We start from the raw sequence: 554,416 nt of genomic DNA, 5'->3' as shown, positions 1-554,416 counted from the left end.
ATGGACAACTTCAAATGTATACATGTACTTATTTGTAGTAAGGAATAACATAGTCGCATCTAAGAAGAATCAGAAAGAGCTTCAAAATCCAGCAAATAGCGTATTAACACCTAAGAAGAATAGGAAAATCAAGATTTATTCTGACAGCCATGCACGAGGATTAGCAGTTATGTTAACAGAAAGAGGACCTTCTGCGATTAATGAATGCACAATAGATAGAATCGTAAAACCAGGGGCAGGTTTTCGAGATGTATCAGCATCAATCAAGAAAGACTGCAACACCTTGACAGATAAAGACTTTGTAGTTGCAATGGCTGGAGCAAATGACGTTAGTAGAAACGAGAGGGAGACACCAACGATAACACTGAAGAAAACTCTGGAAATACTGACCCACACCAACGTGATTGTTGTCAATGTGCCTCATCGACACGACTTGCCTCAGTGGTCAGCACTTCAAAAATGTCTCTATAATAAACACTAGTAACTGTCACAGAGATTGTCACACCAAGCATGGTCAACATTTTAACAAATTAGGCAAACGTGTTTTAAGTGACTTAGATATCAGGATAGTATTAGATAATTTGAGCTGTGTTTCAACTGAGATGTCAAAAAACTTACAGTGCTAGACCAGGTTAGATACTCCAGCACCATTAGGTTACAACCTGGTCAACTGCTTTATGGTAACAGTATGTTAAGTCAGTCAGGTAAACATGCAAATGAAGTGAAGCGAAAAGGGGAGTTTAAAATATGTTTCCGCAATATACATGGTATGACTGATAAAAACCTAATTGTTAATGAATTTTCAATGAAAACATGTTTGATATCTTATGTATAAGTGAACACTGGTGCAAAGAGGAAGAACTGGGTTACAAAGTACTGGATGATTATACTTCAGTTAATTGCTATAGTAGGAAACACCACTTGAATGGTGGAGTAGCAATATATGTAAAAGCACTGACTACACAAAAGTATAGTAAGCTAGATCTCAATCCTCCCTGTGATGAACTGCACTTTGAAACATCGGGTATAGTAATTGAGTGCCTTAAAATATTAGTAGTAGTAGTCTACAGGTCACCTAGTGGAGACCCCAGTATGTTTCTTGAGAAATTTGATGACCTATTAATGTCCCTCTGTACACCAAAATGGGAACAATATACTATTGTCATTGGAGGGGACATCAACTCAAGTTTTGATATTCTGCAGGACAAAAAAACTGTGGCAGATTTCAAGAATGTACTTAGGCAGTATAACCTGTACTATACTAACTCCAAACCTACCAGGGGCCCTGCTTGTCTTGATAATATATTTACAAACATTAATAGAACTCATATGTCTTCAGATGTAGTTAGTTTTCATTTCTCAGACCATAATGCAGTATATATTAGTCTTAGCAATGTAACTCCAGACTGTTCCAGCCCAAAAGCTAAAAGTGTAACCTCAAGACCTAGGACCAAAGAGAAGAGAGATAGATTTAGACTTGCCCTCACTTTTATCAGTTGGGATGCCCTATTCAGTAGACTACAACATTCTTCCTCCGACATTGTTTTTACTGATTTTTTCTCTATATTTTTAAATACTTTTGAAAATAATATTCCTTTGAGAAAATGTACTCTAAATATTAAGGATAGTAGTTGTTATAAGAGAAGGAAAAACAGGGAATGGTATACTCCACAGTTAGGACAAATGAAAAACACTGTTACGCTCTATTCTGGTATGTACAAGCAAATCTAAACAACATAAAGAATTATATTCCAGAGTTAAGTGTAATTATAGACAGGCTATTAATGAAGCTAAGAAGCTATATAATACAGCCCTCATTGAAAAGTCTAGAAATAAATGCAAAAAAGGCCTGGAGTATAATTAACTCTGTGGCACACACTAAAGGAAAAGACGTTATTGCCATATCCCCAGATGAATTCAATAAATTCTGCGTCCAATATATTGAAGAAATATGCAGCTCAATAGACAAACCTACAGAAAATGTCCTTAACTTCATCGATAACTATTTTGGAAGGCCCCACCAGAGCATTTTCAACTTCACAGAGGTGTGTACCAATACAATTCTGAAAGTAGTTAAAAATTTCAAAGCCTCAGATAGCGTTGATTACTATGATTTATCATGTAACTTATTGAAAGATATTACTAACTGCATAATTGATCCCTTAACCTACTGTGTAAATAAATGTCCAGCTGAAAACAAGTTTCCTGATATACTAAAAATATCTAGAGTGGGCCCAGTATATAGGAAAGGTGATAAGAACTGTTCCGCTAGTTACAGACCAATATCGTTAACTCCTGTTTTCTCAAAAATTCTTGAAACAATTATGTATAATCAAGTTACGTATTTAGATAACTTAAACTTAATAAGTGACCAACAACATGGCTTCATGAAAGGTAAATCCACAACAGATGGTATGGATTCTCTTGTAAAATTTGTTTTGGATGTGTTTGAGGCTAGGGGATTTGCTCAGGCTACATTTTGTGATCTGAGCAGAGCGTTTGACTGTGTGGACCATGATACTTTACTGAATAAGCTATCCTATTATGGTTTTGCTAATAGCAGCATAAATATCATTAAATCCTTCCTTGAGAACCGCCAACAAGTTGTATGCATTAACAGGGAGAATCCAGATCTGATTAATGTTAGGTCTGGTGTGCCACAGGGCTCATTACTTGGACCTCTATTGTTTTTACTTATGATTAATGACCTGCCATCTTTTGTAAAGTCTCACACAATAATGTACGCCGATGACACAACTTTTTTAAATAAAAGCTCAGATTTGAACGTACTAAAAATATAGTTAAAGATACCCTTGCTCAGAGTTCATTATGGTTTAGAGCGAACGGTTTTCTACTAGAGGAAAGTAAGACCCAGGCACTTTCCATTAGCTTAAGAGAGAATCATGACTTAGAAAGAATAAAATTTTTAGGTGTTATAGTAGACAACAAGTTGACATGGGAACAACATGTCAAACATTTATCTGCCAGACTCTCAAGAGTTATCTATTTAATTAGAAACTTAAAAAGACATGTCCCTAATAGTTATATAAGATCAGCATATTTTGCTTTCTTTTAAAGTGTCATATCATATGGAATCTTATTGTGGGGCAATAGCAGTCACGTAAAGGGCATTCTACTTTTACAAAAAAAAAATTAGTAAGAATAATAACCAACTCAGATAAGTTAGAACACTGTAAACCCTTGTTTGTTAAATTGTAATGCCTGACGGTAATAAACTTGTACACCTATAATGTTCTATTGTATGTTAGGAACAATATTTCAAATATATCATTAAGAAGGGATGTACATAGCCATAATGCCAGGAACAAATCATGTTTAAATGTACCATATCAACGACTATCCAAGTCACAGAATTCATATTTAGTTCTTGGACTTAAGTTGTACAATAAGTTAAGTATAGATTTAAAAGAGTTACCTGTCAATATCTTCATAGCTAAGTTGTACAGAATACTAGTAAATAATCCTTTCTACGCAGTAGACGAATTTTTTGAAACTGAAAATACTTTCTTTCAACACTATATCTAGCGGATGGCCTTATGTAACCCAAACTAAATTGTATTTAGTAATTAACGTTAAAAATGTAAGTTATCTTGACGTTGTCTATTGCTTTATGAGCTGAACGACTATAAAATTTGATTGATTGATTAATTAAAAATGTAATTATGGCTAATTTTATACAATGCCATTAATAGAAGAAAAATGACACTTTAAAGATTCGTTAAGTGCTTCGGTTTGTAATTGTGTCATGTAATGAATGTTAAAATAAAAACAATTATTATCATTATTAATTGAGCACACCTACTATCTTTCTGAGTCCTCATTGTACTTAAAAGTGTTTTCATTTGTACCTGTTAATGCATAAGATGATTGGACAACACGAAACATCGACACAGTCCTAACGCCCGTATGTCCCTTCTGCTTTTGTAGAAGTGCAAATCCCATGCATATGTTGGTTGGCTACACTGTGCTCGAATAACGGAGTTTGTTGCCTCAAGGACGCGTCCGTTCCTACAAAACTGAATATTGCAAAATCATACGATTCCACAACCTGTCGAGTGTCAGGATTTTTATTTGTATAGCGGCTGGGCATAATCATTAAAATTTACACCTATATTCACACGCTATCTGCTTTTACAGTATTGCAAAGCATATTCATCAGTAATTCGGATGAAATGCGAATGTTTCAATGGATCTGAGACAAAACTACCTTCTTCTTGCCAGAGGTTGATGGTGAATCTTCGGGAATGTTTTGCAAAATTTCCTAATTCTGCAGATAATTCTTAAGCTCTCGACAGTTATTCAGTTCTCTCCCTTTGTGCTGCAACCCCTTGATGAAACTTGTACAGTGGGTGAATCAACTCACCATTATTTTTATTTTGTCGGGTTTGCAGCAGTCTGCACGCGTCACTAGGAAGAATGCTGCCCCTAAAGCTCCTTGCTCTTCCAGTATTGTAAGAGGTCACTACAGTGTGCCAGTAGTGGCTTCTTCTCAACTCACTTCATTTTTTTAAAAGCCACACAACAAGAGAATTATTCTGCCTCGCGCAATTATAGTGCCGCAACTGTTGACTCGCTTGTTTAGCCAGCAATGAGACAAAGAGCACAGTCGCCATGAAGTGTTTCGAATCGTGCCGACATGGAACGATCAGTACTTCGTAGTGAATCGTTGACGCTAGCCAGCTTTTCTAGCTCCAATAACAGTCTCTGTTGACAGAGAACACACCACTCTTCCAAGATTACTCTGTATATGTGAGAATGCATAAATAGAGTTTATTTTGTTATAGTTTTGTAAATTAATCGTAAAAATTAATCTCTGGGTGGATTTTTATTTTCAATAGATTAGATAGTAATAGTTTGTGAAATGTACTTCTGCAATAAAGAATATGAACATTCAGGGAATATGACTAATTTAAGAGACTGCCTAAAAAGAAAGTATGCGGAAAAACTAGAGATCCAAGGATTAGTAACAGAAGTTAAAGGCGAGGGATCAACTTACAGCTGACATGTAGACAAGTGACAAATGAAAGCATATTGGCCCTGACTCGCCACTTCATATTGAATGTAAAATTAGTTTCACCCATATTAAAGGTGACAAAACACCATCCGAAACAGGTCATAAAGGACCAATTGCACCGACTGGCCGCAGTGTCATCCTGAGCCCTTAGGTGTCACCAGATTAGGACACAAAGGGGCATGTGCTCAGCACACCACTCTTCTGGCCATTGCCAGTTTTTTTGACAAAAATTGCGGGTAATCACAACATGGAATCTATGGCACATATAAGAAAAATTTTTTAAAATTTTTCCTACTTTAATTTGTCAACGCTATGTCGCGATTTGGTCTCATGCCTCTGATTGGAACATGTTGGTACAGCTTACAAATTGTTCCTTGGCATATTACCCTGCCACTCCTCCCCAAAATCAGCTGGTTGTGGCGCTACAGCTGCTGTGTTTTTGTCTTCCAGGTGTATAAACAATGTGTTGTGGCATATAATTTATGGAGAACTGCTTCCAATTGTGTTTGCGAACTGTAGCAGAATTAAAACAACAGGTGCTTATAAAATGGCGTCGATATTAATGCATTTCCAAATAGGTGAAGGTCTACTGACCAAACCAAAGTTGTGAATATAGTTCATGTTAACTAAACCACCATGAGACAGAAAGGTGTCTAAAACTATTACTAAAAGATATAGGTTTCTGATGTAAAACACTGCATGAATGCAAAGAGGTGTTAGGAAAAGCACATATTGCTATGGTTTGAGGTATTTTCCTGCATAAATATGTGGGTAAATGTATTAATTCATATTATCCTATCGTTAGATAGTGCAACTGATGGTGACTTATTTGACATCAAAAATCGATTACTGAAACGATATAAAATTTACTTACTGTTAACTTCAGAAATTACATCTTCATGGGTTTTCATGCTTTCACTTACTTTCAAACATATCTTTTCCACACTTTGTGCTCCATTGACGGAACGTGTACTTTATTACGTGTAGATTTATATTATTGCTGAGCAATATATTTGCAGTTATTATGGTAATTGCTGTACATACAATTCATTCATACACTATCACTAGCATCCATTGTCATTGATTAGGAACTGTTATTTCTTTTAGCGATATCACTCATCTTCCAACGCTGACTCTCTGTATATCTTTGTGCCATTATTGAAAATTTTCCTTCATTATGCTTTTTTATGTATTATTACGTGATAGCTTTAATTCAAGAATAAATTATTATAGATACCTTCATTAATCTACATTTACAAAAGATAATGAAAAACCGTCAGCTACTGTGTAATGGAAGCTGTTGCATCGCAACTTGAGTGTAGCCAATGAAATGCTATCTATCATGATCAGTCAAGTGGAAACTCTGAATGGCCTAGATACCATATATTATAGTAATACATTACTATGACCGGTGATGGTGTCAGCACTGCCGTTTCTTCCATACTTTTCCATAACGTTCACTACCATTGTTTTCTTTCCTCCACTCTGCAAGCTCCCCTCCATGAAACTGCCAAGAAAATTTTGACAAGCTGTACACTTTACGTAGACAGGATTATGATCACAAGTCCTGCTGACTTCAACGATCTAGCAGCTGTAGCACCACAATAGAGTGATGACGCTGTCGTTTTGCACTGTGTTTTAAATCAACTGAGGATAAATGTAATGCATGATGAAGCCACTCATGGTCTTCTTAATGTGCTTATACTAAACCTCTTGCACCACTTCTCCTCGATGTGGCCCTCTTCTTCTTCTTGGATTCCCCACACTTCTAAGAAGCCGAAGCTCAACTTAGCATCAATAAGTAACATGTAGGCCCAATTTTCATGATAATTGATCTGTTTAGTTATGAAAGTAACTTTTAAGGCTACAAGACATTGAGAAAACAGTTTGTTTCTTTTTTAGTGTATTATGCAAAATTTCAGATATCTTCGTAGTCGATTTTAACATGACTTTTCTTCAGGTCATGAATCATATCTTATAAGAATACAATATTCATCATAAGAAAGTAGTATCAGCTACAGACAGCACTGTAGTTATGAAAAAAACTGCTGAAATATTAAAGATTCCACGTTCACCCTGTTTTGCCCACTCTTTCAACTTAACAGTACAAGATTGCTTCAAAGTAGAATCTTTTCCGAAATTTTATTGAAAACAAAGGCTATTGTGGCTTTCTTTCATATCTCCACACTAGCCAGTAACAAACTGTGCAATTCTCAGAAAAGAGCAAACAAAAAGGAACTGAAACTCATAAAAAAAAGGTGTCGTCTCATTGGAACAGCTCAACTACATGCTCAAAATATAATTTTGAAAGTTTGCATTGATATTGTAATTACAATCAATAAAATTTCAAAAGCACTGCCTACATTCACAGCAGAAAATTACTTAGCTATCCAATAAGTAATAGGTCTTCTTGAACCTTCTGAAGTAACAACAACAACAATCTCAGGGTAGTCATATGTCCTTCCTTCCTTGATGATAACTCCTATATCAGGGACTTCTGTAAGGCTGTCAGACTAGAAAAGCACCTTCACAACTAATAAAGCATGAATTGTTCTGGACTGCTTTTTAAATCAGTCAGTGACAGATTGAAACCATTTAATACATGGACTGTTAATTAAGCTGTTGACATTATTAGATTGAAGGTTCAAAAACTTTGTTTCAGTACTTTTCAAGATGCAAATGATGTTGCACAATTACATCTGTAAGAGTATGCTGCTATCATCACATCGACACCAAGAATAATACCTTAAACAGAAATATATCTGAGTAGTGTTAATATGTCTACTGATATGTCTACCAGTCTGAAATTGTTGATCTTTTGTTTTTGCCCAGCCAGCAACAGCATAACTTCGACTTCTTTGAACCAGTCAGTGATTCTTTAACAGGCTTATGTCAGTATTCTGAAAGGTCTGCAATAGACCAGTATGCTTATGTATTTGAATTTTGTGCAAAATACAGTAGTATGTTTCTTGTAATGGACAGTAAATATTTCTGTTGTCCAGTGGCGTCAGTGCCTGTGTAGAAGGTGTTTTCAAAAACAAGAGATATAAGTAATGAAAAATGCGACAGACTCCAAGGACAAGAATTTAAATATAATATTTTTGATAAAATAAAATTTGCAAATCTTGTAATGGAATTTACTAATTTAAACAATAAAAATTATTATAAATTTAATTTTCATTTGAAATAACTGTCCAAAATAGTCGACATATCAATAGTTTCAAGAAATACTATAGATACTATCAGATATTCAAACTATCGATGTTTAAGTAACACCACAGTCTAATAAATTGTTTGACTGTGGTAACTAGTGGCAACATCCACAGATACACTCTGCCATAAAACGAACTGAAATGTGTCTCTGCGATGGTCAAGATAAGCATCTAGCTGGAGCCCAAATGGTGATACTGGACTACCAAATGAAATAATAGATGCAAAGAGGTTAAAATCTGTGGAGATGCCCTTACTCTATAAATGTTAGGTCAATGACTTATTACCCACCATACATGTGAGACCAAAACATCGTGAGGATTGTGTGTGTACTGTAGTTTTATTCATCGAAATACAAACCTAAATTGGTGTGAAAATGGTAACTTATGTTACCCATGGATGCACAAAAAGAAGCAGAAAATCTGCTGTTACTTTCTAAAGGTAAACGCTATAGTTAAAATTATACTTTTGGTTTAAATATGGATTATTCAGTTTGATATTTTCACTTGTAAGGAGTGATGCTATGTTCCATGTCATAAAGTATCGATACTGTAGTCTTTACATACCTCTGGCTTCTGGAACTTTCGGAGCCATGCACGCTTTTTTTCTGAGGGAGCGTTATCTTGCTGTATAATTAGAACAATGCCTCAGTGAAAGTCATCATGTGCCATCTTGTCAAGTGTAGAAACGTCAGTGTTGGACTCCCACATGGAGCAGTAGTACGAAGACACGTCAAGGATAAGTAGTAGGAAAAATTTGTTAAAAAGTGTAATAATAGTGAAAGTTTTATACTGGTTTGTAGAAGAAAAGTATTTCAGCATTCAGTTATTCCACAGAAAGGTGGTAGGGATTAATTATGACGCTTCTGTTTGAAACAGTGTCATGTTTTTGCATCAGTAACTATAGTGGAGAAACACATTGACAGCAGAATGTAAACATAGCAATGTTTACTTCATTGCAAATACAAAACAAATATAGCCGTTAATGCGATATTCGACGAGCATAGGCATTGTTAGGAAAGTGTGTTGTGTTCAAAAGGAACGATAAAGGAAATTAATTTCAGATGTGCTGTCATTATTTCAAACTGACATTTTTCACTCTTTAACTGAGTAACTTTAATATTTAAAAAATAAAAGAGACACATATTCGTATTAGGCACTTAGTCAGATTTATTTCATAACGAAATCTGTTCCCTAAGTAAAGCTCCAGTCTTGAGTCTGACAGTCCAATAGCCCCAAAATTAATCAAAAAATAAACTGAAAAGACATTTAATGACGAGAGTGGATCTTTACGCTTGGCGACCATGGCAGGATGAGTGCTCTTAGTTGCAGAATGTTGATTTGAAACGCAACAACGAGAATTGAGGGTGAAAAATAGAGGTACAATCATGGTATGCAGAGAGCAATAAATGAGCATCACCACTGACAGAAAATGTGTGTGAAATTTACAACATTTTGGATTTCAATGGTTCAAGATGAGATTAGGCATTCCACATCATCTTGGAGTACAGTGGTTTGAGATGACCATCTTGACGACAAGGGAGTGTTGCAGTCTGCAGCATCCCACCACAACATGCAACCACGATTCACAGTAATAAACATAAGTGCTGATATAATGCCAACTGTGCACATTTTGAAATTACTGTTGTAGGTGAAATGTTTCAATTATCCGGCGTGTCACGAATTTTTCACAGAGGAAATTAGTTAGCATTGTGTTTGGTACCTTTGACTTTCAAGTTTAAAATTGTCGCTAGTAAAGGACCAAATACCAGCTGATACTGTAGTGGGAAATCAGCTCAATAAAGAAGGAGAATGGAGTTGTGCAGCGATCAAAAATTCATCATTTGAGTACCGACGACATAGGCGTAGACTTGGCTGTAAATTGAGTACCAGTCACCTAAGAACAGATGTCAGTCAGATATAATGGCACTACTCAATGCATATTAAGATAATCAAGACGAAATCACATTTGAATCTAAGAATGAATTCAAAGAGGAAATTGAGAAAATTTTAGAAGAAAGCAAAAAGGAATCACGATGGAATTCGTGAAAGAAATCATGAGAGAATTAAAGAAGAAAATAAAAGTATTAAAAGAAAGGCAAGAAAAAACACTAAGGAAGTAAAAAAATTAATTAAAGATTTTGAGAAGAAGCAAGGAAAAGTAGCCCAGAAGATTGAACAGGAGTGTGACAAGAGAATGGCGAAGATAACAGAAGAGGCACAAGAAGATAAATGCACAGACATACATGAAGATACACAAAATATGCCTGTTCTTATAGACCATACGTTACCTGTGGAGTCACAATCAGTTGCAACTTAAGACATCTACTTTTTAATTAAAACACCTACTTCAGACCTGAACATGTTAAGCAGAATGCCAGCTAATGCAATCTTAGATGACTAAATGACTTGTACATACACTAACAGTGATAGTAGGAAATAGGATGCTAACATTCTCAGTATGGATACAGAGTCAGAGGGTGAAGAATATAATTTGAAACAGGGGGAGCAAGCAGATGGAGGAATGATCAAAAACGCCCAGACTGTGATAATGCTTTATCGGATGCACACTTTCCTGGCACAAATACAGATGTCTTTTCGGTGGATAAGGAGCATACTTCAGAGCAGAATATTCAGAGGATGTAAAAATTATTGTTGCATGAAATATTGAGCAAACTGTTATGAAACAAAAACAAGATTCAGAAGAGAAATGTCAGAGTTCTTGTACTGATGTAACCAGAGTAAATTAGCTTGATACTGACGCGAGTAATGATATTTTCTTGATTCAATCTATATACTGAGCGGCAGTTTGAGCGACAGTTATTTGTATACGAAAATATTCCTTTGTGTAGGCCGATCAATGTTTGAATACAAAAGACTGCTGAAATATCATAATTTCTAACCTTATGGAACTGTGTTATTACAGTAAGTTATGCAGTCATAAAAAGTATATGATTTGCTAATGGTACTGTTTTTAGGGTGCAGCTTGTGCACACAACTTCTGTAGATTTATATGATTATGCATTACACAGTAATATGATTAGGATGTGTGGTATGCTGTAAAGGAATTTTCGTATTTTTCTAGCTATTTAATTGCGTGACTTATTGGATTTCTATGTATGTTTATTGCCTGCTTTTCACATACAAAAAGAAAAAATGCGAAGACTGTAATTTTTGGTGTAGGGACAGAGAGTGTGAAATGTGCACGACATTTCTGTCATATTACAGCATAACTCAAGAGTGAATCACTGCTGTGTTGTTCATGGGTTATTTGTTTTTGTGGGAATCTTGTTGCTGGGTCAAAATTTTTGTGGGGTTGCAATTTTATTTCTTTGGGTTTCATAAAAAAAATTTCTCGTGTTTTTGAAAAAAATTCTTCTGGGGTTATGGAAGCAATGCTGCTATATTTGATATCATAAAGTACTGATATTGTATTCCTTACTTGTTACTGGCTTCTGGAACTTTGGGAGCTGTGTGCGCCTTTTCTCTGAGGAAGCATAGTCTTGTTGTGTAATGACAACAATGCCCCAGTGCTAGTTGTCATGCGCACTCCTTGCATGTGCAGAAGAGTTAGTATTAGGCTCCCTGACAGAGCAGTCATGCACATCCACGTTTCAGTTAAGTACTAGGAAGACTTTGGTAGAAAGTGGAATTTATTAATAGCTGAAAGTGTTAAATCAGTTTCTATAAGAAAAGTATTTCAGTTATTTCCTGGAAAGGCAGGAGAGATTAATTATGTAATTTGTGGTTGAAACAGTGTCATTCTTGTGAATCGGTGTCATGGGAAAACATGTTCACAGTAGAACTTAAACATAGCAATGTTTACTTCAGTGTAAATGTGAAACAATCATAGATGTTAACACGAGGCTCATTAATTGTAGGCGTTACACGAGAAAGGAAGTAATTTCAGCTGTACTATTTTTATTACAAACTGACATCTTCTGTTTTTTAATTGAGTAAAATTAATATTTGAAAAGTAAAAGATACACATATTCGTATTAGGTATATGATCAACTTTACTTCGTAACAAAGCATGGTCTCTATTAAAAGCTCCATTACTTGAGTCTGCTAATCCAATAGCCACAAAACTAATCCCAAAAATCTGAAAAGGCATTTAATAACGATAGTGGAGCTTTGTGTACCCACTGACATTTGTGTTTATAGTTTGTACGCTCATGAAGGACAGCACAAGGGAATACTTGTAGATCTGAACATTGTGATGAAATACACAACACCAGTCAAGTGCAGCACAATATGTTCACAGCACTTCCACTTAACTTCGTTTCATCAAACTACAATGTTATGTATACATATCAGATTTTGTGATTTTTTCATCATTCCTCTCACACGTGCAATATGTAAGCTACATTATATTTTTTGTAAATGATTGTAATGTTTTAGTATATGATACCTATTCATTTGAAAGAATTTGATCTTAAACTCTTTTTTTCTTTGCTGTTGGCAGTTGGTGTCACAGAGCCTGTCTATGCATTGTATATTTTAATTAAATGTTTATGTTTGAGATAACACAGCGTGTGAATCTTATGACTAAACAAATTACTCATTAAAAATTTTTAACACACTAATGTTTTTGTGCATATGTGATTACTTTACTCTGTGATAATTATTAGATTGGAATAGTTTTCTTTATGTTAGGAACTACTGCTCCAGAACATAATAATAATTTATGTGCATCAGAAAATTTGAGATGTAATGCTGATTCATGCATCTGGTTTTTCTCTAATGTTGCCAAAAGAGTTCCCTCAATGCAGACACACCATCTCATGACACTATTATTCATATCAAGAGAAACTTTTACACTGTGTTTGCAGCAAACACAGAAATCAGGAAGGAAATACAGCTTCTTCAGCAGCCAAACTGTTGCCTTGTGCAGCAAAATAGTCATTTGAATCACATGATAAAGGCCTGGTGGAAGAAGAACAACATAGATGTGGAGTATTTCAATGCATAAAAGTCTATCCAGTGTGAATGAAGAGGTGTCATGTCGGATTGCCAGAATTACATGTTCTGTCATTCCTAGAAAATGTTGCTCAACTTTGAGGTCTTTTGCATCAATGTTTAGATTTTATTGTATAAGAGCATACAACATTATGTCAGGGTTAAATTCGATAATTGCATACCACATCCCAGAACAAAAGCTGTAGTAAAGTGGGGCATTAGTCTTCACAAGTGATGCAGTATGTATGTCCATGAAATTCCATTCATTTAATGGTTACGAGTAAGTGTTCAAACAAGTCTTTAGTTCTGAGCTTGAGTTCTCAGTGGTCACTTGATAATCACTTGGCATGATGGTCTAGTATGACCCACGCAGTGAGAATGCTGGCGGTCTGTTACTCACAAAACAAAAGTGAATGCCAATAGAATAATCTAATTATCTTTGAAGAACAGTGAACTAGGTTTGTTAAAAAGTACACCAGTTAATAAGTTGAAAGTTTGTTTTGTTTGCGAAAGTGAGATAAACATTTGATTTCACAAACAACCACAGCACTGTGTCCTTGTAGTCTTTCCTGGTGGCATCTGCAGCAGTTAGTGATTTTAACACCTGATGAAGATGGTAGAAGCAGTCATCAAGAGCGCGAGTGTTGTATTAGAACAGGTGTCACTGGAGTTTTGTTTTGCTGTATGTAAAATAAACATTTAAGTTTATAATCCATTTGTTGAAGAAATTCCTTTTTACAGGTATCATAACTGAATAATGTGCACTGGTGATTGTTGTGGTAAGTTTATATCAGGTTTAGAATATATTTTTCCAATTGTGCAAATTATCAAACGAAACTGATAATGTCTAGAACGACCTAAACATTCTTATAATAGGAAAAATGTGTGAGAGAGACAAAGACAGGCTTTACTTGACTCTATGTGAAAGCTTTTGATTTTAGTGGTAATGTTTAATTGCACCTAAGCTCAAATAATAATTTTCATACTATAATGTCATGTTCTACTGACTAAAAAGTGTCATTTTACAGTTTACAGTCTGAAAATCGTACATATTGGTAGTTAAACGATCTGAATGATTATGTGCCATTTGAACTATTCACTCTTATAGCTTATAGCTCGACCAAAATTAAAATGACCGGTTGTCTTGCCTCGATGTCGTCAATGAATACATCCAGATGTGCCTGTCAATTAAGTGACTTTATGTAGTGACGGCAAGTTTCAAAAGGGCTTTTTAAGGGGGAACCCTCATTTGGTTCCAAAAATATGGCCAGTTGTCCTGCCCATTAACTCCAGAAATACCTCTGGAGTGGGCATTCGGATGTGCAGAACAGATTTGGGTTGTCAACATACATTGCCAGCGTGATCCCATGATCTAAGGACGCCACAACTTCGTCCGTAAAGGGCCCTGTACATTTAGAATGTAATAACATCACTAATATAGACAGAGTCTCTTTGTAGGTGCCGTGGCGTTGGTATAGACGTAACGTAAACATAATAACAATATGTATTTCATACCCAGAATGAATCCATTTGAAGAGAAATGAAGGAACCCAGAAAGCTATGTTTATAATGTGGTTGCTCCTGTAACATTTACTTTAGCTCTTTAGTGTCAGACCATTTAACGGCATCAAGGGAAGGGAATGACACACATTTGTGGCATCTGACATAAGAATATTTTATGCTTGTTAATCATACGGTAAAGACAATAAACTTAAAGCAAAATTCAACAACGTAGATGGTTTTCTACTTTGGTTACAGTGTGTGTGTTTTTTTGTTTGATATTTGTCCCCTGTTGTTATGATTCACATTGAGTCTATTGCCTTCTTAATGACTCACTTCCAAAGTGGAAGATACAACCTAGGTGTGAGGATGCACGTGTTGTGATGAAAATAACGAGAGCAATTGTTCTGTACCAGACTTCCACAGAAAAGGTATTTAAAATACATGCTACAATTTCGCTAAACGCAACATATCATATTTTCCAGCTTTCATTTACAGTACTTCACATATCTTCATTTCACATTCCTATTAGCACGCATGCACGCAGACACACACACATACACAAATACATTTGGTTTTTCAGTGTTTTTACTCTATGTTGCAAAATATCATATCTGACCAAGAGAGGAATATCTCACGAACATTTTGCTTTTGAATACATCACGAAGCTGTTACTTCATGTCACAAGTACCACCTGGGAAGTATACTTCAGTTTCAAACAAACAAAGTGGCCACTATGATAGATCTTATTTTGGTTTAGCCATGACGTACACATCATTTAGTAAGTATCAGAAAATTGTGTGGGGCAACGATATAATATAAACATGTACACACCAAAAAGAGACATGCACGAAAAGATAGATTACCATATATTCGTATTCTAACGTTTCCTTAAGCTGATATCAAATTTTTCACTCTTCAATTATCGATTTCTTTTCTCCATGACTCTGTGTGAATATATTGCATGTGTACCAGACAATAATATAGATTTGTGTAAAAGTTCATACAATGTAACCTCTGCAAAAGGGATGCAATCTCTTTCATTTCTAAATCGCTTCATCCCGAAAATGATGCCTGGATACGTCATAGCATGCAAACTATGGAACACATGGTGACATTGTTTATGATTGTACAGATGTATCAAAATGAATCATCTGATTTGGCACATCTACAATGTTTAGATGTACAAAACCAGAATTTGGGTGCAATAATTACAAATCTATATTTTGAAACTGGTAAAGAATATTTTATTCAAAATAATCTCCATTGCTATTTATACATTTCTCCCACCTCCCAGCAACCTATGAATGCCACACAAAAAAAGCAGTTCTTTTGAAGCAAACCAGTCAGCGAGCTTTTTTCGTACATTTTCATACAATTTAAGCGTTGTTCAGCGAGAGTGTGACCCATTGTTGCAAACAGATGGTAAACGGACAGAGCCAAGTATGGAGAACAGTAGTAGTAGTAGTAGTAGTAGTAGTAGTAGTAGTAGTAGCAGCTTTATTCATCCGTAGATCTCTTTTTACAAGGATGTAGGACATGTCAAAGTATTTACAAGTTTAGGCCAATTTAAAATAAGCTAATTTGTATTCATATATATTTACAGACTTCTAGTTAGAGACAATCATTGGATATACTCCTGGTATATAATACTTTTTTACAAATAACCTATTTAATAATTTAATGCCACACTGTTCACTCATATCTAACTATCAGTCACTGCACACACTGTACAAACATTGTTTCATAACACTTCACTCACTACACACACACAAACACACAGACACTGGTGATCTCTGGGCCATTTTCTGTACCGCAACTTCCCATTTGCTATCCTGAAAAACTGAGTCAGCATCCCTCCATAATGAAAAAGATGTTGAGCTCAGAAAGAGGAAGTGGTGTTAGTATTGTGCTATGCATAGCTCAGGGGTAAGTATTTCTAGAAAGGAAAAACAGAAGGAAAAAACATAAAGTGAAGGTTTTATGTGGAATCTTGGATGTTTTATAATCATTATTATTTATTTGTATAACATTTTTTTATCAAACCTCTACTCTGTTTTATGTAAGCAATCCTTCAATGTATAAAATGTATTGCATAACAGGTACTTTTTAGCTGCGTTTTTAAATAAGTGTATTTTTGGAATTTCTTTAATGTCTTTTGGTAATTTATTGTACAGTTTTATTCCTTGCTAGAAAATGCTGTTTTGAGTTTTATGTTAATTTTTTCTTGGTAAATGTAAGTTGAGTCTACCTCTTTTTGCATGGTCATGGACAGACCTGTTTGTACAGTAGTTACCAATGTTATTTTTATGTGTTCAACTGACTGGTAAATGTATTCACATGGAGCAGCTAAAATCCCCAGTGTTTTGAACAGATCCTTACAATGAGCTTGATCAGTATTTTTGTTTATTATTCTTATGGCTCTTTTCTGGAGTTTGAAAATGGCGTTATTTTGTGTGTTTGTTCCCCAAAAGATAATGCCATAGCTAAGAATTGAGTGTACATATGAATAGTATCTAACTAAAAGATACTGCATGTTACAAACTGATGATAGGATTCTAAGGGCATAAAATGCTGATGACATTCTGTTTGCAGGTACCTTTGTGTGTTCACACCACTTCAACTGAGGATCAATATTCATTCCTAGAAATTTTGCATTTATTACACAGTGTATAGAGTTGCCATCTACATTTAATTTAACATTGTCATTTTTTCTCTTCAACTGAAATTCATGACATTAGTTTTCTTTATGTTCAATGTCACTTTATTGGTTATTGACCAATCATAAACTTCCCTGAGAGTTTCATTTGCTTTCTCGGCAAGGAGTTCTCTTGTTTTCTCGGTGACTATAATATTGCTGTCTACAGTGAAGAGTATTTTTTCACCATGAGTAACATTAGTGAGAAAGTCATTAATGTATATCAAGAATAGTATTGGTCCTAATATGCTACCTTGCAGAGCCCTTATATCAATGTATTTTGGTACTGATAAGTGTTTCACTAAATGTTTAGATCTATTTGAAGTATGTGTTATCTCTACTCTTTGTACCCTATCTGATAGGTATGATTGAAACCAGTCATTAGCTACACTTCTTCTTCCTAATGCTTCTAATTTATGTAATGGAATCTTGTGGTCGACTGTATCAAACCCCTTAAAAAGGATCCAAAAATACTCCTGGGACACACTCATCTTTATCAAGAGCATCAAGTACAACTTTTGTGAATTCTACTATGGCTGACTCCATATTTTTGCCACTTCGGAATAATAAGTTGCATGTCCTAGTATTTCCCAAATGAAGGCTGTGGTCGGTTCCCTGAACCGTTTTGCTCTGTGTGATGGGGCGTTATCATGGAGCAATATGACTTTGTGTTGCCTTCTTCCATATTCCAGTCATTTTTCACGTAATGCTCGATTTCAATCGACCATTTGCTGTTGGTAGCGATCAGTGTTAACGGTTTCACCAGGTTTTAGCAGCTCTTATTAGATGACACTCTTCTGATCCCACAAAACACAGAGCATTGTCTTCTTTCCAAATTGATTTGGTCTCGCAGTGGATGTCGATGGTTTGCCTGGATTCACCCATGATACACATCACTTAGGATTCTCAGAAAAATCCATTTTTCATCACATGTCACTATTCGATGGAGAGACGATTTTCTTTTGTAAATTGCGAGCAGCATTTCACAAGCGGTCTTTCGATTTGCTTGCTGTCTTTCATTCAGTTCATGCGAAACCCATTTTTCCACTTTCTGCGCCTTTCCCATAGCTTTCAACCGAAGAGAAACAGCTTTCTGCCTCAAATTCAATTGTTACGCCAGTTCCTGTTGAGTATGAGTATCATCTTCATCCAATAAGGCCTACAATTTATTGTCTTCGAACTTTTTCAGTGATTTCTCGCATCCGCCATTTCTCGTGTCAAAATCACCACTTGTGAATTTTTTGAACCACTCGAAACACTGCATTTTCCCAAGAGCATGTTCGCCTAAAGTTTCGACAACCATTCGATGCGATTCTGCAGCAGTTTTCTTCAAATGATAACAGTAAATCAATGCTGTCCGCAAACCATAGTTTGTAGGCACAAAAGTCGACATGTTTACGGATTTGTAACAGATACCGATGTATGGAACATGTGTTGCTGTATGTTCACATTCATCGTCAGCAGTTGCAGGAAGCAGATGGAGCTGCAGACGCAGTCTCACAGGCCCTCCACTGACGGCTAGCACCATCTATGGGGAAATTTTGGTTTCATACTTCTACACCTGGTATATTTCTGAAACTAACAGACATTACAATGAATTTTGTTTTCTGATGAATGAGAAACTCTACAAGTTATTTTTCATACCTTTTCAGAGCTGATCAATATGTCTCCCTTGAGATGTGTGGCATATGTCAATGCAACATTCAAATTGTTCGCACACTGCAGTAAGGATGTCTTGAGTTATAGCTTCCACAGCTGCTGTTATGCGATGTCTCAGTTCATTCATTATTGTTGGTAACGGAGGCACATAAACAAAGTATTTTATAAACCCCCACAAGAAATACGTACAGTCAGGTTTAGTGACCCTGGAGGCCAGTAATGTAAGGCTGAATCTTTTGGTCCAGTGCTACCGATCCATCATCCAGTAATCCTTTGATTTAAAAATTCCCACACTTCCAGATGCCAGTGCTGTGGTGCCCCATTCTGCTAGTAAATGAAGTTGCTCGAATCAGTCTCCAACTGTGGGAAAAGAAAGTTCTCAAGGATATCGATATATGTGCTCCCTGTAACAGTGTTCTTGGCACAGAAAAATGGACCATACGCCTTTTCCTATGAAACTGCACAAAACACATTAAATTTTGGGGAGTTCCTCTCATGTTGTACAACTTCATGTGGTTGTTCTGTATGCCATATTCTCACATTATGATGATTCACCTTTCTATTTCAATGGAATGTTGCCTTGTCACTAAACACTAAGTGTGGGAGAAAACTGTCATCCCCTATCTTGCCAAGAACGAAATTACAGAACTTCACACATTGTTATGTCACTTTGACGAAGACCCTACAGTAACTGAATTTTGTATGGTTTCACGTGTAAACGTCGACGCAACACATACTAGACAGACATCAGGGGCATGTTGAACTGTCGAGCTGCATGAAGAACGGATTTCTGCGGACTCCTTGTGAAACTAAAGCAGATGCTTTTGATGTCTGTATCAGACACTCGTGGACGGCCCGGCGATTTGGTTTTACACAAACAGTCTGTTTCTACGAATTGTTCATGCCATCGTCTAATGCTCTGTGCTGTAGGAGTATCCGCACCATACCTAGTACGTAAGTAACACTGAACAGTTATTACTGACCCGCACTGCGTAAAACCTAGAATACAAAACTTTTCAGTTATCCCGACACCAATTTTACCAGAACTGAAGTGGGCGCCCACTACTGCTATTTAGAGGGAACCGTGTCAGGCTCGAGAGTTTGCTCTTTCCAACAGCACATTGTTCAAGCATTTGTCTCAAATAACATAATTGTTATGATTTTTTTAAAAATCGGATGATTCTTTTTGATACACCCTATATAATACTGTATTCTTTATCATGAAGCTGGACGCTGCATCTTCTTCTTCAAGAAAGAAGGAGAGTTCAAAGGAGAGTTAATATATCATTCAATTTAGATTGTTACAGTGGTAATCATAGCGAGAGACTGCGGAGGTGCGAACTCAGACATGTGAATTGCTGCTGATGAAAGTATCTGCCAGCCACACACTTATAAATAATCCACATTATTCACACCTCCTTATGGCGCCAGTTCTCAAACCGCAGTACAACTGGTAACCGTAAAAAGAATGGTGCCAGGTATAAATAACTAAAGTAATTAAAATACATTAAATATGTTAAAATTTTCTTTTGTATTAATTATCTTTTGTTTCCTTGGTTACATGAAACGAATAATATTGCCAAGAAAAAGAGAAGAAGGATCGCAAAAGAAGGATATGCATGTATACAAAATAAAATTTGTATGGAAACAAACAGAAAAAATGTGAAACCCATCAGAAAGGTAGGAAAATTCTACCTTATAGCTAGTATGGCTGTGCCTGGTAGCACCTCACTCATACCTAATAGTAGTAATACCTCTTTCCTCCAGCCCTAAGAACTGTAACACTTTAAATTCTAATCATATAGGTATTTATCAAAAATAATTTTTTGGGTGATAATTTTGAGTGAGTGTAGTGCGACATCAATGAATTGCAGTAAATATTCGCAACACATCAGAGGATAATTTAGAAAATTTTCTCAGAGTAATTAAGAAAGGGATATTCATTTTAAAATTCTGCAATTAATAAATCACGGGAACAGAAATGGATACAGCAGATAAAACCATTGTTGAATATTTGGTAAATAATGAACAAGCACAAAATGTCATCGCGACTTATGCGATGACAGATGATAGTGAACATGAACATGTAGGCGAGTCAGACGACGATTGCGAGTGTTATTTGAGCTTAACTATGATCGAGGATAGCAATGTTGTGATGAATGACATGACTTTACTTGCAGGAGACAAAATAAACTAGCGAATATCATTGGGAAGCATTTTTTTCTTGTGACGCTAGTGAAAGACATGGTAGTGCAGATTAAAGTGAATCTAAAATATCTGTGTCAGGCCGAACGGATCTGAATGTAATGAGATATGGCTCAGTAAGTGTTCAAAATGATACCCCAACATTGATACAAATACGCAAGGGATGATGAAAACTCTTAATGATTTTAGGAATGAACAAACAGAAATGCAAAAGTTTGATCTCCTAAGTAAAACGTTGTGCACTGACCTTTCAAATGATTTAACACACAAGTTGTCCGAAATGTGAGAAGAATTAAAAGTGGAGTTACTCACAGATTTGTCTTAGGAATTAGGTAAGCTAGGTAAAAAGGTATCGGATGTTGACAAGGCACAGGAGGAAATAGCTTGTAAGCTGAAAAGTGAGCGACTCACAGTTTAAAATGAAGGAGACTCAGTCAGAAATTAATAACAGTGTAAAGGAGATGTAAGATACCAGTAGCGAGTTGCAAGCTAGATGTAACGACTTGCCTGGGGAAGTACAGGAACTGCTTTTAGAACTGAACAATTTAAAACTGAGCAGTGAGTTCATAAAGTAAACACAAGAAAGAATTGATAAGGACATAAAGAACTTAATGGAGGGAGCTGAATCAGGATTACTAAATAAGGGTACAACACTAGCACAGAAGGTATTGCAAGAGCATAAGACCTATGTGGAAGTGCTAGAAGAGGTATTCCTGGAGAAGGAAAACCATTTAATTGCTATGAATGAATCAGGTTTAAAGACAGCAGAAGAAAAACAGTGGAACAGTTTAACTTTTGGTACTGATACACAAAGGAGTTACTAATCGCCAGCAATCAGGTGCAGTCAGGCAGATTACAGAGCTGCAATACCTATGCACTGTTTGCTACTAGTCCTTCAGCCAGAGAGGAAGGGGAGTAAAAATGCGACAGGCCCTGCCAATGTCAGTACCAAATGCATTGCCATACACGAAGTATTCCCTTATGCAGCCGAACAACACAACAGCAGTGGCAGATGGTACCTCCTCCCTGTCGTATCTTCTATCTAATGAAGGGTTACTTTTTTACTCCGGCACACCTGGTTTCCCATTTTTACCACAGAGGGTAAAAGAACGAACCTCCTGGTATTCATCAGAGCCTCCCATAACATGTTGCTATGCGACTGGACCAAGACACAGAAGATCAAGTTCATTGTGGGAAACACCCAAGGCGATGATTTACTATCGGCAACCAATATGGCTGAGTGGTGCCATACTTATGAACAAATTGAGCTTGCCTTCTTGGACAAATTGTGGCCCATAGCATACTATCACCAAGAGAGGCTACAGTGAGACGTATTTAACCAACCCCAGGATAAGATAAGGGTGCAAATAACACATTCTGATATGAGATAGCACTCTCTTTGTTACATGAGCTACCGAAACAGAAGACAGCATCCTTACAAGAGACTACTGTAGAACCCACTGCAGTACACTCACATTTCCAAAGATTTCATGCGCGATTCCACAGTCGATAGTCAGCGAGGTTAATATGTCACAGCATCCCCACAGTGACCTTCCCCCCCCCCTCCCCTTCCCAATAGGTGACTGCTGTGATCTAACGATGCTCAGACGGTATGACACCTGTGAGGCAAGAGAGGCAGGTAGAGATCTGAGTCATTGTGGATGTCACCGGAAGCTGTGTCTGTGCTAACTGAAATGTCTGTATGTTGCAGCAGTTACAATGACATTGTGTAGAGGTGATAGTTCTGAAGATGTACTGGAGGTCGCCGAGTCCGATCATAGAGGGACTAGTCGTAGGTTTCAGCTGTCAGACTCTTCAGAAGAAGTGTGGAGTGGATGCAGTCTACTGGGTGCTGTGAGAATGAGGTAGCCATCTGTTGGTAGCCATGATGGAATATCAACCAGGTCCAAATCATTTGGCAGGTTATATATAAGTTTGAAGTGATAGGCGATGAAGCCATCCTCAGTGTGTCGTTGCAGGTGTTGTTCCTCAACAACAACTCATTTGACACTCAGGTTATCAGGCAGGAAGTTTTGAACATCAAGGCATACCTTGAAATCATTGCGAGCATCTGTGTGTGCTACTATGCTGCCCAGCTGAGTGGCACGGCTTGGGGTTTCCTGGCACAAAGAAAGTTGTCCATCGTTAATGGACGGATCATCGTCTGTGGACTATGTGGGCTTGAGAAGGTTTGCCATCAGTGTTGCAGGCTTGCTGTTCAATAATATTTCGAAAATGTGTACCCTCATTTAAGCATTTTGTGTGGGCCGTTGTATGGCGACTACAAAGCAGAATGCATTGTTTTGTCACTCAGAATAACGAAATCACCATTAGCCAGCACATTTTGTATGAAGACTTTTGGCACACCATGTGGCCACAGAGGTGGGATGCGGACAGGGCTTAATTTAGGCCAGAACACCCAGAATGACGTTCTCGCACCTGCCAGGGAATTGTTTCTTAACTCCTTGCAACATGTCGGCACTACAGGTTTAAAATAGTACATGTGTATTAAATGGCAATGGTAGCTGCAATTTGCTGCAGCACCGACACCAGTGAACAATGGGTGACCAACATGATATGATGGGCAGGGGTGTGAGCGAGGTACTGTGTGTGTGCAGTATACTTAAGCTAAATTGTGCTTCATTCCAAAGCTGTGAGTAGTACATATCAGTACAACATCCAGTAACCTCAGAGATCTACAGCATAACAAAGATATGTTGAGCTTCATTTCCGAGTTGTGATCAGTACATTTGTTACAGCTGCATTTGTTTACCGCTGCCGGCAACCTCACTGATCTAGTAGCATGTTAGCATTTCGTGTTATACTGTCAATGTTAAATAAATAAAGTAAGGAGCGTCTGAACATGAGTGTCTGTATCGCATGCATTTGCGAAATATTATACATAGGTGCTGATCAGATGCATTCATGATGTGTGCACAGCTAAAAGTTGGCAGCCATTTGAGCCATATGTAAGCATCTGACCCATATAATGTCCCTTTGCCTCTGGTGCTCTTGCCCTGCTCCATGCCCGTCTTAGAACATAGGTCAAACACTCAAAGTATCTTTGGTTATCTATACAGTAGAGGGGAGCTCCCAGTGGTTGCTATTTTTAACTCCCAATGCAAAACAGATGCATATTAGATGTATGATACCTCCGTTTGTATATCTGTCTGCGCCAATATAGCTCCCAATCTAAAAGATCGGTCGTAATGCAGCTTTAATTGATACTAGATGCATGTTCACTGAGCACCTACAATGAACGTTGTAGTTGGCAGCAGTTGAAAGCATGATGTCATAGTCACGAAGACTACTGATTTGTGCTGGTATCTAATGAGCTGAGCCAGGTAACATTGCCACAGAAGCAGATGATAGCACCTGCAAAAGCTTGCAGTTTTATTGTTTTGATTATAAGAAATTATATTTTCAAAACATGAATTTCAGAACATTATTTTGTAAAAAAATTGTTTCTCACTGAAAGTTTTATCACAAGTGTTCAAAAATCTAATCATGTGATATTTATTGTTGCTGGGTGGGGGGGGGGGGGGGGGCTGCATGGTTGAAGAGATGTTTTCTGGCACTTAAAACTATTTTAGAAAATTAAGCACTTGACATGGAGGCACATAACACGGCATTTGATGCAAGCACAAAATCAGCTGCTTAAGATATTGTTTCACCATACAGAGTCTCTGCCAGAGAAGCCCCTAAGTTGTCTCTGTGTTCTGGGCACAAAACTACCAGCACCCAATTCAGGTCTTTGGTCTATTGGCCTCCATGGCATATGAGTGCTGCTTCCAAGGTATAATCGCACCATTTAAGGCCATCACTCTGCAGGTGACAGGCAGTTTTCTGATATTGATAAGTGTGGTAAAGATTGGATACTTCACTGAATACTATTCGAACTGCTGACCATGGTCAATGCTTAAAGATGCAAGGCATCAGTGAAATCCCTGGCTGTTGAATCTGCCCTGATGCACGTGAGAGGTAGGGTCTCTACCCACTGCATTTCGCGGTCGACGACCCAAAGAATATATTGATAGCCATTAGACTCTGGGACAGGTCCTACCAGATCGAAATGTCCTTTTGGGATCTCAAACTGCGAGAGGTGGATGCACTTCACTGTTGAGAAAGCATGAACACATGTGTCCACTCTTTTCATCATTTCATAAAGCCACACAAAGCTATCTGTGATGAGGCATGCCATTGGATGGGCCCCACATTGCGACAAGCTATGCAACTGATTGTAGATGATCTTCTGAAGTGACTAACAGATGAGAGGATGAGTTTGGTTTTGTGGCACATCACACAAGATCTGTCTAGTTGCCCCCAGTATCAGGTGATGTTCAATTTTGAGGTTAGTAGTACGATTGTTTTTACTAATTCTTCAGCTGTGCCTCCATGAACTTATCATTGTCGATTCATGTGGAGATAGCATTGATCCGTGAGCCATAGTCCACAACAATCACGTCTGCACCCTTCAGTTGGAGGACGTCAGTCATAAACTGTGCAAAATAGTCCAGATAGCGTAATCACCTGGGACACATGTCTTGCAATGGGCTTCGGATTGAGTCCACTAGCGATGGTCCCTATAAATGTGTAGTGGTTTGCCTTCACATCATTTTTGAACTGGTGAACTGCTTCATAAATCGTTAGAAGTTCGCAGTCATAGGTGGACCACTTGTGCCATGAAGCTGTAAGTTTACATGAGAAAATTCAAAGTGATTGCTACACACCTTCTGATTCCTGCTGGAGAAGCACCCCAATAGTAAAGTCACTTACATCATACATAACAGTGAGTTGAGGTTGAGGAAATGGATGTGCCAAAGTCATGGCTTGTGCAAAGCAATCTTTAAGCTAGTCAAAGGTGTGCTGCATGTGTGTGTGTGTGTGGGGGGGGGGGGGGGGGGTCCATGCCACTCTCGCTTACGCTTACCAATAATATTCTTGGCCATGAGAACCTCCGTGAGAGGAGGCCTGAATTTGCTACATGCGGGTGGTGATGGCGATAGAAATTAATCATCCCGAACTTTTGGAAGGCCAGCATTGGTAGCAGCTGCCAGACAAAAACCTTTCATTGTGGCGTAGGACGAATGTTGTCACCACTGACGACATCTCCGAGAAAGATGACCTCAGTTTGTCATAGTTGGCCTTTTTTTGGGTTAATCACACCATTATAAGCAAGCACATCGAAAACTTGTTTAAGATACAATTTACGTGTGTCCTTGTCTGGGGAGAAAATGAGAATGTCATCTAGGTCGGTGTAGCAGAAAGGGAGCTTGAACAAAATACTGTCAAAACATCGCTTCCATGTTTGAGCCGCGTTTTTGTGGCTTTGTAGCATAAACAGGAACTTAAATAAGCGCACGATAATGACTGTCTATGTACGTCTTCCACACTCACTTGTATCTGCAGATACGCTTGCTTGCAGTCCATGACACTGGAAACAGAAGCACCCACAAGGTATTGGATGAAATTCAGGATGTTTATTATCAGGTAACTGACTGTTACTGTACAAACATTAAGAGTCCTGCAGTCTCTACATAAGCGTACAGTCCCATCTTTCTTGGGAACTGCCTTAATGAGTGAAGCCCACGAGCTGTCTGAGGTTCTCACAACGCTAGCTTTTACGAGTTCATTGACCTCTGCTTTAGCGGCACAGGGCTTGCCCAGTGGTAACTTCCACAATCTGTGGCAGGCCAGAGGGCCTACCATGGTTGTAATCTTGTATACCGTTCTGTTTCTGAGAGTGCACTGCATAAACAACACTCGCTGAGAGACAGAGGGTGCAGAAACACTTGGAGTTTCAGAGGGAAATACATCAGCAGAAGGCACGTTACCGATCTTCTTGAGGAATGAAGGTTATGTTGACAGAGGCACTCCCTCAGAGACTGCCATTGCCATGTCAAGACCAGACTGGGATAGAGAGACAAAGTGGTCTTGGTTGAGTGGAGGTGACTGCTGTGTTTGATAAATTTGTAGACGCCGCCTCTGATAAAACACCAGAGGAACTCATTGCAGCACAGTGCCATCTACAAATTGATTCCTCGTCATGTTGCGTCATTTTCCTGCAGTAGGTATAGGGAATCCAGTTGTGTCTCGAAGTGGAGGGTTGGACTTGTTGGATTTTTATGAGTGACATGACAAGTCTTGTAGTGACGATGATCATCTGTTGAAGTATGACACTATGTGTTGTCAGAAGGAGATGCATTGAGACTGTGCTGCGCCGTTGCAAGGACATGGACAATGACGCTGGCAAGAGAGCAGCTGTTGTCTCGGTGAGTCAAAGTACTGCTAGCTAAATCCGTTAGTTGTCGGAAATGCCGCCGGCCTGGGTGACCGAGCGGTTCTAGGCGCTACAGTCTGGAACCGCGCGACCCATAGTGCTCAGAGATATTTGAACCATTTTTTTATCGGAAATGCCAAAGGAAATCAGAGCTGAATAAAGGTTCACTGATATCCGCGATGAAGAAGTTCCATGTGATCGCATCTTTGAGACCTAGATACAGTGTGTGAGACACAGAACCAAAGAAGGTGATCACAGAGTCGTTTGTCACAGTGGAAATGCCTTGTGACGCAAGAGGAACGGGAGGAGGTGAGGTACTCACGCTGGAACCTAAATCTATGAGATACTATTGTTGGTGTGAGTGGCTGAGGATGTAAAGTCTGCTGCCATTTTGCAGCAGTGGCATCAGAGACAATTCATTGCTGCGATGTGAGATGACGCTACTTGAATAGCCACCTTGGTCTGATGCTCCTATTGGTAACTGCATGATTCTTCTGGGTGGTCATACGATGGGCGGCACTTGACGCTCGGTGTTGCTAAAAGTTGTATGAAACCAGCAAAGTCAATTCTGCACGGGTGTGGCGTCGTGAGGGGTGTGACTGCCACATGCAATGGAAGTTGTTGTGTTTGCATGAAGGCCACTGTCCCAAGCTGTGACTGTCACGTCAGATTTGGCAGAAATCAGTTGGGGTCAGCTGTACTTGGCTGCAGCGTAGAGGGCGTGCCAAGTTTGGTGCTGCACTCAATGAGCAGTGGTATTATTTTCGATGGTATTAATGCATTGTAGGTGTTGGAGTACTACAAAGATTCAGTCTGCTAATTTGAGCATACTATCTAACGATCCATGTTCACGAGCGATCATGGCGAGTTGCACTTGCGACAATAGTTTGACCACCCATTAGGTCCAAAACATGGGGTCTGGAATCAGCTGTGTGCGTAACCTACGCCAGAGCTGTGACTGAGTACTGCTCCCTCAATGCTCATTATAAATTACTTGCTGTAGTTCCAGACTCTTTAAGAGCTGCTGCTCGAGAGGCTATTTTACTGTAATGTACACTCCTGGAAATTGAAATAAGAACACCGTGAATTCATTGTCCCAGGAAGGGGAAACTTTATTGACACATTCCTGGGGTCAGATACATCACATGATCACACTGACAGAACCACAGGCACATAGACACAGGCAACGGAGCATGCACAATGTCGGCACTAGTACAGTGTATATCAAACCTTTCGCAGCAGTGCAGGCTGCTATTCTCCCATGGAGACGATCGTAGAGATGCTGGATGTAGTCCTGTGGAACGGCTTGCCATGCCATTTCCACCTGGCGCCTCAGTTGGACCAGCGTTCGTGCTGGACGTGCAGACCGCGTGAGACGACGCTTCATCCAGTCCCAAACATGCTCAATGGGGGACAGATCCGGAGATCGTGCTGGCCAGGGTAGTTGACTTACACCTTCTAGAGCACGTTGGGTGGCACGGGATACATGCGGACGTGCATTGTCCTGTTGGAACAGCAAGTTCCCTTGCCGGTCTAGGAATGGTAGAACGATGGGTTCGATGACGGTTTGGATGTACCGTGCACTATTCAGTGTCCCTTCGACGATCACCAGTGGTGTACGGCCAGTGTAGGAGATCGCTCCCCACACCATGATGCCGGGTGTTGGCCCTGTGTGCCTCGGTCGTATGCAGTCCTGATTGTGGCGCTCACCTGCACGGCGCCAAACACGCATACGACCATCATTGGCACCAAGGCAGAAGCGACTCTCATCGCTGAAGACGACACGTCTCCATTCGTCCCTCCATTCACGCCTGTCGCGACACCACTGGAGGCGGGCTGCACGATGTTGGGGCGTGAGCGGAAGACGGCCTAACGGTGTGCGGGACCGTAGCCCAGCTTCATGGAGACGGTTGCGAATTGTCCTCGCCGATACCCCAGGAGCAACAGTGTCCCTAATTTGCTGGGAAGTGGCGGTGCGGTCCCCTACGGCACTGCGTAGGATCCTACGGTCTTGGCGTGCATCCGTGCGTCGCTGCGGTCCGGTCCCAGGTCGACGGGCACGTGCACCTTCCGCCGACCACTGGCGACAACATCGATGTACTGTGGAGACCTCACGCCCCACGTGTTGAGCAATTCGGCGGTACGTCCACCCGGCCTCCCGCATGCCCACTATACGCCCTCGCTCAAAGTCCGTCAACTGCACATACGGTTCACGTCCACGCTGTCGCGGCATGCTACCAGTGTTAAAGACTGCGATGGAGCTCCGTATGCCACGGCAAACTGGCTGACACTGACGGCGGCGGTGCACAAATGCTGCGCAGCTAGCGCCATTCGACGGCCAACACCGCGGTTCCTGGTGTGTCCGCTGTGCCGTGCGTGTGATCATTGCTTGTACAGCCCTCTCGCAGTGTCCGGAGCAAGTATGGTGGGTCTGACACACCGGTGTCAATGTGTTCTTTTTTCCATTTCCAGGAGTGTACTTGTTATCTGCATGGGTGTGAAGATAATATCACTTATCGCACGCTTCCTAAGTGACTGAGCACCATAACAAATTTAGCACCATCGCTATTGACATCGTGTGTGGAGGAATACCATGGTGCCCTACACAGCAGGCGCTGAGGAACCATGTGCAACAAGTTTATTGTGCGAGCTGCAGCAAGCTCAGCACCTACAGTTCACATGATGTGTGACTTTGCATGCCTGTAACTCGGCGGCTGGGCCAGCAGAAGGCAACAACAGCACTCCAACCAGGCCACCAGGCGGCGTACATAGCCAAGATACAGGTTGTTGACAAATTGCACTTCTTCATCCATTGCCATGTCATATGCCGAAAATAGCCCACAAGTATCCATCCGTGAGGTGGCTACTTATGCTGGTGCACAAGCTCTGGATAGCAGTTCCGCTTCAGCCAGCAATTGGAAGACCTTCATCTACACCTTACCAAGGACTCAGCGCCACCTTGGACAGCACACTACCTCCATGGTCACTCCTCTGTGAGCAATATCTGGCCAATACTACCTTCTTTACAAGAGTTCAACAGCAAGGTGCAAGTGTTGTACTATTATATTGCCTGGTTGGAACAACACTTACCTGTCCATGACGTCAGAAGTGACACACAGCAAGGCGCATTTATACTAGCCAATGTAGGTCCATCGGTCTGCCAGCTGATCCAGCATTTGCACCCTGAAGCTGAAGCCCATGCCCTGCTTTACACCACGCTGAGAGTAAGCCTTTTGGTGTATTTTCACTCTCAAGAGCATATTGCGAACGCCCAGGGCAGGTTTTTCAGTTGTCACGAGTTTTCTTCTGAATCCTATACGGAATGGAATGTGCGTCTGCAGAGTTTATCTCGAGAGTGTCGATTTTATTGTGGCAACAATCAGTGCAAACAGTCGTATGATCCTCCCTTGTGAGAGATGTGGCATTGGTCCACTCCCCCGAGGAAGCTCCGCAACACAATTTGCTAAAACTCAAAGACCCGTCTTTCGAGGCATACCTTCCTTTTTTCCATGCCTTTGAACAGTTCTTACATTCGTCGGGAAGCAGCACAGGGACGGGCACTTGTTTCTGCATCCTAGCTGTCTCACGGTGTTCCTCCCCTGTCCCTACAGCCATGGAAGTTTTCGCTTCCATCGTGTAGCCAGTGCTTTACTAGCTGTCAAGCTGTCATGCTGATGGCGAAATGCACAGAAAGTGGGAAATCGAGCCACAAGGCAGAGGTCTGTGCGATCTATTTTCCCACATTCGATTAGTTGATGTCGATTACAGTGAAACTAAAAAAAAAGCGGCTCTTTTCGAGTTACAAATTGATATTCGCTCTTCCACCACCATCACAGATGGCCCACTTATCAAAAGTTAGCACTTTGATATGCTCCTACACAGCTTCAATAACGACCTCATGGCAGTCACAGGTGCTTTCTCAGCCTGGATGCAATACAGGCCAGCGGCCCTAACTTCCTACATCAGTGTGGTCACTGTGCTCAGCACTTCTAACTTACTTGGCCTCGATCACTTCATTGCCTTGGGGTTGGAAAATCACAATACTGACCTCACCTTCAATACTGTGGACCATGGCCCATACACTTCTGAACTCTTTCCGAAGTTCCCATTTATGTTTTCTCACTGGGGTCACTGTCTTGGAGGCACACATCACCTTATTACCAACAGCTATCTGCAAATTTTCCAAAGCTCGTGCAATGTCATTTGCTCTTCACAACAATCTCCACCATGGGGTACAGTGACTTCAGAATTAAGGTATACTGATGCCCATCTCCAACAGCTTATGGGCAACCCCCATCATTGTCGTTAGAAAGCCAGACAGGGCCCTATGGATTTTTGATGATTTTAGCACAACAGTGATCTCTCAATCAGTGATAGACATACTTAATTTTGAAGGTGGAAAACATTCTGATGTAGCTTGCAGGAGACAAATATTTGTGCAAAAAATTGACCTGTGTGTTGCATATCTTCAACTTACATTTAACGCCATATCCTGTAAAGTTTTAGTCATCAGTACTTCCTTCGGCTTTTGTAGATACAACTGCTTCCCCTTTGGAATCAAATGTGCACCTGCCATTTTCCAACAGTACCTTCGACGGTTGATTCGTTTTGTTCCTGACACTGCAAAGTATCTGGACGATATTCTGGTGTCCAGCATATCCTTGTCCGCAATTTGGATTTATTATTTTCAATTTTTTATCAAGTGAACTTGAAGTGTAATAAAAATAAGTGTGATCTATTCGTGCACCAAGTGGAATACCTCAGCTACATCTTCAGTGCCTCAGGAATTCACCCAGCTCCACAATATGTTGAGGTAATTCAGAAGCTGCCTGTACTAAGTGATAAATCCCAGCTGAAACCCATCCTTGGGCAACTCAACTATCATCATCTGCTCATATCTCACGCCATGGCAGTTGCGGAATCTTTATGACGTTCTCTGCAAAAATGTTCCCTGGAAGTGGTCGCCAAACTGTGACAAAGCCTTTTGGGACTTCAGGCAAGAGCTGTTGCAACCCAATTGCTTGACTGTATATGATTCCTCAAAACCCATCGTCTTAGCAGCTGACGCATTGGACTATGGACTGGGGGCAGTGTTATCCCATGTAATTGAAGGTGTCGAATGTCCCATTGTTTTTGTGTCCAAGACTCTGATTGCTGCTCAGGGTAATTACAGCCAGATAAAAAATGTGGCCCTTGCCATTATCTTCAGCATCAAGAAATTCCACGACTAAGTCTTTGGCATAAACTTCATCCTTCTTACTGATCACAAATATCTGCTGCCGTTATTCAAGTTCTTCACACCCATCCCCACTACGATGGCATCCTGCCTGCAACACAAGACATTGTTCCTTTCCTGGTACAGTTATGATATCAAATATCGACCCATGATGCATCATGCTAACCTGCTGTTGCAGCTGCCTCTAGGACAGGATCCCAAATTCGACTTCGAACCAGAAGCTTGCTCCCATATGGATTCCAAGGCAGAAGACACAATGGATTGACATGCATCTTCATCCCTCACACACTTTAGCACTGGGTCCATGATCTATTCCAGGATGACCACTGGGATGTGGTCCTTACAAAGAGGCAGGCATGCCAACATGTCTGCTGGTGAGGTATAGACTCCACTATCACAGATATGGTCCACCTGCCAGAGCAAGCAGACTACTCCAGTTTGACATTACTTCCAACCAACTCTGTTCCATGGTCACAGCTGCACATAGATTTTGCCAGTCCCTTCACAGAAGCCTCGTGGCTCATGGTCACTGACGATGGAACTGGCTTCCCTTTCACCTCCAAGATGGCGTCTACGTACTCTACCCATACCATCAAAGTCTTTGCACCCATTTTTGCCTTGGAGAGCCTCCCTGAGTCCTTTGTCGCAGGCAATGGACCCCAGTTTACATCCTCTGAATTCTCTGTGTTTCTTGCTATCAACAGAATCTCCTGCATCGACTTGGCATAATTTCATTTAGCCTCCAATGGCCTAGCTAAGAGATTTGTTAGAACATTCAAAAGGCAGCTGGCGAAATTTTGTCGATCACTCTGCGGTTGATGCTCTTACTCTTACCAAACCACCCTGCAGGATGTCTCTTCGGCCATTGAAAAACTGTATGGGCAGTCACGCCATTGTCAACTCTCCATTCTCCACCCGCAGATGGCAACCCCCCCCCCCCCCCCATCCTCGACAGGCTCGCCATCACCGCCTTACCGTACAAGATTCTGCTAGGGCGCTCACTTTCTGTCAAAGTCACTCCTCGTAGCTTCCTGTTAGCGTTACACACCTCTTCAGCCACACCATAATAAAGGTTGAATTGCAGGATGGCACCTGATGCAGAAAATATATCAACCAGGTTCGACAGGGTTGTGCTTACATGCCTCCTGTGGAAAATCTTGCACAACTCTCTGTTGCAGAAACACAGTCCAGTATGGACCCTCCCACCGACGTCATATCTCTGGCACCTACTTTTGCTGACACACATCGGCGCACTGTGGGGTATTGGATATCACAGTATGACATTCTATGGTCGCTGACCCATGACCGGCTCAGCATGGGGGACTCACACATCGCTGAAAATTCTGATGTCTGCTTCTGCCTTTCCTCCTTCACCCATCATGGGGGAGGAATAGTGTGACTCCCTAGACAGCAACTGCTGATGACTCCACGTAAAACATGTACATCTTGTGGGTTGCAGGAAGCTCAGCCCCAACACTTCAGATGATACAGGACTCCAAAACCCCATTACTTGGTGGCCACTCCAGTAGAGGGCATCAACAGCGTTCCAGCCAGGCTACCGGATGTCATACACAGCCACCATACAGGTCACTGACATACTGCACCTCTTCATGCATCTGCCATGTCACAGGCGAAATAATATCCATTCATGATGCCAGTGCATGCGCTCTGGACAGCAGCGAACAACCAGAAGACCTTCACCTATGTCATGCAAAGGAATCAGGCACTGACCTGCACAGCATGCTGCCTCCATGGCCTCCAGACAGCAAGCGTCAGTGAAATGCTCTCTGGGACTTGGTATCAATTGCACTGTTGCTCCACTGACTGACAAGATAGTGGCAGACTTAAGGTTTTCTGTCCTTGTTGGACTTTTAAGGGGAGTTGGAACACACTGTCACGACAATGTTAAATTTAGTGACTTGGCTTCCCTGTATTTCAGGAACCACTGTAGCCATTGACATGAAATTTTTACAGGACATTAAACTTTATGTTCTGAGTCTACTGAACTACAATAATTGCATTTCAGCCACTGCTATAGGAAAGACAATTTTTTAATTACACTTTTAAAATTTTGTGTACTTTTTTTGTACGTTACCCTAAACAATTTTAATTATACGTAACTTTATGTTCTTCTTTTAGTTCAGTAGACTAAGGATACGTATGTTATTACTCCCTGAAAATCTGAATACTCTACTCGGAGTAGTTTCTAACATTTAGGGAAAAATGCAACAGAAAATGTAAATTTTCAGGAAGGGCTTCTAAAGTTTCAAAAGACTGCAACTCACTTAATATATGCTTAACTTTTTACTTTTAGGCACTCAGAAACACCCTGCATTATACTGCATATCATCCTCTTGATCTTTTTCCAAATTGTTTTTCTTTCTTTTCTTCTTTCTGGACTTTTAGTGGCCAACTGTGCTGCTTACTCTGCTTCATCAATGCGAACCTTGTCCATCCGTTCAAGTTCTCTGATGCAGTTTGCTCCAGGATTAATTCCCATATGCTGTAGCACTTTCACCCTACCAATGTAGCCATCATTAAAAGCAATAACAGCATCACTGATCCCCCACTTTTGTGTCTTCATTAAAACAAAACCATTTTTTGGTGAATGAGCCCACAAAGATTATTGAACGACTCACTGAGATTTCGAGTCTGACCATGCAGACACTTCAGTAATTCAGGATTTGCCAGGTTTCTGTAAATGGGTTTTATGATATCCATGACTGCTGCTGGGATGGAATGTTTATGGCTGCATGAACTGTTTGGGTAAGGGCACCATGAATTGGGTCCAGGAGGGCAAAGGTGGTATACTGGCTTTTCATCAGTTGACAGTCTGTGGAAGCAGGTAGCCCATACTGCCTGCCTCATTTTCAAGAAATTCTCAGTATTATTTCTAAAGGCCATCACATAATACTGCTGTAGTTCAAAAAATGGTTCAAATGGCTCTGAGCACTATGGGACTTAACTTCTGAGGTCATGAGTCCCCTATAACTTAGAACTACTTAAACCTAACTAACCTAAGGACATCACACACATCCATGCCCGGGGCAGGATTCGAACCTGCGACTGCAGCGGTTGCGCGGTTCCAGACTGTAGCGCCTAGAACAGCTCGGCCACTGCGGCCATCTGCTGTAGTTCATCAATCATTTTGTCAGTCAGCCTGCATATTATGGTTTTTTTACCATCAGAAAGTTTCTTGTCTCTCAAACTTTGTTTCAACTTTCTCAACCTAGTGCCCATCCTCTTCTGGATATGAACTATATAACACATCAATCCACAGCCTTCTATATAAAAAAATTACCGATTTTATTATCTTGAAGTAATGTGCGTACAAAATTTTAACATATTCAACTGGTGTAGATTATATTTAAAAAAGAACATAAAATACTTCCCATGTGAGATTATAAGTGACATACACATCATTTTATTCGGAAAATTGCAAATTTTATAATGAGATAAAAATCCGAAATTGTGAAAAAAAATTCCATCCTAATTCCCCTTAAATTTTCGTTACTGTTTCGTCATACTTCAGCAAGAGAAGTACCTGTGTAAGATTTCGTCAAGTGTTTGTTTTTTCTGTAAACTGAAGTTGGCTACAGACCTGTTTACTATATCTGAACTGAGAAAAGCTTTTCTATTCAACTTAAAAGTTCTGAATATTGCTTTATTTGGTTACTTAAAGTGATTGAATATTTTAAGCATTGAGAAACTTAATTATTTATTTTGTGAACTTGGTGAAAAAACTTTCAATAAATTTGTTTTTGAGACTTTTATTCTATTCAGACTCACAGGTTCTTGAGAGGTGTCAGATCTGTGTTTATCAATAAATTTGTAAGATTGTGACTACTTGTCTTCTTTTGTGGATGTCTCCCTACTACGGGACACATTAGCGAGGGTGCTTTCGAATATCTCAAACCAGACAGTGGGATTGTTCAGACAATGTGATGGCATTTTAGGATAGACAGTAAAGCGGGTGGAGGCGAAATCGGTGGGCAGTTCTGCCGACTGCCAGGGCGACATCCATAGGGATACGACGGGAAAATGTTCCATATCTGTTCAAAACACAGTTGAGAGGGGTGGGATGAGAGAGAGAGGGGGGGGGGGCACAGTAGGAATGTCCAGAGACTGTGAAGACAGTTGCACCAGCACTGGGTCGACCGATTTCACACGCAGCATGAAAGACACATCGGCCAGAGCTAACAATTGCAAATTTGACTGGTCGGATTGTTGTGGCTCAGTACGTGTGAGATTTTCATGCGAAGCAGGAGTGGCAACGAAGTCACACCGTAAATCGTTTGCAAGACGCCACTGTCCGACATTATGGTCCACTCTTGAAACACTACAATGATGAGGGTCACTTACACGTTTGCTGAATGTAGGCTGCTGAAGAGTTCAATGCTACACTGAAATCATTGTCTTGTCTTGTGGATAGCGGCGCACAATGGTTGCACAATAGCTGCACTGACGACGAGTAGTATCCGAATCGGCGTGAAAACATACCAGTACGTGATTGTCATGAGTCACTAAGGTAGTGTCCTACCCCAGGTTAGGATCAGGGTGGCAGATAACACGTCTCAATATGACATAGCACTCTCTTTATTATAAGAATTACCGCAATATAACATAACGTCCGAGCAAGAGACAGACATAGAAACCACTCCAGTTCCAAAGATCACCTGTGCGAGACCACAGGCGATAGTCAGTGATGTTCATATGTCGCAGCATAGCAACAAGGTTTTCAATTAAATGACTGTTTAACAACCACTTGGAGCATATTCCGTTTAATGCATGACACCAAGATGTCATCACACATTACATTTGTTGTTGTGGAAAATGGTTTTATATATAAGACAACAAGTGTCTGGCGCAGTTGTTAGATCAGTTACTGCTACTACAGTGGTAGGTTATCAAGCTTTAAGTGAGTTCGAACGTGGTGTTATAGTCGGCGCATGAGCGATAGGACAGAGCATCTCCAAGGTAGCGATGAAGTGGGGATTTTCCCGTATGACCATTTCACGGGTGTACCATGAATATCAGGAATCTTGTGAAACATCAGGTCTCCGACATCACTGCCGCTCGAAATAGATCCTGTAAGAATGGGACCAAGAATGACTGAATCGTTCAGTGTGACAGAAGTGTAAACCTTCCACAAATTGCTGCATGTTTCAATGATGGGCCATCAACAAGTGTCAGTGTGCGTACTATTCAACAACACATCATCGATATGGGAACCGAAGGCCCACTCGTGTACCCTTGATGACTGCATGGCACAAAGCTTTACGTCTCGCCTGGGCCCCTCAACACCTACATTGGACTGCTGCTGACTGGAAACGTGTTGCCCAGTCAGACGAGTCTCATTTCAAATTCCTGTGTACAAATGCGAGCTGAGTTGGCGACCCTACGTTCACAGCTCCAGGCTGCATAGGCTTCCATCACCCAACTTGAGGCTGCTACCAAAGGACATCTCTATGGGGGGTCGGACGAGGGGACATGAGAGACGTCGAGCATGTCCCACATGTCCCCCATTTGGTCCACTGCTGTGGCTGCCCCGGGTACCGCCTGCACTAAGGTTGACCCCTCATCCGTGGTCGAGTGGGAGATCATTCCAAAGTCTGGCAGGCAGCGAAAAACTTTCCTAGTGCCGATCGTAGGGCCTCCCCAGTTCGTTTGACGAATAGGTTTCGGGCGTTATCTGTGGCTGACGATGTCTCTGAGATGGATGCAGTTGTCCACCCTGTTCCAGAGGAAGCTTCTCGGCCCGCAAGGTCTGGGCGTTCACAGAGGGTGGGGTTGCTGGTAGTTGGGAGCTCCAACATTAGGCATGTAATGGGGCTCCTTAGTAACATGGCTGTCAAGGAAGGGAAGGAAGCCAGTGTGCACTCTGTGCGCATACCGATGTGGAAAGGCTGCTTCCGGATGCCAATTGCAGGTGGTGGCTCATGTCGGTACCAATGAAATTTGTCACTTTGGATCAGAGGAGAATCTCTCTTGTTTTGGGCGGCTAGCGGAAATGGTAAATACTGCCAGTCTTGCTTGTGAGATTAAGGCAGAGCTCACCATCTGCAGCATCGTCGATAGAACCGACTGTGGTCCTTTGGTGCAGAGCCTGCTGCGACCATGTAGGCTGTAGATTCCTTGACTTGCGCCATCGAGTGGTGGGTTTCCGGGTTCCCCTTAATAGGTCAGGAGTCCACTACACACAGGAAGCGGCTACACGGGTAGCGGGGGCTGTGTATCAGGGACTGGGCGGTTGTTTAGGTTAGAGGATCCTAGGGAAGCACAGAAAGTGCGTCTGTCTAAAATGGGGCAGATAAAACACAGCAAGTTAGTTGTAGAAACGATCGGTATTGTAGTTGTAAATTGTCGTAGTTGTGCTGGAAAAGAATTGGAGCTTCAAACTGTAATAGAAAGCACTGAAGCTCAAATAGTTATAGGTACAGAAAGCTGGCTAAAGCCGGAAATAAGTTCAGTAGAAATTTTTTCTAACGATCTAACAGTGGTGAGCAATGACAGATTAACTACAATTGGTGGAGGAGTATTTATTGATGTCAGAAGTAGTTTGCCTTATAGTGAAATTGAAGTAGATAGTTCCTGCGAAATAGTATGGGTAGAGGTTATACTTGACAATCTGACTAAACTATTAACTGGGTCGTTTTACCGACCCCCTACCTCAGAAGATATAGTTGCTGAACAGTTCAAAGAAAACTTGAGTCTCATTTCAAACAGGTACCCTACTCATACAATTATAGTCGATGGTGACTTTAATCTACCCTCGATATGCTGAAAAAATTATACGTTTAAAGCCGCGGCAGGCATAAAACGTCATCCGAAATTGTACTGAATGCTTTCTCAGAAAATTATTTTGAACAATTAGTTCATGAGCCCAGTCGCGGCGTAAATGGTTGCGAAAGCATGCTTGACCTCTTGGCAACAAATAATCCTGGACAAATAGTGAGTATCGTGACGAATACAGGGATTAGCGACCACAAGGCAGTAGCTGCTAGGCTGAATACCGTAACTCCTACAGCCTTCAAAAAGAAACGCAAAGTATAGCTATTTTAAAAAGCTGATACAAATGCTCTTAACCCCTTTTTAAGAGCCGGCCGCTGTGGATGGTGGTTCTAGGTGCTTCAATCCAGAACCACGCGACTGCTACAGTCGCAGGTTCGAATCCTGCCTTGGGCATGGTTGTGTGTGATGTCCTCAGGTTAGTTATGTTTTTTTAATAGTTCTAAGTCTAGGGGACTGATGACCTCAGATGTTAAGTCCCATGGTACTTAGAGTCATTTGAACCATTTGAACCTTTTTAAGAGACAGTCTGCACTCCGTCCGATCTGATGATTTAAGTGTAGAAAAGTTGTGGAATGATTTCAAAGAGATAGTATCGACACCAGTTGAGAGATATATACCACATAAATTAGTAAGTGATGGTACTGATCCTCCATGGTTCACAAAACGGGTCAGATCGCTGTTGCAGAAGCAGCGAAAAAAGCATGTCAAGTTTAAAAGAACGCAAAATCCACAAGACTGGCAAAGTTTTGCTGAAGTTCAAAATATAGCGCGTACTTCAATGCGACATGCTTTCAGTAGTATCCACAACGAAACTCTGTCTCGAAAACTGGCAGAAAACCCAAAGAGATTCTGGCCATACATAAAGCACACCAGTGGGAAGACACAATAAATACCTTCACTGCGCGGTAACAACAGTGAAGTCATTGATGACAGTGCCACTAAAGCAGAGTTATTAAATACGATTTTCCGAAACTCCTTCACCAAAGAAGAAGAAGTGAATATTCCTGAATTCCAATCAATGCCAAGATGAGAAACATAGAAACGGATATCCTCGGTGTCACAAAGCAGCTTATATCACTTAACAAAAGCCAGGCTTCCGGTCCAGATTGTATACCAGTCAGGTTCCTCTCACAGTATGCTGAAACAATAGCTCCATATTTTACAATTATATACAACCGCTCCCTCACAGAAAGATCCGTACCTAATGACTAGTAAATTGCTCAAGTCACACCAATAACCAAAATGGGAATTAGGAGTAATCCGTTGAATTACAAGTCCATATCACTAACGTCGATTTGGAGTAGGGTTTTGGAACATATACTGTATTCGAACATTATGAAGTACTTGAAGAAAACAATTTATTGACACGTAGTCAGCACGGATTCAGAAAATATCGTTCTTGCGAAACACTTTATACTCTTGAAGTAATGAGTGCTATCGACAGAGGATATCAAACTGATTCCATATTTTTAGATTTCCAGAAGGCCTTCGACTCCGTTCTTCACAAGCGTCTTCTAACCAAACAGAGTGCCTATGGAATATCGTCTCTGCTGTGCGACTGGATTCGTGATTTCCTGTCAGAAAGGTCACAGTTCGTAGTAACAGACGGAAAGTCATCGAGTAAAACAGAAATGATATCCGTCGTTCCCCAAGGAAGTGTTATAGGCCCTCTATTGTTCCTGATCCATATTAACGACATAGGAGACAATCGCAGTAGCCGTCTTAGATTGTTTGCAGATGATGCTGTCATTTACCGTCTTGTAAAGTCATCAGATGACCAAAACGAGTGGCAAAATGATTTAGGTAAGACATCTGTATGGTGCGAAAAGTGGCAGTTGACCATGAATAAAAAAAAGGTGTGAAGTTATTCACATGAGTACTAAAAGAAATCCGCTAAATTTCGATTACGCGATAAGTCACACAAATCTGAAGGCTGTTAATTCAACTAAATACTTAGGGATTACAGTTACAAATACCCTAAATTGGAATAACCACATAGATAATGTTGTGGGTAGAGCCAACCAAAGACTGCTGTTCATTGGCAGAACACTACGGGTCTACTAAAGAGACAGCTTACACCACTCTTGTCCGCCCTATTCTGGAGCATTGCTGTGCGGTGTGGGATCCGCATCAGATGGGACTGACGTATGACATAGAAAAAATACAAAGAAAGGCAGCTCGTTTTGTATTATCGAGAAGTAGGGGAGATAGTGACACAGACATGGTACGTGAATTGGAGTGGCAATCATTAAAACAAAGGCGTTTTTCGTTGCGACGGGATCTTCTCATGAAATTTCAGTCACCGGTTTTCTCCTCCGATTGCGAAAACATTTTGTTGGCACCCACCTACATAGGGAGAAATGATCATCACGATAAAATAAGAGAAATAAGGGCTAGCACAGAAAAATTTAAGTGCTCGTTTTTCCGGCGCGCCGTTCGAGAGTGGAACGGTAGAGAGACAGCTTAAAGGTGGTTCATTGAGCCCTCTGCCAGGCACTTTATTGTGTAATCACGTAGATGTAGATGATGTACTGAGCAGATGGACGTGTACAGGTATGGAGACAACCCCATGAATCCATGGACCCTGCATGTCAGTAGGGGACTGTTCAAGCTGGTGGACGCTATGTAATGGTGTGGGGAGTGATATGGGACCCCTAATACGTCTAGATACGACTATGACGGGTGACACGTATGTAAGCATCGTGTCTGATCACCTACATCCTTTCATGTCCATTGTGGATTCCGACGGATTTGTGCAATTCCAGCAGGACAATGCGACACCGCAAACGTTCCGAATTGCTACAGAGTGGCTCCAGAAACACTTTCTGAGTTTAAACATTTCCGCTGGCCACCAAACTCTCCTGACATTAACGTTATTGAGCATATTTAGGATGCCTTGCAACGTACTGTTCAAAAGAGATCTCCACCCCTTTACTGATTTGTGGACAGCCCTGCAGGATTCATGGTGTCAGTTCCCTCCAGCACTACTTCAGACATTATTAGAATCCATGACATGTCGTGATGTGGCACTTCTGCGTGCTCTTAGGGGCCCTACACGATATTAGGCAGGTACACCAGTTTCTTTGTCTCTTCAATGTGTATATGTGCATACAACATGTCCTGCCATACACTTGGCTCCTTTCACGTTATTAGTAAATTTGAATTCTGATACATGGATTTTTGTGTTGAAAAGTGCTGTGTGATGGCGAGCACAAGTAAAAACGCTAAACATAAGCATAAAACTTTGACTCTTACTGTTAAATGGAAAATTACTAAAAGTTGTAACCATGTCGATTCTTCGACTTCCATTTCTAAAGCTCTTGATATCGGGTGACCTACTTAGTGTGTGAGATCCTTTTAAGACTTTCGGTTACTGGCCTAAACGTCTCTCAAATAGTATTATCTCACTTCAGCTGTCCTATTTTTAGCAATATATGGCGAATAGTATAACACACCTCAATGACTTTTCATTCTGTTGACATACTGCATTGTACTTATTTGAAGACTGTTAAAATATTTTTAAAATTCCGTATTTTTCTTCTACTGCAGGACAGTGGATTCATAATTAATAGCAGCTGTTTAAAAAACCTTTGCTTGAAATCTGATCAGTGATCTTTAGTTAACTGCAGCTGCCTATTAAGTGACTGCTAATTGTTTTTTTAATTCTTTATTTTGGTGTCAACAGAATGTCAGTGGGTTCACAATTAATAATAGCTGTTTAAAAATAATCTGCTTAAAAGCTGAACAGGAGATTTTGGTTAACTGTAGTTAACTATTCAGTGACTGTCAAGTGATTTTTTAAAATTCTGTGCCCTTGCTGTCTACTGAAGGACAGGGGCCTAATTATTAATGGCAGTTGTTTAAATGTCATTTAGTTACAAAAATGTTAACTGTAGTTAACTGTTTTTAAAATTTTGTACCTTTGGTGTATAGTTAATGGTTTATTGCTCATAATTAGAGTCAGCTGTTTAAAAGTCATTCTTCTAAAGTCTGCCCAGTAAATTTTACTGTTGATTGTTTTTGAAATTGGTTTGACTTTAATTAAGACAATATAAGGGGGTATAGTTGTGTTGTTGCCACAGATGATGATTACACGAATATTTTGTCAGGATTTGTAAGCGGTGGGTCCTTGAGGTACAGCAATACGCGAACACGAGAACTAAGTTCAAACAGCTTTATTAACAAAGGCGGATTATAAAACATGCATGCTACGCACATCCATCATCACTGTGTCTGACATCCTAACACCGGCTAATTACGGTCGAATTGAAAGGCTGAGCTAAGAAGAGAGAGGTATTCACGCCCGAGGCCGCGCTAGTTAACACTGCGCGCTGCAGACGGGGGCTAATCGCTTACTCCCAAGTTGTAAACCTAATATGAAGTGAGTTTCACTAAACAAGTCTAGGGTCAGACATCTGAGCTCAACAGCATTGTCCTGAATCTCAAATATACCAGAGAATGCCCTAGAATCAATGAGTCACCTACTCACGAAGATTTTTTAAAGAATTTAGCAACTCAGAGGATATGAGATTATAGTGTTGAAGGAATGTCAGAAGATCAGTGAGACTACTTAAAATTCTGTTTAATAACATTCTCTCTTAATAGTATACAACATAGTTCTTAGTTGAATGAAGCATGACTGTTGTATGGATATCATCTGTGATCAGACAGTGTTGTTCAATTTTCATTGCACTTGCATGTAATGATCATAATTTTTCAGGTCTTTAATGTGTCTGAACTGTGTGAAATATGTCCTTCCAGTTTATCTTTGTGTATGTCCAACAGTAGTGTGTCATCTATCGACAAGATGAGGAATTTTGTTGTTATTTCTCGATTTATGGACTTATTGTCTATCCTGAGATCATCCATCACTGAAGATGATGAGTGAAAATTAATATAAATTGACTGTTTTATCTTTATTTAGCACAGGCTTGTTTTTATTTTTACCAGTTTACCAGACTGCAGTTTGTGTCAGAAATTTTGATGTTGAGTCAATGAGGTTTGTGATTAGAAAACACTACGCTGGGTTCATCAACAAACATTACTGTTAGTCCTTCCTGAATGATTTTGGAGTAAGCCAGTGACAGGTATTAGAAATAGAAGTGGACCAAGTGCAGAACCTTGAAGAATGCCTTGTTTATGTACTTACTCCTTTGATTGAATACTTACACCGTTTTTCGAGTGATTACTACGTTCTGTAATCTATCTCAATAATATGATCTAAATCAGTCATTGCCTTTTCCTCTAATTCCACAACACAGTAGTTTTTCCAAAAGTAATGCAAAAATGAAGATCTGAGTTAGTTCTGAAACTGTTATTGTGTAATAAATCACATTGGTAAAGTGATGTGTTACCCATTGTGTACATAAATGGACGAATGATGTTCACAACTGTTGTGAACAGTTAAAAGTATTTTTACTAATAAAATAGTTTGAATTATCAAATTTTCTGGAAGTTTTTATTGTTTGTGGTTGAAAACTGTTATGGATCGACGCCACGCATCTTCACAGTGGGACAAAAATAGCAGCTTTACACACTTCACTATGCCTGCTGGCTTGCCATTATTCAATGCTGCAGTGTCCTGGCTTGGAATATGGGGAGCACCATTGAGAATATGGCATGCCACAATGATGGAGCTAACATCACATAAGACAAATGAAGTCTTGCTTGCTCAGAAGTTAGTATGAACTGTCTTTTATTAACTTCATGCTGAATGCATGTAATGTGGTAGTGAATGTATGTACGTGTATTTAGCATGAAGTATTGACTTATTGTACCAGAAGAAGCTATATGACACAGTTTTATAGGAAGTGCTTTCTATTATCTGGCAGAAAGCTGAAGATGGTAAAGATGTCCACATGAATGCAAGATACACAGTTTCTATGTACATTATTTCAAGGTGCAGCTGTTCAGAACTTAAGAATAACAGTGCTCTTAATCTGAACATAAATATTTCTCACACAAAATCAAGCCAGGACACAACTCACTGTCAGTGTACCTTTTTGTATTAATTACTTTTTTTGCATAGAGACACAGCAAGGGTAGAATAATCAGCTGTTGAAATAACTCTTTGGAAGGTGTTATCTTGAACAGTTGATAATTACTGTAACAACTCGTTTTTCTAGAGTGAAGTTGGTTTTCAAGTTTGTCTTACCATGACCCCAGAAGATGAGGTCATAGGTAATAGCAGAATGGATGTGTGCACAGTAGATAATTCTGCTACACTGTCTACTACAAACAATACTAATTTTACATGATACAAAGCAAGCAGTGCTAAGCTCGTAAGTGAGTTAGATGATGTGAACTTTCCAGTCTAAATTTCTGTTAATATGCACATCAAAAAATTTGGTGACTACTCTCTAAATTTGTTTATTTTGAGTTCTGGGGTCCAGGTCATGATCTGACTCAGTTTTTCTGTAGTGAATGCAATTAATTTTTGAAAGATTTGAAGTTAACTTTCTCATTTCAAACCGATTTTATATAGTACCTATCAAAATTATGGTTGGAGCTTCTACCAGTACCTGGTTTACAACAGTTGTAACAAATTTGTATCATCGGCAAACAGAGTAATAGGAGTACCATTGATTGGTATCTCTATTTCATTTACATAAATAGGAGGTGAGAGGTCCCAGGACACTGCACTGTGTTACCCCTATTGGTGAAGTCTGAATATCAGATTTGTGAACAATATTTTAGTTTTTAATGTTTGTTGAAGTAATCGTCTGTCTCCTATTGTGGTGAAGTGTCTCACACCATTTCTTCACTATTTCTCACATAACATAGCTTCTAATTTATTTAGCTAGGTATCATGCTGGACAGTACTGAATGCCTTCAATAAAGTCAAATTTATTCCTATTGTACTGTTGTTTCTGTCTAGTCGCAATATTTTCAAAAAAAATGGTGCAAATGGCTCTGAGAACTATGGGACCTAACTTCTCACATCATCAGTCCCCTAGAACTTAGAACTAATTAAACCTAACTAACCTAAGGACATCACACACATCCACGCCCGAGGCAGGATTCGAACCTGCGACCGTAGCGGTCGCGCGCTTATAGACTGTAGCGCCTAGAACCGCTCGGCCATTTCGGCCGGCGCAATATTTTCAGTGTACTGTATAATAGCTCATTTTGTACTCATGCCTCTGCAAATACTCTGTTGATTTACAGACAAGAGACTGAATATTTCAAGGTAATTTGTAAGGTAATTTGTTACTCTTTGTCTAATGACTGTCTATTATTTTTAAAAATATAGATAACAAACCAGGAATAAAAATGTCAAGCGAAACCATGAAAATTCCAAGTTTAAAGCTAAAAACATGTTACAGTCAGTAGGTCATAGCGCATGTGAGGATCCACAAAAAGACTTATCGTAAAGCAATAGCAAAAGCAAAATTACTGTTCAATGACAGATTAATAATGCAGGCTAGGAACAAGTCAAAAATGATGTGGGAAATTATAAAAAAAGAAACTGGAGTAGAAACAAAAGAACAGGAAATAAATCTCAAAAATAATGAAAATATCTCCACAGAAAAAGAAGCTGTGGCAGCAGACTATGTAAACAATTATATTGTAAATATTCGCCATATTTTAAATAGTAACTTTAAGCAACAACCAACAGTGATGGCTCCAGTCGTAAATATCACCATGATGGCAATCCCAGCAGCTGAACAGGAAGTTCTAAAAGTTTTTAAAAGCTTGAAATCCAAAATTTCATATGTGGTGGATGAAGTATCTATATTAATAATTACGAAAACTGCATCATATTAAACATATAGCGCACATAGCAAACTTGTGTTTTAGTGAAGGGATCTTTCCTGATAAGCTTAAAAATCGCCAAAATTGTACCACTATACAAAATTAGCGACAGACACAAAACAGAAAATTGCCAACCTATTCTCCCACCTATTTCTAAAATACTTGAGGCATTAACGAAAATCACGATCACAAAATACGTAGAAAAACATAAACTAATGAACAACAGTCAACATGGTTTTCAAGCAGTGTACAGTACAGAAACAGCCATCTTGGACAACACAACAGAGGTAGTAAGAAATCTGGAGTTCAATAAACATTTTGTTGGAATTAGTACAGAGTTGTCCAAAGCTTTCGATACTGTGAACCATGAAATAGCGGTAGGCCTACAGAAACTTGAAGCAATATCCATTAGGGGTAGTGTTTGAATCCTAACTGCAGAACAGGTCACATGTTTTGAGATGAGATCGTCTCACAATTTTCATCATTTTAAACTCATATCATAACCAAAACAAACTGAAACAGGATGTTCCTCAAGGCAGAATCCCGGGTCCATTATTGTTTCTCATTTATATCAATGATGAACAGGTTCCAGACAGATTAGCCAAAATTCTGTTCTTCGCATATGATACAAGTAACATAATTAGCGATATAAAAGACTTATTGTTTACTACAGCAGAAAAAGTGCTCTCATAATTACAGTGATGGTTTTATTCAAATAAGCTGACTTTAAATACAAAAAAATATCTTTATTGAAGTAAGTGTCAAGAGGAAAATGTGTGCATGAGATTGAAAAACAAACAAATAGAAAAGATGTGTGCTTCAAAGTTTCAGGGAATGCAAATTGAACGACATTTACACTGGAACTGTGTTGTGTATCTCACTCAGCAATTCAGTTAAACATGTTTTGCCCCAAGAATAACATACAATGTATGTAGCCCACAATGTACTAGAGCTGTGTACTTTGGTGGTAATTTCCAGTCAGTTGCAAGCTATATCATAAGTTTTTTGGGCAAAACCAAGCCAAAATTAAAAGAGATTTTTTATGCAAAAAAAGCACTATTTTTATCGTGACTCACAGTACACCACAAACACACAGTAGACTCTTACTTAAACAGTCACCTAAGGTGACTGGAGCATTGACAAAGTAGTCATTTACATAACTGCTAGAGTTACATTTCTGGTTAACATTCCATGGTAATCTTTTAAAACTTTTTCACCTTAATTTTTAAGATTTTTATTTATTTCTTTTTTTACTGCATTCCATATTGCCTTTGGTTTGTTTCCTCTCACTGTAGTTGTTCTGTTGTTGTGCATTTTCTTATCTTCTTTAATCACTTTCCTATAATTTCTTTATATGTCTTAACATATCGTGCAAAGTGTTGGTCTTTATAGTCTTCCTCGAGTTGATTGGGTTGTGTTAACAGTTTGAATAGATGCTCTGATAGCAGATGATATCTGCTGATTGCTCTGGTATGACATTGATTTATGTGAACCATCTCAAATAAATGTACTAGAAAATGCATTAAATAATTTATCAGTTATTGATTTCGAAAACACATTTCCCCAGTTTCTTTTGCTGAACTTTGAATAAAAATATCAATCTCAAGGTGTGTTGCACGCTGATGAGATGCGTGGCTGTTGAGGTGGAAGAGTCGTTAGCGGGCAACCTCTGGGGAACCTGCTGCACCTCAGTTGTATAAGGCTTACCTAGGCATGTGGGGCTCTGTCTAGGTGGACTTCTAGGTCCCTAGCTGCTCTTGGGACTGAGATGGGACTGAGATGGATCCTTCGAAATCTTCTTTGCTTCCCCCCAGTGGAAAGGATGGACCGCTGGTAGGTACCAATATCCAATCCAACAAGAGGGCTCTTGTAGCCAGTCCTCCTGATTCAGTCAGTGGCAACAGAATGCATGCTGCTTCGCAGAATGTGTTTCCTATAGTTAAAAGAAGAGAGGGGAGTTCTGACAAAGTTTCACCATTTTATATACAGAAAGGCTCAGAAGGAATTGCTGGCACCTTGAAATCTGTTAAGCGCTTGAGAAATGGGACCTTGTTGGTTGAAACGTCTAGCTTCCAATAAGTCAAGAACCTTCAGAAAGCACAATGCCTTGGGGAGTTTGCGATAGAAACTGAACTTCGTGTAGTGGACTGACAAGGCAGCCAGTCCACAATGACAGGTAGCCGAAAGGGCACATGTACACACACGCCGACTGGCGCGAAGTCTGGAACAGGATTCGTAATGAATGTGATAAAGAAAAGAACGTAGCTACTAGAACACTTAACTTTTATATCGTCCTTTGGTATACAGCATTCTTGATGATACAAGTGAGACTATCTTGAGATACATGCAATGGTACAAATGGCGCCTTGCTAGGTCGTAGCCATTAACTTAGCTGAAGGCTATTCTAACTGTCTCTCGGCAAATGAAAGAAAGGCTTCGTACGTGTAGTCGCTAGCAATGTCGTCCGTACAACTGGGGCGAGTGCTCGTACGTCTCTCGAGACCTGCCTTGTGGTGGCGCTCGGTCTGCGATCCTGACAGTGGCGACACGCGGGTCCGACATGTACTAATGGACCGCGGCCGATTTAAGCTACCACCTAGCAAGTGTGGTGTCTGGCGGTGACACCACACTTCGCAACACCTTGAACTACAGCAAAGGTGATGTGACTTTCAGGCATCTCGTTGACATTCCCCTAGAAGAACTGAAAGCTGAATGGTCCCAGGAAGGCATTGTAGACGTGTAACACGTTATGAAACGGGTGTATGGCGCTCTCGTGAAGTCAGACTCGTTTATCCTTACTTTTAACAGCACCAAACTACCGGAGAATGTGAAGGTAGGTTACCTATGACTCAGTGTACGGCCTTATTACCCCTATCCAATGCGGTGTTTTAAATGCCAGCACTTTGGGCACAGTAGTCTCAGCTGTCGAGGAGAAGACACTTGCGGGAAATGAGGTAAAGCCAGCCATGAGGGAGTTGGTTGCTCCTCTCCTCCCAAGTGTGTCAACTGCTCTGGGGATCACTCTGTGTGGGGCAGGGACTGCAGAGTTTTCCTTGAGGAACGGAAGATCCAGGAGATTAAAAGCACAAAGCGCATCCCGCATGGTGAAGCGAAGAAGCTATACAATTCCATGCAGCCACCCACGTTTGCTGCCTCCTTTTCTTCTGTTCTGAAACCGCCGGTCCAGAAAACTGATGCCGCTACACAAACGGATGTTGCTGCTGTCAGCACTAGCACCTGCATGTGTCCCTGCACTCGTGCTGCTGCAGTTGTGTCTAAGCCTGTCTCTCCCCCGAGAACTTCAGAAAAAGCTGTGGTTGCTGACGTTGTGGAGCAGGCGTTCCATCTGGTACACTGTCAAATGCTGCCACACCTTCAACCGCAGTTGTGGCTGCAAAGTCTACCCAGGGGAAAAAATCCAAGGCAGAACGTCCAACACCGGTGGAATCGGGCAGAAAACAGCCTGATGACGTCGACATCGACCTCTCTGACATCTCCGTCGATTTTTCTTTAGAGGCTGTGGAGCTTGATGTCGGATTGGGGCAACCATCTCGCTCCAAACTTGAGCCTCCACCCATTGTAGACTCCCCTCCCCGTCAGAAAGTCAGGATGAAAGTACTACCCGCTGATAGATGGCTCCCATTACGCAGTAGAACATGAATGGATTCAGTACGCACATGGAGGAACTGAAACTGCTAGCGCGGCAACGCCCTCTGTGCTTCTGTTTGCAGGAAACACATTTCAAAGCATCTGATGCCCCTGCACTATGAGGCTATACCGTATATCGAAGGATGACCTGACTGGGGAAAGAGCCGAAGCAGGGGTTGCTGTGTTTGTCAATAATGTGCACCAATCCTCTGCTCTTTCCCTGGATACCGACCTGCAAGCAGTTGCCGTTAAAATTTCTTCACCTCAGCGGCTTACAGCTGTTCTCTTTATATACCTCCACTGGATGCAGTAGACTCTGAGGCCCTCACAGATCTTATCGCGCAACTCCCCCAACCATTTCTCCTCCTGGGAGCCTTCAATGCCCACCATGTCTTGTGGGGCTCAACGTCTATTTGCTATCACGGTCGAGTTTTGGAGAGCCTCCTGACATCTCGATAGCTGTGCCTCCTAAACACAGGTACTCCGACTCATTTCTGTGGTGCTACTGGGTCATTCTCAGCCATCGACCCCTCTCTCTGCTCTCCAGCCCCCACCGACTCTCTTCACTGGGAGGTCACTGACGACCTTCATTCCAGCGACCACTTCCTGATCCGCCTTCAGCTACTCGATGGTGTGTTGCTGGAACAGAAGCCACCAACGTGGATGATTGTCAGGGCTAACTGGATGCTGTTCGGTCAGTTGGCTGTGTTTGAACACCGTGACAGCGTCCAAGAATGTGTGGGTCACATCACGCATGTGATCCATCACGCTGCTGATCTATCCATACCAACGTCTTTCGGCCCTCTTCAGAAGCGACCTGTCCCTTGTTGGACAGAAGAGTGCCATTTAGCCACCTGGGACAGGCGTGTGGTTCTTCGACGGTTTAAATGCCACCTGACAGCGGACAATCTCTCAACCTTTCGAATCGCGAGACCCAAGGCTCGCTGTGTCATTAAAGAGAGCAAAAAGCGGTCATGACATGAGTTCCTGAAGTCCATCAATCGTTCCACTTGTTCCTCAAAACTATGGGAAGCCATCCAGACGATTTCCAGTAAACACAGCCGTTAACCGATAGCTGCAGTGTTGAACCAGGGGTGCCTCCAAACAAAACCTGGAAACATTGCTGAGATGCTGACCGATCATTTTGCACAAACTACTGCCAATGCACGCCACGATCGAGCGTTTCCTCACTACGTGCGACTGTCGAGAGGGAAAAGTGGGACTTTAGGTCGAACAGTTTCTGAGGCCTACAACTCCCCTTTCTCGATGTGGGAGCGCGAATCGGCACTTTTTGAGACCTCTGATACTGCACCCGTCACGAGCACATCTGGTACTGCATGTTTCGACATCTGCCAGCGGCGTCAGAGGAAATCCTCCTCGAATGTTTTAATCTAATATGGCACACAGGTGTCTTCCCCAACTCGTGGAAGGAGGTAATTCTAATCCCTCTCCTCAAACCAGGAAAGGACTGCACATGTCGCAGTAGTTATCTGAGTATCGGCTTGACGAGCTGTATAGGAAAGACCCTAGAACGGATGGTTAACCGTCGTCTGGTCTGGCTTTTGGAGACCAGGCAACTCCTTAACCACTCTCAGTGTGGATTCCGAAAGTTTTGGTCCACGATCGACATCCTGACCCTCGTAGAAGCGGCTATTCAGCAGGCTTTCCTCCGTCAGCATCACTGTTTCGGCATATTCTTTGATATCAGTAAGGCGTATGATACTACATGGAGACACAGTATTCTCGCACAACTGCATCAATGGGACTTCTGTGGCCATCTCAGCATTTTCATTTGGTCTTTCCTGTCTCAGCGGTTTTTTCGGACCCGAGTTGGTCATACACTGTCTGATCGATTTGAGCAGGAGAATGGTGTCCCCCAGGGCAGTGTTTTAGGTGTTACCCTCTTTGCCATAGCCATCAACAGTATAACATCTACGGTAAGGAGTTCAGTACATTGTTCCTTATTTGTGGACGAGTTTGCTGTTTTCTGTTCCTCCTCCAGTGTTGAAATGGCGAGCTGTCAGTTGCAACTTACAGTGCGGCAGTTAGAGGAGTGGGCTGCAAAGACGGGTTTTCAGTTTTTTGCAGATAAGTGTGTGTGCGTTCATTTTAATCGTTCTCTTCGACCTTTTAATTTGCCTGCCTTGCATATAGGGGACATTATCCTACATTTTAGAGACACAGTGCGGTTTCTGGGCCTCACTTTTGACTCCAGATTGTCATGGTTGCCACACCTGCGAGAACTGAAAGCCAGAACTCTGAAGGCGCTAAACATCCTCAAGTGCCTTAGCCTTAAGTCTAGGGGAGCGGATAGAGCGCTTCTTCTCCAGTTTTATGAGGCTTTTGTGCGTTCGCGGCTGGACTACGGGTGCACGGTATATGGGTCAGCGAGGCCCTCTTCTTTGCGTATCCTTGACGCTGTCCACCATGCAGGGATTCGACTGACCACGAGCGCTTATCAGCCTAGTCCAATACCCAGCCTCTGTGCTGAGGCAGGAGAACCGCCACTTACCATCCGGCGGCAGCTCCTGTTGGTGCGCCAGGCTTGTAAGTTTCTTGCAGCTCCAACCTCACTCGTTCACCATATTGTTGCTTGTCCGCCTCTGGAGCACCTTTTTTCCAACCATCCACGAGCCACGATGCCGTTAGGGATTCTTGTGCAACGTGTGCTGGAGTCCCTTGGTGTGTAGCCTGTACAGCCCCAACTCCAGGGTTTTAACCGCCTGTCACCCTGGTTACTGGAGAGGCCCAGAGTGATTTTAGATTTGGTGCATTACAAGAGAGATTTCACTTCTGCCATCATTTTTAATGCAACATTTTCTATCATTTTATCTGTGCACCAAGACCATGTAGCCGTTTTTACAGATGGGTCGAAACAGGAGGATTCTGTTGGTTGGTCTGTTGTTTATCCAGATTGTGTCCTCAAGTCCGACTGCCTCAAGCATTTACTGTCTTTAATATAGAATTGTCTGCGATCTTGTGGGCACTGGACCGGATGAGATGTTCTTCCCATCCTAAATTTCTTGTCTGTTCCGATTCACTAAGTGCCCTTCACTCATTGCAATGTTTATATCCAGCAGATAAAATAGTGCAGAACATCCAGGACGCCCTCCTCCAACTACAAGGACTGGGGAAGGAGGTGGTTTTCTGCCGAGTTCCAGGGCACGTCGGCTTTGCTGGGAACGAAAGGGCAGATCTCGCAGCCAAGGAGGTATGTCTCGATCCGCAAATACTTCAGTGTGCCATCCCCCTGCACTCACTCACCTCGCTATTGAGCTCACGAGTCATGCATCGGTGGGAGGGTTAGTGGTTGGAAATGACTGACAATAAGCTCCGTTTAGTCAAGCCCACAACGCGAGTATGGCGTACTTCTTTCCATCCCCGTAGACAGCATGAGGTTCTCCAAACTCGTCTTCGAATAGGCCACAGTCCTATGATTCATGGGTTCCTACTCCTGTGAGAGGACCCTCCAATGTATGGTACTTGTGGCGTCCAGGTCACTGTGCGCCACATTTTATTGGACTGCGTTTTATTTTCTGACCCGCGGGCAGCGGCTGACTTGCTGCCGGATATGCCATCTCTTTTAGGAAATACTGAAACGAATGTGGTTAAAGTTTTAAAGTTCTGTCACTTGTCCAATGTTTTTACCAAGATTTTAGGGAGAGAGTCTTAATTTGTTCACAGGATGACTGGCTCGCCCATATTTTACGTAAGTGGCCAGCCAGTGACAATTTCCTATGACATACTTGACGCTCCTTTCTCGTTTTCCTTACGTTTTATTTTCTTATAGAGCATTTTACGTCTTTTCCCGCTTTCTTTGCGTGTATGCTTCCATTTTACTAAATTTGCCCGCATTCTTTTCTTTTAATGTGTGTCTGTACGCTGATGACCTCGACGTTGAGCGCCCGTAAGCCCCAACACACACATATATGTTTAAGATACTCAAACATTGTCTTTTTCTTTACCTTCGGTCGACGGGTTAATATTAGTATCTCCATATAATGATAATTTTATTTCATTATTATTAAGAGTATTGAATAGTGCTGCCACTTGTTTAAAAATATGTGATTTATCACCCAGTAGTCATCTATGTATGTTAAAACGTTGCTATATCCGTGATTTTGTCAAGGGCAGGAGTAGCCTTCGCACGAAAAGAAAACAAATTATAAAAATACTCTCTTAGGTGTTGAAACACTCCAGATGAAGTTATCTGGCATGTTTTTAAAGCTTTACTGAATTATTAATTACGGTATATGTCTGGAAATGCAGTTACCTCTGGAGATCACGTTTTACACATGGAATGCCGCAGCGGAAATATACATGTATAGCATCAATTGTTTCAAGAAATGCTAAGAGGTATTATGATTGTATTTTTTTCCAAAATTATTCTTAACGCCTCTTTAATTATATTTTATTGTAGCTTTGAATTGCTATCGAACTATATAATACATAAATATGGAAGTTGATTCGAAACCTTGAGCATATTTTCGATTCCACCGATTTCGAGTTCAACAATGATAACATTTGCACGGAGGTTCTGTATATGCGATACTTCACGAAGTTCGACCTTGCTCAGTGTCTGCAGAGGTCATTCAAAAAGCAGCAGGATGTCGTGCCCTTGCTCGGGAAAAACCGATCCAAAACAAGCAAAATACACGATTGTTATGGTGAGGCATGGAGAGAGCGAATGGAATCAGAAAAATCTCTTCTGTGGATGGTATGATGCCAACTTGAGTGAGAAAGGTAAGATGCTTCACAAATTGATGTACGTGACACTTGACACTAGCGGCTTTTAAGTTTTGTAGAGAAGTGAATCAGGTTCATGTGAGCTGCTAATAAGCAAAGAAGTGCTGATGCCGCGCGTTGCGCTACGTGGACATATTAGTAATAGATTAATAGATTCACTGATAAATGTGTGTAATTATTGGAATATAGCAGTACTTTTATCCCTTGTCTTCCTGTACATGCAGTGTATGTGTGTGTCGTGTTTATTATTCTTTTGTATTAAATCAGGTCAGCAAGAAGCTACAAACGCAGGGAAGGCATTAAAGGATGCTGGTTATAAGTTTGATATCGCCCATACTTCAGTTTTAACCCGAGCGCAAAAGACTCTTGAAGCCATACTGAAAGAAATTGGACAGACAGATTTGCCGGTGGAAAAGACATGGCGTTTAAATGAGCGGCACTATGGCGGACTCACGGGGCTCAATAAAGCAGAGACAGCTGCAAAGTATGGAGAAGAGCAGGTATGTCGGAAAAAATGCAAATAATGTCCAAATTGATAGTTACATTTGTTACCCACAGGAATCTTGAATTTTTAGAGAGACTGTCTCTTTTAAAGTACTTTGAACGGTAATGAGTTGTCATAAACTTGGTAAAGTTTTGGCTTAGTTTCAGTGCATGATAGGAAGTTAATTCCAGCTCGCATCAAATGTTTCATTAAAGGTATATGATACCTCAAAATGGCTGCAGGAAAGTATTAGGGGCATAGCTCTGCCTGTTTTAACGCGAGGGTTATCATAATGATAGATTCTGCATAGTTAATCTTGCGTATAATGGTTGCTGTAATACCTAATCCGTATGTTGTTTCAAAAAATATTAAAATTTTTGTTGCTAAACATTGTGTGGTCATATGAATATATAAGTGAAGTCTGCTGCTTGTGCTTTTCTGTGAACAAATATTACTATAAACAGTTCTTAACTCTTTGTTTCCCTAATTTATTAAAATTTGGTTTTTGCTTCACATTAGCTCCAAACACTGTTATAAAATTTGAGCAATGTCCCCAAACGGTCTTCAGTTCATCTCCTTATTCATCATAAGGTTTTCATCTCCTAAAGTGTCAACAGTACTGAATACTGAAGGCCGTATTGGTTTATTGTAATGAAAATTGGTTTAACAACACTGTGTCAAAACAAAATATCATGCAGCAATTATTTAAACACAATGTTTCAGCCATGGAATTGAGTTTGCCAATGTCATCCAAAATTGGCATATTGCCCCTATCTAAAATGCATCAATGAATTTTTAGTGATTTTCAGTAAAAAGGGAGTCTCAAATCAGGCATGACTCAGTATAAGTGGTTAAGTTTCAACCTACAAATCCAAATATCAGGGTACAATTATTAGTTGGCCGTAATATTTTTCACTTATTCCTTTTTTTTTTTTTGTCTCACTTATTTTTTCGCTCATGAAAATAAAATTACTTCATGACTTCTGAGTCAGTATTAATCTGCTAATCCTTCGTAAGTAGTTAACTCAGTCTGAAGGTTAAACCAGAACTAGAGCATACTACTTCCAATAGAACCATGCCTTGGTTGACAGCTGTATCTTCTACCTCATTTAGATATGACTGACAGTGAAAATGTCATTTTAATGTTTCTAATATACTGAGAAACTATAGAAAGAAAACACACCTGAGAAACAAAATTTGGAATTATGAAGGGATGGTGTTAGTGTTCCATGGATCATATGCACAGTAAATTGTAATGACATGGAACAAGAGAGTTCAGTTACCTTTATTTGTGAATGTGGCTACACGCTGAACATTCATACGTTTTTGATTATTATTAAGTTTTTGGTCATGAGTTAGTAGTTTCTACCCACCACCTTTCGCACATTGCAATAACAGAAATTCTTCTATGGAGTAAGAGTAGTCGAGGAGAAGCTTCTGCAGTTTGTTTTCAAACTTAAGTTTGCTGTCTGTCAGATATTTTATATAACATGGTAAAGAAAACCATAATGTAGAGTAATGAGTGCCATTTTTTCTTCTGGTATTATTTTAAAAAATGAATTTTTGTTCCTGTTGAACTGCAGTGGATCATTTACAACGAACTTGATGGAATAAGTATACTGTGAAGCAGCAATAAAAATGTCCAGCTCCTTATAAATAGGTGTCTACAAGGTAATAGTGGATGGACACACACATTAAATCACATTTGCGGGCAAAGAAAGCTTTCTTAAAGATGAGTTACTGTAAAATGTTAAGTTTGATATGGTTGAATGAAAATTTATCAACTTAATGATTCATCCTCCCAAGATTTGCAATGATTCTAAGTGCAAATGTGGTTGAACCAAGCTGTTTTAGGAGCTCCAAAATGTGATTTTTACAGTTTAAATTCTCTTTGATGTGGACACCTGAAAAAAATAGATTTTCATTTTGCAAGTCTTAATGGTATCGACAGATCAGTGATAAGTTTGGTGGGGTAAGTTTTCAATGCTAATAAGTTATTGTTGAAATAACATTATGGTATATTTCTCTGTAACAGTCTTCACCTGCAGTAAAAATAGGATTGATTTCACAGAAGCTAAAATTGAAAAGGGGATACATATCATGTCCTCTGGTTTCATTTAAGTAGAAGAGCCTCTAGAGCTGTGATGTTAATAGTACCATGAAAGTTACAGTAAACTATTGATGTTATCACATTACCTGTTTATAGGCTCTGACATTGTTTGAGTTGTTACAAGAACAAGATGATTTTGCTTCTTTGTATATATTGATCACAAGAAAATTTTAAACACCTACCTCTGATCCGGTGTATCTCTTTCCGGTGTTTTCAAGAGTTGATGATGCTGACTCACCACATGTGCACTGTGAAGTCCCACTTTTCCCTTATTGTCAGATCAGAGTTTTTTTTATGAGGAGAGGTGCATAATAAACTTTCAATGTCAACATATTGTTGCGTGATTGTTTGAATATCCAGCTTTGAGTATATTTCAATGAACACAAACATTTTTAGACACTAGCTCATGATGATCTGTCATCTGAATAATAAATAGTAGACATTTTTCATGAATGTGCTTACCCTTAAACACAAAAATGTTCTACTTAATAAGAGGTTGTAATTTTATTATTGTTCAGAACGATATCGTGGGCAAATTGTGAAGGAAGCTTCTAGAATATGGCCATGACTATGCCATTGTAGCTTCTGTAAAGGACTGTAGTACATGTAATGGACAAAACTTCCATGCTCTAATGGTATGTTATAAAGCAGGACACTGTGACTGAGGTGTTTGAGTTGGGAGCATACATCACACTGAAGTTACCTTTCTGAAACATTGCCTCCAATCATTGGTGACATTTCCCTGAAGTACATGGTCGTGGTTGGCTCTCAAGAATTGTAACTCTCATAATTTCTCTGATCTTTCTTCAGTTGCAACTCTTGAATTAATTGATCTATAAGTAGCAATCAAATGAAAATGAGACAAATGGAAAAAGGCACAAAAACTACATATAATTTCGAAAGTGAACAGTGTAACTAGTAATTAATGTATCCCACTGTGAGACAAAACGGTTAATGCCTTCGTGGAAAAATATTTGTGGTTTCTTCCAGAACTTTCATTGCATCCATGTGCTCCTCTTTGTTCAAAGCAAATCTCTGGCCACAAATTGTTTTCTTCAGGGCTAGAAAAATGGGGAAATTGCGTGGTGAGCGGTTGTGAATTTATGGAAGATGTATAAGGGCTATCCAGCAAAACTTCTGCAGTGTAATAGAAACAACCTTAGCAACAAGTGGACCCACCCACACTTGTCAAGGTTGTTCAATCTCTCCCCAAGCGATTTCCTTATTTTTGGTCCCCTGAAGAGACTTGTTTCGGTTGAAAAGGTACACAGTTGGATACAGTGACTGTTCCATAGGCAACTGCAAATAATATTCTGTGTAGGCATTGAACATCTTGCCTCTCTGTGAGATACTGCTATTAAAAGTTGTGGTGATTACTTTTGAAATATCAGTTAACTTTTTTTTCCATCTCTCATTTTCACTTGACTACTGGCGCAGTGGCTAGCACACTGGACTCGCATTTGGAAGGACAACGGTTCAATTCTGCATCTGGCCATCATGATTAGGTTTTCCGTGATTTCTCTAAATCGCTCCAGGCAAATGCCGGAATGGTTCCTTTGAAAGGGCATGGCAGACTTCCTTCCCCGTCCTTCGCTAATTCGATGAGACCAATGACCTCGCTGTCTAGTCTCCTCCCCAAAGCAAGCCAACCCAACCCACTTCACTACTACTTTCACCATGGCAAAGGAGAATGGGAGGACTACAGTGCATTCATGGACAGGTTGAAATATATTTAAAAGTGAGAGGAGATTTTTCTCTGAAGCCTTGTTTTGCAAGACTTCACTAGTGTCCATTATTATGTCCACATTTTATTCTGTGTATAAATAAGCTGACATTTCAATCAAAAATCCTTATTTTCTATTAACCAAACTCTCCTACTATCTATTACCTAGTAATTCAAACTTTCATAAAATTTAACATGACAAATCTGACTACATGTAAAGGAAATTAAAGCAACAGGTGTGTGGTCTTATTCTACTGTTTTTCTGGCAAAAATACTTGTTTTAATTATGACTCCACAATCTGGCACTTGAAGGAAAGTGCAGTTGAATGGAAAAAAAGTGTGTTCTGGTGATGTAAAAGTTACTTCATTGTAGTTTGACTAAGTAGCTATCTCTTGTTTTCAGTGATAAACATGGAGTAATGTTTCTGTTGGGAATAACCAAAATCGGGAGACATTTGTCATCTCCAATAAAATGACAATGTAATCGACAAACCTCAAAGTTTTGATTCCATTCCTCAAGAGTTTACTTTACATTCAGTCAGTTTATGAATAAAATAACATTAGGTTACAATCCTGTCTCACTCCCTTTTCGACTTCAGCTTCGTTTTCATGTACTTTGACTCTTATAATAGTAGAATGATTTATGATTGAAATTCATAGAAGAATTGCAAAATGACGATGATGAGAAAAATGGATATTGGATCTCACATAGAGGCTTCGCGTCTGCAATGAGGGAAGGGGGAAATGATAGTTCTAGGTGTACCAACAACACACAATGTGGTAGCTTAGAGTATAAATGTAGATGTTTGTGACAGTGCCCTTAGATAATGCCTGTTCTTGCCTCTTCAAGTTAGAGTAAAACTCGATTTATGCAAATCACCTTCTTTTGTCATTTTCATAAGTGCTCAGTTCATTGTTGGGAGTGTATTCGGATTTTTTATGCCCATTCAAAAACTTCTGACAACTGCATGGTGATAGTGCAGAACTCGTGTTAACAGATTTTTGAGATTTGCAAAGAATGTGCTTACCTGTACTGAAGTGCTGTCAGGACCAAGAGCTGTACAAATATGCAGTCAGTGCTTACGATTTTGGTTTAACACATCTAGTGAAATAGTGGCATTTTGTCTCGCGAGTAGTTGAATTGCATTTGAACTAAATCCATGTGCTAGCGAAAGAATTACTGCTAACACACACAGCCAAAATAATTGAGATAATAGTTCGCATTTTTTAAAATTATTTTCCCCAGTATGGTCACAGATAGACAAGACTCATATATGAACAGAAGATTTATTCTGCTTGTCAGTAACAGGAAAATACATACACACTAAATGATATCTCTGAAATCTAGGGTACTGAGGTAAAGGTGCACTTATGGTGTCTGTGGCTTTTCCGTTTTGTGTTGCTGTTTGTAACAGTTGGGCAGTTCATGGCAAATCAACAAAATTAATCAGGAATCGTATGTAGGTAGCCCATCAGAATGCTCAATCATAATTTCTTGTACCTTGACAATAAAGTTAGCTGTTAATCTGTTCAGTTCGGTAATAATTTAACCACATTATCAGAATTGTCAGCTAAATCGGAAGGACGATATATAAGCAGGTTATCGCAAAGACAAACATGTCTGCCTACATTACATGTCAACTTATGACAATCTTTTGTGTCAGGCTTCATTGGCTTTGCCAACACTAAAGTAATTTCACATGGGCTTTGGGCTATGCTGCATCAGCACATCTTGTTTCTTCAGTCACCACAGAAATTCCAGATAAACAGATCACTAGAAGTTGTTATGGTGCTTTATATATCAAAAACAAATATAATTAGTTCATATCTCCTGCCGGAAAATCATTAGTCAGAGATTGATATTAGCTACTGTATACTATCGTCTGATTAACTATTGCCAATGTCAAGGAACTGCCAACATCACATGCAGTACAAGAGCTGCTAACATCTACGTATACTTCAGCTGAAGTCTGACCTAATAAAGGAATCATACCAAACCATCAAGTATTTATAGCTGGAATTCTTCAGTTTCACTTGCTTGCTAGAAAAGAAAATTAATAATTACTGTTGATAAGCAATAGATTGGTGACAGTCTGTAATTAATAGGCTATGGTGATTTATTAATAACATATAGCTTTTCATTTATTAATATTGAGGTCATAGAAAGACAAAGGAATGAGGCAATTTTTTATTTGGAAGTAATCGTATACCTAAGTCACACTAGTAATCGCAAATCTTGTCTTTTCCTCATATGAGACTATACTTCTAATTGCTGTAATTACTCACTTCAGACATTGTTGATGTCCCTGCAAATTTGTTGTGGCTTGTGAAATCAAAGACCTCTATTGTGAATCCTTTCTCACATTCTAATTCTTATGTGGTCTCTTTTAATGGTTTCAGTAAATGCATAATTCATCGTGCAATAATATTATCATGTCCCTGCACTCTGTAAGTGGAATAATTGTCCATCATTAAAATAGCAACTGAGAGAGCAAGGACTCTAGAATAGTTTTCCAGTATGGTGGAACTCACATTCTAGATTTTAGGTGTGAATGCTAAGATGAGAACACGTACTTTGTGTACTGTTAAATGAATTTAGTAATATTTATTGTTCCTGCAATGTTTGAGCTGTCTTTAACCCAAAGTTATCTACATTGAAAGTGTGTGTGTGTGTGTGTGCTGTGTTAATACAGTAAGTAGCACAAGGAGTCTATTCAGTTACAGTAATACACTAGTCAGACAAAAACAGTTACACAACACATCTGGCGATACATTCCAATGAGCCTTTCTCTATGCTATTTTTTTCGTAATATTTACTACTCTCCTTAATCTCTGGATTTGACTGTAAATAAATTATTCTCAAGAGAAATCTATTTACTTAATGTGCTGTAAGTGTCAAATAGTGTACCTGATTGTACAAACGAAACTCTCAAAGCACATTTCTTATTAATGTTCTTCATTCTTTGACTGAGTGTTAATCCCACCTAGTTCAGGTACACATTACTCAAGGTTTGGCAAATTTACTGAATTGAACTTTGCAGCCGAATACCCTTCCTGTTGATGCGGTCTTCAGTTACCTGAGGGAGGGGAGTTGCGTACATGACGTGTCTGTGAATTGTGTAAACTCTGATCTCTGTGTGATGGAATTTTAACTGTTTGGAAAATGTTTAACAGCAAAGGTAGTGTATGAAAATAATTACTAGTTTAAAGTATTTCTGATCATTCTCATATATGAGAGAGGCTGAAATGGAGGGTAACAAGACAGGAACTGCCTAACACCAATGGTATTTACAAAATATTCTAAAAAACATATTGAACTGTACATACTAAAACATAAAAAGCCATGTGTTAGATAGGCCTATGTGGATATTTTGTCAGTAGGCTGTTAACAATGCAATGGAATGTCAGCTATGAAGCATATATACATCAGCTATCAAAATTTGACATAAAATTGATGTAGACATATCATAATGTAAGCCAGTCATGCCATGAATCAAAAGATAATAGCTTGAAAGTTACATGAAAAACATTAAAGGCATACCTCTGAACTTGTGCTTGTAACACAAGCATACTGGAAGTATAGAGGCACTGTTATACATTCAAAGTGATAGCGGTAATAGCCATGCCGTATGGTGACAGTAATCGCTTCCATGAGCTGGTCATAAACAGACTGACTGACATTAAGATGAGGAAGGTGGCAGCAAAGTATAATACAATTTAAAGTAGTATAATTGTTAATATACAAATGAAAACAAAAAGTGGTTAAAATTGCAATTGACTCCAAATGCTTGCCTTATTACAACCTTCTTTTATGTGTTTCTTCTGCCACTGCTTGGTGAGTAGATTTTTTAATCTATCCAATTTAATTATTGTGTCAAAAATTGATTTCGTTGGTGTAATGGTATAACACAAAATATTAAGATGGCTCATGTATGCACTCATTATCAGTAAGCAGTGTCAACGTACATATCTATGATGTTCTAGATAGAAAACTAATAAACAAAAATAGTGGCAATTGCCGTGATGTGTAGAACAGCCAAAATCAATAGATATTATAAAAATCTATTTATGTTTGTACATTCCACATTTCCTCTTAAACCACTGGACTGATTTCAGCCAAACATGGTACATGATATCCCATTCTGTCAGGCAATTATCACTGTGGTCATAAGAACATCTGCGTATCATAGTTCAGGAGATAAGACTCCATAAACACTGAGATGTGTGAAAAACTGGTGCATTGTGCATTTGCTACTACTAACACTATTTGCAGATTTTGCAGATAGTATCCACATATGCCACTAAGTGTACCTACTAAATTGTTATTGTACAACACAAAGATCCAGAGCACTCGTAAACACTGAAATCTGTTAAAAAATGCCGCATCATGTGTGAAGTTCTAATACATCTATTTTTTACTACTAAGAAAGTCCTACAGTCAGGTTACTATAAGGAAATCCCTGAAGCCCGGCAGCACTTCTGACAGCTTTCAATTGTGAAGTGTGAATCTATAGGTGAAAATAATAGCCATTGATAGCTGTGCCATGGGGATGCGTACAGAATCGCATTGTAATCAAGCAAAGCGTTTGCACCCAGTGTACAGAAGCTGTCTGGAAGCATCTCACATAGTGTACTACATTATTTCAAACGTGTTTCCACAAATAAATAGAAATGAGTTTTTCAATGTCACTTTACAAACACCGTTCATTTTTGTTTCTAATAGAAAATTGGCAAAATGAATACCTGGGTACTGCCAGGTTTGTCAGCTAGTGTACAATACGACTGAGACAAAATATCCCAACAAAAGTGAAGTTTATATGATATAAGGCTCTGGTTTAAAAAGTTTCTGTAGCAAACAATAACTATGCAAATCCATATCTGATAGTCAACCTTAGTGTGCATTACAGAATATGAATAGATTATCAGAATTTTTACATAAACTACAGATTTTTGTTATACCATGCAACTTAATGCATCGATTCATTACAATGGAGTAAAGAAAAGCAATCAGTTAAGTGACATGTCTAAAATATAAGAAAGCTTGTTGTTGTTGTTGCTGTTGTGGTCTTCAGTCCTGAGACTGGTTCGATGCAGCTCTCCATGCTACTCTATCCTGTGCAAGCTTAATCATCTCCCAGTACTTACTGCAGCCTACATCCTTCTGAATCTGCTTAGTATATTCATCTGTTGGTCTCCCTCTATGATTTTTACCCTCCACGCTGCCCTCCAATACTAAAGTGGTGATCCCTCGATGCCTCAGGACATGTCCTACCAACCGATCCCTTCTTCTAGTCAAGTTGTGCCATAAACTTCTCTTCTCCCCAATCCTATTCAATACCTCCTCATTAGTTACGTGATCTACCCACCTAATTTTCAGCATTCTTCTGTAGCACCCCATTTAAAAAGCTTCTATTCTCTTCTTGTCCAAACTATTTATTGTCCATGTTTCACTTCCATACATGGCTACACTCCATACAAATACTTTCAGAAACGACTTCCTGACACTTAAATCTATACTCAGTGTTAAAAAATTTCTCTTCTTCAGAAACGCTTTCCTTGCCATTGCCAGTCTACATTTTATATCCTCTCTACTTTGCTCCCCAAATAGCTAAATTCCTTTACTACTTTAGGTGTGTAATTTCCTAATCTAATTCCCTCAGCATCACCCGACTTAATTTGACTACATTCCATTATCCTCGTTTTGCTTTTGTTGATGTTCATCTTATACCCTCCTTTCAAGACACTTTCCATTCTGTTCAACTGCTCTTCAAAGTCCTTTGCTGTCTCTGACAGAATTACAATGTCATCGGTGAACCTCAGTTTTTATTTCTTCTCCATGGAATTTAATACCTACTCCGAACTTTTTTGTTTCCTTTACTGCTTGCTCAATATACAGATTGAATAACATCGGGGATAGGCTACAGCCATGTCTCACTCCCTTCCCATCCACTGCTTCCCTTTCATGCCCCTCGACTCATATAACTGCCATCTGCTTTCTGTACAAATTGTAAATACCTTTCGCTCCCTGTATTTTACCCCTGCCACCTTTAGAATTTGAAAGAGAGAGTTCCAGTCAACATTGTCAAAAGCTTTCTCTAAGTCTACAAATGCTAGAAACATAGGTTTGCCTTTCCTTAATCTATCTTGCTTTTGTTAAAGTTTCGAGAACATACCTTCACCAAAGAGTCAAGCAGTATATTGCTCCCTCCTACGTATCTCTCGCAAAGAGACCATGAGGATAAAATCAGAGAGATTAGAGCCCACACGGAAGCATACCGACAGTCCTTCTTTCAGCGAACAATAAGAGACTGGAATAGAAGGGAGAACTGATAGAGGTACTCAGGGTACCCTCCGCCACACACAGTCAGGTGGCTTGCGGAGTATGGATGTAGATGTGAGTAGATCTTCTAAGATAAGTCGTAGGGTCAGTATTGCCTCATGTGTTCCAGCATTTCTACGGAATCCAAACTGATCTTCCCCGAGGTCGGCTTCTATCAGTTTTTCCATTCGTCTGTAAAGAATTCGCGTTAGTATTTTGCAGCTGTGACTTATTAAACTGATAGTTCGGTAATTTTCACGTCTGTCAACACCTGCTTCCTTTGGGATTGGAATTATTGTATTCTTCTATAAGTCTGAGGGTATTTCGCCTGTCTCGTACATCTTGCTTGCCGATGTCCAGGCTAATGTATACACACAGTCATTTTGTGCTGTGCATACTGCAGTCGAAAACACTATGTAATACTTCTAGTCAGTATAAAAAGTACTGGAATGGGTAACTTTCGTAGAAGTTTATAGAGGTATAAAATATGTAGAACAGTGTGTGCATGGCAAAAGCCAGTGACTTAGATTGAAACTGACATATATTTATAATTCAACTGTGTAGTACCTATTATATTGCTCAAAATTGTATTTGTTAAATTATCTTTTTTCCTATATGCAATCTTACAAAAATAAACATTCATTGAAATAGTGGATCACTGTCTGTACACAGACAGTACCGGGTAACTACAATGTATTTCATCTGTTTATTGTTTTCTTTGAGGTGGAAAAGATCCCAGAATTTGCCTTAACGATTGGGGGCGACTGTCAAAAACAACTCTCAGGCTGGCTGGTTATCTGCAACTGTCATCAATCTGCTATGTGGATTCGTTATTGGTCTGGCCCACCTTCCTATCTCTGAAGCTAGTGTGCTGCTTATTATGCTGTAAAAGCTGTTTTTCTGTTACTAAATTCTGCAATAGTGAAAGGCATTATGCTGTTCAAAGTTACATCGGCCTGTTCTTTGACATCTCTACTTACAGTAGAGAGATGTGGCATATGAAATGCTGACTCCTCCATAACATGTACCCAGATCTATTAATTGTTGGCCTAGTTCTTTGTAGCCTCTAACAGAAACAGCATTGAAAGGTCTCATATCTTGAGTCCACACTGCAGTACACTTTACTGAAATACTACCTTTTATTACTGCGTTGTTATCACTGAAGGAGCAGACTGGAAACATTATAATGTAGAGCAGTTGATGCATGATACATACCCAGTAGACTTCTTGTCATCTACAACCAACAGAAATTTATTCCAAATGACACTTGGGACACCTTCCATTCTTCAGTGTGTACACATTGTTTTACTTCTTACAGCGGTACCTCCTTCTCACTCCATGGTTACCGATAAAAACCACAAATAAGAAGCCTGTGCTGGTTGTAATCACACATTGAAGTGTTTAAATTCAAACATTACCCACAATTTGGCCAGGACTTCTATCCTTGACCATCTTTACTTGTGTGGGCAGCCTGTATAGTTCTGCTGTTCACCCCATCTCATGTTTCATGTTTGCTTATTTGGACACGCAGCACTTTACTGTATATACTGTTCATCACCATGAATTTCACTTCACCTCCATGTGAGAGTTGTGTATTGTCTTATTAACACTCAGGTCTGCAGTACTAATTATATTACTACAGGTGCAGATATGGCGACGAAGCTTTGATGTTCCTCCCCCTGCAATGGATGAAGAAAATCCGTATTACAAGACAATATTGGAAGATCCTCGATATGCGAATGGTCCTAAGAAGGAAGAGTTTCCCATGTTTGAATCTTTGAAGCTGACAATTCAAAGAACATTGCCATACTGGAATGATGTTATAGTGCCGCAGCTTAAAGCTGGGAAAAGAATATTGATAGCTGCTCATGGAAATAGTTTAAGAGGAATTGTAAAACATTTGGATGGTGAGTATAAATATCCCAGTTACATTTGTCTTCCTCAAATTTTGCTGCATAAATGGTACTGTTGTTGTTGTTACTTGTTTGTACCATCAGTTTGATTTCAAAATATCTTTTTTTTATAGAAATGTCAGATGAAGCAATTATGGGTCTGAATCTGCCAACTGGAATACCATTTGTATATGAATTAGATGCCAATTTAAAACCAGTTGTTTCGATGAAGTTTTTGGGAGATGAGGCTACAGTGAAAGCAGCAATGGAAGCAGTTGCAGCTCAAGGAAAAACGAAATAAAATCTATTAACTTATGTAAATTATAAAAGGTAACTTATTTATTTTATTGTATGTATGTGAAATGTGATGATAAATTAGGAATTTTGAAGGCGTAATTAAAACCTGTTGCTGAGCTGCTGTCTCATAATTGATATTTATGAAAAAAAGGATTGTTGAGAATAAATTTGATACATTTTTTATGCTCTTCAGACTACACCTACTAAAACCTTTGTCATGTAAAATATATACTACCAGATACGTTTTGGTAGATAGAGAAATTGTAAGACCAGAATAGTGAGAGGTAAAATAAATGTTACCTGTTGAAATATTAATTTTAATTGCATAATAAAGATGTCACACTACTTGTGGTTTCATTCTATCTACTATTTTGCCCTTGTTCAAGTAATCTGTTTCTGATTTGATAATGAAAGATTTCAGATTGAACATAAATCATGCATAAAATATTTAAGCATTTGTGTAGTAGGCTTACACATTAATTAAAGGTGCAGTTATTGGGGCTTTCATATACAAGATTCCTTACACACACACACTGAGCAGTGTTTGACTAATTGTTCTGTGGGTAGTCCAGTTTCCTCCAACATTTTTCTCCTCCATGTCCTCTTTTCTTGGCAGTAAAGTTTATCTAAGTATTGAAATTTTGATATGTTGTAATATATTCAAGAGGGATCTTTCAGGTTGATAAGATTCTCATTCACACACTAATTACAGATACATTCTACTTAATCACTGATGAAGACACATTGGAGCTGAAATTTGCTCTTTGTAAGAAACACACATTTGTTAGATCTTTAAGAGACTTAAATTTTGATGAGTATGTCATATGTGCCAGTTATAAAATAGTAAAACTTTCTTCTTGTCATGAGAGATACATAATGGGTTCACCAGTAAGTTCCAAAAATCATCAAATTTTGTTATAGTAATTATACAGAGTTTCACAGTATCTGGCAGATAACGTAAGAATAAGCTTTTATAATGGACCACAGCGTATTCCATGTGCACTACATCAAAGCAGCAGGTTTGGAATAAAGCCAAGTTAAAGGCCTGCAAGCCTTGTCTTAGAGGCTGCCTAGAAATAGAATAGGTTGTCTGATCACATTTCAAGGTTACACAATTAGAATAAGGGCTGTTAATTACGTTCAGTGCTCACATTCAATTTAGATTGTAGAACTGTCTCATGTTAAGGGGGTTATTTATATCCTGCCCAAGGATATAGAAACACTTGGTTACAACAAATGGTGATTTGTGTGTAGGCTTTAAGTAACTCATCTGACATTTAAATAAAAAATTCAGTTTAAAGATCCAGTAAACACATTTAGTGCCAATTATTGTTCCTTCGAAGTATGGTAATATAAACTGTTACTTTCCCCAGTACATCGTGCTGTATGACCTTTCTTGCAAGTTTGTCTTTCACCTTTTGCCTTGGTGGGCTACAATATTAATTTAAGACATGTTGCTTCAAACTGTTGCATACTGGATAAGTGGCAGCACCCTCTAACGTTAGGCAGGTGAGTGCCAGGGGCGGCCTGGTGAGCAATGGCGGCAAGTTGGACAGAATCTTCTGGGTGGCATATCTGGTGGGTGATAGACACATCGTCTTTGAGAATTGCTATGAGTTGTTATGTGTTTGTTTTCTGGTGGAGGTGCTTTGAAGAACTGCTCAGTCGGAGATTGTTAATTACCTCGGTTAGCGTCTGGCTGCCAGTGTTTGCAAGTTTCTGTGCTGGTGTTAAATACAAGTAGAGGCTAAGAATTTAACTTTTGGTGATATGTTGATTCCCATACAAGCATGTCTGTTGAAGAGGCTTGCTTGCCTTTGGTTGCAAGTATTTCCTTATACTGCTAGTAAATAATAATGGGGGTGACATTGCTTATGGTTACATTGCAGTGCATAGAGAATTGAATGGGTTTGGGTCACCAAAATTTTCTTATGTCTGTTTGTGCTTCAGTGGGTTTTCAGATTAGGTTTATCAGGGGCTCACTGGTTCTTGAAGTTGTTAAGTAGCGTCAGTCACGGGAGTAGCCAGTGAGAGATGAAGTCTCTTCTAATATTAGTGTTGTGATTCTCTATAGCTTTTCAATGGTTATTTACAAATTATCTTTGGGGTCCTTAAGAGATTCTCTCTTTAGCTTGTCAATGGTTATTTATGATTCATCTTTGGGGTCCTTCAGATAAGTTTGAATTGGAGTGGAGCTAATGCGTGATACCTTATTTTCATTAAAATGGCTTACTTGCTGTATTTAGTTGTTGGTCTGCATATGAAGTTATACCTTAGTGTATATGAAGTTGACCAGGGTTGCTTTTCTGAGCACATAGTGAAACACGTATAGTGTTAATTAAGCCTTGCAGAGTGGTAATTGGTGTGTGGTGTAATTGTCTTAGTTAATTGTTGGTTCTGATCCCTGACTAGGATGTTGTAATTGGAGGTCATTTAGATGTCGCAAAAGAGATTAATCCCAGCCCTCCACTTCAGAACTGCTTGTGGTACCGAGCAGAGGTTTCAACACTATTTTGGCTGCTTTAGGTGTAAGTTTCCTTCTTATTTGTAGAGATTATGGGCCACTGTTCAATGACATTGTTAATTATTCTATACAAAAATTAACACTTAAGTACCGCCAGTGAGAGGTATTCCCTTATTTCATCATTTTAAGGTGATAGGTTGTAATATTACATTGAAAATGTAAAAACAATTTTTCATTCTATGCATTCAGATTCCTTCATTGTTCATTGTGAAATTTCTTTCATGAAATTTATCTTGAGGCCAGCCAGTGCACTGCTGCTTCAGTGCTTAGGAGCCTTTGACTTTTCCTTACATTTTTCTTAAATTGTAGATTCTGAAATGAAATGTCTTGTAAATAACTAATTGTTATTTGGTATAAAACTGTAATAAAAACAATTATCTGTAAAGAAACATACAGTATACTGTAATGGAGTATAACATTGGTAATTATAAGTGAAAATTAACTGTGGGGTGGACAATTGGGTACAGTTTCTATCAAAATTGTGCTGTTCAGGCACATCTCATGGATTAAATCTCTTTGTTGCTGGTTTCTAACCAGTCCTTAAAAGATCCACTGAACCTATGATGCTGCAGAACTAGCGCATCTGGAGATTGCACATGACAAATAAGCTCGATTTCACCTGGCAAGTTGCTGAAATGTATTTCTCAGATATTTGTTGTGTTGTGAAGCAAGGCTGAGCACTCGGGCCTTTAGGCCCGGCATGGCCCGCAAGCCAAAATCTTGGCTGCCCTTGCAGTAATCTGTAGATTCTGTAGGTACATGGTTTAGTTTATCTTTGGATGTTTTTTCAGTGAAGGCAATGCTTATATTTGTTTTGATGTGGTGTTGCTAGAATCTATTTTTTTATTATGTGCCACCAATATATCACAAAGTTCCTGTTCCTCTGATAGTGGGTAATGTATCTTAAGGAAGTCTGTAAAATACCAGCCACTCAGAATGAGTTGTTTCACCTCGGTGTATTGTATCTCGTCTGAAGTGTATAGTGATAAATTTGTTGGTCCCATGTGAAGCTGTTCATGTAATGACGAATTTACAAGGTGCATTCAGAAAGTAAGTTTCAGTGGCACACAGGAGTAGAGGCGGTATATATGAATAATGCAGTATGGTTTGTTGTGTGACTGCAGTGGCTACCGCACAGTGATAGGATATAATGCAGTATGGTTTGTTGTGTGACTGCAGTGGCTACCGCACAGTGATAGGATAAAATGGCTGCTCTGATATTAAGTCCCACCTACTGTGATGTTGGCGTAGTTATCCTATTTTTGGGCGCTCAGAAGCAATCTCCAGCAGAGACTCATCTCCAATTGTGCCACAAGCAACAGTACAGTCATACAGTGGTGGAGGTAATTCGCTGAAGAATGATCTAATATGCACAACAAAAATCATTGTGGCCGGCCGTACCTGGTAACACCAGAACTGATGAAAGTGTACGGCTAGCAATTTTGCAGAATGGGCGCTTCACAATCTCTGAACTTCCATCATTTCCCCCAGATGTCTTGCTCACTATGACATGGAATTGTCTCCTGGTGGCTTGGTTTGCATACTATGTATAAGATGAATGCCAAAGCAACTGACAGATGAACACAAAACTAAATGTCTGGCTGCAGCATTGACATTCCTACAGTGGTATCCAGAGAAAAGTGAAGAGTTTCTCAACTATGTTGTCACTGTGACTAAAACATGGGTGTCACATGTCACACCAGAAACAAAACCACCACCTGGTCAGTGGCAGCATAGTGATTCACTTTTGAAGACCAACTGAAGCACAGACTGTCAAATAAAATAATGTGCATTGTGTTTTGGGGTCGATGTGGTGTCTTACTGTGAGTTTTTACGGTGAGGGTAGACCACAAATGCTGATCGGTATCGTCAGTCACTAAAACATCAGAAGGGGGGGGGGGGGTTGATCCAGAACAAGATGTGGATTTGACAAGAGGCATTATGCTTGTGCATGACAAATGAAAGGTCCCATACAGCCAACATCACATAAAATGTATTGAAGCAGTTGGGATTTTGGGATGGGTGATCTTGGGCCATCAACCTTACATGCCTGATCTTGTCCCAAGTGAATTTTATCTCTTCTGATTGTAAAGCATTTTCTGGCAGGAAAATGTTAACATGATGGCGCTGAGATGCAGACTGGTGTGATGTGGCTTCGAACGTTAGTGGCAGGCTCCTATGAAATGGGCATGCAATTGATGGTGCAACATTACGATAAATGTATCAACAATGGTGGTGACTATATAGAGTTGTAGCCTATGAATCTATGTAGATATTCTAATAAATATTTCTTATTGAGTGATGATTTTGTTTTCTTAATCAGTCTCACTGGTGGGCCAAGCACATGGTGGAAGGTGTTGAGTTTCTGCTGTAGCCACCGTCGACCACATAGGGGTCAACATTTTAAATTGAACTGACAATTAAAAATTGAACTCGGCTCACTTCAGTTTCCAGCAGATAAATGCTATGATCTCCCAGTACCTCAAAACAGTTCTGAGATGACTCTTGAATCTGAAATGCACATTCAGTTAGAAAAGAAACATGTTGAAGTTCATAATTTTCAATATATATTTATTTCCTTAGTCTACTTGCTACCCATTTGGGCCACAGCATGAGGTTGGGTAATGCTGAAAACTATTTTACCTTCTCCCATTTTTCATGACAAAGACTAAAGAGGAGTAATTAATTTGTTAGCTATGGGGTACCTCCAGAGTTTGTATTCTCGTCTATATAAATTTGTTCGTCAAGCATTGGCTCCACATGGGAAGAGGCAGTTCTTTTTCCAAGAGTAGCACATTTGTCAAAAGAAGATTACCAACATCAGCTGCATGAGAGCACTGAAATAATTCACTGGCAACAGGTGAAAATTTGTGGTGGACCTGGCCTCGAACACAATTTCCCGTTTTATGTGAGTGGTTGCCTTAATTGCTTTGGCTATCAGAGCAAACTTCTCATCCTCATGAGGCTGACATTGGTATTTCTCTTTGATTGTGGAAATATACGGTTGCAGAATCAGGAATGCATGGTGTCTGTTCTTTTGGACATGTCATATTTCATGATATCTTCAGTGTGGATGCACCCGAGGTCTGACCTCCTAGGGGAATCATGTGAGATGCTACGAGCAGTGAGGGTAATGGTCAGTGGGGTGCTACAGGAGTAGCGTGCAACAAGCTGGGAATTCGAGTAGGAGAGGAAGCATGTTTGAATAACCAAAACAGTTAAGGCAACCACTCAAAGTGAGAAATCTGAGTTTAGAGCCTAAAGCATAGTCACATTTACCCGTGCAAATATGCAACTGGTAGTGGCACCTCTGTCAAATCTGACTGAAAAGTGGTTGTTTGAAGTAGACTATTTTAAATGATGTGGTTTACACCAGATCTGCAGTTGAAACACTTTAACTGTACTTTGTTGTTCAATAACCTACAGTTTATGGACAGATGGTCTGTTCTTATAACTTGCGCACAAATAAACACCTGGCCACATATGTCATTTGACTGATGTTCTGTAATGTAACCATTTCAATGCAATAACCTTGCGTGGAAGTCGAAGAATTTTACACCTGTCAGACATTTAATTAATCCAGTCGCTGATTAACATTCTTAAATTAGTCCTTGAAGTCTAGCAATCAATCTAACCTGAAAATGATGTGCACAGCAACTATAATTTGGAAATAGCACAGTTCAGAGTCCAATGCTATTATCACAGTCTGCAGAATGCATTATTGAAGGTTATTGAAGTTCCTAAAATGAATTGCAAGAATGCAATCAATTGTTAAAAGCAGTCACTGAATTAGATTGATCTCCCAGATGCAAAGTTTAGATAAAACTCTGCACATTATACTAGTTGTAATTTGTGCTAACTCTTGTGCAGTACTTTTTTGGACGCAGATATTCCTCACTTCAAACCCACGGCAGATTGACTAAAATGGCTCATCAAATTTTCCTTTTACAAGTTTACACTGACGACGACGACGACTACGATTGGTTTGTGGGGCACTCAACTGCATGGTCATCAGTGCCCATGAATGGTTTAGAGAGATTCTTCTGAATGTGGACTTTTAGATACAACAATAATGGCTACTGAATTATACTGTCTACTTTGCCAAAGTATGGTGTTCTATTTCAGTAACAATGTTTTAGGTAAAAATGCTAATTACTCTGAAACTAAAGGAGTGCAAAACCTGCCAATATGTTTCCAGCATTCGCTGTATAGATACTTCACTTATTTATGTATTCCTTAGCTCTATTTCATCTGGAAAGTTAGCAGTCGGTGTGGCGTGTGGTGTAATTGCTTGTGCTGAGTTGGACAATTTCAGCCAGATTACAATAAAATTAGTTAGTTATGACTAATATAACATGAAGTTTTATTTAATCACTGCTTTTACTGGCTAATGAATATTATTTTGTTAAAGAAATTCCATCTGGGAATGTGTAGCAATGTTGTCTGTCAAGCAATGTAAATGTCACTAAGTTCATTCACAAAAGTAATCATTTATAACCAACAAACAAGCTAAATGTATGATAAGTAATCTGTACTAAACGAGTGATTTGTAGTAAGTTTGGTGCTGTTGTTTCAAAGACTCTTTGCTAGTTGCAGATAGTTTATTAGAATTAACACTACTGTTATCTAGAGGTGGCAACACTTTCCATTTAATCAAAATGAACAGTTTTCTCACACAATACCACAAGTACATAACATTAATGTATTTTTCTGTTGAAATATTTCATAAAAGTTGTTATGAAATTACAAGGCCTCACACATCAACAGACAAGAATTTATATCACGTAAGATGCTGTTCGCATCGGTAGAAGTTTGATATGTTCAGTCTAATTGGAATTTATTAGCTCAGAGTGGGTTGGCAACCACTAGCACACAATTATTATTGCAATGATAACCAACAACATTAAAGTCTGTATAAAAAATCAATTTAAAACTGCCGCTGCAATATTTCACTAAGATGGCGGCTAACATAAGACAATCACTTATCGATTCTGCTTCAAGCTGTATTTTACTCATAATAAATAATATATATTAAATCTTTTATCACTTTCACTATATGCATTAACATTTTAAAAATTTTCTCAATGTTTCATGAGACACTAATATTTACTATTTACCAATAAACTGTGCTGTAAATAAATAGCACTAATGGCTGCACTCTTTGGAAGCTGAGCAGAAAACTTAGCATTTATATAGGATGTGAATTACAATGATATAAAACTTCAAAGAAGATTCATTTCAGTAACATGCAAACTCTATTTTCCCGTGGTCTAGGGGTAGCGTCTTTGATTCATAAGCAAAAGTCTTCGGTCCCGGTTTCGATCCCCGCCATTGCCTAAATTTTAACACTTGGTTCAAGAATCATAAAAGAAGGTTGTATACCTGGAAGAATCCTGGAGATACTAATAGGTATCAGATAGATTATATAATGGTAAGACAGAGATTTAGGAACCAGGTTTTAAATTGTAAGACATTTCCAGGTGCAGATGTGGATTCTGACCACAATCTATTGGTTATGAACTGCAGATTGAAACTGAAGAAACTGCAAAAAGGTGGGAATTTAAGGAGATGGGACCTGGATAAACTGAAAGAACCAGAGGTTGTAGAGTGTTTCAGGGAGAGCATAAGGGAACAATTGACAGGAATGGGGGAAAGAAATACAATAGAAGAAGAATGGGTAGCTCTGAGGGATGAAGTAGTGAAGGCAGCAGAGGATCAAGTAGGTAAAAAGACGAGGGCTAATAGAAATCCTTGGGTAACAGAAGAAATATTGAATTTAATTGATGAAAGGAGAAAATATAATAATGCAGTAAATGAAGCAGGCAAAAGGGAATACAAACGTCTCAAAAATGAGATCGACAGGAAGTGCAAAATGGCTAAGCAGGGATGGCTAGAGGACAAATGTAAGGATGTAGAGGCTTGTCTCACTAGGGGTAAGACAGATACTGCCTACAGGAAAATTAAAGAGACCTTTGGAGAGAAGAGAACCACTTGTATGAATATCAAGAACTCAGATGGCAACCCAGTTCCAAGCAAAGAAGGGAAGGCAGAAAGGTGGAAGGAGTATATAGAGGGTTTATACAAGGGCGATGTACTTGAGGACAATATTATGGAAATGGAAGAGGATGTAGATGAAGATGAAATGGGAGATAAGATACTGCGTGAAGAGTTTGACAGAGCACTGAAAGACCTGAGTAGAAACAAGGCCCCGGGAGTAGACAACATTCCATTAGAACTACTGATGGCCTTGGGAGAGCCAGTCATGACAAAACTCTACCATCTGGTGAGCAAGATGTATGAGACAGGCGAAATACCCACAGACTTCAAGAAGAATATAATAATTCCAATCCCAAAGAAAGCAGGTGTTGACAGATGTGAAAATTACTGAACTATCAGTTTAATAAGTCACAGCTGCAAAATACTAACGCGAATTCTTTACAGACGAATGGAAAAACTGGTAGAAGCGGACCTCGGGGAAGATCAGTTTGGATTCCGTAGAAATGTTGGAACACGTGAGGCAATACTAACCTTAAGACTTATCTTAGAAGAAAGATTAAGAAAAGGCAAACCTACGTTTCTAGCATTTGTAGACTTAGAGAAAGCTTTTGACAACGTTAACTGGAATACTCTCTTTCAAATTCTGAAGGTGGCAGGGGTAAAATACAGGGAGCGAAAGGCTATTTACAATTTGTACAGAAGCCAGATGGCAGTTATGAGTCCAGGGGCATGAAAGGGAAGCAGTGGTTGGGAAAGGAGTGAGACAGGGTTGTAGCCTCTCCCCGATGTTATTCAGTCTGTATATTGAGCAAGCAGTAAAGGAAACAAAAGAAAAATTCGGAGTAGGTATTAAAATTGATGGAGAAGAAGTAAAAACTTTGAGGTTCGCCGATGACATTGTAATTCTGTCAGACAGCAAAGGACTTGGAAGAGCAGTTGAACGGAATGGACAGTGTCTTGAAAGGAGGATATAAGATGAACATCAACAAAAGCAAAATGAGGATAACGGAATGTAGTCAAATTAAATCGGGTGATGCTGAGGGTATTAGATTAGGAAATGAGTCACTTAAAGTAGTAAAGGAGTTTTGCTATTTAGGGAGTAAAATAACTGATGATGGTCGAAGTAGAGAGGATATAAAATGTAGACTGGCAATGGTAAGGAAATCGTTTCTGAAGAAGAGAAATTTGTTAACATCGAGTATAGATTTAAGTGTCAGGAAATCGTTTCTGAAAGTATTTGTATGGAGTGTAGCCATGTATGGAAGTGAAACATGGACGATAACCAGTTTGGACAAGAATAGAATAGAAGCTTTCGAAATGTGGTGCTACAGAAGAATGCTGAAGATAAGGTTGGTAGATCACGTAACTAATGAGGAGGTATTGAATAGGATTGGGGAGAATAGAAGTTTGTGGCACAACTTGACTAGAAGAAGGGATCGGTTGGTAGGACATGTTTTGAGGCATCAAGGGATCACAAATTTAGCATTGGATGGCAGCGTGGAGGGTAAAAATCGTAGAGGGAGACCAAGAGATGAATACACTAAGCAGATTCAGAAGGATGTAGGTTGCAGTAGGTACTGGGAGATGAAGAAGCTTGCACAGGATAGAGTAGCATGGAGAGCTGCATCAAACCAGTCTCAGGACTGAAGACCACAACAACAACAATTTTCAAATATCAGTTAGCAACATAACAATACTTAAGTACAGTTTTTTACTGACCTCTGTGTTAAGAGACATCAGTCACATCCTATTAGTACAACAGTTCGAACAAGGATTATTTTTCTACAAAAATCATAGATAACAAAAGATTGAGATTTTCATTATCTTTTTAAATGTGTATTGTCTGAGATATAATTTTTTACAAAGTATTAAATTATGTCATTGATGACAATAGTTATTATTTTATTAACAGTGAAGTCCCTTTTATCAATACCACAAGAATACAATCAAAGTTCTGTCACATTCCATATACAATGCTGTCTTCAATATTATTTTAATTAAAATATAGGTGTGGATATTACTTCCAGTATATGTTTACTTACGAACAATGGCAACGAAGTTTGAAATTACTGGTCGTTGTAGTTTGCATGGCTGTTAGATACACCAATGACTACTAATTAACCAAATCAGTGCAATGGTTAATGAAGTCAAGTTAGTTAAGCCTTGAGTCACTATTTTGAGATTTTTGGTACTGCACACTTTGTCATAGAAATAACATTGTTGAAATATCTGCAAACAAAATAAAAATTTTTGGGGAAGAACAACATAACAGCTGGAAAGAAACGACCTGCTTTGTCACAAGTCCTGTTCCAGTACAAGTTTCCACTTGTCGCCACTGAATTCTTTCAAAGCCCGTACGCGGCTTGTGTCATCATTTCTCTTTCATCATGTAAAGGTACAACTGTGGAATCATGAATGTATGATCTATTCTTTTAGACATAACCGAATGAACAGACACCACACATATAAAAACACTGGTCAGTGTTGAAGGCCTTCCTCCAACAGCTCCTAATGCAGTGGAGCAGTTTTTCTGTGTCCAATTTGGCAAGTGGCAACCCCTGATGCCCCTGTGATTCAAATATCACACTGTAATGTAATCAAAGTGGCTCCTGCGATTGGTATACGAGGAGCACTTCGGCAGGGTATGCATCCCACCAAGAATAGGCCAATGCAAAGAACATATTTAGTATTTGTTTTGTCCTCAAAAGCAGATGCCTACTTTGGATTTACGTCAGTATTGAGTAAGGTGAATGCTGGTAATGTCATTCGCCACTTCTTTTTATGGTAGTTGCTTGTCGGGCTGACTCGTCTTTCTTTGGTCAGCTACACTAAATGTAAGACATCTATGTTGTTACTCTTTAGGGGACTTGTACGTGGATAACTGTCAGAAAATCGATTTTTTAATTTTTGCCTTAAAATATTCTCTGTAGTTTTCTGAATGAGAGAAAGTTTACTAACAGGAAAATGGGCCACAGAAAGTACCAAAATTAAAAGTTACTGCACACATGACATCCCCATGGCACACAGTCAGCTCTGTTAAAAATAGTTTTTCTCTCATTTCTTCCGTTTTTATGACTCTTTAGTCCTTGAAGTTGGCTAACCTGCGAAAACTTTACTGTTGCTTGTCTTTCATTCATACAGTGTGTTTAGTCATTGTTTGGTGCGAGTATTTTGGTTACAATGGGATAATTGAGTGCATGAGTTTCTTATTGTGTGCAAGAGTTTCTTATTGCACTCGAAAGCAATGGGAAGAACTAAGGAGTCAGGTGTTCAACAACATAAATTTTATGGAAATTGGCCCACCAAATGGATTAACATTGCTAATACTGAAGTACAATGTGGCACAACACTTAAATCAGTTTAAACTAATCCAACCATTTCGAAACTAAAACTGAAATATTTGGACAACGGGTTTGACAGTATTAATGCTGACAATACAGAGACACCAACTATTCATTCAGGTTGTATTATTGTTGAACTCTGCTCTATCTGAAATAATAAATAAAGCCTTGCAGTGTAAGGTATATGGCAATAGTGGCGTGAAGGTCGTTGGAGATATGTGCTAGAAGACATTGTGCATCAAAGCTAAGAATTGTTTGTAATTTTTGTGGTTTAAGCGAATGTGGTTATACTTGGGCCGTAACTAAACAGACAATGCATAACACAAGTATTAAACTTCGTTATGCTGTGAGGTGTATAGGGAAAGGGTACAGAAGTGCACATATTTTGTGTGCTCTTATGGACTTACCTCCATCTACAATGTTTGACAGGTACAATAAAATTATTCAGACTTTCGAAGAAGTAGCAAATCCTAGTATGAAAAATGGTGTTCAGGAAAGTGTAGACATGAATGACAGCAATTGTAATGTGCCGACTGGCGGGACTCCACAGATCTAACTAAAAATGACAAGGGATCGTACTGTACCAACATTGCGATGCCACAGATGTATGGCTTCCTGCCGCGCAAAATTGCTTGAGCGAACCAATCGACAACTAAAGCAAGAATTAGGTACAGTTTTTGTATTGCAGAGTGTATACGACCCAGGAGATCTGGGAAAAACCCGGGAATTTTTTCATCCAGGAGAAACCCGGGAATTTTTTATGATTCCGGGATATTTTTGTTTTGCTTTAGTTTTCAGTTAATTTTTTGTAATTTTGACTGGTAAGAAATAATACTCTAACAAAGGATATTAGTGCATCCTGCTACTGCAGCAATAAAACATGGATGAGGGAAAAAATAAATAAAAAAAAACTTAAGTTGCAAAGGAAATGTGCCATGTACACAGTGCTCATACAAGTGTCTGCCAGTCGAAAAATGTGTCAAAGGCTTTAGGAAGACTGCAATGCTTCATTAAAATGAATTGCCTCCGGTGATCATGACGTCAAAATTGTTTACATTAGATTCGTGTGAGCAGTTGCGAGCGAACCCATGCGCATGTGCAGTTGAGTCGCGCATGTACCTTCTCCCTCTTCTGGCTACTAAAGTTTGGCTGTTAGCTGTATAAGCAAGATGCTACCCGGAAAATTTTTAATGGCGCGCGCAAGCTGCCATATTCACTGGGAGCAAACCAGGGTATCTGCCTCGGGAGGCAATTTCAGTCAAGCATTAATCGCCTTGCAGAACACTGAAGTTATTTTTGTTGGTTTGCTAAAGAAATATGGCTTTATTAATCTTTTCCACTGAGGCAGTCAATTTATTTGAAATGAACTATTGGCTAGTTTCAACTGTGTGCTGTATTTCAAAAGAGCATGTGTTCAACTTATAGCACGTATGGAATTATGCCATAATAAAAATCCAAAAATGAGACAATACAGTATTGGTACTCCAAGAAAGTTTACAACCGAATCTGGACATACGAATGTGCACTTTAAGATGAATTCTGTGTTTTAGTATGGTTCACGGAATTCCTCTGATGCCTTGTTTCTTTTATGACATAACGTAAGATCTTTCAATGTTTTACACCTATGAACATAACGGGCTTACTGCGTCATCGTAGCTGCGCAAGCGTGGTCACAGCTGTTATCTGGCGCTCTCTGGCAACTGCTGAAAGGAACCTCTCAGGTCCCGGGAAAATTAAAGTGTCACTCGCAAAAAAAGATCAACATTGTATGTGAAAGTTTAGCTTCTCTTGCAGCTCATTAACCGTAGAGACCAATATCATATGTGAAATCTCTGCTTTTCTTGTAGCAACACTGTGCATATTAATGTACACCATTAACTTTTCCTATTTGTGTGCACGCACTACTTAACAGTGATAATGCTATTGGCTGACTACATCACGTGTCCCAAGCCCTGAATATCCGCTGTATCGGCTGGCGAAATCACGTGACATGAGCAATGACTGGCTTACAAAAGGGCATCACAATCTTGATTTCAATGCTTCGGAAAGTAACATGCGGTGTTTGGTGGAATTCGAATTTATACTTTCGTAATACGAAAATATCCAGCGTAAATGTTCTTTTTTCTGAGTTTCGTTTTCAAAAGGGCTCAGAAATTCTATGCCAATGTATAAAACCATAACCATTCAAAGGATTGATAAGTTTTAAAGTTCCGAGGAATAGCATACTGTCACTTCACACGGAAAAAATGTATTTTCACCCGGGAGAGAGTGTGTTTTTAACCGGGAAATCCGGGATTTTTTTTTTTTCCCTTGTCCTTGTATACACCCTGTATTGACAATCGATGTTATGACTGTGAATTGCTATCCGATCATACAAGATTCCAGTAGTAGCCGAGTGCCTAGCAAAAACTTGAAGCCTAGCTTGTACAGTAGTTGCACTCTTAGACTACACATATTCTGTAGCTCGGCCTTGGGAGGAAAATTACAGTCGCAGTTACGTCTATCAACAGGGGCCTAAATGATAAAGTTGCCACACTGTCTCTGTAAACTGCACAAAATACTAGACTGGCTTCACCAAACTCCTTCACCTCTCCCAAGCCTTAAACACCAATTTTGATGCCTCTATGCGACAGTGGGTTGGTGCTATATCCGACGTAGACCTACCCCGAGAATAACTTTATCCATAAGAGTTCTATAGGAGAACTAACTATTTTCTGATGTCATACAATGGGAACCATTTACACGTACAAACACACAAGGCCATGCCAACTTTTGCCAGTTAAATTATTATTCCTTTTGGCCGTCTGGTAAAGTCGATAGTGGCTGGCTGCATCATGTCACTAATGTAGCATCTCTGGAATCAGCAGTGGCGAGTTGTTGCATTACTGAAGCCATGCGCGTTTACAACCTGTTTTCTCTGTGGCACGCTCGGGCATCATGTTTTATCACCTTTTAATACATCATACACATAGGACTATTGTATTTACCATGTGTTATTGGCCATTTACTGGATTTGGTGTTCATCAATTGTAATGGCGAATGAAATCCGTGGTTTTGACACGGCACACAATACATGTACACTATGTGATCAAAAGTATCTGGATACCCCCAAAAACATACATTTCTCACATTCGGTAAATTGTGCTGCCACTTACTGCCAGGTGCTCCATATCAGAGACCTCAGTAGTCATTAGACATTGTGAGAGAGCAGAATGGGGCACACCACAGAACTTGCGGGCTTTGAACGTGATCAGGTGATTATGTGTCACTTGTGTCATACTTCCGTACGCAAGATTTCCACACTCCCAAACATCCATAGGTCTGCAGTTGCCAATGTGATGATGAATTGAAAATGTGAAGGGACATGTACAGCACAGAAGCATACCAGCCGACCTTGTCTGGTGACTGACAGAGACCACCGACAGTTGAAGAGGGTCATAATTTGTAATAGACAGACATCTATCCAGACCATCACACAGGAATTCCAAACCGCATCAGGATCCACTGCAAGTTCCATGACAGGCGGGAGATGAGAACTTGGATTTCATGGTTGAGCGGCTGCTCATAAGCCACACATCGCGTCGGTAAATGCCAAACGATGCCTCACTTGGTGTAAGGAGCATAAACATTGGACAATTGAACTGTAGGAAAACATTATATAGAGTGACAAATCACGGTACACAATGTGGCGATCCGATGGCAGGTGTTTGTATGGCGAAAGCCCGATGAACGTCAACTGTCAGTGTGTGTAGTGGCAGCAGTAAAATTCAGAGGCAGTGGTGTTACGGTGTGGTTGTGTTTTTCATGGAGGGTGCTTGCAGCCCTTGTTGTTTTGTGTAGCACTATCACAGCATAGGCCTACATGGATGATTTTAAGCACCTTCTTGCTTACCACTGCTGAAGAGCAACTCAGGGAATGGTGATTGCATCTTTGAACACAATCAAGCACCTGTTCATAATTCATGACCTTTGGTGGAGTGATTATATGACAACATCCCTGTAATGGACTGGCCTGCACAGAGTCCTCACCTGACTCCTATAGAACACCTTTGGGATGTTTTGGAATGCCAACTTCGTGCGAGGCCTCACCGACTGACATCGATAACTCTCCTCATTGCAGCACTCCATGAAGAATGGGCTGCCATTCCCCAAGAAACCTTCCAGCACCTGCCTGAATGTATGCCTGCGAAAATGGAAGCTGTCATCAAGGCTAAGGGTGGGCCAACACCATATTGAATTCCAGCATTACCAATGGAGGGCACCACAATCTTATAAGTCATTTTCAGCCAGGTGTCAGGATATTTTTGATCACATAGTGTATGTATGTAGCCCTGAATGCATCCTGGCAACAAAGAGGCCATAGTTCCCTAAGTGGTGTAGTGACAACTACCTTCTTGGACAATGATAAAGTCATTGGTGTGTAATGTACTGCCAAGTACTGTCATGGCTATACCAGTGGAACTGAAAATCACGAATGTTTGATTAATTTTAGTGGTTATAGTGGAGGGATGGAATCTGAAGGTGGTGTGAAGATATTTTACAAGTCAATGGAGAAATATGGTGTGATGTATATGTCTTACCTAGGAGATGGAGACTCAAAAGGGTACCAAATTTTGTGAATCCAAACCTAATGCTGACACAAAAACTGAAAAAAATTGAATTTGTTGGACATGCCCAGAAAAAAATGTTAGGTACAAGACTGAGGAACATAAATAGGAATTTGAAGGGAAAGAAATTAGCTAATGGTAAGTGCGTAAGTGGGCGCGGTTGGCTTACAGATGAAGAAATAGACAGGTTGTGTATTATTATGGACAAGCCATAAGACCAAATAAAAATGAACTTCAGGGAACGAAAAGGGCAATATGTGCTACCTTCTTTCATAAATCCTCCACAGATGGCAACTAATGTCATGCACTCTGCCCACCTGGCAGTGATTCATGGTGTGGCTACGAGAGGGCTGTTACTCAAGGTGAGACCTACAACCATAAACATTTGTTGCCATTTGCTATAATGGAAGTTAAAAAACCTATATATAGGGATCTTTGTGACACAAAATTATTAGAGAAATGTTTACATAGTAGGACTCAAAATCCAAATGAAAGTTTCAACAATTGTATGTGGGAATGGATACCAAAAACTGTTCTAGTAGGACTAAATACTTTGTGCTGGATGCTGTTCTATGTCTGAATGATGGTGCAGTGTCGAGGCTTAATGTTATGGAACTGATGGGAGTGCCTGATGGACTAAATTGCATAGAGCTCTAATAGCCAATGACCAAAGGAGATGCTTTGAAGCAGAAATATCAGTGTTGGAAACCGCCATAGAAGCAAGAATAAGAAGTAGTAGTGTGAAAAAGAGAAGAACAACAACACAGGAAACACGATGAATATGGACTTGGCATGCATTAGTGTCATACAAGTCTAATAGAAAAAGCAAGTTTTTACTTGACTTTACCGAAAGAAATTATTTCGTGTTCTGGTACACTTTGGCTAAAAATTATTAAAGACAGAGAGTTGAAATTTTGTATACTGCCTTAAACCATGCGTAACTAAAAAGTAGACTACTCTTGTGACTTCACATTGAAAATAAAATCCTTTTTTGAAGAAAAACCCCGAATTTATTTCCAAATTTTTTGGTAATCATACTTTGGTAATCATACTTAAAACTTCCACCCCCATGAACCATGGACCTTGCCGTTGGTGGGGAGGCTTGCGTGCCTCAGCGATACAGATGGCCGTACCGTAGGTGCAACCACAACGGAGGGGTATCTGTTGAGAGGCCAGACAAACATGTGGTTCCTGAAGAGGGGCAGCAGCCATTTCAGTAGTTGCAGGGGCAACAGTCTGGATGATTGACTGATCTGGCCTTGTAACATTAACCAAAACGGCCTTGCTGTGCTGGTACTGCGAACGGCTGAAAGCAAGGGGAAACTACAGTCGTAATTTTTGCCGAGGACATGCAGCTTTACTGTATGATTAAATGATGATGGCGTCCTCTTGGGTAAAATATTCCGGAGGTAAAATAGTCCCCCATTCGGATCTCCGGGCGGGGACTACTCAAGAGGACGTCGTTATCAGGAGAAAGAAAACTGGCGTTCTACGGATCGGAGCGTGGAATGTCAGATCCCTTAATCGGGCAGGTAGGTTAGAAAATTTAAAAAGGGAAATGGATAGGTTAAAGTTAGATATAGTGGGAATTAGTGAAGTTCGGTGGCAGGAGGAACAAGACTTTTGGTCAGGTGATTACAGGGTTATAAATACAGAATCAAATAGGGGTAATGCAGGAGTAGGTTTAATAATGAATAAAAAAATAGGAGTGCGGGTTAGCTACTACAAACAGCATAGTGAACGCATTATTGTGGCCAAGATATACACAAAGCCCATGCCTACTACAGTAGTACAAGTTTATATGCCAACTAGCTCTGCAGATGATGAAGAAATTGATGAAATGTATGACGAGATAAAAGAAATTATTCAGGTAGTGAAGGGAGACGAAAATTTAATAGTCATGGGTGACTGGAATTCGTCAGTAGGAAAAGGGAGAGAAGGAAACATAGTAGGTGAATATGGATTGGGGGGAAGAAATGAAAGAGGAAGCCGCCTTGTAGAATTTTGCACAGAGCATAACTTAATCATAGCTAACACTTGGTTCAAGAATCATAAAAGAAGGTTGTATACCTGGAAGAATCCTGGAGATGCTAAAAGGTATCAGATAGATTATATAATGGTAAGACAGAGATTTAGGAACCAGGTTTTAAATTGTAGGACATTTCCAGGGGCAGATGTGGATTCTGACCACAATCTATTGGTTATGAACTGCAGGTTGAAACTGAAGAAACTGCAAAAGAGTGGGAATTTAGGGAGATGGGACCTGGATAAACTGAAAGAACCAGAGGTTGTAGAGAGTTTCAGGGAGAGCATAAGGGAACAATTGACAGGAATGGGGGAAAGAAATACAGTAGAAGAAGAATGGGTAGCTCTGAGGGATGAAGTAGTGAAGGCAGCAGAGGATCAAGTAGGTAAAAAGACGAGGGCTAATAGAAATCCTTGGGTAACAGAAGAAATATTGAATTTAATTGATGAAAGGAGAAAATACAAAAATGCAGTAAATGAAGCAGGCAAAAGGGAATACAAACGTCTCAAAAATGAGATCGACAGGAAGTGCAAAATGGCTAAGCAGGGATGGCTAGAGGACAAATGTAAGGATGTAGAGGCTTGTCTCACTATGGGTAAGATAGATACTGCCTACAGGAAAATTAAAGAGACCTTTGGAGAGAAGAGAACCACTTGTATGAATATCAAGAGCTCAGATGGCAACCCAGTTCCAAGCAAAGAAGGGAAGGCAGAAAGGTGGAAGGAGTATATAGAGGGTTTATACAAGGGCGATGTACTTGAGGACAATATTATGGAAATGGAAGAGGATGTAGATGAAGATGAAATGGGAGATAAGATACTGCGTGAAGAGTTTGACAGAGCACTGAAAGACCTGAGTCGAAACAAGGCCCCGGGAGTAGACAACATTCCATTAGAACTACTGATGGCCTTGGGAGAGCCAGTCATGACAAAACTCTACCACCTGGTGAGCAAGATGTATGAGACAGGCGAAATACCCACAGACTTCAAGAAGAATATAATAATTCCAATCCCAAAGAAAGCAGGTGTTGACAGATGTGAAAATTACTGAACTATCAGTTTAATAAGTCACAGCTGCAAAATACCAACGCGAATTCTTTACAGACGAATGGAAAAACTGGTAGAAGCGGACCTCGGGGAAGATCAGTGTGGATTCCGTAGAAATGTTGGAACACGTGAGGCAATACTAACCTTACGACTTATCTTAGAAGAAAGATTAAGAAAAGGCAAACCTACGTTTCTAGCATTTGTAGACTTAGAGAAAGCTTTTGACAACGTTAACTGGAATATTCTCTTTCAAATTCTGAAGGTGGCAGGGGTAAAATACAGGGAGCGAAAGGCTATTTACAATTTGTACAGAAACCAGATGGCAGTTATAAGAGTCGAGGGGCATGAAAGGGAAGCAGTGGTTGGGAAAGGAGTGAGACAGGGTTGTAGCCTCTCCCCGATGTTATTCAATCTGTATATTGAGCAAGCAGTAAAGGAAACAAAAGAAAAATTCGGAGTAGGTATTAAAATTGATGGAGAAGAAGTAAAAACTTTGAGGTTCCCGATGACATTGTAATTCTGTCAGAGACAGCAAAAGACTTGGAAGAGCAGTTGAACGGAATGGACAGTGTCTTGAAAGGAGTATATAAGATGAATATCAACAAAAGCAAAACGAAGATAATGGAATGTAGTCAAATTAAATCGGGTGATGCTGAGGGGATTAGATTAGGAAATGAGACACTTAAAGTACTAAAGGAGTTTTGCTATTTAGGGAGTAAAATAACTGATGATGGTCGAAGTAGAGAGGATATAAAATGTAGACTGGCAATGGCAAGGAAATCGTTTCTGAAGAAGAGAAATTTGTTAACATCGAGTATAGATTTAAGCGTCAGGAAGTCGTTTCTGAAAGTATTGGTATGGGGTGTAGCCATGTATGGAAGTAAAACATGGACGATAACCAGTTTGGACAAGAAGAGAATTGAAGCTTTCGAAATGTGGTGCTACAGAAGAATGCTGAAGTTAAGGTGGGTAGGTCACGTAACTAATGAGGAGGTATTGAATAGGATTGGGGAGAAGAGAAGTTTGTGGTACAACTTGACTAGAAGAAGGGATCGGTTGGTAGAACATGTTTTGAGGCATCAAGGGATCACAAATTTAGCATTGGATGGCAGCGTGGAGGGTAAAAATCGTAGAGGGAGAGCAAGAGATGAATACACTAAGCAGATTCAAAAGGATGTAGGTTGCAGTAGGTACTGGGAGATGAAGAAGCTTGCACAGGATAGAGTAGCATGGAGAGCTGCATCAAACCAGTCTCAGGACTGAAGACCACAACAACTTAAAACTTGTACACAATTTATGACAGCACTTTCTTTCAGTAGTCTGCTTCAAAGATATTAGTGTAAAGATCTTACAAGGAAAAAGATAAAGTTTCTACTTTGTTTGTATTTTGAGTAATGTGTTCCTATGATGTACATAAATAATTATCATGGTTTATTTCACTTGCAACAGAAAAATACTATTAAAAAAAAGTGTGAGAGCTAAAGCTGTGGTTCATACATAAAAATGTTCCCAAAAGATGTCTTAAAAAGTGGTAAGCATTACATGGGTTTACCTTCTTTCATTGAGATACAGTGTTTAGAAAACTGACAATTTTTTCGAGGTTTTCCCTGGTATTCATAGACCAGTTCCCTGAAGTTAAATGCTAATAATTAGCATAATTTTGGAAGATTTTGAGGTTATATTCATTTCCCTTACCTGTCCTGTATCCATGATTGTTTATGTGATCGCAACTTATGTTTCAGCCTCACTTTTCTGCTGTGAAGCATAGGTTTGGTGTTGTGACGGCTGTGCACCATCATGTATTATTACATTATTAATTACTCATTTATTTTAGAGCCTGAAGTCTGATTGGCCGTTGTAAAGAAAGTCCAATTTTTTCCTGCCGTACAGTGCGATATATCTCTTAGAATTGTACTGCAGTTTCACATGGTAGCACATGATACAAAGTATTGCTCTCCACCAGCAAATTCTGCCTCTGTGTCCTCAACAGAAAGTCGAAAGTGGGGAATTTTATACCACCAGATCTTATTTGAAAAATATTCCATGACATTTTTTTTTCTCACTGCAGCTCTTGTAAGATGCCTGTCAGTAAGCAAATTAATAATCTACCTTAATTTAGCAAACTGCTGGATATTTTACACAGCCAGAACAGAACTGTCTCTCAGATGGAGAGTGCAGCTATTTATACAGACATCAAACTTTCCATAATATACAAACTGGTAAATACTAAATGAAACATTGGTGGTGCTTGGGTTTGAACTGGCAAACTGCAGCATGCCATCCAGCAACACTAATCACCATGTCACACTGTATCCACCACAGCTTGTGGCATTGCTTCCTTTGGTGGGAAAACATTGATCTGCCCTTTCAGAAGTTTTCTTTGGAGCCAACTATGGCATTCTGAATCTTGATATTGTGAATGGTCTTCTGTATAGCAGCGTTGGTGGGTTCTCACATTCCGGTCACGGTTTCACATCCACTAATGATGAGCATCAAAGTCACCCCTTGCATCGAAGCTTTTTGATCATCAAGCGGTTCACCTGTTTCATTTAACAATAAGTCCACACAGTCCATCTGCGCCTCAGTGCTGTAGTAGCATTTGATACAAAGGACGTGGACAATGTCTTTGCACCTTAGTGTTCTTGATGAAGGGTCATAATCTTCGACTTCATACGTTATGGTTGACATGTGACAAACAATAGAGTGCGTCCCAAAGTAGTGCTTTAGCAACTTTTCCAATAGTCCCACTTTCCGCATAGGTGTAAAAATCCATACCAAGTCTCATGGGCTGTATCTCAGTGCCTGGTGGTGCTTCGTGTTATAACACCTTTTTCCCGAGCGTCCAGGGTCCATTTGTGAGTCAACTATCTGCTTCTTTGGTCCTGGTGATGAAGTGTTTCATGTAGTAATCCACTGCATGTACCATAGTTCTTGGCAATATGCCATACATCCAATGATTGGAGAAATAAAATGGGTCATGTCTACTTCTGTTTGCTTCGTCCACCTATTTAGAGTGTAAAATGCAAGTTTGTTATTAAATTGATCATAATGGAATAATGATCAGGCCCCACAAGAGCCTTCAAGTGTTACAGTCTCATATCAGAGCGAGAGATATCGAACAGATGGAGATATCAAAGCTGAGTTTGTTCAGTAAGGTGACAGCACCATTGTGTGTGAAAGGTAGTTTAACAATATGAATTTTTGGTCTTCACTTAGCAATACAATAGTTGCACCATACCAGTCTGTTGCCTGGCAGCCTCATAATGTAACGTGATCATTAAGGTCACAGAACATTTCATGTCACACACAATTTGAAGGAAAAAAAAACTGACTTTGATACACAGGAAAGTGACATGTTTATAAAGGATCTGTCACAAGCTGAAGTGGTGATCACTGTGTAATCAGTACTGTTTACTGCTGGTCTGCTGAAGTTTCATGAGTGAATAGTGCAGGGTAGTCTAGAAATGTGTCCATGCAATCAATAGCATTTACGGATTGATGATATGCAAAACATGAGACAGGCTTTCGCTGTGATTTCTCACTCAGCTGTACACTCCATTGGAAGATTTCATGTTTCACTCACAGACTTGAAAATACAAATGCGTCTATCTCAAGTGAATGGTGTTTGTATACTAAGCCTTGTGCAGCCTCAGTAGTAATGCTTGAATATGGTTGCATATACGCAATATATGGGGTGCTATTTTATTTTGAGTAAGGCCAGTGGCCTTGCCACAGTGGTAACACCGGTTCCCGTCAGATCATCAATGTTAAGCGCTGTTGGGCTTGGCTAGCACTTGGATGGGTAACCACCTGGATCTGCTGAGCGCTGTTGGCAAGTGGGGTGCACTCAACCCTTGTTGAGAAGTAGTGGCTCCGGTCTCGAAAGCTGACAACAGCCGGGAGAGTGGTGGGCTGACCACATACCCTTCCATATCTGCTTCCAGTAACGCCAATCGGCTGAGAACAAGACGGCGGTCGGTCGGTACCGTTGGACCTTCCAAGGCTTGTTTGGACGACGAGAGAGAAATGCTGAATAGGACCTAAGGTTATTGTCCCTAATTTGCTACATACCTGGCTGATGATTTGTGGTAAGTTATTTTGTTTTCTGTGACATTTGTGAATACCATACGAGTTTGACAGTTAGAGGCATTGGTCAGTGCGATAGTGAATCTAAGGCCCAATTCACACAGATGTGACATAGCACGGATGTCTGGCGGGGATATGGTGCTATTACTCGCCACCTCCACATCAGAAAATGAAGTAGTGCACACAGATGTGGAGTGGCAGAGATGCGTCATTTTGTGGTCCGCACCATATCCATTTCTAGCCACGAGTGCCGCACCGAAGCGATGTGTGGTGGAGGCATTCAATTAGTGCAGTGCTCTTTTCATTAAGTTAAAATGCGAAATGGTGCAGACTATTGGAACTGCAGTGTGCAAGACAAAGCATGGTGGAATATCGCTGGAGAACTAAACGATAAAGGTTAGCCACTAAATATGGTTATTAATAATATTGTAAAGGAATATGTATAATTAAATAATTTACCCAAACAATGTTTTAAGTAACAAAAACCATATTTTACAGGAGCACAAAAAAACGGTTTTACGGTTACCTGTTTGGGCTTTCTTGATGCAGACAGGTAAAACGCCTTTCTGCATATTTTTATAATAGTTATTACACAACTGATTGTGTTATCCTTGAAAAATGAGCACTTTTTTTTATTTTCTTGCACAAACAACGTCGTATCTGCGCGGTCACAATGCTGTGCTGCTAAGCCCATTGTTTTTTCTGCAGTAATAGAAAGTTTATTCTGAGAAAGTGCAACAGCACAAATCCAAACACGTAATATTTGTTGCAATACACATCTGCACACAAGACGGGAAGAGGGGGGGCCTTTATCGGCGAAAGGAAAAAAAAATGTAATGTAATTACGGTTTTTGTTTAAAGAAAATGATTTAAAAGTCCGCTTTACCCAGGACTTTAATAGGGCTGGATCTAGAACTTTTTTGTGGCTACTTACAAGTTGCCAAACATTAAATATGCTGCATACCCACAAGTCTTGCCCTTGTCTGCACAAGCTGCAGCTGAAGATACGGAAAATTTTAGCACTATTCTTGTGCAGTTAATTTCAAACATGTACAATCAACACGACATTTCCTATCTTCAATAAATTGATTTTGCTAGACAGACGAGCAAGTCAATTCCTTTTTTCAGTTGAGACATACTGCCTTATGTCAGGTAAGGGTATAATATACGGGAAACAAGTGTTAGCGGTAGGTTTCTTTTCCCAAAATGTCTTGGCCTCTTTGCAATGCTTTGAAAAACCAATGGTTGCAAGATGTTATGATCTTTCTTATCCTTAGTGAAGTAGGGTCATCAGATGAAATTTGTAGCCGGATGTATTTAGCTATTTTGAACAAACCTATGTGCAACCCTTGATCCAGTGCTCTAAGATCCCTAAAATCTTCTGATTCCTTCTTAAAGAGAAGGGATCCGTTGTCCTTGGCGTTAGCAATGACTTGATCCAGTGGCCTGAGTAATATATGTGAAAAGATCTTTTCTTTCCTCTGCGTAAGGGCAAAATCTTTATCATATGGTAAGAAACTGTGCCCTTTAACGAAGAATTCAGGTCTACAGCACTGAAATATTTATGGACGATCACATTCTGTGAAAGTGTCCTAATATTTTGAACAACTCTCACAAAATCTGCGATGTTTAGGGTGACATACAAGTGAAAATTATATGGAAAACAAGAATTATGATTCGACTATATGTTAAACTACTTCACTAGAACTCTCAGATAGCTAAAACCTTTAGGCTATGCTGTTTTTCCATTACGAGGAATTTCCATTACGAAATCGTAACATTTCCACATTTTCTTCTGTTTGAGTTCAACAGAGGGGTGACAATAGCGGAGGCAGCCAGAAATATTTGCGCCGTGTGTGGGGATAATGCCTTTGGGCAGAGCACAGCAATGAAACGGTTTCCTCGTTTTAAGGAGGATCGTTTCGACATTAGTGACCCTCCACATTCAGGAAGACCTTTGGGGTTTGATGAAGATCGTTTAAACGCATTAATCCATGTGATCGGCTGTATACTCGAGAACTGGCCAATATGATTAACTGTGATCACTCCACCATTTTGTGACATTCGCATGCAATGGGGAAGGTTCAAAAATCGGATATATGGGTACCGCATGCTCTAAACCAAAGTCAAAAAAATCAGCAGATAGCCATATGTGCATTTCTGCGTGCTCGTCATCAATTGGCTCATGATCATAATACCAACCATTCCTACTGTGTCGTTACTGGTCATGAGAAATGGTATCTTTATGCGAACGTAAGGAAACGAAAGGATTAGTTGAGCTCAAATAAAGCAGCAGCTCCCCATACAAGGCCTGTGCGCATCGACAAATTATAATGTTAATGATCTGGTATAACAGCGACAGTGTGGTTTACTATGAATTGCTTCCCCGAGATGTAACCTTCACTGCTGACATTTATTGTTAACAACTGAGACGTCTTGCAGACGCAATCCGAGAACAACGCCTAGGAAGACTGTGTGAAATGATGCTACTCAACGAGAAAACCTGCCCTCATTCTGCTAGACTGACAAAAAGCACTATATAGGAGTTGGGTTGGGAAGTCATTAAACAACCGCCTTATTCATCTGATCTTGCGCCCTCAGATTTTCACCTTTTCCGCCCTCTATCGAACAACCTTCAAGGAACCTCCTTTCCTGACGAAAATGCGTTGCGAACATGGTTCAACGCGTTCTTCGCTTCAAAACCACGTGATTACCACAGTCGCGGAATCGAAAAGTTACCAGGCATTGGCAGACTGTTTTAAACAGTGAAGGAGAATATATTATTGATGAATAAAGTCTCTGTTATTTGTTTCAAACTTACGGAAAAACGCTATGAGCTTATGCACCATTCCAAAATAAGGGCATCCAGTATCCATCAGTGCCTTGCGTTTATTGTCTTCCCACTCTTAAATGTTAACCTTATGTTCCCTTGTTTTATTCAAGCGCTTTTCCGCTGGGCTTGTTGTACGTTGCAACAAAGATTTTTTTTGTTGGACCATGGTGGTACATTTGCTGATGACATGGTATTAGTGGCAGAAAGTGAGCGGACACTGAATAACATGCTGAAAAATCTGAATGAAGCCTGTGTGGATTATGGGATGCAAATAAACACAGCAAAAACAAAGAGTATGGTCATCAATACAAGACTCAGACTGTCCAATATTAAAATAGAACAATCTACTATTAGCCAAGTAAGTGCATTTAAATATCTTGGAAGCACAATAACTGAAGACTTGAGATGTCACCAGGAGGTGAAAGTCGAATTGCCATAGCGAAGGAGGCATGCAACAGAAAGAGGAGACTTGTGTGGAAAATTAAATAAAGGTCTAAGGAAAAGGCTTGGCAAATGTTTTATCTGGAGTGTGGCACTATATGGGGCAGAAACATGGACGGTGAGACGAGAGGATGAAAAAAGGTTAGAAACATTTGAGATGTGGATGTGGAGGAGAATGGAGAGAATAAGCTGGATGGAAAGAGTGAGTAATGAAAGAGTACTGGAAAGGATTGGTGAGAGAAGATGTCTGCTGAAGGTTGTAAGAGAAAGGAAAAAGAACTGGTTGGGACATTCATTGAGAAGGGAGTGCTTGCTAGCAGATGCTTTGGAAGGATTGGTTTGTGAGAGAAGACTTTAAAGAGAGATGGGGCCCCTCCACGCCCGCACCAACGTGGTGACCAAACCAAAAGTTCTACTGTCACCTCCGTAAAACATGTTAGTTATCTAGTAAGTGGATCACAGGATGCTGGGCTGTGATGTTGTCCGTGCGTCTGGGTAGGACTACGCATTAACACGGTCCATCAGGTGATAGATAGTGGACGAAACGCGAGTGAGGGTAGCGATTTGAAGAGCAGAGGGAAAAAAGTGCCATGGCTCGTGCCGTGGGAAAAAAAACCTCTGCGACAATGGGATGGGTAGTAAGAGCAGTAGTGGCTTACTAGCTGCGATAGCTCATGCAAGGTTGGATTTGTTAGTATAGGTATCATGCATCATTACCGTGACAAGCGATGGCGATGTGTCCCAGTTGCTGCAGCTGCTACATTCCTGGAACAATCAGGATCGTTATACAGTAGTGGGAGATCGGCCATAGATCATCTCACTGTGTGGGGGATGTGTGGAGCTTGTTTGCATGCAGTGTACGGTACGGCTTCCCTGTGTGGTGCCAGTTATTCGGCAGTGTATTTCAGCTGGATATCCAGTAATGGCGTCTGATTAACAGGGGCTCGCCTCTGCCGTTATGTTTGCGTATGCTTGGCCATAGATGTTATGTCCTTACAAGTATGTCTTTTGGTCTTTTATGTTTCCATCTATGGTTGTGGTCGTAGTTCCCCAGATTCAGAATAAACGGGTTCTGCGAATGTCTGGAGTTTCTGTATAGTCTTGTGGTGAGTTTGTGGATTACCTCCGTGAGAGTCTCAAGTCGGTATTCCCGGTGAAGGTCCGCGATGCGTGTGTATCGTGGAGCATTGCTTATGATTTTGTGTACTTTGTTTTGTATGAGCTGCAGACGGGGCAGGCGTGTAGGCGCAGCGTATCCCCAGACAGGAGCTGCGTACGTCATCAGGGGTCGGATAAGTGTCATGTACATGGACCTCGACACCCTTCTGTTCAGTGTGCTACGCCTGTTGAGCATAGGATAGAGCTGTTTGAGCCTCGCGCTAGCTCGGTTGGTCATGTGTTGTATGTGGTCCCCCCAGAGTAATTTCCGGTCCAGCCAGACACCGAGGTATTTGACTTTCTCGCGGAAACGTATTGGACGTGCATGTAGAGTTATTGGTCTGCAGTAGCGGTGTTTGCGCAGTTGCTTCGGTCTTCTAGCGAACAGAACGGCTTCGCACTTGTCGACGTTTACTCTAACACGCCATTTCTCCAACCAAGGCTCGGCCACTCTGAGTGCAGTCTGTAGGCGTGAAGTAATGTTTGATGGTTTCCAATCTTGCGCAAGGATGGCTGTGTCATCCGCGTAGATTGCCATCATTGTGTTGTGTGTGGTTGGGAGATCGTGTATGTAGAGGTTAAACAGTAGGGGCCCTAGGATGCTTCCCTAGGGTACTCCCGCGTGTATACCGTGTCGTGTTGATTGTTTTCCCTGCACGTCAGTGTTGAAACTCCTGTCTGTGAGGTATGAGTGTATTAGACGCAGCAGCCCGTCGGGGAATCCCGCGTCGCTGAGTTTGCGGATGAGGCCGTTGTGCCATAGACGGTCGAAAGCCTTTTCGATGTCCAGGAACACTGCCCCTGTAGCTTTGTTTATGTTGAAGCCATGTGTTATATGTTCAACGACCCGTAGGAGTTGTTGTGTTGTGGAATGGTGATTCTTGAAGCCGAATTGCTCCGGTCTCAGGATGTCATTTGCTATGCAGTGCCTAGTGATGCGTTTGAGAATCACCTTCTCAACAATTTTACTGAGCGAGCTCAGAAGGTTGATGGGTCGGTAATTTTGTGGGAGGCTGTGGTCTTTCCCCAGCTTCCTGAACATCAGGACCTTGGCCGTCTTCCAAAAGGCGGGGAAGTGTTGGTGTTTTAGTATGGCATTCGTTATGTGTGTTAGGTACTCAGTTGCTTTATCCGTGAACTCCTGGAGGACACAGTTTTGAATGCCATCATGACCAGGTGCTTTCCTAGCAGCGGAATGCATTATAGCCCAGGAGACTTCGGCTGTGCTAGCATGTCGAATGTCGTCGCGCGATGGTTGGGCTAGAATGCGTGTAACCTCTTGGTCAGTAGCAAGTGTGAACACTGGATCTGATGGTACCAGGTTCGGTGTGAATGACGCTGCGAGTGTTCGGGCCATTAGTTCTGCTTTCTCTTCCGCTGAGTATGCAGGTCCGTCAGGCCCTTGAAGCGTTGGGGTGTATATTTTCTCCCTGGTGAAGTGTCGGGCTAGTTGCCACACGCCAGGTCGTGCGGTATCCAGCCCTTCGAGTTTTTGGTTCCACTGTTGTGTTCTACGTGTTTGTATTTTATAGTGTATGATGCCCTGTAGTCTGTTAATGTGCCGTTTGAAGTACGGACGCCTGGTGCGCTGCCATTGTCTCCTGAGACGATTCCTCATTGAGATTAGGCCCAGGATTTCCTAGGGCAGGGCCGCACTGCGTTGTTGTGAGGTGCGATCAGGTATGGTGCCTGCCATTGCATCCTGGACGGCGTTAGTGAGGGTTTCTACTGCCTCGTCAATTTGTGCTGTTTCATTAATTTCGTGTGTAGGTGGGATATGGCTATCGAGCGTTTGCTTGAACAATGTCCAATTCGCACGCCCGTAGTCCAACATCTTGCGTTGTTCCATGTGCTGCAGTGCTTCCTCAATGTATAGTATTACAGGTTGGTGGTTTGAGGGCAGATCGTTTTCAACGGCAACGTTGAGTGTCGCTGTAATGCCCTTGATGAGGTCCATGTCTATCACGTCTGGCCTGTGTCCCCTCTGATAGGGAATGTGGGTCGGTTCAGTCGGCGCTAGTATAATGTAGTTTCTGCCTAGTGAATGTTCGTACAGTTTTTTGCCGTTGGGATTTCGTATGCGTGAATTCCATTCTCTGTGTTTTGCGTTCAGATTTCCTGAGAGGAAGAAGATGATAGACGACATAAAGGAGAGAGGAAATTATGCAGACCTGAAGAGGATGGCAGAAGACCGGACAGCCTGAAGAACTACCATGTAAAAACGTGCCTTTTGGCAGAACACTGATGATAATGGTGGCACGACCGTCATGTGTCTCTCTGACAGCGCCACTTCGGTGTACAGTGCACTGCGTACGCCCTGAGGCGACCACTCTGCGTCCGTGTCTCGCCGCCGCTAGGCGTCCGCGCCACGCCAACTCCGTGAGAACTGGGCCGAAGTGTTGAGAATAGCTTTTTGTTGTTGCAGAGACACCGACGCTATTTTGGCCTTCTGTCCTGCAGTCGATTCATACCTTTGTCTCACGAACTCCAAAAGACACGTGTCTGTTGTCGCTTGCGCTCAAAGAGTGTAATCTCTGTGCTTGCAGTGCAGGCGATTTCAGACTTTGGAGGTAGCGTTGCGGGCGAAGTGTTGTTGATACGACTGTTGGTCACGACAATCGAATGGGATAAATTATGTTGAGCGCTTGTAATCGCCCTTTCAAGCGTAGTGTGCACAGAAATGGCATGGCACGGACGTCTGGCAGTTGTATGGCGGTGGTGTGTTGCGGATAGAGGGTAAGCCGTAGTTCACAAATGTAGCGCCATTTTGACATCACACACTGCTATCTAAGCCCGCAGGAACTGCTGTCGACCTTGGTTAGCGTTCGATGTGGGGTGCTTGGGAGTCACTAGACTGGGTTGCATAACTTGCTATCGTAAATAAAGAGATGTCGTTCTTGGTATGATTTGTCATAATTTAACATCACAACAGTTGGCGGTTAAAGCCTTCATGTAAAGTAATTTACAGTATAAAACCGATACTTAATTAGAACACCATGGCGTAGCAATTACAAGCCAGTGTTTTAAAAGTGAAATGGAGCTGTGTAACTGGTTTGTGTCCTGCCGTATCCTACTTTCTTTCCGCCTTCGCCTTTCTACTAGGTTCTCGGACTTCCTTATTAATTTAATAAGAGTACCTGACAAACAAACTGAATCCAGCTGCATATGAACATTTATCACAGGAACACGACCTTCTCATGAGATCAAATTACGTCCTCAGGAGTACATATGAACAAGATACAAAATATACAGTCCACATTATGATCAAAAAACGATTACTTATCCTAATAACCTAAGCCATATGACAACCAATATGAAATACTCACACGTCACAAAGCCCATAATATGGAAAAGAGGGGACTCAACCTTCTCAAAATGAAATGCTGTTGCGTGCAACAAGCAGAGGTCACAGGTCAGATTCACTAGGTGTCAAAACTTACATGTGAGAACCACTTTACCTACAATGAAAAGAAGAAACAAAGAAAAAGTTCCAGCTAGTAACACTGAAAGCTCGACGGTTAAGAAAACTCACATCATAGCAGGAAGCGCCTCCAAACGCTTCGCCATACAGGTCAACACTGATAGAGTGGCTGTCACAGAATTTGACACTTCAGGGTCACATCCGCTTCCTGCACTCCACAGACCCAAAAATCTGTGATTCGCTCGCTTCGTAGCTTTGCTGTCAGACTGTTTGCAGTACAGTAGACAGCGCCAGCTGCATGTTCAGTGTTTCCAACCGATATAGTGTTCACCTGTGGTTTTAGTCTTTTGTGGAACGGTGATTTGACGTGTGTTTCGTAATGAGGCTAACAGTGAAGAAACCAGGAATAATATAAGTTTTATGCAAGTTCATAAAATGACTACAAAACCTTGTGGTTTTTCGGAATCGACTGTATTCCAAATTAACATTGCAGTAACGTCAGCAGAATCTCTAGTATGAGCACGGGTTTTGATTGCCCAAGAAAGGGATATTAATTAAAACGTATATCTAAGGAATTTAGTTAATGTGTAGTATTGTACTTAGATATCATGACCGATGAAACTATCTGAAGACTAGAAAAATAGAAGGAGATCTCGGTGGCTTAAATACCTCTATTCCTTGTCTGCTCTGTTCACTCGGTTTTTGAATCAGAAAGTGTAATGGTGGACGAAAAGTTGTAATGGATTGCTGAGATACTGTAGCTGCAAGAACGAAGTTTTGTGTACATTGCTGAAGACAATAGTCTTGTAGTATACTTCGACAAAACTTGGCTTCCACAAAACCATATGTACAATTGTATTTCGCTCGACTTCAATGTAAGAAGCAGCCTGAAAGTACCTACGGTTATTTTCATTAGCCGACAGTGAAAATGTAACCGGGATGAAATAAATGTCTATGTCGATTACGCCCATAACGAGAACGACAGCGAAAAATTCGAATTAGCTCTCGTTTTCAAGTTAAAGGGGACGCATTTAATCATAATTATATTGTATTAGCATTCATTGCTAATACCTTCCCATATAGGCTTCGAAATCCTGCTGATAGTAGACAGGGTGATGAAGTTTCGGGCAACAATAGCTGTGTGTATTTTGCCGCTATTTTTAACTTGGGCTCTTAGTAACAAGGGGAAGAGGAAGGGAGGTTGGTTGGTTGGTTTGGGGAAGGAGACCAGACAGCGGGGTCATCGGTCTCATCGGATTAGGGAAGGACGGGGAACGAAGTCGGCCGTGCCCTTTGAAAGGAACCATCCCGGCATTTGCCTGGAGCGATTTAGGGAAATCACGGAAAACCTAAACCAGGATGGCCGGACGCGGGATTGAACCGTCGTCCTCCCGAATGCGAGTCCAGTGTCTAACCACTGCGCCACCTCGCTCGGTGCAGGAAGGGAGGAGCGGAGCATGTTTCGTTTAAGCGTAGTTTCAGTCTGTTACAAGCTGTGTACTGGAAGAACGTGTTACTGAAGTGAAGTTAATGCGAGTGGTCACTGTAATTCCTGTGGTTCAATATGCCCCTCAAACGCTAAACAGTGCCAACGATTTTTGCTACATTTGCGGACAGGCTACACTGAAATCAAAAATGAGGCCAAGAACGCCATGTATTAGGATGGCGTACAGACTGTACTATGGCTGTGAATTCGGAGACCAGAAAAAGCCCAGTGCTCCTCATGTATGTTGAATATCTTGCACCTCGAGTCTTCATTATGACTGAATCGTAAAAGATCTTCCCCAGGCTTTGCTACACCCATGATCTGGCGAGAATCATCGAACCTTGTGAACGATTATAACTCCGTTAACATATGGTACCTGCAAGAAGAAAGTCTTCCTTGATTGATCCTACCATCGGCCATGTGCTTCACGGAGACGGACTGCCTGTTCCTGTCCCACATGACCGTGACAGTGACGAGGGAGGTAGTGAAACTAATGCTGCACCGTCAGCCGGCCGTTGTGGCCGAGCGGTTCTAGGCGCTTCAGTCCGGAACCGCGCTGCTGCTACGGTCGCAGGTTCGAATCCTGCCTCGGGCATGGATGTGTGTGATGTCCTTAGGTTAGTTACGTTTAAGTAGTTCTAAGTCTAGGGGACAGATGACCTCAGATGTTAAGTCCCATAGTGCTTAGAGCCATTTGAACCAAGCTGCACCGTCGCCTTCAGAACATAGTTCTTCGAAAGATACTGATTTTGTGTGTGACGATGAGTGTACAGAGATTCACAAAACAATGGCCTAGTGAGAGATCTGGAATTCACAAAACAATGAGTTAGTGAAAGATCTGGAATTGCCGGAAGGTAAAGCTGAGCTGTTGGCGTTAAGACTACAACAGTGGCATTGTTTTGATAAGATGGTAAATATGACTGCGTTCTCTAACCGCCATATGCCATTCCTTCCATTTTTCGAAAGAACTTGGTATTTTGTAGTGATGTACAGGGATTAATAGCAGCTATGGGCATTGGCTGTAAAAGTGATCAGTGGTGGTTGTTCATCGATTTCTCCAAGATAAGTCTCAAGTGTGTGCTACTGTATAATGGCAATTGTTACCATCGATTCCGATTGAGTATGCACCTTACATGAAAGAAACAAACGGTAGCATGAAACAGTTGTTATTGCGATTGAATTATGACAAGTTTAAATGACAGATTTCCAGGGATCTGAAAGTCGGAGGCATATTACTTGGGCTACAAGATGGCTACACCAAATACTGTTGCTTGCTGTGCCTCTAGGACAACCGCGCCAAAGCACTTCGTTATAGAAAGAAAGACGGGAGTAAGCATCAGTCACTTGAACCAGGACTCACAGTGTTTTGCACGAATCCCAGATCGTAATTCTTCCTGCTCTACATATAAAACTGGACGTAATGAAAAACTTCGATAAGGTTATGGACAAAACTGGGGAAGCATTTCTCTATTTACACGACAAATTTCCACGTCTTAGTGAGGCGAAAATAAAAGAGGGGATTTTCTTGGATCCCCAGATAAGCGTATTGTACAAAGATGAATATTTCAGCACCATCCTGACAGGTGACGAAAAGTTAGCTTGGGATGCCTTTATTCAAGTGTCATCAAAATCTTGTTGGATTCTGCCCTACTACAATAGACTGGGGTGCAACATGTCCTTAAAGTTACATTTCCTACATTCACATTTAGACTTCTTTCATGACAACAGTGGAGCTGTAACTGACGAGCACGGAGGAAGCTTCCACCAGCAAATTTCGTACGTGGAAGTGAGGTACTAGGGAAAGTGGACTGCATTAATGTTGCCTGATTGTGTTAGGCTAAGCAGCTGTGCCTTCAGATAATTTCTTCCAAGGGATAACACCATCATAACTTCAAAACAAGAGCTAATCTTGCATTTTTATTAACATTTTCCTTATCAGCCTACCCGAAAACATAGAGATTAGCTATTTTCATGCCATTTGCAGAAAGAAGTAAAATTTTGTTGGCTAGTGTTTTCTGTAGTGTATATCGTCGGTTTGGGTGATGGGTGCAATGACGAACGGTCAGTAAAAGCTGCACATAAAAAATTTCGGGAAGTAGGAAATATTCTAGGTGAGCAATCGTAAAAAAAATCCTGGCGGCAGCGTACAAGTGCTTGCGCGCTGCTGCACACAGAGTCTGTCGTCAATAAAATGCGTTTGTAGAAGGCGCGAAACAATAATGACTTCTCAGAAGTTATGAAATTTAATTTTAATTTTTTTTAACAACTTTCTCGCTGGAAGTTTCTACAGGGTCCAACAGAACACAGACGGAACAGTTTCACACTTCTTTATTGTTTATCTCAGAATACGTGTATGTTTTCCTGATCAAACATGCATCCCTTGCATCTATAAACTTTCAGAATGTTCATTTTTTTTCAGTTCAATTAAGCCTGTGGTTCTGTTTTATCAACAGGTTGAAGTAAAAAATTAGTTTTCTTCAACATTTCTTGTAACGTTAGTTTTTTTTTCTCAGTGTAGTTAACAGTAACCTTCTTTTAGAAAGTGCTACATCCTATTCTAGATTAAAAATAGAGACGTCTAATATTTTTTTCAGTATTTTTACTAACATTTTAAATTATCACTAACTAGCGATGCTGTAAGACGTTGAAATGACATTGAGATGCTTATTATCGTGACATCCTCTACAGTCAACATACTCATGTGTATCAGGGTATCAGGGCGGAGGGCATAGCGTCACCATACACATAAGCAGGGGAAGATATAAATATTTCTGCGTGTATCCAAATATCGTGGGGATGATTGAGACCTCCATTACCCAGCACTACCATAGAAACTCTAAAATATTTCATCATAAAAACAGATAAAGCAAAATAGAGCAGACGCAAGAGCACATAAGACCAGAATCAACAACTAAACAGTAATGTATTAACTCCTCTTGATTATTAAGGGTGTGTTGGGGATGTAACTTCAGACTCCGCACAATTTCAGTCACTTCAAGAATGTTTAATGTCGTCCTGTTATCTTCTGTGTTAAGACCATTAAATTATTAGCTACACTTGTCAGAAAATTGCCAACATCACGTAAGTGGTTACTTAAAACAGACTTCGAATTCCTCAGACTTTGACGTTCTTTGCAGGGAAACTGTCCCAACTGATGTGGTACACATACATCAAAAAAAGTTTTGCATCACCTCGGTTCCGAGAGTTCCGGAACTTGTACAAAAAATTGGAATAGAGACCAACATAAACATCATTTCCGCCCTTTTTATTGCTCATGAAAACCACACATTGCATGTTGTACCACCATACAGCAAGGCCTTCGGAGGTGGTGGTCCTGATTGCTGTACACGCCAGTACCTCTAATACCCAGTAGCACGTCCTCTTGCATTGATGCGTGCCTGTATTCGTCGTGACATACTATCCACAAGTTCATCAAGGCACTGTTGGTCCCGATTGTCCCACTCCTCAACGGCGATACGTCGTAGATCCCTCAGAGTGGTTGGTGAGTCACGTCGTCCATAAACAGCCCTTTTCAATCTATCCCAGGCATGTTTGATAGGATTCATGTCTGGAGAACATGCTGGCCACTCTAGTCGAGCGATGTCGTAATACTGAAGGAAGTCATTCACAAGAAGTGCGCTTTGGGGGCGCGAATTGAATCCCGTGAAGATGAATGCCTCGCCAATATGCTGCCGATATGGTTGCACTATCGGTCGGAGGATGGCATGCACACATCGTACAGCCGTTACTGCGCCTTCCATGACCACCAGCAGCGTACGTCGGCCCCGCATAATGCCACCCCAAAATAGCAGGGAACCTCCAGCTTGCTCCACTTGCTGGACATTATGTCTAAGGCGTTCAGCCTGATCGGGTTGCCTCCAAACATTTCTCTGACGATTGTCTGGTTGAAGGCATATGCGACACTTATCGGTGAAGAGAACGTGATGCCAATCCTGAGCGGTCCATTCGGCATGTTGTTGGGCCCATCTGTACCGCGCTGCATACTGTCGTGCTTGCAAAGATGGATCTCGTCATAGACCTCGGGTGTGAAGTTGCGCATTACACAGCCTATTGTACACAGTTTGAGCCTAACACGACGTCCTGTGGCTGCACGAAAAGCATTATTCAACATGGTGGCATTGCTGTCAGAGTTCCTCCGAGCCATAATCCATAGGTAGCGTCATCCACGGCAGTACTATCCCTTTGGCTTCCTGAACGAGGCATGTCATCGACAGTTCCTGTCTCTCTGTATCTCCTCCATGTCCGAACAACATCGCTTTGGTTCACTCCGAGACGCCTGGACACTTCCGTTGTTGAGAGCCCTTCCTGGCACAAAGTAACAATGTGGACGCGATCGAATCGCGGTATTGATCATCTAGGCATGGTTGAACTACAGACAACACGAGGTGTGTACCTCCTTCCTGATTGAATGACTGGAACTGATTGGCGCAGCTCGTGGTCGTGCGGTAGCGTTCTCGCTTCCCACGCCCGGGTTCCCGGGTTCGATTCCCGGCGGGGTCAGGGATTTTCTCTGTCTCGTGATGACTGGGTGTTGTGTGCTGTCCTTAGGTTAGTTAGGTTTAAGTAGTTCTAAGTTCTAGGGGACTGATGACCATAGATGTTAAGTCCCATAGTGCTCAGAGCCAACTGATTGGCTGTCGGATCCCCTCCGTCTAATAGGCGCTGCTAATGCGTGGTTGTTTACGTCTTTGGGTGGGTTTAGTTCAAAAATGGCCCTAAGCTCTATGGGACTTAACTTCTGAGGTCATCAGTCCCCTTGAACTTAGAACTACTTAAACCTAACTTATCTAAGGACATCACACACAACCATATGCCCGAGGCAGGATTCGAACCTGCGACCGTAGTGGTCGCGCGGTCCCAGACTGTAGCGCCTAGAACCGCTCGGCCACCCCGGCCGGCGTGGATTTAGTGACATCTCTGAACAGTCAAAGGGCTATGTCTGTGATACAATATCCACAGTCAACGTCTGTCTTCAGGAGTTGTGGGAGCCGGTGTGATGCAAAACTTATTTTGATGTGCGTACATCAAAAGCATCGTACTTTCCACAAGTGATCTTCGTTCTATGTACGAGTCTTTGGTCAAGATTCTGTGGAATAAAGAGCGCCGGCTTCATCTTTTTTGCCCTAAGCTTTTTGCCTTCTTTTTGTGCAGTCGTGCCAAAGTACGATAGCGTTTGGTAACCACTGAACTCGGTCTTCCCGATCGTCCTACCTCCCCAGTGTGATTCCTTCACAATCTGATCTCTGCCTAGTCCTAGCGAGTTCTTGTTTACGCGGTATACCCTTATTAATCTTCATTATATAACTTCATTTTATAACATTGACATGTGCAATGTGGAGAATACGCTGAAATTCTCGATCGTGCACCTCTTTAGACAAGGATACACTGTGAAGGCGACATAACGTTGATCTACAAGCTGCCATCGTGTACACAAGGGGGTGATTAGAACTGCAGTGTATAACGGTATCAGTCATTGTAGGCTTTCTAAAACTATTGTTCTCCATCCCTGTATCCTGCAAGGAAAATTTTAAGTCTAAGAAAGGTAATCATCCTCCCTTACTGTGGTAAACTATGGCAAACTATACCTTTTGATGTATAGCATTCATTTCATGAAACAAATCACGGCATTCGACCTTAGAACCACTGAACAGTAAGAATACGTCGTCAAAGTGTATATTACTGGCATAGGGGGAAGCGGAGCACCAACGTCACCTCGAAACTTAATAATAAATATATTAGCAGCGCAATACGACGACGAAGAGCCCATGGCCAGGCCATGCTTCTTGGTTTTAATATGTTAGTTTTTATAACTGGTGCATTTGATCTGTGACACCTTACTTGTTGTGGGTAAGAGCATTTTATTTTGAGATGGCTGATGTTTTTGATGTGTCGACAGAAGCGCCGACACAGTGTGGTTTGAGGAGACCGATATGCACGCTATAAACTCACGCAGGCTAGAGATAGGTCTGAAACAGGATACGTAATGAATGCTATAAAGAAAAGTACGTAGCTTCTGGAATACTTAACTTTAATCCATCATTTGTATACATCGTTCTTGATGAGACATGCTTCATACGATAACTATCAATTGCTATGGCGCCTTGCTAGGTCGTAGCCATTGACTTAGCTGAAGGCTATTCTAACTATCTGCTCTGCAAATGAGCGAGGCTTCGTCAGTGTGCATCGCTAGCTAAGTCGTCCGTACAACTGGGGCGAGTGCTAGTCCGTCTCTCGAGACCTGCCGTGTGGCGGCGCTCGGTCTGCGATCACTAACAGTGGCGACACGCGGGTCCGACATGTACTAATGGACCGCGGCCGATTTAAAGCTACCACCTAGCAAGTGTGGTGTCTGGCGGTGACACCACAGTTTTTCTGAGAGTACTTCATATTGGTTGTCGTATGGTACAGAGTATTAAGATAGGTATCAGTTTCTGGGTCATAATGTCGACTGTATGTTTTGCTTTTGAATCAGATGAACGTATGAGGATGGGATCTGGTGTCAATGAATCAGTCGTGTTCCTAAAAATAAAGGTTCATATACAGCTGGAAGCAGTTTATTTGTCAGATACGGATTACTTCAGCTGCGTTGTCCAAAACATAAAATTATTTGTAATAAAAGTATGTTCTGTCTCTCAGGAGTGAGTTGTTATCGTCGATAATTTACAAATTAAGCATGGAACTCACAATGGTGAATAAATATTCATAACACGTTTATCATCTCGTAAAACAAACTGCCACCCAGCATTAAAAGCACAGAAAAAATTGACACGTGTGCAAAAGAATTAAGAGGTAACTTAGTCTGCGCCATCTGTAAAGAGAGAATTTACGATCTAGTTCTTTTCGAACACTTCATTTTCAAACACACTTCATCCATTAAAGCACATCTTTAACCGCCAATGTTTAGTTTTTCGTCATTTTATTACAACAAATTTTACCGATACCTACGCGTTTTCGAGAGATCCGCAGTGTGTTCCTGTTTTAAAATTGCATTTATTCATTGGTCACCATAAATGACCTGCTGCTTTAATTCTTCTGCTAGGATGGCTACCCACCCTTTGTAAATACAGACAAATTCCTGAAGCTAGTTTTCATAGTTTCTAAAATACTTCCACTAATTCAGCACAACCATCCACAGTAGCAGAAAAGTGGTTTTACTGTCATAGTTCATTAAAGATGGCAGATTTCATTCTATAATTATCAACTTACTACTAGAACAGAAGTTTCACAACACAATAATAAATACAAATAACTTTAATTCAGTGCATCTTACAAAATGATGCTTCAGTTCGATGTGTGGCACTTGCTGTGTTAAACATAATACAATGATATCCAAATAACTATGCTGTCTCTTGGCAGTCTATGAGATTTTCACTGTGACTGAATGTAATTTTACGGACACTCTTATATGGTCCTGGTTTTCTGTAAATGCGGCTGCTAAGTCGGAAGGTAATTTTGCAGGAAGTGTACTGACCTGGCCATAGACACTGAACTGTGTGCTAAGCGTCCGTAACGCGTCGTATTTTGTGCCTGTTAGTGGAAGGATTGGCATCTCCGCCAATACAAGGCGGAAGATATGTAGTCTGCAGTTGATAGCAATCCCTTTGTCGGCTGGAAATACTACTGCGAACAAATACGACATACCAAGGACGTGGCATGGTAACAGGAAGTGGTCCGAATTTATGAGTCAGCCGAGTCGTAGTATGTGTTTGGTGACAGCCTGTCATGGTATTTGTTGTGTGCTGTTAAGCCTGGTATGCAACATGACAACATCGCTCCCATGGGGGGAGAGGGGGGGGGGAATGTAATGGAGCCAGCTGGCTTCATTAGCGTCCTGTTTCCTTGCTTGCCGACGTGTGTATTTGGTGGGTGCACCTATGTTACTCCCTTGGCATTTACTCACGGTACCATGAGAAACTGACTCAAAACCACAGTGAGGGGGAGGCTGGTCAAGTGTTCGCCATTTCGATGTCCATAGGCTGGTCTGAGGTGTGAAACGAGGTATCCAATTCCATCGGTTCTTAGTTGGCTGGATGCAGCTGGAGCCTGCTTCTGGAGGTACTGTTGGGGATGGCTGCCATTCAGCCAGCTGTTTATACATCTCCTGATTATGCAAAAGAAAACAGCCTAGGAGTTCTGCCTGTTGTATGCAAGCGCAGCGCACTCTGATTTGATGTTTATAGCACACTGTGATTCCATTTCAATGTTTAACTTTAAACATGACATTTACCAGCAGCTCTATGAATATGCCCGATATCCATGTTGTTTTCCCATACTTTTATACCGGTGTGAGTACTGGATCATTCAGTTAAAAAAAAATTTGTTTCGACTGTTGTCGAAGCTTGATTTGTGCATGCACGATTGACTTTAAAATTGACACTAATGTTCGATGCAGTAGTCTTTGTAACTATACGCTGCTCAGAGACAGTGCATTGTGTGGAGTGGCTGTGTACTGAGACAGGAAGATAAAAAAGTACTGTCTTTATTGCTCTGTTGAACTAGCTTCGTCATGTGCAGCATGAATGTTTGTACGAATCTTTCAGTGGGTCCAATGGCCTCAGGATGAAACAGTGCAGTCCAGAAGTGTAAAATGCTGTTAGTTTCACAAAATAGTTTAAATTGCAGAGGAGAAATTTTTTTGCTATTGCCAGTGACAATAGATTGTGGCAATCCTTCAATAGAGAATACCTCTGACAAAGCCTGAATAGTTCTTGTGGAAGATATCGAGGACGTCTAGGAGAAAGCGTCAATGAGGATGAACCAGCAGCTATTTAGAAATGGCCCTGCAAAATCAATATGGAAGTGTGGACAGGGTTCCGATATCTGTGGACACAAAAAATATTGTCGAAGAGGAGCTGACTGGTATTTTTCATATAAACGGCATTTAGCCAATATTTCAATATCTTTGTCAATATCTTTTCAGCTGCATAGCTCTCTGATAATGTGTCTGGTACGAACTATGTCCCAACGGCATTTGATGTAGCATCTGTAGTACCATAGATTAAAGCATTACAGGGATAACCACAGGTGCCTTGCCTCATTCTGAATGTACCAGAATGACACCTTTGTACATTGTCAGTGCATTCCTCATATTCCGATAAGATAATATTTCCAGGAGTTTGAGTAACTTCTTATCATTAGGCCACTCCTTTTGAATACATTATTTGACAAAACAGTGTACCGTTAAGACAAAACAGGATCTTTAGGCAGAAGTTTCGCAGTGAAATTTGAGTTTACTGGGAAATTTTCCACAGTGTCTTGCCTACTGATATCTAGTGAGAAACGAACGTTAGCTGGTGAGTCAAAATTTTTATCTTGCCCTGTTGGCACTGGGAAAGCAAATCTGCATTTGCGTATTGTGCTGTGGACCTGAATATAGTTTCATAGTTGTAATTCGACAGAAGTACCGGTAGCTCACAGCGTTGCGAACGTTGAACTATCTGTGTAGTAACAGTTTTTTCGGACTGAAGACAGCCGCTAAAGATTCCTGGTCTATGATGAGTATAAATTTGTGTCCATAAACGTAATCATGTAATTCTTGACTGCAGATATAATTTTCAGAGCCTCTTCAATCTCCTTGTAATTTCTTTGTGCCACCGTCAGAGTATTTGAAGCGAACGCAACTGGTCGTTCAAAACCGTGATGTCGATGCGACAGAATGGGGCTTATGCAGCAATTGTAAGCATTTTGGTCGGATCACATGTCGTAAGACATTTGGCGTCAAGCAAACATAGTTTTAATTTGTTAAAGGCACGTTGGCATTCAGTGTTCGAGTCCCATTTGGTGCCTTTTCGTAACAATTTGTGTAGCGGTTCGCTGATGGAAACGGCATGTGAGAGGAACCTCCGATAATTTATTTTTCCTAATACAGAATGTAATTGCCTGACGTCCTTAGGAGCCGGAACGTTTTTAATGACGTCAATATGTTGCGGCGTCGGCTTGATGCCGTGTGCAGTCAGTTAGTGACCCAAATACCGCTTGAACAACCACGGTGCGTTGGCTATTCCGAAGCGTAACCTTTCGAACGGTAGAGACAAAATGGAATATTTAACACCATAAATCTCCGTGTGTCGTCGTCGAAAGAGATTTGAAAATAAGCTTTTGTAAGATTCAGTTTGGCAAAGTACGTACCAGACAAATTCTACATCAATTCTTAGAGCGTGGAAATAGGATGCGAATCAATATGGGCAGTTGAAAAGGAGACCTTCGCTGTAACAGCGATGTATGTCATTACAGTGGGTAAATGTTTTTACTGAGAGGTGATATGGTGGTTTTCCCAGCTGCACAAACAGAATTAATGGTGTCGCATAAATTTCCTCATTTATGGATAGTTACAGATTGAGAAACAACCATCGCTTGGAAACTGCAGATCCAGAGAGAGCCGTCTGGTTTCTGTACAACTCTGATCAGCATTGACCATTAGCTATTTATTATGGCTTCGATAACCTCATTCTCTTTGAGACTGTCGGATTCCTGCTCTACTCTACCTTTCGACACAAAAGGAATGTTGCACGCATTGCAAAATTTTGGCACTGCATTAGGTTTCAGTTTAATGATTGCCTTGTAACCTCTGCTACTGCTTGTTACTTTGGAAAAAAATATCATCATGTTTTTGCAACAGCTGATTAACTTTCCAGTCAGAATAACAGTTAGAATTTGATTTTCTCACTCGTGAAAGGTGAAGCCCAAAGCATTGAAAATATCAAATCCTAGCAAATTCGTTACCGGTACTTTATTTGAATTTACAACTACGAATGTAGCCTGTTTCGAAAATTGTTTATACATCACTTCTGTTGAAAACTGTCGTTTTATTGGAATCTCCTGACTGCTGTAACTGAAAAGTGAACTTCGAAAGGCCTGTTAAGTCTGGTGTTTCTAAATAACATGCTCGTCATGAACATTACTTGACGTTTTGTTTCTAACTACTGCTGCATGCTTGACTGATTGTTTTTTTTTTTTTTTTGCTTCGTTTTGCGCTCCTCAACCCTATGTCCGATTTTTTTACATTAATTACAAAGTGCACTGCGATAGCAACAATTGTCTCTTTTGTTTTTTACGCCACAGCATGAACAAGATTATTATTTAGTATTCTTTAACTTGTGTACTGACTGTTTCAGTCAAGTAGAGTGCGCGCCTTGTGTTTTTCGGGTCTTGCCATGCTGCTCACTTGGGTCAAGGTAGCTGTTTACTTGTAGTGAATAAATCTGCGTCTTCGCACTGTGTTGCCTCAGCAGATACATCCATTTGTTTGTATGCCCAAATCAATGGCAGCCAGTCTTGTAAGACGGGTTTGTTGGTCAAAGCCGGTCCTTCTTTAATTTAGTGTTGCACTGCAAGTCCAATTCCTAGGAATGCATACCATTTTTTAAAAAAATTATTGCATGACTCAGATGACAGAGAACCAGGTTAGACTCATAGCATGTGTTACAATCAGTGTCTGGGGCACACAAATAGTGTCAATGTTGCAGAAGGCGGTGCACTCTCGTGAAACATCTCCACACCGAGCCGAGCCGTAATCAAGGAGTGCAAATGGCACAGTACGACTGCACCCATTACGTCATTCTGCAAGTCTTGCAATATGGAGTCATAACACGTAACATCCGAACTCAGCCGCTCAGTGGCCTCTTAGCGCTGACGGAAAGTGTGCAGGCGAGAGGAACTGACAATAACTGAGACACCAAGGTGGGGACAAGTCCAATGACACCTCCCGATAATGAGGGCATATGATCGCATTGCTGGCAACGATAATGTTACGTTCAGCTTAAATACCCCCATTTCAGAAGCCTCAGTCTCAGAGCCTCTGCATCTCTGTTTCCGATAGAATCACTAGTTCCAGGATAACCTGGTTGGCGAATTGTGATGTGCTACCTGCTGCCGAGAGTAGACTTTGCCTCTGAGACCGCAGCCAACAGGCTGTAATGGAACTTAGCTGCTGTAAGCTGCTACTGTTGTTTGGTCACCACCATGACTGACAGAAGATACAGACGACCCTGAGCCTTTCCCTGACACTATCACCTCCCTGGCTGTGTGTTCGGTTGCTGATTTGAGTCCTGAGCTACCGCCTCTACAACATGTACCATCCATAATATGCTGTTGGCACTCACTTAAGCATTCGTCCATCTTTGAGAGCACTGGGAAAGGGCATATAAGTTAATGGTGAGCCACAGTAGGCTTGCACCTGTGGACTGCTGTTGTCGCTACCTACACGACATTGCTGTTGGGTCTTGCAGCTGACAGAGTGCTGCATATGCATTCCTTGTAGCTTCAGAACATACTATTCAGCGCGCCTTACACTGTGCCGAAGAAGACAATGTGTACTGTAAAATAACGAGTAATAAACCTGTTTCCAAGCAATACTGTGTAATCGATGCCTTTGGAAATTTGACAATTATGCTCACCAGTTTCTGAACATGGCCTCCTGCGCCTGTAGTGTCACCACCTCACCTGCTCAGTTTTCACACCCACTAAAAATCCTGACTGAAGGGGTGATTGCTACAGCTGGTGTCCAGAAGTGAGCCTAATACCAATGTAGCTACAACTGGCATCTCAACTGGCAGACCACTGTTACAACCAGTTTCTGATGTCTCCATCATTACCACAGCAGCTTCGTTCATCTTGCTGTCAATGCTTCACACAAAGCAGGGCAGTGAGGAGAAGGCTTTTTGTTTACCTCATAACTGCCAATTTTCATTGTGTGATTCATTGGCCATGGTCGGTTACAGGGACATTCATTTCAATCTGAGGGGAGCTCTTGTACAACCATGTCAAGTTCCTGACCTATCGCTTTTTAAGGGTTATTGTTGCGAGTCGTACTTCACACCTGTCTGGGCTATATTTTGCAATATTTGTGGGCACGAATTGCCGAGTATGAATGCTGTGCCAGCCATATGTTTCACTTGTCAAAGTAAAGGGTCATCTGGGACGAGATTGTAGTGAATGCAAGGGGGCAATGATATGTCGTGAGAACTAAGACCTTGCTGTATGTTGCATGCCCTGTAGTGGTGTGCTACTGTTGATTTCCTTTTGCATTGTATATTCCTTTATGCTTCAGGCAGTAGTAGAATACGCAGGCTGCCGGTAGAAACACACTCTGATAGTAGGGTGATCCTGTTGCCACTATGACAGAATAGATAGTTAGGTTCTAATCAGCGTCTGAACAGAAAGGTGGGGAAACCGAACTTTACAGGGACCAGGTAGAGATAATGCATACTGAGAAGTAACAAGTACTATGGGCACTTGGGGAATTTAAGACCGTATCTAGTATATCCTCACCTTCTGTCGATCCTGCAATAGCAAATTTGGAAATGCCTTTTTCTGGCAAGACAAGGGAGGACATAAAAGCGTTTCTCAATGACATCTTAGCTACAGCCAAGTTGGGCAGTTGATCTGAAGAAACTTGCCTTCGATTGTCCAATTTGGTTGAGAAGGTTAAGGATTATGTTACTTACCTTGAGACCTTGTGAGATGTGCAAATATTCTAACAGTTAACTGAAGGATTATAGCAGCAACATAATAAGCAGAACAGTACTCATTTCTTTATGGAGAAATTGAATATGTTAATGAAGAAGCATAACAACTCTGATGAATCATTCTCAGTTAGGATCTGAAAGATCAGTTTCCAAATGTGTGAGGTAATGTTGAATGAGCTGCTGAAATTTCACGTGGGGTTAGGAGGGAGAAACCTTCTAATTTGGCCACAGCTATTAGGATTTCCGCACAGCTGGAAGAAGTTAGTAAACTGGTGTATTAAAGAACTTGAAAACATTAGGAAACAAATGTTATTACTGTGAAATGCATATAAAAAGAACTATGAGAGTGACACTAAACAAACTGAAATAGATTATAGGGAGACTCTGAAGTATAAATTTTTTTATAAAACCAAGTTGCTTAATGAGAAATGTTAGTGTATGAAAGGTTTACAGAAACTGCACCAAACAAATGCAAAGTGGCATGGCAAATTATCACACAAGAACACATATTTCCATTACATGAACTGACGACACAGAGGCCGAAACTTCTTGCAGTAGGTAATGAGACATTGCAGAAGGTAAGTACAGTATTGGCGAATGTATCTTTGGCCTACATGGGTTCTGTATGCAGTATCGGTGTAAGTGTTGTATACGACATGTGGGACGTGAAGAGGTTAATGCATTGTGTCCATTGCCTGTGACCCCTGTTACCCAACACCACATACTAACAAGAAATGATGGTCCAATTTATAGGAAGCCTTGTTGTTAACTGAGGCATTTGCATCTGTTTCTAGGAAGATAGCTGGGAAAAGGCATTAAAGAACCCAGTGATAGACCCTGGATGGTACATGTGGTCTGGGTCCAGAAAAAAATCGACTGATGGTACCAAAAAATATCGCTTTTTTGTGACTAGGGACACGTGAATGCACGAATCACCACTGATCCTTATCCGATACCTAATATCATGGAGATGTTTGATAACAGATACAAATAATTCTGCATAGTGGCTTTATGGACTGGCTACCACCAGATGGAGGTAGTACCAATTAAACAGCTTTTACGTTTCCATGACGACATTTTCAGTGCCACACGATGCCATTAACGGTAAAAAAAGCGCCAGCCATTTTCAAAAGATTGCTAGATGGTGTTTTGGATGGCCTAAAACATAGAAAACATACAGTATATCTCGATGATATAGTTTTTTCTCAAGATATGAACGAACACGAAAAAAAGTTGGAGGAAGTATTCAGTAGCTTATGGGCAGTCCATCTTATGCTAAGTACTGAAAAATGTATTTTGCACAGACTCGAGTCAAGCATGTGGGCCATGTTATTTTTGGAGAGGCTGTTTAGTGTCAGCGGTCTCTGAATTCTCAAAGCCTCAAACAATGAAACAGTTATAGTCTCATTTGGGCCTCTGCAACTGCTATTAAAATTTGTCGAAATCCTCACACAAATTGCTCAATCATTATATCATTTACTGAAGGAAAAGTATTAAATCTGAATGGTCAGTGAAATATGAGTATGCCTTTCAGGTGTCAGAATGTCGATGGTAAAGAACATCCTGAGGTGTTTGCATCTGGATAGCCAAAACAGAGTGGAATGCAATTCCTCTACCACAGAGAAGGAAATATTGACAATGATCTACAGGACAACTTTCTAGTGACATTACCCATATGGACAAAAATTTTAGGTTGTAACAGACCACGCTTTATTGACATGGTTATTGGGTTTGAAGGATTCCTCTAGCAGGTTTCTAAGGTGGGTACTTAAGTTGCACAAGTTCAATTACTAAGTCATTCATAAACTGGGGAAGAAACCTGAAAACACGGATACTTTGAGCCACAAGATCGAAGTACTATAAGCACTGGGGAAAAGTATGAGTGACTGGCAAAGAGAGCTGGAAGATGATACAGACTGTCAGGTATTTAGGTCACAGTCACAGTTCGTAGCACATGAGGCCTTGTTATGAAAGTCAGTAAGAAGTTCACCATGTGTAGCTCTTCCGTTGTCACTGAGGAATAAGTATTGCAACAGGCACATGACTCTGTATTGTCAACTCATGGTGGTCAAAGAGCACTTTTGGTGCTGAACGAGATAACATGTTGTTGCTCATTATGTTCAGAACTGTAACCTGTGTGCACAAAGAGCCGATTTTAGCCACAAAAGAACTCATATCCAAACATTGTCAGACACGGCTTGATATTTCAGGTCCATCTGAAAGACCCCAGTTGGATGGTAATAAGTACATTTTAACGATTATTGATCACTTTTTGCAGTTTATATCTATGATAGCAATTCTTGACCAGCAGGCTGCTATGGTTGGTTGCTTTGGCACTGATAAATAATTCGATTCCTTAATCTGGTATACCAGAAACTTTACAGACTGATCACGTTACAAACTTCTTATCTGATTTGATGAAAGACATGCACATTGTACTCCAGGTTCATATGTTCCAGAGTGGTTCCTTTCATTTCAAGTAAATGGGATTGGAATGCAGTCATATAACAATCTCGAAGATGATGAGTCATTAGGTTAACATCCAACATACAGACTGGAACACAAATCTTGCACTTGTGTTCAGCATGTACAATTCCAAGGTAATGTACTGGTATCTCACTGTACGAGGTTGTCAGTGGAAGGAAAATGCCATTTCCCTTCAATGTATTACAATCTATGTTAGGTTCCTACTTCAAGTCAGCAAAGAAGTTTATAGAAGGTTCAAATGGCTCTGAGCACTATGGGACTTAACATCTGTGGTCATCAGTCCCCTAGAACTTAGAACTACTTAAGCTTAACTAACCTAAGGACATCACACACATCCATGCCCGAAGCAGGATTCGAACCTGCGACCGTAGCGGTCGCGCGGTTCCAGACTGAAGCGCCTAGAACCGCTCGGCCACATCGGCCGGCGTTTATAGAAGGGTACATGATGTTTGGCAAAGACTTAGATGAGTATACACAAAAGCTCTGGAAGGAGAAAAATTTATGGACCAGTGTGTAAGTCAGCTTCCACATTTCAGAGTTGGACATTGGGTGATGACCAGCAATACTTACACATCAAAATGGAAAACCAAAAAATTTCTGACAAAGTACAACAATCCATATCAAGTCACTGAAGTGACCTCCCAGGTCAATGTTAATATCCAGTTACCAGCCTAAACTACTGTTGTATATATACCAATAGAGTGAAACCATTCAATGGAGCGTTTCAGTGGTGCAGTCAGTGCATTGCCACAAATTCCAGTACTGGTGCCACAACATTACAGGAAAACAAGGAAGGTAAAGAGGAATGCACTTTGTGGTACACATACTGCGAATAAGGCACATACACACTTAGGTCAAAAAACTAGTTCTTTATAAATACACTCCTGGAAATTGAAATAAGAACACCGTGAATTCATTGTCCCAGGAAGGGGAAACTTTATTGACACATTCCTGGGGTCAGATACATCACATGATCACACTGACAGAACCACAGGCACATAGACACAGACAACAGAGCATGCACAATGTCGGCACTAGTACAGTGTATATCCACCTTTCGCAGCAATGCAGGCTGCTATTCTCCCATGGAGACGATCGTAAAAGTGCTGGATGTAGTCCTGTGGAACGGCTTGCCATGCCATTTCCACCTGGCGCCTCAGTTGGACCAGCGTTCGTGCTGGACGTGCAGACCGCGTGAGACGACGCTTCATCCAGTCGCAAACATGCTCAATGGGGGACAGATCCGGAGATCTTGCTGGCCAGGGTAGTTGACTTACACCTTCTAGAGCACGTTGGGTGGCACGGGATACATGCGGACGTGCATTGTCCTGTTGGAACAGCAAGTTCCCTTGCCGGTCTAGGAATGGTAGAACGATGGGTTCGATGACGGTCTGGATGTACCGTGCACTATTCAGTGTCCCCTCGACGATCACCAGTGGTGTACGGCCAGTGTAGGAGATCGCTCCCCACACCATGATGCCGGGTGTTGGCCCTGTGTGCCTCGGTCGTATGCAGTCCTGATTGTGGCGCTCACCTGCACGGCGCCAAACACGCATACGACCATCATTGGCGCCAAGGCAGAAGCGACTCTCATCGCTGAAGACGACACGTCTCCATTCGTCCCTCCATTCACGCCTGTCGCGACACCACTGGAGGCGGGCTGCACGATGTTGGAGCGTGAGCGGAAGACGGCCTAACGGTGTGCGGTACCGTAGCCCAGCTTCATGGAGACGGTTGCGAATGGTCCTCGCCGATACCCCAGGAGCAAGAGTGTCCCTAATTTGCTGGGAAGTGGCGGTGCGGTCCCCTACGGCACTGCGTAGGATCCTACGGTCTTGGCGTGCATCCGTGCGTCGCTGCGGTCCGGTCCCAGGTCGACGGGCACGTGCACCTTCCGCCGACCACTGGCGACAACATCGATGTACTGTGGAGACCTCACGCCCCACGTGTTGAGCAATTCGGCGGTACGTCCACCCGGCCTCCCGCATGCCCACTATACGCCCTCGCTCAAAGTCCGTCAACTGCACATACGGTTCACGTCCACGCTGTCGCGGCATGCTACCAGTGTTAAAGACTGCGATGGAGCTCCGTATGCCACGGCAAACTGGCTGACACTGACGGCGGCGGTGCACAAATGCTGCGCAGCTAGCGCCATTCGACGGCCAACACCGCGGTTCCTGGTGTGTCCGCTGTGCCGTGCGTGTGATCATTGCTTGTACAGCCCTCTGGCAGTGTCCGGAGCAAGTATGGTGGGTCTGACACACCGGTGTCAATGTGTTCTTTTTTCCATTTCCAGGAGTGTACATATTACTGAAGTCTTCCACATGGCATATATATTTTTCTCTCCTTTGCTTTGTACTATTACACTTATATTATGTCTTAGGGTTTAGTATGACATTTGTGCAAGTCATTGTTGCGTGGGCATTGTTTGAAGATGAGAGGGAGTTGACAGAAGTTCATTACCCTCAGGTGAAGGCATGGAAAACCCAAAGAGTAATTGTAGTTCTGATGTTAGTGCTCATCATCACATGAGGAATAAAAGGCGCCATCCTGAACCAAACCACTGCACTTCAGACTATTGTTTTCCAAGGATCCAGATGTACTGTTGACCAGAAACCATTGGACACTGGGACTAATTTTCGAGATATGGAAAGCCAGCAAAGAGATTTGTAGACTACTAGACAGATTGTAGAAGTTACATGAGGAGGCAGAGAAAGAAGCCATTTTCTCGGAAATTAGTGACAAATATGAAGAATTGGAACTGTTTTACGAGAATCTAAGAGCACAGCTGTTACAGATAGCAGATGTGGTAACACAGTCATCTGTACAGAGAAAGAAGGGATGGATCAACACGGAAGGGAGCTTGTTAAAAGTCATGTTTGGGACAACAAAAGAAGAAGATATGTGGGAACTGAATACGACAGTGGATCAGGTGCAAGGTGCAGTAGGAAGCATTAAGACCACAGAAGAGTGGCACGCCACACAACTAATGAATCTGGGACTAAATATATTGGATAATACTAAATTAATACAGACAATAGTTAAGAAACTCATGGAATGCTAGTGTAATAATGTAGCAACAGGCAATAACAACCTGACAATAATTCAGAAACGATTAAACAGGTGACTATCACTATAGTTCAATTCTTTTATCTTGGCGGCTCGCGCATGCCCGCCTAGACGCGAGAGATTGCTGCGTTGCCAGTTGCACACGACGCACGCGCCAAGAGAAGCAGCGCCATAGTATAGCATAGTTCGCAAGCTTACGTTTAGGGGGGAGCGCGCAGTTCATGAAGTAAAGCCACCACGGCCGCATTAACCCTTTCGCTGCTACAAAGACGTGCTCCCTGCATTCCGCGCTGTGGGCGATTTTGTCACTGCACTGCTCGCCTGTTCAGACACACTGTGTTCCGACTGCTTTGACACTCTTTATCATTCGATTCCACAAAAACTATTTGGCTCAAAAATTAGATTTTTACCTATCTTCTTGACTGATACCTTCCCCCCATAAATGACTTAATTTTGTTTTGATGTTCAACGCAGTTATTATGCAGCATTAAATATAGTAAACCATTGCACGAAATTTTGAAAAGTTTGCAGAGGTAAAGTCCATAGAGTATACTTTCCGGATGGTCGATTTTAGTTGCCACAATGTTGAGAATGAAATGTGGACAAGATACCTATATATTTCATTTAATTTAAGTACCACATAGGTGTCGTATGTAATATTGAGAAATATTCCACCCTTCGCGACTGTAACAAAAGTTTTACTTACACTGGGCACGTTTGGCTTTATTTTAAAGCACTTCAGTCAATCAAAAGGAAGTAGACAAAATACATTAAACAAAACTGTGGACTTACAAAAACATTAGGACTTGAATATACCGCCTGTCAGTGAAGTGCTCAGAGCTATGTCAAATATAATTTTGTGTGTGGCACACACAAACAGCATTTATTTGCTAAAACACTGATGAGCCAACACAAACGTTGAATATTGTGCTACCGCAGCACAAAACTACGAAAGGTGACTTGGCAATGGAGGATACAAAATACAGTCCTCTTATGATGCTTCAAAAGAGAGAAACGCGTCTGGTCTAAATAAGTCGCTTATTAAAGTTGCAGAAGAGGGATATATTTCAATACCATTGGTAAAACTGCGACTGTGGAACAAAAACAAGAAATAGAACATGAATACCATGGTGTATGTGCCATACCTTTCACCGATGGAAGTGCTTTAAAATAAAGCCAAACGCGCCCTGTGTAAATAAAACTTTTATTACAGTCGCGAAAGACGGAATATTTCTCAATATTACGTACGACACCTATGTGGTACTTAAATTAAATGAGATATTGTTATACAGTAAATATTATATGAAATTTAGGTATCTTGTCCACATTTCATTCTCAACATTGTGGCAACTAAAATCGACCATACGGAAAGTATACGCTATGGACTTCTACCTCTGCAAACTCTTCAAAATTTCGTGCAATGGTTTACTACATTTAATGCTGCGCATCAAAACAAAATTAAGTCATTTATGGGGGGAAGGTATCAGTCAAGAAGACGTGTAAAAATCAAATTTTTTGGCCAAATAGTTTTTGTGAAATCGAATGATAAGTGTGTCAAAGCAGTGGGAACACCATGTGTCTGCACAGGCGAGTAGTGCAGTGAATGCGGGGAGCACGTGTCTGCAGCAGCGAAAAAGTTAATGAAGAGGCAAAGCACTAGAAATTTCATTCAAACGAATAAAATTCGTGAAGTAAGGCACTCCAATATTGTTTTTAAATAAAGAAAATATTAAGCACTGCACAAGGTTTGAATTCATAACCTTTCACTTGGCACCCAAACACCTTAACCGTTACGCTACCTCGGTTCATTGAACGATATAACTCCATTCGGACTTTTAACCACGCACGCAACTACTTATAAACACTGTTGGTATGACTGTGAATTACTCACGCTTCGTCGAAGTACAATAGGAAATAAACAATTACCGCTGTTCTTTATTGCGAAAAAGCAGTTCGTGAGATTGAAACAAACACCTTTCCTTGCTATCGCCTGAATTAGGAGTCTTATTGCTTGTTTGGGTTAATTAATTAATAGAATATGAAGCAATTGGTATAAAGAATGCTTTTTCCAAACTTTCTATAAAAGAAAGTCTGCTATCAAGACATTGCTTTTGTTCTATTACTTTATTTATGACTGAACGTTTCTAAAACTGAAGACACTCGTCCGTGCTCTGATCTGGCAACGTCGTTCTCTGTTCATTGGCTGACTGTGTTTTGTGACGTCAGATGCGCAGAACGAACCTAAACTCGGCCGCCAAGATATATGACGCGCACTTTAGACTGTTACAGACACTGGCTGACAGCATTAATGATGAAAGACTTCAAGTGCAGGAATGCAAGAAGTGGTATGTCATGTGGTATGTGAACAACGAAGTTCAGCTTTAGTGCAACCACAACGTTTTCTGGAAGGGCTATGTCAAGCACAGGACTTCCCAGCAGAGCTTCAGCATGTAGTTAAATTGTTGACACAAAGCAATTTGGCAACATTGTGTTTTGTTTGTATCCCGCCTGGATAGGTGGTGGGTGGGTCTGCTCCTGTGTACTGCTTCTGTAATATAAGCCGAGAGTGATAGAAGCTACTTGGAGCAGGAGAGGTGGAGCACTTTGATACTGCAGGTAACTTTAACACTTTTAATAGAGTCAAAAACACAAGTAAATATCAAATGCATACATAACTTTGGCTAGGATGAGCACATAGGTGTGAAGCCGTAGTCAATGTCTAATCCTGTGGAGTTAGGATGACTGTTCTGTATAATCTCAAAGCTAACAAATACTCGATGCTGTCAAAACTTTAACTGAACGTAACTAATACAAAGTCTCAATAGCAAGCTAGCCCACTCAGTAGTAGAAGCGATATTTCCAGGCCATCTGCACTTGATGAAATGGGGCGAAATCAAGGCGGCACTCACTGAGATCCACAGCGTCGGCCAGAGGGCGCTGTGGTCGGCGTAGTTAGTCTTCTCTCGTAGTGCCAACATACGAGAGCGTGCACCTACGTTGTGGCATCGTAACTATCGACGCCACATTGTGTCATGTAGCAATTGTCGCAGTGAAGATGGATAGAGCAAGACTTCTTATATTGATCCAATTCCTGATCGTAGATAAAAACGCACATTATCATTGCTACCCCATCCACCCACACCCAAAGAAACGGAAAATTATGAATAAATCGGTGCAACTACATAATAAAAAAGTCTTAGTAATTTCGGAACGAGCGGATGCATGTGCTCTTAACATTAGAGCAATTACGAGAGTGTGGAATAGAAAGGGTTACCATCTGTTCAATCAGAATTGTTAAAACAGATGCACTATCGTGCAAAATTCCGATGTTCAGAGGTGAACTTAATGCAATGTAGCGCCGCAGAGAAATGCTGGGACCTCAATCAAATTTTCACACTGTAATTACCCACTGGGTTTACATAGTCTTTGTGCTGGAAGCAGTTATCATTAACAGTTACAAGAATGGGAAATCTAGGAATATGGAAAGAATGCAACTTCGGAGCAGTGGTGTCATGGTCAATGGTACGACTTGCGATGTAACACGAGCTAACTATAGTTTACCTGCAAGCATTATGAGTACAGTCATGATAAAGTTATCGATACCAATGTTGTACTTTCCAGAAAAACCTTTGAATATCCTACCTACCAAAATCTAACTCCAACGTCACTTTGAATCTGGAACACTTACACTCAATAGATGAACTGACTATATTGGGAAAGGAGGATATTAAAACATATTCGATATTTTCGAGAAAAACAGCATCAGAATATCACAGTTGTAAGTGTTTCTACCGCTATCATAGCCATGTTTCTTACAGCAACGTGTGTATTCTACCTATGCTTGAGATGTAAAGCTGCCAATCCTCCAGACCCCACCACTGCATCAGGTCCTGAATGGCTTGAAACCATAATAAAGAAGTAAGAATTGAAACCCAGTTGTACCATTTAGATTACACCAAGTAAAACAAGTAAGATCTTAATCGTATTATAGAGTATTAAAGAGTAAATGCTAGATTTAAATGGAAACAAGTAACATAACTTACTCTTGTGAGACGTTAAGCCATATATTTCATATTTCTTTGTCAAAGTTGATATGTCAAATATTTATGTCAAAGAAATCTGATGGTGTAACAGGGAACTTCGTCAAATCTCGCCTGCCATCAAATAAATATGATCAAATCTAGGGCCTCGCCGTAGATTTGATCATAAAAGTCGTTCCTCTTCTGTTCACTGCAATGTGAAATGTAACTGCTTGGAGCATTGGCGTCGCTACATGTATTTGACGTCTCTGTAGTGAGTCTGTAAACATGGCTTCAAAGTTGTTGTGTTCCTTCGACTCTTTTTTTAATAAATTTGCTTCGAATAGGATGGGGTTGAGTGAGGATCAAAGTGCATACCATTAATTGTGTGTTGATGGGCAGATGAAATATGCTGCAGATGACTTCATATCCACAATCACAGCTATAGCCATCCACCACTAAATCTGTAAATATCCAGGCAGCTTTTCAGTTAGCCGGAATAGAAGATGTGATCACACTCTAAAATAAGAAATTCTTCGCTAACTTGCCATTCTAGTTTGTCCATTTTTGAACTATGGATGCCACAAGTTAAAAACTGCTTCATCTGTTTCCTATGTTTTATTAATTTTGTAGTTGTTGGAAAGCTAATTCCATTGATTAAATTATTCAAAAATAAAAATAGTTCTTATTACCCATATAATATACAAATAATTTATTTACCTTCACATATTCCCCCTTTAGAGCTTTATAACTCGCTTCATACATTTCTAGAATTATTTTGGTTAATATGCAATGTGATATTCAAGTGATGTGCTGTAAACTAGAGTAGCCCTCTCCTGCATCAAGAAATCGCACTGTCACAATTGGCCCATCTCCTGCACAAGTAGCTTTTTTCAAGAGAGTATTCCGTTTTGTAAAATGCGAAGCCACTTTACTGAGAAAATACTGAAATACAGTTTCATCCATTCGTAAGTAATTTACATATTAAGAGTTGACTTCCTCCACTTACAGCTCTCGTAACAAATTTTGCTGAATGCTTTTACTATCTCGACGTAATATCTGTGGCTTCATCCAAGTATGTTTCCTTTCCTCCACCGCTTTTCTTCTAAATCCACACACAATGCAAGTGTGGTACTAGCAACTGGAGCACATAATAACAAGTTGTTGTCCGCCATCTTTAAATTTGACGAAAAATATGGCGACAGTGTAATACCAATTTCTGAGCCACGTAAAAGATTTTTGTCAAAGAAATTTGACGGATATTTGATCATATTTCTTTGTCAAAGAAATATAATAGTGTAACAGCGGCCTACCCAGGTTAATACAGTATAAACTACAGTAAATGTAACCTATGTAAAATGAAATTGTTCTCGTGTGACACAAAAGTAAAATTTTGGATGAATTTATTGCAGAAGAGAGGACTGTTACACAACATATCCAATTCTTAGGTGAACACATTAATTTTTAGAAATTATTACGTGGAACAGATGGCAGAGAACGAGGTCCAATTCATACCCAGAGTCAAAATCAGAATCTGGGGCAGATAAAGGGTGCCAATGTTGCAGAAGGCAGGGCACCACTCGTAATGGAGCCAAGCTGTAATCAAGGACTGCCGGCCGCGATGGTCTCGCGGTTCTAGGCGCGCATCCGGAACCGTGCGACTGCTACGGTCGCAGGTTCGAATCTTGCCTTGGGCATGGATGTGTGTGATGTCCTTAGGTTAGTTAGGTTTAAGTAGTTCTAAGTTCTGGGGGACTGATGACCATGGCAGTTGAGTCCCATAGTGCTCAGAGCCATAATCAAGGACTGCAAATGGGGCTGTATGACAGCACCCAATACATCATTCTGCAATCCTTGAAAACAGTGCCATAACATGTAACTGCTGACCTTAGCCACTCCACGGCGTCCTAGCATAGACTGAAAGTGCGAAGCCAAGCAGGAGTTACAGTAACTGAGGCACCACAGTGGCTATGATGATGTTACATCCAGCTTAAATATCCCCATTTTAGAAGCCTCATTCTCAGTGCCAGATCATCCCATCTACACCTACGATTCCAATAGAATGACACTCTCGCTAGTTATAGGATAACTTAATTGGCGAATTGTGATGTGCCGCCTGCTGCCAAGAGAAGACTTGGCTTTTGAGACCATATTAAGCCAGCTGTAGTGGAACTTGGCCACTGTAAGCTACTGTTGCTGTTTGGTTACTTCCATGAGTGATAAAGATGCAGACAAGCCTGAGCCTTCCCCTGGTGAAGGGCCATACCAAGTGACTGTAAACTACTGCCTTCAAAATGTTGGGCGAATTACCTGAGAACCGACTCCCCGGCTGTACACAGTACTGCCTCCCCGCTGTACACTGTGTTGCTTATCTAGGTCCTGGATTTCTGCCTTCACAACACTCACCATCTGTTATATGTTGTTGCCACTAACATATGTGCACACCCACCTTCGAGAGCATTGGGCATTGCACGTCAGTTACTGACGAGCTGCGGTAATCTTGCACCTGGAAACTCCTGTTCTGGCTACCTGCATGACAATGCTGTTGTGTCCTGACCTGCACAATGGCCACAGCCAACAGAGTACTGCATGTATATTTCTTACCTCACCCAAGTGTGTAATTAGTACACCTTACATTGTGCCAGAGAAGACAGTCCATACTCTAACAACACAATTAATAAATATGTTTACAGACAATACTGTTTAACTGATGCCTTTAGGTGCATGACAGCTACTCCTACCAGCTCCCGAGAGCGGTCTGCTGCAACTGTAGCATCAGCACCTCTCCTACCCAGCCTCCACGCCAATCAAATATCCTGACCCAAGATGTGACCTCTACATTATAGTCGAGGGAGTGCATGATGAACAAATCGTGAGTTACTGAATGTGCATGAAATTTCTTACACTGATCATTTTACAATAAAATTTACACCTCCTACATAGGATCTGTAACTGATTAACCCACCTTTTATAGCCCTGATTACACTTCCTGAAACATCCAAAAAATCTATGAGCAGCAACGTCAAGTTGTGAGTCAAAATATTCTGCCAGCATTTATTTTGTCAGAATAAGAGAGAGTCCCAGGTTCACAAGTAGGGGTCAGGTTCCGAAGAAGCTGAAATACAATGAGGTCTGCATGTGGTAATAAAAATTATTTTTGTTGTACGGGGTAATTATAATTAAAGTTAAACTTTTAAAACGCTGTAGAAATAATACCATTGGTCAGAATGATGTCAAATTGCAATGAAATATTATCAGAGAGGGGGAAAACGGAGGGTAGAAGTAAAAAAATAGTGTGTCAGAGTACGTAAATGAGAACACCTGTCCCATTGAAGTTGGTATAAACACGCTGGGTACACGGCTTTTCCTCCTCTCTGTCTGTGATGTTCGCCATGACTGTCTCAATGCAGGATCACACTCACATTATGACTGTGCATACGTCGCTCTGCAGAAGTTCCGGACACTGAAGTGTTTGAAAAAAGGCGCTGGTCCGATGACTGCCATGGGTCTGGAGAAAATGATTCAGAAATTCGAAAAGACGGGTTCTTTTGGTGTGCAACTCTAGGGAGGAAACTCATTGATTCGACGTCAGTGGAAGGAGTGGCCACAGCAATGCAGGCGGAGACGAGTGGTGGTGTGCAAACTTGTACTGTATGGAGAATTGCCTGAATATTAGACATACCCGTGAGCACAGTGCTTAAAATCCCACGAAATATCTTTCTTCACTATCCATTCAAAATTACCCACTTGCACGAGTTGCTTCGTGTTGTCTTGCCAGCAAGAGAGACTTTTGCTTTAAAATTTCTTACTTGCATGGAAGTGGACAATGATTGGCTGTGGAAGGGTTTTTGGACAGACGAAGTCCACTTCCATCTTACAGGACATCTCAATACACAGAATTCTAGAATATGGGCAACGGAAAATCCACACGCAAATCAACCAGTACCAAATCATCCTGCAAAGGTCACTGTGTGGTGCGGGTTTACGGCATCATTTATCATAGCGCCATATTTTTTCAGAGATACAGGTGTTACGTGTACCATCACTAGTAAGCGCTATGAGTGTCTTTTGCGCAAACACGTCATTCCAGCTCATGGTATCGTTTTATGAAAGATGGTGCACCTCCACACCCTTACAAATCCAATTGAACAGCTGCTGAAGCGCCATTTTGCTTATGCTAGAATTATCAGCCGCCATTTCCTACAGCCTGTCCATCATGATCACCCGATCTTAATCCGTGTGGTTTCTGGCTATGGGGCTATCTGAAAGATGTTGCATTCAGTGTTTAGATTGCAAACTTAGCTGCATTGAAGGCATGCATTGTACAACACATTCTGAATGTGAGCCCAGAAACACTTCGATCAGTTGTGGAACATCCTGTTTCTCAATTTTAACTTGTTGCAGAAAACGATGGACAGCATATTGAACACGTTTTGCGCCAGTCATACGGAAATTAAAAATCCAATTTGATTTTGATTGACGATTTTTGGCCTCAGGACAATTAAAAACGGATTTTTCCCATCCAATGTGGTATCACCTTGCCCTGGTGGGTGGGCTTACATAACTAACAGTATGATACCTGTACCCCCAAACACACTGAGTAGTACAGTTTGTTTAATGTCAAACATACACGTCAGGCATTGTTGTACAATTCATTTGTCCTTTGTAGTCGACCACTATTAAATTATGATGCTTACAGCGCCATCTATTGCTAAATTTTGTAACTATTTATTTTTCTTCTGCCATACTTTTTTCCCCTTCTCCGATAATATTTCGTTGCAATTGGACGTCATTCTCACCAATGGTGTTAACTACAGCGGTTTGAAATTTCAAATTTAATTATAATCACCCTGTACATCACTTTATATGTGATAGCACTGTTCCAGATGCTGGCTATAGTTGTTCCAGGACTCCACATTCCGATAGAATGCCGGAAAGCGGGCAGCAACGTTTTGAACTGCAGTGGTTGTTTTCGGCCTTCATCCTAGTTCTCTTCAAGTCAGGCCAAGTTCGACGTCATGAGCTTTTGGGTTACTCGCAGTTGTTGTAGAAAGCTCAGCATGGTCTGGACGATGAGTTCCATTTGTGCCATATCTGAAAAGAATGCTCAAAAAAGTTTACAAAATTCACAATTATCTTAAACGACAGGAAATGGAATAGCAGGCCTACAATCTAACAATCACAGAATAAGAAGACACGCAGAGTCGCCACAAATATCAAACTAATGGATCATGCACTCAAACGTAAGTAAAAAATTGCACTGCTGAGGTTTTCTGTATACTCTCTGCTGTAGTTTTTATTTTTGCTTATCGTTCTTGTTTATGAGAATGCTTTGCCTCACTGCCCAGTGTTGAGAACTCACGAAAATTTTTCACCAACCTGTAAATCTAATACATAATAAGGACATGTGGTTTTGCCTTGAGCAAACACAATTTTTTCTTTTTTACTACCTGTACACGTATAAGAGAAGTTTCTCCGTTTTCATTGGGTTTTATTTATTCTGTTGAACAGTATAGACAGAATTCATGCATTATGATATTTATCAGTCTTTTGCGATTATAGTACTTGCATTAGTGATACCATAGTATTGACAGAAATATTAAAATGAAGAATAAATACGTGTCTTAGTATTACATATTGGTGTTCGCAAGTCTGTTTGGTATTTGCAGCACAGCTACAATTATTGGCTTCTAGTACGTCGTCTGCAATTAATAAGCGTTTATCATTGTTTTGTTGCATAATTTTTTATAACTTTTTGAGGCCTAATGAACTAAACAGCAGCTGATTGAAACACCAACCAGGGACACGAAACAGGACGGAAATTGTTACTACAGAAACGTACATATCCTCTCACTCGAAACAGCTCTGCACAAAGAGGTAATAATTTGCTTCATGGCTAGTTTGCAGATGACATGCTGTCAAAAAATCGACGAAAACATGTGTAATAGTACAGTTCAATTAGTGATGTAATTTTAAGGTGAGTGTCCAAACAAAATGAAGCAAATTGCAAATACTCTATTTCTTCGGCCTGCAGCAGTTAAATTTTTACAAATGTGATATTGTACCTTAGCAGTAATAAAATTTGACCCACAGAATATGACACATTGGTGTCTAAACATGTCTGGGTAAATATAAAAAATAAACTAATTGTGTTTGCATAAGGTTGATTTCCAAAACCATCGAGTTTTTAAATCGCAAACACGGAAGAAAGAAAAGAGGATCTACAAACCTTGGCAAAATGAGTATTATCGTTTTCTTTCTTCTTTCTATAGCACTATTGTCGTTATATCATGTTGTTTTGTAAATAAAGATTGGCTATTTTGTGTTATGATCAGCATTTTTTTAAGTTACAGCACTATTTTTCAAAAAGAAGTATTGAAACATATTATGATTGTGATTAGACTTTATGACATGTTGACCGAGGTGCTAGAGCAGACTATGTATGTAAATTTACTTACCTACTTCTTGTAGGTCTTGCATTTTCGTGATTCTACATCTCCTTGTTACGTACTAGGAAGCATATGTGCCCAAGGAAAGAACATCGACCACAAAATGATTATGTAAATTTAATCTGTAAAGCTTTTCCTCCATGCCAAATCTTGAATATTGGCATAAAATTGTCAACTATCTTTAAAATTTTTCGTCGTTGCCGGTGTTGGGTATTGGAGAAAATTTGTCAACAATCTTTAAAGCTTTACCTAGTGGCCAAAATTTTGGGACCATTGTAGTTGATGGTAAAAAGGGCAGCATCCTTCACAATACTATGGAACAAACAACACATCAGGCAGTTCTGACTCATGATAAATAATAATTTGCTTAGAACATATTAGTTAAATTACTGAAAAACAGCAAAATACATCATCAAAAATTAGGGCTAGACGGTGTGATCAAACATATCCAGGCACCTGGCTGAAAATGACTTACAAGTTCGTGGCGCCCTCCATCGGTAATGCTGGAACTGAATATGGTTTTGACCCAACCTCAGCCTTGATGACAAGTTCCACTCTCGCAGCCATACATTCATTCAGGCGCTGGAAGGTTTCTTGGGGAATGGCAGCCTGTTCTTCCCAGAGTGCTGCCCTGAGGAGAGGTATCGATGTCGGTCGGTGAGACCTGGCATGAAGTCGGCATTGGAAAACATCCCAAATATGTTCTATAGGATTCAGGTCAGAAATCTGTGCAGGTCAATCCATTACAGAGATGTTATTGTCGTGTAACTACTCCGTCACAGGCCTTGTATTATGAAAAGGTGCTCGATCGTGTTGGAAGATGCAATCGCCATCCCTGAACTGCTCTCCAACAGTGAGAAGAAGAAGGTGCTTAAAATATCGATGTAGACCTTTGCTGTGATAATGCCACGAAAAAAACAACGGGTGCAAGCACCCTCCATGAAAAACACAACAACACCATAACACCACTGCCTCCGAATTTTACTGTTGGCACTACACACGCTGGCAGATGACGTTCACCAGGCATTCGCCATATCCACATCTTGCCATCGCATCGTCACATTGTGTACCGTGATTCGCCACTCCACAACATTTTTCCACTGTTCAATCGTCCAATGTTTACGCTCCTTACACCAAGCGAGGCGTCGTTTGGCATTTACTGGCGTGATATGTGGCTTATGAGCAGCCATTTGACCATGAAATCCAAGTTTTCTCATCTACCACCCAACTGTCATAGTACTTGCAGTGGATCCTGATGCAGTTTGGAATTCCTGTGTGATGGTCTGGATAGATGTCTGCCTATTACACATTACGACCATCTTCAACTGTCGGCAGTCTCTGTCGGTCAACAGACGAGGTCAGAATGTACACTTTTGTGCTGTACGTGTACCTTCATGTTTCCACTTCACTATCAAATCGGAAACGGTAGACCTAGGGATGTTTAGGAGTGTGAAAATCTCGCATACTGACGTATGACACAGGTGACACTCAACCACCTTGATCACATTCGAAGTCCATGAGTTCACGGAGCATCCCATTCTGCTCTCTCACGATGTCTAATGACTACTGAGGTCGCTGTTATGGAGTACCTGGCAGTAGGTGGCAGCACAATGCACCTAATATGAAAATCGTATGTTTTTCGGGGTGTCCGGATACGTTTGATCACATAGTGTATAAGCAACTGTATCTAAAGAAACATGTATAAATTATATAAACAAATTCTAAAAAATATAAAATTAAATAATAAAGAGACAAGCTCTACTTAATTATTCTGGAAAGGAAAAAGCAATTTAGCGATATTGTCTGTTCACTTCATCAAAACGCAAACAGGAATATGACTGCAACCCACCTTTACAATTTTTTCATGTTTTTTCAAATAATTTGTAAATTTTAAGCCCTAAATAAGATGCTTAAGGCACACGCTAATACTTGTATTTACAGTCTAACTTCTATTTAACAAACAGTTATTACAAGCTAAATATTCTATCTTCACAAGAGCAACCCATCCTACAATATTGTGTAGGCCCCTATCAAACTCTCCTAACAAGCAATATTGAACATCCAGAATGAGATTTTCACTCTGCAGCGGAGTTGGTAGAGCACTTGCCCGTGAAAGGCAAAGGTCCCGAGTTCGATTCTCGGTCGGGCACACAGTTTTAATCTGCCAATATTGAACATGTACAAAGAAGGGCAGCACATGTGGACAGAGGTTTGTGTCACCAATGATGATGTTGCAGAAATGCTGAATAACCTGAACTGGTGGATGGTTGTAGATGGACATCAAATATCCTCCAAAATCCTTTGAAAGACTACTTACGAAGTTTAAAGCATCCCTATTATGTGAGGAATGTAGGAATATACTACATCTTCCCACATATCATTCCTACAGGGACCACAAATACAAAATTAACTTAATTGTAAGGTACACAGATGCCTTCAGTCAGTAATTTTTCCAGAGTCTTATAAGTGAAACGAAGGGTAGGAAATCCTGATGTGTGGTACAATGGTATCTACCCTCTGCCTTTTATTTCACAGTGGTATACTGAGTTGTGGAACCATCTATGAGCTATTTCCGCGAGGCAGCTATAGGGAGAGAGTTCAACAAGGCACTGCTGAAACTAAGAGCAACTTGTATGTAGGTCCCCCATTAAAAACAAAAAAAAGTGTCAGTCCTTCAGCACATGAATATTTCTTTCGATTACCATTTATTTCAAGTTAACATCAGGTAATGCTTAGAATGTTTTAAATTTTTAACACTATTATCTTTGGCTAAAATGTTTTGTTTCTTACACAATTTTATAATATGAGTCTCAGTACATGATCATAACTGATCGAAAATACTAATAAAAAATTATGATCAAAGGTTAAAACAAATTCAAACACTGTTTTGTTGTAACTTAACATTGTGACCATGTTATGTTTCGTTCAGATATGAAGTGTACTTCAAGCTTGGGTATACAAATAATTTATATAGGGTGCATTGGGTCTAGGTGTAGACATTCCAATTAGTAGCTGAGGACATTGTACTGAACAACATTATTTTAGTATTTAAGTCATTTGCAGACTAATAATTATAGTTAACAGTATGTTATTGGGTAGGTTACTACTGCCAAATGCATGTGACAACCCATATGGTGCATTTTCCCTAGGCAGCATGTCAGATGTTGCAGTGTGGGCATGTGGATGCAAAACGGTTAGTCCATACTGACAGAGGTTGTCCACTTATGGTGCAGTTACGATCATGCAGAAAACATCAGGTAGTAACCTATTTGATGTGTTTGTGGGAAGACTATTAGATGCAAAGAAAAAACAACTGACACACTGATGTGTGTACATATTAAGGTACCACATATAAAGATATCTGCACTTATAGCTCTGAACAACCATGCAAAGTAGGCCAGAGTAATGGCATCTACAATGTGTATATATAGAACAGTTATCATATGGACTAATCATTCAGAAATAACATTTGGAGATTGGTTGCTTGTGTGATGACCATAGTAACACCTTTCAACAAGCGATGCAGCAATGTCTGTGCGGGTAATAGATCGCTGCAAATGTGGTGAGTTTACACGATACAAGTACCAATCTACTACTCACCTGCCATCTGTCAGTGTAGAAAAGAAATATCAGTAGCCTCAAAATTTATTTCAGTTACTCAGAAATGGAGGAAATCTATAATTATGTTCTCAACTTGCAAAATAAATAAATACATACAAATGGCAAGAAACAGAAAGACTGATCAAAATGATCTAGACAGTGACTTCTTAAGAGAAGACAATTTTCGCACTAAAAACGTACATCACGACTTGCAGGGAGAACCTGAGAACTGACTTAATTGTTTGGGGAAGGATCTGGAAATTTGTATTTGCATTTTGACGCTCATAAATCCTCCTGTAATATGGAAAAACGCTTGTATAAGGAAAGTAGTTTCTCCACATGAGCAGGTGGCAGTGATGTTAAGATTCCTGGCAGCAGGAAGGAGATATAATAATGTAAAATTTTCTGCTGCAGTTTCGAAACAAGCTTTGAGTAAAATCATACCTAACAGATATGAATCTATTTATGCTTCCCAGAAGGATGATTTTGGGAAGTTAAGTAAAATACTGTACATCAAATCTAACAAATTACAGATAGTACTTTTACAGCTTCAGACATGTTTGAAACATGGTATAGTCTCAGAAATTAGCTCCCAACCGAAGTCCACCAGCATTCTGTTAAAGACTTTTGTCTGAGAATATAGATTAAAACTTCATTCTGAACTCTTGACAGCGATTCATAGTCTATCCAAAAAGTTTTATTTCTAGTATTATGGCAGTGGATTCTATGGTTCACCTCTAACTCACTCTTCTTATGAACTGTATATTATATTATGAAGTACAAAAACATGAGTAATAATCGTCATGTCCTTGAAGGCACTGTTGTAAGATCTGCTATTATCAGTTTAACACAATATCCTGCCTCAACTTTTCTTTAGAACAAGTAGATGATACTTTTTCTGCTACATTGTCAGATAAGATTATGCTATAGGATAGTACTGAGTGAAAGTATGCTAGCTGACGCCAGATCGAATGGATTTCGTTATTTTACCTCGGTCTCTGCCGTAAACTGTTCACAAAGATTTTTTTTTTATACCACTGTTTCCCTGTTTGCCATAGGGTCAACTGCACACAGTGTCGCTTCTAAAGGATTATAAGGAGCTGCATTCTTATATCTATCGTTGTATTCCCTGCTCTTAATTTTCCACGAATATGTATGCCTCCTCCACAATCCGATAAATTCGGCAATTGGCTCTCAAGGACACAAACGTGTATCTGCCATTTTAAAATTAACTATGCACACACAGACGAAAAACGATAGACTAACGAAACAACTGACTCAAACATGTTTCACTGCTGAATTTGCGGCGATCTCCTGTCCACGTGCTCTAGCTTGCTTGCGCAGATGTGATTTGAACCCACAGATTTGAGCAATTTCGTTGAAACTTCCAACTCCAACTTCCAGTTCGCGCAACTCTCCTGTCCACACGCAACGATTTACTTGCACAGATGTTGTGTGGGCAGATATTTGTGCAAACATATCGTATCGTATGTACGGGTCTTTCAGCCACGTGTAAGAAAGAGAAACGTCTACCACGATGTGGCGGAAATGGACAGTAGCAGGATCCTGGCCTATCAAGATTTTCGTTTACCATTCTGAGATATTGTTGCACGGTGTTCCATGATTGTCATGCGAATGTGGAATTGATGGGTTCAGGAAGGCCTTACTAACTGCCATGCAGATATCAGGAGCCCCGAGCGGTTGGCATCCGAAAGACAGAAGTATTTTTCACTCGGATGAACAGGATCTTACAACCACATCAAGTACCTGGAGTCACGGTGTGGGATTGCTTTCAGCGAAACAAGTATCCATACAAACAGATCGAAGATGTCTGGAGCACTTCGGACTCCCGGCACGGCGACCATGCTTGCGGCTTCCCTTGACGTAGGAGTAAAACGTGTCCACCAGTCAACAACACTGGACAGAGGAGCTTAATTACATCGTTTTAGACGAGTCATGATTCTGATTACGGCATCACTAAGGATTTGCCCGAATATGGTAGCTCCAAGGGGAATGAACATCGCCAGATTTCATTCTTTGTCGTCATGTCATCTATTCTTCCTATTATAATGCTTACACAGAAGAAGTAAAATTTCTGAAGTTCTTTTTTTTAGCTACGGACATTACAATGAAACCATTGCCATATCAAATGCAAATGATTTTACAATTTACGATATTTCCTTCTCTTTTTCTAAAAAAAATTTCTTTTGTAGCTGTACATGCTACTTGATAGCGAAATGTTGGTTTCAGAACACCTTGCAATTATCTTTCTTGAATGGGGCACATGCAGTTCTTCGAAGATAGTTGACAGCTATTCTCATACATTGCTTTCTACGACTGTAATTTTTATTCGTTCCTTATTACATGCTCTTTCGTCAGAGGGAAGAATGACAAACTGAGTGGAATAATCCTATACAATTATCTCTCATGCAACACCATTGGACAGAATCTGAAAATATAAATTTCTCGCACCTGTTAGCATGTGTAGGAGTGACATTTATACCTATTGTGACATCTTCTTGTTTGTTCTAAAGTCTTTGGTGCGATATTTGAATCGCAATTCAAGTGTGCCTATGTATACATCATCAACAACATTGCGGTTTCTTGGTAAAACCGTGAACATGGGTGGAAAATAAGCAGTAAATGGCTGAAGAAACGCCATAAAAGACAAGAAACATGAATGTTCTGTAACATAAAACAAAGGCACTTTCGATTATTGGATTCCTTTGCTGTGAATGAACGTAGAAAGGAGGAACATTAGCTCTGAAGACAGTATTGGATGTTGTGGACAATTTCTTTCCTTCAACTGGGGCAAATAATTAGCCGGTAAGACGAACTTCAATAAAATTATGTGGTGTTTACTCAGATAATCTAGACATATATCTAAAGTTGAAACCAGCCTCTCGATGTTCGTACGTCAATTGGTCAAAGTGCGTTTGTGTGACGATTACAGATGTGCGTACAATTTCTAGCCATCAGTAAGTTCACGTAATTCGATTATATTAGATTTTAAAGTGATGTCTAGTAATGTCTAGAATGGGCTGTCTGTAGAGATCTGGCCCATTGTTTGCAGATTAGGTTGTAAGTGACATACACTGGAGTGTACGAAAAGCCCATAAATTTTCAGTTTTTGTGGAAGTGTTCTACGTGAATTCCTAGAGTCACAGAAAACTAACATAATTTTAGATTAAATTTTAACGAGATTCTTTGAGGAGAAATTTTATTGCTTGCTGTCTTTGCATATGAGAGAATGTAGTTATGTTTAGACTTTTGGCTCTCTCTTGTAGTGAAGCGCGTTTGTAAACTGCTTCTCTTAAGAATTAACATGTAATAGATACTGAAACAGTTGTATGTCTGCCAGTCAAGTTTGGTTACACAGTGTATACTTCCGTATTTTGACAGCTAAGCTGACACACTTGTAGATTGTCAGTTGTACAGATCCCATTATGGCCTACTACTTCATTGATATAAAAAAATTGACAGAAATGTTACTTCCATGTTTAATTCCATTTCATTTAATTAATAGTTGCTATAATTACTGAGTACTTTAAATTGATTTCTGTTTCAAAGTTAAGTATTCCACTTGTGACCAATATTAAACTTTTTTCTTATTTTCAGTTCTTGAGTACATGATAGGTTATGGCTACTCTTTTCTCATGTCTGAATGTTGTAACTCGTTCCCTCCAAATTTTATTTTTAAAAGTTTCAGTTCAAAAAGATGTGATCGATCTTGTTAGATTTTAAGGCATAAGGACAGGTCCAACTTTCCAGTCTGTGAGGCATAACTAGCTGAAGTGAAAGTGCACTGGAAGGTTGAGTGTGGTTCCAGTCGGACAGTTAAGAGTTTGAACAGTTGCGTTATCAGGGAATTTGTGTCATAGGTGAAATTTTGACTCAGAATCAAAATTACTGCAATGAGGGAAAATACTATAGGTCTATCTCATAGTGTTTTGTTGTGTACAATGTAATAATGTTTATATTTTTAATGCCGCATCTGTAGAATGCTTTGAGTTGCTAGTGATTGGCTGAAGTGGATTGTAAGAGATTTTTTCTGATTTTTTTTAGGGAGCCTGTGGAAACACATTTCAGAAACTCTGTGATTTTATCCACTGAAAAATGTCTCAGCCAAAATCCGATACATGGGGTAACAATTCAGAGCTACAGTCCCCTGCTCTAGTGAAGTTGCAAATGGAAGTTGATGAGTGTGAGATGTCACCCGTGGCAGGACTGACAGCTAATATGAGTGGTGCCTCTCTTGGCTCAACACCACGTCGAAAATTATCTGCTATACACAATATCGAGAATACACCTGCTGATGAAACTACCTGTAAATGTGAGTAACTGATTTATCTATGTTTTCGAAAATTTGTGTGATGCCTCAGATTCTGCACCTGTCTGCGCTACAGAGCAATGAGAGTGACTTGTCCACTTTCTTACGTCCTATCATTCTGAGCAAGAGGAAAATGTTTGGAAGTAGACCATGCGCTCACTTGCCCGGGTGAATAATGGGATCTATTTAAGTCTGTTTTCTAAGACTTATCAGGTAGTATGGGCTGAAGGCTCTTATTTGCCTGGCAAAAAGCTTGTTCAAGTTTTCTTTCATTATTTTCTGAATAAGTGCTAGTGTGATGTTAATGAGACTTCCACCAAGTGTAATATAAATGAACTTTCTATTGAACACTGATTGTTCTAGACACAATGGTACGTGCTTTCATAAAAGGACGAGCTAGTACCTGCCATTCTAAAAGTATTTGCATGCTGCAACTACCTGAAAATCCTAACTCTGACTCGAAGCGATCCGACTGATGTAAATATATTAAATTCTCAAGTCTTCAGTGCTCTGATACTTCCAAATTCTGTCAAATTCTCCTTTTGTTTGTGTACACGGCATCAATAACAGCTATATCAGTAGTATATTATTACTGGTACTGTGCATGCAACTACTGGCTGAAAAGTCACCGACACTGATAGGATTTGCTTTTCCATTATTTGCTTTTAATCTGGATGTGTTGTTTGCATTAATGTTTCGCTGGAATTTTCCCCTTCAGCATTAGAGCTGGAACTAAAAATGAAAGGACTGCTTCCCCGTTGCTTGTCTCACCCCTCTCGGGCATTGTTTGGGCTGCCTACTGTAAGACATATTTACCCTTTTAACAATACTAAAGTTTTATTTTATATAGTTCTGCTGCGAGTTTTTGGCAGTCGGTTGGAAAATAACATTGTTACTTAGAAAAGATATCAATGTCATCATTTCCTGGAATCCTAAAGTACAAATATCTCCATGGAGTGCATGGGATAGGAATCATTTATACTCTTGTGAGGAGCAATAGACATCATATCGTTAGTCACTTGAATGGCTTTTATGACTTGTAGACCAGTAAATTAATAAAATTCATTGGCTTTTTATGGAGACACATTTGTACTATTGGATGTCAGGCATTACAGAAGTTTCAGATTCCGCCCATCTTCTTTGACCCATGAGGTCATCAATATGGCAAAAAAGGCCAATTCCAGCATATATAAAATGACTGTATTGAGTCACTACATACACACGCCAACATGTGCGAACAAATATAAAAATGACAAAATAACGTATAACCCCAAAAATAAAATGAACCTAACGAGACAACAGTAGAAAATTGGGGGTTTAGGGTGTAGACACAATAAAAAACACTGCACCATTCCAAAAGAAATAATATAAAAGAATTTAAATTATAGAATTCCGTTACAACAACAAAACCACAGAAATCTGACATTTCCCTTAACCTATATAGCTCAACTGCAGATACTGATGCGAAAAAAGCGACATCTACAACGTCAAAAATGGGAATCGAACATATCCTTTGACTTATATAGCTCAATTGCAGCTATATAGCAAAAAACCAACAGCTTCAACTCCGAAAAGTGGGACCAAAACCAACAACTTACAATCCTAAATGCACCTTATTCACTACATCAATTAAAATACAACCGACCCACCGTGAATATACAACACGCAAAACATTACAATTACTATAGAATAAAACCATACCAATAGCGTGATAACCAAGACTCAGATGAACCAAATACCACACACTAAGCTCAGCATGTCCACATCCACCACCAGAGGGCACCAGGGCACCACCAAATATAACACAACATCCACAAACACAACCAACTCAAAACTCCATGTTGTAGTAACATCACACACCACAACGCTATTACTTCTTGGGTCAGAGCCGACTGGTGGAATCGGACACTTCCATTGACCCTAATGTCATGTGATGACTTTGACATTTTAAGGGTATGTAGGCTTATTTAACTTCTAAAGTGGAATATGCTCGTAAGTAGTTATTGTGAGAAAGAAAGTAAAGTACCAGTTGCAACTCCGATCCAGTGAAAAAGATGATTTTTAACTTAGCACACAAAACATTCATAATCCATGAAGTTTAATCACAGGAGGATTAATCGTTCATGAATACAAAACTAAATGGGAAGATGAACCCTGTTTTTAGTTAAATTTTCTGAAGTTGGTCTACTTCTTGGGCCTATCAACAAAGTATTGCTGCTCCACCCTCTGCACAAGTTGTTTTCTTCACGTCCTATAGTAAGAGACAGTTTTAACAGTTACTGAGGTGACAGATCTAGTTTGTTGTGTTGCATCATGGTTGGACACCAATGACAGTTCACCCAATCTGACAGGAGATGCCACTATTGGAATATGACGCACTGAGCAGGTGGAGTGGCTCTCAAAAAAGAACAGTCTGTCATTCCTTAACAAAATCTCAAGGGATTACTCTTGCTTCAGTATGTCCTTAGTGCTCGACAGCACTCTGAATTATCATTGTCATTTGAGTTCATGATTAAACTATTGACTTCCTTGTACAGATTAGGCGTATGTTGTGAAATTAGTGATTTTCCGTAATATTTGTTTATTTAATTTGTTTGTTCATAGCTGCACTGTTCCTCGTAATAGTGGCAAAAGGCTGTAGCCATTTCTAGCTTTCAACCATTCATTGTGTTTTAATTTTCTGATATGATACGTAGAAGAAATGATTGGAAGAATACCCTCAACAAGAAGTGTTCTCGTATAAACATTCAAACTGTTAAAGAAATTAAGCAAGATATGGGAATTTGGAACTGCAGTGGTGCAATAAACTGATTGGTGGTTACAGTTGAGCTAACAGTGTGCACACATCAAAAAAAGGTTCGCGTCACCTCGGTTCCCAGAGTTCTGGAACCTGTACAGAAAATTGGCAGAGAGATCAACATAAACATCATTTCCACCTGTTTTATTGCTTATGAAAACCACACATTGCATGTTCTACCACCACACAGCGAGACCTTCAGAGGTGGTGGCTCAAATTGCTGTACACACCGGTACCCCTAATCCCAGTAGCACGTCCTCTTGCATTGATGCATGCCTGTATTTTTCATGGCGTACTATGCCAAAGTTCATCAAGGCACTGTTGGTCCATACTGTCCCACTCCTCAATGGCGATTCGGCGTAGATCCCTCAGAGTGGTTGGTGGGTCATGTTGTCCGTAAGCAGCCCTTTCCAGTCCATCCCAGGCATGGTTGATAGTGTTCATGTCTGGAGAACATGCTGGCCACTCTAGTCGAGCGATGTCATTATCCTGGAGGAAGTCATTCCCAAATGTGCACGATGGGGCCGTGAATTGTCGTCCAAGAATACGAATGCCTCACCAATATGCTGCTGATATGGTTGTGCTATTGGTCAGAGGACAGCATTCACATATCGTACAGCCGTTATGTCACCTTCCGTTACCACCAGCGATGTATGTTGGCCCCACATAATGCCACCCCAAAACATCAGAGAACCTCCACCATGCTGCACTCGCTGGACAGTGTGTCTAAGGTGTTCAACCTGACTGGGTTGCCTCCAAACATGTCTCTGACGATTGTCTGGTTGAAGGCGTATGAGACACTTATTGGTGAAGAGAACGTGATGCCAATCCTGAGTGGTCCAGTCGGCATGTTGGGCCCATCTGTACCGCGCTGCATAATGTCGTTGTTGCAAAGATGGACCTCGCCATGGATGTCAGGAGTGAAGTTGCGCATCACGCAGCCTATTGTACACAGTTTGAGCCGAATGCGACGTCCTGTGGCTGCACAAAAAGCATTATTCAACATGGTGGCATTGCTGTCAGAGTTCCTCCAAGCCATAATCCATAGGTAGTGGTCATCCACTGCAATAGTAGCCCTTAGGCGGCCTGAGGAAGGCATGTCATAAACAGTTCCTGTCTCTCTGTATCTCCTCCATGTCCGAATAACATCACATTGGTTTACTCCAAGATACCTGGACATTTCCCTTATTGAGAGCCCTTCCTGGCACAAAGTAACAATGCGAACACAATTGAACCATGGTATTGACCATCTAGACATGGTTGAACTACAGACAACACTAGCCGTGTACCTCCTTCCTGGTGGAATGACTGGAACCGATTGGCTGTCGGACCCCCTCGTCTAATAGATGCTGCTCATGCATGGTTGTTTACATCTTTGGGTGGGTTTAGTGACCGCGTTGAACAGTCAAAGGGACTGTGTCTGTGATACAATATCCACAGTAAATGTCTATCTTCCCGAGTTCTGGGAACTGGGGTGATGCAAAACTGTTTTTGATGTGTTTGGTTACATTCCTAAATTGCTCATCTCAATTCAGAGTTGTCAGCAATTGAAATTGTAGTATAGATACTCGAATTGGGATGAAGCTAAGTGCATGTAATGTGGGTAAGCAAACATACATGGACAAGTGGATCATAATAGGTACACTCACTTGTTATTCGAATTATTATCTAAGACAAATGTCGTCTCAGGCACAGCTATTCTTAATGTTACAGTTGTAAATATGATGAAAATAAGTAATCTGTCATTACTGGTAAAAGGCATAGTTTCCAGGATACCTTGCAGATGACCATTTCAGAATAGGATAATGTGTGCAGGAATTGAATGTTGAAATTTTTGGAGCATGCGAAGTTTTAAAATCATTGTCTAGTTTGGCAGTTTTTTGGTAAATCTGTACAAAGGTCCATCAAGGAAAACTAAGATGGCAGAACAGCTCAATTCTGAATCAATGTTTTATATGATTTGTGTTTTTGTAATTAAATCATGGGGCCAGGGAGGTGGGTGGGTGAAGATAAGTGATCAGTTTTTACTGTCGAAAGTAGTAACACATTCGCTCTTTAATCATACATGCATAGGTGTGGCCAACATCTGCACGTGGGCGGCCCATTGTAAACTTTAGTCAATTTTTTTGTCTGTGTTAAAGATAAAACAAGATGGTGATTTTGAAAAGGCTTGTAACTTGATAGTAATTGAAAATAATAAAAAGGTTGCATTTCATCATCTGAAGAAACAGCTCCTGACAAGCTTGCTTTTAATGATGAAAGAAATCCTGTCTGTAGTAGCAACTGATGACCCTGCAATTTGATCCCTTTCTCTCCAAACCAGCCAACCTGTCTGTAAGCCTTCCCACTGAGCAATGTGAATGTTTGTAGGCATCTTTTGGCTGAAGACAGTGGTTACAGTGTTTGTTTAGATTTAGTCCAGAGCATTAAACTTTTCATAATATGTGGTTGGGACTCAGTTCTGTACTCCACTCTGTGTTCATTTTTTCTATTGACATTACTGCTGTATTCAGTCTTGTTGGTGCCAACAGTGACAAAATACAGAACTGTGTGTTTCGCGATGCAAACATTTTAACATCAGTGATTACCAGTAACTTTCTTCAGCAAGTACAACTCCCATTACACTAGACAGAAATCCACTTCTTCTTCATGTAAAATATGCCCTTCATAATTGGAATTCTGTGTGACTTTCTGCCCCTACCCCAATCAGTCTGTTTCTTCCAAGTGGTTGAACACAGGATTTCTCATTGCTGAAGGTAAGTAATGACTACTCCATGTGTCTCATTTGATTGCTATTATTTTTCCTAATAGAGTTTAACTTCATTTTAATCTCTAATTAAATGGATTGTTGCAGATTTTTAAGCTGTAATCATTCATAAAGATTTCTGTGGAAGATACTTAAGATTCCCGAGAAATTTTGATTTATAAATTTCGTCAAGTCATTCGCTTAAATTACGTAGGCTGTAATATCATTTACAGATATGTCAATTCAAGATTGAGCCAAGTTTGCAAATATCTATAAAACAATAAATACAGAAATACACAAATAAAGGATAGCATGTTTATGAAAAATGATTTTGCTGATGTTTAATATTTGCTCCTCATAATTATACCCAATTCTAAGGAAACCAGATTCAGGTAACAAAGATATTTTACGAAACATTGTATGTAGGTGGTAGGTAAGAATGCCCAGAAACGGTGGGTTTAGAAAAGAAATGAACTGCTGCATCGTAAATAGTTTTTGAATAAATACAACATGGAGTAGTGACAAACTACATATGAAATTTGGATATTATAAACCAAGGGAATAGGGGAGTTTAAAAGGACCACGAAAGCGATAAACACCATCATAGCCCTGAGCTCATTAAATTGAATGGAGAACAAAATCTTCTAAATGCTACATTGTCCAATTAAAAGTATTTTAGAGTACCACATTCCTTGGACAGTAATTACTGATTGTGCCAAATGGCAAATACCTTTTTAGAAAAGAATAATTTCCAGACAACCACATCTCGGCACTTTTCCTTGGTCATTACCATTGTGGTTTTCATCTTGCTACCTGCAACAGTCATTTGCTACAGCACAGAAATCCAGATTCCATTTAGCTTGAGCCTTTGTTTTTTGTTGTTACTGCAACGAATGACGTTTGCCGGTCACAAGGGAAAACCACACTGGTAATGACTTGGGACAAGCTCTGACATTGGCGCGACAGGTACTTTTAACCTTTGGCTGCAAGGTCGATTCCATTTTGCCACCAGCAATGGTGGGTCAAGTTTTGACAATGCCATTAATGTTGGTGAAACATCAGAAAAAAATGTCAAATGTTATCCGAAGAACCAGAGACAGAAGCCAACATGCAGTATGTCAACAAGTGGCCATGAAAGCCTCGACGAATTTCAACCTTATATGTATTACAGCCCATTAAAATTGTAGCACCAAGAAGAATAGCTAATGACTATTTATTGTTGGACAGTTTACTAGGAAGAATATATGCTTATACAGGGTGCAAAATTAAGTACACACAGCAACAATCTCTAGGAACAGTGTTCTAATCCATCTGGGCATAGTTGAATAGAGCTTGGATGACTGATCTAGGTACATCAGTCCGAGCTGTTTCAACTCTTATGCCCGAGCCCATCAATCTTTGGCTAGCAAGTGGTGGTGTGTTAGTATCTGAATTTACTCTGATCAGGTGTGTCAAATAGGTGAGGAGATGTAGGATATGCTAGCTAGGATGACAATCATTCATTCACTCTCTCTTACATTATTTTGTTTAAAGGTAATGTTACACGGTGGATGCAGCCGCCGACCATAAGGTGTCAGAAATGTAATGCCTGCTGTTCGAATTATTGGCTGTGCAAACCAGAAACACCAGTGGCACCCCATTTTGTCTTGCCATGTGATGGATGCAGTTTGGCAGTGTCCAATGTTGTTTACAGGCACATTACTTTTGGTATGTTTATCTCTGCTTCTGTCTCAAGGGAAGCCAGAACAGTGGTCGTTTAGCTGACAGTTTGTGGTGTTGCATACATAGTTGCACTGTCAGTGTAGTTAAACCAACCCCACGTCATGACCCAAGGTGAGTTGCATGGCTGTATGATCCTCCACGTCTAAGCAGTGTGGGTTACTGTTTGCATTGGGCCATTGAGATCTTGCATGGCATGGCTCTCCTGAACCCACCATTTACGTATATGCATAAGTCTTGCAATCCCGAACAACGTGAGCAACACTATCACGTAATAATAAACTGCAGACTCGGTGCACCACAATCCTTGTTCTTTGTCCAGACTTGGGCTGGTAGACGTTTGTTCTTGTTATAAGAGCTACAAGACGATATCATTTCATACAGTAAATGTTTAAATACTCTTTTTGAATATAGGTGACATTTCCCCTCCCCACTATGTGGCTACTGAAATGCTAATCATTTGCATATCAAAGAGTGTAGTAAACTTTGTTTCAATTTGTTGTTTGTTGCATAATGCTTACGTGTAGTTAAAAAAATGGCGGACAGCGTCATGATAGAACCAAAGAATTTTGTTTGCAGAACTGTTTGATGGTTGATGCTGAGGCCACCGCAGCTTTTAGTTAGATTCTCATTGTATGGTATATGGGTCAAGAGAGTAATTTGCAAGATAAATCTCAGTGATATGGAATGAGTCATTTTACAGCCAAATATCAAATTTGTAAATTAGTCAGAATGGTTATCAGATTTGTAGCAACTACTGGTTTACTCTGAGAAACGCACACTGAACGTGCATCGTTGAAGCACTAACTCTAGTCATGCATGAACATGAGTACCATTCAGCTCAATCAGTCCTCCATGATTGTGACAGTGGTACTTTGTTTCATTGATCACTGTTAGGCATTGTGGTTGAAGGTGATGAATTACAGAGAGCAGATACCTCAGCTCCACTTTCTGAATTATGATGATGGTAGAAGCCACTATAAAAATAATTTATCAAATCTGTGCTGTGTAACAGCCCTAAACACAGACACCTAGGCTTACTCGGGTATCTTGGCTCTGCATAGGCTGGCTTTAGTTTCCTAGCTTGCAAGGTGGAAACTTTATTCACAAATGTAGTTAATTATTACTAGTTCAAGTGGACGACTGTTTAGTACTAATGTGTAATCACCTAAGATAGTGAGGTGTGCTAATTGACTTGATCAGGACTCTACGAAAGTTAAACTGCACATCAGCAATGCTTGTTCTTCCATATTCAAAGTGTTCTTGAAGGAATGTATATTACAATGTATAGCTGTTACTGTACATTGTAAACTATTTCTCAAATAAATCCATCAGAATAACATTTTAAATTCAAAGGATAGAACTGTTTCAGATGACGTGTGTATTCTTAATGGTTACAAATGTCTTTTTTAGCATATTGAACAAACATTGTTACAGTATGTAGCTTAGCTTTTTGATTGAGAGGGCTAGCATTCCAGGTTATCATGGACTGCAGTTTGGCACAGCCCATCTGAAGGCATAGCAGCTTCATAAATTTGTGAGAAGTTACTGTGTGGTGAAAAACTAGGAAATGAAAACCAGCTTTTGCAGAACAGAACCTCAAATACAACAGGAGTGTGGCATGTTCCCTGCTTCAGCAGCCATTTAAACTGGTACATGTTGACTGTGGTTAATTTGTATTGTCATGATCACTTTTTATGTATACAACCTGATCAGATTAGAACCTTCTGCCCCCCCCCCCCCCCCCTGCACTATAGGATCATTGTTTTACACATCCAACACTTTGCACAGCATTTAAGCAAGTGAGGTGGTGCAGTGGTTAGTATACTGGACTTGCATTCAGGACGACAATGGTTTAAATCTGTGTCTGGGCATCCAGATTTAGGTTTTCTATGATTCCTTAAATTGCTCCAGATAAATTCCTGGATGGTTCCTGTGAAAGGGCATGGCTGATTTCCTTCTCCGTCCTTGACACAACCTGAGCTTGCGCTCTGTCTCTAATGACATCATTGTTGACAGGACATTAACCCTAATCTTCTGTCCTTTTATACAGAGTGTTTAGTTAAAAAATAGTTTTAATGTGATTCATAGTACTAAAGTGACAGTAGTAGAATGAGATCGACAGGAAGTAAAAATAGCAAAGCTGGACTGCCAAGGCACGAAGTGCGAGGACGCAGAAGCCTGCATAACTAGTAGAAAGGTAGGTGCCACCTATAGGAAAATTAGAGACCTGGGTTTATGAAAGCCAAGAGCTCAAATAACAAGCCAGTAAAGGGGGGAGGGGGGGGGGTAGTATGTACAGATGTGCTGGGAGATACGATACAGCGAGAAGAATTAGACAGAGCACTGAGACACCAAAGTGGAAACAAGGCCCATGGAGTAGACAACATTCCCTCAGAATTATTGAAATTCCTGAGAGAGCCAGTCAAGAGGAAAGTACTCTGGTATGCAAGATACATGAGAGGGACAAAGTACCCTTTGACTTCAAGAAGAACACAATAATTCAATTATTAAGGCAACAGGTGCTTACAGATCTGAAGTTACTGAACTATGTTCAATAATTCACATTTACAAAATACTGACACATTATTTACAGAAGAATGGGAAAATTGGTAGAAGCCAACTTCAGGGAAGATCAGTTCGGGTTCCAGAGAAATGTAGGGATGTGAGGTAGTGTGGAGTATGACTTAACATACAAAATACGTTAAAGGAATGCAAACCTACATTTATGGCATTTGTAGATTAATAGAAAGCTTTTGACATTGTTGACAGGAGTACATTCTTCGAAATTTTGAAGGCAGCAGGAATAAATACAGGGACCGAAAAGGTATTTACATATTGCGCAGAAGCCGAACTTCAAAGGAGTTCAAAGGGAAACAGCAGATGAGAAGATAGTGAGACAGGGTTGTAGCCTGTCACTGACATCATTCAGTCTGTACATCGAGGAAGCTTTAAAGGAAACACAAGAAGAAAATTTGACAAGAAACTGTTAAAGTTCAGAGAGAAGAAACAAAAACTTCTATGTTTACCAGTAGCATCATAATTCGGTCAGGACCAGCAAAGGACTGGAAGAGCAGTTGAATAGAATGGATTGTATCTTGCAGGAGGTTATAGGATGAACTTCAATGAAATTAAAATGGGGGTAACTGAATGTAATCGAACTGAATCTTGGGATGGGATGCTAAAGGAGTTAGGTTAGAAAAATGACACCAAAACAAGGAGATGAGTTTTGCCATTGGTACAGCAAAATAACTGATGATTGAAGTAGAGAGATTATAAAATTCATACTCGGAGTAGCACGAAAAGCATTTTGGAAAAACTGGAATTTAACATCTTACATCAATGTTTGTTAAGGAAGTGTTTTCAGAAGGTATTTTTCTGGATTGTAAGCCTTCTATGGAAGTGAAACATGGATGATAAACAGTTCAAACAAAAAGAGAATAGCTATTGAAAAAATACTGAAGGTTATGTGGGTTTAACCAATAACTAATGATAGTACTGAATTGTACTGTGGAAAACAAAAAGTTATGGCACAACTTCATTAAAAGTATCGATTGATAGCATTCACTCCTGGGACATCAAGGGTTCATCAGTTTGATGTTGGAGGGTTATGTGGGTAGTAAACATTGTAGAGGGAGACGAAGGGATGAATGCAGTAAGCAGGTTCAAGTGGTGGATGTAGGTTCCAATAGTTACTTCGAGATAAAGCCTGTTGCATGAAATAGAATGGTGTGGGGAGCTGTATCAAACTAGTCTTTGGACTGAAGACGACGACAACAGTAATAGAATTAAAAATGATTAGTAACAAGAATTGAATTCAACTAGTATCATGTGGAATAGTAGTAACAACTAAAAACCAATAGCAATAATAATTAGCAGCACAGGTACTGCCACCGCCGCTGCTGCTGCTGCCACCAGAAGTCACACCTATTGTTCCTATACTCAAGAAATAGTTGAAACAGCTCCATAGAGGTATGGAAAGACATTGGACAAATTTCTTGTAAGCATATCGGTAGGCTAATATTTGTGCTGAAGCATATCTACCAAAATACCACTTACACATCCCCCAAACAATGACAGATTATTTCTCTTTGTCATTGCATTTCTGAATGAAGGTTGAGTGTTCTGTTGTCACTGTAACGTGAAGGAATACTATGGTAAGAGCTTAGGTTCAAACAGCAATGTACTGCTACTCTTCTCCTGTGTGCAGTAGATTCTGTGTTGTCGGAAGCTTGGACAACAACCTATGGAAATGACTGAATTTCATATAGCTTGTTGTGACCTCTGTGGATTAAAATGAAACAAATCCTCTGAATCATTCGTGCTGTGTGAGGATGTCTCAAGATTGTATCCTATGTAGTGTTGGTCTCCTCCCTGTGGTGAGGTGTCTTAGGACACCTTGTCTGTGCTTAGGTCTTACCTCCCTTCGTCCTTCCTCATTTTTTGTGACATCAATGCCCACAGCATCTTGTGGGATGGAACTGCGACCATTAGCCGCATTGAAACTATCAAAAATTTACTTGCAGAGCTCAATCTTTGTTTCTGGAATACCAGTGCCCCCATGTATTTCACTGTGGCATATGGCTCTTACTTGGCCACTGATCTTTCTGTTCGCAGCTGAGGTCTTCTGCCCTCCATTCATTGGAGTGTCTGTGAAAACCTGTATGACAGTGATAATTTTCAGATTGTCCTGTCCCTCCCTCAGTATCATTTGCTGGGATGTCCTCCCAGATGTGCTCTCAAAAATGCTGGCTTTGATGCCTTTGCCTCTGATGTCACTCTTAGCTCTCCCACCATGTGGAGGTAATAATATGGCTGTCCAGAGGAAACCTGCAGCAATTCTCTTCGCATCAGATTTAGCATTTCTATATCTGGGGATCCCCACCCCTCCCCTCCCCTCCCTCCATATCAGGAGACAGTACATTGGTGGAATTCAGAAACAACTGTTGCCATTAGGGATTGTAGACAGGCTCTCCTATGCTAAAAGAGACATCCATCAAAGAACAACCTCATTCCTTCTAAACGGCTCTGTGCCTGGGTCCACCGTGTAATAAAACAGAAACGACAACTCTGTTGACACCTGCCCCCTACAGGTGCACCTGCTGTCTTCTTAAAATGTGTTGTCTGCACTGACTCATGAATACATAGCTCCACATTATGCTCAGCCTGCAATTTGTGTCCTCAGTGCGTGGAGGGATTCAGTTACTTTTCACTACACGTCATCTGGAGTCATATAATATTCCATTCAGCCAGTGAGAATCCCTCTGCCTTAGCTCTTAGCCCTTTGCCCTCACATGGCTTCAGGGCCCAACAGTATCTGTAGCCAAATGCTTGAACACTTTTTTTTCGTTCCTTTTACTGTGTGTCAGGGCGCTGATGACCTCGATGTTGAGCGCCCATAAACCCCAACACACACACACACACACACACACACACACACACACACACGCTTGAACACTTATCGGTGGACTGCCAATGTTATGTACTTGCCATTTTCAACCTGAGAGTGAGTTCACATATGAGGGGAAAGAAAGCATGGTTTTCTTGGGACTGAAACCAGGTACTCACACTCTCGTGATGGACAGCTATCATCCAGTCTCGCTAATGTTTTCTGCCAGTCACTCCAATGTATGGTGACCCGGCGGCTGTGCTAATATCTTGACTCTCCATGTCGTTTGGCTACGTCCAGGGGAAGTTTTTGCCAAGGCCGTTCTACTGCTGACAATTTAATCTTTGGTGTCTATCTGGGCAGCTTCAAGACTTATGACACCACAACGTCATCACATCCTCGTTAACCTCGATGAGTGGGGCATCCGTGGCAAGGTTCTGATTTTTGTTGGGAACTTCTTGCCACATGTACTTTCCAGGTTCAAGTTGATGCTTCCCACTGTACCCCCCATATGCAAGAAAATAGTGTCCTGCAGGACTTTTTATTGAACGTTCCCCAGTTTATAGTGGTTATTAGTGGTCTACCTGCAGCTTTGACATCTAAGTTGTCACCCTCCCTATAAGCTGACAATTTTTGCATTTGTTGTTGCTCGTACACAGTGGGCACTGCTTAACAGACTGCAGGGTACCATGTGAGAGGTGTAGTCTGGAGCTCTCGCTCATGGTTTTCAGTTGTGAAGACATGGATCATGCACTTCTGTCACCATTGTACTGTTCATCCACAACCAGAACTCTATGACAACGTGGGGTCTTACTGGAAGCTAGAACTTGTCTTCAATGCCTGGTTGATATAGCTTCCCCATCTGTGTCAACTTAAGTGAACATGCTCGTCACACCTTAATACTCTTCCCTGTCTCAGTAACATCAGCTGGGGTGCAGACCACTGTACACTTTTTCAGCTATACAAAACTGATACTGTCCCGTCTTGATTTGCGGAGTTTGGCAAATGGCTTGGCATAACCTTCAGCATTGCAGATGCTGTACCGATACACCATTGTGGGGTCCGACTTGGAACAGGTGCCCTTTGGACCAGCCCTGTGAACAGCTTCCTCGCAGAGGCTAGAGTCCCTCCACAGCAGATCAGGCACCAACTGCTGCTGTCAGCTATGTGATACATATCCGAACTGCTGTGTCCTCCTTCACAGTAGGAGCTCAACCTCACATACAAGTGGACCAGGACTGGAGTCACGATCACAGTTCGCATACAGTGTCTCTGCTCTGAACGCTAACTTCCTCACAGTCTCCACTTGTTGGGAGCAGTCGTGTATGCCTCATGGTGTCTGCTTTGTCCTCGGATCTGTCTCATCCCTGCTCTTTGGACTGAAAGACTCTGTTGCCCCTGTAGTTCTTCGCTTCATGTTCCTGGTCCACCATGTTGTATTTATGGGTGTGGAAGTATAGACTAACAACACTACAGTTGGCGTACAAACCAGTTTTGCCAACACACATGCAAGGTGGAATGAACTGTGCTCCCTGCCAAATGCATGCAGTGTATTCACTGCAGAATTTGGTGACCATTGTTTGAGCACTCAGCCATGCTCCATCTTCCACCAACTACACAGTGTGCGATTTGCAGGGGGGGATGGGGGGGATTTCTCCCCCTCTGCATCAGACCATCACCTCCTCTGGTTTTAGTTTATGCGTCCCAACCTGGGATGTTTATTTCCCAAGCACTGGAGTAAAACTTTACATATAATTTAAATTTGTGGAGCCAAATACTGAAAGTTTTTAATAAGTCTTACTATTAATACTATTAATGTTTCAGTTTTCTATCATCAGAATAAGTACAGCTTTTCACAAATGTGCCTCTACTTTTTGAATTCCCCTCGTATACCTGTATGTAGAGGATTTTGTAAATAAGCTTTACCTATAATGTACTTTTAAAGATATAACAAGGGATGGCTTTTCTGATAGTGCATACGCGTGAATAGTGAGTTTCGGCATTAACATTTATTTATAAATAGCTGTTTAACCATGCGTAACGCCACGGTCCCAGCTAGTAACATATATAATTCTAATAACCCCCGAAGACATCCCCCCCACTGGTAAAAAGCACAAATCGCACCCTGCAACTACATGTCCATACACGTCAGTGATTTCCTGAGTAGTGTTCAGACTATTGACCAATACTATTCCCCCTGCGGGTCTGGGGGTTAGAATAGGCCCAAGATATCCCTGCCTGTCATAAGAGGCTACTAAAAGGAGTCTCATACTTTTCAGCCCTACGAGTTCAGGTCCCATTCCATGGTTTGACCTGCCAATTTCAAAATTCTACCGAAGTGCGGGCCATATGGGGAAGGATGCCTTACGTGGTGCACGAGTTATCCATAGTGCCCATACGTTCAATCTCCTGAACATCTTGTCATGGCTTCGCATTTCCACCTGCAATTCAACTATTTGGGTGAGGACACTTTCTGGGGTATGTTATCTTCTTCCATTGTCTCCTGTCCTCTTTCGCCCCCATGGCTATTGGATTTCTCAGCACCCAATATACAGCATGCTAGCCAGTCCGTTGTGTGGGGCCATCATGTACCCATTTGGTGGTAGCCCCCTGACAACACAGTGATCACACTGCTTATGCCTGAGCTGTAAACTCCTCAAGTATGCCAAGGAGTAGATGTCTGTCTTCCTGGGGCATCAGGACTCCTTGCAACGGCCATCATACCAAGTGGCATTTGCTGTGTCTGGGTGGCGCCCGTGGGGAGAGCCCCTGATTGGAGTGGGTGGCATCAGGACGTATTGTCCGCAATGAAGTGTACTAAGTCACTCATGCTGGTGACCATATGTCTCTAAGGAGGTCAAGATTGAGTACAATGCTGACAGATATGATCCTAAATCGTTTCCCTCCCTTGCTACACCATTGAAGGAATGTAGGGCTACTGAAAGAAGACAGTCATATTCGCCTCAGTATTTAGTCTGTAGCAGAATGGACGGGGACTCCATTCTACCTATGAAGCCTCAGTTTTTTGTTCAACGTCGTGGGGATAAGTTTGGGGAAGTGACAGCGCTGCCCAAGATGAGAAGCAGTGAGGTCTTTATTCCGAAAGCATCCCCAGCCCAATCCCAGGTGTTACTCACTTGTGATCGACTGGGTGATACTCCTGTTTCCGTCACTCCCCATAAAAGCCTCAACATGGCCCAGGGGATTATTTTCCGTTGCGACCTCATCTTGCAGTCAGATGATGAGCTCCGCACCAATCTAGAATGGTGGGGTGTTCATTTCATCTGGCGCCTTTACAGGGGACCCAAAGACAACAGGGTTGCTATCAGTGCCATCTTGGCCTTTGAGGGTGATTCATTGCCTGTAAAGGTAAAGGTGATGGTGTACCGCTGTGACGTTACACCATACGTTTCTCCCTCTCTGCGTGCTTTAAGTGCTGGAAATTCTGGCACATGTCTTCCCACTGCACTTCCAGCACCACATGTCGAGACTGCGAACATCCACTGCACCCAGATACTCCATGTGCGCCTTCTCCCACTTGCATCAGCTGTGGACAGCACCACTCCCTCTGCTTCCCAGACTGCCCAGTATTCCAAAAGGGGCAGAAAATCATGGAGTAAAATACCCTGGACCAGTTGACTTGCCAAGAGGCTAAATGTAAATTTGAACGATTACACCCCATTCGGTTAATGTCCACATACGCTGCAGCTACATTACTATCGCCATCACAAGTACCAGTCATACCACTCTCTGTGCCACGAACACTGGGCCCTCTGGGCCTCCAGAATACATCTGCCCCCTTGGTGGTAGGGGGAAATCTCCTTCTGTTGCTCCCAAAGTTCCTATTTCGGGAGTAAGGCCCCCAAAATCCAGGGGACATCAGTCCCCTCCCCCCAGTCAGAGAAGCAACAGCCTCCTCCGGCTTCTCTTGGGTGGAAGGGGTCCCTTGGGACCCTTTCTCCCAAGGTTTCCACTAATGCCACAGCAGAGACTCGCCACTGGCTAGAGCAAAAAGCTGCTGGATGAAGAGCTTCACGGTCTTCCACTACTTTGGATAAGTCCTCCCAGCAAGCCCCTAAAGAGAAGTGAGAGGGCAAGCAAACAAAGAAGTCTACTAAGAAAAAGGACCCTTCAGCGGCCCCAACACCACTACTCCCTACCAATTCTGCACCTGCAGGTGAGGTGGAGGTCTCACATCCCCTGAGGACCTGGACCTCATTGATGCCTCATCCACAATAGGAATGGGTACAAATACTCAGACGGTGGTAGCAGGTGACCCTGAGGCGTAACCTGCCTCCTTGCAGGCTTCATGCCTTCCCAGCTTCATGATAACGTCATCTTCCAGTGGATTTGCTGCGTTTTTTTCCACCACATGGCTGAGCTACGGCAACTCGTAAGCTTTACACCTGCCTTCTGCATTGCCCTCCAGAAAACCTGGTTCCCAGCAATGCGGACCCCTGGCTTTCACGGCTATAGCTGATACTACAAGGACCATAGCGACTATAATAGTGTGTCAGGTGGAGTTTGTGTCTATGTCCCGAACTCAGTATGCAATGAACCTGTGCCCCTAAAAACCCTTCTTGACGCTGTGGCTGTCAGGATAAGGATGACACAGGAAATAACTGTCTGCAGTGTATATCTTTGTCCTGATGTTGCAGTACCCCTGTACGTATTGGCTGCACTGCTTCATCAACTTCCTAAACCTTTCCTACTTTTGGGAGATTTTAACGTGCATAACCCCTTGTGGGGTGGCGCCATGCTCACTGGCCAAGGTAGGGAGGTTGAAAATTTACTGTCACAACTCGACCTCTGCCTCTTAAATATTGCCCCCCCCCCCCCCCCCCACACACACACACACATTTCAATGTGGCTCATGGCATTTACTCAGCCATTGATTTATCCCTCAGCAGCCCAGGACTTCTCCCATCTTCCTGTCACTCCCCCAGTGCTATTCCCCTGAACGTCTACCAAGATGGGCTTTAAAAAAGGCAGACTGGGACACTTTAACCTCTGCTGTCACTGTTGAATCTCCCCCACATGGTACTATTGATGTGGTAGTTGAGCGGGTAACTAGAATGATCATTTCTGAGGCGGAAAACAAGATCCCTTGTTCTATAAGGTGCCCCCAGTGAAAGTCAGTACCTTGGTGGTCGCGAGAAATCGCTGAGGACATCAAAGAGCATCGGCGAGCTCTACAGCGACATAAGCGGCATCCTTCCCAAGAGCTTTTAAATGGCTTCGCGCCCATGTTCACCAGCTTACAAAAAGAAGGAAACAGGAGTGTTGGGAGAGGTACGTCTCGTCCATTGGGTGCCATATGTCACCTTCCCAACTCTGGACGAAGAAAAGACGTGTTTGTGGGTACCAGACCCGACAGATGTTAGTGGCATGAACATCAATGGCGTGTTATCTACCGATCCAAACACAATTGCCGAGCACTTTGCTGAGCGCTATGCTCGAGCCTCCATGTCAGAATTATACCGCAGCATTTCACATCCTCAAACAGTGAATGAAAAGGGAGGCTCTCTCGTTGACTGAACGTCACAGTGAACCCTATAATGCTTCATTTACAGAGTGGAAGCTCCTCGGCATCCTTACACATTGCTCCGACACAGCTCCTGTGCCAGATCTGCTCCACAGCCAGATGATCAAACATGTCTTGTCCGACTGCAGGCAACAACTTATCATCTTCAACCAGATCTGATGCGATGGCATCTTTCCATCAAAATGGCAAGAGAGCACCCTCATTCCAGTGCTCAAACCCAGTAAAAACCTGATGATGTGGATGGATATCAGCCCTTCAGCCTCACCAACGTTCTTTGTAAGCTGTTAGAATGTATGGTAAGTCAGCAGTTGTGTTGGGTCCTGGAGTCGCCTGGCGTACTGGCTCCATGCCAGGGCAGTTTCCGCCAGGGTCGCTCTGCCATTGATAATCTAGTTTCCCTCAAGTCTGCCACCCGAACAGCCTTTTCCAGACACCCAACACCTGGTTGCCGTCTTTTTTGATCTTCTTGATTTACGAAAAGCTAAGACACAACCTGGCGACATCATATCCTTGCCACATTATATGAGTGCAGTCACTGGTCCCAGCTCCTGATTTTTTATCCAAAATTTCTTATCGCTCCGTACTTTCGGTGTCAAAGTTGGTGCCTCCCATAATTCCCCCCATGTCCAGGACAATGGGGTCCCACAGAGCTCTGTATTGTGTGTGTGTGTCTATTTTAGTGGCCATTAACGATCTAGCAGCAGCTGTTGGGATATCGGTCCTACCTTCTCTGTATGCAGACGATTTCTGCATTTCGTACTGCTCCTCCTGTACTGGTGTTGCTGAGCGGCGCCTCCAGGCAGCCATCCACAAGGCACAGTCATGGGCTCTAGCCCATGGCTTCCAGATTTCAGCCGCAAAGTCCTGTGTCATGCACTTCTGTCAGCGTCGTACCGTTCATCCGGAACCGGAACTTACCTTAATGACGATCCACTCATGGTAGTGGAGAGAGAGATCGATTCTTAGGACTGGTTTTCAGTACCCAATTGACGTGGCTTCCTCATCTTCGTCAGCTGAAGCGGAAGTGCTGGCAACACCTCAATGCCCTCTGCTGCCTGAGCAACACCAACTGGGCTGCAGATTGCTCTACGCTGCTGCAGCTCTACAGAGCCCTAGTTCAGTCCTGCCTTGAATATGGGAATCTGGTTTATGGTTTGGCAGCACCCTCAGCATTGCGTTTACTCTACCCAGTGCACCGCTGTGCCATTCAATTAGCAACAGGAGCTTTTAGGACGAGACCGGTGACCACCGTCCTGGTGGAGGCTGGAGTCCCTCCATTGAAGGTTAGGCTTGCACAACTGCTCACCAGTTCTCCTGAGCATCTGAGTTATCGTCTCCTTTTCCCATCCATGGCAGTTCATCTCCTGCATTGGAGACCCCGGTCAAGGCTTGAGATTGCGGTTCGCATCTGATCTCTTCTGTCTGAAGTGGAGTCCTTGACCTTACCACCTATACTCGAGGTCCATTCACCTACACCTCCATGGTGTACATCTAGGCTGAAGCTTCGCCTGGACCTTTCACATGGTCCTAAGGAGTCAGTTTACCCCGCAGCTATCCGCTGTCACTTCATCAGATACCACGAAGTGATTTACACTGACGGCTCAATGGCTGATGGTCACATTGGCTTCATGTGTGTTCATGGAGGACATATTGAACAGCACTCTTTGTCAGATGGCTGCAGTGTTTTCACTGCAGAGCTGGCAGCCATTTCTCGTGCTCTTGAGCGCATCCGCTCATGCCCTGGCAAGTCAGTTTCCCCTCTGTACTGACTCCTTGAGCAGCCTACAAGCTATCAACCAGTGTTGCCCCCTGCCATCTTCTGGTAGTGATCATCCAGGAGTCTGTCTATGCCATGGAATGGTAGAGTCATTCCGTGGTGTTTGTGTGTACCCCAGACCATGTCGGAATCCCAGGAAATGAACTTGCCAACAGGCTGACCAAACAGGCTACACGGAAACCTCTTCTGGAGATCGGCATCCCTGTAACTGACCTGCGATCATTATTATGCCGCAAGGTTTTTCAGCTTTGGGAGACAGAATGGCATAACCACAGTACGCTCAACAAGCTGCGTGCCATTAAGGAAACTACAAATGTGTGGAAGACCTCCGTGCGCATCTCTCGCATGGACTCTGTGGTTCTCTGCCGGCTCCGCATTGGCCATATGTGGCTAACACATGAGGACCCACCTCAGTGCCACTGTGGCTCACATATGACTGTCATCCACATATGGCTGGACTGTCCACTTTTAGCCACTCTGCGGTAGACTTTTAGCCTCCCAGCACCCTACCTTTGGTGTTGGGTGACAATGCCTCAACAGGAGATTAAGTTTTTTGTTTTATTCGTGAGGGGGGGGGGGGGGGTGGGTTTATCGTACCATCTAAGGGTGGGCGTTTAGCCTTCTCTCTGAGGTCGCCACCCTCCCTCCATTTTAACTCTGTCACACTTTCTTTGCATTTGTCTGTCTTGGTTGTCTTTTACCTACATGTGCTCATCTGGCCTTGTCTTTTTGGTCTGGACATTTTAATGTGTTGCAGAGTGACTGGCTCATCCTCTTTTATTATTGTGATCAGCCAGCCCAGACCATCTGCTCTATGTTTTAATACCCTCTTCTACTTTTTCTTGTGGTGTATGTTTTCCTCATTTTTTGTTCTTTCTATTCGTTTTCTTTTTTGGTGTGGTGTTGAGTATATTTGTACCTCGAGCCTTGCTTGTGTCAGGAAAAAGGATCTGATGACCCTGTAGTTTGGTTCCTTTATAACTCCAATCCAACCAACCAAATCAATACTATCCTCAACACCCACTGGTTGTGACTATCCAGGCTCTCCTTTCTGATCTTCATCAAGCTGGATGGTTGGTTGTATCTGTCTGGATGGCAGGTCACATTGGGATCCCAGAGAACAAACATGCTGATAGTTTGGGCAAGTTGGCTACCACGATGCTGATTTGTCAGATGGGGATACTGGAATCGAGCATTGGGTAGACTGTGTGCCATCAATTGTTGGAGGTTTGGAACGTGGATTGTCCCCAAAGATACTGTGAACAATAAAGGGGACAACAACCATGTGACAGTTTGCTATGTTTGTCTTGCAGTGAATCTACTGTTCTTTCGGCTTGGCATTGGCCACATTTGGCAGGCTCAGGACCTTATCCTGTGACTTCAGCATCTATCCCAGTATTAGTGCAGTGTCTATCTGGTGGTGACCCATGTCCTATTGGACTGCCCCAACTTGGCCACCTTACAGTGAAACCGTAAACTTACGGTAGAACACATTAGCCTTTTTAGCTGCTTGAGGGATTGGAGGGGTGCTGCGACCCAAGTGGCTCATGGCTGCCCTTGTTCTGTGGTCCAGCCTGGCTCCTGCCTTTCTCTCCTTTTAATTCTTTTTATCCTTTTGATCTCTTCTTGGTTTACTGTTTTGTCATGCTTTTTTTCTGAGATTTTATCAGCTTTTTCACATTACTAGTTTCCCCTGTGGTAATGGAGGGTGAGGGAACACCAACCAGATGCAGAGGTGTGTCCCCATCACACAACATGTCCAGAAAGCCTCCAACTGCTTTCTGGCCAGAGCAACTCACCCACCTTCACCCTCACATCTTTCTCACCTCTAACTTCTCCTGTCTCTTGGTTTTATTGGTTATTGGATTCAATCAGGTTCATCAGGATTTACATTCTGTGCGCTTCCACTCTGGCGACTGTTCCTGACTTCCTGCATATAGGATTAACAGACTAATGAACTCGTAGTTTGATCCCTTTAATCACATCAGTACAAACCATTCCAATCTTTCCTGGCTTGTGGAGAAGCACAATCTTTGTGCCTGTCTAGCATTAAGATGAACCAAATGGTGGAAACTCTAGGTAGGAATATCAACAATGTGGGAAAAGACAGATTGTTACTTACCATAAAGAAGACTCGTAACGTTGCAGACAGTCACAATTAACACTCGCATAAAGCTTCCAGCCACAGCCTTCAGCAGCCACATCAATCAACATAGGCTCCTCTCTTTGCACTTATGCCGTCACGTTATAGGCTTCGATGAAGATATCAGTACATTAGTGCTTTCTTCCTCTAAACTCTGTAAGCAACTACTTTCTTTCTGATTGTTTGGTGGAGTGTCCCTCACTCAAAACACAGAAGTGTTAAAGTCTTTGCAAAAACACTAAAATAAACACTCACTCTCCAGAAAGAGGCTTAAAACAGAAGTTATCAATGTTCTCATCTGTTCTGTCGGTGGAAACTTATTGTAGATGATGGTATGGGAGCTAGAGATGAAGCATGAAGTAGTAACAGTCATAAATAGCAATGACTGTTCAGGGTACCTCACACTTGTTGATATACCATCATTCACTGTTTAAAACTCATAATGTTAATAAAACTGTGAGTGGCATCATTCTGGTGTTTTAAGTGGTTTGGGATGTGGAAATGATTATTGCCTCTAAGGTATCTGAACCCTCTAAGCTTCTAAGACACTAAATTACTAAATTTTGGGCATGTGCGTGCGCAGTTTTTGTCACAAAATACCAAAAAATTATTTGGTTATGTTTTCATATCTTTGTTACATGTACTGGCGGTTCTGAGCCAGGCATCACATTGGCAGGTGTGGAAATAATTTCATAAATTTACACAACATTGTTTATTATGCGCAGCGATCTGGTGCAAACTTTCATTAAAACAAGAGTCAAGATCACAATGACATTGTAATATTTTGATATCCCATGAAGAACTGAGGGGCTGCCAGCACCAACCATAGGGGACCTAAAAAATCTGAGGATGGCTTTAACATAAGCAGAAACCGGTAATACGAAGCAAATTTTATTGTGATCTTGACGGATTCAGTCAAAGTAAAAATGATGAAAATAAATTATCAAAATGAATTTGGAATTTTTAATATTGAGTAGGCAATCATCGAGGCTTTGGAGCAGATGAGACGTAATTGTGCTGCGACTAACTGGTGCCACCGATTTTCTCAGTGATCAATGAAACAGGTTTTTTTTATTCTCTGTCTGTGGAAACAAGGCAAAGAGATAGTCCCGCTAGGCTTCTCAAAACAGTAATGTTGTAATTCGTTCAGAGATGATAAAGGACATAGAAAAGTACTTGAACAGAATGGATGGTGTCTTGCAAACAGGTTATAAGATGAATATCAACAAAAGCAAAACAGGGAAATGAATGTCTCTGAATTAAATTGGGTGATGGTGAGGGAATTAGATTAGATAAAGATAGGAGATATTAAAACTAATGTATGGGCTTCGCTATTTCAGCAGCAGAATAAATGATGGCTGAAGTAGAAAGAACGTTAAACTGAGAGGCACTAGCTAGGTAAGCATTTCTGAAGCAGAGATTTTAACATCAAATATAAATTTAAATATTAGCAGTTTTTTTCTGAAAGGATTTGCCTTAAGTGTAGCCTTTTATGGAGGTAAATATGGGAATTAAACAGCTCAGGCAAGAACAGAATGGAAGCTTTTGAAATCTTCTGCTGCTGCAGAAGAATGCTAAAGATTAGATGGGTAGCAGGAACAGCTGTTAACTAGGTACGGAATTGAGTTACGGAACAAAGAAATTTGACACAGCCTGACTAAAAGAAGAGATTGGTTGATGAGAAATTTACTGAGGAGGCACCTAGGAACTGTCAGTTTGGTAGTGCAGGGGAGTGTGGCATAAAAACTGTAGAGGAAGAACAAGGTTCAAATACAGGACACAGTTTCAAATGGATGTAGGATGCCTTAGCTGTACATAGAGATTTTGACATGGTAGACAAGTGTGGAGGACTGTGCCATACAGCCTGTATTGTGGCTGGGTGATGCTCATGGGAGTGTCCCTGATTGGAGTGGGTGGTATCAGGGTGGATGCTTTGCATATGAAACTCATTAAGTTCCAAAAGACTGGCCATTCTTCTACAGCCTTCTCTTAGGTTCACAGTGGATCATTTAAGGCTTTTTCTCATGACCTTGCAGTCTTCCCATCCCTGGCTAAGCCCTGGGAGGATGGCCAGGGTCAGTGGCTTAGGGAGAAACACCTTCTCCACTTCCACCAAGCCCATTATTTTTTGTGGAAAATAGCTAAGACAAGATTGGTGAGGTGGAGTCTCGTAAGATGCAGTCGTTCGTGGTTGATAAAAATTTTATGTGCCACCCAGTCTGCAGCACTTCATTCTTGTGACCATCTTGGTGACATCCCGGTGTTAATTATGTCTCACCAGTCTCTGAAAATGGTTCAGGAAGTTGTTTTTTATAGGGACTTCATACTTCAAACTGATGAGGAATGCCGTACCAATCTGGAACGATGGGCCGTTCATTCTGTTAAGCGTATTCAGAAAGGTCGTAAGGACAACTGCATCAGTACCAGCGCCTTTTCTCTGACATTTGAGGGAGATAACATTCTGTTGAAGGTCAAGGTTACATGATACCAATGTGACGTGAGGCCATATGTCCCACCACCCATGAGGTGTTTTCGGTGTTGGCGTTTTGAACATGTCTTACTGCTGTACAAAGGACCCTATGTGTGGTGAATGTTGATGCCGTTTCCATGAGAGACGCTCCTGTGCTCTGCCTCCCATGAGTGTAAATTGTCATGACCATCACTCCCATGCTTTCCAAATTGCTCAGTTTATATAAAGGAAAAGAAGATGCAGGAGTAAAACTACCTTGTTAATTGATCGTACACTGAAGCCCATTATAAATATGACTGTCTTTATCATGTGTTGATGACATAAAACTTTGCTATATTATGAAGGTAGTATCTGTTCCCGAAGGAACCATTGATGACCGTGCAGCTTCTCTAGAATGAAATGATAATTACATCGACATCCTAGCTGCAAAAAGGCATTGATATACGTCATTTGGGACATGTTGAAAGTGTGTGCCCCGACCGGGACTCGAACCCGGGATCTCCTGCTTACATGGCAGATGCTCCATCCATCTGAGCCACTGAGGGCATAGAGGATAGTGTGCTTGCAGGAATTTATCCCTTGCACGTTCCCCGTGAGTGTTGTGGGCAAATATCTGTACTACGAATGTAGTGATGTGGACATGTTGGGAATGTGTGTCTCACAGAGAGTGTGCAAGGGATAAGTCCCTGCAGGTGCACTATCCTCTGTGCCCTCGGTGGCTCAGGTGGATAGAGCATCTGCCATGTAAGCAGGAGATCCCGGGTTCAAGTCTCAGTTGGGACACACATTTTCAACATGTCCCCAGTGATGTATATCAACAACTGTTTGCAGCTATGGTGTAGATTTAATTATCATTACATATAACCTTGCCTCGGTACATCCTTTCCCCCCACTCCCTCCTCCTTACCCAGTCCTGCCACCGCTCTCCCCCTACCCCTGCAATTCCCATACCCTCCCCTTCTGGTGCTGCCCACCCTCCCTGGTTGGAGAAGTTCATTCCCCCCCCCCTTCCCCCCCCTTCCCCCCCTTCCGCCCCCCTTCCCCTCCCCCCCAACCCATCTTTGGCTCCCACTGGTAATGTGGCTTCTTCCAGGACCTGCAACCTCCTTCCCCTGCCCAGAGCCGTGTCTCCCAGGCTGAGGCCTACTGCCACACCACGGCTGTGGGACCGACAGCTCATGCACAAGGCCATCTGCTCTCTATTAGTTCCATCTTGCAGAAGCCTGCTCTTTCCATGCCCTGCCCTTCTCAGCCTATGAAAGAAAAGGAGAAGCCTGAGTCTGACCCCTTGTTTAGGGATGACACCCCCTTCCTCATTGGTAATTGATGGTGACTCTGTGGCGTGATTGGCTCCAACTCATTTGCCTCCTATTTTGAACAACCCCTTTCCAAGCTTATTCACTGGAACTGTAATGGATACTACCATCATTTGCAGGAGTTGCAATCCCTTACTTCCTTTTGCTTGGGAGCATGCGTTGTTCTTGAGGAATGTCATTTTACTGGTGCTCACTCACGGACGCTTTGTGGGTTCCATGCATTCTGTCAGAACTGGGTGGCCCTTTGAGGGCTCATGGTGGCTTTTGCACATTGGTCCATATAGACATTGTTAGTACCTTACTAGAAGCAGTTGCCTTCAGGATCCACTTGGACACTATGGTCGTAATTTGTAGTCTGTCTCCCTCTTGACAGTCCACCCATACCAACTGCTGTAACTGCCTTCCTTCTGCAACTCCCCCTCCATTCCTCCTCGTTTGGGATTTAATGCTCATCACCCTTTGTGCATAGTGCTCTTTCATCTAGGCGAGGGCTCCTCATTGACCAATTTCTTGTGAACCACGACCTGTGACCTCTTATTGATGCTTCCCCTACTCATATCAGTGCTGCCTATGGCACTTTCTCTGCCATTGATTCATTTTTACTTTACACGTCTAGTTCCTTAAGACCAAATTGAGGAGCAAATCTCCATGGTCATGGAACGTGTCTGCAGTGTAACAAAGGAATTAACGTAATGTTTCAAGGAATTCATCAACAGAATACGAGTGACCTATGAGGAAACTGTTCAGTGTAGTTTTGAAAGCATGTGGATTAGTGTTAAGAGGAAGTGTGATCCAAATTCAGATAGGATTTCTATTGATTATTAATGTAGTGATAGCTGCTAATTCTTGGGTATAAGCTGATATTTTTAACAAGAAACAACATTAAAGAACACTACGTCCTAAGTGAATGAAAATGAGCAAAGTAGACTATGTTTTTCTTGTTGAACTATCACTTCAGATACTGTTCTGATAGCAAAAGTAGTAGCCTTAAGTCTTTGAACAAGATCCTGAACATGGACATTGTTTGCTATCTATCTGAAAACCTAGAATTTTTTGAACAGTCCAGTCTCACTAATTAGGAGCCCATTCTGTATGACTGGAAAACAGTTTTGTTGATATTTCCCAGGGGTGAATTTGTGGCTTAGGTCAAATCCCTTTTTGCTCAGCTGTGAACCAACTCTCCTGGGGGTTAACCCCATCTGCACTCAGGGAGACACCTACTGCATGGCATTCTTCCCTCTGCCTTTCACAGCAGGAATCTACATCCTTTGCTGTCTTTGTATTGGCCATACTAGGTTGACCCATGGTTGTTTACTCCACAATGAGCCGTCTACCTTTGTAGTTGCAATCCTCCCCTCCCTCCCCCCCCCCCCCCCCTCCCTCACAGTGGTCCATATTTTGCTGGACTGCCCCCACCTTTTGGCCCTTGGCACTTAAATACACCCATCCCACCTTTCTTGTCCTGGGTGTTAGCAGACAACCCATGCATGGTTACATCAGTCCTTGGTTTTCTTCGTGAAAGTGGTTTGTTGTCTCAGGTTTAACTACCTGAACTTCCCTCTGGAACTTCAGACTCTTTGTTAGTGTTAGTGTTGGTAAGGGAAGCCTTGGCCTTGCCTCCACACTGCCCTCCTCCCCTTTTGCGTACATCTTGTCTTGTCTTTTATGCAGATTTGTTTCCCCATTTCTTGTCTCCTCTTCACCTGGTGTTATCCCTGTTGTCGTGATTGTGGTGTGATGTGGGGATAGGGAAGGGTCGGTGGCGGTGCTGGTGCCCAAATGCATGCAGCATCTCTCGGATGACCATGCCCTCCGTCCTACCCTCCCCTCCTTCTCCTCCTGTTCTTCACTTTTGCTACTGTTCTGGTGTTTCTGTTACCTCTTCATTTGCTTGTTTTCCCTTCCCCTTGACTGGACTTGGCTGTTTGTGTACTTTCTCCCTTGGTTTCTGCCACCTTAGATCATGGGTCCGATGACGTCACTCTTCATTCCCCTTCCCCAATCGACTAACCATGTGGTAACCTCTTCATCGCGAGGGTATGTACTGTTAAAATGAAAAGTATCTAGAAGAAATGACTAATATGTTGTCACCTTCAAAATGTTTTACTCAGCAGTGATGTACCTACTTCAGTTTACCTAAGATTTGTACTAGGCCGCCTCCTAGTGGTGCCAGTTTAAGGCCCAAGAAGCCTCTTGGGATGTCAACTGGAGGGTACCAAAGTCCAAAATTTGTATACAGTCAAAAAATTTAATAACAAAAACTGATGAGGCTGACAGTATGCAATAAAGAAATGTTACAGTAAACATGGGGCTATAAACAGTCTGTTCATGAGATAATGGAGAATGTGTGGTTACAAGCCACTACTGACTTCAGTGTAAAATATTTTCCTAGTTAGTACAAGTCTGTGATATGTAAGTTTTTCAGTTACGTTCCCAATTAACTGGGCTCAAATTTCCCCCAAGGCCTAACTGACAAGAAACACAATTCTACTTCAATGTATTCCAATCTACGTAAACTTGTAGCTGTTGAAGGTGGTGTTCCATGTCTTGTCCTCACATTTAGAGGTAATGCTGCATCTGTCCCTGCAGTGAGTTAAGAATTCTGTTAAACATACCCAGAGTAACTTGTAAATTGTGTTAAGACTTTATAAATGGCTGCTACAGATAAACATTATCAATTAGAGCATTGTACACTTTTCTTCTAAGATGATTCATGACAGAAAATGTACATTATTGAGGTCATTTGACCCTGAAGGCCAAGATAACGGCCATGTTTGACCTAACAATCTTGGACAGTGCATTAGGTATCATCTTATACCACTAGCAAAATGTGTCTGTGCCCTAACATACAGGCACTGCACTCCCCAACATTTTGCAAGGTAAGGTAGATGATGGGCTAAATTTGAGCCCAATTAGATGGGGATGTAATTGAGAAGTACTTTAAAAGAGAGACACTGGAAAGCTTTTACTCCATGATCATTAGATTTAGACCTCTTTGAGGTCTTAAAAAGATCTCAAGGAGAGACAACTTACATAATAGGGTTGCAGGGGGTATGGGGAGGGGTGCTAAATGATACGTTAACTGTGGGGAAAATGTTGTCACACCATCCCTGCCTACTAGGAAGACTTTTCCAGTAACTTGGTTTCAAACTCCCTTCAGACTGCTTTTGTACTCTAGTTTCCGTGTGTTACATTACCTTGCTTATCTTCATTGTAGAAGTCTTTATCACGTGTGTTTCTCCTCATATTTCCAATGCAGCTACAGACATCAAATTTGCTGAATGTGCTTCGCAACAGCTGTAATGGTGCGGAAACTGATCGTCATTGTGGAACAGTTCCTGTTCCCTGGGTAGTGTTGCTGAAATTGATGTGATTGTAAATTCTAGTGTTCTCTTCACTGTACTCACAACGCCAAATGTGGAAGCAGTACAGTTCCTCCATCTGAGCCAATATCAACATAGATTGTAAGTAGTGTATTAACAGAATGTGACTGCTCCCTAAGATACGTTACTACTTATATCAGCACTAATCATGTGAGTCAACTCTGCTGCCCTCAGGAAGTTGTAAAGAATATATTGTGATTGTGTACTTTCGCTGGTAATGCAGGTGAATAAAATACTGTAAAAAGTCAATGTTATTAACGTGTCATGAATTTCACAACATTGAAATGGTAGCTGGTTAAGGTTTCCTTATAGTCTTGGGTTTTAATGATTTATTAGCCTCCTGTTATAAATGATTGTCAATGAAGACTATGTATGACTTTACAATATTAACACACATGATATACTTTATTTAAAGGTAGTAAGTAGTTAGAGCATTTGATGGGAATGTAATACACTAACAGATGAATGCTGGTGTTACTATTACACGATTGCAAACCTTGCAGTGTTAAATTACCTTTGGGGGGGAGGGGGGGGTGCCATGTTCATTCACTGTCAACCTGGGAATAAATTTTCTGCGCCTTCGCATCACGTGATCAAACACTTATGCGAGAAGCATTTTTCTAAGAGTTAAGCTTTATAGCTTCATGATTAACTGTTGCAAGCTCTCTTACAGTGTATAACAAGAGAAACCATTGTTAATAACAAGGGTTGTCATGTTCCAGTAGAGAAGTGATTCTTAACCTTTGAGACCATTAGCCCTGAATAGCCTGTTATTAGCTAGTTCCTCCCTCTCCCCCCCCCCTCCCCTCCAACCCCCATATTATTTATTAGGGGCTAACTAAAAATTAGAATGAAAAATAATTTTCTTTGATTAGTTTCATTTTTAACATGATGAAATATAAATAATTAGTTCTTGTCGGTGACGTATTAAATCATGATCTAATGAACCAGTGAGGCAATTCGTACTGATAATTTCTAACAACCTATGTTTATAGAATGATGAAGCTATTCTCGGTCCATCAAGAATGCTGCGTACGGCTACTTTCAGAAAATAGAGAACTGAACAATTTGAGGGTAGACACTTGTTTCAAGACTTGCTTCCTATGCACCACTCTTCTCCTTAGTGACACTTGCTTCACCCACACTCTGCAACCTCGTTTAAAATCAACCCTTTTAAAATGTGCCCTATACTTACGTTCGCTATTTCTGAGTCATTTGATTGCTGGATTCCGTACTTCTGAACTGGCAGAAATCGGAAGACCTCAGGCTGCTAATGTTTTGTCTGACCACTGGCAGTTGCAGTAATAGTATTAATAGTAGTAGTAGTAGTAGTAGTAAGTAGACAATGTAGGCCATAAACCAGTAGCCTTTACATAGTTACTGTTGTGCTGTACTGTGTTTACTGTTGCGAAGTGAATAATGAAGCAAAGTGTCTGTTGTGGGAAGCACCTACAACTCGGAGAAGGTGTTTCCATGAGACTTTTAAGCATATGTAAGGAATGTGTCCGAATTTTACTATCGACGTGGATGGTGCATGTGTGTAGTGGTTCGACTATGTAAGAAAGATGTTGTTCATATATCCGTTTCACAAGCTGTAACCTTCACCATTGTGTCACGCGTTAATGGTAGTACTTGAAAAAATAAGGTAATTGTTGGTAACTTATGCAGTCAGTATTACAGTTTTACGAAATAGTGGTATTAGTAGTGATACTTTAAAAATGTACTGTCGTGATCGAAATACAATGAAACCCTTTTGTTTTTACCCTTTGGAAAATTAAATTTTACCCATCAGGGCGTAATTACCCTCAGGTTGGGAATTATTGCAGTAAACTAACAGTAAACATCGACTTGCTTACATGGATGAAATGGCTGTTCGTTTTTCAGGACTAGGACTACCGTGTCCAATACTTTCTTTACAGTTCTTACATCGTTTTAAGCATCTTGAGAGGAGATAGTGCGAACGGAGGAGCATACTTTTGTCGAAGCAGTGTGCACGACTTCGATCCGGAAGAGAAGCTGGTCGTCCATCTGCGATTTAAATTACGGCGGCTGTGCGAGGTCGAAATTTCGGCGTGCGCCTAGCCGCATTGTTTCCGCTGCATCTGCACCTTGCCCCTTGCACGGTGACAGCGGTGTAACGGTCTTCGTGATTGCTGGATCCCCCACCTCTTGCCTTGTGCGCTCCAGACGCATGAATGAAGTTGGCCTGCTCTGGTTGCGCCGGGCAGCAAGGCTGGATGTTTTAAAACACCGTCCCCCCACCCCTGATCCCCTCCCCAGCTCGCCCTTGCCACCTCTCGCCGCGCCTTCACTCCTTCGCCGACGGGGTTCCCCTTCTGCAGCAGACCCCACAATGGGTCGTTTTGCGTGAGAATGGAGTTAAAAAACTTCACAGCACGTGCCACCGTCTCCCGCCGTCGGTTACAGGGTTTTTTGACCGCTTGGGGCATGTGCGCACCTCGCCACTTCGACAAGGAGCGGCTGCTTAGACAAAAAAAAAAAAGGAAAAGGTGCAACGAGTTGATCCAGAAATATCAGGTCTGCACGCGCCCAGCAAATTTGCAGAACTTGAAATTTCAAAAGTTCTCATTAAAGCTTCGTCGAATGGCTCTTGGTAATTTACAACGAATCACATGTTGCTGTAGAATACCGCTTTAGATAGCGATGGTTGCCAACAACGATTTCGGTCCCAAGTTGTTTAACTTGCGGGTTCGAATAATATTAACGAAATCCTTTAATTATGTGACTCTACTTTCCAGAATACTGCCTCCAACAAAACGAAAAGTCTGTTCTTCCTCCTAGCATAAGCTCTTTGTCAGAAATGATATAGAGTTACGAAACTCTATCTGAGATTATCGTCCATCCGTGCATACTCGTACATCCTTCGCCTATTGTGGGGGTAGTTCATAACAAGTCTAATAGTAGGAGCAATACTTAAAGATAATATCGCAGTTTGAGACTGCTGTTCACAAGAGCCTGATTCAAGTTTGCATTCATACCATATTGATTGGGATTTCACGCTAAATACGTGTGAAGTGCCCCAAAGAGGCTGGTCAGCATTGTCACATTGTACAAGACCATCTCAAAAGGTTTTAGGAAGTACTTGGTTAATTCTACTTCGTATATGTCCTGGGTCAGACTTTGATAATCAAGAGAACGAATTCCAGGCTCTCTGGAAAAAGTTTCCTCCAACACAGCGGCTCTCAGTTTAGCTGTAGAAAGTTTTATTGCTTGAAAGACAGTACAGTCACTATCACCGATAGTTTCAGTATTACGGCGAAACTACTAATAACTTCGCGAATCGTCTCAAATTCTTGAGTTTCTATGTCGTTCCTGTGCAGTTTACGAGAGGGGCGTGGTGGCACATTTAAAGTTGCACTCCGTTATATTTATCCAAATACTGGATACATCCATGTTAATTACCTAGTCGTGCGTCTGAATATTGCGAAACAACTCGGTGTCCTGCCCACTTAAAACAGTAACAGCACTACATCTCGCTGTTCTAAGTCACTTGAGCGATTTGATCATTACTACTATAGCTTCATAGTATACCTCTGAAATTTCTAATGCCGCTGAATGTGCATTTGCTGAGACACATGCAGTTGTAGTAAAGACAGGGTTTTCACGGATTAATCAGGGTGACGATTCGTCAGAAAAAAATTAAATTTTTCTTTGACAATAAAATGATTAATGGTTATTTACCGCCATGTTTTTTTTGTATTAGCAAGTGTCGCGCAAATATTGAAAATATAATTTGGGAATTCCATCATTTGCTACTCTGTTTAGAGTAATATTATAAGTAATTCTCTCCATTAGTCGTGCTACATAATTCCTGCTACATCACTTGTTTTGACAGCACTACAGGCAGTCGGCAGAGACCAAACTACACTCCTCCCATCTTGCAGATGACTGCGCTTGAAGTTCCAAACAGCTGCGAACTTTTACCCTTGTAGTATACACAGTCAAAATGTTGGTGTAGATGTACTTCAGTTGAAATTTTTTCAGGTATTAAAACGGTCTGACACTAGTCTTCGTTTCGTATCCTGCCGTTGGACAGCTGAGACCTGTAAACCACGGAACGTAATAATGTGTTTGATTTCGATAAAATTCTTGTGTGTAAACATCACAGTGGTAGAATTCCAGATAAAGAGATAGGTCACTGGCGTATCAGTGGAACTTTCTTCTGAAGACATCCCCGCTTACTATGACCTTAAATCCAGCTTTCCGGGTATCTATAACCACTCTAGACGCTTTATGATACAGACTGAATCGCCAGAGAAACTGGTATTGTCATGCGTATTGAAAAAGAGATACGTATTATTAAAAAGCATACTTGACACTTAATAAGATTTTGTTTTGAACAGTTTTTACTCATAGGGCGACACCAACGATATCTGCCACCGATGCCACTTAGCCAGATAAAAGTAAGGAAGCGTTATAGGTTCTAGATTACAATAAAAATACAAGTATCAATTAGAAGGCTGTGCCTGTTTATTTATTAATAATTTGTCAAATCGTGGTTCTATTTTTGAGACAAATCACCAAATCATTTTCTAGTTGAAATCTATTTCTCTTCTTAGTTTTTATGTTCACCATTGAAGAGAACACTAATTCACAAAGGTAGGAAGTGGCGAATGGTACTAATAATTTCAAAGCTTCCTTTGCCAGCTTTGAATGTTCTTCTCTTCATTCAGAAGAAGTCAATCTTTGCGGATTAAATTCCGCTGTCATACTTTCATTATGGTTCTGAGGGTCGCTACAATATTTTTAATTGGAAAGGTGTCGCATTTTCACAAAGGTTGAAAAACACTGGTTTAGGTAATCGCGAGGCTCATTTCAACGCCCACGGGACTCTACATGAAACAGCGTTAATTGTAGCTTACTAAGTTTCAAGGAAGTTGTACACGGTGTCCTCGACTTTCGGAGGTTTCGATTTCCTTTGAGACCCATCTAAGTTATTTGTGTGCTGATCACTTGAAAATAGCTAGTGTGCGTTGTCAGCTACATGTGATGTGGACGGCCAGAATGTTTCGCATTAACGTTTCCTGTCTGCGTGAAATTACTGTATCATGGCGAATCTACGGCCTTAATGGTGGTTTCCTCTCTTTCCGATTTTGAAAGTACTTGCGGCACTCAACACTTTTCATTGTGCACTTACGCCATCATATGGTATGTATTCACAGAAAAGTCGTTGAAAGTTCGAGAATAGCAAAGGATCTGCTAGTTAGTTAGAATGCCAAGATAGGCTTAGTTGGAAATGGCTTTTTGTGAAACCTTATAACCAACATGTAAACGATACTATTCGAAAAGGTCCGGCGACAGTTTAATTCCGTAAAGCTTTTATATGATACCAGCTGGACAAAGAATGTTCGGTTGAATTCTTCAAACAAAGAGATCGTATGGATTGCTCTCTTAGGTTTATTTCATACTCAAAGGATTTGAAGATCAGTGCACCCGGACATCCGTTTCCTACAGCGGTATGATGCACTTTTTAAAACAACTGTACATTTTCTCATTGAAAATTTCCCAGTGCTGTTAAATATAAAAAATACGATTTTATTAACAGAGCCGCCCGTATCTGTACGCATGGTGTTCTAGTCTTATAATCTTGAGGTTGCTGATTCTAATCCCCGTTTTATTTAAATTTTATATTTAATATGAATTGAAATGTCAATTAACAAATTAATTTTTTGTACAAAAATTTGAAGTGAGTATTTTATTTTCTAATTGATGCTTTTATGTTCCAAATTTTAATTTATTGTGAATAGTAACATTTCCATGCGACGGGTAATGAAGAGGAAATATGTTCCGTCTACGATCAAATTGTTTGACTATTTAATTAACATTTCAGTTTTCTAATAAATACAGAATTAAAGTTGCGTCTAGCTACACCCTGCTACTACACGATTGCAAGACCTGAACGCTAAGAATGCAGCTGTCGGCGGTTCCATTACAAAAGCTCGAAATTTTTTATGTTTAACAGCGCTTGGAAATCATCAAATTCAATATTTTTGAGGGTTCCGTCGTATTGCCATAGGAAACTGATGTCCGGGCACATACTTCAGTGTCCTAAAAGTGTGAATAAATCGAAGATGGCCAGTCTGTAAAACCATCGTCTGACTCAGCATCCTGAATGTTAATGGCTCTGGCGCGTGTTAATAGAAGCATTAAAGATAAGTCCAGCGCTATCCCCAGCCTCTGTCATACGTTTGGTGAGTAGCAGTTTGCCCTTCGGCGTCGATTCCTTATCTCGGTCCTGTCCCCCCAAGTCAGCAGTAGTCAATAATACTGGTCACCGGACAGTGGAACAAATATTTGTAAATCCACACTGAACAACGGGATGGTTTGCAATTAACAGGCAGAAGGCGGTAAGATCGCGGCCATTGATCGAGGGGGAGCGGCAGGAACCACTGATCGTCATACTCGCTAAAGAAGCTCACAATTATTTTACGTTTATCGCGGTACAGAGAAAAATGTAACGTTAGAGCACAGCGTGACATTGCAGATTTACCTGCCGGGATGAGTATGTGCGGGATATTCCATTTGCTGCTTTCTGTGGTAGTTTCTTGTGTTCTCATTATTTCCCCGCTAGATGAATTTACCATATTTGACCCCCTAACGTGCAATCCTGAGTGCACTACAATGGAGGTAACCTTGTCACAAATTTGTACTACTGAGTGCCTTCAGGGCCATCCAGTGCAGTTTACCAGGCAGAGAAGCAAGTTAATTGAATCACAGACACTTTTTTCACTTAGAAATTTAATGTAAGGATGTTACGTTTGTGCTGGGCGTCAAACCTTGCGAGACTGCACGAAAATGACACAGTTCAAGCAGCTACGAATGTACAAATACTGCGATACAATATGCTGACCCCTCCCCCGTATGCTGGCATCTGGAAGAGAGACCAAGGGTTAAGGAACAACGTCTGGTTGATAAAACTAATGACCTCATATGGGACACAGAGGCTGGGTGAATTTTACACACATCTGATAAGGGAAGTACCGTTTGTATTCCTTCAATGCTGTGTAAATTACCCTAGTTCCCTTCAAAGGAGAGTAAATTGTATGAGCGAACGACAAGTTTCATGACGGAGTCTGGCGTGCTCTATAGCTGGAGGGACTGTCACTGCTGAGAAGGTATCAGGTTTGTAACGAGTCTGAGATGTTATAGATTTATTGTAACTTTCTTGTTGTTCATTACCAGAACATAAACTTCTCATAAAGCGAGATGGAGCAATTTATCAAGGCGCTGACTCACAGTCGGGAGAAAAGGAGCTCAAACTCCCGTCTGGTTGTGCAAATTGGCAAGGGCGGAAAAAATTCCAACACAAAGAAATAATTAACGTAGAGTAATGAAATTTCGGGAATACATTTGTCTATGTAACGTTTATAAGTTATTCTCGTTGCAAGATGACAATTTCATTAATGTAAGTCCGAGATAAGCCATTGCAAATGTGAAATGCTGGCACATAAACGATGAATCAAAGCTTGCGATGGAGTTTCATGACTTTTGCACTTGGTCGGTCAATACAGGAACGGTTAATGGTGGTTGTGTATGACGCTGGAGTTATCGTCCGATGATGTTCCATATGTGCCCGATTGGGCATAGATCTGGTGATCGAACAGGCCAAGGCAAAATGTCGACACTCTGTAGAGCACGTTGGGTTAAAAGTGTGTGTGGGCGAGAGTTATCCTCTTGGGAAACACTCCCTTGGATGATCATCGTGAATGACAGCATAACAGGTCGAATCATCAGACTGAAGTACAAATTTGCAGTCAGGGTTCGTTGGATATCCACGAGAGTGTTCCTACTGTCATAAAAATCGCACCTCCAGACCGCAATTCCAGGTGTAGTTCCAGTGTGTCTAGGCTGTAGAAAGGTACATTGTAGGCGCTTACCTGGCCTCCTTTTAACAAACACATGGCCAACACTGGCACAGAGGAAGTACCGGCTTTCATCAGAAAACACAACAGACCTGCACGCCGCCCTCCAGTGAGCTCTCGATGATACCACTGAAGTCTCAAATGGCTGTGGTTTGGGGTCAGTGGAATGCACGTTAAAGGGCATCTGCTCGGAGCTGTCCTTGAAGTAACCAATTTGAAACAGTTCGTTGTGCCACTGTGGACCCAACTGTTGCTCGAATTGCTGCTGCAGACTCAGTACGATGCCCCACAGCCATAGGCCGAACACGACGGTCTTTACTCTCAGTAATGCCACGTGGCCGTCTGGAGCCCGGCTGTATTGCAACTCTACCTTCGGGTGATCACCGCTGCCAGCAGTCACGTGCAGAGGCTGCATTGCTGCGAAGTCTTCCTGTAATATCGCGGATTGACTTTCTTCCTCGTAACTGTATCACATGACTCGTTCAGACTCATTAAGCTGTCAACAATGGCAAAACCTGATTTGCATTCTTATAGTTGCACGACCAGCGCCTGTTTCACAAGACTGGCGCGAAATTTGAATATCACATCTCAGATGTAGAAGTAGACCTAACTTCTTCCGTTTAGCTCCCACAACTCCTCCTTGGGGTTGGGAATTTTTCCCTCACCGTAACTTTTCCGTAGTTTCTCTAATTCGTTGAAGGCGAGTGCTGCATAACTTCTTCCGAAAAAGACCCAGCCGATTTATTTTCCTTCCCTTGTTCATCCAACCACGTAAAAAAGTATCGGCGATGTGATCACAAGTCATTAAGACGTGATCCTCCTCCTAAAGCTCTCATGCTCTGTGGGTTTGTAATTTCCATTAACATAAAAAGATCCTTTGTGTGTGACCTATCGTTCCTCAGTTTCTCTGTATATTAATGCACGTGGTTGTGGGTGAATCAGACTTTGAGAAAGCGAATGTAGCTTAAATAGTGCTTCATACCCGAAGTGTTTGTATCAGGTATTTCAACCACTAAAGAGGGGTCGTTTGATAGGACCTATCCTGAGGCATTAGTGAATCGACGTTTTATAGACCGACGAAGAAGCTTGCGTCGGATAGACTAGTGTGGAGAGATGGGTGAAACCACACTTAGGACTAAAATAATAATAATAATAATAATAATAATAATAATAATAGGAAAATTCTGTAATATGGACGCTAGTAACGGCACTATTGAGCACCAATGCATGCACCAGCATGCAGCGAAAACATGGCTACGCCTACATTGGCGTACGGCCATAGAGCGTGATGGAGACTACGTAGAAAAATAGGACATGGACAAGACGTGTAGATGTATATTGTCACCAGATTCTGACTCTTAACAATAAACATGTTCTGAGAAAAAAAATTGGGCGTTACTTACTGAACGATCCTCGTAGTCCATAGAAAGCAAGGTGCCTTAAATTTTGTGTGAGCATTTGCCACCTGATTGCCATCTGATTGCGGTCTCATTGAGAGAAAAATATCTTGTCACGGATGTCCTCTTGGATCATTTTATCTTGTTGCATAAGGGTACGTAATATGGACTAATAAAATTGAAATTGGACAATCTTGGAGGTAATTTAGACATGATTAAGCTTTACATTTAGTGCACGTCTAGAAGACAGATGTTCCGTAGCAACTAACCATTTGTTTAAAAAAAAGAATCCAATCGGGTGGTTCAGGCGGATCTGTTTGTATAGTACCTTTCAGTCGGTTCCAAGGAAGTAACCGTGTAACGGACAGAACAATATCGTGTTGTCAAAATGGCGGCCTAGTTTTTCGGGGTTTAGTGATAGGCATTGGCGCAATGCCATGGTAGTTCCATTAATTCGTGCCACACCATGGTGCTAAAGTAGGGCTGACGGGGTTCATATAACTAGAAACTTACTGACGGGCCTGTTGCCAAGAATGCTGTGATTTTGTGGAGTTCGCTGTATTGGAGGACCAAATGCTGAACTGGTGCTTTGGTCCTCTATAGCTACGTTATTCAGGAACCTGTACAGCAAAATTTGACAGTATAGCTTGCGCATTTTAATAGCGGTCCGACTAGTCCGTATTAGGCTAAAGCCGTGCCCCTCACAGCTCCATGCACATACCGGGATCATTTCTAAAGAGGCGCCGTACGTTTTACATCGATTTCTAATTAAGTCACAGTCGGTGTTGTGCGAAGCGAAGAGATGGAGGGACAAAGCAAATTACTAATAGGTGTAATTGTTAGCTATCATGGCACGAAACTATCCACATAAGCGACAAATATTTTACATTGCACTAATGTTCCACTTTCGAGACCACTTTAAGAATTCAAATTCAAAATAGTGCAAAATATTTGTCGCTTGTGTGGATAGTTTCGTGCCATTGTAACTAATTTCCAAGATAAAAAGAAGCAATCGTACAGTCGCAGTTGCCGAAGTAGTTCTTTGGGCGTGATAACTGCCAGCGGAAGCTGCTTCGTAGATAAGGTGTAGATAAGCTAAGTCAAACGGTACCTTACTAAAGTTTGTAGAATCAATACGTTGAAGATCGGATGAAGCCACTTCATTACTTAGTGCTATCGACAGGGGATCTCAAGTTGATTCCGTATTTCTAGATTTCAGGAAAGCTTTTGACACCGTTCCTCACAAGCGACTTCTAATCAAGCTGCGGGCCTATGGGGTATCGTCTTAGTTGTGCGACTGGATTCGTGATTTCCTGTCAGGAAGGGTCGCAGTTCGTAGTACTAGACGGCAAATCATCGAGTAAAACTGAAGTGATATCAGGTGTTCCCCACGGAAGCGTCCTGGGACCTCTGCTGTTCCTAGTCTATATAAATGACCTGGGTGACAATCTGAGCAGTTCTCTTAGGTTGTTCGCAGATGATGCTGTAATTTACCGTCTAGTAAGGTCATCCGAAGACCAGTATCAGTTGCAAAGCGATTTAGAAAAGATTGCTGTATGGTGTGGTAGGTGGCAGTTCACGCTAAATAACGAAAAGTGTGAGGTGATCCACATGAGTTCCAAAAGAAATCTGTTGGAATTCGAGTACTCGATAAATAGTACAATTCTCAAGGCTGTCAATTCAACTAAGTACCTGGGTGTTAAAATTACGAACAACTTCAGTTGGAAAGACCACATAGATAATATTGTGGGGAAGGCGAGCCAAAGGTTGCGTTTCATTGGCAGGGCACTTAGAAGATGCAACAAGTCCACTAAAGAGACAGCTTACACTACACTCGTTCGTCCTCTGTTAGAATATTGCTGCGCGGTGTGGGATCCTTACCAGGTGGGATTGACGGAGGACATCGAAAGGGTGCAAAAAAGGGCAGCTCGTTTTGTATTATCACGTAGTAGGGGAGAGAGTGTGGCAGATATGATACGCGAATTGGGATGGAAGTCATTACAGCAAAGACGTTTTTCGTCGCGGCGAGATCTATTTACGAAATTTCAGTCACCAACTTTCTCTTCCGAATGCGAAAATATTTTGTCGAGCCCAACCTACATAGGTAGGAATGATCATCAAAATAAAATAAGAGAAATCAGAGCTCGAACAGAAAGGTTTAGGTGTTCGTTTTTCCCGCGCGCTGTTCGGGAGTGGAATGGTAGAGAGATAGTATGATTGTGGTTCGACGAACCCTCTGCCAAGCACTTAAATGTGAATTGCAGAGTAGTCATGTAGATGTAGATATCTCTACTCTGGTGACAGAAAACAAATGACGTGAAGCAGATATCATTTACGGAGAGCATATTTCCGTAAGTATAAACAGTACATACGGTATCAAGGAAGATAAGTGGGTTTATGGAAATACAACGCAGTTTACGCACCGTTATTGTGTACTTAGGTAAGACAACGTGTAATTAGCTATACGCCCCTCGCTGACTTCGATTTATAGGTTTGAAGAACGTCAGTGAACCCACCCGGGATCAAACACCCATACGACTTAAAAATGTGTGTGCCTTGAACCTTGATTATGTTTCTTGCATTTGGCCACAATCCCATACTCTCGCAGGGAAGCCTGCGTTACTCACGAAACGTGTGATCGAATATCCAATTCCGGTACAACAGTTTAATGAATTCAGTGTCGGGGAGTAAAGTTGCTTGCGGCAAACAGTGAAAGATTATCGGGTTCCTTGCCATGTATAATTCATTTCGATAGAATTTGATTTTTCCAAGTATTCGCGGGGGACCAGTTTCTAGTTATTTGTAGGCGGTTCTTTATGGTTCTGCAGCGCATGAGTTGTTTTAAAGAGGGACATTTCTTATAGTCCTCTGAGTAGCAGTTTCTGTGTAGAAAGCGCGCACCCTTGTGTGTGTGTATGGGGGGGGGGGGGGTCTCACCGCCTGGTATTTTAACATAAGTTTACGTATATAGAACCTTGACCTTTAATATGCAAAGTGGTGTTTCTGTGGTATTGTTCTTAACCACCCATGCGTGTTCGGGACAGCTACTGTAGTGCCTTACGATAATTGGTTACTTTCTTTTGTGGAGCTTGGAGAACTAATTATTGTAGGCGAGTAGACGCTGCGTGAGCGTTAAACAGCGTTTCGGTATTGTCTTGCTATATAGGACTCACCTTTTTTTTAAAAAAAATCAGTTCTCTGCAGCTCAGTAGGATCAAATGAAAAGCTACAGTTCCCTTAGGATAATGAGACCCACAGGGAGGGTTAGCTTTTTAGCTTTTGTGGCAACGGCGACGGTCAACTCTGAGAGAAGGTCCTACAGCAGGACCATAAAACCCCTTAATCTGTCTTTTTGTGCAGTGCTGCTGCTTATCTAACGTGACAGACGTTCGTGGTTCATTCGAACTATGTGATTCCGAAGAACCGCTCTTAAACATTTCAGAAGTGGATTGAGAGACGAACATTACCGGTAAGGCCACTGATTTGTTTTCAAACAAATCTTAGTGTATTATAGTTAATGTAACTTCCGTCGCAAGCCGTATAAAAATATTTCGAAAAAACATCTACGGTGACTTAAGAAGTCGTCCGTTATTCAGAAACTATTACTGCAGAGACTTGAGGAAGCGTGCTGTACCTACTATGGAGTAAAGTCAATGTGATCTTCCATTCCTACAAATTCGCTGCTGTCTTCCTTAATTATTTGTTGTGAGTGCATTGCTGTTAATCCGCTAGACTAAGATAAATATACATTTAACTTTTGCTTCATGATATATTTGTAAATTAACTGCAGTTTGAATATTTTGTATTGTTCAGTATGTGGCACGTAACTTGTGTGTGTGTGTGTGTGTGTGTGTGTGTGTGTGTAAAATACCTGAAGACAATGTATGATTTCTGGGCTTGGTTCTTTGGTTTTGCATGTAGTAGATACATTATGAAAACATCAAATGATTTGAATTTAGAAATCTTCCATGTGTTGCTACCTGATCTAAAGTAACTGCCGTTAATGAGGTGTATCCAACCATCGCTTTTGTAACAGCTGGAACTCCTGGGGTGACATTTTCGGTGAGCTGTCTGAATGTCTATGGAGGAATGACAGCCCATTCTTCCATCAGATCCAAAACCATAGAAGGTTGTGATTTTGAATGCTGACCACCTCCTTCTTACTTCTTTGTCGGCACCACGCGTGATGGGAGGTAACGTTCTCCAGGAGTTCGCTAAACCAAACCCCTTCCGTGGGATTGCCGAAGGGTGTAGCCTGATTCATCACTCCAACTCGTTTCCAGTCAACCATTGTCCATTAGAGTCACTCTTAACACCACACCTTGGCCAAAGGGAAGTGTTGCTTATGACAAAACTGCTTGACCATTGTACCCCATTCCTTTTACCTTCTTCCAGTAATTGTGCCAGCTGGACTGCTGGTAGTACTTCACAACTCAGAGCTGGTTTCGTGAGATTTTTTTTTAACCATCCTCCGCAGACCTCGACGGTCGCTGCCGATCAGTACTTGTCGTCCACTTGATTTAAGTTTAGTTGTGATTGTCCTTCGTATTTCCACTTCAGTCACACACCACCGACAGTCGACGTGGACAGTCTTAGAAGGGTAGCAATGTCCCTGTTGGGTTTGTTACTCATGTGCCATTCAGTGACTAGTGCATGTTCGAACTTACGGTCCACTCCTGATCGACACATTCTGCTGTTACTGCTTCTCGACTGACAGCACAGTTTCTTTTATATTGGCGAATCGGTCTCTTGACACCTAATGAACAGTTTCACTTTACGTAGGGGTGTCTGGATAATTGTGAACAGATAGTACGTTAATGTTCTGCTGCTTTGTCATGACAGGGCCTCAGTTTAACTATTCTTTATATACGGCATGACCTCATTAAAAAATAAGCCCCAAATCTCTTGCAGTATGTGGAAGAGAGAAGTTGTACTATTTCACATCACTCGTAAAGTATTTTGTTCAATTCGACGTTAATTTGCAGTCCAAAGTTTTAGTTCAATCGTAGCTGAGGAATTTGGTTTGTATGTAAACTATTACATTGGAGGCGCATATGTTTTGCGATTGCCAATGGAAACATATAAAAAGGATTAGTGGCTTACAGAAACAGTGAATACCGCATTTAAAAAAATTTGCGTGTCAGTGTAACTTGTCTTAGATGACTGAGGAATGGTAGTAATTTTGGAGCTTAAAGAAAATTTTTATTTTGTATAAAGTACTATTAAACTCGGTTCCCATTTACACGTTTGGTCAGTCTTGACTGAAGAAAAATTCCTGAATTCACATCCATGGTAAAAATACAATGAAATCGGTGACAGTTCTGCCGAATTTGGTATTTCCCAGTCAAACTTTTGTTTTGTTCGGAGAAATAGGACTGAGACAGTTGGTTCCTCAGTTTCCTGTCACCCTTTTAAAGAGGAACATATTCGCCTATTCTGTGCTCCTACGGGGCGTTTTTCCGCCAGTCCCTGACAGCTTACTTATTACTTTTACACATTTACGTACTTCTGACACGAACAACAAATAATTACGCATAATATAAAGCAACACAAAATAGTTTGCTTTACATTTTTTCCGTATACTTTGCTCATCGGTCGCAATTTATCTGAAACCCCTGGATTAGGATTTGTATCTTAAGAGCAAAAATGTTACATATTTTACTGAATTTGTAGCCTTTCCGGTTTCACATAATTTTTATCAGTAATTTTAAGTTATTTTCAAGCATATAAAGACCTTTTCTAGCCCTTATTTGTCACTGCGTTACAACATTAGGCATATGTTCAGTCATGAAGTGACCGTTAAACACATACATCGCTTCGTAGAGATATACTGGTGTAAAAATTACTAACTAAAACATACATAGTTCGGTAACCTAATAACTTAAGCAGAGAACCCATGCCTTGTGTTCAGTGCCTCATTTCAAAGAATATTTACACCGCAGACTGGATACTACGTCCAAAAGTCTTTCACCCTCTGAATCTCGTTAATGGATAATTATATCGAAAACGTTTCGCCGAGAATGGCGTCCTAAGAACACACAGTAAAAAATTCGACGATCTGCCATCAGTAGAGAGTATAAAAGCGGTCGTTCCCATAATTGATACTGTCAGTACCCAGAAATAATGGTTTTTCGGGATTTTCTCAGTAATCGTGCTGTTAAAAGCAGCCTAATCTCCACCAGAGGCCACACCTAATGCCAAGAATCAACCGATCTCCTCAATCTGCCTGGGCCGGATGAAGCGTTTGTAATGTGAAATTTTGACCCTGCGCTTCAGGATAGCTACTCTGTTGAATTCAAACGTATATATTTTGCAATGGAAGCCATCAAACATATATTCAGGACAGTGAAAATTAAAATGTCCTGTGGTGCTTCTCCTGCTCCCAGTCGGCCGGTTTAACATCCTACCCCCCCCCCCCCCCCCCTTAAAATAACAATAATGGGTGGGACTGTTTGTGACAGGAAGAATAAGAACTCCTTTTAGCAAAAATTTTCTCTCCAAATTTCGTTTTCTTGGATACACCGGGAAGATATCTAATTTTTCTTCCCTGTTATTCCTGTAAGTCGTTTATTTCGCTAATAAACAACGCTTATCATTGACACACCCAATCAACCTCATAAACAGCTATTGTCTTTAACCTGTTCGGTTTATTCGGCTCAGCTCGTGTAATCCCGTTCCCTTTTGTATGCAGTAAAGTTTATTTCTAGATGCGACGAGGATTTCCCTGGCAGAGACGCACGTACTCTGCTCGCATTCTAAATTCAATTTGATTCGTTCAGAAATCAACTTAGAATGTATTAAAATTTTAAAAAACCAACAGCGATGCGTTTCAAAATCATATGAACAATCAGTAGACCAATTGCCATCCGTGGCAGATAACCCAGATTGCCCCCCCCCCCCTCTCTCTCTCTCTCTCTCTCTCTCTCTCTCTCTCTCTCTCTCTCTGTGTGTGTGTGTGTGTGTGTGTGTGTGTGTGTGTGTGTGTGTGTGTGTGTGTTCAAATGTTTCTCTTTGAGGTTTAATTTTCGTAGTTGACTTCATTGAGTGGAGTTTTATTAAGTCTTCGCAGCCGGTATTGGAAATGGGCTTTTTTTTAATATGTAATTGGGTGGTTAGAGTTTTTGTGTATGGCTGTGCTGCTGGTGATGATTTTGCTGAATATGCGAAATTGATTTGGTTATTTTCAGTGTATTGTGTGTTTAAGGATATTTAATTTTCATTTTCTCTTTTTGTGATAACTTTGTGCTATTATTTGTCATTGTGGGAGTTGTCGGCTGAGAGTGGGTGCTACATCTAGAAGGCTTGTGATGTCCTCTGTGCAACCATGTCAGTATACCATCTTCTGTTGTTTGAGAGTTTCTCTGTTAGATATTTTTTTCTGTGGTGTCATGTATTTTGTTCTCCTTGCGATCAAGATACGTGTTGGCTAAGGGTCCATTGACTGGTGACCCCATGCGAAGCCCACTTTGGTATGGATAGAACTGGTTCTCAGACAAGAAATAGTTTTGCTCTGTGATTAATTGTAAAGTGTGTTTTATTTCTTTTATATGGAGGTTTGGGAATGCTATTCTGTTGCTCTACTTGCTGTTTAGTGATGATTTCTGTGCGGTGGAGAAACTGGTGTACAGGGATGTGATTTTGAATGAATGTGGGTGGTGGTGCTCTGATGTCTTTGATCTGTTGTATCAGCTATGTTGTGTATGTTTCAATTGTTTATCTGGCTAGGTGATGAATAGCTGCAGTCTTGAAATTTGGAACTGGGAGTATTGGTATATACTGATTTTGGATTTTTGTATGCTGTTTAGTGGAGGTGCTTTGTAGTTATCTTTTCATTTTGTTTTATATGTGAGATGTTTCTAGAAACACCAACCTGTTCTTAGAGTATTATGGTCTTCAGTCTCTGGCTAGCATTACTATGTTATCTTCTAGAAATTTTAAAGTTCTAATTTTTTTTTTCGTGTTTCATTATTACTACATGTTGCCCTTGTCTGCTTTCAAAATTTATAATTTTTTGTATGTTCTATCTTCTCCACTTTCTGTTCCTGACAATATTGCTTTTGTTTTCCTTCATTATGTAGCTAATTGCTTCACTGATCATTGTTAGACGTACGTTGATGGTTAAGTTACTGTTTTCTTTCTTGTTGTTGTAATATATACACTCCTGGAAATTGAAATAAGAACACCGTGAATTCATTGTCCCAGGAAGGGGAAACTTTATTGACACATTCCTGGGGTCAGATACATCACTTGATCACACTGACAGAACCACAGGCACATAGACACAGACAACAGAGCATGCACAATGTCGGCACTAGTACAGTGTATATCCACCTTTCGCAGCAATGCAGGCTGCTATTCTCCCATGGAGACGATCGTAGAGATGCTGGATGTAGTCCTGTGGAACGGCTTGCCATGCCATTTCCACCTGGCGCCTCAGTTGGACCAGCGTTCGTGCTGGACGTGCAGACCGCGTGAGACGACGCTTCATCCAGTCGCAAACATGCTCAATGGGGGACAGATCCGGAGATCTTGCTGGCCAGGGTAGTTGACTTACACCTTCTAGAGCACGTTGGGTGGCACGGGATACATGCGGACGTGCATTGTCCTGTTGGAACAGCAAGTTCCCTTGCCGGTCTAGGAATGGTAGAACGATGGGTTCGATGACGGTTTGGATGTACCGTGCACTATTCAGTGTCCCCTCGACGATCACCAGTGGTGTACGGCCAGTGTAGGAGATCGCTCCCCACACCATGATGCCGGGTGTTGGCTCTGTGTGCCTCGGTCGTATGCAGTCCTGACGGCGCCAAACACGCATACGACCATCATTGGCGCCAAGGCAGAAGCGACTCTCATCGCTGAAGACGACACGTCTCCATTCGTCCCTCCATTCACGCCTGTCGCGACACCACTGGAGGCGGGCTGCACGATGTTGGAGCGTGAGCGGAAGACGGCCTAACGGTGTGCGGTACCGTAGCCCAGCTTCATGGAGACGGTTGCGAATGGTCCTCGCCGATACCCCAGGAGCAAGAGTGTCCCTAATTTGCTGGGAAGTGGCGGTGCGGTCCCCTACGGCACTGCGTAGGATCCTACGGTCTTGGCGTGCATCCGTGCGTCGCTGCGGTCCGGTCCCAGGTCGACGGGCACGTGCACCTTCCGCCGACCACTGGCGACAACATCGATGTACTGTGAAGACCTCACGCCCCACGTGTTGAGCAATTCGGCGGTACGTCCACCCGGCCTCCCGCATGCCCACTATACGCCCTCGCTCAAAGTCCGTCAACTGCACATACGGTTCACGTCCACGCTGTCGCGGCATGCTACCAGTGTTAAAGACTGCGATGGAGCTCCGTATGCCACGGCAAACGGGCTGACACTGACGGCGGCGGTGCACAAATGCTGCGCAGCTAGCGCCATTCGACGGCCAACACCGCGGTTCCTGGTGTGTCCGCTGTGCCGTGCGTGTGATCATTGCTTGTACAGCCCTCTCGCAGTGTCCGGAGCAAGTATGGTGGGTCTGACATACCGGTGTTAATGTGTTCTTTTTTCCATTTCCAGGAGTGTATTTAGTGTGCGTGATAAGATTCTCCACTGTCTTGTAATGTGTATGTTGCCATTGTATATAGGTCATTTTTCTAGCAGGTTGTGCGTTGTGTTTTAGTAAGGTTGACATCTTTTATACAGGGTGTCCCAGGAGGAATGGTCAGTATCCAAGAATGACAGGAACAGTCATTCAGGGGCTCTAAAATACATGCCTCAGGAGATACGAGCACTTGTTCATCTCTGATACTGTGTAACACAGCTTCTACTGAACAAGAGCTAAAAGTTCTTTAGGTATGCGTTTTAGAGCACATGTTTACTAGACTTTCTTGCTTCGAAGGATAGTTCTTGTCATCAGACTATTCAACATATTGATCCTTCCTCCTCAAATGTATGTTTGGTTTGCCTTCTACGAGAGTGATGAAAATGAAAACCTTACGATTGTGACAATGAACGAAAAATACGTCATTTCTCGATACAGTCTCCCAGTCGTTAAATGCATGTATTCCACTGCTTCGAAATGCACAGATACCACGATGAAAGACTTATTTTGGTGGTGTGTATAGCCAGTCGTGCACCAGTTTCCACTTCTTCGTCAGTTCAGAAATGCCAGCCTCCCATTGCTTCTTTGAGTGCGTTGCAACAGGTGAGTCAGTAGAAGCGAGGTCTGATGAGTGAGGATGAACCAGAGATACAGATCTACTTTCCTTAATAGTGTCAACTGACTTAAGGGCTGTGTGCGGGTCATGGGTTGTTGTAATGTAGCAGTGATGTTCACTCCTTATTGCAGGACAAAGTTGATTTTTCAGTGTGTCTGAAGTAGTAGTACTGGTTACCATCATTCCCTTACCCGTGTAATGCTCCATAATTAGTCCATTACCAGCAGACGGTTGAGTGCAGATTTTTTTTTTTCGGTGATTTGTGACAGCATTCATTGCGTGACCTTTCCCTTTCTGGTTTGTGATAGCAGACTCTGTCTTATCATCTGTAACAGTTTTTCCCAGAAATGCAAGACCTACACCGTGGGAATGATACAGAAGTTCTTCACAGGTACTGACGTGACTGTCTTCAAATTCCGCAGTGAACTGATGCGACACCCATCTTACAGATACCTTATTAAAGAACAGTATATTGTGAACAATATGCTACACTGATCCAGTATTAATCTCCAAGCTTGTGGCTATTTCATTCAGAGTTACATTTCTGTTCTCCTTTACAAGCTGCTGCACTAACGTACTGTTCTCGTCAGTCACTATGCTGTGGGCCTGCCCTGGTCTTGGGGCATCCTTTGCAGAAGTTAAACAACTTTCAGACTTCCTGTACACGTGCTACAGCGACAAATAGGAATCACCGTACTGCGCTGTCATTCTTCGATGAATTTAGATGGGTTTTGACGTCCTCACTACACAAAAAAACGCATCACGGATCGCTGCTGGATCTCGGTGCATCTTGAGAGCAGGGCAGTCATCTTGCTGTGGACGCCGCTGCCATTTCTTGCGTTGGTATAACCCTGTCACCTGTCTGCCACTTTCTGAACCTCAGTGAACATTACTGCCACCTACCAACTTCATCACACAACTTTTCAAAATTTTATGGAACTTTTAAAGTTATATTTTGAATCACCCTCGTATTTCTATATTTGGCAGTCCTGTTTTGTTCCAAAAGTGCGTTTAGTCCTTGTTGATTCTCCCCAGCATTTTTATTAGTGTCTCTGCATTTTAATTGACGGTATTTATCAAGTGATTAAACATATCAGATTTTGATGTGATTCCTTAGTTTCAGATGAATTTCGAGTAGCTTGTTTTTATATAGGCATCTAATTTCCTGGTTCAGCCAGCTAATTTAGGCTTTATACTTGGCATATTGAGCAACAGGTGACATACTATTTATATTGACTTGCTGAAAATTTAAGTACTATTTTATGTGAATGGCATATTCTGCTGAACTTTGTTTAAATTAATTTGATCTAGTTTTGCTGTGGTGTTTCGGAATTCGTTGTAGAGTGTACTCGGAAATGCCTGGCATGATGTTCAAATATTCATATTGAAATTGAGGCTTATTCTTGTCCATATTTGCTTCCAAACATTTTTTTTTTTTTGGGTACGTTCCTCATTGAACAAACAATTTTTCCGTATATGACGGTAGTATCTGTTCCCAAAAGAACAGTTAACGTTGATGACCATGCAGCTTTGCTAGAAATGAAATGAAGTACATCAACGCCTGTTTGCAGCTAGGGTGTCCATTTAATTATCATTTCATTTCTAGCAAAGCTGTTCTTTCGGGAACAGATACTACCGTCATATATAGTTAAAATATGGCTTCTCGGCCATTGACCTTCTTCTGTGCGAACGCACACGCTATGCCCGAACTCGTACGGGACTTGGTAGATTAATCTGCCACGAGTAATGAGTATGATGGGCAAACATCTATTAGGCGCACTACGAATGTAGTGGTGTGGGCATGTTGGGAATGTAGGTCTCACGGGGAGCGTGCAAGGGATAAGTCCCTGCAGGGGCACTATCCTCTGTGCCCTCGGTGGCTCAGATGGATAGAGCGTCTGCCATGTAAGGGGGAGATCCAGGGTTCGAGTCCTGGTCGGGGCACACATTTCAACATGTTCCCAATGAAGTACATGCCTGTATGCAGGCTGAGTTGGCATCCCTTCGCTCCCAGCTTCAGGCAGTGTTGCCTTCGGTCACACAGCTTGAGGCTGTTGCCAATGGGCATCACTGTGGGGGTCCGGATGGGGATTTGTCGGGGACGGCCAGCTCGTCCCACGCATCCCCCGATCGGACTACGACTGTGGTTGCCCGGGATACTGCCCGCATTGAGGCTGATCCCTCACCTGTGGTAGAGTGGGAGGTCGTCTCAAGGTGTGGCAGGGGGCGAAAGACATTCCGGAGGGCTGAACGGAAGGCCTCTCCAGTTTGTCTGACGAACCGGTTTCAGGCTCTGTCTCAGGCTGATACTGATCTTCGGCCTGACATGGCAGCTTGTCCTGTTCCAGAGGTTGCCCGTCAGTCTGCAAGATCCGGGCGGTCGCAGAGGGTGGGCTTACTGGTAGTTAGGAGCTCCAACGTCAGGCGCGTAATGGGGCCCCTTAGGGGAATGGCAGCAAGAGAGGGGAAGAAAACCAATGTGCACTCCGTGTGCATACCGGGGGGAGTCATTCCAGATGTGGAAAGGGTCCTTCCGGATGCCATGAAGGGTACAGGGTGCACCCATCTGCAGGTGGTCGCTCATGTCGGCACCAATGATGTGTGTCGCTATGGATCGGAGAAAATCCTCTCTGGCTTCCGGCGGCTATCTGATTTGGTGAAGACTGCCAGTCTCGCTAGCGGGATGAAAGCAGAGCTCACCATCTGCAGCATCGTCGACAGGACTGACTGCGGACCTTTGGTACAGAGCCGAGTGGAGGGTCTGAATCAGAGGCTGAGACGGTTCTGCGACCGTGTGGGCTGCAGATTCCTCGACTTGCGCCATAGGGTGGTGGCGTTTCGGGTTCCGCTGGATAGGTCAGGAGTCCACTACACGCAACAAGCGGCTACACGGGTAGCAGGGGTTGTGTGGCGTGGGCTGGGCGGTTTTTTAGGTTAGATGGCCTTGGGCAAGTACAGAAGGGCAACAGCCTCAACGGGTGCGGGGCAAAGTCAGGACATGCGGGGACCAAGCAGCAATCGGTATTGTTAATTGTAAACTGTCGAAGCTGCGTTGGTAAAGTACCGGAACTTCAAGCGCTGATAGAAAGCACCGAAGCTGAAATCGTTACAGGTACAGAAAGCTGGCTGAAGCCAGAGATAAATTCTGCCGAAATTTTTACAAAGGTACAGACGGTGTTTAGAAAGGATAGATTGCATGCAACCGGTGGTGGAGTGTTCGTCGCTGTTAGTAGTAGTTTATCCTGTAGTGAAGTAGAAGTGGATAGTTCCTGTGAATTATTATGGGTGGTTACACTCAACAACCGAGCTAGGTTAATAATTGGCTCCTTTTACCGACCTCCCGACTCAGCAGCATTAGTGGCAGAACAACTGAGAGAAAATCTGGAATACATTTCACATAAATTTTCTCAGCATATTATAGTCTTAGGTGGAGATTTCAATTTACCAGATATAGACTGGGACACTCAGATGTTTAGGACGGGTGGTAGGGACAGAGCATCGAGTGACATTATACTGAGTGCACTATCCGAAAATTACCTCGAGCAATTAAACAGAGAACCGACTCGTGGAGATAACATCTTGGACCTACTGATAACAAACAGACCCGAACTTTTCGACTCTGTATGTGCAGAACAGGGAATCAGTGATCACAAGGCCGTTGCAGCGTCCCTGAATATGGAAGTTACTAAGAATATAAAAAAAGGAAGGTTTATCTGTTTAGCAAGAGTAATACAAGGCAGATTTCAGACTACCTAACAGATCAAAACGAAAATTTCTGTTCAGACACTGACAATGTTGAGTGTTTATGGAAAAAGTTGAAGGCAATCGTAAAATGCATTTTAGACTGGTACGTGCCGAGTAAAACTGTGAGGGACGGGAAAAACCCACCGTGGTACAACAACAAAGTTAGGAAACTACTGCGAAAGCAAAGAGAGCTTCACTGCAAGTTTAAACGCAGCCAAAACCTCTCAGACAAACAGAAGCTAAACAATGTCAAAGTTAGCGTAAGGAGGGCTATGCGTGAAGCGTTCAGTGAATTCGAAAGTAAAATTCTATGTACCGACTTGACAGAAAATCCTAGGAAGTTCTGGTCTTACGTTAAATCAGTAAGTGGCTCGAAACAGCATATCCAGACACTCCGGGATGATGATGGCATTGAAACAGAGGATGACACGTGTAAAGCTGAAATACTAAACACATTTTTCCAAAGCTGTTTCACAGAGGAAGACCGCACTGCGGTTCCTTCTCTAAATCCTCGCACAAACGAAAAAATGGCTGACATCGAAATAAGTGTCCAAGGAATAGAAAAGCAACTGGAATCACTCAACAGAGGAAAGTCCACTGGACCTGACGGGATACCAATTCGATTCTACACAGAGTACGCGAAAGAACTTGCTCCCCTTCTAACAGCCGTGTACCGCAAGTCTCTAGAGGAGCGAAAGGTTCCAAATGATTGGAAAAGAGCACAGGTAGTCCCAGTCTTCAAGAAGGGTCGTCGAGCAGATGCGCAAAACTATAGACCTATATCTCTGACGTCGATCTGTTGTAGAATTTTGGAACATGTTTTTTGCTCGAGTATCATGTCGTTTTTGGAAACCCGGAATCTACTATGTAGGAATCAACATGGATTCTGGAAACAGCGATCGTGTGAGACCCAACTCGCTTTATTTGTTGATGAGACCCAGAAAATATTAGATACAGGCTCCCAGGTAGATGCTATTTTTCTGTACTTCCGGAAGGCGTTCGATACAGTTCCGCACTGTCGCCTGATGAACAAAGTAAGAGCCTACGGAATATCAGACCAGCTGTGTGGCTGGATTGAAGAGTTTTTAGCAAACAGAACACAGCATGAAGTTATCAATGGAGAGACGTCTACAGACGTTAAAGTAGCCTCTGGCGTGCCACGGGGGAGTGTTATGGGACCATTGCTTTTCACAATATATATAAATGACCTAGTAGATAGTGTCCGAAGTTCCATGCGGCTTTTCGCGGATGATGCTGTAGTATACAGAGAAGTTGCAGCATTAGAAAATTGTAGCGAAATGCAGGAAGATCTGCAGTGGATAGGCACTTGGTGCAGGGAGTGGCAACTGTCCCTTAACATAGACAAATGTAATGCATTGCGAATACATAGAAAGAAGGATCCTTTAGTGTATGATTATATGATAGCGGAACAAACATTGGTAGCAGTTACTTCTGTAAAATATCTGGGAGTATGCGTGCGGAACGATTTGAAGTGGAATGATCATATAGAATTAATTGTTGGTAAGGTGGGTACCAGGTTGAGATTCATTGGGAGAGTGCTTAGAAAATGTAGCCCATCAACAAAGGAGGTGGCTTACAAAACACTCGTTCGACCTATACTTGAGTATTGCTCATCAGTGTGGGATCCGTACCAGATCGGGTTGACGGAGGAGATAGAAAAGATCCAAAGAGCAGCGGCGCGTTTCGTCACAGGGTTATTTGGTAAGCGTGATAGTGTTATGGAGATGTTTAGCAAACTCAAGTGGCAGACTCTGCAAGAGAGGCGCTCTGCATCGCGGTGTAGCTTGCTCGCCAGGTTTCGAGAGGGTGCGTTTCTGGATGAGGTATCGAATATATTGCTTCGCTCTACTTATACCTCCCGAGGAGATCACGAATGTAAAATTAGAGAGATTAGAGCGCGCACGGAGGCTTTCAGACAGTCGTTCTTCCCGCGAACCATACGCGACTGGAACAGGAAAGGGAGGTAATGACAGTGGCACGTCAAGTGCCTTCCGCCACACACCGTTGGGGGGCTTGCGGAGTATAAATGTAGATGTAGATCAACGCCTGTTAGCAGGTAGGATGTCCGTTTAATTATTATTTCACAATTTTTTCCACTTCTTACCTGGACAAGCTTAGCTAACTTCAGTATCGCCAGTGGGGTTCATATTTTCTTTCTGTTAAATAACAGGAAAATTGCTCATTACTATCAGTGCAAATAGCCATTTCAGTTTTTAAGACGTATTTACTAATTTGGTAAGAAAACATTTTTTAGTATACACCGTGTTCCCACACGCTGTTTTCTATGTTTTGCATTACTATTGCTTTTCTTTCACGGTTTATCTGCAACCATAGAGAACCACCAGTACAGTCATACAGAAAAATTCAAACCATCCAATTAAGCATAAACAAGCTCGTTTCGTATACATGCTGCACAGATTGAATGAAAGTTCATTGAGTGAAGACAACTACAAAAATGAAATACAGATAATCAGCCAAATAGCAGTGGAGCAGAGATATAACACAAACATCAGATACAAACTGATTTGCCCGTGAGAAACTAACACATACAAAGTGCATTTGGGATAGGTGTTTACAACTGGATAAAGCAGATACCTCGAACGTTGTGTCTGTTACATACATCCTTCATCTTTACATACGCATATTCAACAGCTGTTAAGTGGACAGGACTGTTTTATCATCAAGGCTGAAAAAGTATGAGTGTCAGTGTCATGGGGTAATGATCCAGATTTTCAGGGTGTATGCGCTGTGGGAAATGTGGAACAAACCCGGGAGTTTTTTAACCGAAAAAAGCCGGGATTTTTAGAATTCCGGGAATGTTTCATTGTTTTAGTCTTGGGTTAAATTTTTGTGTTTCTGAATGCTAACAACTGATAGTCTAAAAAGAATTTTACTGCAGAATAATACTGCAGCAATAACACGTAAGCAAGAGAATGAAACCAAAATAAAACTTAGGTTTCAAGGGAAATGCGCGATTTACAACAACAAAACACAGTACACATAAGCGTCTGCCAAAAGCAAAATGTGTGAAAGGCTTTAGGACGACTATGGAATACTTTATAACAGCAAACTGCTTCTGATGAGCGTGACGTCACAACTGTTTACGTTAAGTTCGTTTAGAGCAGTTGGCAATGCGCTCTTGCGCATGCGCACTTGAGCTGCGTATGAGCAGTACCTTCTACCGCTTCTGGCTGCTTAAAGTGTGGCTGCAGCAATAGCAAGAAGCAGACATGCATGCTACCCAGAAAAACTTTTCTGGTGCGCCAAAGCTGCCAGATTGGCGCATGCGCAGAGTAGTTTGGGCTGTAGTGGGGAGAGCGATAGTGCCCCATGTTTACATTTAGTGATTTTGCTGTTTCCTCTTCGTTTACAGTTCGCTTCGCAAATGAAAACAAAACGGATTTCTATGGCCGGGAGCTATCAAGTGAATTAAAATAATTCACAGAATTACAGAAGGCTAAAACATGTTATTTGTTTGTTTTCTGATTTCATTTCCACGTTTGTGGCAGTCAAGCAGTTCTTTGCACAACAATGAAGTTATTTTTGTCGGCTTGCTAAATAAATGTGGCTTTTATTAATCTTTTCCGCAGATGCAGTCAATTTAGAAGAAAAGTGTTTCATTCCACACTATTGGCTAATTTCAACTTTTAGCTGAATTTCAAATGCACGTTTTCGTCTTCTGGCACGTATGGTAAATGCCACAATAGAGAACCAAACATGAGACCATACAGTTATGGTACTCGAAGAAAATTTTCATCCCGAAAAGCGCACGGAAAATCTTAATATCAGGTTGGAGCCTGCTTCATTGTGAATATGGACATATGAATGTGTCCTTTAAGCTGAATTATGCATTTTAGTATGGTTTGCGAAATCCCTGTGCTCCTCTGATGCCCTATTTCGTTTATAATGTATGATCCCCTAATGCTATGTGTGTACAAATATGCGGGCTTCCTACGTCGTCGTAGTTGCCCACACACAGTAACACCTGTTTCCTGACAACTGCTGAAACGAACTCTTGTCTAACAGGTCGCGGGAAAATACTGCGAATGGTTCTTTGAAAAGCTTTATTTTCGAAGGAAATTTACTTGTGCGCAAGATGAATTATATTATGTGTGACAATGTGCAAGGAATTTCTTAAATCACGGAGCATTTGACTCTCATTAAAGCGTAACACTTTGCGGACCAGCCACTTGAAGACCAGACATTGTCATTGTTAAACATTTTAGTGGCACATTTGTGTGCTGTATCTGACAGTACAACACACGCTAAAAAGATAAATATCATATATGAAAGCTTATCTTTCCTTGTGGCTTATTAGTCTTAAAGACCAATATTATATGTGGAAGCTTAGCTTTTCTTGTGGCTACACTATGTACATTAATTTAAACCATTAATTTCTCCTGTGTCTGTGATTACGCTACTTAAGTGATGTTGCTATTGGTTGACTAAATCACCTGTCCTACGCTCTGAATATCTGCAGTCATGGGCCGGCGAGATCACGTGACGTGAGCTATGATTGGCTTACAAAGCCGCGTTGTAATCCATATTTCAGCGCTTCGCAAACGAACGTGCTGTGTTCGGTGTAATTCGAATTATACTTTCGTAATACGAAAATATGAAGCGTATCGTTATACGAAAATTGCAGTGTACATGCTGCTGCACATCAAAGATTTTTCCAAAACATGTTTTTTTTTGTTTTTTCCCCTCCTTGCCAAGTTTCCTTTTCTAAAGTACCGGGAAGTTCTACGCTGGTGTACAAAACCCGTACCATTCAAAGGATTGACATTTTTACAGCTCTGAGGGAAAGGACACTGTCGCTTATCATGGAAAAAGTGTATTTTCTCCGTGGAAAAATGTTTTCATGTGGGGAAAACGTGCGTTTTTAGCCGAGAGATCGGGAAAAAATCCTGGATTTTTTCTTGTCCGCGTGTACACCCTGGTTTTGTAAGAATCGGTAAGTGTACTGACCGGGGGAAAAAATCCAGATACCGAGGAGGGGTTGTGCGAGATAAACGAAAGTTGGTAGGCGTGTTTCTGCATTTGAAAGGTAAATTTCACACCAGTCGCATAAGATCACGTTTGCTTTAAGGGCAGTTAGAAAGGAAAAAAATTTCACATTTTCGGATTTTAATCTCATTATAAAATTTACAATTTTCCGAATAAAATGATTTATATATAAACTCACATGGGAAGTATTTTATTTTTTAAATATAATCTACACCGGTTGAAAACGTTAAAATTTTTACGTGCATTACTTAAAGATCAAATAAAATCGGTAATTTTTTTATATAGAAGGCTGTGGATTGCTGTGTGTTAAAAGTTAAATTACATGTTTGGATTGGTCATGTCCAGAAGAGGATGGGCACGAGGTTGAAGAAGTTGAAACAAAGTTTGAGAGAGACTCTGACAGATAAAATGATTAATGAACTACAGCAGTCTTATGGGATGGCCATTAGAAATAATACTGAGGATTTGTTGAAAATCAAGGCATTATGGCTACCTTCTTCCACAAACTGTCAACTCATGAAAAACCAGTACACCACCTTTGCCCTCCTGGACGTGATTCATGCCCAGTACTCAAACAGTTCATACAGCCATAGACATTCCATCCCAGCAGCAGTCATAGATAACATTAAACATATTTACAGAGGCCTGGCAAGTACTTGAATTACTGAAGAAGTGTCTGCATGGTCAGACTCAAAATCCCAAAGAGTCGTTCAATAATCTTATATGGACTTTACCAAAAAATGTTATTGTTCAAATGAAGACACTAAAGTGCGGGGTCAGTGATGCTGTTATTGCTTTTAATGATGGCAACGTTGGTAGGGTGAAAGTGCTACAGCATATGGGAATTAATCTTGTGGCAAACTGCATCAGAGATCTTGAACGGATGGACAAGGTTCGCATTGATAAAGCAGAGTATGCAGCACAGTTGGCCGCTAAGGAGTTCATAAAGAAGATGAGAATAAAAAACTTGGAAAAAGATAGAGGATGATACACACTGTGGTGCAGGGCGCTTCCAAGTGACTAAAAATAAAATAAAAAAATATTAAGCATATATTGAGTTAGTCTTTAGAAGCCTCCTGAAAATTGACATTTTTTGTTGCATTTTTCCCTAAATCTGAGAAACCACTTCGAGTAGAGTATTCGAATTTTCAGGGAGTAATAACATACTCGTACATATCCTGAGTCTACTGAACTAAAAGAACAACATAATGTTATCTATAGTTAAAATTATGTGGGATAACGTACAAAAAAGTACACAAAATTTTAACCGTGTAACTAAAAAATTGTATTTCCGAAAGCAGTGGCTGAAATGCAATTATTGGAGTTCAGTAGACTCAGAACGTACAGTTTAATGTCCTGTAAAAGTTTCATGTCAATGGCTACAGTGGTTCCTGAAATACAGGGAAGCCAAGTTAATGAATTTAACATTGTCGGGATATGGCGTTCCAACTCCCCTTAATGCACAGAGGCTGGAAGTAAATTATAAAATCCAAGGTTCGCGTTTAGAAGTGAAGCTTTTGACATTAGATATGCTTTTATCGTGGCAGCTGCCTAACACAACCTTGTTTATTAAAGGGAGTTCTAGACATGACAGCTTGTTACGGCACTTCGTAACTGTCTTAGTGCAGAGACTGAAACTTTATCTTTGCTGCGCTGTTATACCCCTGTAACCTTTCTTATGAAGTGTTAAGACTATGGGGATCTGTTGTTGAAATAAATGTACTTAGTTTCGCACCTGTGAAGGAGAGTATGAATACTGCTAAACAGAAAAGTGCTGGAGAGAACAACAGTCATCGCAACTTGTAAAAGACCAGTGAACCAGATATTATTGATTAGTCTATTTTTCATGTGATAGGTAGAAAATTTTCTGAAATATACGCTCGAAAGGCTAATCGAGGGTGGCGATTCATTCTTTATTCCATAGTGAATAGGCATTTTGAGGTTTTTCTTTTAATTCTGTGGTCTCCAATACAGTAGAGGTCTGATAACTTAAAGTAGAGGCCAGCCGTCTACGGTACCTTCAGTTCAGAGGCTGTATATACTGTTATATAATGGTCTAAAACGTAAATACCATTATACTATATTTTCAGTACAGCAGTTACGTTTGCGTAGTTTAACACCCCGTCGCCTAACGGGAATTAAAACTTCCGAACGCGGAATGGTAGTTGGGCCAGCCGCAAGGAACATTCCATTTCAGATATCTTTAAGAAATTCAGTATTCAGTGATCCATGGTGTAAAGAGTGTGCCGAAAATACAAAATTTAGGCATTACTTCTCACCACGGACAACGCAGTGGCCGACGGCCTTCACTTAACGACTGACAGCAGCAGCGTTGGCTTAGTTGTCAGTGCTAAAACACAAGCAACTGTGTACGAAATAACCGTAGAAGTCCGTGTGGGATGTACGACGATCGTGTAGATTAGGACAGTGCGGCGAATTATGGCGTTAATGGGCTATGGCAGCAGGCGACCGATGCAAGTTCTTTTGTTAATAACACGACACCGCCAGCGGCGCCTCGCCTGGGCTCGTTACCACATCGGTTGGACAATAGACGACTGGAAAACCTTGGCCATGTCGGAAAAGTCTCGATTTCAGTTGATAGGAGCTGCTAGTAGGATTAGTGTGTGGGTCACACCTCACGAAGGCAGCGACCCAAGTTGTCAACAAGGTTCCGTGCAAGCTGGTGGTGGCTCCATAATGGTGTGGGCTTTGTTTACATGGGAAGAACTGGTCCCTTGGGTATTCAGCTCCTTGGAGACCATTTGCAGCCATTCATGGGCTTCATGTTCCCAAAGATGGAACTCTAATGGATGACAATGCACACTGTCAATGGGCCACAGTTGCTGGCGATTCGTTTGAAGAACATTCTGGAAAATACCAGCGAATGACTTGACCACCGAGATCACCAGACATGAATGCCACGAGTATTTATGGGCTGTAATAGAAAGGTTAGTTCGTGCATAACATCCTTTACCAATTATGGACGGCTACAGAGGCAGCAGGGCTCAATATTTTTTGCAGGGACTTCAAACGTCTCGCTGAGTCCTTGCCACGTGGAATTGCTGCCCTACGCATGGCAAAAGGATGTCCGACTCGATATTAGGAGGTATCCCATGTCTCTTGTCATCTCAGTGTAAGCAATGTAGCCAACATTTCGTCTGGAGATATTACTTTTTACACACACTCATTAAAGACCACCACCTCCTTGCAGGGGTCGCAGTTCGCCGTCTTGCAAAACCAGAGTAGAATGAGCTCTTATCTGGTTTGTTTAAAGTACTGAAAACACATTCGTGAAGTTAAGAAACTTGCACGCGCAGCTTGCAGATGGATGCATATTACTTCGTGCGATTCCAAACTGCACTACACCACGCCACGCCTTACTATATTCTGACACGGCAGTCGAAGAAGACGCTTTTGTAGCAACAGTAGGAGATACTATTTAATTATACCAGATAATTGAAACTGCGTGTCACTTGTCACTAATGACATGGAGTTGGCTTCATAACGAGCACACATATTTTATCATCACTAATTTGAATGGATACTAGACCATTGTTCGTCGTATGTATTTTCCCCCGGTTCTAAAGCGTTACATATCCGCAGTATTGCGCAGCACCAAGCAGGATGACAATGATAGCAACCAGTAGTTAAAACGTCGACATTATCGAATATGATTTTACACTGATTTGCGCTGTGCAACTCTCTTGCAGTTGCTAGTATGACCCGCTTCCAGCAATGAGTTCTGATGGTACAGTTCAGAAGGTCATTCCGTTTGACAGCCTTTCAGTGAGTAGCATAAAGTTTTCTGTTTATTTGTAGGTACATACCTGCAGCCCAGTTAAACATCTAAATCCCATCTCCTAAGTAACGTAGTACGCAGTTATAGGAGCCAGAACGAAACGGCGTAGTCCATTAAGTGGAGTAAAGCAAGGTGAAGCTGTCCTCAACACGAAGTTTGGATTGAACACGACAGCGCTTTATTAGTACGGCCCTGTTGAAGGTGGTGTGCTATTGCCTTCCTCCGGCAGTTGAACTGACTTAACTAGCCAGTTATTGGGTTGCGTACTGTTGAACGTGGATTCTGAACCATGGTAAAACATGGCCGGAGGTGAAGAAAAAGACATAATAATCCTACGACTGACCAAGCTCTGACCCAGAGACATTTTGGTCCATAGCTTGGAACCCTACCAACAAGCCGTGAGCGATTAACTTGCAGTACCTCATTTTCGGCGGCAGTGGAAATATTGCGGCTGTCAGGCCAATCCCAACTGCCGAAGTCATCTGGATTGGACCGACACAGTTGCAATATTTCCACTAATGCCGAAAACGAGTTGCCGTACGGTACTCCACTTCCAGTAATAGGCTGCGTTACTCTGCCGTGGCTCCTGAAGGCGCTTAGCATGACAGTCTCATTGTGAACCTTAAATGCAAACAAAACAAATAAAAGTAACTTTCATTTTCCCCTGAAGTGAGAATCAACATTTTAAGTATCTCCTTCATAGAAATTTGTCTCTGAAGGCGGCGAAAAAGTTGATGCCCTATTTTCTTATGCACTGCTCAGTTGTAGCACTTAAATGTTTTGGAACAGTAGTCTACAACCTGGGCGTAAATACTCCTGAGGGGTAAAATGAAACATACAGAGTGGAGAAGCAAAAGGATTCAACTGTGTTTGGCACTAAACTAAATTATTTTTGAAAGATCATTACTATTATCACTCTTTTCTCTAAATGTATTACTGATTCCGTAAGTTACCAATAACTTTTTGCTCAAATGCTAGCAGTAGCGCGGGACACAATGTGGTGAAGGTTACACCTTGTCGAATCATTCAACATCTTCCACACCCAGTCCACGTACTATACTAGCACTTCCTACCATGTATCTATGATGACCAGCAAAACTGAGACACGTACAACGTCTCTCAAAAATGTGTTACAAACTTTGGAGACTGATCCCTTGCACCTAAATAAGAAAAGTTAATATAAACATATGCCCTAAAATCCTTGGTTTTCGACTTAAGTTGACAATTTACCTGATTGGAGCTCAACAAACTCACTTATAAATGCTAGAAATGTCCTCCTCTTGCTTTTACACATGCAAGTACTCGTCGTATCACAGACTATCGCACCCTTTCAAATACTCTGACGGTTTAGATTGCTTTGCAGACTTCCATGACATGTTGAGTTCCTGCGTCCGTGTGTTCTGCTGTATAAGATGCCCCGGAGGTAACTATCCAAAGGATTGAGGCGGGAGTGGGGGAACCTGCAGGCAATGGAACTGATCCTCCTCTACCTACCCACCTGTCGTGGTAGATACCAGCCAATGCACCTCGAGCTCTGAAACTGGGATTTCCTGGAGCGCATTCATGCATAACCCACATGTTTCCTCTCATTTACATCGGCACATCTTCTAATACGTCTTACAATGTGTTCCATATAATGTCATTGCAGACAGAATCTGGAAGAACGTGTAGCCCTACCAGACAGTCCCCAACGATCCAGCGCACACATTAAACTGATGTTGATGTTCAGCCTGTGCTATAGAATGAGGATTGCAATCGGCCCATGTGTTGGTTGTGGAAATTTATTATTCTTTCTTTAAAACGTTGCCTCTTCTTTAAACAAAACTGAAGGGTCAGTAGTCAGCAGTATTACGGTTCCTGTCTTGGCTGCGCGCGATACGTAGCACCTTAAGTTGGATGACTGGGCTCTTTTAGGTCTGGAAACGCCGTCTGATACGGCCGTGCCGCCTTGGTGTCCATTACGATTCGCGCGGCCGTACATAAAAATCATGTCTGTCAGTTCACGTAATAAATAACTTGCCATTTTCGAATGGAGCACCTTGAGTTAACTCACTACTTCTAGCACATGTACACAGTGACCATGTTGAAGACAGAGGATTGACGACTATAAAAAAAGTCGTCTCCTGTCAACACGCAACCAACTAGAATTCAATGAATCAGACGGGTACATAGAAACACAGTTGCACAAAAAGTGTACGGCATAATTTTAAATGTAACGTACACAGCGACATCTCTGGTAGTGTTCTATAATCGGTAATCAATGCGCTTTTGCACAGAGTATAGATAAACAGTGTGAGAGGTGTATGTTTTGTTTTGTCGGCTGCATTTTAAAATAATTGGTCACCTCTTCAAAAGCCTGGTATACGAAGCGTGAAAGGTTGCTTCAACGGTCTGTCAAACACCCGATAAAAGTGCATGCTTGGGGATGTTTCTCTAAACGCAGTGTTTGAAGATGTTTTTCTAAACTCGGTTTTGGCAGTTTGCTCTTATTTACAGCCAGTTTAAACGCTGAAAAATGGACAGTATTTACCAGAAATGCCATCTGAGATCTGTGAAGAAGCTATTTGGTTCTAATGAGACAAACTGGATGCTTCAAGAGAATAATGGTCCGAAACATCGCAGCCGTCTTTGTACAGCGTGGAAACAAGACAATGGTGTGTTCACGATGGACTGGCCTGCAATGTCTCCGGATGCAAATGAGCAAATCCGGCCGAAATGTTTGGTCGTATATTAAGATGAGGCTTAAAGGAAAATAAGTATATACTTTGAAGCAGCCGTCCTATAAAATCGGGACGATATGGAGATCATTATTGAGAGTATGCAGAAAATCTCGTGAAAAGCATACCGAAAAGGTGGCAAACTATAATCGATAATGGCGGCGATTGTATTAACCATTAGATAACTGTGCAGTTAGTAATAACAAGTATTTTCATGTAAACATTTGTTTGTTATAGTGTCTTTTATTTCATACAGATAACGGCATACACTTTCTTGTGGAACTGACTGTAAGTGAAGTTCTTGCGCTGTATGTACCTGGAAAGCTATCGAACGTCAACTTTCATTAATAACTCGAAGAAGAGAGATTTTCGGACGTACGTTTATATGAACTTTTCTCTTGTTCAGATGTGAGGAACCTGACGTCAAATTTTGTAAAAGTATTTTTGAAACGCCCTGTATATCACATTTGCTTAAATATCTCACGAAAGTACCTTCTGCGAGTTCCAGGTACTTAACGCGATAGACTAGAAAATGCTTCATTATTCACTTCGAAAAAATAAACGAACAAATTGAAAACACAATACAACAGCAACTATATGATTCCTACTTCACTGCTGTAGGGCTTAAACGTAGTTGTTATAATTAGTGGCAGGGGTCAGACTGGAAGCATTGCCAGCCTGAAGTCTTCAAATTTCTGCTGTCTCGAAGCCCAGCAGTCAAGTGATTTACAAACAGTTAAGTACACACATTTTAACTGGGTTGATTTTCAGTAGTGTTGCAGGGTTGGGTACAGCAAGTGTCGCTCGGGATAAGTATTGTAGAGAGGAGGCATGTTGCGTACCCAGTGTCCACCCTCAGTGTGGATGGTTACCTTTCGTTTCTGAGAGGGAGCTGTATGTACCATACGAAATGCACTGAGACGCGCGTCATTGTATAAAATATGTTGTTAGAAAAAACAGTACCAGATATCTCATTGACAGATTATTAATTCGTGCAATAGTAAAACACTAACGAAAACGAAATCATTTGTCTTTCATTTCAAAAATAAATATTCAAAGATCATTCTTTTCCATTCTAAAGTTTAATTAGGCGCTTGTGTTAAAGTGGTAACAGAAATGTTGGGAACCACTGCTTTAGAAGGAAGGTGAATCTGTCTCAGTAAATAATGTCTCTATTTCTCGCTTTCTCGCTACCCTCCGACAACAGGATGAATGTCTGTACTGTGTAAGTCAGTATGACGATTTGGTGGCGCTAGAGACGAACTCGGATTAAGTCACATATCACTAAGCGCTGATAAGTTAGCGGAAATGGCGCGCCGAAGGTGGTTTGACATTCCTTTACTCTGATAAGCGTTTTGGTACTTGTTATCAGCTACAGAAGGACGTGGGAACATCGACAAGCAATTTCCGATTTTTATAAGACCTACACGACCGCGCGCGCTTTATCCACTTCTAACAATGGAAAACTATCTTATTCATAACATTTATTCGTACTCTGTGCTGATTTTCTTCCACTCGCCCTGCTTCCGGGTCGATTTTACAGCATCAGCGTTACTTGTATGAATTAGCAGCTGTCAGTTGATAGATCTTGCGCCCATTGATCTGAAATAATGGAAAGTCTTCTGTCTCTTAACGATTCCTCATTCAGACAAGAGGCACGAGCTGGGCCGCAGCCACACAGGTCATTGCAACCCAAGGAGGTGCGTGCGTCAGCCGTTATACTTGCCATTGTAGGGGAAGCATGTGCCAAGCTGCACTTTCATTGTTAATTCCGTCCGTGCCTAGGTTCCTTACGCTGGTGCGTCGCAGTGCGACCCGTCGGGCCATCTCTTATTCTAAGATCCGGTGTACCCTCTATTGAGGCAAGTCGTCGGTACCTGCAGACATCCGCAGCTGCCCCACGGTCTCCTCCCCCCTTGTCCATATCAACCCCCTGCCACCGCCCCAGCCCCTTCCTTACTTCCTTCCGTGCGGCTGACATTTAAGCTGGTGCCCGCAGGTCACAGCGCGCAACGTTCAGGTTTCTCCCCTGTTGCAGTACAGCCAACGGCAAATTTCTCTGTACAAACTCGACTGGTTGGTCGACGGTGGCTGTGCAGGTGCTACCAACTTCACTTTCATGCTTGCAGGCACTTCAGTGGTCCGTCTGCAGCATTTAGGAGGCGCAGTCTACTGGCCTCGTCAGAGTTTATATATGAACTTGCCTCTTTCGTCTGCAAAGGAAATCGGAAAGCAAAAACCAATACTTATTTTGCGCTAACGTAGACGAAGTTCCGCAGTTCCGACACGTAGATACACACATACGTCGGCTATGACTTCGAATTGTTTGCGAAGATTTTGCTTTTTTTGTACGAGCACTAAAGACCTGGTTATCGTAGGCATAAAACCAAAGTATAATCTAAAACTACAAATCCATAAATTATCGTCAGAATGTAAAACTTATCCGGCACTGCGGCCTTGCCACTAGCTGCCGGCTGAGGTGACCGAGCGGTTCTAGGCGCTACAGTCTGGAACCGCGCGACCGCTATGGTCGCAGGTTCGAATCCTGCCTCGGGCATGGATGTGTGTGATGTCCTTAGGTTAGTTAGGTTTACGTGGTTCTAAGTTCTAGGGGACTGACGATCTCAGAGGTTAAGTCCCATAGTTCTCAGAGCCATTTGAGCCATCACTAGCTATATTTGCACGGTAATTTCTGTAAAGGGGGAAAGAAAGTTCAGTCGAAGTCGATGGCGCAACCTTAATTTGCTGATACATGAAAAGAACAACAAGCGATAATGAAAGTACGAAGGGCAGTCAAATCAAAACGACACACCGAAAAAAGCAAACAAACAATATTATGTCAAAGGTGGTCGTCATAAATGTCTCACTATGAGACAAGAAGGCCAGTGCCTTCATGCAAAAAAAGTTTGCGGTTGCCTACGGAACTATGATTGTACCCAGCCGTGCACCTCTTCGTTTGAAGTAAATCGACAGCCACGAATGACTATCTTCAGGGTTCCAAAAATAAGGAAATCGCATCGGGAGAGATCGAAATTGTATAGAGCATGTGTGAGGACATTTCAGCGAAACGTGTGCAGCGTATTCGAAACAGCATCATTTCGTTGCAGGAGAATACCCTACAATATGTTGCCAAGAAAGTTTCGATTACGACACAGAAGTTTCGCCGGAAAGCTGTTAGGCATCCTTCGAACGTCTCGATGTCTCCCCATTCGGTTTCCATAGTTTGAGTCCTGAAGAAAGACATTGGTGGCTATCGATTTGTTTCAAACGAATCATGGTTCCTTAGGCAGCAGCAAGCTTCGTGCCATGAAGGCACTGATCGTCTTGTCTCACAGCGGGATAAACGTATTAACAATTTTGAAATAATAAACAGCTTACCTTTTTCCATCTGTCTAGTTTTCATTTGACTTCCCCTTATAGATAGATGTCTTTCAAGATGTCGAAGTTAAGCTTGTCTTCGTACTATCACTAAATTCTGAAACAGTTACATGAGATGAAACGAAGAAACCACTTCTGCGAGTTCTTTAGCTCAGAAAATCTCTCGTTTTCACGTTCTTAATAAATCATTCCAGAGATGGTATTCGTCATCATTTAATAAGTTTTCGAATTTGATATTTCATTCCACTATCAACAGTATACTTAGTGATTGAATGAACAGAAACTAAGCTCCACCGAAGTGGGACAAAAAAATTCATTTATTACGAATGAAAGGAAGTTGTCTACTAATTCGTGCAACTTCATTTTCTGCTAGACTAATGACGAAAGACTTTGACGGGAGAGTGCAAAACAGCATACTCTGCAAATAAATTTTGTTACACGCTATTCGAAATGCGTTGTAAATATCTTACTTCATCACATTGACTGCTAGGTCTGACCAGGGATCGAACCTCAGACCCTTGGACTCGCCATCTGACATTTTAAGACTTATTTACCGCATTTAAAAAGCAAAAATAGTAATTTTAACAGTCAAAGGCGACATAAATGTCCTTTAAAAACATGCCGACTTCGTTAGAGAAAAGCACAGTAATTGTTCCTCACGTAAATTTTGTAATGGAAAAATCTTATAACTGCAGTGTCATACTCTGCTGCCAAGAGATAGGGCTGCTCCTATTAGCTAGGCCGCTGCAGTTGATAGGTTTGCAAAAATTACGCCACTGTAGGCAGTTCTGCATTTAAATTTCTTTCTCGAAAGAAGTAATTTTTTCTGCGTAGGCTGTTCTTCTGTTTTGAAATACACTTCCTCATTATTTAATAGTTTGATAATTTCACACCCTTGGCTGTCATCAAAGTACTTCACTTGACTTCCTTCAGGGAATTTACAGCGACTGTGTACAAAACTCTTTCTCTACAAAATCTCTTTCTCAACATTGGTTCAGTGCATCTAGGAAATGACCGCCGATCTTTGCAGAAACAATTCGCGTGTATCTTACCAAATTCAGTTGCTTCAAATACGTTGAGAGGCTACTTAATCCGACAAGATGCGTCCCTTATTGATCAATAATCATCCACTGAAGGTAATTTTTCAGTGAACGGAAAGTTGCAGTTAACCAGAATGCACCTTATGCATTCTAACTAACATAATGTGCAATGAATTTAAAACTTCCTGACATTAAAACTGTGTGCTGGACCGAAACACAAACTCAGAACCTTGCCTTTGGAAGGTAGGAGACTGGTATTGCTTGAAGGAAGGCAGTGAGGGTTCAATCGTGCCCGGAAGACCCACTCTGTAGGAGCATTGCCCGCCAAAGCCGAGGTTCTCAGTGTCTCGGTCCAGACACAGTTTCAATCCGCCGGGAGGTTTCCTAGAAGGTACGTGTGTGCACAAACTTTCGAACAGAGAAAATTTACGTCGTTCTGCGGGATTACATTAAAATGAGGAAGTTTGTTTTGTTAGTACCACACAACTTCGCCTTCGAGTAAGATGCATTTCTCTTTAAGATAATATTCCATACACAAATAAGGAAGCAGAAATGGTAGAACTCGCTATATCAACTGAAATTTTCTCGTAGGACACGACGCCTCGCTGTCAAGAAGTTACTTTTTTTTTTGTGATGACCCACACATTACACTCCAGAAATATTAGTCTGTTAAAATATTGGTTTACTTCCGGGTAATAAGTCTTGAAACTTGTGGCGGTAGATCCGTGAGAAGGAAAACCAAACGAGGAACAACGTCAAGATTGGAATAACAAAGGTGATTATGGTGGTTGAAACTATTCACCCAAGATAATGACTAAAACTGCTACATACTTACTCGTCAGAAATTTTTTTCGCTATTTAATTTAGTATGCTTCCACATTCTTTGAGTCTACCATCGCGTTCTTGCTGTTTCATGTGACATTTTCCGCAAGTGGAAGTTCTGCTTAATGTACGGAAATCATTTCTGGATAGCTTGGAATGCCTGGTAAAAACAACGTGGCTTGCTGTCAGAAGACGAAATTACATGAGCTAGTTTTGTGAATGGTTTCGAAACCTAAAGTTTTCGTAGTGTGCAGTGCAAATCATTTTAAACTGTGAAATAAATGGAATTAATACTACAGAACTTTCTTAGGAAGGGAAAAAAAACCGCGAGATACGGTTCAAAGCACGCAGCGGCGGTAGTAGCCATTAGATCCGAATCATAAGGACTGTTTGGACGAGGTTTGCGAAGATAATCGGCCAAGTACTTAAAATTATCCGGGCAGTCGACGTAAACAGTTTAAGGAAACACAGGAAAAACCTAAGTGAAAAACCAGACGAGGCTTTAGAACCTCACTCCTCTCGAATTAGTAGAGCGTCTTTTCCATTGGACCACTTCTTTTGGTAACTTCAGTTCATGGCATTTTTACATCGCGGATAAGCTAGGCTGGAATCTGCTTATCCTAAGGTAATCTTGATTAGACCTGTGAAGGAAGTCTGTAACATACTGGTAACCAATCAAACCTCCGCGTCTCTCTCTCTCTCTCTCTCTCTCTCTCTCTCTCTCTCTCTCTAGTTTATCGAATCATCAATTGCTAGTCAGGTGCCGCGATGGCCATTGTGAAGCGTTAGTAAAATTAGTGTCTAAAATTATTTGCCATGATGGCCCTAAGGGATTGTAGGCTGATGGGGAGAGAGAGAGAGAGATTGATTTAGTTGAGCAGAGCGATAGCCATGTTCTGGTCCGGTACATTGTACTAGACAGATAACAAGCTTTTACCGCATAATTTCAACTGGATGTGACCAGTATATCTTTAATATACAGAAACGTGCTCCCAGTTGTCATCGATCTTGTTACTGTTAATGTGAAAAATCTGTGAACATGATCTCTTCCTCTCTGTGCCCTACAAACACGATCTTTCGTGGCACATTTAAAACTAGATCCTGTTTTGGCTTAGCACATCACATTGTTAATAACGAACTTAGGGTTGTAGGCAGCGTCGCCACCTTAGGACGTTTATGGTAATGATCGAATAACAGTCCCACGGAACCGCATCAAATCGGTCATAAAACAGATCGAATAGGATGCAGCTTAACGCAGTCTCACCAGATACCAACCAGGGGCAGAGGCACGTTGCGACCTTCAGTGGCTTTATGATTTATTGGCTCATCACCCAGATTTATCAGGAGACTAAGATATTCCAGCAATTGGCTTTCGCTTTCGTGACCGGGGAATTTCAGAAACTTATAAAACTATTGTACGTAACTGTAGCAAACTGAAAAACAGCTTCAGTTCGCGTTGCCGGATCTCTATGTGCTTTATATGGAGAAATATCACACTCACTAATCCCACTGGAATGCTGTTTGAGTAACGTCAAATAAACAACCTATGTACAGCCATGAACCTTCTATCAATAGTAAAAACTATGCTGACTTCCAGCGAGAAGGTGTAGGGTAGCTGACGTAAAAAATGGATGGAAATGCGCATTGGTAAGCATTCGCACTACTTTTAGATTGAGGATGGAGGAAATTCGACTGAGGACAACCTGAAGACTGCCATCAACCATATGAAAAGTTACCTGGAGAAAGGGAATGAATAAGCCTGGAAACAGTAACTACATAGCTTTGCAATGTACAGACGTCTGAAGAATTAAGACGAGTAATAATCTGCTGCCGTCTTGTCCCAAGCTGTCATTTTTTTATATTTTACAGTAAGGCCACTTGTGTCGAATAGCAAACTGCCCATTACCGAAAATAGTCAGATCGACAACGAAATGCGCGTATGAGGAACTATTGCTCTGATCTCTCGGATCCAGGCAGTTTTCTCCACGCTGCTTCGAGCGAGCGTTCCATTAAATCAAATGAGTAATTTTGGTCAGACCTATCATCTGAGCGTGGATCACATGAGAAAGTACTTTTTGATATCAAGGAAGAAATCCAAATACCCTTCGCGGTGTGTCTTAGCAGTCTTACTTCATTCCTTTCGATTGTCATCACTGCCGTGATTGTTGCCCCGACTTTGACCTCATTTTTACGTGATTATAAACTAGAGCCTAAATCGTTAAATTGTTGGTTGATTTCTAGGCCGTGCCCATGCTTGCACGACTGTTCACCTGTTAACCATACAACAAAAATCTACACTTCCGATTGCTTTTGCAGATCTTGGCACACGATCACAATAAGCTCTAATTAGACTGTACTATGTTCCACTTTTTGATTGTCGATCGATCATGTCTGAGGTTGACTGTAGGAAATTTCCCTTAATTTATGGAATTCACAGAATATTTTACATCGACAAGAGAAGCGTCGTCGCCTTCACGATTTTTTTCTACCAGTCTGGAAGACGAGATACGTTCTATAGCTAGTTACGTCCTCAACCGACACGTGAACACGTAACAGCCTACAAATCCGCTTATAAAACTTATAAAACTTCGCCTTGCTGCTTATTCTCTTCCTTTTTAGCCTTTCGAAGAACTAAGATTTTCGTTGCTGATTTCGGATTAGGAAACAATTTAACATGCTTCGTTAAATAAAAATTTTTAAAATAAAAAATCTTTTAACGCCGCTTGATGGCAATTTTCCTATCGATGACTAGTTTCGGTTGCTATCTGCTACCCCCATCAGACCTGTAACACATGTAAGAAATGTAGCCTAAGAAAATCATCTACACTGAAGCACCAAAGAAACTGGTATAGACATGCGTATTCAAATACAGAGATATGCGAGCAGGCAGAATACGGTGTTGGGATCGGTAACGCCTGTATAAGACAAGTGTCTGGCGCAGTTGTTAGGTCGGTTATTGCTCTTACAATTGCAGGTTATCAAGATTCAAGTGACTTCAAACGTGGTGTTATAGTCGACAAACGAGCGATGGGACAGGATTGGACCATCAGGTGTCAGCTTGCGAACCATTCAACGAAACATCATTGATTTGGGCTTTTGGAGCCGAAGGGCCCTCGTGCACCGTTGATGACTGCAAGTTACCCCTCGCCTGGGCCAGTCAACACCGATATTGAACTGTTGATCACTGGCAACATGTTGACTGGTCGGACGAGTCTCGTTTCAGATTGTATTGAGCGGATGGACGTGTACGGGTGTGGAGACAATTTCATGAACCCATGGACCCTGCATGTCAGCAGGGGACTGTTCAGGCTGGTGGAAGCTGTAAGGGTGTGAGGCGTGTGCAGTAGGAGTGATATGGGACCCCCATTATGTCCAGATACGACTCTAACGTGTGACACGTACGTAAGCGTCCTGTCTGATCTGCATCCATTCATGTCCATTGTGCATTCCGACGGACTTCAGCAATGCCAGTAGGACACCCCACACCACCAGAATTGATACGAGTGGCTTCAGGAACACTGTTCTGAGTTGTGAAACATTTCCGATGGCCACCAAACTCCCAGATATGAGCATTATTGAGCGTATCAGGGAAGAGATCTCCATCCCCCACTTCTTACGGATTCATGGACAGCCCTGCAGGATTCGTGGTGCCAGTTCCCTCCAGCTCTACTTCAGACATTAGTAGAGTCCATGCCACGTCGTGTAGGGGCAGTTCCGCGTGCTCGTGGGGGCCCTACACGATATTAGGCAGGTGTACCCGTTTCTTTGGCTCTTCAGTATACAATCAAGTAGAATGCAAAAACACTGTACAGAAGTTGAGCAAAAATTATGGGGAGCCAATTCTAAAAGTAAAAGTGAACATTCGACAAACCCATTTAAAAGTAATACAAAATATGTTAATGCTTATCAGATAACATCCTGTGGGAGACTATGGAACGAACGCGTCAGCGTCCGAGGACTAGAGATCATGGCTTTCGAGTACTCCTCTTAAGATTTATTTCCAAGGACACTTCTCGTTTCTAAAGAAAAGAGTGAATATTACTCTCAACTGACGTTCGACAGATTGTAGTAATGAAAAATTTCTGTTTCCGACCAGGTGAGCTTCTAGCGAAGATGATGGGAGTGAGTAATCGAAACATAACGCGATTTGACGAATCACTCAGCCCGAAACGTGAAAACCTTACATCATTACATCTCACCTGGGAAGACAGCCAGATCCCAGAGCCCTAATTATTTGATGTACCTTGTTTCTTTCGTACACTTGACAGAAGTTCTCAGAGATACACAGCAGATTGGCGGTTGGGTCTGCAGGCTGTGACAAACAGTACGTGCAGTTTTTTAATTGTCCCACGATACAAGCTAGAGCTCCTTTTTCAAAACAACTGCCCTGTTTACTTCAACACACTTCACTCAAAAATATTTGCTTGTGCTTCTTGAGTCTTTAAGCAGCCAACTGCAATGGTCCAACTCTACGGGTTTCAAAACACACATAGTACTGGATTTTGGGAAGACTTCAAATTTCATAAATGTAAATAACTAAAAGCTCGAATGAAACACCTAAATCGGAAGTTAATGCATCTGGCAGCTGCATATGCAGATTGTACTTCGCTCCCTAGTCCCCACACCCATATTTTGTCTCTTCGTTAAATGGCCTGAATTCTTAACTTCTAATACCGGCCGTCAAATTTGCATTAAGGTCTTATTTTGTACCTTTGGCGTGGCATTTCATTTCTGAACTTGGCAAATACAGTGACAGTGGAAATCGACCTATTGCTTCAGTTTTCCCTTCCTGAACTTAGCTGACTGTTCGCACCCTCAAAACACCTACCCCCGTCATTGATTTGTGTGTGTTGAATCTTTCAGAGCTTACTTTAATGGCAAATTTTGTAACGCCGATGTTGATAATTCCTGTAGTTCAATATACCTGCGTAGCCATGATCATAAACAGTTTACTTTGTCACGGTAAATATTTTTACGCTTGAGCGTGCGTGCGTGTGTGTGTGTGTGTGTGTGTGTGTGTGTGTGTGTGTGTGTGTGTGTGTGTGCGCGCCCGCGCGCGCGCGCGTGTGTGTGTGTGTGTGTGTGTGTGTGTGTGTGTGTGTGTGTGTGCGCGCGCGCTCTGGGTGTTGGGAGGGGGAAAGATTTTTGAAAGAGTGTTTAACACCATAAATCGGTTTCATTGTATTCAACACCTGTTTTACAAGCAGGTACAATTCTTTTGGCAGATTCCTGTGGGTTTTTTGTAATAAATTACAAAATCGTTATCATTAGAAGTTATACTGTGACATAGACGTCATCATGCCAAACTAGTTTTGAGACAAGCCTAAAAATCAGCTCCCCCATCAAGTAGGCATGACAACGGACAACGAAGGAATTCAGAGACGCTTTGCTAGGATCGTTAGCAGGTCGGAGTTCTCCATCCGAAAATGAAACAGAAATACTCGGAAAACTTAATTGGGATCCCTTGAAAGAAACATGACGCATTTCTCGTGAAATCCTGCGTGGTAATTTTAGAGAAACTGTATTCGAAGAAGACTGTGAGACCAGTGATATATTCCATGTTGTGGCCTTGAGAATAAGTTAAGAGAAATTAGGGCATGTACAGAGGTGTTCAGGCAGTCATTTTTCCCTCGCTCCACACGCGATTGGCATAGGATGGAAGATAGATAATGCTAGTGCAATGTACACTCTGCCATGCATCGTACAGTGTTTTGCGGAGTATTGTTGTAAATTTAGAAACCATTTCTGGGGATGAAATACAGGCCAAGTATCAGAAAATTACGTCTTCGGTTAAAGTAGCTTCCGTCCAATGCACACTCTTTACAGAGGAGAGCTACTTTAAGGGTTGGAATGATGTTAAGATTACATCAAGCTAATGACAACATTCGTTCAAAAGTAATGTAATATTCAAACAAATCTTCAACATTACTATTAATTTGCTAGTCTGCTCACATTGACTGCTTCTGCAGTCTAGTTGTGGGGGCAGCGTTATTTACCCACAAGCAAACAGCGCTTACTCTGTGTAGTCATGTGACCACCTGTCAAAAGGCCCCCAATAACTGCCTTTGACAACGCAGACGTTCTATAAGTATTTCAGTGAGGTCCTAGAAGGTACCGCTAGGAATGTGGAACCATGACGACTCCTGTGCCGTTCCCAACTGCCCTAGGTTCCACGGCTGCAGCCCGATCGAGGTGGTCCCGCAGATTCTCGATTGGGTTTAAATCAAGTGGGTTTGGTGGCCAGGGGAGTACAGTAAACTGACGTGGTGCTCTTCGAACCGCGCAGGTAAACTGCGAGCTGCGTGACACGTTGCATTGTCTTGCTAGTAAATGCCATCGTGCCGAGGAAAAACAAACTGCATATGGGGGAGGACAAGGTTCCCAAGGATAGACCTATACTTCTGTTGATCCATTGTGCCTTCCAGAAAGACGAAATCACACAGGGAATGCCATAAAAACATTGCCCAGACCATAATACTTCCGTCCTGGACACTTCCAACGATTGCTGCTGGAGTGTAGAGGCCAAAAGCCATCTGTCCGATGTAGCATAAAACGTGAATCATCTGAAAAGGCAACCTGTCGTCACTCAGTGTACATCCAGTTGCGATATTGGCGTGCTATATACAGCCTTCGTCGCCGTTGACCAGCAGTCAGTATGGATGCATGAAGCAGGCGCATTCTGCAGAGGCACATGCGCAGCAACGTTCTCTTAACGTTTGTTGGTAGCCCCTTGGTCCTTGTGGGTGGTCAGCTGCTCAGCATTTGCACGTACATTCGCCCGCACACATCGCCGGAAGCATAGTTCATCCCCTGTCATCTGTGGCCCATGGTGCACCACATTTGCCTCGGCGCCGGTTTTGAATAGCACCATTTTGCCAGGCTCGGTGTACTTTTTCACCAAGGCGGCACGCGAACGGTTTACAATCTTCGCCGTTTCAGAAATGCTTCCATCCCTAGTCCGAAAGCCAATGATCAGGCCTTTTTGGACATAAAGTTAACACTGTTTCAGCATTACGTGAACGACTGCACTATTTTACGTTTGTCTCTCCCCCCCCCCCCCCCCCACCTGCTCCCGCCCCCCCCCCCCCCTGACGCCCTTCGTATAGGCGGTGATCACATGAGTGTGACCTAACCGTGTACATGTGGTTGCATTCCATTGTGCTGGCAAGGTGGGAAAGAAACAGGGCTTTTCTCTATAATGCGGCCGAGAGAACGTTTTTTCTTGAACTAAGGTTTACAGTTGGGGTCTAAATCAGTTGAGTTCTAGATCAGTAACCTAGTTTCTCACCAAAACCGGCATTTATCTGCATCCTGGTGTTTCAGTATTTCCAGGATGAATTCTTCGTTATTCACTATATTTGGATTTAGCTAAATACTACAGCATTAACATAATTATCATACCTAGCATGCCGGTTCGTGAGTGCAAAATAGTGATCGTTATCCAAGTTTTTTAAGACGCTCTCCGAATCTTCTGTCAATCCACGAGGGTTATCCATAGTCGCATTTGGTCATTTCAGAATTTACTGCATTAGCTCAGCTTCTAGATGACCACACTCACACTTACGGAACTTGATTGTCCTGACAGTTTCGTTGACAATCCTCTGTCATTACCTGAACGAGTAGGTTGTCTATCGAAATGGATAATGCAGCATCCTACCACGTCTTCCGCTCCTGTGCCAATCTCTCCACCTTAAACTGTTATGTACACCGAAGGTCCTCAATCACTTCTAGGATACATTCTATTCCATGTCTTCCACGCAGGTTTTGCTCTCTGCGGCTCCCACGAGTAACGTGGAAGTTGCTCTCCGTCCCTGCTTCTAGTGTTCCCGCATATGCTTTTCCTCATTTATTCTTCGTCGGACCTTCTCCTTTCTTACCTAATGAGTTGACTTAACTTTGACTACTACTGTAACACCATATCTCTCTTAGTTTCTTCTCCATTTTTCCGATAGTCCATTATTCACTTTAGTGCAGTGCTTACTGCAAACGTACGCTCCCTGAAATTTGCTTGTCAAAATAATTCCGTATTTCCTACTACAGTAAGACTTCTCTGACGAGGAATGCCCTCTTTGCCTGTGCTATTCCTCTGCATTTCCCTTGCTCCGCCCGCCATCCCTTATTTTGCTTCTAAGGAAGCATAATTCAGTTTCCAGTCTTACAAACGGACCCCAATTTTTACGTTTGGTTTATTACTAATTTCATTTGTACCTCTCATTACTTCCATTCTTCAGTTTACTACTAATCTTTGTTCTGTGCTCATAAGTCTGTTGATTCAATTAAATTGGTCATGTAATTCTTCCCTTTTATCTGAGGATATGAATGTCGTCAGTCAATCTTATCATTGATATCCTTCCACCCTGAATTTTAATCGCCCTCCAGAATCAGCTACTATCGTTGCAAAACTCCATCGGTGACTGGGTCTGACTGTTTGCCGGGGATTATGTTGGGCAGATGCTCCATATAAACGCAAGGACGTTGATGTTGTAGCCATCCAGTTTTAATAAATAGAGGAAGCTAATTAACAGGTAATTAGGGGTAAGTGGGTAAGTGTACGCACTACTCAAGGATTTGAGTGCCACGTGTGTTTTCTCTCTCTCTCTCTCTCTCTCTCTCTCTCTCTCTCTCTCTCTCTCTGTGTGTGTGTGTGTGTGTGTGTGTGTGTGTGTGTGTGTGTGTGTGTGTGTGTACACACACTTCAGTATCCCTCTCGCTCTCCCACGGCACCAGGAGCTGGAAGCAGTGTATAGGCCCATAACTGCTGTCTCTACCAGTTTGTCGCAGTAAAGTTACTGATTTTAACAGCGATATGTGTGTTGAAGGAAAGTGACCATATTTCTTCCAGAACACTTCTGCGGTGTGTTTTCTGCTGATCAACGAAAATCTTCGTTCAGAAAATGCTCAGCTCACAATTAATGCAGCACGCGAATCTGCTTCTGAACTGTCAGTCTTAATTACGAGAGTCGGAATGTGCGTACAAAAATCGTTGTTGAGATTTGCAGTCTTAAAACTGCAGTTGCCGACAACGTGTTGTCGCACTTGCTCCGTAAGAGACTCACTGGTGAGGAACATCTGGTTACAGTGCTGATCAGTATTGACTCTTTGATGTTACTCGGAAAATTGTCTGCATTATCCTCCGTGCTATCTGTGGGCGGCCCGAATAGTAGATAGAGCCGGCTGTGGACGGGAATCGACGCTACATTCTACTCGCTTGAAAGCTCTAGTTTAAACGTATTTTCGCAGTTGCCCGGAAAATACAGCAACCCGTTTTACAGCCGCCTCAATGCCGATACTTCGGGCTGGCGGAAGGTACTGTCTCAAATAATAACCACGTCCTGCATCTCTCATTCATGAGACCTCGTTTTTCGGAATGCATGATCAGCTAGCTGCCTTTAGACAATGAGTGTCTTCCTCTCGGAATACGCTTCGCTGTTCATGAAATACGTGTTTCATATCTTACTTAATGATCAAAATTGTCGACGGAAAGTGGTACGTAATGTGCGAATTATTTTTGTGACTATTTCTTCTTATCTGGTAACCCACTCTTCAGTAGCTTTCTCAGGAAGCTTTTAGGAGGTGGTCAATGAAACATCTGATATGGCAAGCGTTACTTGTCTGGGCTCCGCGCTGACAACGTGTCTATTTTCGATAAATAACATGTCGGTAGAATTTGCTCATAGTCACGGCCGTGTCGATTTCACTAGGGATGACACATTAAAGCTTTGGGAGGGATGTATGCGTCACTCTTGTCAGCTTAGCTCAGCTGTGTTCGACTTAGGTTGACAGTTCACAGCACAGAATTTCGCACCTTCCTTGCACTGTTGGTGTCATCAGGTTAGCGATCTTCCGTGTTCCATTTAGGCTTTCTTGTGATGCCGCAGATTTTTCTACAAATGACTGCAAATTCACAATATCATTGCAAGGCCGTGTTTTCTGTATAAAAATGTCACAAATATGATAAATCTTTTAGCGTTGTAGCTTTTTTCAGCTGTCCGCTTGTGCAGTTTTAATGCACTCCTGAGTAAAGCCGTAGTTCAAGAATAGAGCGCGGTGTCACATTGGTAAACACGGAATAGCATTCGATAGAATGGCTGTTAAAGTGCAGGTCCGCCCAACCAGATCTACATCTCCCACAGTTTACTCGAAACTGGTGAAACCAACTTCAGCGAAGACTGCCTTGAAAAACAAACGATTATTTCCTCCCTCTCCCCCCCTCCTTCCCCAGTACAAACTTCTCCACCGTCATCGGTGATCTCATCGTCGTGTCGTTAAATCCGTGTATGTCTTCTTTTTTTACTCTTACAAAAGTGTCTAAGACTACCGGTCAAAAACTTACGACTCTGCGCTAGAAATAATAACTGTCGTTACTGATTAAACATACGCATACCGTACAGAAAATTAGTTACCACACCCCCCAGGAGATATCACGCTGATACGTTGAAACATTACCTCGAGCTTTATAGTCGCAATTCGGCGAGGAAGAAAGGCCTCACGTTCCTTGCTGTAAGTCTGTTCAAAAAATCCGTAACATTCGTTACTTCGCACCAATTGTATGATGGAGCTAAATGCGGTTTCCACCGCTGCACACACGTCTGTTTAATGTGTAACTGCTGCAAGTGTCAGTTATCGTTCAGTGCTTTATTGAATAGAACTTTGTCGCACAGTTTGCGAATTTCGAGGTGGCAGAGTTCGGGGAGCAATGCGTCTGCGCCAAATTTTGCCTGAAACTCAAGAAAACCTTCACAGAGATACACCAAATGATGCAGGAAGCCTACGGTCATGAGTGCTTAACCGCTACTCGGTGTTACGAATGCTTCACACGGTTTAAAAATGGCCGGACGGAAGTTAAAAAAATGACCCTCTTTCAGTCAGGAACGTCAAAAAAAATTGTGCGTGCAAATTGAAGGCTGACTGTCAGAGAGATTGCACAAGAATGTAACATTTCAGTTGTATCATGTCATGAAATCCTGAGACACATCTTTGAATACATCGTGTTGACACTGAGTTCGTCCCACGGCTCATGAGTAAAGACCAGAAAGCCTTCACCTCGCAATCTGTGAAGAACCTTTGAATCGCACAAATGAGAACGATATGTTCCTTAATAGAATCGTAACTGGTGATGAGACGTGGATCTACGGTTATGATGTTAATACCAAGGTTTAATCTTCAAAGTGGGTCGGGAAAGGTTCTCCAAGACCAAAAAACACTCTTCAGATCAGGTCAAATGTCAAAACCATGGTGATATCTACGAAGATTCAAACGTAATAGCTGTGGATGATCGGATAATATCAAGACACAACTGATTTGTGTGTATTAATATTCACTGCTAATCTAGCAGTAATTGTATTGATACACAGTATAATACTCATGCCCAACAGTTACTAGTGTAGCGAGAATGTCGCGAATTATCCGTTATACTTGCGAACTCGTGTACTCGCTCCTCTTTCTACGCTGATAATTGACTTGCTGCTCGACAAGATTCAAACGAAGACTGTACGGGTTATAATTGGGCTGTGGCGAGTCGAAAATCTACATATATACTCCGCAAGCCACCCAACGGTGTGTGGCGGAGGGCAGTTTGTGTGCCACTGTCATTACCTCCCTTTCCTGTTCCAGTCGCGTATGGTTCACGGGAAGAACGACTGCCGGAAAGCCTCCGTGCGCGCTCGAATCTCTCTCTAATTTTACATTAGTGATCTCCTCGGGAGGTATAAGTAGGGGGAAGCAATATATTCGATACCTCATTACCTCATCCAGAAACGCACCCTCTCGAAACCTGGACAGCAAGCTACACCGCGATGCAGAGCGCCTCTCCTGCAGAGTCTGCCACTTGAGTTTGCTAAACATCTCCGTACCGCTATCACGCTTACCAAATAACCCCCCCCCCCCCCCCCCCTGCGGGTTCGGGGGTTAGAAAAGGCCCGCGGTATTCCTGCCTGTCGTAAGAGGCGACTAAAAGGAGTCTCAAATGTTTCGGCCTTATGTGATGGTCCCCTCTCGGGTTTGACCTCCATCTTTCTAAATTATTCCGAAGAGCGAGCCAATTGGGGAAGGGCGCCTTACATGGTGCACTGTATCCGTCATGCATTGAGACCTATAGCCGGCTTTTTCGTCGTTGCAATGGTGTCCCGCTCGTTTTCCATCTCTTGGGCGAGGATACGTCCCTGGGTGTGATTACCACGCTGCACTCTGCAGTGCTGCTTTTAACTGCGACGACGACCTAGGACATTTTTGCACCTAAGATCCAGCACGGTAGCCAGTCCGTTGTGGTGGGGCCGCCATGTACCCTGTTGGTTGTAGCCCCCTGACAACACAGGGATCGCTCTACTGATGCCTGCGCCGTTAACTCCCCACGTATGCCAAGGAGTAGATGCCCATCTCCCTGGGGCATCAGGAGTCCCGGCAATGGCCTATTGCTGCGGCTAGGTGGCGCCCGTGGGGAGGGCCCTTGGTCGGAGTAGGTGGCATCAGGGCGGATGACCCGCAATGAAGTGTGGTACATCATCTCTCGCTGGCGGCCAGCCACCAGCAATCTCTAAGCGTTCGAGGGCTCATTTTAAAGCTCGTTCCCATCCCTGGCCACACCATGGAAGGAACGAAAGGCGATGAATGACAGTGACGTGTATTCGCCCAGGTATCTCGTCTGTACCAGAGCTGATGGTGACTCGTTTCTATCCGTGAAGCCTCAGTTCTTTGTAGAGCATTTAGAGGACAAGTTTGGGGAGGTGGAGCGCTTGTCCAAAATGCGCTCTGGGTCAGTTTTGATAAAAACGGCATCCTCTGCCCAGTCACGCAGGTTACTTGCTTGTGACAAGTTGGGGGATGTTCACGTTACCATCACCCCACATACGAGTTTAAATATGGTCCAGGGTGTTATTTTCCATAGGGACCTCCTTTTGCAGTCTGATGACGAGCTGCGCGCCAATTTAGAGCGCCGAGGTGTACATTTCGTCCGGCGTGTTCATCGGGGTCCGAGGGACAATCAGGTAGCTACCGGTGCCTTCATCTTGGCCTTCGAAGGTGATACCTTACCAGAGAAGGTCAAGGTGATGGTCTACCAGTGTGACGTCAAACCCTATATCCCTCCCCCGATGCGGTGCTTTAAGTGCTGGAAGTTCGGTCACATGTCCTCTCGCTGTACTTCTAGCCTCACATGTCGAGATTGTGGACGCCCATCTCATCCCGATACTCCATGTGCTCCGCCTCCCGTCTGTGTCAACTGTGGAGAGCCTCATTCCCCTTGCTCGCCGGACTGCAGTATCTTACAGAAAGAACGCAAAATCATGGAATATAAGACCCTGGACCGACTGACTTACACTGAGGCTAAGCGGAAATTTGAATGGCTACATCCCGTGCGCATGATGTCATCTTTTGCCTCCACTGTCACTCCTGCTCCTGCTCCTTCAGCTGCAAGATATACAGTCAGCTCTCACAGTCAGAGGACCTCACCTGCCCCCTTGACGATGGGGGCCCCTTCTCTCGCTGTTGCTCCCACACCATCTACCTCGGGAGCAGCACCCACTAAACCATCGGGGACACCAGTCCCCCCTTCTAAGCCGGAGAAGCGTAAGTCGTCTTCGGCTTCTCTCGCTCGGAAGGGATCCCTTGGGTCACTCCCTTCCCAGGTTCCTACCAGCGGCACAGCAGACACCAACCAGTGGCTGAAGAAGCCACAGGTCGCTGGTCGACGGGCTTCGCGATCCTCTTCGGTCCCGGAGACTGACTCCAATAAGCCCTCTCAACAACGGCAACCAAAGGAACAGCGAGAGAAAACGACTTTGAAGACCCGTAAGTCCAAGACACCTGCGGTGGCACCTACTCCACCGCTACCTAAAAGCTCTGCGTCTGAGAATGAGGTGGAGATCCTTGCGTCCGCTGAGGACCTCGCTCTCGCCGATCCCTCAGACGCAATGGATAGCACTTGCACGGGTGCTCCATGGGAGGCGGCAGGTGACCCAGCGGCGTAATCTGCCTTTCCAGTCCCATCACGCCTTTCTCCACAATGGACAATACCATCCTCCAGTGGAACTGCAGCGGTTTCTTCCACCATCTAGCTGAGCTCTGCCAACTTATCAGTCTTCACCCTTTCTTCTGCATTGCTCTTCAGGAAACTTGGTTTCCAGCAATGCGAACCCCCGCCCTCCGTGGCTATCGGGGTTATTATAAGAACCGGGCAGCATATGAAAGGGTGTCTGGTGGCGTCTGCATATATGTCCTTCACACTCTGCACAGCGAGTCTGTCCCTCTCCAAACACCTTTAGAGGCTGTCGCTGTTCGGGTTTGGACGCCACAGGCTGTTACCGTCTGCAGTCTTTACCTTCCACCGGATGGTGATGTCTCGCAGCATGTCCTGGCTGCGCTGATAGCCCAATTGCCGCCACCTTTCTTGCTATTGGTCGACTTCAACGCCCATAACCCTCTGTGGGGTGGGTCAGTGGCAACAGGTCGAGGCGCCACCGTTGAGCATTTATTGTCGCAGCTCGATCTCTCGATTTTAAATGATGGTGCCTTCACACACTTCAGTGTGGCGCATGGCACATACTCCGCCATTGACCTTTCAATCTGTAGCCCTAGCCTCTTACCGTCTGTCCAATGGAGTGTGCATGACGACCTGTGTGGTAGTGACCACTTTCCGATCTTTCTGTCACTACCACAGCGTCACTCTTCTGGGCGCCCTAGCAGATGGGCTATGAATAAGGCTGACTGGGACTTGTTCTCCTCCACTGCCGCTATTGAGCCTCTCTCTAATGATGACATTGATGCGGGGGTTCAATCGGTCACCACCAGCATCGTTACTGCCGCCGAGTCTGCCATTCCCCGTTCCTCTGGGTCCCCTCGGCGGCGGACTGTGCCTTGGTGGTCGCCTGAGATCGCTGCAACGATTAAAGATCGCCGGCGGGCGCTACAGCGTCACAAGCGACATCCCTGCATTGAACACCTAATCACCTTCAAAAGGCTGCGTGCGCGGCCCGCCGCCTTATCCGCCAAAGCAAGCAGGAGTGCTGGGAGCGGTATGTGTCCACCATTGGCCTCCATGTCTCTCCATCGCAGGTCTGGGCCAAGATCCGACGCCTCTATGGCTATCGGACCCCTGTCAGCGTCCCTGCGCTTTCACTGAATGGAGCAGTTTGTACAGACTCCGGCGAAATTGCCAACAGCTTGGCAGAGCATTTTGCTCTTAGTTCCGCTTCTTCCAATTACCCACTGGAATTCCGCTCCATTAAAGAGCGGATGGAACGTCGGAGCCTTTCGTTTCGCACCCACCATCCAGAATCTTACAATGCTCCATTCAGTGAGTGGGAAGTTCGCAGTGCCCTAGCCGCTTGCCCTGATACCGCTCCTGGGCCAGATGGCATCCACTGTCAGCTGCTGAAACACCTTTCAGTGGACTGCCAGCGGCGCCTCCTATATCTTTACAACCGTCTTTGGGTCGAGCGGGAGTTTCCGTCGCAATGGCGGGAAGGCATTGTCATCCCCGTTTTGAAACCTGGAAAGAACCCTCTGGAGGTGGACAGCTACCGTCCCATTAGCCTCACCAACGTTCTTTGCAAGTTGCTTGAACGGATGGTGAGCCGGCGCTTGAATTGGGTACTGGAGTCTCGGGGCCTTCTGGCTCCGTCTCAGGGTGGGTTCCGTAAAGGCCGCTCCGCCACCGACAATCTGGTGAGCCTGGAGTCGGCCATCCGAACTGCCTTTGCCCGCCGTCAGCACCTGGTCGCTGTCTTTTTCGACATGCGGAAGGCGTACGATACGACATGGCGTCATCACATCCTTTCTACGCTTCATGGATGGGGTCTTCGGGGTCCTCTGCCGATTTTTATCCGCAATTTTCTGTCGTATCGTACCTTCCGCGTGCAAGTCGCGGCCTCGTATAGTTCCTTCCACGTCCAGGAGAACGGTGTGCCACAGGGTTCTATTTTAAGTGTCTGCCTGTTTTTAATAGCCATTAACGGGCTCGCTGCGGCCGTGGGAAATTCTGTCTCCGCTTCCCTGTATGCTGACGACTTCTGCCTTTACTACAGCTCTACTGGCATTGCAGCTGTTGAACGTCAGCTACAGGGCGCTATCCGCAAGGCGCAGTCTTGGGCTGTAGCGCATGGTTTTCAGTTTTCGGCTGCCAAGACCCGCGTTATGCATTTCTGCCGGCGACGTACTGTCCACCCGGAGCCGCGGCTTTATCTTGCCGGCGAACTTCTTTCAGTGGTGGAATCACACAGGTTTTTGGGGGTGGTTTTCGATGCCCGGTTGACTTGGCTGCCTCATATTCGGCAGCTTAAACAGGCGTGTTGGCGGCATCTCAACGCTCTGAGATGCTTGAGCCACACCCGCTGGGGCGCCAACCGATCTACCCTGTTGCGGCTCTACCAGGCGTTAATCCAGTCCCGTCTGGATTATGGGAGCCTGGCTTATGGCTCAGAATCCCCATCTGCGTTGCGGGTGCGGGACCCAATTCTCCACAGCGGGATACGCCTCGCCACTGGTGCTTTCCGCACCAGCTCTGTGGACAGCATACTAGTGGAGGCAGGTGTCCCTCCACTGCGGTTACGACGCCAACAATTACTGGCTGCTTATGCTGCCCATGTTTTTAGCTTGCCCGGGCATCCAAATTACCGTGTCCTGTTCCCACAGTCAGTCGTCCATCTGCCAGAACGTCGGCCCCGGTCGTGTTCGATCGCCGTGCGTGTCAAAGAGCTCCTCTCTGGGCTTGGGTTTTCCCTGTTCCACCTCCTTTCCGGGCACCTCTGCGCACGCCCCCATGGTGTGTGCCTCGCCCTTGCCTTCGGCTCGACTTGGCACAGGGTCCGAAGGACTCAGTCCCTCCAGAGGCCTTCCGCCGCCGCTTTTATTCCATCCTGGCCATGTATCGGGGCTCCGGCATTGTTTACACTGACGGTTCGATGGTTGCTGGTCGTGTAGGGTATGCGCTCACTCTAGGGGACCATTCCGAACAACGTTCCTTGCAGGATGGCTGCAGCGTTTACACTGCTGAGCTGGTCGCCATCTTTCGTGCCCTAGAGTATATCCGCTCCTGCTCAGGTGAGTCCTTCGTTATCTGTAGCGATTCCCTGAGCGGTTTACGAGCTCTCGACCAGTGTTTCCCTCGTTCTCGTCTGGTGATGGCTATCCAAGAGTCCCTGCATACTCTTGCCCGTTGCGGCCGCTCTGTGGTCTTTGTGTGGACCCCCGGTCATGTCGGTATCCCGGGCAATGAACATGTTGACCGCCTGGCGAAAGAGGCCACGAGTAAACCATCTCTGGATGTTGGCCTCCCAGAGACTGATTTGCGGGGAGTCTTACGCCGTGAAGTTCTTTCGGATTGGGACGCTGAATGGCGCAATCTGCCCACGCACAACAAACTCCGTCCAATCAAGGCGACGACGACTGTGTGGCGGTCGTCCATGCGGGTCTCCCGCCAGGAGTCTGTTGTCCTCTGCCGGCTGCGCATTGGGCATACTCGGCTTACGCACGGCCACTTATTGCGCCGTGAGGACGCACCTCTATGTTGCTGCGGCTCCGTTTTATCTGTGGTCCATATTTTATCGGAGCGTCCGCTTTTAGCTGTGCTCAGGCAGTCGTTCGGACTGCCTGACACGCTCCCTGCCCTTTTAACAGATGACTCTGCTACGGCTGACTTAGTTTTACGTTTTATTCGGGCAGGGGGTTTTTATCATTTAATCTAAGTGTTTCTGTTTTATCTTATTGTTTTGTGTGGATTCTGGCCTTTGGCCTCCGGTTTTAAACTGATTTTTTAATGTGTTTTAAGTGGTTGGCTTTTCCTTTTTTATTTCTATGGTCGGCCAACCACCGTCACACTCTGTGTGATTTTAGTTCGTTTTGTCTGGTCTTTGTCTCAGTTTCTCTTGTTCTGTGTCGTCTGTGCTCTATTCTGTTGATCGTTGTTATTCTCTGTGGGTGTTTTTAGTGCTTGGAATAAGGGACTGATGACCGTAGCATCTGGTCCCTTTAATCCCACAAACCAGCCAACCAACCAAATAACCCTGTGACGAAACGCGCCCCTCTTCTTTGGATCTTCTCTATCTACTCTGTCAACCCGACCTGGTACGGATCCCACACTGGTGAGCAATACTCAAGTATAGGTCGAACGAGTGTTTTGTAAGCCACCTCCTTTGTTAATGGACTACATTTTCTAAGGACTCTCCCAATGAATCTCACCCTGGCACCCGCCTCACCAACAGTTAATTTTATTTGATCATTCCACTTCAAATCGTTCCGTACGCATACTCTCAGATATTTTACAGACGTAACTGCTACCAGTGTTTGTTCCGCTATCATATAATCATACAATAAAGGATCCTTCTTTCTATGTATTCGCAATACGTTACATTTGTGTATGTTAAGGGTCAGTTGCCACTCCCTGCACCAAGTGCATATCCGCTGCAGATCTTCCTGCATTTCGCTGCAATTTTATAATGCTGCAACAAATCCGATGGAGTTGGAGATAACGGTATAGAACCTGCTCGTGAGTTTAAAGTGAGTTCCTGGAGTTCTTGTCTGATCTCCAGGCGTAAATTACAACCACATTTAACAGGACTGCACGGCACGCAATCTCACGCTCAGCAGTGGCACCACGACTGCATGGGGATGGGCTCTTTGTCTGACGACTAGTACATAGTGTTTAGTAGACACTCATACATCGGCGGCCCCATTTGCGATGGTGCTAAGATCCTAGTGACTGAGGAATACGTAAAGCTTTTTCCGAACATGATGGTTTTGGTGGTCTAGGTATTAATGTGTGGGCTAGGCATAGTGGGGGCGTGGGAGGGCGCTGCATTCGTCCTGACTTAATTTTTATGCATAACAATACGCGACCGTACATAAAAGCGCAGGTGGAGGATCTCTTGGAGCAAGATGACATTTGACGAATGAAATTGTCTGTCCATTCCTCCGGCTCAAATCCCATCGAGCACGTGGCGAATACGTTGGGGAGACGTGTTGCAGCACGTCCATGTGCACAACGACGATCCAGCAGTTGTCAACCGCAGTGGTGGAAGAATGGAACGCCCTACCACAAGAGCTTCCTACCAGCCTTCTGGCCGGCATGGGAGCACGTTGCAGAGCATGCGTTGCCCTCCGTGATATCACCACGCTATTAAGAGCCAGATCCCACCTTTTGTAATGGCCAGGGGACCACCATAATTGCGGTGACTCCAGTGTAACTGTCTTCGAATAAATGCTATTACTATTAGTCTCATTGCGTATTTCTTTGTTACCTTTTGTAGTATACCGTAACAGTTCTTTCAATGTATGGTCAAAGTTACTTGGCTGTGACTCCTTATACGAAATATACTTTCGTCTTTAAGTTTTGCACACTAGTGTATGTTCGACGCCTATTCTTCTTGACTGTCTCCTTATTAAATGTTTGCTTATATAGCCAACAATCTTACAAATTGTCAGAAGTAAAATTAAAAATAGATAGGGGTGAGAAATGGGCAATTCGTGTGAACTAAAAGAAATACTGGGGAGAGTACGATGCACTTCTTGACGTGGAATGGAAATATTAGATAAATTGATGTTCTACAATGCAGTGAAGGAAGAGAGGAAGATGAGATCTATCTATGGCCAGTTCATTAGTGGGAGCACAGACCAAGACTGCAAAAGAATGAGGAAATAAAGTGACCGTGCCGTTTTTAAACAGCCATTTACACATTCGCCTCGAGGGTTTTTAGCAAATCACAGGAAAAATAGTTCTGGATGACAAGTTTGGTATCTGAGATCACCGCCTGCCGTATGGAAACACAGTACGTGAAGTACTGCACCATATCGCACTGTTTTTTGTTGGCAGCAGTAACGGGTAGTGGAACGTGATGGCTAACGAATGCTGAAAGCATGACACTTATTCTACAATTCTTGCTGTTACGGCAGTTGAGATTGCACAATTTCGTGTCGTACCTGATCAAACGAAAATAAAATGTTACCCAGACATTAAAAGAATTTATGAATAAGCTGGTTCACACGGGTATAAAATAATGAGTGAGATAGGTGTTGCTATGACGGATGAATTTGTAGTCTGTACAATATCGTCCTTCTGTCGGTGTACGCGATGGGTATTATGTCATTCCAACAGTTGCCTTAGTCTTTTCATAGTGGCTGAAGCAGTGTCGGTGACCAGTAGCTGTTTATCCACAATTTGCGATGTTTGGTAGTTAAGACACACAGACGAACGTTGCACTATAGTCAATCTACAGGTCACAGGCCAGAAAAGGACGAACACCGCTTTTTGCAACGTCAGTCTTTAATAGTCCAAGCATTAACAAGGAAGCTAAAACTGCCCTTCCACAGTGTGGCTGCCTTTGCCCATTTTTCATACCGAAATAAACTTCAGACGATTCATGGAAGCCTCTCGTACGACATAATGTGTTGGTCCACTTCCCCAGCTCGACAGAACAGCACGGAAAGGTGTTCAAAGAAAATTTGAATTGTACGTGTGATCGGCGCGGGGGGGGGGGGGGGGGGAGAGAGAGAGAGAGAGAGAGAGAGAGAGAGAGAGAGAGAGAGAGAGAGAGAGGGTGGGTGGGGGGGAGGGGGGCGTGGGGTCGGAGGTCACCATATGCTTGATACCTCAATTATCGTTGTGGACATGGGAGAAAAGTTATTTCGAAATTCATGCAAAGGACATGCAAAGCTCTTCGTTCTTCTGCAAAGTACCATGGCTGCTTCAGGTATGGTAACATGAGATTGGTTAATGATCTTAGATGGAGGTAGTTCAGGTATGAACGTAGGGGCTAAGTCTTTCTCAAATCTGTAGTGTCCCTCCACACACAGCGCTGCGACTCGGTAAATATTTGAAGAATTAGTTGGCTAGGAAGGTCCTCAGACCTTTATCTTATCTAGTAAGTGTTGTCCCGCCTTGCCCCTTCCGCGAACCTTGGTAGCGCTACAAAGTGGTTTCGTAGGACCAGTGACATAAATAGTCTCTCTTGATGACAGATTCATATTAACAGAACGCAGCGGCTTATGCCCCTGTGCTGAGTGATCAGATTGCAACTTGCTTGCGAATTTATTGATTTTTTTTTACGTTTTCTGAAGTCTGACTCGATAAATTTTTCTCCGTGAATGCCACGTCTATCAAAATATTTTTTTCGATTGGTTAGTCAAGTGTTTCTCGTTAATTTTTTGTAGTAGTTATACATGACTGATAGAAAATTCGTGCAGTTCAGCAGTTATTTAACTAGTGGTGTTAAAACTATTAAAATATAAAACTGATGAAGACCAATAGTACGTTGCAGTTTTCTTTATGTAAGTTGATTGGAGACCCACGCACACGGTTTTGCAACTTATAAGTTCCATCTTCTGGTGTATATAAATACTATATCGTACGACACAAAGTTTTTACAGAATGCCGCAGAGTAACCATTGGCGTGGTTAGACAAAGTTCTGAGCCCTCATCAATTGATAAAAACTATCACCGATAATGAACGTTCAGTATGAGCTAAAAATCACGAACAGTCATCACTTTAACTATTCTCTAGAGACACTACTACAAAACATTTTAATCGGTTCTTACATTTCGTCTCAAATAGTTAGTGGTAAGTTATTTGGTCCTGTTATCGATCAAAAATCATTGCGTGCAATTCTCTCACAGACTTAAACAAAATGAATGTCTCTCTTTGATTCACCGATTTTGCAACTTCATGTTGGCAGGTATATAATTCATATCGAAATGTGTGGGAAATCCTTGTACGATCTTTTGTCGTATTATTTTTCGATCACAGCATTAACGCGGAGAAAATATTGTGAATAACTATGAAAATAATTTGCTTATGGGACACGCGTTTTCTGAAGCTGTGGCACTATTGTACGTAATGAGTGGTCTGGCACTATTGTACTTAATGAGTGATCTGGCACTATTGTACGTAATGAGTGATCTGGCACTATTGTACGTAATGAGTGATCATGATGCATACTCAGCATCCTCATATTAGCAAACCAAATGTCTCTCAGACTAAACTAGTTTGCGGGTTTTGGTATTCGGATACCAGTTGAATAATAACAAAATTCGTAGCCTCTCAGTTCGTAATTCGGGAACGTATCACCATGGCGGATCAGCAAGTGGTTAGGACGGCGACGACCACCAGCTGAGGTGCACCTTTGTTTCGCAGGCGGCTGGTTGCCTGTGCCTACCAAACTGAGGGAACAATATGCTGGTTTCTTCCCCTTCTCTCCCTCCCCCCCCTTTTCCCTCGTCTCGCCACGTCGGCCAGCGAGCCAACCGCTTTCGTAGTGCCGCGTGAATGATATTAATTTAACTGATAGGACCAGAGCGCGTGGAGCGGAGGGTAGTTTGTATGGGCCAGGTGGCCGGGCTGAAAGCGTGCTCCCCTCCGCAGTGCCGGCGACCACGATCGCCTGGCCTGGCTCGTGCCAGCAGCATGAGGCATAATGCCGTTGCTTTACACTCTGCTGCCGATCGATGACGTGCTACCAGCAGCTGCCGACGGAGCGGCGTACAAGCAAAGCAGGAATCTTAAACTGCCGCTGTCATTTAGCTCACAAGAAAATTTCATAAGACTAATAGATTTCGAAAATGTTCTTGCAGTGTCTATCTTTTTAACGAGTACAGCTCACGTTAGACTTCAGAGCCCTCCACCTCTAATCGGACCATTGCTTGTAAAGCATTTTTCTGTTAAGACCACCCTTCGTGAAGTCAGCTTCACCTCGTACAGCGATGTGTGGAAAATAATCGCTGTAGACCATCGCCAATTCATTCTATGTTGCCTGCCGTTTATCGAGTTAATGTACTGAGGTGACGCAAGTCATGAGGTGCCGTCTAATTTCATGTCGGACCTCCTTTTGCCCGGCGTAGTGCATAACTTGACGCGGCATGGACTCGAACAAGTCGATGGAAGTACCCATATTGAGCCATGCTGCCTTCATAATTGCGAAACTGTTGCAGGCGTAGAATTTTGTGCACAACTGACCTTTCGATTATGTCCCATAAATGTTCGATGTTGTTCATGTTGGGCGATCTATGTGACCAAACCATTCACTCGAATTATCAAGAATGTTCTTCAAACTAATCGCGGAGATTTGTGGCCCGGTGATGCGATACACTGTCATCGATATGAATTCCATCGTTGGGAACATGAAGTCCATGAATGGTTGCAAGTGATCTGCAAGTCGCCGAACGTAACCATTTCCAGTCAATGATCGGTTCAATTGGACCAGAGGACCCAGTCTATTCCATGTAAACACCGCCCACACCATTATCAAGTGACCACCACCTTGCAAAGTGCCTTGTTGACTTCTGCGGCCCACGGCTTCACGGGGTCCGTGCCACACACTAATCCTACCGTTAGCTCCTACCAACTGAAATTAGGACTCACCTTACCATTCCACGGTTTTCCAGTCTGCTTGGGTCAAACCGATATGGTCACGACCCCAGGAGACATACTGCATGCAATGTCATGCTGTTAGCATAGGCTTTCCCGTAAGTCGCCTGCCGCCATAGCCCATTAACGCCATATTTCGGCTTAGTGTCCTAACGGATAGGTTCGCCGTGCTTCCCACATAGATTTCTGTAGTTATTTCAAGCAGCGTTTCTTATGTGTTAGCACTGATAACTCCACGCAAAAGCTGGACGTTAAGTGAAGACCGTCGGCCACTACGTTGTCCGTAGTGAGAAGAGAAGACTGAATTTTGATATTCTCTGCCCACTCTTGATGCTGTGGATCTCGGAATATTGAATACGTTAGAGATTTACGAAATGGAATGTACGAGACTTGAATGAAAAGTAATGCCTCCACCTTCGTTAATTAGGTTTGGATGGGAATATTTTAATAAATCAAACGCAGAAATAATCGTTAGAATGTGATCTTTAATTACCAATATTCACTTTTCCATATAATCACCAGCCAGCTGGATACATTTCTGCCAACGATGAAAAAGTTCTCTGAAGCCGTCACGGAAGAAGTCGACACTCTGTTTCCAAAACCACAGTCTCACAGTTCTCTCAACGTCTTCATCAGAAGCATAATGATGTCCCCGCAGATCGTCTTTCATTATCGGGAACAGATGTAGGTCAGAAGGTGCTAAATCTGGACTGTATGGAGGATGTCGTACAGTGGTGAGATTCAGTCTCTGAAGTTCTGCTGTGGTGTCACGTGAAGTGTGGGGCCAAGCAAAGCAATAATGAGACCCACACGTTCCTGTGAAATGCCGATTGTACTTGCAATTTCTCTCTGTGGTATGACGATCGTCCTAATTGAATCTGTCAACATTTTGCTTGTGAAACTCTGTGGTTGCTGTCACAGGACGTCCAACTCTTTGTCACGCATGTCAGATGTTTCCGCCTCAACATCTTTAAACTTACTGGCTCAACGACGCAAAGTACTCACATCAACACAATCACCATAAACTGCTTTCATTCTATGATGAATCTCCTTTGGGGTGCCACCTTCTGCTGTCAAGAATTCAATGACTGCACGTTGCTTAAATTGCATTGACAGACCGTCTGTGCAGGGTTTCACACTTTACACTGTAACAACACAACCGTTCAATGCTTAGGCTTCCCGCCAACTGAAGTTGTAGAGAAGAGGCTACGGAACAAGCCAGTACCTGCCGCATACAAATGCTGCCAACTGTTGAAGAGTTACCAAGGTGGAGGCATTACTTTTCAGTTAACCCTCGTACGATGTGTTTATCACTATCATACGGCCTTCAAAGCCTTTTAATTACCGTCGTTCGGCCATAATCACGTTGCAAACCGTTTCACAGGACTCGCCTAAGTACAGATGGCAGCTCCACCAATGCAGTGCCCTTTGAGACCTGTGTACGCGATACTACCGCCATGTGCCTAGCGCTGTCCCATGAAGTTTCTCACCCAAATGTAGAGCTGGTAGTTTAGGTGGGACATAAGTCTGTGAACAATACTATATGGATATCAGATTGCTGGAAGAAGTTCGAAAATCATCCTCTGTTTGGTTTTCATTGTTTCGAGTTTTGCTCAGAACTACTCAATAATACTCAGTATGTGTAACTGTGTATCACACTTCGGGATGGGCTCACGGCATATTGGATTGGAGGAAGATTCGACGAAAGAAACACGTTGTGACCTAAATTTGTCTTACACCACGTTACTCTGTCGAGTCTGTTGATATTTACTTCAGTGTAACGTTATGCTTACAGTGACAGACCGCTTAGTTTTACTGCGCGTCGTCGCCGACTAGATGTTACCAGACCGGCTAGTGACAAAAATCTGCGTTGTGTACGTAGTGAAACCAAGGACGGCGATGCGTGACATCTCTCTCACGATGGGGAAGTTGTCTAACTAGAGCAGCCCTATGTAGTCCTGTCTGATATTTTGTAATTTATTACATAACTAATGGAAAAGTGTTTTGTGTATGTGCTGATAGTTTACCACGCCCATGAATTTAAAATTGAATTTCCACGGAAATAAATCTTTGTACTGCGAAACCTTCTTAGATGCGATTCATTACGTACACCATAAAACTAAGCATATCAGTCGAAAATACGTTGTGTGTTTTGTTGGACTCCATCTGTAGATCTTACCACCCGTCACAGACCGTCTTAGACCCTGAGACCCTAGCAGTGACACGCTCTTGTCCAAAACCATCTCTCCGCCACACCTCCATGTACTGTGGACATCATGTCCCGATACCAGTAATGCTAAATAAAATTCATTCTGTGCAGTGCAGTCTGAGGAATCAAGTTAGATAGCGTAAACTTGTATTACGTGCCTGTCAGTGGCGTTGGAAATGGACAGGCTTGCATCTAGAAAATATTCTTTCGTGCCTAATTGAGCGATTATCATTCCAGTTGACTACTTTCATCATATTATAGTATGGGTTCTATGCGAACAGTCATTTACGATACAGCATTAAGTAGTATCCTGCTTGACGCAGTCACGTGTTTTAATATCTGGCGGTAACGTTACGAAGCGATATGAAATGGAAATAGCATGGATTGTGGTAGAGAAGGTGAGTGGTTGACTTCGGTTTATTGACTTTTAGGAAAGTGTGTTCATCGGTAAAGGAAATATAGGACGTTAGTGCGACCTATTCTAGAGTACTGCTAGAGTACTTGGGATCCGCACCAGGTCGGATTGACGGAAGACAGGGAAGCAACTCAGAGGCGAGCTGCTAGATGTTTTACCGGTAGGTTTGACCAACATGCCAGTGTTACGGAGATGCTTAGGGAGTTGACGCGGGAATCCCTGGAGGGAAGAAGAAACTCATTTCAAAGAACACTACTGAGAAAGTTCAGAGAACCGGCATTTGAAGCTGACTGCAGAACGGTCCTACTGCTGCCAACGTACATTTCGAATAGAAACCACGAAGATACGAGAAATTAGGGCTCATACGGAGGCAGTCATTTTTCCCCCGCTTTATCTGCGAGTGGAACAGGAAAGAAAACGACTAGTTGTGGTACAGGGTACTCCCTGCTACGCATAGTACAGTGGCTTGCGGAGTAGTTATATAGATAAAGTGGGGTGATGCTGAGGGAATACGATTAGGAAATAAGGCACTTAAAGTAGTAAAGGAGTTTTGCTATTTGGGGAGAAAAATAACTGAAGATGGTCGAAGTAGAGAGGATATAAAATGTAGACTGGCAATGGCAAGGAAAGTGTTTCTAAAGAAGAGAAATTTGTTAACATCGAGTATAGATTTGTCAGGAAGTTGTTTCTGAAAGTATTTGTATGGAGTGTAGCCATGTATGGAAGTGAAACATGGACGATAAATAGCTTAGACAAGAAAATAATAGAAGCTTTCGAAATGTGGTGCTACAGAAGAATGCTGACGATTAGATGGGTAAATCACGTAACTAATGAGGAGGTATTGAATAGAATTGGGGAGAAGAGGAGTTTGTGGCACAACTTGACAAGAAGGGATCGGTTGGTAGGCCATGTTCTGAGGCATCAAGGGATCACCAATTTAATATTGGAGGGCAGCGTGGAGGGTAAAAATCGTAGAGGGAGACCGAGATGAATACACTAAGCAGATTCAGAAGGATGTAGATTGCAGTGAGTACTGGGAGATGAAGAAGCTTGCACAGGATAGAGTAGCATGGAGAGCTGCATCAAACCAGTCTCAGGACTGGAGACAACAACAACAGATAACAAAAAATTTTTACTTTAGAATCGAAGATCTTTTTTAAGGCTGGAATTCACGTGGACGCCGCTGTGATAATATTTCAATCCTTTTTTTATCCGGACCATTAATATATACTTTCTTGACATTTTTCTTTCGAAACTGGTCATAGCACTAAAAGTGGCAAGAACTGTGCTAGGTACTTCCTTTATGTGAATAGCTGTGTAAACTCAGAAAGGAAAGCACATGATGTGAAATGATAGTTTGATGTGTCCCATCAATTTTCGTGAGTGCGTCCGGGATATTATTAATTCCTGCTCCGATATTTCGGCTGACAATCTTTCAACTGTTGTCAAGAAACACACAGTTCGATGGTTTGAGATAATAAATTGTAGTCTTTCCTTAAAAACATGTAAAGAAGTTGAGAATGTTTTAGTTAAAGTATTCAGAATGTAACGAATCGCACATGACATTGCGTACACTTGGTATTTCGGATATAATAAACGTCGTTCCATACATTGTGAGTTCCCTTTAACTAATGTGTTTAAAATACATCTAACGGCTTCAGGGTTGTGTATCTTTCCGTAGTCGGCATCAATGTTATTTTATACCATGCGCTCATTTTTTTAAAATTCAAGTGAGTAATAATATACTTGACATGTGGAATAATGGGGTCTACTGCCGGATGTTTGTGTCGCTTTGGCACAATACTTCGGCCACGTAACTCGTTGCCTTCTTCAGGTGCTACCTGAGGCTGCCGTATAGGAGGATCTTCCCCGGGGAAGAGACAACACATTACATGCAGCGCCAGGCGGGCTCGAACGGCAAAGAGAGCACCCAGCGCCCTCTGGGCATAAATACTGGACAAGATCCTCCAATACGGCAGTCTCAGGTAGCACCTGAAGAAGGCAACGAGTTACGTGGCCGAGATATTGTGCCAGAGCGACACAAACATCCGGCAGTAGACCCGATTATTCCACATGTCAAGATCTCGCCGGGAAAGCCTGAGCAGCTACAATAATATACTTGCTTACAATTTCAGCTGTAGATTTAAATCTACGTACACACATCATTATTTGCTTCATTACTAATTTCATTTCACATCTTCAAATATTCATTACCCTGAACATCATCAACACACCGTTTATCCGTAGATTAATTACTAACGGTCGTAGTGTCCCTTGCAGTTGATGCCTGTGTTCGTTGATTCCCCAGTGTGTTCATCACCACACCATACGCTAAAAGAGAAGAGACACTAGAAATTACGTTCTGCTGTATTGTTAGGATTTTCATCGTCGCGTGTAATATTCCTTTCTTTGTCCTCTCCATAAACGAATGCAGGGCGTGAAAGGAAGATTATTGCTGGTATGTGTATTCGTCCCCACAGGGATGAAGTGGTCTGAATGTAGTAGTAGAAACGGTCACCCCGCCCACTTCCTTCCACAAGCGTGCGCGTGCTTTGTGTAGGGTGGCCCACGGGCTGGGCGCACGTGCTCCTTTGGAGTTCATTCATGCCTCAGATGGGTGAGCATTGCTGCAGACGTACGCTAGACAACGCTACGTCAGAAGACTTATTCCACCTGCAGCCCAACGGCGGCAGTGCGGGCGCTCGCCCCTGCGGCAGCGGCTGGCGTGACTAATTGCTGCCGCCAGTTGGTGGCGCCGCCAGCACGTGCCCCGCGCAACCGACGGCTTGCACCGGGCACACAGTCACAGTTCACGGTCGTGGGTGCACGGCTAACTGGAGCGTGTTGCAGCAGTAGTCGCTACTACGCTGCCCAGCACCTGTCAAAAAATACTGCTGCACATACAATTCCCGTTTTCGAATAGTTTACTTGCGACGTTTTGATGTTGACTTACCAACTCCTATCTCACGTAGCGTAAGATGACCAGATTTTCCACGTGGAAAAACGGGACATTTGTCAAAAATTGGGGTAAAAAACGGGCCACTAGACAAACCGAAACTATTCTGCCTATATGACTGCATCGCTTTACTAAAATAAATAAAAGCTAATTTTTACACACATAAGACATATATTGTAACAAGACACTTCAAAACATGCTTGTAATGGCGCTGCATCATATGGCAGTTCATTGCTTTTCCGAGAACTGATTACAATTCAAAAGATTTAGAAATTGATAGAATGATTTTTAAGAAATGAACACTAATTTAGACGTGAAAAATCATAGACCGTTCAGCTACTGTATCAGGAACACTGCTACTAACTACGTGCTTAACAGAAGACCAAATATCTTTCAAAATCTTTGACTTGGTTAATAGGTTGTAGAACCCCTTGCAGGTAAGGTCTTGACAGTGAGTCTTGACAGTGAGTCTTGACCATTACAATTGCTTCAGTGATAAGAGTGATACAGTGGTTTTTCTCATTAATCCAAAGGGAATTCACAATTCAAAATACCCTTTCCACGGCAGCATTTTTGCCTGATACAGCTAGAGCAAAACTCGCAAGGGTCTCTATATTTTTACAAGAAGTACCTGTACTTTTAAGTGTATGGAATACATCATACAATCTCTTTTGTTTCCAAATTTTTTCCCATTCCTAATGCTTCTTCGATACAATGTTGTCCACCAATCCCATCTCATCACACAATACATCTACATCTATATGAAATGTTGCACCTGAATCTACTGTCGTGAGAATTTGCAGACAATTTAAAAGTTCAGCTCAAGAAACAGAATTTTTCACTGTTAAATTTTTCAGTGCTATCCAATGAAATGATTTCAGAGGTTTCCTACATAGGTCACAAAAGTGTAAAATAAATTGTTTATCTTCTCGTATTTTGACTGAGTGGAAATACCTTTCTTTTTCAGGTTCATTTAAATTGAAGAAATAACTGAAGTTTGAAATTTACCAAATTTCCTGTTACTGATTTTTTTATGTAACAGCTCTAATTCCTCAGCTGATTCTGCAGCTGAAACCGTCGTCCTTTCCAACTGTCTGATTGAATTTTAAAACGTTTTCGATTGGCTTTGTGGGAAAGAAGCCAAAGAAGTTACTGTGGGTTCTCAAAAATACAGTTTCAGCAATGTAGGACACATGTCCTGAGACAGGAAATATTATTTCCAAAGTTCATAGAAATCAGTAACTCTTGTAACTCCTAGCAACAATGACAACCATCTAGTTTTAATACTACCTAGACCTTCGTTCTGTTCAGTATCATTGAAATCATAAAATGATTAAAGTTCCTCCATACAGTGTACATGTGAAAATTTGATTTTTTTTTATTGATTATTGTTTCTATGTCAATGGAAAGAATGTCTGCACTTCTTAGAACTCCACTGTGTACCACTTGGGTTCCATAGCCTATGCCTGTAATGTTCATCTGGAGAACACTGTTCGGTTTGGAATAAACATAGTTTGTTCCTACCCTCTTGTACCCACCAAAGTTGGTATTAGTAATTTGCACAAAATGTGACAATCTTGTGGCCTAGATCGACACGAAACCCACTCCTACCGCAGTAGTAAGAGTTTATATGCCAATTAGTTCTGCAGTTGACGAAGGGATTGATGAAATGTATGATAAGCTAAAAGAAATTATTCAGATAGTGAAGGGAGACGAAAATTTAATAGTCATGGGTGACTGGAATTCGAGAGTAGGAAAAGGGAGAGCAGGAAACGCAGTAGGTGAATATGGAATGGCGTAAGAAATGAGAGGAAGCCGCCTGGTAGAATTTTGCACAGAGCATAACCTAATCATAGCTAACACTTGGTTCAAGAATCATGAAAGAAGGTTGTATACATGGAATAGGCCTGGAGATACTGGAAGGTGTCTGATTATATAATGGTAAAACAGGGAATTAGGAACCAGGTTTTAAATTGTAAGACATCTCCAGGGGCAGATGTGGTTTGACCACAATCTATTGGTTATTATTATAGATTGAAACAGAAGAAACTGCAAAAAGGTGGGAATTTAAGGAGATGGGACCTGGATAAACTGACAGAATCAGGTGTTATAGTGTGTTTCAGGGAGAGCATTAGGGAACGATTGACAAGAATGGGGGAAAGAAACACAGTAGATGAAGAATGGGTAGCTTTGAGAGATGAAATAGTGAAGGCAGCAGAGGATCAAGTAGGTAAAAAAACGAGGGCTAATAGAAATCCTTGGGTAACAGAAGAGATATTGAATTTAGTTGATGAAAGGAGAAAATACAAAATGCAGTAAATGAAGCAGGCAAAAAGGAATACAAATGTCTCAAAAATGAGATCGACAGGAGGTGCAAAATGGCTAAGCAGGGATGGCCAGAGGACAAATGTAAGGATGCAGAGGCTTGTCTCACTAGGGGTAAGATAGATACTGCCTACAGGAAAATTAAAGAGACCTTTGGAGAAAAGAGAACCACTTGCATGAATATCAAGAGCTCAGATGGAAACCCAGTTCTAAGCAAAGAAGGGAAAGCAGAAAGGTGGAAGGAGTATATAGAGGGTCTATACAAGGGCGATGTTCTTGAGGACAATATTACGGAAATGGAATAGGATGCAGATAAGATGAAATGGGAGATATGATACTGCGTGAAGAGTTTGACAGAGCATTGAAAGACCTAAGTCGAAACTAGGCCCCGGGAGTGGACAACATTCCATTAGAACTACTGATAGCCTTGGGAGAGCCAGCCCTGACAAAACTCTACCATCTGGTGAGCAAGATGTATGAGATAAGCGAAATACCCTCAGACTTCAAGAAGAATATCGTAATTCCAATCCCAAAGAAAGCAGGTGTTGACAGATGTGAAAATTACCGAACTATTAGTTTAATAAATCACGGCTGCAAAATACTAACGCGAATTCTTTACAAATAAATGGAAAAACTGGTAGAAGCCGACCTCGGGGAAGATCAGTTTGGATTCCGTAGAAATGTTGGAACACGTGAGACAATATTGACCCTACGACTTATCGTAGAAGATAAAGGAAAGGCTAACCTACGATTCTAGCATTTGTAAACTTAGAGAAATCTTTTGACAATGTTGACTGGAATACTCCCTTTCAAATTCTGAAGGTTGCAGGCGTAAAATACAGGGAGCGAAAGGCTATTTACAATTTGCACAGAAACCAAATGGCAGTTATGAGTCGAGTGAGACAGGGTTGTAGCCTCTTCCCGATGTTATTCAATCTGTATATTGAGCAAGCACTAAAGGAAACAAAAGAAAAATACGGAGTAGGCATTAAAATCCATAGAGAACAAATAAAAACTTTGAGGTTCGCCGATGACATTGTAATTCTGTCAGACAGCAAAGGACCTGTAAGAGCAGTTGAACGGAATGGATAGTGTCTTGAAAGGAGGATATAAGATGAACATCAACAAACGTAAAACGGGGATAATTGAATGTAGTCGAATTAAATGGGGTGATGCTGAGGGGAATTACATTAGGAAATGAGACGCTTAAAGTAGTAAATGCGATTTGCTCTTTGGGGGAGTTTCAGTCGACACCGCGTGAGGATTGAGTCATTACTGAGGTGGACCAGTTGAGATATCCTGTGACGCATTGTACTAGTAGTTCCTATCAAAGCAAGACGGTAGGTTGCTTCTTCTGTTGGCGAAAATCGCATAGCTTCGTGCTAGGTAGTGCGGTATATGCTAGATTTTCGAATTTAATCGGTTAGAAAAGTCATAGATCCCAAAGGATGCTACTCACCATACATGTTTGTCACATGCTGCTCATTCGAATTATTTCACTAATCTCCAACCAACCGAGAACGTAAAATTTGCGGCTGACCTGTTTTAATGCTCAGAGCTATTGACAGTATTTTTCTATTGCGTGCTCCGTAATCCACACGCTAAGACTATCAGTACAGTCGACGATTCCTGACAGCTTGCAGCGCTGTTGTCAGCACTGAGCTGCGAAGCGCAACACACTGCTGTCGAAAACTATAATCATATGTAGAGGTGCGACGTCACTATCGCGTTACCATTAGAGACGTACGTGAAATCTCTTTACGTGATTGCTTGAGGTAGACGCACGAGCCGACCACGCCAAACTCATTCCGGCTAGACAGTCTGTGCAAAGCGAATTGGGATCTTTTTAAGTAAATAAAAATTACATAAACATCTATAATCTGCAGACCACTGTGAAGTTCATGGCAGAGGGTACGTCCCATTGTACCAGTTTGTAGTGTTTCTTCCCGTTCCATTCACGTAAGGAGCACGGGGAGAATGAGTGTTTAATGCCTCTGCGCGTGCTGCATTTAACTAATCTTGTCCTCACGAACCCTACTGGAGCTATATGGGGGTGAATTACATTGCTTGAAATCATAATTTAAAGTCGTTTATTCACGCTTAGTAAGCAAGCGTTCTCGGGATAGTTTACGTCTATTTTCTAGAGAGTGCCAGATCAGTTTCTGCAGCATCACTGTAACACTTTCATACGGCTCAAACAAACCTGTGACCATTCGTACACCCCGTCTATGTATACGTTCAGTACTCATTGTTAGTCCCATTTGGTACGGGTCCCACACACTTCAACAGTGTGTTCTAGAAACAGTTGCACGAGCCAGTTGTAAGCAATCTCCTTGGTAGACTGATTGCACTTCCTCAGTACTCCACCAATAAACCGATGTGCACCACCTGCTTTACCCTCGACTGCACCAACGTGATCATTCCGTTTCATATCCCTACAAAGTGTTCCACCCAGGTATTAGTATGAGTTGGCCAATTCCAAGCGAGTCATTTATATTATAGTCATAGGATAGTATGTTTTTTCGTTTTGTGAAGTAAAAAATTTTACATTTCTGAACATTAAAAGCAAGTTGTCAATTTTTGCACTACTTCGAAATCTTGTCAAGATCTGACTTTAATATTTATGCAGCCTCTTTCAGACAAGATTTCATTATAGATAACTGCATCATTTCCAAGAAGTCTGAGGTACTATTAATTTTTTCCGAAAGGGACCCTACACACTTCCATGGAACATAACCGAAGTTAAATCTAAATTTATCGAAGATGCCATGCAAGATAACATGTTGCGTCATCCCTGCCAAAAAATCCTCAACCCATTCATAAATTTCGCTTGATATCCCGCATGATCGTACTCCTAACAAGCGTAGATGTGGTACCGAGTCAAGTGCGTTTCGGGAATCGAGAAACGTTGCATCTACCTGATTGGCTTGATGCAAAGCTTTCAGTATGTCATGTGAGAAAAGTACGTATTCCGTTTGACGTGGTAGATGTTTTCGGAACCCTCTCTGGTTGGCATGGAGGAGGTCCTTCTGTTGCAGACACCTCATTATGTTAGAATTCAAAGTATGTTCAAAGATTCTACGACAGATCGATGTCACGTGTATTGGATGGTAATTTTGTAGATCACTTCTACTATCCTTGTAGCCGAATGTGACCTGTGGTTTCTTTTAGTTACTAGGAACGGCTTTTTGTTAGAGGGATCTGCGCTGTGTTGTAGTTAGAAGAGGGACCAACTCATCCACAAATTCAGTATGGGGCCCGGTAGAGATTCCATCGTGCCCTGGCTCTTTGTTCAATTTTAACGATTTCAGCCGTTTCCTAACATCACTGACACTACTATCTATTTCACTCGTCTTTTCTGTTGTACAAGGATTAAATTGGAGAATTTATCCTGAATTTCTCTTTGTAAAGGAACATTTGAGTTCAGCATTACAGCTTTTGCTTAGCAATCTTCAATTTCAGATCCTGTTTCATTACCTAGCGACTGCACATTAACTTTGTTGTCACTAGCAGACTTTAAACACGATCAGAACTTGGTTAAGTTTTGGAAAGGATCATTTGACAATATTCTTTACGGTATTCAGTTATTGCTTTACGCATTGCTCTCTTAATAGTCCAGTGCGTTTCATTCAGGATCTGTAGACCTATGTTTTGTTTTACACGTATTATGCAGTACCTGTTCCCGTAGAAGTTTCTTTGCATTGACTCTATACCATGGAGGGTCCCTCCCATTATGATCTATTGGGTATATAACAACACACTACAGAATCAACTATTCTTTTAAACTTGAGCCATACACACACTGGAAGTAAGCGGAATTGATGTTAACACCAAAGGCGACGAATTCGTGTGAGCGTTGCAGACGGTGCAAGATAAGGTAATTCCAACATTTGTTACGATGTCCAAAGGGATTAAAATTCCTTGGAGTCTCGACCTACAGTCCTTAATGCGCAGAGCAAGGCAGGCGAGACGATTTTGCCAGAGACCCGTAGGAGAAACAGAAAGACAACGAAGGCAGAGTTTCTGACAGCCAAATGACAATATAAAGAATTATTACACGGATGAACGATGACGACAGGGGGTGAAACATCTGTGCAATACCTACCAAGAACCTTGTTGGCGGACGATACGGCGGTGGAAGAGACCGAATACTGTCAGTATCTTCGTTCTGAGTTAATGCCGCCGCCTGAAGTACCACAGATAGGTAATAGGCATGATACGTCTGCAATACGGTTTCAGAAAAGAGAAATCCAAAAAGGGTGTGATACATCACACAGGGAATGTTGTGAACACATTAGACAAGTTAGTTATAGACATAATTATCGATACGGCTGGGGGAGTTTATAATTTATGGTGGCCTCCCCCGTTTAAAAGACTGAAGCAGACTGACTGCCCAATGTATCTTTTTAGCAGTGTAAGAGATTATAGCGCAGGCAGGGAGTTGCAGTTGGTATGTACTGGAAAGAAGATTGTTAAAAACACCATGAAATGTTGCCCGCAGGTCTCTGTGGTCCATCGTTCTGGGATGCGGGCATAGAGCTATTACCGAACCACCTTCAGAGTATAACAAATATCAGAGGATGCATCACCGACGAAGACGAGCTGCTAATTATTGTATATGTCAAGGCGAGGGCTAAATGCGACGAAGTAGAAAGGAAATTGTTGAAAGAAACTAACGATAGCCGCACACAAAACAGTTGAAATGTTACTGAAAGAAACATTATAAAGATCGAGAAACCTCCCAATGCAAATAAAGCCCGACCTCTGGAGAAAAAGGGAAAACGAAAAAAAACATAGATAACCCGATAGACAGATTTACGAAAAGTAAAACTTTCATGCAGATGGGGTATGTGCTGTTAGAGAGGAATTAAAATGCTCAACAGAATAGTTTGTCAAACAAGCTCTCAGCTGCCTCGAAGTAAATTGAGAACGTACCACAGTGCAATATTAATTGGTTTCGTCTGCTGCGGGTCGAGCGTTTGGGGTCGTAGAAACAGAAAAGTAAAAACGGCACAAGTACGGCGAGCTCAAAGAAGTGTGCTCTTGCTCCTCCCATGCGCGTGTAGAATATAGACTGAGGCGCTGCTGGTGATAGTAGGTAACGCAACGACTGGCGGTACTCAAGATCAACTCAAAACAAGGGATCGTACTGTACCAACGTCGCGATGCCGCTGATGTATGGTTTCCTGCCGCGCAAAATTGCTTGAGCGAACCAATCGACTACTACAGCAAGCATTAGGTACAATTTTTGTATTGACAGTCAATGTTATGACTGTGAATCGCTATCCAATCACAGAAGATTCCAGTAGTAGCCGAGCGCCTGGTAAACACTTCAAGCCTAGGTTGTGCAGTAGTTGCACTCTTAGACAAATTGGGGACAGATCAGCCCTTTGGTGATTAGCAACAGCAACGATAATAAACATTGACGAGGAAGCAGACTCAAATGCTAGATAATAACAAACATCATTTTCACTATACGTAAATTCAAGGGTCGTACTACACCACAAATACACTCCTGGAAATTGAAATAAGAACACCGTGAATTCATTGTCCCAGGAAGGGGAAACTTTATTGACACATTCCTGGGGTCAGATACATCACATGATCACACTGACAGAACCACAGGCACATAGACACAGGCAACAGAGCATGCACAATGTCGGCACTAGTACAGTGTATATCCACCTTTCGCAGCAATGCAGGCTGCTGTTCTCCCATGGAGACGATCGTAGAGATGCTGGATGTAGTCCTGTGGAACGGCTTGCCATGCCATTTCCACCTGGCGCCTCAGTTGGACCAGCGTTCGTGCTGGACGTGCAGACCGCGTGAGACGACGCTTCATCCAGTCCCAAACATGCTCAATGGGGGGCAGATCCGGAGATCTTGCTGGCCAGGGTAGTTGACTTACACCTTCTAGAGCACGTTGGGTGGCACGGGATACATGCGGACGTGCATTGTCCTGTTGGAACAGCAAGTTCCCTTGCCGGTCTAGGAATGGTAGAACGATGGGTTCGATGACGGTTTGGATGTACCGTGCACTATTCAGTGTCCCCTCGACGATCACCAGTGGTGTACGGCCAGTGTAGGAGATCGCTCCCCACACCATGATGCCGGGTGTTGGCCCTGTGTGCCTCGGTCGTATGCAGTCCTGATCCTGATTGTGGCGCTCACCTGCACGGCGCCAAACACGCATACGACCATCATTGGCACCAAGGCAGAAGCGACTCTCATCGCTGAAGACGACACGTCTCCATTCGTCCCTCCATTCACGCCTGTCGCGACACCGCTGGAGGCGGGCTGCACGATGTTGGGGCGTGAGCGGTAGACGGCCTAACGGTGTGCGGGACCGTAGCCGAGCTTCATGGCGACGGTTGCGAATGGTCCTCGCCGATACCCCAGGAGCAACAGTGTCCCTAATTTGCTGGGAAGTGGCGGTGCGGTCCCCTACGGCACTGCGTAGGATCCTATGGTCTTGGCGTGCATCCGTGCGTCGCTGCGGTCCGGTACCAGGTCGACGGGCACGTGCACCTTCCGCCGACCACTGGCGACAACATCGATGTACTGTGGAGACCTCACGCCCCACGTGTTGAGCAATTCGGCGGTACGTCCACCCGGCCTCCCGCATTCCCACTATACGCCCTCGCTCAAAGTCCGTCAACTGCACATACGGTTCACGTCCACGCTGTCGCGGCATGCTACCAGTGTTAAAGACTGCGATGGAGCTCCGTATGCCACGGCAAACTGGCTGACACTGACGGCGGCGGTGCACAAATGCTGCGCAGCTAGCGCCATTCGACGGCCAACACCGCGGTTCCTGGTGTGTCCGCTGTGCCGTGCGTGTGATCATTGCTTGTACAGCCCTCTCGCAGTGTCCGGAGCAAGTATGGTGGGTCTGACACACCGGTGTCAATGTGTTCTTTTTTCCATTTCCAGGAGTGTAGATACACCGAAAAATCCAAATGACAATGACAGTCGCTATCTACCAGCAATGACGAGACTAGCAGAATACAGCAACAACACACGTTATCTCCCTATCGTCCAAAACAAGACACCAAAATTATTTCAATTCGATACCTGTTTATATTATGTCAAGCTAAGTCGTAAATCAACTTGCAATTGTCCTCACAAGCAACAACTTCCTTTCAACTCAGAACAATCTCTCTGGAATCGCCTCGTAATCTTTTAATAACTTTTAACATTCATCTCAAATATGAAGTGAGTGCCAAGACCGATTCATATTAAACTCGTTTTTGGACAACGTTTACACCGAGATCTACATCTACATCATTACTCTGCAATTCACATGTAAGTGCTTGGCAGAGGGTTCATCGAACCACAATCGTACTATCTCTCTACCATTCCACTCCCCAACAGCGCGCGGGAAAAACGAACACCTAAACCTTTCTGTTCGAGCTCTGATTTCTCTTATTTTATTTTGATGATCATTCCTACCTATGTAGGTTGGGCTCAACAAAATATTTTCGCATTCGGAAGAGAAAGTTGGTGACTGAAATTTCGTAAATAGATCTCGCCGCGACGAGAAACGTCTTTGCTGTAATGACTTCCATCCCAACTCGCGTATCATATCTGCCACACTCTCTCCCCTATTACGTGATAATACAAAACGAGCTGTCCTTTTTTGCACCCTTTCGATGTCCTCAGTCAATCCCACCTGGTAAGGATCCCACACCGCGCAGCAATATTCTAACAGAGGACGAACGAGTGTAGTGTAAGCTGTCTCTTTAGTGGACTTGTTGAATCTTCTAAGTGCCCTGCAAATGAAACGCAACCTTTGGCTCGCCTTCCCCACAATATTATCTATGTGGTCTTTCCAACTGAAGTTGTTCGTAATTTTAACACCCAGGTACTTAGTTGAATTGACAGCCTTGAGAATTGTACTATTTATCGAGTACTCGAATTCCAACGGATTTCTTTTGGAACTCATGTGGATCACCTCACACTTTTCGTTATTTAGCGTCAAGTGCCACCTGCCACACAATACAGCAATCTTTTCTAAATCGTTTTGCAACTGATACTGGTCTTCGGATGACCTTACTAGACGGTAAATTACAGCATCATCTGCGAACAACCTAAGAGAACTGCTCAGATTGTCACCCAGGTCATTTATATAGATCAGGAACAGCAGAGGTCCCAGGACGCTTCCCTGGGGAACACCTGATATCACTTCAGTTTTACTCGATGATTTGCCGTCTATTACTACGAACTGCGACCTTCCTGACAGGAAATCATGAATCCATTCGCACAACTGAGACGATACCCCATAGGCCCGCAGCTTGATTAGAAGTCGCTTGTGAGGAACGGTGTCAAAAGCTTTCCGGAAGTCTAGAAATACGGAATCAACTTGAGATCCCCTGTCGATAGCGGCCATTACTTCGTGCGAATAAAGAGCTAGCTGCGTTGCACAAGAACAATGTTTTCTGAAACCATGCTGATTACGTATCAATAGATCGTTCCCCTCGAGGTGATTCATAATGTTTGAATACAGTATATGCTCCAAAACCCTACTGCAAACCGACGTCAATGATATAGGTCTGTAGTTCGATGGATTACTCCTACTACCCTTCTTAAACACTGGTGCGACCTGCGCAATTTTCCAATCTGTAGGTACAGATCTATCGGTGAGCGAGCGGTTGTATATGAGTGCTAAGTAGGGAGCTATTGTATAAGCGTAACCTGAAAGGAACCTAATCGGTATACAATCTGGACCTGAAGACTTGCCCGTATCATGCGATGTGAGTTGCTTCGCAACCCCTAAGGTATCTACTTCTAAGAACCTCATGCTAGCAGCTGTTCGTGTTTCAAATTCTGGAATATTCCATTCGTCTTCCCTGGTGAAGGAATTTCGGAAAACTGCGTTCAATAACTCCGCTTTAGCGGCACAGTCGTCGGTAACAGTACCATCGGCACTGCGCAGCGAAGGTATTGACTGCGTCTTGCCGCTTGTGTACTTCACATACGACCAGAATTTCTTCGGATTTTCTACCAAATTTCGAGACAGTGTTTCGTTGTGGAACCTATTAAAGGGATCTCGCATTGAAGTCCGTGCCAAATTTCGCGCGTCTGTAACTTTTAACCAATCTTCGGGATTTCGCGTTCTTCTGAACTTCGCATGCTTTTTCCGTTGCCTCTGCAACAGCGTTCGGACCAGTTTTGTGTACCATGGGGATCAGTTCCATCTCTTACCAATTTACGAGGTATGAATCTCTCAATTGCTGTTGCTACTATATCTTTGAATTTGAGCCGCATCTCGTCTACATTTGCATGGTCAGTTCGGAAGGAATGGAGATTCTCTTAGGAAGGCTTCTAGTGACACTTTATCCGCTTTTTAAATAAAATTATTTTGCGTTTGTTTCTGGTGGATTTGGAAGAAACGGTACTGAGCCTAGCTACAACGCCCTTGTGATCACTAATCCCTGTATCAATCACGATGCTCTCTATTAGCTCTGGATTGTTTGTGGCTGAGTGTTTTCGCAACCATTTACAATTCGCGTGGGTTCGTGGACTAACTGCTCGGAATCAAGACAACTGAAGCGATAACTCTATTTCTTTCTGTGTAGTCTAACGTTGCCACGTAAATAATGATACGTAATGTATTACACAAATTAACCACAACACCTTTGTGTGTATGATTGCTGACTTTTTGTAACAACTTCAAATAACATCACTTCTGATTTTCACTCACTTAAAACTTTTCTTAGGTAAATGTAATCTTTTTAGCTTTTATTAGTATCGGACGCTTATGTAGTTTGCGTGTACCAACGCAATTAAGGGACTTAAACACTGAAACCAAAACTTACTAATACCAGTTCGATATTATGTTACGCAAGACGCTAGTAATATCTCTTAAATTTTTGCTTTAATCGTTTTGTAAGAGTTTCTACTGATTCATCTTTACATAATATTACTGTTTCCAAAGATTATTCATCACTCAGTTTCAACCAAAACAAATTTCCCATGCACTGTGAAATTAAATATCCTTCCAACACGTCACTTTTAGGGTGAGGAACTTCCAATTACAACACAATGAATTACACGCAACAGCTACTAAGTAACCACACGTAAAACGTTTCTTTTGACCCAAGAAAACTTGTCTTTATTTGGGCTGGTCTTTGCCAGCAAAGACCGCACACACCAGAAACGAAAGTTCAAGAACAAACAAATATGAACAAAAAGCCTAGGCGCCACCGCCTCTTTTGCCTTAACCTTAATTAACAATTCAAACAAAACTGTGCCTCATCAAACGTTAGCACAACGTGACCCGCTGAAGTTCCCTAAATTAAATCCGGCCAAACGTCACTTATCCTGACAAAATTTTTTGTTTAGTTACGTGTTGCTTATAAAGGATTGCTTTCTATTCCCATCGCTTACCAACTCAACCTACTGGTGCGATCTCTCATATCAAGGTGAAACAGATCAAATATATACGAGCCAATTCTAGATCCGCTGTATGATCGTGGCATCCAAACCACCACCAAAAACGTGTTCGATGCTTTCCCTTGTCGATACAAGCAAGTCACTACCAAACCACTTCAAAAAACGCCTAGCAACCCAATTACCTCTGGGCGAGCTGCAACCATTAATCATAAAATACGGTCAGGGTATCGGGTTATACCGATTCCCAAAAAATCATCAAATGCAGATCTCTCCCTCCAACACGGCTCACGCTATATCTGTCACAGCAAAATAACCACTCCTTCCTCCCGAAATGTCCACAGGACGATAACCAATCGACCGCCCAAAAACACAGATTCGCCAAACCAGTGTCTAATCCACCACTACTTCAAAATCCCGGAACCTACATATACTCCGTAGCTCGGCCTTGGGAAGAAAACTACAATCGCAGCTATGTCTATCAACAGGGGCCTAAACGACAAAGTTGCCACACTGTCTCCGTAAACTGCACAAAATGCTACACTGGCTTCACCAGCCAAACTCCTTCATCACTTCCGAGCCTTGAACACCAATTGCGGTGCCTCTATAGAACACGACCTAGAGCTATCCCAAGATTAACCTCATCGGTTAGAGGTCTACTAGGTAACTCCTATTTTCTGATGTCATAAAATGGGAACCATTTACATGAGCAAACGGCCAACGTCAGGCCGACTTAAAAGACAGGTAAATTATTATTCCTTTCGGCCGTCGGGTGACGTCGATAGCGGCCGGCTGTGTCACGTCACAGACGGAGCATCTCTGGAATCAGTGATGGCGAGTTGTTACATCGCTGAATCCGCGCGCGTTCGCCATCCTTTTTCTCTGCGGCGCGCTCGGGTCATCTAGAACCTGTTTTATCGCCTCTGAATACATCGTACACATAGGATTATTGTATTCACCAGGTGTTATGGGCCATTTACCGGATCGGATGATCTGCAATTGTAATGGCAAACGAAATCCGTGCTTTTGAAGCAGCACAACTAGTCTAGGTACCTCTGGACCTAGCGGTATGAAAGAGAGTTGCACAACAGTGGTTCAAAAAGGGCGAACATGATAGAACTAGATAACAGGTCACAAAGCCAATCGAATAAGGAAAAAATAGGTATTCATTGAAATAGAATAGCAAGAAATGGGGTAGAGCAGATACAATGAGACCTTAACAGTTCTTCCCTGACATAAAGGAAAGAAAAAAAAATCATACTTCCTTCTGAACAAAGGACCTCTTCACTACCTGTTGGGATATGCCCCATATCCTTGCTACTTACTGAAAACACAACGCACCACCGATGTTTCTGAATGTGGAGCAATCGGGCTCCTGGACCACATTGCGTGAAAGTGTACCATTAGAAAAGGCGTTACAGCCCAGGATATAGGAGCTTCGTTGGTAATACAACAATCTATAATAAGGAACGAGGAGCTGTGACACAACCTGAACTGACTGTCAGCTAAAAATCAGCTTATGAATTGGAAGCCTACATGGCTGAGACACAATCAGGTAGAGGCTATACATTATCACACAGACGCACAACGTCAGAACATCTACCTACGATACCCTTCCGGAGGTAGTGATTATATGAACTTTGGGGAAGACCAAGAAGAATTTCCTAAGACGCTTACAGCCATCTCTCTGTCGACAGAATAGCACCACAGCCTTTGTGAATCCCGAGCTGCAACTCACAATGCCGGCGGGATAACTATCCAGACAAATGAGATACGTAGCTCGGTTCTGATACCAAGTACAGTAATGTGGTGCTGTGTAGTGTTGTATGGTAGTGCAGTCCAGAATTATGAACTACAAAGTTTGTGATGCAGCGTATTAACAGTAGACCAGTAGTATGTGCCTTCTGGATTCTGGATGAACACACATCTGTGCTGCAGTTGTCCAATGGCTAATATGTAGACTGCTTCGAAAATTAATGCTTTTTATGTAAATTTTTCCATTAAACGTCGTAATGCTTAGTTACTTAAAGTATTTGAAATTGTTAAAATATTAAATGTTATATTCATGTCACTACATGTGCAGCATTTCGTCTGTGCTTCTGTCTGGATGAAACTAAGAGCAAATAGCTGAATAAATAAATAAATAAATGTCAGGGATCTTCTCTCGCATCGAGCGAAGTTTGCGCAGTTGTTAACATACTGGACTTACGGTTTGGGAGATCGACGGTTTAAATCCTTGTACTACCATGCAGATTTAGGTGTTCAGTGATTTCTGTAAATCGCTTTCTTCAAAAACGGCACGCCCTATTCCCTTACCTCGCCAAACCGGACTTGTGCTCTGTTTGTAAGGAACTCTTTGTCGAGGGGACGTTAATCTTCCTTCCTTCCCTCACTGACTCCACTGTAGTCAACACATGAGGCGCGTTATACTATATTCGTACTTTCAAGCTAAGGTCGAACTTACGACAGATGACAAGCTACATCGTCCACATCTCAAACTGTTGGGATCTCTATATCACTGGTGGTGGAATGTGTCGTCGGGCCTTCGTCGTCGGGCCTTCGTCGTCGGGCCTTCGTCGTCGCCAATAGTGGCGTCAGTGCGAATGAGTTACCGGCAAAGAACATCGGAAATTCACTTCACAATCCAGTATGACTAGTTATGTACACGTACGCACGCGTAAATGGTGGTAGTGGAATTTACGGTTACTATCAGACGTTGTTGCTGCTTAGAATGGAATTGGAGTCGTATTATTTGCGGCACTTCGTCCTTCTATCCGGTGTCATAAATCGCGACAGCCGATGGCGGCCACTGTCATCAGAATCACTTCTGCCCACGACAGGTCACGGGATGACGGTTTCCACGAATCGAGGTAATCTTCGTATATCGTGACAGCATATTATCAGACAAGTCTAGTGCATAATCGACCTCAAAAATACAGTGTCCTTTGTGTGAGGCGCCTAAAACGCTGCCTCGGTGCGATCTTAGATCTGTCACGCTGGCACCCATTACGAAGTCAGTCGACCTTCCCATTGACATGACACGACGGATTATTCTAATCGCCGTGGTGGCAAGTACGTGCACGAGCTCTCTCCAACCCAACAGCTATCTGATCCGTCACCCCCCCCCCTCACACACACACACACACACACACACACACACACATACTGTCGTTTCACAGATTTCACATAGTGTACTGGATGCACCACATAGTTTAGAAAAAACTTTGATGTTGTATTCATGTTTAACGATAATGGCACATCGCTAATCATCTGAGTCAGCAGTCGGCAAATCTTACCACAGTTGATGGATGATTGAGAGGAACAGGAGCTACTGATATTACTTTAAATGATTAGTACATACATCAGAAAATTCGAAATACCAATGCGTTACAGTCTAGTATGTACTGTACAAAGAAACAAACCAATATTACTGTGGTCCGGCAAGGGCATTTGTTCATTCTGATGTAGCTGTAACTTTCCTATTTTCTGTGGTAATGAATAATGCTTTCATCATAATTCATATAGTGTTTAATTTTTTTGTCTTCCCATTATTGTCAGTATGTGCCTTACTTCGAAAAGGTGGCAATTTCGCGCACAACTGAGATGTTGGGGGAAATTGTAGAAACAGTTGTACTTAAATATGAACTAGCAACTCTTAGCACAGCACGAATGTTTACATCTAAGCTTGGGTTGGTGTAATCTTCTATAAAGTATTAGACTGTGGGTCAGAGTTATTCAAATTCCTCAGAATCTAATTAGAAGCGCCTGTTCGCTTCTTTCTAAACTTCAGTTGCGTCGCAGTAGAATGGCTGCGTAAACTAAACTGCTGTAAGGGCCTGGCAATATATGTGATGAGATGCTATCTGAAGGCAAACACAAAAGGGTTCTATACTACGGAGATTTCTCCTTTTTAAAGTATTAGATAGGTTGAAGAACTCCATACTCCAGCTGTTGGGATTGCTCTTCATTCATTACCGGGTTCGGTCATACCGACCATCGTCACAGGAAGAAAAACTGGTACGTCAGAAGGGAAAGCACTTCATCTGATCTACTGCTTTTTCTTCCGGTGATTGTTTGTATGATAGAAACCGGTAAAGAATAGAGAGTACATAGTCGTACAGCTAACTGGTAATATGCGGTTCTTAAAGTCTCAAATAACTGTAAAAAGTCACCTCACTAAGATATTAGTTTCAGGTAGGTCCCATAGGCCGCAAACAAGCACGGTCACACGATAACGGGTATTGGAAAGTCAAGTGAAAAAACACCAGTAGTCTAGAGTCGTCACATAATTAAAAGTTCAGTCGAAGACCCATTTCCCGGTAGAGCAGTGTTTGATCACTCAAAAACGTGCGTAATTCTTGCCCATAATTATACGAATTTTGCAGTATTTTCCTTCATTGTTGGAAACATTTCAGTGCTCAGATTTTCTACATTTACACTCTATTGTAAGACGTGTGATAGCATTTTATTGGGAATTGAGCGGTGTAAGATTATGGCGGCGGACTATATGGCGAGCGGTAGTCGGCAGTAGCACCCCGTCGCCGGAAACACTCATGCGGGTGCCTGTTGTTCTTGGTGAGAGCGTTCTCCGGGCTTTGACCCACAAGCAGCTGTGCCGAAATTCGAATTATGAGGAAGCCTTTGTTCATGTCGCCCTGGCGGCTAGTTGTAGTAAAGTGGTAGTAGGGGCACATTGTTCTCAGCGGTTTTGTGCTGTCTTCTGGCGGATGGTTGTGATATGAATACGACGCCAGGGACAGGCGAAACCTCTTTGAGACCAGCACAGATTAATCACGCTAGGAATCAACACTGCAAACATTTTTGTGATTAACTCGCTTCCGCCTCTAAAAAGGCTAAGATATTTATAAGCAGTAAAGTACGCTAATGCTATTCGTTTCCCATAATAGTTTATCAGCTTCTACTTCAACACAACTGAGTCTTACGAAAAGTGTCGACTGTTGACAATTTTGACATCGAATTCATGTGCTAGGAAATCGGAGAGAAATAATTTGGTCAGAGATACGGTCAGAACGATTACTGAAGACGGAAAATAATATAAAACATGTGCGGTGTTCGTAAGTAGTTGTTCCCCGCTTTTTAGTCATCAGTCTTCTGACTTGTTCGATGCAGCCCGTCACGAATTCCTCTCCTGTGCCGAACTTCTCATCTCAGAGTAGCACTAGCAACTTACGTCCTCAAATATTTACCCTCTGTAGCTTCTTCTAGTACCATGGAAATTATTCCGTGATGTCTTAACAGATGTCCTATCATTCTGTCCCTTCCTCTTGTCAGTGTTCCATATATATTCCTGCCCTCGCCGATTGTCCGGAGAACCTCCTCGTTCCTTATCAGTCCACCTAATTTTCAAAATTCTTCTGTGGCACCACATCTCAAATACTTCTCCCGGCGGAGGTTCGAGTCCTCCCTCGGGCATATGTGTGTGTGTGTGTGTGTGTGTGTGTGTGTGTGTGTGTGTGTGTGTGTGTGTGTGTGTGTGTTTGTCCTTAGGATAATTTAGGTTAAGTAGTGTGTAAGCTTAGGGACTGATGACCTTAACAGTTAAGTCCCATAAGATTTCACATCATCATCAAATACTTAGATTCTCTCCTGTTCCTGTTTTTGCCACAGTCCATGTCTCACGACCATACAGTGCTGTGCTCCAAACATCTCAGCACTTTCTTCCTAAATTTAAGGCCTGTGTTTGATAATGATTCACTTCTTTTGGACAGGAATGCCCTTTTTGCTGGTGATAGTAAGCATTTTGTGTCTTCTTCGTTCCCTCAATCATCGGCTATTTTGCTGGCTAGGTACTAAAGTTTCTTAACTTTGCTGCGTAGATACCAGAATTCCTTAACTTCGTCTACTTCGTGAAAACAATTTCTGATAAGCTTCTCGCTGTTCTGATTTCTGCTAGTTCTCATTACTTAGTCTTCCTTCGATTTGGTCTCAATCCGTATTCTGTACTCACTAGACTGTTAATTCCATTCAACACGTTCTGTAATTCTTCACTTTCACTGAGGATAAGTGTCATCAGCGAATCTTATTATTGATTTCCTTTCAGCTTGAATATTAATTCTACTCTTCGACCTTTATTTTGTTTACGTCATTGCTTCTTCGATGTATTGGTTGAACAGTACGAGCGAAAGACTACACCCCTGTCTCACGCCTTCTTGACTCTTGTACATATTTTATGTTACCAGTTTTTCCTACAGCTTATCCCTATTTTTTCTCAGAATCTGCCATTGTCGTACGCTTTTTCCAAATCGACAAATCCTATGATCGTGTCTTGCTTTCATTATTAACCGCAACGTCAGAATTGCCTATCTGATGCTTTTAACTTTTCTAAAGCCAAACTAATCATCCAACATATCCTCAATTTTCTTTTCCATTCTTCTGTACATTATCCTTTGTAAACAACTTGGATGAATGAGCTGTTAAGCTGATTGTAGGTTAATTCTTGCACTTGTCGGGTTTTGCAGTTTTCTGATTTGCATGGATGATGCTTTTCTGAATGTCAGATGGTATATCGCCAGCCTGATACATTCTATACGTCAACGTGAATAGTCGTTTTGTTGCCACTTTCCCCAATGATTTTAGAAATCCTGATGAAATGTTCTCTATTCCTTGTGCCTTATTCGATCATAAGTCGTCCAAAGCTCTTTCAAATTTTGATTCTAATACTGGATCCCTTACCTCTACTATATGGGCTCCTGTTTCTTCTTCTATCACTTCATCAGACAAGTGTTCCTTTAGTCTTGTTTCCAACATCTATGATAGGCCTTTTTAGAGTTGTCATTTTCTCTTCAACTGAACTACCTGCTGTCTTGTTACTTACCGCAGTATCTACAGCCTCAGAGAACGTAAAGCGTATCTCTTCATTCCTTAGCACTTCCGTATCCCACTTCTTTGCTCATTGATTCTTCCTGGCTAGTCTGTTAAACTTCAGCCCACTCTACATCACTACTAAATTGTGATGTGAGTCTGCATCTGCTTCTAGGTACGCCTTAAAATGCAGTATTTTATTTCTGAATCTCTGCCTGATAACTATGTAACCTAAATAAAACCTACCCATATCTCCCGGCCTTTCCCAAGTATACCATCACCTCTTGTGATTGTTGAATAGAATATTCGCTATTACCAGCTGAAATTTATTGCAAAACTCAGTCTTTCTCCTCTGTCAATCCTGTTACAAAGTCCATATTCTCGTGTAACCCTTTCTTCTACTCTTTCCCTACAACCACATTCTAATCCCCATGACCGTCAGATTTTCTTCTCCCTTTAGGCACTGAATTACCCGTTCAGTATTCTCATTTGGTTTCTTTCTCTCTCTCATCTTCGGTTTGCGACGTCGGCATGCATACGTAAACTATGGTTCTCGTGTTGGTTTTGTGGTGTCACCGCCAGACACCACACTTGCTAGGTGGTAGCTTAAATCGGCCGCGGTCCCTTAGTACATGTCGGACCCGCGTGTCGCCACTGTCAGGATCGCAGACCGAGCGCCACCACAAGGCAGGTCTCGAGAGAGGTACTAGCACTCGCCCCAGTTGTACGACGACGTTGCTAGCGACTACACTGACGAAGCCTTTCTGTCATTTGCCGAGAGACAGTTAGAATAGCCTTCAGCTAAGTCCATGGCTACGACCTAGCAAGGCGCCATTAGTTACTTCATGAATCTAAAGAGTCTCACTTGTATCATCCAGAATGCTGTATACCAAAGGACAATATAAAAGTTAAGTGTTCTAGTAGCTACGTTCTTTTCTTTATCACATTCATTACGAATCCTGTTCCAGACTTAACGCCAGACGGCGTGAGTTGACGCGTGCCCTTTCGGCTACTTCACTGTGGACTGGCTGCCTTAACAGTCCACTACAGGTTTGCTGTCGATTCTGATAAGAACAACCTTATCACAGAACTGTTCGCGTTAACTCACTATCTACCCTACCTCACTGTTCATAATGAATCCTACTCCCGTTATAAAATTTTTCTGCTGCTTTCGATATTGCCCTATACTCATCTGACCAGAAATACGTGTCTTTTTTTCCATTTCACTTCACTGACGCCCACTATATCTGGAGCAAGCTTTACCATTTCCATTTTCAAATTCTCTAGCTTCCTTACCACGTCCAAGCTTCTGATGTTCCTCGCCCAGATTCTTAGTTGGTTAATGAATGTTTTTGTCATGGTCACCTCCCCTTTGGCAGTGCCCTCTTGGTGATGCGAATGGAGGACTAGCCCGGAATCTTTTGCCAGTGGAGAGATCATCATGACACTTCCTCAGTTACAGTCAACATGTCCTTTGGATAAGCTTTATACCTTTCATTCAGTGGTTTCGATTGCTTTCTGCGTCCTCATGCCGTTGACCATTGCTGATCCTTCCGCCTATATAAACAGTTTCCGACTCCAAGGGCAAGAGGGTGCCCTGGACCTCTATCCGCTCCTCCGCCCTCTGGAGTAGTCACTCTGATCATAATTGGACGGGAGGCGAACAAGCATACAACACGTTCCACCGCGAAAGATCGTAGAATAACGTTTCTAGGAGGTGTGTGAGAAAAATATGAGACTAGTCTTCAAGTACCGAAGATTTTATTTTTTAAAATAAGTTTTGTCCTTTTCACAGTAATTTCCTCCGGCAGCTACACCCCGGCAAAGTCGTTTTTCCCGTTCTGGTAGGAGCACTGACAGGCTTCAACGGGTAGGACCTTTTATATGTCGGTCACATTCTTTTGAATGTTCTCCGGAACCCAAATATGACGTTCTTTAAGACACTTTTCAGTCTCTGGGAAAGAAAGAGTCACTACGACTCAGATCATGTGATTAAGGGGGCTGTGTAACAACAGGAATGCCTTTTGAGGTAAAAAATTCGGTAATGGAAGTTACCACATGACGTGGGGCGACATGTTACACCATCCACGTGCTTTCCAAGGACGCCATTGTAAAAAAAAAAAACTTCGTTGATAGTTTGTACTGAAGGAAAAAAATGATCTATGAACGGGGTTCTAGGTTTTCGTTGGTTTCCGAAGTTGGTCTCCCTGAGCGAGGTTCATCTTCAACGTGTTCTCTGCGTTCCAAAAGTGATTTGTGCCAGCGAATAACTTGCGCTCTTTGTAAGGAATATTCCCCCCAGGTCTGTTTCAACTTTTTAAGGGTCAGACCAACGGGTTTCTCAAGTACAACACAAAATTTGAGGTCATATCGTTGCTCTAAATTCCGCGATTTCTTTTCGTAGCACACAACAAAACACAACTTCACTGATGGCGCTCTCAAAAGTCACGTAATGGCTGTACAGAGTCGTAAAAGCGAATTCGTGTATTCGTTCTAGTTGGCTCTAAGGAATCAGTGCAATAAAGATGGTAGAGATGGAGACGTGAAAAATGTCATATAGGAGCATTCGTATTTAGACGAGCCCATGACCACACTGTGCGTGACGTTCCCAGATTTATTGATCTAGTAACACGAGCTGTACGTCTACGAGGAGTGATGTTCCACTCGCATCCACATAACATAACAGTAATCATAAAAAGACCCTGAAGTGGTCCTCTCATGGGACGCGAAACGAAAGGCGGCTGACATAATGTGGAATTCCACGTTCTACTACAGTGTGGAGCCTGAAATAAAGAATCTGGACTTGTCAGATTTTTGCCTCGTGGACAGGAACGTGGCCAGCGACATGCGAGATAGCATTATGTCGCAGACAGAACATAGGAGCCGCTATATGTATTGAGTTAAACATCGTATTTGGTGGATTTTCTTTCTCATAGAGTACGTGGTATGAGTACAAGCTATTTCAGAGCATCAACAAATTGAGGATCTGTCGAAAAGGCGTCGTCTTAACTACAATTTGCTATAATGAGATGAGAGAAAACTACATATGGATAGGTAAAGACTTCCTCTGGTTCATGTTTTTAGCGTGCGGTACGAAAGTATACCGTTTCAATGCTACGACACAATGATGTTCTCACAAAGGCACATATTTTTGGTACAGTTTGCAGATTATCAAATAATTACACTGGTTGTTAAAAGTAGTTACACAATCTATGTCACAATATACAATATAGGCCACGTACGGAACCTCCGGTTGTATGCAGAAGCTATAGTGCAGTTGGTAGCATGGTGTGTTGCGAAGAGACAGTGCGTCCGCGAACACTTCCTTCCTAATGCTTTTGTTCACCTTTTATGTTGTAAAGTTTTGTCTTCCTTATTCATTTAATGGAAGTATCAGCTCAAAAGTCGACGTCATTTATCACAATTGATGTATTCGCCGGAATTCTTGCGAAGGCCACCGTCTGGGCTGGAATGTTTCCTCCGTGGCCAGAAGTCCTAAGGTGAATGCAAGTCTGTCCGTGGAAGTACTCACTAGCAGTTTTTGCTATTATGAAACTTTCTGTGAAATATAGGTCTACCTATATACGAATCTCTGGGTTTATGCACTGGTTAATGTTCGTGTCGTACCGGTATCTTTCTCAATGATGGTGAGCGGCTTCGGAAAGGTCTCTCACTTTCGAATGAATGTCGATCTTGAAATCTATTAAATGAAGCACTGTATTTCAGAACACTGGTAGTGAGGGGAATGTCGAGAATATGGCTATTACACTTGCGCAAACTGACGTTAGACACTAGACCTTAACTATATTCAATTTAAAATTGGAATAGGGGGGAAAATTCAGTTGAGTTAACGAATAACTTCTAGTAGCAGCTATCTCAGATCGTCGTGCAGTATTATGTAGTGTTGTTCCCCTACCAGCAATGCGCTGTTCATGCCATCAGTGAATCCAGAATCTTCTTCGCGATTTTCTCCGGTCTTCTTAGACAGTCGCTAACAGAGCTGACGCAGATACTTACGCGCGTCCATTTTTGTAAAGAAACTGTGTGGTTTGTGAACCAAATAATGCTGACAACGGCCGCTGGAGAGCGCTAATTCCGTTAACCAGCTCGTCTCTTGCGCTGACGGCGCTCACACCGTCTTATTTTTTCGGCTGTTAGTGAATTGAAGTCCCTTTCACCCAGTTTCCGAGGAATGCTGGGAAGGTTATTTGGAGTAGGGTACTCACAAAAAGGCCATTACAGAAGGCCGGTTCCCACTAGGGCTGCCGCTGTCAAAACCGCGCGTCAGCGGCGTGGTTGCCATGGAAACGGCGTCAGCGGCACGGCGCGGCGGGCTCTGCGTCGCGGTTTGACCATGTCGAACCGCTTCCGCTGCCGCGTGCCGCGCTCCAGGTCCGCGCCGCCAATCACAGAACGCGCTGAGCGTGACAGGTACGGAATCCCGGGCCACACGAACTTTCGCCGAACCACTGGCGCGGACGCTGCGGCAGCTATGAAATACTAATCATCCGATTCCAAGGAAACTATTTGGCAGAAAAATTTGATTCTTGGGCATGTTACAGCCTGATATCTTCTCTCGATAAAGGACCGAATTTCTTTTCGTTATTCGTCGTGGTTACTTGCTGTATCGCATTTACGTAAACCTTTACACGAAATTTTAATGAGTGCGCAGAGGTAAAAACGCATTGCGTGGACTTTGCGTACAGTTCATTTTAGGTAATACATTATTGCGTATGAAATTTAGTCAACATATCGAAATCGTTTTTAAAGCTGAGAGCAGATCGATAGCTATCACCGTTCTCGAGATATTGAATGATATTTCGGCGAACGGGCTGTGCCGTGACCGCGCGCGGGTTGCTCGCGACGCGACCGGTACTGCGTCCTGCTCGTCGTAAACCATGTGGTTGTATCAACTGCAAATTTCGTAAACGGTTCAAGAAATCGAAACGTGTTTTTTTGCAAACGATAACTTGTGAAAAGTCATGTATTTCGTCGCATGATAAATATCCTAAATCTGTTTATCAACCGAGATATGAAAGTAACTACAGTTTTTCAGAAGGGATAGATAAATTTTTTAAATAGCATGTGGAATGAGAAGTTAAACCGAAACTAATTTTCTGGTATGTCATAAGATGTAATTTACTAAATATCTACAGCTATTGATTATTTACTTTGTTAACTAACAAACTTTTTTTTTTCTTTATCCAGTGTACTTTACTGATTCAAGACGCGTTTCGCCTTTTACTTTAAGCATCTTCGGTGGAATCTAGAATGATTGTTTTGTTTTGATATGTGATACTTGCAGATTAAAAAACAGTTCACATCTTTTTTTACGCGAATGACTGATTACTTACAGTGAAACGAGATTTTGGCGGACATACACGTTCCCCCTCACCTGGTCACATGCTGGAGGTTGAAATAAAACTTAGATTATGGAACATAAGCAAATTTTCATGTTCGCTCCTTTTTCTTCTGTCACTAGCAGTAGACGTTTTACCGAAAACTGATTTGAAATCGTAACTACAGAGTGTTCACCTCATGTCCCTTCCTGTCTGATTTATGTACATGTTGCCAACCTGCAGAATTATATGCTGAGAACTGTTTATTTTTGTTATCCTTATATCTGTCTGTGTGTGTGTGGTTAGCCAGTGATAGTTATAGAAAGTTGAAAGTGAATCCAGTAGTTGTCAGACAGTGGTTGAAAGATTTGGTGTTCAGCTGATTTCAGTTTTGGTTTAAATGTTTTGTGGAGGAGTGCATGGAAGAGTAAATTCACTGCTTACATTAATAGAAAAATAGAATAGTATTTAAACAGATGATTATTATCAGAATACTATCACAGAACCCCTTTGTCCTCACTCTTTGACGCCCCATAATACGTCCTGTCAACAACCCCTATTGTTGTCAAAGTTGTGCCGTAATTCCCTCTTCCTCCTCTACTTAATTCCATACCTCTTCTTTAGTCACAAGATCCTCGTATCTAATCTTCAGCATTCTTATTGATCACCACGTTTTGAAAGCGTCGATTGTCTTCTTGACAGAACAGTTCATCGTCCACGTTTCACTTACATACAAGGCTGCTCTCCATACAAATACCTTTGTAAAATAATATCCAACCATTAGAATTTATATTTGATGTGAACAAATTTTCTTTTTCAGAATGCTTTTCTTGCTATTGACAGTCTTCAGTCAGGAAATGCACCAGGAAATGCCTTACAATTCAAAATCTGGTTTCGAAAACTCTGTTCCAAATATATATTATTCTTTCGTGATTCTTAAGCAAGGTGCTGGCGATGATTACATTATGCTCTGTGGGAAATTCTATCAGGTGGCTTCCACTTTCATCCCTTCCACCTAGCCTTTGTGTTCTTGCTGTTTTCCTGTACCTGCTACCATATCACATTTTAAATTTTTGTCTCGCTTAACTATCTGAATAATCTCTTTCATCGTACTTTGTTTCAATGAGTTAGGAGATAGTGAACAATCATGAACGGTAGTCATGAAATCTGTTTATGTTGAAATGAGAAAACATGAATAATGAAATATGTGAAAGAGTACATTGTACAGAAAATGAAAAATTGGTATGTCTTCACCCCACTTCGTCGTTCCTTCATGTAGGTGTAAGATATAGTTACTCAAACACACCGGTCGTTTCGGTGGGTCCCACCCCGTACCCCAGTGGCTGTCCGTCATTGGCTACCGCTAGCGTCTGCCGCTTCCAGATGGGAACGCCAATTCCGCGAGCCGCCGCGTCAAAGCGGAAAACGCTGCCGTTGCCGCACGACGCGCTGCCGCGCTCCAGTGGGAACCGGCCAAACAAAGCAGAAATAGGATAATAGTTGACTGGAAGTGTGTAATGAGGTCTATCGGGTCGAGAGTTTGCCTCTTCTCAAATGATTGAACGCTTGGAATGCACAGACTGCCCCATGATGCATTTAATCCACAACGAGAGGAGGATGTAGTTCTGGCCGGTTATGTGCTGTGTTTCGTACCACTATTTGCGCCCCCTAGGTGAGATTACCGTCAACATGAACCCGGATTTTATTTCAATATGTTCAGTGACCAGATGTTGCCTTTTTTCCGCGATAAATATGCAGTTGTTACTCCCTTATTTCTAGATGGCAGGGGCCTTGTTCACAGGGCTGCACGAATACGAGTCTGGTTTGACGAACTCTCAGGCTCCTTATCGTATCTCTACTAACCCGCCAACGTAACTGATCTTAATCCCATAGAAAATGGCTGGAACAACAGGTAACAGCGGATGAAAGGCAACAAACTTTACTGCCATTTGTTAACTCTATGTAATCATCAAGTGGTGGCTACTGCTGAATATGACATCCTGAAGAAACTTGTTGACTCTTCCTTGGAGACTGTTATCAAAGCTAGAAGCGATGTTTGGCGGTTTTAGTATATCTAATGCTGATGACTATTTTTTGTCCAGTGTGCTTGTTTTCGGTGTACGTCGAATCAGTCGTTTACATCAAGTTGTTTGCAAGCAATTAGAATGCGTATAATCCCGGTGTTATGTTTGGAATGCTCATTGCCGTGTTAACTTCAGCAGAAAGAAGAGGGTCATGGCAACTTTCTGCCATGGATTGGTAGCGGCATAACGAGCCCTTGTTTTTGAATAAATCTCCCACTGTTACAAACTGTGTTCTCAGTTACGATGTGCAACACGTTACAGAGCATTTTCTATGATTGTCTATTGACTTCACTGTCAGCCGATTACCGTGCGACATGCTATAGAGACTCGCGTTGCGGAGATACTGACGCCAGTTTTCTAACTTAAGTGCCATTGTTCCATTCTATAAGACTTATTGCACTGTCATACTTAATCAACGCCTCACTCGCTAATCGTTTCTTAAACTAGTATAGGAAGATGTTAAGTAAACTTTGACACTGAATCGTCAGTTCTTCAGGGACTTCAGCTATGTCTGGGTGATTGTTATAAATATAGTAGTCTCCGAATGTAAACTGCTGCAGCTTCAATACACTATTATTAGCGTACGATGTACTCAAGCAGTAAAGTAATCTTGATGCTGTCACTATATTCGCAGGTACTAGTGCTTTCGAGGAAACCTGAAACTCTTCTTGATTTAGTGTTTCTGATGCCATGGCGACGCGTGTAGACTCGGTTGCATCCGCAACCGGAATTTCCATATCGGAGAATACTCTTCCTCCCCTCCCCTACGTACCTCTCCTGCAGACATCCAACAGATAAAATAGGCAAATAACAGCAAGCGCATGGACAGCGATCTTTCCCACGCCTCATTCACGAAAGGAGCGGAAAGAAAACGTAATGTATGCTACAACGGAAATGGCTACCTCTGACTTGCAGACTGTGGATGCAGGTTTAATTGCTCACTTGCTCATCCGAACACTCATTTCTAAGTGCTTGTAAATGATTTGTTAAGACAACGACCTGCAACATTGAATTCTTACCATAGACAGTGTTGATCCCATTATGTCTTGTTATTGGGTCGTCATCCCAACATGGGGAATACTAAGTCTTTAGAATTAAACTCGGACTTGAGCCATTATGCACATTGAGAGTTATTATTCCAGTGTTGGATTTACCTCCTTTCTCAAGATCTTGTTTTCATCCACCAAGTAGTTTGTTCTGTGGCTAGTGCAAAGTAACGCATGTCCTGTGTAACGTTATCATATACGCTATGTAATAAGAAGTACCTGGACACCCCCAAAAACATAAGTTTTTCATATTAGGTGCATTGTGCTGCCAGGTACTCCATATCAGCGACCTCAGTAGTCATTACACATCGTGAGAGAACCAGAATGGAGGTGCTCTGCGGAACTCACGGACTTAGAACGTGGTCAAGTGATTGGGTGTCACTTGTCATACGTCTGTACGCGAGATTTCCACACTCTTAAACATCCCTAGGTCCACTGTTTCCGACGTGATAGTGAAGTGGAAACGTGAAGGGATACGTGCAGCACAGAAGTGTACAGGCCGACCGCCGAATGTTGAAGAGGGTCTGATGTTTATGTAATGGGTAGACATCTATACAGACCATCACATAGGAATTCCAAACTGCATCGGGACCCAGTGCAAGTACCATGACAGGCGGGAGGTGAGAAAACTTGGATTTCATGGTCGAGTGGCTGCTCATAAACCACACATCACGCCGGTAAATGCCAAATGACGCTTCGCTTGGTGTAAGGAGCGTAAACATTGAACAACTGAACAGTGGAAAAAACGTTGTGTTCAGTGACGAATCACGGCTCACAATGTGACGATCCGGTGGCAGGGTGTGGGTATGGCGAATACCCGGTGAACGTCATGTGCCAGCGTGTGTAGTGTCAAAAGTAAAATTCGGAGGCGGTGGTGTTGTGATGTGGTCGTATTTTTCATGGAGGGGGCTTGCACCCCTTTTTGTTTTGTGTGGCACTATCACTACAAGCCTACATTGATGGTTCAAGCACCTTCTTGCTTCCCACTGTTGAAGGGCAATTCGGGGATGGAAATTGGATCTTTCAACACGACCGAGCATCTGTTCATAATGCAAGGCCTGCAGCGGAGTGGTTACACGACAGTAACATCCTTGTAATGGAGTGGCCTGCACAGAGTCCTGACTTGAATCCTATAGAACACTTTGGGATGTGTTGTAACGCCGACTTCGTGCCAGGCCTCATTGACCTACATCGATACCTCTCCTCAGTGCAGTGCTCCATGAAGAATGGGCAGCCATTCCCCAAGAAAAGTACCAGCACCTGATTGAACGTATGCCTGCGAAAGTGGAAGCTGTCATCAAGGCTAAGGGTGGGTCAACACCATATTGAATTCCAGCATTACCGATGGAGGGCGCCACGAACTTGTAAGTCATTTTCCGCCAGGTGTCCGGATACTTTTGATCACATAGTGTACCTCTTTGGCTTTAGTGGCTCTAATTGTGAACTCTGTGTTGTATGGCAGTGTATTTGTAATTCGGAAATCAGTTTGGTTGCTACTCTCGATATGTAGTCAATTTACAGTAATTAAATAAAATTGGTAGCATTATTGTTTCCTTTCTAATTTGTGAACGAGTTATTGCTCATATTTCAACAGACTTTGGTTAAGCTCCTTGAAAATTGTTCCTTGACAGTAGCTAGTTTGAAATCATACATCTGTAACATTATTTGCATACTTAAGTGTATATTCATTAGACGAGCATAACTTGATTTTTGGATGTATCACCTGAGTGTCTCTGTTCGACTGTGTAAAGATGTTGCTGATATCGTATTCACATAGGATGGTCACTAGCGGTTGTGTTAATCTGAGACAGCAGACTGCAATTTATACGGTCAGTCAAACTGTGGCCATCCGTTCCACTTTGCACACTTTGCTATTGTACTCCCCAGACAGGTGTCTACTTGGTCAAACGCGACGTGTATTTCACTTTACAAGTGGCTAACTATCATTTTCACTTCGAAGTATAATTAGACACGCATTTTATGGAGCCTTCTTTGTGTTAATCGGGAGTCCGACACTCGCTGCATGCCTTGAGTACACTGTCAGACCAAATTACTGTACAGTACGGTTGCGGCAATAATGTAGTGTAGTGAAAGTTAAAATGTTGCAGATTATCACCTATCACCCCTCTAACCAGGCGCGTATAGCCACAACTTGGGTGTGAGCGTTCGAAATGAAGGCAGTGAAGCGAAACAGAGTAACTTCTACAGTACTCCAATAATACGTCGGTGACTTGAACTTATCATCTTTGCAGAAAAAATATGGAAGTATTTTCTGTCGCCTTTTATGAAAGTGCTTGCGTAGGCCTGTAAAGACGAAACGTTGTTCAAAAACATAGGGTACCCCCTGTTATTGCTATATCATTTCTATCGGCAGATGGTACTTTTCCTGTGGATATAAAGTATTTGCACCAAGCGATACAGACTTCCCGCCCTTACTGCCGGAGAATTAAGACACCTCGTTAGCACGTGCCGATGCGTCCCAAGGTGGTGGCCGTGGTGGAGAGGTCTGCGACCCTTCTGGCGAGGATTTCCGGCGGATGCGGAACTGCGCCAGGCCAGCGCGTGAGTCCGTCTCCCCATGCGCCGTGTTCCCTTGGAATAGCACAGCTGTTGCGTCGGCCCACCTCACTGCGTCGCGACAGGTTGAACAATGGAGGTGCCGCTGCAGCTACTACGGCAGCGTATCACGTATCCCAGCAGGAACACCGTCGAACTCTGAAACTGCTAATTCTCAAGTCTTAGTGTTGTTACACCATAACGGCAAATTTCTACAACAGACATCGCCATTTCGTGTCGTGAACTAGAACGGCGAGTGTGTCGGATATGCACTAGAACATCTAAATGTACCACTCGTGGTATCTTAAGATATTATTAGGCAAAGGCTTACAATGTTCGTCAGTCAGTGAATTTGTGAGCTAGTCACTTATTGAAGTGACGAAAGTGTAAGGTACCTGTGATACACGACGCCATCGGTCATTGCGAACTCGGAAACTATAAAATATCACGTACCGCACTCGAGGGTCGACATACAAGCCGTACTGCAGCCAGTGTAGTTTCAAAATCGACGAGAGTGGTACTTGGATTAAAAAATCAAAAGCTGTTGCTCCTGCAATACTGAAGATACGCCTGTGACAGCAAAGACGTACCAGCAAGAAAGGCACCAGTTTGAACGACAGTCGTTGATCAATTGAAGTAGAGGATAATCTTCCTTTGCTTTTTTTTTCCGTCGAACTGGTCTGAGCAGATTTATGGTCGCTTAAACATTTTCTAGTTCATGGATTGATTGGATAACTGATAAAGAACCTGAACCGAATCTGGAAGAAAGGAACTTAGTCCACAATTTGACTTAAAAAGGGTAAGTTGATTGTACATATTCTGGGACATCAAGACGTAGTAATAAAAGGAAGTCTTGTGTTGAGGTGGAGGGGTGGGGTGGGGGGGGGGGAGAAGAGAAGAGAAGAGAACATCTAGAATATAGGACAAGAACGGCAGCAACAGTAGTAAGAGAGACCCTTCACAGATTTCAATACGTATTCCTCCTTGCGGATATTGTATGCTTAAACCGACTTCATTGAGACGGAGGTAATTTTCAGGACACAACTGCGTGTCACGCTACAAGAAGTGCCAGCCAGTAATGGGAAGAGCACAATGGAGATACACATCATGGTCAGAGGTCCCTCACATTGACACACAGCCTGCATCAGCTGTGTGTTGCACTACAGGTGACTGGACATAATTACCCCTCTTCTTAGCAGAATAATGCACTTCACGTATACATTGTTGATTCACATTATTGTGAGTGCCTAATAGTATCGAGAGGTACCAGTGTTTGGGGTTGATGATTCAGACCAACTGAAAGGATAATAAAGTGCAACAGGTCTCTGCAGCTGTCAAGAGCCATTACGACGACAGTGTCTCACACGCGTTGAAGGCTCCGCGATATAAAGTATTCACACAGGTAACACGGCGATCGAAATGGTCCCAAAAGTGTTCCGCTGGTTAAGATCTGAGGGATATTTGGTTCAGTGAGGAAATCGTGTTACTCATTAGTCATTTGGGAACACTCATTCGTCTGTCAGGAAAATCACTGATTTCAGGGGAATATGATATAACCGAATGTATTTGCAACCGACGTGTCATAAGAGAACGTGCGGATGAATACGTGTAGGCAATGCCACGACATGGTCATGAAACCACAGCACCGCCCCTGTGTTCTTCAAGCAGTGGTTGCAGAGTATTGGCCTTCAGACGTTCTCACCACACACACCTGCGTCGATCCTTCGTATCAAAGATAAAACGTAACTCTGCAGTTGGGCGCGTGTTGGTAGCGAAGAGATCTGTTTTGGATATCTTCGATTAAATGAAAAGCACTGAAGGATGAATGTTTAACACGGATGATGTAGAACATCTTCGTTCTTATGCTTTTCGTTTGCAGATATGAAGTGGTTCTACTAAGCAGCGACGGAAAAGTCAAACTTAAATTACCGTTTTCTGTCGATAGCACTGGTAACATCATTTATGTACAGTACTTAGAAACTCCTACAAAACAACGTTTTCTGAGCAATGGGTGGAAGGCCAGTTGATGCTTTTACTGAGATGCGTCATACATACTGGGCTTAGGAGCTCATGTGATTATAGACGATTGCTCACAGCGACGATACTACTCTTAACGATGCACAGAACACGTAAACAGTTAACGAGCTTTATTTTTTCAGAAATATTGTTCCTCGTGCCCGTAAGCAGCCATCGCTTCGCACGTGACGTGCTCATAAGGTTAAAAACCACACTTCCCGAATGTTGTTTCCCTGCGGTGGTTATAGTAATGTAATTCAGTGAACAATTTAAATACCTATTTCCAAAATGTTCCAATTTTGAGTAAGAAGTTTTCATTCTTGGACTGGACTTCGTGATTCAGTACCTCTATTAAAGTCCACGTCCAAAACTTAGGCGATTCAGAGTGCCGTGCAATTGAGTTGAAGGCACTCAACACTATTACTTACCAGTCTGACACGTCACGAGGTAACCGCATTGCCGAACAAAAAAGGCACTGATTATTAAAAATAAAAGAAATACTGTGTGGTTTCACAATTGTGTTAGTCAGTGGAAAGCAGTAACTCAAAAAATAATCCGTCAGAACGGCATTCTGTAATTGATTGAACAAACAATAGCGCATCAAAGAAACAAGTAAAAAATGAAGTGCAAACAATTCTGTATCACTCTTCTATTTTAACCCCTTGCGGTATTTCGACGAGAACGTCTCGTGGAAACAAATGCGGATCAAACGTAAACATCACGACACACACTCCAGGGAACGAAAGTCGGGCCAAACTTTGTGTCGGATGTGGCTCTATTTAATATACGATATCAAAAACTCTATACATGGCCGGAGAAATATTGATAAATGTAGCAAAGGTAATGTTAAAAAAACGTTAAATTGCCGGACTACGAAAAGCTTCCATAGTTATCACTAGATGAAACACCGTTTCGATTCTGAACGCAGTATTGGGCCCCATTTCCTGAAACATATCGATCCGATGCTTAAAAGAAACAGGGATGTGCAATGTAACCATGAAACACAAAGTAAGAATGGAAACCACCTGGGGTGCACCGTGTGTACAGTGGCGTTACACCTACCACTATGCTTTAGGACCTGCCATGCCACGCAGGAAAACTAATTTTTATCACTTTTAGGCGTCGTGTTACTACATTCCTTCCGAAGCAGTCACTCCCGAAAACGCTCAGTAAGATTATAATTTCTGTTATAGAAATGTTGGAGTAAAAAAATTGATATATTTAGAATTTTGATGGTATATATATATATATAAATAAGGAACAAGAATTAAATAGGTGTTAGGGTCTACAAGAGCAGATTCACGCGTAGCTGTGCATTGTGACAAGCCATGGGATACCTGCTAATACCACCTTTTGCCCGGCGTAGTGCAGTAGCTCGACGTGACATGGTCTCAACAAGTCGTTGGGAGGCCCCCACAGAAATACTGATCCATGCTGTCTCTAAAGCCGTCCATAATTGCGAAAGTGTTGCTGGTGAAGCATTTTCTGCACGAACTGACCTCTCGATTACGTCTCACAAATGTTCGATGGGATTCATGCCGCCGATCTGGGTAGCCAAATCATTCGCTCGAATTGTCCTGAATGTTCTTCAGACTAGTCACGTGTAATTGAGATTCAGTGACATGGTGTGTTGTCATCCATAAAACTCACATCATTGTTTGGGGACATGAAGTCCATGAATGGATGCAAATGGCCACAAAGTATCCGAACATAACCATTTCCAGTCAATGATCGGTTCACACCCACACCAATATGGCGCCGCCACCAGCTTGCAGTGTCAAGCTGTGGGCAAAGGCACTCAGGTCGGTCGTCTGCTGCCATAACCCATTAACGCCATATTTCGTCGCACTGTCCTCACCGATACGTTCATCGTGCGTCTCACATTGATTTCTGCGTTTATTTCACACAGTGCTACTTGTCTGTTAGCACTGACAACCCTACGCAAACGCTGCTGCTCTCAGTCGTTATGTGAAGCCCATCGACCACTGCGTTGCCTGTGGAGAGAGATGTGCCCGAAATTTGGTACTCTCGGCACAGTGTTGACACTGCGGATCTCTGAATATTGAATTCCATAACGATTTCCGAAATGGAAAGCCACGTGCGTCTAGAACCATTCAGTGTTAAAAGACTGTTAATTTGCGTCATACGGTCGTAGACACGTCTGAAACCATTTCACATGATTTTTTTTTTTTTTTTTTTTTTTTTTTTTGGTCATCAGTCTACTGACTGGTTTGATGCGGCCCGCCACGAATTCCTTTCCTGTGCTAACCTCTTCATCTCAGAGTAGCACTTGCAACCTACGTCCTCAATTATTTGCTTGACGTATTCCAATCTCTGTCTTCCTCTACAGTTTTTTCCCTCTACAGCTCCCTCTAATACCACGGAAGTCATTCCCTCATGTCTTCGCAGATGTCCTATCATCCTGTCCCTTCTCCTTATCAGTGTTTTCCACATATTCCTTTCCTCTCCGATTCTGCGTAGGACCTCCTCATTCCTTACCTTATCAGTCCACCTAATTTTCAACATTCGTCTACAGCACCACATCTCAAATGCTTCGATTCTCTTCTGTACCGGTTTTCCCACAGTCCATGTTTCACTACCATACAATGCTGTACTCCATACGTACATCCTCAGAAATTTCTTCCTCAAATTAAGGCCGGTATTTGATATTAGTAGACTTCTCTTGGCCAGAAATGCCTTTTTGGCCATAGCGAGTCTGCTTTTGATGTCCTCCTTGCTCCGTCCGTCATTGGTTATTTTACTGCCTATGTAGCAGAATTCCTTAACTTCATTGACTTCGTGACCATCAATCCTGATGTTAAGTTTCTCGCTGTTCTCATTTCTACTACTTCTCATTACCTTCGTCTTTCTCCGATTTACTCTCAAACCATACTGTGTACCCATTACACTGTTCATTCCGTTCAGCAGATCATTTAATTCTTCTTCACTTTCACTCAGGATAGCAATGTCATCAGCGAATCGTATCATTGATATCCTTTCACCTTGTATTTTAATTCCACTCCTGAACCTTTCTTTTATTTCCATCATTGCTTCCTCGCTGTACAGATTGAAGAGTAGGGGCGAAAGGCTACAGCCTTGTCTTACACCCTTCTTAATGCGAGCACTTCGTTCTTGATCGTCCACTCTTATTATTCCCTCTTGGTTGTTGTACATATTGTATATGACCCGTCTCTCCCTATAGCTTACCCCTACTTTTTTCAGAATCTCGAACAGCTTGCACCATTTTATATTGTCGAACGCTTTTTCCAGGTCGACAAATCCTATGAAAGTGTCTTGATTTTTCTTTAGACTTGCTTCCATTATTAGCCGTAACGTCAGAATTGCCTCTCGTCCCTTTACTATTCCTAAAGCCAAACTGATCGTCACCTAGCGCATTCTCAATTTTCTTTTCCATTCTTCTGTATATTATTCTTCTAAGCAGCTTCGATGCATGAGCTGTTAAGCTGATTGTGCGATAATTCTCGCACTTGTCAGATCTTGCCGTCTTCGGAATTGTGTGGATGATGCTTTTCCGAAAGTCAGATGGTATGTCGCCAGACTCATATATTCTAAACACCAACGTGAACAGTCGTTTTGTTGTCACTTCCCCCAATGATTTTAGAAATTCTGATGGAATGTTATCTATCCCTTCTGCCTTATTTAACCGTAAGTCCTCCAAAGCTCTTTTAAATTCCGATTCTAATACTGGATCCCCTATCTCTTCTAAATCGACTCCTGTTTCTTCTTCTATCACATCAGACGAATCTTCACCCTCAGAGGCTTCCAATGTATTCTTTCCACCTATCTGCTCTCTCCTCTGCATTTAACAGTGGAATTCCCGTTGCACTCCTAATGTTACCACCGTTGCCTTTGTCACCAAAGGTTGTTTTGACTTTCCTGTATGCTGAGTCTGTCCTTCCGACAATCATATCTTTTTCGATGTCTTCACATTTTTCCTGCAGCCATTTCGTCTTAGCTTCCCTGCATTTCCTATTTATTTCATTCCTCAGCGACTTGTATTTCTGTATTCCTGATTTTCCCGGAACATGTTTGTACTTCCTCCTTTCATCAATCAACTGAAGTATTTCTTCTGTTACCCATGGTTTCTTCGCAGCTACCTTCTTTGTACCTATGTTATCCTTCCCAACTTCTGTGATGGCCCTTTTTAGAGAAGTCCATTCCTCTTCAACTGTACTGCCTACTGCGCTATTCCTTATTGCTGTATCTATAGCGTTAGAGAATTTCAAACGTATCTCGTCATTCCTTAGTACTTCCTTATCCCACTTCTTTGCGTACTGATTCTTCCTGACTAATGTCTTGAACTTCAGCCTACTCTTCATCACTACTATATTTTCATCACTACTATATTGTGATCTGAGTCTATATCTGCTCCTGGGTACGCCTTACAATCCAGTATCTGATTTCGGAATCTGTCTGACCATGATGTAATCTAGTTGAGATCTTCCCGTATCTCCCGGCCTTTTCCAAGTATATCTACTCTTCTTGTGATTCTTGAACAGGGTATTCGCTATTACTAGCTGAAACTTGTTACAGAACTCAATTAGTCTTTCTCCTCTTTCAGTCCTTGTCCCAAGCCCATATTCTCCTGTAACCTTTTCTTCTACTCCTTCCCCTACAACTGCATTCCAGTCGCCCATGACTATTAGATTTTCTTCCCCCTTTACATACTGCATTACCCTTTCAATATCCTCATACACTTTCTCTATCTGTTCATCTTCAGCTTGCGACGTCGGCATGTATACCTGAACTATCGTTGTCGTTGTTGGTCTGCTGTCGATTCTGATTAGAGCAACCCGGTCACTGAACTGTTCACAGTAACACACCATCTGCCCTACCTTCGTATTCATAACGAATCCTACACCTGTTATACCATTTTCTGCTGCTGTTGATATTACCCGATACTCATCTGACCAGAAATCCTTGTCTTCCTTCCACTTCACTGACCCCTACTACATTTAGATTGAGCCTTTGCATTTCCCTTTTCAGATTTTCTAGTTTCCCTACCACGTACAAGCTTCTGACATTCCACGCCCCGACTCGTAGAACGTTATCCTTTCGTTGATTATTCAATCTTTTTCACATGGTAACCTCCCCCTTGGCAGTCCCCTCCCGGAGATGCGAATGGGGGACTATTCCGGAATCTTTTGCCAATGGAGAGATCATCATGACACTTCTTCACATGAATAACGGAGTACAAATAACAGCTCCGCCAATGCACTGCCCTTTCGTACCTTGTGTACGCGATACTACTGTCATCTGTACACGTGCATATCGCTATCCCATGATTTTTTGTTACGTCAGTGTAAACAAGTATCCGCATGTGGGCTTGTATTGCGCTTGTCTCGTGCATCGCACTGATACGTTTTGCATGCGTCGTCTCCAATCACTTGGGCACGGATTTCATTAACTAAATGGTATGGCAAGGGTTAATGAAGATTTCCAGAAATAACAAATTCTGCTCCGTAAACAACAAACTGAAAGAAATCTCTTCTAAGTAAGAAGTTCCTGAAACATAGCCTCTGGCACAACCAGAGAGGAGGAACTGGAGGCATTGGAAATGAAACAAATTTTGGTAGAATCAGTTTAATAAAGCCAGAAAGAGGAGACTAGATGATAAATTGTAGTATTTGAACAGCATAAAAGTCACCAGTCCACTAGGTAAAGTTGGAAATGCTTGTGGAGTTTCATGAGAGCATGTACCGGCTTGATGATCTTTCTATCAGATGGACATTTTGTGCAGTCCTTTCATTGCTAATAGACCCCCCTCCTTCCTGCCTTAATACCTCTCCCCACCCCACCTGCCCCCTCTCCACACCCCACCTGCTCCCCCTCTCCCCACCCCACCTGCCCCCCCTCTCCCCACCCCACCTGCCCCCCCTCTCCCCACCCCACCTGCCCCCCCTCTCCCCACCCCACCTGCCCCCCCTCTCCCCACTCCACCTGCCCCCCCCCTCTCCCCACCCCACCTGCCCCCCCTCTCCCCACCCCACCTGCCCCCCCTCTCCCCACCCCACCTGCCCCCCCTCTCCCCACCCCACCTGCCCCCCCTCTCCCCACCCCACCTGCACCCCCTCGCCCCTCCCCGCATGCCCCCCTCTCCCCACCCCGCCGGCCCCTCGTCTCCCCACCCCGCCGGCCCCCCGTCTCCCCACCCCGCCGCCCCCCCTCTCCCCCCCCGCCGCCCCCCTCTCCCCCCCCCCGCCGCCCCCCCGCCCGCCCCCTCTCCCCACCCCGCCAGCCCAACCCTCTCCCCTCCCCGCCGGCCCAACCCTCTCCCCTCCCCGCCGGCCCAACCCTCTCCCCACCCCGCCAGCCCCCCCTCTCCCCACCCCGCCGGCCCCCCCTCTCCCCACCCCGCCGGCCCCCCCTCTCCCCACCCCGCCGGCCCCCCCTCTCCCCACCCCGCCGGCCCCCCCTCTCCCCACCCCGCCGGCCCCCCTCTCCCCACCCCGCCGGCCCCCCCTCTCCCCACCCCGCCGGCCCCCCCTCTCCCCACCCCGCCGCCCCCCCCTCTCCCCACCCCGCCGGCCCCCCCTCTCCCCACCCCGCCTGCCCCCCACCCCGCCTGCCCCCCACCCCGCCTGCCCCCCACACTGCTCTCCCCACCCCACCTGTCACCCACCCCCCTCTCCCCACCCCACCTGTCACCCACCCCCCTCTCCCCACCCCACCTGTCACCCACCCCCCCTCCCCACCCCCCTCTCCCCACCCCACCTGTCACCCACCACACCTCTCCCAACCCCACCTGTCACCCACACCCCCTCTCCCCACCCCCCCGTCACCCATCCCCCCCTCTCCCCACCCCCCGTCACTCACACCCCCCCTCTCCCCACCCTACCTGTCACTCACCCACCCCCTCTCCCCACCCCACCTGTCACCCACCCACCCCCTCTCCCCACCCCATGTGTCACCCACCCACCTCCTCTCCCCACCCCACCTGTCACCCACCCACCTGTCACCCACCCACCTGTCACCCACCCACTCCCCCTCTCCCCACCCCACCTGTCACCCAACCCCCCTCTCCCCCACCCCACCTGTCACCCACCCCCCCTCTCCCCACCGCACCTGTCACCCACCCACCCCCTCTCCCCACCCCATGTGTCACCCACCCACCTCCTCTCCCCACCCCACCTGTCACCCACCCACCTGTCACCCACCCACTCCCCCTCTCCCCACCCCACCTGTCACCCAGCCACTCTCCCTCTCCCCACCCCACCTGTCACCCACCCCACCTGTCACCCACCCCACCTGTCACCCACCCCACCTGTCACCCACCCCACCTGTCACCCACCCCACCTGTCACCCACCCCACCTGTCACCCACCCCACCTGTCACCCACCCCACCTGTCACCCACCCCACCTGTCACCCACCCCACCTGTCACCCACCCCACCTGTCACCCACCCCACCTGTCACCCACCCCACCTGTCACCCACCCCACCTGTCACCCACCCCACCTGTCACCCACCCCACCTGTCACCCACCCCACCTGTCACCCACCCCACCTGTCACCCACCCCACCTGTCACCCACCCCACCTGTCACCCACCCCACCTGTCACCCACCCCACCTGTCACCCACCCCCCATCTCTCCACCGCACCTGTCACCCACCGACCCCCTCTCCCCACCCCACCTGTCACCCACCCACCTGTCACCCAGCCACTCTCCCTCTCCCCACCCCACCTGTCACCAAGCCACTCTCCCTCTCCCCACCCCACCTGTCACCCAGCCACTCTCCCTCTCCCCAGCCCACCTGTCACCCAGCCCACCTGTCACCCAGCCCACCTGTCACCCAGCCCACCTGTCACCCAGCCCACCTGTCACCCAGCCCACCTGTCACCCAGCCCACCTGTCACCCAGCCCACCTGTCACCCAGCCCACCTGTCACCCAGCCCACCTGTCACCCAGCCCAACTGTCACCCAGCCCACCTGTCACCCAGCCCACCTGTCACCCAGCCCACCTGTCACCCACCCCACCTGTCACCCAGCCCACCTGTCACCCAGCCCACCTGTCACCCACCGCACCTGTCACCCACCCACCCCCCCTCTCCCCACCGCACCTGTCACCCACCCACCCCCCCTCTCCCCACCGCACCTGTCACCCACCCACCCCCCTCTCCCCACCGCACCTGTCACCCACCCACCCCCCTCTCCCCACCGCACCTGTCACCCACCCACCCCCCTCTCCCCACCCCACCTGTCACCCACCCACCTGTCACCCACCCACTCCCCCTCTCCCCACCCCACCTGTCACCCAGCCACTCCCCCTCTCCCCACCCCACCTGTCACCCAGCCACTCTCCCTCTCCCCACCCCACCTGTCACCCAGCCACTCTCCCTCTCCCCACCCCACCTGTCACCCAGCCACTCTCCCTCTCCCCACCCCACCTGTCACCCAGCCACTCTCCCTCTCCCCACCCCACCTGTCACCCAGCCACTCTCCCTCTCCCCACCCCACCTGTCACCCAGCCACTCTCCCTCTCCCCACCCCACCTGTCACCCAGCCACTCTCCCTCTCCCCACCCCACCTGTCACCCAGCCACTCTCCCTCTCCCCACCCCACCTGTCACCCAGCCACTCTCCCTCTCCCCACCCCACCTGTCACCCAGCCACTCCCCCCTCTCCCCACTCCCTCTCTCCCCACCCCGCCTGCCCCCCCTCTCCCCACCCCACCTGTCACCCACTCCCCCTCTCCCCACCCCACCTGCCCTGCCACCCCTCTCCCCACCCCGCCGATCCGCTTGTTACATAGGGTGTACTGTTTCAATTTCTGGGTTACGAAAGTAGTGATCGAGAATTCAAAACATTTGTTAGTTAGTAAAATTTGTTAAGAAAAAACGCTTGTATTTCATGGAAAGGAGAGAGAATGTATAAAAACGCAATAATACAGTCATTAGCACTGGTATTTACTTCCACAAGACGCTAGATGGAAAAACTAAGTTCCAATTTGCCACTCAGTTACAGTTCACATTCCTCTGGTAATCCGAAGGACAAACAAAATTAACATTGGTCGCGACAGTTGTTGGAATTCCTGTCGAACTAACTTGCACTAGCAGCTATTAAGTTCCTTCCAGCTCAGTCAGCGATATGGATTTTATAACTCTGTCCCAGCTGTATGTCTCCAGAATACATTAATTGATCGACAAAACATACTGCTTAAAATAATTACATGCGAGTGAATATATCTGTAAACAAATACCACGCAGGTCAAGGCTCAACATTTAACAGCATATCAATAAAATACTTTAAAATTGCTCCTCAGTAGCGTACTGTCATAAAGAACCCTGTAAATTTTAGAACCCAAAGACGACCCAGAAGATTTAAAAACGTATAAAAGTTCAAACAACTAACGACAGGATACATTTTAAAATACGATACATAAAAATGTTACGTCTCAGTCCGTGGCCACCACTGTGGTTCAGAATAGTGAACGAGTTAAATGCAGCCAAGCATCATAATAAAACTTGCGTAAAAATATCACGTCGTACAATTGGGCCGTACAACAACGCCCAACACAAACATTGGGAACAAGGTCATAAATACAAGCTCTAGTGCCTAGCTAGTTAAATTACTAAAAGCCGCTACCGAGCCAGAGGCGCCGCCTGCGAGCTTTGAACATTCTTATTTAAGCCGAACCATACCAGTTCGGAAACGGTGCCTCAACATAGCCAGTATAAGATCCACAACGTCAGTGATTGAGTGCTCTCAAATACAGTCGCAATTCAACAAGCCACCTTAAGTAACGGAAGAAACATTCCTCAGTTATTTCATATTCCTTGGAATGCTGTGTATCCATTCACAAAAGATTTTTCCTTCCTGTAATAGTATAATAGCCCAAGGCCTGGTAGATAATTCGGATTTTGGTACAAATTCAGCTCGACAATGTGCTACACAAAATATGGCCAACATTCATACCTCCAAACGGCACACTTCCTGTAGTTACTCCAGCTAACCGCCGCGGCAGTTTACAAGTACGGCGGTTTCTTCCGGGGCTTAGGCTCCCAACAGACTGCCCGGCCCGGCCACTCTGGACATTCTTCACAGCAACTTCTTAAATGTGGCGCCACGACACGGAGCCAAAGATCCTCGTGACACACGGCATGTGTCGTCCAGCGGCATCTCCCACTCCCCCAGTCTTTCGCAGTCTCTAACATCGCCTCATCGTTTCTCAGGTCTGTACACTCTTGCCCCTCCCCCTTTCTGCTTTTCACAGTCGCGGATACCCTCGTTCCTCCCCCTTCTTCGTTTTACAGTCGCGGATACCCTCTCCCTACTTCGTTACACTGTCGCGAACATCCTACCCTCACTCTGTCGGATAGCACTTGGCTACCACTCCTCTCCCCGCCCACATCCTTGCCCTAATTGCTTTAATCGTTAAGTATAGTAAAAACGTTGGAGAAAGCGTAACCTGCCTACTCAAGGTGTATTATGTGTAGCTGGCTTGGTTTCCTGTTGAGGCGAGTTCTACACTATCTGTCACACCATCATCCTTATCTTCGGTGAGAAAGTTAGGAACATCTATCATATCTTATACTTCGGCTAGTGTGAGGAACTTTCTGGTTCTCATGTGTAAAAAAAGTAAATTACATAAAAGATACAGTGCTTGTGATTGTATGAAAATACTTGGTATCAGCCACGACCCGCAAATGGATATCGCTTTAAAACATGTAATAAAACAATATTCACAAATAATAAATGAATGAAGAAACGTTTGTGAGCTACTGTAACCTACAAAGTTACAATATGATCGCTTCATTTGACGGAATGATAAAAATAATGCAAGAAAAATAACACAATTGAAAATTATAATATTCGTATCACATGACTTACCATCCGGTTTATGGTTTATTTAACTTTACACAAGAAACCAAACGCAATATTTTGATTCTGCTCTATCACGCACTTCAGTCAGACTGTTGTCAAATATTTAAGCTATTCAGCATTAAAACAGACACTACTGCCAACTGATGGCACAAAAACAATACGGTCCACAAATGGGGATCGTGGCAGTTAGTGGTTAAATTTCTACAGTGTTCCCATTTGATATGTTTATGAAACTTCCTGGCAGATTAAAACTGTGTGCCAGACCAAGACTCGAACTCTGGACTTTCGCCCGCGAAAGGCAATGATTCCGAGTTCGAGTCTCGGTTTGGCACACAGTTTTAATCTGCCAGAATGTTTCATACCAGCGCGTACTCTGCTGCAGAGTGAAAATTGCATTCTGGGTTTGATATGTTTCGCAGGAGACAAGGCAGGACAAGATGTTCATAATTATGTTAGTACGTTAAAAATATTCGTAGTAATTGTTTACCTATAGAATTTGAGGCTTTCAATTGACAGACTTGAGAACTGTGAACTTTGATGTCAAGTGTAGAAAAGATAATCCATGCATATGACAATTTTGACACAAGTAAATCTTTGTTTCAGATCCCGGTTGGTCTGCAGGCATATCTCCACCCAAAGACCGCAGGTAAGATTTTCCCCCATGAACTTCTCACGTTTTATGTATTATTCTATTTCGGCGTGATGATCGTTTGTCTAGGGAGGGATGAATGCTTTTAGAGTCAGCTAATTGATAACGTTTTTACATTTATTGACGTATTGGCGTGTAGAGCTTGTCATCGCCTCTACACTTCCTGACAACAGAAGTGAAGCACCGAGGAGGGGCGGAGTATATGGTATTACTACAATGATGACAAAATGTGGTGTTCACAAAGAACTTCAGCATGAGCCCACTTAAAAGTATGGCATTGTACTCCCTCTGATCTGTTCTGATCTGTGTGCATGCACTCAGCAATTGGGAGCGGCGTCGTAAATATGTTGGGCACGCTGGCCCTCAGCTGTTCCACCTGGACCTTGATAACCTGGATACTGTCCGTGTGATGGAGTTGACGTCCGAGCTAATGTCACGAATGTTCTATCAAATGGTTCAAATGGCTCTGAGCACTATGGGACTTAACAGCTGTGGTCATCAGTCCCCTAGAACTTAGAACTACTTAAACCTAACTAACCTAAGGACATCACACACATCCATGCCCGAGGCAGGATTCGAACCTGCGACCGCAGCAGTCGCGCGGTTCCGGACTGAGCGCCCAGAACCGCTAGAGCACCGCGGCCGGCAATGTTCTATCGGAGACGTGGTGGTGGAGGTGGGGGGGGGGGGGGGGGAGGGAGGGGCATCTTGCTTGCCATGGGAGTACTTCAACACGTGGCACACTATTCATAGACGTATGAGCCAGGTTTTGACGAGCACAGTCCTATTTAAAAATGGCCACGATACTGCCACATGAGTGGTAGCACAGGACGCAGGACTTCCATGACACCATTGTGTTCTGACGAGAATTCGCTCAGTCACAGCCAGCCGTGACTTGAAACCATATCCGATTGCTTCCCACATCAAGATGTCAGGAGTAACACTCCTGTGCCCCATAGCGTTAGAAGAGTAGCCGTCACACTCTATGAAGATCATCCTGGGTAGTCCAGAAACGCAAATCGTCATTGAACAATGTAAGACACGCCATTCATCAACAGTTAATAACTTGACAACCACACCATCATTCTAAATGCTGTCTGCTGTCTTCTGTGTTTTGGTGTTATGGTGTTAATGGTAGCCTACACATGGGACGGTAATTTTCTAGTCCAGCCGCTGCTAGGCCGGCCGGAGTGACCGAGCGGTTCTAGGCGCTACAGACTGGAACCGCGCGACCGCTACGGTCGCAGGTTCGAATCCTGCATCGGGCATGGATGTGTGTGATGTCCTTAGGTTAGTTAGGTTTAAGTAGTTCTAAGTTCTGGGCGACTGATGACCTCAGAAGTTAAGTCGCATAGCGCTCAGAGCCAGCCGCTGCTAGGCTCCGGCCAATGGCACAGAACGCCACGGAATGTTGCTATAGGTCCATTACTTTTTTCGGATGGCAGATGCAGATGTCAAGATGTTACATGCCTGGTGCACAATACGGTGATGCTCCTTCGTATTCAGACGTGGTCGACCGGAAACTTGACGGTGAATGACTACCCTCATGTTCCCATGCAGTCCAAATGCAACTTTCCCATCTGAACGCCCCACAAATCTGGATATTGCACTATTCGACCAGGCGGCCAAATGGAGAGCCTAAACGTGCCCCCTTTCAAACTCTCTCAAGCGCTAATAACAGTGCCTGTAGCGAGTACGTGGCATTTCTGTGTTCTAAACAGTCATCGCTCAACAACTGACGTGATCACGCCTCTTACATATTTCACCAGGCTGGATAACAACACTACACACGAACGACACTAATGCCCCGGTGACCGTTATACCTGTAAACCAGAACTGTAACTCCTCATTTACGTACCGGCAGGAGGTGTGTACGTGTAAATAGTGAGTGACATCCGACGATGTTTTCAGGGTGCTTCACTCCTTTTTTCACGCACTGTATATGGAGATGGTCCTTTGGCAACGGTGTACTGTAGGGTGTACGCAAAATTTCGCAATGTGAACAAACATTTTTGCATTCAGGTGTAAGTGAATTGCAAATACTTCTCCCAGCGATTGTGAATTCATTTGGACAGAGGAAGAATACTAGGTAAGTGGCTCTCTATTACAACACAGTCTTTGTATTCATACGAGGGTCGTTCAGTAAGTAATGCGCCACAATTTTCTTAAAAGCTATTAATATACATAGACAAACGTCCTTGTTGGTGCTTCACATTTAATGTTTGTTCTGTGTGCCAGTGAAGTTTCGAGCCGTTCTGTTAGGTAGCAGAGCCGTAGTACAGCGTCAAAATGGCGTCTACATACTACTCTAGTTAAAAGCAGTGTGGTGTTACTGAATTCTTGTGTGCAGAAAAAGAAACCATGGTGAGCATCCATAAACGTTTGTGTGCATTGTATGGCGACGCTGCAGTTGGAGTACAGATAAGTAAAGAAAGTTAAAGCCTCAGGAAATGCAGAAACAGAGCTCCAGGATCAGCCACGCTCTAGACATCCTGTCACAGCAACTGCTCCAGACAAGCAGAATCGTGCGGATGCCATTATTCGTCCCGAAGGCGCATCAGAACTCGACAATTGGGCTCTATAGTTGTCGGTCAGCATTGGAAGTGCGTCTGCGAAGATAGAGACTCTCGGGTATCCAATTAGGTGCTCTCGATGGTTTCCAAGAATGCTCACAGCGGACCACAAGTTTCAAAGAAAGGTAATTTCATCAGAATTGTCGGAGCGTTTTGAGACCGGCGGAGAGGACTGTCTGTCACAGATCGTTAAGGGGACCACAGCTAGGTGCACCACTTTGCCCCAGAAACAAAAAGTCAGTTCATGGAATGGTATCATCCTCATTCACCACAACAGAAGAAATTCAAGTCAACCCCCTGTGCCGGAAAAGTCGTCTGGGATTGTGTTGGCGTCATTCTCGTGAACGTGATGCCAAGAGGGTCAACCATTAATTCAGAGGCACAGGTGAAGTCTCTGAATAAACTCAAGAACCATTTCCGACATTTTCGATCGGACAAGAATCTAGCAGAAATCTTGCTCCAACACGATAATGTGCGCCCACACACAAGTCTGAGAACCCGTGAACACTTCGCCAAATTCGGTTGGACATCATTGCCTCATCCACCCTACTGTCCAGACATGGCACTCTCGGACTTCCATCTCTTTGGACCGTTGAAAGAAGTCTCTACAGGGAGCGCAGTTTGAAGATGACGAGAGTGTCAGTCATGCAGCGAAAACATGGCTACGCCTGCGGGCCAAGAGCTTTTACCAGCAGGAAAAAAAAAAAAAATAAAATAAAATTAATAAATAAATTGAAATGATGGTATGGCATTGTTAGTCGGGAGGCCCCATTCGGGGAATACATGCTCTTCCACAACGTTGGCGTTTGGCCATAGAACGTGATCGGGACTACGTAGAAAAATAGGACATGGACAAGGCATGTTGATGTATATTGTCACCAAATTCTGACTTTTAACAATAAATATGCTTTGAGAAAAAAACTGTGTGGCATTACGTATTGAATGACCGTCGTATGTGTCCATTGATTTCTGTGGGAGATGAAAATTTCGTAGTTCGCGAGTATATATCAAGTGAAGATCGAGGAATAATCTGTGTCACACGAAACTTGTTGAAGTGAAAGGCTTACTGTTCGTAACGGTGATTGCATTTACGTTGTGAAGGAACAGACGATCGGTCTTTCCGTCCCATTCCATAACATTAATCCAGACAGCCGAAAACTCAAGCCAGCAGCCTAAATACTAATGGTTTCTGGAGGCATTAATGAGCCATACAAGTTCTATTCACACACTGCACAGCAAATTAAAGAATAATTTCTTCGAAACCTCTCAGTTCCCACCCATTGCGGCGCTTAAGTTTGAAATTTGATTCAAAGATGCGTACAACCTTCCGCTAGTGATGCTGAAGCTTGGCGCCCTGCAACGTCACCCACAGGCTCGACGTCGTTTCAAACAGCAATGTGACGACACGTGCGAAACAAAGACCACAGCTCAGAAGGTCATGTGACGTCTAGGTTGGATTCATGACGTCACTTTGGCACCAAATGTCACCACAACTCTGACCAGTGTCCTCCTGGACGTGTCACACGATGAGAAAGTTGTCACAACCCCTCTTACCAACATTTCACCTCTAATTTTGAAGCCTCTGCTATGATGATCAGCACGACGACTCCCAGCGTTGAAATCTCTAGGCTTTTTATGAGTGCCCGAGGAAAACATTTCAGACAAACTGCCTCTCAGAGCCGGCACGAAAAGGCCGCAGGGAATGGCATATAGGGCGTCAATGAAGCCACCAGTTTGTCTGGGGCATTGATTCCCACACATTTTGTCGTCGAAAACGACAGTTCGCGTTGCAGTGAGCAACAGGACGACGTTCTTGACAACATTAGACATTGCTGACGCCGCCGGGTGTTTAATCCCTTCTTTAAGGCATCGTGGGGCTGCATCCCCATCGAACGTGATCGTATATGTTTGGAGTGCAGTGCTACCGCAATTTTTGGCTCAGGTGTACAGGTGGAACCAGTAGGTACTGCTCAAAAACATTCGACAAAATTTGAAGGTGATCTGTAGCAGCTAGGGGCGCTTATGCTTACTCAGCGCTCCTATTTTGTGTCCTGTGGCGTGCTCACAGAGTGGTGCGATATTGACAAATCAGTGGATAAAACTGGAAAGGGCACCTCTTAAGAGCTCCCAGTTCGGCAAAACCCTCGGTGGCAGCCGTCCAGCTTCATTGAGAATTTTAAAAATGTACCTGTGGACGAAATCCTAGGCGTTTGCAGAATGGCAGCTTTTTAAACACTCTCAGATTGCAGATGGCGTGATAGCAGGCGCAGGAGGAGCAGAAGTATAGCCTGCTTCCTGGCGGTTGGGACTCTAGTCGCATTTTCTGCAGGTGAATTTTTAAGATGCTCAGCAAAGCAGATGGGTTCCACTGAGGGTTTTGCCGAACTGGGAGTCCATACGACCTTTTTCCGTTTTATTCACACACGTAAATGTAGCAACTCCCCCCTCCCGCCCCCTTACGGCTCCATCCCCGTGATCTTGCCGCAGGAGGATGAGAAGTAGGAGGGATGAAATAGTGTAAACCACCCGTTGTTGCTCCGGATTACGTTCAAATTCCGTTGAATGGCGTTAAATAGTCCCAAGTGGTTTCAAGCTATTCACAATAGCAATAACAGCGGTCACTTACGCTCCAGTGGGGTCAGATCATGTTTAATGGGGATGCAACCCCACAGTGTCCTTAGAGAAAGGTTGAAATGTCCAAGGGTGTCAGCAGTGTCAAAGGTTATCAACAACGTCTTTCTGCTGCTCATTGCGCTGTGTGCTGTCATTTCGACCGCGAAATGTGTGGGACTCAGTGCTGCAGGGAAATGGGTGGTTTTACTGAGGTCTTTTTGCCACCCCGAGAAGCCCTTTCGTACCGATAATGAGTGAGTGGCGGTGTGTCTGAAAATGTTTCCTACGGCGACTCATAAAAAACGGCTTGATTTTAGTGCTGTGCGTCGCGGTTGTAGCTTCCACCGCAGAGGCTCCAAAAGGAGGGGTGAAATGTAAGAGGAACTGTGGTGACCTTCCGATCGTATGAAACGTCGACGATGGTGGTGAGCAGAATCGTAATGAAGTTTGGTGCCAATCTGATATCATGAACCCACGTCACAAGAGCTTCTGAGCTGTGGCCTTCTTTTAGATTGTGTTGACACCTTGCTGTTTGCAGCGTTGTCAAGCCCGAGGATGACGTCGCAGGACGCCACGTTTTTGTACCATTACAGAGCCAAATTTCAAATTTCTGCGTCACAATTTGTTGAGAATTTCGGGGTTTTGAAAAAGTGTTCCTTCGATTTTGTTGTGCAGTATATTTAGCGAGATTTCACAAGTAATTTCCCATCAATGACAGGAAAAAATGATAGTATGATGTTGGCACTTCATTACATTTTTAAGGGTTATTATATATGGATTTAACACACATCAGAGTACACCTGTAGCAGTTCTGTTCGTGCCTTCTTAAATGAAGGATATTTGGCGTCTTCATACTCCAGAGAGTTTTCTTAACATAGATTGATTTGATCAAGTCGTATATTTGCACGCATGTTTACCTGGAGATGAAAGTATTTAAAGATTTGTCTTACTTTTTAAACAGTGACTTGCTTTACTAAGACGCAAAAAGGAAATGTTTACACGTGTGAAGACGTTACGTGTAAGAGAACAACTCAAGTGAAAATTGTACATTATCGTTATCTTGTGTGTGGTTACTAACCTTTTTAAATGAGACACTAAAAATCCATCTCTAGGTTGGGTAATTTTGATAGCTGAAAAACTTTGTTCTACCGAATTTCGAGCAGGATGCAAGCCATTTGTGGCAATTCTGTTTGTTCAAGTAAGTGAATATGCATTACGGATTGATACAAAGCCTCGGCCTCCACCGATATTCAATCTTTGGTATTCATTATAACAAATTTCAGAAATAAGTTCGTTGAGCGATCATAGGAAATCTACTCTTGGATTGTCTACAGAGTAAGAAGTACCCTGTTTCACAAAAAAAAAAAAAAAAAAAAAAAAAATAATTAATGGTTCTGATTAAGGTAGAATTTCAGATACAGCCTTTTTGTTTCGATGAATATTTGATGACTCAAATATTCGTAACTGAGCGATTCGGAGCTTCGGTGAAGCCACTACATCTCTCGCTGGGGAGAAATTGAGTTCACTCTCACGTTTGCCAATTCGAGGTTCTCCGTGATTTCCGTAAACCGACTAAGGCGAATTAATTCCAGCAAAATCCCTTCGACAAGGACATGGACAATTTCCTTCCACACTCTCGTCGTAGATTAGCTTGTTTCGTTTCTAACAACCTCATTGCCTTCGGAACCCTAGTGAGCGATGGTAGGTTGTACAGCAAATTTTGTGTCTAGTTAGCGTATAGATTATTAATGGTAAACAGTAATATTGTTGTTCGTTTTCATGGCCGTCTTTCGCAGCAGCTGTTAAAATCTATCAGCGTTATAATTATTATTGTTTTTTTCGCATTTAAGCTTACTGCAGTTAAACAGTAGTTTTAACAGAGGTATTTTGCTTTTATTTATGAAGCATTTTGTGTGTTCTTCCTGGAAATATTGATACACAGTGTGTGTGTCTATATTTGCGTACCTATAGATGGAAAAAATGTATTTCCTTACAATATTGTCATGTAATTTGCTTTATTTTTGCCTCTTGTTTATAAATTCTGAAAAGCACTGCTTTTTCCTTTGTTAGTGGAGGCTGTAGTGGAAAGATACTTGGTAGGACATAAACTCTCATCACTCTTGTCCAACACACAATGTTTAACATCATTTGCAGATCTAATAATGTTCTGCCATTGTACGAAAAACGACACAAGTAGTGCAAAAACTTTGGCGAAGCAACGAAGTGTAGTCTCTTTATGCCAAAAAGAAAGCGCTTAATTAGGAAGTATATATAGCACGTCTTAGTCTTATACAAACTCTGAAAAATACTGGTATTTTCTCCCATCTTGTTAGCAAGGTTGAAAGCACATACATAGTAATAGGAAAAAATCAGAAAAAGCACAGACGGGAGATTACATCTTAAAAACTAAAGGAACACCTAACACAAACCACATATTGTCTAACGACACACATCAGTTCTATCAGACACTGATAAACCTCGCTGATAGTGTGTTACATGAAAGGAATAAAACTGTTCAAAAAGGACTGAAGCACAATGCCAGTACACAGATACACGGGAAAACACAGAGCAAACCTCATAGTTGAGTCAGAAAGCATTCTCATACAGCAAAAGAGAAACGGAACAAGTAAGATGAACATGGGTCTAACGAGGCCTTGTGTCAATCCGTCATGCATGTTCACGTAGTTACTGGTTGTTAGAAATTCGGCAGAACAAAGTTTTTAATCTGTCAAAATTATCCATCCCAGAGATGGAAACCAAAACAATACAGACTTACTAACATTGACAACATAACACTGTTACAAAAACAGATAAAGGAAACACAGTGGTACGCGCGGATAAATAGCACTACATTAATCAGACACGAAAGTGCATCACAAAAAATAAAATTACAAAACTAAAATCAAATACAACCAATAGCTTCCAGACGAAGGTGAGAAACATTTTGAACGACATTGATATTCACAGACAACGAAAAAAGAAAACTATTACAAATAATTCCCATTGCACCTTCCCTTCGAAGCCAGCTGAAGTTAAGCAAGAAACAGTTCCCACTAAGGCCTACTGTGGAACTGTTGAAATGCTCCCATACACTAATTTGCAAAACACGTGTTGAAAATGTTACCACAGAGCTAAAAGTTACAAGAAGATCGAACTATAAGAAACTTTACATAATTGCTAAAATACACAACACATGTAAGCTCCGGACACAGCCACCTTCCTCTCATTTTATGTAGAGAATCATGTATTTTAATATTCTTATACCCATACCAATAACAGAAACAGTAAACACCATATAAGAAATCTTAACACACACAATACGCTCCCACATCAACACATCAAAGAAACAATTAAGAGCCCAGAATCAATAAAAGAATGATACTATTTCCATTTACAAAGTGAAGTAATGTCAATGAGATTACCGGAGTATCGAACTATAGCAAACATATTTATGAACAATATAGAACAAGTCTTACGTAACAAAATAGTGTCAGCAGGGTGTATACACTCCGGGGCAACCGGGGAATCCGGGAATTACCCGGGAATTTTTCATTCTTTTAGTTTTGGGTTAAATTTCTTAATTCTGGGTGGTAAGAACTGATAAGCTAACAAAGAATTTTACTTTAGCTTGCTACTACAGAATAATACTGCAGCAATAAAACATAAACGAGAGCAAAACACCAATAAAAAACTTAAGTTGCAAAGAAACTGCGCCATTTACAGTAGCTGCAAGAAGCCAGATGCTACCCGGAAAGATTTTTTTCCGGTACTCCCAAGTTGAAAGACTCGCGCATGCGCAGAGCAGTCGGAGTTGTAGTGGGGAGTAGTCTCCACGTGACCCGTGTTTACGTTTCGTGATTTTGCTGTTCTCTCTTCATTTACAGCTTTCGCGTCAGATGAATACAAGACTGATTTCTGTGGCTGGGAGCTACCAAATGAATTAAAATACAGTGACATAATTACGGAAAACTGAAAAGTTATTAGCTTTCTGATTTTATTTCCACGCTTTGTGCCAATCAAGCATTAATCGCTTTGCAGAAAAGTTACGTTATATTTGTCGGTTTTCTAAAGAAATTTGGCCTTTATTAATCTTTTCCTCAGAGGCAGTCAGTTGATTTGAAATAGTTTCTTTCCACACTACTAGCTAGTTTCAACTGTTAGACGAGTTTAAAGTGCACGTTTTCATATTCTGTCACGTGTGGCATTATGGCATAATAAAGACCAAACATGAGACGATACAGTGATGATACTCCAAGAAAATGGGCTTCGCGAAAACCACTCTGAAAAGCTTTAACAGCGTTTTACATATCTGCTTTCAGTGAAACAATGTTTCTAAATCATATGACTTGTTTCAACACATGTTTTGTATTTCCTGTAGGCTTGACGTCATCTCTTAATTTGTGTTGTTCACGTCTTAAATTTAGAGGAAGCCATTCTTCAGTAAAGCTTAGATTGGCAGAACACTGTTTTTCTTCATTGTAACTCCCCAGAAGGCTTTATATTTCCTCCTGGAGGAGAATATAAATTGGCAGTTAGCCAGTTTTCTGGCTTCACAAGTAATCTTGTTAATTTTTATATAATTTGGAAAAGTCATCAAAAGCTTACTGTTCTTGATCATGGCGTATGCAAAAACTGTTTTTTATTTTTGCGAGAAATTTTTATTCCCTCTTAGTAGCTTTTTAGTTTCCTGTAGATGTAGACTTGTCTGCCGGCCGGAGTGGCCGTGCGGTTCTAGACGCTACAGTCTGGAACCGAGCGACCGCTACGGTCGCAGGTTCGAATCCTGCCTCGGGCATGGATGTGTGTGATGTCCTTAGCGTAGTTAGGTTTAATTAGTTCTACGTTCTAGGCGACTGATGATCTCAGAAGTTAAGTCGCATAGTGCTCAGAGCCATTTGAACCATTTTGTAAACTTGTCTGAAAATGTTACATAATAGTATTGCAGAGGACGAATAAGGAAAAAAAGAAAAGTTGTCACCACATTGCAAAATATTAGGGTACTTTGAGTTACAGAGTCTAGTTTCGAAACGAAATATGTCTTTATATGGATATGGTATGATATAAACAATTGTCCTCAAGTCCAATAACTCTCTACGTCTCCTCCGAACAACATACCATACGGCTGCACATGGACACGTGATGCCCGATTACACACGGAATGCGACGAAAGGTGTATAAGCAGAGCAAACAGCCAGCACAGCCTTCCTACGTCATCGTAGCGGCGCATGTGCAGTAATTTTCCTGGCTCGCTGTAGAGACACCTCATTGTCAGACGAACCTATTCTAACAGGTCCCGGAAAATATTACAAATGGCGGTTTGGGAACCATTACGTTCAAAGTAAATTTCCTTTTAGATAGTTGAGTTACGCTACGTGTGAGAAGGTACGATGAATGTTTTAAAATCTCATAACGTTTGACTCTTATTTAAAACTTAACACCACAGCCATTAGAAAAATTTAGAACCCAGCCGTCAGAAATTTGTCATTCAAAATTTTACTGGCACATTTGTGTTTGTTATATCTGAAAGGGCAACACACGCAAAAAAGGGCAATTTTCTAATGAAAGCTTAGCTTTTCTTGTTGCTGTATCATACGTAATTTAAACCATGAAATTTTCATATTTGTGTTCGCCCCATTTAAGTGATGTTGCTATTGGCTGACATCACGTGTCCAATGCTCATTTGTTGGCGAGATAATGTGACATGAGCTATGATAGGATGAGAAAAGCACATAGCAATCTTGATTTCAGTGCTTCGGAAACTAAACGTGGTGTGTCATGGAATTCGTATTTATACTTCCTTAATACGAAAATATGCAGTGTTCATGTTGGTGCTCGTCAAAGATCTTCCCGAAGGGCGTTATTTTTTTCTCTGCGTTTCATTTCCTAAAGTTTTTGGAGTTTTTAAGCCGGCGAATTCAAATGTTTCGTAAGTATTACAGTTCCGAGGGAAAGTGACCTGTAACTTAACACGAAGAAAGTGTGTATTCACCCGGGAAAATATGTATTTTCACCTGGGAAAAATTAAATTTTCACTTCGGAAGAATGTATTTTTAACCTGCAAATCCGGGATTTTTTCCTTGTCGATGTATACACTCAGGTCAAATACGTACATTCACAGCACAAAAAAGAGCCATCCCTGAATTCAAACGTGTAGGCTGCACCTGCACCTGACTGTATGTAACCAACTTAGCATAGCTGTGTCTCAGGTCCTGTACCCCCTATGCAGGACAGTCATTTGACTATACGCAATGGGTACGACACGAGAATACTAGAGAACACTGCTCTTGATGGCAGTCAGCCCAGATGCAAACCAGTAGCATCATACATCAGGTGTTAGAAAACATGTTATTAGAGACGAGACAGTCCCTGACACTTGTGAATTTAACTTCCGTACAATACGTGACACTGCAGAAATCTTACAGATGTAGTGACATGATGAGTTGATCGTGATCTGAATTTGTATCCAATGTTAACCTAACAAAGCTTGTGTGTCTAATCAAGAGACTACTGGGCATGAAGGGATGTAAAATATCAAAATGTTGACCACCAGTACCTGTTTACATGGCCGAATGTCCGAACATGGAAATCAGTGACTATACGTTTAGCACTGGGAACAGGATGTAGCTTAATATTGCCCATGAGAAGTAACCAAGAAAGTTATGTATAATCTGCAACGCTCAAGTGCAGAAGCAAAGTTGTGGCTATGGGGGAGAACAACCCAATACCCTTTTCAATTAACTAAGCACAATCAGAAGTCAGATATTAAATATGTTCTCCAATAACGTGATATTCGAACCTGAAACGATGATAGAAATGATTTTTGCTTAGTAGGGATTCGAACCCGCCACATTCTTCTGTTGTTAAAGTTTCTTCACCAGTAGCGAAATGTGCACATGTTTAGTTAGAGGTAACGCAAGGAATAGTTCCGTGCTTCCTGGGACTCCAACCTCTCTCATACCGTCAATGTTGACCCCCACAAGTAGTAGTACCAACTATCAAATTGTCTCCAACCAGTAGTTAGGATTTCGCCGGTAGTACCTACCTGGAGGAGTTTGGCAATGTGAGGAAACAAAATGATAGGATACTATAATCTCGAAATGTTCAAATCCAGAGAAAAATTGGAACTCCAATTCCAGTCCAGTGCCAATATTTTCAAAATCCTAGGCTCACTTAAGAAGTGAAGGTCCTATGACCTTACATAACTATTGATTTGTGAACTAAATTAATATCACTTGCGTAAGAAAGCTTACTAGAGTGAGATTCCGCAACTGGCTACTTCCGCCTCTGACTACCAAAACTAATCCAACTCTGTTCCAGTCAGTAGTGAATTGACATATTCAACGTTGATGTGGAACCACGCACAGTCCCACGTACTTTACATGGTATTACTGGAGGCGAAGAGGGTATGTTTGTGGCTATTAAAAGTTGGTACCTACAGTGGGAAACAAACCCACACCTTAGCCATCACGAGCTAGCCTCATACCAACCAGCCACTGAATTTGACTTGTTTGCATCATGTTTTTTGTCATAACGGAGTACACAGTAAACGGTACGGGAAGTGTATCTGTTGTGACTAACCTATTCGTGGTCCGGTAGTAAACATCATGTAGTGCGAACATAAAGCCGTGATATCAAACCCATCATTTTCCTTCGTCTTTTCAAGCCGTATTCCATCTGTCTGCTAAGAGCGTCAGTCTGACAGCTCGGAGACAGTTCTGTCATTGTCTAACCAACTATTATTACAAGAGTCTTGCAGAAAGGTGTTTGTGAAAGGGGTGTCTGTCATGTTAAGACCCATTTCAGCGCCATCAACCAGCGACGGCTTCATACAGACCAGCGTCCGCTCGTGTGATCGCAAAGCATTGGGCGTAGACCCTATGATCTCTAGCGGACCTTCATGTGGTCGAATTAGCAAGTATAACATATGTAACGTAGCGTATTATGTAATGCTATGTTTCAGCATCCTCCGTGGCTATTTTGTATGACATGATGCTATAAGCATATCTAACTATTTTCTTATTTTGTTCGAGTTTGTGGTACGGCTCGTGATAGATATTTCTCATTTTTGACGTTATGAGGAGCGTCGTTTACGCGTTACAAAATGGAGTGCAGTTTAACATTAGTGGCATTGTATTCTGTTGGTGTTTAATACAAGGGAGAAATCAGTGGATGGAATTCGAAACCCCTGTGCCCTGTGTGGAGTGAATGGTGTCTAGAAAGTCACGTTGTATCATTTCAAATACGATCGTTATGAGCTATATTAATCACCACATTAAGGAAGACAGTATTCATGTGAATCCACAGTATTTATGTACATGTGGATGCAAATATCAAGGGGGGATAGCAGGAAGGAGGGTGGGATCTAGGAGTATCGTAATCCTCCTTCCTTTCTTTCCTTAACCTCAATACAACTACTGAAGGCAAGTGTGGCACGAAGGTTAATTGGTCTTCACTCCTGCCAATTATCGGATACACTGTCGCTGACCGTAGTAGTAAATAGCAGAAACGTCATTCATCAATGTCTGTTTGTCTTCCTTAATGTGGTGATTAATTTAGCTCCTAACAATCGTACTGGAATGATACAGCTTGACTTTCTCGATAGCAGTCACTCCATACAGGGCACAGGGGTCTCGAATTGCATCCACTGCTTTCTTCCTTGCATTAAACAAAAACAGAACACAGTATCAAATGTTAAGCATCACTCCATTTTAGACACCTTTTTCTAATGCGTGAACAACTCTCTTCATAACCTCAAAAATAAGAAATATTAAAGTTGTCCTGGCACAAGCTATACTACGAACTTGAACAAAATAAGACCATAGTTAAATGTACTTCAAGCAATTACATACAAAATCGCAACGGAGGATGTTGAAACGTAGTATTGTATCATACGCAACGTCACATAATGTTATGCTTTCTAATTAGTGCGCAAAAAAGTCCGCTGGAGATCACTGGCTTTATGCGCAATGCTTCGCGATCACTCTGGCGGATCCCGGTCTGTATCAAGCGGCCGCTGGTTGATGGCGCTTAAATTGGTCTTACCATGGTAGTTATCCACGACCCCTTTCACAAACACCTTTCTTAAAATTTTTTCTGATACTGGCTGGATAGAAAAAGATAGAACTACTTATGAACTTCTGTCAGATTGATGCTGTGAGCCGACAGACGGAATACAGCGTACAAAATTAAGGATAAGTCTGACATTACAGCTTTGATAACTCACAGCAACTGCTAAAGTGAAAGTCTACACTTCTCGTATCACGTACTGCGTACCCCATTACGACGTACTGCGTGCCCCATTATGACAAAAACATGACGCTAAAAGATGCGAAAATTGGTGGTTGGTTGGACTGAGGCTAGCTTGTAATGGCCAAGACGTGGCTTCGATTACCGCTGGGACACTAGTTTTTAGCAGTCACAAACTTACCATCTTCACCAGCAGGAAAGTCAAGTAAAGAACACAGGATTCTGCCGTGGTTCCAAATCAACATTAAACATGTCCATTTCACTATTGACTGAAGCGAAGTAGGACTGGCGGAAGTCGCTGCTTGCAAAATTATATCTTGTAAGCTTTCTTACGCAAGCGATGTTATTTTAGTTCACGAATAAATTATCATGTGAGTTCATAGGACTTTCATTCCTTCTTCTAAGCGACTTCGAGCTTTTGAAAATGTCTGCACTGGACTGGGATTAGAGCTCCAGTTCAGATTTTTCTCCGGATATGAACCCTTAAAGATGATACTGTGCCATCATTTTCTTATTTCCTCACAATGTCAAACTCCTCAGGTCTGTATGAGCGGCACAATCCTGACTACTAGTTAAAGAGAATTTGGTAGTTGACACCTCTTCGTGTGGGGTCAGTGACAACGCTATGTGCTAGGTTGGAGTCCCAGGTAGCACAGAACTGTTAGTTGTATTATCTCTAACAAAAAATGTTCGCATCTCTGTACTGGTGAAGAAACATGAAATATTTCATGTCTATTTGTAGCTGTAACACAATAGTACAACGTGCCAGGTTGGAATTCCTGTCAGACAAAAATCTTACATTTGGGTACAGGGTTGTTCTCCCGTCCATCGCCATAACTTTACTTCATGGCGTTTCACACTTGATGGTTGCAGTTTACACATACCTTTCTTGGTTACTTCTCAGGGGCAATATAAGCTTTATATTGTTCCCACTGCAGTGCTAAACGTATCGTAACTGATTTCCATGTTCGGACATTCTGCCGTGTAAACTGGTACTGGTGGTCAACGGTATGGTATTTTACATCCCTTCATGCCTAGTATCCTCTTGATTAGACACACAAGCTTTGTTTGGTTAACATTGGCTTCAAATTCAGATCACAAACAATTCATCGTGTCATTAAATGTGTAAGATTTTTGCAGTGTCACTTATTGTAAGGAGGTTAAATTTACAAGTGTTAGGGACTGCCTCATCTCTAATATGTTTTCTAACATGTGTTGTATTATGGTATTGGTTTACAAATGGGCTGACTGCCATAAAGGGCAGTGTTCTCCAGTAGTCTTTTGTGGTGCTCATTGTGTATTGTCAAATGATTATACTGCAGAGGGTGAAGAGGCTTGCAACACGGCTATGCTATGTGGGCTGCATTCACCAGTGGCTCACTTTTTTTGTCGCCAAGTGTACATTTTCGTGTACTGGGTTTGATATATGGATGACCATCTGTGCCTGATAGGTGAAGCAAGCAATGAAATTGACTGTTACATACAGTTAGAAATTCTATTCATGATAAGATTAATTTTACAACAGAAGGAAAGCAAAATACAGCTAAATTTCTTTGACATTACCCTAACGATTCAGAACAACCAACAAGCATTACACCTATGCCACAAACCCACAACCACAGAGTTCGTAATATTCAAGACCAAATTCACACACAGAGGTAGCCATTAGGTACTTGAACCACAAACTGAATACATTAGCGTTAGACACAGGCAATTACACAGAAGGAAATGAATACTGTAGTAGCAGTAACAATTAACAGTGGATACAATGAAAATTTAGTAATGAAACTCAACAGTAAAATCAAGAAACACAAAAGAGGAAATATCTAGCTATCGGAGAAACTCGGGCGGAAACATATGAGACAGAAAAACATTAACATCGCAGAGAAAGAAAGAGAAAACAAAATATACTATACAGTTACATACAATCATAAGTACACACACAATACCTAACATTTTAGAAAATAATGCCTAAAATATCTCACTAAATCATCGATTCAGTTCAGAAATATTTCCCAAAAGCACTGTTAAAAAAATCTGAGAAATCAGGAGTGTACCAACTCAAATTTAATGTATTTGGCGGAAATTTCATAGCTCAAACCAGTAGAACATTTGACATCAGATACGAGGAACATGTGAAAACCATGGAGGTACTGAACAAATCACTTAACTTTTGCCGACCACTTCCCCAAATACCAACTTAAAATTACCACCAGAGACCCAGGCATGGAAATTGTGAAGATAAACAACAGAAAACAGCGTCTCATATTACCAAAAGACTATCACATTCATAACAAAAAACAGGAAAGAAAGAACTTTTACAAGATAAGACCTCACAGTATAGGCCACATAATACAGATAGCGTCAAAACAAGGTACACACACTTCCAGCTGTAATAGAAAATTTATTTGCTTTTGTGCAAAGTTGAATATCTGAAATTGGAAACATTAAAGTATAATTTGAACTGTCAGTGTTCTTTCTTTCCGATAAAAGTTCAAAATTATGGTATTCAGCGTCAGTACATTTCTGAGTACGAGTCACAATTGATTTCGGATATCATACCGAAGTGTCCTGTGGAATTTCTGCGTGCACCGCTTGAATCTCATTTCAGAGTGTATCAAGGTTACATATTATACATTTGTAAACCATATCTTTTACTGTGGCTTATAAGAAGAAAATAGACGGCGTAAGATCTAGAGGGTGTGGAGGAAACTCGATTTGTACTATCCGCTGGACTGGCAAATTTTGATCCAGTTATGCTTGTTCGTCCCTGTGCTAGTGTGGCAGGGTGCCGTCTTGTAAGTAATAAAACTTGTCATTACTGTATAGCACTCAAATGGCATCAAATATGGAATCAACTAGTTTTGTTGAGTACTTTTATCCACCTTCATTATCTCCAATGTGGAAAGGCCTAATGAGTCCGTTTGCAGACAAACCATACCGCACGTTTACACCAGGCAAATTTACAGCTTCTTTAGCCGTAATCTTTGGGTTACCGTCAGCCCAGTACATGCAAATGTGTTTACTGACAATTACAGTAAATTTGAATTTGTCTTTATCTGATCGAATTACGCTACCTGTAAATCCCGGTTCACTCTCACGATCTCCTAAATCCATTAACAAAATTCAAACCATCGATCTGGATCACCACCACCTACATGTTGCAGCAGCCATGGGATACACATACAAAACATGCCTTTCTTCAATATGCAGCACACCACTAGGACTTCCATTACCCAAACATGCCCCTTACGCCGTATGTAAATTGTATATCTATTTTATAAGGAAATCCATAATACCAAAGTGTAACAATGTTACCTGTAAAAATTTCTAGAATGGTGACAGAAGTTACTTCATAAATGAAAGCAGAACCTTATTATTGAAAAATACTTTTTAATTGCAACAGACATTAGAAAGAACATCCAATAATAGCGGACTAATGTTTGTTTCCCTTTCTACTTTTTAATGTTAACAAGCATTTGATTATGTTGTTAGCCACATTGCCTTGGTGACTAGCAGCAGATCCAAAGATCTTCTGTTGAATCACCAAGCCGGCCGAAGTGGCCGTGCGGTTAAAGGCGCTGCAGTCTGGAACCGCAAGACCGCTACGGTCGCAGGTTCGAATCCTGCCTCGGGCATGGATGTTTGTGATGTCCTTAGGTTAGTTAGGTTTAGCTAGTTCTAAGTTCTAGGGGACTAATGACCTCAGCAGTTGAGTCCCATAGTGCTCAGAGCCATTTGAACCATTTGAATCACCAACCAGTCCTAGGATTGTCACCTAATACCTTTGATTAAAGTGTCAGAGGAAGGAAAAAGCCTTCCCCTCTAACAGGGCCATGCCTAATAAGTCAGTGTGGTGTTCAAACTAACCTTCACTTTGATAGCAGCTGTATTTTTTTGTATGTATACATCAGTAGAGTACCAAGGCTGGCTTTGGCTCAGATAGCAATATTATCTCAAGTTCATAGTGGATCCTGATATCCCACCCACACGTCTCACAATTGGCATTAAAGACCAGGATGTAACCTGATAGCCGATGGCTCTCGGGGAAACTTTAGACCAAAAGGAATCAAGATCCCTCCCATACCTCCGTTTATTACTTATTATTGTGTATGTCTTGTCATTAGGAGTTAATACACTTCACTAATAAGATCGTGAAACATCAGAATATCTCAGGCACCGCCTCTGCCCAGAAAAAAATGAGACGACTTTAACATTTGGAAGTACGTATTATTCCATCAATCCCTTTCATTATTAATAATTTACTAATGTACATTATGTTTTTACGATTTTTTCTTCCTTCCAACAGCGCATCGTGCTCATTCTGTGTCACTAGTAGATACGTTGAACCAGGGCACGCAGATGCTGGACATTCTACCGCGTGCACCACCCCTGCAGCAGCACATATTTACAGTACCGGATCAGGAAACTCGGCCGGTGTATGCACTCCAGCAACAGTGGTACAACGATTGGCTATCGGCATAGTTGTCAGAGTTCCATCTACCCGCTAGCCCACAGTTAGCTGTATAAAGGATACTGCCCTTCGCCGGTACTTCGGACATCGAAACTTGTGGATGTAGGTCTACCAGTGGACAGTGACTTCGACATACTAATTGAAACTGAGATTGTTCAACGTGCCATTAAAGTGCAGTATCCTCAGATGGCGTGGGACTACCTTGTTGCATGAAGTAGTTTATCGATGCTCAGGTGACAACCCGTCTCGTACTACTCTAGGCATATACATCTTTACTGTGAATGCCTAAGTTACCACATGACGAGGGATGCAACACTCCTGCTAACATGCGGACACCAGTCTGTCAGTCCGGTGCAGTAGACTTTGATAGCCTATAAAGTATGTTATCGATTGCTACAGAAACATCGAGTCGCTGGTGTCCGTATGCCAAAGCTATGTTCTATAATTTAGTAAGCTGACTAATGCCTAAGTTACCACATGACGAGGGATGCAACACTCCTGCTAACATGCGGACACCAGTCTGTCAGTCCGGTGCAGTAGACTTTGATAGCCTATAAAGTATGTTATCGATTGCTACAGAAACATCGAGTCGCTGGTGTCCGTATGCCAAAGCTATGTTCTATAATTTAGTAAGCTGACTAATTGAGCACTGTAAGTACATTTGGGAGATGTAGAACAATATATAAATACATGTGTTCATGCATTACTGGAGTACGCTACTACTGCCCCTTTAAGTATAAAATCCATTGAAGCAGAATTTACAGCCATAATACTTGCGTATTTTGTTCCTCCAATTAGTTTGAATGTGATACATGGTGAGTTTAAGGAATACAGAGAAGTTATTTTATTTAATTTTGCAAAAATGACTAATTTTTCAACTGTTAAGGTGACTGACAGTGTGTATATGTTAAGAAATGTGTGGTATATTTGTAGAGAGGTTAACCACCAGAACGTTTCAGAGAGGATATATTTTACAAATAATTTTGATGAGAGTTGTTTACGTAGGCAGTGTGTGTGGTAAATCATCGGTACCTGAAGTGTCGGAACAATTATGTGCATATTTCTACATATAAATATACCCTACAGTGTTACTTGCAATTACAAAAAAAAAAAAAAAAAAAAAAAACTAATGTATCAAATCTGCAGTGTATTATGTAAACAAATGAACTCCTCCTACACATCAAATTAACGAGAACCTGTCCTTACACTATTAGTGAGTGTCGGTATAGGGTGTTTTCTGTAAGCACTGAAATGCATGACACTCTCAGACTGTTGTTTGCAATTTATCACATTCCTTGACAGATTTTCCTCTCCAGTACTCATAGACGGGTGGATATACGAGACTGAACAACTACCATGGTGCGAAATTTTTAACAAATTCACTAGTATCTCACATTAAGCAATTAACACGCTCAACAAATACTTCAGCTACTTGCCAAGCCTATGGGGAACTTATTCCTGCATTGTTAGTTGGTTAAAATCAATGATGCCACTTTGAGACTGCCTTAACAGCACATTAAAAAGCGGGTTAAATTGCATTGTAAACATTTTCCTTCTCCTGTGCTGTTAAGACCATCATTGACACTGCATAGGAGTGCACTTAATTTAAACCTAAGACAGCTGTATTCTAGCATGTGCTCCATAAGTGCGTGTGGCTTCCGTCCACACCTAACTGCTGTGTGCGCAGTCCTGACACTATAATGCTGTTGGTATGCGCATGAGGCAAAGATGAGAAGCATCCTACACGCCGGATATAGAATGCTACCAGAAAGTGAGGAGAATACCTTCTGTCTCTGTCACACCAGGCACCAACCATAAGAAACCCGAGAATTTTTTCATCTGGGAGAAAACCGGGAATTTTTAGAATTCCAGGGTTTACTTTTGTTTTGAGTTAAATTTTTGTAATTTTGACTGGTAAGAATTAATACTCTAGCAAAGGATATTACAGTATCCTGCTCTTGCAGATTAATACTGTAGCAATAAAACATCAACGTGAGAAGAAAAAACTAAAACAAAGCTTAAGTCGCAAAGAAAATGCGCCATGTACACAACAAACCACAGTGGTCATAGAAGCGTCTGCCAGCAGCAAAATGTGTCAAAGGCTTTAGGAAGACTATGCAGTGAACGTTCCATAACAACATATTGCCTTCGTTGAGCGTGACGTCACTACTGTTTACATTAGATACGTGCGAGCAGTTGCGAGCGGCCTGTGCGCATGCGCTGTTGAGTCGCTCATGTGCAGTACCATCTCCCGCTTCTGGCTACATAAGTGTGGGTGTTAGCTGTAAAAGCAGTAGCAGCAAGCAGCTACCCAAAAACATTTTACTGGCGCGCGCAAGCTGCCATATTCACTGGGAGCAAACCGGGGTATCTGCCTCGGGCCGCAATTTCAGTCAAGCATTAATCACCTTGCAGAACAATGAAGTTACTTTCGCCGGTTTGCTACAGAAATATGGCTATATCAATCTTTTCCGCTGAGGCGGTGAATTTATTTGAAACTAAGTGTTTAATTCCACACTATTGGTTAGTTTCAACTGTTCGCTGCGAATGTGCACTTTAAGCTGAATTATGCATTTTAGTATGGTTCACGATATTCCTCTGATGTCTTGTTTCATTTGTGGTATAATGTAAGGTTTTCTAATGTTTTACACGTACGAACATACGGGCTTCCTGCACCATCGTAGCTGCGCAAGCGCGGTGACGAATGTTACCTGGCGCTCTGTGGCAACTGCTGAAACGAACCTCTTTCTAACAGGTCGCGGGAAAATACTGCGAATGAAAGATTGAAAAGCGTTACTGTGAAAGTAAATTTTCTTTTACGCTAGATGAACTATGTAGGAGAATATTCAATGAATTTCTTAAATCACAGAGCGTCTGACTCTCATTTAAAAATCAACTTCGAGGCACAAGATCAGACATATGTCGGTATTAAAAATTTTGCTGGCACATTTGTACGGTGTATTTTGAAGTGTAACACAAAAAAGGTCAACATAATTCGTTCTTTTGCAGCTTATTAGTCGTCGAGACCAATATTATATGTGAAAGCTTTGCTTTGCTTGCAGCAACACTATGTATTAATTTAAACCATTAACTTTTCCTATTTGTGTGTGCGCGCTTCACTTACCAGTGATCATGCTATTGGCTGACTACATGTGTCCTATGCTCTGAATATCTGCTGTATCGGCTGGCGAGTTGACGTGACATGAGCCATCACTGGCTTACAAAAGCGCATCGCAATTTAGATTTCAATGCTACGGTAACTAACATGCTGTGTTTGGTGGCATTCGAATTTTAACTTTCGTAACACGAGAATATGCAGCGTACATGTTTTTTACTGAGTTTCGTTTTCTAAAGGGCTGGGAAATTATACAACGTTGTACAAAACCATAACCATTCAAAGGATTGTTTTACAGTTCCGAGGAATAGTATACTGTCACGTAACACGGAAAAAGTGTAGTTTCACCCGGGAGAAAGTGTATTTTTAACCGGGAAATCAGGGAATTTTTTCCCTTGTCCGCATATACACCCTGTAGATACATTCCAACTGGAAGTAGCCGGCTGAGCCACAGCGATCACGAGACAGCCCAGATAGGAGGATACGGGCCTAGCATCAGTAGGGTGCAACTCGTCAGATTGCTGGCTGTATTAATCACTCTATACATTGCACTCTAAAACCTAAAAATATTTCCCGTAGTGAGTGTTAATTAGAATCATATAACAAATGGGCAATTGTCCATCACTTTACTCTTCCATTCACCCTCCCCCCCCCTCCCTACAGCTTCAAACTCGCTCCACAAACAAGTATGAAATTGGTGGATTCCTAAGACTTCCACGTGGATTTGACACTGGGTGTAACAGGTTAGGCATACATATGGGTAGGAGAAATCCAGTATTGGTCTTGTACACTATCAGTGGAAAAAATTGTTACTGTAACCGACCTAAAAAAAGTGGACGTGGAAGTCAGGCTTCCAGAGACATCAATCATCCTCGAAAGATGTGATTTGCAAAAGAAACACTGCTACTGATAAAAATAATTTTCCTTGATTTGTGGAGCAGCTGCGTCATGTGGATGTTGCGATATAATACTCCATTTGAATATATCACAGAAAGAACCTTGGGGAAAAGGCAATGTATTTCTTGTAAAATATAAGGGATATTACCACATGTATGGAGGTACTCGTACATTGATAATTACTTGCACCATGCACTGTACAGGTAGCTGGATATTTGTTTGGACGTAAGCTATTAGGAGATGATGCTGGTGCCTGTAAGAGGGCAATAGCCAATTTCAGGAATACCTGTTCAGTATTGGTGATTGCTCGTGTAGTTCACCTGAACGTATATCAATGCAACTATTGCTCCTAAACAGGCCGATAAATTCTCTAATGTACAATTATGCTATCGCTGCAAACATCAATTACTGTAGAATATCTGAGAGTAAATATCAGGAGCGAGCTGAAATATGGATCTCGTTCGAATTCAGTTGCAGGAATCTTGCATGATGGTACTTCATCATCCAGAAAAGGACTGGGCTACAAAACACCTATTGCACTGACCTTCGTTTATAAATATTTGGTCATCGGACAGAGAGTATTAGCAGGTTGGATCAGTAAAAGAGCCAAGATTTTTGTCATGAGTATGTTACAGGGGTGGACAGCAACAACAATTTTGTGTGGTTGATACTACAAGAGAGGTATTTACTGATAACAGAAATAAAATCCAGAAGAATATGTTGCAGGCACTAAATGACTTCGTCGTGCACATGCCTCGTGAAATGACTGCAGTGAGCAATTATGGGTGTTTCCCGACAGTCACTGTTTCTGCGTGGATAGAGCATGTTCATGCACAATCTACCTCACAACGTAAGGCTGTATATGGGTGTTTCTGATCTCTTGGTACAGTTCACGGCATATCACTAACCAGTATCGTCTCTGAAAGCTATTTTATTTCAAATGCTGTTTAAGTTTCTAAAAACATACGTACATCACAGTGTCAGTCCACAAGAGGGGATGGGGGTAGAGTGTGGGATATGCTCTACACTAATCGAAATCTGATATCGTACAGATACTATAATAAGCATAGTGTAATAGGTGTGTGTTGCTGTGGATAACTATAAACCTACGTCCATCTATATTCTCAGCATTAAAAACTGTATTTGGTGTAGCAGTCATAAAAATGATGGTAATACACACAGTCTAATAGACAGTGGTTAAATAATGTGAGAGTGGAATGGAAGGGAAATCAGTAGTACTGATACGAAGTACAGTGGCTTGCGGAATGTGTGTCCAGATGTTGGCTGTTATCGCTATAGCAGGGATGCACCACTAATATGTTGTAGCGATCCACATGAATATGCATCTTTTATTTCATAAGTCTTTAGAATAAAGTATTATGAAGTAATGCTGTCATTCCTAAGGTTTTAAGAAAACAATTCAGTGTATCGAACAGACTTTGGGAAGCCCATGTTAATGAAATTAATCGGACTTCAGCAAATAAAATGAATGTTTACTAGTCCATGCCGAAATAGTTGTTGTTGTTGTTGTTGTTGTTGTTGTTGTATTCAGTCCTGAGACTGGTTTGATGCAGCTCTCCATGCTACTCTATCCTGTGCAAGCTCCTTCATCTCCCAGTACATACTGCAACCTACATCCTTCTGAATCTGCTTGGTGTATTCATCTCCTGGTCTCCCTCTATGATTTTTACCCTCCACGCTGCCCTCCAATACTAAATTGGTGATCCCTTGATGCCTCAAGACATGTCCTACCAACCGATCCCTTCTTCTAGTCAAGTTGTGCCACAAACTTCTACCCAATCCTATTCAGTACCTCCTCATTAGTTATGTGATCTACCCATCTAATCTTCAGCATTCTTCTGTAGCACCACATTTCGAAAGCTTCTATTCTCTTCTTGTCCAAACTATTTATCGTCCATGTTTCACTTCCATACATGGCTACACTCCATACAAATACTTTCAGAAACGACGATTCGATGTTAACAAATTTCTCTTCCTCAGAAACGCTTTCCTTGCCATTGCCAGTCTACATTTTATATCATCTCTACTTCGACCATCATCAGTTATTTTGCTCCCCAAATAGCAAAACTCCTTTTACTACTTTGTGTCTCATTTCCTAATCTAACACCCTCAACATCACTCGACTTAATTCGACTACATTCCATTATCCTAGTTTTGCTTTTGTTGATGTTCATCTATAGACAATAGAAGTATATATCAAGAAACTTATTATAGATTATTCAGATAATATTCATAGGAATACATTGCATAACTTCTGCATAATATTTTTATCATGTTAACGATCTCCTCTTGTTTTATACGTACAAAATTATAGACTGGAGAGAGCTGAGAACAGCTATAACCTATCTCAGTCTTGATTTGCAGGAAAGCGTACTTGTACGCCAACCAACTTTCATGTGCTTTTATCACTGCAGTAGACAAATTCCAGCACGAGAATAGTGCTACAAATAAAAAAGGAGTCAAACCTAATATGGTAATATCTATATTTTCATCGTACTGTAGAGAATAAATTCCTGGACAGAGAAAAAGATGTATTTCTCTCTAGCTTTAATACTATGGGACTTACTGTCCATGCAGTTCATCCATTAAAACACATATTTTGACAGCTGGTTTCACTTCATAGCAATTGTATATTTGTTTGTTTGAGTAACATACTGCTGTTAAATCATGGGCACTGACAGACTCTCGCTGTCTGTCTGTTAATTAACATTTAACCTTGATATTGACAGCTGTGGCTAGTGGTGGGAGGCATACAGCAAAGTGATGTGGGCGGGATTCGTGTGGACCAGACCTTTTCCGTCTCTAAGGAAATGCCTTCAGAATCTGTGCATGTGTATTCTAACGCATTGTAAACTATGTATAATATCCAAAATACCAGCCCATCTTCTATGTCCTTCACGTCCTTAGTATCATATAAATTTAGAAGAAGGTTTAAAATTATGATGACTGACATAAAATTAGGCAAACGCTGGACAATAATATTACTTGCTAGTCTTAAGTCACGAAGAAGAATGTAGACGAAATGTCTACTCGTTACGGAACTGCCAGTTAGCATGATAGTAACATGTTTTTATGAATTAATTTGAATCTATTTCCATCAGTTGCAGTATTGTAATGCTCTGCAGTACAAGACCTTAACCGCTGAGTTATAACTCCTGCACAATTTCGTAGTACTTATGGATGCGCTTTATCTCTCCACCAGTAGGTAGTGACCTAAGAGAAAAGAGACTACAATGGCGTTGTTATGGTCTTCAGTCCAGAGACTGGTTTGATGCAGCTCTCCATGCTACTCTATCCGGTGCAAGCTTTATCATCTCCCAATACCTACTGCAACCTACGTCCTTTTGAATTTGCTTAGTGTATTCATCTCTTGGTCTTCCTCTACGATTTTTGCCCTCCAATATTAAATTGTTGATCCCGTGATGCCTCAGAACATGTCCTACCAACCTGTCCCTTCTTCTAGTCAAGTTGTGCCACAAATTTCTCTTCTCCCAATTCCATTCAATACCTCCTCATTAGTTATGTGGTCTACACATCTAATCTACAGCATTCTTCTGTAGCTCCACATTTCGAAAGCTGCTATTCTTTTCTTGTCTGAACTATTTATCGTCCATGTTTCACTTCCATACACGGATACACTCCATACAAATACTTCCAGAAACGACTTCCTGACACTTAAATCTATGCTCGATGTTAACAAATTTCTCTTCTTCAGAAAGGCTTTCCTTGCCATTGCAGTCTACATTTTATATCCTCTCTACTTCGACCATCTTCAGTTATTTTTCTCCCCAAATAGCAAAACAACTTTACTACTTTGTGTCGCATTTCCTAATCTAATCCCCTCAGCATCACCCGATTTACTTTGACTACATTCCATTATCCTCGTTTTGCTTTTGTTGATGTTCATCTTATATCCTCCTTTCAAGACACTGTCCATTCCGTTCAACTGCTCCTCCAAGTCCTTTGCTGTCTCTGACAGAATTACAATGTCATCGGCGAACCTCAAAGTGTTTTATTGCCTACTCCGTGTTTTTCTTTTGTTTCCTTTATTGCTTGCTCAGCCGTCTGGTTTCTGTACAAATTGTAAATAGCCTTTTGGTCCCTGTATTTCATCCCTGCCACCTTCACAATTTTAAAGAGAGTATTTCAGTCAGCATTGTCAAAAGCTTTCTCTTAGTCTACGAATGTTAGAAACGTAGGTTTGCCTTTACTTAATCAATCTTCTGAGATAATTCGTAGGGTGAGTATTGCCACACGTGTTGAAACATTTCTTCGGAATCAAAACTGATCGTCCCCGAGGTCGGCTTCTACCAGTTTTTCCATTCGTCTGTAAAGAATTCTTGTTAGTATTTTGCAGCCGTGGTTTATTAAACTGATTTTTACATCTGTCAACACCTGCTTTCTTTGGGATTGGAATTATTATATTCTTCTTGAAGTCTGAGGGTATTTTGCCTGTCTCATACATCTTGCTCACCAGATGGTAGTGTTTTGTCAGGGCTGGCTCTCCCAAGGCTACCAGTAGTTCTAATGGAATGTTGTCTACTCCCGGAGCCTTGTTTCGACTTACGTCTTTCAGTGCTCTGTCAAACCCTTCACGCAGTATCGTATCTCCCATTTCATCTTCATCCTTTTCCATTTCCATAATATTGTCCTCAAGTACATCGCCCTTGTATAGACCCTCTATATACTCCGTCCACCTTTCTGCTTTCCCTTCTTTGCTTAGAACTGGGTTTCCATCTGAGCTCTTGATATTCATACAAGTGATTCTCTTTTCTCCAAGGTCTGTTTAATTTTCCTGTAAGCAGTATCTATCTTACTCCTAGTGATATATGCCTCTACATCCTTACATTTGTACTCTAGCCATCCCTGCTTAGCCATTTCACGCTTCCTGTCGATCTCATTTTTGAGACGTTTGTATTCCTTTTTGCCTGCTTCATTTATTGCATTTTTATATTTTCTCCTTTCATCAATTAAATTCAATATTTCTTCTGTTACCCAAGGATTTCTATTAGCCCTCGTCTTTTTACCTACATGATCCTCTGCTGCCTTCACTACTTCATCCCTCAGAGCTACCCATTCTTCTTCTACTGTATTTCTTTCCCCCATTCCTGTCAATTGTTCCCTTATGCTCTCCCTGAAACACTCTACAACCTCTGGTTCTTTCAGTTTATCCAGGTCCCATCTCCTTAAATTCCCACCTTTTTGCAGTTTCTTCAGTTTCAATCTGCAGTTCATAACCAATAGATTGTGGTCAGAATCCACATCTGCCCCTGGAAATGTCTTACAATTTAAAACCTGGTTCCTAAATCTCTGTCTTACCATTATATAATCTATCTGATACCTATTAGTATCTCCAGGATTCTTCCAGGTATACAACCTTCTTTTATGATTCTTGAACCAAGTGTTAGCTATGATTAAGTTATGCTCTGTGCAAAATTCTACAAGGCGGCTTCCTCTTCCATTTCTTCCCCCCAATCCATATTCACCTACTATGTTTCCTTCTCTCCCTTTTCCTACTGACGAATTCCAGTCACCCATGACTATTAAATTTTCGTCTCCCTTCACTACCTGAATAATTTCTTTTATCTCGTCATACATTTCATCAATTTCTTCATCATCTGCAGAGCTAGTTGGCATATAAACTTGTACTACTGTAGTAGGCATGGGCTTTGTGTCTATCTTGGCCACAATAATGCGTTCACTATGCTGTTTGTAGTAGCTAACCCGCACTCCTATTTTTTATTCATTATTAAACCTACACCTGCATTACCCCTATTTGATTTTGTATTTATAACCCTGTATTCACCTGACTAAAAGTCTTGTTCCTCCTGCCACTGAGCTTCACTAATTCCAATTATATCTAACTTTAATCTATCCATTTCCTTTTTAAAATTTTCTAGCCTACATGCCGATTAAGGGATCTGACATTCCACGCTCCGATCCGCAGAACGCCAGTTTTGTTTCTTCTTATAACGACGTCCTCCTGAGTAGTCCCCGACTGGAGATCCAAATGGGATACTATTTTACCTCCGGAATATGTTATCCAAGAGGACACCGTCATCATTTAACCATACAGTAAAGCTGCATGCCCTCGGGCAAAATTACGGCTGTAGTTTCCCCTTGCTTTCAGCCGTTCGCAGTACCAGCACAGCAAGGCCGATTTGGTTAACGTTACAAGGCAAGATCAGTCAATCATCCAGACTGTTGCCCCTGCAACTACTGAAAAGCATGCTGCCCCTATTCAGGAACCACACGTTTTTCTGGCCTCTCAACAGATAGCTGTCCGCTGTGGTTGCACCTACAGTACGCCTATCTGTATCGTTGAGGCACGCAAGCCTCCCCACCAGCGGCAAGCTCAAAGGTTCATTGGTGTTGTTAGTATGAAATTTTGGTATTTGCTCATCGACCACATTTTCCATACTTTTTTACATATTTTCTGTATCTTTCTAGATTCTATGTGTAAATATACAGGAATGTTCATGCTGTTTCTTCACGTCCTAACACGTTTCTTCACATCCTAACACGTTTCTTCACATCCTAACACGTTTCTTCACATCCTAACACGTTTCTTTAGCATTCAGCAGTGATTGCAATTCACCCAACACTGATTCAGATTCCATCACCAAGAAAAGAGAATCTACAAAGTGTCTGCAAGATCATTTCTTCTTCGTTGTCGTTCTCCAAATATCCATGCGGGAAAATAAAAAATTTCTCATCACTAAGTGCTAATTACCAAAACGTACACGCACAAAATTGTAAATAAGATTACCACGTCCCTGGTAGTCTTCGTCTTTTACACAGAAGTTATGGTTTGATGTTACGTAGTGACGTAACCACATTTCGTTAAGAAAAATCCAAGCAACGTCTTGATTATATCCACATACATGAGGTGCATCAAAATGTTTTCCAGCAGTTCCCTCGAAACGTCCTTTCCCAATATGCTTGTTGAAGTATGGACACATTTGTCTTGAAACCACCTCTCGATGCTGGTGCAGCATTTTGTGCATGAAGTGAACTCTCGACTATGTCCCTTAAATGTTCAATGGGATTAATGTTGGGCAGTATAGGTGGCAACACCATTCGCTCGAATTGTCCAGAATGTTCTTCCAACCAGTCGCAAACAATTGTGGTCCTGTGACAGGGCACATTGTCATCCACAAAAACATCATTGTTTGGGAAAATGACGTCGATAAATGGCTGCAGATGGTCACCAAGTGGCTGAACGTCCAGAGTATATCATTGATTAATGTAAATACAGTCAACGCCATTACGGAGCCATAACTGGCTTGCACGGTGACTTGATGACAACTTGGGACCTTAGCTCTGTGGGGTCTGTGCCACACTTGAACCCTACCATCACCATTTACCAAGGGAAATCAGGAGTCATTTGACCAGGCCGCAGTTTTCCAGTCTAGGGTTCTGCTGATACGGTCGCAAACCCAGAAAAGGTGCTGCATGCAATTTCGCTTTATTAGCAAAGACACTTGAATCGGTCTTCGGCTGCCGTAGTCCATTAACGTCGTATTCCGTCGCACTGTCGTAACTCGTAGGTTTGTCATACGTGCCACATTGATTTCTGATGTTATTTCAGGCAGTCTTGCTTGTCTGATAGCGCTGACAACTCTACGCAAACGCAGCTGTTTTTCGGACGTTTAGTGAAAGCGGTGGCCCGTTGCCTTGCCCTAAGGCCTGAAATTTGATATTCGCGACACAATCTTGAGACTGTGGATCTTGGGAAATCGAATTCCCAATCGATTTCCGAAATGAAATGTCCAATGCGTCTGTCTCCAATTACCATTCTGTGTTCCGAGTTCGTTAATTTGATTCAAGCGACCATAACGACGTCTGAAACCGTTTCACATGAATCACCTGAGCGCAAATGAGAGCTCCGCCAATGGACTGCGCTTTTATACCTTGTGTACACGATACTACCGATAGCGTAGATGCATACCGCTACCCCATGACTTTCGTCACATCAGTGGTAGTCCTACTGCGTATGTCACAAATTTTGATTACTCCCTCTGTATAAATTATAAATATAGATATCCAATATTCCAATGTAGTATCTGGAGTTCAGTATTTTTTTCATATTCTGCGTAAGAATACTTTTCCTGTAATTGCTTGCCTTAGCAGCTCTCTTTAACATCCAACAGTGATTCGGAATAACATTATCATTGTATGATTTTACTTCTTAATACCTATGAAATAGCAAGAAGCATATTTAAACACAACGTACATTGCCACAGCCTACTAGTGTTACATCCATCCTGCAGAGAGAGCAGCCAACATGTACACACACTCACATTCCACAAGCCACAGCATTTGATAATAGTATTAACGATTTCGCTTCCATTCCGCTCTCAAGCACTGTTCGATTAAATAATGATCGTGTATTTTCCCTCTGTGTGCCCTAATCGTTTTCATGATTGCTACAGCAGATACAGTTTTGAATGGCGAGAATGTGGGTGGAGGTAGATTTACTTCTCCAGAGCAATGACCAAAGAAGCCTTGCTACTGCATCTTTCATGATACTGTGCTTAGTTCAATATCTGCATAATATCAGATTTCGATCAGAGTAGAGTGTGTCCCACCCCCTCACCGTATCACATGGTCACTGTAAACTCGTCCTCTTAAATTCCTTCATGTGTTTTTTAGGAACTTAAACAGCATTCGAAATGCAACAGCATTCGAAATGCAACAGCTTTCTGAAACAACGCAAGTTAGCGTCAATAGAGAGACTGTACCGAGAACTCAGATTAAAAACAATCACTTACTGCCCCGTGATGGGTGGAAGAGAGTAACGCCCATGCTGCTCCATTCGGGTGGAAAGAATGGCTGGCATTAAACATCCGTGATAACTCGTTTTTGTGATTGCGCGAGACGTGTACGCGAGGAAATACTACGAGAGGAAGTAAAAAAGTAAAGAAACGTTTGCATTTTGTCGCCGTAGGGTTCGGTAACACTGCTAGTATCCAGGGCGGAAGTATTGTCATCTGCAACAATTCTATATGACGTCACTATTATTCGCCCGTTAGTAGTTTAGTACTAGGCCGCGAAACGTGGCAGCTCCATTGTCGACATGCGCCAAGGAGGAAATTAGGGTAGTGATTCACGTTTTCTATGTGGAAGTAATTAAACCTGCGGAAATTATTCTTCGAATGCAACCGCGGTGTGGTGACAGCTGTTTATCGCGAAACAAGGTATACGAATGGGTAGAGCGCTTGAAACAGGGAAGAATTTCTCTCTGTGACGAGGAAAGATAAGGTAGGCCAACGACGTCAACAACTGAGGACAATTTGGGAGTCGTTGAGGGTGTGATCATAGAAAACAGACGAGTCACAGTGGATGAAATCGCCACTACTTTACATATCAGTCGTGGTTCAGTGTACTCCATCTTACACGAAAGCCCAAGTTTTCGGAAGTGTGTGCAGAGTGGGTACCGAAAGAAATGTCAACGCAGCATAAGGCGCAAAGGACGGACATCTCTCGTAAACATTTGGCCCATTATCATCGCGAGGGAGACGGGTTTTTACAGCAAATCGTTACTGCAGACGAAACGAGAGTGCTTCATTATGGACCGGAAAGTAAGGCCGCGGCCGTGGTTTGGAAACACCCACCATCACCAGCAGTTAAGAAATTTAAAATATCAACCATCAGTTGGTAACATCATGCCAACACGACATGGAAGGTGTGATAGCCGTTGACCTCACCCAAAGAGGCGAAACCATTAACAGTGAGACCTGTTGAGATGTGGTGCGAACTAAACTGAAATCTGCAGTAAGATTCCAACGTCGCGGAAAATTCGAATAGGTGTCACCCTAAAGCAGGAAAACGCACGACCACATTCTGTCAATCGGACGGCCGAAACAACGAGTTGGGATTCGAATTGCTGGAACACCAGTCATGCAGTCCAGACCTAGTTCCAAGCGATTTCCATATGTTTGGACCATTGCAGGAAGTGCACAGGGGAAGATGATTTGCAAACGATGCAGAAGTCATTGATGGATGCAAAATTGGTTACAGGTGCAACCAGAAAACTTCTTTCCGACAGAATCAAGAAACTTGTGAAAAGTTGGACAAAGGAAGATTATGTAGCAAAAATAGTTTTTCTGCATTAAAATGAATACTTATTATCTCAAAAGTCCCTTTACTTTGGGAGTTCCCTCCATATATTGACCCCAACATACACCGATATCTTTTTTCACAGTAAATACTTCTCCATAATACATAACGCCTTCTCATAGCATCTAGTACAGAGGGTCGTCGTCTGTGTTGTTGGGTGTCCCCGTAATATTCTTGTGATCCTATGACAAAAAGTTCAGCTTTCATTAATCCAGTCGGTTAAGGGTCTTCAGCCTACAAGCAAATAATTGCACAACACGTCGGTTTAATAGGTGTTCTTCTAGGTAATTTAGGCTGGTTACTGCCTCCAGCGATAGTGTAGTTGTGCTGTAGAAGATTCCTAAGCCTATTTAAGTGCAAATGTTACATTTAATGACGTTCAGGTCAACTATGTCAGCAATGAAAATTGTTCACAGGTATTTCTGCAACTGACTATTGCCCACTTACAAACGCCAGCTTCACCTGCGAAAATCATAAAACTAAACAAATACCTAGCTGTACAGTGCATGGGTGGAAGGTACATGGTAGCAGTATTAACGACTTCCGTTCCATATCACTCTCAAGCACGAAACAAGTAATTGCCAATATACCTGCGTACATCTCTCTTCCGTTTAAAGAATGATACGTCGCCTTTCCCCCGAGGTTTTTCTATGACGTATTTGATGTAGTATTCGATCATAGTATCCAAAGGATGCAGCTACTCCGCCAGTGGTGTTTCCCGTTACCCGATTTTTGTTAGTGGTGGTGGTTCTTTCTGTTTTTAATTATTCGCGTCTTTCTTGAATTATTTACATATCTCTCACCCGACATCTGCTTCCACCTTTTTAGATCGATTACTCCAAGGGATTTTACATGAACTATTGTTGCCAGTGATAGCGTGCTAAATCAGTATTGGATTTCTTTTTCCCCTATATATGAATAAAACGTTACATCCAATGCGAACTCCAGGCGAAAAACATAGGAAACAAACAGTTTTGTAGTTGTGGAATGAGTTTGACTGCAGCAAAATAACGAAGCAATAGCAAACTTATGGACATTTGTCCTTGTCATATGACGGTTCTAATGACGACGAATTACTGGAAATATTCTCAGGATTTAGAGAGCAACGTAATTAAAAATATACTAGAGCGGTTAATGCAGCCTGCATTCTGTTGCATCTTACTGGCGCTGGGCCCGTATTCTGTGGCTCGCACTGTGTCACTCGAGAGACGCCACTGTGCCGGCTACTTCCTGCTCGTTGCTATGTATCGTATGTGGGCGAATATTTGAGTGTTGGCGCAGTGTTGAACAGAGGCAGAGGATATTCTCCTCATTCCCGCTCCAGTGTGTGCATGGGATGCTCAGGGCAATTATCCGTATGAGGTTCACGTGGCGATGTGCGATAAATATAAAAGGAATTCTTATTCGCTCGCCAGTAGCGTTATACGTCAGGCGTGTAGGACGTTTCCAACGATTGTTACTCTCTTTCGCACTCCAGCAGCATCGTAGTGGTGAGACTGCGACCCCAGCAATGTGGTGTGGACGGAGACTGCCACTCTTGTTGAGCAGATGGAGTATCTTCTTTCTTTGTTTCAAATAATGTGGCTGCCTATTCACTGACGGTAATGGCGGTAATAGCGCAGACATTGTTGGTTTTAATCCACTAAGTATCCCCAAACAAGTTCCTCGTACACTTTCCTCATAGGAAGAGCGTATTTGTTGCAGTGTATTAATTTTTTAATATTGCATGTTGGTGTATTTGTTAAAAATCACACTGTACCAATTATTTAACGTTATATATGTATTTGTTAATATATCGCATTGTGCTAAATGTGTAATGTGGGACATAAGTGTAGTTGTTAACATATCGCTCTGTGCAAAATGTTTAATGTGGAATATCATTGTATTTGTTAAAAATATCACACTGCGGTAATTGTCCAGTCTGTCTTTGAAATACTGAAGAGGTAAATCAGTCGTGTGATAAAATGAAAATAAAAATTATTCGGTCGTAGATTGGACTGTGTAATGAAAACACCAGTGTTTTTAACACACTATACCGTCAAACATTAACAATGTAGTGTCAAGTTCCTCGTTAACGTGACATGTAGTAAGAGTTTATTTTAAGAGTATACTGTACATTGGATATAATAGTTTTTTTGTAATTGTAACTAACATTGTAGGGTATACTTACATGTCTAAATATGCATATAATTGTTCAGCTACTTCAGGTACCAATCATGCATCATACATACTGCCTTCATAAACCCAACATTCCTGGAAAATATTTGTAAAAAATGTCCTCAGAAGTGTTCTGATTGGTAACATCTGTAAGCATGTACTGTACATTTCTGAACGTAAACGCATTGCCTATCACCGTAATAGCTCAAAAATGTAATACAATAATTATTCTTTGTATTCCTTAAATTCACTCCCTATCGTATTCAAACCAACTAGAAGATCAAAATACAGAAGTATTACTCCTGTAAATTCTGCTTCACGGGAACAGTAATAGCATACTTCAGTTATGCATGAACACATGAATTTGTACATTGTTCTAAGTCCTACAAACGTACACAATGCTCTCTTAGTTATGTTATGAAGATGCAGAAAGCAGCTTTGACGTACAAAAGCCAGTGACTCAACATGTCTGTTGTTGTTGTTGTTGTTGTTGTTGTGGTCTTCAGTCCTGAGACTGGTTTGATGCAGCTCTCCATGCTACTGTATCCTGTGCAAGCTTCATCTCCCAGTACCTACTGCAACCTACATCCTTCTGAATCTGCTTAGTGTATTCATCTCTTGGTGTCCCTCTACGATTTTTACCCTCCACGCTGCCCTCCAATGCTAAATTTGTGATCCCTTGATGCCTCAAAACATGTCCTACCAACCGATCCCTTCTTCTAGTCAAGTTGTGCCACAAACTTCTCTTCTCTCCAATCCTATTCAACACCTCCTCATTAGTTACGTGATCTACCCACCTTATCTTCAGCATTCTTCTGTAGCACCACATTTCGAAAGCTTCTATTCTCTTCTTGTCCAAACTGGTTATCGTCCATGTTTCACTTCCATACATGGCTACACTCCATACAAATACTTTCAGAAACGACTTCTTGACACTTAAATCTATACTCGATGTTAACAAATTTCTCTTCTTCAGAAACGATTTCCTTGCCATTGCCAGTCTACATTTTATATCCTCTCTACTTCGACCATCATCAGTTATTGTACTCCCTAAATAGCAAAACTCCTTTACTACTTTAAGTGTCTCATTTCCTAATCTAATCCCCTCGGCACCACCCGATTTACTTTGACTACATTCCATTATCCTCGTTTTGCTTTTGTTGATGTTCATCTTATATCCTCCTTTCAAGACACTGTCCATCCGTCCAACTGCTCCTCCAAGTCCTTTGCTGTCTCTGACAGAATTACAATGTCATCGGCGAACCTCAAAGTTTTTGTTCTCCATGTGTTTTAATGCCTACTCCGTGTTTTTCTTTTGTTTCCTTTATTGCTTGCTCAATATACAGATTGAATAACATCGGGGAGAGGCTACAACCCTGTCTCACTCCTTTCCCAACCACTGCTTCCCTTTCATGCCCCTCGACTCTTATAACTGCCATCTGGTTTCTGTACAAATTGTAAATAGCCTTTCGCTCCCTGTATTTTACCCCTGCCACCTTCAGAATTTGAAAGAGAGTATTCCAGTTAACGTTGTCAAAAGCTTTCTCTAAGTCTACAAATGCTAGAAACGTAGGTTTGCCTTTCCTTAATCTTTCTTCTAAGATAAGTCGTAAGGTTAGTATTGTCTCACGTGTTCTAACATTTCTACGGAATCCAAACTGATCTTCCCCGAGGTCCGCTTCTACCAGTTTTTCCATTCGTCTGTAAAGAATTCGCGTTAGTGTTTTGCAGCTGTAACTTATTAAACTGATAGTTCGGTAATTTTCACATCTGTCAACACCTGCTTTCTTTGGGATTGGAATTTTTACATTCTTCTTGAAGTCTGTGGGTATTTCGCCTGTCTCATACATCTTGCTCACCAGATGGTAGTGTTTTGTCAGGGCTGGCTCTCCCAAGGCCATCAGTAGTTCTAATGGAATGTTCTTTCAGTGCTCTGTCAAACTCTTCACGCAGTATCTTATCGCCCATTTCATCTTCATCTACATCCTCTTCCATTTCCATAATATTGTCCTCAAATACATCGCCCTTGTATAAACCCTCTATATACTCCTTCCACCTTTCTGCCTTCCCTTCTTTGCTTAGAACTGGGTTGCCACCTGAGCTCTTGATATTCATACAAGTGGTTCTCTTCTCTCCAAAGGTCTCTTTAATTTTCCTGTAGGCAGTATCTATCTTACCCCTAGTGAGACAAGCCTCTACATCCTTACATTTGTCCTCTAGCCATCCCTGCTTAGCCATTTTGCACTTCCTGTCGATCTCATTTTTGAGACGTTTGTATTCCTTTTTGCCTGCTTCATTTACTGCATTTTTATATTTTCTCCTTTCATCAATTAAATTCAATATTTCTTCTGTTACCCAAGGATTTCTATTAGCCCTCGTCTTTTTACCTACTTGATCCTCTGCTGCCTTCACTACTTCATCCCTCAGAGCTACCCATTCTTCTTCTACTGTATTTCTTTCCTCCATTCCTGGCAATTGTTCCCTTATGCTCTTCCTGAAACTCTGTACAACCTCTGGTTCTTTCAGTTTATCCAGGTCCCATCTCCTTAAATTCCCACCTTTTTGCAGTTTCTTCAGTTTCAATCTGCAGGTCATAACCAATAGATTGTGGCCAGAGTCCACATCTGCCCCTGGAAATGTCTTACAATTTAAAACCTGGTTCCTAAATCTCTGTCTTACCATTATATAATCTATCTGATACGTTTTAGTATCTCCAGGATTCTTCCAGGTATACAACCTTCTTTTATGATTCTTGAACCAAGTGTTAGCTATGATTAAGTTATGCTCTGTGCAAAATTCTACAAGGCGGCTTCCTCTTTCATTTCTTCCCCCCAATCCATATTCACCTACTATGTTTCCTTCTCTCCCTTTTCCTACTGACGAATTCCAGTCGCCTATGACTATTAAATTTTCGTCTCCCTTCACTACCTGAATAATTTATTTTATCTCGTCATACATTTCATCAATTTCTTCATCATGTGCAGATCTAGTTGGCATATAAACTTGTACTACTGTAGTTGGCGTGGGGTTCGTGTCTATCTTGGCCACAATAATGCGTTCACTATGCTGTTTGTAGTAGCTAACCCGCACTCCTATTTGATTTTGTATTTATAACCCTGTAACCCCTGACCAAAAGTCTTGTTTCTCCTGCCACCGAACTTCACTAATTCCCACTATATCTAACTTTAACCTATCCATTTCCCTTTTTAAATTTTCTAACCTACCTGCCCGATTAAGGGATCTGACATTCTACGCTCCGATCCGTAGAACGCCAGTTTTCTTTCTCCTGATAACAACGTCCTCTTGAGTAGTCCCCGCCCGGAGATCCGAATGGTGGACTATTTTACCTCCGGAATATTTTACCCGAGAGGACGCCATCATCATTTAATCATACAGTAAAGCTGCATGGCCTCGGGAAAAATTACGGCTGTAGTTTCTCCTTGCTTTCAGCCGTTCGCAGTACCAGCACAGCAAGGCCGTTTTGGTTAATGTTACAAGGCCAGATCAGTCAATCATCGAGACTGTTGCCCTGCAACTACTGAAAAGGCTGCTGCCCCTCTTCAGGAACCATATGTTTGTCTGGCCTCTCAGCAGATACCCCTCCGTTGTGGTTGCACCTACGGTACGGCCATGTGTATCGCTGAGGCACGCAAGCCTCCCCACCAACGGCAAGGTCCATGGTTCATGGGGGGTAGCAATTGATAACTCACTTCATAGGCTATCAAAGTCCATTGCACTAGAATGATGGAGGAGTGTCCGTATGTTAGCTTTAGTGTTTCATCGTGGGTCATGTGATGGTGGAAGCTTTCGCTGTAATGATGTAGATGTCTAGAATTACATGAGATGGGTCGTCATCTGAGCGTCGATTTACTTCAACGTGCAACAAGGTAGTCCCACGCCATCAGAGGAAACTGCACTTTAATGCCATGTTGAACATTCTCATTTTCTATTCCTACGTCGAAGTCACTGTGCACTGGTAAACCTACATTCACAAGTTTCGATCTGCTGGCTTTTACTTCCTAAGTACTGGCAGATAAGCAGTATCCTTGAACTAGTTAACCGTGGGTCAGTGGGTTGATGGGTTTCCAACGACTGCGCCGATAGCTCATCGCTGTACCATTATTGCAGGAGTGCATACGCCGGCTGAGTTTCATGACCCAGTGTTATAAGAATGTGCTGCTGCTGCTGGGGTAGTGCACGCAGTAGAATGTCTAAAATCTGCATATCCTGGTCCTACATCTACTAGTGTCATCTCAGGAGTCTTTGCACTGTTAGGAAAGAGAAAAATCTTGAAAAACGTATACTAAATTAATAAATCTTTAATAATGAGGGAGATGGATGCATTAAAATTAAATTACTGATGTGAGAGTCTCCTTACTCTGGCCAGGAGCGGTGCCTGGTCTTTGCTGTCGTTTCATAATCCTTTCACTTCCACGTACAGACTACAGACGACGAATAGTAATAGGGTGGGCGAGGGGGGCGATTTAATTCCTGTTGGTCTAGGGCCGTTAAAACACATCTCAAGAAACAAAAAAAGAACTTGAAAGTAGTGTATTTCATCGAGCAAACGCCGTTTTGGGAGCAAGAAATCGTTAGTAACTGAAGGTAATGACACATCTTTCGCGACTTTATTTAATTTGTCTGTGAAAATAGTTATAGGTGATGCATTCCCTTTAAGCGGTCCACTCGCGGATGCGAAAACGCACGTGAACGAGGAGCTGGTGACGTCAGAGCGTGTCCACTTTCCATTACTCTTCGGAGACTGAAATGAAGAATGTAGTTTGTCAGATTTTTGCCTCGTGTATAGGAACGTGGCCAATGAGGTGAGACAATGCTTTTACCTCACAAGCAGAACTGAGTTGCCACCATATTGTGTTAGTTAAACTACGTATTTAGTGGGTTTTCTTTATCATATAGTACGTGGAATGAATATAAGCAGTTTCGAAACTTTCAGGAAATTAAAATCTCTTGAAAGCGCGTCTAAATGCTAAAATGCTACGATTTGTTATAATAAAATGTCAGGAAACGAGATATCGATGTACTTCCTTTATTTGAAGTTCTTACTTTCATAACTTGGGTGGTACGGCACAACGATGATCCAACAACTCTTTCGCGGCTACCAGGGCCGAGCGTCCTGGCTGCCCGGCCGGGTGACGGGAGGAAACGCAGTGTGCGCCTGACCATTGGGCGGCCGACTCAACCATGTGGTCGCTGTAGGCTACGGCCACGGCAGGTTTCCCGCACGTTCCGGCGCTCACAGAACTACTGTATGGTGACAGTCGTTATAGTTTCTGATAACGAGGAAAGAGATCGTCGAAACTAACGAATACTTTGTTATATGTTTATTATGGGCTGAAAAACAGTTGGTTTAGAAAAATGATGGAAACTTTTGTAATAGTAATTCCTGTAACTTGAGACTTACACCGTCGATGTATGTGTCTACAAATGGTTCAAAGGGCTATGAGCACTATGGGACTTAACTTCTAAGGTCATAAGTCCCCTAGAAGTTAGAACTAATTAAACCTAACTAACCTAAGAACATCACACACATCCATGCTCGAGGCAGGATTCGAAACTGCGACCGTAGCGGTTGCGTAGTTCCAGACTGTAGCGCCTAGAACCGCTCGGCCACTCCGTCCGGCATGTGTCTAAAACATATTAAAATTTCATTAACATCGGACGAATGTGTTTCAAAATACGTAGCCTTAAAGTGAGTAGTGCTTAGCGAAAACGCCCAAATCTCGGACAGTTCTTGCTACTAACTGAAATAAAAAATAATTACACTAATTTGAAACCAAATTTTGTCATGTCTCCGGACTCAGAGTTAAACAAAGAATATATCTGGATAACTCATTTTGCGGTAGCCTAAAGTCGATTCTCCACTGTGAGAAATCGGATAGCAAACGTCTACCTTCTTGCTCGCCGTTTTCTTTTTCAGTTCGTCACGTTCAGTGCGGTTTACTTTAGTAGTTTTACATCCTTTGGACTGCCGCTGGCTGAGTTAAAAATCATTTCTTTTACTTTTATTTACCTTCCTTTACTTGAAACGTACACTTACTAAAATTTTCTAATATTTCTTTAGTGTGTGTCATTTTTCGAAACATGGCACCATGCAGAGAGCCACACCACACTTCTTGCATCTTAGGCGTGTCATTTTCCGTTGTGAATTAGCAGTGTATACAACATAGCGTCTCTGGGGAATCTCGTTTTTTCCGTTGCTAGGAGGAACCCTGGATAATATTCCTCTTTATTCAGCAGTCGGAAAGGGGTTTCTTCTTAGCATGTCCATAGGATCGCACTTCTACACGTTTGAGTATGAAATTTATTAAGCTACTGACGGATTATTTCCAAGTGGTATTTCGCTTGTGGTATCTTCCGTTGGTTTTTTACTGCAAAAATGTTTTTTCATTAAGCACTTCCAAGTCAGTCAAATGAAAGAATACTTTCTTGTACCATTTCATTGTCTTTCGGATGCACTGTACAAAAGGTAACAGCATTTCTGTCTTATCAACTTCACTCATTGACTTATTCTAACTGACAACACAGGGCCAATTTGTTTCGAACTATTCTGTGTTCTTTTTTTCTCTGTTTCCACAAACTCTGGTCCATTTACGGTGGAAATCATCCAGATTTCTTTCTTGTCCATCCGTTTTAGTGCCATTAATGTTTCACTGGACTTGAACTGTATTTACCCACTTTTCAGCTTGTCTGTCACCGGTGGTAGATGTTTCCTGTTTTTGCGTACTGTTCAAATAGTTCAAATGGCTTTAAGCACTGTGGGACTTAACATCTGAGGTCATCAGTCCCCTAGACTTAGAACTACGTAAACCTAACTAACCTAAGGACAGCACACACAGCCATGCCAGAGGCAGGATTCGAACATGCGACATTAGCAGCAACGCAGTTCCAGACTAAAGCGCCTAGAACCGCTCGGCCAAAGACGCCGGCTTTGCGTACCGTTACGACAGCGTTTGTACATTTATCATGGCGCCATAGGAATAATCCGGGACTCGAATACCAATTGTCGAAATAAATGGTATGAACATTGCTGAGGTATGGCAGTAATAAACTCACAACATCGCCTGATTTTCCCCAATCAACATTTCCAGATTATATTTCCGTGGCGGCACTAGTGTAGACAATAAAATCCAAGATACGATTGATTTGTACGTGACAAATCAGCTTCGTTTATTGGGTATGTATTGCTTAAATCGGAGCCTGCCTTTGAAAAGTAGCAGACTTTCGTCGTTCCCTAGGTTTTGAAAGGGTACTACTGCCTCGCGGAATTTTGTGTGTATCTACAGTGAGATGTATTTTTACAAGAATATTTTGAAATGCTGTGGAATTGTCATTGAAGTGCAATAAACACAGGATCAACTTGTACCGGTCTCTGGCCATTATGTTACAAAATATTGTTGTTCAAGCGAAGAATCTATCGACCAATATTCATTCACTTCTAACTTTTTACTTCTAGGCATAAGCAGAGAACACGCTAGGACGAAATAAAATTCTGCTGGCTCTATATGCCTCCAGCGTGCTAATCTCCTGGGTACTGTCGTCAGTTTTTCAGTAATATGTGTACAGATGGCAGAAACGAATTTCATGGACATGATTTAAAAAAAACTAAATGACTTGCTGACTATTAAGTCTGCTTTTAACCTGCTAAATGTGTTCACAAAACTGTGTCGTTTCATCACTGGATGATTCTCCGTCCAGTCTAACTTTCCTGACAAAGTTGCTCTTACTTCGTCGTGTTTTCCGTCTTCAGAGGAAGAAACTTCTGTTCGTGATGTCGAGGATTCCGCAATACGTCCAGACACATCCCGTTCTAGTCGGAAGAAAGCTCCGAAGTATCACTACAATCTTCGTCGCTACTATTCATAAGAATGTTAGTGATTTCCTTGTCCGATAAATTATGTCCCAACATGGCAAAGGCTACACACGAGAACGCTGTCGTCTCACCAGAAGCGAAAAGAGGACTGGCCGAATGTTAGACTCGTAAGAAGAAAGGGCCCAAGGAGGTGAAAACCAAAGCGCTTTCCTATATAACAAACAAGACCAGATAATGACACTGTTGTCAGAAATGCGGACAACAGCGAGTAGCTGTTCTATTGTGTACGTTTACCTGCTCCCGAGCTCGGACGTATATGAATACCGTAGCCGTCTGGACTTCCCGACCGCTGGGCGTACGCCCGTAGCCGTCTGGTCCCTACCTACCGTAGCCGCGAAAGAGTTACAAGCGCGTCGCTTTAATACACTTTGTCGTAGTTAAGTATTAAATAATGACATTTGTAGGTAGTCTTTCGACAGTATGTGTCATGTACTGAGGACTGCCATATTGAAGCCGTAGCCAGGTTGACAGCGTCGTGAGCTGTAAAGCGAAAGGTACCAGGTTCACGTCCTCGAAATTCACATTTTGTTTTCTAAAACATTGTGGGTCAGCCTTATTAGTTTAACTGAAGTGTTACCTGCAGTATTCGATGTTACTTATTATACATAATGTGTTTGCAGCTATTCTTATTGCAAAGCTCAATGACTGGAATGTTTCCCCACCGCCCAGAAATGGTAACGTAACCAACTACCAGTCTGTGTTAGAAAGCAAACCCAGATTACATACTTCAGTTTGGATTCCGTAGAAATGTTGGAACACGTGAGGCAATACTAACCTTACGACTTATCTTAGAAGAAAGATTAAGAAAAGGCAAACCTACGTTTCTAGCATTTGTAGACTTAGAGAAAGCTTTTGACAACGTTAACTGGAATACTCTCTTTCAAATTCTGAAGGTGGCAGGGGTAAAATACAGGGAACGAAAGGCTATTTACAATTTGTACAGAAACCAGACGGCTGAGCAAGCAATAAAGGAAACAAAAGAAAAACACGGAGTAGGCATTAAAACACATGGAGAACAAAAACTTTGAGGTTCGCCGATGACATTGTAATTCTGTCAGAGACAGCAAAGGACTTGGAGGAGCAGTTGAACGGAATGGACAGTGTCTTGAAAGGAGGATATAAGATGAACATCAACAAAAGCAAAACGAGGATAATGGAATGTAGTCAAATTAAATCGGGTGATGCTGAGGGGATTAGATTAGGAAATGAGACACTTAAAGTAGTAAAGGAGTTTTGCTATTTAGGGAGTACAATAACTGATGATGGTCGAAGTAGAGAGGATATAAAATGTAGACTGGCAATGGCAAGGAAATCGTTTCTGAAGAAGAGAAATTTGTTAACATCGAGTATAGATTTAAGTGTCAGGAAGTCGTTTCTGAAAGTATTTGTATGAGTGTAGCCATGTATGGAAGTGAAACATGGACGACAACCAGTTTGGACAAGAAGAGAATAGAAGCTTTCGAAATGTGGTGCTACAGAAGAATGCTGAAGATAAGGTGGGTAGATCACGTAACTAATGAGGAGGTATGGAATAGGATTGGGGAGAAGAGAAGTTTGTGGCACAACTTGACTAGAAGAAGGGATCGGTTGGTAGGACATGTTTTGAGGCATCAAGGGATCACAAATTTAGCATTGGAGGGCAGCGTGGAGGGTAAAAATCGTAGAGGGAGACCAAGAGATGAATACACTAAGCAGATTCAGAAGGATGTAGGTTGCAGTAGGTACTGGGAGATGAAGAAGCTTGCACAGGATAGAGTAGCATGGAGAGCTGCAGCAAACCAGTCTCAGGACTGAAGACCACAACAACAACAACAACAACAAGTTTTTGCTCTTACGAAACGTGTAACAATATGTAGGTTTTATGGATGGCCTCTTGTTTGTATCTTAGTGGTAAACCTTTTTCAGTTATTGTCAGTGGTATCGAAAAAAGTCTCCCCTTCCATTCAGACGAAATTACGAAGCGAATCTCGGCGTTGCCAACTAGTATGTGTGTCATATCCGTTGTACAGCATTTTTCTCTGTTCATGGCATCGACGAGCCCAGAACCTTCTTCACAATTTGCTCTGCTTTTTTTTCCGACAATCGATACGGTTGACGCAGCCGTTGGGCGGGGGATTTTCGTAAATAAAGTAGATTATTCACGTGCCAAACTCCGCAGACTGCCGCTGGAGGGCGCTGTGGTCGCAAATCACGGTGAGGAGCACGTTTGGCGAGATGAAATGCAGCAGGTCGTTCCTTAGCTTGCAGCAACCACGACGGACACCACCCACGTCTGGCGTGCTTCGCGGTGAGAAACACCTCACTTGTGAGGACATCTTCAGGTTATTCTAGTGAACTGTAGCGAGACTTGTATGAACTTCGCATGCCTTTACTACAGTGAATAGAATGGCCGACGCGAGGAACTAAAAAGTGTCTTGGACACTATAAAAACATACATATTGAAAGTCGATTAAAGACAGAGCGAAACAGAATAGAGCTAATGAGACAGGGTTTCGAGTGCAACAGTTCAGTCCTCCTGATTTCAATTCGTTATAAGCAGCGGAACGTGAAAACCATGGTGGTGGTTAGGCTTGAAGAAGCATAAGCGTTGTGCTTAGTAAAACCATGCCCTCATTCATCTCTCTGTTACGGAGGTAACTGGGAATATAAAGTCTTAGCTGCTATCTGTTCGAAAAACGTATGTCGATATCAACAATTATCAAAGGGCTGACTTCCATTTTTTAAATTCCATATTGCCTTATTTAAAAGTAGATAGACGCCATGCTTCTCAACCGAAGTTAAAGAAGAATCTTTTCATACCATTGTTTTCCGTACCTGATTCAGTAAAAGCGGAATGCGTGCAGGACATTTTTTAGTAAACTCATTTTTCCTAGTCAAGAAACATAAATGAAACGTATCTAAGGAATAAGTCGTTATTGCGAAAAGCGAAATCCTCAAATCTGTATATCCTAGCCTAGTAAATTCACACAAACATCCAGTCGTTTTGAATTTACTATACCATCGTCGGATGTTTCTGCCACTTGGGAGATAGCAAATTTTAAACGAAATGCACACTCCTAGCCGGCCGCGGTGGTCTCGCGGTTCTAGGCGCGCAGTCTGGAACCGTGCGACTGCTACGGTCGCAGGTTCGAATCCTGCCTCGGGCATGGATGTTTGTGATGTCCTTAGGTTAGTTAGGTTTAAGTCGTTCTAAGTTCTAGGGGACTGATAACCACAGCAGTTGAGTCCCATAGTGCTCAGAGCCATTTGAACCATTTTTTTGCACACTCCTAGCAGTTTGCAGAACACAAAAATGCTTGGCACCGTGGAGTCGCCATTTAGACTATATGGTAGTGCAACAAGTGACAAAACAACAAAGCATCTCTAAGCATGTGCTTATCTAAAACTGTTGAAGTTATGATCTAGAACCAACACTCTACAACAGTTGCAGTTGATGATAATTGGGATATCATTTCATGGACGCCTTGTGTATCTTTTGTAGTTGTTTCACTTAAGAGCTTTAAACTGACAGACATAGCCAATACATCCGTGCGCACACACACACACACACACACACACACACACACACACACACACACACACACACACACACACAGAGAGAGCTACCGCCAAGTGGCTTCACCTGCATATATTGACAACACATACCTTGGACACAACACAACTCCTCGCCGCCGCCCCCCCCCCCCCCCCGTCAGACCATCTCATCCTTCTCATACTCCCTTTCCATGTGATTCCCTCGTCTCTCTGCTGCCCTCCCTCCCTCCTCCTCCTTCACTCTCCCTTCCCTACAGCTCATCCCTCTCCTTCACTCTCCCTTTCCTACAGTTCTCCCTGCCCTTCAGTTCCTCGGTCTCCACTCTCCCTGCACCCATGCTCCTCTTCCCCCGCGTACCCCTCCACCTGTCTGCTGCTGCTACTCGTCCCCCCACCCCACCGACTCCTCTAGCTGTCCTTGTCTGTTTCCTTCTCCATCCATCGCAAACTTACTGCAGCTGTGCCTATCAGCACATGCAGGCTACTGTGCAAATGAGATCGATAACGTAGGCCAATACTAGTCCAACACAAAACACATCGCTTAGGGCAACCTGTATTGGATGCTGGAAAATTGGTCTTTGCCTGTTATGTCCAGGCAGCACTGCAAAATATAAGGTGGGCCAATGCTAATCTCATAAACACGTCTGTCAGGCAGGGCAGTCTACACGTCAGGGGCTGAAAAAACCGGTTACTGCACATATCCCTGCTCCTGTGGGCATTACGAGGTTATAACCCTCACCTTGCTGATAGTCTTGAAGCATGCTGTTTTATGCTAAATTTGGTTGAAATAGAGTTGGTGATTTAGGAGCAAATGCTAGATGTACACATTACATGCTATTTCATTTATTTCGGATCAACCCCAAAGATATATTGAAACACATTTTCAGCAATGTGTTGCGTATTTAAATGATTAGGAAGTGTTCGAATTATTTTTCACATTCATATTTTCACTAGCCAATGGACTTACAAGAAACGCTATTAGGCAACCGGTACAAGAATCCTCATTCAGCGATGTGTGCATGTACTGCATAGTTCAGGGAATGCGTGTAGGTTTCCGTTAGAATAATCTAGCTCAAGTGTTCAATTTTGATTCTGGGTTATTTTTTTATTTTCTAATTATGAGCTGCCCAATAATATTGTAGAAGTCAGTGTTCCTTGAACGATATACAGAGTGTTACAAAAAGGTACGGCCAAACTTTCAGGAAACATTCCTCACACACAAATAAAGAAAAGATGTTATGGGGACATGTGTCCGGAAACGCTTAATTTCCATGTTAGAGCTCATTTTAGTTTCGTCAGTATGTACTGTTCTTCCTCGATTCACCGCCATGATTTCATACGGGATACTTTACCTGTGCTGCTAGAACATGATCCTTTACAAGTAAGACACAACATTTGGTTCATGCACGATGGCGCTCCTGCACATTTCAGTCGAAGTGTTCGTACGCTTCTCAACAACAGATTCGGTGACCGATGGATTGGTAGAGCCGGACCAATTCCATGGCCTCCACGCTCTCCTGACCTCAACCCTCTTGACTTTCATTTATGGGGGCATTTGAAAGCTCTTGTCTACGCAACCCCGGTACCAAATGTAGAGACTCTTCGTGCTCGTATTGTGGACGGCTGTGATACAATACACCATTCTCCAGGGCTGCACCAGCGCATCAGGGATTCCATGCGACGGAGGATGGATGCATGTATCCTCGCTAACGGAGGACATTTTGAACATTTCTTGTAACAAAGTGTTTGAAGTCACGCTGGTACGTTGTGTTGCTGTGTGTTTCCATTCCATGATTAATGTGATTTGAAGAGAAGTAATAAAATGAGCTCTAACATGGAAAGTAAGCGTTTCCGGACACACATCCACATATCATATTTTCTTTCTTTGTGTGTGAGGAATGTTTCCTGAAAGTTTGGCCGTACCTTTTTGTAACACCCTGTATATCTTGGGGTTATAGTGCTTAGTGTTAACCGTAACAGTTCTTGGTCACATGTGTTAATGAATAACAGTGATCAGTTAAAATGAATCACTTATCACGGGACGTAAGAAACTATAAATATTGTCAGTGTGGAAGTGTTGAACATACATACTACAGTCAATGAGAGCGACCAGTTGAATGAAAGCTGAAAACGTAATTAGCCGTTAGATGATGATGATGATGATGATGATGATGATGATGATGATGATGAAAATAATAAGCGTTAGCTAAATTGCCTGTGGATTAGATTGCTAGCAGTAGTGATGACGTAATGTAATATAGAAATTTGATGAATGTGAAAAAAAGTAAGCTTGATACTGGGTACTAATGGATGAACTGATGAACATAGGGTGGCAAGGTTTAAATGGGGCTGGGTTTGAATGTAATTGATAAAGCATTACAAAAGAACATGCTTCGATGATGTAATTTGCATTGTTACAAGGATCTACCCAGGATTTATTATTATTATTAGCAAATTCTTCCCAGAAATGGAAGACTTTAAGCAAATAACTCGATCAATTACTCGTTGCGTTCTTCTTGGTCTTCCAATTGGCTTTCATTCTTTCCGAAGAGACCACGTTGGTCTCTACTGTTTCTCTTTTGGTTGCTCGGATGTAACTTCCCATTTGTCTACTTCGTGTCCGAAGGTGTCTCTCTGTAGAATATCGGCTGATCTTACGTCTGCAGTACTTAGGTCTTTCCAAATTTCATCTAGCCAAAGTGTGGAATTCTTAAATGAGGTTACATAATTTTTTCTTCTCTTCGTTAATCGATTTTCTGGTAGTCGGCTGAGATGACCAATTCGCCTTTTCCTAATATCAATTTCGATGTTTGAAACTTTTCTGTTGTTTTAATTGATTGTAACCTACTATAACCGTGGGTATGTCTTTGTCCTAGAATTTTCCTCAACTTTCTCATTTTGTGTTGTCTTCAAGTTTTCTGTTAAGGATTAGTGTTTCACTTGCGTAGAGGATTGCTGGTTTTATGACAGTACTGCAATGTCGAATTTTTGCCGCTCGTGACATTGATTTTTTGTTGCAGAGGTTTTGCGTTAACCCTAATCCTTTTTTAATTTTTTGGAGGCGATGTTGCTGTGAGATTTTTAAATGCCTGTCGGTTCGATGAATTCTCCAAGGTATTTAAAGTATGGTACCCTGTTACTTTTGCCCTATTTTGTTTTCAATCTTGCTATTTCTGTTTTTTAACAAAAGAATTCAGTTCACCCAAACGAAATTTGAAAACTTTTTCTGCACATTCTTAGAGTATTTCCAGCAGTTTGTCTGCAGTCTGCTCATCCTGTTAGTATCGCCAAATCGTTCGCAAATGCGAGATATAGTATGTAGAGGTTGTTTTTGGCAACGCCCAGTCTGATTGGCTTCCAAACCCCACATTTCTTGAGTTCTTTCCCCCATTCTTCCGTAACTTTGTCTAGAAGTATGTTGAACAGGAGACAGTCAATCACCTTGTCCCACACCTGTTTGAATGTCGAAGGGTTCTGTGATCTCTCCCATAAATTTTACTTCAGTATTTGTTTTGTGATTTCTCGTGTTTTGAGTATAATCCCCTCTCCTAAAATTTGGGATAGCGAGGGGCCTGTCTATTCAATCGTATGCTTTTTTGAAATCAAGAAATGTTCATACTACAGGTTTTTGTTTGAGAGTTCGAGTTTTGAGTTTGAATATTTGCTCTGAACATAATCTGTTAGTTCGGAATCCTGCTTGATGTTCTGCTACTTTGGGTTCTAATTCCTATGGTGTTCCTTTCAAGAGACAAGCTGATAGAACTTTGTAGGGTTGTAGTGACCGGTAATAGAGAGATCCCCCTGTAGTTGCTTACATTTGATTTATCACCTTTTTTATGTAGTGGATGAATTAATCTTCCAGTCATCTGGGATTTTTTCGGTTTGCCAGGTGTTTTGGATTATGAGTCATTTCTTTGAGTTATTTTGGACCTAAATTTTTTCAAGTTCTGCTACAATTCCAAGTTTCTTGATGTATGCATAAATTTCTTCTGTTGGTGGTGACGCGTTCTGTGGTGAGATTTCTGGCTGCACTTTAGGGAATCTCTCTTTGGATCTTGACAATTTAAAAGCTGTGAAAAATATGTGGCTAGTACTTGGGAATTTTCTTTGTCAGGGCCAATTTGCCATTTTGTTTTCGAAAGCAAAGGTTTTGTGGTGAGTACCCTTTGATTTGCTTTACGAAGGTCTTACAGAAATCGTGTGTTGTAGTTTTGAAGTTTTCTTCGATTGACTGCAGTTGCTCACTGACATGTTTTCGTCTGTCTTAAAATCTTAGGAGACTGTTTGCGCGTTTCGAAAAATTTCTTCTGATGTTTGCAGTTTTAATTTTGAAATGCCTTTCTTATTTCTTCTAGGGCGTTGTCGCATTCTTGTTTCCACCAAGGGTGTTTTGGTTTTTTGTGAAGAGGGATCAGATCTTTTGTTGTTTTGATGGTTTTAGTTTGAAATTCCTCCCAATCTTCTGCATGTTGTTCTTCCCATTTTGGAGTCTTTGGTTTTGTGTAGACCAAATTTTGAGATCAGCGATGTTTTTCTTTTGAATTTCCTCTTGGGTGTGAATTTTTATTCTGGTTAAATAATGATCCGAATCGATATTTGCAACTCTACGTACTTGCACTCCGTGAATTTCTTTTTGGTAGTCACATGATATTGCAACATGATCAATCTGAAAGTCTCCCAAATGATTGGTGGGTGATCGCCACGTTTTTGAAGTTACCGATGTGAAGTTGAAACAATATTTAGGTTGTTTTGTTGACATAATTCAGTGAGTCGTGTGCCATTTCTATTGGTAAATTTTTGTGCTGGATAGTTTCCTACTGTCTTCTTCTGTGTTATCTGCCGATTTGTGCATTGAAGTCACAGAGTAGAATTTTCGCATCATCTTTTGGGATTTTGGCCATCTCTTTTTCAAGCTCTTCCCAGAATCTTTGTTTTTTCAGTCTCTCTATCACCACTATTTGGTGGTGCATGTACAGTAATAAAGCTTTAGCTTTGTTTGTGTGTTTGATTCTTACGGTCATTAGTCGATTGTCGATGGGTTTCAAATCTGTTAAGAGTCCAGCACATCTTTGTCTACAATAAAGGCCATTCCAAATAGTGCTGATCCTGATTTTCTTGTTTGTTCTACTTTTGAAGATTCTGTAATTATTGCAGTCTGTTTCTTGCAAGGCGAGAATTTGAATTTTCTGCTTCGTGAGTTCTCTTACGAGATTGTGTAATTTTCCTGCTTGAATGTGTCTGAATATTGAAAGTGCCTATATACGTGTGTGTTTTTCCTGGTAGTTTACCAGAGCACTCAGACTTGGTTTTTCGTATAGGTCCAAGCTCCCCAGAATCAGAATGCTTGGTTGCCACTTTAGAGTGGGAGGATTGTCCACCTGGGATAATTTTGTCGTTACTTGTACGAATCATGTTTGGCTGTCATCAGTTGCCTAGCTATGCTACTTGTGTAGAACCAGTGAGTGTGAATTCCTGTAGCGTGTTTACAGCCGGACCTCCTTGTGAACAGACGCCGACCATACCGCCACTAGCTCCAAGTCAGACGCAGTGTGGATACTGTGGTCATTTTGATCCAGGGGTGGTATTTTATTTCCCACCTGCCCGGCATATTTACAGAGCTTTCCCCTATCCGCCACCTGAGGACGCTCCAGATGAGGGTTGACAAACCATACATCACCTTTATTGTTACTACTACTATTAATACTTCTACTGCTGTCAATACCACTGCTTTTGGCGGAAGCGGTAGAACTGAAAAAAACAAGAGCTGACATTGAACTGGAAAAGGTAGAGGGGTGTAAATATCGAGATAATATGAATGCATGGTGTCTCTCTTTTCGGACATGTCCTAAGGAACAGACACCACGTGAAATCGGCAGCTGTGATAATATATTATGTAAATTGAAGGTGAAAGGGAGAGAAAGGAAAGAAAAGCGAAGGAACTGTTTGTCATTTGCTTCGGGATTTTATGGAGAATCAGCGAAGCAGAACACAGTGTTAATCGAAATTTCGCCGACTGCCTCGGCACACCTCGTGGCCTGCGCAGATTCCCACCTAGCGCCACCTTTCTGTACTAACCATCCGTGTCCTCCATGCTCGCTAGTTTTAGACTCCCGCTGGAGATCGAACGCAATTGTGCATCTGCACTGAAAGGGCTGGGTTAATTGCCTATTCTTTCTGATATTTTTCACTCACCGCTGCTGATTCTGCATAAAGTTCCATTGCGGCTGACATCAGTAGTTCCTGCCGCCCCCCCCCCCCCCCATTTTATGTAATAATTGTTGAGAAACTAAATACGTCTTTAAAGGTGGAACAATAAAATAAAAATCGTACTCTCAGTTCTGTGTTGGTATTAAATATAAGTCCTTTGTAGAACACTTGCTGTAATTGCTGTATAGCGATTAGGAAGCCAGATATCATTTCATGCTTTCTAGGAAATGAAATAAATTTGGACCTAGGCCCGGAATCGAATTATGGCGTTATAATGCAAAACTGTAAATATTGCACTAGCGATGCTGCACAGGCAGACATAGTTGAATGAAAATACTTGTCATAATTTGATTAGAGGTTGTCATATTGTCGTTCTTCTCCGTCCATTTTTCCATTGAAAATGTGCAAGGGCCTAAATACTGTGACAGACATTTTTGCACTGTTACTATGCGAGGAATCGCACTGTGTTGTTGAGTGGGCGAATTATGGTTGACCCTATATGTATTGGCCATTCCAATTGTAGCACCAGGAACAACAGCAGTAGTGTTGCGGGATTCAATCTGGGACAGATAAGCATCTGGTAGTAAATAACTTCCGGTGATGATATCGCCGCAGCTGATAAGAAGTAAGTTATCGATAGGTTTCAACACATGATGTGGTTAAACCTGTTGGTTGTATCAAGATCACTGATAGTAAGTTATCGATAGGTTTCAACACATGATGGGGTTAAACCTGTTGGTTGTATCAAGATCACTGATAGGGATTCCCTGTGTGTGGTTATACACTTTAGTCACTTCTCACTGCCTTCCCTCTGGGGAACCCCAATACAACTGAGGCAAGTGGACTACTGATATTCAGGGTCGCCCAGGGAGAACACCTGCACAACTCTCCAGAAGTTGGGTGTACTGCGGTGGTGGTGGTTAGTGTTTAACGTCCCGTCGACAACGAGGTCATTAGAGACGGAGCCCAAGCTCGGATTAGGGAAGGATTGGGAAGGAAATCGGCCGTGCCCTTTCAAAGTAACCATCCCGGCATTTGCCTGAAACGATTTAGGGAAATCACGGAAAACCTAAATCAGGATGGCTGGAGACTGGATTGAACCGTCGTCCTCCCGAATGCGAGTCCAGTGTGCTAACCACTGCGCCGGTGTATTGCGAACACGACCTCTTGCTTATCAGGTGCTCGGTAGGTACGCAGATTAGACTGATGCTGAAACTATCACCAAGATCATATAAAATGATAGATTATGCCATTAAGCTAATAGCTACTTAAAACAATCAACGGCTGTACACATGGGAAACGTTACTTGTTAATGTCGTGAACTCGTCAGGGGCCTGGCCTCTTGCTTATGGTAGAACGACTCATGCATTTTAATTGAATAATTAATTTAATGGTTGCTGAACGACAGAGTTTGATCCGGTAAAATAATATTTATTGAAACAGTGCGTAAAAATTACTCATGAAACATAAACGTAGATGTTATAAAATAATTTGAAAATGAATTTACATAATTAAAACAGGGCACTGACAGCAGAATGACTGGTTGTAACGCTCGTCATAAGCATGATGCTAGACAATTACGCTTGAGAGGTGCCCAGAGGACACGTTTTCAGTCGTGATAGCAAATCTGTGTAATTACACTAAGATATATGAATTCGAACAGAACATACGACAGGTCAGTGAGAAAAGGAAGAATCAGAAACAGTAATCCCTAGCCCGGTGAGTTCCAACGAATTAATTCGTCGAAAAACAAAATTGAGTGGTTACGAGAAAAATCCCATTTGAAGCAAGAATTTGATTGCAAAAAAACTTGCATACTAGTGCGTCAAGTGCGTAGACCAAGTTAGGAAGACTAAAAAATGGAAACCAGGAATGAACTCCTCTTCTCTCAATGTATCGCGATTCCTGAAGTGGAGAGTGTGCATTGCAGTTGCGATCTTACCATGACCGACGTTGAGTTGGTTGCATACAAGTTGGGATGTGCTAAAACTGCAGCCGATGTTAACTGCTGCTGTGCAGAGCCGATGTGAAGAGATAGCGAATTGCGGTTGTCATCATCCTCCTGATTACTCGTCGGGGATACGCGTAAGTTCTAAGTGAAACTTCGAAAACTCAGCAGAGTGCCGAAGACAACAAACACGTACAAGCGCAGAGTCCAGAGTAGTTTCACCTATTAGAGGTTCGAATCGGAATGCCTATACGAATCCCAATACGACTACGGATGCTACTTTAATTTTTTTGTAGCATTCTTCCAGATCTCTGAAAGGCACCCCAGACAATATTCTATAGCCAATCCCAGAAAGGGTCTAAGTGGTGTACTAATCAGAGACCTGGAAGTCCGTTCCCTAGCTCCCACCATAAAGTTAAAATGTATCCGCCAGTGACATACGAGTATATGGAAATGAGGGCATGTGTCGCCCTGTTACTACGTCCAGACTTGGTTGACGGAAATGCTGGAAATTTTGTTGGACTTCGCACACCATTTCCACAAGAAGGACAAAGTTTGGAAATTTGCAGACAAGTGGCTATATATATATATATATATATATATATATATATATATATATATATATATATATATATATATATATATATGTGTGTGTGTGTGTGTGTGTGTGTGTGTGAGAAAACGGCAAGTGGGCAGCTGAGGAATCCACCCGCTGGCCGCTGTGGCCGAGCGGTTCTAGGCGCTTCAGTCCGAACCGCGCTGCTGCTACGGTCGCAGGTTCGAATCCTGCCTCGGACATGGATGTGTGTGATGTCCTTAGGTTAGTTAGGTTTAAGTAGTTGTAAGTTCTAGGGGACTGATGACCTTAGAAGTTAAGTCCCATAGTGCTCAGAGCCATTTGAACCATTTTTTGGAATCCACCCGAAATTTGCTAACAAAACAAAGTTCTTACCACTTCCACCAATGGTTTCCCGTTCTGCTACCAAGGACACTGCTCTTTGTCTGCGGATGCTGGGCCAGGAGGGTAATCCCGGTAAAAAGCTCCTTCGACTGTCCTTGCGGTCCGCTAGCGTGAGCCCTGCACTCTAAATGCCCTGCAGGTAGAAAGTCGACAGATTAAATGAAGCAAGAATGTCACGTATGTAAATTCATTATGCAAACGGGATAAAATATAGAAAAACGCCTGAAACAGACCGCCGCCACCTTTCGCAATTGTGCGAGACATGAAGTAAGTTGATGCTGGCTACGTGATACGAAATCGGTGGAAAATCCCAGAACCAATTCGAGGACAGTAAGATAAGGGTAGCCTCATGGGTCAATAAGATAGAAACTCTCCCTTCTCTCCCACATAGTTTCTATCCTAGCTCCGCTCTGTAGGCCTCTTCGAGGTCTTCGCAACATGGAGAGATTAAACCTTTGTTATAAACAAATTGTTAGTAACAACAATTCTACAGTATCAGGGGTTCGAAATAAAAATGTTATAACAAATTGCAAATAGTTTATAAGAACAATTTCCTTTTTGCGCTACATTATTTACAATCATTTTTATTAACACCATTTCGTTTTACAGAGCTATTTGTTGCACACACAGTGTATTTTTTTGTTCACAATCATTTGCTATTACAAAGTTTTTTCTTTTTTAAAAAAGCTATTTCCCTATATACAGAAATTTTTTAAGAGTTGTGTACTAACACATCTACACAGGGGTGAATTTACAAAGCGTTTTTGTTAATTTTTATGAAGACTTCAGAATGACAGGTACAAGAATAACTTAAATACTGCGTTTCACATTATGTCTCTTTACATTTTAATAGTTTCCTTTCAATTTTTTAAATCGTATTTACATCACACAAAGTGCACAGTCGTGTGTATGGTACACAGCATATAAATATAGAACGTATGCAATTTATCTCTCTCTCTCTCTCTCTCTCTCTCTCTCTCTCTCTCTCTCTCTCTCTCCACAATTTAACAACACCACAGTGAGAATTGTCAGTGGTACACTTAACATCAACTCCTGCTGAGTGGCTATTCAATTTGAACCACATTCCGCCCCCTGGACTTCGACGAAAAGCAGACCTTCCCGTGAGTTTAAACGCATGCAAGACTAACTGCTTTAAGTGCATACAGGGCTACCGAGTACTCTCTGTCCATTAAGATGCGGTTATCCAGAAACAAACTGGCTTTAGTCAATAAAACAGCCATGGAACTGCACAGTCTCAGTTCAGCTTAACTTGCTTAGGGGAATGAGAGTGGACATAGGCTTGCGCCTCCCCTCCCCGCATTGCCACAACTTGCCCTGCGTAAGAAACACACAGCCTGCCTTCGACCAATCACACAGGACATGGACAGCGCACCAATAGAATACGCACCAATCGTGGCAGCAGCATGTATTCTATTCAGAGATGGGGTAAGGCTCTATCTGCAAATTGCGATTGTCGAGCCGCCAGGCAAATCGTTAATCACATAGTTACAGAAAGCACCATCAGAATCTATCATGCAACTTCGACGATTCCCTGATGGCAACGAAAGACGCAATTGATATATTGAAAATTTGTGTGTCTGTCTGAAAATCACGTGTGTTAATGTTCGTATTATATTTAACATTGTGCTCAAGAAACATACAATAAATAAATAAATGCGGATGATTTTTCAGTACTTCTAGAAAACCCGACAGAAGCAGTTATTCAGATAAACCTTCTGGAAAAAATAGCAGACAGAACTGGTCTCAAAATTTCAGCTGAAAAACAAAATTCATGACATAAAAATGCGCAAAAATTCATAGAAACACACATACGTAAAATAGAGCGAGTAAATAAATTTAAATATTTTGGAGAAACTATTCAACAGAAAGACTAGAAATATTTGCAATAGATATAAGAATTAACAAAATGGAAAGAGCGTATGGTTTTGCCAAAAATATTTACAACAGGAAATGTATATCTAGAAAAACAAAACTGAAACACTACACCACAGTGATACGACCAGAATGTTTATGTGGATCTGAATACCTAATGATGAACTATAAGATGGACAAACTAGAGGTACTGGAAAGAAGGATTATTACAAAAATAATGGGTGCAATAAAAACTGCAGATTGTTGGAAAATAAGTAGTGAGGACATCTACAAAAATATGGAGAAAATATATGAAGTAATGGCCAAACGAAGATTAACCTTTTTCTGACACCTCTACCGAACGGATGGAAATGGACTAAAAAAACAAATACTCCTATATTTCTGGAAGGAGAAATCGACAATAGCATGTATTACAGAAGTAAGGAGAGGTCTAGTAAGAAACAACATCAAAGAATCAGAAATAGCAGAAAGAAACAGTTTTAAAAATAAAATACTAAATTTGGAAGGCTTTCAAAGCAGAAGAAATAAAAAATCGGGATCAACACGGACAGTAAAACGGGACTTGATGCGGAGAAAATGAGGGAATACTGGAAAAATAGGAAACAACAACAAAGGAAGAAGAGGAACTCAAGTTATAACCTGATCCTAGTTTGTCAATACGATTGTAAAAAAAAAGTGTAAAAAATTAGGCGAAGTGTGCACGTGCTTAAAAAAGTAATTCCCTTCCAGCTTTTCGCCAGTTAGCAGCAGTGATCAGTAGAATGTTACTAAAGTTAAAAGTGAGATGACGTTCAATCTAATGAAAGTGCTGATGTCTCTGCACCTGAGATATTATTCTTCAGCGCTGGCGTCCATTTCGGAGCACGGCAAGTCTCCCGCTTGATTGCCTCAGCACTGTTCCTGGACAAGATTCCCTGTTCAGCAGAGCTAACAACGTTCAGAACCGGTGGCGCCCTCTGGGTGGGACCGAGCAGGTGGGGCAGTGCTTGGCACACTGGACTCGCATTCGGCGGGACGACGACGCCGGTTCAGACCCGCGTCCGGCCATCCAGATTTAGGTTTTCTGTGATTTCCCTAAATCGCTTTAGGTAAATGCCGGGACGGTTCCTTTGACAGGGCACGGCCGATTTCCTTCCCCATCCTTCCCTAATCAGACCCTGCGCTCCGTCTGTAATAGTCTCGTTGTCGACGGTACGTTAAACATTAACCTTCTCTTCGGGGTGGGCGCGAAGTTCAGTCCCTTCCCCAAGACCGAAACTACCGCGTTCCGCAAAGGTTTGTTCGTTAAGTTTTACACGACCAGTCTACGAAGTTTGTCTTCAAACTTTTCTTCTGGAGGAAGACGGTCTGTGAAGCGAAGCCCGCGATGTACTGTACGGCGTGGAGGCATATTGACGTATGAGTGATTATGTATCAAGGTGAGGCAAATAGATTATAATACGAACATTGATACGTCGAAAATTGTTGCATGGACAAAATGTGTTTCACGGTGGTCAACTTGATTTTGCTTTAGCCGTTAGTCAAGTTGCTCTTAGACGAGCCTGGTCGAAACTGGTACATCTGAACTTCCTTGGTTTGCACATTAAGTTTATGACTGAGCAAAACGTCGAACTACCGTTCTTGGCAATGTTGTTGGGGAGAAAAGGGATGGCACCTTTGGTCACGCTGTCTGCAGTAAACCTACATGCACGTGTACTTACAGGCCACCATCCTTTACAGCGAAATGTCTTACTTAGCACAGGACATCATGCATATCGAATTCAGACCAGCCACCCCTCGTACATACCGAATTCTTATAGAATGGATATTCCCAGAAGGAGATTCACCACGTGCTAGACAAAGTGAGGAACTGGAAGAAAGTGAAGAACAAAGAGGAATGGTCATCTTGCTCTTCAATTATTCTTTCTCTTTGAAGAAAAAGCACCTCAATTTCTGACGACCCTCTTCCAGAATCCGTTAACGGAAGCGTATCTGCGGTTCCTGCATAGTCAGTTGAGCGTGTTTGAGACATACTTCAGCTTGAGAAAGTAGACAGCAGTGTTACAGAAGTACCTGCGATGATGGAAAATACGAACAGGCTCATAGAACGTCGTAAAGAAGAAAATTTTATTACACTCAAGAGACATCACTCTTGCTGAACAGCGAGATTGCATTAAACAGTGGAATTCAAAAATTTCATGTTGATGTAGAACAGTGTTACGAAACGTGTACAGCTTATTTAGAAAAATGGTCAGCAAATCTCAGTCAGTTTCCCCATTTTTAAATGGATGTTGCTAGACGCAGAACCTGAGTGGAGCCATGTGACAAGGACATAATCATTTGTACAAGGTAGAGGATTGTCGGTAGAAGATAGTTTATTGTTTGACCAGTTTTCCTTACTCAAGCCGTTCTCTGAATCAGAAATCAACAAAAGTAGCGTTAACTGGGGTAGTAAATCATGTCTAGAGAAATGGACCTATTTCTTTCGACAGATTCGTCTTCAGTATTCCAGGGCAGAATGCAAACATTGAACGAGTATTTTCTCTCATGAACGTGCAATGGACTGAGGAACGTATCAGATTACAAGTACCTACGGTCGAATCAATAATTAAACGTGTCTTTAATTATCGAATGAGTTACTCTAAGTTTTATGAATACATAAAACTTAGGAAATATCTTCTCTCTTTGTATCTCGTATTAATGTTTCAAAATAAAAAATTCTTGTGTTACCAGTACTAATATTCTAAAATGTCATTATCATTTGAATGCCCGCCCTGCGGCTTTATAAAATTAATTATAGCATAAAGTGTTTATTTATTTTACTAAATCAATTGAATACAGCAGTAATGTACAGAAATATTTCACTTATTTTAACATAAAAAAGTGTCCCAAAATGTCCTGGTTTATGATTCACAAATTATGGCCGTTTGTAGTTAATTTTAGAGAAACGTCCCAGTTTGCTGGCAACATTCTGGCAACCCTAGTCCGGCGTCTTCACTTTTTTACACGGAAGAAGCGTTACTTTTACCATACTTGTCTCTGTAGCCCCAAAGTCCTCCCAGTGGTGGTAGTGTTCACATCTTTTACGCACAGCCGTAGTAGTGACGTCCTATCGGCAAACATCAGTTGTCTCAATGTTAGTGTAGTAAGTGAGCCACTGATGATTGCCAGCTGACAGTCCTGCAAGCTGTTCAGACCACATTCATTCACAGAAACAGCTGTCCTTAATTCTCATACCACCACAGCCCCCAAAATCAATAACCGTTTGGTTGTAACTGCTTGTCATATTGAAAATACCTGGCTAGCAAAGTTTACTCCCCAGTTTCCCAGAAGTACTTTTACAAATAAATTATGCTAAAGGATTTCTTAGTGGAGTTGATTATCTGTATTATATTCCAATTTTAAGGGTCGTTAGTCTGCTCGTGCTTTAGTGCGGGGCGCGGTAAAAATAAATACTTCCAAATTATTTTGTCCAGTCTCTGTGACGAAGCTGAATATCCTTCTCGTTAGCGGTATACGTCGTGTACACCTATTGTAAACACAGTGCCACAATACGGAAGACATGTTCTACATATGTAGAAATGCTGTCTATACTTATAGTCCGTTTATTACAATTATATATTTTGCGTAACGAATTTGTGCGATGCTGCCATTTCTGTAGAAATAATTAAATTGGAATAAAGTCATACTGCTTAGGTCAATGCTTAAATGTTTGATTTTCGGGAAAACTTTTGAATTTTCAGGAGGCAACTTTCCTGGAAAATGTGTGGATATTGTTCATCGTGTGAGATATGCATTATTAATATTAAATCAATAAATTTAAAATACTTAAGTAATCAAAGAAAGTAAAATATACAAAAAGGATCTAGTGACCCTGCACCAATGGTCCGATAATGGACTCCTATTCGTGATACCAGCGGTTGACGTAACTGCCTGGCAACCCTGATTGAGGTTTTCTGTGATTTCTGTGAAAAGCGTAAGGCAAAAGGCTTGAAGGTTTGAAGGTTCCTATGAAAGGACAAAGACTATTTCCTTCCGTATCCTTTCACAATTCGATCTTTTGGTCCGTCTCTAGTTACCTCGTCGACTGGACGTTCAAGCCTACTCTTTTTTGTAATCCGAAGAAAACATGTTTCAATAATTAAGGCATAAAAATTGAATCTTGGTGGGGGGGGGGGGGGCTGGGTCAGGGAGGGGAGAAACCCTCATGAACCAGCTCCTCTCTTTCGATGTGAAAATACACTCCTGGAAATTGAAATAAGAACACCGTGAATTCATTGTCCCAGGAAGGGGAAACTTTATTGACACATTCCTGGGGTCAGATACATCACATGATCACACTGACAGAACCACAGGCACATAGACACAGGCAACAGAGCATGCACAATGTCGGCACTAGTACAGTGTATATCCACCTTTCGCAGCAATGCAGGCTGCTATTCTCCCATGGAGACGATCGTAGAGATGCTGGATGTAGTCCTGTGTAACGGCTTGCCATGCCATTTCCACCTGGCGCCTCAGTTGGACCAGCGTTCGTGCTGGACGTGCAGACCGCGTGAGACGACGCTTCATCCAGTCCCAAACATGCTCAATCGGGGACAGATCCGGAGATCTTGCTGGCCAGGGTAGTTGACTTACACCTTCTAGAGCACGTTGGGTGGCACGGGATACATGCGGACGTGCATTGTCCTGTTGGAACAGCAAGTTCCCTTGCCGGTCTAGGAATGGTAGAACGATGGGTTCGATGACGGTTTGGATGTACCGTGCACTATTCAGTGTCCCCTCGACGATCACCAGTGGTGTACGGCCAGTGTAGGAGATCGCTCCCCACACCGTGATGCCGGGTGTTGGCCCTGTGTGCCTCGGTCGTATGCAGTCCTGATTGTGGCGCTCACCTGCACGGCGCCAAACACGCATACGACCATCATGGGCACCAAGGCAGAAGCGACTCTCATCGCTGAAGACGACACGTCTCCATTCGTCCCTCCATTCACGCCTGTCGCGACACCACTGGAGGCGGGCTGCACGATGTTGGGGCGTGAGCGGAAGACGGCCTAACGGTGTGCGGGACCGTAGCCGAGCTTCATGGAGACGGTTGCGAATGGTCCTCGCCGATACCCCAGGAGCAACAGTGTCCCTAATTTGCTGGGAAGTGGCGGTGCGGTCCCCTACGGCACTGCGTAGGATCCTACGGTCTTGGCGTGCATCCGTGCGTCGCTGCGGTCCGGTCCCAGGTCGACGGGCACGTGCACCTTCCGCCGACCACTGGCGACAACATCGATGTACTGTGGAGACCTCACGCCCCACGTGTTGAGCAATTCGGCGGTACGTCCACCCGGCCTCCCGCATGCCCACTATACGCCCTCGCTCAAAGTCCGTCAACTGCACATACGGTTCACGTCCACGCTGTCGCGGCATGCTACCAGTGTTAAAGACTGCGATGGAGCTCCGTATGCCACGGCAAACTGGCTGACACTGACGGCGGCGGTGCACAAATGCTGCGCAGCTAGCGCCACTCGACGGCCAACACCGCGGTTCCTGGTGTGTCCGCTGTGCCGTGCGTGTGATCATTGCTTGTACAGCCCTCTCGCAGTGTCCGGAGCAAGAATGGTGGGTCTGACACACCGGTGTCAATGTGTTCTTTTTTCCATTTCCAGGAGTGTATTATATACGAGGGAAATCCCAAAAGTAATGTCTCGTATTTGTTATAAGTACATAGACCTGTTGATTTCTACAATGGTTTTCATCAGTTTACAGCTTGAACAGTCAGCTATTTTTCGACTTAATCTCCATTTCTGTCTATGCATTTTTGTAGACGCTATGGCAGTTATTGTATGCCCATGTCATACCAGCTCGCCGCCATGCTGTTCAGAAAGTTATGAACGTCTTCTTTCACCTCGTCGTCGGAGCTGAATCGCTGGGACCACAATTTAACGCTGACAGGTACTGTGAGACTACGAAAAAACTCAAACGGCCAATTCAGAACCGGAGAAGGGGAATGTTGGGCAAGGGCGTACACAATCTCCATGACAACGCTCGTCCACACATCGCTCGGCAAACCGTTGCTCTCCTGCAACAGTTTCAGTGGAACATAATCACCCACCCACCCACCCTATAGTCCTCACTGGGCGCCCAGTGTCTACAAAAATGCATCGACAGAAATGGAGATTATGTCGAAAAATAACTAAATGTTCAAGCTGTAAACTGATGTAAACCATTCTAGAAATAAACAGGTCTATGCGCTTATAAAAAATTAGGAGATCTTACTTTTCGGATTACCGTCGTAGTATAATTGAAACAGGGAGGGCCATTGATCATGAGGAAGAGTTTGTTTTAGTAGGAACAACCTTGATGCTAGTGTATGCGGCAGGAACACGGAACTAGAGAACAGAGGTATCTGTATCCAAGAACTCTTGTGGGTGAACAGGTAGGCGGTAGCACCCCCTTGCTAATTGTGGATCTTCATGTGTACGCTGTGTACGGATAGCCTACGATCAGTGTCGCGGGGATCTGGCCAATGGCGGCGCACAGGAAAGAGCTGGAGGGGAACTGAAAAAAGCCTGCCGTGCCCTGCATAAGGCAGTGGCAACTCACTTAGGGAGGAGACGGCGTGATCGCTTGCACTAAAGCGAGGGCAGTCTGGCGTCGGCATCAACTCCGTCGTGCGGGGAGGTTGGAAGAACGCGCGCGCGCGTGCATACACAGAGTGAAAAGAGTCAGCAGGAGAATGGGCGGGAAAACGTCCATGCCCATAGTCGCACAGCTTCGAGAAATATCATAGGAAAATATTGTTGCTTAGAAAAATTCTATGGTGCTCCGTGGTGTTACATGCACTACGTCTGCATTAGTACCCATATAGCTCGTAAAGATGTAGCGAAGGGTACATCGTATACCACTAACCACTCTCCCCCCCCTCCTCAGCGCCCCTTCCCCTCATCACCACCTGTTCCACCTCAACCCTAGCCACAATCCAAATCCATTTGTGTTTCGTTCGGGGACTGTGCGTGGAGGTAAACTTCTGTCTAAACTCAAATGTATGTAATTGGTAATTTCGTGAGATGTACACGGGGAAATAAATATTTTGCTTCGTTTTTAATTAAACTCTCGATTTGCGAAGTTTCAAGTCCGTCGGGAAAATAAAACCCTAGCAGGCGAGACCCCACTCCCTGTCCAGCTACAAGGAACACCTGCAGTATGTTTCACAGAGTAACTGACCGTCTCGTACTGCGCGCCGTTTCAATCGATGGCGACGCAGTGCACCGACATCGTAGAGTGTGTTCATTTTTCACTAAATACGTTAACACTATACGGAACAAGGAGTACGTAACTAAGATAACTAACGAAAGTAACGTACACTGGCAGAATTCTCACGGCAAAGGCGGTATTTTTGAAATAACTATTAATGTCGCAGTGACGCACAGCGTCTCTTGTACTGTCGTTGGATGGGCATCTTCAGAAAGATTTCGTACTAGTTAAACGAACCCGCTGCGAAACACTCATTCCTTCGCCGAACCTTTTCCATCTCCTGTTTTAAAGTTTGCGTGTTAGAGATCGCATAGTGTCTATACTAAATCGGTCGAGAGGATTTTGTAAACTACTTTCTTCCTGGATAAAGGAAAATTTCCGTAGCGTTATTAGAAGAAATTTCAGCCTGCTATGTAGTTTCCTCCAACTATTTTTATAGATCGTTTCCAGTAGCTTGAGATCCATGATCGTAGATGTTTTACAGCTGCGTCAGTGATGCAGGAAAGTGGAAATGAAAACCGTTGTTACCGCTGTTCTGTTCTCGCTACAAGGTTGCATGTCGCTAGACTCTTCGAAGTGTCAGATCATGGAGAACGTGTTTGTCATTGTGTTCGTTACAAGCAGTGCTTCCCAGTGGAGTTCAGAATACCTGTATTTAGCATTGTATGACTTGAAGAGATTAAAATGTCTGGTGAGTAAGTGTAGTGTTTTTATCTGTGACAAATTTTGGAATTATAAACAAAGAAAGAATAACTAGCAAGGCCTTTGTTACGCAAGATTGTTGAGTCACCTAAAGCTGTGAACCCATTCCAAGTAGTTCCAATGCCTACATCTGACTTCTTTGAATTTAAAACTACTGTTGAAACATTAATGTCAACGCAGGCGTGTAGCATCTCCAAATGCAGTATAATCAAGATGTCTCATACCGCTACATCTCAAATATCTATTAAACATTCTCGCTCTGAATCAGAAGAATGGAAAATGTTAGTGCCTTCGAAAGAGGAAAGACCTTGGGAGACGTGTACTATGCCGTACTTCGTCCGAAAGACCAACCATGTTTATTAATTGCAAAACAGAACAACTTGATGATACTATTTCTTCGTCAGCAACAAACTTCGCTACATCTGATTTCTAGAAAGCAAGTGTGTAAGAAACAGAAGTCAGTGCTGAGAGACCTGTTTTTTTTTTTTTTTTTTTTTTTTTTTTTAAGTTCGTTATCCTCTTGTAAAAAAAATTGCAAAGAAATTAGAGATGGTTTTAGTTGACTATAGTTCTACTAGGTAAGATATTACTACTGTATTTTTGTGCTTGTCATCAGAAATAAAACGTAGTGCCTTTGTGTTAGTGGCATTTCCAAGAAAAAGATATCTTACTGCCATTAAGACCTAATCTGTTCGCTCTTATGCCACTTAAAACGATATTAATAAATAATTTTTTTCTGTCATTTTTTTGCAGCGATGAGATAAGTAGCATAATGTTTTGTCGCTGTGTTCTGTTAAAACATCTCATCATGACGGCATGCTGATCCAGATTTTCAAGTGGATAGAGAATCATTGTTAAATGTGTGCGAACATTGCATCTGTATTCTACAACAGACTAGAGGTCGTACAAGGGGCATGGTAGCATCTTCAGTCTGTCTCTGCGGATGCCATTAGTATGTTCAGCGATGCAGATCGGTACTATGTTTTGTTCCCTGAAATATATTGTGTGTAAATCAAGGAACATGGTACAGCAGGGACCAGCCGAATGTTGTTTGGCCACTGATCACTTATTCAGGAGAGTGGTTGGAGTTGTGTCCTGCCATCCTGGTTTGAATTTTCTGTTGTTTCCCTAAATCACTAAGGGAAATGCCGGAATGGTTCCTTGATCTAGGGCACGGCCGACGCAATGAATCGAGGTCAACTTGCGCACGAGGAGAAGAAAAGTAATTACATATTCGTTCCGTCAGGTTACAGTGTCCAAAAGTACAGTTGCTCCCACAACAGCTCAATACAAATTAAATATGGTTAAAAGGTTCACGGAACACTTCTCCCCATCTCTGTAGCACAGTAGCTAGTGCCCACGCGGTAGAACTGAAGTTGGCGCTACGTAGACGTGGTCGGTCAGTGGGTTACGCTGCTTCACCACAGTTCCCGCCTGACGTCATCAGCATCTGTGCGACAAAAGTGGCAGGACACGGCAGCGCAGCTGTCACGGCGGCACGTGCCCTGGCTCACAGTCGCCCCCCCCCCCCCCCCCCCACAGCGTGGCTGATGATTCTGTCCAAACTCTTTCAGCTGTCCTAACGTTTCAGATATTTAATACTTGCATATTTATGTATTCGCATTTTCCATCTACGTACATGTACGTTTGAGATAGCATGTGTCACGTCGTACATATATTTTAGTATAAAAACATATACATGATTACTCAGCAATTCACAATTCAGTATCTGGCAGAGGGTTCATCGAACTACCTTCAAGCTATTTCTCTACAGTTCCACCCTCGAACAGCGTGCGGGAAAAACGAACATTGAAATGTGTCTGTGCGTGCTCTGGTCTATTTTATTATGATGACCATTCCTCCCATCGTAGGTAGGCACCAAAAAAATATTTTCACACTCTGAGGAGAAAGTTGGTGATTGAACTTCCAAGAGAAGATCCTGCCTCAACGAAAAACGCATTAGTTATAGTAACTTGGACCCCAATTCGCATATCAGATCCGTGGCGCTCTCTCCCCTATTTCGCATAAATACAAAATTATCTGCATTCTTGTGAACTTTTTCGATGTCCTCCGTCAATCGATCATGTATGTTGTGGATCCCACACCGCACAATAATTCTCCAGAAGAGGACATACAAGCGTAGTGGCGACAGTATCTTTAGTAGAACTCTTGCGGTTTCTCAGTGTCCTCCCAATAAATCGTACTTTGGTTTCTTTTGCCCACAACATTATCTGTGTAATTGTTCCATTTTAAGTTATTTATAATTGTAATCCGTAAGTATTTAGTTGAATTGACAGCCTTTTAGATGTGTCACTTATCGTGTAACCGAAATTTAGCGGAGTTCTTTCAGTATTCATGAGGATGACTTCATACCTTCTATTAGCTAGAATCAATTGCCCTTTTCACATCATACATACATCTTGTCTAAATCATCTTGCAATTGGTTTTGAACATCTGATGACAATTTACGACGGTAAATAACAATATCATCTGCAAACAATATGAATGCTACTCAGATTCTCCTAAATCGGTTAGATTGTCTCCTAAATCGGTTGTGTATCTCAGGAACAGCAGAGGGCCTGTGACACTTTGGTAACGCCAGATATTACTGCTGTTTTATTTGATGACTTCCCATTAATTACGACGACCTGTGACCTTTGACGGGAAGTGACGAATCCAGTCGCACAACTGAGATGATAGTCCATAGCTACGTAGTTCGATTAGGAGTCCGATGTGGTGTACGGTGTTAAAACCTTTCTGGAAATCTAAAAATATGGACTGGAGATACGAATTACGAAACGCCTACAGTCACAACTTTTCGTGTTTTATTAACTAAACACATTCACAATTAGCTAATATACTAAAACCATTAGAACTAAAAGCTGCTGAAGAGTATGTTGAAAGAATTGAAAACAAAATGCAGATCACACACAGGCACCAAAAGAAATTACAAGCCATGCCACTAAAACTGCTTCGACAACAGGACAACCAACTATCCAACGAAACATAGTTTTATCAAAGAGTCATTAACCAAACTGATATCACCCTCAGTGAAAAAAAAGACATCCACTCAAGAAAGGGCTAAAACACATTGTAAAACCCGGATTAAGTAACAATAACCTATAAAAACTTCATCACACGCACTAAAAGAGCACCTGATTTAGCTGACCTAAATAACACTGAACAGACTGTTCTAGCAAAAAGCATAAATAAAATTATTCAGGAAAGCATAAGTAACCATAACGAAACCCCCCAAAGCAGTTTATCAAGAGCGAAAGCTATTAAGCAGCATAAATATGAAACTCAATAATAACAATGCCGTGATTCTGAAATCTGACAAAAGCAATTCTTTAGTAATTATGAACAAAGAGGAATAAATCACTGAAACAGTGACGTTGTTTTCTGAAAACAATATGAGCTCAAACAAGATCCAACTATAAAATTCCGGAACAAAATCAAAAAGGTTAGTAAACGCAATTTCTTCTACACAGAAAAACAAGCAAAAACGTGCATTTTTATGAACCCCACAGCCCCATGTCTGAGAGCTCAACCTGAGACCCATAAACGCCAAGTTCCATTGAGGCCTATTGTTTATTCTAAAAATACACCTGCCTCCAAAGTCTCCCAATTACTGAACGAAATTGTGAAACACTACTATACGTTTGATAAATCATACTCAGTTAAGAACACAAATGATTTAGCAATTAAAATATATAAATATTCCTGCAGGTGCCAGGTTTGCCTCTTTTGATGTAACTAACTTATTTTCCAATGTACCAACCGAAGAAACAATAGACATAATCTTTAAGAACTTAATAAAATATAAAAAAACTGTCAATTGCAGAAATATCAGAAACCAAGGAAATGTTGCAGCTAATATTGTCTCACAATTACTTTACATTTAATGGGAAAGTTTACCAACAGAATGAGAGTCTTGCCATGGACAGTAGCATATCAGGTTTTCTGGCAGACATATTTATCAATCATCTGGAAAGTAAGTTCTTTAATGAAAACAATAGATTCAAAAGTGAAATAATATATTACTGGAGATACGTTGATGATACCTTGCTACTATTAGATGGAACAAAAGATGATATCGGAGAACTATTTGCAGTATCCAGTTCTTTCCACAAAAACATAAAATTCACAATTGAACATGAGGGCAAGAAACGCATATATTTCTTGGATCTTAAAATCACCAGCCATCAACAATAACATAAGTTCAGTATACACGGAAAACGTTCATACACAGACGTAACACCGGACAACCATCCCACCACACAGAAACATGGTGCATTTAGGCCCATGCTACCCAAGGTACACTCTCTTGATTTCGAAGAAAACACACGCAAGAATGAGATGGTTACAATAAAGAGCATTGCCATAAACAATAGCTACACAGCCAAATCAATTGTCAGTTTAGACAGACAAATGCACAAAAGCAAGACAACGAATGGCCACTCTGTGAAAGAAGAGAAAATATTCGCCAGTATCCCATACCTCGGCCCCAGGTCACAAAAAATTGCTAACCTTTAGAAAAACAAATGTAACAGTTTCATTCTCAACTAATAAGAAGTTAGGAAACTTACTTACCCATAACATAAAATGAAATACGCAAACGTACAACAGCGGAGTGTAAAAAGTGATGATGCCCCAGTTGTCCTGCCTACTATGTCGGAAGAACAGACAGAAACTTCAAAACCCATATTAAAGAACACGGAAATGCTTTCAGGTTTAACCATGTCGGAAATTCAGTCATTGCACAACATACGTTGGAAACGAAACATGCCGTCAACAATCTAGAAAACAATTTGGTAGTACTACATAAGAATCCAATTATAAGACCCTAAAACTGTTAGAGCAACTGGAGATATACATCGACAAAATCAAAAAAACTAGAATCTATGTTAAATGAACTTCACCGCACCATGTACAGAAACATCTGTAAAGTGTACACAAACATGTGTATGCGAATGTGTCTCTTGAATGAAGTGATGCGTACGAGCCGGCCGGAGGTGGCCGTGCGGTTCTAGGCGCTACAGTCTGGAACCGAGCGACCGCTACGGTCGCAGGTTCGAATCCTGCCTCGGGCATGGATGTGTGTGATGTCCTTAGGTTAGTTAGGTTTAATTAGTTCTAAGTTCTAGGCGACTGATGACCTCAGAAGTTAAGTCGCATAGTACTCAGAGCCATTTGAACCATTTTTTTGATGCGTACGAAGTTGATGGAGAAAATAATGTACGCTGGTGCTGAAACGTTAAAAACGCTTTTCTTCGATTATTTGGTATGTTTACGCAGTTCATCTTTTCCACTATTTAGCACATATTTTCCTCGTTTGACTTACGAAATTCATAACCTAACATCAAACTTTTTCGTGTCAGGAATATGCATTTCGCCTCATTCAACAGAAAAAATAAAGCCTGTATTAAAACGAATTACACCTGATGATGGACCCACAGGGTCCGAAATGCGTCGTGAACTTAATAAAACACAAAAAGTTGTGACTGAAGGGTTTTTTTAATTCATACCTCTAATGTATTGAATACAGTCAGGTTTGAAGCTGTGAGATATGGATAAAATAAAAATATGGAGTCAGTTTGACATCCCCTGTCAATAGCTCTTACTGCCTCTTGAGAATAAATAGGTAGTTGTGTTTCACGATTTTTTCTGAATAAATAATTTTCTTCCGGATAACTTAAAATGTTCGAAAACAGTGTACGTTCCAAAATCCTAAAGCAAATCGACGCTAGCTATTTGGGTCTGTAGTTAAGCGCATTACTGCGGTTTCCTTACTTGGATATTGGTGAGACTTGTGCAACTTTCTTATCTTCAGATTAGGATCTGCCAACGAGCGGTCAGTTGTATATGATTGCTACGAGTAAATATGGACCTATTGTATCGGTATACTCTGAGATGAACGTGGCATTTTTTTTGATTAATTTTTGTCTAGTATTGAACCATATGATGTCAGCGAAGAAATCAATCAGCCATCTTTTTGCATACTTCTCACAATGGAGAAGAAATCGGGATGGATTCCATATCTTACGGGTGCCTTTCCATGGTTTAAAGTTTTAAGAGCAGTAGGAATTTCAGATACAGAGACAGTTCTTGAGAACCCAAATTGTTCCCTTGTGTACTTTTTGAGTAATGTAAGTTTGCGTCAGATATATCGTGTATTGGTTTCCATAGAAACAACCATATGTTTCAGATGCACCTCCTTATTAATGCGTGGACTAGAGGTCGAGTATTTGACTAGTACTCTAAGCGTCCTGGGTTGGAACCCAGCCATTCCTTAAATTTCGCGTAAAAGTCATCAACAATGGCATCCTGAGACACCCGGCATAAGAAGTCACCCGCGTTCTGCCAATGGCCTAGTCAAAGAGGGCGGAGGGGCGGGCAGAAGTTCAGGGTACTCTATTTCTCTTGGGGTGAGAAACTGCCCCTACAATGCGGAAGAATCAGCGATGATCGATGGTATGATGGTGTAGAAGGCATAAGGTATGTCCACTGGACATGTGGCTCTAATAGAAAAAGTGTTATTATAGTCACTCTGTCGGCAGAAGATTCCGGATTAGTCCCCATTCGGATCTCCTGGAAGGGAGTGCCAAGAGGGAGGGGACCATGAGACAAAGAGGGAATAACCACCGAAAGGGTAACACTACGAACCGGAACGTGGGTTGTCAGAAGTTTGAACTCTGTAAGGAAGCAAAAAACTACGAAAAGGGAAATTTGAGATTGTCTAGACCCAGTGGGGATCAGCCAAGTGAAATGAAAAGAAGATCATGGTTTTTGATTCGACGATTATAGGATAATATAAACAGCAGCCAGAAATGGTATGAAGCAAGTAGGATTCATTATGAATATGAAGATCAGGCGAGAATGACATAAGTATGCAGTTCAGTGATAGTGATATGGCTGTTTTCGTCAGATAAGACAGCAGACCAGCGCCAACGACGATAGTTAAGGTAGATATGCAGACGTCACAAGTAGAACATTATGAGATAAAGTGTATGAGGATACTGAACATGTGATACAGTATGTAAAGGGAGATGTGACTCTAATAATTACGGAGGATTGGAACACGCTTGTAAGGGAAGGAATATAAAACAGGGTTACGGGAGAAGATGGCCTTGATTGACAGTAGGAATGAGAGAGAAGAAAGACTGATAGTTTTGCGATACATTTGAGATTGTAGTAGTGAACACACTGTTCAAAAATCACAAAAGTAGGTGGAATACTTCCAGAAGATCAAGAGACACTGAAAGATGGCAGGTGGATTACGTCATGGTCAGACAGTGTTGCCGAAATCAGAAACTGGATTATGAAGCGTATCCAGGGCCAGATACGGACTCAGATCACAATTTATTAATACCGAAGAGTAAACTGAAGTTAAAGGGAACACAGGCAGTTCAGTACAAGGGAGAGTGGGTGGACATTCTCTAAAAAGGGCAGTCACAGGTGTTGGACAGTCAAACATAGGTACATGGAAGGCCGCTCCGAAGAAACTTCGGCTAACAAAAGAAATGCTTCACTTGAGACTATAGAAGGAAGTCCAAAAATGTTGAAAGACACAGATACACGAGAATAAATCAGTTACGAATGAAACAAATAGGAAGTGCAGGGCAACCAAGACGAAATGGCTGCAGGAAAAATATTAGAAATCTAAAAAGAAATGATTGTTGGGAGGATTGACTCAGCATAAAGAAAACTCAAAAGAACATCAGTGAAATTAAAAGCAAGAGCGACGACATTAAGTGTGCATTACGAATAACAATGTCCAAATCACAGGAGAGAACACACAGATGGAAAGAGTTCATTGAAGGCTTCCCTTTGGATGGATGACTTGTCTGATGACCTGATAGAAGAAGAAATGGGAGTCGATAAGTAAGACATCGGGGATAAATTATTAGAGTAAGAATTCAAGAGAGCTGGGAGACATACGTCAAATAAGGTAGAAGCAGTAAATAACGTTCTAGTCGAATTTCTAAAATCGTTGGGAAGTGGCAGCAGAAAAAAAATTCTTGTTGGTGTGTAGAATGTAAGAGACGGACGACATACACACTGTCTTTCGGAAAACTATGATCAACACAATTCCGAAGGCAGCAAAACAGGTAAGTGCGAGAAGTGTCTTACAATCACCCTAGCAACACGTATATCAAGCTTCTGAAAACAATAATATACACAAGAATGGAAAAGAAAACTGAGAGGCTCTGTTACAGTCAGTTTGGCTTCGGGACAGGTAAAGTTATGACGTAGCGCTTGATAACTGCAACAAGACTAAAGAAAAATCAAGTCACGTTCGTAGGATTTGTCGACCTGGAAAAAGCGTTCGACAATGTCGAATGGTGCGAGATGTTCGAACTTCTGAGGAAAAACAGGGGTAAGCTATGGGGAAAGACGGGTAATACAAATATGTACTAGAGGCAAGAGGGAACCACAAGCGGAGGACCAAGAACGAAGTGCTCAGATTAAGAAAGGCATAAGACAGGGATGTAGTCTTTCACCCGTACATTCAAACTATACATCGGAGAAGCAATGACTGAAATAGAAGTTCAACTGTGGGATTAAAATCCAGGGGAAAGAAATTAATGGTAGGATTCGCTGATGACATTGCTGTCTTCGGTGAAGGTGGAAGAGGATTACAGGATATGTTGAATGGAATAAACATTCTAATGGCTACAGTATATTGAGTGAGAGTAAAACTAAGAAAGATGAAAGTTACGAGAAGTAGCAGAATGAGAACCGCGAGAAACTTAATATCAGAATTGATTGGTCACGAAGTAGATGAAGTTACGGAATTCTGCTACCTAGGCAGCAAAATAACCGATGACGGATGAAGCAAGGACTACATAGAAAACAGATCAGCAGACGCAAAGACGCGGTACATGATCAAGAAGAGTCAACTAGCATCAGACATATGCTTTAATTTGAGGAAAAAATTTCTAAGAATGTGCGTTTGGGTCACAGCATTCTATGGTACAAAATCATGGACCTTGGGAAAACCGGAACAGTGGAGAATGAAGTGTTAGAGATGTGATACGACAGTAGAATATTAAAAAAAAAAGTCAGATTGACTGATACGGAGTCAGTTTGTTGTCCGCAGAATTTGGGAGGAAAGCAATATGTGGAGAACACTGACAAGAAGAAGGGACAGGATGATAGGACACCTGTTACGACATCGGGGAATACCATCCATGGTAATAGAGGGAGCTGGAGAGCGCAAAAACTTTAGGGGAAGACAAAGAGTGAAATATGCCCAGCAGATAATTGAAGACGTGGGGTGCAAATGCTACTCAGAGATGGAGAGGTTAGCGCAGGAGAGTAACTCATGGCGGGCCTGTGAAAACTATTCAGTGAACAATTCGTCGTTGAGAGTACGATCACACATGGGTCCCTTTTAACCTCAAACATTGTTGCCGGTGGACCAAAAGCACACCCGACGTTAAAGCTGTAAAGCTGTGAAATTGTCTTTGTGTCTTTATGAATTTACTGAAGATCTGGTGTAACATCGCGTTCCCCAATAATTCATTGGGGGGGGGGGGACATTTTTACCTCAGGTAAGGACTCCCATCCCAGTGAATAGTGCCACTTATCAACTTCTCGCTAACTGAGGAAGGAAATATTGCTTTGTGAACACATTGACAATAAAATATTAGCGTCCGATAAAACATAAAAGTGATACATTCACACTGGCCGTCAATAAATTTAATTGTTGTATAGATTAATTTGGGATAACTTAAAAAAATTGAAAGCCACTTGTCTGTGTGAATTTTCTTATTTTCATTTATAATGAATGAAAACCAATTCTACTTCATCATGTTAAGCCATTAGCCACAGCACAAAACGCAAATTTCCAGCAGTACGTCTTCATATGCTTTGCTAACAGCTTACGTCGCTGGCCTCCTGTTTGAAATACTTGCATGTAATGAACACTGGTTCTCTGATAATACGGTTGTATCAGACCCGGATTATTTCGTCTCTATACCGTCCGACTTAACACCTTGTGCGGCTGGAGTGGCTTGATAGACCATCTGAGCCTATTGGCTCCTGCCTGCACTCGTCATGGCAACGTCTGAGATGACCTGATCAACAACTAACACAAATATTTCGCTTTAATTTTTGTTGAAGATGTAATAGTAACCGTAAGGTTGTTAGAGCGTCTTGACTATAAGTGTTTGAAGTAGTTTTAGGAAAGGTAGGAAATCATTTTCGCTGATAAGGTCTGATTGGAAGATAGCAGCTTTCTAAGGATGCAAATTTTTTTAAAAAAGCTCATTTCTTGCAACTGAAATTTGGAATACCAACGGATAAAATGCAGAAATCTTGTACAACGCGCGTTATATACACATGTACGGACCAAGATGTAGGGAGACCCATTGTGGATCAATAGCAATATTAGAAAGAAAACCACATAATAGAACTATGCTAAATAAAAACGAATCAGCCACAGGAAAGAAATACAAGAAGCTTTCGATGAATTCGAAAGCCATACCGTACCAAGAGACACTAAGAAAGAACCGAAAGTGTAGGCCATCCATAAAGTCAGTGAACGTACCGTCACCCCTTACAGTTCATTTCCGTTTTCATGAAGGGTCGTCGGGCAGATGCGCTTAACTACACTATAATGTAGCTGATAATCTGTTGCTGAATATCAGAAGACGTGTTATGTACGTGAATCATACCGAAAGGCTCCTCTGTAGGAATCAATATGTAAACAAGCGGCGGTCGTGTCAATACAAGCTCGCCTATGTAATCAACGTTATTAGTAATACAGTAAATAGTGGCAACTACATAGAATCCTTATTCAACTTCAGGAAGGCGTTCGATACGATTGGATTAAGATCTGTCTCATAGTGAACAAAATAAGAGCGGACCGGTTTCGTGACTGTCAAATAGAAAACCGCGCATAGTTCTCAGCGAGTACAAAACGTCAGACGTGACAGTATTTTCGCTGCGTTACAGAGCTGTTACTGGATAATCTCGGGAGGCTAAGCAGCTTTTTGCAGAGGTTGCAGTTATGCGTGGAAGTCGCAACGGTAGGAAATTGTAACGAATGAGGACATACAGAGGATCGACGATTTGTCCAAGAAGTCACAGTTGACCTTCAAACATACTGCACATACATAACCTTAAAACAACCATTATTGTTAAAATGACATGCGATCAACCTGTGTCAGGCACGAATTTCTGGTGGCGATTCTTTGTTGCCTTTCAGATGGATATTTCTGTGAGAGAAACTCTAGGTGTAACGGTTTTTGTGCATGTTAAATGTAAAAAAAATTGTGTGTTCTGCCTGACGGCCGGTTTTGTAATGAGGGAGCCAGGATGTCATGGAATAAACCAGGATGCTGTGGCTGCATAAGGAGAGTGAGGACAAGAGAGAGACCTTCAAGGCGGTTAGAGAAACAACAAGAGTTCTACGAACAGAAAAAGGGAAACATCTAACTGGAATACTAGAATGTACAGAAGTGAAAAGCAGGAATGGAAACTCAAAGAAGTTGTTTCAGTATACAAAGAACAGTAAGAGAGGTTATCAAAGTGAAAAACTATTCATAAAAGATAAAAATCAAAATTATGCTAACGCAGCTGGAATATATCCCAGAAAGATGGAAAGAGTACTTATCAGAAATGTTAAATTGCACTGATCCGCACATAAACTTCAATTACGCAATGTCTGAGAGTGACGGCATTAATAATGACGAATGTAGAATCACAGAACAGGAAGTGATCCACTCCATTCAAAAGCTCAAAAACAACAAGTCAGCAGGCGAGGACCAGCTATCAGCAGAGATATTAAGAGGGCGGAAGCAAACTACACAAAGAAAAAATAATCTCGTCACAATGATCTGGAAAACTGAAACACTGTCGGAAGATTGGAAAACTGCAATAATTTTCCAATACATAAGAAAGGAAACAGAATGGAACGTGAAAATTACAGAGGAATCAGTTTGCTGAACATAACATACAAAATCCTCTCAATGATCATTTTGGAAAAACTTAAACCTTACACAAAAAACATGATTCAAGATTACCAGGCTGGATTTCGAACAAACCGTTCCACAACTGATAATTTGTTTACTATACGACAGATGTTTGGAGAAATACTGGGAATTTAACAAAAACATCCACTCTCTCTTCATTGACTTCCAGCGAGCCTACGACAGCATCCACAGAAGTAGCCTCTACAACACATCACGAAAATTTAGTGTACCCAGTAAAATCATTAGGATGATACAGCTGTGCATGGATGGCTCCCAGGCAGCAGTGAAGTTCAGAGGATCCATATCCCCCACCTTTCCAACTAAAACTGGCTTACGACAAAGAGACGCTCTTCCCTGTGTCCTCTTCAACCTTCCATTAGATAAAGTGGTTCGGGAGAGTAATTTACATCTGTACAATGGTCTCCGATTCGAACACAGTGAAGTAAAACTCCTGGCTTTTGCAGATGATATAGTGTTGCTGAGTAAAAACTGAAGAAGAACTGAAAGACGTGTATAGATCTCTCAGGCACAGTGCCAGCAAAATGGAGCTTTTGATTAACCAAGAGAAAACCGAGTACATGGAAATAGGCCGAGTCATAAACCCAAATCCGTACTTTAAAATTGACCAGCATTCTAAATTCAGAAAAGCTCTTCAGTTTAAATACGTTGGATCACGTTTCAGCAGTAAAAATATCATAACAATGGAGATAAATGAAAGAATATCCTCAGGGTCAAGATGTCTGTACTCAATAAGCAACCCACTCAAAAGTAAAGCTTTGTCAATCACCATAAAGATGGAGATATACAACACTATAATCTGCCCCGTAGTACTGTACGGTTCAGAAAGCTGGACGCTTACAAAGAATGAAAGAGATAAAATGAATGTTTTCGAAAGAAAAGTAATGAGAAAAATCTGGGGACCTGTGTTGGAGAATGGTGTATGGAGAATTCGAAACAATGAAATTCATCAGTTAATGAAGCAACCCACTATCCTCCAGAAATTAAGAAGTAGGAGACTGCAATGGGCTGGACATGTGGCTAGAATGGAAACAACGGAATCTCCCAGAAAGCATTTGAAGGAACTCTCCAGGCAACAAGGCCATGGGCCGACCCCGTACCAGGTGGAAAGATGATATAGAGAAGAACATCGCAGCATTAGAAATTTCCACAGGGTGGAGAGAGGCTGCGAGAGATACAAGGCGGTGGAAGCAGATCGTTGATGCAGCGCGTGGTCTGCATGGCGGGCACGAAAATGTAACACCGGTGATAAACATTTGGCTACAATCTAAAGATGAGTTTCTGGACATGTCCCTCGTGAGCTCTAAGATTTGTATACTCCTGACTCTCTATCCACAACGGTTTACACGTGTGTACAATGCGTAGTTACGCCGTGTTACGGTAGATTTCCTGACAGTGTTCTGGAAAGCTGTTTCAGAGCTCGTAGCAAGGCAAAGAACTTAATGATTTCCAGTAAAAGCACTGTGGTGTTCGCGTCAGTTGTTTGGTTAGTGGGTGCTATCCTTGCGAGCACGTGACACACGCTTGGCAGTTAGACTTCATTTTAATTGCTAAATTGCTAACATGTCCTCGGTATAATTCCTCTTGTTACGCTTGACTGCAGTAAATTAAATCCCATTCACCCATATTACGTGGCAGTCACGACGAATTGTGTGTGTGTGTGTGTGTGTGTGTGTGATACTAGATGCTAATTGATAACTATGTCATGCTAAATTCTCGCACAGTTGTGACACATCGGGGTTGTCACTTCATTCGTGACAAATTCTGCGACTTCGGTTTAGGCACCTTACTGTTAATGTAGTTGGACGTGGATTCAAAGCGAACATGTGGACCAGGCGACAATACAATAGCGTCCCGAAAGAGATATTAAAAATTTGTGCAAACTCTTACTGCCCAGTATTTGCTAACCGATCTTTTTCACCTCATTCTCCGCGTTAATTTTAATTAATGAAACAAAAGAGATAATGGAAACGTATCAGTTTCATGAGAAGTGTTTATCAGAGCACTTTAAATGCTGTAAAATTATTTTTACAACATGAAGCACTGTCTTACGATGTGGCGGAATGTGTTTTACCCTCAGCTTACGTTAACTTGACAAACTATAATAGGTGTGCCGTTATATGAACCTGCAAAACTCGTCTTCGATGCTGCTAGCATTACGGGACGTTACATTTGAGGCATTGAATGACTTTGTCGAAAATATTCTTAAAGGTATTATAAAAGCAGTAATTACACTTTCTAAATACCTCAGTACGCAACAAGGTGTGTCGTTATTGCGCATCATTTCAGATTTCATTTTATGTTAGTCATGTCATCTCCCAATGTTGCAGGATGTTGTACAGTTTGATAGATCAGGAATCAAAGTAGCACTCAATGCAAGATACTGAAAGCTTCGCTAGAGGATTGTCGTATTTCGTACGAAAGAATTATCCTAGTACCCATAGGGACCGGAAGATAAAAGATTTGTGGTTTCTATTCCGAAAAACTGACAACTCTAACACAAATCCAGACGGAATATGAAAAAAAAGACGTTGGAAAATTCAAATATACACGGCGTAAATAAATAATTAATTGTTCAAATAATTAGTTTAGAACTCCATGAAGCTATGAAGTTTCAATTCGAAGGCAATATATATCTGACGTTTCATGACATAAGAGTCAGCACACGTGCGCAAAGAACAATTTAAACGCAGTCTCAATGGCACTAGAGTAAATGGGACTTACTCGTGCTTGGAAATTGTCTTCCGTTACTTGAGTTGTTCTCTTACATTTGTACAGCGCATGCCACCATCACACACAAATTGCTAGAGCAGCCAACGTGTTGCAGTATTACTCCCTGTACAGATGCTGGGCTGGGGAAAGTGGTATGTGCTATATCCTCACTGTTGGAGCCCAGAGCAATGCATCGCTGGAAAGCAGAATGGTCGGAAATGACAGACAGTAAGCTACGAATGGTAAAATAACTACTCACTCCTGGTGCACCCACATGAGGCCACAGCTCGATGGCACATGGCTACCTGTTCCGACAAGAAGGCCCACTAATGTGTGGAACTTGTGGCGTGCAGATATCCATACGCCACATTTCAAGTGAATAAATTTTATATTTAGATAAGAGGGCACAGACCAGTTAAAAAGCTGATCGTCTCCTTTTTTAGCAGACACTATGACTGTGAATTTTGAGAAATACTTGACTAGTTCTATAAATCATTAGGGAGAAAGTTCTAATGCGAATTCTTGCTATAGTCGTTACCTTACATTTCAAAAAGTGTTTCGCCAGCATGTTTCGACATTTCACACACACTATAAAATTTGAAAGATAAATCAGGAGACTAGTTAAACACTAGCGACAAAATTTCGAAAAATCAGAACAAAATCAGGATGCAACACCATTTTCTACTTTACTTTCTTCTCACATACATCTTTTTCCATCAGCGTGTCATTGTCTCAGTTCGAAGACTTGTTTCATGTAGCTCTCCTAGGTAGTCTGTCTTCTAGAAGGTTGTCCATCTCTGCGTAACTGTTACAACTTACATCCACTTGAACCTCGTCTCGTAGTAAAGTCTTATGTCTCCCGTCACAATTTTTTTATCCCACACTCTACGCTCCATATCAAATTGAAGATTCTTTGATCCTGAGGATGTGTCCTATCAACCGATCCTGCTACTTGGGAGGTTGTGGTATAAAGCTTTTCATTCCCCGATTAGATACAATGCCGATTAATTAGTTATCCCATTAATTAGCTATCCGATTTACTCATCCAATCTTCAGTATTTTTGTGTAGCACAATATTTAAGATGCTTCAATTTTCTTATTTTGTGAATTGTTTATCGTCCATGTTTCACTTGAGTAGAAGGCTATATTTAAGACAGATACTTTCAAAAACACTTCTTACGGCTTAAAAGTATATTACATGTTAAGACATATATCGTTCAGAAAAACTTTCCTTACTATTGCCACTCGGCGTTTGACACGCATATCGTCATTTTACTGCCTGAATTGGAGAACTCGTCTACATTTGCTGTTACGTTTCATAATCTAATTCCTGCAAAGCCTGATCTTAATTCCACTACTTTCCATTACTTGGAGTCTGTTTTTGTTGATATTCATCTTACAACCTTTTCTCAACGCACTATCCGATCTGTTCAACTGATCTTCCAAGTCCTTTGCTGTCTCTGAGCTACGATGTACGAGGGTGAGTCAAATGAAAACTTCAAATTTGTAATAACAAATCGAAATTTCGCGTCATTATCCTGTAAGTTGGTAAGCGTGCTACAGACAGCGTGCAGAATGGCCTGTAGGTGGCAGCATAGTGCAGATGCACACGTACAGTCGCAGTATCAGTATAAAGATGGACGCCCCACTTCCGACTGGCACCAGGGAAGAACAGCGTTGTGTTATTCGATTTTTGCATAATCAAGGTGTGAAACCTATTGAAATTCATTGACGAATGAAGGTTCAGTACGGTGATGAGTGTTTATCTCAGCAGCAAGTCTGCGAATAGAGTAGGAAGTTCGTAAATGGTGTGACTTCAGTGGAAGACGCTCCTCGTCCAGGTCAGGCACAACGAGTTGCGACTCCAGAGAAAATTGCAGCAGTTGAAGCCGTAGTGAAGGAAAACCGCCGAGTGACACTGAATGACATTGCAGCATGTTTACAGAGTAGTCGTGGGTCAACACACAACATTGCGCATGATGTGCTCCAGTTTCACAAAGTGTATGCAAGATGGGTGCCACGGCAGCTGACTCCTGAAATGAGAGAACGACTTGTTGATGCTTGTGAAGAACTTCTTTGGCGCTTTGAACGAGAAGGTGATGGCTTCCTTGCAAGAATCGTTACTGGGGACGAAACCTGGGTTCACTTCCACCAACCGGAAACGAAGAGAGCGAGCAAGGAATGGCGCTATTCCTCATCACCAAAACCAAAGAAGTTTCGAACAGAACCATCAGCAGGGAAGGTTATACTGACTCTTTTGGGACGAAAAAGGCGTCATTTTGGAGCATTACATGCCTAGAAGGACCACTATCACCAGTGCATCATACACATATCTCCTAAAAAATCATCTGCGGCCTGCAATCAAATCAAAGTGACATGGACTGCTGTCAGCAGGTGTCCTTTTGCAACATGACAATGCAAGGCCCCACACTGCCCGTACAACAGTTGCAACAATCACAGACCTGCGTTTTGAGTGTCTTCCTCATCCACCATACTCACCAGACCTTGCCCCCAAGTGATTTCCATATGTTTGGACCACTAAAAGACGCAATGGGAGGAAAGAAGTTCCGTTCTGACGAAGAGGTACGCCATGTGGTGCATGAGTGGTTGCGCGGACTGCCAAAAGAATTTTTTCCAACGGAATTTATGCACTTTGTAAGCGCTGGAGGACTTGTATTGAGCGTGGGGGAGATCATGTTGAAAAGTGATACAGCTTTGTACCAAAACTGCACAATAAATAATATTTAAGGGTTTCATTTGAATCACTCTCGTAATCAACAAACCGCTTGATTTCTCCCCATTCCAAATATTCCCTTCGTTTCATTCATATTTGCTCAGTCTATACATTGAATAAAATTGGGAATAGGTTAAAACCGTGCCGCACACCCTTCTTAACTACTTTCATGTCCAGACATACTTGTAACTGCAGTTTGGTTTGTGACCAAGTCGTGAAATACCTTTCGCTCCCTGTGTTGACTCCCTGCTACTTTCAGAACATCAGGCAACATGTTGCATTCAACAATGTCAAAAGGTTTCTCTAAATCTTCAGTTGCTGTAAACGCAGGTTTGACTTCAGGTTTTTCAGTTCTCATAATAATCAATGCCAGTGTTTCGCAACCATGATAGATGGTTCAGTTCCATTCACACTTGCCAGCACGTGCAGTTCGGTATTCCAATTATTACATTCTTCTTGAAATCTGAGGGTATTTCGCCTGTCTCGTATGCCATGCATACCAGGTGGAATAGTTCTGTATGATGGGCTCTTCCAAATATCTCATTAGTTCTGAGCCTTGTTTCGATTTGGCTCTTTCGGTGCTCTGTCAAGAAATTCTCCCAGCTCAGCTTCGCTTACTTCCTCTCCTTTTCCTAAAATATAATCTTTAAATTTATTTTCGTTTCGATGCCCTTGTTCGCCCCCCTTTAAAGTCCGCAGATCGTGGTCTAGTGGCTAGCATTGCTGCCTTTGGGTCACGGGGTCCCGGGTTCGATTCCCGGCCGGATTAGGGATTTTCTCTGCCCGGGGACTGGGTGTTAGTGTTGTCCCCCTCATTTCATCATCATCATTCGCGACAGTGGACTGTGAAAAAAATTGGGACTTTGTACGGGCGCTGATGATCGTGCAGTTGAGCGCCCCACAAATAAAACATTGTCGTCATCATGTTCCTTTAGAGTTTCAGCCTTTCCTTTCTTGTTAACAAGGAAAACTCCCCATCGCATCTCCTCAGATTTAGTGGTAAGATAGCTGATTGGATAGTCCGTCAAAAATTGAACATGGATAAAGCATGAAAACAGGAAGTAAGTATACTAAACTGTGGAAAAAGAAGCAAAATAGAAACAGTGAGCGGTCCAAGATCAATGTGTGCAATATCGACTGAGCGTAGGTTACCGTTTGATGTTGTTAATGTGATCACGGTGTTGGACTGCGATGGACGAGACCCGGGTTCAAATCTCCCTCATGGCCCATATTTTTTTCATTAAATTATGGACTGTCAGTCCACTAACTGACGTGTCTGTTCGTTTTATTCAAATTTGTGTCGGTATCGTAGTGTAACATCTGTTTGCAACAGCGAGGTGTAACGAAGGGAATCCAGACATACGTACATCTTTGTTCTAAACAAGTACGCTACGTTACGGATCTTTCATTCCTTTTTGGAAGTTTCGCCTCTTGCATTCCATAGTTGTAACATACTTAACACTCGTTCATTTGTTGTTTTCATTTCTGTGAGAGGTCTATGCAGCATCTCAGCTGCTTTCACTGTTCATCACATTGACGACAGTAACATAGTCTTACCACATGATACTTGTTCTTTAATGAGTGTATAATATGGAAATTGCCAAGAGTACAAAAGAGGACAGTCACAAATTTGTGAAACAAAAAAAATATATAATAAAATAATAGTTACGTAAGGAGGGAGTCTCGAACACGGGTCTCCCGCTTCGCAGTCCACGCGGAGACAACACAACCACGACCTCATTGCATTTGCAGCCAGCTCGATGTTGCACATCTAAAGCTGGGACCGTTCACTGTTTCTATTTTGCTTCTTTCTCCACAATTCAGTACAACTTTTTAATGCAATTGACCAACTGATTTAAAGAAGAGTATGGGTACATCAGAACTTGCGGCTCTCTCAGTCCGCTGACCTGAATGTAGTTCTTCGTTAATTTTGGAGGACAAGACACGAAGTCAATTTCTTCACCGGAGGATAACGTCCACAGCTGCAAAGAAGTCCAATCGTACAGTGTGTGCCAGGGGAGCCTCTTTAGAGATGAGGAAACGACCCTGCCAGTGACTATCGATGGTGACGGGTGCAGTACTCGCCAAGTTGTTGCTCTTGTCGGTACCAATGACGCCTGCTTCTTGCGTTCTCAGACCTTCCTAAGTACGTACGGGCGGCTGGCAGAAATGGTAAAGATTGCTGGCAGCGCTCGTGGGGTGGAAACAGAGATCACACACAGTTGGCAGCGTCGTACTCAGGATTGGTCGGACCGAGTGGAGGGTCGTAAACAGAGGCTCCATAGATTCTGTGACGGTAACGGATGCACTATACAAAGGAAGCAACTGCTCGGGTAACAGAGTTCTTGTGGAGTGCACATAGGGATACGCAGAGAGCGAAATCAGATCGCGTGCAACTTACCCCCCCCCCCTCTCTCTTATATATATATATATATATATATATATATATATATAGTGTGTGTAAAAATTGATTGAATAAGCTATTGAACTTGCAAGAAAAACGAAGTGGGAAAGGTTGCCGGATATTTTTTTTTTTTTTTTTTTTTTTCCCTCCACAAGCATTCTGCGGTGTAGGTCTACTGTGACGAAATATTCCCCCTCTGCCTTCTAGTTCCATTGCCGTATATAATGCGTGAAGTAAATGGGCAGTACACTTGGGCGTAAACCTAAATATCCCTAACTATACTCTCTTGCTATTTATGTGTTTTTTCGGAACTTGGACGCTTCCAGTTTCATGGGGTTCTCCTCGAGAGACATTGCATTGTTTCCCACTGTAGTCCGTCGAGCCTTCCAGTGACTCTAGTGCTGGCCATGCAAACATACAACGAACAGTAAAGATCTGGGGGCAAGAGCACCATAGTAATCGTTCGATGTGTGTTCCGTTGAAACTCAAAGAGCGAGACGTGCAATCAGCGTTGTTGAAACATCAGGCGGAGGCGGCGGCCCTGTCCGTAAACGTGACGAGCCGCCTGTGTGTTCGCGCATAGCTTACGCCGCCGAGTACGCTGCGACGGTGACGCGGATGACGTCACGCCGTAACAGGCGGAGTGGTCTTTGGCAGAGTGCAGATGCGCTGGCGGCACAATGCGTGCATCACCCCCACTGACGTAGTGCGCCCGACCAACAGGCGCTGGCAACGTCGCAGCCGCTTCCGTCCAGATGGACCCGCGCGCTTGCTACCGCGTAGCATCCTGATACGGTCAGCGTTTGAAGTACCCGTTTGCTCTGCTAGCTGTTAGCCACTACTAACGTCGAATGCTTCAAGCATTAAGGTGTAACAGGGAGCGTGAATTGAATTTCGCAGGAGACACATCGTGTGTCTTGTGTCACCCGTTATAGCCTTTTGACAAGACGGGGACTGAGGGGAAGATGGCCTTATTTTCACTTAAAAACCTTGTTTTATTCGTCAAAGTTTGGACACTTCTCCACTTCTCGATAACGTTTCAGCAGTAGGAAACCTGTTCGTCTGTTAAGTTACCATAGTATATTAAAAAGAAATTTAGTTCGTAAGTCAAGTAACGGTAGTATATTTTAAAAAAAATCTAGTTCGTTACCAAGAATTGCATTATATGGCATATCACGTTTGTTTCGTGATAATTATACAAATAAAAAACTGAACTTCATTCCGTATTTAAATAATAAGTTCCATCATCTTGTTTAGTGATAACTAGGCATCGTGTGGTTCACAGTCCGTCGAAGTTTTCAGTCAAATTTATGGGCGGCTTGGACTGTAAAAATTCTTATTCACAAAATCCAGTGTTACGGTTCGGTCACACGGTAATTGTCAAGTGCACAAATACGAAAATTGTGCTCCAGTACATGTCAACGCATAATAAATATCTGACATATTCGCCATCACGTCCACTTCCACCCGTGCCAGTTCGGGCTACTAATGTTGATGTGCACTGTGCACAAATCTTGCGCTTGGGAGACTGGTGTCCCTCTCAGCTTGGCGGTCCAAGCAGCGACTCATGCCTTAACCGGCGTCGATGGTGTCTATAGTTCACGTATGAAAACATAAGGTATATCAAATATTCTGTCATTGCAAATACTAAATAAAAATGCGTAATTAGTTGAATACTTGTAGAGGTGGCAAGGACGGATTTGAGATACCTAAAGTAAACGCACGTTTAAGTTGTAGACGATAAAACAACTGTCATGGGTGTATTGTTTATCAGTTTTGAAAGTCGTTTGTACGTTCTATGATAGTCAAAACGTACTTCATCACAATGTAGCATCAGATAAATCAAACTTTACACAAAGAAGTACCGATAAGGTTCGGTTTGTTGTGTGACGATGTTGATCGATGCTGTTCACTTCTGACAATAGTTTCTTCTCTGGTTGGAAAGTAATTTTTGTGTGCTACTATGGGATATAGGAGATGCCCATAACTGCAGAGGTGCGTTATACATTAGCTGTTCATGAGTATTACAGGCCTTGTATTAAATTCCAGTATATGTTTGATATAAAATTTTGGTTTCAGTTACAGAATCTAATATCATAGTGCTACTTTCCGCGACATTTACGAAAGCTTCGTTACAGCTACTGACAGGCTTAGTGACTAATTGTCGGCTACAGATCCAAAGTTGTTAGATCAGGTCACGGGGGCGTTGTGGGATAGGACATATCACGTACAATATGCCCATGCTTAGGATACTGAGAGAGATGGTGTAATTAAAAGACAACTAACTCGTATTGGGGACGATAGCTGTTTGAATCCCCCTGCGGCCATCCAGATTTCGGTTTTCTGTTATTTTTCGAAATCACTTTCAGCAAATGCCCTGGACGTTTCTTAAATTGGGTACAACCAGTTCCGTTCCCTATCCTTCTCCCGTCAGGGCTCCAATTACCTCTTCGTCCATGGGGTGTTAAATCATGTTCTTTCTTCTTTCCTTCCACGCTTAGTAAAGAACTAGGGGTGTTCAAACCAGCTATATTTCACAATCGCTATAATGGTTTCCTTAAGTCATACCTCAAATCCCTGCAGACTTCACCATGTATGCGATGTGTGTTAGATTCAGCAGCTAACTTTACTTTCGGCATCAGAACTGCAATCCTCCAGCATAGAAGGAATAAAATATATTATTGTAAAGAACGTGTTTCGATATCTATTTGTGCACATTATGAATGAACACACACACAGCACTGATGCAATTTTCTATAATATTTATTATTTTGTTGCACAAAGCGGTTTTCGGCTGTTAACGCCATCATCCGGTAAAAAGACGTGTCTTTGTACACCGTGCTTGCATAACGGCTACAACGGTGTCTAAAATAAACTAATAAATGTTGTAGACAGCAGGTCGTGTGCGTTTTCATTCATAATGTATAAAATATTCTACCGCGAACCGACGGAAACACTCAGAATCTGTGTTACTGTGTACGCTTCCGGGGAAACCAGATTGCAACTTTATTTATTCTTCTCGCTGAAAAAAAGTAACTTCGTATTATGCGTATTATGCTAAAACATGAAAATTTCTTATTGATCTATCTCAAGATGGCCGAAGGCCGAAAGTGCAATCGTGGACCTAATACATAAATTACTTAAGACTGTAGGTGACACTGATGCCCATAAAATTCCGTTGTTCTGTAAGTGCTTCTTACCCCCTCCCCGGCGCTGGATTATTGCATTTGCCGTCGTCTGTCAGTGTTCCATGCAAATGGTTATCAACAGTCATTTCTATTTTTCGGTGTGTACGATAAAGACGAATGATGGTGTGTCCGCTCAAAGGACACCACTAACACGAACTGATCTTTTTATAAACCTCTACAGTGTACTAAAATAGCCTTCCGTATATGTGACGTCGAATCTCACACATTTGATGTGTTGTTGGAGGGATAGCTTGACTGTCAATAGTTCATAGACATTTAGTAGTAGAGGACACTGTCAAGCCAGTCAGTTACCCAGCGACGTTGTGTTCATTTGTATCCACTGGCTACACGTCGAGAAAAATCAGTGTCACTCGCAAGAAACATTTCGCTGCTGAGCGTAGAGCATGGCTTGGCCGTAGTGTGGTTACTCGTCTTGGCGAAATGCGCATGTCAATGTTTTGAAGTCCAGTCCAGCAACTTAACTGAGGTCCCTGTTAAACTATCAGTGATAAACTACGGTTCGGTTGCTCACACGAGTACGCCTTCCTCATCAGTTTACGGGAATGCGGTCGAATTATCATCCATCCTTGTTTCAGTATTTCGGTTGGTAACCGTTCAGCCAGCAAGGCCAGGAGGTCCAGATGTTTTGTTGTAATTTTTACAATTTTAAATCGTGAGACGCCAGTGCACATATGTAAAGATGACTTCTCGCATTTGCTTTCTTTGATGGAATTTCATTCTGAGTCTTCATTATTATTCCTCTGATATTCTGACTCTAGCTCCAGTTTCTTACTTCACAATCAGATTGGAAGTAGGCTTCCAAGGCATTGTATAACGAACCTCCAGATTTCGATGAAATCAACGATAAAAGTTTGTGATTAAAACACTTTATATCTGTGTAATGAATTATCATATTTCTAAATTTTTGAATGTAATTTTCTTTTTAAAAAATGTGAACGACGGTGTCATGAGAATTATCTCCAGTAAAAGTAATTGTAACTTAATTATGTTTCATTTTATTGTGATAAGTATGACCCTCTATTCCTCTAAATGATGAAATCTCAGTATATTTTCCAGACTGATAAATTTGTTGTAAGTGATGGGTATGGTGACGCAACGTCTTAAGCGCACCATTGTTTCCAAATTTCAACGTACGCCATTTAAGCCTGCAGTATATAGTGTTAACGAAGCCCTATCATTATTACTATTATCATGTCCGCCTGCTTAGCCACGTAGTAACGTGCTTGCCTCCCATGCAGCTGGCCCGGGTTCGATTCCCGGCCGGGATGGAGAGTTTCCCCGCTCGTGGACTGAGTGTTGTATTGTCTCCATCATCATCTCATCCTCTTCACCGGCATGCGAATCGCCGAATGTGGCGTAGACTGCAGTAAGACTCGAACTTGGCGGCCGAACTTCCCGGACAGAGCCCCCCGGCCAGCAATGCCATTCGCTCATTTCATTACTATTATCACGCAAGTCACTCTTTGGTTTGAAACTTAACAAAAAGCACGCTTTCAAGTCGGCAGACTTCTCCACTCTGCAACTACATCAGTGCCTGATAACATAAAGTCACAAAGATTGCAGGTATTAGAGTAATAGGCGCTGTAGGAGAAATTCCATTTCAGCTATTCTGAAGCTGAATTTGTTTATTGCGGTTATCAGTGTGATGCGGCATTCTTTCGCGTACTTTCTACTTCCGATTCTAAAAATTTAACAAAAGCTACAACGGTCGAAACAAAGAGAGTATCACAAACGGTACGCTGCCTGTTACCTCGCCGAGCGTAGTCAGAATTGCGTGCATCGCAGAAAACTAGTCTCGATGTAGTGAAATAAAGTTGTTCCAACTCATTTTAATTGCCCTTGCAGCCATTATACAAATACCTAGCAAAGAAGGAATTCTTAAATGTACAGAACTCTTCACAGGTCTTGCAAAAGTAGTCCGGAGTTATCGTTGAGCTGGATAGCAAAGCACATGTTTATTTCAGGAAATAAACAAATAATATTAGAGTAACAGACCGGGTTCTAGCCCAGTGTCATCGATGACTCAAGGGATTTCCCCAAGCCCCACTTCACCCCCATATAACTAAGGCAAAATTTTGCTGTGTATAAAATGGGGAATTCAAATTTTGGCGGGAAATTCATTAGTCGCACATTCTGGTTTTCACAGTCTCTTTGGTGGCAGAATCGTGGTAGGCTGGGGCTATGGGTCGTTGATTTATTTCGTTTAAGGAAAGCTTGTTTAGTCATGAGACTGTTCTCAGCAAGTGGCTATAATTTTTTTTTTTCAAAATTAGGATTTTTAGCTTGCTGTTCTTCACAACGTTTGGAAACTTCACACTTGCTTACTGACCAGTAATGTAGGAAATTATAAGTATTCTAAGACTCTTTCAGGTCGCAGCATATCTCATAACTTCTTAGGCGGCCGAAAATTTGTCTTGAGCCTTGTGTGTCCATTACCTTACCTGAGCCCCAAAGAAATGAAGGAGCGCAGTAGGTGCATTATAGTGTTAGACATCTTAATTTTTCCGTTCTTCGGAGAGCGCTAACTCAATATTTTCGTCCTGATAGCCCTTCAATCGGAACACGCGCTTCAGTTTTTCTGTTATTATTTTTTTCTTCAGAATCCAAGAGCTGCTTGTAAGAAACAGCTGTAGTTCAGTGGCAACGTATTTGAAATCTCTATCTTGTGCGCTGTGTGATGGATGGAAGCTCTGCGCACTCAGATATGTTAGTGTGCTTCCAGTTGCGATATACGGAGTGGCAGTCGTCCATATCGCTCACGTTCTACTAAAATGTAAAAAAAAGTGTACTTCGCTTCTCTCTGAATCTCGACAGTGATTTGGATGTTAGAGTACATAGTGTTCATGTGATAAGCTGCTGAACAGCTTCAAATCCATGTGGCCACATCTAAAGACGAGTAGCAAACAATTATATGCCATAAAAACTCTACGAGGCTTTCGATTCTACTGTAATGAATGCTGGTACCACAGTAGGTGGTCCAGTTGAGATTGACTGGACATTTCTAAAAAGCTTAACCACTGGTGTTACACAACTAGATCTATAAGAAGGGTAACTTTAAAGAAACTATGGGTCGCAGAAGAAATATTTTAATTGGTCTGTAAAAGAAAATACAGAACCTTTTAGGAAAAGAAAGGAAGACAGCAGTCAAAGTCAATGTGGGTCATGGCTACTAATCCAGTTGTCTGAGATTTGATTCAAGTCGATCATAAGATTATCATTAATCATTTCTTTCACATCTGGAAATAATTTTCTAAAGTGAAAAACGCTCCGTGGTTTTTAGTCCACCTTATGCTAGAAAGCCCTTAACAACTGGCTGGATAAGTCTGAACAGAGTTCTGAGGAAGCCTGGGCCGTGCCATTTCCAATAGAACAATGCCTAGTAAAGCAGTACGTTGTTAATAGTTGTTTATCGGTTGAGGACAGTATTGCTCCTAAAAAAAAGATTACAAGGGCACAGAAGTTAAATGAAATTAGCTACATGAATATTATGAAGTGGTCGAAACTGAAACAGTCAGTGGGGGGACAGATTTAGTATGCCGAAAGAGTCAGAATTACTCTCGGGGAATTAGAAAGCAAAAGCGTCCACTTTTTAGGAGGAAATGTCGGACGACGTGACAAAAGAAACAATGCGTGTCGATTGGGAAGACAGTGGGAATAAAGTATTAGTTTTTGAAAGGTTTTAGGTCAAACAACTTCTGTAAATACTGGGAAGTGACGATCGACGTTTCTTCAGGTCAGTCTGTGGAACCTATGAGACTGGAGCCATACTATCGGGCTTGCGAAAGAATACTATTCAGCAGTCCAGAAAGTGCCGAGAAGAGATCAAGAAGTAAATGCGAGAATTATTGTACCATCAGCATTACAAGTTTCTAATTAGGGTAATAAAAGAATGGGAAAGAAAACAGAGGGCAATCACTTTGCTTTTAGGAAAGGCAAACGTATCGGTAAAGCAGTTACGACCTTATGCTTAATAATGGAAACAAAACTTCGTTAGTTATATTGGAATATACAAAATCCTGTTTTTGCTGTAGGTTACAACCACCCCAACAAATGTTCGCGATCATCAAAAACTAGCAGACCTTGGGTGTTTAGCAAAAACTAATAAAAGTATAAAAATGTACAGTTTTCTGATGGTCCTGTCTATTGGAAACCAAATAACGGCGCTATTTTTCAACAAATAGCACTATTAGCAGTGACTAGTTACTCATTACTTTTTTTATAAGAATCAACGTGTATTAAATTGTTTGCGAGTTAGGAATGTTAAGATTACTTAAATGAAGCTGTCATAAACTCAAAGTACGGTATTGCAGTGCCTGTGATTTTTCAGAGGAATGCTGTAATGTTCCTTCGGACATTCATGCATGCGTATCGTACTACCAACTGACACTGGGCAAACGACTTTCAATTAAAACGTCTCCCCTGTGCGAGAATATACGTAATGGATGTAAGAGTGCAGATTGTAGACACATAGTTGACGACGTATGGAAGTTTGGGTGTTAACCGAGCGGCGTGTTCGGATAGCCTAATGGTGAAGCGACTCCTCGCGATAAGCGGGAAATCGGGGTTCGAGTTTCAGGCCGGCAGATATTTTCATTGTCGTCATTCCATTATACAACTGATGGTTTTCTGTATTGGCAGCTGCGAATACATTTCATATAAACTCTAAGATTGGTTAGAACACCATAGTGCTTACTATCCGTGTTTCTCAAATACTCTTCTCGGATTTGCCGCCAGCTCATACTGTGAAACTCCCGCAATATTTTATCGATACAGCGGTTCGACATCTTCAGGAGGTGGTAGCTGCTCTTGTTACTGCTACAAGGCGCGACTTGCAGCAGTGAAAACAGCAGCTACCACCCCTGAAGATGTCGAACCGTTATATTGACGAAGTATTATGGGATTTTAATAATACAACCCGACGGCAAACTCGAGAAGAGTATTTGCAACAAATTTGTAGGGAAAGTCGGAAAACTAACATCCATTACTCTATTTGAGGTGGTATGCCGCTGCCTTCTTCTGAGCTTGGAACTCACCCAGCCATTTATTGGGTGACCTACAGTTTACCGTCGACCCCAAACAACGGCGCAACGCGACATTTTTCACATTAATAAACATTGCCAGAGGTGAGAGATGCTATGACACGTAAAAATCCTAGGAGTGATCTAGTTTGTGTCAGTTACGTATCACAAAAAAGCTACGCGAATTGCGCAGACCCTAGAACTCATCAAAGTTTTCGTATTTTTTCGTAATGCTGTTCTCTCTGCGTTATAAAAAAGGCTGATAAAATTAAAACACATTACAACGCGCTATTTTTTTTTCAGTGTTACATCAAGCACACGACCAGTTATTGCAACAGTCCTGTTAGCGTGTCTCTATAGTAACCTGTGAAGTTTATTAACAAGTCTCACATAACTGAAAATCGTCACATAGAGCGAAACGAGAATTAGTTTTGAAGAGGGTTGTTTATTTACGTGTCAGTATTTCAGGTATTTGCTGTGTTTGTCTCTGTAGCAAGAGGAATGGCAGAACTGTGTGTGAAAGGAACAAATGAATGCAAGAGAAGTGGATGTAGGAAATCACTCCTAACTGAGAGACATTACTGAACGTTGGTGGTCTCATTATGCTGTCCTGAGACAGTCGCGACATAAGGCACTCAACTAAGTTCTGGGCGTCCAAGCACGAGTTAAGCTGAGTGTAACGGGTATAGCCCGCACTTGGCCGGAGCCCAACTAAATCCGATAAGCATCTCCGCTGCCTGCAAGTTGCAGCAGCTGCATGTGTGTCTACCTGATGATAGGTCAAAGCGCAAAGCATATGTAATTAAGATTCTGAGTCGCATCGATGATGATGACTCAGACCATTTGAAAAAGATGGTGTTGATGGACGAAGCTTGCTTTCATGATTTCGGGAAGATAAATACACACAATTAGAAGTTCTGGGACTCTGAGAACCCCCACTTTAACATGGAAATAGTACACGGCGGTTCAAAGATATATGTATGGTGTTGTCTGCTTCACTGTGTACGAGTGAGAGGGAAGGTGAAGGATGCATTGCTTTTGGTATCTGAATGTGTACAGTCGAAGTAATACGCCGCTAATGGCATCAGGAATAACCATAGTACGCATCCCCTACTTTGGTTGCAATGTGTAAACGGTTCCTTTACTGCATCGCCGTGATGTCGTTCTTGTCCACAACACATCACTTCAGCAGGGTTCGAAAAATTACTGGTATCTAGTATGGACCGTTCAGAGTCCTGGCATAACTGGGTTCATTGTCACAGAGGGGAGTAGGGTACAAAATGAGCATTTACTTATGCACTCCGCGTAAAAGGTTTCGGTATAACAAGTTTGTATCACTAACGACGTGTGACATTAAGTTAGTTTTGTTTGGGTTGGGCAGAGATGGTTCTTGATTCCTCTGAGAACACACTAAGGAATTTAATTGGTCTGAGAATATGTCTCGTTAATTATACGGAGAGTTTGGGGACTGTCATGAAAAGATACCTGCAAAAAATTATAACGCGACATACAAATAGCTTATTTCTAAGTACATCATCAACTGCGCTGAAAAACACATGAAAAATATCTAACACTAATTAATGCAACGCTCCGACAGATCACGCCATTACTTTGGTTACAATGGTAACATACAATATAACCAAAATGTGAAAATGCAGCTTCATTTAACACTGTGAGCTCGTCTGAAGTAGTCACCACTAAATGCTACTACCACCACCACCGTTTCTTTAAGCAAGAACGCTTGTTTCTGAGACAGCGCTTCAACTTAAGGCGCCTGGAACGTAGGCTTGCAGATATCACAATGCCGTATAAGAACAAAAGCGTCTATATCCTATGCAACAAACGGATCTTGTTTTTCGAAGGCTAAAATCATTGACAACAGCTGGCAAATGCCTTTGTTTATTTTGTTTTGTTTACACGCGCGCCTTTAAGAGACAAACAGGAAATCCCATGGCGGGAATAACGTGAGGAAGTAGCTGTGAAGGTCCCGGGAAGGGGAGGAGGCGCCGCGGGTGGGGGGGGGGGGGGAGTAGTAGTAGTAGTAGTAGTAGGAGTGACGAACCGCTATTCAAGAAATAAGCGTTCACTAGCATGAATGTTACTTCCTTTTCAACAAACAGCTTTGGCAAAACGAATGCAGTATTTCATACGTGGTTGACATCTACATGCGGTGGACGTTAACATTACCGAAGTTAAATCAAGGGACCGAATCCTGTCAGCACATTAAAGAAAATAACTGCTACGCCGGACCTTGTTACCTGTTAAGCGACTTAATTTTACACAATGAACCGAATTCTGCAGAAGATACGTTACTTTGCGAAGAAACTATGAATCGTAGCAATAAGTCGTAATGACTGTACTGATTTTCACGAACGTCTGCGAACCTTACACATTTATCATGGGCGATCAGTATCCTCTACCTGCAACCGCCCACCATCCTGACTCTGGGCGGTAGATAAATTGCCGAGCACCCCAAACTTCAGAGTGAGAAAATCAAGCGAAGATTTAGGTTGGAGAAATATTCCAACAATTGTGACCGAAGTTCAACTGTTGTGCAAACCTGATGCAGAGCATAAAAGCTTTAATACGTTGAAAAGATGCACTTGATACTAATTCCAAAAGTGTGGAATCATAAGCTCTAAGAAAATGCTGAAGTTGTAGTGGAACAAGTATCGTACCACGTATTGTTTCTGTACTATACTACACATAAAACGCATATGGAAATAAAAGGGAAATTTTTTTCGTAAGGTTACTATGTATTAAATATGCTGTACACGAAGGATTTACTCAGAAACTGAATGACGACGAACACTATACCCCATTTCTTTAACGCAATGTTTCCTAGGAGGTGGCTCATTGGTATTACTCTTCCAATTTTAAGTAGTTAAACCAAGAAAAATTCATGATATTCAGATTTCCAGCCGAATGAGTTCTTCAAAATTGCGTTGTGTTCGGTAAGTGTCACTCCCGTGATATTGTGGCGAATGCAGAAGAAAGGAGTGACATCGATACATCGCGCCTTTTTGACGAACTCATTCGACTAGAAACCAGACTTCTATCACTTCATCTAGACGAAAAAGATAACGAGATCGTAACTATGCAGTCCAAAAATAATAGTTTAAAACAAGCCGCCCCTCCCCCTCTAAATCCAGACCACACTACAGCGATAATGAAATGAGAGTGGATAATGTACGAAACATTACCAAGCTAATTTATAGTAAATGGCTAGCATAAAACAAAATTAACTCCTGACTTTGTCTAGGGCCACATAGACATCCGTAGCAACCTGAACTCTTCTGGGCATCAAAGCACACAAATTATTAGTGATACACACTGGGAATTCGTGTCAGTCCTAGCAAAGAAACTAAACTTAAGGGTGGAAAGGAACTATTAACAATTTTTCCAAAAGATCACTAGGAATTGCTAACACACTAATGAAGCAGTGTTGGATGTCACTAAGATATTACTTCATGTGAGTAAGAAATGTTTACAAGTGAAAACCAGTTACGCACTAGAAACAATGCCTGCAGCTTTAAATGAACACCATTGAAAAATTTCCTTTTAGTGACATGGCTAAACCCACTGAAAACCATAGTATGACTGCCTCTACTTCTGCGATGTCTGACAGGCGAAAGTAGATTGCAAAGTACTGTACGCCCGCCAGACAAGTGCAGGATTGCTGAACTTCAACGTATTTACACTGGTTGACAATTGACGTTCTGTGCACCTTCCGTCACTTAAGGCCCTCTAATGTTCGTAGGTGGTTTGACGGTGTCCGTTGTACCACGAGTATTCGTTTTGGCATTATGCCTAGCCGCGCCATTCGTTATCTTACTGAAGGGACGAATTCTATCCAACGACCTCTGCTACTTTCATTTTAATTTTTGTTCCATTGTAGTGCCTTGTATCAGTATAAACTCTGTATACTATATGGGAGTGCCGTGAGCTACAGAAAACCTCATTATAGCTCTGTTTGGTAACTGACATGTACACTTAGCGGGCACATTTTGGCCATTTTACATCTAACGACCTACATGCTGCCTGGTCACAATAATACCATGACGGTGTCCGCAACTCATGGTCTAGTGGCTAGCGTTGCTGCCTCTGGATCGCGGGGTCCCGGGTTAGATTCCTGCCCGGGTTGGAGATTATCTCTACACGGGGACTGGGTGTTTGTGTTGTCGTCATTATCATCATCATCATCATCATCATCATCATCATCATGCGTGACAGTGGCTCGATTGGGCTGCATAAAAAATTGGACTGCGTAAAAATTGGGACTTTGTACGGGCGCTGATAACCGCACAGTTGAGCGCCGCCCCCCCCCCCCCCCCCCCAAACCAATCATCATAAATATCAATACCAAGACGATCACAACAAAAGCAACGACTAAAGACTTTCAGGGATGTTATAGTACCAATGGAAAACACCAGGCAACGGACTTGTCACGGTAAGTCTAGGCACTTTGTTGTAAATAAGATGTTTGTGGTACAGTGTTCATATTGTTTTGCAAAATCCCCCTGTTTCACTTCAAGAAGGGAAACTACATTTGTGTATGCAGACATTCGGAATGTGACAAATCGACAACGAAGCTTCCTCGTGTAAGCAAAATCATTTGGTGGAAGTGTACCAGTTGAGAACAGCACACTTTTGACCTCTACAACCGTTCCCTTCCCGCTTGTAACAGGAGAGCGGAAAATGCCAACAACATGGGATGCAGCACAGGCCGGGCCCAGGCACTGTGCGACCTGCGACGGCTCCTCTTTATCTGGCCCACAAAAACCGCCCTCGCTTGCGGCGACCCAACCTGCTCCGGCGCGGCCTTGGCCCCACAGAAGGCAGGCAGCGGTGCCTTCGCGGCTTGGCGCGCGCGGGCGCGGGGGATGAATGGGCCAGGCCGCCCCCGGCAGCTCAGGAATCCGGGGACTGGGCCGGGGCAGGTGTTTACTGTGTCTGTGCCGCGCTGCGCAGGTTTCAGCTGACAGAGTGCCGCACTACCTGGTCGCCATAATGAAACGCCTAGTGCAGGACGTCCTTGGCGACGCTACAATGGGCACAACCTTTGTGGCCACGAGGGAAAACCAGTGGACACCACTGTGGCGCCATTTTTTGAATCTTGGGAGTAACGGCTTTGGCTGTCTCCTCCAATCCTGCTACCTCCAGAATTCTAGAAGCTGGAGATAAGGACCGAAACTATTTTGTAAAGTTTCAAGTATCTTTGGCTGAATGGCACAGTAAATTACCGTCAAGTCTCTCAAAATATTTAAATGCGTTAACGTTATTATCAGGTTTATCTGCCTTACATCAGAACTTTTTAACTGGAAAAGAACATATGTCCCTGACACACAAAAGGTGCATAAAATAACTAGCCGGCCGAAGTGGCCGTGCGGTTAAAGGCGCTGCAGTCTGGAACCGCAAGACCGCTACGGTCGCAGGTTCGAATCCTGCCTCGGGCATGGATGTTTGTGATGTCCTTAGGTTAGTTAGGTTTAACTAGTTCTAAGTTCTAGGGGACTAATGACCTCAGCAGTTGAGTCCCATAGTGCTCAGAGCCATTTTTGCATAAAATAACTGATATATATACAAAAATCATAATTGTTTTTCATTTACTGCGCAATATCTTGCAGTTATGCAGTTTTCGATCATCGAGACTGGTTTCTGCAGGGTGAACCCGAATTCCACCGACAATATTTCTACAAGCGTTCAGATACACCTAATATTTCGGTATAAGGGACTCATTGTCTCACTCAACTCGTTACTAAATAATAATAATACAGTTATGATGTATTCGGACTGTCTCAGATACGTAGTTTGCAAATGGACGTAATTTGAAGTGCAGAGGAGATAAATCTTGTAATCGCAGTTATCAAAAATAAAAAAAAAATATTTTGTGAAAAAGAAGGTAAATATCATCTACGAACTTTTATTCGATGTTGGATCCTCGGACCTTCATAAAACGATTAGTGTGTTTAGCAATCCAGTGCATAGTGATTTCTTCGCAAATTAACAACACGGGGCGAATCTGCTACTATCGCGGGCCGAACGACACGAAATATTTCTCCGTCAGTTTGTGTGTTAAAGACGTTCCCTAAGCGTTCAGTTCGTTAGTAAGAAAATAACACACTGCCAGTGTTGTCCAACCTTCTCATTCTAAATGTGTATCCAGAAAATCTTAGGACGACTGTGAGTACTTTAGCTGCCACGAGAAACGGTGTTTTCATCGCGAGTTGCAGCAGTTTTCTCCGACTTTGCCTGGCGTTCCCTGAGAACCGGAGAAACGGAAACCTCTGCCCGCCTACTCATCCTGCGCCTAACCCGTTCCCTCCTTACAGCAGCCACGAAGAAAACATATTCATTTATAGGCAGTTTTTTTACAGATTTTTATATTAGACAGGTCAAAATTTTAAAATCCACGCAGACAGGAAAAAGATCAAGAGAATTAAATGCAGTACCTGTCGTACCTCAGAGTCAGAGGTCAAATTTATATATATTAGCAGTTCATTATACGTTAAAGCTTTTTACAATTGACTTAGATGAGATTCGCTTCTCAGCACAGATCATAATGTACAGCAAAGTTGCTCGATTACATGTACTGCAGCTCATTAACACACATTCTTCGTAGAGAGATTTGTAACCACGTACCACACCGTGGCATTTTTAAGAACGAAGGCTTTGTTGGGAACGTCAGCGTAGACAGCACTATTAATTTGTCCATCAGTTGTAACGCAATCAGTGGAATATAGACGCGCTGTAGCCTAGCCAGTTCAAAAATTGTTTAACATTAACATAGCAGTTCGCAAGTTCAGGACAGGACTTACTTTCAGAGTTTTAAAGAAGAAAAGAAAGCAATAAGAGTTAAGCTGCCGTCGGCACACTCTTCGAGGAAGCTAACGTTGATGTGCACGCAGACGGGATGCCCCACGTCACGAGAGAGCGCCGTCGGCACACGGCACGAGCTGGTTGACGTGGTCGTGCGCGCTCAGCGCCGATTGTCGCATTTATTTGGCTCGCAAACCACACAGTTTGTTCAGAAAAATGTACGTACGTAGAATCTCTACGTTACCTCTATTAAAACGAACATTCCCTTTCTTGACGTATGCTAGTCATGTTGTTCTCACCGGGCATGCATGAAAACCTTAATATTCGTGAATGTGTAATAAGACAAGAATAGAAGACACATGTGAACTCAGAAAGACGTCAGCTTATAAACGTTTACCAAATGAAACGCACTCACTTCTGACGGAGAGTGCACTTACAATATTTACATGACATCTAATGTTAGAAAAATTATTTCTGTTAATAATAAAATCTCTCAACCTTTTAGAAAACGCGAAGGTGGGAAAAAAAATTGGATGTAACGGGACGCGAACCCTCATCTGATTAATGTCATTTTATAGTGCAGTGCCTCAACTAACTAACTAACTACGCTACGCTGAAAGTCGTCACTGATTATCCTCATTTTCCGAACTTTAGTCTTAGAAATGTTAATTGACAATTATATAATAAATCATAATAGGAACCACACATTTTCATAGCTCTTAAATGAGCTTTTGCCTTAAAACTGTTTACACTCATTATATACGAGTTATAAAGCGAAAATAACTAAATACGAAAATTCGTTAACCACCAGTACGACTTTCTCGAGACTTTGAACGTGTTGATGTTTAGAAACAACATATATTCATAGGGTGTAACGTATAACATAAAACTCATCGAGTATGATGTTCTGCTGAACACGGCAAATATAGTATGGCGTCTTTGTTTTCTGCTTGTAACGTAGTGAGCGTTCTTGCTTCCTGTTGGTTCTACTTTGTGGCACGTTGCGGAAATATCACAGATCTTAATCGTGTTTCACGTGACGATATGGCTTCTCAACGAGAAATACCAGGAAGTGCGTCACAAAACTCATAGAGCACCACGTTAGCTAACTCGTACCGCGTGCCGACGGCATAAGGCACAGCATTTTTACTGACATTAGGCTCTCTTTCCGTTGTACATTATTCTTCTCGCGATGTTGCTGTTCTTTGGTGGTAAGAGATTTGGATATCCTACCCTACATTCACCCAATCGATTTTTTCGTAAAACACATTCAGGAAACAGTGGTAAATTCACTTCGTTTGCTATTTTTGTATCAGTGATTTGAGAAATTGAGGCTGTTAATGGATATTTTATCAATAAACAGTTACTTGTCTTTTTATTTATTTATTTATTTTTACAGTAACTTACTACCTTTGAAGCGATACTGCCATTTTCGAATGTCAATTAGAACGCATACATGTGCTTAAAATTTTGTGAGTTTCAGATTTTCATGTTTTCTAACTTCTCGAAGCCACACACCAAGATTTCTATTTGATTAAAATGATTACCATCATTTTGATAAGCAAAGAAATCTTTTTTTTTAGCCCATTTCAACTAAGGACATCCGAAGAAGGGAGGTGCCATCGAAATATGCCATGACAGAAATCATTTTAGTTAATGTGACTACTTTCTTTTATTGTGAGGCAATACAATGTGTTCCGAAATTATCTTCACAACTTCTATTGCGTATATTTTAGGAATCGAGATAGGTAGAAAGGTGCGGTTTACGCCATGATGTTCCCACATACCTCTAGTTTTAGTAGCCGTTTCACACAGTTCAGTGTGTGCGCTATTTGTAACACGAAGGATATCTATGCGTTATTTCAGTCTCTTGCCTGGCATAGCTTGTCCTCATTAAGCTTGGGAATTGCTACTCTGATGCACCAGTTCCTGCAGATCCCGCACCAGGGTATGAGAGACAGCATCCTTAAGGATAGAGGAGGGTACTTTTAAATGGTAGAAAATTGAAATTTGTTTATGCCTTTATTAAATTCTATAGTCTTCCCTAATTACATTGATACATACATTATAGGGTTTCAAATGAAAATTCACCTGTATATACCAAATTTTAAAGTTACGGTCATGTATGCCGCCAGCCCCCTGTTTCTGTTACAGAAACCAGTGTTATTTCGAAAAGAACCTTGAAGTTTCTGTTTCCAGCAATTATACGTATGGTACATTATATATGTTGACAACAGTGTAGATTTCTAGTGTCTGTAAATGATTATCATTATCATTTACTTTTGTTTCGCTGAAGCAGATTGTTCACGTGTTACTGAATGTATGTTGCCCAAGTGCTACATATATTTGTGGAAGTACATATCCTTTATTGTGCAATAAATACGAACTATGCCACGCATGAAGAAATTCAATAAAAGGAAATTCCGTGGTAACTAGCCCACAAACAAAGCAAGCCACAATGTTGAAAATAACCTATGGATCAGTTCTTCAGGGAAGAAACTCCCGCATGGCACTCTTCCTGGTGATTAAGATTTCTGTGTCAACAATGACGCTGTTCGTAGTGGATTTGTTGTTGTTGTGGGCATCTTATCTTCTTTGATAAAGGAAGTGGCGAAATGTAAACAATGTGATGATGCCGGCTGTCTGGAAATAACTGAACAACAAGGTAGCAGGAAGGGTTTAGCGTCAAAATTAGTTGTTCTGTAGCCGGCCACAGTGGCCGAGCGGTTGTAGGCGCTTCAGTCCGGAACCACGCAGCTGCAACAGTCGCAGGGTCGAATCCTGCCTCGGGCATGGATGTGTGTGATTTCTTTAGGTTAGTTAGGTGTAAGTAGTTCCAAGTCTAGGGGACTGACGACCTCAGATGTTAAGTTCCATAGTGCTCAGAACCATTTGAACTTTTTTGTGTAGCTCCTCCAATAACTCTACCTCGAAAATGATTCGAACATTGTGCATAATTCATATGATGTGAATTTAAAGTTAGCGTATGTAATGCGTGCGATAGGAAAAGGAAAAAAGGCTGCTCAAACTTTTTGTGGTTTGATGGACCTTCCTCCTCCTCCCAGTAGGTTCAGCAAGTACATAAAAATGCTTTTTCGTGCCTTGACGGTTGTGTCTAAAGCATCTATGAAACGTGCAGTAGAAGAAATTGTAAATATTAGTGGAACCAGGGATAGTGCTGTTGCACTTGATGGAACATGGAATCGTCGAGGACATCGTTCCTTGAGTGGTGTTGCAAGTGCTACTTCTCTGGAGAATGGAAAATTTGATGTTCAGTGCTTATCTAAATACTGCCACACCCGCCATGGTAACACTGAGGTGCCCGTTTATAACGTTAGATATACAAATTACCTAGGCGATGGGGACTTTAAAGCTTTCAATAAAATTAAAGAGTTCAGTGTTTATGGTGATACCTTGGTAACAAACTGGAGTCTTATGGACATGTGCAAAAGAGGATGGGTGGTAGATTGAGGAAGCTACGTACGAAGAGAAATGAAAGGAAAGTTGCTATTTGATAGAAAATCTCTGTCTGGCCGAGGCAGATTGACAGAAACTGAAACAAACCACCTTCAGAGTTATTGTGGACTGGCCGTAAGAGGAACTGTACCTCTGAATGATGTTACAGTAAGGAGAAAAGCTGTATCGGCCACTTATTTCATAAGTTGTCCACAGATGACCACCTTGTTCACGGACTTTGCCGTATAGGAGCAGATTCTTTGTGTGGTTACCAAAAAGCAAAAGAAAGTGGTCAAATATACTATCATAAGCATTCTCGTCCTGAGCCTGTCATGAATGAAATAAAATCAAGTTTGAGACGTGATTGGCATGTTTTGCTTAGTAAATGTCTTCGTGGGGGCGCTCAGAATACAAAGGAAAGTTTCAACCATTGCATATCGGAAAGATTACCCTAGAATGTTTCTGTAAGACGAAATACATTAAAAGTTGGTGTACTAGATGCAGTGATATGTTTCAATGATGGAGAGATAGGAAGGTTGGAAGTCCTGAGAAATTTAGGCGTAAAATGTGGCTCTTACATGGAAGATAAATTGCTGGCATGTGATAGACAGCGGGAGCATAAAGATGAAAGATTTTCTCTTCAAGTTACCAAAGCTGTGGCCGAGCGGCTCTAGGCGCTTCAGTCCGGAACCGCGCTGTTGCTACGGTCGCAGGTTCGAATCCTGCGTCGGGCATGGATGTGAGTGATGTCCTTAGGTTAGTTAGCTTTAGGTAGTTCTAAGTCTAGGGGACTGATGACCTCAGATGTTAAGTCCCTTAGTGGTTAGAGCCATTTGAACCATTTGAATAATTTGTGTACGCATCTAATGCAACACACGTTTGTAGAGAGTAAATTAGAATGTATGCAAATAATAATAATATAACAGAACTGACGGTAAATTACATTCGTACATATGAAAATTTTTCAAGATATTTTCTGCTGCCGGTGACGATGTTCTTTTTATCATGCGCACGACGCATTTCTGCGAATGGTTCCGACGCGTTCGTTTTTCGTGTATTATGTCATTTATCCTTAATGTTTCGATGTGTTGGGTACTGCACCGTTCTGTTGTCTTTACTGTAATATATAAAAGCGCAGTTCGATTGTTAATGATCGATATTTATCTGGACTTAAATGCGAATTTGGTAAACTTGTAGTCCGTTAAACTGAGAAACTCTCACGTGCTCTCACAGTTTACGGTGCACAGTACACGTTGAAAACAGCAAATTTACGAAAACAAAATTCACAAAGGTACTATTACAAGTAGTAAACAGAGATACACTATGCTTTCGTGAGGAGGGTGGTGTTCTCATGGAATCTGGATCATTATCAGCTTATACAGGTACACACGGTCCAGTCACTGTGTGACCACCGCCTGTGTTGGACGTCAACGTGCAGTAACCACCAACAGACGGCTGGTGGCAGCGCTAGCAGAGGAGAGCATATAGAACATGTCAGGGGAAGCGCAAAACAGTGCAGTCGTTGTCGTAATGTAGAATCGGAACAATTTATCTGATATCTAGAAGGGCATGATCAGTGGCCTTCAGGCCAAGGGTGTAAGCATTTCCGCAACTGCTAAGCTTGTAAACTGTTGGCATGCCGCCGTGGTTAAAGCAGACCGTAAAAGGCAAAACTGAACCAATAGCGAATCTGTGGGACCATCACAGTCGGGCTGTTCATGTCATGGGTCCTCAGCTGAGAAGTTTAGCGCAACAGGCCACGCCACTGGAGTCGGCATGACGTCACATCCATACAACTACCCACCAGAACCGCATTGACTTTCCTGCGGTCCGCGCTGCGAAGGGTGGCTATTCAGACAGAATACTATCGAAGCACCTAAAGAAATTCACGGAGCCACTTTCCAGTTTTTCATTTAACAATTTGTCTTCACATTTTATTGTGATGGGAATAAATATTTTCTTCGAATCCTAGCGTTGACTGTGCATAAGAAATACATTGGTGACATTGTTTTTGCACATGTGCTGTTTTCAACGTGTTGTGTACAGTGTTAAAGATATTTAATGTGTTCCGTATAACTAGAGTACAAAATAACCGAAAGTAAAGTTGTTTCTTCCAAACTCGCTAATAACTCTAGATAGAGATGGAACATTAATCACAAAATTGCGCGTTCATATGTTTCAGTAAAGGCAACAAAACAGCGCTGCACCATACACATTGAAAACATCACGAATAAATAGCGTAATACAGGTTAAAAGACGTTTGAGAATGGGAATCAATTTCCAAAACATGTCTTGTGAGAGAAAAAATCGTGATAAGCAGCGGGAAAACTTGTATTCAAAGGAAACACCTTGTTTCTACAGTCTCAGTCGTTCACCACCTGTTTCTAAATCTTTCTTTAGTATGTTACCGGTAAGATTTCCTATGGTATAATAGACCCTTGTATCAACACACACACTCACACTCACATTCACACTCACTCACTCACTCACACACTCTCAACAGTGACGCCCACGGCCCGACGATATAGTTACGGTTTTTCCACGAAGAAAGCCGCCAAGGAATTTCCTTGCCGTAAAAAAAGCCACATGTTAAATTCAACAGGAATCTCTCAGTTATCGGTGATTCTCTTTTGCCAACCTTCATCATCGCTTTCCTGTCAATGGCAGACGCAAGGTGAGAAACTGCACGTCTCAGGGGGTACTAAAACTTGAGACCAGAAATAACAATTCAGTGACATAGGAGTTCTATAGAAGTTTTTGTTATACAGAATTCTGGATTAATATTTGCCAAATTTTGCGAATAATAGATCAATAAAAATATTTAATAAAAACCCTTTGCCACTCCCTGAAGCCACTTTGATGCCTAATGTTTGGCAAAGTAATGAAATACTTGCAGAATATCGTGTGATAACGGGGGGGGGGGGGGGGGGAGAAATAGAAGCGGTGTCTGCATAACGATAGTGATATAAAACTTAACAATTTATGCACGCTGGTAACATTCTGGCAACGACTAAGTATTACGAGAAAATTATTGATTTTGATGTTCAATTTCATTGCGAATAGGTGAAAGCCCACCCATGAAACAGTTCCTCAGTTCTAGGCGTTAGTATTTCTTTCGGGAGAACGGTAAAAAGAAAGGAAGCAAGCTTGACGCCACAGGAGGGAATAATACGATGGAAGGTGCACAGAGTACTTTACAGGGAATGGGAACGACAACCCGGAAAAAATGGTTCAAATGGCTCTGAGCACTATGGGACTTAATATCTATGGTCATCAGTCCCCTAGAACTTAGAACTACTTAAACCTAACTAACCTAAGGACAGCACACAACACCCAGCCATCACGAGGCAGAGAAAATCCCTGACCCCGCCGGGAATCGAACCCGGGAACCCGGGCGTGGGAAGCGAGAACGCTACCGCACGACCACGAGATGCGGGCCGAGAACCCGGAAAGTGACGAACCATGGCTATACATGCATTCGATATACTGAGTTAGTTACATTGTAAGAAATGATATGGATGTAAATATCGCGTGAATCAAAGGACTTGTGGATATCATAGGCGCAAAAAAAAAAAAAAAAAAAAAAAAAAACCTGATGTTCCCTGGTCGTTTACAGCAGAGCTAGAGTTCGCGAAGTCAAAATGAGAAAACGGCGACACATTTTCCTAATACGAATGAGGTTATGGCAAGGATGTTAGCCCAGTAGGTTGCTCAGAATTCAAAGTTTACTGTTCTGAACGTGCGCTTATATCGATAAAAAGGCAACCCGATCTACTAAAAGATTGAAAGTGTGTGCGTTTGCATGTGCTTGTAGCATGCGACTTTTCTAATCCGGTGGAGTAATTTTTGATAATTGCGGCAGATGTGGTGCAATGTAGCTTCTGAGTACCAGCATACACATCAACCCTCGACTGTGGGTGGGAAAATATTAACAAATGTAGTTTTACTGAGTTTAAATTTTTTCTGGCTAATATGAAGTGTACTTGCACAAGAATTCCTAATAATATGGTTAAAATTTGCCGAAAACGAGGTGAAAATGAAAGTTAACTGTCCTCAGAAACACCTTTTGAAATTCAGAGATGCATTTTTCGTTTTCTTGTGCAGTTTGAGTGTTTGATTCTAACCAAATGATTGGTCAACAGGCGAGTCATCCAGGTTCAGGTGGTGGTTACACAAAGATAACAATTTACTTCAGGTGTCGACAGCCAATAGCTGGAGTACAGGCAAAGAAAAAGAACATTTTTTGTTACACGTGAGATAGATTGTTCGTTATTGATTATACAGGGTTAGCAGAAAGTCTTGCCCTGATTATAAAAATTTATACCATAATAACAGTTTGACATAATAAGTTACAAATGATGCTGTTACGTAGGTTAGTGTTACTAGTTGCGACAAATAGATGGCGCTAGTGCTCTACAACTCCGACGCGGTCTGTTAGGTCACGTTGTTGCTGGGGAAATGGCCTCGAAGCAGGAGACAGCGTAATGTGTGCTTTGGTTTCACGAAACAAAATCGCCCATCAGTGTTCAGCGTAAATTTCGGGCTTCTTATGGACGCAGCCATCTTGACGTTAAATCAATAAAGGGATGGTATGCAAAGTTTCACGAAACAGGCAGCGTTGAAGTTCGTCCTCGAAGTGCCAGGCCTCGTGTGAGTGATACAACTGTTGCTCGTGTTCGGCAGTCGTTTCAACGGAGTCCGTCTAAATCAACTCGTCAAGCATCACGTGAACTTCAAATACCGCAAGCAAGTGTGATGAAGATTATTCGAGAAATGCTTAGGTTGCACGCTTACAAAGTGCAGGCATTGCAATCGAATGATTTGCTGACAGGTGCTGAATTTGCAACTGAGATTCTCAACAGGACTGATGGCGCTAACTATTACGTAAATCGCATATGCTTTACCGAAGAATCGACCTTTCATGTCAGTGGAATGGTAAATAGACATAATGTCCGTATATGGGGTCCAGAGTCTCCACATGATACTGCACAATTACAGCGAGACAGCGAAAAAGTGAATGTTTGGTGCGGCCTCGTGCAAAAGAAGGTTTTTAGACCTTTTTTCTTCGCGGAAAAATCAATTACCGCTAACATTTACGTAGACGTTTTGCAACAGTTCATTACTCCACAGTTAGAAAATATCAACCACGGATACTTTCCTTCCCAGCAATATGGAGCACCCCCCCCCCCCCTCCCCCTCCCGCACTGGGCTTTGATAGAGCGTGATTTCCTGGATGAAACATTTCCTGGTAGGTGGGTTGGAAGGAATGGTCCAAAACCCTGGCCACCCCGCTCTCCAGACATTATACACCCCTTGCCCTTTTTTTCTGGGGCTGTATCAAGGACAGAGTCTTCGTCACACCAGTTGCTGACGCCGACGAACTGAAGGGTAGGATACAAGCTGCTGTGGGTACTGTGACACAACACATGTTACGAAACACCTGGCGGGGACTGGAATATCGCCTCGACATTCTCTGAGCTACCAAGGGAGCACACGTTGAGGTTTCTAACGTAAGTGGTCTTAAAAGAGAAAAAATAGTAACACTAACCTATGTAACGGCATCAAATGTAACTTTTGATGACAAACGGTTATTCTGTAATCCGCTTCACTCATTCGTTTTCAACAAAAGAAAACCGGACAAGTGCGAATGGAACTCCAGCTCAAACGGTTCCGTACAAACTTAATTATGTCTATAGAGAGCTCATTTATAGGTTTCGACTAATGAGTTTGCGAGTATCCAAATCTGTGACATGAGTGGCACTGATTGTACTGACTTAGAAGCTTAAATTTTCTATACCGCCAAGGGCTGTAGATCTTAGTATTTGACATAGATTTCAACTTCCCGCTTCTCCGTTGCTGGGAAAAATGGATCTTGACAGACAGACGGACGGACAATATAATAATCCTATAATGGTTCCGTTTCCACAGACAGATATGGAAACCTAGAAGTAGCAACGCCACTAGCATGGTGGTGTAGATTCTTCAGCATTTTCAGTTTTCAGATCCGACCGACATTTGCGGCGTGAATGTCCTGTTGGTTAAATGTACGAAGCGTATACAAAAGATTCAGAATCATCGCTCAGTTTTGTGTGTTTGAGATATGTGGTCTTAACAGCAGTTAGCCTTACTTCGAAGCAGAAACGAAGTCGGCACGTTTGTTCCGACTTCGAAGCGGAAACGAAGTCGGCACGTTTGTTCCAAATTGTTCTGTTGCTGTAAAGGTTTGGGCTCTGCGCCAGCTGCTGCGTGCTTGCAGTGTCGCACTTCGCTTTCTCCTCCGCTATCGCTTATTGCGGCGTTGTCATCTTGGGAAGCACGTGGATACCGTTCAGAAGCGTTGCTCAGTCAATCCGGCCGACTGGTGAGCTACATGAAATACAATGTCTGCGCTTGTCGCGCTCATCGTCTCTCTTTGCTGTTACGTCTCTGGTAGCACTTACAGAGTGCGGCGAAGTTTTGCAGTTCCTCTTTATTCCTACCCGCGGTAGCTTGTTCACTTCGCTGCTGATTGGCCTGGGAGGTATGATTGCATCACAAAGATAATTTGCAAACAGCGTCTACATGGTGGGTGATTGTAGAGGGGTAGAAACGTAGTGGCGCACAGTATTCCAGACGATGACGGAATGGTAGCCCAGTGAGAAGAGTGAACTGGCCAAGGCAGACTCGCTTGCTGCCCGCGCTATTGAAGGTCGCGCCGGCGCGTGTCGCTGCCGAGGTGGCGGGAAAAACACTGCAGTTGCAAGACAGTCCTGCAGCCTGCATGTAGGTTCGTTCTCATAAGACTGTGCGGCAAAGTTAACCGGACAAATTTTAAATAAGAGGAACAGAAACTGTAGTCCTTCCGTTCGCTGAGAAAGATAGCATAGCATTGCATTTCAGAGTTTTTGCCAACTGCCTATCCTTCAGATGCTAAATGTTTGCATTCGTATTCCAGTTACGCACCACGATGTATGCAATCTTTGTTAATGAAGCGTTAATGAAGCCTGTGACGTTGCTTCCGTCCTATCTTCCTCGATCACAAAGAATGAGATAATGTCATTCCTAGGACTATGGCTTTGTACATGGGAAGGGTTCAAGTCGCCGTTCTATAAGGTTTTTCGTGCTTACGGTAAATCATTTTAGATGAAGGTAGGTATATTTTCTCAAGAAAAAGTCAGTTGATTCATTTACTGCTTTTATCTAACTGAAATGATTCCTCTGCTTCAGTGATCTTTCTTTGTTGCGATGGTGTGGAAGTAGTGGCTTCTTTCTGATAAAGATTGTCGGCATGCTTGGAAATACACAGGCCTGAGTTTCGTGAACCAACCTTTAATCGAAATTATTTAGATCTGTTGATTTTAAACATCGACTAACAGTCCCTCGCAAGTGCTGCGAGCCTTTCTAAAATTGGCATACGGGCGTTCTTTACAATAATAATAATAATAATAATAATAATACCCGTGGAGGCCCGGGAAAAGAATAGGCCAGTCGTAAAAGGCGACGAAAAGAACAAACCACTAATAGGGCTAACCCCCCTTTAGTGTGATTAGTTGGTTCAGGACAGAACTAAAGAAGCCTCGGACAAGCGCCGTCATGGTCGGGGACGACGCTTGAACCCTATGCCCGCCCACAATGGTAACGACACTGCTAGCCAACTGGAAAATGATTTAAATCCAAATAGAGGTGTTTTGCAGGATATGCTTCCTGCAACCACCCTAGAAGGAAAACAAAGACAGAGGATGAGATGGTCAGATGAAGTTAATCGACACCTCATGTTCTGTTATTACCAAGCAACAAACCTAGGAACCAACACAACTGGATACAGATCACAAGTATACACAACATTTATTACCAGATACCCAGAATTAAAATTTTTAACAGAACAAAGACTAGCTGATCAGATCCGTGTAATAATCAAAAATAACAGGATACCCCAGTCAGAATTAGAAAACATCAAACAACAAGTACAACAAATACTGGAACAAAATAATGTGCAATCAGAAGAAGAAGAAAATACAGTAATGGACACAAACATCCCAGAGCAAACAAACAAAGAACAACACGCACCAATTAAACAATCAGAGAAAAACGAAATCTTAAGGCAGCCACCAGAGCAAGCACAAATAGAACACGAAGTGACACACATGTTAGATATAGAAGAAAAATTTCAGCTGACATATATAGAATACAAAGACACAAATACAGACATAAGACCATTCTTGCATAGACCACCAAATAACCCACAAGTCGAAACAACAATAAAAACTATCAACACAATCATACACAACAAAATAAATGAAAACACAACTATGGAAGAGTTACAACTACTGGTTTATATAGGAGCACTCACTACACTAAATATACACACTAGACAGAGATCAGAACCAACCAACACACAGAAGAAACCCACAAAACCAGCATGGCAACACAGGCTACAGATCAGAATAGAAAAACTGAGAAAAGACATCGGACAGCTAACACAATTTATAAGAAATGAAATCTCGGAAAAAAAAACGAAAAAGGTTAGATAAAATCTCACAACAAGAAGCGACAGAGCAATTAGACGAAAAGAAGCAGAAATTACAAGCATTAGCCAAACGACTCAGAAGATACAAAAAAAGTGTAAATAGAAGGAAACAAAACCAAACATTCAACACAAACCAAAAGAAATTTTACCAGACAATAGATAACACACACATTAAAATAGACAATCCACCAAACATAACAGACATGGAACACTTCTGGAGCAGCATATGGTCTAACCCGGTACAACATAACAGGCATGCACGGTGGATACAAGCAGAAACAGACACATACAAGATGATACCACAAATGCCTGAAGTGATAATTTTGCAACATGAAGTCACCCAAGCAATTAATTCTACTCACAACTGGAAAGCCCCTGGAAATGATAAAATAGCAAATTTCTGGTTAAAGAAGTTCACCTCAACACATTCACATCTAACTAAATTATTTAACAGTTACATTGCAGACCCATACACATTCCCTGATACACTTACACATGGAATAACTTATCTGAAACCTAAAGATCAAGCAGACACAGCGAACCCAGCTAAATATCGCCCCATAACATGCCTACCAACAATATACAAAATATTAACTTCAATCATTAAACAGAAATTAATGACACATACAACACAGAACAAAATTATAAATGAAGAACAAAAAGGCTGTTGCAAAGGAGCACGAGGATGTAAAGAGCAACTGATAATAGATGCAGAGGTGACATATCAAGCTAAAACTAAACAAAGGTCGCTACACTACGCATACATTGATTACCAAAAAGCTTTTGATAGTGTACCCCACTCATGGTTACTACAAATATTGGAAATATACAAAGTAGATCCTAAATTGATACAGTTCCTAAACATAGTAATGAAAAATTGGAAAACCACACTTAATATCCAAACAAATTCAAATAATATCACATCACAGCCAATACAGATTAAGCGTGGAATATACCAAGGAGACTCATTAAGTCCTTTCTGGTTCTGCCTTGCTCTGAACCCACTATCCAACATGCTAAATAATACAAATTATGGATACAATATTACTGGAACATACCCACACAAAATCACACATTTGCTATACATGGATGATCTAAAACTACTGGCAGCAACCAATCAACAACTCAACCAATTACTAAAGATAACAGAAGTATTCAGCAATGATATAAGTATGGCTTTTGGAACAGACAAATGTAAGAAAAATAGCATAGTCAAGGGAAAACACACTAAACAAGAAGATTACATATTGGATAACCACAGCGACTGCATAGAAGCGATGGAAAAAACGGATGCCTATAAATATCTAGGATACAGTCAAAAAATAGGAATAGATAATACAAATATTAAAGAAGAACTAAAAGAAAAATATAGACAAAGACTAACAAAAATACTGAAAACAGAATTGACAGCAAGAAACAAGACCAAAGCTATAAATACTTATGCCATACCAATATTGACCTACTCATTTGGGGTAGTGAAATGGAGTAACACAGACCTAGAAGCACTCAATACACTTACACGATCACAATGCCATAAATATAGAATACATCACATACATTCAGCAACAGAAAGATTCACATTAAGCAGAAAGGAAGGAGGAAGGGGATTTATCGATATAAAAAACCTACATTACGGACAGGTAGACAATTTAAGAAAATTCTTTATAGAACGAGCAGAAACTAGCAAAATACACAAAGCAATCACTCATATAAATACATCGGCTACACCACTACAATTTCATAACCACCTCTACAACCCTTTAGACCACATAACATCAACAGATACGAAGAAAGTAAATTGGAAAAAGAAAACACTTCATGGCAAGCACCCGTATCATCTAACACAGCCACACATCGATCAAGACGCATCCAACACATGGCTAAGAAAAGGCAATATATACAGTGAGACAGAAGGATTCATGATTGCAATACAGGATCAAACAATAAACACCAGGTATTACAGCAAGCATATTATTAAAGATCCCAATACCACAACAGATAAATGCAGACTTTGTAAACAACAAATAGAAACAGATCACATCACAAGCGGATGTACAATACTAGCAAATACAGAATACCCCAGAAGACATGACAATGTCGCAAAAATAATACATCAACAGCTTGCCCTACAACATAAACTTTTAAAACAACAAGTTCCTACATACAAGTATGCACCACAAAATGTACTGGAGAATGATGAATACAAATTATACTGGAACAGAACCATTATAACAGATAAAACAACGCCACATAACAAACCTGACATCATACTCACCAATAAAAAGAAGAAATTAACACAACTAATCGAAATATCCATACCCAATACAACAAATATACAAAAGAAAACAGGAGAAAAAATTGAAAAATACATCCAACTGGCCGAGGAAGTCAAAGACATGTGGCATCAGGATAAAGTTGACATCATACCAATTATACTATCAACTACAGGAGTCATACCACACAATATCCACCAGTACATCAATGCAATACAGCTACATCCAACCATATATATACAACTACAGAAATCCGTAATTATTGATACATGTTCAATTACCCGAAAGTTCCTAAATGCAATATAACACATACCATACAGTTAAAAGGAAGTGACGCCTGATCAAGGTTCGCGTCACTTTTAATTTTTAACCAGACTTAACGTCTGAGAAAGTAAAGAATAATAATAATAATAATAATAATGTTGCAGTTGTTTGTGTTACTGTGAAGCATGGTGCCATGGCCAGTCTTTCGCATAGACGACACCGACGCGAATAAAACTTGTTACCAGCAACATGACATCCTGACTAATGGACTATCGTCACGCGGCGATTGTGATCAGTTTGAATCGACATTTCTACTACTGGAAGGGCGAAGTCTCCATATGTAAAATAAGGACAGAAAGAGTGGATGCTGAATCGTTTAAACTATGTGGGCACATGTATGCCTCTCTCATCTTAAATCATGGTTTTCCATTTTTCCAATCAACCTTGTTAGACGAATGGAATGCGTTCGATGTAGTCCTCTGCTTTATCTGAGGTAATTGCTAGTCTTAAATTATACGTCTGACCAGATATTAGCAAAATTAGGCTGCAGTTGCTTCACCAGGCTATGACGAAATGTGTCTATTCCAAAAGGTCTCGAGTTCGATCCCTAGCCAGTCCTCGGACTTTCGTCAGTAAATTTGCAACTTGCCTTTCGTCAGTAAATTTGCAACTTGCCTTTCGTGTGTTCTAAAGAGCTTCTTCCGTGGCGTCGGGCGAAGTCACTCGCGGCTGCGGTCTCAATCCACTTACTCTTGGCGTTGTAGGAGGCACGAGACAAATTACGCCACTTATTACTTCACAGATTTAATGGGAAACGTTTATTGACGGATCCGAGTCAACCATCTGCACTACCATACCACTAAATCAATATAAACAAGAGTCGCCACACCGGGTTTGTCTGGCAAGACACTGTTCAACTTAACGACTCAACAGTCAGTAATTAAAGGTCCTGTAGCTACCTCACTACTTCAGGTAATATTCAGAGATCCGACCACTGCACTGGAATATGTTCACCACTGACTGTTCTTACCAATGCCTCCAGCTGGCTACTAGCAACTCTCACTGATAATAACCACAACAAGAAAACAGGAATACAGTTAAAAGTTAACACAAAACAACTACAATCAAATTAACACGAAGATAAAGAAATTTATTGGTATCTGTTAACGCTTGCCAGGTCCGTTATTTTTAACTACCAGCACCTTCAGCTAAGTAGTGCTGCGTGCTCTGCTCAGAGGCCTCTTTCGACCGAACAACTACACGTTCATCACTCTGCAACACCCGTCGGGAAAAACAGGAAAGTGCTGATCGAAATACTACGTCCACGTCAGGGAACGGCCTTAGAATTCTCCCAATCTTCTGCACTACACCAAGAAACGTGGTTGATCTAGAAGGATCTCCACTCACGAACTCCGCCCTAGCAGCACACGACTGCTGGTCGTCGTGGGGAAATCACGTGGAACTGGCTTTGTATGCTCAGGGACGTACCCATTAAGAGGGATTAGGGAGGGACGCAGACCATTACCTCCAGGCTGGAGAAAACCTTGTTCCCTGGCGTACACAATAACAATCGAAACCTGTAAACAGGCGCGGTCCAAAATTATGCTAAGACTCATCGCTTCTCTCAACTCTGACAATGTTCAGAGTTGCACCGTGATTTGAAGTCCACTTTCCGCTATAATACCCCCTCTAACTGGCTGGGTGAGACAGTTCATAGGTCGAAGGAGGGCAACGGCATACCACTAACAGTAGGAGCGTCAATAGTAAATCATTGTGATGTTTAAACCAACCTTCAGATTGAAGGTACCTTTACTACTTGTAAATAAAAATCCGATACACAGTGAGTTGGCGAATGGTACTCATAAAATCCATCTCCCACTGTCTCTCTGTGCCAAGTGAATCCGTAACGGGTTTGTGAAAGAAACAAACTTCCAAACCACCATTCCCTTTATTCAGAAATTTTAGTATGCTTCGTTAAGTATGGTATAGTGACAATGGATGCTGAATTGCCGCCACCAAGTTACGGAGTTACACTTCGAGCGGATGAGTGGAAGACTGGGTGGCTGTCCAATTGAATTTCACACTGCCAGCAACTCTCGCAAAGAGAACGTAGGAAAAATGAATGTCTAAAGGCCTCCGCACGAGCCATAATTTCTCACAAATTTTGTGTGTGTGTGTGTGTGTGTGTGTTCCTTATGCGAAATATTTGTCGCCGGCAGCAGAATTGTTCTGCATTCGGTCTCAAATGCCGGTTATTTGATACTACACGCTCAGATTTCCCTGATAGTGTCTCGCGAAAAGAGCGGTGTCTTCCTTTGCAGGATTCCCATTTGAGTTCATGAGGCAACTGCGTAATTTTTGTATGCCGATCGAACCTATCGGTAACAAATCTGCAACACGCCTCTGAATTCCTTTCGTATCGTCCTTTAATCCGACCCGTTAGGGATCCCAAACACTCACAGTGCTCAAGAATGGGTCGCACTACTGTTGTGTATATAGTCTCCTTTATAGGTTAGCTACGCTTTCCCAAAATTCTGTACCATGCGGGATAGCGCAATGGGTTAGCTCACTGGACTCGCGTTCGGGAGGACGACGGTTCAAACTCACATCCAGCCATCCTAATTTGGGTTTTCCGTGATCTCCCTAAATCCCTTAAGGCAAAGGCCATAATGGCCCCTTCAAAAGGGCACGGCTGCTTTCCTTCTCCATCCTTCCCTAATCCGAGCTTGTATTCCGTCTATAATGACATCGTTGTCGACGAGAAGTTCAGTGTTTTATCTTCTCTTCCTCCTCCGCCAGAATTCTCCCAATGAAACGAAGTTGGCATTCGCCTTCACTACTATCATCCTTTCGTGATCATTCCATTTCATATCGTTTTGCAACGTTACACCTACGTATTTAATCGAGGTGAGTTGATTCTGCCAGGCAGCACTCTACCAATACTGTATTCCAACATTACAGGTTTGTTTTTCGTACTTAGCAGCTAACTTACATTTTTCTACATTTAGAGCAAACAGATATTCATCATACCAGCCAGAAATTGTCTAAATCATCTTGTATCATCCTTCACTCACTCACGACATCTTCTCGTACACCACAGAGGCATCAGCAAACAGCCGTAAGTCGCTGCTCACCCTGTCCGTCACATCATTTATGTATGCAGAAAATAGGAGTGGTTCTACCACACTTCCTGGGGCACTCCTGATAGAACCCAGTAGGTTGTCTGAGTATTCGTTAGAGACAAGGATATTGTTACTTACGAAGTCTTCCAGCTATCACAGATGTGGGAGCCCAAACGGTATGCTCGGGCATTCAACAGTCAATATTTCTATTGCGTGTGCGTTGTGTAAATAGTTGTTAAAGGCACTTTCCGCAAAACGTATTCAAAACTACACGATACTGTTTGCCCTTACCAACTGCAATGAACTCATAGACGTTGCAGTCTGTACACCGTAGATTAAAGTCGCCTCTAGATATTTCCGCGCTGCTGAGCGTAGACTTTCCTTGAATGAATGTGCAACCGTTGCGATGTAATCTGGTGGTCGGTAAAAACATGAGGTAATTGAGTTAAGCTAGGCCAGCTGCTAGTGTCGGGGGGTAACATCACAGTCAGACTGAATGTCGACCTCAATACACACGACATTTTTGTCTAAAGCAATGAACACTCACCCTCCTATGGCGTCTAATCTTTATTTTCCGTACACATTCTATGCCTCGCTAAATATTTCGGAGCTTTCAACTAAGCGTTTCAACCAGCTCTCGGTACCGAGAATATTTGAGCTGTACTACTTCTCTGGAGGGCAGTAAATTCAGGAACTTTGTTACGAATTCTTCGACTGCTGGCTGTTAAAATTTAGACAGAAAAATGTGTAATTTGCACGCGATCTAATATCGCTCTCTGCGTATCGACTGGAGAACGTTCATCAGAGGATCTCAAACTACTCTCTAGTAAAAAAAAAATGCGAAAATATTTTGTTGACACCGGCCTACATAGGGCGCAACGATCACCACGATAAAATAAGGGAAATCAGAGCACGTATGTAAATATATAGGTGTTCATTCTTTCCGCGCGCTATACGAGATTGGAATAATAGAGAATTGTGAAAGTGGTTCGATAAACCCTCTGCCAGGCACTTAAATGTGGTTTGGAGAGTATCCATGTAGATGTAGATCTAGAAAAAGAAAACATGTGCACATGTGCATTGCGCAAGTACTCTGCTACCCGAGCATCTGTTTCCTGTGTGTACTGCCGCCCTGACCTATCAAGGGGAGTCCTACAACTCCCCATCTGGTAACGCAGGCCCAGAAATCTGCAGCCATGACAGTCACAGAATAGATGGCGCATTTGGTTGCGACACGAGCGAGATCAGGAGTCTTTACCATTGCTGCCAGCCGCCCGTAGGTATTGAGGATGGCTTCAGAACGCAAGCGACAGACATGATTGGTGACTAATGCACCACGCCCTCTCGATAGCTACATCTAGCCCTGGACGCTACTTCCGTAAGGGACGCCATAACGCGCCTAACGTTGGCGCTCCCGATAATTAGTAAACCCGTCCCATCTTGTGCCTGCCCCGACCCTGAACTGACACAATCGCCTGAGTAGACCGATCAGTCTTCGGCAACGAAGCGACTTCAGGTATACACGATCGAGGCGGGAACTTGGCTGGCGGTGCGGGCCGTTGTCGCGGCAGATAGCGAACGCCGACTGCGTCCCCGGGAGTGGCCGGAAGCGGCGCGGCTCCTCGCTGAGGGCAAGGCCCTGTGTTCCCGCCCGCCGCCTGCCGCAGCGCGCGGTGTCAAGTGCCCGCAGCCCGTCTGCTGGCCGGCCGGCCGCGCGGTCGTTCACGCTCCCACGCTGCCTGCACCTCCACGTGGATCGCCGCGATGTGCCGTGGCCTTCGCCGGCAGCCAGCGGCCTCGCTCGCTCGCCAGGTTAATCTGACAGTGCACTGCACAGCCGCTCAAGTCCTGGCGCCAGGGTCAGGGACGAGGCTGCCGATGCATTCCCAGCTGTTCACCCGTCACTGTCAAGCTGCTGATCCGCCACTCCTCCGTCTCTATCTATACCTGCACGCCACAAGCCACCTTGCGGTTTGTTGCGGAGTGTACTTTGTGTACCACTGTAATTTACGCCCTTTTCCAGTTGCGAATGGCCCGCGTGAAGAGCTGTTATTGGCAAGACTGTGTGAGCGAAAATTTATTAAATTTTGTCTTTATGGTCTCTTCTTGACATAACAGTCGTAGGAAGCAATATATTAGAGTACTGTGCTAGGAACGTACGCTCTCGGAAATAGTAAACCACATGATGATGCACAAAGGCTCTCTTGTAGCGTCTGCCATTAAGAGTTGGATGAGGATATCAGTGATGCTTTGGCGGTTACTAAATGATCATGTGGCGAAACGTTCTACTCCCCTTCGGAACTTCCCTCTTTCCTTCATCTATCCTCAACGCTTCCTTGGTGTATCCCGAGGTTACTTTTCCATTTTCAGTTATGAACGACACGCTGTTCTATTTGCTAGGAACTTCTCAATCCAACCACAAAGCTGGACCGATAATCCGGACTCGTGTATGTTTTTCGTCAGGCGACAGTGTGGAAATACAGTGAACGCATTCCTAAAGTAAAGGAACACATCGAGCTGAGCGCCAGTGTATACTTCCATGCCTTGTAACAAACAGTGCTTTATTTCACCCGATCATTGTTTGCGGAATATGTTGAGTCATACGGAGGAGGCATTCGATCTCCAGTAAAGTTGTAATGCAGAAGCTAAACGTATTCCAGCAGCCCTTGACCTTTTTTTACAAAAGTATCCATGCATTTATTCTTTACCTGGGCAGCCTAGCACACTCGTAATTTTGCGCTGAACGTCGGGTTGTATTACAGCAGAATATTGTCATTTGGGACTTCTCTAATTAGAATTTGTAAAACGTCGTGTGATGAGTACTGTCGTTCAGGGCTTTCTGTTTGATGCAACGTCAGCGGTTTGTATAAGTGTTTCACTGTTTGTTTTATGGTTATTATTATGTCATTGAGTTTATAGGGCTGAGTAGATTCCGTTTCAGATCTTAACTAGTTCGTAAAAATGTCGGGTGATTATTGGATATCCGAAGCTCTTCGTCAAGTCACTAGTGATAACGAACGATGTCGGTCCAGTTTAGATTTGTACTGCGCATCTAGGTCACGCATTCTGCGATAGCAGTGAGCGTTCAGTAGTGTTTTCAGCGCTCTGTTGTGAATGTGGTATCCGGTGCGAGCGTTAAACGTGATCGTAGTGTGTTACTCAGTGAATTTTTATTCCAATTGTTGCGACTGTCACCTCTGCTAACGGTGGTAAGCGAGAGATTCACCACAAGCAACCGAGAGACATAATTTGTAGTATACATACTTTCAAGCGCAGAGCACAACTTTGCGCTTTCCGCAACCGTCCGGTCTACAGATTACGGAGGCTGCAACGTACGTGACAGAATGTGACGTGATTACCAGCCACGTCAATGTTTCCGATCTTCCATTTTGATGCCATCTGATACATTTATTTCTCTTAAAATATTGAAAGATAACCTTTTCCAGAAGTAAGTCGTAATGCAGACCTTGTCTTGTGCAACACACCTGAAAATCTTCACTGAAATGCTTCATTTTCATATTTACACTAAACAATACTCACATAGTTCGCAAACATACGGTTTCTCTCTATTAAACAGTATATATAAGTAAACTGAATCAGTGTAGGTATTTGGGTCTGGTCGCCGTTACTCGAATCTCCTGGCCAGGCGTCAGTTTCCTAGATGCAGATTTTGTGGTTTAGTTACTTCCTTTCTGCGTTTAGGGTTCGAGATAAGTCAGTGTTCTTGGTAAGTACTACCTGCACAACTGATTAGAAAGTCCTTCGAATTAATCACCGACAGTATCTCGCCCAATCTTGGTTATCGTCACAGGATTGCAACTCAGACCTCCTGCGATCAGGTGGATACGGTTACCACTGTTCCTGTTCCTCTCGATGGCGATGTCAGCGGACATATCGGGAGAGGGTCTGAGCTTACCTCAAACGGTAGCGTGGGCGCACTTGGTGTTGGTGTAGGCTAGAGCCGCGGAGACAAAGATGCGAGCGCGGGAGGAGCTAGCCGGTCGACCGGCCGTTGGCTGTGTTTGAATCGCGGCGTGGCTGGGCGCGGTGCGGCGCGGCCGAGCGAGGCGGGCGCAGCTTCTCTTGGCGGGAACGTCCGCCTCCCCACGTCGTCACGGCGGCGGGACGTTGGCCCCGGCGCGGCGCGAGATCTCTTCTGGCCATCAACTTGCAGTGTAGGCAGCCTTGTGGCACCGCGAACACTTCAGCTGCTGCTTGCCATTTTCCGCAGCATCTAAAGCAAACTTGTGCTCAGTGATTTATGATGCGACGTGAGAGACACCGCTGTTATCTTACGTTTAATCGCCACTGTACTTGTCGATGCCTCTTTCTTGTTTCGTGGCTACACTTCCTTTTAAGTATTAGCGGGGTTTGGTACTTGAGGAAAGGCACCCGTTTGGGCCACAGCGCCTTTTTCGGGGTCGAGTCGTAGTGCAGATTCCCGTGTTAATCTCTAATCCTTAAAGTTATTTGGCTAGACTTTTGTGCCCATCACCAAGATACATTGTCCTTTTGAACTGCAACAGCTGCGGGACTTTATACCGATTTCGGCATCTGCGATCGTTGCAAAAACGTGGTATGATGTAATGGCGTGTAGTGCAGGCGATTAAGAGATCCTACTACGTAGACAGTTAGTTCTCGATATTCCATAAATGGAACCGCTTTGTGAACATATTGGTCTACTAAATACAACAAAGACGAGACTGGTTTAATGGTTCCATATGCAAAATTTAGGAGCGTGTGTTCCCAAGTACCGTGAACTGTTTTACTCCAAGGTGACTTCTGGTGCGCGAGCGCTAGGCCGACGGCATGCGTTAGCGTGCTGCAAGTTTGGCTGGAAGGATCTCTCTCTCTCTCTCTCCCTCTCTCTCCCTCTCTCTCTCTCTCTCTCTCTCTCCCTCTCTCTCTCTCTCTCTCTCTCTCTCCCTCCCTCTCTCTCCCTCCCTCCCTCCCCCCTGTGTGTGTGTGTGTGTGTGTGTGTGTGTGTGTGTGTGTGTGTGTGTGTGTGTGTGTGTGTATTTTTGGAACACATGGACCAAATCCCTACCGTATCAGTATTAAGCGACAGAAAATTTCGGAAGAGGAATGGAAGCACAAAGACAAGACATAAACGGTTAGGTTAATAGACGACATAGCCCTCCTGAATGACTGAGGGAGACGTGAAAACAGCTGATTGAATGAATGTACACGGTGTAAATACCACGGAATATGCTATAACGATGGTCCAAGCGAAGACGAATATGTTGCAAAGTAATAACAACGAGAATCATTTTCTTAACATCTAAATCTTCCCCCATGAACCATGGACCTTGCCGTTGGTGGGGAGGCTTGCGTGCCTCAGCGATACAGATGGCCGTACCGTAGGTGCAACCACAACGGAGGGGTATCTGTTGAGAGGCCAGACAAACATGTGGTTCCTGAAGAGGGGCAGCAGCCTTTTCAGTAGTTGCAGGGGCAACAGTCTGGATGATTGACTGATCTGGCCTTGTAACATTAACCAAAACGGCCTTGCTGTGCTGGTACTGCGAACGGCTGAAAGCAAGGGGAAACTACAGCCGTAATTTTTCCCGAGGACATGCAGCTCTACTGTATGATTAAATGATGATGGCGTCCTCTTGGGTAAAATATTCCGGAGGTAAAATAGTCCCCCATTCGGATCTCCGGGCGGGGACTACTCAAGAGGACGTCGTTATCAGGAGAAAGAAAACTGGCGTTCTACGGATCGGAGCGTGGAATGTCAGATCACTTAATCGGGCAGGTAGGTTAGAAAATTTGAAAAGGGAAATGGATAGGTTAAAGTTAGATATGGTGGGAATTAGTGAAGTTCGGTGGCAGGAGGAACAAGACTTTTGGTCAGGTGATTACAGGGTTATAAATACAAAATCAAATAGGGGTAATGCAGGAGTAGGTTTAATAATGAATAAAAAATAGGAGTGCGGGTTAGCTACTACAAACAGCATAGTGAACGCATTATTGTGGCCAAAATAGACACAAAGCCCATGCCTACTACAGTAGTACAAGTTTATATGCCAACTAGCTCTGCAGATGATGAGGAAATTGATGAAATGTATGACGAGATAAAAGAAATTATTCAGGTAGTGAAGGGAGACGAAAATTTAATAGTCATGGGTGACTGGAATTCATCAGTAGGAAAAGGGAGAGAAGGAAACATAGTAGGTGAATATGGATTGGGGGGAAGGAATGAAAGAGGAAGCCGCCTTGTAGAATTTTGCACAGAGCATAGCTTAATCATAGCTAACACTTGGTTCAAGAATCATGAAAGGAGGCTGTATACATGGAAGAAGCCTGGAGATACTGACAGGTTTCAGATAGATTATATAATGGTAAGACAGAGATTTAGGAACCAGGTTTTAAATTGTAAGACATTTCCTGGGGCAGATGTGGATTCTGACCACAATCTATTGGTTATGAACTGCAGATTGAAACTGAAGAAACTGCAAAAAGGTGGGAATTTAAGGAGATGGGACCTGGATAAACTGAAAGAACCAGAGGTTGTAGAGAGTTTCAGGGAGAGCATAAGGGAACAATTGACAGGAATGGGGGAAAGAAATACAGTAGAAGAAGAATGGGTAGCTCTGAGGGATGAAGTGGTGAAGGCAGCAGATGATCAAGTAGGTAAAAAGACGAGGGCTAATAGAAATCCTTGGGTAACAGAAGAAATACTGAATTTAATTGATGAAAGGAGAAAATATAAAAATGCAGTAAATGAAGCAGGCAAAAAGGAATACAAACGTCTCAAAAATGAAATCGACAGGAAGTGCAAAATGGCTAAGCAGGGATGGCTAGAGGACAAATGTAAGGATGTAGAGGCTTGTCTCACTAGGGGTAAGATAGATACTGCCTACAGGAAAATTAAAGAGACCTTTGGAGAGAAGAGAACCACTTGTATGAATATCAAGAGCTCAGATGGAAACCCAGTTCTAAGCAAAGAAGGGAAGGCAGAAAGGTGGAAGGAGTATATAGAGGGTTTATACAAGGGCGATGTACTTGAGGACAATATTATGGAAATGGAAGAGGATGTAGATGAAGACGAAATGGGAGATAAGATACTGCGTGAAGAGTTTGACAGAGCACTGAAAGACCTGAGTCAAAACAAGGCCCCGGGAGTAGACAACATTCCATTAGAACTACTGACAGCCTCGGGAGAGCCAGTCATGACAAAACTCTACCATCTGGTGAGCACGATGTATGAGACAGGCGAAATACCCTCAGACTTCAAGAAGAATATAATAATTCCAATCCCAAAGAAAGCAGGTGTTGACAGATGTGAAAATTACCGAACTATCAGTTTAATAAGTCACAGCTGCAAAATACTAACGCGAATTCTTTACAGACGAATGGAAAAACTGGTAGAAGCCGACCTAGGGGAAGATCAGTTTGGATTCCGTAGAAATGTTGGAACACGTGAGGCAATACTGACCTTACGACTTATCTTGGAAGAAAGATTAAGAAAAGGCAAACCTACGTTTCTAGCATTTGTAGACTTAGAGAAAGCTTTTGACAATGTTGACTGGAATACTCTCTTTCAAATTCTGAAGGTGGCAGGGGTAAAATACAGGGAGCGAAAGGCTATTTACAATTTGTACAGAAACCAGATGGCAGTTATAAGAGTCGAGGGGCATGAAAGGGAAGCAGTGGTTGGGAAAGGAGTGAGACAGGGTTGTAGCCTCTCCCCGATGTTATTCAATCTGTATATTGAGCAAGCAGTAAAGGAAACAAAAGAAAAATTCGGAGTAGGTATTAAAATTCATGGAGAAGAAATAAAAACTTTGAGGTTCGCCGATGACATTGTAATTCTGTCAGAGACAGCAAAGGACTTGGAAGAGCAGTTGAACGGAATGGACAGTGTCTTGAAAGGAGGATATAAGATGAACATCAACAAAAGCAAAACAAGGATAATGGAATGTGGTCGAATTAAGTCGGGTGATGCTGAGGGAATTAGATTAGGAAATGAGACACTTAAAGTAGTAAAGGAGTTTTGCTATTTGGGGAGTAAAATAACCGATGATGGTCGAAGTAGAGAGGATATAAAATGTAGACTGGCAATGGCAAGGAAATCGTTTCTGAAGAAGAGAAATTTATTAACATCGAGTATAGATTTAGGTGTCAGGAAGTCGTTTCTGAAAGTGTTTGTATGGAGTGTAGCCATGTATGGAAGTGAGACATGGACGATAACTAGTTTGGACAAGAAGAGAATAGAAGCTTTCGAAATGTGGTGCTACAGAAGAATGCTGAAGATAAGGTGGGTCGATCACGTAACTAATGAGGAGGTATTGAATAGGATTGGGGAGAAGAGAAGTTTGTGGCACAACTTGACTAGAAGAAGGGATCGGTTGGTAGGACATGTTTTGAGGCATCAAGGGATCACAAATTTAGCATTGGAGGGCAGCGTGGAGGGTAAAAATCGTAGAGGGAGACCAAGAGGTGAATACACTAAGCAGATTCAGAAGGACGTAGGTTGCAGTAGGTACTGGGAGATGAAGAAGCTTGCACAGGATAGAGTAGCATGGAGAGCTGCATCAAACCAGTCTCAGGACTGAAGACCACAACAACAACAACAACATCTAAATCCGGAGCGACACAGCAGTGGAAGAAGTCGGAGTTCTCAAATCTAGGAGACTAGATTACACGGAATGGCTAAAGCAAGAAAGATCCAAATAGATTGACATAGAGGTGGGAGAGATCTAATTGTATAAGATGATACCGAAATAAGGAAGAAGTTTCTACTTCTCCAACCCTGTATTGCCTGAAAATGGTACGCGAACCATCGGAAAGTAGCAGGAGGAGAAACAGGAAAATTTTGAAATTTCTGCTATCGGAGAACGTTAAAAATAAAGTGGACATATAAATCCCGAAATGAAGTTCCATTACGAAATCCAGTAGACTCTTTCCAGAAGTAGGCACACATTAATGAGACACACGCCGCGCCATCGAAGCGTTGTCGGAGAAAAAAATTCTTGTCTGAACAAAGTAGAATACACACAAATGCATTATCAAGAGTCTAGTAATTACTTGTAGATGAAAAGATGAGCACATCACACGAAAAATTAGCGAAAATTTGAATGCCTGAACAGCTCAAAAAACCTGCGTTGTTCATTCAACTACAGCACCCATTTCCTTCTCCATACTTACGCAACCGGCTAGTGCTAATCCTCCAGTGATGTTAATGGCAACGAGTTGCTATACACCTCAATATTATTTATACGCCACTGTTTGAGAATACAGTTACATAAAAACGACTACGTAGGTTGCAGTAGGACGAGTTGGACAGTCGCGCAATTTCTTCCCGCCTAAGGAAAGGACTGGCGCGCTCACTTCACGAGCATTGTACCGTAACAGGCTGCTTGCTACCTGGAACCAGTTCGGCTGCGCTGGCGGCGTCGGTGGGAATCACTAACCACCGACCGACACAGGAGGCATTCCATCCTCAGGCGGCCATCATTTCCACTTTGATAGCTATTTCAGCTTCAGCATTTCTCTTTCTCTCTCTCTCTCTCTCTCTCTCTCTCTCTCTCTCTCTCACACACACACACACACACACACACACACACACACACACACACACACACACAAAAAAAAAATCTGTAATGGCTACAGCTCTTCATTTCAGGCAAGGAGAGACTACTGTTATTCCTCGTACAAATTCCAGAGAGGCTCTTTCTTGAACCATTGAAGGATTAACATCTTTCGCAGAAAGCGTATCGTGGACTACAGTGAATTGCCTCTTAGGTGAAAGTGTCCACTTCAAACAAAAATTCCCGTAGAACTGTTCGGTAAGTTGGTTCGGAGGTCGAGGAAAGGCGAGGGCATACCGTCTTGAAACGGACCGTGCCTAATAAAGCACTGCAGTGATAAAGCCAACCTTCGGGTTCATGGAGGCTGTACGTTACTCTATAAACGTCATTATGTCCAGGCCATCATAGGGAAGCCAGTGAAGCTTACTGGAACGGATCATAAATCTGTGCTTCTTGGGGTATCCTTACTTGTTGTGAGCCTGTAAAGATTCAAACTCCGATTGCTATGAAGGCAGATTGAGAGTAATTCCAGTCGTACTCTTTCGAATACCGTCGTGTCAACGACGAACGTCCCGAGTGGTAACGCAACAACCAAGATGGTAGTGTTTATATCATTGAGGAGTTACCACCCATACACATACATTTGATTTGTTGAACAAATGTAGTGCAAAATACTAACACGAATTCCTTACAGAGGACTGAGAAAACTGGTAGGGGGAGCGAAAGACTGTTCACAACTTGTACCAGATGACACTGGTGAAAGACGGGGGGGTATGAAAGGAAACCAGTGGTTAAGAAGGGAATGACAAAGGGTTGTAGCCTATTTCCGCGATGTTGTTCAGTCTGTACGATGAGCAAGCAGTAAAGGAACCAAAGAAGAATTTAGGCTAGGAATTAAAGTTCAGGAGGAAGAAATAAGATCTTTGAGGTTTTCCTGACGACATTGTAATTGTCAGAGAACGCGAAGGACTTCGAAAAGCAGTTCAATAGTATAGATGGTGTCTTGAAAGGAGGACAAAAGATGGACATGAACAAAAGCAGAACAAGGATAATGGAATGTAATCGAATTAAATCAGGTGGTGCTGACGGAATTCGATTAGAAAAGTTTTGCCACATGGGCAGCAAAATAACTGATGATGCTCGAAGTAGAGAGGATTTGAAATGTAAAATGGCCACAAAAGCGTTTCTCAAAAAGAGAGTTTTTTAACATCGAATATAGACCTACGTGTTCCGAAATCTTTTCTGAAGGTTTCTGTTTGAAGTGTAGCCATGTTTGAAAGTGAAACAGTTTAGACAAAAACAGAAGAGAAGCTTTCGAAATGTAGTGCTACAGAAGAATGCTGAAGGTGGGTGGATCGCGTAGCTAATGAGGTACAGAATAGAACTGATGAGAAAGGAAATGTGGCACAACCTGACTGGAAGAAGGGATCATTTGAGAGGTCCAACTCAGAGACGTCAAGGGATCGCCAATTCGGAGATGAAGAGGCTTGCACAGGATATAGTAGCATGGAGAGCTGCATCGAACCAGTCGTCGGAATGAAAACAACAACAGTGGGGAAAATGCTTGGAAACTCGGAGCAAGGATTATAATGTGATGGCTTTGTTTATCGCTTTCTATGATAGTTGTCATAATCAGCGTACGTCGTTAACAGTATTTTTCGATTAATCACTGTTAAGTACTGAGTGATTTGATAATGTAAATCTATTGGAATCTCAAACGGCGGCTGTGCTGACGGCTGCGTATATTTAGCGTCTCCCAGATTGATGTTTATGGACAGTTCCTAATGTTTCCCGCGGATATTTCCTCGGGTCTCTGACCGCTGCGGAATTTGTAGAGTGCAATTGACGAAGCCTAAAGAAGTCTTATTACTTCGGCGAACGGGGGCGTTGCAAGCCAGGCGTTTGGTGGTGGGCGTGCAAGCAGGTTTGTGTTTCGCGCGGGAATCGTGGTCCTGCTGGCTGCCTCCTGAAAGGAACAGCGTACGCCCTGAAGAGCTGTGTTTCACATCACTGGTAAGGACGGATTTCCCCGAACTAGTAGTACAGTCAACGCTTCTTTTTCCAATACCGCTTGTTTACTTCGATGTGCACAGTGTGCGAACTTTTTATCACGACGTCCTTATGACTACTCCAAGATTTACTGTGCTGAAGTTGCTATCTTGTAGTGTGCAGTCTAGCCTCACTATAACAGTGTCAGAAAAACTGTGTCATTTACTTCATCACTGTGATCTTCACAATGTTGAAAACTACTTGTTAGGAGATTTACGTATTTGGATTCATCTTCCTGTCTATTATTATTGGTTTAGTGCTGGTTGCACTTTAATGTCTGGGCAGTTGTTAGCATGACTGCATAACAGCTGAGAGCGATATCACCACCAGACGTTAAGTGGATACTAATATCTCTTCTATGGTGCTATTGTTAAAGTAATCCAATGGATATGGCAGAGTCCATGGCAGTCACCTGGATGTTCAATGAATGTTTGGCGACTGCAGTTGGAGTTCCACTGTTCCGTTATGGTAGAGCAATGAGCGTTAGATCTTTGTACTCGAAATTGAGTAGGCAAGTTTGTAAGACTTTGCTTCCAAAATGAACTCAATAGAAAACACAAGAAAGGACGTTGCACAGCAGTGTTTACTAGCTGAATTAAGACTTACTTGCTTATGAAGCAGTGATGTTAGGATAAATTGTGAGCCACGCAAATATATGCTGAATCTCCAGTGTGCGACGTCTTATTAACACGCTAATTGTAAAATAAAAAATAAATCATCATTGTTTATTCTCGAGTCTGTAAATTTGGTTGCAATACTCAAAAGGCAGCTAAATTTGCATAAAACCACGTTGGATTGAGCAGCACGTTTGTTTGGAACTTAAGTGTTCACCATTCTTTCGTTTTAGTAGGAAAGAAAGCTGTACATTGAAAGAATTTTTTGAAGAATCCGTCATTCACATGAAGCTGAACACTTACACTACCTCTGCAGCAGTTCTAATTTAATAAGCCAGGATTACTTAGAGCAACAGCAGTTTCTGGAAAGTGGTCTCATTTGTTTTTCCTTGTCATGCGTCGTACATCTTGTTCTTCAGTCAGCTGTTTAATCTTCATCTTGCTCTTACTGAAGCTGTTAATCTGAGTCGTGACGATTTCTGCTGCTACAACGTGGAATTTAACGAGCTGAATAATAATTCTTGTAATAATATTTGGCACGGACACATCGGTAGTCAAACATTTTAACATAAAAGCAAGTATGTAGTTGGGAATTTGAAGTTATCCAGAAATTTTTGTTCAAGCAATCGCTGTTTCAATCTCCACTGATTGGAAATCACATGGAGTAGCTGTTTCCTTGCGCCATTCGCGACAGGAACAGGAAAAGGAGGAAGTGTCAGTGATACTCGAAGTATATATATATATATATATATATATATATATATATATATATATAGGCTCACCGGCCACTTGACCATCTTCTTCTTCTTCTTCTTCTTCTTCTGCCGTGCTAATGCACAAACAGTGCCCGAACTATTACGGGAATCGGCAACGCGCCGCGAGTAATGAGTATCATGGGCGGGGGCACTACGAATGTAGTGCGGGACAATACGTTGAGAATGTGGGTTTCGCGGGAGGCGTGCCAGAGATAAATCCCTGCAGTCGCACTGTCCTCTGTCCCCTCGGTGGCTCAGATGGAAAGAGCCTCTGCCATGTAAGCAGGAGATCTCGGGTTCGAGTCCCGGTCGGGGCACACATTTTCATCTGTCCCGGTTATGTAAACGCCTGTAAGCTGCTAAGGGTGTTCATTTCATTGTAATACTCGAAGTGCCCTGCGTCCTTCATACACATCTTAAGGTGGCTTGCCGAGTTCAGAAGTCGAGTAAAATAAAAAATATAAACGACCAATGTTTTAATCGTTACTTATTCGACTAGTTCCTTAGGACCAAATTGAGCTCATAGTTGAACCAGCCAGTACGTGTAATTAACATAGATGAAATAAAACTTAAACGGTGGTCCATCGCATACATAATCACACACCTGGTGGACACACCAGAATTTGCGATATTGGACACTTCGATACAAGTCCCATGTGGGCCTACAGTTGTGATCGAAGTCGCCTTCGTAGCGGACTTCCTGTTTGTGGGATGTTAAACATCTGAGGTGTCCTTAGGTTTCTTAGTTGCCATAAAATTTCAAAATGTAATGAGCTTGTTAACATGTATAAACTTCCAAAAGAAGTTGGAATATTATTAGATTATTATTATTATTATTATTATTATTATTATTATTATTGTCACTGTCGTCTTGAATCATAGTCTCCGCAATTTTATTTGGGATTCTCACTGCTTATCTTCGTAAAATTGCTTACAAGGTTAACTTAGCTATTTCAGGCGTGTTTATTTTCGGAAACAAATTTTGTGTCTTACGTGCACCATATGCAGTCCGTAACTATCGTGGAGTAGAGCTGCAGTTGCAGATGACGTTGACGGGCACCCGCAGTCACATTCAGAAACCACGTCGTAGTAACACAGGGTAGGTGGACAGGTTGCGAGACACATTGAAGTACTCCAACTTGTGTGAAGATGGTTTAAGGAGTGGAACACACGAACAGCGGAAAAGTGTGTCATAGGTTTGTTTTTATAACGTGAAGCTACAGTTGTCAGGGAATATGCGTATAGGAAATACACTTAGTTTTAGTAACAGACGAAATGCACATAATTTGTAAATTACGAAACCTGTCATCTTAAGATGAACGCTCAGTATATAAGGGGCGATCAAAAAGTTTCCGTATGAGGACGTTGCTGCAGCGTAAATGCAGCGTAGCGCGACTCCGATGGGGGTATACAAGCACCGACATGTGGGCGTTTTTGCAACGTACTTGGGGTAAATGCGGGAACGCGAACTGCGGCGACTTTATTACCACATGCATCCAAACAGGACAATAGTGCTGGTACTCTTTCTTTTCTGCCGAAGGACAAACACTAGGAAACATCCAACGGAGAATTGAAATTTGTGGTAAGTTCCTATGGGCTAAACTGCTGAGGTCATCGGTCCCTAGGCTTACACACTACTTAATCTAACTTAAATTAGCTTAGGCTAAGGAAAACTCTCACACACCAATGCCCGAGTGAGGACTCGAACCTCCGACGGGGGGAGCCGCGCGAGCCGTGGCAAGGCGCCCCTGACCTCGTGGCTACGGAGACTCAAGAATGTGATGGGGCAACGTGTTTGTCGAAAGTTACCGTTGTGGAGTGGTGCGCCAAGTTCCGTACTGGTTGTGATAAGACACAAGACGCCTGTCGATCAGGGAGGCCAGCAGAAGTTACGCCAGCTCAGCTGGGAGACACTGTTGAACCCGCACTTTAGTCCCCATGCATTTATCACTCCTTTGCTCCTTAAAGAGAGCCTTAAATCGTCGAAAATTCCTGTGGATGAGGATGTGCAGCAGGCAGTTAAAGATTTCTGCACGCAGCAAGGCATGGTGTTTTGCCCAACGGCTGTCGTCAACCTGGTGTGTAGGTGGATTCTGGACTGTACGTCCTTCAAACGGAAGTGTTTTGATCGCGTCCTTACAGTGGGGTAATCGACTGTAGCAACACTGCGAGTTGGCCTTTCTGGGTGTTTAATAATGGACGACAAAACAGTGTAAGGATGAGTCTCCCTGGTGAAAGGAGATTCCACGTCCATGAGACAGTTAAAGTTGACGGATCATGCTGAGTGACAGATGAATTTACCAAGATGGTGTGTGCTCAGTGACATTCTACATAATGTAATATATTATAAATTCTGTACATCAAATTTTCATTCGAAATACAAGTTGTATGTAATTTGGTCACATATCGGCGAAAATCGTTCGTGACGTTGCAGTGTGAGTTCCACGTCTTTGCAAAGCAAACCTGTAATCTAATGGTGAAGCCAAAGACGTCGAATTGAGATGGACTAAGGATAGGAAATAAAATGTGCGACTGTCAGCGCTTTCCTGTCCGAACTCCACCTAAGCCATTGAACTCCACCTAAGCCATTCACGGCTCTAATACTAGCACAAAAAAATATTTGTTTTCAGTTAACAATACGTGGCAGAAGTTTTATCGATTTTGAGAGGTGACCTTTGTTCGTAAATGACACATTTTGAATTTCGGTGAAGTGGTGGTATCGCTGGTGGGAAGGACCGTGCAGTGTTTCTGTGGCGGTGACCGGGTCTCAGGCTTGCGCGTTCCACACGCATTCCACTTCCGGTCGATGAACCTCATCACGTGCTGAGTGGTTGCTGAGGAAGTGGCCTAACTGCCGCCCGCATTGCCGTCAGTGACCACATCGGCCAGCCCGGCCGACACCTGTTCGCTGTAGCGGGCTTGTTGCAGTGACTATGCTGTGCTAGTGTCAAGCAGCCAGAAATTAACCTTAATATTCATTTTAAAAATTCACGAATATAAGCAACAGGATGACGCTCCTCGTGATTTTCAACGTAGTTTTCAATGTCATCAGTGCAAGAGTGTCAGGTCTTACTAATACCTGAATTGTGTGTTTATGTATACATAATAAAATAATTACAAATTTTTGCCCCCAGGACTGCGATTAACTTGAATGTTACGTGAGTATTCAGTTTTTTTTCTTGTTTCCTTATTCTTTTCCTCTTCCCAAAACCTCTTCATTCTTTGGCTGGTTGCTTGTTTCCTTTGCTGTCAATATTTTGCATATTTTCTTCCTTCTTTTACATCAAATTTCGTGTTCGTAATTTTGTTTCTGAATTTCTTTAATTTATCATGACCCCTGCGTGTTTTAGATCGTCGTCTATTTCTTTAAACCAATTGGTTTTTTTGATTGAACTGGTTACTACATCAAAAATCCTCATTTTGAATCTGTTGTTCATTCAATGTATGTGGAATAGAATGTTAGTCTGCGTTTTGTGGTCATGTCTGTGAGCCTATCTGTGTGTTCATATAATTCTTTGGTTGGGTTTCTTCATCCGTATACCGTCTGTGTGTAATGCTCCAAAAAATTTTCTGGGGATTTTGTGTTCTATTTTGTCTGTGTCTGTGATGCCTGATGCTCCGATTGTGTTTGTTTGTGATGGGTAGAACGCTTCTGGCAGTACAAATGTACGGTAGTGCCAGAGTTCAGCCTGTCTTGAAATATTTCTTTTACTGTAATACGTCCATGTCAGTTTGTATGCTTTCTGAACTTTTTCTGTTCTTCGTATGTTGGACGCCTTGTTTGATCCTCCTCTTTGTATAAATTCCCAAAACTATTTGCATTTTTCCACTCCGTTAACCTTTCCACAATTTGTGTACATCGTTTGGCTGTTGATCTTGCTTCTTTCAATGTGCATCTTCTCATACGATATCTGTAGGCCTGTTTTCGCAGAGACTTCGTGTATTCCAGTATTCTAATGCTTTTTGTCTGTTGTTGATGACTATTGCTAGGTCATCTGAAAATGCCAGGCATTTTATGATCGTCTTGTTTGCGCACGTCCTTCCTAACTGAATTCATTTTACTTTTCTTCCCATTTTTTGATAATTTTGTCCAAGTTTATGTTAAATAAAAGCGGTGACAGACCATCTCCTTGTCTGACCCATGTATTTATCTCGAATGGGTCTGAGATTTCTCCGATAAATTTGTTTGAATTTGTATCTGAGTGTCTTATTTTTTTTTTTTCTGTCTGTTCCATATTCTTCTGATGTGTCAAATAGAATCTGCCCGTCTATGGAATCATAGGTCTTCTTGAAGTCCATGAATTTGACTGCAGTGTTGGTCGTCTGTGTGACCTTCGTGAGAGTTCGTGGGTTCCAAATTTATTCAATACAGGACCTTCCTTTTCTAAAGCCTGCTTCGTGTTCACCTACCTTTGTATCAGCTTGGGGTTCTGATCCGTTGAGTAATGCCTTGGAGAGAATTTTGTAGGTGACCAGTAATAATGGGATATCTCCGTAGTTATCTGGTTCTGTCGCGTCGCTCTTCCATACTTACGCACGAATTTCATGCATTTTCTTTGTAATGGTTCGGTCTTTGAGTTTCCATATCTCAGAGATAATGCCGCCTTCTCCTAGGGCTATGTTGTTTTTTTTAATTGTTTTATAATCACGTCTTCCTCCGTTATTGAAGGCGACTTTGAATGTGTGTTTGGTACTGTTTTCGTGAAGAGAAATTTTTCTTTAAGCTTCTTGCAGTCGAGGAGTACATAAAAATAGTTTTTAAGAATTTTTCAGTTTCCTGTACCATTTGTTTCGAGAGACCCGTCTGTTCTTTTGAAGCATATATTTGGAGGCTGATAACCCTTCATATTTTCCCAGAGAATTCTAAAGAAATTTCTCACGTTATTTCTTTCGAAGTCTTTCATTTAGTCTATTTTTGTCGTTCGTCCTTTTTATTCTTCCAATATCTTTCGAGGATTGTTTCTGGACATTGTGGAAATCTTTCAAATGTGTGTGTGTTGTGCTGCTGCTGCTGCTGCTAAACTTCTTCCAGGCCTGGATTCTACGTTCAGTGGCCTGATCACAAGTTGCGTTCCACCACCCATGTTTTCTTTTCCTAGGAGGTTGACCCCAACGCATTGCATTTTGAGTTGTCTTCGGGAGGTCTGACCAATTTTCTGTTGAATTTCCATTAATTTCTTCAATACTTTTTGTTCACATTTAAGTATTCTGGGTCCGGTCTTGTAACTGTTTCCCGTGTTGTCTTTCTGTTTCTTGGGACTAGCCTAATTTTTATTTTTAGCAAGTGATTGTAGAGTTCGAAGAATCGTCTGCGTATTCTCACAGTCGAATTTTGGTTTTATTTTTACTTGTGATGGTTACGTGATCTACTTGAATTTCTCCTGATACGTTTCTGAGCATTTTCCGTGATTTGATATTTCATTCTGGCTTTTGAAATTGCGTTGACGTAATTCTTAAGCTAATATTTTGACGAAGTATGAGATGTTACCTATTCCTTTTGGTGCGTTTGTGTGCTGTGTATGGGCCAGTGATTTGCTTGTACTTCTTGTCCTTGCCTAGTTGTGCGTTGAAGTCTCCTAATACAATTCTAACATGTCCCATTGTAGGGATTCATTTGATACTGAACTGAAATTTAAGATGTTGTCTAGGACTGAATTGTGAACCGCAAACCCTGTGCCAAACCTTGTCGGTGTTCCTCATCTGACAGCAGGTTTTCCTTCTTCTACCGTGCAGTTTTCTGTGTTGAAGTGGGTTTCGCCTGTGAAACGCGTCTCTTGTATTACTAGAATTTTGATGTGCAATTTTTCCGGAACATCCGAAAGCTGTTTGAGTTTGCCTTTCTTGACCAGCGTACTTGTGTTGAGCGTGCCAATATAGTGTTTGCAAGGGGGTTTCGAGAAGCTCCGATTCTCCTCCTCACGATGTTCCTGATCACCCAGACTCCGATGGCCAGGAAAGTTCAGTATAATTTACTGGCGCGTGGATATTTTTCCTGTTGTTCAATTATGATTTTTTCAAGTTGTAGATGGTTGTGGCGATCTCTTTTGGAGATCACAAATATTAAAGACTTGATTGTTGAGATCAAGACATATTTGTAGCAGCCACACAAACTTGGTGAACAGACGCTGACCACTAGCCACTAAATGCCAAACAGGCACTAATGAGTTTAGGCCTAAGTTCGTATTTATTTTACCCTGAGTATTTCATTTCCCCAGTATCATCCATATCTGGAACGCTTTCCCCTAACCGTCACTTGGCGAGGCGCCCGATGAGGATCTAACAATCCCACTTACATGGTGGGGCAAATAAAAGTGTGTGTGGCGGGTGGGGGGGCACAAATAAAAGCGACCCGGGCAAAAGAGTTTCGTGGTACAGAGAAAAACAGCAGAGGAAAGGAAATACAGTACTAACCCGACTATAGCAGAGTTGAAGGTAACCTCCTTGCATCTCTTGGCACTTTCGGGTCCTGGGCAGCAAGAAACTGGACTGCTGGAATTGCTGTAGTCTTATCCGAAATTGTTCTGATGCAGTTCTTCAATACTGTGAGGGTTGTTGCAATACAGCTTGGACTTGAGGGCTCCCCACACAAAGTAATTCCACTGTGACAGATCAGGTGAGCTAGGGCCGCGACCAGACTGACCTCTGCTAACAACTGTCAGGCGTGGTGATTGTGTAAATGTGCTCCAGGGTCCGGAGCAGTTGCTCCATCTTGTTGGAAAAAATTGTAGGTCTTCTCCTCCGTTAATGCTACCACAAACGGTTTCAAAATGTTGGCAGTGTAACGCACCGAAGTTAATGTCTGATGAAAGAAGATGGTCCCAATAATGCAGCGTGCAGACACTACACCCCAAACCCCAACCTTCTGATCGTGCAGTGTTGTTGGTGGATGTTACGCCGATTCTCCGCTGCCCAGAACCTGTGATTCTGTGAGCTGATACAACCACTCAGGTGAAACCAGACTTAATCAGACATAAAGAACAGATCATTGTCCAAGCCACTCATTGTAATCTCACTGAACAGCCACTCACAAAACCGGAGTCGCTGAGGAGCATGTGCTGCTTTTAATGCATGAACAACACGCACTCGATAGGTATGCATGTGCAGGTCCAGTTGGGGACTATTCGTCCACATGATAGACGTGTTATGCAGGTGTCTTTCGACAGACGTTGGATTGATTTGGTAGGACTCTGCAGCAGTCTGTTTCAGTGTACTGCATCCACATTTTCTGGCGCGCGGGCACGTTTCGGAATAGTTCTTAAAAGTTTTCACAACAGATCTTGTCTGACGACATTTTCGGACTAAGCGTTGCACTAAGCTCTATGCTGGCACTTTGTAACCATTGAACTTCTCAGCAAACAACTGACCATATAATTTTGACGACTTCGTTGTCACGTAACTTTCCACAACGTACACTGGCTACTCCACTGTACTATTATTCCCTTTACACTGCTCCGCTCACTCAGACTTAGCCCGCTTACGCTCTGAACAGGTGTGGATCACGTGGCGGGCATTCTAGTAAACATGTGTTCTAAAATGAATAGCTTAGTTCAGTAGAGAAGACGTGCCTCAACAATAGAGAAGATGAAAAACTGCTTACAGGTCCTCAGGTACGCGTTTTGCAGCCCATGTTTACTGGACATTGTTTTGGTCCATACCACCACTTCTGAAAGTTCCATATCCTACAATGTTAGCAACAACAGTATTGGTATATGTATTCAACTGTCAAAGGTATTAGAACCATTTTCGCTTGTTAGTTTAAACTCGTTCGTTTCCGGACCAGGCTCCGTAACTCAGACTTCACCACATCCATGTGAAAGTTTGTAACATCACGGGGTCACCCTATGTATACATACACGTACAGGCGCCGACGCTTGTAACTTCGACGCTCTGTAGCGTAGTTGGATGACGTTGCCGGGCACTAGTTCCTATCCTCATTTTCTTTTTTATGACATCTACATCGCATCGAAGTTTGTCGGTGTAGAAACACCCCTTGTATGACTGCCGGAATTCTTGCACTACTCTGACTACCTGTTACACTCTACAACCGAAAGTTAATACAGTACTCGCACCTTGTTTTCTTTTTTTTTTAACTTTGACCGTAAAACTTGGTGATAACGTTTTTCCTCTCTACTGAGTCATCCTTCAGTGCTACACATTTTTTTGCCCAACGTTTAATGAATTGACGGATACTTTGGTTGTATAAGTCTTCATTATGGCTGGCGAGGAAACGTCCCACCTCGAAAACCACCTCACAGGGATTCTTGAAAGGCCTGCCAAAAAATAGTATCTTCATTCGAGGAACGAGGTAGTCATTGGATGCCTTATCAGAATAATACAGGGGGTCTCCTGTGCCAAATGAGCTGGGACGATGGTTGTCGTAAAGCAAAAACATCCCCCTGGAGAATATTCCGCGACGCTTCGTTCTGACAACCTCGCGTCATATCGTCAGAAGAACTTGGTAGTATGCACCTGTGACGGTATGCGCCTTACGAACACATGTAGTTACCGCTATATCATGGCAATCCGAAATAGCATTCAAAACCATGAAACTTCGTGCCGGACTAAAACTGTGTGCCGGACTCGACTCGAATTCGGGACCTTCGCCTTCCGCGGGCAAGTGCTCTACCAACTGAGCTACCCAAGCACGATCACGACCCGTTATCCCAGCTTCAGTTCTGCCAGTGCCTCGTCTCCTACCATCCAGACTTCTCTTATACGAACCTTGCAGAACTAGTACTCCATTCTTTCAGGAGTTCTAATTCTGCAAGGTTCGCAGAAGAGCTTCTGTTGAGTTTGGGAGGTAGGAGTCAAGATATTGGCAGAGTTGAAGCTGTGATGATGGGTCGTGAGTCTTTTTTGGGTAGCTCAGTTGGTAGAGCACTTGACCGCGAAAGACAAAGATCCCCTAGTTAGAGTTTCGGTCCGGCACACAGTTTCAATCTGCCAGGAAATTTCATATCAGCAGAGTGAGAATTTCAGAATCACTTTGCCGGTGGTGATTGCCTCTTAGCCTTTTTCGGCGGTAGTAAATCCACAAGTTTCCACCGCTTCCTTTGGTGCGTAGTCTCGGGGTCGTAGTGATATATCCAGCACCCGTCTGTGGTGAGTAGTCGGCGTAAGAAATCTAAATTGGGCTGACACAGCTCAAAAATTTGTGCTCCATACAAAATGTGGTGGGATTTTTGAATGAACGCAAGCAGCCGTGGACTTTTGTAATGTTAAAATGTCGTGCAACAAGTTGAAAACCGATGAATTACTTATTTTCACTTTTCCGCTATTCCAATACCCCAGACTCTGAGCACCGTGACCTCATCTACTATTGCAGTTACAGATCCTCCACACAAAAATGATATACCATTTCGTTCTTTGTCATTCAAACTAGGCTGACAACAATGGAAGTGTCCCGCCACGTAAACGCTGCGTCATACGTTAGTACAAAATTTTGATCATTTGGTACTCCACTGCTGTTTAGTGTTACCATACTTACACTCCTGGAAATTGAAATAAGAACACCGTGAATTCATAGTCCCAGGAAGGGGAAACTTTATTGACACATTCCTGGGGTCAGATACATCACATGATCACACTGACAGAACCACAGGCACATAGACACAGGCAACAGAGCATGCACAATGTCGGCACTAGTACAGTGTATATCCACCTTTCGCAGCAATGCAGGCTGCTATTCTCCCATGGAGACGATCGTAGAGATGCTGGATGTAGTCCTGTGGAACGGATTGCCATGCCATTTCCACCTGGCGCCTCAGTTGGACCAGCGTTCGTGCTGGACGTGCAGACCGCGTGAGACGACGCTTCATCCAGTCCCAAACATGCTCAATCGGGGACAGATCCGGAGATCTAGCTGGCCAGGGTAGTTGACTTACACCTTCTAGAGCACGTTGGGTGGCACGGGATACATGCGGACGTGCATTGTCCTGTTGGAACAGCAAGTTCCCTTGCCGGTCTAGGAATGGTAGAACGATGGGTTCGATGACGGTTTGGATGTACCGTGCACTATTCAGTGTCCCCTCGACGATCACCAGTGGTGTACGGCCAGTGTAGGAGATCGCTCCCCACACCATGATGCCGGGTGTTGGCCCTGTGTGCCTCGGTCGTATGCAGTCCTGATTGTGGCGCTCACCTGCACGGCGCCAAACACGCATACGACCATCATTGGCACCAAGGCAGAAGCGACTCTCATCGCTGAAGACGACACGTCTCCATTCGTCCCTCCATTCATGCCTGTCGCGACACCACTGGAGGCGGGCTGCACGATGTTGGGGCGTGAGCGGAAGACGGCCTAACGGTGTGCGGGACCGTAGCCCAGCTTCATGGAGACGGTTGCGAATGGTCCTCGCCGATACCCCAGGAGCAACAGTGTCCCTAATTTGCTGGGAAGTGGCGGTGCGGTCCCCTACGGCACTGCGTAGGATCCTACGGTCTTGGCGTGCATCCGTGCGTCGCTGCGGTCCGGTCCCAGGTCGACGGGCACGTGCACCTTCCGCCGACCACTGGCGACAACATCGATGTACTGTGGAGACCTCACGCCCCACGTGTTGAGCAATTCGGCGGTACGTCCACCCGGCCTCCCGCATGCCCACTATACGCCCTCGCTCAAAGTCCGTCAACTGCACATACGGTTCACGTTCACGCTGTCGCGGCATGCTACCAGTGTTAAAGACTGCGATGGAGCTCCGTATGCCACGGCAAACTGGCTGACACTGACGGCGGCGGTGCACAAATGCTGCGCAGCTAGCGCCATTCGACGGCCAACACCGCGGTTCCTGGTGTGTCCGCTGTGCCGTGCGTGTGATCATTGCTTGTACAGCCCTCTCGCAGTGTCCGGAGCAAGTATGGTGGGTCTGACACACCGGTGTCAATGTGTTCTTTTTTCCATTTCCAGGAGTGTATATGGAGATACACAGTAGACGCCAACTGTAGTCGTCTACAGGTGTAAGATGATGTGATGTGGTAATTGTGGTTGAGCTTTTAGACGAACATTTAAATAACGCTGACATACGATTAGAAACGACTGAAACATTAGTTAGTGCAGACTTCTGATCCACCGACGGCAGAAGAGTTCTGGTATTGAAAATCTAACTACCAGAACAAGTTTTTCGGAAAAAAACTGTGTGACAGTAACATTTCAAGCAAATTCGTTGTTGAGAATGACGAACATTTTCTGGTGACGCAACAGTTTCAGAAATAAAAATGATAAAATGGATTTTTCTGCAGTTTTGCAAAATCAGCAAATATCTTTTTACCAAATACGATAAATTTCAATCGTTAAGTAGGTTCTTAGAGCTCAAAGGCGCTACAAGAAAAAACTGATATCACGTGATGCATTGCGGTTCGTTTCAGAAGAAACTGTTTTTCCTAGTGAAGGAGGTCAGTATTTTCTTGTAATAACCGACTGGTGGATCTTCTTTTGTTATCTGCAGTCATGAAGTTAATAGTAAGGTTAGAGATGGCCATGTGTATTCCTGAGGAAATGTCGAAATAGAAGGAACTTTATGCTGGCATATAAGTTTTGAATATTACTGTGCTTCCCAGCCACTCTTAGCTCGTGTTCCACTTTCCTTTACAGTTTATTCTTCCGATTTACCGACTAGCTGAAACCTTGGACACCCAGATCACAGAAAACACATCTAAATGTAAACAGAAACTGGAAGAACGGGAGACTGCCATACAGCGAGCCATATATGTGTCAAGAAGCTGGCAGTAACGCTGCTGTACTTACAGGTCACTGGGGTGTAGTTATCTCTGGACTTAGGGGTGCTATCATCCGTTGGTTCAACAAACAACTAGAAGGGATAAGAGTTTCCACTTGATCATATACAGGCGTTCAACAAAAATGTGGAAACAACGCGAGAAAACCATGATCGAACATCAATGCAGATGCTAGCTAAGCTTACAGGTTGTGTCGTAGTATTTGACAAAGAACGGCATGTGTGCAGTGTCCTAAAGACGTTGCAAGCGTCAGTCACGGTCAGAACTGTGTTCCGTGTATTTACCAAATGCATGAAGTCGGAGATAACTGAATATAGGCAAGTTTTTTGGTGCTCATATGGTGGGTTATTCGGTAACCAAGGTAGCCGAAGTGTTCGGTGTGTGAAGAGGGACCGTGTCTAAGATTTATACCACATGCAGAGATAGCGGAAAAACTTCATCCGGTAAGTCACCACGAGAGCGAAAGTGTGTGTTGAGTGATTGTGACAGACGTCATTGAAGAGGATTGTGGCAAAAATAAGGGACGACAGCTGCAAATAGTCATTGCAGAACTGAATGTCGCACTCGCACCGAAACAACATGAAGGGAGCTCCATAAACAGGGAGTTGCAAGACAAGCTTGAATTCCAAAACTACTCATCAGTCATGCAAACACCAGTAACAGGAAAACTTCATGCCAAAGCTATAAAATATGGACTAAGGAGCAGTAGAGGAAGCTAATTTGTTTGTATGAGTCTTGTTTCACGCTTTTCCAGTTTCTGTCAGAGATAACGTCCCAAAAGTAAAGCATGGCGGGAGTTCGGCGGTGATTTAGTGAGTAGTATAGTGGTACGCCATGGGCTCTGTGGTTACTCTGAAAAATTACATTACTATCAAGATTTCTGTGACAATTTTAACTGGTGAGATCCATCTCACGGTACAATATTTGTTCGGCAATGATGATGCTGTGTTGAAAGACGCCAGAGCCCCTGTTCACATAACTCGCATCGTCCAGGACTCGTTTTGTGAGCACGAGAATGAATTGTCGCATCTCACCTGGCCACAGCTATCACCAGATCTCAATTTATTAAGCCTTTGTGATCTACTTTTGAGAGAGAAAGCCACTATTTTACAAGAGGAATGTTACAATGTTCCTTTGAAAACCAAACATAACCGTATTTATCCACTCAGGGACGATTGGAAGCTTTTCGAATTCGATCGTTACCCCTGCACCTTATTAAGCATGGTAATGTGTTGCGTTTGTAGTGATTCCATATTTTTATCCACCCCCTGTAACTCTGCTTTGGCATCAGTGCATAGATAACTAGAGAAGAAAAAGTAAATGCCCGATTTCAGTATGTACCTCAATGAGCTTTTCCTGTCCAAAGTTATGTCCGTGATAAAGTCTGAGAGGGGTAGCGCAAATTTTAGCAGATGTCCTGGAAAGTCTGAAACTAAAATTACCTTCTTAGACTAAGAAAAAGCTGTAGCGTATTGTATTAACGATCTGGCTAACAAACGCCTACGTGTCAGTACTGTTACACAGAAAGCCCGCTTTGTTCATTATGAGCGTGACTTTCGTAGATGGAAAGAGATATGTCAGAAGGACGGAAGATCGACGTGAAATAACGGCGACATTAAATGATAGACTGTCGGAGTTTCTCTGGAGCTAGGTAAGTCATTTAGTTACTGTCTTGGCCGATTGGGCTGTTGATATTGCAGGCGATGTAAGCGGAAAAGAAGTCATAGCTTCTAGAAGTTGGCTTTCTCGCATAGTAAATCTCGTAAGATTGTGTCTAGAATAATTGAAAAATATGCATTGATAAACGTTTCGGAAAAAGGAAGTAATTCATACGGAACGGACAGAAGCTTTTGTTACAAAAGCAAAGACATAAACCACTGGTTTTTAGTGAAACTTTCTTATCTACTTCAGATCAGTCGTCAGGCTTCGGTGATCTCCAATGCCCTCCAAACTTAATTGACAATGTTGTTGGCTCAAGATGACTATACGTAGAGGTCGTCTGCTGCGGAGCCTCATGATCAATAATTTTCTCCGAAACATGTGCCTGTTTTCCAGAGCAAGCTAGCCTCTGCCTCCATGTGCTGTGACCAGTCGCCGGTCGATAACAATCTGCTCTTTTCCAAAATCGCTATTTCAGTGGATTTCCCTGCTCACGTCACGCACCAGCAACGCCAACAGTGTTGTTGTCAGAACGTATTGGCGTACAGTGTGTATACAGAGGAAGCTGCCATGTCCGTTCCTGCACTACACGTTTATATAGTTTATATAGTAGAATGCCTGTGATGTCTGGTTGGTTGATTGTTACCTACGTTATATATTGACCAGAAACTTTGTACCACATATAAAACGACCAATGTACTGCCCAGAAAATCGTCGTGTGGAAGAATGCCTCAGGCGTTCTTCTCTGATTAAAACCAATCCCTTCTTCCCATAGATTCTTGCCCAAGTCATAAATTCTAAATCGTCGTCGCCACATTTCGAACTCACATTGACAAAGAAATGCTGATACTTGAGATTAGAATTAGTACGATGTAAAGGACTCAGCCGTCAGAGATATTCAATCAGTGGAAGGCATTTCACAGACCATTAACGAGCGCATGCTAGAGCTTTGTTAGATTTGTGTGTCTGGCAACGAAGGCAGCAGCGTTGCCAGGGTAGATGATGCTGGACGATCTTGTTCTGCGTATAAACTGGCCTGAAAGAAATTGCAGCTGACATATCCCATCAGCGTTGGGGTAATGTTGTAGCGCACTTGAATATAGTTGCGTATAATTTAGATCTCCGCCTTGTCATTGCTTTTGCCGTGTAATTGGTGAGTAAGTTCTATGCATGTGGCTGCGAAAAGTTTGCACATAACTCTCGATCAGTCGGTGATAGCAGCTGTCTCTCTTCAGCGACGTTAACATTCAGCATCATAAAGGACCGAGAACGGTGTAAAAAGTTCGTCAGAGATGAGCAAATGTCTGAAATCCAGAAGTGAATGACCTATGGCCAACTCGACGGAATGCGGGGAAAATAGACGGACGAGGTCATCATGAAAGAATGGGTTGAAGGACTCAAATATTCTTGGGGTAAAGGACTCAAAGATTCTTGGGTAGAGGTGAGATACTACAAACTACGTGCTGTAATACCGTACATTCGTGGAGACAGAAAATAAATCAGCCCTTCGCGCAAGTTCGAGCTGTCACTTCTTCAGAGGTTCGTTCTTTCTGTCATTAAATGCCGTTAGAAATATTAATTCTGTACTTCTCATAGAATTTTGGTAGATATTGTACCAGGTGATTTCTGAAACAGTGTCTTCGTTTCTATCGGAAGGACTTAGTGGGTCAACTTCCTCTCTTCAGACGAAGCCCGGGCGTTTGTATATATCATTTCGTTTAGCCATATGGCAGCACGTTACAGTTGTCTGCCTTTGTTTCTAAGCAGACGAACAAAGCTTTCTTTCACAGACGCATAGGCGAATGTCTCCACTGTGGTAGATTCGTCAGACACAGTATTTCTGTCATATTGCCTACCCAAATATCTCTCTATCGTTTGGGGTACAGTAGAATCAGTCTACATTATTGCACGACTCTTTTCAAACAAGTACAGAAAGATTTTTGGTTAAAGATGCGTTGCTAAAAGCTTCAGCCGTAACATTATGGTCTTTTAGGTGGGGTTTAGCGACATCGTTCTAGCTACAAAGCATATGTATTGCACTCGAAGTGGTGTACCATATATGAACTGGTGCGCCACAGAATACCGATTGGCGTCTTCCGAAACACTAAAGGTTTATCAGAATGCGTAAGACTTGCCATGTAGCTAGATACACCACACAGATTGGCCACAAGAACTACTGAAAATCAATTACGCTTGAGAGAGAGGGAGAGGGGGCGCTAGCTAGCTAGCTCTGGCAGTAGTAGGTGGTTTCACACGGTTTTTGTTAGTATCGCTAGAATGACAGGCTATTACAGCAGTTGAAGTGATATCATTGGAACATTTGAACACATTGCTGTTTCTTCCGTCCCTTCGTTCGAGTAGATGCTCGAATTGCTCTTCGCTCGGTATCGTGTGCCTCCTTCCGTAATTTGTACCTCGTCAGCTTACCCGACTTCCGCTATTTTGCATACACGTTCTCGCACCTTTTTCGTCGACAGTGTAACCCTTTACTTCTTACCGTCAATAGTTTTAATAGCAAGCAGTCGAGCCTTTCCCCAAACACATTTCTCGCCGTCATTTCCCTGCTTGCATTGACCATTGCGAAGTAAGAACGCGCACGCAGACTAACTACGCTTAAAATTTGAAGGTAGGACACGTCAAAATACAGTCAGTAATACTATCATGATCAACGTTGAACGTACTAGTCGTTTATCACATCGTCTTATGGCCACTCGTAAATAACGTAGCCTGAGTTCGTTGTCCGCATCATTAGACGCAGGATTGTGTGGTTCACTAATGTTGTTACCTTTGAATATAAATGAACCAACGCACTATGTTTTCTGCAGCAGCTATGAAATCGTGCGTTCGCATGTTGTCTTCAACAGGTGAATTTGGTGTACGGAAATTTATTTGGTTTGTTATTGTAAGGCTTCGTAGAAGGAGAGGGGAGAGAGAGAGAGAGAGAGAGAGAGAGAGAGAGAGAGAGAGAGAGGCAAGCGAAGTTAAAAAACGTAGCCGTCTTCATTGTTGCAAACGACGTACAAAATTCCTCTGTTACTGTCCATGGCTAGAGTATGCAGTAAACATGTGTTAGTGTTGTTACTGTGAACCATATTCACAGTTCTGAATTAGTGTGTACATTAGTTCTAATGGAACCAGTTCGGTTCTGGTAAGTTCGGGTAATGCTTGTACATTTTAGTTTTATCTTTGCACATGTCAGCATTATGGAAGTTTTATTACTGCACATGAGAAATGGCAGTTAAGATCCTCTGTTGTTGTCTGGAAAATGGAAGCAACCGCCGAGCCCATGTCCCGTATGCTGAAAAAATCCAGGACGCAGGGCACCATCTGCACAACCATCCAGCTTTTTTCTTTTTTCCGGCGAGTAGCAGCGTCGGGCTCCTTAGGTCCAACAACGGTGGATCGGGGCAGATCTCTCCCCCCATTCGTACTCCTGTTGTGGAAGAACGAGCATTACAACGAATGAGCGAAGATACTGGACTAGAGTGTATGTAGAAATACAGCGTGTATCAAGGTTAGTCATCCTCTAGTCAGGACGATCTTGTCTAAACAGATGCCATAAGCGTAACGTGTAGAGCGTGTTCAAGCCGTTCGACCTCAAAGTCAACCTACTATAATGCAGTTCTGTCAGTGGTTGTTGTGAAGACTCGCCTTTCACAAAAAGGTACTGTTCACAAACGAGGCAGGTTTCACGCGAAATGGGACTGTCAATTATCGTAACCAACATCTTTGGGCTGCTGGCCAGCTCGTTCCACTGATCTTAACCGCTTGCATTTTTGGTTGTTGGGACACTAGAAAGTTTTGGTATATGCAAGCTGCATTAATAATATACAGACACTAAAGGAAAGCGTCATCAGTGCCTACCAACGTATCCGTGGCAAACTGTAGTTTTTTCAGTGTGTGCGTCGTACCACGAACGGACACCATGTCGAGCACAGCTTTCAGATATGGCTCACAAGTGCAGGTTGTATTTAATAGAAAGCAGAAGTTGTGGTCCTTCATAGTAGCACAATAATACCGTCTCATTTGTTGAATGCATACTGTAGATCATTCGTAATGGGAAAGGGGCTCCAATAGAATAATTGTTTCACAGTAGCTAATATAAACAACTGTTAATAGCTCTTTAAGGTGTGCTCTTTGGAGTCCATGTTTACTGAGAATTTTTGTCTCGTTTTGATTCATATTAACGGCTGTCAAAATTGGAATACTTTTTTTCACACTTTATATACTAACAACGCCTAGTGTGATCTGTCACACTCGTACAGAACGTGAAATGACGGTTCCGTCCGTACCTCGGAGCTTCCGTAGCGTCTTTCGAAGTCTTACTCCGGGCTGCGGCCAGAATCCAACCAGTCTTGACGATGGAAGGTGCGCGATACAAATCACGCGATATACTGCTCCACAAACTCAATTGAAAACTTAGTGCAGGAGCAGGATTAATTTCTGCGCTGCTACATATTGAAAATCCTGCTTGTAACGCTTTTGTAAGGTGGTGCTTCCAGTCAGTAGTTCAAGAAGTCCGACTGCAAAATAGCAGCCGTCACCGGGAAATCACGCGACCGTGAACCAGCCTCTTATTTTCAGATCACTCTACATTTAGGATGATCAAGGAAAGATCAGCCTGTCAACTCCAGGTTGAAGGAAGCCTATCGTACACAAAAGCCACTGGAAGAGCACATATGGGCGGCCAGATAACGATCAGTCACAAATAAACAAGAAAGGCTTACCGATATCTGCAGTTGAAACTGTTGGTGGCATGTTAGTAATGAAAGAACATTAGGAGGTCAGTATTCCATTGACAACGAGTCATTCATTAAATTTGCGGTATAGTGCGATGAACAATCGAATGCAAGTCTCTGTTCCGCCAGTCCATTTATTTATTTATTTATTTATTTACGGGATGGGGCGGTCTGTAAAATGTCACTTGATATCTCTAAGCTCAACATTTCCCATCTTAATGCGATCCATCATTTGTTTCTTGTAAAGGTTTAGGTCAGCAGTCGTTCGCTACCTTTTCATGCAGTGCTTCAAGGTTATTAGACAGTGCTCAGTTTTTTCGGGAATGCAAGCACTCTTCTTCGGCCTTCGATACAGACAAAAGTAAACAGATCTGTCGATAAAAAGAATCTCTAATCGCAAGGGCCTACTTTAGGTTTCGAAACCATGACAGTGCTCACTGTGATACCTGTCTACTCCTGACATCCAGCTCTGCGTAGAAGGTGCCATTGTAATGTGGGGTGTTTCTTCGTCTCTTCCTCGGAGAGGTTATTGCATCACGTTATGTTTTACTTCGTGTTGCGGCCAAATTTCCATAAATTACGCGGCGTATTGGTCCGAAGACTACCTAGGAAACTATTGTACGAACCGAATGGATTTTCTACACTACTGCACGTGCGGAGTAGTCCTTATACGTGCCGCAAGACTCGCTATACCGGCTGAATTTGTCTGTATGCGCAACCAGTTATTTTAATGCCATGCAACTGCATTTAGAAAGATTCCGAAATTCGACTACTAAAACGGATGAGCATAGGCAGGTGGTGCATTACACCCACGACTGATTCTAAGCAGCTTTTGCCGATAAAACCCCAATAACAAAACGCGTTATGTCAGTATGTATGAAACACCGTACTTAAAGTTTCCACGGAAACAAATGTAATTTGTTATCTTCAATTAAACAGCATAAAGTTTGTCTCGTTGGATGACCACTATCTCCAGCTAGCGGATGGGTTGCTGCTATGCTATACTGACTCCACCTGCCGAAGAAATGAACGCTCGGTAGACCATTAACACTCGCCGAAGGCGACTGGAGAATGACTATTCGAAATTCCTCGCACGCACATGGCAATTCTCGTGTGAATTCCTGTAGACTTCCATATTGGCAGAATAACTTCATCGGTCATTGAGAATCACTCACTGCCGATTCAGTAATAGCACACTTACAATATTATCACCGCCGCCTCACAGGACTCATACACTACTTGGATCACAGAGATGCTGAGTCATCATCTTTAGGCTGAACAAACCTCATCTCCCAGTGGATTCTGGAAGAGAGAGGACAACGCTACTCAGAGGCCGGAAATGGAAGTCGAAGTCTGATTAAAGATATTAAAATATCTGTCGCCTATAGTAAGGACGGTTTTCCGCTTCGTTCTCTGAATCAGTAACGGGAAGTTTGTGGTTGTACTCCAGTGCCCTGTATAAGCAGAGAAGCAGTTCGTTGCCTGGAATATCTGTATACACTTCCAGATACAGCCATAAAGTTCAAGCAAGTTGCTTCGATCCGCGTGCGTCTGAATCCTGCATCTCCACAACAGCTTACAGTGAGGGAGACATACCAAAAGCGGTGCTACTTGGCCACATTCTCCAACAGTTTTTAAACTCACCAGGAAAGTACTTGGGCTCGAACAAACAGATCTCTATGAACGTTTGGTTACAGGACCATTATGTACCTCAGAATGTGCTGGTGGGTGTCGTTTTTCTGCAAAACTCTGCAGTCATGCTCTAGATACCACTGTATATTTAATTGTAGACGCCATACGCAATGCAGCAATCTTAACTATAAAAGTAAAAGCGGAATGTCAATAAAATGCTCCGAGCAATGCGAATGACTGCAAAACGCAGAGTGAAGAAATAAAAGTTGATCGCATGGCGTATTTGCACATTCTATAATATCAGTGTTGAACGCCACGTCAATGACACTTTTGAAGTTGTTCACTGGTTCACCAATACCGTAGGCAGCTTTCTGCCACGCGTAACGAAGCATTGGTCTGTATACTCCCGCAGATAACTGATTGTAAATGACAGAATGCATATTCATGATAAAGAATCTGTCGTGCAATTTCGGCTGCATATTACTGGAGCGTAGTTTAATGAAGTCTGTTATTCTCTTGGCATATATTTTATATTGCCTGAAGAAATACTCATCCAGAGGTTGTGCATATTTGTTAGTTTTAGGCGGAATGATTTTTAAATCTAAATGTTTTCCGCCAGATGCTTCCAGTAGTACTCGTTCATCCTTATGTCCAGACCAGGAGTCACAAAGTACTAACGACTTTCTCGAAAAAATGTGGATTCAAAACTGACAGAAAAAACGTCTTCGGATGTTGTTTCGTTATCTTCCCACTCACACTTGCATCGACGACGACATTTGGAGGGCACCGCGTTTCTATTTCCCGTGACACGTGGGCTCCAAACTTTCCACTGGATTCTTGGAAGCAGATAGAGAGTTTGTCTGCCAATCGTCCGTCCATTGATATAGCAACATCCATCGTGTAACTATGTGTTGCACAGTTAACTGATTGCAACATCGCGACAGTGTTTCTCTCCCCTTTCATGGATAGTGTTCTGTCACAAGAAAGTTCATAGTTGAACTGACTCTGATCATAGTTCCATACAGAACTAATATTGATGTTTTCTCTCGTGATATGCTCATTGACGTCAGCAACAAACGTTTGAGCTCTTTCAATCAGCTGTTCTTCGTCATACTTATCTTTTCGTGCTTGGAGCATAGTGATACGGCGTGATATTATCCTAAACTCCTTTTTAAAATTAGTAATAAATCCTAGTTAAGCTGTAAAGTTTGTACACCCGAGATTTCTGGCTACGTCCAATGCCCAATGTTGTAAATGCCAATAATGAACGGCGGAACCGCATTCTCGCGCTTCATCGTATGTCGCCATTACACGCTCCTTGATGGTCTTGAACAGCAGTGTAAGATTTCCTTTGAAAACTTTATTTCCTTCTCTTTTCTTTGCCACGTAATCCAGTAAGTTTTTAATATTGCTTTTAGACTTCAGTTTAGCGTATCTTTTCAGAAGCTTGTCGTATGTGTCGAACCCTCTTACGTAATAATCATCGTACATGCACTCCAGTGTGTTGTCATCAAACTCCGTGATGATACTTGCAACTTTAACCTTCTTGGGAGACGGTTGGTATTCACTGTCACTGCTTCCATCGCCTCTTCCCGCACTTGCCGTAGCACTACCGTTTGCAATGAGTTGTTCGCCATTATCATCCCTATCATCATCATCATTATGTGTTAGTGTTAAAACAGTATCTGTTTCTAACTTATGCTCATACTTCTGCACTATAATAGATACCAGAAAACATGCGAATGATTCGTCTTCTACACCAGTACCATCTTCACGAAGAAGGGTTCTTCGTAACTTCATCTCAACCAATCGCAATACATTAGCAGGATTGATTACCAATCGCCGAGCCATCTGACGCTTCAATACACAAATAATGTCACAAAACGCAACTTCAGAGGCACACTGCACCGTTCCTACTGGTCCCGACTGGCGTACCGGTAGGTCAGTGTGCAATGCGGCATGGCATACGCAGAGGCCTCTGCCTCTAACGGATGACTGCAGAGTTTTGCAGATGCGGGAGTGTCACTAGTGCAATAAGAGACCTGTACATTATTTCTCACATGATTTTGGTGTATTTGTGTATGTTTGAGCCCAAGTACTTTCCTGGTCAGAACTTGAGTATGTAACTAGGAAATAAAACTCAGCTGGGTGACAGCTATCAGAAGCGAATAAGTCATCTTAATCTTCGGGATCCACTGACGAAGATAATTAAAATCTGCCCACGGCGCCTCCATAGTTCTGGCAGAAATGATGGGTCACTGCTGAGAAATAGTGTCAAGTTCAGTGGAGACGGGTCTAGTTCGTGCAACATACCCTCGCCACAGTGGTAACACCAAAGGACTCACGTTGGGCAGAATGGTGTTTAAAATACCGTGTGGCTGTACAGACTTGGGTTTTTGGTTGTTTCTCAAAAGGCAGTTGTCGTGATGGATACTTTGAAATGACACGGTAATTGCTTTTCCTATCCTTTCTCAATCGGAGCTTTATTACAGGGCTCCGTTGCAAGGACCTCGTCTACGGAACGGCGAGTATCTCACTCTACAGGATCGCTAGGGCTGTTGTGGCCACTTCTTGCCCTATTGCCTGTTGGCTTTTGTCACTCATCTGCAGTCCAGTTTGCATCATCTTACACCTACTGCAAATGCACTGTCCTGTGTTGGCAGGTGAGAGTAGCACATTGTAGTTCCATGTAGCAACAAGATGATAAACTTCGGTCTCTCTCCCTTAAGATTTCGTAAGTATTGCTGTTTCTGTTTTCCTCCTAGTTGTTAAGGGTGAGTACGTTAATTTCGTATCTTTTAGGTTTCACGGTACTCCCATTTCAATAGTTCTGTTGCGTAAAACATACATGTCAAGACAGTAGTAAAATGAAGATACTACGTAAATCAGCGAACACCAGTCTGTCATATAATTCTCTAGAATATAAGTGTACGTCGGTATGTTTTAGGGTGACTGATTTTGGGGATGAGGATTACTGCATTTTAGTATACTGTAATACGTGACATCTCACACGTAGGTTGTCCGTCTGCGCCTGAGTGATTTTCGAACCACCACCCGCCTGACGCGTCGGGCGTCGGGTAGCCTGCGTTGCCTTCTGTAGGCGTTACCATGCGCCAGGCAATTTGTCGCCGTATGTTAGGAAATAGCCTTATCACTTGGCACGGTTCCTTGTCTCAGACGCATAGAATTTTGACGTACTTGCATTTTTGGGTTAAAGATAGTACCGTGCCTCACTGGAAATGTTTGCGGTGCAACCCTTGAAGAGTGGTACAGAATCGTTTAAAGAAACGTTGGCGGAAATTGCTTACACCTATGGGTAACGCGCGGTGCGTAGTAGATAATAAGCTACAGTGACCTACTTCCAGCGTGTTGTTTCGGCGCGTACACGAGCAGACGGGAGATGCTAATGCTGTGATGACGTACTGTGTACGCAGCGTGTTAGCAGTATTTCAGTAAGCCAGCCCCGTTAGTGAAGCGTGTAAGTAACCGGAATCCGCATTGTCAGCAAATTGTTGGCTGCTGTAGTTCGGATGATGAAGTAAAATGAATCTGTGAATGTTTTAACTAGGGAGTATTTTGATGACACAATGAAATTCACATTCTGAGAAACGTGCCGCCAGCACTGTGTTTTATTTCGAGGTGAGTCCTCTGTGCGTTGATGATATTTCATTTTATATATCTAACTTTAGTTAAAACTGTAAAGAATTTTAAAATTTGGTTCTCGGTACATGGAGGTCAGGTGCAAGCACGTTTTTCCCAACGTGAGTAATAACAAAACTCTATTTAGGAGTGTTAGATCTGGAAGTTCGGTTTGTGTGAAAATTTCATTACGGAATAATACCGCAGCCGCTCATGTGTACCATCTCAGGCCGGTTGCCAGATGTAAATGGCTAGACATTTTAGCTCGAAAACTTTAATGGAAATTCATTGTCTGGTGCCATTATACTCGGTATCTTTCAGTGTCTATGTGTCAGAGATTGCTGAATTAGGGGACGAGGTCGTAAAGGCAATTACATAGAGTAATTAGCTTTCTAGACTATGCATTAGATCGTTGCGAATTTTGCAAGAAAAGTAAACTTTCTCTATTTCGTGTTACATATGTTTGAAAATATTAAATCATGTATTTAATAAGAAGTGTTCTTTAGCATATCAGCAAGCTCACGTCTGATTATTGGGTATTGATACACCTGATTGATATCACTACTTGATTAAATCAGCCTATTTGTCAACATGAGTATTTTTCGCTTTGACAACATAGAAATGTGTGTACTTATTCACGAAGTTTAATTAATATCCCATGAATGGTGGTGTGATCCTTTGCTACTGGAATTATTATCTGTAATTTACATAGTGTTGTCCGTGTACGTAGATAGAACGGCTTTGTCAGATAGTGTAACCGCTACCCAGTTTCGAACATGATTTCTTCGAGGAGTGTGTGCTTCGTTGTGCTTGTCTGTTACTATGTTGGCTGTATTTTTTCCTGATAACTACGTAATGTATATGTACGTCTGGACTTAGACAGTTGCTGCAATCCCCAGACGCGCCCATGATCTAGTATCTTTTATCTTTTTTGTATTCCGGGTTGTCAAACGCTTGGGAAAAACTTAACAAACGAGAAAGCTAATATGTTAACTGTTCCTTGTGGTCCATTACATCAGGCAGAAGATTCGCGGAATCTTTAAAACTATCGCCCTCCTGAAGTTTATTAAAACTATTTCTGACATATGGAACGACGGACGATAAATTTTCAACCATAAACAAATGTGTGATAACGACCTTACAGGGAATTAAGCTGGATGTTTTAGGAGTCTTCATTTTGGCTTCAGTTGGCTTGTAGCTCTACAATGTTTTTCCAGATGTCCCTCTACTTTATTTGTACAGGTAAATTCGCCGATAGACAAGACCTCATATTTAGCTGTTAAAGATTTGTTTTCACTTTGATCGAAAGTACATACATTTTCTGGGAATGGCACGTGAGAGACTAAGTTAGTGTGAAGTAAGGTAACCTAAAAATGTGCTAACATTCAGAAGTATCACAGTCTTTGAGAACATACCAATCGCTAGTAGCACCTCTTCTCCACCCTCCTCCACCTTCTCTCTAACCTAGTTAACAATTTTCACACACACACACACACACACACACACACACACACACACACACACACACACACACACTGCTTTATAATTTTTAAATGACGTCTTCCACAAATACTACATTACTGCAAGAGCCATCAGTGAAACTTCAACACTTTCCAGATAGCATCAGTTAAAGGAACACTTTGTGTGCCTGTGAATGGAAACTTGAGGATCCTCTGTCAAGTCAAACATAGTTCGAAGAATTAACAGGTAAGAATCGCAAATCCGAGAGACCCATATCAGAACTGCAGCAAAAAAGATGTTAGCGGGCAGTATTAAGAGCCTACGTTTAATTCGAGTAGTTACGTCTATAATATTACAAAAGTGCATGTTACACGCTCCGCTCTTAGAAAATTTTTGGTGCAACCACGAGCAACAAATATAGCAATGGTAATTTATGTATGTCATCAGTCTTGCGCTACCAGGTCTAAATATGGGGCTACTACTACTACTATTACTACTACTCGTAGTACTACTACTACTACTACCACCACCACCACCACCACCATTACCATTACCACTAGATTATTCCCTGTTTCTATCTTCACTGAAAACCATTTACAAAACTTCCTTAACAAGACCGTATAGCTATAAAAACACTCCCTGTCTGAAAAGAATCAGTGAAACTCACATTTGCGACACCAGTATCGTAATTGCGTTAGGTCTGAATAGAAAAGTAGAGGTACTTGAGAGTGCCACTAGAGATCAAGAGTGCCATTCGTAGCACGATTTTTCGTGGGATGAAATAGATTTAAGCGTTCAGAAGCGTCGCTGATGTGACCATGTGTACCGTCTCTGGAACAGTGTATGAAGTCAGCTCCAACAAAGAGTACAGGGGTAAAATTTTTTCTACACGCACACACTCTACACCCTTCCCCTCCTGCGTGTAGAAACCTAGTGGTGTAATGTAAAAAAAATATGTCGTGTGACTAGGGCCTCCCAGGCGACCATTGCGCTCACTACGTAAGCATCTCTCTCCTAATCCAGCAGCCAGTATTCACCGGTACAAGGTGCAAGATATTGGCGTAGTATGGATAGTTAACGCTGTCCTGTCGATAAACGGTTTCAGATGTAATTGTGCGGCATATCTTACATGGTAAGAGTCATTCTAGGTACTACAAATAAGTCTTCACTAGATACCGCCTCGTTTTCAGTTTCGGGATCTCATACTCAAGCTTAATGTCACGCAGATGTACATTCTTTCATACTGTCTATATGTTGCTGTTTATACCTATAAAGGCAAAAACATAGCTCTACTGAGAGAGAATGTATTAGAAAAGCATCTTTGGCGAGAAGCAACGTTAGTAAAGAAAACTGTTCGCAACGGGGGCGATCATCTGGCAAAATAGCGTGAAACAACTACAGTTTCTGACAGTGTGTAGAGCCAAATATATAACACTATGAGCCGTGGATTTCAAATGAAACACGATACAACACGACGTTTTCGTTGAAATGTGTTTCGAAACAGTGTAAACGGTGTACTGTGCCACAATAAGTGGAAAAATGGAATGGCTGTTAACACATTACCGCGTTTATTTCAGCAACATGTGCTTAGTTGAGCATACCGAGAGTGTGGTTCCTGTCCGAAAGTATTGAAGGCTAACTTCCCTTGTTAATCGTGTACAAATGTTGTACAGATTCAAAGTTGCTATCTGGCAAGACGTATTGATTGCCTCTTTTGAGCTAGGTAAATCGCATATGTAAGCGCATTATGATGTTTGTGGTTGAGGCCTTCGTTTTGAATTTAGTATCTCCATCCTCTACGTACCATTACTTTTTTTCGCCCTCCTCCATGGCACCAAGTATATGAGGTGGCAACTTGTCTGTAGCGTGAATTTACTTGAAAAGTAAGGGATATCACACGGAAATCTGAAAGACGGTATTAGTAGTTTAATTGATCGTTGATGGAAATAAGTCTTCCCATTAATTTTATTACAAGTGATTCAAGAGATCCTGCTTTGGAAAGAATCGGTTGTGAAGTCGCATAATGAAATGTGGAGTACGCTGAATTGTTGTATGTTGCTCTATCGCGGCTATATCATACGCGTTCGGCGCCCTCAATAAATGTCATTGTTTCCTATGGGTTCTCGTACTCCACATTACCCATTGCGTGTTTGTCAGTGCGACGTATTGTAACGAGTACGTGGCGAATTTCTCGAATGGCTACGAATTCGTCATAAGCAAAACAAAAGTGAGTTTTTTAATTTTATAAAAATACAAACACTTATCGTTATTAGACGACGCATGATTTGTAGATCAACATTGAAATCAAGGCTTCCTTTTAATTTGAATGTAAAAGTGATACTTTGACGGCTTAGCCTGTATCATGCTTAAAGTTATTAATAGGCACAGCGTAAAGAGGGTCCTGTTTCAAATGCGACGCTTCATTGCTATCAGTGTCCCTAGATGTTACAAGACTGTGACAACATTTTGAAGCGTGTTCCTGCGAGGATTTAGTACATTCTTGAGGTTATCGCAGAACGACACTGCAATACACACAGTGGTGACGGGGAACGGTAGCGAACGAAATTCCTGGGGGCTAGCAAGACATTATCGGAGTTGAACTTGTAATAATCACTAACGAAGACCTGACAACTCAAAAGTTTGCCTGCAAGCATGATAAAGCAATATACTAAAACTTGCTCTCACATACAACAAAAATTGGTTCAGCAAAATTTGAAATTTCGACCTGGAAAAAAGGCTTGGTGATTTTTAGGGAAATGTGGTGGAACAGTTTGTCTTAGTTAGTTTTGAATCATTGCGATTACTTGGGTGTTCGATTCGAACGATGTATGTGCAGGTAAATTTTATAGGACTGCGTGTGACAAGACCAGGAGGCCAGTGGTTGCTGGAGTGGACGCGGATAGACATCGGGGGAGGAGGATGAAGAGAAAGGAAGGGGGGAAGAGGGGGAGAAGGGGGGCGGGAAGAAGTGTTCCCGGTAATGTCTAGTGTCCCACTTTAATTCTTAGAGCGTTTTACTTCTTAGGGTGACATAAGTTCGTAGCGTTTTTGTTTTGCATATTGGTATTCCGTTTGCTATTGATTCATTTGTCGATCGCCTTTTTTTAATTTGTGGTTCACTGTTGCTATTTGAGTTAACATGGCGTCATTCTGTCATTTGGAGATAGCGAGTAAAGCTGTGGACTGTAGAAAATTGAGTGCCAAGTGGAGAAATCAGAACATTTCCGACATTTTCTTCTCTTTGAGTTCAGTAGAGGGGTGACAGCTGCGGAGGCAGCCAGACATTTGCGCCGTGTATGGAGATAACCCAACTGAACAGAGCAAGGCAAGAAAATGGTTTCCTCGTCGTAAAGAAGATAGTTTTGATATTAGTGACTCTCTACGTTCAGGAATACCTCCAGGGTTTGATGATCACGTAAACGCATTAATCGGCAATGATCCACATCAGTGTATTCGAGAACTGGCAGGTGAGATGAACTGTACTAATTCCACCATCGTGCTACATTTAGGTGCAATGGAGCAGGCTCAAAAATCGGGTGTACGGGTACCGCATGCTCTAAGCCAAAATGACAAAAATCAGCGGTTGCATTACTTGCATCTCTGCTTGCTGGTCATCAGTTGGCTAGTGAACAGCACCAACTATTCCTATCTCTATCGTTACTGGCTCAAATGGTTCAAATGGCTCTGAGCACTATGGGACTTAACATCTATGGTCATCAGTCCCCTAGAACTTAGAACTACTTAAACCTAACTAACCTAAGGACAACACACAACACCCAGTCATCACGAGGCAGAGAAAATCCCTGACCCCGCCGGGAATCGAACCCGGGAACCCGGGCGTGGGAAGCGAGAACGCTACCGCACGACCACGAGCTGCGGACTCGTTACCTGCGAGGAGAAATGGCGTCTTCATGCTAACATACGGAAAAGAAAGAAATGGCTGAAGCCATACAAAGCAGCAACTCCCCATATAAAGACATGCGTGCGACCAGAAAAGATAAAACCATCACTTTGACATTTATTGTTAACAACTAAGACGTCTTGCAGACGCAATCCAAGAACTACGACCACGAAGTCTGCGTGAAGTGACGCTACTCCACCGTAACTCCAGCCCGCGTTCTGCTAGATTGAGGGGGGGGGGGGGGAACCACTGTAGACCCTATAGAAGTTTGGTTGGGAAGTCATTCGGCACCCATCTTATTCACCTGATCTCGCGCCCTCAGATTTTCACCTATTCCGCTCTCTATCGAACAACGTTCAAGGAACTTCCTTTCCGGATGAAAATGCGCCCCCAACGTGGCTGGATGAGTTATACGCCTCAAAACCACGTCTTTTCTACGGTCGCGGAACTGAAAAGACATCCCAGCGGTTGCAGAGAATTTTCAATAGTGAAGGAGAATACATAATTGACGACTAAAGTCTCTGTTACATTTATTTTTATGTTTATTAAACTTCCAGAGAAACGCTACGAACTTGCGGACCTAGCTAATATTAGAGCGTTCTTACGCATCCGCAATACGTGGGTTGGATTTTCTGAGATAGACGGAGTTGCTCGAGGTCCGCCTTCACACCGGAAGTAGCGTGGGGCAGTGTTTTTCTCGCTAGTGTAGTTACAGAGGGCTGCGCCTGTTCCGGGGTCGCACATGGGCGTGTACGGGAGCGAAGCGGCCCGCTCGACCACAGAGCGAGTCAGCGACCCCGGCGCCAACACAAAGTGAGGCGTCGGCGGGCGGGCGAGCTGAGCGCGCGCGCGCGCGGGATCTCGCCTGCCGCCATGCCGGCTCACCCACTGCGAGGGAAGCGAAGCAAAGCCGCGCCGGGGGAAGGCAGAGGCAGGGCCAGGGCCAGCTGTCGCAGGAGCGGCGGCCTGCCGGGGGAGGAGAGCAGTGCGCGGCGGTGCGGGGTCGTTGTGGGAAAGGGGGAAATCATAGTCTTCAGTTTCAACATACGTTACTGCACCAAGCATTCTGTCGACAGATCTACTTCAGCAACGATGGATTTAGTAGACAACGCGCAGAAAGGGGTTCCAGTCAAAAAAAAGGATACACTGGAGTTTGAAAGCCCATATCCGCACTCTCGTGTAGTTACTGAAAATAGCCCTTTCATATCGTTTAAGTGTTCTTTTTTGTTTTACATGTTGGTGGCGCTGGCACTAACAAAACCTACCCTTGAGGTGTCTAATGCGAGGCACAGTCTCGACGCAAAACATAGTTTTGTTTCATTATACAATGTGGAGACAAAAGTAATGCGATACCTCCTGATATCGTGTCGGACCTCATTTTGCCCAGCTTAGTGCAGCAACTCGCCGTGGCGTGAACTCAACAAGTGGTTCAAAGTCCACCGCAGAAATATTCAGCCATGTTGCCTCTATAGCAGTCCATAATTGCGAAAGTGTTGCCGATGCACGATTTGGTGCACGAACTCACCTCTCGATTATGTACCATAAATGTTGGATGGGATTCACGTCAGGCGTTGTGGTTGACCAAACCACTAGCTCGAACTGTCCGGAATGTTCTTTAAACGAATCGCGAGCAACTGGGGCCCAGTGACGTGACGCATTATCGTCCATGCAAATTTCATCGTTATTTAGGAACATATCGTCCATCAGTGGCTGTAAATGGTCTCCAAGTAGCCGAACATAACCATTTGCAGTCAATGATCGGTTCAGTTAAACCATATCCCAGGTAAACACAGCCTCCACCTTTATGGAGCCATCACCAGCTGGTACAGTGACTTGTTGACAACGTGGGTTCGCCGCGCGGAGTGGCTGCGCGGTTTGGATTATACTGACAGATTGCGTGGCTCCTCCCGCCGGAGGTTCGAGTCCTCCCTCGGGAATGGTCGTGTGTGTTGTTCTTAGCATAAGCTAGTTTAAGTTAACGTAGTATGCAGTAGTTTGGTCCCTTACGAATTCACACATTACATCGTGGGGTCTGCACCACACTCGAACCTTACCATTAGCTCGTAGCAACTGAAATCGAGACTCATCTGAACAGGCCACGGTTTTCCAGTAGTCTAGGGCCAACCTACACTCCTGGAAATTGAAATAAGAACACCGTGAATTCATTGTCCCAGGAAGGGGAAACTTTATTGACACATTCCTGGGGTCAGATACATCACATGATCACACTGACAGAACCACAGGCACATAGACACAGGCAACAGAGCATGCACAATGTCGGCACTAGTACAGTGTATATCCACCTTTCGCAGCAATGCAGGCTGCTGTTCTCCCATGGAGACGATCGTAGAGATGCTGGATGTAGTCCTGTGGAACGGCTTGCCATGCCATTTCCACCTGGCGCCTCAGTTGGACCAGCGTTCGTGCTAGACGTGCAGACCGCGTGAGACGACGCTTCATCCAGTCCCAAACATACTCAATGGGGGACAGATCCGGAGATCTTGCTGGCCAGGGTAGTTGACTTACACCTTCTAGAGCACGTTGGGTGGCACGGGATACATGCGGACGTGCATTGTCCTGTTGGAACAGCAAGTTCCCTTGCCGGTCTAGGAATGGTAGAACGATGGGTTCGATGACGGTTTGGATGTACCGTGCCCTATTCAGTGTCCCCTCGACGATCACCAGTGGTGTACGGCCAGTGTAGGAGATCGCTCCCCACACCATGATGCCGGGTGTTGGCCCTGTGTGCCTCGGTCGTATGCAGTCCTGATTGTGGCGCTCACCTGCACGGCGCCAAACACGCATACGACCATCATTGGCACCAAGGCAGAAGCGACTCTCATCGCTGAAGACGACACGTCTCCATTCGTCCCTCCATTCACGCCTGTCGCGACACCACTGGAGGCGGGCTGCACGATGTTGGGGCGTGAGTGGAAGACGGCCTAACGGTGTGCGGGACCGTAGCCCAGCTTCATGGAGACGGTTGCGAATGGTCCTCGCCGATACCCCAGGAGCAACAGTGTCCCTAATTTGCTGGGAAGTGGCGGTGCGGTCCCCTACGGCACTGCGTAGGATCCTACGGTCTTGGCGTGCATCCGTGCGTCGCTGCGGTCCGGTCCCAGGTCGACGGGCACGTGCACCTTCCGCCGACCACTGGCGACAACATCGATGTACTGTGGAGACCTCACGCCCCACGTGTTGAGCAATTCGGCGGTACGTCCACCCGGCCTCCCGCATGCCCACTATACGCCCTCGCTCAAAGTCCGTCAACTGCACATACGGTTCACGTCCACGCTGTCGCGGCATGCTACCAGTGTTAAAGACTGCGATGGAGCTCCGTATGCCACGGCAAACTGGCTGACACTGACGGCGGCGGTGCACAAATGCTGCGCAGCTAGCGCCATTCGACGGCCAACACCGCGGTTCCTGGTGTGTCCGCTGTGCCGTGCGTGTGATCATTGCTTGTACAGCCCTCTCGCAGTGTCCGGAGCAAGTATGGTGGGTCTGACACACCGGTGTCAATGTGTTCTTTTTTCCATTTCCAGGAGTGTATATAGTGAGGAGCCCAGGAGAGGCGCTACAGGCGATGTCGTGCTATTAGTAAAGGCACTCGCGTCGGTCGTCTGCTGCATTACCCGTTAAGCCAAATTTCGGAGCACTGTCCTAAAGGACACGTTCGTCGTAGTCCCACAACTATTTCTGCGGTTGTTTCACGCAGTATTGCTTGTTTGTTAACACAATTCCAAACACAAACGCCGCTGCTCTCCGTCGATAAGTGAAAGCCTTCCGTGGTGGGAGGTAATGCCTCTAATATGATATAGTCGACACACACTCGACACTGTGGACCTCAGAATATTGAATTCCCTAACGATTTCCGAAGCTGAATGTCCCATGCGTTTTAGCTGCAAATACTATTCGACGTTCAAATTCTGTTAATTCCGTCGTGCGGCCATAATCACGTCGAAAACCTTTTGGTATGAAATACCTGTCAAGGGAAGTCTCTCGGCTCGAACAGGTAGTCGGAGTTCCAGTTGTAATTAGGAACTTTACGTACCATTGTGGTTAGGTTGTTAAAAGCATTCGATTGTGTTACTTTGCCTGTTACCGGGCTTAAGTAGACACATTTGGCAAAAGAAGAGTTTGGACAATGCTAGAACTTCTTGAATGTCGAAATCAAATGCCAGTTGAATCACATTCTTAAACACAGCCACATGTGCTGGAGGTTTGCGCCCAGCCGCTCTCGAGGGGTGTTGGAGCATGGGCTGATACACTGGAGAAGAAATGTGGGTATGGATAACTGGATAGTGTGGTCATTTTCATAACGAATATTCTGTTACCTAATTTAGTATCGAAGTCACTGCAGAGAGTCCTTAAAGAATCTGTTATTCTTTTTGCATATATTTGATCTTGGATGCCACAATATTTAAAAAGTTCCAAACATTAATGGTTACGTTGAATTTCGCTGTATATGTATGACTGTACTGAAACAAGTATACAAAACATGTCAGCTACTTGCTGACGTAACTGACTGACTGGCGTGTTAAACCCCGTCTCCCTCCTTCAAGACTTCAAGCACTGTTGAACCAAGAGCAACACAATCACACCCCATCGCAGGTATTGTTCCCATGTTTAAATACAAATAAGTGCTCGAGCGACAAATCAATAAATTTCGATTACTGTCTTTTCAGGAGCGTTTTTTACTTCGCCAATGTAAACTTCGAATTCAGAGTATAACCATCAGGGCCTGAGTTACTATGTGAGGACCTCCAGTTCGATGTCAAAGAGCCGCGTCTACTGTTACTCACTTAACGTTGTCTGTCATTCTTACATTCGTTTCCGTTGCGCCAACGATTTTAAAATAATTCCAAGAAAACCTACTTTTATTAGAATTTATCTTTAGGGTCCTTACTTTCTGTAAAAAAGATACCTTTCTTGTAAAATAAATACAAGGTGTACAACTTTGCTTCCGCCGTTTGCCGATAGGTGGCGACAACGGTAAGTAGCGGTCGAAAGAAACAGATCGCAGACATCAGGCAGTTGGCTTGGACCTCAGTCAACATAACCTCATTCAAAAATTGGTCGATTTGTGTCTGCGTCATAAAGTTGTTATTGATTGAAAATACCAGTTTACGTACCCAATTCTTGTCATTTGCGGGAGGTGTTGTTTTGTTTAAATGTGAAGAAAACAGCGCCTGAGTCTCATCGAATGGTAAGAACATTATTCGTGAAAGAACGTGTCGTGAATGGTTTCAACGCTTCAAGAACGGTGATTTAAACGTCGTAGACCGTCATAGTGCTGGAAGAGAGAATGTTTTCGAAGATGCAGAATTGGAGACATTGCTGAGTGAAGACTCGAGTCACTCAGGAAGAACTGACACGATTAGCGGGAGTGACACAGCAAGCCATTTCAAAACGTCTCAAGCCTATATGGGCATGATTGAGAAAGAAGAAACTTGGGTCCCGTGTGAGCTGATACAAAGAGACGTTGAACAGCCTTTGGAAAGACTGATTCCTTTAAAAAAAAATGGCTCTGAGCACTATGCGACTTCACTTCTGAGGTCATTAGTCACCTAGAACTTAGAACTAATTAAACCTAACTAATCTAAGGACATTACACACTTCCATGCCCGAGGCAGGATTCGAACCTGCGACCGTAGCGGTCGCTCGGTTCCAGGCTGAGGCGCCTAGAACCGCACGGCCACTCCGGCCGGCGATTAATTTCATCTCATACGTAATTTAACAGGTACTCCGTTATCCTTGTCAGTGGGATATTAAATACTTATTTTACTTCTTTGGTAGTTTCTCTCTCTCTCTCTCTGTCTCTCTCTCTCTCTCTCTCTCTCTCTCCCCTCTCCGTATACTATTGCTGAAATTCCTTATCATACCGAGGAGTATATACCGTCTCTTTCTCGGCGACCACACGCGAATGGAACAGGAAAAAAGAGGATTGTACACTCAGCAACCAGCACTACAAATCGTATGGAGGTACGTAGAGTACTTTCATAAATAAGGATTTAGAAGCTCAAATGTGTCACGCTAGCCTGTGTTACTGTAGCTTAATAACTAGTTACACAATCTGTTATCACCATTTCCAAGCGTTCTGAGTCTCGAGAGAATGACAGTATTTGCTATGCGCCAATGTAACGGTCCGCCTAACGACGTCGTTGGTTCCTTGCTGAAAGGAGTGTGGCAATACGTAGTTCCGCGAACACTATCTGATGACAGTAACTGATGTTCAACGGTACCTTTACAGAAACTGATAGAAGCAGTTACGCACTCTTGCTCAAGTCTGAACGTTGAGTTACTGGATTTCTGTGGAAATACGAATGTAATGGTAATGCTGTTTCGTTGAAATTTGACATTTATGAAATTTACATAAAAACTATTACCTTACATACAAAGACATTAAGCATAGAAAATTAGCAGAAAACTTTGTTTTCTTAAATACAAAATTAGTTCCCTCGAAGATTGCGTTTCGAAATATTTTCTACATGAATGGAACTTCTCGATCTCCTCATATGGACTAGATCCTGGATTTGTCTATTGTTTAAATTAACTGTATAAGTCTCATTAATAAGTGGATAATATTTTCTATCGACTAAACCTGGGCTGAACGGCTAGGATGATGATTAGGTATTACACCTATCTGCATGTATTTTAACTTTGAAGTTACGTTATACCTTTCGGAGTAGACATAAAATCACAATCAGATGCCCTAGCGATTAACCATGCCACTCTACCAGGAACGCGAAATATTCCTCCGCTCTCGACAACGAATGGTACTCAGAGGTGACATTTCTGTGTATATCGTATGTCCCAAAAATTTGGAGATGGATTTTATTTATAGCGTAAAAGCGACGTCAGCGCAGTACTTGTAACTACGGTGGCAGCTTGGACTAACAACTGTAAGCAGCAGATGTCCGTTTGACCAGTCAATTGTGAGCAGGCAGTGCTTAGCAGTGAACGACGGTCGAGTTTTTCCTTAAAAACCACTGGCCCAGGATTCCCTCCACAAAACCTTTTACGGAAGAAAAGTCTGGCTGTGACAGCTGAGAGAGAGAGAGAGAGAGAGAGAGAGAGAGAGAGAGAGAGGGAGGCAGGCCTGCCTGCAAGCTACATTAAATAAGACTAAAGTAATCGACGAGAACAGCCTTTTGAAACTTTTTTTGCAAATATGTAACGGGTAACTTTTCTTCCACTGGGAAAGAAAACAGTTGTATACAATTTAGGTAAAACTCTTTTAATCGAGTAGATTAACCCGAATTAAAATATATTCATTATGTTCGTCGTAGGATTAAGCGTAACCATGTTGAATTCGTTTGGCGGTAAGATCTCATTTCATTCCATAGGCAGGCGAACCGTTTATGTCCGTATGAGGGGTGGTTGCACAGAACTGCAGTGTCAAGTTCAAACAAGGTCTTTGACATAAGTGATGCCTGCTGAGATTCGTGGAATTCTGCCAGTAGCTGCTGTGTCAGCGCCCACCACGGAACGAAGCATGATGGATCGTGAGGAATGCACTGCTGGTGGAAACGTTAAGAATTCGATCGCGTTGGTACGAAACGCTTGTCTCCCATCGCCTATGGCACTATATTGCTTCGTTGCGCGTACACAGCCTGGTGTATATTTTAAAAAGGGTATTATAGTTCGTGAATGGTATCGGTGTCTTTCTCCATAGACTTAAGACATCTTTTCGTCTACAAATAACGTTGAGGCGGACTGCTTTAATGTGTTTGACCTCGTCAGAAATTAAATTTGTGTAAGTTTTAACTCAGGTCCACCTGTCCCGGAGAGATTCTCCCTTTGTTGACGTTGGAGAGGTCACGTAAAATTGAATGCTAATTGACAAGACTTCTGCTTCTACAGAGCGTACGGCTTCTAACTCCCGTATAATAAAACGATCGTCGTGTAAAGCCTGACTTTCCGTAGTCAATATAAATTACGTCTGTGTTTCAACGCTGTAGAAAGCAGATGATCGCTGAATACCAGAGAGGAGAAATTTTTGGAAGCTGTCTGTTAGCGCATGAGGCTTAAGATCTGTGTTTAATCAGTTATTTTCACTAGGGAGCTTTGTACGTATGTAACCGATAAATTTTACGTTGGTGACACATCATCGTGCAACTCTGCACATCCGTCTTCAGATTGCTGCCTTTGCAGAAACGTGGCCGAATATTGTCTAATCACGCTACCAGTAACGCATAAGTTGATAGTTGTTCCCTACTGGTCCCAGAAATAGCAGCGCTATTCATTGCTGTTGTACATAAATTTTATGCGTGATAGACAAGTCTTGCACTAAACAAAGCGATAACCTAAATATGAGAGACCCTTAATATATGAGAATCGAGGTGTAACACCTACTGCAGACTAATTACTATGTTTGTGAAGTAAGATGTGCAGTACAGATCTTACATTGAGAAGTTGACCGATGAAGTCAGCAACAGCAACACACGGGTACGGGTAGCTGGCACAAGGATATCAGGCATGTAGTATTCCAGTTTATTTATAACTCATATATACTGACATTTAAATATTTAAAGGTCTAGTTTGACAATTAACAGTTGGCTAACCACTGCCTTATATTCGGAACCTTTCCAGCATTTTCCTGAAGTAATATATGTAAACCACAGAAAACTTTAATATGGAAGGCCGGAAGACGGTTAGAGCCGCCATTCTTCAAATCTGGTAAATTGACGTCGCTGTTCGGTTTTTCCCAAGACTGTTTTGTTCAAATATTTTTGCAAACAAAGTATTCTTCGTGTAGTATGCCAGTAGTATACTGCCCATTCAGTTCTTAAGACAGGTTGCGATACAGTTTGTCATTTGACATCAGAACCATGACGACAATATTTCGTTTTTCTTCGTGAGAGGCGCAATTCCCACCGAGTGTGTGCTCGTTATGAGGCGCCGTATGTGCATGTGCGTCGAGAAATAGGTCTCCGTTGTAAAACGACAGTATATACTCACTCATACCAGGTTTTGAAGCTAGTATTGGAGACTTGGCATAGAAATCATTGACCGAAAGCGTGTAACCCAGGCGGGGAAAGTTCATGAAAGATCTAGCAAGTACGAGGGGTGTTTATAAGGTTGTAATAATCACCTGCAGCAAATAGAGATGCTATCAGTGAAACTTGGTGATGGGATCACTCCTTCCGTACATGTTCACCCTTCAGTGTGAAACGTTTTTCCTGACGATTGATTATATTGCGGAGGACTTGGTTGTAGACGTCGGAATTTTGGATCTTCAGGAAACGCCCCACCTCGAAAATCACCTCGTCGTCGTGATGGAAGTGGTTACCATACAAAGCCTTCTTCATGCGAGGAAACAGGAAGTAGTCAGTATGTGCCATTTCAGGATTGAATCAACATAAGATAATCGAAAGAAGCAACATGTGTGATTGTGCCTTGCGCGGAACGATCTGGAACGTAGTCGTACAGCGTCCCGTTACCTCGTCAGAAGATTGCCGCAGTGTGTTCCTATGACGGTTTGACCCTTCCAGGCACGATTGTTAGCACGAGACCATGCCAGTCCCAAAAGAAACCACCATCTATCTTGCCTGTGGTTTTCGGCGCTGGTGAACTCACGTGTTTTCACTGCTTGCTTTGTTCCTTTGTCGTCCGGTCATAGTGATGCCACCCAACAGTAGTCGACGGTGATGATTGATAAGTGTCCAAACAAACAGCCGCATTACATCCATTGCTGCCTCGGTTCGGCGAACTGATTTGAATATCTGTGAACATTCGCGAAACATTTTACCAGGTTCAAAATGTAAGATGTTGAAAACTGAATCATGAGTGATTTTTCGCTTTTTTCACTTTCGCCTCAATTGTGATGCGCAGGTTTTTTCGAGCGCCAGAGCCTTCAGTTTCCTTGCAATTCCTAGGTCTTGACAGAGATGGTCTGCGATTTCGCTCTTCATGATTCAGACTGGTTTGTCAGTATTGGAAGCATATTCGTAACCTAACCACTGTGTCACATGGTGGTGCATCGTTGTCGCACACATCCACTATCTGAGCATGGATGACTTTTGCAGCGTTATTCCCCCTCAGAATCAGAAAAGTAGTTAGCGCACGATGCTGCACTTCATCAGTGTGCTGTTCCATTTTGTTGTGATTCATCTAGCGTCGTGCTTCGGTACTGTGGCATGGGGATTTCGAAGTGTACCAGGACTTAAGGACTGTCAGTCCTAACAAAAAAGTTATTCACGTCTGCTGTGCAGCGAGCTACCTTAATTTAAGTATTAACTGTATTTTTCTTACTTGTCACTTCTTCTTCCGTGTGTTTTTGCTTTTAGGAAGCTTTAATTGTCGAGTGCTATTAATAGTGTTCCATAGATTTCGTGTTTGTTTTGAAAACAGTCAGAGAGTCCCTTTAGTCAACCACAGTGCCAGTAGTGCTAGTGTTTGTTTTCAATACAGTCCAGAGACAGATAGTGCTATTTTCATTGTTTTCTACAAGAAGTGGCTAGCAATCGCAGTTTAGTCAATAATCAGCCGCCTTTAGTGAATTAGCAGTCTAGTTAAAAGTTGATTAACTCTCTTCAGTAAATTGATTCCTTAGGATGGATAGGATGTGTGACTGCTGTGCACGGACGCAGGAGGGGCTGGCCACTGTTAGCGAACAGCTGAACGTGTTGATGGCCGCGGTCAGCCGTCTTCAGGCTGCTGCTTCGGAGTGTAGCGGCAGTGGGGAGTCTGATGAGTCGCATGGTACACCCCAGGTGTTACATGCTTCACCCACTGTCCCTATTTTCGAGACATCTTCGCGGGTACCGGGCGCGGTTGGGCCACCCGCTCCCCAAGGGGAGTGGCGGGTTCAGCGGCGTTCGCGGCGCACGAGGCGGAGGGTAAATGTGGAGGCTGGCCGTGTGGCATCGCCCGGTCTGCCTGTGAGTGGACATGTGGCTGCTCCTTCAGCAAGGTCCGAGCAGGCACCCGGGGGGAGGGGTTTATTAGTTATTGGGATCTCCAACGTTAGGCGGGTGATGGAGCCCCCTTAGGGAAATAGCGGAAAGGTCGGGGAAGAAGGCCAGTGTTCACTCTGTCTGCTTGCCGGGGGGTCTCATCCGAGATGTGGAGGAGGCCCTACCGGCGGCGATAGAGAGCACTGGGTGCACCCGACTGCAAATTGTTGCTCATGTCGGCACCAGTGACTCCTGCCGTCTGGGTTCAGAGGTCATCCTCAGTTTGTACAGGCGGTTGGTGGAATTGGTGAAGGCGGAAAGCCTCGCTCGCGGGGTGGAATCAGAGCTAACTACACTCCTGGAAATTGAAATAAGAACACCGTGAATTCATTGTCCCAGGAAGGGGAAACTTTATTGACACATTCCTGGGGTCAGATACATCACATGATCACACTGACAGAACCACAGGCACATAGACACAGGCAACAGAGCATGCACAATGTCGGCACTAGTACAGTGTATATCCACCTTTCGCAGCAATGCAGGCTGCTGTTCTCCCATGGAGACGATCGTAGAGATGCTGGATGTAGTCCTGTGGAACGGCTTGCCATGCCATTTCCACCTGGCGCCTCAGTTGGACCAGCGTTCGTGCTAGACGTGCAGACCGCGTGAGACGACGCTTCATCCAGTCCCAAACATACTCAATGGGGGACAGATCCGGAGATCTTGCTGGCCAGGGTAGTTGACTTACACCTTCTAGAGCACGTTGGGTGGCACGGGATACATGCGGACGTGCATTGTCCTGTTGGAACAGCAAGTTCCCTTGCCGGTCTAGGAATGGTAGAACGATGGGTTCGATGACGGTTTGGATGTACCGTGCACTATTCAGTGTCCCCTCGACGATCACCAGTGGTGTACGGCCAGTGTAGGAGATCGCTCCCCACACCGTGATGCCGGGTGTTGGCCCTGTGTGCCTCGGTCGTATGCAGTCCTGATTGTGGCGCTCACCTGCACGGCGCCAAACACGCATACGACCATCATTGGCACCAAGGCAGAAGCGACTCTCATCGCTGAAGACGACACGTCTCCATTCGTCCCTCCATTCACGCCTGTCGCGACACCACTGGAGGCGGGCTGCACGATGTTGGGGCGTGAGTGGAAGACGGCCTAACGGTGTGCGGGACCGTAGCCCAGCTTCATGGAGACGGTTGCGAATGGTCCTCGCCGATACCCCAGGAGCAACAGTGTCCCTAATTTGCTGGGAAGTGGCGGTGCGGTCCCCTACGGCACTGCGTAGGATCCTACGGTCTTGGCGTGCATCCGTGCGTCGCTGCGGTCCGGTCCCAGGTCGACGGGCACGTGCACCTTCCGCCGACCACTGGCGACAACATCGATGTACTGTGGAGACCTCACGCCCCACGTGTTGAGCAATTCGGCGGTACGTCCACCCGGCCTCCCGCATGCCCACTATACGCCCTCGCTCAAAGTCCGTCAACTGCACATACGGTTCACGTCCACGCTGTCGCGGCATGCTACCAGTGTTAAAGACTGCGATGGAGCTCCGTATGCCACGGCAAACTGGCTGACACTGACGGCGGCGGTGCACAAATGCTGCGCAGCTAGCGCCATTCGACGGCCAACACCGCGGTTCCTGGTGTGTCCGCTGTGCCGTGCGTGTGATCATTGCTTGTACAGCCCTCTCGCAGTGTCCGGAGCAAGTATGGTGGGTCTGACACACCGGTGTCAATGTGTTCTTTTTCCATTTCCAGGAGTGTATTTGTAATATCGTTCCCAGAACCGATCGCGGTCGTCTGGTTTGGAGCCGAGTGGAAGGCTTAAACCAGAGGCTCAGACGATTCTGCGGAGATCTGGGGTGCAAATTTCTCGACCTCCGCTATTGGGTGGAGAAATGTAGGGTCCCTCTGAATAGGTCAGGCGTGCACTACACGCCGGAAGCGGCTACAAGGGTAGCGGAGTACGTGTGGAGTGCACATGGGGGTTTTTTAGGTTAGAAAATTCCCTCCCTAGGCCCGACAAGACGCCTCCTGAGACGCGGCAAGGTAGGAGTAGGCAAAATGCAACAGGGAATAACAATATTAATGTGCTAATAGTAAACTGCAGGAGCGTCTATAGAAAGGTCCCAGAACTGCTCTCACTAATAAACGGTCACAACGCCCATATAGTACTAGGGACAGAAAGTTGGCTGAAACCAGACGTAAACAATAATGAAATCCTAAACTCAGATTGGAATGTATACCGCAGAGACAGGCTGGACAGTGAAGGGGGCGGCGTGTATATAGCGATAAGAAGTGCAATAGTATCGAAGGAAATTGACGGAGATCCGAAATGTGAAATGATTTGGGTGAAGGTCACGGTTAAAGCAGGCTCAGACATGGTAATTGGATGTCTCTATAGGCCCCCTGGCTCAGCAGCTGTTGTGGCTGAGCACCTGAAGGATAATTTGGAAAATATTTCGAGTAGATTTCCCCACCATGTTAAAGTTCTGGGTGGAGATTTTAATTTGCCGGATATAGACTGGGAGGCTTAAACGTTCATAACGGGTGGCAGGGACAAAGAATCCAGTGAAAATTTTTTAAGTACTTTATCTGAAAACTACCTTGAGCAGTTAAACAGAGAACCGACTCGTGGCGATAACATATTAGACCTTCTGGTGACAGACCCGAACTATTTGAAACAGTTAACGCAGAACAGGGAATCAGCGATCATAAAGCGGTTACGGCATCGTTGACATCAGCCGTAAATAGAAATATTAAAAAAGGTAGGAAGATTTTTCTGTTTATCAAAAGTGACAAAAAGCAGATTAGAGAACCTGACGGCTCAACACTAAAGTTTTGTCTCAAGTACAGATAGTGTTGAGGATCAGTGGACAAAGTTCAAAACCATCGTACAATATGCGTTAGATAAGTATGTGCCAAGCAAGATCGTAAGAGATGGAAAAGAGCCACCGTGGTACAACAACCGAGTTAGAAAACTGCTGCGGAAGCAAAGGGAACTTCACAGCAAACACAAACATAGCCAAAGCCTTGCAGACAAACAAAAATTACGCGAAGTGAAATGTAGTGTGAGGAGGGCTATGGGAGAGGCGTTCAATGAATTCGAAAGTAAAGTTCTATGTACTGACTTGGCAGAAAATCCTATGAAATTTTGATCTTACGTCAAAGCGGTAGGTGGATCAAAACAAAATGTCCAGACACTCTGTGACCAAAATGGTACTGAAACAGAGGATGACAGACTAAAGGCCGAAATACTAAATGTCTTTTTCCAAAGCTGTTTCACAGAGGAAGACTGCACTGTAGTTCCTTCTCTAGATTGTCGCACAGATGACAAAATGGTAGATATCGAAATAGACGACAGAGGGATAGAGACACAATTAAAATCGCTCAAAAGAGGAAAGGCCGCTGGACGTGATGGTATACCAGTTCTATTTTACACAGAGTACGCGAAGGAACTTGCCCCCCTTCTTGCAGCGGTGTACCGTAGGTCTCTAGAAGAGCGTAGCGTTCCAAAGGATTGGAAAAGGGCACAGGTCATCCCCGTTTTCAAGAAGGGACGTCGAACAGATGTGCAGAACTATGGACCTATATCTCTAACGTCGATCAGTTCTAGAATTTTGGAACACGTATTGCGTTGGAGTATAATGACTTTTCTGGCCGGCCGAAGTGGCCGTGCGGTTAAAGGCGCTGCAGTCTGGAACCGCAAGACCGCTACGGTCGCAGGTTCGAATCCTGCCTCGGGCATGGATGTTTGTGATGTCCTTAGGTTAGTTAGGTTTAACTGGTTCTAAGTTCTAGGGGACTAATGACCTCAGCAGTTGAGTCCCATAGTGCTCAGAGCCATTTGAACCATTTGACTTTTCTGGAGACTAGAAATCTACTCTGTAGGAATCAGCATGGGTTTCGAAAAAGACGGTCGTGTGAAACCCAGCTCGCGCTATTCGTCCACGAGACTGAGAGAGCCATAGACACGGGTTCACAGGTAGATGCCGTGTTTCTTGACTTCCGCAAGGCGTTCGATACAGTTCCCCACAGTCGTTTAATGAACAAAGTAAGAGCATATGGACTATTAGACCAATTGTGTGATTGGGTTGAAGAGTTCCTAGATAACAGAACGCAGCATGTCATTCTCAATGGAGAGAAGTCTTCCGCAGTAAGAGTGATTTCAGGTGTGCCGTAGGGGAGTGTCATAGGACCGTTGCTATTCACAATATACATAAATGACCTTGTGGATGACATCGGAAGTTAACTGAGGCGTTTTGCAGATGATGCTGTGGTATATCGAGAGGTTGTAACAATGGAAAATTGTACTGAAATACAGGAGGATCTGCAGCGAATTGACGGATGGTGCAGGGAATGGCAATTGAATCTCAGTGTAGACAAGTGTAATGTGCTGCGAATACATAGAAAGAAAAATCCCTCATCATTTATCTACAATATAGCAGGTCAGCAACTGGAAGCAGTTAATTCCATAAATTATCTAGGAGTACGCATTAGGAGTGATTTAAAATGGAATGATCATATAAAGTTGATCGTCGGTAAAGCAGATGCCAGACTTAGATTCATTGGAAGAATCCTAAGGAAATGCAATCCGAAAACAAAGGAAGTAGGTTACAGTACGCTTGTTCGCCCACTGCTTGAATACTGCTCAGCAGTGTGGGATCCGTACCAGATAAAGTTGATAGAAGAGATAGAGAAGATCCAACGGAGAGCAGCGCGCTTCGTTACAGGATCATTTAGTAATCGCGAAAGCGTTACGGAGATGATGGATAAACTCCAGTGGAAGACTCTGCAGGAGAGACGCTCAGTAGCTCGGTACGGGCTTTTGTTAAAGTTTCGAGAACATACCTTCACCGACGAGTCCAGCAGTATATTGCTCCCTCCTACGTATATCTCGCGAAGAGACCATGAGGATAAAATCAGAGAGATTAAGAGCCCACACAGAAGCATACCGACAATCCTTCTTTCCACGAACAATACGAGACTGGAATAGAAGGGAAAACCGATAGAGGTACTCAGGGTACCCTCCGCCACACAGTCAGGTGGCTTGCGGAGTATGGATGTAGATTACATTTTTGTTGCGGGGGGTCCTACAGCTGTAGCCGCATCCCGCGTATCTGTCGCTAAACGCCGCGATCTTGACATTCTTCCTCATCTTCTTCTCTCCCTTGCTTCTTGGATGCCACCTAGTCACACTTGCCGTCGTCTTCCTCTTCTCCTTTCAGGAGGTTGCCATGAAAGTTTCTAGGATCGACTGCTCCTGTAATTAGAAAGCTCGAACAAGATAATTTCTTACATTATCAAGCTTTGTGTGTGTGAATATGCGTAAGCGTCATTCACGTGCTCCACTGTCTGTTAGTGTGAGCTTCCCAGAATACAATACGAAGGGTAAATTGTTACCAGGCACAATGTCTCATATTTCTGACTTTCCTGTCGTGTTGAAATAAAAATTTATGGAACGATAGTAGTTACTGCTCGACATCGTTTCGAGTGAATACCATGCAATACCTCAAGTACTGATTCGGACTTCAGACCGATGTCGGTACCCCTGAGCTGTTCGAAGTATTACTGCTGTCGGCGTATTAGCAATTTCTGATATTCGACCTCTCGTTGTATGACTTAGGTAGCATGCAGTTCTCATGAATTTTGTGATAGTTTCCTTAAAGCGAACATGATCTGTTTTCTGTGAAACTTTCCCTGATTTAAAAAATCCGTTTTTAATGACGTAGATGGGACTATGTTTTACGGCTACAAGACAAAGTTGCATAAAGTGAAATGAGGACTGTTTTTTAACTGCGTAGAGATTTGCAATCTTCAGTTCATTCATTGACACTTAGATAGCCGCAATAGAGTTGATGTAAACTGGTTGTAGTGGTCTCACGTTCTGAGGCATGCAGTAAGTCTGCTTTGCCCCGAAACATGAGCTGGGGAATGACGTCGGAAAGCAAACGATGTTAGCGGTAACTGCCATCTGCCAAAAACTGAACAGATATTTGCAAAACATCGACCTAGGTAGAAGAACATGTGTGAATCTTACCTTACGACACCTGTTAGTAGACACGAACAGCGTCGTTTGGTTGTAACCTACGCAGCCAAAATGAAAAACATGGCTTCTTTGCCAGAGCACAGTTCACATGGCGTGTTCTTACCAAGAGAAAGGAAGAGACGCGATTAGTAATGTACCGATCAAATGAAACAAAACTTCCTATGATTTACTATGGAACAGGACATTGCTACCTGTCACAGTGAATAATGGAGATTACGTTAAATATTCGAGTCCAGCAGTATATTGCTCCCTCCTACGTATATCTCGCGAAGAGACCATGAGGATAAAATCAGAGAGATTAAGAGCCCACACAGAAGCATACCGACAATCCTTCTTTCCACAGGTAGCAATGCTGAAGATTAGCTGAAGATTAGATGGGTAGATCACATAACTAATGAGGAGGTGTTGAATAGAATTGGGGAGGAGTTTGTGCCACAACTTGACTAGAAGAAGGTATCGGTTGGTAGGACATGTCCTGAGGCATCAAGGGGTCACGAATTTAGCATTGGAGGGCAGCGTGGAGGGTAAAAATCGTAGAGGGTGACCAAGAGATGAATACACTAATTAGATTCAGAAGGATGTAGGTTGCAGTATGTACTGGGAGATGAAGAAGCTTGCACAGTATCGAGTAGCATGGAGAGCTGCATCAAACCAGTCTCAGGACTGAATACCACAACAACAACAACATTCGTGCTACGAGAATAGACTTTTGTTTTATAGGTGCAACTGAATCTGTTGTGTAGATTTATAGTGGAGTGTCACTAACGTGGTACGAATCAGTTTCGTATAGGTGGTTTGTTCACTAGCCCTAGACCAAAGAAGCGTCCGGAAAGTTTTTCATTAGACGTCATGTTGTTTTCCGTTGACATTTTGCATTCATGTAGTCATTCGAAGTTATCCGTAATTTCCTGGGAGCGAGTTTCGAGATGGAGACAAGTTTAAGATTCCTTTATTGTTAAGAGGCATCCCGCCTCAAGATCACAAGCGAACTTCATTACGATAACTAGATCAGTCACGTTAATTAGACGAGAACATTCGCTCATGTATATAAGAAATTGCAGAAGCACGCATGGTAAGGTCCAGAATTTGTCACACTTGTTAATTGTAGTACTTTTTCATTTCTCGTTTTTATCCCGTCCATTATAGGGTCCACGTTTTCAGGATAGGGCAAACTTGATCATATTACTTAACTTGGTGGCCTGACGTCCATCCTGACACCAAAGTCGCCCAAGTAACCTAAGGGAGAGGAAGTTGCGTATCTCCTGTCTGTGAATAGTGGAATCATTGTTCTGTTGGGAATTTGAGGACTAGCTCAGCATTTGCTTAAACGAGCGTGGTAAACCGCCTAAAAACCACACCCAAGCTGGGCGGAGTACCAGCCCACAGTCGCCACGCACTGCGTGGCTTCGATCCGTGTCTGGTGCTACTCCGTCTCACAGGGTAACGCTCTGCGCATTGGGTTATTCAAGTGAAGCTAATAATGCCCACATGGTATTACGACAATATGTATTGCCGTAAAGAAGTTGAAGGATTTTAGAGAGATGGTAAAAAATTCAGAATGTGAAATAATTTGGGTGAAGTTACATATGAAAGGAGAGTCCATTGCGGTGATTGGATGCCATTATATATCAACTGCTCAAAGAGATTTACTGCTGTTAAAAAGCTTAAAAAAATCTCACGTACACTTTCTGAGTGTTTTGTAGTAAAGCGTGAAGTTTTTAACGTCATGACTACTGATACGTGTGATTAAAATAAATTTCGGGGAGTGGGATTCTGTAATTTTTTTTTGAAACTTCTGGAGGAGAAGTTAGGGGACCGACTTGTGAGAATGTGTACGATCTCTTGATGTGTAACAGACCGGAATTTGTGATAACTCGGCTTTTATTTGGTGTTAAGAAAGGTAGGAAAGTATTTAAGTCGATTGTCTGATAAATCAACACCAAACACTCATATCTGGAGATGAAAGTATGGAATATTAGCGGATAAAAGTCAAGAATATGGTATAGTACGCGTTAGGCATACATGTGTCGAGGTTGAGCGTTTGGGATGGGGGAGACTGTCGATGGTTCAATAACCATGGTAGAAGATGACTGTGAACATAAGGAGAGAAATGCTAAAAGCGTTAGACAAAATTCAAAGTTAACTTCCAAAGAAAGATGTGACGAAAAATTGTGAATCGTTGTGGTGATAGGAAAAATCAGCAAACAGATAAGAGTAAACTATGCAGTAGCTCACACAAAACCCTGACACCGAAACGGAGAACAACTCAGAGGAAATCGAAATACGGACTTAGCTCTTAGAAAATTCATTACTGGTGAAGATCATATTACGGTTTCTCCTCAAAAATCTTCTCTATGTGAATTAACATGGATTTTGTAAACAGCATTATTGTGCAAGTCGGGTAGCTCTGCTCGTGCATGCGATCGTGAAGGCGCCCAGGTAGATGTGTTTCTTGACTTTCGGAAGGTCTTTAGTACAGTTTCTTCTTGGTTCCTAGTAAACGAAGTTCTAGCTTGTGGAATACAAAACCAGGTGCAAGGATCAGCTCTTGGTGCGGGGACTGCATAGTGCTCATTAACGTTATTCACAGTATTCCTAGATTATGCAACTGACCATCAATTACTGCAAACAGTAACAACAGTAAAATGTCTAGGAATGTGCGTTCGGACTGACTGAAATTGGAAGACTGTCTAATACTATGTCAGACAGATTCATTGGAAGGATTATAGGAAAATGTAATAATTCTCGGAAACGGTAGCTTACTTAGCCCTCAATCAACCAAATCTTGAGTAATTTCCGACTGCGTAGGACCGTTGATAGATAGAATTAATGGACAAGAACCAAAGAAGAGCGGCGGCTTTCGTCGGGGGTTCGTTTAGAACGCCAACAGATTCCATCGGCATACACTGCAAGAGCGTTCAGAGAGCGTACATTCCAGGAAGAGTCCAACAACATGTTGGTTCCTTCTAAATATGTCTCGCGAGATAGAAAAATTAGATAAATGAAATCTTGTGCAGAGGCTTCTTCCATCCGCGTTGCAAGATTCACGTAGGACAATAGATGATGATGATGATGATGATGATGATGATGATGATGATGATGATGATGATGATGATGATGTAAACGACATTATGCCAGGTATAGACGTAGTGGTTTTGACTTTCTATCCGAGGAGTTCCTTCTTGCCAATATGGTCAGCAGCATTTGAGTGCCGTTTTGTCAACACGAGAGGTGTCGGGTGATGAGTCACTTCTATAATTAGTTCAACGGAATCTTGTAAGCGATGTTACCCCGCCATAACGAGACTCCTTCTGCACAAGAAGGAAACACGTGGCATGCTAATGCATACACATTCCTTTAGGGCTAGTCGCCTCTTACATACCTTACATGAATGGTTAGCCTCGGCATATGAACAGTTACTTCTCTTTGAATCTGAATACTGTCAAAACAAAGTCCCATATAGTCAGTAAGATATCGTTAAGACCTGCGATCGCTTGTTATTTCATTTTTTATTACATTATGGATAACTACTGGCGAACGAAATGGTTAATTCGTATTAAAACCGTTGTTCATGTTGAGATGATCTTCAGAAAAAGCAGTGTTGCTTTAACAAGAAAAAATTACAAATTGTGCAATTTAACTTTGTACCCTTATGTTGATGCTATCTTTTTTGCACCGCAAAAATAACTTACAACCTCGCTTACATGTGTGATTTTCGGACTAGACCTAAGGCATCTCGCGTTTCTCCTCTGCTGATATCCCGAGTTCGTCCGTAGAAATTTCTGGCGCCTGTATGCCTGATGATTTATTAGTAGTTCATGGATTCATTCGTGTGTAAATATAAAAAAAAACCTTTGTTACTGTATTTATGAACTTTAAAAAATTAGTAGAAAAAGACATTTTTGCGTGTAATATAATCCGATAGTTCATTAAAAACTATGTAAATTCATTGGTGTTCAGTGATAGGCAAAGTTCTCAGTTTTCAAAGTCTGAGGTATCGCTACAATAATCAATAGGTTGAACATTATTGAGTAGCGGTAACCGCGTCTCGAGAAGAGGGGACTCAAACATAGACACCTTGATTTTGAGAACAGAGAAGTATTTCCCGTGAAACAATCTGAGCACCCCCCGGCCCCCTCCAGACTGACTCAGAACTACTACTCGTTACTTTCCATACGTTCCAAGCTGTGGAAATGGCTGCCGCGCCTGACCCACGTATTCGCTGCACACCTCTCCCCGTTTCCCACTAATCTTGCGGGACTATCTATTACTACATGGCAGACAGGGAAGAAGATTATCACAGCCCTAGGCTTGTTACTAAGACATATTTTTTTGACGCTGTCAGTGTGGTTAGTGGGGTGGCTGTTGGAGAACAGCAAGAAAATCTGCTCAACTCACACCACCATTTTGAATTTCCTGTTCACCCACTGAAGCAAGTTACCGGGTTCGACAAGCTGTCCTACACACACACATGTGAAAACGTGTTTTTTTACAAATGTTTTATGTAGGAAGCTTCTGACAAATTTTGCTTGTCGTTACGGATAATGTACTTCAAAGTAGTTTACCAACTGTTGTGACTGAAGGCAAACATCTGGGGTAGAAAAGAAGTAATTTCCAACGTACGTAAATCAGTAACGACATTAAAAAAAGTGTCATGGATGCTACTAGGTTAGTCCTGGAAGGTTAGCGAAGGGAAACTCTTCCTTCAGATAATACTGAACTCAGGTTATAATGTTAACATTAAAGAAACCGGAGTGCTAGAACTTCAACTCTTTCCCTAACTCAGTTGAATTATGTGAAGTCGATCGCTCTCGTTAAAATAGCAAGACTTTCCCCTAACAGAAAGGGAGCACTTCATCACTTCGGTAGATAGTTCACGAATTGAGTGCGGCTTTGATGGTGACAAGAACAGTTCGAATTCTCGCTTCGCCCGTACTGCATCGCCCGAGTACTCCACGAAGGCATCGTTTTACTTAACCGACAACCATTTCCCACCAAGCTGTAAGATGAACTTCCAGGTGCTACTCGTTTGGGCGATACACTGATGCGTTCGATGATATGTAAGGGTTGTCCCAGTTCAGATTTTTCTTTGAAAGGATTTATCGTTCTCACACTAAATAGTGTGCGGGATGCCTCGACTGCTAACAGGTCTTTGGATGGCTAACAAGAATGTACCTGCTGTGGTGGCGGTAACGAGGTGAAGATGGATGGCTCTGGTTACTGCAAAGGTAATTAGAAAAATTTAACAATTGATAGCATGGCTTTCTTTTTCAGAAAATAAGGGTTCTGCCATCTATCCCGATGCTTCAAAGGGTACATGTGGCGTCACTCCGTCTTTAATTAGTGGAGCCTCTATTACTTGACCTGGAACGCAACGAACTACTCTGCATGGTAGACAGTGATGAACAGCTTTTATTACACGACAGAAGACACTGCAAGCGGCTTTGTGAAAAGATATCCTTCTAGGATGAATGGATGTTGCTCTTCAAAAGTTAGAGTATTGCAGGCAACTTCATAGACGCTGTAGCCCTTCATGTAAGTATGGTTTGCATTTTTCATTTTTGAACCCTTGGATAGTGGGAGATTGTCCATTAACACTTTCATTTCCGGAAGGAAGCATTCCGTAATTGGAACCAAAAAGTGCGACCTGCTGTCATTTATTCTGTAGTAAATTCTCCCGGGAGATACTGTCTGTTGACAAGCGCTGCTTCAGAATCTAAGAAAATAGGCATTGTTGCGTAAAAGCTTCCAGTAAGAACTGGATCTGGTGGGATCTCTTTCTGGCTTTACAATCTGAGTAAGTGAAAGTTAGGAAGTGTTCTAAGACGTCTTATATTTCGACAAGAAAGCACATGAGAATTCGTGTCGGTTATGTGGCCATTGAGATGAATGCTGAGATGAGCTCTTCGGTCCGATCCGCCACGTAGTGTTTTTGGAGGGATGCCTCTCGAAAGGTAAGGTGGTGTGTATTTTCCTGAGCAGTATCACCACAGAGATGGGATGTATGTTTGAATCTAGGTAACTCTGTTACAAACAAATGCCTCCCACGTGTTGGGTTCTGCTCTTATCCATGCTGGGACTTTTGAGGATACCACAGCTGTCAATACCACAGTTGGTGTCTCTCTTTCTCGATGGTTGAGATCCATCCGGGTGTAAATATGTTAGATAGGTCCGGAAGCGACGATAACAACGTGCATAATTTTGAGGCAACCTGATCAGGCAGAATTTCGTCTCAGCGCAATCCTAGTAGCCAAAATATCATGGAATAAAATATATCTGGTGACGGATACTATTGACAGTAACCTCAGAGAATCGTAGAAGCTTGCTGTACCTCACAGCATATTTCGTTTGGTTTCTGTATGTCTAATATTATACCAGTGACAGCCGTTTGACAGCCATTTGGGCTCAAATGGCTAATGGGACTTTATATCTGAGGTCATCAGTCCCCTAGAACTTAGAACTGTTTAAACCTAACTAACCTAAGGACATCACACACATCCATGCCCGAGGCAAGATTCGAACCTGCGACCGTAGCAGTCGCGCGTTTCCAGACTGTAGCGCCTAGAACCGCTCGGCCACTACGGCAGGCCGCGGTTTGGGGTAAAGAAAGCGTATAGTTCATTATGTTCCATAATGCACACAGTACTGTAGCATTCGTTTTTATGTCTCGTCTTTGACCTTCAAGCGTGGTGAATATGTTGCCCATTTTGATATCTGCAGTTATAGTTGTTCATCAACTAAACTGCATCACAGTAGCCGGGACATATTCTGATGTATTAAGGCTGCAGCCGTGAATAATTCAGACTTTAGAGAGGTTGTCAATTTCCTGAGAATGATCCATAACAGGAAGGGACTACATGTTAAGACCGAAAGTTAGGCGACTAAAGCAGTAAACAGCTTTCTTTTTTGTTTGAATTGATTCTGAAGTTTCATTGATCCGTACCATATAGTACCATCGGACTCTTCTAAAATTTCGGTCATACGAGTGAAGAGAGAACTCAAGGAAATTTTGAGTGATATCGGCTGCAATTGAAAAACGTCGTAGACGGAATCGTAGAACAAAGCTATTATTCTGGTAGGTTAGAAGCATTCTCTAGAACGTCTTCAAGGGATGGTGAACCCTCTATATGAGATCGATGAAAAACAACTCTTTCTGTTTTGACTATGTGATGTAGCAGTTAAAACGTGTCTACATGTGAGTCAGAAGAGGCTAACTCAACATGTTCCTTTCTCGTGTATTCTAACATGAGTCTCGTAAGCCTGTCTGAACGCTTTTATTTTTTAGTAGACGTCTTTGCACGGCAACGAAACATCCTTTTGCGGTTCGGAAGTTACTAGGAAGAAAAAAATGTACTCAGGTGGGAAACTAACTTCCCTCGCCGATGTTGAATGAGGTAAGACGACTGAATTCTTTCAGAATTGCGGGATCTGTCGCCCATTGATGGTTCCTGTTCAAAGCTAATACTATCTATTCCTATTCCGAGAAACACCTGCTGTTGTCATACGTTGACTCTTACGATGCAGGTTAATAAGGTTAACGGAGATCTGGGTAGAAACGTCTGGTCAACTTCGGCTAATTTAGCCGAACTTGGAGGACTTTAGAACAAAGAGACGGAGGTATTCGTATGGGTTATGAGTCATAAACAATTTTCCAGTATTGACTGGCTTCTAGAAGTATATCAGTGTTCGTTAGTAGGGTCTGTCAATGGTGGGTTACACTAGTGTGCTTTAATTTTGGCATTTCGTGGTACAAACGACTGTCTGGTGAAGGGACGTGAGCTCTCAAAGGCGTTGATATGGTTGTGTTCGTTCTTCCATATACTTCTTAAATTCAGACAAACAAATCTGCTTGATTCAGAGTTACAGTAACTGTGGGCTCAAATGTATTGACTGTCTGGGCTCAAGTTTGTCACTTTTCAATTTTCAGAATGGAAATCGAAGGCCTGCTAACAAAGAAAGACTAGCTGCCAGCGTCCAGAATACATTTGTGTTGCTCACTGAACTAGAATTGGATGCGCTCTAGAAGATGGAGGTGTTTTGCGGTCATAGATTTTTAACGATCGCCATTTACAGAACCAGCCCGAGCTTTGGCTTTCTTTATGCAGTTTTGCAAAGTATGGCCTTGCTTCAGGCGAAGGGAAGAGCAGTTACGTCGATATAGTCAACCAGCATCCTGTGTTGACCTTCGACTTACTCTCGAAATAAGTTAACAGTAGGGAGAGAGTTGTTGCTGTCTACTGATGTTTCATATTGCTCTCAAAATCAGGGCCAGATCTTGACGTCTCCTGATAAGGGCTCTTAATTTAATGGACGATAGCGTTGGTCGTAGGGACGTCGTCATTCTTTCTTCAAGTGTGTTTCTTTTCGATATCTTCGGGCAAGACGGAAAGGAAGCGCTTCGTTTTGTCAATATCATTATCATGTACAGCTGTATCAGTGTTGTACTACTTTTGACGAAAGATCATGTACTTGGTCGCGCAGCAGTATGACAACTAATAGCATGGTCTTAGAACAAGCCATGTTGTGTCTAAATTCGGTGAGTGGTGTCCGAGCTGATAATGCTCCTATCGGGTGACGAATCGAATAATACTCGATCTCCGATGAATTCGTTTTCATCTCATAAGTAGTTTTTCTAGTGTCCTATGAGAATTTAATAAAATTCTCACAAGACAGTAATTCCGTGTACAAATCAAAGTTACAGCAGCAGCAAGTAAACAAAAGATAACAGCTTTGGCTAACAAAAGCGCCACGCAAAACAACCAGAGGTCATAACAGTCGCGAATTCCGTCGATCTTCAGTACGCCAGTAAATGTTCCACAGCCGTATTAATAGAAGTAATTGAAGGATTTTTAATTTTGCTCGAAAAGCAGATCCAGACAATGTGTATGATAGATGAGAAGGAGTAACTTTCTGCTGTCTACATCTGCATCTACACGTCGTACTGTGCAAGCTACCTAATGGTATGTGGCTGAGGGTGCTCCATGTTCCACTAACTACCGCCCCCCCCCCCCCCCCCATTCCATTCGCGAATGGCGCTCGGTAAGAATGATTGTTGGTAAGCCTCTGCATTGGCTCTGATTTCTCGAATTTTCTCTTGATGGTCATTACGCGAGATGTATGTGGGAGGAAATAACATTTTATCCGACTTCTCTTGGAAAGTGTTCTCTCGAAATTTCAGTAATAAACCTCTACGTGATGCATAACGCCTCTCCTGACTAAACGATCCCGTGACGTAACGCGCCGCTCACCGTTTGATTTTCCCTCTCCCATCCATCAGTCCTGCCTGGTGAGGATCCCAAATTGATCAACGATACACACGAATCGGTCGGACAAGAGCCTTATAAGCCACATTCTTCGTGAATGAGTTAAATTTCCTCAACATTCTTCCTATGAATCTTTGTCTGGCATCTGCTTTTCCTTCTTTCTAACTCTGCGATTCCTTGCATATATGGGTGCCGGAAAAGCCGAAGTGCCAGATAAAGGGTGTCTTAAATTTAGTATAAAGACAAAGGATTATATAGTATTAAATCCAAAGATACATCCATTTTCAAAGAAAACTTAGTCCTTGTGTGTGTTCATACACAGTAGTATCACTCACTATGAAACATATCCCAAATATTTAGTTGTCGCATTCATGATACGCGACAGTAGTATGCTTCGTCTCACTCCGGCTTTACAGGCATTACAATCTGAACATCCCGTATATTAATTTTCAGTCTTTTTATAAAATGGTTCAAATGGCTCTGAGCACTATGGGACTCAACTGCTGAGGTCATTAGTCCCCTAGAACTTAGAACTAGTTAAACCTAACTAACCTAAGGACAGCACACACATCCATGCCCGAGGCAGGATTCGAACCTGCGACCGTAGTGGTCTCGCGGTTCCAGACTGCAGCGCCAGAACCGCGCGGCCACTTCGGCCGGCAGTCTTTTTATACGAGTAGGCCGTATATGCAGGGTGACTATTATTGAACTATATGAAAAAAGTAATTACTTACAAACTGCGGCGTGCAGACGCTTTATTCAACATGTAAACGTCGCTACAGATTTTTCCGGATTTAGGTTATGACATATTCGATACGCCTGTCATCATTGGCGATGATGCGGCAAAGACGAAAAGGAAATTCAGCATGACCCGCTGATGTGTCGAAACATCGATGCTGTCGATGACTTAAGGAATGGCTTTTTTCAACTCAACAGTTGTTTTGGGGTTATTGCTGTACACCTTGTGTTTAATATAGCCCCACAAAAAGGAGTTGGATGTGTTCACATCCGGAGAATATGGCGGCCACTGGAGGCCAATGCCAGTGGCCTCTGTGTATTCCAGAGACAGCATCCGGTCCCCAAAGTGCTCCTCTAGCACATCATTCTCCTGCTTCGATGGGGTCGAGCTCCGTCGTGCGTGAGCCACATCTTGTCGAAATCAGTCATTCTGGATAATGGAGATGAAATAATTTTCCTAAACCTTGACGTATGAGGATTTTGCTTCATATAGTTAAATAATTGTCGCCCTGTATTTGGAACGGACGTACTTCGTAGGCGCAGGAAGAGTAAGTTCATGTTGGGGTCGCGTGCAGATGCTTACCCCCCCCCCCCCCCCCCCACACACACACACCTTTTTCGGTGTTTTTCCTTATTTCGCCAAGGATTTCAGAAGCTTGTTACTATGGTGACTAAGGAAATCGAACTAATCCCAACTTACTGTAATAGCTTTGTGGTGTTTGTTTTAGGTAACTAAGACTTTGACTCTTGTTTCCAGCCGAACGATGGACTCATGTGGTATAGTCTTCTGCGGTTTGTCTTTGTGTACGGAAGGAGCAGGATGCATCCTATTTTGGCCGTCGTGGCATCCGTTTTCCCTGGTTTCCAGAAATTCCTGAAAGGGAATTCCTTCTTTTTTCCCCTTTTCCAGTACACTGCTTGTTTCTTCCTCCAGACCTACAGCTCTGGGCTAATGCCAGTGATCTCGATACCGATGGAACGTTAATCAATGAATCTACACTTCGTTCAACATTGTTACGTTTATGGCGTCCGAATGTTTGCTGGCGCACCTCAGGAGGAATACGCCATGTGGGATGTTGGAATGAACGCACCGCGTAGCCGAGGATGGGGAGAGTTCCTTTGTCCTGCGCGGTGCGTGCAAGAGGCCGGAGCAGAAGGGGCCCACGGCGGTCTGGCACGCATGTGTCCGTCGCGTCGCGCCGCACCGCACCAGGCCGCGCCGAGCCGCGTAGCTCCCAGGGCGACCGAGACAATGGCAGCCGTGAGAACTGAGCCATCGCCCAGCCGGACTTCCTCTCAGTATCCGATTGCTGGCCACAGAGGCGCAGGCGCGCCTGCGATCATGAATTATGTACGCCTGCCTTGGCTTCAGCCCGTTCTTTGGTCCTCGCCCCTGTTTAGTCTCACGTAATAAAAAGAAAAACCTTTGCCCTCCGCTCAGCATCTGTTGATTACCTGGCCGGGAGCGCGATGGGTACACTGGTGGCCGTGGCAGGCGCAGAGACGCTTCATGCCTCGTCGCCTCGTGTGTAGATATACTACACGCTGTACTCGTGTAGTGTCTTCACAGGAAAACATACTTACCACTGCACAGACGGAGGTGACGCAGTGGTCAGACACTTACCTGAAATTCTGGAGGTTGGCGGTTCAAAATCTCCGTCCAGCGATCCAATTTGTTTCTTTCCATGATGTCCCAAATCGATTAAGGTGAAATGAACAAGCGGCACTTCTCACCTATACTTCGCCACCTCGCGAGCGTATGAACTTCACGAATGACCTCGTCGTCGATAGGATGCTAAACCCTGTTGCTTCTTCATTTCTCACTGTAACTGCTGGCGATGGTACCCGAATTGATTCAGTTTGTAGATGGTAAGATTTTAAACAACTTGCAGATACCTCATTTCATTAATCGATGGTTAAGGACAGTGGGAGTGTCATTCCTAACGAAATACTACAGTGACCTAATAGAAGTTATAGTTGAATATGAAAACACGAGCTGAGTTTGCGAGTAATAGGGAAGACGCAGATAAATTCCTTGGGAAATACAGCAATATGTAATATTTGTAAGGAAATGCACTTGGAACTGGAAGATCATTGCTTCCAGTATGAGTCATCTCTTCGTCTAATTGTTAGCGCGCGAGGCCGAGGGTTCGATTCCCAGCTTGTGTGCGTGCGTGCTTGTGTGCTTGTGTGCGTGCGTGCGTGCGTGCGTGCGTGAAATAACGTGGTTTCTATCTATAAACTGGTAAAAGTGCAGCTTATCTCCTATGTTCAGATAATTACTTTCCCACTCATTGAGTCTGACGTCGCCTTTCGAGCGCTTTGCTTATTGTTATGGTAACTGGCTCACCCATGGTTTTTGTAAGTGGTCAGCCAGCCACATTTCCCTGTGCCTTTGTTTTATCAGCCCTTTCGGTCTACTCATCTAGCGAGCGCGCGCAATTGCTCATTACATGTTTCAACACTGACAGTCACAAAATATAAAAAGGATTAAATTTTGTTCAGGTAATGCCTAAATGTAAGCGACATTGCATTTAGATACGCTAATCTGGTATTACAATAAAGGAAATAGAATCGGCGTAATGTATTTTTCGTAGCTCTTTGAGTGCGGAAGGAATGGTTGACGGGTTTCTTGGAGTGTTAGATGGTAAACTGAAAAATTGCCCTTTATACTGACTTGGAAGCAGCGGGATTATTTATTTGGTATTGCAGTCTTCTCAGTGACGATAATCGCTGGCGTATAATTTAAATTGGCCTGACCACAGGCCGTATTGAAGAATCCGACTGTATATTAATGTAATCGCCTAATGATATACTGCTTTTCATTCGGCCAGATGACCTACTTGGCTAAAAACTTAATTTGCGTACAGATCCGGTCTCCCCTCGTTTTAATTATACGCAGAGGGGGAAGGCAAGAGCTATGTATCCGGAGCGGGAGCAGGCCGCGGCATTGAGCGCAGGGAGTCTTTCCGGAGTGGGAAACGCCGCCGTTCTCAGACTCCTCCGCCACGCTGCCCTCTGGTTCCCAGAGCCCCGCAGGCGGCTGCAGAATCTGCACATGCAGCTGGAGACCGTTTCGCGCCGGGTTTGCGCAGTTGAGCCTCGCCGGCGAGCGGTGCGCGCTGCACGTCTCTCACTGTGCAAGCGGAAGTGGTTACCAAAATTAGGTCGTAACATATAGAAGATAGAACTACTGTTCATGAAAACCGCGATTCTCACAAGAGACACGTTTCTCTCTCTCTCTCTCTCTCTCTCTCTCTCTCTCTCTCACACACACACACACACACACACACACACACACACACACACGCGCGCGCGCGCACCAGTAGTTTTGGGACCCCAATGTCAGTCTGTGAGCCAGTTAATTTAGCTGGTTTTGTTTGAGATGGATGTTAACCCGGAAACTGAGTGACACTTGACGTTTCTAAAAACTTAACGAAACTGACAGACTTGACCATTAAAAAAAAAAAATAAAAAAAACTGTTAGATGCGAACCTAGAAACCTATAATGCCACACAATACGAGAGCTAAGCCACGTGTGGCCACATCAGTCGTAAAAAGAACAGGCGTTTCACGAAGGCTCGTAAACAGCGTGGGGAAGGTTGGGGGGGGGGGGGGGGGGGGCGGCGGCTTTAGGGTGGCAACTGTTGTTCGTGATTTCTGAGACGAAATTATATTATCAAGGAATGGGCTGAGTTACTTGTAGGGTGAGAAATAAAATCAGATGCTTTGCTTTATGGCCACGTTAAACTTTCTCGTATTAGACCTGATTTTTCTGATCCATATACTGGCTCCAAAAACCACCGTAAGGTGCATGGCGGCGAGTCCCATTACTGCTGCTAGTCGTTCCCTTTCCTGTTCCACACTCTAATGGAAAAAGAGTGAGACTGTCTGTATCTTCCGCACGAGCCCGGATTCCTCTTAGCTTGTCTTCGCGTTCCTTGGGTGAGTTGTATGTTGATGGCAGTAGCATCGATCTGCAGTTTTGTCCAAAGTGTAAAAGTGTTTCCCAAAGAACGTCGTCTTCCCTCCAGCCGTTAAGAGTTCTGGTTGTACTTTCTAACCTCAGATTGATCACCTCGGTACACACAAGCATTTTATAGCATTTTATAACATTTTAAAACTTACATTTGTTCTCGCCATAGCCTCGGTTTGAACTGCTACCGTTGTATATAGTTATCACCTTTTGCATATACACACTCAGACAGAACGAAAGACGATCCGTGAACGAATTAACCGAATGGGGCGTAAATTGGGAAACACGACGGCCATATACAGAGATACAAATGATTAAGACTTCAGGAAAACTGGATGATTCATTGAAGAGAAAGAGCTTTACAAATTGAGCGAGTCTGTAACACTGTGGTTCATCCCTGGCCCTTCTACAAGCTGTTGTTCAGCTTGTCATTGATACAGTTCTTGAATGTGCTTTTAGATAGATAAAATACCGAGATGGTTGGAGTGCCCTGCCTATAATGCTCCAAACGCTTTCAATTGGGGAGAGATCAGGCGATCTTGCTAGCCAAGTTAGGGTTTGGCAAGCACGAAGACAATCAATAGAAACACTCGCCGTGTACGTGCGGGCATTGTTTTGCTGAAATGTGCCGCGGATGACAACCAAAGGGTCCTGATACGAAATGATTTGGCACCCCGGCCGATCACTCCAGTTTGTCGGGCCATATTGCGGGCAACAGTCAGGTGCGGGGCGGCTCCAGACACTTCTCAGCTGGCCGGTGTGGCCGTGCGGTTAAAGGCGCTTCAGTCTGGAACCGCGTGACCGCTACGGTCGCAGGTTCGAATCCTGCCTCGGGCATGGATGTGTGTGATGTCCTTAGGTTAGTTAGGTTTAATTAGTTCTAAGTTCTAGGGGACTGATGACCTCAGCAGTTGAGTCGCATAGTGCTCAGAGCCATTTGAACACTTCTCCAGCCTGGAATCTTACTCTGTCAGTCAATGCCAAGCCGAATAACTTTGCATAAGGGCCAAGAGGCAGACCAAAGCGATATTGAGTTGGTGAGTTTGTGAAGCTGTTCCTCTTCAACAAATTGTCCCATTTTTCTGAAACTGTAATCGTCTGTTCGTCTGTACTTGCACATAACATTTAGTGATTTCCGTCCTATTCGGATAGTTTCTTCGTTGTGCGTCTTTCTTATTTTTCTTAGAGTGTACATTCCTTCAGATCTATTGCCGTATTATTTTTACCTTGTGTTTCTTCGCACATTATCCGATTTCCACTCGGTCAAGAACATTTTGCCATGTCCGCCCGGTTCGCCTGTGACATTGATGCGTATATATTAAAAATGCCAAGTTTCACTTAGCTGGCCAACACTGTGATCAGATGAAAGTACTAAAGCGACGCTGCTGTGTGTCTTGTTAGGCAGTCTGCTGTTTGTATGGTACGTTACTGACCTTGCAGACAGTACGATGACTGTTAGAAAATCAAGGTCCGATAGGATGGAAATGGAAAGGACAGTGAACATACGATGCTTTACACAGATATGTTGGGCAGTGTCTCTAGTATATCTGTCGATCGCGTCACGTCGCCCTTTTCAGTTCTGAATATACAGTGAGCACTTAAAGATAGCTAGAACGGTAGTGTCTCCCGCTGAGACGTTTAGCCTGATTTCATGCAATCCCACATAACGTACCTGTCCTGCATTTCCTTCTTAATGACAGTTCTCAGCTGTACACTGCAGGGGCTGTGAGGGCGCCCCTGCAGAGCTTTCGATCGGAAGTTTTCGATCACTAGCCATACTTTTCAGACTTCGCTCCATATGATCATCTGAGCTCACATGAACCGCTGGCTTTGAAGACAACATATTGGTAATGGTGCGGGGGGGAGGGGGGGGGAGTTATAGAGGGAGACCAAGATACGATTATAACAGACAGGATCTAGTGAATGTAGGTTTTAGTAGTTATTCAGAGATGAAAATAGTTCCACAGGATAATCTGGGAATGTGGTATATACACCACCACCTGCGTACCGCTCCCGAAATGATCGTGAAGACATGGTTACACCAGAAATAGCGGACAATGAGGCGTTCGAACTATTTCTGTGCCCACTGCTTGAATGGGGCGGGAAGAAGCCATAATAACGCGGACAGTGGGAAGTGTCGTCTGCCATCCACCAAGCGGTTTTCATTGTGTAGATGTAGATCAATCGTGGTCTTCCATATGAAGCAGAACAGAGTATTTTATACTCCACGTTTCTTGCAACCACCTCGGAAGATCCAACGGTACCACTGGGAAGATCCAACGGTACCACTGATCGCCGTGTCATCCTTAGCCAACAGGCGACACTGGATGCAGATAAGGAACAGCATGTGGTCAGCACTCCGCTCTACGGGAGAAACTGTAGCGGGAAATAAATTTCTAATATTCTCAGGAGTGTCGAAATGTCATATTTCTGTAGGCTAATTCGGGCTAAAGATGCACAGCGTCGGAACTGAGTTAGCTATCAACTGTGTCACTCGCGTCACTCTCACGTTTACACTAACTCCCGTATAGCTCTCTTTCAGGACCCTTGCGACGACCATAAGGCTAGCTTCCCGCTCTGTTACCCATGTGAGACCGTCATCCGGACAGGCACCAGGAAAAGTTAGCGCAGATGGTCGTCAGCCTGTTACGAGGCAGCCAATTACCTCTACCCGCTATCGCTTTAGGTACGTAGTCAGTACGAAAGGCGTCCAGGGATGACGGGGGTAAGGGCAGAAAAAAATTCCTACCTAGATGAAGCGTAAAACCATAAAGAAAGATATTTTCACTCTAATCTCATTTTTTGTTTTCTATAACTTGTTGGTACAAGAAGCTAATCATTCTGTAAATGTGTTGTCTGGAGAAATAACAGGTTTTACACGAACAAGGAGTTTAAGGTAGCATCGTTTAATTCCAAGAAAGAACGTCGAAAGGATAGTTCAGCTACAAATTAAGGACTAGACCTTAAGATGACAGCGAATGCGCGTGGGCCCCAGACGTGATAGTTCGATGCGTCCGGATTAGCTCCAGATGGAGGACAGTGGGCATGCTACAGCGTGAGGTGAGTGATGACCATTTAGTTTTCTAATCCATGTATGGATACTGCAATTTCTTTTTTGTCTAATTACGCGGAAGGGTGTCATTGGAATTCATTCCGTGTGTAGAACTTAATTTCACATTCCAACTAAGTAAAGGGTTCATTCTTCCGGTGTCCCACGATACGTTCACTGTACGGAATACTTGATACATACAATCTTTGCAGACACCAAGACACCAGATTATTCGTGGCGTACCGCTTATACAGATACGGCAGCAAGGAAGCATTTGTCGTCTCCTCCCAAATTTTTTAGACTTACGAAATGGTCATAGTGCTGACACACTTACATTGCTGTTTACAGCGTGCTATTGAACATTTCAGTTCCAGAAAGCCTTTAACTATGGCTTTCCATGTCGTTTAATGTGCTGCTAGGTGTTTCTGTTGCGCAAGTACAGTCTTCAAATGACTTAGCTAGATACGCTTCTAGATAACAAGACGGGCTTAGTCTTGCAAATAGTTGTAACCGCTGCAACGAAAGTTACCGGTAGATTGTCGAAACTGTTCGTCCCTTATACTACTAGGATGATGGCTTTTCCAAAATATTTGTAGCAGTCCAGGCTGGTCCTTGTAGTGAGAGATAAGTGTGCAGTAGCTGGTGTTGCCAAATGTCCTCTGTTCTTTAGTAATTGGTAGACGTACCTTCGTTTTGTCATTTGATGATCAATCGGCGCTGCACCATTGGAACGGACGGCGCACAGGAGGTACGCAATTACAAATAAAACTGTGCCGACAACTACTACTTCGTAGATTTCCATAACAGCTCAGTGATGTCGGAAATTCCTGTGCTGCCTTCTATCGTAGTGTGTTGAGTTTACCGGTTGTTTGATATTTATCCTGCAAATGATGATGGAACAATGATAGCCGTATGAAGTATACATCATTAAGGAGAAATACTATAGAGTTCTGAATGACACAGTAGGTAAAACAGTTACTTCAGGGATGTTTTTACGCCGGGGAAACAAAGGGTTGTGGTGGTGGTGGTGGTGGTGCATATGATCAGCGAAGCGAGGAGCCCGCTTAAACTTGTAGATCGTCAGTCTCGTGGCAAAGTTTCAGGTAAATCCTCAATTTTTCTTTCAGGAAAGAGGGTTATTGAATCGTTCATTTTTGCTCACTAAAGTGGTTCATTCTCTAAGATATTGCTCACTGAGGTGTTGGTCGTTAAAAAGACCTTTTATGTGTCTTCTTTACTGACAGAAAATAACATGAGCCTCAGGACCTTTCGACAAAAATTGTTGCTAATTTCATTGCTCTTGGCAGCACACAGAGAAATTAAAAATCTTGGAAATTATTCTAACAAATCATTGGCTTTCTGTTCATTTAGTTAAGAAACCTACTGGCCGTATTCTAGTAATAAATATTACGTTCCCTTCTGTAAAATAGTCTTTTAAAATAGTGTATATATCTAATGTCGCTGTGACATTTAGGGCAATAGATACGATTACCTCTAAAGTTATTTTCCAAGAAATGAGTAAATTGTTTGTTAATAGCTTCTGAACTGTATCATTTAAAATGAACACGAATCGCGAATGTGCAATATTCAGTCACTGAGACACAAAAAATCGAGAGATAAATGAACTTGCAAAATAAGTGCTAAAACGAGCGATTTGGTGACGTTATAAATTGTCACTATTCTGATAGACGAGAGTCTGAACCCCAGAACGTCATCTCGCCGGCCGCGGTGGCCGAGCGCTTCTAGGCGTTTTAGTCAAGAACCGCGCGACTGCTACGGTCGCAGGTTCGAATCCTGCCTCGGGCATGGATGTGTGTGATGCCGTTAGGTTAGTTAGGTTTAAGGAGTTCTAAGTTCTAGGGGACTGGTGACCTCAGATGTTAAGTGATCAGAGCCGTCATCTCGCTTAACTTAAAGGTGTTTCCATAATGATAATTGTGGAACGAGCACGTAATTCCGGCCGGTGTGGCCGAGCGGTTCTAAGCGCTTCAGTCTGGAACCGTGCGACCGCTACGGTCGCAATATTCAGTCAGAGCCGCTATATTTATACTGCAAATTTTGACCTCGTCTTCTAATATTTCTTCGTTGTATTAACATCAGTAGGAAAGAAAAGTTATTTGTTGGACAAAGCGGTTCGCGAAGGTGGTCATTTGCGGTAGCTATAGCCATGTAAAATCGATGAACAGAATTAAATCGTCTGTCCAAATACTCATTGATAAACATGGGATTGGAACGGGAAGACATAAAATGGAGACCAATACTTCCCATATTACTTCGTTGAAGCAGATCACAACGCCGTTCCTCCTTTCGCCAGTCGCACTTAGGCGAAAATTCCAAATATAAATATAAGCGAGTGCGGAATTGCAAATCAGCTGAAATCGCTCGGTAGGTGAAAGGCCACGTGATCTATTGAGGTAGCCGAGACATTCTACACTATCTGATAAAGTGAAGCACCTAGAAAGGGAAGAAGAAATTAAATGAAACGAAACTTAATAGGTGTATTGAGGGCACATGATGTTATTTCAGTGAATACAAAATAGTCAAATTCGCACTCTCTCTGGCCTGGATGCAGGCAGTGAGACGGCTGAGAAAGTTGTCATGAAAGTGTTGTATCCTCTCCTAAGGCAAGCTGACTCACAACTGTTGTAATTGAGCGTTGATATCCCATATGCTGTCATTGGGACGGCGTTGACGTTCAATCTGGTCCAACAAGTGTTCTATCTTGGACAGATCTGAGGAACTTATTGGCCACGGCAGTAGCACGACATAGGACAGGCAGTTCATAGAGACATGTGCGGTGTGTGGACGACCATTATTCTATTTTTAAAAAAATGTGACTCCACGTTACTGTCAGATGCAGCTAACAAGCATCAGGAGGTAGGATGTCTGTCGTGTACCGTTCTGGCGTCAGAGTTCCCATGATCAGAACCAACTGCAGAATGATTTAGACAAGATATCTGTGTGGTGATGAAAGTGATAAAAGTGATAATTGATTCTATATAATGAAAAGTATGAAGTCAGCCACGTGAGTACTAAAAGAAGTTGGCTAAATTTCGGTTGCACGATAAAGCACACGCAGCTAAAAGTTGTAAATTCAACTAAAAACTTAGTTACAAGGTACTTAAAACGGAACAATCACGTAGATAATGTTGCGGGTGAAGCAACCCAAAGACTGCGATTTATGGGCAGAAAACTTAGAGAAGAGATATACTACAGAGAACGCTTAGGCCACGCTTATCCGCCCTCTTCTGGAATATTGCAGTCCGGTGTGGGATCCGAATAAGACGGGACTGACGGAGGACATCGAAAAGGTTGAAAGGAGGACAGCTCGTTCTGCTCAATCACAAAGTAGAGAGGAGAGCGCCACGGAATTGTGATAGTAATCATTAAAACAAAGGCGTTTTTCGTTACAGAAGAATCTACTTATGAAATTTCAGTCACCAGCTTTCTCAGCAGGGTACGAAAATATTTTGTTGGCGCCTTCGTACGTAGGGAGAAATGATCATCATAACAAAATAAGATAAATCAGAGGTCACACGGGAAGATTTAAGTGTTCGTTTTTCCCGTGCACTTTTAAAGAGTGAAACGTAGAGAAACAGCTTGAAAGGGGTTCGACGAACCTCTCTGCCTGGCACTTAATTGCGAATTGCAGAGTAATCATGTAGATGTAAGTAGATCACTACCACCCGTGATCTGAAGTCAAATCCGATGGTTCCTGACACCACGACGTCAGAAGTAACATCGTTGCGCATCTTCAGAACTTTGAAAGAATGGGACCTCTCCCCAGGTCGCCACCATACTCGCCGACGATGGTCATGTGTACTGCAGAGCGCGTTTCATCGCTGAACACAAAGAGACGCCATTCATCTGCAGTCCATGTTTCCTGGTTGTGGCACTACTTCAGACGCAGCCGTCCATGTTGTGTTAACGACATCTTACGCTTGGGACTGTAATGTCCTAGCTAGCTAGCTGGCCTCCGACCAATGGAGCGGGATAACCCAGAATTTTGCAGAGAGTCGTATTACTTGTTCTCGGTTAGCAGGTGCAGATGTGAAGGGGTTACGATGTGGTTGGTACACAGTACGATTATCCTCCCTTGTGTTGGTCAAACGTGGTCGACAGCAACCTTGACAACGAATACACCTGCCATTAAGTTCCCGCGCTGTCCGGAACCAGGCCACTGTCGTATCCAAAGGCCCCACAAATCTGGATATTGCAGTATTCGATCGGTCGGACAAGTGGCGACCCCCAGTTAGTCTCTCTCAAACGCTTTGCAGGTGCTGATAACGCATACAAATATGCAGCATCTCCATGTCTTCCACAGTGAACACTAAACATCTGGTTCTGTTCACACCCGTTATATACGTAGCATGTCTGGTAACAATAAGCACAAACACCTCTAATGTATTGTGGTGGCAAATCTATGTCACAGAGAGTTGCAACTCCAATAATTTACATAACCAATGATGGTGTCTATGTGTACGAAGTTACTTTGACATCCGACCGTTCGTTCTCGGTGCTTTACGTTTTTTTTGTCAGGTAGTGTACATTGAATATCCAGAGGAACTGGCCCTTCAACCAGCATCAGCATATCATAGCTCGCTGGTATCTACGAATGTCATCTGAATGGGAAAAGACGAAGTAGCCGTCCCAGTCTGTAAGGACAGCAAGACGAATGCAAGGTACTGTAGACCTGTTTCATTGGCGGTAATTCGTTGTAGAGTAATGGACCATATAATCTGTTTTCCTGGAGATCGAACAACTCCTTTGTAGGAATATATAGAGATCTCACCACCACCATTCGTGTCGAACTCTTACTGTACTCGTTCATGGGTTCCAGAAAACGGCTCATGACATTGTCTTGGTGAAGACTTGTTTCTTGACGTCCAGAAAGCCTTCCATATAATTCTACGCCGTCGCCTAGTAAATAAAAATGTTAGTAATTAGTATCGAACACTTATGCGATTGAATTAAAGATTTGGCTGAGTCCGTCGTCCTTGAATGGGGGACATCGTCAGAGCGTAGGTAGCGTCCGGTGTACCTCAAGATAGTGTGACACATCCATATGTAAATGACCTGGCGGATAATGCTTGTATCTGACTGTTAGCAGACGACAGACGTGTGTTCAACGAAGTTATATCGTTAGAAACTAGTTAAGAAGTGCAGAGACTTGCCGATCTTCCAGCGCATGATAAAGAGATCGCCAGTTATCCCTCAACATTGATTTCCTTTGAGGCTTCCAAATAAACAATGAGGTTGGATGTCGTTTAACGCTGCGATTGTCTGTCAGCCACAACAAGTAAATATCTAGGAGTCCCTGTGGAGAGCAGTTTGTGGAACGACCACATAAATTTAGCTGCAGAGAAGGATGGTGCCAGAGTAAAATTTCTTGGAAGAATTCAAAAAATGTAGTTTACACACGAAATACGCACCTTACAAAACAATCATTGGATCAATTCTTGAGGAACAGGAAAAAAGAGGATTGTACACTCAGCAACCAGCACTACAAATCGTATGGATAGCTTAATAACTAGTTACACAATCTGATTTCACCATTTCGAAGCGTTCTGAATCTCGAGAGGATGACAGTATTTACTGTGCCCTAGTGTAACGGTCCGCTTAACGACGTGCTTGGTTCCTTGTTGAAAGGAGTGTGGCAATACGTAGTTCCGCGAACCCTATCTGGTAACAGTAACTGATGTTCAACGGTACCATTACAGAAACTGCGTAAGTCTGAACGTTGAGTTACTCGATTACTGTGGAAATACGAATTGGCTTCGAATGTAACGGTAATACTGTTACGTTGAAATGTGGCATTTATGAAATTTACGTAAAAACTATTACTTTACATACAAAGACATTAAGCGTAAAAATTAGCAGAAAACTTTTTGTTTTCTTAAATACAAAATTAATTCCCTCGAAGATTGCGTTTCGAAATATTTTCTACATGAATGGAACTTCTCGATGTCCTCATATGGACTAGATCCTGGATTTGTCTATTGTTTAAGTTAACTGAATAAGTCTCATTAATAAGTGGATAATATTTTCTATCGGTTAAACCTGGGCTGAACGGCTAGGAGGAGGATTAGGTACTACACCTCGCTGCATGTATTTTAACTTTGAAGTTACGTTATACCTTTCGGAGTAGACATAAAATCACAATCAGATGCCCTAGCGATAAACCATGTCACTCTACCAGGAACGCGAAATATTCCTCCGCTCTCAACAAAGAATGGTACTCAGAGGTGACATTTCTGTGTGTATCGTATGTACCAAAAATTTGGAGATTGATTTTATTTATAGCGTAAAAGCGACGTCAGCGCAGTACTTGTAACTACGGTGGCAGCTTGGACTAACAACTGTAAACAGTTGAACAGTCAATTGTGAGCAGGCAGTGTTTAGCAGTGAACGACGGTCGAGTTTTTCCTTAAAAACCACAGGCCCAGGATTCCCTCCACAAAACCTTTTACGGAAGAAGAGTCTGGCTGTGACAGCTTGTAAATAAGTAACATATGCGTGGATGTATTCGTGATTTTTGGTTGCAGCTGGATTGTATCTGAATGCAGATACTCCATGGAGGGAGGGAGGAAGAGAGAGAGAGAGAGAGAGAGAGAGAGAGAGAGAGAGAGAGAGAGAGAGAGAGAGAGGTGGGGGTGGTTCACTTTTCACTTACTTACTCTGATTGAAATCCGGTTCCTTCAGGCTGCGGATTTGCGCCATGAGGGAGACGAAACTGTGTATAACGGCCGTTCCCGTAATATTATGTGGGCGGCCGGTTGATTCGCCTCGCCGTGCTTTCCTCGTGGTAGTGCCATTGCTCATTCGTGCGACTCGCTAGCACAACGCACCTTTTAGTGCAAAGACGGCTAGCTCGTCGACGAGGCGCCGGGAACCAGTCTGACCTGTCTCTCTTGTCCACTGCGCGCACAACGCACCGACTTACACTTCAAACGAGTCGTGAAAGGGTGACCACGGCGCCAGCCCGTAAGCGGCGCTTGGATCCGTGCATTGCTTTTGCGTCGAATCACTTTGTTGCGGGACGGGGGAATGAAACATAGTAGTCCCAGCAGGGAAAAATAGATTAACCTTCCCTACTTTCAGTATATGTTTACATGAGCAGTGATAGGTTTTCCAGTCGCTTAAGTGACTATTATATTTTGCTGTTACGTATTGTTACGTGCGCAGTAACGCGTTATGCGGAGCAGTACGCGCATTTATCTGAAGTTTGCATAAAAACAAAGGATGGGAACTGAAACTAGCATTGGCGAGCTAGGTAGTTGAACTCAAATGTCATCCTACGTAACAAATTCGATGCCTTCCACAGCACCACAGAGAAGGGAGTCATATTTATCGGCAACGAGAGCAACTTGAGAACCATGCGGTCTTATTTCGAGTTATTCTCCAGAAACTCATGGCAGATTTACAGCCTGTTGTTACTGCATAAGCCCGCACGTGGTACGTTCCGAAACAGAGGTGAGCCAGATTTAGGGTATTCAGACCCCCGTTATTCCAATAATTTTTTCACGGTTTTCTGTGATAACTTGAGGCGAACTCTGAGATGATTACTTGTGTGTGCCTTCTTTCTCACTCCTAGCCACTCTTTGTGGCTTCCAGCGGAAGTATTGTTCCATCCTTCCATGTAGGTTTTTTGTGGTTTCCTCAAATGACTTAAGACGAAATACCGACTTGGAGCCCCTCTAGATAGCACCGACAATTTCCGTACCCATCCTTCCCTAATCAGATATTGTGCTCAGTCTCCAATGACATTGTTGTCCATGGAACATTAAATCATGATCTCCCTGCCGTTTCTACAAATACGAAGATGTTGACATTTTTTAACGCCAAGTCGGAATGTCATATCGAAACAATCTTATTATCAGTCAACATCTTACCTTACACAAAACGCCCTGTACAATATACTGTAAGTTGCATAAAACAGTTTCCTTATTTTGATGTGTCACAAACAATTTTTGGTTGATGTTTAGGTGGTTGTTGTTGCGGTCTTCAGTCCTGAGACTGGTTTGATGCAGCTCTCCATGCTACTCTATCCTGTGCAAGCTTCTTCATCTCCCAGTACCTACTGCAACCTACATCCTTCTGAATCTGTTTAGTGTATTCATCTCTTGGTTTCCCTCTACGATTTTTACCCTCCACGCGGCCCTCCAATACTAAATTGGTGATCCCTTGATGCCTCAGAACATGTCCTACCAACCGATCCCTTCTTCTTGTCAAGTTGTGCCACAAACTCCTCTTCTCCCCAATCCTATTCAATACCTCCTCATTAGTTATATGATCTACCCATCTAATCTTCAGCATTCTTCTGTAGCACCACATTTCGAAAGCTTCTGTTCTCCATGTTTAGGTAACATCACTAAATCACAGGCGCAATACACACATAGTTGCCAGTGCTACTTGGTTTCGGTTCCGATTTGTATGATTTACATAGATTGAAGCGACGCGATGCCCAACAGTTGGTGGTCAGCATTCATGAGGAAAGCTGTTCGGATTGAAATTTCCCATGATGTCCTTCAATAATCTGAGCCGTTGCTGGAATGGTTCCCTTGAAGGGCACTCGACGCATTTCCCTTCGTCCTTCTCCGTCAGAGTTCGTGTCCCTGCTCCGAAGCTTCGGTCGTCGATAAGCTGTCAGAATGATATCGCCCCAATAAGAAACAATTAAGAGCACTGCTATTTTGTCGAAAGTGCCTTTATTATTGAAATTTAAAAATGGCAAATACCTACCATCAGTTCATCAAAAAAGTGGCGTTACTACTTACGATCCGATAGTTCTATCTTGCGACTGCTGTTAATGTTCATTTTGTCATGTAACATAATTTTGATCATCGCAGGAAACTTAAATCATAGTTGGAAACCGTCATAAATTGGCGTATTGCATAAAGTAGATGCGAACAGCAATCCGAAAGCGTCATGTTTTTTAATAAATACAGTAATCATCAGTGAATCGTTATATTCACATTCAATATGAACCCATTTGTGTGATTGACGCATTTTCAAGTGGAAAATCACAATTTGTAAGTAACATCCAAATCGCTTACTATGAAACAGAGTGCGCACAACGTACATCTAGAAGTTGAGTATTTATGGAATTTGACGTATTCAGTCTCTTAACAACGAGCTGAATACGTTCGTTTGAGACAGTGATGTTGAATATTAACAAAGGTGTTAGTGCGTCAGTGATAAATGATCATTTGTTTCACATGACACTAGGAAAACGCAGTAGTCCTGCTACAATATAGACCCTGTATTAGTATGAAACTAAGCAATGCGTTATTCAGCTTCGTCTAAATTTATTCGGTTGTAGCAGTATCTCATTTTCTGTTAGCAGCGCAATGTTGAAGGACAAACAAAGTCAACCGTGTCTGTTTATAAAACAAGGGAAAATCATTTATCGTCTCATTCGTTACTTATTTGATACAGAAGAGCAGAGTAGTTCTGATGGACACCACCACCATGGAAACTGTCGACGCCCCAAGGAATGCAGATAATTTCCCGTGAACTTGTAACAACCGGATAAAATAGATACGTACAGGGTGTAAAAAGTTCAGAAATTACTGTCTGTGACTGAGGAGGGTATACTGAACAACATTACATCTGTATTTAAATTTGCAAATAAAGAATTATAGTATTTGCAAGGCGTATGTTTTTTGATTAGGCACTACCGCCAAACACATGGGGAAAGAGGAAGCCATTAGTGCTTATTCCCCCCCCCACACACACACACAGACAGACAGGTCATGTGTTGAGTTGTGGCGGAAAAACGGTTAGTCAATACTGACATAGTCCACTTCGTGGTGCAAGTAGTACCGTGAAGAAAATATCATGTAGTAAATTATGTGACGCGTCTACGGGAAGACTGTTTGAGGCAAGAACAACCAATCAACACCTTGATATTTGTACATATTAAGTTACCACATACAAAAATTTAGCACTTACATCCGTTACACGCTCTAATAGTAACTGCGTAAGTCTCAGTATTACCCGTTGCTCTCTGTAATGTTACATTTGCGGTTTAAGTCGCAGACAGGCATTGCTAGAAATTCTGTATTGAATAGAAAGCCTGTATTCAGATTCTCTACCTTTAGGTCGCCTGTGAATACAACCGACATCACAGAATTTAAACGGCTAGAAACAGCTTCCGGTGAGTAATGCGCTGTTTCTGTAAACAACGATGTTCGATGGCTTTCGCCAGATATTCATCACTTGGTCGTTAGTGCATTACTGCCTTCCTACCGTTGGCCAACAAGGGCTTCGTGAGTCACCTTGGGTCGTATATCCCGCTTCTGGCTTTCCCTCAATGCTTACCAACAATAACATGTCGCTGAGTCAGCACACTGTGATGTCTAAGTTCAGCAGATACAACTAGGGTGGTTCTTTTATATGAGTAACGCACAAAGTGCTTTTTCCTCTCTGCACTTTGAGTTCTCGTCAAGAATTGCAAATCTCGGCGTTCTCTTGAACTCATTGTAACAATTTAGAACAACCGTGGAATACGTCACATAACATTATCTCTTGATACCCAGACCTTTGAAACAAAACTAAATTAATGATTGAGGTCTTGCAGTGGCTAAAGAATTGCATTCGGCTTCCAGAGGAGGGGATGTCATATCCTGGTTCAGTCACCAAGGCGAATGTTTTCTGTTAACATGAATGCTACATTGGTTTCTTTGAAAAGAAAACAACTGGTATTCTTCCTCATAATTGTCCTATTCTAACTTAAAGTTTGTCGCTACTGACATCGTAATCGACGCGTCATTAAAATCAAGACCCCTCCCTCCTGCTCTGCTAAAACTAAATCAGTTTTTGTTTTTTTTAATGTTCAAATTAGTAAGATAGTTTTGTATCTACACTGAAGAGCCAGAGAAACAGGTACACCTGCGTAATGCCTTGTAGGACACCCTGGACCACGCAGAAGTGCCGCAACACGACGTGGCATGGACTCTACTATTATCTGAAGTAGTGCAGGAGGGAACTGACACAATGCATCCTGCTAGGCGTCCACAAATCCGTTAGAGCACGAGGTGGTGGTGGTGAGGTTTGGTTTGTGCGGCACTCAGCTGCGCGGTCATCAGCGTCCGTACAATTTTTACACAATCCAGTTTTTTCACACAGTCCAATCTAGCCACTGTGACGGATGATGATGATGATGATGATGATGATGATGATGATGATGATGATACATACATCCAGTCCCCGGGCAGAGAAAAGTGCACGAGGGGGTGGAGATTTCTGAACAGTACTTCGCAAGGCATCCCAGATATGCTCAATAATGTTCATGCCTGGGGAGTTTGGCTCCAGGAACAAAGGAACAGCCTTCCGAGTTTAAACACTTCCGCTGGCCACCACTCTGTAGCAATTCTGGACGTGTGGCGTGTCGCATTGTCCTGCTGGAATTGCTGAAGTCCGTCCCGCACAATAGACATAAATTGACAAAGGTGATCAGACAGGATGCTTATGTACGTATCACATGTAGAGTCGTATGTAGACGTATCGGGGTCCCATATCACTCCAATTGCACATGTCCCACACCATTGCAGAGCCTCCACCAGCTTGAACAGTCCCCTGCAGATATGCTGGGTCCATGGATTCATGAGGTTGTCTCCATACCGGTACATGCCCATCCGCTCGATACAATTTGAAACGTGACTCGTCCGACCAGGCAACATGTTTCCAGTCATCAACAGTCCATTGTCGGTGTTGACGGGCCCAGGCGTGGCCTAAAGCTTTGTGTCGTGCAGTCATTAAGAGTACACAAGTGGGCCTTCGTCTCCGAAAGTCCATATCGATGATGTTTCGTTGAATGGTTCGCACGCTGACACTTGTTGATGGCCCAGCATTGAAATCTGCAGCAATTTGTAGAAAGGTTGCACTTCCGTCACGTTGAACGATTCTCTTCAGTCGTCGTTTGTCCCGTTCTTGCAGGATTTTTTTTCCGGCGCAGCATGTTGGGGATTTGGTGTTTTATCGGGTTCCTGATATTCATGGTACACTCTTGAAATGGTTGTAGGGGAAAATCCCCACTTTATATATACCTCGGAGATGTTTTGTCCCATCGCTCTTGTGCCAACTATAATAACACGTTCAAACTCAAATCTTGATAGGTGATAACCTGCCATTGTAGCAGCAGTAACAGGTATAACAATTGTGCCAGGCACTTGTTGCCTTATATAGGTGTTGCCGACCGCAGCTCCTTATTCTGCCTGTTTACATACCTCTGTATTTGTACATGCATGCCTATACCAGTTTCTTTGGCGCTTTAGTGTATATTGGTACTGAATAAGCCAGTGTATGGCGGATGACACGTCGATATGCCGCTCTGTTTCCTATTCTCTTCGCCTTTAAAGCGAAGAAAAAACGGTGCCAACACATTGCGCATTGTGACTTACTTCAAAGCGCCCTGTACAAGATATACCATGGCTACGGTGGCGTCGTTACACAGTCAACCTCGAACAACCGTTTTCTAAGTTTACTCAACGGGACTTTGCAATTTCCATTTAAGTTGCCTGAGACAGTTTCTCTCTCTCTTTTAAGAGCCTTGCAGGAAACCTCTAAATTCTTCCTACGGCTTTAAGAATTGTTTTTCGCGCGAGTTGTTTTCCCAGAACCTTGCTGAATCTTCGTGAGAAGCATAATGTCCTAATGTTGAAGTTTTGAATATGTTTTGGGACTCTACACGAAAACATTTCAAAACGTAACCCATATTATTGCATCCCATGCCCCTCCACTCGATTTATTATGTTGCTGAATTCGAGAAAATATAACCTTACTCTTCATTTTTTTTGGACGACAACGAAACATTCTAGAGACGTGCCATTGGAAGTTCATATCAATCGCATTCTCCCGGAGTAATCACTTTGTTTCACATAGTTTTTAATTGCCCAGCTATTGTAGTTGCAGTGGAAGGTGCTACAGTGTTGTCGCAAATTTAGTTGAATCTGATTTACTGGGGCAACAATGTAACAAAGTTGGTAAAATATTGGTCAGATACCATATCGAGTGAACGTTTGCCAGTATTATCTTGAACGTGGTGACGATGACGAAACGTTCATGAAAACGAGTATCTTAGGAGACGATTGTTGGATTTAAGATTACGAAATGTAGTCCGAACTCCCTTTGTTGCTATGTTTACCCAAAAGGCTGCCATACTATCAGAACAAAAGAGCACAGCAGTTTGTGTGCAGTATCAAAGTAATACGCCAAGTTTTGTCCTATGTCAGTGGAATAATCCAGTTAACGTTTTTTGTGTCAAGGTTAGTTGGTAGTCGTTATTGTATATGAAGCACGAGAAAATTTGCAAGACTTCAAATTTCTTCACCATTGCAATCCGCTTGTTCACTCAGTTTTATCTGTTTGAGTTCTTTGTTATAAATGAATGGCATCTCAATCCACTCCCCCAGAAGTAGCCTCATGAGTTTCTAAAATTGAAATTAGAGCTGAAAGTGCAGCGTATCGACGAAATTGATAACATTAACAGAATTGGTTGTGAGCATTGAACATTCCAAAACAAGCTTCGTATTACTGCGATGGGGCATGGAGACAAGATTGAGCAAATGTACGAATAGAGGAGGGGGGAGTACATTGAAGGAGAGAAGAACTTCACGTATGTAACATCAATTAAAATATTAATAAAAAGTTTGTTTTTGAGAAGACCTCATACAGGTTTTCTGACGTTTTGTTGCATTTCCCGCTTTGGACTGTCTTAAAAGGCTATCGTGGTAGTGCATCATCAAACTTCATGTTAGTAATACCAGTCAGGTATGTAACGGAACGAGTATTTTTGGAAGATAACAGTTTAACTGCATAGTAAAGAGTAAACACACAAAAAATCAGATTAAGTAGAAAACAGCTAGTTTTAGATTTCTTTGATGCCAAAGAGTTTGGAAAATGGCTAGAAATTAGATGATATGTTTATATGCACCAGTTGCGGATGTCCAACTTCAGTGTGGATTGTGTGAACATTTCTCCATGACGATTATATGGATGCGGAGAATAAAATGATGTAATTGGGTTTCACATTCTGTGTAAATGTTCTGTTAGTAGATGAGTTATTCCTGGTTATTTCAGAGTATCTAGCGTTCGGTAACTGCAGTTGAGCAATTGTTTAGAAATTGTTTTCCCAAAATAAATACTCATTTCCATAGCATTCTCTCTACAGATTTATACCCACATTCTGTACCAACCTCCGTTCTGCCCTTCGTTGTACAGGATGGTGCCAGTTAACGTATAACTTTCTTATGCGTGGTCTAAATAGAAACACGGCAATGAATGTACAACGAGGAGCTGCGCTGAACTGTGCAATGAATCCTTTGTTGAAATTCTTTGTGGCTCTTGATGTCCTGGTTGCCAATTAACTTTAAGCAGTGACATTCCTACCCTCACTTTCACTATGCTTGTTCCGTTAGTGTCACTACCTCGCCGATGTCAGGGAGTCTGTAATCAGAAATGTAAGAGAGAGTGTTCTCGTAGAACAATTGCTCTTGGCATTGCAGAAATCCAGTCGCGTGGTGTTTGGCATGTTGTGTATTGTCTCGGGGATCACGTCATGATTTCATCCAGTCTTCTGGACTTGTACTGGAACGAATACTTCCAGCGTTAACTCGTGCATTTTTGGGCGAAGTTTTTCCGACGTTAAAGTGTCAGGTTTCGATTCGTTGTATGCGTTTTCTTCTGTTAACGTGGAGTTGCCGTATTTGTGTACTAAAACTCCAAAGATATTGTGTAGCCACATGTTGTCGATTTCTGCCCTCGAGCTTATATTTCGAAGGAACCTCTAACAAATGTTTTACCCAGCTTTTAGGCTTTAACTCTTTCACCACATCTCACACCCAGTGGCAGCCAAAGGTTTTCTGGGAACCGGGAGACCGTTCCTGCCAGAGATCTACGCGACACCACTTACTGATGTGAACAAATGTTACCTTTCGAAACTTCCGCCGGCCGGGGTGGCCGTGCGGTTCTAGGCGCTACAGTCTGGAGCCGAGCGACAGCTCCGGTCGCAGGTTCGAATCGTGCTTCGGGCATGGATATGTGTGATGTCCTTAGGTTAGTTAGGTTTAATTAGTTCTAAGTTCTAGGGGACTGATGACCTCAGAAGTTATGTCGCATAGTGCTCAGAGCCATTTGAACTATTTTTCGAATCTTCCTGTGAACAGAACAGAATAGTCCCGTTTTCTGCCTTGCTAAGCCACTGTGTGCAAAGCGGTACTTCCTTACAAATTACAGGCTAACGTGAGAGTTTTAAAATAGCGAAAGGGTAAGGACATGCCCTAATGAGTAGTTTTAGTATCGGGTTGGACAGCGGGAATAGGTCACATCAGAAAACCTTTGTACTCCTGCTGCACGTTTTTATTCAAAAAAACTGTTTAATTTGAACCCAACTAAGAATAAATTAGTCTTCAACAATTGTTTGTCATAGACGAGCTCAGAAATACCGTTACTGTCACTGATAGCACGTGACCTGAAAATGTTAGCGGAGGCCTTTCAGAAACTGTACGGTTTATTAAGGAAGTTACAGTACGTTTGAAGCTCAGTATGATGGGTGGACAGTAAGATTGCAGATCAGACCCAACTACAGGACACAAGTATAGATGTGAAAAGACTTGGGTAGCGCAGTTCTGTGTCTGGTGTTAGCGTAAACTGCTCAATGTTAAACAGACACTCATGTGAGATCTGCACAAAAGGCAGTGTGTTTACGGACTGCGCATCTCACTGCAGCCCAAGACTTGATATTAGTTCGTCTACCCGAGAAAATCAGAGGAGTGCTTTGTGCCAAAAGAATTCACAGACTACGTTAATGGCCGGAATTTCCCAGCGGGCTGTCCAGGTAGAATGCAGACCGTCCTCTGAAGTTTGTTCCCTGCCCCGTGCAGGGTTCTCCCCTTGTACCTGCTCTCGGTCCATGTTGCTCAAATTCCTATTGTTACCGCTGCTCTCCCTAGAGCGTCATCTCCGGAGAGAGAAGGCATCGTGCTGCAGAAGGCTAACGAACTTATGCAGCAGTTTTCCACGGTATACGTACTAAGTGAGCATTTAACTCTTCCACAAATCGCCGCTCGGTGAAAAGCTGCCAGGAACAGTTCTTCCTTTCAGAAAGAGAAACAAAAACGGTAGACTCTACATTGTAATAATATCTTTAAAAGCGTACAGAACAGAGGACAGTAAATACGAAGAAACTTCAGAGTAACGATTCACTGAGAAATGTCAGGCCGACTTAATTCAGGGGAAAGTGGGGGGTACGAAAGCGTATTAGGGACACCAACGTTTGTTAACCGTTCGTGTTAACTGAAGGAAGAAAGGAGGGTGTTAGAGAAAGTTACAGGACGATCATTGTACGTAGCTAGTGTAAAGAAAATAATTGGGTTATTGCTTACTGAAGCAAAAAGATAAAGTTTCCACTAGTAAATGGCGATGCGTGGAAAGCTGGTCGCATCCCGACAGTAATCGTAGGTTAGGAGTATTTTGTTACTCTTACGGGTTTGGCGATAGTAGTGTGTTACGGGAACAACCTAAGATTCATGGCGGGAAAAGGCTGTCAGTGTGACGTTACACACTTTAAAAGTAGCGCTATAAGTTTTTTATTTGTAGTCGTTACGCTGTGATTTTTATATAAAAGATTAAGAAATTAATAGACTAAGCGATTCTCGTATTTAGACGCTGTCCGTTCATTTTTAGAATGCTCCACATATTGGTAATAAGTAGTGTTGTTTTTACCGCAAGAAATAACTGTCTTTATATAATTTGCCTTGTCTTATTGTATTTATGTTCTCTTTGAATTTAACCAAATAAAACTTGCAGTAACTCAAAATGAGCTCTTGAGGGTTAGTACATTCTTCGGCTGACCCCTTGAAGTAACCCATGAAATAATCCTTTCACCTTCTAGTGGGAAGGATATGAATTGCACGCTCACTTTCGACGAGCTTGCGAAACATTTTTCACAAATTCGAAACCTAACTCGGAGCGGGTTGTGTGCAAAAGCTACACACCATAAATTATGAAACTTAGCCAGATATAGCTTCCAGTAAACCGAGGAAATGAGGTAATTAAGACCAGTGCAGCTGCATTATTGGCATGAAAGCAGTACTTGGTAAAACATCTCTCACCTTTGTCAGAATTAGGGTAGTGCTTCGTTTTGATCATCACACTGCGGGAAGTAGGTGCAGTCCTCGCAGAGGTCGTGTCATATATCGCTGTCTACGGTTGCACGAAACAACAAACTGTAGGAGTTGGTTCTTGTTAATATTTGCAACATTCTTTCTCAATTTTATTACAATTAAATTTATGATGAAGATAAGAGTCCCGCCTTCTGAAAGTAAATTCTGACAAATAATACATATTCTTATCTACACAAAAAACATAATTGTAGAAGTTACCTTTGGAGGCTTCCATCAACAAATCTGACAAAGGCAAAAATATATATAAAATAAAACAAAATAGTTATTTCCTTTTGCAACACTGCGTTAATTTCAACGCGACGCATTTGGACCATGTACTCTCTCGTTCTCAAGGGGAAAAATTTCCAGAACTGGTGCTTGGAGTGTTCGCGAATACACACTAGATGTAGCCAGTTATCTGCATTAAATTTTGCTGTAGTGGTATGCGTTTAACATTACCCATATAACTAAAACACAGTATTCATCGTGAGCGCAATATAGTTTAGTGCATACATTTTAAAACTCTTTAACAAAATGTAAAATCATCGAAGTATTGTTTGCCGAAATCACGACGTACGGACAATGTTATCGCTCAACTCCATAGTTAATAGCCATTTGCATTGTCAGTCCTCTAGCATTGTGAGTTGCAACTTTCGAGCTTCCACAAATTACGTGTATGAGACAAGTCCGCCTTTCGTACCACACAGATAGCTGATCTGCGGAGTATACGTGCAGATCTTACGTGTGTAGTATGTAAAGTGCTGGTTTTGTGGTGTCTTACCAATGTTCCTCTACACATCTTACAGCCGCATTAAGCTAAGAAAATTTGTAGCTCATGGTGTAACCAGAATCCCTGAGCTATATACTTAAGGTTTAGCAATACAGCAGCAACGAACTGTGCGTTTGCTGCGGTGCAGACCAGCGAACATCACTCCTCGATTAACCCGTAAATGACAGATTGGAAAGGAAATATTCCTTAATATGAAAAGATCCTCTGCGTGTGATATCGTTACATACCCTGCGCATAGTCATTAGGCTCGAAACTCTGAGCTGGATTTGCCGACTGGTATGTACGGTCTGTGAAACAGCTAACCATCCAGTATAACAGTACTCAGCAAACAATTATTAACAAGCTCCGCACGGTTTGCCATAAAGTTTGTTCTAATAACCACAGAAAGCCCGAAAATACTGCGGTGGACTAATTCAAGGGGAGATTCAGAGACATTATATGCATGGGAGTTGAGGCATTGGACTGCTTCAGTCGAAGGATCTGTTCCGATCACGCTGAGTACCGTGTGTTGTGGGAGGGTTTCTTTGGGACAAGAATTGGACACCGGCTTCCTCATCTCTCTTCGCCCTCTCACACTTTCTCTTCTGTAGTCATTTTTTCACTTCTTTCGTATGCGCGATCACGAACAACAATTTTTATAATACATAGATGCGACAAAATGTAGGCAGCGGTCTTAAGCCAGTAGCAAATGTAAACTAGTATCAAATTTTCTTTCCTTTTTTTCCAACTATTTAACTCCGAGCACTTGGTATTTGTAATAAATGCAGCAGTCTGTAAGAGTTACCGAAATCCACAGGTAATCTATAGTGGGCACAAAGAAATGTTTGTTTGTGGACCAATACATCTGAATTTTTCGCATAAAATATTTTGTGATACTGCCATAAGCAGCGGTAGGAATTTTCAGCGCATTACAACTTTAAACACTGTTGTGCTTATGTTTGCGTAGTGTAGCCTACCTTACTGCATCGATCAGGTTACTTATTGCTGCGAAGCGTTGAGGAACCAGTTAGCGATTGACAATATCTCATGAATATTCAGTCAGCGAAAGTGTGGCGAACAGGCAGGTAGGTTGTAAAGAGGTACCTGCTCCATCGGGAAGAAAAGAAGCGTCTTGGTAGGAGCGGTCTTGATGGATTGCAGCACAAGGAGTGCGCGAAAGGAAGACCGCCAGTCAAGTACCTACAGCATTCCTGCGGCAAAGTGCTATGTGGTAAGGTAAGAAGAGTGAGAGTTACAGATTGTAGCAACCAGGACCAGCAGTGTTCACTAGTCCGCGTTTTGTATTATAATGCCGACTGCTCTTGCAGTATGATCCCCAAGAACGGATGTTAAACGCGATGTTCATCGCGATATCCCCCAGTACATCGATGCGTGATGGTTCTCTTGATTGCAAAAAACTGGTGTTTCGGGAGGATTTAGGTGACAGTATAGCCGTCGTTAAAGAAATGTAGCTGTTAGAATCCAACGCCAAGTATCCCAGAAGGTGTTCAACAAAGGCAAATGATTGCAATGCAGTTTCGAATCCTCTTGACAGCATCACGTGTCGATCTTCTGAGGTCGTACTGGAGATATTTTTTGAGGACATTATTCTCATTCCCAACGAACAATTCGTCTTTTAGGTTTACTTTTTCTATATAAACTTCTCCTATCAGCAGTGCCTAAGGCAAAAATCTATAGCGCCAGGGTTCGGGGCCTTAGTGGCCAAGCAAAAGTGACCATACTTGTCGATCTGTATTGTAGGCGATGTTGGCTTAGATGATACGCTACCTGACCACTAGAATGTGAAGCGTCCCATGATGATGATGGGAGAACATATTCATATTCGTAGCCAAAGGAATCTTTACTGATGTTGGCGGAAGCAGGTTTTCAAATAGGGCTACTCTAAGACGAAATGGTAACACAAGATGGGCAATCAATTGATCTATCATAGCTCACTACACATTTACAGAGAAGCGTTCTTAAAAATGTCTCCCCAAAGGCATATGTGTTTTCGTTGGACCAACGATGTGAATTACAAGGTTTACTGGATACCGTCATGAGTGATAGTGGATTCATCAGTAAATAGTATTATAAATGCGATTTGCTTCTAGACAACGACGAAATTCCAATCTCTCCCTTTGTCTCCTCCTTCATCCAGTTGTAAATAATGAAAGAGGCAGTGCGTACATACCGTCCACTATGTTCTTGTATATTGAACACCGATATGTGTAGAAATCCTGTGTGTGATTGTTTATGACTACGTTCTACCAAAAAACATCTTCTAGTTCATCCACACTCAGTCTATTTTAATTTTCATTTTCGGGTGAGATACGGCTGCTCGGCGCTACACCAGTCTCACGTAGTTCAGTGAAATCACGAATGAGAATTCCTGAATCTGCTACCCTGCTGTTAGGAAATCCTCTACCTTATTCTTTACAAGCAGTAGCAGCAGCAGCGTGTCCTTCAGAAAATCCGTACACAAATACCATACTAGCATGCTCAGAAAACACGCGCGGTACGATTAAACGACGATTAGAATTCACCAAAAAAGTCACAATCACAGGCGAAAACTTCAATTATGCAAGTTTTAGCACATCTCCACAACTGAAGCTTCGAAGCAAAAATGACAGACAAAAGAAACCCATAGCAACTGGAGTATCAATAAACGAAATGAAAGCTGATCTTTGTAACCAACTGTAATCAATGAAAATCGCATACAGATTATATGGAATGTTTTATATGAAATAGTCTACACTACCACCCCCCCCCCTTAAAAAAAAACTATTCGTCCGGAAACATACGGCACACCATTGTCATTTTTCATGTGACTAAAGCAGTCTGAGGCGTCAGTAGTACGACGACCATTTGAAAATCTTATGAGGTTTATTAGCCTTTCACGTAATAGGCACACCTCGTGATTCTACATCAGTCGGATTGATTTTTTTAATGTTATTTATCTTACTCCTTCGATGCGGTCCGCTACGAATTCCTTCCTTGTGTCAAACTCTTCACCTCAGAGTAGCACTTTCACGCTTCGTACTGGCTCTGGGCACTATGGGACTTAACATCTATGGTCATCAGTCCCCTAGAACTTAGAACTACTTAAACCTAACTAACCTAAGGACAGCACACAACATCCAGTCATCACGAGGCAGAGAAAATCCCTGACCCCACTGGGAATCGAACCCGGGAACCCTGGCGTGGGAAGCGAGAACGCTACCGCTTCGTACTCACTAAACTTGTTTGATGTATTCCAGCACAGGTCTTCACTTACAGTTATTACACTCTACAGCTCCCTTTGGTACCATGCAATTCGCTCCCCGATTTCTTAAAACGCGTCTTATCATAATGTCACTTATTCTCGTCAACCTCCTCATTTCTTGCCTTATCGGTTCACCGAATTTTGTGCATTCTCATGTTGCATCTCATCTCACACGCTTCGATTTTCTTCTTTTAAACCCCCCCCCCCCCCCCTCCCGGCCCCGTAATTCGTAGTTTATTCCGTATTGTGTTGTCCTCCTCCAGATGTACACCCCCAAAAACTACTTCCTTCGATGTTCAATGCGATTAGACGTATTTTGGCCAGAAATGCCCTGTTTGCCAGTGTAAATCTGATTTTATGCCCTCCTTACTGCATCCGTCATACTTCATGTTGTTTTCAAGGTAGCAGAAATCCTTGTCTTCATTTACTTCGCCGTTAACAATTTTTATGTTAACTTTATTACCAGTTGCTTTTCCGTACCTCATTATTTTCGACTTCTTTCAGTTCAGTTTCAGTTCACATTCTATGCTCTCCAAACCCATCATTCCAGTTAGTACGTCCTTTAACTCTTCTACACTTTCACTGAGGATAGCAGTATCATTATCGAACGTTACCGTTAATACATTCCTACCCTATATTTTAATCGAACTCTTGACCCTATGTTCTACACTGAGGTGATAAAAGTAGTGGGATAGCGATAGGCACATAAACAAATGGCGATAGTATCGCGTACACAAGGTAGAAAACGGAAGTGCAATGTCGGAGCTGTCATTCGTACTCACGTGATCCATGTGAAACTGTTTCCAACGTGATTGTGACCGCACGATGGTAATTAACTTCGAACGCGGAAGAGTAGTTGGAGTCAGACCCATAGGACATTCAATTTATGAAGTCGTTAGGGAGTTAAATATCAGAGATCCACAGTGTGCCGAGTATACCAAATTTCAGGTATTTCCTCGAACCGCTGACGACGCAGAGGCTGACAGCCTTCATTTAACGACCGAGAACAGCAGCGTTTGTGTAGTTGTCAGTGCTAACAGACAAGCAACACTGCGTGAAGTAATCGCAGAAATCAATGTGGGACGTACAACGAACGTATCGGTTAGGACAGTGCAACGAAATTTGGCGTTAATGGGCTATAGAAGCAGACGACCGACACAAGTGCCTTTGCTAACAACACGATATCGCCGCCTGTACGCCCCTCCTAGGCTCGTGAACACATCCGTTCGACCCTAGACGACTTGAAGACCGTAACCTGGTCAGATGAGTCCCGATTGCAGTTGGTGAGAGCTGATCGTAGGGTCTGAGTGATGCGCAGCCCCTACCAAGCAATGGACTAAAATTGTCAACAAGGCATTGCGCAAACTGTTAGTGGCTCCCTAATGGTGTGGGCTGTGTTTACACTGAATATAGTGGGTCCTCTGGTCCAAACGAAACGATGATTGATTAGAAAATCTTATGTTCGGCTAGTTGCAGACCATTTGCAGTCATTAAAGTTCATGTTTGATGTCATGTCAGTGGTACATAATAGGGTTTTTGACTGTTTTCTGGAAATCACCTTAAATAGTTAAATATATCATTTTATGCCCATAACATGCTTTTTTCTTCTCATATTTCATTATTTAATAAAAACGGAAATGAAATTAAAATAATTTGAAAGACCGCTGAAATGCTCCATTCGAGTCATTGGATGCGTGCGTCGTCGCTGGCTAGCTCGCAGCACCTATCGTCACGAAACTAATTCACAGTGATGCCATCATTTGGAATTTACACTTCGGAAAATGGCTTACAAATGCACAAATACATCCATAAAAAGTCTTGAAAAATTTATTTTCGAGTGTGTGTTTCAGGGAATGAGAAGGTGCATAATAATTGGTTGCAGTGTACCGTCAGAATGCCACCACGTAGATGCCCAATTTCCCTTACTTTAAAAATGTTTCGCACTCTGAGGTTAATAGTAATTTATCTACGAGATACGCTTTCCCACCGTTACAAAGGAGGATAGCGTCAGTCGACGAAATTAAACTCTTGGTAAAAAGTATCGTTATACCTGCTTGTGTGTACATTATTGGTAGTTCGGTTGATAGAGCGATGGACTATAGAATATTAGCAGAATCTTAGGTTCCTGGTTCGAATCTAGCTTGCAACAATATTTTAATTTAGTTATAAAACATGACAGTACTTTCATATGAAAACCAAATAACAATAACGAAACTTAGCCGCACCCATTAGAAGCAGTGTTCCATGGCATTTACATGCGCTTGCATTTGCAGTAGCTGTTCACATATGTCTTGTTCAAAAAGACGTTTTCTAGTTAATATTACCACACCTTTTTCTTTATTAATTTTCTTTTTTCTCTATCTTCGAACTGTCCAGCTAGGATTCTTATTATTTAAGCTTTTGAAGTTTCGTCGTCTTACACAAGACGAAGTAAAGTCTGCCTCAGAGACTGACGTTAGTTTACTCTCACAAACAGCAGACCCTTACGTTTCTGTTACTTCCATATTTTACTTGCTTTATATCTCTCCGCATACAAAACCTCATAGTCATACACCTCGTTGTACTACGGGAGTGTGGTGATAACGTCAGTATTGGCAATGCTTTCAAAAAAGATAATTGTTGGTAAGCAAAGTAGAGGCACTTAAACTCAGTTGTCCATTTCTGAGACGAAAGTTGATGTGAATATATGTGCAATACACCCACCATCGGAACAACTGCTACAATGAGTTCTTGCTAACGCTATTATTATACGAGGTGTGGCTAGAAAAAAACCGGACTAGTACTGGTGAAACAATAAAACGAATGCAATAAGGCTGAAAGTCGCGTGGCCTGTCACGTGACTCTCGCTCCGCCTACTGCTCGAGTTTCATCTGCCTCCTGCACTCAGTCTGCCCGTGGCGTCTGTTTTAAGTAGTTGACGTTTTGTCTGTGCGTCGGAAAATGTTGAGTGTACAGAAAGAACAGCGTGTTAACATCAAATTTTGTTTCAAACTAGGAAAATCTGCAAGTGAAACGTTTGTAATGTTACAACAAGTGTACGGCGATGATTGTTTATCGCGAACACACGTGTTTGAGTGGTTTAAACGATTTAAAGATGGTCGCGAAGACACCAGTGATGACACTCGCACTGGCAGACCATTGTCAGCAAAAACTGATGCAAACATTGAAAAAATCGGTAAACTTGTTCGACACTTTCCTTGTCAACTCCTGTTAACTCAGACACTGCTCTGATTGTTAAACGGCGATCTTTTCGAACAAGTTTACCGATTTTTTCAATGTTTGCATCAGTTTTTGCTGACAATGGTCTGCCAGTGCGAGTGTCATCACTGGTGTCTTCGCGGCCATCTTTAAATCGTTTAAACCACTCAAACACTTGTGTTCGCGATAAACAATCATCGCCGTACACTTGTTGTAACATTACAAACGTTTCACTTGCGGATTTTCCTAGTTTGAAACAAAATTTGATGTTAACACGCTGTTGTTTCTGTACACTCAACATTTTCCGACGCACAGACAAAACGTCAACTACTTAAAACAGACGCCACGGGCAGACTGAGTGCAGGAGGCAGATGAAACTCGAGCAGTAGGCGGAGCGAGAGTCACGTGACAGGCCACGCGACTTTCAGCCTTATTGCATTCGTTTTATTGTTTCACCAGTACTAGTCCGGTTTTTTTCTAGCCACACCTCGTATTTCGTGTAAAACTTTTAAAAATTTACAACTTTTCCAGCTAAGCGCGCTATCCGTTGCGCCACAGAGCCCGTGCTTCTGGTATCACCTCCGCTGATCTTCTTTTATAGCGAAATTAGCACTAATATTTGCCAAGAATAATTTTATTGTGCTTTGGGTCTTATTTCTTGCATGACAGTCGACAATCTGGATATAAGATACAATCTAGAAATAAGATACAACCTTTTCCATATTATGCTCACACTATTCACCTAAATAAAAGACGACAGTAGGAATAAATGGGTTATTGATGTTACACGCTCGCAGTAACATTGTATTCCTGAGCAGACGTGTTCCAATTAAGTTACCACAATTTCATGACTGATACCTGCTACACTCAGATTATAACATGGGTTCGTGCTGTCAGCAGAAGGTAGGGTCCAGCCCTTTAGTTTTCCTCAGGCACACAGTTTAAAGATGCCAGGAAGTTTCATAACAATGCATATTTCTCCTCAAAGATGAATCATAGATTTTCGTAACACTAGGTAACTTTTTTTTTATTTTAAGCTTTGTTCGATGAAGATTGCTACCTTGCGTTGCGGTTTGCACGACCACCACGGTTCACCGTACTAAGCTGTCATTGAAGAAGTCATTTCAGCTTTACCTGCTCCCAGGTTGCGAAAAATATTCAAATCCTCTCCCTCAAGCAAGACAATTTAGCGATAGGCGTAGTCTTTGTGGGAAAACGACACACTTAACGGATGAAGGTTGTTGAGTTTGGTATCGGAAGTACTGCTAATCATATTTTAATAATTGAATGCTAATCATGATTTACATGCTCATATTGAGCTGTGTGGCGCTTTGATTGATAAAGTCTACTTGTTCACACGGAGCGGACCTGAAACTATCGACCAACTTGGTCTTAAAAGTTTTTCTCTTCTTTTTTCAAGTGATACGCAAATACAGTGATACTGGTAGTTTTGTGGCACTGCTGACTGTGTACCGAAGTAAATAGCGTATTAAGTAGCAGCAACTCTCTCTCTCTCTCTCTCGTTTCAGTAATTAACAGATAAAGATAAAAATACTTTTACAATGAAATGAATACTTCTGTCTGTATACAGGCGTTGATATGTCAACTGGAACAGTTGAAAATGTGTGCCCCGACCGGCGGGACTCGAACCCGAGTCTCCTGCTTACATGGCAGGCGCTCTATCCATCTGAGCCACGGAGGACACAGAGGATACTGCGACTGCAGGGACTTACCTCTGGCACGCCCCCCCCCCCACCCCCCTTAGACCCACATTCACAACGTTATTGTCCCGCACAATATTCATAGTGCCCCTGCCCATTACACTCATTACTCGCGGCTTTTTGCCCATTCCCGTAAGATTTCGGGCACTGTTCATGCATCAGCACAGAAGAAGATGGTCAAATGACCGGTGAGCCTTAACTATATATATATTGATGGTATAAATATGCAAAGTTGTAAAAGAAAAATACCTGTGGCTAGACTTTATTTCTACGAGCAAAGGCTTAATACACGACGTCGTTGGAATGAGTAATCTCATTATGTTCTTTTTACGACTCAGACGGTGTACTCGATATCAAAATAAGGCAGTGGCCAAGTTAAGCAAGTTATGGTTGAGAGGACGATAGACTCATAATCTCAGTAAAATGAAGATGATACTGTTGTTAATTTGATTGTAAGAAGCACTTTTTGTTAACTAAAAATTTTAACGCAGGCGCAGGAAATAAGTTCATCGTCAGGTATGTGCTCTTATCGTTTCGTTACAGAATTAACAGTAGTAGTGGTTCCTGATTGTCGGTCACGGGCCTAAGGGCGTTTGGCCTATGAGCTTGCCTGATGCATAATAACCGGACCATTCACAGCTAGTATATCTGGTCGAGGTCTTGGTAGCTTCCGTTTGTTGTTTTTGAACTCGTGTAAAGATTGAAAATAGTTGATGAATCCTCGAACGAACCCGGTGACTACTTCTAGGGCCAACTCTCTCTCTCTCTCTCTCTCTCTCTCTCTCTCTCTCTCTCTCTCTCTGAAAAATTAAGAGACCACGGAAGTTAACTGGGGCTATGCCATTTTAGGTGTTTGCAGTCACATTGAATTAGCGGAAGGCAGATGCGAATTTAACAGCCGTTCCTGCTGAATGACAACAGTATACATTAATGTGACAAAACTCATGGGATAGCGATATGCACATACTGATGGCGGTAGTGTCGCGCACACAAGGTATAGAAGAGCAATGCATTGGCAGAGCTGTCATTTGTACACGGATGAGTCATGTGTAATCGTTTCCGACGTGGTTATGTCCGTATGACAGTGAAATGGTAGTTCGACCTAGACATATGGACATTCCATTTCGGAAATGGTAAGGGATTTCTATATTCAGATATCAGCAGTGTCAAGATTGTGAAGAGAATACCGAATTTCAGGCATTACCTCTCACCACAGACAACTCAGTGGCCGACGGTCTTTACTTGACGAGCAACAGCAGCATTTGCGTTGAGTTGTCAGCGTTAAGACAGGCAACTTTACCTGAAATAACCGCAGAAAACATTGCGGGATGTACGACGGACGTATCGGTTAGGACAGTGCGATCAAATTTGTCGTTAATGAGCTGCGGCAGCAGACAACCGAAGTGAGTGCCTTTCCTAACAGCAAGACATCGCCTGTAGCGCCTCTCCTGGGCTCGTGACCATATCGATTGGACCCCAGACGACTGGAAAAGGGTGGCCTAGTCGGATGAGTCCAGATTTCAGTTGGTAAGAGCTGACTGTATTATTTGTGTGTGGTGCAGCCTCACTCTCCTAGTCACCTCCCCCATAGCTACGGACCCAAGTTGTCAACAAAGCATTGTGCAAGCTAGTGGTGACTCCATAATGGTGTGGGCTGTCTTTACATGAAATGAACTGGGTCCTCTGGTCGAACTTAACCGATCATTGACCGGAAATGGTTATGTTCAGTTACTTGTACTCAAACAGCGATGGAATTTTTATGGAGGGCAGTGCGCCTTGTCATCGGGCCACAATTGTTCGCGATTGGTTTGCAGAACATCCCGGACAGTTCGAGCGAAGAATTTGGGCACCCATCGAACATTTATGGGACATAATCCAGATGTCAGCGCGTGCACAAAATTCTGCACCGGGAACACTTTCGCAACTATAGATGTCTGTAGAGGCAGCATGGCTCAATATTTCGGCAAGGGACTTCCAACCAATTGTTGACTCCATGCCGCGTCGAGTTGCTGCCCTATGCCAGTAAAAGAAGGTCCGACACGATATTAGGAGGTATCGCATGGCATTTGTCACCTCAGTATAGTAACCAGTGCAACATCCTGTTAGGCACTGAAGGCACGTAAGATTTAGAATCTCTGTTGATTTAGTTTCTGTGCCTCAAGTAATACAGCTGCTTCTCATTTGGAGCTTTTATGGCGCGTTGCCGTCAATTAATTGGCGCGGTTTTAGTAGTGTGGCTCGGTAGCAGAGTGTTTCAGTAAAGTGCCACATTATGGATCAAGAGATTTCCGGTCGGAACTCTGGCCACTCCTAGGATTTTTATCTGTCGTTTATCACTTCTTTCGCCTTTAGCAGTACTTGTTGATGTGGAAAAATTCGCCGGCCGGAGTGGCCGAGCGGTTCTAGGCGCCACAGTCTGGAACCGCGCGACGCTACGGTCGCAGGTTCGAATCCTGCCTCGGGCATGGATGTGTGTGATGTCTTTAGGTTAGTTAGGTTTAAGTAGTTCTAAGTTCTAGGGGATTGATGACCTCAGAAGTTAAGTCCCATAGTGCTCAGAGCCATTTGAACCATTTTGTGGAAAAATTCCGAGTAGAGAGTGTGTTTTGGAATCAACATTAAAATGTTGGTGTCGTTCCCCTCCCCCCTTTTGTAAGTGCTCAGGTTAGTTAGTTCAGAGGTCGGAGGAAGGCTAGGCATACCATCTCCGATATGACCAGATGTGACAATGTCTAGTGAAGCACTGTGGTGTTGAAACGAATATTGTGGTTGAGGACAGTTTCAAATTTATGTATTTTACTAACTGTATACGGGCTCCTAATCATGGCCCTAAACAGCGTCGCATACCGTCTCCCTCCCCCCTCTCCCCCTCTCCCCCTCTCCCCCCCCCTCCCTCTCTCACCGAACCAACTCGTCCGCCCACTTATGTCACCATACGCAGTGTCGGTGACTTCACTGCGTCGACCGCCCCCAGTAGGCGTAAGCCGTTTTTGCTGGGAGGCTGGCTAGGGATATCAAATATTTGTCCCGCGGCTGGCTGCAGGGGGCGCCGGCTGAGGACTATCAGCTGTTTGCGGGCAGCTGCGCGGCCCGTTCGCTTCGTCTCAAAAGTCGCGCCCGGCCCGCCTGTCCCCCTGTCTTGGCCTTAAAGGAGCCCTGACGCCGGCTGCAGACCGCCCATTGCCATGGCACGCGCAAGCGCGCACGCGCCCTCCCGTCAGCCGCTATCGTGCTGTGCCGAGTCGAATAACGGGCCCCGTATCGCTGATTACAGCAGCTGTCCTGGAGGCGCGGGAGAGCCGCTTGGTCGTTCCTGTTGTGTCCACCGGCATGTTCAACTACAAAATATTGTTCATTGCTAGAGATTTCACTGTGTAATGCAACCGTACTGTCCTTGTCCTTCGAGGTTGTCCAGGGGTGAGGCACTGGTCTAGTATACGGACAATAATCCGGCATATTGGCTGAAGATTTCCATGCTTCTCTGAATTATCGTAGGAGAAAGCTGGGCTTGTTTGTTCAACGAGGCGAAGGTCAGTTTGCTCCTTTATGCTCGGATCAGTGCTCCGCTAGGAATGACGATGCCGACGGGACATTCAACCGTATGCTACATACCGTTTTTGCGCACCAGCCGAAGATTTTGTACTGCTTCAGTAGTAAAACCCTTTGGTCGACATTTATCACTGTTTTTTCTATAAAATATCTGTACTTCACTTCTTTTTCTGGAAGGATTGCAGATGCTAAGATTTCGAAGTTACACTGAAGAAATTCATACTCATATTCTCGGAAATCTTTATTTTTTTGTCGAATGAGCCCGATTGTGTCTTGCTGACAGAGAAAAGCTGACTTTCTAAAAAATCAAAACCAAGCTAACTTCCACAGAAAGAGTACTGGTGTAAGAGTTTTTAATGGTCGCTTGCTTTCACGTATTATGCAGTTTAATGCAGTGATACCCCATCGTCAGTTAATAAAAGTGGATGTATGTACAGGGCGTCCTTGAATTACGTTTACAAATTAAGTCTTAAATATATTAAAAACTATATTAGATACCGACAAATGTTTTTTCAACATGTTGTACGATAACTAAGAAAGTTTTGTTTTCTCGTAAATGCACATCAATGCGTCACCCTAGTGGCGTGAATGATGTGTAGCCAGAATTCTTTTTCTCTCCATGTATGATTCAAGACCTCCGCGGTGATATGTTCAAATGCATTGGGAATGCGTGTCTTAAAGTCCTTTAGATCTCTAACCTTGGTTCAGTACACCACATCATTCACAAAATACCACAGGAAGAAGTCTAGTGGTGTGAAGTCGGGGGATTGTGGCATCTATATGATCCGGGCCACGAACTGAGCTTTCTCCTGTGGCCTCCACATTTCACCACATTATCAAGTTCAATTTTACTTCAAATTTACGTCACGTGGAAGGTAAAAAAAAGTTACCTTATTACATGCTGAGACCCATTTGTTAAGATCTAGTATAGTCTTACAGTTATTAAAGTCTGAAGTTGTAAAGATAATTTACGGATACCCTGTGTTGACAAAACAATCAGTCATTGGAATCTCAAGAGCTTCTGTCTGATATATGAGTACTCGTATTGAGGTAAGAGCCATTTTGTGACAACTGATTGAGTTTACAGCTACTGCCAACCAGTTTCTTCCGCTTTGCGCTTGTACATTTTTATCAGCAAAGACAAAGCGAAATATTAGGGCATCCATCTGGTACGAAGTACATGCTACGAAGGCATTAGTGTACGTCGCTAGTATGCTCATAACCTTCACCGACCGTTTTGGTGATACGCATTTTTGATTCCTTTTGCGATGCACCTCCGTTTCTGTTCGATTACTTGGCAAAAGAAAGAAAAAAAAAACAAAGGCAAATTACAATTTAAAACAAAATAGCTGCCGACGTTCGATTGGAGTGGTGTGAAATCCTGAAAAATCTATGTAGTTAGCTTGGATACAGCTTTTGTATCTCGAGAAGATGGGTGTTAAAGAGGAAGTACAGATTACTGACAAGAGTTTATCGTGTCTGAATATGACCTTTGCTGGGGACTATGGTGGATCTTACACTTCTTAAACATTCAGTTACTTGTTCTGGAGCTGCACCCAATGTCCCTACCGTTTCAGCTCTACTCCGTATAAAAATGAGCTGTATGAAATATTGGCTCAGTAGGATGAAGCGAAAGGATGCCTCTGGGCCTTCAAAATGGGAAAATGTAGAAAAAATCAGTTTCGCGAAACATTGACCAAACCAACTTATTTTTTTCAACTTTACAAAGCTGGCCACGATGTCTTAAAAAAAAATAATAAATACTGAGAACCCCTAGCCACCATATATAAACACAGTCACTGATCAAACGAATGTTGTTTGTTTCTCTTCACAATATTAGGGTTTTTTTTAATTACCGGCTCGTCAGATTGGCACACGAAGTGTGGGAAATGATGATTTATTAGAGAAAACACGAATTCCGAACCTGCTTTCATTGTTGATACGAAGCCAATTTTGGTGTGCAACTACAAAAGTAGCCGGAGGATCGTCATAGGGTCAGTACTATACCGCAAACAAGGAAACAGTGCACCTCCGACTACCTTACATAGGGTTCATTTTGCAGCGATAGGTTCTAGTGATAGGTGTAGAAAAGGACAGGTGAGTTTCGTCACGAACGAAAAGTGTTGCCAGAGGATTGAGTGGTTCGGCTCGGCTCGGCGCGCTTCCCCTCAGCAGCCGCCCCCAGCGCTGAGCCGCGATGCTTGGCGTTGCTGGGTTAAATTTATCACTTGGCGCGCATGCGGGGCGAGGGGCCACGCGCCCGCCGGCACATCTGCCGCAGGTTTCTGCGTACACCGGGCGAAGTACAGCACAGCACACTTACTGCACTACATGACTCATAACCACGGCACCAGCCGCCCAGACGACAGCTGCCGCTCTCCGGAAAATCAATATCGCAACGTACTGAGACCACTCTGCAGCCCCCCTGCGCGAGCCGCTCCACCACCACAGACAGCAGCGCGACCGTGTGGGCTGGCGGTGGATGTACTGCTAACCGAGCCAGGACATCGGCGTGAAGGACGCTATGCTTATTGCTTGCGTATGTGGGCGGAAAGGAGCGAGTGCCAGTGTACTTGCAATGATTCGGTAGCAACGAACGCGGCCTCAACAGAGCACCATAGTAACGTAGACTCCTACAGTTACTTCAAGCGAGCTGCTCCTGAGAATTTTTAGCAGTGTCTGAAATCTGACCACCTACATCTACATCAATACCGCACGCTGCCTTATGGTTGTTGCATGAGAGTACTTCGTGTCTCACTGTAACTTCCCTATTTCCTGGCCCAGTCACGAATAGTGTGGGAAAGAAAGATTGTTGGTAAGGTCGAATCTCTCTAATTTATACCTTAACGATGTTACCACGAGGTACACGTAGCAGGAAGTAATACATTCTCGTCTCTCCTAGCCTCTCCAGTTTCGAGGTATCATTATGACACCTCCAGGTTTTATTTTTTTCCTGGCCGCATACATAGCTTAACCTTTCCTGGCCTGTGGAAACATCTACGATACTCATCGCACTTCTACAATTCACTCGTTCGTCCTTTTGCAGAGCACCACGAAGTATCAGTATTCATTGCAATCTTCGGTTTCTCTAACTACACAACACGTCTAGGCGAAACAGAGGTGAAGACATATCTTTTTGTAATTAAAAGTGTTTCCACATGCTCCAATAACTTACTAAAGCCGACATTCGTCAGTTAATAGCTAACTGTAAATTGTTTTAAAGTACATAGAAGCTTCAAACTTTCGGGTATCATGTATGATACAGTTGACCTCAGTGCCAACTTCGTTTACGTCAGCGTAAGTGCGGCTATATTTCCTTTTTGCTTGATTACCAGGCTTGACTGCCATGTTCCGAAGAAAAGGTCAAAATACCGGGCTTAAGGCTACAGAGCCCTTACCTTGTACCGTGTGAGCAGTGCAAAGTGTTCGCTTGCTTCGCTACTGACAGGAATTACTTTACACATTCCCCAGAAACATCAAAGTAAATTCGGACAAGTTATTTTAACTTAATACCGATCGACAAACTGCCTATCAATGTGATTTTATCAGGAAGTACTTCGCATTGTTTACTTACATTTATTGAACGTTTCGATAACAAGTGCATATTTTGTCCTACACTGAAATCCACAGCAAGTATGAGGAATATGTATAATGTGTATGTCTGTTTTTTTTCTAATAAAGCAACAAGAAGGTGCAAAGTTCTCCTGCGTTAAGTTGCTTTCATATATGATACCAGCTATAAAAAATCACAAGGATTCCAATTTTTTTAGCGCCATTCATTGTTACCTAGCACTTACACAAAGCAGTTGACACAATAGTAGCCCCCTAGTACTATTAATATGTGCTCGGGAGCAAAGAGGCTAGGAACATACGCTCTTAGAGTGCTAAGCAGAAACCAAACAGTGATGCATAACGCCTCTCTCGTAGCGTTTGCCACTGGAGTTAGATGAGCATTTCTGTGACACTATCGTGCTTACTAAACGAACCTGTGCCTATACGCACTGCTGTTCTGTGGATCGTAAATATTTCATGCGTTAATCCTATCTGGTAGAGAGTCAGTTTGGTGAGCTATTCTGAAGAGCGGCGGAACGAGAGTTTCGTAAGTCATCTTCTTCGCCCGTGGACTGCACTCCCTGAGGATTCTTTGGGTCTATCTGGCATTTGGCCCACCAGCGGTTAGTCTTATGAGATCGTTGAACTTCATGCCCTTAGTAAGCATACTCGAAGTTACACACTGAAGCGCCAAACAAACTGGTATAGGCAACGGCTATATAAGACAAATGTCTGCTGCAGTTATTATATCTGTTAATGCTGCTACAATTGCAGGCTATCAAGATTTAAGTGAGTTTGAACGTGGTGTTACAGTCGGCGCACGAGCGATGGGACACATGATCTCCGAGGTAGCGATGAAGTGGAGATTTTCCCTTACGATCATTTCACGAGTGTACCGTGAATATCAGGAATTTGGTAAAACATCAAATCTCCGACATAGCTGCGGCCGGAAGGAATTGTGCAAGAACGGGACCAACGACGACAGAAGTGCAACCCTTCCGCAGATCGCTGCAGATTTAATTGCTGGGCCATCAACAAGTGTCAGCGTGCGAACCATCAACGAAACATCATCGATATGGACTTTCGGAGACGAAGGCCCACTCGTGTACTCTTGATGACTGCACGACAAAGCTTTACGCCACGCCTGGGCTCAACACCGACAATGGACTGTTGCCGACTGCAAATATGTTGCCTGATCGGATGAGTCACGTTTCAAAGTATGGAGCGGTTGGACGTGTACGGGTATGGAGACAACCTCATGAATCCATGGCCCTGCATATCTGCAGGGGACCGTTCAAGCTGGTGGAGGCTCTGCAATGGTGTGGGACGTGTGCAGTTGGAGTGATGTGGGACGCCGATACGTATAGATACGACTCTACAGGTGACACGTACGTAAGCATCCTGTCTGATCACCTGCATCAATTCATGTCCATTGTGCATTCCGACGGACTTCGGCAATTCCAGCAGGACAATGCGACACGCCACACGGCCAGAATTGCTAGAGTGGCTCCAAAAGCAAAGGAACAGTCTTCTAAGTTACACACTTCCACTGGCCACCAAACTCCCCGGGCATGAACATTATTGAGCATACCTGGGATGCCTTGCGACGTGCTGTTCAGAAGAGATCTCCACCCCTCGAACTCTGCGGATTTATGGACAGCCGTGCAGGACACATGGCGTCACTTCGCTCCAACACTACTTCAGATACTAGTCGAGTCCATGCCACATCGTGTTGCGGCACTTAGGCGAGCTCGCGGGTGCCCTACACAGTATTAGGCAGGCGTACCAGTTTCTTTGGCTCTTCAGTGTGTATTGGACGTGGGTTGCTTTCAGTGATCTGCAATCGTGTAACCATACAGTAAGGGGAATTCCTGCCTGTTTATGCGCAGTACGTCACATTTGTTTATGTTGAGGGTCAATTGCTAATCCCGGTACTAAGTGTCCATCCTCTGCATATCTTTCTGCATTTCGCTGCAGTTCTCTAGCGTTGCTGCTTTTTTAAATGAAACATCATCATTCACGGACAGTCTCATATTTCGGAAAGTAATTGGTCCTGTAAAACTTCGTTCGGATACATTCTAAGTCACTTTTACATATGAAGATTTCATTCAGTTCAGAATGACGTGTTGTGTTCTCATTGTTCGGAGCTTTCCTAAAGTTGGTCACAAATGCCGTACGCTCGTATCCCTGCCCCCGTTGTTACTGATGTTACGTTGACATATGTGCCTATCGTGAATAATAATGCATGAAAAAGGTAGGTAAATTTTAGTTTCACACTAGCTTCACTCATAATTCTCAAAACGAAACAGAAGAAAGAAACGAGTGGTCAAAATGCCGAGCTTAGTTGCGTGTAGAGCGGCATTGACTAATCTCCGTTAGAGTTCCACTTATTTGTGATTTCTACCGACCGAGGCGGTGCAATGGTACGAGACTGGACTCGTATTCTAGAGGACGAGGGTTCTAATTCCCGTTCTGCCATTTTAGATTTAGGCACAAACTTCGTGGCAGATTATAACTGCACGCAGGACCAGACTCGGAAACGAATCGAAGCACTCCTCTTTGCCACGAGTGCTAGTGCAGCCACATATACAGGAGAACTTCGATGTAGCGTGGAAAGGTTGACGTGAAACTGTGAGAGCGAGTGGTGAGTCTTGGCCGGACAGGTCAATCTGTAAAAGCATTGCTGTCCGGCACACAGCTTTAATCTGAGAGGAAGTTCCAGATCAGCGCTCTCTTTGCCAGAGTGGCTCTACTACTCTTCATTAGAATTAGGCCTTTCTTGATTTACCAAAATCAACTAAGGCATAAGCTGGAATGGTTCCTTTGAAAAAACACAACCGATTTCATCCCGGACACTAAGCATGTGGTCCACCGCTAATGAAGTAGCCGTCGAAGGGATGTTAACCCTAATTTTCTTCCTTTTTCCTGTGTTATGATTTTCGTACATTCGCCTTTTAGAGATCCCGATGTCGACGTTAGAATCATTTTCCTTGCTTCATAGAACAGGCGAAACAGTGTTAAAGGCGTTACAAGGCTGTCGTCGTACAGTCAGTGAACAGAATGAAAACAGCACAGCACTCACAAAGCGTGGCTCTGATAAGAGAAGTCTTATTAGATGAAATCGTAAAGAAAACACGGATTCGGTTAGGCACAAAACTTCTCTGCTGCGGTGTATTTTTAATACCGGACAACGGGATTGATTTTGAAGCAACGCCTGATGCGTATATCTCTTGAATGATGACAGAAATAAAGCGGTTAATACTGTTCAGAGTGTGTAATTACTGATTGAAATCTAAACACATCTTGTTCTATTATGTATTCGTACGTGCTCAGTGGTAGACAGGAATGGAAAGCTGAACGCTGTGGAGAGCACGTTTGCTAACGCGAAAAAAGTGTGTTTGTTCACTGTACTGCTGGAAGTGTTCACCTCTCCACAGTAATTAACAGGGCTGTAGGGTCATTTAGTGGTATGACACTGCACACAATGGTGCCAGGAGATAATTGTCGCATCATCAATGCCTGGCACAACACACTACGATGGTTAGGTGTTAAACGAAGCTTGACAAACGACCAGGACATCAGCATGGGATTACTGGCGTTCCCAGATGACCTTTGTCAGCCTTAATGTGTATTGTGGTCTCCTGTCGGTCTCCACACACTGCTGCTCAAATTCGACGGTCAAATCATGAATATGTATGCCGCCGTCGTTCAGAACCAGGACGACGAGCTCTTGCAGCTTCATTGGACTATCAGCTCTGATGCGCAACTGAAACGTCATTTTCAACGTAATTAGCAGGTCTTCAGAAGTACCATCCAGTTTCCTGAAGGGCGACAATATGAACTGACTGAAATTAAATTTATTGCAGGAATAGTACATGTCTGCGCCATAGCATGTCTTAAGACGTTATCAACCCCCATAGAATTATCTATGTCAGCCCATTCCTGCCACAACGTTCATTGAGATCGCTGCGTTTACTTTACCCTTCACTTTGCCTCGTAAAGATTCTGTTTCTAAATCATGTTTCTGATTTTCTGTTTTCCAAGTGTTTGTGACCGTACTAGGTGGCGCAGTGGTTAGCACACTGGACTCTGATTAGAGAGGACGGTAGTTCAACTCCACCTCTGGTCATCCAGGTTTAAGTTTTCCGAGGTCACCGTAAATTGCTCCAGGCAAATGCCGGCATGGTTTCTTTCCTTATCAAAAGCAACCCGAGCTTGTCCTCAGTCTCTAATGACCAGTTGTTGCTTTCAAACTGCTCAGCGCCGTTTATGATTGTTATGCAGTTACTTACACAAACACGGCTGAGAGAGAAGTGGACTGTGCGTACAGTATTTTGAGTCGTATTAAATTTCTTTGCGTTACATTTATGTATAGAAAATGAATACAGTGAAGATTTGCCAGGGAAACTTGGAGAAGTTACAATGAATTTCTGGTTCCTACACGCCAATTAGGGTAGGATGTACTGTACAGAGGTAAACAAGCCATAGAACACAATTAGGTAGTACTGTAATGTATACATTAACTGTGTGTAAATTTCAGTTATATGAGATAACACAAAGTAGGCAGTATGTAGTAAGGCTTTAGTTTCACTCAAAGACTTTCGTTGGTCGACTGCCTCATCCAATGCATGAGATATTTTGAAGATTATTCCGAAACATGTGAACGGGTGAGGTTCTCCTTCACTGTAGTATTTAGAGTGAGATAGCTAGGTTCAGTGCTTGATTTTTAAAAGGAGAGGTTCCGGTACTGTGACCTTCTGCGGGTGTTTTTTTTAAGAAATACACACCTTAAAACGGTATTTTAATGCTTTTTTCGTCATAGGCACCGTTGGGTAGTACCGACGCGTGCCATCACAAATCAAGCACTGGTTACGCTCATCATTGTAGAAGTGAAACGCACGGAGGAAGAGGCAGCTTTTCTTTTGTTGGTCACACAAGCATGTAGTAAAGCTGATACTGTACAGAATTCTTGTTAGTGGGACACAGTAGCTAATTTTCTTTTTGCTATTGTAATCCTGCTGTGGCTTCTTTTTTTTCCTCGATCGAAGTTTGCCGATTGCTGTGGTAGTTACCGCAAACTGTTCATTTGAGCAGCTGACCGAACCCGATTTGTCTGCTCCACGGGTCCTTTCTCGTTCGCAGTTTTTGTTACGAAGTGCTGTTGTTGGCCAGGTGGAGGGTTCTTGCCTGAGAGAGAGTGAAGAAGGTAAGAAAGACGGCGGGTGATGTGGGTCGGGGTCGGCATAGCCACATGAAATAGTGTGACAAGAGCGGAGCGAGCTGCGACTCGGGGGAAGCCCTGGGTTCTGCCGCGCCAGACGCTAGGGAGAGGTGGAGACGGGGCAGGAGGGAGGGGTTTTAATGTGCGCTCAGCCTTCTCGGCACGTGCCGGCCCACAGGCAACGGAAAATTCGCCCTTGTGCCCGTCGTACAAGAAGTCTGATTTCGCCCCAACAGCGACGCATCTCTCCGCTGCGCAGGCAGCCACAATGGTGAGCGAGTGTAGGCCTGGGGGTGCGAGGGGCACAGTGCAGAGCTCTTTGTTCGTAACAAGTGATATCCCCCTCTCCTTCCCCATTTCCTTCATACTCCTCCGTCCTTTCCTAGCAACACCCGTACACCGAAGAACGCCACCGACGGCTCCGAGACGGCGAGCTGCCCGGCCAGAAAGGCAGCTGCTCGGTTTCTCTGTTCTTTCGTTCCCTACTCGGCAGGAACACATGGCTGAGGGTCGTTCCCCCAGCTTCCTTATGTACTGATTCAGAGTATCGGCTGCAGGATCGATCCAGAGTATCGCCATCGGTTAGAGGCTATCAGCTTTGCATCACTGAAAGTTGTGTGCTAGAACTGATAGTCCAGGTTGCACTGTGCACAGTACGCTTCACTGTAGTGAACGGAACAGTTTAATAGTCACTCATGTGGAAGAATCGCGCGAACAGTTTCTAAAAACAACAGTAGACGGTGTGTCGAATGGCAGATAAGTAACGGAACTCGCTCACCGAAGACTACCGTTATTACACCATTCAAGTGATAGCTGAGGATAAGCGGTGTATGAAAGAGAGGCATATTTTCCTTTCTTAAGCATACGCAAGTAATGCAGCCACTTTGTTTAAACTTTGATCTGTCGTTAAAAGGGATAAGTTGTTGAACACTAGCCTTGCAGCGTTTATTGGAACATGGTAATACTTTCCATAAGTTCACTATATATTCTGCAAGAACCAATTTTTATATACAGGGTGATCAAAAAGTCAGTATAAATTTTAAAACTTCATAAACCACGGAATAATGTAGATAGAGAGGTAAAAATTGACACACATGCTTGGAATTACATGGGGTTTTATTAGAATAAAAATATCACAAAATGTCCGACAGATGGCGCTGGATAGAAAAACTGCTCCGTGACGGGTGAGAGAGACGCCGATGTTACAGAATCGCATACTCCCCAGCCTGGCTGATAAACACCTGCTGGAACGTACGATGTTTATGCAGGATGGCGCTCCACCCCATATTGCTAGACGCGTGAAAGATCTCTTGCGCGCGTCGTTTGGTGATGATCGTGTGCTCAGCCGCCACTTTCGTTAGGCTTGGCCTCCCATGTCCCCAGACCTCAGTCCGTGCGATTATTAGCTTTGGGGTTACGTGAAGTCGCAAGTATATCGTGATCGACCGACATCTGTAGGGATGCTGAAAGACAACATCCGACGCCGATGCCTCACAATAACTCAGGACATGCTTTATAGTGCTGTTCACAACGTTATTCCTCGACTACAGCTATTGTTGAGGAATGATGGTGGACATATCGAGCGGTTCCTGTAAAGAACATCATCTTTCCTTTGTCTTACTTTGTTATGCTAATTATTGCTATTCTGATCAGATGAAGCGCCATCTGTCGGACATTTTTTAACGTTTGTATTTTTTTGTTCTAATGAAACCCCATGTCATTCCAAGCATGTGTGTCAATTTGTACCTCTCTATCTACATTACTCCGTGATTTATTCAGTTTTCAAATTTATACTGACTTTTTGATCACCTGGTATTGTTTATAGTACCTTACTTGCTGTCCAGTTGTTCATATTTATAAAGCCCAAATTCTTGTTTAAGATAATCTTTTACAAAAAACTGCGACTTACTATTAAACATAAATAACGGACTGAAGCACCGAGGACTGCGTGTAGTGTTCCAAACATGCTAACAACATGGCATCAATTTGTACATGTATGCATAAAACTTCGGAACCGGATAACAGCAGTTCTTCTTTGAGCTGTGAGAAGGAAGAGTGTTCAACTGATTTCCAAAAAATGAACACTCTGCTTTTATTTTTACTTTACCTCGCCACGACAACTCTAGCTGCGACTACACTTTTCAGCGTCAGTTGAAGACGCGATACTTCCGGCAGAAATACTTTGAACTTAGTTTTTATCCTGCTGCTGTTCCCTGCTCTTGAGAATTGCTCTAAATGGAACCTGATAAACTTAAAAATTTTGTGCTGAAACTGGCCGTGGCGGCCACTTTTCAAGTTGTGATTTCAACTGCCTATTGTCAGCCGCTAGCGCTGACATAGGCCAGTCATCCATTCAGTGATATGGCAGTTGAATGCTAGCAACATTGTCTGGCTCGGTGGAACATTTGAAGACAGAATTCAGCATTTCGACTTCGATCTTAAAAATACCTATTTACGTTTTCGTCATCAGTAGGTCCATGGACGCTAATTTTCGGCCACTGACAGCCTTAATACGCAACAAATTTTAATTCCATATACGGAGACACACTGCGAAAGAATTATGATACGATAGACATAGCGCGTTGGAAATTTTCTAGTCACGAGCACTTCGTCTTAAGATCTTCTATGTACAATTTTGGAAGTCGATAATGGTGGCGACTGAGACGCTGTTGAACACTTAAGAGTGTTTCGTAATTTTGGTCTCATGATGATGTGAAAAGCTAAAGCTTAATTCTTATTCGCCATCCTACTAGTACGCTGATTTAAAGGCAATTTTTTAAATCATCAGGCAATCATTCTTTCGCCGGTTTTCAGTACCGTGCTCGAGTGAAGGGCACGGTTGTTCAAACACTAGACTCAAACGTGAGGAGCGGGCTCACGTCACCAGAGGACCAGTGTGTGTGTGTCACCTCTCCTAACCAGAGGTGGCAAATGGAAGAACGTTTTCTCTAAATAATGCCACGCCCGACTACTATCCTCTCGGTCTAATCCAATCGCATGCTCATTCAGTAGTGACAAAAACTCACTCACGGATAAGAAATTACCCTTGTAGCACACCGGAAAATAGTTTCAAATTCCGATACTTCACCTGCATTGTGCTATAAAGAATAAAGGAAGCGTTATTTGAATAACATCTTAGGTCCATTCATTCTTTTTAGCATTGCGAACGAGTGGAACGCATTCTATCTCTGACAAATATATTTTCAATTTTCGGGTGTCCAGCCAAGCTGGCAGTTTCATTCCTACACACAGTATTTCCTCTTCAGATGACACGATCTTAAAGACTCCAGACACTGAGCACTCATTGTTCGCAAGAAAACATGAATAGTTATCACACTACCGTGCCTAGAATGGAAACAGCGCAGCTAGAGATTAGAGAAGAAGTCACGTACTCTGTCGCCACCTGAATAATGTTCGTGGTACACAGTTAATTTGGTTTCGATATTATCCATATATTGGCTGAAAACGAAATAGATTTTAATGTTTATGGTGTGATATTAAATGCACGTGCCATTCAGAATTAGATTCTTTATAGCGGCATCTTCCATCTCCCGTTGGTTAATGTGCCCTTTTTTTGATATTTCTGAAAGACGACGTAAGCGAAGAAGAAAGGTAACTAATTGCAGAGGCCACATAGTAAAGTAATAGTTTCGCCGAGAGACTTGCAGAAATAGTTACTTGCTTACAGCCCACGTGGGGGGAAGCTACACAAATTTCTAATCTGTGTGGTGAGAGCCGGAGGAAGCTAGCGGTTTGTTCGCCGCTTGCGCTATCGTCTTGCGGACCTGCCTTCCTCCTCGGCGTGCCAACGCAGAACGGCGCTTACGTACGCATTCTTTCGTTACGTGCAGGGTGTAGGCCACACTGCTTTCTCCAGTTTGGAGGTTTGCCTGCAGAGATCATGGGGCTTCGGGCAGGTACCGCAAGCAAGGTAGTGAAAATGCTGTGTTCCCATGAAGGGAAAATAATTTTATTCTTTTAGCATGCCTAGTCGTAATAATTGTTGATATACTGCGAATTAGTTTAGTCACAATGTTTACATTATACGCAGGTCCTGCTGCGTTGTTAGATTTGTCAATATCTAGTACATTATGTTGTGCAATATAAAATAATTAATTTTTTGCGTTCATGATACATCGTGTAGTTAATCATTCTAAAAAAAGTTTCTACTTATTGTTGAACAAACGCTAAGACTGAAAATACTGCAGTCGTGAAATAGATGTACACACGTTGCTTAACTTTAATTAGATAGGCATCACGTTCTGATACATAGAATGATGTTTCTATTATACTCTCAATGCTGCGTCAGTCACTGTTCCAGCGTGCCGTGTTATCTGAGACTTCATTTTAACTCATCTCAGAGCGTTGGATAGAGACTCTAGGATGATGATTTTGTCCGTGTTATTGCCACAATTCCGTTTAACTGTATTTTCCAACCAGTCGGAATTACACTACAATCGTATCTCTAGCGTAGCGCTCACCAAACTGTGCTCCGCGGGGAGTAAGTACTTTGCGGAAGACTATTAACGACATGGTGGGTTTTTCGGCATGTTGACGATACTAATTACTTTAAAAATTTACTCCTGTATTATTAGTTATGATTTAAAACTGAAGTAATCACTGAATAAAACAAGTTCTTCTCATTTTTAAAGCTTTCTTAACCTTACAAATAAAAAAGGTGTTCCATCAAAGTTCCAGGATTCTCAAAAGTGTTCCGTCAGAGGAAATGTCTTAGAATCCCTTCTCTACTACAATAACAGAACTGTTGACCGAGAACTATTTTGCGGATGGACATCCTTCACTAAATGAAAGGTTAATAGTACGTCAGAACGCTCATTACATCGTCCTAAGGCTACTGTGTAGAAGATCGTGAAAGGGATAACTGGAAATCCAGCAGAGTAAAGGTTTAACTGGTGGAAATACATTCTGACGAGGAAAAGTGTGGGCGCTTAGTTTCTGATACATTGATTCGGGGAAACGTAATTTCAAGGCCCTCGGAAGATAGACTGTGAAAAAGAATATGAGCTGTTTTTGTGATTATTCTTAAATGCCTACATCTAAGCCTACTTGCCGAGACTCTAAATTTAGTCATTGCTCAATTTTTTTCCTCTCTTGGCGGAATGTTGTGCTGTCGTGCATCTGAATACATGGAAATGCTATTTCTTTAATACAGTGGTCGTCAAACTTGCGGAATCAAATATTCATGCGGCCGTGTTTTACAATAATATGCATCTAGCCCTTACTAGAGTCAGTCTTCGTTGGCTCATAACATTTTAAGTAGGTTACCAATTAATGATAAGATGGGAACATGAGAGACTCGAGGTGCCGCCCCCACAATGTCTGTATTGGCTCTCGAGCAGAAAAGTATGACGAACACTGCTTTAAGAAGTCACTTCACTTGTTCAATCCATTTCAGACCGTCAGTCCGATACAAAGTTAAAGCTTTATCTTGAAACAGCTTTCTGTCGACGATATTGGCCATGGTGACTCGGAGTGTGCTGGAGTAAGAATCCTTCAAGAGAGACACATTATTGGGTACTTTCAAAATAAATGGTAGTGTAACATTATGGTAGTAGCTGGAATAAAAGGGAAGAAAAGAGGATAATAGGCTGCTGATTCTAAACGTGATCACTTCGCATTTTAAAATACCCCGATCATATGTTGGGTTAGCTGTTCGATATGGGCAGCAGAGAATGACATTATTTCAGTCCTTACTAAAGAACTATTGCAACGTGATCTCCCTGGATGTAGCTCGTATTTCTGGACGCAGGCATTGCGAACGTCATGCCAGACAGAGGTTTCTCGTTGTTTTCGTTCCGCCGTCGTCCACGAAACGCGTGTCGTAACGCACATTTTGGCAGCAACTCAACTTTCAATATACAGAAACACACAGAGAGACAAGGACGCACAGTGAGGAGTTGCTCCTCTGGCCAAAGAGACGTGCTGACTGAACGGGCGGCGCTGGCGGCGGAGTGCGGCGGTAGCCCGCGGCGCGGCGCGCCGCCTTGTCGCGTGCCGAACAGCTGTTGGCCTCCCACGCGGGCCGCAGCACGTGACACGCGCTATTTTGAGCGCGGCGCACTCCCCCGCGGTACTGGAGGCCAGAGAGCTCGCACCCGGCACGCGACCGTCTGCCGCCCTGGAGGCGATCGCGAGGCGACTTGAAAAGAAACACGCCGGACGACTGGAGTACTTTGCACCAGTTCCAAGTGGCAAGTAGCTCGAGGACAACCTGTAAGCAGGGGGGCAACAGTCGTTTCGTCACGAGGAATTGCCGTTGTATTGAGAAACGTAATTCAACTTGAAGCGCTTTATGACTCGCATGTCCGAAACGGGTGCACGAATGGGTTTCGATTACATGTAACGTGCCAGCCGGCCGCGATGGCCGAGCGGTTCTAGGCGCTTCAGTCCGGAACCGCGCGACTGCTACGTCGCAGGTTCGAATCCTGCCTAGGGGACTGATGACCTCAGATGTTAAGTCCCATAATGCTCAGACCCATTTGAACCATCTAACGCACCTGTAGCACGCACTCGAGCGATACTAACCTAATCATTCTCCTTTTGGAAGCAAAAATAAGCGATTGTGGCCGAAGTTGAGAGAATATGAAAAGCAGACTGGCACTAGCAATAACATGATTTCTGATCGAGGGAAATCAGTTACTACTCGTTTTCCCACCTGGTACTGATGGTATATACCATCAGTTCCTTTAACATGCTGGTCAAGGGGCAGTGCAGTGGCTAGCTGCACTGTTCAACCATATCCCCGTAATCTTTTGAAGAGAAAGAAGATAATTGCCAACCTGAAGCTGTCAAAATATGGTAACGGTCCTGAAGAATTAAAGACCAATTGCACTTCTGTCTGCTATAAGCTGTTGGAGAGAGCACAATAGGATAGCACCAACTATCTTAAAAAACATTACTTTAGTACAGGCTGGTTTTAGACCAGACCGCAGCTGCAGCGATCAAACGCTAGCATGGTCAACTTCATAGAGAAGGGCTTCGAAGATTAGAAGAAATCAGTGGCCAAATTTATTGACTTATCATCAGCATAAGATACAGTATGGCGGAAAGGCCTGCTTCTAAAGTTCTTAAGAATAATTTCACGTAAAAGAATCGCGCCACTACTCAGTAACAAGCTGGAAATTCTAAGTTCAGCTTTATGGTCAAGAAAGCAGGGTGACAAGACGTAAAATTTAAATGACGAACAACCACAAGATCTGCATCGGCGCCACTATTCTTCAGTTTATTTGTTGTCGACTTACCAGTAACGAAAGCAAGAACATTTTTGCTGACATAGCCGTGGTGGCGCAATCTAATGATTTTCAACCTCAGAAATGACTCTCACGCAGGATTTGCCAACGCTAGATGAGTTCTTTTAATATATGGCGACCCAAAGTAAATGAAAAAAAAGCTGAATCTTGCAATTTTCATCCGAGTAACAGTCATGCCGACTGTAAACCGCAAACTGCATGTAGAAATCAGCTGCTGTCATATAACGCATACCGAAAATGTCTTGGCGCGACCCTGAAACGCTCACTAACGTATAGAAAAAAATAGCCTCTAGAATGAGAACAAGAAACAACACACTCTGTGGAACAGTTGGGGAGCTAAGGCTTTCGTTCTGAAAACTGCCTTCTCACTCGTTTATTCTGTTGGTGAATATTGCTGCCCAGTATGTTTGAATGGTGTTCATATAGATATGGTTGATACACTGCTGAATGTGGTCATAGAACTGTATCTGCCACAATAAAATCTACTCTCACAGAACGGCGACCTACTCTGTCTAATATCTAACCTTCGAAGATACGTCAAGCTGCGTTGAAAAGGGAATGATAGAAGAAATGTTCCCCAAATCCCAGGCTACTAAATCATCAGGACCGTGATGTCATTCAAAGGCAACGGCTTAAGTCAAGGAAACCCTCCTGGAAACATGGCAGAAGGTTCACTTCTGAAGGATTACAGCCAAACAGCATGGGGAGATGAGTGGTTCGCAGCCAGTCCTCACTCCGAAGGTCTCGTAGTGGATCCTACGCGAACACCTCCTGGATTCCATGTACCTAGGAAGTCGTCGATCACCCTAAATCGCTTACGCACCAAACACGGGAGATGCCATGATTTAAAGCGAACTTGCTCAAGTAAAGATACGTGGTGAATAATGTCCCACGTTTTAAAGCTCTCACTAGCGATGTTACATCATTGACGTCAAAGTCGGCTGCCCCTTGGTGCAGTTATATGCACTGTTGCATTCAGTGTGACGGCGCCGAATTGTATACTATTCGTTTTCTCTTCACAATTTACCCAAAACAAGACACTACACTACACTACACTACACTCTCACCTCATCGCGGTCGGTTACACGAAATGGTAATAGTTAACACACCTGACACGCAGCTGCTGAAGTGGTGACAACTAGAATGCCTTGCACCAAGCCTTCAACCACACGAGTGAAGAGGAAGACAATAAATTGGCAACCGCCGTGTCTTCATACAGAAAGAAGTCATCTCAACATAAGACAGATGAACGTGAAGGACAAGATATCGGTCCACATTCGTCCATCCACTGACCCGGATATTTTGCGTGTAAGTGCGTTTCGTCACATACATTAAATGTGCAAGAGCACAGTCTTTCGCAAGATGCATCCTATGTACTTCGTGTACGTCTCACAACTGGGATCTATGTTGATATAAATGTCTTACTTTTGCTCGAGAAATGCTTAAGTATCAAGCATTCTGTCGATGCAGCCAGTATGTAAATAATTTAACAGATACTGGCGGCAGCTTTCTAATACAGTTCGCGAATGACGCTGCTGCTGGAGAGAGAGCAGGATTTCACAACAAAAAATTCAGGAAATTGTGGAAAAGAGATAAACATCTGATGGAAAGACATGCAGCTGACTTGCAATATGCGCAGCTACATTTTCATGCAAGTAGATGGAAATTCGGATTCCGTGGTAAATTCGTATTAAATCACAGTAGTAATATATCTGGCCTGACGAAACCATTCAGGGAACGTCAGAATTTTCACAAGATTGATATAGCGGAAAACCGTATAACAGATAAGATTTATACGTAAATTCTGAGTGTCATGTAGGATCTCGTAGCTTCTGATGCGACCTATTACAAAACACCGAATTTTTAAAAGTTTTGTCGCATGTTTTTTCAACACAAAGTTTACTAGAATCAAATTGCAGTGCTGATTCTGGCAATTTCTTCCACTTAGTTCTATAACATCTACATGTTTCACAAAATACAAAATTATCGCCATTTCGTATTTTTTGTGACCCTTCCAAGGCATTTGACTGTGTGGATCATGTCACACTCTTCCAAAAACTCATGTTTTATGGAATTCAAGGCTATACATACAGCTGGTTTGAATCCTACTTAATGAACAGAAAGCAAAAAAATTATGCTGAATAGCACAAATAATGTTGGGAGGGTGGTAAATTCTAGTGAATGGGGAGTTATCACAAAGGGAGTCCTACAGGGTTCAATTTTAGGTCCTCTGCTGTTCCTTATTCATAAGAATGACCTCTCACTTAACGTTCAGTAAGCGGAACTAGCACTTTTTGCAGATGATACAAGTGTAATAATAAATCCCATTCCAGAAAAAGCAACTGAAGATGCTGTTAAGGATGTCTTTCAAAGAATTATTAAGTGGTTTTCAGAAAATGGACTCCCCATAATTTTGAAAAAAACCCACTATATCCAGTTGTGCACACCGAATAGTGTCATACCGACAATTGATGTAGCACATGAACAGGGCTCAGTTAAGAGGGCAGATTTCTTCAAATTTTTGGATGTTCACATTGATAACTTGAACTAGAAGAAGCGTATTACTGAGCTTCTCAAACAGTTAAGTTCAGCTTCTTTCGCTCTTATAATCACTAGTCTTGGTAATAAACAGATCAGCCTCCTAACGTACTTTGCATATTTTCACTCAATAAACTCTTATGGAATAGTTTTCCGGGGTAACTCACCACTTAGACATAAAGTATTGATTGCACAAAAGAGAGCAGTGAGAATAATTTGTGATGTTCACCCAAGGACGTCATGTAGGCACCTTTTCATTGTGTTCGGTATTTTAACTGCACCATCAGAGTACATACATTCGCTAATGAAATTCGTTACAAATAACCCATCTCAAAAAACGTAATATTAATGTTAGCACTATTCATGTGTGTATAGATATCTTGTAATCTGACTTGTTCCTCATCATATCGATAAAATAGTCGGGAAAATGATCTACGGAACATAACTAAACTAAACAATAACTCGCTCAAAAAATTCAAGCAATTGAAGCACAATTACTAAACTAAATAAAATAATAAGTGTCTGTATTTTTATAATTTTTGTTTTATTTTTGTAGGTATATACTTAAATTACTAGAAGTTAGGCCGGCCGCGGTGGTCTCGCGGTTCTAGGCGCGCAGTCCGGAACCGTGCGACTGCTACGGTCGCAGGTTCGAATCCTGCCTCGGGCATGGATGTGTGTGATGTCCTTAGGTTAGTTAGGTTTAAGTAGTTCTAAGTTCTAGGGGACTGATGACCACAGCAGTTGAGTCCCATAGTGCTCAGAGCCATTTGAACTAGAAGTTACTAGAAACAGTTATCTTAGCAACATTACGAGTATCTTGCTACATTAAATTTCAAACTTTCTATTCCTTGGTTTCCTTAACCCTTCGGTGGGCGCGCCTGCGGCAGATAGCCGCAAGATTTAGTTTTCTGTTAGTATCACAGATAGCGTTACAGTTACGTCCACGTCCAGATACATATTTGTTGTTTTCAACGGATTTCACCATCTTCTACATTTGCGCTATTCATGCTTTCAGCAGTTCGGTCGCCGGCCGAAGTGGCCGTGCGGTTAAAGGCGCTGCAGTCTGGAACCGCAAGACCGCTACGGTCGCAGGTTCGAATCCTGCCTCGGGCATGGATATTTGTGATGTCCTTAGGTTAGTTAGGTTTAACTAGTTCTAAGTTCTAGGGGACTAATGACCTCAGCAGTTGAGTCCCATAGTGCTCAGAGCCATTTTTAGCAGTTCGGTCGCTATTGTTGTTTGAAACGTGAGTGTTGTGTTTGCGGTGTGTTTGCCGCTACGCGCCTTGTGATGAATTTTCTATACTCGCCTCAAGGCAATCTTTCTTTTATATTAGTATATAATGATTATTCGAATCTAATCGTCCTGAAGACCATGAGAAAGTACTGCGAGAATTGTCAGAAGAAGAATTACAAGAATTGTCAGTTTCAAGAAGAAAACCACAGCAGTGACTCCGAACAGTCAACAGAGGAAACAGATGACCACCTGGTTGAAGAGGGGAGACAACAAACGGAGGATTACTGATTTTACGTAGGAAAAGATAAACTATTTGGATAAGTGAATCGCTTCCTCCTCCTCCTCCTCCTCCTCCTCCTCCTAAAACCAAGGCCAAGAACATCCTAAAAGTTTTGCCAGGTCCAAAAGCAAGTGCTGTAATTACGGAAAAAGAAATCGATGCATTTTACGTATTTATTACTGATGGGATGATTATTTTTCTGTAGGTTAAAAATGTAAAACTAATTGCGGTGCAAAAGCCGCAATGCGTCCACTTATGTAAGTATGAAAGCCGCGCCCACCGAAGGGTTAAGATAGCTTTATCTTTGCTGTTCTTCAACGCTGACCAATAGCTGGCAATCACATTTTCATTCCATCATCACTAGTACTACTTCACCACCTCCTTAATGTGTTGCTGTAAGCGTCCTGCTTGGACTACGCTGCAGTGTCCCAGTTTTTAAGTAAAATAGAACGTGAGTGTAGTTACAGCTCAAGTTCTTCAAATTTGCTAACACAAATGTTTTGTGATTTTGCTGTTTCTTATCCTCTAGAAAGTTTTCCGTAACCGCCATGAAGGCAGGTGGATCTTTTTCTCTAACATTCATTATATATTGAAATTTGTGATCGTTCTGCAGTTCATGAATTTCAGGTCCCAAAAAATTGCAGCTTTCAATTTTCTTGACTGAAGAAGGGAACTTCCAGAGAAGGGTACTTCAATCAGGATTCATCTTATGGAAGATATCAGGCTCAAAATATATCCGATTTGGCCAAAACTTTACGGTGCAGTAATTGTCCTTGGCTTTTATTACTCATTCATTTAAAAACAGGACTTCTCATGTTTTCAACTTAATGCCCTCATAATATCTCTATAATTAAAAATAAATTAAACATTACTTCAGTGTGTAAAAACACGCGATAGAAGAAAACTAAGTACAATTTCGAAAATAGCATTAAAAAGTTATTTAAGTTCACATATTCACATACACTCACCAGATATCATAATAAAGTTACATTAAGTCATTTATCTGTCTGGTTATTTCCGAACGGATCTCAGCAGGAGGAGGGGGTAGCAGAGAGAGAGAGAGAGAGAGCGAGAGCGAGAGCGAGAGAGAGAGAGAGAGAGAGAGAGAGAGAGAGAGAGAGATTCGAATAATCACGACATAAACGTTTCATTATTTACGACGATCACTATTCTAATACTTCGTCCTCAAGTCATTGCTTTCATGATCACTTTCCTCCTTGAACTTACATGCTAGAAAAACTAGGTAAAAGAATTAGGTGTGCAGCCTATATATGTCTGCAATCTTAACAAGCAGTCCTCGTCTGAATATTCGTCTTCCAAGAGACCACTGCTTGTGTATTCCTTGTGAAGCCTCTCATTGTGGGCCAATGTGGTAAACATCCGCATCCCCTACTTTTCTTGTTATTCCAAAGTGGCTGGAACCAGGTCTGTGCTAATGACGTTAAGAGATAAGAGCCCCTCGGATGCCATTTGCCTTGTACCTGGGCCCTAAGCACTATTGTGTTTGAACAAGCACAGACCCTTGGCCGGATGAGTCAGTTTTACCGTACAGATCACGTGGACAGCGGCCGGGATTTCTCCCACTCGCGAACGGAGAAGCCGTTCCGCTCTGAGAATATTCACGGACATTTTGTGTTAGGAACAAATTTAACTTTAACGGTTTCAAATCTGGACCTTTTAACTACAAACAGATCAGGCAGTTATCAAGCGGTAGAGGTGCCGTAATAGAGCCGAAATATCGGACACTGAAAGTACTTCGATACTTCGCTCAAATTTCACTTCTTTGCGTCTGTTCCAAATGCGGTGGTTTGACGATATGTTTACCCGTTTCAATATAAATTTCTGAGAGGTATGAAGAAGGCACGAGCAATATGTATCGTTCTGTTACGTGTATAAATGGTCGTTACTACTGAAAAAAGCGTTTAAGCGTCATTAAACTTATAAATATGAAGATTTTGCCATCGTAAACGGTATCAGAGTGTATTAGATCACACCTTTTGCGAATTTACTACGATGCAATAAAAGACAAGTAATGTAAAACGTATGATAAAGCGATAGAAGTTTGTACAATGTCGAGTTCGGAAGATTCGTGATGTAGAATTTCCCCAAAATGCAGTTCACTGCAGATTATAAGAATCATTCTGTGCCAACTGTAGTTTGGTTTATGAAGAGACAGTGAGCCGATAATTACCCACTATTAACGACCAGTAACAGAGCCATTTGTTGTCAGTTGAGTTCGTGTACATACTTTCCTTGCAAAATTGCCCATATGGCACACAAGATTGAAGACACTGCCTGGAGCAAGACACATGCCCGAATCCTTGTCTCTTGCGGACTTCTCTAGAGTACTTCCTGGCACGTGAGATTAACCTGATAGGTTGTAAATCGTTAACGAAGTGTTCGCCAGTGAGTTAATATTTCAGTTCGCATAATCAGTGTGTGCACCATTTAAAAGGATAAAAGTTATCTTTTCAGAAGAAGACCTGCTATCAAATGATAATGATTCCTTCAATATTTGTATTTAATGCTCGGTTTCTACTTGAGGAGGACTGCGTATGTGTTTAGATATGCCAGCTCCTTTAAAATTAATTATGTATTGTGGCGAGTATGACATACTTCGAAAAACAACACACATTTCCAATTTCAAGAGCTCGAGGTTCTACACTTTTGCCGTAGAACACTGATGCGTTGTTTTTCACGAGCAAAGTTCAGCATTTTATACTTCGTCTTTACTCCAGTGTAGCCTGCAGCGAAAAACCTACTTTGAAATCGAAATAATTTTCGAAGCATGTGGTGCTTATCATAGAAAATAATTACTTATATCGTAACTGGCTACGAAAGTATTCATTGTCGGTGAGGGTAACATTGCAAATCCTTACTCATCCGGCGTTACCATCGTAAATCGTTCACTTCTGTCCCCTTCTTGGAAATATTCCCGGATGGATACATCGATGAATTCTAAGTTTCCTGATTTGCAGCGGAGTTGTCGATTCCAGTTTCGCTTTATTTTTGTCGTTCGACAGTCGTCTGCGCGTACTCTGAACTGTGGTCGTCTGTGTGCTTGCTGTCTGGACTCTATCCAGACAATGATCACCGCTGTGGCGACTGCCGAGTGGTAGGAAGTGGAATCGTCAACTCAGGTGGAAAGTTGAAAACATGGTCAACCAAGGACCTAGAGACAACCGCAGGCCTTTTTGAGGCCTCGTTGTCAAGTACTAATAAATACGTACACGTCGCTGAACATCCTTACGTACACGTCGCTAAACGTTCTTTCACTTCTAGACTGGTATATTATTTTAAAGAAAATTGGTAAGTTGTTTCATTGCCTGGCTTGTACCTTACTACTAAAAAATGTTTTTATGGGAGCTTTGTAGGTATGTATACGCAGGAAGAGAGGTGTAGGCCACCCGCGGATGAATTAACTTAGAGAACAAATGAACGACCGATGCTTGTGTATTTCTCATTATTCTGGGACCCACACCAGAAAAGACTTACAGAAAAACTAGAATAGATTAAAAGAAAAGCAGCGTGTTTCGTCACACGTCCGCTTAGCAAGAGTGAAAGCGATAAAAGAGAGGCGCTTTGCATAACTATGTGGTTTATTGTTAAAATTTCGTGGACGTGCTTTCTTAGAAGGGTCAACCAGTATAATCCGTGCTCTTATCTATATCTCGCGAAAAGACCATGAATGGGAAAGGAGAAAGATTAGCACTCTTTCTTCCCGCGTGCCATTTGCGACTGGAGTAGGAAACGAAGGAAATGACGGTGGAACTCGAAGTAACTTCACACACCGTGAGGAGGCTTAGGAAATGTGGATGTAGAAGTAAAATATGGCCTCAGCAATGCAAGTGTTGCGAGTAATGTCGGAGGTCAGCACTTAACAATACTTGCTTTAGTTACAGAATGTACGTATAGCCACAATCTGTAATTAACGCACGGTTGCTGGACTTCAGCCTATAATGTTAAAAATTTCGGTGTTTGCCCTAATTGCACATTGTTACAGTTGTCGTCCTCGGATGCTTCCGCAGAAGCGTCACAGCGAGACCCGAGCAGCGCAAAGCTCCGCCCGATAGGAAGTGTTCGTCCTAGTTTCCCTATTGTGTGGCGCCGTAGTGGGGCGGCGCGCCTTTTGTGCGGAGCCCGTCGCGTCGCGCCAAAAAGTTTTGCGCCTGCCGCCGGCGGGCAGTTCACACGGGGCGGCCGCATCCCCCTGATTCCCAGGCCGTGGCTTACAGGTGACAACCCCGCAGCTGCTGGCTGCCACACACTGGGGCACCTCACCTCCTCTGCCAGACTAGCCCTGCTACTTGCAGTCGGCGGCGCTGCCAGCTGCTTGAGAGACAAGGCGCGATAACAGCCCACGTCTACATGTGTACTTCGCAAGCTGCGGTATAGTGCTTGACAGCGGGTACATCAGCTTATTTTCCACTAACCGAAATTCAAGTGTAGCTTTTGTCACACCATGTGGAAATTTTGTCCAAATCTTCCTGCAATTCCTTTGTGATCGTCCAACGACGTTACTTTTCCAGTGCACAACAGCATCGTCAGCGAACAATGTTACAGTACTGTTAATCCTGCCGATAAATCGTTCGTGTATGTTTGAAACGGTAGAGTCCTATTACACTTCCTTGGGGGAACACCAACTAGATGTTCCTTTCTGTGGACCATTCGCCGCCTAGTCCAACGTACTGATATCTGTTCGACAAACGTTTCTCCAGACAACCAGAAATTTGCGAAGATACCAGAAATTTGCGAAGATACATCCTTTTACACAGCCCCAATTCAAGTTTAGGCCAAATCCTTTTTAAATGTATTACAAGCTTTAGGACATCTTACACAGCTGGGCTAGCTTTGCTTCATTTACTTACTGCCACCAACACAACAGTACCATTTTGTTGCAAGACACGTGTACCTAACTGGCTCTCGGACCAATGCTAGCTGTTTATCATCCATTAAACCATATTCTTTGCGACTTGGCCCGATAGCTAATTAGGCACACGGGTCATAATGATTGCTTTCTCCAGTACAACATAGGTTTCAAGAAAGTGTTGCGAGATAAAACTTACGTAGTTCCACTTGGGTCTAAGGGGGGACCGACAAAATTATCTAACGAGGACAGTCCTGGAGGCTTCTCGACCCCTCTCACTAAATGTAATTCCGCTAAAATTAACTGTGATCATGTGTTGCTATTCGTGTAAGACACTCATCAGTTCTTCTATACAAATGGTATCGCTTGGTCAAGTGTGTCACTTATCTGCTTGATAGTACGTTAAACATAACATTACTTCATTCAGGGCGGTGATTTTCTACTCCAGTTTCTGAGGAACGTGAAATTATCTCGCGTCATCAGCACCATAATCTAAACCGCATATGTATGAATCTGCAGTTGAGAAAGTTCTGTGAGCAGTGTAGTGCGGGTAAGTTCAACACCAGCTGCTTAGCAAGCAAAATCTTGTGATGGTGGTGCAATCAAACGTTACGTTCGGTCTAAAGTTGGACCCGATTCAGTATAATATTTCATATTATATGATTTTACGTGGGGAGAGAAGCAATAATGTTGTGTTAAGTACAAGCACTGGACCAAAAATAACAAAATTGAGTGTGGACTTAACGATAATCAGACGAAAAGTATATTCGTTCTTTTACTGGTCGAATTACTACTCCTACGAGGAACGGGAGATACCATTGTGATACAGTTTGCTGCTGTGACGGCTAGCCTTTTTTGACTGAAGATAGCATGAACGCTCTCTTCATACAATGAAATGGTTATTCAGTAATCCATATTGTTGGTGTGTAAAGTTAAGCTATAACAACACAAAAATGAAACAGCGCATTTTTGGTTGAGTTTCACATTAAAATTACACCCCTCTGAATTATTACGTTTGTTTATAAATTGAAGCTTATCTATTTGGAACGCATAGGCTTTCAGGGATGTATTGTTTCGGGATGGTTGGGGTTAGGTTTTACAGTCTAATTTCTATGCCAGATCTGGTTCATGGCTTCCAGTGTCATCTTTTCGTGAGTGATATTTTGCCTGAAACACTACGCATGTTCTGACATGTCTGCAAATGACTTTTGCTGTTGTAAACATGCTATCAACGTTAACATTGGTATCGGCTCCGTCGGCGAAAATAAGTGCTACATATTATTGAAGACAGAGAGCGATGAAACAAATTTAAAACCAAATGTAACCTACGCATGGATATCATGCAATGCAAATGAATAACGTTTCATAAAATGAAACTAAAGAAATCGATATTTCATTTTGGTGCTGGAAATCTTGGAGAGCGTAGTTGGAGCAATATATGTTGTGTGCAACAGAGAACGCTCTTGAAGTTTAACAGTAAATCACTTTGGATGATACCAACGAATCATTTCGGAAACGGAAATAGTCGAGGATATGCCATATTCTTAGTGCAATGGACTTTATGCGAAAAAAGATAATCACCGCTTTGTCAGTGAAAAGAATGGCGAGGAATATACGTACGGCTATAGCGGAAAGTAATGTGAATCGTATTGTGATCAAATTCTGTACACCCTGTTTCGTGGCAAAACAAAACACGCGCTAGTGTGTTTACAGGATCCAGCCTTGGACTCCGTCGGTTCGTAAACCTTGCGCGGCATACTGAGCGGGTGGGAACATTGCCCCGTCGTACAGGTCGAAGACTTCTCAATTATGTACACTCAGTTCTTCCGTAACTGAGATACGATGTATCTCATCGGGTTTAACGTTTTCCAGAGATGTGTTCAGCTACTGCTTAGACATAAACGTAGTTACTGACAACATGGTGCAGACATCTGTATGTAGCTTCTTAGTGCATGTTGGAGATACTGACTACTGCTTTGCAAGTTGTTCTGTGCAGTTCACATGATAGGAGAGGGTGTCTCCATTCTTGGCGGGCATGGCGTAGCTCGCTGCCTCCTGATTGGCCACTGCTGCGTCACGCTCCCCACCACGCGTAACCCCCACCACAAGGCATCTCTCGCCGTGTTTTGGCGGCTCTGTTCTGACAGAACACCGTCAGCGCCGACGGCGGAAGGAGCTGACGTTCTCAATAACTACTGCAAGATGATGAGGGAATCTTCACCGGAATGCTGCGAGATCGGCGATTGTTGCAGGTCAGATATCTCCCACGTTAGGACGTCGCTAAAGATTCAACAACATTCAAATCATAAAGAGCATTCATTGTTTACCTTTTTTCACCAACGAATTCTGATGAATTCATAGTGTCCCTTGGGAAGCTACTCACCGAGTCAACAATGTACACCTCGCATCTGTTATGTTTAAAAGTGTGTGATCTCCGAATAGTTAGTTTAAGTGATGAATGTCTTCAACGTCGGCTGTCACATCATAGAACACATTGAAGTTGTGATGGCCAAATTGTTTTAGTTTTCTTCGCTCAGGAACCGAAGAATAAATTTTTGAGTGTTTGTGAAACTTGCAGTTTTCCACATAGAACGTGTTCCAAAAGTGTTGTTTGCAAGACGATTAGAAATAATGCCCGGCAAGGGGATTGTGGTATGTGTAAACTCGTTTCATGTTGTGTCGTTGAACAAAACGTTTGATGCACACTGAACCAAAATCGCACCAGGTGTATCAAACCGTAGGAAAAACAGAAATAACATGGAACGCAAGTAACTCTTCCCGTGTGCTGTTTCAAGAATCCAACTGATGGTGCTCTTCTTTCCACAGGTTAATGAAAAACGTGATGAAACTACCAGACGCAGCGTTCGGCAATTACTCGACCGGCAATCTTCCTGTGTACAACAGCAAATCGCGCGGGTTATGCCGCAGGATAAGTCTTCAGCCTTTATCCCTTAACCCCGATGACAGAAACAAGCCTTCTGGCGCAGGAAACAAGGAAAACGGGTCACCAAATAAAGATCGCACGAGTCAACATTCGCAGCTTTCGTTTGGAAGCCCGTCGAAGCCATCAGTCAGCCCGTCAAAGGTATGTATACCCATGGGTCTTCCCAGAAACATGGTTTTCACACAATTGAGGCGGCCCCCGTTTTATTCCTCTCTCGCTCCGTTACTGAAATCGTCTTTTATTATCCAGTTGTCTATGGTAACTTACCATTTCCACCACCTTAACGTGTAGAAACAGTGTAAGCTTAATAATAAGGCTATTAAAAGAAGCAATTTCATCCAAATAGCAAATATAGATATACCTGGTCGTCCAGAAGCAGTCACACAATGAACAAATGGTCAGATACAACAGAAATGTGGAGTACAGTGCCTGTATTTTTGGCATGGTGTATTTATAGCAATGTTACCTAAATTGTAGTTTGTAATAACATTTTCTTTTGACAGTTTGCAGTGGTTAGACAGGCTAGCAGTGGTAGTCTGAGACCCCGCCAGCCACTAGAAGACTATGATGCAAATTCTCAGGATAGTGGATGCTGTACAGCACCTGTTGAAAAGGATGTTGCTGAAGCCTTCAGGTAGGATTTTACGCTTATCTGTTAATTTAATATTATTTTTGGAAAAATAGTTTGAATACAGTTAAGACCTTACAAACTCTTTGAGAAGAGTAATTGGCAATGGCTGGGCTTTTCCAGATTCACTGAACCACTTGGAACTGCTCCTCGCCGTTTGCTTGTGGAACAGTCACCGCGGAAAGATTTATTCATTTCTCCAATGAAATCTGCAAGAGGTGCTCTTTTCCATAGTTTCTCATCTAGTTCTGGAAGTGAATCAATTGATGATGGTTTTATGGAGCTCCTTGAATGTGAAAAGCTGGTATGAATTGTGTTTTCTTCTCAGTATTTTCCTTTTTTTTTAACCAAGTGACCCTGAAGTTTGTCATGGTGTGTATTGTGTTCATTACTTTGCAGGATGAAGATGCTCAGCTTCCTTCAGGAATGAACACACTACTTTCGGGAGCACTGAAGGAAGTTAACAGAAGAAGTCCATTAAAGGAGAAAGGGAACAGTCCACAAACTTCACCATTCAAAATCACATTGAGGCCACCAGAGCAAAAATACTTTGGCAGAAGCTTGTCTTACTGTGGTCAGCAAAAGGTACTACAATTGACTTACAAAGCATGGATTTTAGAATGTTTTTCTGGCAGTGAACTTGGCTTGGGTGTTTGATGTTCTGTAATAAAATTGTTACATTAAAATACATCTTTTTGAACAGGTGAATGATGATGATGTAGTTGGTGGTGTGTCCTGTGTTATTAGTGTCTTTGAGACTACAAATTTTCTCCATAATTTTTTTATAGTGACATCTTATTTAAGCTGTTTAGAGTTTGACAAATTATTAATAATTATTGATTCTAAAGCAGCAGATATTTTTCAGCTGTCCTGTTCCCCACTCTTCCTCCCTAAGAGAAACAATAATGAAATACCTAAGCATGTTACCCATGAATAATTACTGCCCACTGTTATGTATTTTGGAGAACTCCATTGTTTGTCAGTCCTTTCTTACCTATTTGTTTTGTGGAGTTGTAAATTTTAAACTTGAATATTCAGAATTTTTTAACATGTAACTATTTTCTTCACAGGTCCGTAATTCCTTATTTTCATCACCGGGAAGTAACTCCTCAAGTCCTTGTGTCTCTCCAACTGTTGAAGCTATTAGAGCATTTAAACGACCTGAGCCCCCTTGTGGAATTATTAGTCCACTTGAAATAAAAAGACACAAGTCAAACACATGCGTGTCTATTGCAGAGAATGAGGCTGTTACACATACAGCAGTGAAAGGCACACTTTTTAGTTATGGATTTGAGAGACACTCAGTCAAAATACAGCGGAGTTTTTCAGAAACTGAAGCTACTATAAAGCGTGCCTTACAGAAAGGTTAGTAAATATTAAAGCTATGAATTATTTGTATTTAACTTCAGCGGAATGTTTGTAATCGAGATTTATTTATTGCAGCATCGCAGGAGCCTGATCTCATTGGTGACTTCACAAAGCCATTCATATTACCATTAATGGATGGCCGCCATCAGGATTTGAAGTCAATTTCACCAGAAACATTAGCTTCACTTATCAGGGGGCAATACAAAGATTCTGTAGCATCGTACACAATTGTGGATTGTCGGTAAGTTTTATGTCTGCAGGTACATGAGTGCAAAATTATCTTTATTTTATTTATGTGACCTTTTTTTGTTTTGAAGTGTTAGTTACTGGTTTGTCATCTGAATTTAAGAACATGGCCCTTCCCCCTCCTCCCAGTTAGATATAATTCACTATAGTGAGGAGCAGCAGAGTTTTTCACAAAGTTGCAGCTTGGTTGTGTTCAGTAATTCCTTAACCATTAGATTTTTTGTGTGTGGCATAGCTTACGTGCAGGTATCAAAATGCAAGTAACGAAGAGATTGATATAAAAATCATAATTTATATGAGAGACAAAAGTTGATGTTGTAAACAGTAATTGTCAGATTATTTTTGTTGCCAGCATGTTGCTTATAGGTAAATGTTAATTTTTCAAACATACATTTTCCAGGTATCCATATGAGTATGATGGAGGACACATACAGGGTGCTAGAAACTTGTATACGAAAGACCAGATATGGAAGGAATTTGTTGACATTCAAAGACCTTCCACCCGCAGCTCCAATGGAGACGATCAAAATGTATCTTCCGATGAAAAACGAAATATACTGATATTCCACTGTGAATTTTCATCAGAAAGGGGACCTAATATGTAAGTATCTCATTCTGCAGTTTAGTAAATACTAAGATATTTTTTTCAGTAAAAATGATATGAAGCATATACCTCAATTACACTATTGTTGAATTGGCATAAAAAGATCCCCAGCAGTTCGCTGCTGTCAATAGAGCCATGTCAACACCTCAGCGTTGCAGTAGAGATGTTTACAAAACCACGTTTTGTGATTGATTGAGTAGGTGCATGAATCAGCTATGCCCAGCCGTCTGCGACTGTTGAGGATATTCGTCAAATATATATATATATATATATATATATATATATATATATATATATATATATATATATATATATATATATATATATTTTTTTTGTGTATATTTGTGTTTTTTTGTGTGTCTATCGACCTGCCAGCGCTTTTGTTTGGTAAGTCTCATCATTATATATATATATATATATATATATATATATATATATATATATATATATATATATATATATATATATATATAACAGAGGGAAACATTCCACGTGGAAAAAATATATCTAAAAAGAAAGATGATGAGACTTACCAAACAAAAGCGCTGGCAGGTCGATAGACACACAAACAAACACAAATATACACACAAAATTCAAGCTTTCGCAACAAACTATTGCCTCATCAGGAAAGAGGGAAGGAGAGGGAAAGACGAAAGGATGTGGGTTTTAAGGGAGAGGGTAAGGAGTCATTCCAATCCCAGGAGCGGAAAGACTTACCTTAGGGGGAAAAAAGGACAGGTATACACTCGCACACACACACATATCCATCCACACATACAGACACAAGCAGACATATATGTCTGCTTGTGTCTGTATGTGTGGATGGATATGTGTGTGTGTGCGCGAGTGTATACCTGTCCTTTTTTCCCCCTAAGGTAAGTCTTTCCGCTCCTGGGATTGGAATGACTCCTTACCCTCTCCCTTAAAACCCACATCCTTTCGTCTTTCCCTCTCCTTCCCTCTTTCCTGATGAGGCAACAGTTTGTTGCGAAAGCTTGAATTTTGTGTGTATATTTGTGTTTGTTTGTGTGTCTATCGACCTGCCAGCGCTTTTGTAAAGATAAATCCTTGCAGTCGCACTATCCTCTGTGTCCTCGGTGGCTCAGATGGATAGAGGGTCTGCCATGTAAGCAGGAGATCCCGGGTTCGAGTCCTCCTCGGGGCACACATTTTCATCTGTCCCCGTTGACGTATGTCAACACCTGTAAGCAGCTAAGGGTGTTCATTTCATTGTAGTTAACTTTAGGTATTGTGTACTGTAGTTTCCATAATTTGTGTGCCTTTTTGAAGAGGAAAATAAAAGTTTTAAATGTTACCAATAATAACTTGATCAATATGAATTGTTTCTAAGAAAGGCATTTGAAGGTCAGTGCAGGGTAGAGTTGGAGCAAATATTCCCGAGTAATCATTGTTACTGTTTGCTTGTGGCAAATAGATGGAAATGGGAATGAACCATGCAAATAATGATAGAGTATCAACTCTTTAACTTTCCGCAAGTTGTATAGGTGGGCAGCAGCAAGATGTTTCAAATTGCCAAACACAGGTCTGAAATTAGAATTCAGAAGTATCTCACTGATTTATACCCGCTAAATAGCAGTAAAGTTTACTATATAAATTTTCATGGTTGCTCTGTTACTTTTCAACAACAGTACATTAAGTAACAAAGCATGTACGCACAGGTAAAGAATGGAATTCTGTCTACCAAAGACATACATCGTCATCAGCTCATGTGATTTGGCATTTATAATTGAGTGAGTGTAAGTGGGTCTGCGTGGTACCCAGTTCAACTGGAAGTACTATCTTTCTGTGTACTGTCTTAGTAGAAGCATGACAATTTCCACCTGATGCTGAAAAACATACTAATTACGCAGTCACTTGCTGATAGCTCTGTTGAAGTGCTGTATGAACGATAGCCAATTTTGCATTTAAGGGCAAGTTCTGTATGCACACTTTTGAAGTACTTGCATCTGTGCTTGAGCTGTATTTTTGTTAACCAGATGCAAATTTTATCTTAGCTTTGACTTCACTCATATGTGATGACTTCATTGTACCACCATCTCTCTGTATACCACTCAAATTCAATTTGTATAGTTTGTTTGCTACCATTCGTGTATTCTGGAGATGCATGCTCTAGATACATATGGAGTCAGCCATATGTAAGTTTTCGTGGTATAGAACCCTGGAAAAGTAATAGTATTACGGCTTCCTCCTCCGTTTCTCTACCATCTTCACATAATGAGGCTGTTATTGTGTGAGGAGGTGCCTTCAGTACTGATCCCTCCCCCCTTCCCAGTTAAGATGCTTCCTCCAGTTCTCTTCTTCACACTGGTATCACATTTAATCTTTGTTTCTCCATGTTTTGGCTCTGCTACTGTAAACAAAAATCCTGAAACATAGATATCACTGGCAATTTCGCCCCCCCCTCCCCCCCTCTCTCTCTTCTGACTTATTCCCTTAAAGTTTTAGTCCTCGTTTATCTTTTATTTGAACACCAGAGCTAATTCTGCTAAATATAAAATTTTGACCTATTTGTGTTGTATTGTTCTTATAGTTGAATCATTATTTTAATCTCACTATTTTTTTCCCCCCACAGGACAAGATTTCTGCGCAACTGTGATAGAACAAGGAATAAAGACATTTATCCAGCACTGAATTATCCGGAGATCTATTTGCTGGATGGTGGTTATAAAAACTTCTTTGAAAACCATAGTGACTTATGTGAACCTCGTGCTTATCAACCAATGCGTGATCCAAAATTTGAGTCTGATTTAAGATTATTCCGGTCCAAATCAAAATCTTGGAGTGGTGACAACAAGAATCGGCAAACACTTCGTAGCAATTTAAAAAGGCTTGGTCTATGAGAAACCTTGTTGATTAGGATTTAAAATGCAACAAAGTGTGGTGATGCAAAATGCATTAACTTCATGGCTTAACGTGTTTATTGGCGGAGTGATAAGTGTATCTTCGAAACTTTCATGAGAGTGGTCATACGTTTTTTATTTGACCAGTGATAGACAAATAATGGATTGTGAACATTGGCAGAGCACAGTGTGAGGTGTAACATTTGTGCAAACCTTTATGGTTTTCTTATTCCTTTTTTTAGCTGATAAGTGATTTATTGAATAAAAAATGAGGAACTCCATTTTTTAACACAAAGATGAAAAATTTTGAAATTGATATTGGACGATGACCACTCATTTACCACTGCCAAGACTTCAAATTGTTTAAATTAGTTGATACTTGAACGGTACAGATTACTGCCATGTTTTCCAATTTTTTGTTGTTTTATTAACTTTTGTGAAGTACAAAATTATGTTAACAGTAAGTCACGTGGCACATTCAAATGAAAATTGTCATGGTTAACGATTCGCAGTGACAAATACAGAAATGGGTGCCAGTAGCTTAGTGCATGAATACCTGCAATGTGTTCAAATATTAGTATGTTATAGAGCATGTGTATTCTATGTCACAGAGAGCTGTAAAGAATTCTTTCAGTGACATTTTAAGTGCAATTTTTTTCTCCAATATGGCTGAGAGAAATCGGGCAAAATTTCTGGATGTGGCATTATTAAAGCATCTTTCAAAAACGTTAAAATTTTAAATCTTGCAATACTGTAATTAGTGTACTTTCTGGCATGTTGGTTGCAGATTTGAGATACAGTCTTTATATTTCGGTTTCTTATTTAACTAGACAAAATCAATTTTGGACATGAGGTCTACATTCTCATGTACCTCTCCATGTTTAGTGTTTCATCATAAAAAATAAATTGTATGTGGTGTCAGTTCTTTGAGTAATCATATTAAAGTTCAGGAGGTGATAGCTCTGCAGGATTATAAACAGCCATATTTTTTACTTCTATTCCTATGAATACACACAGTTCAAATTTTAAATGTTATGAAACGCTTAATTTTTTATTGTTGTTACTTTTATAAGATATGGTTTTATTTTTTATTTGTATGGGTATAAATATATGGATACAATGTAAAGAACCTATGGAAATTACAATAAAAATTAGTATATATATTATATAAATATATATATGTGCAAATATATAAATAATTCTGTGCAATTCTTTGCTGTTTTTTATTTAAATATCAATTTATTCAAAACTGCTCATATAATTAAACTGTAAAACATTTGAAAACTCAAGCTGCAAAATTTTAATAATGAAAATTGGATTGAGACAATTTTACAGAATAAATTGTATTTGTGAAATGCAACTTGCACAGAATAATCAGCTTATTTCAACCTTGATTGTTGAAGGGGCATGTAAACATTTGAAACCTAATTAAATTTTTCTTTTTTTATGTTTGTAATTTTGTATTTTCACATTTCCTACTACAAATTAATATTTTCATTACATTATAATTTCTGCACCTTGACTTGATAGGTGTTCCTTTATTGGTGTGCATCTTTTTCTGTCCTGTCCTGTGCTGTAAACCCTATATCATGTTTTGCATCAGTGAGGCAATTACTATAAATGCCACGCTGCTATACTGTCTAGACCAGGCTGTTCCAGCTCGTCGGCTCCGTTGTGAGCCGTGGAGCACTCCCTGCTCCAGGGAGCCGTGTCGCTCGCTGTGACCATTCAAAGTGGGCCGGCACGCTTGCACGTGGCACGGCTGGCTGAGGCAGGCGGCAAGGCGAGCGTTTTGATGTGACAGCTACGTCTTACAAGATTGACAACCTCATACTCTTAGCTGCTAAGACGTGGTGACATGCTACATCAGGATATACAATGTTCAGGAAATAAATAAGAAACAATTGTTTTACAAGAAATTGCGTGCTAAATTTATTGGGCCTCTGTAGTTCGACATTTTCTTTTCATTACAAGATCGGAAAAATCTGGCGTCATAGTGTTCGCGATCGTTTATTACTTTTTACTCTTTTCATTGCTGAGAAAAGCTGCTCACAACAATACGTAGATCCAGACATGCACACGATCTGAGCGGCATTGTTGTAAAGCTTGGGAAATATTTTCTGCTGTAATGAACGATACCAACGTGCTGTAGTACCTCTCTTTCAACAACGTTGAATTTTGCAAATCAGTAATCTCCAATTGAAGTGACGATGACAAGTCATCGGGGGAAACTGAAAAAGGAGCGCTGAACACCTTAAGTTCTATTTCCAAACTAGTGAGGTCTCGGAATCGTGTTTCAAACGACATGATCAGCTGCTTTAACTTTGCTCGGTAATCGCCGAAAGTAGTACCTTCCGGTAGTTTTAAAGAACAAAGACGATTGCAGAACATTAAATGTCCATTACGCATCTGCCTCTCAAATAAACGTAACTTTTCCATGAATGCTTTTATCTGGTCGTGCATGTCAACGATTAGCTGCCCTTTGCCCTGCAATGACGGATTTAAATCATTCAGACGCATAGTTACCCGGCCGCGGTGGTCTCGCGTTAGGTTTAAGTAGTTCTAAGTTCGAGGGGACTGATGACCACAGCAGTTGAGTCCCATAATGCTCAGAGCCATTTGAACCATTTTTTGAACGCATAGTTATGTCCGCTAGGAACGCCAGGTCCGATATCTATTTTATATCTTTCAGACAACGCATTTCTTCCCCTTTCAGTTCGAGAAAAAGGGATATTTCCCCACGAATGGCAAAGAAAACATCAAGAACTTTTCCCCGACTCAGCCTACGAACTGTACTGTGGTAAGGTATGTCCCCATACTCCGCTTCCATATCTTTCAGGAATCCTTTGAATTGGCGGCGATTCATACCGTGACGCTGCACAAAATTCACACACTTCACGTAATCTACGCCAAATAGCTCTACTGTTTCAGGACACAGTGCCTCTTGGTGAATAAAACAATGAAGAGTCAAAATGTCTTTCCCGAATTCGTCCCTGAGTTCATTTTTCAAACGAGAAGCAAAACCTTGGTGACGTCCGATCATTTGTGGTGCACCGTATGTCGCTACAGAATGGAGCTTATCCCACAGTAAATTCATATTGTTCACTGATTCACAAACAGTTTCAAAAATGTCACGCCCTGTTGCGGTGTAATTGAGTGGTACCACATCCAAGAGTTCAGTTACTTGCAGCTCCATGGCGACACCACACACAAAGACTGCAAGCTGAGCACAGTCCGATATGTCGATGCTTTCGTCAAGCCCTAGCGAAAATGTAACAAAGCTCTCCGCCTTTTTCTTGAGCTGTGTCTCTAAATCCGCTGCTATGTCCAGGATTCGACGAGACATTGTTTGCTTCGACAGGCAAACTCCTTCAATTGCCTGCACCTCCCTTGGAAACAAGCATTCTGCAACTGCTACCATGCACGATTTTACGAGTGGTCCCACCGAAAACGGCTTGCCACTCGTCGCAATGATGTGAGCGACCCTGCAGCTTGCTCGAATTGCAGATTCAGTAGTGTTTTCTCCGCTCTCATTCACCTGAAAATTATAAAAGCATTACAGAACACGAACTATGTTGCATGTTTTGATACCCTCGTATTACGAAACCATTTTCAAACTTATGTTCTTAAGCCTGGCTACCAGTTCTCTGCATGCAACCCCTTCTGCCTGATTGTAGTGCGCTGCGTGAAGACGTGTATAATGTCGCTGTATATTGGACCTCTTCGCAGAATTAAATACTTTATGACATACAAGACACTGCGGGCGACCATCCCACGTAAAGTCATTGTAATGTTAACTCTATGAGCAATGTTAATTTCAGATTATAAGGTTTTCGGTAGTACTGATAGCAGGTCCCTCCTGATAAGCAGCTAGATCTATGAAATTCAGTTTTCATTTCATATTTCACTTATTATTTCAAGCTCTATTTGTATGAAGCTGTTCTTTCATATAGTCTTCTATTCACAATGTCAAAAGTGTTTTTTTCTGGCAACTACAAATTCAACAGATGTAAGTCCTGAGTTTTGAGAAGGTTTGTCGCTGTAATGGAGTAGTGTCTCCTTTACTACATTTTGAAATACATGGCGCTGTTATGTTTAATAAATGTTTCTACTAGATTCCATAACTATTTTAAATTTTTCACGGAAACTTGATACAAGATTTTCAAGGCTTAGCAGCAGATACCACTTTACCCAATGAATGTCATATTCAATATCTGCAGGTTCAGGACTTTAAGTATACATCAGTATCTCACAGGGGGGGGGGGGGGGGGAGGAGAAGAAGAAGAAGAAGAAGAAGAAGGTCGCGAGTAGAAATTGACAACCATCAATGAAATTTGCAGTTTTAAGTTTTTTTAAGGGTGGGCTTAAAGCATCTTCATTGTTTACGCTACTTGCACATCAGTATTTCTTTCAACAGCACGTGGTTAATGCAACTGAACAATAATTAGCGATTTGTTAAACATTCTGTGGCTTCTTAATTTAATAAAAGTATGTTGTGTAATGTTTGGTCTTCAGTACTTACAACAATGCTCACTCTAAGGAATGAGTTGTCATTGCCAATAACTTATAAATTAAGTATGAAACACACAAATGAGAACAAATTTTCAAAACATGTTGACATCTGCCAAAACAAACTACCATTAAGATGAAAAGCATAGAAAAGACTGACACAGGAATTCTTCGTATGTATGTATGTATGTATGTATGTATGCAGATGAAATGTATTCTGGTATCAATATAGACAGGAATCTTGCTGCTGCTGTTTTTTTCTTGTTGTTTCAGTTACTTTTCAGTGCAAAGGTAGAAGTTGATTATTCTAGAAGTGATCTGTAATGTTCCGCACAAGTTAGAAAATACACTATGTGATCAAAAGTATCCGGACACTTAGCTGAAAATGACTTAAAAGTTCATGGTGCCCTCCATCAGTAACGCGGGAATTCAGTACGGTGTTGGCCCACCCTCAGCCTTGATGACAGCTTTCACTCTCGCAGGCATACATTCAATCAGGTGCTAGAATGTTTCTTGGAGAATGGCAGCCCATTCTTCATTGAGTGCTGCACTGAGGAGAGGTATCTATGTCAGTCAGTGAGGCCCGGCATGACGTCGGCATTCCAATACACTCGAAAGGTGTTCTATAGGATTCAAGGCGGAAGTCTGTGCAGGCCCTTAGGCCATTACAGAGATGTTATTGTTATGTAACCATCCCACCATAGGCCGTGTATTATGAACAGGTGCTCAATCGTGTTGAAAAATGCAATCACCGTCCACGAATTGCTCTTCAACAGTGGGAAGCATGAACAGGGTGTATACGGCCCGGGACATCCAGGAAAAACCCGGGAATTTTTTCATTCGGGACAAATCCGGAAAAAACCAGGAAATTTTTTTAGAATTCTGGGATTTTTCATTGTTTTAGATTTCAGTTAGTTTTGTATGTTTGACGTGTAAGATCTGATACGCAGACAAAGAACTTTAGTCCACTACTGCTGAATAATACTGCAGCAATGAAACATAAATCAGAGAATAACACCAAAATAAAAGTTTAGTTGCATAGAAAATGGGTAATTTACACAATGCACAGACCAGTTTGCCGACACCGAAAAGTGTCAAAGGCTTTAGGTCGAAGATTATGCTGTACGTCCGTAACAACTAATGTGCGTTCGATGTGTGTGACATCACAATTGTTTACATTTCTAACAGATCACCAGAAAATATTACGAATAGTGGCTTGAGATGCATTACTTTCAAAGTAAATTTCCACGCAAGATGATTTATGTTACGTGTGAGAATGTGCAGTGAATTTCTTAAATTACAGGGCGTTATAACTCTCATTCAAAATGTAACACTTTGAGGATCAGCCATTTGAAAAGTGTCGGGCCCAGAAGATAAGTCATTTATGCCACTATTTAAAATTTTACCGGCACATTTGTATTTGATATGACTTAACGTGTAACACACGCTAAAAAAAGACAGAGCTTCAAGTTAGTTTTTCATATTTAATGTTGTTCTCTCATAGATAAAAAATTATGCAATCGATGGCAAAATGTGTAAGTGACCTTCAAAAAAATGTGCATAATATGTTACTGAGCAATGTCACAAGTCTCTTCATGCCAGAACACTTCGACTTTTCTACGCAACTGATAATCATTTTGGCACGATTTTAATTGCCAAATTAGAGCCTGTTAGTAGGCCTACGGACTTCCTGTCATTGTAGGACTAATAACAGTGGATGCCAATAGATGATGCAATTCTCGTTCATACTTACACATCTTCTTAAGAGTTAACCGGTGTAGAAACGCACTTTGCTGAGTTGAGCGAGCTCGGCCTACCTTCGTAACGTACGTGCTGCGGCCTGTCTTTCTCATAGGCGTCGTGCTCTGAATAACTGCCGTCATTCGCTAGTGAGATCACGTGACATGAGCTATGACTGCCTGACAAAAGTGCATCGCTCAATGCAATCTCTATTTTAGAATTTCGGAAGCTACCATGCTGTAATTTGTGGAATTTGTGTATATACTTTCGCAATACGAAAATAAACTCTGTGTGTATTGTCTCACATCAAACAACTTTCCAAACGCATTGTTTTTCCTGGATTTCGTTTCCTAAAGTGCTGGGACGTCCTCCGCCGGTATAAGACCTTTACGATTCAAAGGACTGACAGGTTTTACAGCTTCGAGGGAAAGTATACTGTTACTTAACACGGATGTATTTTCACCCGCTTTATACGTAATTTCATCCGGGAGAAATTGTGTTTTTAACAGGGAAATCTGGGAATTTTTTTTTCTTGTCCACGTAGACACCCCGATGAAGATGCTTAAAACATCAATGTAGGCATGTGCTGTGATAGTGCCTCACGAAACAAGAAGGGGTGCAAGCCCCCTCTACGAAAAACACAACACCACAGCCTCCGAATTTTAATGTTGGCACTACTCATGCTGGCAGATGACGTTCACTGGGCATTTACCATACCCACACCTTGCCATCGGATCACCACATTGTGTACCGTGGTTCGTCACTCGACACAACATTTTACAACTGTTCAATTGTCCAATGTTTACACTCCTTACACCAAGAGAGACGTTGTTTGGTATTTACCGGTGTGATGTGTGGCTTATGAGCAGCCGCTCGACCATGAAATCCAAGTTTTCTCACCTTTCGCCTACCTGTCATAGTACTTGCAGAGGATCCTAATCCAGTTTGGAATTCGTGTGTGATGATCTGGACAGATGTCTGCCTATTGCACATTACAACCCTCTTCAACTGTCGGCAGCCTCTTGTCAGGCAACAGACGAGGTTGGCCTGTATGCTTATGTGCTGTACTTGTCCCTTCACATATCCACTTCTCTATCACATCTGAAACAGTGGACATAGGGATGTTTAGGAGTGTGGAAATCTTGCGTACAGATTTATGACACAAGTGACACCCAATTACCTGACCACATTGGAAGTCTGTGAGTTCCGCGGATCACCCCATTCTGCTCTCTCATGATATCTAATGACTACTGAGGTTGCTGATGCGGAATAGCTGACAGTAGGTGGCAGCACAGTGCACGTAATATGAAAAACACATGTTTTTGGGGGTGTCCGGATACTTCTGATCACATAGTGTATATTACAGAACCAGTTTAACTATTTATTACTCAGGGAGCCTATTGTTAAGTATCAGTACTTTTTGTAATAAACGTGTAAATAACGAAGCGGCCAGGTCCTTACTTTTCAAAGAAGTGGAAGGTACCAATGGTTTCAAAAATTGCAGTGAGTGTACCAACTGAAGATACAATGAGCTGCTGCTTTAATTCACATGCAAGTATGGCGACCTAGCGTTTCTAATTATAGATCAGCTTTTGAAACTAATTTTGAGAGTTTCCAAAAATAAACTTACATTGTTGAGACACAATCAATCCTGTTGAATATATGTGACTGGATTAAATGCTCGCTGGCTTGAGCTTTTCTTGGTCGCAAATCAACAACATATCTCACTAACAGGGGTGATGGAGGCGAACTAGAAACATTTTCAGTAAGTTTTCAAATAATTCTCGCACAATTCAACCTCACCCTTATCCACAACCCTGTCCTCGTGAATGCGGAACTTACACTATGTAACCTCCACTTCACTCTGAGACAAAATGGTATAGTCTTGAATGTCACGTTCACAGTGTGTTGTGAATCAAATGATCATGAAAGTCAGTAGATGGCTCTTTCCATCTTTGATCCAGTGTGTGACATCAAAATAGTGTCACATTTGTCTTAGATGTTACTGGATATTTTATGACACAGCAATTACCAACCTTGATAGTTTTGAAAACTGTTTACCACTACCACACTAAATTTTGACCAAGGAATAGAACTGTAACATACTCCTTTGATATGGAAACATTGTTCTTCCTGCTGCTAAGCGGTAAAGTGATGAGGGTAATCTACCCTTTTTTTTCCCAACAAACAAATGACTTCACCTTGTTCACTGTTCAAAATTTGTAGTGACTTTGCAGTTCACTAATATTCCTTTTTTAAAAAAATTGTATTTCACTGACATTGATTTTCTCTTTCTTTCTTTTTTCTTCTTCTTCTTCTTCTTCTTCTTTTTTTTTCCCATTAAAGTTTCACAGACTGCTTGTGATCATAAAATTGCTTCTAATAATGGCATTGGCTTGGGAGACGTACTGAGTTAATCAGGTGTGAATGTACCTGGGCGATTTAAGTAATGTAGTAAGGAGTAATCTAATGGTATTTGCTATAATCCTGTTTTGATTTGCAAATTATTTTATTTTTTTAAATACTGTCGTCTCCGCTGGCTCTTTAGTAAACAGCTATTTGACATTAGAATGCTTTATATACTTATTACGCAGTTCATACATAGACTTTATACACTTTTCGTATGTGTAAAACTGGGACAGCGGTTGAATGGACTGCATTGGTAGAACTAACATTTTTTTTTCAGTTTTAACACATAGTTATCAGAGAAAATCTTTGTCTATGAAAATAACATTCAAACTTAAGTACAGCAGTTTCATTTGCAGTTGATCACTTTTCTTTATGAGTTTACAATACAAAGTAAAAATGTGTTTTGTTATCAGAGACCTGAGTACCAATGATGTATTGCAGAGATACCTGGTACATTTTATGCACACATGTTTCTTAATGGTGTCACATACATCAATCTCCTTGTTCTTGCGTTTGGACTCATTACACCACCATCAGTCTTTCTTGCTCACTGGTTCATTATCTCACCCATTCGTAATAGTAGGAAACTCCTTTTGGCACCTATGTTCATGTATTGGTTCTTAGCAGGAATCCTGCATGAACTGCTTACAGGTGATATTTTTCTTTGTAACCACTCTGTGAAGATTCTATACACCTACTACGGCAACGTCCAATTTATTGTAAAATACCCGTACTGGCCAATTTCAGTGATGTAGTTTTCGTTCACTATTTTCTAGGTATTTTGTCCAGTATATTCAACCTGTGTTATTGTACAACGGAATTCTATAGCTTACCCAACATGTTCTGAATCATTCCTTATTTCTACACCTGAGTGATGTGTGCAGAGTGAGAACATTTGTATTCTTCTAGTGTTCTCTCTTTGCTTCATTACAGTTGTTTCATATATTGGTGCATTTGACATTTTTATTGATATCTCTTTGTAAATAGTTCACTAGCCGTGCTTGGCTTATATCGTACTCTCCAATATTGGAAAAATGTGAAAAATATTATCTGATGTTAAATTCCTTCCATTTATAAGGTACAGTGCATAAATGTTGAAATAACATCTTCAGACAGGTTTTGATTACCTGGTTGTTCATGTTTCCCCAGGTTTGTAAGCTGCTGAATAGACATTGTTTCGTACATCAACTGCTAATCAAAATTTGAAACCCAAGTTCAAGATACTATCTAAAAACCTCATCATGCGCCATTATTTCTGTATTCCAGATGACTCACAAAAAAGTTTTCGTCTGCTGTATTGTCATCCCTCCTTCAGTGATTTACTGATTTTGAAGGAATAGTTGCTGCCATAACAGTCAATGTTACAACATTCGTGGTAACATCACAACTACTTCCACTTGAGTCACCACAGTCTGGGATACCTACTTGTTTCACCTTCTCTTTCAGTTTCACTGTGTTCAGTCTGCTGTTCTGAAACTAAGTGCAGATATTCAAAATATTCAGTTACTTATTTGCTTGACAGCTTCAGAGCCATGTTTCAATATCTGTAACACAACTTGCACTCAACCAAGCACTCCAGCTATAGTGAGATCCAATAGTCAACTTACAAGCTTCAGCAAACATTGCTACGTCACATATAGCATAACAGGGCGTTAGCAGTACTATCAGGTTACACAGCTGTGTAACAAAATGTTAAGTGGTCAAACAATGATCAGTGAGTATAGTTGTAGGTCTGTAAATTCTGCAGTATAACTTCCGAAATTTTGTGACTTATTTCTGTATTAGTTTAAAAAAATGACATTACATATGGATTGAAATTGAAAATAGTCAGTTTGACTGCCTGATTTATTTATCAGCCTCTGTACAGTATTTTGATGACCAACCCCAGCATCGTCTTCAGCTGCTGTGAGTTGGGCTCCGACCAGACTGAACTATTGTTAGTCCCATGCTGCTCTGTTTATTGCAGAATCAGATCCTGACAACCCCATGTCCATTGATGAAATGAAACCCACTGTGACCATCATCTTGGTGCATGCTCTAATCTTTTGGATTAGGGTAATTGCTGAGTCTATCAAGATAAAAAAGTGAAAAAAAAAAAGGCTGTAAGCAGGAATGAAGGTTTCAGTTACAGCAAGATTTTGTTGTGGTACAAAATTTATTGAGATATTACTCATTATCACATCAACTAGTGCTGAAAGTACTGTGTTTGTTTTGGTTCAGATCTGCGTCTGGCCATCCAAATTAGGTTTTCTATGATTTCCCTAAATCACTCCAGGCAAATGTCGGGATGGTTCCTTTCCTTCCACATCCTTGACACAACCTGAGCTAGTGCTCTGTTTCTAATGACCTCGTTGACAACGAGTTGTTAAACCCAATCTTCCCTCTTCTTTAGAATGTGCATTTCGTGGAACATCACTGTAGGCACTGAAACCAAAAGAGCATCAAAGAGTGTAGTGGGTATTGGGAATTAAATTCACAGTAAGCTATAAATATCAGTGCTAGCCTCACAATAGCTCACAGTTTGGTTGGAGTCCAGGCAGTTAGTACACATTACAGCACAACTCATAGCATGTGAAGATGATGACGGATTTGGTCATTGAAATACTGTGCATAAAACTCAGCTGAACACTTGAAAGCACACCAATAATCAATTACACCTAGAAAACCTAAGAGATCACAAGTTCATTTCCTGACTTGAGGCAGGCTGCTGCCACAACACAGCTGGCCAGAGCAACAATAAATGTTCACCAATAAGTCATTAACAGCTCTTGTTCTTGTGCTTTAATTTGTTCCTGGACTGCACCCGGTGGTGTGACAGTATCTATTCCAGCTGATGGTCCAATATTGGTCTGAGCAGCTTCAAATTCGCCAAGCGGCATCATCAGCTAGCTGTTGCTATGAGCTGGCAGCTAGACCAGATGGTTCTGGGTCTCGGGACCAGTGCCGCCAAGTGGAGGTCACATCCAGGGTGTCATCATCTGATGCTCAGAGAGTCCTTGGTTCCACACTGGGCACCTGTGTACCTGCTTAACTGTTGAGAACTGCCAGCATTCCAGTGAAGTGAAGCTTTTCGACTTCAATGCTGACACCATCCTTGCTCCAGCCAATACTGTTGTGCTGTGGAGTAACCCACTACTTAGTGCATACTTGTGGGACCACGTATGCTGCTGAGGTAACATGCTACTGTCTCCATGACATGACAAACCACTAGGATACCATGGATACCGACACCGACATTGACTTTGATCTCTTGTGGTGGTGGTGGTGGTGGTGGTGGTGGTGGTGGTAGTAGTAGTAGTAGTAGAATGCAATCCACAGATCCATGACATTCTGCAACAGATGCGACCTTTTATGGTTAATACTGGTGTCAGCATTACTAATGTTAGTGCATTTAGTGTCAAAAGGACCAGCAACAATGAATGACATCACAAAGAAATGACCTGCCATACAGTTGGGTTGATCATGCCATGTTTAATTGCCTGGATTGGAAAGTTGGATGGAGATTTTAGCTGCTTAAAGGGGGTTAGTCAGTGCTTTTAGAGGGCATAGTTGGTGGTTTGCACCCAGTTAGATAGATACAGTGTAACTTGTTGGGCACAGTACTCCATGTGCCTAGTCATCTACAGTGATTAGTTTTAAGTGTATGAGGCTTGGGCATTATATCAGGAAATGTAGATAATGTCCATGCTAAACACTCGGAAATAAGAATTAGAGGTTTTTAATGTCACAAAATGTGACTGTAATGTAGGTCTTGGTTCCTTTCTCATTATAGTTTTTCCTTTAGTTATGATCACAGGCTTTGAAATGGACAAATCAGGGGTGGATGGGGTTACCACTGCAAAGACAGTTCAGACGTTGTTAAAACAGATAATACAAATGCTGGAAGGCAATACAGAATTATGTAAGCATCTAGATGCAGTAACAGAGGCTGACTCCTCATCCATTATGTCAGTACCCATCCTAGATGCTCTTAGCACTAACCTAATTACTCTTTTTCTGGTTAAGGAAGGGGAGGATGCATTGCCAGCCGGTGTGACCGAGCGGTTCTACGCGCTACAGTCTGGAACCGCGTGACCACTACGGCCGCAGGTTCGAATCCTGCCTCGGGCGTGGATGTGTGTGATGTCTTTAGGTTAGTTAGGTTTAAGTAGTTCTAAGTTCTAGAGGACTAATGACATCAGAAGTTAAGTCCCATAGTGCTCAGAGCCATTTGAGGATGCATTAGTGTTCATTGACAACCATTGAGCTTGGAGTTGGTCGGAAGAGCAGCTCTCGCATATGGCCAAGTTAAGTTTGGTGGCAGGTGTTAAAATGGGTGTCTTGTATCATGAGGAGTTGAGGAATTCTCAGACATTTGAAATTGTGGTGGCAGTCTTGTTACAGTGACAAAGGAGGAAGAATGGCTGCAGGTATTACAAGAAACAATTGAATACTGTATTGCAAAAACAGTGTGTCCACTGAAAATTTTGTGAAGAGGATTAGGAAGCTAAAAGTCAATGCATATGGGCTGACAAGGAGCAATGATACCAATAGTATCCTGCTGCAAGAGGTAGGATGGTGAGCTTTGGACGCATTTTTGTCTGAGTTGTCACCCAATTTATCAAGAATATGAAACGCAGACATTCTCAAAAAAATCACTGAGGCCATAGGAAGTGCAACACCACTTGGAAGAACTAGATAGTGACCAGTGTGCAGTAAAAGGGGAATTTTTTTGTGCAAGTCAAGTGTTGTTATTGTTTGCAGTCAGGCTTCACATCGTAAGAGTGCTGTCAGTCATAGTGTAAGAAACAGGGGCAAGCTGGACATTGGGAATGGGATTGCAGACAGAAACCTGATATGATACATGACAGGGGGTTATGGGATGGGTGTAGTAACCCACTGTTAAATGGCAGTGTGGGCTCCAGGGTTGCTGAGTGGCATTCCCAGTAAATACAAGCACAATTAAAATGTGCAGGGCTGGAATTTTGCTTACATGGCTTAGTGAATGGAAGAGGTTGTAAGTTTTTGTTAGACACAGCTTTGTAGGTGTCTGTGGTAAATTTGAATCTAATGGGGGGGGGGGGGGGAAGGAAGGAAATTGGGTCCACCATGATATACGTTATGTGAGGTGGGTGGAAGTGATGTGCATTCACTAAGTTCAGTGACTTTGTGTTTTTGGGATGGGGCAAAACGTTTCCGGATATATGCAGAAGTTTTGCCTCATATAGATGATGCTTACTGTGCAAACTTGGGGTTAAAGTTTTTAGCTGAGCATCAAGGAACTGTGGGTAGTGCCACACTTTCACTTGCTTCATGAGTGATGCACGCATAACCAATTATATGGTGTGCAATGCCACTAAGGATTAATTCATGTACTATTGTACCACAAGATACAGGAAAAACATGGTGGATGAGCACAGGAGATAATTTGCTGGTAAATGTATAGTGTGTGCTACAGCCACTAAAGTGAAATGAGGAAGTAGATAGGGTATGAGATTTCATATGCAGGAGTGTGGTGTACACACACACACACACACACACACACACACACACACACACACACACATGAATTGTACAGCAGGAGATACTGCCCAACAAAACAGGTAAACCCACATTTAAGTATACAGGGTGCCCCATGAGGGATGGTCAATATTTGGGGATAGGACAGGAATGCTCTTTTGAAGTGAAAAACTTCATACAGACATATGCCATATTCCAAATGGTTTTCAGGATCAAACTCATTTAATGTACATTTCAGTGGTAGGCAATGAGAACCTCAAAACTCCATTATGTTAAGTTTTACAGGAGAACCAAAAACAGGTCTTAAAAATTAATATAAAGTGTTGCAGGTAGAGTTGCTACATGTGTAACTATATAGTAGGACATTGGTTATTGACAGATTAGAGAAATCCATGCTCTTTAAAATCTCTGTTTGCTAATGGTGTTACTGGTTACTGCAATTCTGAGGTTTTCAGTGACAAATGGGGTTATGAAGTTTTCACTGCCAACCATCAAGTTGTTTTTGAGCTAGACACACCCATCTATGTCTTACCCATCCAGTCTCTTTGACATTATAATCTAGACCAACCTATCTCATTGCTTTCAACCTCTTTGCTGGCCCAAAATTCCAGAGTTGGCAGTCCTCTCTCTCTCTCTCTCTCTCTCTCTCTCTCTCTCTCTCTCTCTCTCCCCCCCCCCCCCCCCTCTCTCTCTCTCTGTGTGTGTGTGTGTGTGTGTGTGTGTGTGTATGTGTTGCCTAATGAAGACTGCGGGAGGGGGGGGGGGGCAGCAGATGCGTGTTACTTATGAAGACTGCGAGTAGGGGGGCGGCACAAGCGCGTTACTAATGAAAACTGTGACTGAAAGATTTGTAGTTGTGCCTGTCTGCAACTTGATAAGTCTTCTTTACAGTAAGTAGGAATCTGTCTTTTCCTACATTTTTGATATTCCTGCCTAGAGGTATTGTTTGGTCTTTGCTTGAGATGTTTATCTGCCACTAAAGCAGTCTATTAAATGTGCATTTGTCCACAGTGTGTTGTGAATGAAGTAGTATGGTGGATTTAGAGTATTTGAGAGAGAAGCATTGGTTGACTGTGTTTGTACACATCCACGCTAAAGAAGAATATGGCAGTACGGTGTATGTAGATGGATTCTACAATGATAGTGCTCTGCTGCTGCTGTTAAAGAATACCATTAGTGTAGTTTGCTCAATGAATTCTGTATTATAGAGTGTTTACCAGAGTTTTCAGCACACTGTGTTGAAACAGATGTTCTTCCAAATTCTCACTTTTCTTCTGAACATGTAGTTAAGCAACCTGTGAATGAACAGCAACACACAGTTGAAATGGTGCAGTGTAGTCTTACTACTTGCATATGGTGACTTTCTGCATTATCAGTGCCCCACAAACATGTGTATAGTGAACATTACATGCTGAAAATTTGTGTGGCCACGATCTTCACATTGACAAAAATGTCACACAACTTGAATTTTGTCCTGGTTAAATGACAATCATCATTTTCTTCCATTAATACATTTCACTGATGTACATTAAATGTGTTCTGTCTCAGAACCATTCAATATAGGGCATATCGATCATTCCTCTCATATCCCTGAATATTGACCAATCCTGCTGGGAGACTGTGCCTACTTTGCAAGCCACTGTGTGGTGTACCACTACTAATCATTTGCTTTCCTTTCTTTTCCTTTTCCACTGACAAATTGAGCAAGGGAAAAAATCACTTTCTGTATGCCTCCATACAAACCTCAATTTCCCTTATGTCTTTGTGTTCCTTAGGTGCAATGTACTTTGGTGGCAGTAGATTATTCTGCAGTCAGCTGCAATTGTCTGTCCTGAAAGTTGTGTGAATACTATAAATTGCATCAGTAGTGTTTCAGGATAAGAACACTTCTTCCCTCTCATGGATTCCTACCTGAGTTCTTGAAGCATCTCCATAA

General features: G+C 42.4%; 2 protein-coding genes and 1 pseudogene across 4 annotated transcripts; all 3 read left to right on the top strand.

The window, feature by feature from the left end:
• Window positions 1–55,520: 55,520 nt before the first annotated feature.
• Window positions 55,521–68,892, top strand: LOC126259848 (phosphoglycerate mutase 2). The gene is made up of 4 exons (XM_049956903.1): window positions 55,521–55,719; window positions 55,990–56,222; window positions 68,001–68,265; window positions 68,385–68,892. Exons 1-4 carry the CDS (start codon window positions 55,584–55,586, stop codon window positions 68,549–68,551), a joined length of 801 nt encoding a protein of 266 aa, XP_049812860.1. The 5' UTR covers window positions 55,521–55,583; the 3' UTR covers window positions 68,552–68,892.
• Window positions 68,893–91,804: 22,912 nt separating this feature from the next.
• On the top strand, window positions 91,805–91,923 carry LOC126261509 (5S ribosomal RNA; annotated as a pseudogene).
• Window positions 91,924–137,155: 45,232 nt separating this feature from the next.
• LOC126259878 (M-phase inducer phosphatase-like) lies at window positions 137,156–539,614 on the top strand. Of its 3 annotated transcripts, XM_049956940.1 has the most exons (11): window positions 137,156–137,450; window positions 138,690–138,957; window positions 281,198–281,240; window positions 532,499–532,757; window positions 533,120–533,250; window positions 533,368–533,548; window positions 533,644–533,829; window positions 534,315–534,609; window positions 534,688–534,853; window positions 535,259–535,459; window positions 538,056–539,614. In XM_049956940.1, exons 2-11 carry the CDS (start codon window positions 138,741–138,743, stop codon window positions 538,321–538,323), a joined length of 1,947 nt encoding a protein of 648 aa, XP_049812897.1. In that variant the 5' UTR covers window positions 137,156–137,450; window positions 138,690–138,740; the 3' UTR covers window positions 538,324–539,614. The 3 variants fall into 3 exon arrangements, with proteins under 3 accessions (XP_049812897.1, XP_049812899.1, XP_049812898.1); XM_049956942.1 differs by lacking the exons at window positions 137,156–137,450; window positions 138,690–138,957; window positions 281,198–281,240 and adding an exon at window positions 435,566–435,690; XM_049956941.1 differs by lacking the exons at window positions 137,156–137,450; window positions 138,690–138,957; window positions 281,198–281,240 and adding an exon at window positions 531,814–531,924.
• The last annotated feature ends 14,802 nt before the right edge of the window (window positions 539,615–554,416 follow it).

Source organism: Schistocerca nitens, chromosome 5, assembly GCF_023898315.1.
Source record: "Schistocerca nitens isolate TAMUIC-IGC-003100 chromosome 5, iqSchNite1.1, whole genome shotgun sequence".
In the NCBI taxonomy this organism is placed as follows: Eukaryota; Metazoa; Arthropoda; class Insecta; order Orthoptera; family Acrididae; genus Schistocerca; species Schistocerca nitens.
Note: the sequence above shows the minus strand (reverse complement) of the source record. Positions and strands in the feature narration are given on the sequence as shown.

Bases quoted from the DNA above. Each gene is read 5' to 3' on its own strand.
- LOC126259848 (XM_049956903.1), top strand. From the start codon at position 55,584: ATGTCGTGCCCTTGCTCGGGAAAAACCGATCCAAAACAAGCAAAATAC. The intron at 55,720-55,989 runs GTAAGATGCTTC...GTATTAAATCAG, and splicing joins TGCCAACTTGAGTGAGAAAG to GTCAGCAAGAAGCTACAAAC. The intron at 68,266-68,384 runs GTGAGTATAAAT...TTTTTTTTATAG, and splicing joins AATTGTAAAACATTTGGATG to AAATGTCAGATGAAGCAATT.
- LOC126259878 (XM_049956940.1), top strand. From the start codon at position 138,741: ATGTCTCAGCCAAAATCCGATACATGGGGTAACAATTCAGAGCTACAG. The intron at 281,241-532,498 runs GTAAGATTTTCC...TTCTTTCCACAG, and splicing joins TCTCCACCCAAAGACCGCAG to GTTAATGAAAAACGTGATGA. The intron at 532,758-533,119 runs GTATGTATACCC...TTCTTTTGACAG, and splicing joins CATCAGTCAGCCCGTCAAAG to TTTGCAGTGGTTAGACAGGC.